Source organism: Caloenas nicobarica, chromosome 1, assembly GCF_036013445.1.
Source record: "Caloenas nicobarica isolate bCalNic1 chromosome 1, bCalNic1.hap1, whole genome shotgun sequence".
Taxonomy (NCBI): Eukaryota; Metazoa; Chordata; class Aves; order Columbiformes; family Columbidae; genus Caloenas; species Caloenas nicobarica.
The window spans coordinates 146729333-147296196 of NC_088245.1; the positions used below are offsets into that span (position 1 = coordinate 146729333).

At 41.4% G+C, this 566864-nt stretch overlaps 7 protein-coding genes across 10 annotated transcripts; 1 reads left to right on the plus strand and 6 right to left on the minus strand.

Annotated features, from left to right (window-relative positions):
• Nucleotides 1–1238: 1238 nt before the first annotated feature.
• Nucleotides 1239–6541, minus strand: LOC136002509 (lysozyme g-like). The gene is made up of 5 exons (XM_065657619.1): nt 6461–6541; nt 5698–5787; nt 4893–5089; nt 2945–3083; nt 1239–2153 (listed from the first exon to the last, which is right to left on the minus strand). The coding sequence occupies exons 1-5, from the start codon at nt 6465–6467 to the stop codon at nt 2020–2022; spliced, it is 567 nt and encodes a 188-aa protein (XP_065513691.1). The 5' UTR covers nt 6468–6541; the 3' UTR covers nt 1239–2019.
• A 6298-nt stretch (nt 6542–12839) lies between these two features.
• LOC136000274 (lysozyme g-like) lies at nt 12840–16343 on the minus strand. The gene is made up of 6 exons (XM_065654056.1): nt 16261–16343; nt 15698–15771; nt 15220–15321; nt 14763–14959; nt 14501–14639; nt 12840–13506 (listed from the first exon to the last, which is right to left on the minus strand). The coding sequence occupies exons 2-6, from the start codon at nt 15738–15740 to the stop codon at nt 13373–13375; spliced, it is 615 nt and encodes a 204-aa protein (XP_065510128.1). The 5' UTR covers nt 15741–15771; nt 16261–16343; the 3' UTR covers nt 12840–13372.
• Nucleotides 16344–25474: 9131 nt separating this feature from the next.
• Nucleotides 25475–29293, minus strand: LOC135984422 (lysozyme g-like). Its single transcript, XM_065626711.1, has 5 exons — nt 29215–29293; nt 28299–28388; nt 27065–27261; nt 26673–26811; nt 25475–25605 (listed from the first exon to the last, which is right to left on the minus strand). The coding sequence occupies exons 1-5, from the start codon at nt 29255–29257 to the stop codon at nt 25475–25477; spliced, it is 600 nt and encodes a 199-aa protein (XP_065482783.1). The 5' UTR covers nt 29258–29293.
• A 10035-nt stretch (nt 29294–39328) lies between these two features.
• On the minus strand, nt 39329–49497 carry TXNDC9 (thioredoxin domain containing 9). Of its 2 annotated transcripts, none has more exons than XM_065644753.1 (5): nt 49413–49497; nt 47497–47713; nt 45311–45429; nt 43191–43445; nt 39329–40836 (listed from the first exon to the last, which is right to left on the minus strand). In XM_065644753.1, exons 2-5 carry the CDS (start codon nt 47683–47685, stop codon nt 40719–40721), a joined length of 681 nt encoding a protein of 226 aa, XP_065500825.1. In that variant the 5' UTR covers nt 47686–47713; nt 49413–49497; the 3' UTR covers nt 39329–40718. The 2 variants fall into 2 exon arrangements, with proteins under 2 accessions (XP_065500825.1, XP_065500833.1); XM_065644761.1 differs by lacking the exon at nt 49413–49497 and adding an exon at nt 48743–48840.
• Nucleotides 49498–51661: 2164 nt separating this feature from the next.
• EIF5B (eukaryotic translation initiation factor 5B) lies at nt 51662–90095 on the plus strand. The gene is made up of 24 exons (XM_065651320.1): nt 51662–51782; nt 66415–66540; nt 66644–66728; nt 67126–67777; nt 68248–68474; nt 68661–68811; nt 70341–70436; nt 71631–71717; nt 73129–73218; nt 74982–75277; nt 75901–76008; nt 76152–76262; nt 77125–77192; nt 78491–78632; nt 80140–80271; nt 80937–81119; nt 81264–81425; nt 83845–83976; nt 84879–85010; nt 85119–85195; nt 85315–85479; nt 86458–86596; nt 87259–87420; nt 88284–90095. The coding sequence occupies exons 1-24, from the start codon at nt 51748–51750 to the stop codon at nt 88389–88391; spliced, it is 3666 nt and encodes a 1221-aa protein (XP_065507392.1). The 5' UTR covers nt 51662–51747; the 3' UTR covers nt 88392–90095.
• Nucleotides 90096–92091: 1996 nt separating this feature from the next.
• On the minus strand, nt 92092–153588 carry REV1 (REV1 DNA directed polymerase). Of its 3 annotated transcripts, none has more exons than XM_065651117.1 (23): nt 153510–153588; nt 139657–139723; nt 138708–138840; nt 136733–136901; nt 130360–130509; nt 127539–128251; nt 125704–125811; nt 124014–124130; nt 119215–119344; nt 118278–118406; nt 117447–117601; nt 115032–115151; nt 112319–112539; nt 111137–111309; nt 106149–106251; nt 104502–104658; nt 103936–104138; nt 101151–101384; nt 96427–96535; nt 95129–95340; nt 94802–94958; nt 93834–93936; nt 92092–92394 (listed from the first exon to the last, which is right to left on the minus strand). In XM_065651117.1, exons 2-23 carry the CDS (start codon nt 139711–139713, stop codon nt 92283–92285), a joined length of 3765 nt encoding a protein of 1254 aa, XP_065507189.1. In that variant the 5' UTR covers nt 139714–139723; nt 153510–153588; the 3' UTR covers nt 92092–92282. The 3 variants fall into 3 exon arrangements, with proteins under 3 accessions (XP_065507189.1, XP_065507098.1, XP_065507275.1); XM_065651026.1 differs by having other exon boundaries at nt 119215–119347; XM_065651203.1 differs by lacking the exons at nt 124014–124130; nt 125704–125811; nt 127539–128251; ... (3 more) ...; nt 139657–139723; nt 153510–153588 and adding an exon at nt 120830–121143.
• A 30898-nt stretch (nt 153589–184486) lies between these two features.
• Nucleotides 184487–466117, minus strand: AFF3 (ALF transcription elongation factor 3). Its single transcript, XM_065642739.1, has 21 exons — nt 466113–466117; nt 465297–465417; nt 459190–459996; nt 362574–362618; nt 323519–323605; nt 318089–318125; nt 312453–312504; nt 279261–279312; nt 264618–264658; nt 232603–232768; nt 223240–224289; nt 219999–220123; nt 216299–216500; nt 213677–213801; nt 199006–199069; nt 195740–195876; nt 193682–193753; nt 190865–190958; nt 186694–186743; nt 186347–186561; nt 184487–185044 (listed from the first exon to the last, which is right to left on the minus strand). Exons 1-21 carry the CDS (start codon nt 466115–466117, stop codon nt 184923–184925), a joined length of 3669 nt encoding a protein of 1222 aa, XP_065498811.1. The 3' UTR covers nt 184487–184922.
• Between the last annotated feature and the right edge of the window lie 100747 nt (nt 466118–566864).

Sequence of the window (566864 nt, forward strand, 5' to 3'; positions counted from 1 at the left end):
GTCTCTAGTCCAACCTCCTGCTCAATGCAGGGCCAGCGCTGAGGTCAGACCAGGTTGCTCAGGACTTTATCCAGCCAGGTCTTGAAAACCTCTGAGGACAGGGACAGCGGAGCCTTTCTGGGCAGCCTGCTCTGCTGCCTGGCTATCCTTATGGGGAAAAGGTTATATGCAGAGTACAGTCTTTTACCCAGTCTGAACCTCTCTTATTTCAGCTTATGCCCCTTTGTCACTTCTCTTCCCACCTTGCACTACCAGGAGGAGCTGGCCTGGCTCCATGTCCTCAATCATTCCTCACAGGTAGGCACTGTCGGGCTGCTCTGAGGTCCACCTGAAGCTCTCCCTTCCCACAGGGCGAGTGCTACGGCCTCAGCCACCTTGGTTTCCCTCCACTGAGTTTGCTTGACTTAATTTATCTTTCCTGTGTCAGAGTGCCCAAAACTGGACACTACTCTAGATGTGGTCTAACAAGTACTTACTAGAGGCATGTAATCCCTTCCATTGGTCAAGCTGTGCTTCTGAGCTCTGAGCAACCTGATCTAGTTGAAAATGTCCCTGCTCACTGCAGGGGGGTTGAACTAGATGACCTTTGAAGGTCCCTTTCCACCCAAGCTGTTCTATGATTCCGTGATTCTCTTCATGCAGCCTAGAGTGCCCTTAGCTGCCTGTGCTGCTTGGGCACACAGCTGCCTCATGCTGAGCTTGCTTCTTGGGTAGGAACCATTGGCTGCGTCTACCTACTGTAGCATTTAAACTATATTCAAACAAATTTTTGGTGCAATATACGGTAGCAGTGTGGAAATGTACTGTTTTAATAATAAATTTCTATTTCTGTGCTATTGCTCTGTTACAGGTTCACTTACTGTTTCAGATTTGGTAATTAATACTGTAGTGTGAGTAGATCAATACAATTCTAATAATAACACCAGGATAGTGTTAGTCACAGGTACAAAATATTATCTATAAAAGTGCACCATATTTAAAGCAAACAACTCCCTGCACTCTTTGTTATTTATCCTTTTGCCCCTAGTGTTATGCTTGAGGGTTCTTTTTAACCACTCTTAACTACTTTTCTCTGCTATGTCTTGAAATGGCTGAATGAATCCAACAGCTCTGAAGCTAAGGCTTCCAAAAGCTTTACTATGTGATTGATTGAAAGGATCTGTTTACTGTGCATGAACTTGCATCATATTTTATAAACTACACGCCACTAAAAACATGATGGAATGTGCATATTTTTACTGCAGACCCTGCACTGAACCTAATATATAGTATCAATAGAAGTATTCATTACAGTAGCTCGAGTTTTACAGGTTGTTTGCAACTGTAAAGGTTAAAGTGAAGCAGCATCAAGGGCAAAAGAATGCTAAGGATAGCTTAGCATTTTCCCTCCTGTCACAGGAAACAGCCACTTTGGGTCATATCACTGAAGTTAAGAGCAATTATTCTGAAAGGATATGATACGCTGTGATACACTCTTCTGGTAGATTAAACATATATGATATTTATTGCAAATATGCAATTCCAAAATTGCAAATTGTTAACAATCAGTGTTGTACTGCTGTTAGACACATGTATTTACAGATAAAATCTAAGGCAAATAAAATCTTGTTAAGCAGTGTATAACTTTCTTGCAGCATTAATATGCTGCTTGAGAAACTACAAGCACAGATGAAAACTCCGCCTGGATATTCTCATGAAGTGAGATAAAAAATAAATGGCAAAAGATAAGTTACAGTTTGGATTATTAGTAGTGTTATCTTTTAAAGTGGGGGTTTTGTGGGGTTTTTTGGTGTTGGTTGGTTGGTTGGTTGGTTGGTTGGTTTTTTGGTTTTTGTTGTTGTTGTTTGTTTGGGGGTTTTTAGCCTTAGCTGAAAAAATAAATCACTGAAAGCTTGCACTTTTTTCTGGCTTCATTGCCTGCTCCCATTCTAACTGTTTCTGGGAGAGAAATCCAGGGTTTTTAAAATTAGAAGCAAAGCATACAATCAGTGACTCAAATCTAATCATTACTCAGATCTCTCAGTATCCATTTCTCTTATAAAACTTGGCTCTTGCAACCACGTCATTGGCATAGTCATGGTGTGTTGTGCCAATATCCATCCTGTCGTAGCTCCGGACGTTGTTTGCTCCCGCGTTATAGGCTGAGATCCCACCTGAGATGAAAGTGAAAGCAACAAATAAACAGAGGTGAAACTTCATCAGTAAATAAGGAAACAAAAATCACAACTTAAATGCATTGCTTTAGTTTGTAGCTCTCTTTTCACCAGTGTTGTTGGCCAAAGAATTACTATTTCCAGCTCTTTTTTTCTCACTGAGGTGTTCCTTTTATGTTTTAACTTTGTGAAGAAATTATAATTTCCTCCTTTACATCCAGACTTGGTTATCATTGTCCCCTTGCTGTATTTTACTAATGTTAATGTCTTCAGTTGCGTGACTGTTTCCTTTTGTGCATATTTTTTCACGCCTACCTGCATTTATAACCTCGGATACCTTTGTATTGTAGTTCAAATAAAGGGACCCAACCATAACAACAGCTTCAGCTGTAATCAGCTCTCAAGAATATAACCATGTTTCCCCCAGAGAGGACCTTACATTTTCAGAATTATTGTGTTCCTTCTTCAGAGCTGCTGGAATAGCAGCTTTTTGTAGGTGGGTATAGGAACACAAAGCAAATGAAACAGAGGGGAGCAGAAAAACCCACCCTTACTCCTTGCAACTGAAAAATGTAATGATATTTGCCAAGTTTTCCAAAAGCCTGCTAGAAAGCTGACCAAATCTTATTCCTCTGTTTCTTTTAGTGAGTATTAAAGAATATTGTTCCACACCTCAATAAAATGAAGAGAGGGACAGGGATGCATTTACTTTTCTGATGTGCTTGGTTTTACAGCATTATCACTCTTGACTTTTATATGTGTGAAGTGTTTTAAAGCTGACAAAACTCTACCTTTGAGCTGCTGTTCCTTCGTCCAAGTCGGGAATTTCTTCTCAATTTCGTTTATCATCCCACATAAAATCTCTGTGCCTTGCGCTATGTGCTCTTTACTGTCCCATGACCCGACGATCTTATGGTACCGTTTGTCAACCTGAAAGCAAGACAGCAGTGCCAGCACACCAGAAACCCTGCTATTTATCCAGAGCTCTTCATTGCTTACAGGCTGCCTGTAGTCATTTTGATCTTTAAGCTCATCATTTACCTCTTTTGTAATTGCATAGAGGAAGCAAGCTCAGCTCAAGGCGCAGGGGAAGCCAGCAGATGCGTGACTAGCAGACTGTCAGAGCACTGAAGAGGAATGCCTGCCCCACCTCCTTGTCTGTCAGGGCCTTAAAAAATGTCACAGCTGCTGCTGTAAAGGTGACGGGGTGCAGAAAGCAGGGTTACTGCTTCTTAAGCTTTTCCAGCTGCAGGGGGATTGCTCCTTGCCTCCCCAGCTACATCAAGGGTGGGGAAATCCCTGCTTCACCTAGGGAACTCCCTTGCATCTCTGCCCCAGTCCTTCTCCCTCTTCACCTCATATCCATGGCGTACGAAAGCACAAGTCTGAGGAGGCTGGAGCTGTTACAAAAGCGGATCCCAATGCATACAGCGAATGTTTATGGACTGCATGGATAAGCATACAACTTGGCAAACCAGTGAGGTGTGAATGTAGGCATGAATAATGAAGCAAGATCTCCCACTAGCCAGGCCCCTGTGGTGCATGTAGGGTAATTAACCTGACTGTGTGTAGCTGCTTAGTTAAAATAAATGCTTTCTGAAACAAGACTTATTATCTAAAGTATGAAATAGGGACAATTAATCTCGGAATTCCCAAGACGTTGCTGGGAAGCAAGCAGTGTTTTCATGGTGTAAAAGCAGTCTGTTCATGCCCTGACACTCAAAAGAATCACAGAATCACAGAATGTTAGGGATTGGAAGGGACCTCGAAAGATCATCTAGTCCAATCCCCCCGCCAGAGCAGGAACACCTAGGTGAGGTTACACAGGAAGGCGTCCAGGTGGGTTTTGAATATCTCCAGAGAAGGAGACTCCACAACCTCCCTGGGCAGCCTGTTCCAGTGTTCCGTTACCCTCACTGAGAAGTTTCTTCTCCTACTGAAGTGGAACCTCCTGTGTTTCAGTTTGTACCCATTGCCCCTTGTCCTACCATTGGTTGTCACTGAGAAGAGCCTGGCTCCATCCTCCTGACACTCACCCTTTACATATTTATAAACATTAAAGAGGTCACCCCTCAGTCTCCTCTTCTCCAAGCTAAAGAGACCCAGCTCCCTCAGCCTTTCCTCATAAGGGAGATGCTCCACTCCCTTCATCATCTTTGTGGCCCTGCGCTGGACTCTCTCCAGCAGTTCCCTGTCCTTCTTGAACTGAGGGGCCCAGAACAGGACACAATATTCCAGATGAGGTCTCACCAGGGCAGAGCAGAGGGGAAGGAGAACCTCTCTCGACCTACTAACCACCCCCCTTCTAATACACCCCAGGATGCCATTGGCCTTCTTGGCCACAAGGGCACAGTGCTGGCTCATGGTCATCCTGCTGTCCACCAGGACCCCCAGGTCCCTTTCCCGTACACTGCTGTCTAATAGGTCATTCCCCAACCTGTACTGGAACCTGGGGTTGTTCCTGCCCAGATGCAAGACTGCACTTTCCCTTGTTATATTTCATTAAATTTTTCCCCGCCCAACTGTCCAGCCTGTCCAGGTCTCGCTGGACGGCAGCACTCACCAGGGTCCTTCCCCTGTGCCAGGAGCTATCAGCTGGGCGAGCACCAGCTTTATTCTGGCCAAAGAGTTGGCTGAAAAGGTTTAGGGTGTTGCCTTTCAACAGGGGCCCTGCTGCTCTTCTGACTTTCTGCTTCAAAAGAAGGATGAGGTTTGTGTTTTTAAGAAGGTTGAGCATACCTGCATTAAACCAAATCCGTTTCCGTGGTCACCCCAGCCGTCTTTCAGCACTGACCCAGCATGTGACTCTCGAGAGATAATACCAGCAACCACAGCTGGATCAACACACTTGCTGTTGCCAGCTTCTGTAATCTTGGCTTTGTATTTCTCCATATTCTTCAAATCTTTTTCTGCAATCTTCTCTGAGGCAAGAACTCCTACAACATAATGTGCATGACTTTTCCTTTCGTTTTTAAAATTGGAAACAAGCTGTTCTAACAGTCATTATGACCGAGCTGAATCCTTCTGAATCTATTTAGAGAGAAGGAAAGACAGAATTGACCCATTTTGCTGAAGGGTAAGTGCCCAAGAAATTAATGCACAGATGATATAAAAGATTTTTTTTTCAAATATAGAGGGCGGTTCTGTAGTGTGGAGACTAAAAGGCAGATCTTCTTGTTTTAAATCTAAGACTTTGGGTGGATTAGTCCCAGATTTAGTTCCTTTTAATTTAGGACTATAATGGGGAAATGTTCAGAAACTTAGGTCATGAGGGCAACACTCTTAAGGGAGAGGGAAGAGGAGGCTCGATGGCAGGGCTTGGATGCACCCAGCAGACCTTGCATTTTCCCTGTGATGGTTTTGAATATCGTCTCAAAGGCAATTCTATTTGCAACATAAACTTATGTGCCCGAGGAGGATCTTTATTGGTTATGGAAAAATCAGCTTTGCTTGGCAATGACTGACAGCCAGAGACCAGGATCCATAATAGGTGTGAACTTCTGCATGGATGTAAGGAGAGATGAACAGCTGAATCAGTGCCTACCTGAGTAGCTCAGACCTTCTGGTTTCGCGGTTGCCTCCGAAGCTCCAGTTGTGTCAACATTCAGTATATTCCCATAACGATCCGAACAGCCTAAAAGCAATATTTACAACCAGATGTCAAGCCAGCACAGTGTGTGATGCATGCCATTAAAATGTTTTCAGATCCATGACTGAAACCCGTGGCATCATTTCGATAGTAGTGCAGGATTTGTGCTGGCAGGTGCGGTCACGGTATGGTGTGCTCTGGAAAGGATTACCTCTTGGTTGTACTAGCATAAAGCCACAGTGTAGCTTGTGAGGTGAACTGGTGCTTTGTGCACAGTTCATCTCCCCTAATTTTAGCTTGCCTAAAACTTAGCTGTCTAGTCTAAGCTTGTGACTTGGGCTGCCTGCATAGCCAATGGAGGAAGGCACCTCCAAAAGGTGTTTTTTCTATTGATAAATAAATAAATAAATAATCTGTGAGAGTCAGAAGAAATCCTATAGTACTTACTGGCTCCAGCCTGCTTTTTCATAGCTACCATCAACAAGAAAAATCGAGGAGAAACATCCCTCGATCACATCCATTACAATTTATCTGACGTGTAGTTTGTTTGACTTGTGATTTATCTGCATTTATCCGTTGTCTAAACACGCGGTTGCAGAAGGGAAAACATGCAAACAGCAACTGAGAGGAACAATGCTAACCCGAGCCCAGCAGTTAATGGAACACATGCTTTGGTACAGTGAATTATTTACAAGAATATTAGACAAACATCACAGACCTGACATGTTTGCTGCAGGATGTCTCCCCACCTTCTCGCCGCACTTCCTAGAGACAAATGGGCTTTTTATCAGCGGTTGGTATTTTGGAGCAGCTGACTCAGTGCACTTCCCACACGCCGCTGTATTACGGGAAGCAGGAACGCCTGACAACTTCTTTTACGTCCACCCAAACACAGCAGGGTTTCTGCTCTACAGCACAAACACAATTACGTTTTTAAAAAATGAAATACCTTTTAATGTAATTTTAAACCCCGTTGCTAACAGTTTGGAAGTAGGAGGAGCCTTGTCTGAAAACAACTGTTCCCCTTCAGCTATTGGGAGCAATAACATGCTGACAGTGGGGAAACAGGAACCTGCGCTTTTGCGTGTAATGAAGTTCTTGCAGGCAAAGATCCTGCAACAATAAGATGACACAGAGCTGCAACTGCTGAGAATTCGGACATGCAGAGACTATGCCAAGTGCCTGTTGTTATCCCCTCTCGTGCAGCGACAGAACAAGCGAAGGCACAAACCCAAATGCGCAGGGAGCGTGGATCAAAGCTACTGTAGCTGCTCAGCTGTGAGGAAGAAAGCCGCTGGATGGCAGGCCTCCCCGTCACTGCTAATCCATCCTGACATGCTTCTCCCCCACGGTAAACTTTGTGAGGGTGAAATGCTGTTTTGCTCTTTCACGTTTTAGGCTGGGGAATTCATCCCGTGTCATTGCACTGAAAGATTCAGTTCTGTAAATTTTTCCTGTACTGTTGATACCTCCCATAGAGAACCAGCTTGAAAAAGTCACAGCAGCCCATGCATGGAGCTCTTCATGCTCATGATTACGAGTGAGTTTAAAGACGGTTGAAGAAGAGGGAAGTATGTCTGGTAGGAAGGAAAACAGATATGGCTCATACAGAAGCGACATTAAAAAAAATGAAAATTCAAAATACCACTGAAGATGGTTCACAAACCAATATCTCCAAATGGCCTGTGCTATCATTCGCTTATTGCTGGAGGACAATCGTAAAGGATGTACTAATTTGCTTCTGCTCCCTCACAGTAACTGAGGCAGGCAGGTAGATCTCTCATGTTTTCTGGAGCCCTATCCAGAAATTATTATTCAATGATATATGTATGCACAGTCTCACATGTCCTGGGAAGTATTTTCCTCAAAAAAATCTATATTCAGACTACTGGAGAAGAATGGTATGTCCGCACAGTGGTTCATAACAACAGCCCTGTCACCTCCGTGATGTCGAGCAGGCTGCAGCTTGCAGGCTCCAGCTGGGGAGCTGCCGCAGGCTCTGGGCTCCAGGGACAGAGAAATGGTTGTGGCTTTTGTCAACACTCTTTGCAGCATCTTGCACTTGTCCCATCGTCCGCTTGCCATGGAGGAGACAGTACGTAAGCCACACCGCACTGCCATCTCTCCTGCTGTGTCAGGAGTACAGCTGATGGCTTTGGGCAGCCTCAAAAGTGCCCCAAATCATGGTTTACATCCTGGATTCCCCCTGTACTCGCCGTGAGTTGAGGCATTCAGCAACCTCCAATTCAGATCCAGCTCATCCCCGTTTTTCTTCGTCTCTCAGAAATGCTACAAAAAGCCTGTCGGAGTGTGGATCTGCCACAAAAGTTGGTCTCGTGTGTTGACTTCACCACAGGGTGCCGTGAGCCAACCTCTTGTGCTGTGGGTCACCCCACGGCACTGCAGCACCAGTGCTTCTTCCCTCCCCAGAAACCGCTGCTGAATTCAGTCCGTTTTGTCTGTGCCACCACACTGAAGGCAGGGGCATAATCTGAAGGTAATGGGGATATACACACACATGACCGAAGGAATAATTTAACTCGTTGATTATCCGTCAGGAGGGAAAAAGCCTGAAAGAACAAGTCGGAAGAGGGGGAAGAAACCGCGTCAGTTAAATCTGGTTTCCACGCGTGAGAGATTTATCAAGACAGAAACTTTCTTATAAACTGAAAATGTTTGGTGTAAGAACAGAGATAATAGCTGTGGCGGCAGGCCCTGGCATTTTTCAGAAACAGGTTATGCATTAATTGAAAGAGATTCAGGGAGTCATTTCTCAGTATGGGAGTTGCGTGTTGGCTCATCTGCAAAAGCTTCATCTGAAGAAGCTTAACCCATGTTAAGCTCCCGAGAGGGCAGGCGAGATCACACAGCCTGGGACAGGGTGGCTTGGAAAAGTTTTCAGTGAAAGACACAGCGATGATTAACGTGCTTTTTTTTTTTTAACATTTTGCTGCAGAGATTAATGAAATTTAGTCTATTTTTAATTAGTGTTTATTTTATATTTAACTGCTTTTTAACTGTATTAAGATTTTTTTTAACTGTTGGAGCGTGACTTGACCTGTTTCTACTGGATTTACTTTTGCTCGTGTTATCCTTTGGTGTGTCCTGCCTGGCTTTGCAGGATTTTTGGTGGCCAGAGAAACAGTGACCTTTCCTGAGTCAGAAAGTGGAGGTTGGGTAACCCTGTTGGGAAATGTTTAAACAATGCATGAAGGCAGTTGTGATTTCTGTTTCTTTTATCTCTTGTTTATTTTCAGTAAGGAGAAGGAAGAACCTCTTCTCGTAAAACGAAACAAGTCTCTCTTTCGCTCTGGTCAGCCAATATTTGAGAGTTTTGGCACACATATAACAGAAGTTGTCTCTATAAAGGAGAGAGACCCAATGAGGTCAAACAGGACCTGTCTGACACAAAACAATCTTTAAGGCAGCACAAAGCAAATTAAGAACATGCTTTTAGGCCCTTCCTGCATTTCATAAAGAATCACACGAGCCCAATTGTAACAAAAATTTTGAGTGGATTATTCTTCATCTGTTTTACTGCTGTAGACTTGTTTTAGAAGCACCCGTGGCTTCTTAGTGTTGGATGTGTGATTAAATTTACTCAGACCAAGTAGCACTCCTTCCACTTCACCACTTGTGATTCTCAGCTATTGCTTTGGTGTTTTTTTTTTTCTTTTCTGTAATAACGGTTCGCATTTAGGAAATTAACTGAAGACACCAGTGTAGCAAAGCTCAGTTTTATAGTTTAACATTTAAGCAATCAAAAAGATGTTAAGCCTGACAGTGCAGATCCAACACAGAACTGAGAGAAGGCAAGCAGTGGCTGTGGCTGTTACAGGGAAAATGTTACACCATACATTTCAAAACCCTGCTGTTTTTATTTTTCTGGTTTGGTTTCAAAAGTCCTTAGTAGTTTTTGCAGAAGTTCTACTTGTCCCATCAGCAGATGTAAAGCCCCATGCTGGAGAGCACAAATAGGACTGAGACATGGAACTTACACAAATTGCACAAATTTTGGTGTCTTTTGTAATAAGTTCATTTTTGCAAGCCTTGGGTCTTGCAAAGGTGAGCTAAGACTTCATATAAATTCTAAAATATTTTGGAAGTCTTGTTCATGACCTCACCTAAGTACAGCAAAGGCCATTCTTGTTGTAAGATAAGTACTAAGAACAATACTTAAATGCTTTATATTCATTGCTGATTAAAAATGAAAGCCCCAAATGGGAAACTACATGTATTTTTGCATTTATGTATGTGTACCTGCTCTACTCTGTCCACACGGATGTGGCAAACCTGTTTACTTCTTCCATTTTCCTGGCTGTCTATCGCATAGTTTTAGACGCAAATACCTGTCCATAGCAGGTTTTTTCTTGTCTAAGCCATCCCAGTTCTGCAGGTGACAGAGACTAAATCCCCTCTGTAGCTGTGGCAGATAAATCCTGGTGTGTGGAGCACATCCCACCTCGGTGGCATGGATGGGGTGAAGATGCCACCTGTCCACATGGAGGGGTCTCTGCAGTGGACGTCTGCTGGGAGTTTGCAGCCGTCTCCATGTGTACGTAAGAAGGACTTTGTGAAGATACATTTTAAGTCAGTTATATCTTTGCTGAGGCAAATTACAAAGATTTGTAGGGTTTTTTTCTGAATCAGAAACAAAAAGGCAGGATGTTTTTGACACGTATTTATGATATGACTACTGGAAAACTCTGCTACATCAGCTGCCAGGAGGTAAAAAATACTGAGATGCTCATGTTTAACTGTGTTTAAGTGCACAGCAGCCCTCACCTGACCTGAGATTGGCCATATGGGCTCAATGTGAGTTAGTGTGGAGATTGGCAGTGCTAAGATCTTGCCTTCATATGTACTGCTGAGGAATTTGTTACAAGGCAAGACAAGAGACAGTAGCTTTAAAACAGGTATGTTGAACACAAGTAACTTCATAGCAGCTCTAGCTGAAGTGTCAGCAAGGTGCCTTCCAGCTAATGGAGCCCATGGGTCAGTGAGCTGTGGGACAGGGACATCCCCCTGTGCTGGTCCCAGGAACTAGTGGCATGAGGCATCTGCAGAAGTGCTTGATCAGTCAGTCTGCAGGGGTAGTGGGTCCATCTAAGAGTCGAACAGTGATCAGCATTTGTTATCTCTGAGTGATTTGTGCAGCTTGCATTAAAAAGAGCAAGCGAATCACCTAGGTTTCCAAGGGTGAGCTGTCATATAGCCACTTCTCCAGGGTGACAACAAGGCAGACACCTCCCAACCTACCTTTCCGTGCAAACTGCTCACAGCACCACACAGGCTGTGGTGATGACGGCAAGCAGGGTCTTTCTAAGTCGAGGTGACTGGCTGGGGCAAGTCCATAGTTACAAGACAGGTTCAAGAGCATGCTGAGAAGGAATGTCAGTGAGCTAAAATCAGGATCGGTAGGTTACAAAGCCAGGTGCGGGCTGACTTCCAGTGCAGCTCGGGTCAGGACTTAGGGCAAGGTTATGAGCTTAGATGCAGCTCCTGGGCCAACAGGCAGAAGGTGAATGGAAGGGGAGAACAGATAGGGCTCATCATAGTGTGATACCAGAGCTGCCCTTCCATGCACGCAGCCAGACCCCTGGGAGAGAGGATGAGGAGGTGGCAGAGCCCCTCAGTGCAGTCAGGGCCCAGATGGTATGGTCACCCCAAAGCTGACTCTTCTCCAGGCTGAGTGGACCCAAATCCTTCAGCTTCTTGTGTGTCCTGTGCTCCAGCCTATGACCAGCTTGGTGGCTTCTGCTGGAGTCACTCCAGTGTGTCAGTGTCCCTCTTGTACCAGGGAGCCCCAAACTGGATACACATGTGGTCTCACAAGCATCTAAGAGGGGGAAATGGCTAGACTTTTGCTAATGCAGCTCAGGGTGCTCTTAGTCTACATCTCCACAAGGGCCCATGTTGTTCACCAGGACCCCGAGGTTCCTTTTTGCACAGCTTATTTTCTAGCTGTCTGCCTCCCAGCCCATACTGGCCCGTGGGGATACTCTGTCCCAGGTGCAGGGCTTTGTCTTTGTCTTAATTGATCGTCATGGAGTTACCATCAGCCCATTTCTCCAGCCCCTCCAAGACCTGCCAGTTGGTATCACCTATGAGCTTGCTGGGAGCTCTCTCTGCCCCTAGTCTGAATTGCTGCTGAAGACGCAAAGCAGTGCTGGGCTGCAGGATCCGTCCCTGGGGGACGCAACCAGCCACCAGCTGGACCCTGTGACACTGACCATCACGCTTTGAGCCTGGTGACTTTCTAGCCAAATTTCTACTCACCTATCTAGTCTGTGTCTCACCAGTCTGTCTATAAGGATACTACCCCAGGCTGGGGCAAAGACCTTGACAGGTCAAGGTACAACGTATCTGCTCCTCTCCCCTTTTCTATAAGACGGGTCATCTCATTGCAAGAGGCAAACAGGTTGGCTGGACGCTATTTACCCTGTTAAAATCCATGCTGGATGTTTTCAGCATGGTCTCTAATTTCTCCTGGGAGGATGTGTGTCATAACTGTGCGCCGTTAATGGCTTTGGATTGCATTTTCCTATCTGTTTAAGATGATTGCAGCCAGTAGTTTTTCTAATTATTGTGACATACCATTGTTCCCAGTCCCCAAAGTTGTGCTTGTCATAGAAGGATAAAAGAAATTCCCTGAGCAAGCAAGTGGATGCTGGTGGGACAGGCAGGGCTTGCACTGCTTGCTGCCAGACCAGAACCAGCTCTTCCTTTGGCCCTGGGGAATGAGTGTCACTCAGTCCTGCAGGCATCTACTCCTCTCCTTTTGTTGCCTTTCTACCCTCCCACCCCCAAATTAGTTCAATTCCAGGTCTAGAAGGAATAGGGACACCAAAATATGCCAAACTTAGAGACTGATATTTTCCCAAGTGTCACTCTTCTTTCTACAAGCAGCAGAGAGGGAAAAGAATTTTATGAAGTGGAAACATGTATTTCGTTCTGTTCACTTCTCAGTTTCTCTATCTTTCTAAAATTAACATCGTACTTATCCAAACTTTGCTAACACACATGACAATATGAGTACACTGGAGTCCTGCTTCATTTGCTAGTAAGACTTTTATTCAATTTCTGTTTGCTTGTTTCTGTATGACTGAAAACATCCATCTCTAGCCCATGCATTTATATGAAAAATTAGCATTCAGAAAAAAAGACTGCTGTGCAGCATAATGTAAATATCAAGCAGCTTCGAAAAAATAAATCATGAAGCTAATACCCAAGGAAGTTTTTTTGCCTTTTGATTTCTTAAGAGAATGACAGATTTTGGCAGAAATGTATTTCAAGATCTGGAAGGCAGCAAATTATCAATAGCAAAACAAGATAGTCCTCGTAACTCAGAGAAATATGGAGACAGCAAAAAACAATTATTAAGATTTTGATAATATTCCCTTTGTAAAATCCAGACTATACTGTTTGTAAAGAAACTACATGACTGGTCTCTTACTGAATATTGTTTTAAAAATTCAGGACTTTAGTCTATGGATTCTTATTGATGTAAATCATTCCTGTACATTTGCAGCTGTATGGGTTTGCAGGGTACAGCTGCTCTTTTTCTTTGGTCCTTCAGGGGTGTCGTGCAGGTGATGGTAAGGAAGTTACTCAGTAGGGATTCCCGAGTCTAGTATCCGTGTTTCTTGTAATACTGGGCTCGCGCAACCACGTCGTTGGAGTAGTCATTGTGGGTGGTGCCGATGTCCATTCTGTCATAGGTTTGGACATTACGAGCACCAGCATTGTAGGCAGAAATCCCACCTGAAATGAAACACCAAAAGAAGTCATATAGACTTGAAAAAAAAAAAAAAGAAAGAACAAAGCCTAAAAAAAGGGAAAATTCCAGCCTGATGTGTTCTGCCTTTACTGATTTTGAAAGCCTTCACTTATTGGGATTTCAGAAGAGGAGCAGGCGGCATTATCAGAGCTTCTCTGACCTAAGTGGGTCTCTGCAGACAGCTTACAGTTATTCTCGAATCCGCCAAAACATAAGAAAAATACCTGAGGTTTTATGTTCACAAAAACTGGCAGCTTGATGAACTTGTACCATTTACCTGGCCCAGCATAAGTTCATTTACACTCGGCTTGTTTAGAATAGAATAGAATAATTAGTATATCATATCCAGCAGCCTTGTAAATTCTCACTCACCCTTGAAAAGTACTGCTCTTAAAAGAGGGTTAAAACACACTCATACATTGCATTTAGTTTGTCTTGCAGCTGTGTATCTGCTACTCCATATGCCATATTGAAAAGCAGAGGTGTCTGAGGTGGCTGTGAACAATCCCACCGTGGCACCCCAGCAGTCCAAAGGTCTGAAGGAGGCGGCTTTTCCACATTGTGCAGCGCAGTTTTGCAATTCCCTGAGAGCAAACACTTCATCTCCTTTGTCAAGAGACAAGGAGTGAACTGCCGGCTCCATTCAAGTAAATCACAGAGCTATTCGTTAACCTGAATGGCTTTAGGAGGCTCCTCATGGTCAGGTAAGGAAAGATCAGCTCTTATATAGACTAGATTTCAGGTGTATAAATATTTGCCATGTGGTAGTGGAAATTCAGCGAGTGCCATACTAAGGAAAGGAAAAATAACACAGAATTGAAAAAGCTTGTCTTTTGCTGGTGAAACAAAAGAGAGGTGAAAAGCTAAGCAACAGCCTGTTAGAAATGTGGTTACTGAGGAACATGGGAACTAATTCAGTATGTTCTTGTCCTAAAGTTTTTCTTCTCTCTCGGATAAAACCTGTGGCCTGTACCTTACCTTTCAGCTGTTGATCCTTTGTCCAGCGTGGGAACTTCCTCTGTATTGTCCTTATCATAGAGATAAGTATGTTTGTGCCCTGCATAAGATGGGTTTCGCTGTTCCATTGTCCCACAGGTCTATGTGAGTTTTTGTCAACCTAGAAACATCAAAACAACAAAAAGAAGTAATTTCCCTGCTGTAATGGATGATGTGTTCAGGAGGCTTACTTTTATTTATATGCTATTTGTCTATCAGGTTTTAGTGCAGTAACGGCAAATACCTGCATTAAACCAAAACCATTTCCACGGTCACCCCAGCCATTCTTCAGTATTTTGCCAGCATGAGATTCCCGGGAGATGATGCCAGCGATCACAGCCGGTTCAACGCACAGTTTTTCACCAACTCTCTTAATGAGTGTTTTATATCGATTCATAGCACCTAGGTCCCGTTCAGCAATCTTTTCTGAAGCCTTAACTCCTGTAAATAAAATCAAAAGTAAAGATATTTGCTTAGTAATTTAAAACTCAGAATTGTCTCTCACTTTTCTCCTTCTAATACAAACAGAATTGCATCAAAATTGTGTTTTCCTCACCTCTGGGAGGAGGTAAATCATTGCGTACAGGGATATTATGCAGGCTCAGCAAGCTAGTGTGTGTTCAGCACTTTGGAAATGTGAATGATTTGGGATTATTGTGCCATGGAGCAATGGAGTCATCTGGCAGAAGAGGGATACTCACCACAGTAGGATAAACCCTCTGGCCTTGCAGTTTGGCATGAAGCCCCAGGGGTTCTAATTCTGCTTACACTGCCATAGCAATCCGTGCGGCCCTGGGAGGCACCTGCAGAGGGGACACAGAAAGGCTCAAGCAGTGAAAACCTTTTGTGACTGCAAGTAAAACCCAAGGGGAGGCTGCACCCCAGAGAATATGGGCTGTGGGGCATGGGAGATGTGCGAGAGCTGCCTCTGTCACTCCTTGGGATGGAGAGGAGGCGAGGTCCTGCACTGCACCCTGCACCCAGCCGTCCCTCAGAGACCACCCCTCCTTCTGCAGGACTCACAAGGGGACCTGAGCACTCTCTCCTCCAATAGAGTCTAGCGGCAACTGAGATTTTGGGGAGCGGGACAAGAAGGTGCATCAATGTCTCCTGCTTCTCAGCCCCTGGAACTGTGTCCCCAGCTGCTTGGGGTGAGGCAGCGAGGGATGACAGACTTACCCAGGAGGGCAGCGAGGACAAGCAGCACGAGCATCGGGTACATGGGGTGGTTCTTCCTGAGCACGGAGAACAGCCTGCAAATCAGTCAGTCAGCATTGGCACACATGAATCAGAGAATCACAGAATAGTGTGGATTGGAAGGGACCTTCAAAGGCCATCTAGTCCAACCCCTCTGCCATGATCAGGGACATCTGCAACTAGATCAGGTTGCTCAGAGCCCCGTCCAGCCTGGCCTGGAATGTCTCCAGGGATGGGGCATCTACCATCTCTCTGGGCAACCTGGACCAGTGTTTCACCACCCTCAGTGAAAAATGAAGACATTAATATATCTCACTGCTTGTTGAATAAACACCAAAAAAACTCTTTGTGAGCTGATGGGGTGTTTCTCTTGGTCAGATCAGCTAAATTTAGCCGAGCTAAATCCAGAACTACAGTACAAGTCAAGGAATGCTTATTCAAGCAGAAATCTGATGTAGCAAAAAGCTGTAGCCTCTGGGCTACCAAGGAGATGGTATTGCTGAAGGGAATGAGAAGAGTTCCCACCCTGAGAGGTGGTATCTTACCTACTTGTCTGCAGCTCAGCTTCTGGCACAGGACTGAGGTTTGGGGAAGTTTAATTTATAGGGAACGCTACCTTCTGTTCTGTGGTAATCCAAGGCTGTGATGAAAGGTATTGGGCTGTGGCTTTGTGAGACTTAACAGCACTTTTTTTCTAATGTAAACAGAACCTCTTGCACCATAGACATTGGTGTCGTGGCAAGTATGTTCTCGGGAGTGGCATTTCTCAGATTTCCAAAGGGAAAAAAAACCCACCTTATTTTTCTCTGTGTGTCTCTCCACTTACAGCTTATATTGCACACCCTGTTCCTGGAGGGAACCATGGTGAGGGTCAAGCTAAAAACCCAATATTCAGCTGTTCTCCAGATGTTTTCCCCAGTTCCATCCCAGCATCCTGAGCTCTGTCCCTGCTTCTCAGGAAAAGAGGGCTGGGACTGACCTCCTACACGGCACGGATGGTCGTGCAGCCCTACCACCTGGGCCAGCACTCTCCTGAGAGACTGGCCATGCCCATGCTGGTGGCCCATCTCCTCCTACCTGGGGCAGGTGCTCCCATGACAGCATGCTCTGCTGACATCGCTTGTCAGCAGAAGAGAATAACGATGCCTTGCCATTTTAGCTTTTTTTTCCATAATATCTTTTAGCATTTCTGAAATTATTCAGCATTTTGCCTTTGCCTTTGCCTCAACATTTCTCTCTGCTTTGAAGGGCAGAGTTTTCTGGCATGTGACTGCTCGCGAGTAGAGGGACTGTAATGAGCCGGACATTTCCTATCACTGAAACTCTGCCACCTGGGGACAGACACCACTGCTAAGGATACTGGTGTCATGTTAGCTAGGGGTCATTCACCCACGGTTGCCCAAGTCAGAGGGTCTTAGAAACCCTTGCCTGTGTCCACCAAGCTCCTTGCTTGCCCTTGAGAGACTTCTCCCTCCTTCTGCTTCCCAGCCACATTTCTGCACACTCACACCACTTCCCCTGCCACCTCACGTGCCAAAAATACCACAGGGGGGAAAAGTATCACCCACTGTGGTTGGGGGAGTCTGGTTAGTGTCTTTCTAGGCTGCAGTCAGTCTCCAAAGGGTGCACGAGGGCAAAAAGTGAAGTGTGGGATGGCTTGTTGGGCACAGCTTTATTAGTGGTGGGACTGACTTGTTCTTCCGATGCCTTCGTTTGCAAACCCCACGTCCTTCGATGGTGTGGATGCACGGGGTCTCAGCCCACCTCCAACAGCATCTGCACAAGATGGAGCCGCTGCACAAGGCTGGCTGTGATGAAAGGAGTGGCACGCTGCTTCCCCAGGTTTACCTGGGCAGAGGAATATCTCATAGACCTGGCATATTTGCTTGAGGAGATTGGTATTTTAATATTACCTCTCAGAAATCTCGCAGAAGAGGAAGCTGACAATGAATAGTAGAGTGGGAATTTCCCCTCGCTTTTAGTTGGAGCAAGGCAAATAACACTGAGGTGGTTATGAACTGTTTGCTGTGGTCACTGGATTAGCTGAACCTCTCTGTCTGCTCCCTGTCTCTGTCTTCTCCGAGGACCCCTCAGGCCCCACGACTTCACCTTTCCTGCAGGGCCTGTGCTCCCGTGGTGGGACCACAGTGCCGGCTTTCCCAGCTGCTCTGCTCTTCTCTGCCGCCACAGTTTATTCTCCCGGGTGGTCTGCAGTCAGAGGAATGAGGTGACCCAAAACAACCTTCTTAAAATGTTGCTTCTTTACCTCTAAAACCAAGCTGAGCTTTGTGGGGAGAAGGGCTACAGATGCCAAAGTGCCACGTAATATGCTTGGGCGAGCTGTTTCAGTCCAGGCCCATTACACCTGGAGTGGTGGCATCACTGTTTTCCTGATTTTCCCCTGCCCAGCCCTTGAGTGACTGACACCGAAACCATGTTGGTGCTCCCAGAGTCAATGCAGGGAGCTCCTCTGTGTGGCAAGCTGTGCAACATCTGTGCAAGCAGCTCCTTTGTCATCTCTCACCATGGGTGCCGGGAAGGTTACACTTAAATTTTCCATCCTCCCCTCTAGCTGCATCTTCACAGAGCCACAAAAGCACGGAGTGACTGAGGTTGGAGAGGATCTCAGGAGGTCTCAAGTCCAACCCCTTGCAGTACTAACTTTGAAGTCAGATTCAGTTTCTCGGGGCCTTGCACTGTCAAGTTTTGAGCATGTCTGAGGATGGAGATTCCCCAGCCTCTCTGTGCAACCTGGTACAGTGCTTAAGTACCCACCTATATATATGTGGGGTTTGTTTTTTTTTTTTTTTGGTGAAAAACTCCTTTTCTTTTATCCAGTCCAAATTTGCCTCGTTGCAACATGTGAGTTGCATCTGACCCTCTTGCTGTGCACCTCTGAGAAAAGTATGACTCTATCTTCTCTATAAACTCCTTGGAGGTATCTGGAAATGTCTCCCAAAGCCTTGTCTTCTCCAGGCTGAGCAGACCTAGTTCCCTCAGCCTCTCCTTGTACAACTTGTGCTTCAGCTTGGTGGCATGTACTGCCCCACAGCACATCAGGGTCAATTTTATGCTAGGGAGCCTAAAACTCAGCACAAGTGCCAAGCAGATGGGAGGTAACACTTCCCTGGACCTGCTGGTGATGCTTTTCTTAATGCAGCCCAGAAGGCTGTTGCCCACCTTTGCTGCAAGGGTGCACCACCCACTCATGGACAACTTGTTCTCCACCAGGATCCCCAGGGCTTTGTCTGCAGAGCTGCTTTCCAGCTGGCCAGTCTCCAGCATGTATGGATGCCTGGGGCTTTTCCATCCCAGGTGTGGCAATTTCCAGCACCTGTAGTTGAATTTCGTGAGATTCCTGTCCAGCCTGTCCACATTCCTCTGAGTGGCAGTCCCGTCCCACCAAGCACCTGTGAACTTGCTGGGAGTGTTCTCTGTCCTGTGTTGGTACTGAGAACACCAAGCAGTACTAGCTGCAGGATCAGTCCTCAAGGTATGCCACTGGTAGCTGACCAGCAGCAAAACTTTCAATTGTTGGTCACCTGCCTTTGGCCACAACAGTCCAGCCAGCTCTTCAGACTCTCTATAGAGCAACCTGACAGTCCAGCTACTGAAATAGCTCGGGTATGTGGTAAGTACACAATAACTACCAATAGTACATATAGGCAGGGCCACAATGATCCAGTCACTAAATAGTATTCATGAGCTATCAGTACGCAGCTCTTCATCAGTCACAGCAGGCACGTGGGAGAGACAACTCTGGTTTACCCAGAAGCCAGGCTGCAGGGCACGAGATCACATCTGGCACCAGCCACTCTTTTCTCTCCTCTGTCTATCGGGAGAGAAAGATGTCCTCCAGCAACAAAATGCTGCAAGGCAGATATCTGTGCAATAACCTGATCCCCTATATAGCCCCTGTGGTTCAAGCATGCAGCCATGTCTTGTTAGAGATTGTCTTCATTTCTAAGGAAAAGGCACAGAAAATGCTGCCAGGATGTATATTATTATGACAGGAATCTATATTCCTGATTTCTGTAACTGTGCACATATCCAGCCCCTTCCTGAACTTTGCCAGTTCCTTGATCTGACTCAACTGAGATGTGGCTGAATAGGCAGGGTATTCATAAAATAAAACCTAATTTAAAAGACAGAAATGGGACCAATTTTCTCCTCGCCTTCCTCACAACAAGATACTTTCTGAGCCCTTGGAAATTAAGTGTTTCTGGAAGGCCAAGGGCTGTAGCAGGGCAGCTCGTGGGTGAAGACACAAGAGTCTTGGGTCAGCTGTGTCCACACTGTGTGAGTTTTTTCATGCTCTCGAGCACTTCTCTCTCTTGCTAATTGGCTTAATAAGGGCAGCGTAAGAAATGAGTGATCCTTATTATGCCTTCAGGGGAGAAATTAGGCTGATAAAAGCTTCCCAAAGCAATTAAACCCTTTTAAGCTATGGGAGGTTACCCAGCCTGTGACAGGGAGGTGGGATGCTCTGGGTGCAGGATGCTCTGGGTGCTGGGAGCTCCCACACTGGGGTAAGGTCCCTTGTCCCAAGGCTGCCTTGTCGGGAAGGGAAGGGGCTTGTAGATGGTTGAGGCACGTGAGGAACTGGTGGAACTTCGTGGATGAGAGGAGCAGCCTAGAAGGGGTGGGCTGCACCTGAGCTGCGATGCAGCCAGGCTGTGGCACTGGAAATTAAAGAGTTTGTAGGGGAGTGTTTCCACTAGAAGCAGAGGAAAGCTGACAGATGCAGAAGAGTACCCAATTTGGACTGACGTGATCTACAAAGTGGACATGGCTGACATTCAATTTATCTCTGAAAAAAGCCCAACCAAACAAACCGAAAACAGGAGGGAAATAAACAGCATGATCACAATAAATGGGGAAGACAAAATAGACAGAATACAGTGGCAAGGGTTTGTCATGTGGAATATTAAGCAATGAAAACTTAAAAGTACTTCTGCATGGTTGCTAGAGGGTTCAAAAACCAGCCAGGATAACCCAAAGGCCTGGTGCCAAATGACAACCCTGAGATAGTAGGCATCTCAGAGACTTGGAGGAGGCTAGAAAACCAGTGAGATACAACACTGCCAGAACGACAGGGTAGGAGGTAGAGGCGGAGGAGTGATGCCATGTGAGAAGGATAAAAATGTAACAGCATAAAAATATTACAGGAAAAGAGAAGCACTCTAAAAACCTGTGTGGAAATCCCAATCACTACTGATAAAAATGGCATAGTAGGACTGTACTACCTGTCCTTTATGAGGACAGTGAAAGTGGTCAGTGAGACCAGAGAAGCAGTAAATACAGGATGGAGGTACAAGTGGGAGCACGCATATAGGCCGATTCAATGCCTCATCAGATGTAGAAACAGAACTTTTGGTTGCAATAAAACCCTGCTTCCATGAAGAGCCGGTTTGGGAACTCGCAGAAAGAAACGCTAAAGAGTGGTACAAGGGCTTTTTTTGAGGAGTGCTAGTGGGAAACTGCTCTGAGGTTGCAATCCTGTTGTTCTGTAAAACACCCAGTGAATGTTGCATTGCTTCATTACCCTGTAAGTTTCTTGAAGTATCTGAAACAAACCTGCTGACAAACTCAGTGGTACTTGCCTTGCATTCAAGGGGAAGGGAAAGACGTGGGTCATTCCCCTCCATTTCTTCTGCATGTTAGAAAGTTGTAACTGTGTCCTCTTGTTTTGTTTTGTTTGTTTGTTTTTTTCTGGAAAACAAGAAAATCTAATTCTTTGTTTTCTATAGACTGTACCTTCCATTTGAGTTGCAGTTGTCTTGAGCATGTTTTTGTTGGTGCAAGAGGCACAAACACTGTAGCCAAGCCTCACTGATGCTGATAGCTGAACAGCTGAAAGAATTACCCCAAGTGCTTCATAGACACTGCTATGAAAAAAATAAATCCCCAAAATGGATTTTCCCTCTGGTTCTCACTGGAGCCCTGAGCCCTTTTCATGGGATGGTTGCCCGTGCTCTCTGCCCCTGCTTGAGCTCTTCGAGTGTTTTGCACCCATGTTTACTCTATTTCAGTACTTTGATTCCTGACTGCTTTTCATAGTTTTTAACCATTAGTGGAAGTGCTCATGTTCCCTCTCAGTGTAGCCTGTGGTTCGATAGCTCTTGTCCACTATTATTTTCTGACCACAAATTTGAAAGAAACTGGTGTAGGATAGACTTGTGCGTCTCCACTTGAAATTCTCACCAGTTTGACCACAAGCTGCTGATAACCAGTGTTTTTTGTACTTATCTTGAGGTCCTTCACGTATCAGGACACTTCAGATTGCTGCCAAAAGCCTTATTGAGCTCATTATATGGCACAACCACAACTTCTCTCTTGGGCACTTACTCAGTGAGATAAGGACTTTGATTGGTCTGAGGTGTTTTCTCCCTGCCAAGCCAGGCTGCCAGAATCCTCTTGACTGTTTCTGGCTGCTTCATCGTGCCCCAGGAACTCATGAAGCAATCATTCAATCCTTTACTCTAGCATCTTCCCCAGCATTGCAGCCAGGCGTCCTGGTCTGTGATTCCCCAGATCTTTCTTCCCCCTCTGATTCAGCTTTTCTCTTCCCTAATCTGTGCTTCTGCTTTCTTTTTTTTTTTTTTTTTTTTTTTTTTTTGACATGTTACTTGGTATTACACCATTTACTTTGCAAGCTGCTTGTTTTTAACAGGACACGAGTCAAAATGGTGATCAAGAGTGTGACCAAGAGCAGCCCTATGTACACCAGTCAGATGGGTAACTTCCAGTAACGTGGACACGGGTGACAAGAAAAAGATTGCAGAGGAAAAGCAATCCGAACTCAGTATTTATCAGGAAAGCTTTTGCTCAAATTTTAAGGCAGTGTGCCAGTGTTAAGCTCTTCTTAATTATTTACTCCTTCTTGCCCATTTACCAAGCAATCATATTTCAACTGATTTTCTGCAGAGGTTTTTCTTACTTGCTACAAAGTCCTGATATCCTAAAATAATATTTGCAACGAAATATGGAATTCCTGTAATCAGGACTCTTAAATAAACTTTAAAAAGCAATAATCCTTCGTGGCAATGCTGCACAAGCCAGTAGGCAGGTCTGCAGTCCCTTGGGTGTTGCTACCACAACATGACACAGCAGCTTCATAGAATCATAGAATTGTTTAGATTACAAAAGACCTGTAAGATCATCAAATCCAACCATTAACCTAGCGCTGCCAAATCCACCACTAAACCATGTCCGTGAGCACCACATCTACATGTCTTTTAAACACCTCCAGGGATGGTGACTCCACCACTTCCCTGGCCAGCCTGTTCCAATGCCTGACAACCCTTTCCAGGAAGAAATATTTCCTAATATCGAATCTGAACCTTCCCTGGTGCAACTTGAGGCCATTTCCTCTTGTCCTGTCACTTGTTACTTGGGAGAAGAGACCAACCCCCTCCATGCTACAACCTCCTTTCAGGTAGTTGCAGACAGCGATCAGGTCTCCCCTCAGCCTCCTTTTCTCCAGGCTCAACAGCCCCAGTTCCCTCAGCCGCTCTTCATCAGACTTGTGCTCCAGACCCCTCACCAGCTTTGTTGCCCTTCTCTGCTCTCTCTCCAGCACCTCAGTGTCTTTCTTGTAGTGAGGGGCCCAAAACTGAACACAGAATTTGAGGTGGGGCCTCACCAGTGCCAAGTACAGGGGGACAATCACTTCTTAGGTAATGCACGCAGAAATTGGACTCCTGAGAAGCTCACAGATCCACAGAGATGGCAACACCAAGTGCTGGTGACAGGGAGCTTGCTGACAGCAACTAAAGGTGACATGAAGGGAACCAAAGAAAGCTCTACTCTTATTCACCCTCCAAACTCAAAAACCAACTTTATACACATAGGCAGCAATGAGATTCCCTGCCCCATTTGAAGTTTATACTGATCTACTCAAAATGCGTTCATAGGTTTTACATAAGAGGTTGTATAGTATAGAGTTTTATGTAACATAATGCAGGAAATCCTTCAACCTACATAAGCTACATAAGCTATTTCAAGTAGAGGGGATTAAATCATGTGATATGTTTCACAAGTTTGTATTACAAAGTAATGATTTTACTAAAATTATCTTAATATAGTGCAGAATTCACTAAAGACTAAATAATATATAATTTAATACCCCCGGTAGCTCAACACTAAACTGTTTTCTGCAGCCTTAGAAAACACCCAAACCTGCCAGGAGCATTAGAGATGTCCTATAGCTCCCTCTGGTCTTGAGAGGTGATAAAATCAGTTTGCGGCGAATACTTTAATCATGCACGGTCCTTGCCGTGTCGGTAAGCAGATGAGTCACTGGCAAGACAAGGACCACAGCATTAAAACTGCCCCACATGCAAAAGCTGTCTCCAAACCAGCTCTCAAGCTGCCTGCGCTGACCCTGCCCGACAGCCCAGGGACTGCCAGGCACACCGCATCGGCAATGGTGACAGCGGGTAGAAAGGTGCCCTGACACCTCCCAGATGGTTGTTCAAAAGGCTAAACGTGAACGTACTTATTGCTCTGTTCACAGGTTTGGGGGCAGCAGCCGGGCTCGTATTACCTCATGCGCTGCCTCCCAGTCTGGTTCTTCTCACCCTGGTCTGCAGCACCCTTTTCCTCTCCCTGTTTTCTAACTGAGTTTTAGACCCATTCCAAGAGTACTGAATTGGTTTATTTACTGAAATTGCAGGTTGCTGCCCACCTGGCCCCAAGAAACTGGGGAAAAAAAAAAAAAAGATTGGGATTAACATTTATCTTTATTTTCTCTCTTATTCTCTGTAAACCTAAATTTGCACCCAGACCCATCCACATCAAAGAACACTTTAAAATAGAGCTTATAAACCCAGAGCTAATTCTCTCCTCATTCAAAGCTGGGATTCCTGGCAGAGGGACAGATGCTGAAATGCTTTCAAACTTGGGGGGAAACCCAGCACAGAGGTGCCAAAGCTAAAGCAGGAAGGATTGTGGAGGTTTTTTACCAATGCTGTTGTTGTGATATGGCTCTTGGGGAGGCTACATATGAGGCTGTCTCCTGCTCGGAGGGCTGCTCTCTAGTGGAGAGGTGTTTTGCATGCCCGCTATGGCACTTGTAGTACTTCCCATTTAAAGGCTTTCCCAATGCGTGAGGCTGCTTTTCACCTTGATTTGTTCTCCAGCTGAACCATGGCCATGGGCTCCATGGACTGGGAGACTAACAGAAGTATATTTAGCATTGTTCCCCACAAGGCTGGCCATGGGAATACACAGCTAGTGCAGAAACACGCAGAGACCAGAGGCTCATTGAGTCTCTTCGTTGCCCAGTATGTAGCACAATCGAGGGGAAGGAAGATTTCAGATCAGGGGTTTCTTCCCCTTATTTGCTACGGAGAGGGAAGGAGATGGATGGAGGAGATGGGAACAGCACAGCCAATGCTCAGAGACAGTTGCTTGCACGTCTTCACGTGGAGGATACATGAACAACCTCAGGCTCAGCTTCAAATGGGAAGAGGCACCTTCCTCATCCAACACTTAAATATTGCTGCTCTGTCCCCACCTGCCTTTCAAAGGCCCTGAGCTTGTGGTATCTCATGCCTGTGGGTCCCCTGGAATGCAGCACTGAGCTCGCCCCTTGGTCAGCAGGGAGCTGGAGTTTGCTGGAGTGAGTGGAGTGTTGGTGACAGTGCTGCCAGCATCGGTCCTGCCAGGAACCGCAAGGAACTGCTCTGGGTACTATGGTCACTACTGGGCTAGTCTATGTAGAGGCTTGGTTCGGTGGTGGGGTGGCTTTATGAGCTAGAACCCATGTCGCTTAAAGTACTGGGCTCGCCTAATCACACTGTTGGCGTAGTAGTTGTCTCTGTCACACGGGTCGTCCTCATAGACCTGGTAGTTGCCCATTTTTGCACGGTAGGTACAGATTCCCCCTGGAAAGAGTTAAGAAGGAGTTGTTATGGGCTTATAAGTAAGAAATGGAGATTTAAAAGTAAAAATTCCTCATCCAAAGTTCCATGCACCTCACCAAACCTACACAACTGCTTGGGAAATCACTACTTGTGCATTATTGTTGAAAAGTGATTGATTTTGCAAAAGCCTTATTTCTATAGTGAAGAACTCAAGACGCTCATGATGGGAATGGCACACTGGTCCCAGAAAAGGGTGTCATCTGAAAAGGCAGCATGAGAGCAAGGATGGGAGAGTATGAACAAACCAGCATGCAGATAATTCAGACTGCAAGCAAACCTGGATTCCAGGCTTCCTGGACACAACTGCCTGACGCAACAAGCCTGTTGTGTTGCCGTGCCTCAACTTCTGCCTTCTCCAGTGACTTTCAGTTGGTTGTTTTTCTACCTTGTTTATCTACCTGACAGCCGTTTCACTTGTGAAACCTGTTCCCATCCACCGAGCACAATGCCCTTTCCAGGGACTCTAAGGAGGTCCAGGGTCTGGCCATTCACTATTGGTGGCCCAGCCACTCCAAGTAGTGGCCCTCTGTGGGTGTTTGTCACTGAAATCAAGGGGTGACCTGCCAAGGCTGTGCCAAATCCCTTCGCCCAGTCCCACGTGGGGTGCATCCATGCTGCAGCAGCAGCTCCCAGGCTGGGTTGGTTTTCTGCTGCTTCCTACTCCAGCAAAGCTGCCAAGGAGCTTGATGTCCCACCACGGTCTCTCTTCTGCAGTCAGAAACTTAAGGGCCCTGTGGACAGCACTTTGAACTGGGAAACTGCATCTATATTCAGACCTCTTGCTGTTCTGCAGTTTTGGGTTGCCTCTTTCAAACTAGAAAACTCTGAGGTGGTTTTGTTTTTATTGTTTTTTTTTTTTTTCATTTGGTTGGTGGTTTTTTGTTTGTTTGTTTGGGGGGTTTTTTTGGTAAGAGATGCTGTAAAAGCTGCCAGAGTGATGCTCTATTTCCCTTAAAAGTGACACCAACAAATGCACAGCCCTTCCATCACTCAACATATCTGTTTCTAGTATATAGCCACTTGCGTACCTCTCAGCTGCTGGTCCCAGGTCCAGGTAGGATGTCTTGCCCGTACTTCATTAATTGCAAGAACCAGGATAGTTGAGCCCTGATTTATGTGTTCTTCACTATCCCACACTCCGAAAGGTTGCTGTTGCTGCCTTCCAAGCTAGAAAAGTCAAGAAAGATAATGAGTTTCCCTCTGAACACAACCACCACTGTATCTTCCCCCTCTTCTTTGTGATTCCAGGCTGTGACTCATTGAAGTGACCTTATTCGGGACAACACTTGAGCACAACCTTTGATGCAGAGGGAACACATTAAGTCCTGTCTTGAACACAGAACTGTCATCAGCTACGATAAGGCCCTGGGATATACACTACCTTACGGTTCTGTTATTCATACTTGTCATCCTGATGTACCTGCATCAAGCCATACTTGTGCCGTTCCTGGTCCCAGCCGTTGTCCAGGAGCAGACCAGCACGGCTCTCCTGCGAGATGATGGCAGCAATGAGCGCCGGGTCCAAGCACAGGTTTCTGGCTACTCTCTTAATTGGAATCTCATATTTCCTCAGGCGTACGATATCTGCCTCAGCAGTTCTCTGTATCATGGCAAGTCCTGCAGTGTAGGAAAGGGCAGAATTATATACCCTTGCATACAAAACCCTCGCTTTCCGCTTGAGCAGGTGTATCAAAGGAGTAATTCGAGTTTTGAAGAAAATGCAGCTATTGGCTATTGGCTCTGACTGTTGCCAGGGAGCTGCTGTGCCAGCATCCGAAGATGATGAAGGGAAGAGGGCAGCTTCTCAGGAGGTGGGACCATGCATTCATGGTCCTCCTTTGCTGCCATAGAAATGCGGCTCTGGAGTCGGAAAAGTGAAATTTCAAATTGCGTTTGAAAAAATCGAGAGGTGTGTTACTACTGATGGCCAAACAGCAGTTAACAGCTGCGTTGTTAGTCTGTGTATAGAAAAGTTTGGTTCTTGTTTGTTTGGTTTTAAGTAATTTTGAAACAGTTTGGAAACAAGTAAGTGGGTTCAGATCCATGCTTGGACACCCACAGACAGTTGTCTGCCCTGGAGATGCCTACATCCGAGGTACGGGGCAAAGTCCCTGTAGGCGTCAGCAGTACGAACCTGATGTAGTCGGCTGTGCAGTGACACAGGGCAACAGCACAAGGCAAGAAAGAGGGAAATGAGAAGGAGTTACCAAAAATAGGTCACCCAGAGGTACAATGGCTACACACCTGGGACCTTGGCCCTGCAAACTGTGTCTCTGGCAGGTCACCACTGCCCAGCTCAGCCAACATGACAGCACACAGGACCTGGCTCTGCTCATCTTTCCCTTTGAGCAGACAGGCCCCAGAGTTTTGCGAGGATGCTGATGCTAAAGTCCTGGCTGATGAAGAAGGGGTTGTGCCATTTCCCTTTGCTTAGAGGTCAAGAATCCTGACTGTGGGACCTGAGATTTGTCTTCCCACTTCCCACTAGGTCTGGAGGCTTCACAGTACCTGCCATTTTGGGGGAGGAAGTGTTACTTTCTTCCTTTTGGATAACTGAATAGCTGCACCACATTTAATTTGGCAACAATGGAAGACGAAGCATATCTCTATTGGGCACAAACAGGTTGCCAAATCAAGCAATGAATGATACCTACCACAGTCTGCGGCTCTCACGGCTGAACAGGAGGTCATGGGGGCTTGAAGAGTACTTACATCACCATAGCAACTGTAACTCATGGATGGAGCTGAAAAATTAAACGAAGGTATTTGAACACATAAGATTTCAGAGCAATTCTGTACAGCATGCTGCAAGTACAAGTGAAGCATGAGGGATTCATCCAGACCCGTAACCCATATCACCTTGTGTTGGCTGTGCTTGCGTCATTGCCACTCTCTCCATCAGTAACATTATCAAAGAAAGCCAGAGAACAGAAATTTGTTCTTTTCTAATTTGATTAGTTGAAGCAAGTGAAACTAATGACAATTTACATGAATAGACATCTGCCCTGTTAGGTCTAAAGGTTGGTCTGGGAGAGAGGAACCACAGCATCTGCATTTATCTGAGGGGGTTTTTCCCATTCAATGCCAGTTGATGTCTGTGACCCCTCAGCTAACAGCTGGTGATACCCAAGAACCCTGGCTGGGAATGTCTCCTGTATCCCTCCCTAACTTGGTGAGGAATTAATTCAGGGGAGTTCTTGCCTCAGCCTAGGCAAATCACCCTGCTTCCGCAATAACTGAGGAATGAGCAGCCTCCATCAAACAGCTTGCAACATTTGTGAGGCCATTTCTGAGTAGGCAGAGAGATCAAATACGATTGGCTGGGAAAATGAAGTTGAGGTATGTCTGTGCCTCCCTTTTGGTGTCAGTGCTGTGCCCCAGATGTGCTGGTTTAAGGGATGCAGGTGGGCAGCCTCATACGGCAGCCGAGGACCTTCGGCCACACAGGGTTTTACGGTGCTCCGCAGAAAAGGGACCTCAGGGCTGACCGTACCCCTGCTCTCCCCAGTCCCTCTGCAAACTGATCCTGGGGTGCTTTCGACAGCGAACCAAACCCAAACCCTGGCTCACCAACAAGGGCCATAATGCCCAGCAAGAGCAGCGTGGGGATCATGGCGATGGCTCTCCTCAGCTGCCCCAGGACACCTGGAAAGAGAGTGGTTTGCAAAATGAGAAGAAATCTGTGCTGATTTGCAACAGCCCCGTAGCAAAGTTTGTTGTGCCAGAAGCTGCCACTCTGAGGCACCAGACAGGGGTGGCATTGCTGATAACGGGTTGGGGAGCAGAGGCACCCTCTCTACAGCACGCTCTCCCCCTCGCCCCCAGCATGGGATGCAGCCACCAGCTTCAGAGAGTGGTAGTGGGAGGAGAAGCAAGTGATGGGAGCCCCATCTGCCCCTTATTTCCTCCTTGTTTGGGGGACACAGGCTTCCCCTGTGGCTGAATGTCTCTTCCATCTTGCGTGCCACTACACCATCACATCGAGAGGGAAGGACAGAGCCTGGGCAGCTGGGGAGCAGGGAGGTCCCCACTGGCAGCCTGGCACAGCAGGGATTTTTTAGCCTCTCTCACTTCGTATCACTTGCTCACATGGCCCCTCCATAACACTAGTAGCTCATCTTTACGGTGAGAAGGTACAATACCTTTGCTTTAATTATACAGGTGTTTGAAGTCTAATGCGCATGCATCCTTTGTCTCTCTGTTCAAAAGGCAATGGAATTTTTGTCTGGCTTTTGGAAAAATAAGCTATATGACCCTCTCTGCTAAGGGCATGCAAGGCAAAGATTCTGCTGGTGAAATAACACGTCTGCATTAATTCCTGTGTGTGATAGTGGCAGATAATCACTTTAGTAAGAAATGTGTCTATTGTGCTTATTAATAAAACCCCAAAATGTCATCAGATAGTAGCTATCGACTGGAAAAAACATTGAGTGTACTTGGCTTGCTGGTGAATGCATTTAAAGTGAGCATTTTTTTACAGCTTACAAATGTTTCTTTTCCCTCAGAGGGTTTCAAGCACAAAACACACCATGAGCTGCGTAGGCAATCATCACGCAAAGCTATTAACACTTGAAAATGCCTTATTGATTTTAATAATGTGTGACCTTTTAGCCAGTCTGTATTTCTACTTCAAACCAAACTGCGTGGATGCACAAACACAAATAGTCCACCGGTGTCATTGGAAAGACTCCCTTGTCCCTTATTCAGGCCAGCAAACACCCCTGGCTGGAGCCGGGTACATGCAGTAGCTCAGTTTGAGCTCTAAGAGTGTTTGCAAGCCTGGATCAATATAGCCTGACCCAATGTCTATTCATTCAATGGCAAATCCATACAAGGCCACATCAAAAGCTACAGGCTGTGACTGTTTCCATGTGCAGAAAATTCCCATACTATAAATTTTTAAGTTAACAGCCTTTTTTGTTTTTCTCTTCCATTACAAAAATCATTACAGGCCTTAAATAGAAAGAGTATAACAGTCACAATATTGTTAAAATGCGAAATCAAAGCAAAATAAAAGCTTCTGCCTCTAAATAGGTATTCTATGAGTGAATTCAGACTCACCTGTCTTCAATCAGCCTTCCTCTGAGGCAGATCACTTGATGACTTATATATATACATGTGTATGAAAAGGTACCCACCCTACAGGCTTTGGAATGTTAATTTCTACCTAGTGTGATGACATTTGTTTTAAAGTACAATAAGTAACATTTATTAAGAGCTTACGATTCCTTTCATCCAAAGATTTGCACAAGTAGTGGTTAGTAAGACTCAGGACAACTCTGTGAAAGGAAATGCACATTGATGCACAATAACTGACTGAAGAAAACATCACAGTGAATCAGTGGCAGAGGCCAGGCAAAAATCAGATCCCTGTCTAGTGCTCTCTTTGTATATGGGATCAGTCTGGATATATTTCTGGATGAATTTTTTGTCTTGTTTCTTCAACGATTTCATAGAATCATTTTAGTTGGAAACAACGTTGAAGATCATCAAGTCCAACCGTTAACCTAACACTGTCATTAAACCACGTCCCTAAGAACCTCAGTTTCAGATTGGCACGCTTTTAATTATCATACTTTCATATGAATTCCAAAAAGGAGAATTAAAGAAAAGCATTTCGCTGCTTCATTGCTTGCAGCAAACCAAATTCAGGAGGGTGACTTGAATCCATCAAGAGCAGAGGCAGGGTTTGACTTTCAAATTTGAGGAGGCAGGATGCTACAGCTGAAACGAGGACGAAGGGAACTGGTCTCTCAGCAGCTGAAGCCACTGGGGGCACACAGAAGGTCTTTGAGAGACTTCCGCCATATGGCTGAGACACTTTTCACGTACATAAAACACCTGAGTTGCTTGGAGATTGAAAGAAGGTCTGGGAGGCCGAAGCCCTTCAAGCCTGTCCCCTTCCCCACATTTTTCCCTTTCCCAGACTCTGCCCAGCATGTGCAGGGGCTAAGAAAGCAAGATTTTCTTCCAGTAGCCTTCTCTTCATTATTTGATGCATCACAAATCCATCTATTCCAATTGGTCTCTCTCGGGCTTGAGACATGGCAGGTAGAAAACACTGTTTTGGCCAGATACTAGATAGTGAGTTCAAAACCCAACAATGATTATCAGTCTGTAAAGCACAGGAGATGACCAAGTGTGCCTCATCACCTGAAAAATGAATAAACACAAATATAATGGACTTAGATCCTGAATTAGTATGGAGGGAAGCTTCACTGGAGAACTTAGCCCTGTTGTTACAGGAGGATTAGGATATGCGTTAAAGTGAATCTTAAGTATAAAACTCATTTATTTGAGTGAAACATGGCAATACTACACGTCTTACCAAATATTACAAGGCCAGGTGTTTATTCTTTCTATTCAAGCCTGGTATTTTATTGTGGTGTCTCTGACTAGACTATCACTTAGTAATTCTTTTACTAGGATTTAACATTTCAAATTTCTCCTATGAGGACAGGCTGAGAGAGTTGGGGTTGTTCAGCCTGGAGAAGAGAAGGCTCCAGGGAGACCTTATTGCAGCCTTCCAGTGCTTAAAAGGGGCGTGTAAGAAAGATGAGGTCAGACTTTTTAGCAGGGCCTGTTGTGATGGGACAAGGGGTGATGGTTTTAAACTAAAGGCTAGACATGAGGAAGAAATTTTTTACGCTGAGGGTGGTGAGACACTGGCCCAGGTTGACCAGAGCGGTGGTCGATGCCCCATCCCTGGAGACATTCCAGGCCAGGCTGGACGGGGCTCTGAGCAACCTGATCTAGTTGCAGATGTCCCTGATCATTGCAGGGGCTTGGACTAGATGACCTTTGAAGGTCCCTTCCAACCCAAACTATTCTATGATTCTATGAAAGAGTAAAAGGTAATGTTTGAAATAATATAAGTTAAGAATCTATGTGGTATCTTTGGAAAGAACAGGTAGAAAATAAAGACATCACGTGTTAAGTGTGGCTTTAATTCTTTCAAAAAGAAATAGAGACCAAAGAAATGCTGGAGGGGAGGAAAGCCAGAAGAAATGAGTTGGGAAAGGTCAGATTGCACAGCATGATGGCAACAAACCCAGTAGATACATTCATTTGCCTTCTATAGAATAAGAGAATCTCCATTAAAAAGACATGTGGTCTCTCAAATAGATGAAAAAAATTTAGTATTGACATCCAGTTACCTTTTATAAAATCAGTATCATGGTAGCTGTAATAAACTAGTGTTCCTCTGTCACTGAACCTGTGTTCATGCTAATGACTTGGGATCTTTCTTTACAAAGTAGCCTCTGACCTTAGGTAAGATTTCGTTCCTAATGTGTTGGTCACTTGCTGATGGTCCTTAACATAAAGTCTTGAATTTAAATACTGTTTGCCTTCGCTATGTATTTTTTCTCTCATTTGTTACCCACGTAATCACAGATTTTCTACATTTCACAATACTGTCACATGAATTCTTAATGCTTGCTCTGCATTGCATTGCTCCTTATTTACTCATTGAATGGTGGTTGATATATTTAGGTACAATTATTTTTTCTGCTGTATGCTCTTAGGTCCTTGAAGCAGATTCCCTGTTTTCATGTCTTTTCCAGTATAAGGCCAAAGAAGAGGGTATTTTTTTCAGCAGCATTATGAATGGGACTTTTTCTTGCTAAAAACCTCTTCATCCTCACAAAATTTGCCAACTGCCTTTTAGAGTGAATGCCAAAAGCAGGAAGCCTCTATGGAAGCAAGGTCATGCTCACATACATTGACTGGGGCAGGGCACTAAGCCAGAGAGCTTATCCAAGGCACCACCACCTAAAGGAACCTGCAGGACGTTAGAAAACATGATCTTCTGCTCAAAGATCTCTGAAGGCATGTAAACCCAGAGCCCCAAATTCAGGTGGACCACTTCACGAGAGTGGGCTGCGTCTGTCACTACTGCAGCACCATTTTTCATTTTTACACTAGATTTAATTTGGAAAACTATGCGAAGTGTCAGTTACTTCTGACAGCCCATGAGCTGACAGAGGGGATGTAAGCAGCTGTGGTATGGTGCTACTTTCGACAGGCTGAAGAGGGGATGAGTTAGAAGGCATCTTTGTGTATATGTCTAAAGCAGCTCTTTCTAAATGGCTGGACTTCATAAATATGAATAGATATCTAGGACTGTGCTAGACTGATGTCCCTGAAAAATGTTACCTTCTCTTGTAACACTGCTGCACCTCTTTTTATATATTTCTTTATTATTTTTGGTATTTTGTTTAGAAGCACAAGTTTTTGGGTTCATATGATATTGTGAGACTCTCATTGAGAAGGAAAGCAAGCTGCTAGCCCTCAAATATATGAAAGCCATGGAAATACGATGTATTAAATTAATATTAAATAAAAAGGACACATAATAATAATTTAAAAAGGAAACAAAACAAACACAAAAACAACTGTATAATTTTAAACCTATTTTGCTGTTGTGTAATTCTTAAACACAAAGGATGCCAGTACCTATTCACCTTCTTGGTCAGCACAGCATCTGATTGGGAGGGAGGGGATGGAAAGTCAAAGAAAGAGGAGAAGTTCACTCAGCAAATGGTATCTGCATCTTCTTAAGCTTAAGAAGCAGGAAAACATCCTGCTTTTCAGGGGGACATCCTGGCAATAAGCTCCAGCCAGTGACCACAGACATGGTCTCTTGCTGACACCATTAATTACACTGAGCTGAAGGGAGTACAGAGTGGACACAAATGCTACCCAACAGAAGAGCATTTTCCACCTGTTTTATATAAGCTAGAAAGGAGTACACCTGTGATCTAAAGCACACCAAGGTTCAATACCACCAGTTCTTTCCTACTCACAGATTTTAACGTTTCTTTTTTTTCCCCCACGCCTCATGCCAAGTGACCTACCAGGGTGATTTTTTTATCATCCCACTTAACAGAGATGTGATCAAAATGGAGCATCATTTTGAAAAGCATTATGTATTTGCACATGCCATTCTCCTTCAGGTCTAGGGTGATATCATCCCATGTTACTGGGTGGTGAGAATGCTATCTAAAATTACCTAGAACAATACCCGTACTAATTACTGTGTCTGTTGTGAGTCTCAGCTCTGGTTTCATAACATCGGCAGGCAGATGCATTTCTCAGGTTGTTCCTTTTGTCTGGGATGTAATTATAGGTAACGCCAGGTATTCATAGACTTTATAACTGCTTTATAGGGAAACAGCTGACACATGTTGGATGCCTACCACTAACTGGCCAGTTAAAGATGCATCTCTGTCATCATCTCAAACGCACCCTCTAGAGTTGTCTTTCCCAACTTTTAAAGAGATACAGCCAGTTTAGTAATTACATTCCCACGGACTGTCTTTTCTGCATCTAGTGTACCTGTAAGTAATGACAGCAAAGATCTTTAACTTGTAAGACGTGAGGCTCTCGGTTTGCACTATGTTCCAAAGTGAATGGATACTGAGGGCCCCAATCCCTTTCTCCTGCTTTTCTGAAGAATGCAGGTGGGTACTGAAATGATGTCCTGCTCTGTACGAAGCATCTCTTGAGCCATCACATAAAAACAACTAAGATCAGAAGTGTTTATGAGGGAGGAAGAAAAGTATTTTCCTTCTGTTCTCTAAAACAAGCCTGAATTTTACTGTAGGAAAGGTGTTCTAGCAAAAAGGTCACTGGACTGGATCTTACGAGACCTGAGTTCACATCCCAGCTTAAAAACAGATCTATCACCTAAAGTGAGTCATTTGACGTTCAAAGCAGGATACGGTCATAAACGAGGCTCCAAAGCTGAGACATAATTCCACTCCTCTTTGAGTCTGAAGTGGCCCAGTCAGAGGAGCTTGGTCCTTACGTCCTCAAGTCTGGTCACTGGACTCTGTGTCCCAGTGCCAAAATCTTTGTCAGTGGGAGTTTTCAGTGCACACTCAAGCATTTACTCACAAAAAGTGGCTGTGATGTCCACTTTGCTTAAACCAGCCATGGCAGAAGCAAGGCCAATCTTAGAAGATAACCTCAAGAAAGCAGAAACCTACACTAACCTCCCTTTTCTGTAAATCACGTCCCTCACCAAGACTGGATGCACGTCGGTTCATTCTCCAGCCTGTCAGAGTTGTGTTACTGCACAGCAGAGAACACTAGAGACAGAGAAGTCAGTGGGAAGACAAGAGAATGGCTCTAGAGCCCCTGTAGGTACACAGTTGCATGAGCTTCATGTTCCTGAGAAAGTTTCATATTGAACAGGGAGATGGGAAAAGAAAAATCAACAGAATACTTTGTAGTAAGTGTGGAAAATAAACAAAGCACTGGGAATGGGGAGGAGAACCCCATCTCCCCTCAAATCCATAAGCCACAAAGTCACATTTTCTCTTGCTCCCTCTTTCCAGTCCCACAAGCCTGACGCTGTGATGATAGAAGTGAGGGTGGAGAGGAACGCTGCACTTGGGTAAAACATTTTGTAGTTGCTCACTCTGGCAGCATTCATCAGCCTTCTGGATGCCCTGGATCCTGACCCGGAGCACTATCCGCTGGAGAGGAAACTGACATGCCCAATCGCAAAATCTGGATTCCAGGAAGAGACTGGAATTAGATATTGGAGCATCTAATCCTTGATGTTCCTGGATCCTTCAGTAGAGCTAGTTATGTCTTAGTTTCCCACATACAAAATGAGGATAGGACATTCATGACTCACAGGGATGTCAAACTAACACCATTAATAATTATTAACTTTACCCATTAATCATGATAACTATTAACAGCATTTCTGTGTGCCTGGAATTCATGATACAAAGCATTGAGCACTGTCAACATTTTAGAAACCAAACAGGAAACAGTTTCAGAATTTTTTGTAGGGCAGCACCCTAACAAAAGAAATAATTAGCAAGAAGGAGGAAGATCAGAAAAGGAATTGATGTGGTTTTGTGTATTACAACCACCTGATTTGCATACACCATCAACTTGGGAAAAACCAGTCATAAAATGAAGATTGCATGGTTTGTGAAACAGTTAAGTTAGTTTTCAAACCTTTAAGAGTCACATTGTGAAATCATACCACCAGGCAGATGATGCCTGAACAGGTTGTGTTCAAAAAGGCGAAGTATATTAGCACAGACTGAACGCCAAGCTGACACAGCTACATGGCTCCTGGATCAGCGGTGGTTTATTTTAGACAGGTCAAGCCATTGCTGTAATAGCCAATCCAAAAAAATGTAGCATTGGAATATGCACCTCATGGGATCGCTAAAAGGAAGTTTTCTTAACTACCCGCTTTCATCAACAAGCGGCAAACATCTCTCGGTGTACACACACATAAAATTAATCCACCAAATTTGAACAAGAGTTTTTTTGGTGATGCTCTGGTCTCTTATGTACTACATAGGCAGTTTGATGCACTAGCTTAAATTGATGAAAAAGGTATGGGCATATGTTCCCTTTGCAGTGTACGATATAGAATGGTGCTCTCCATGGGGACAGGTAACAAGGAACATCTGTGAGACTGGAATGTCTTGGATCACCACAATCACATTTGACAGCCTTAACCATTGAAGGCTCCAAAGTATGATCCACAAACAAAAGATCAGAGTAGACCTTCAGAGCAGTAATTTGCTCAAGTGTGGTGGAACCTATCTATCTATTCAGCCTCTAAAGGGGACTCAGGGGCAACATCCACCTCCTACAATATTCTACTGTAACACCAAGTACCCTTCAATTCTGATTCTTAGAGAGGCTTTCCTTAAACTCTGGAGTGTAACCCTCACTCTTAAACTGTTGTATACAGCTGTTCTAAAGAGACAGATCAACCCACTACTGACACAACTTCCCTTTAAAACAGTGGAATACACAGCTATTGAATATGCAATAAGTACAAAAGCCGTATTATTTCTCTGCATCAACTTGTGCTTGTTTGTGTGTGTGAGAAACAAAATGACAGCATCCCTCACGCTGGCTTGAGGACACTGGCTTTACTCTTACATGGAAGACTGTGCTGGTCAAAGCCCAAATTTTCTATAGAAGCTTCTGTAGGGAAGTATTTATTTTAGAATTTCTGGATGGGAAGTAGCACAACATGTATTACTTGGAACAGAGGACTGGAAAGCATCAATTCATCTTTTGACTCTGTCTCCCTCAATGACTTCCCAAATCTCAACTCTGCACTTCTAGGTAGATTTCTCGAGCAGACCATCACAAGCATAACACGAGATCAATCAGCGATAAAACAGTGTCCCGTCAAGTCCAAATAATCTACCATTAACAGCTGAGCAACCCAGATCTTGTTTCGTTGTTATTTTTATTTCTTTAATGATTACTACATGTCAGCATCAAGCACAGACTCAAGCACTAATCACTACTAAAGTTACACGCTGAGTTCACACAATAAGCCCCATAACTTCAAAAGCTATATGCGATCATTTCTCATCTCTTTATTGTATAACACCCTTTCATGGCTAACACGTGCCAGACCAGGTACCATTTTGTGATTAGTCTAGGCTTGGGAGCCTTATTTAGTCATGTCCTTACATATACAGTCTACCTGCTGTAAGCAATTTATCACATGCAACCTGTGTCCTTTCTAGATATTGCGTATCATCTTCTCATCTATCAGCCATATTGTCACTAGATTGCATTGACACAGTTAAGCTTTGTGCTTTTCAAGTCTGTACAGCTGACATTTATTTGAGTTAGTGTTCTCTGTATTGTTTACACTTCTAGCTTGCTGACCCAGGTCTTATTGTCATGGATACTTCATTATTTAATCCACACTGCAAAATTACTGAGCTCTACTGCAGAAGAATAATTTGTTTCTCACTACTCAAAAGATTTTTTCAGATCTTAAATACCTTTTGACTTTCAGTCAAAATAAAATTCTTGGATTTGGACTGTCCATCTTACAGTAATACGCAGATCAAGAACAGAGATCTTACCAAGGGGACTGTTCAAAGACAGTTTTAATCTTCATTCAAGACAGAAGATGCAGAAGGCAGACACTAAAGACTTGAAGCAGACAGATCCATGAGGCTGCTACTTCAAAATAAATGTAAACTTACTAGCACAGTCTCAACTTTACCCAAACCACACATTCCTTCTATCAGCACTGGACTGCAGGTGGCCATATTACAAACCAGAAGAAGGAAGAGATCCAGCTGAAGATTAACCTCAAAGAAAACCAGAAGTTTAAAGTGACATGAAACCAGACTCTGGTAAGGATTTGCATTGAGCTTGTAATGGGACTATTCGCACATGGAACTGAGTAACCTCTAACAACGCATCGTGCTGGAATCCTGACAAGCCCACCTGTGCTTCCACAACTACGTTAGACGTGATTTTGTCTAACATGGCCTATTCAACATAATTAAGACTCAGAGATGAGTCCTGCTCAGGCACTCTTAAAAATGCTGTACGAACATTGGTTTCCTAAATTAAATTTCATGCAACTGCATGAAAAAAGAAATAAAAAGAGCACTTTCTAGTGCATTCAGAGAGTTTGTGTATTAAAAAGGAGATCCACTCAAAGCAAGTCTACTTTGTGCTTCTAGGAGACTAACAGGCAGCTGTGTACATCTTAAGCCGATTGCCTTCCCAGAGTGATGCCTTAATGTTACACAGAAAGGTATGTAGTTTGCTAGAAATCTAGAAAGAGCACAGACAACTTTCCGATGGACCTTATTCAAAGAAAAAAATAACCCACAGCACCTAGACCATCTTATTTGAAAGGATGCAAAAGTCAACATTAGAATTAAAATAATTTTATTTCAGTATACACGAACAGAAATAAAATATAAATTTTTTAAACTTACAGAGATGTATTGCTGGGCTGGCCCAATCACAAGTGTTCTCCACTACAAGGCCACAAGACTGCCTAGACCCACTTCACTGCTTTTTGGGCCAATTGGATTCAAAGTACCACCTCAAAAGGGTCCTCTGACGCACAGCAATTTTTTTTTAAAACAAAACCTCACCAACTCTTCACCTAGCCAGAAATTTTACATTATGTTCCAAGGAACATCTCCCTTGAAAATTCTGTCCATTACTGAAGAACAGTACACAGTATGCGGCTCTATATCTAAATTTAACGGATCAAGGTTTCTCCCAAATACTTCTCTCTATTCTACTCTCTTGTACAAAGCATCTGCTATAAAATCCACACATTCAAAACCACATAATTATACAAACCTGCGAACAAGGCTGTTTTCCATATGCTTGTTCCTATGTGCTATTACCCACTGGATCAGCTTTAACATGCAGCGTACATAGATGGTAAAAGAGCATTTCTCTTGACCATCTATTTCATATTTCACAGAAGTTATGACTGTTTTTACAACTTATAGTGCAATGTAGTTAAGTTATTCAATGTCATGATATGGCACCATAAGATAAGCAATCATTTGTTAAAATGCGCAATTCCTTTACTAATAATTTTGTGGTGCTTTACTGATAATGTAAGTAATAACAAACTTTAAAAGACAACTGGCAGAGAAACTGATAAGCAAAAATATTTTTTAAGTGTCTGTCATCTCCTTTAATAATGAAAATTAGAAAAAACCTGCAACTATCACATTCAAGGAAAACAATTAGTAGTTCTTCACACAACACAGTTGAACTGTGGACTCGTGCCATATGATGTGGATGCTACGAGGATTTAAAGATATTTTTCTTCCATAATTTTAACCAGCGAATGCTCTCAGATACAGAGCTCCCCAAGCCACAGACTGCTTATTGTAGGGAAGCATTGCTATCTAATCACCCTGTTTTTACTCTTCCTTGTGCATCTGCTTTTGGCCACTGAGACTGGATGCTGGGCCAGAGGGACCTTTGGTCTGACTTGGTACAGTTTGTTCTAACAATTACTTCAAAACACTTCATAAACTTATACAAGACGAAGTTCATTATTTGCCACATTATTTTGTTAGGACTCAGATTTTTGAATTATAAATGGCTTCCAAAAGAGGAAAAAAAAATATTCGAGCCTTTTTTTTTTGCTATGACTCAGTTGTATAAAACTGTATAGAAAAATTAGCGTTATGTGCAGATGTAATGAAAAGCAGTAAGCTTCATAAAAAACATTCTTAGAAATGTACCAAGCGTAAACAAAAGATGATTTACAAATACATTTAGCTGTTCTAGTCATCATCAGAATCTGAATCATATTTCTTTCCTCTGATGGTCTTCTTATCCAACTTTGTAAAGGTTGTTCCAAATTTCTTTTGACTTTGAAAAGGTGGATCCATCAAGTTTCCACTAGAGGAAAAGAGAAAGACATGTTGATTAAAGCTGTATTCCCACAGACAGTAAGTAGCATCTCTAATTACCTGTTTCTCCAGAAAAACACTGTAAGAGAACAAAACCCCTACTCCCTAAAGCCATCCTAAGTAGCACTGTGGTGTTGCTAGCATAGCATGTCCTGGGCAAAATGACCTGGATAAGAGCAGAGTGTGAGCATAAACAGTACTTGTGAGTGGAGCTCTAAAGAAAAACTGTCTGAAAGGGCTTTGCTGCAAACTGATCATGCTAAAGACAACCATCTGTCAGATTAAACCAGGGAATTACAGAGAGATTTTTCAAAACAAGTACAGAGCCAGAAGTACAAAAGAAGCTAAAATTTCCAACAGGGACTTTGGAGTAGAAACAGATGAATCAAAATGGGGTTTTGTACTGCCAGAAGTCACCTTGTCCTATCTCTGCCTAGGCCAGACAGAGTAGCTTCCTCATCAGACAGTGTACTCCAGTTAAGGGAGTGTGGAGAGACTCGCACCTCAGCGTGTGTGTATGACCCTGTGGGGCCTTTCTCACCAGTGCAGGTGTTTGTGGGCTGTTGGGAACAGCAGGTGCTCACATAAAGCTGGAGCACCCATATGGAGCACCCACATCTCCTACAGTGGGGGTGCACATGGAGGTGAATCCCCTCTCCTTGCTCAGAAGAGGGTGTGCACGCTTCCACTCACATGACCTGCTAGGGGTTTGCATTTAAGTGTGAGTGAGCAAGCAATTAAAACCTTCTGGAATGAGCTATAGAAGGCTGTTTAGAAATTTGTAGGCATTAAGATTTTGTAAATACCATTTTTCTGATATTGATCCTAGATGAACAGTGCACAGACTGCTAGTTAATTACAGGTCAGTAATAACTCAAGACATCACTTAAATCCTGATTTTGGCCAAACGATGTGACCTGAACAGTTTTTTCCCTAAATACAGTATGTCCTTTCACCATCTGCTATCCCATAGGCTGAAGGAAAAGAACTGTTTCTAGGCTCTGAGTAGGACTATCTCCTTTTCAAGACCTTCACAGAGTGGGACATTACATTCAGAGCAGTGTAGAAGTGTAACGCTTGTACATAAATGGATGTCTCCTGGAATGGATCTCCCAGGCTGTGCAGATATTGTGGCTCAATTTGCAAAGCCAGGGTACCAAACTCAGGATCTGGCAAAAGGAACAAAGAACCAAAAAAATCCCTCACTCCACAAAGAGCTAAAAGCAGAACACACAGTACCAGCAAAGTCAAGTAGGATGTATAATAGTATTATGCTGTAAGCCAATGTACTAATATTAAGCAAATTCAGTGCAGCTTCGTACAACTCCACTGAAAGATTTCTCCCATAAAAGGCTCTTGCTGTCTAGAATATATAACCAAGCTGCCTTACACTCCTCTGCGTATTTGCTTGTTACTGAACTGGGAAGTGGGTATTACCACTTGTTTTGAATTATGTATTTCCATTTCAGTCATTTCATCTGAAGTTCAACAGCTACTAAGCTAAACTGAGCAGTAGTTTCTTTGCCTTTAAGATACACCATCACTTCTTGACAAAATTTGGAAAGTAGATATTAAATAAGTTCAGATAATAAGTTCAAAATAATATTATTAAAAAAAGCCAAACAAATTCAAAGCAAAATTAACTTCAAAAGATAATGGTTTAGCCACACTGGAAAGCAAAGCAGACAGTTCTGGTAAATAATTCTCTTGTAGTTAGGCTATTGTGGTGACAGTTATATTTTCTACTGCCTTCTACCCTGTAGTCTTACATGTGGGATTTATTATGATTATGTTGTACTGCTACACAATGAATTTATTTGCACTTCTGCAACTTATTTTCACTTTCTGTACTGTTCATTGGAAAAAAAAACCCAAACAAATAACAAATAAGCATATTCAGCTATGTAATATGGACTAAGATGCAGCTTAAGGACGAGTTGGTGAGTTTTCTCTGAAGTGAATTAAAAATGCTTCAACTTTACCACATTGCAACTGTGATATCTAAGCATCTATAGCTGATTCAAAAAGGATTACATTAGATGCATGACTGAGAGACTGTATCAAAGCAGTGTAGCTACTCGATACACCTCATGGCAAGAATTCTCTTTTGTACTGTACAAAAGGACAATGTAATGCTCATTATAATGTCTTGATACTTCACCAAAAAGATACTCTCTTCTCTCCCTTGCCAAAGCGCAGAGATTACATAATGGGATTAAACTCCCAGGTATTTTAAGCATACAACATACCAGACAAAGTTACAAACTTTTACAGATTCTGCTGTCTGCAAGTATGTTCTCCTTGCACTGTATTTGAAATAACAATCACAAAACAATTAATTACCTGTAATTAATTATGTCTGCACAGCCTAATCTCCATTCTAAGGTCTCTGTAGTGAAGTCGTCAGTGTTACCGAGATCAGTAAATCCCACAATATAGTCTTGTGTTTTTCCATCTTTTACTAGTGCTAGAGTGGGAAGTACTTTGATGCGCAGTCTCTCACACAAGAAAGGAGATTTTTCAGCATTCAGTTTCAAGAATTTTGTCTCAACATGCTTTTTTGCCAATACAGTCAAATGTTTGTCCATTATTTGGCACCTGTGGAAAAAAAAAATATAAAGTGTTAGAATCAAGAAGCTGAAGAATATGTATTTTAGAGAAAGTTTAAAAGGAACAATAAAGAGCTAGTTCTATCATGCTAATTGCTCAGACATGACATTGTAATTAAGAATTTAGTTTCAAGAGAAACTATGTTTCAAAGGTAGCTGGATTTAATGGCTAACAGAATAACAATCTGGAGCACCTTTATCGCACAATTACACCATCCGCTTCTCTTATTTCTTCCTAATTACTCCCACATACACCTGAAAGCCTCTCTCATTTCTTGAGGCCTGCGTTTATTGATGAAATTTCCCTCTGACTTCTATTCTTCCTGCTCTAGCTTCACTGCTTGTCAGCTGGAAAAATTTCTCTACAATGAGGATTTTTTTTTTTTTCAGTCACCATCTCCACAACTGAGATGCAGTAACTCACTGTACAGAGAAAAACAAGTGATTTGCACAGACTGCTTCAGCAGTGCTATAGGCAAGAATATTTCACTTTTCTGTTGCAATGGAATAGGGCTGAGCATACAATTATTGTTTCTCAGCTAAGAGACAGTAACATCAATGGCTCAAAATACTTGCCTGATGGCAGAGGTTCGTGGACTTGTCACCTGCAATCTCAACTTTCTGGACTGTCTTCTTTTTTGGCTTAGCTGTGCTAACTCCATGATGTGACTGTCCTTTAACTCAAGAGGAGAGCCAAGTAGACCAATAAGCAGGCATGGGCAAGGATGAAAGCAACTTGATATTGTGGTTGGTAAACCTGACACACTAGCTTCAAGCTGGTCATCAGCACAACACATTTTACAAAGAACTTTCTCTAAAGTTCCTTCTCCCGTCTGACTCTACAAACTCTGTTGGTTCAAGAAACAAGAACCAAACAACCCACACCTGTTCTAAGCTGCTTTATTTGTAGAGACAGTCTTTCAAGTTCTTCAAGTAAAAGCTAGTCAAATACAACTGCTTCGGATATTTCTGAAACCTAAACATTTACATTAGAAAAGATAGGATGAAGATACCTCACTGCATAACCCAGCTTTGACCTCTTTCAATTTCTTATATTGAGGCTGTTTTAGTCTATATTTTATAAACTAGAGAGAATATAACACCTTGCGGGGGGAGAGAAAACCAGCAAACCAAAACCAGGACAACTGGCTTCTCCTTCAACAAACTACTCTACTTTGCAAAAGCATTTTAACAGAAGATACTGAGACAGACTCAGTGAGGAACAGCCTACAGCCTAGAACTCCTGAAATTCTTCCACGGAAGTGGGAGATCTTATTTTAGGTTCCTATTCTGAGTCAGGACATATTCTCAGATCTAGGTCTCTCACATAATCACGAAGGCACAGGCACAAAGGGAAAGCAGCTGTAATTGGTATGCACAGATCCTTTCAAAGTAAAAGGTTAAATTCTGAAGATGTCTAGACAAGTTTTTGTTTATACTTTTATTTTCATTGCCAGAACTGTCCAGAATACCTCTGTTTGGAATAACCAAAATGAAACTTTTCAAATTCTGCTCCTGTATGGTCACTACATTTACAGAGCTGGCTCCCTCAAACTAAATCAATAATGAAACACAGTACTCTCTCAAATACTGTCAAAGATGTTATATGTTCATATTCTAACCAGCTATGTAACAGAGTATCAACGATTGTCAAACCATGTCCAGATTAATTGGAATGGAAAAAAATAAAATAATAAAATAAAATAAAATGTCGAAAGATTTGGAAAGCAAAGGAATTTAAATACTTCTAAAAATGCATATTCATTTGTGGGATTTGAAAGAACAAAAGAACATGTCTGGTTTTGTAGACATCTATAAATAAAAGGTTTATTGAGCATAGCTTATTTACTATACCTGAACGTTGTATCTCTATAGAAATGGCAAACCACGTTTTTACTTTCTTTGACTTCTTGGAAAAAGTCTCTCTCACTTGGAATTTCTCTGTATTCTCCATGTCCTTTTGAAAGCCACTCCTTTTGGAAAGCATAAAAGGAAATAATTAGTATGGAGGTCGTTAGTCCTGCACCTGTCATGCAAACTTTACAGATTTTAAGAAAAATAAAAGAGGGCCCCTGCAGTAGAAACCCATTTCATACAGTAATGAAAGATAAAAACTGTTAATCAACAGCTGGGCTACTGTCTCTAAAATGTTTTTGTACAAAGAACTCTTGTATAAAACTGATTCAAGTCATTACATGTATTAAAATGGATTTTGTCGAATTTTTCCCTCTATGAAAAATCAGGGAGAAAAAAAGCCTACTAACTCACCTGCAACAGATGATGATTATCTATCAAATATACATTGAAGGTACCTTAATATGAGGTGGGCTTCCAGAAAACACATACATACCATTAGTAATAAAATGTATGGAGAAACAGAATTTCACATGCTAAAATTTACAGGCAGCTTCAAAAGCCACCTGATTAAGTGTGCAAATACAGTTTAGGAAAAGCTGATCTAGATTTTCAACAAACAGATTTAAGAAAAATCCCAGGTTCTACACCACCGGAAGTTAGTACTTGTTTTAATACCTACAATTAAGCCAAATGATTAGAAGTTATGTGGTATGACAGAACTTGACAAAAAATTTCAGTTTCCAGTGGTGGGGGGGGGGCGGGCGGGGAAGAAAAATCACTGTTCTTGATCTTGCAGTTTTGACCTAGCTGAGTGAAGGGAAAAAAAAAAACCAAACAGGTTTCCAAGCAAGCCAAAAATACCCTGTATGCTAAATTAGGATAGAACAAAGAATTTCCTGAACATCATACACATTTAAAATGCATAGAAATATGAGCACATGAAGAAGTCATCATGATGCAAATCAAGAACTGACTTAACCTTCAACAGTGGGTATGCATTAATTCCCTTCCGCACAATCCTATTCTAGAATACTGCGGCAGCTTACTCCTTTTGCTGAGTAGTACCCTACTTCAAATTTGCATTTGAAAATGCATGAGAACAGTGACTTAAGATCAACTGACATGAACAAGTTTTCACATGTGAACTACCACATGTTCGCATCCAAGAACACATAAGTGTTCCGAGTTCGGATAAAGGGAAACACTAGAATCAAATATAAATTGAACTTGTGAAGACACGCAAATAGCATGCCACTTTCTCTTATTCTTTGTTTAGATAATCAAAGCTGCTTTCACTGCCTGTCCTCCAGCATCCCAACCATGCCATAACACTTTACTGCATTCCCGTTTCAAAGCAGGGCATTAACTTTTGTGGGTTCCACCACAGCCAGAGCACCTGCTTTTAACCCAGTCACCTACCTCAAACCCAGTCTATTTCTTTGTTTAGGTTTGCTTAGATGGAGTAAGCTAAGAAATCTATGGCTTCCCTACTCACAATTAAGGTCTCACACCATATGCTAACAAAATTTTGCTAAGAACTATATTCAAAGATACATTTTGGGGAACATAAAGACCACAACTACGCATGGGATATCAGAGACTAAAGCAGAATTTCTTTCCTGCAAGAAGAAATGAGCAGTCATACCATACAAAGACAACATTTCATTAGGTTAGAAGGAGTGGGACAAATCATTCCACCCCAGGAACAAGGAAAGACCCTATATCATTATTCTACAAAATACCTCAACAGAAGAGCATGCATCACTTACATTCCATAACTAACAATCTCCAGAATTCAGAAGCTTAAGGAGCCTAAAGACTTATGATTAGGTTGCCTACAAGGCTTATGCTTCCAGATAGCAATGTTCAATGAATATGGACACACTCAAATCTTTGTACGAGACTCTTTATCCTATCCTTATTGTAAAAAATCAGAGGTTCTTCTCTCCTGTCAAAAAACACAAAACATGCACACATGGACAGACACTTGCTTTCCTGCAAAATGTAAAGTTAGTAAGTACAGGGAGGTGTGGAAGAAGAAAAAAACCAAAACAAAACAACCGAAACAAAACCCAAACACACACAACCCCAAAAAACTTAGTGCACATATACAATTTCCCTGGGATTTCCAAAACGTCTGTTACACTCTACAAATCAAGAGTCTATATTACTACAGGAATTACTTGTTTCTGCTGCTGGGACTTTTTTAGTGCCTCAAGCCTCCTTTGTTTAAGGCATTCCAATTCATCTTCATCCATTTGGTCAAGCTTCTGCATTTCAGCATCCAGATGTTCCTCCACAACCTTGGCAGTCTGAAGTATTTCATTTTCCAGAACTTTTTGAAGTATTTCAACAGAGGTATCAGCAGCCATCTTTAACTAGAAAGTGATCTCTTCAGAGCTGTGGAAATAGATACATTGAATTAACATTTATACAAACACTTAAAGGCCTGACCTCTCTCACTTGCAGTTCACACTGTAGAGAAACAAAATGCCATGCTATTCGAACATAACAAGAGATAGTTACTTTTGCAATGAACACAGAGATGGCAACAAAGACACCACTAAATCCTGTTCTCTCAAGCCCAAAGCCAGCTGTTGAAAGTGCACAGGAACCTGAAATTACGTATCAATATAAAGAAGTAAAATTCAGCAGTTCCAAAGGAACACTCGTCTTGAGCCAGATCCACGTACCTTTAATAAATACTCTGAAATTAGAATATGCAACTGGAAAGCTCCAGGCTGCTGGGAGGAGGTGTAAGATAAGTCTAAGCAACAAGCAATATATAAGTTTCCAGCACTAGTTTAAATGCCTGCTGCATATTAACATATTTAAAACTGAATTAACACTCCTCTCTCCTCAGCTAAAAGAAAGACAAGGTGCTCAACATCAAACACATTAGGCCAATACACTGCTTCAATTAGCACAGGAAAAATACTACTGCAAACGCCACCCTATGGCAGCCAGTGAAAGTATTTAAAAACCCCCAACAACCAACTGCCTTATTGTTGTGTGAAGAAACACAGCTAAAATAATTTTCTGTAAAGTTCCCCCATCCAAACACTACAAAAGGCACAAAGTACTATGACTGGAGTGCATGAAGAGCTGGGGCAACATAATTGACTGTTCTCCCTAATAAAGTTACACTACAAAAACCTGTCACTGTAACAAACAATAGTTGAAAAACAGAGACAGTGCACAGTCACCCTAACCAGATTCTTAACCTGCAGGCCACAAATCTGATGTGCTGAGTTTGAGTTCCGGTGTACTCTTGGCTGTATTTCAAAATAGTCAAACTACCGGAGCCACTGTCTTTGTAAACACCTTACACATATAGAGGCAAGAAAGCATTTTAAGTAGCGATGGGCAAAGTACCAACACCACGGCAGCACTCCAAGTGCAATGTAACATCAGCAGTGCTATACTTACTGCAACAGTCACAGCTCCTCTGATCTGCAGTATCTTGAGTCACTCTCCCTGAAGCTGCTAACTATAAAGTCTCTCCATTAAAACTTTCTATTCCTCTTTCTTGTATTTCCAGAAGAAACAAGAGCCTTGCTAGTGCAGGCTGAAGAACACTAGGTCTTCGGGAGAGGGAGGAAGCCCTGCTGAGCTGGGGCTAAGGGAGACTTGTCCTCCAACCAAACACGAAGGAAAACCAACCCCAGCCAGTCTACACAACAGCCTGAGGTCCCCGGAGGGCCCTCGGCCCCCCAGGTTGTGGAAGCCTGGGTGCCAACAAGCGTTCCCTACGCAACAGTGGGCCCGCACCCGCGGCCGCTCCCGGAGGGCTCTCAGCACCGCTGGCTGGGCCGGAGCCCGCCCACCCTCCCAGGGAGGGGCGTCGGAGGTCTGGCCGACACCACCCGCCAGAGCCCGCCCGCAGAGGGCCCGAGGGGCGCCGCCGGCTGACGGGGCGAGGCGGGCCGGCCCCCGGCGGGACACCGCGCAGGCGCCACGCGCCTTCGCGCGGCCGTTACAGAACAACGGCCGCCTGCTCACCCACCCAGCTCCTGGCGAGCTCTCTAGAGAAAGCCCGACCCTCCCCCGGCCGCACCGCCGCAAGCGGCCGAAGCCCCGACACGCAGCCCCCACTCACCTCTCCGCCACGCCACGCCGGCCGCGCCGCTCCCCGCTGCCCCCGCTGGCCGCGCCCCGCCGGCGTCTCGCGAGAGCCGGGGCGGAGCCGGTATCGCGTGCACGCAGAGTCCCACGCCCCGCCCACGACGCGTTCATTGGCCGGCACGGCGGGCGCGTCCCCGAGAGGCGGTCGGGCCCCCGCGCGCACGCGCTGCGCCGGTGTCGTTGAACCCGCGGGTAGCGGCGAAGAGGGGGCGGGGGGGCTCAGTCAGGGCCGCGCCCCTTCCGCGCCGCAGCTCCGCCCCGCGGGAACTGCCGCTGCCGGGACGCGCTGCCCACCCACCTCCCGTCCGCCTTAGCAACCGCGCTCCTCCCGCTGTGCGCAGCGGCTCCCTCCACCTTTCCTTCCCCGGCCCCGCCGAACCGGCACGTCCGGGGTGCGGCAGCGGGGCCGCTCGAGGCTGCTGGCTTCCCGCCGCCGCGCCGCTGTGGGCGGGGCTTGGCCGCAAGGGGGCGTGTCCCGGCCCCTTCCCTCACCTCAGTGTGCGGTTGTGACGGCAGCCGGGGGGTCCGCGGCTGCCGCCGCTTTTCTGGGGAGCCCCTTCTCGGCTGAGGCCGAGCCCCCGGCAGGGAGTCGGGGCGCGGCGGGGGGCGTAGCGGCCGGGGGCCGCGGGGCTGGGCTGGGCCCCTCGAGCGATGCCGTGAGGTAAGGGCGGCCCGCGCCGTCTCGTTAAGAAGACGGATGCTCGGGGCTTGTCGTCTCTTTGCTCTTCTTGCAAGTGTCAGTAGAAGACCCACAGCTTTAAATAATGGGAGATTAAAGTGTGGGGTTTTTTTTTTAAGAAAAAAAACCCCAAAAGTTCTGCTTTCTTCTCGTTTCCTGGAAACCTGACTCCCCGGTACTGAAGTGTGCTGATGAGGAAGGTGGGGCGGGAAGATAAACTGTGGGACTTGCCTGCAGCCCCCTGGGAGCCTGGGCGGGAGCGGCTGATAAGGAGTTGCAGCTGTGTAAAGGCAGAGAGGAGTAGGAAGTGAGGGTTTTAGGGACCGAAGCGAGGTGGAGGTGATGACCCTGAAGCTGAAAGATGAAGAGATCAGTGCTTGTTCTGTCTGCGAAAGGAATTACTGTAACATGATGACAACAACAGAAAATGTGCAGCTCTCAAAGCATATTAAATACTGTGATGTCGGTGATCCCTGAGACCACTGTTTTTCCTGCTCCCTCTTGCTTTGCCCTTGAGAAACCTGTCTGGGAGGAGATGGGGTTGTAACTGAGAGACCCTCTGCTATAGCATATGCTGTGTTTGCTGTCTAACTTCTGTGCCGTATTTCTTGTGAACTTAGGCTGTGTTCTCCTGCCCCACAGCAGCAGTATCCAGGCTCTCCTGTGAGCGAGCACAGTACCATTTCAGCTCTCGTGCTGCAAGGCTTCCTGAAGGGGAAAGGAAAAGCTATGTATACTGAGAAACTCTGATGAGGAGGGATGGAAATACTGTCCTTTTAATGTTGCTGCCCGGCAACCAAACTCGACGCTGGGGAGCCTCGGTCCAAAGAGCTGAGTTTGATTTGCCCTGAGCTATAAGCCCGCCCTGCTGACTCTGACCCCCCCATTCTGGTGGGAGGCCAGTCACCACAGGGTCAGACAGTGGGGGATAAAGGACCTGCAGAACCCTGCAAAGGGTTGGGGGAGCACAGCTTGTGTGTGCAGAGGAAGAACGGTGAGGTGTACTGGGCAGCGCTTGCTGACATGCCTCGCACTCCAATTGCAACCTGTTCGCTGTGCTGCCACCATGCACCCTAAAAGCTTTCCCCTTAATTTCCCTGTCCCCCACTTTGACACAGCTGTGCCGTTGGCCTCCAGCTAAAAGCTTTTCCTTTGTTTTGGCCATTCGGCTGGTTCTCCTGGCCAAAGGGGCCATGGTTCTGCCAGGAGTTCCGGGCTTCTGTGCACCCCCCCACGAGGTTGGCAGGGGTGCTGGGGGGAAACTACAGATTTGAGGCATCACTTAGACATTTTCCAGGGCTGCCCGAGGACCAAACTGATGGGAACAAAGCCGCTTCCAATAAGCCGGTCGCTGGAACCCCCCGAGACCAGCCGTGCTCCCGGCGAGGGACCCTCCGCCGCTGGCCCGCCCCGCGCCGGGCAGCGCTGCCTGTTCCCCCTCCGGCCGCCGGGGGGAGCCAGCGTGCGGAAGGCGCCCGCCCGGCCGGCGCCGCGGCCGCCGGCTGGTCGCGGGGCAGGCCGGGACGGCGGGGGCGGGGCGGGCGGCGGGGGCGGCTTTACCATATGCACGGGGCCGCGCGCGGGCGGCCGGGCAGCGCTGAGGTGCGGGACGAGCGCCGGGGCCGCCGCCATGGGCAAGAAGCAGAAGAACAAGAGCGAGGACAGGTAGGGCGGCAGCAATCCCCGCCCCCTCTCCTTGCCCCTCTACCCGGGCTGCTGCTGGCGGCGGCGAGCGCCGGTGCCGCGGCGCTGAGTCAGGCCCTGCCCGGGACTCGCGGCCTCGTCGGAGGCGGCGGGCAGGCGGGGCTCGCCAGGCCCGGCCAGGTGGCCGTTGGCCGGGCGGCGTCGCGGCGGAAGGCCCGGCCGTGCCCGTCTCCCGGGGGAGCGGCACCGGCTGTGCGTGCAGGCCCGGTCGGCGCCGGAGGCCCGAGGAGACGGCGACCGTGGGTGTCCCGCGGGTGGCCGTGTGGGGAGGGAGGCCGGCGGCCGTGGGGGCTGGCGGCGGCAGGAGAAACTTGGTGCGGGAGCGGCTGCGTTGCTACCGCCGCCTTTGCGCTCGCTTTTAGGTGCTTCATGGAGCCTCTCCGGGGTTCTCTGGGGGTTTGTCCGGGAGCAGAGGGTGGCAGGCGACCGATGGTTGTGAGCGCAGGTCTCGATTGTCAGCCAGAAATAGCTACTTGGTTCAGTTGCAGTGCCCGAAGTGGGTTTTGGGTTGGGGTTTTTTTTTATTGTGTGTTTTTTGTTTTTTTTTTTAAAATTTTTTTTTAAATGTGTGACAGTGCTACAGATCATGCTATAACTTAGTCATTTGTGCATCCTTAGTAAATGCAGATGTTAGGTATTTTAGTGACTGGAGAATAAGAAGATCACTTCTACGGGTATGTGCATATCATCTTGGATACTGCCCCATCTGTGAACTTTTTTGTGTAAGAGGTATGTATAACAGCACTTATGTTAACCATGTGGAATACTGACTGAATAATGTTGGGTATGTATATGCTAGCAGGAGAGGCCCTATTGTTACTTGTCACTGTAAAATAATAAATACAAAGATACAGTCAATTTGGAGAGTGTTTTTTAGTAGTTAATACTGACAAGGAGTTAAATGAAAACTGACATCTTAAGATATGTACGAACTAGAAACTACAACGTTTTTCCTTACCTAGACTGCTCATTTTTTATATCCTTTTTGAGTCATTTTGTGTTTCTCTTATGAAAGCACTCCCTATGACAGCTACTTCACAGAATACTATTTTCTGTCTAAGTGTTTCTTACTGCCTATATGTGTATTGCATTAACATGTTGATGTTAGTGACTTAAGGTTCTTGCCCTTTACCAGGTTAGGGTGTAAACTGTTTTAGTTTCTCTGGTCTTTCTGGGTAATGAGTATTTTGCTCATCTGACTATTTTTCCTCACACCTATGACATATGCTGCTTTGTAGCACCTGTTGTTATCAGCTTGTTTCACAGGTATATCTTGGGAGCAGCTCTGGTGAGGCGATGAGTCAAGTGTGATTTGAGAAAGAAGAGGAAAGGGCTGGATCTTTGTACTCTAAAGGAAAGAAGGCCTCGTGTTTGTCTTTGTAGCTGGTGTGGTAGATGCCAGAATCGTGCAGAAGCCTTCAGGTACTGAAGCACTGCTGCTCACGGCCCTTTTAGTGACAGTGGCTGGTGTGCAGGGGATGCTTTGGGACTCTTGGTGCCTACTGGATACCTTGTTCTCTTTGTGTATCTCCACGTGAACTTCTGTGTGTTTATAAGTTACAGAACATGGGCCTCTCATGGGTGCTATGCGCAAAATCTCATTTATGTCTGAGAAATGGAAGCATGCCTTAAAAGAGAGGCCAAGAATTTATTGTTAGAATAATTGAAATCTTAAGAGCCTAGTGATTGTTAATTTGGATCTAATTGTTACAAAAAAAGAAGGAGCAATAATTCAGTTAAAGGAGTTATGCTTACCACCTCACTGCTTCTGAATCCTAAGGTCAGTGGTTTCATCCTGATGCTGGTGCGCTGTTAGCATCAAATGTCCTTCATGAGGAGCAATATGATCACTTGTGTTGATAATTTCATCTAGGATCCACTTGAGATCATTTTTATATGCTTGCTGAAGTGCTTATGTGCCTTTGCTCTTCATTGGTTTGCAGCTCTGTTACATCCAAATATGTAAAAGGCACTATATATTAGATACAATTTCTTTCTTGTTTGCTATCTGTAAAACCAGTTTTCTCCAGGCCTGCATTTCTCTTAGCCAACTGCTGGTGAGTTGTGGGGTGTCCAGTGCAGAATCCTGCACAAGCCATCTCTCTTTATCCTGTGCCTGTGCTCTTCTCCGCTGCATCCTGTTGTCTCTACTTCTCAAGGCCTCTGCTACCATACCAGGCCTGTATTTCTCTACAGTACATCCTTGTTGGAGAGTTGTGAATATCTTGTTCTATACAGAGTAACTGCTTGTTACTGCTGTCTATATGAAACTACAGTTGCAGCATACCCTGTTAAACAAAAGCAGAACCAATTAGTCATGGGCACCCGGTCAATTAGAGAAATTGCTGTCACAGCTAAATCAAGTAACAGTTGCAAGCAGGTCTAGAAAAGTTTGGCCAAAGTAGGCCTAACAGGCTTTAGTCCTAAGGCCTTGTAAATGCAGTACGGAGCTTATGGTTTGATACTAATATTGGCAGTACTGTGTTACAGGGCTGTGTGGTTGTATGGCAATAGGAGGGATGATGTGGAAGAAGAATTCAACAGATACGCGCTCGAAAAGGACAGGATAGTTAGACTGGGTGTGTTTTGTAGTGGGGAGTTTGAGGGGATGGGAGTGAGGATGGACCTGGAAGGCCAGTAACATTTCGGAATAGTCTCTGTCTGCAGAGCTACCCTCATAATCTGGTGGTGTTGGTTCTAGCTGACACCCATGTGAATGTCAGGTTCCCTCAAGGCAGAGGCTGCATCACGTATTTGCACCTGTAGCTTGAAGGTGGGATTCAACATCCCCCATCAGTCTCCCTTACATTCCCCATAGAGTGAGAGAGGAGTAGCACTGTGTAATCAAAGGCTTCCAGCTGGTTTTGCCTCCTGCACCTTCAGTTCTGTGCTATGCAGTGTTATTTGCTTCCTCCTCTTTTTCCTCTCTCCCTCCCCAACAATTATGTTACAGATACAATCCCTTACATCTCTTTTGGCTGCAGCTCCCAAAGCATGTGGCAGCTCATGGGCATAACTTGCAGTGTGGAGGAAGCATGTGGGAAGATGCAGGTGGTATGTCTGTGTTGTGAATAGTGGTTTGAGAATTGATGTGACAGGAAGGAGATTTTCTGCTTATCTTCCGACATACTGGGACAACTTACGGAAGGTACAAGTCATCTTTACTGTTTTCTCTCCTCACCCCCATAGCTTTGATTTCTGTTGTGTAGTCTTCTCCTCCTTTGTTTGTGCTACGTACGGCAGAGGTCACACTGATGAGCACTGATATATGTCTGGGAAGCATGCTGGTAAATGAGGGTGAGGATGAATCTCATCATGGGAACAGGGTATAAGTACATAGGGACAGGACCCTGAGTGACATGATAGCTGTGGTGAGCAGGGAAAGAATGGGAATGCAGAACTGTTGCCTGTTATGAATACAGATTGCTGCCTGAACAGATACACCTATAAGTCTGTTTCTACTATACCAGCACCCTTGAAACTCTGACTCCTGCTGCTTGATTGCTGTGTGTCTGTCAATGAAGAACGTGTTTATCTAGAATGGTCAGGATATGGTCACTGTGGGAAAAACACAGCATGCTGTGTTAGAGATGCTTTGTAAAGGTGGAGACTGTCTTGGGTCATATATGGCTCCTAAGTCATATGGAAGCTGCTTTAATGGTTTCCTTTTTGGAATTTTAATGGTTGTGTTGATCACTCATTTTCAGATGAAACTTCATAGCAAATCTTTCAATAAAAATATGAGGTATCTGAATTTTCAGACTTTCATAATGGAAGAGTAGGTGTTCAGATATGTAGACTAGCTCCTCTTGGGAGTGGTGTGTTGTGCTTTGGTTCTTGGATAGAACTGTAATGGCAGAAGGTATGTCAAGGTTCTACCCTGCTGTCTTTGTGAATTTAGTATGGGATTTTTTTTAAATGTGTGGGAAGAAAGGCTGTTGTAAACTACAGAACTGTGCTTTGAATTCAAGCCTCAAACTGCTGCTGTAGATTTGCAAGTAAGAGTGCTATATGCTGTATGTTACAAATTATTTCCTGTCTGGAATATGGATCTTTCCCCTAGATGGTGTTAGCTTTTCATGTGTTTCACCTCTTCTCCCAGCTTTAAGTCACCTTCCTCTTCTCTTAGTAGTTTCCCTTAGCTTCCAGTAGGTAGTCTTTAGGTGTGTTTATTCTTGTGCTCTTTAATATTGTGATCTATTGCCTACGCATACCACTCTGATCATTTGTGCATATTGCTTTAGAAGGTGCCAGCTGTGATTCCACAGCCAAGAGTGAACACTGCTGCTAAAATAAGACTTACAGTGCTGTTACTGATGCTATATATTGCTTTCTCTTCTGCAAATTAAATTGCTGGCATTGCCTACTAGTCATTCTATTTGGCTCTTTTTTTTATTAGTGTGTTAAGTAAAATCTTATTTATGTTGTGTAGGAAAATTTTGTGAAGGCTAGAAAGCCTACAAACACCTTTAGTTAAGAAACATTCTGTACACCAGAAAATTTAAAATAACTACTTCTATCTGCTTCTCAAAAATATTTCCACAAGCAAAGCTTTCTGCTGTTACGCCAAGGAGAACAGCTGATGATAAACCCTTGAAATCCCTGTTTTGGAAATCTTATCTGGAAGATGCCAGGATTTTGTACTGAAAAATTGAGTAAAATAATGCAAAATAATTTCTTCATTACAGAAATTTATTGGCTTGTTCTATGCAAATGTATATTTCTGTTCCCCACAAACCTACAGTTTTTAACACAGGCATTTCATATTTATAAGAAATCTGGTTTTATACGTTTGTTGTATTATTTTAAGCAAAACATCATTGTAAAAAGACTGTAAGGATCTTCATGTATTTGCAGTAATGGCAACATAAACCAAAAAGTACTGCAGTACTAAGTAGATTGTTAGAAGCAGCTTTTCTTGTAAAAAATCTTGATTCTCTTAATCTTTTACCTTCATGAGGGCTTCTAAACCTTATGTATAACTGTATTTTATGAAAGCTACGAAATAGTATATGGCAGGCCAGCAGGATTTGCAGAAACTGTTCTTTCAGTTCTCTGAAGATCACTGGAAAGCCTCTCTCAGAATGGTTTATGGTAAGTTTATGGTAAGTTAAACTTTGCTATTGTTGTCGACACTCATAATATCAAGCCAGATAAGCTGGCAGCTCTACATACCTTTGCTAGTTTTAATTACATTAGTACTGTCATGTTGTTCTGACTGAGCTCATGTGTATTGCTGTATGTTTTTTCTGTGCTGTTCATCACTTAAAAGCTGCCCAGGAGTGAAGGTTACAGTTCTGGGCAAATTCTCCAGTTTAGTAACTTTGCATGCTTGCATAATATTAGTTTTCCTCCTCCCTCTGGCTTCCTCCACAAAAATAGCCCTCTAGACTGGTAGAGGAAATAATTTCTCTGCACACAAATTGTGTGTGCAGATAATTAATTCAGTCATTAAGTTTGGCTTGCTAGAAAAGTACAATGCAGTCTGGTGGGTGTTCTGGTCTGAAACCAGTTGGTATCTTACACAAGATGTGTGTTTTGATAATCCTGGTGTTTGCAGCACTGATGACTTATTTCCATACGTGTTTTTTTTCTTTTACTGTAGTCTAGTGGAGATTTTAAACACGAATCTACTATTTTAACACTGAAATATATTTCTTTAGATGCATGCTGTAAGATGAAGTATTGTTTTTAATCATAGTTAATGTAGGTGGGCATCCTTTACTCTTCAAGATTATAGAGAATCTAAAGTGTATTTCATGCAGTGTTCTAAATGGTATTTTTGTGATGTATTTTGATTTTATACAATGAGAGATACATAGGATATGGAATTATAAGACACTGGACTTGGAGGTAATTTCTGTCATCTTCGTACTTTTTCTAAACAAACAATACCCAGAAGAACTAGTTCAGGGAAGACCAAATGCTAGTTCTTAGTGTTTCATATTCTATGCTTTTAGTCATCTTGTTCTCTTGGGACATAAACACTTAAAGTGAACCTTGAAGAACTGCTTTCTTCTAGAGCTCTGTGTTGCTAGCTACTAGCCACAACAGAAGCTTTTTATCTTGAAGCTTTGCTATATCTTTGTTTGCGTGGGAATTTTAGGTTGTGGTGAGGTTTTTGGTATGTGTGGTGGGGTGTGTTTTTGTGCATGTGTGTGTGTGGTTTGTTTTTGTTTTGGTGTGTGTGTTTGTGTGTGTATGTGTGGGGTTTTTTTAAACTGGGTTGTATAAAGGAGACTTTCTGTTTTTCTAGAATCTGTTGGGGTTAAAAGTTATGTTTTCTATGTCTTTTTCAGAAGGTTTTGCTTAGCTGATAGTTATTACATACTTCTTTTTCCCCAGCCAAAGTTGAAAGAGAAGGCTTGACTCTTTATTATTAAAAACAGAGTCATTGTCTTGAGAGCCCAAATAAAAAGCAATTACTGTGTTATTCAAATTGTACTTCCTTGTTGTCTCATGTAATTAGGTAGCTTCACCAGCTTCCTTCATCTTACTAAGGAAAAATAGTGAAGGTGTAGTTTCACATCACACTTAATTTGGTTGAGCTGTCAGATGTTTCAAACCGTATGATCTTACTCTTGCCGTCCCCATTTCCATGCTGTAACTGCTTCCATTGTGTTGGATTCAATACTTACGTGCTCACAGGACAACTCAGGTGTGCGACTTGATCTGCCAAAAAAGCATTTTCTTTAAGGACTTGGGGCTGCAGGACTGCCTGAGCTGATGAGAGGGAAAAGTGTGGCTGGGAATGGGGAAGGAACTTGCTTCTTCCCTCCCCTGCTCTATAGTTTGAAGAAAAGGCAAGGAAGGGGGTGGCCTTTTTTGGGGGGCTGTGATTATGTGTGTGTGTGTGGGGAGGTTTGTTTAGCACCATCAGCTGCAGTGGTGGGTTGTGTCATTGGTACTCGCATGGATGCTCCTTCACTTCTTGGGCTGAGGAAGGAGTGCCATTCATTCTTTCCTGAATTTCAAACTGTTTCAAGCATATGTGATTTAAACGTTTTCAGTAGGAAAAATAAGGTGGCTGCTTCTACTCTAAAAAGAGAAGTTTGTCGTGTTTGTATTCTTCAATAGGTAAGAATGAGAAAAAGGCCACAGCTTTGTTTTCATGTTTTGAATAGCCTTGCTGAGCCAGCAGATGCTTGCATGTTCCATTTCTTAACCCACTTAAAGAACAAGTTGGTGGTGTGTGGTTTGGAACAACTAAATAGTTACTTCAAAAATCACTTATGTTCTGTAGCATTTTAAACCAGTTGTTCTAAAAGAACTTTTTTTTGGAAGAGAGAATGCCAATTTATCTTAATACCTACGGGTAAAACCAACTACCACTATTTCATTCAGCATCGGTAATTTACTAATCTTGAATAAGCTTGTATTTAGAAAAGCATCCTTGTTACTGGGTTTATGACCCACATATACAGGCGATTGCTAAGGTACTCTACGGGAGTAATGGTAAAGACCTGTCTAAAAGTATTAGTTTTACTTGGTCTAAAACTATTGCAAAACCAAACACATGGAAACAGATGGTTCAGCTTCTTTTCAGTCTTTTTGAAGTTCAAGGGCTTTTTTTAAGTAAAAGAAAATGACTTAATGACAGTGATGTTCCTTTGAAGGTGGTTAGAAGAGTTGGTGTCATGTAAATGATGAAATATCTCCGAAGTTGCCTCAGCAAAAATGAGTCTTCTGATTATGCAGGAATGTGGGCAGTGAGTTCACAGGAGTGATGCAACTTTCCTGCTGTGTCCACTTAATGACTCTTCTGCCCCATGCACGTGAAAGGTTTTCTTTTTTAGTCTTTTTTAAAAATTTTACAGCATTTTATGACACTTGAACTTCATCTTTACAGAGACAGCTTAAAACCAATCCTAACTGTTTCCACTGTAATTTCATAGAATCATTTCAGTTGGAAGAGACCCTCAGGATCATAGAGTCCAACCATAACTTAACTCTAGCACTAAACCATGTCCCTAAGAACCTCGTCTAAAGACCTTTTAAACACTTTCAGGGATGGTGACTCCACCACTTCCCTGGGCAGCCTGTCCCAATGCCTGACAACCCTTTCTGGGAAGAAATTTTTCCTAATATCCAATCTGAACCTCCCCTGGTGCAATTTGAGGCCATTTACTCTTGTCCTATCACTTGCTACTTGGGAGAAGAGACCGACCCCCTCCATGCTACAACCTCCTTTCAGGTAGCTGCAGAGAGCAATAAAGTCTCCCCTCAGTCTCCTTTTGACTTAGCTTGTTATCTCAGTTACTGTAAGATGAAGGCAAGCTTTAGTAAGCATATTTGTGTCGATCAGTGCAGTGGATTGAAATGTACTTGTAATCATTGAGTCTGTGTGTGCCCTTTAGTGTTAGTTTCAGCAGGAGAGTGTTATCCTCTTGACTTTGTTTGCAAAGCTGGATTTCCAGTAGTTAAGGGCTTGTTGTAATTTTAAGATGAATTCTTCCATTTTATTTCTGCTGTTTCTTTAACTATTTTTAATAGAGTCAAATTGATATAAATAAGGACAACTGAGCTCTCTTGCATATTGCTAATTAATCCCATTGCTCCACTCTTTCAGTTCATGTATGGATGAATAGTTTTCTTTGCTCTTTATCTTACCTGCTGTCCGGTCAGGATGCCGTCTCTGTCACAGATAGATGCACAGTGTCTGTTCATAATGAAGTTTTGCCCTGTGTTTGAGGATGAGTATTGTAGGTACAATAATAAGTGTACTTAAAGTCATAATCGTATATGGTCTTAGGAAAGAGTGTGAGGAAAACATGCATGTTTGCTGGCGATCTTACTAATATAATATGCATGTCTGTTATCGGAGACCGTCTGTGAAATGCTGTTGGCGTCAGTTGGCTTGCAAGGCTGTCCTTCACTAGAACCTGCACGGAAAGCTGGAGGAGCTTGTTTGGCAAGGAAAGGCAGTTAGCATTTCAGCTGCAGAAGTTCACAGTGCAAGGAAAAATGCTAAAAATCTATTGACTCTTATTTCGATAGTTGTAGTACTGTCTTCTCTGCATTTGGCCTTGTTTTCCGGGGCAATGCCCAGGAAGTCTTTCCGGTTTCCATGCTTAGATTTATCTGTTACAGAGATTGTATTAAATGCACAATGGAAATCCCTAATGATTAATATATTAACTGTGCCATACTTGGATTAATTTTTTGAACCTTCCATGTAAGAGAGAAGCGATAGATAATGAAAAAATACTCTAACTGCTCTGAAATACTTGCTTAGGAAGCTCTGTTTTTTTATCTTATTTCAGAACTGTAAGTTTAAATCTTGATTTGGAGCATGACAGCTTCTGTTCTGGTGAGATGTGCACTAATTAACACCTGTAATATGCTAGACTACAGAAGAAAAGATAAAACTTCAGACTTCAAAAATACATCTCGCTAATCGTGCACAAGTGTTGGAGACTATGAAACTTTACAATTTAAGCTTTCGTAAGCAAAATGGCAAAGCACGCCTTTAAAAGACTAAAGGAAACTCTAGTATGTGGAAACTAGGATTAACCTAAGTTTGAACATGTGTAAGTCAAAGCGTGTGTTATAGTGAACTCTGGCCTCATGATGACTTCCACAGGGAATTTCTGGGTTCTGACTGTTGCAGGCCATTGCATCAGAAAAAGAACTCGCTCCAATACTGTATTTGTTTCTCACGTTTAAAGAACACTCCCCACCCTCTCCTGCCCCCCCCCCACCCCCAAAAGGGCAAAAAAGTCCAACACCCGAAAGTATGTTCTATTTTAGTGTTTTTTCCAACAGATGCTATGTAATAACAGAGTGTGGTTTTTTGGGGTTTGATTGTGTGGTGTTTTTTTTTTTTTTTTTTTTAAACTGCGGTTCTAGTCCTAAATATATTGTTTTCTTGCTGTACTAGCAAGAGAAACACTGCAGTGTTTTTTTCCACAGACCATGTGTCTATCAGTCACGAGGTTTTTCGACTTTTCTGACTCAATAGCTTGCAACTCTCTGGGGTCTTATAAGTAGGAGAGCTACTGGCCATCTTTTTACATCTGACTGAGCAGCGGTAGGTGACAGCTCTTCATGTATTTCCTAACTCTACCTTAATCTTCACACTGAAAACTTTTCATACTTTCTTTTATTTGTCACTAGGTTTGCTTAACATGTAACACCAGTAGGCTGTGTTTTGGAGTGCTGCTTTCTGTTATTGGCCTGATTTGATGCTTTTATTGCATGAGAGATGTTTTTGAATTTCCTTTGTTGCCCGTGCCTGTCTTAAAAATCTCAAAATGCTTACTTGGGATGATCTGAGTATATTTGATCCTGATTTGGTTCAGAATGGTGTGTTAGCACAGCATTTAACTAGTGACCCAGTGAATATTCAGGAATCTATTCATAAGTGGCTTTTCCTATGTAGTGCAGGTTTTCAGGGGACTATGTAGACAACTTGTACTGGAAACCTTTTTGGCAAGAGATGATTTCTTAATGTCATTTCTAGGACAGTAAGGTCAATGTTTTTCAGTATAAAGTATGTGGATGTTTCTATATGTGTCTTTCAAAGAGCTTTGGAATATTTTGAAGTCTTATGTTGCTGTAATCCTGTTTAAATGGCAAAAGGCAGTGAAATTGTGTAGGGGAAATGTGGAGCGCTTTTTTTTTTATCAGTGATGCAATTCTGAAGAAAAATAATTTTGCTTGATATCTGAAATGTGATCTCTGCATACTTGCGATTGATTACTGCCATCTCCTTTCATTAGCTTGACTGTTGTGTATTATCCTAGTGTACAGCTTTGCCCTGGATTAGGCACAGACCTCCATGGAGAAGTGTCTTCAGCCATTTAATGTTTTGAAAATTGCTTGTTTAGGTTTATGAGTGAAGTACACACACCTAACTCTTGCTGTAATTTACTGCATTAAAATGCTATTCTAGCAATATCAGAACTCTTTTCATATCTGGCAGCAAAAATAAGAAGCTGGATTTGAAAGTACATGAATAAGAAAGGTGGCTCAGGCTTTACTTCTGAAGCAGAGACAGAAGAAAAATCAGGGAAATGACCCCTTCTCAGCAGTGCAGCAGCACTTTGCTTTCAGTTTAACACTTCAGCCCTCCTTGTGCCTCTTGTGTTGGGGAAACACAGGGTTACCTCCGTGTGTGAAGCTGATCATCAGCAAGCCTCCTTTGAGTCCAAAGCACTGGGAGCTTGAATGGCCTCATGTAGTGAGGCCGTGAAGTCTATATATGGTAAAGTCTTCCTGTGAAAGCATTTTGAGGTCAGAACTGAAAACTGAGCATACTTGTCCTTTCAGGTTCCCGTATCAGGCACTCTTAGGTTTGGAGTTAGGACCCTTATAAAAGCTGGATGGAGGGGCAGATCTTTTGGAGGAGCTGGAGGAGTAGAAGGTTCATGCTAGAGTGTCCGGGTTTTGGAAACGTGTTTGGGGACTGCTTAAAAAAGTTGTACAGGAAAAGGTTCCTAGGTGTATCTTCCAATGCCAATAGGAAGGCAGCTCTTCTGTTATGTATCTAAGTGCAGTGAGTTCCTTATGATGTAAGATATCTCCCATGAAGAGAATGGAGGACACCTCAATCTTCTTTTCAACTTTCTTTTATTATGAAATCCTAGTAGAATATTATTAGAGTTTTAAAAGGTAAGGAAATTCAAGGTCAGTATGGAAATAAACTTAGCAATGGAAGCCAGTATTTGAATTCCCTGGCTTTCCAATGATATTATTGCTTTACAGTTGTTAAGAAGGATTATAACTCTATATTGCTGTATATACAAGTCCATGCCGTCTTAATTTTACTTTTTATTTCATCGAGGCTCAAATGTTTGAAGCCTGCTGTGCCACTTCTTAGTACATGGAAGTGTAGTGGAAAGTATAGATTTCTCTGAAACAATTGACATTGGCAGTTGAAACCAAGTTTCGAAAGGCTCTGATACTATATTTATGCCACTATTGTGACAGCTGAACAGTCTTCGTTATTATTCCTAAACTAATCTTGCTGGTAGGTGCTAAAGCTTAATGTCTGTGAATTATTTTTTTTTAGTGTTTGATTTGAGAGAGTTTTCCCTCCCCCCACGCCCCTGAAGTTTACATCTTCAAGGTTCAGTTGAAGTGAATTGTTTTAAAAACGAACCCCTACCACCTTAAAGCCTGTATCCTGGAAAACATAAGGTACCATAACCTTCCTCTTTTGCTAGTAGCATAAAAACATGTGTGTTATGTTTGGACATAACTTTCAGCAAAGCTGCAGTGTGAAAAGTCAGCCTTGAGAATGCCCATATAAAATACAAGCTGTTTAAAGGCTTGGCTCTTTAATATCTGTACAGCAGTCTTATTAAGATCCTGTAGTAGTGAGAGCAGTACAACCATGAAGAAGTAGCAGCAGAGCTTATATTTTGGTGTCTTCAAACTATTTCAAGCTTGGATTTGACTCAGTCTTCTCCATTAATTCCTAGAGTAGGAGGAAGTAAGCAAGTATGCTTAATAAAAACCGATATGCTACGCTTAATGCAAAAAGAAAGGTGAGGGCCTATGTGTGGGCCTAGATGTAATGTAGTCAGCCTGATGCTAGGGCTTTAACTCTAGGTGTAAAGATGATTGTTGACACTTCTATTGCAGCTGTCTATGCTACCCCCAGTGCACAGCCAGTTAAACTGCTTTATAAAACCAGCTCTTAAAATTGCTGAAACATCAAGTCAGCTGTTCTTAAGGCAGGAATGGCCAAAAAGTTTATTCTTTCCTCTTGTGGGAGGTGGAGATTGGTTTAGAAATCTTGCATTAACTATTTGAGAGTTACATTTCCTTGAGAAATGTGTTACTTAGGTCAGCACATAAGAAGTACTACTGGGTGTATTCAAGGTGTGTTTGTTTCTTGACTAAAAGTATCTATCTCTGGTAATAAAGATGCTATACAGTGAAGTGCTTCATTGTGCTGCTTTTTATTTGGTTTGTGCAGTCTATATAGAAGAAAATTTAAGATCCTAAAAATAGAGATAATCAGTCTTGGCTTTTAAAAAAACAAGGAGTGCTTTGTTGCTTGTGCTAGTGTCACATATAGACAGTGTTTGACTTGCTTATGCCAAATATTTTTGGATAAAATGGGTTTGTGAATGTCAGCATTCACTTGTAAAATGATTCTCTTGGCCCTCTCCTTTCGCAAAGAGAAATACAACTTAGGCTTACTGAATTTCGGAATCTTTAAGGGAATAATTATTTGATTTTCTTTATTAACATTCAACTTTTGAGTTTGTATATTGTCGAGGCTCTGGTAGTTTAGAATTGACTGATATCTTTGGAAGAAATTTACTTCCCTTATTTTCTGGATGTAGATTCAGGTAGTTGGTGGCTCAGCCTTTGGCTGATTGTCCTGTGTGGGTGGTAATAATTGAGACAGTGAGACTGTGAAACAAAGAACAGTTTTCTGCCCATGTATCTAAGAAGGATTTAGATGAGATGCTAATAGCATCTTGATTAATTGGGTTTTGAAACTGCAAGCTGTGATCAAAGTAGCATCCTAATATTTGCTACTTTAATAGACCAATTTTGGTCTGAGTACTGAATTTCTAAGTGCGAAGCAGGGAATAAGTAAGTCTCCTTTCTTAGAGCTGCATTGCGAGCACGATCAGGTGGAAAAACCTCTGGACACTAGACTTGGTCTTTGCTCAATTGTTGTGGTATGAGTCAAGAAAAATGTGCATCTGGATTACACCTTTTGATGAAGAACAGGAAAAAAGCCACTTGTGCTCAGTTGCAGATGAGAGGTTACTTGTAGCAAGAAAAGAAAATCCTTTTGTAAGACAGACTTGATATGAGATCTAATGAGGAAAGGTGCATATTTCAGGTGTCTAGTGAAACTTCTTTTGACTTTCTTTAGGCCTGGGAGAGGTAACACTAAGGCAAGTGGTGGAAATGATTGCTTGCCAACTGCACTGCTATTTTTTGTGATCTGCTCTAGGGTCTGGCCCTGGGATGAAGTGTGTTCCTCCATGGAACTTCTTGTCTTGAAAGATAACGGTCAAACTTTTCAGTCTGATGGCAAAGCATAGGCAATCATTGTCATAAGTTGGAAGCTGTGGAGAAATTCCACTTATTGGCTAAATAAAAATACAGTAGGTTTTTTTTGTTTGCTAAAGGGTGTTTAAAGGAAGTGCTTCTGACTAGAATTTCCTGGTTACTAAATTGCAAGATTTCTTCTATTTATGCTTCATTTTTACACTTTCATTGTGGAGGTTGCTTTCCATCAGTGGCACTTACTGTGATTTGAAGAGCTAAACACTTTATATTTCGGAGGAACAAAGTGAAACAGTCTCATTACATTCTTCCAAGAAGTTTTATCAAATCTAGCATGTAAACTTTTAAAGTCAGTGTTGCAAGAACTGAGCATGTTTTACTGTTGCACCTCCTTTCAAGCCAAGGTGGGAAGGTTTTTTCTTTTTCCTCCTACTGTGTGGAATAAGGTAATAGTGCTTAATGGTTTGTTAAATGTGTTTTTTGCCCCTGCATCACTTATGTTTTGTGATTGATTTTACATTTTGAGACTTTTGTTAGTTTTATGCAGATGGCTTCTACTTATGTAAACTCACCGTTGAACTCTTGATAACCCTGCTTTCCTTTTGCATTTTAGTGCAAAAGATGATATTGATATTGATGCCCTTGCTGCTGAAATAGAAGGTGCAGGAGCTGCAAAGGAGCAAGAGCCTCAGAAATCCAAAGGCAAAAAGAAAAAAGATAAGAAGAAACAGGATTTTGAGTAAGTTTGTGCAGTTGGTGGCTTTTTTTTCTTATTTGTCTTATTTTATTCCACTATACAAAACCTCAGTTACTTAAGTACCATAACTTCTTTCCTATTTTAGTGAAGATGATATCCTGAAGGAGCTGGAAGAACTCTCAATAGAGGCACAAGGAGGGAAAGTTGACAGGGAACCTTCTACAGGAAAGGTGAACACTGAGAGGGAGGTGGGCTATTTAATAGGAAATAGTTGAAATACGAGACATCTCTGTCCCAGAAAAGTTCCAGTGTTGCAGTGTAGTTGGAGATCCTGTGTGAAATGTGCAGTTAGCATTTATTTTTAATTGTACTCTATCGTATTTTCATAGTAAAGTCAATTGTGAAAGATTTTACCAGAAGCCATGTTATCATATTGATAATTATTCAAAGCCAATCAGAACAAGTTTAATTGTGGGATGAGGTATAGTACACTCAGCAGGAATAGTTATTGCTTTCAGACTTCATCTTCAATAAGATAAATTTTTCTTGACATATCTCAATGCTGCTACTTAGCTCACAATAGCAACTAATTTTTCATGGCTGATTATTGAATTGGTTACTTAACAGGTTGAAAATGACAATGAAGAAAGCTTATCAAAACAAGATAAAAAAAGAAAAGGAAAGAGTAAAAAAGCCAATCTCGAAAATGACTATGACAGTGAGGAAGTGGAAGATAAAGATAAAAAATCCAAAAAACCTCAGAAAGCAAAACAAGACATGCTTTCTGGCAGTGATGATGATGATCATGAGACACAGATTAAGAAAAGCAAAGGGAAAACTCAGAAGTCAAATAAAAAGCACGATCTATCAGAAGAAGATGAAACTAACATTAAGAAAAGCAAAGAGCGTGCAGGGGCAGTGTCTTCTGGTGAGAGTGGTGATGAATCAGATGAGGTCTCCCAGTCTAGAAAAGGACAAAAGAAAAACCAAAAACTGAAGGCCACTTCTGCTGCCGAAAGTGGGGATGATGAAGTAGAACCTTCATTCAAAGTAAAAACAGTGGCTCAGAAGAAGGCAGAAAAAAAGGAACGTGAAAGGAAAAAACGTGAGGAGGAAAAAGCCAAACTGAGGAAGCAGAAAGAGAAGGAAGAATTAGAAGGTGGTAAAGAACCAGCAAAACCGAAGGAAGCTCCAAAAAAAGCTGAAGAGAAGGCTTCTCCTGAAGTCGCAGGAACCCCTGGCCCTGGGGAAAAAGGAGAGACTCCTGCAGGAACAGAGGGTTTGTAACATGGTTTCTAAAACTGTAGTTTAAACACTGTAGTTTTTATAAAAAGGCCAAAGAGTTGGAAGGCAGTGAGGGTGATTTGCTGCTTTATTCTGAATCAAGAATACTAGACATTTGGTAGCCTTGTCTGCCTCTTTCTGCTGGCTCTTTTTTGGCCTGTAGTTTGTTCAGGTACATGGGAAAACAAAAGCCAGATGGTGAATTCTCATTACAGTATGTGCTTACAATTCTGTATTGCAAACATACTTTTTCACTTCCCAGTTACTCTGTTACTTTAAGACTTCAGGCCTTGACTATGTAACTTAAGAGACAGCTTTATTTTTTTTTCATTATGAAGTGCTTATGTAGTAAACAGTCAAAATGTTCCTTGTTTGGTATTATTTATCATATTTGAAACTTTAATTGTATTTAGACTATCTTTAAAACTTCTGGGATCTTTGAATGTATGCCTTTTCTTTCTATAGCTGATGACAATGAGGGGGACAAAAAGAAAAAAGACAAGAAAAAAAAGAAAGGTGAGAAAGAAGAAAAAGAGAAAGAAAAAGAGAAGAAAAAGGGTCCCAGTAAAGCCACGGTTAAAGCTATGCAAGAAGCCTTGGCTAAAATGAAAGAGGAGGAGGAAAGGGCAAGAAGAGAGGAGGAAGAACGCATAAGACGACTGGAGGAACTAGAAGCGAAGCGCAAAGAGGAGGTACCGTGTATTTTACTCTCTGATAGAATAAGGGAGAGGGTAATCTTTAACCTTTACCCTTGCTGGTGAAGTTGGTGGATTAGTCCTTAATGTTTCTCATCAATAGAATATACACTTGGCCAGATTTTGTGTAAAGCATGCTTTAAAATTTCTGCATTTTTTTAACCTTTTTTTTTTTTTTCCTAGGAACGATTAGAGCAAGAGAGGAAAGAAAGAAAGAAACAGAAGGAAAAAGAGAGGAAGGAGCGTTTGAAGAAGGAGGGAAAACTTTTAACAAAAGCTCAACGAGAAGCCCGAGCCAGAGCAGAGGCTACTCTTAAACTACTCCAAGCTCAGGGTAAGCAGTAAAGTTTAATATAAAAATAATAAAATTAATACTCCTTACTGCTCTGTGGTTTTTTTCTGTCTGAAGCTAGGAGGGCAAATAGTGAGTAATTCCATGTAAAGCTGGTATGTTGTTTAGGAAGGCAGTGTGTATGGCATCCCCAATTTAAGTAGTTTTAAATGTCTTTATATTTTAATGGTATGCTTTAAATATCCAACCTTTTCCACTTGCAGTTTAAAGATGTTAGTTATGGAACTTGTGAAAAATCAGTTTTTTCCATTGCTTAGTCCAAAGGCCAGGAAAAGCAGGTAGGCTGTGCTGCGAGTCTTGTAAGACCAGTGATCTGGATCCTCTTGGATTAATTACTGTGCTAGCTTAAGCAAGTGGATTGTTTTGTCTCAAGGTAGCTAGTGCACAGGAATAGTATATCCTCTTGCACTGGCTGCAGGAAAAGGGTATAGAGGGGCTTTCCTGCTTTTCCATCAAATATAATCTGTTTCCATTGCAGTGTATTGTAAGCCCGTGTCCAAATTTGTTCCTGGTAACTTGTTTGTAGCTAAGGAAAGAAATGAATTCCTGAATGCTGAGTATCCTTTTTGTATTTGTAGAGAATGCTATCTGACACTTTGCTAGGTAAGGGTAGGACTCTGTGTAGCTTGTGAAATGTTTGGACCTCTTAAACACATACAAAGGCCATTTCTCTTCAGTTGTTGCTGTAGTTATTAGAATTCTTCTATTTGTTTGCTGCCACAACCAGATTTTTGTCATATCTACACTGTTAATCACACAGTACCTGAAGGAATTTCGAGTGTTTCAGGTGTGTCAGTAATTAAATTGTCTTTGCACCAAACTTCTGCTTTTAATTGAATCCCATCCAACATTACAGTGCTATCTTTCTGATGAGTTGAAGGTGAAGCTGATGAAATGAACCTGGCATTATTTTAATATGTAAAAACATATATGTTGCTAAAAAAGCCAACAACGAACCAACCAAAAAAACCCCCAAACAAACAAACAAAACCCAAACAAATCCAAAACATGAAAACCCCAACACTGAGCAAAAGGGAAAACAACCTTAAGCTTTTAAGAAGAGCTGTGCCTCTTAACTGCTCTAGGTTGTCTGAAACTAGGATGACTGTCAGACTGGTTTTAAGTGAGTTTTAGCATAGCAGACTTTAAATTGATATACATTTGTTAAATCTGAGGTATGTTTGTTCATGAAATCCCACATAAGTATGTGATAGCTTCAAACCTGGAGTCTTAGAATCAGATTGTGGTGTTTATTTTTTCTTTTTTTTCCCCTTCCCTTTTATTAATAGTAATATAACTTCTTTTTGAGAGCGTTCAGAGTATCTGAAGAACTATACTTTGTTCAAATTTTGCAACTTTTGAAAATTAGACTTTCTAAAAAGATAAAATATGCATTGAACCTGTTTTCCACTCCCTCTACCTTGCAACTATGGAAAATGTGTTCTCATTTAAACCAAGGCTTATGTTTACTAATTATTCATCTGGCTTTTCTTTCTAACAATTCTTTGCAGGTGTTGAAGTGCCATCCAAAGACTCAGTGCCAAAGAAGAGGCCAATATATGAAGACAAAAAGAAAAAGAAGCAGCAGCAGATGGAAAATAAAGAAGGTGTGGTTTGCATATAGGGATACTTAATAGATTAGTCACATTTTCCGAAGTGTTTGTGGAATAAATCAGCTAATTCTAAACTAATTGCACTTCAGGATGCCTCTCAGGTTCTTTTGACACCCCTGCCCCCACACGCAAGTGCGGATGCATTAAGATCCTAAAGCTGTTTTGAAGGCTACGCAATCCTTCATTTTACAGTCTACTTGACTGTTACATTTTTTTCCTAACCTGGGTATTTTCTTTAGAATTTCTAAATGTTTGAGATGTACAGAATGGCTGCCTAGGAATGTGAGGCTGAATGCTTTGTCTGCATATGTAGGTTAAATATGATGTAGTGCAAGTAATAATGACTTGTAATTAAGTCTAAGTTGATGTCCCAGGATGAAAGGGGATTGATTCTAGTTTTAGTACGTTTAAGTTGGAGACAATTTTTTTTTTTTTCTTGTATCTAAAAAACAGGTTTCAGTTTCCCGGATGTGAATACTTCAGAGAGCTTGCATTTTTGTAAACCTAGAATATATTGCACTAATTAGACATAGAATGTGTCAGAATTCTTTACTTTCGTGCCTTGTGGCTTTCCTGTGGAAGGATTACTGTAGCTCTTCTCAAAACTATTTCTTAGTTTAAAAATGCCAAAACCTCCTTTCATTAGTTTTTTGTTATTTAGCTCTTTGGTGTTTTGTGTGAGTAGTTGTTGTTGTTGTTTTTGGCATATTTTTTGTTTGTTTGTTTATTTTTTACATTTGACATGAGTTAATTTGGCTACTTGCCACTTAAGGAATGTGTGTAAAGAACTGAGAATGGTGCTAATCTGAATTGTATCAGTGTGGGTTTTTTTAATATGAGGAACAGTAGAGCAAGAATGGGTAATTTATTAGTATTACTTAACTTTCTCTTGTCTTTTAAAGGAAGGGAGTTTTTTTTTAATGTTCAAAAGCAATGGTAATCCTCTTAGCCAATAACTGACCTATCACGTAAATCTATTTAACTGCTTAGAAAGCCAAATGTTTTTCAAATAAGCTACATACTCTTTGTTTTAGCTCAGTAAGTGGGAGTTCAGTTTGTTTGGTGTTACGTAAATTCAGATTTTGTTTACTTGTAACAGCCCAACTTAAAAATAGAACTTAAATGTGAAGGTGTCTGTCTAAGTTGGTTTGCACTTTGGAAGAACAATTTGCTTTCTTGCAATTTTAGAAAGTGTGGAGGTAACTTCCCCAGCCGAAGACACTGTGGAACTGGAAACACCAGTAAAAGAAGAGATTCCTCTTCCAGTAGAGCCTGGTTAGTAGTAATGCTAATAAACTTAAACCACATAAGACTGTGTGGCAGTACTGTGTGGTAAGTATCATACCTTGCTGGATGGGGGCTGAGTGGCCATCCTTTCTTGAGGTAGTTGTTGGGGTTTTTTTTCTTTTCCTAAGGGAGGAACTGATGAAATTTTATGGAGTAAAAAGACACGAAGCTTCAAAATGAGAATGTAAAGGTCCCTTATTCTGGGTGAACTCAATTGTCTTAGGTGGCTGTCTCAAGCACATTCAGTGGCTTATGATTAGCTCCCTTGACTTTTAATTTGCTTTCTAAAAGGCTTTTTGTCAGTGGTTAGGTGGGGGTAGGGAGGGAATATGCTGTTTCTAGTATTGATACTGCAGTATTCACAGTGATCGTGTTCTTGATTCCAAATGTTTTGCTTTCACAAGTGCGAAATGCAGTGGGTATGGGTTAGTTTGTGAAACTGCCTAGCAAGTGATTATTGCCCTCATTTTTGCCTACATGTAGTACTAGTTTTGGCAAAATCACATTGTACTGGACTTCTTCCTCAGCAAGGAGACTGTTTCAGTTTTGACCCTTATTCTTAAGGCAAACAAATACTGACAAAATTTCTAGCTTTTTGAAAATGAAACTGAATATGTAGTCTAATTCTAGCTGGACTTATCTCTTGAAGGAACAGTTCCATTGCCATGAAGAAGAAGGGCTCACTGGCAGAACGTTAGTTCCGAGTTAATGTTCTAGCAGTCTGGAACTTAGTCTTCATTTTAAAGAGCTGACATTTCACAGTACTCCATGTGTTGTAACATAGATATTGTTTACTGCCTGTTCCATTGGTCTGTTGTTAAGAGCTGCAGTCCCTTTGTATATCTGACTGAATTCCTGCTAGAATTAATATATTTAATGCTTCTGGAATCCATGGTGTAATTATGTGTGTCACCTGGAGTCTTAAAATGGCACTTCTAATAGACAATTTGTTATTTTCCTGCTGATTAAAATGAATACTGTAACCCAAGTTGTTTTCTTGTTTCTCTGTTACTTTGTTACACATGGCTAACTGTTAATTGGGCATCTCCTCTCATGGTTGTGGTAGAGGTTTGTGTGGCAGGCATTATGCAGGCACTTGCATGATATGCAGACAGGAACTAGATGTGTAGCTCAGCTATGTCTTCCAAAAGTATGTTTTGCTAGGCAAAGATGCTAGCACTAGAAGATTTTTTTTTTTTTTTTTTTTTTTGTGGAGAGAACTGAAGGTTATTTCTGAAGTATGCAGCGTTTTCTGTTTAGGGAGTGTGGAGATAATTTGGTAGAATTTTGGTAGCAGCAAACTTGTAGGTTGCAATTGTCAGTATGTCAAAGGCAGAGGTCTCTAAAAATGTTTGTTGCTGGGCTGTTTCTTTCTTTTCCTTTAATGTTGATTTCTTAGTTTCAGAAGAAAAGGAGGAAGAAGAAGAAACGGAAGATGCGGGTTTGGATGACTGGGAAGCTATGGTTAGTGATGAAGATGGAGAGAAAGGTGGGCATGTAAATACCAAACAGATGTTTTTTCTGATTAAGAGGTTTCTTTAGGCTGAGCTTTTTGTTTCATTCGAAAACAATATTGTATTTAGATTCTCCCCCTACCCCATTAGATAAATTGTGAGGAAAGTGTGATGATAAATAGATAGAAGATCCTCTTCTCAAAGGCAGAGCTTTCAGAAACTGTAAATACTGCTTAAGAAGACCCTATGGAAATACTCATGTGCAGTTATCACCTAAAATCAGTTGGAATTTGTTTGTTTTTGTGGAAGTAAAAATCCTCTCCACTTAATGGGTTTAAACCAACTCTGGGAATTTAGGGAAACTTTTTACCTGGCACTGTGTTTCTCTGGTAACCATTCCAAAACCATAAGTTTTACTACACAAATCTGGCGAGATCTAGGAGAGTACCTTTGAGACAAATTCCCAAAGAGGTTGGTGACTAAGATGGTGTGAAGGTTAGTGTGCATGTCGTACAGTAAGTTTTAGATACCTTCTCTCATCTGCTTCTTTGAGATGCAGGTGTAAAGAATTGCCAGAACATTCATATTCCTATGCGTATATGCCAAAGCCAATATTTTGTCTGCGGCCAGCAGCAACATTTATGGAGAAGTTAGAGCTGTACAAGAATGTAGGGATAACTGCTCAGGGTTTTTTTTTTTTCAGCGGTGGAGAAACTGTATTGCTGCAAGTCTTTGTTTCTTAAGATCAAAGACTATTCATCAAATATTGTTTGACTTGCTCAACCCTATACATCCAGCACCTGTGCTTTCAAGTGTAATACTTTTATATACATATATGTACAGCAGTATGGATTTTATTTCAGCATGAGTGTGTGTTCCTGTGGTGCTGGACTGTTCTACTTTGAGTACTGAGGGCAGCTCACTGTCTTGAAAGTCTGTTTTAGTCTGTCACCACTGTGCTGGGGAGACTGTCAGATCCCACTTGTTGCTGCTTGGATTTGAAGCATCTGCCAATGTGATCTGGAAAAAGAGCCTTCCTGGGAATTAGATTTTAGTATATTACTAAGCTGATGGACTTTCAGCATAGCAAGGAAACATAACTAATCTCTAAGGGCAGTGAGCCTCCTAGCAGCTTTGTAAGGAAGAGAATGCGTGGCTTCAGATTCTTCATTAGCTTGTCTCTTAGGATTTTGGAAGTATGATAAATAGGAAGCTTTCAAAGGAAGAAAATTACTTTTTTTGTAGTTCTTTCTGTTTGTTTACTGAAGAATTCCTCTGAAAAAATATTAATCTTCTCTGAACAGTTGAAGAAAACACTAAGATGAGATTTTTTCAAAGATGTACAAGAGACTATTTGTTCTGATTGTTGCTTCTACTTAGATGTGCATTTCTGATCAGTAACACACAGAATTCATATTGTGTTGAATTTAGAGTATTTTGGCTTTCTGCTTAAAGTCATTAGTGCATTCATTCCTATATGAAGTGCACACAGCTTTAAAGAATGTCATCTGAATATTGGTAAATGATCTCAAGCATAAGTGTGCTGATAATATTATTCCTCTCCCAAACCCAAACTCCCCCTGCTTGCACAGATTCTAAACACAAGTCAGCAGCTCTGAACACACTTTTTTATATTGAAAGCTAAAAGGTTATCTTGACTAGCACTTCTTGAATGGAACCTACTCTCAGTCCTCACCCTTCTATAGCAGTCTCTCTTTTTTTTTTTGTACTCTTCCCCACAAGTGTGAATTTAATAGAGAATTTTTACTTTTGATTTGGGTGGGGTTTTTTTTGACAGAGAGCAAACCGGTCCACATTGAAGTCAAAGAACAAAATGAAGTGGATGAGGAAGAGGAGGAGGAAGAAGATGAAGAGGAAGAGGAAGAAGAGAGTGAAGAATCTGAAGAGAGTGAAGGGAGTGAAGATGAGGATGAGAAGACTTCAGATGAGAGAGAGGCAGACTCCCAAGCTATTGGAAAACAATCTGTGGAAAAGAAGCCCAGCAAGGAAATTAGCTCTGATTCTGAGTATGACTCTGATGATGACCGCACTAAGGAGGAGCGAGCTTATGACAAAGCTAAACGGAGAATTGAGGTATTAAGACACAGCTTTATTTGAACAGCTGGACCCTTGTGTTGTATAAGAAACAACTTACTCTTCAGTTCATTGAAAAGCCTTTTAAACCGTATTTGTCAAAATGTCAGGTCCAGAAATTGGATTAATTAAGTGAAAATACCTGGTTTTGCCTGAAGATGAAGTATTTGGTTTTAGACAACTTGATTGCAAAGAATGTGCACTTCAGTGTTGTTCCCCTCCACCTCCCCACCTCCTGGAGGAAGAGGCCTTTATCCTTTACAGATAGATATTTTGGAGTTTTAGATGAATTTCTAACCTGTTCAGCATTTTTGTGACTGCTAACATGTTTGGTTTCCTTAGTCAAGATGCTTCTTTAGAATGCACCACCAACAAAGCTACATGTTAGCGGATATAACAACTTAGCCTACTACACTCTTAACTAAAACAAAAAAAACCCAACCAAACAAAAACTTAACTATTAGTTTTAAATTTTTGGTTTACCAAAAGAGGGGTAACAGACCCTGAATTGCATTGAAAATTTAAGTCCCACAGTTAACTCTGTTTTATGTATGTAATCAAGTCAAGAGGTGAGCCGTGGTTTTTGGTTTATACTTTCCAATTTTTCTGTGTCTTTTACATAGAAGCGACGAGCTGAAAACAGCAAAAATATGAACACCGAAAAGCTCAGAGCACCAGTTATCTGTGTCCTGGGGCATGTAGACACAGGCAAGACCAAAATTTTAGATAAGGTAAGATATGAGTGTGAAGGCAGTGCCTGTGCATCTTGTTTATGCATGTGGTTTTTTTGGTTGAAAACAGAATTCAAATGTACTCAATGAGGTTACTTTAGTCTCTTACATGTAAGTATTTCTGGTCTTTTTTTTGTCTTTAGCTCCGGCATACTCATGTACAGGACAGTGAAGCTGGTGGTATCACTCAGCAGATTGGTGCGACTAATGTTCCCCTTGAAGCTATTAATGAGCAAACTAAGATGGTGAAAAATGTAAGTTATAGCACTTCAAAGGCTTTTTTTTTTTTAGTATGAAATGTAAAATAATTAAGGCCTTGTGAGATTTCCTGACATGGGCAGATGTACTTTCCGCCTCCATCTCTAATATTGGGATTGATTGTTTTTTAATTCCTATCCTCCTCCCCCAAAGGGGAGGCTGTCTCGTTTTTCATTTTGATACATTTGGTTTTAGTTAATGCATTGCCAGTTCTTCAGAAAAAATACACAAATACTGCTTACTCTGTTCTGGATAGTACACATATGTACACAGGCTGCTTATTTGTCAAGATTTTGACTGGAAGTTGAGACTTCTGAAACTTGAGTGTATTTTCTGTTAAAAACTTACCTTGTTGCTGTATGTGCCAAAATTGGACCAGTCCCTGAGTGATGGATTTTATTGTGTTACAGAAATAGCAACTGTTCTGTATTGCCTGTTTTGGATACTATATGCTATTTTGCTTGCAGCAGCAGCTGGCTGAAAAACCTTAGAAGCGATAGCTTTTTCCAAGACTTTACTCGATTAATTAAAAATGTGAAGTTAGTAGAGAGGAGGAAATCTTCAAGACAAGGATAAATCTCACTCGTCTGAACCTTTTTTTCCTCTGAATTTTAGCTGAGCTTAAGGCCACTTAATACCTAGGGGAATGCGCTGCATTTTTTTTTTTTTTTTTTCTTTAATATTGAAATGAGCTTGACTGATTTGGTTTATGGAGGGTGCTGGCCTTTCTTAGAATATGTATCTGGATTTTCGAAGTGAAGCCTGTCAGTTATGCTGACAGCTCTTATGTGTGTTTTGTTTTTTTTTTTTTCCTTCTTGTGTGATCTTTACAAGATGGCTAATATTTTGAAATATTAGTTTGACAGAGAGAACATAAAAATTCCGGGCATGCTGATAATTGACACTCCTGGACATGAGTCTTTCAGGTAATGTTTTCTCACAATATAGTACTTCCCAGAATTGATGGCTAAAGTGTCTGGATATGTTTTTAACAGAGTGGTAGGTCTTTGCCTAATGCATTGTGTTTTCTTATTTAAAAAAACAAAACACCAACCCCCCCCCCCACCCCCCGCCAAAACAAACCAACCCAACCAACCAACCAAAAAACAACAACAAAAAACCAACACAAACCCAAAACCAACCAAACAGAAAAACCCCCACAAACAAAACCCAAACAAACAAAAAAAACCCCAAACAACCTAAAGTAGAGGAATAAGTGGATTTTCTTAGTTGGCAGGTGCTTTTTTTAATCTAGTTAATTGCTGGCCTTTTATGTCTGGTTAATTTTCTGTCTTCATGCCACTTGAGCTATGAATATCTAAAGAAGCATATAAATAACTTTTTTCTTAATAGTTAGTGTAAGAGGAAAGACATAAGCAGAGAGTTAGCTGGAGGAGGAAAAGTGAGGATTTCAGGTGACCCGAATACTCTGCTATGAAAAATTAAAACTTCTGTCCCAGCCTCCAGTTCATAGTGGCCCGGTTAAGGTAACAGAGTTTGTAAGACTGGAAGTTTGCAGTTGCACAAGTCAGCTGAGTCTTCCAGAGATCACATGCTGTCTAGGAACACCAGTGGCATGCAGGCAAGCCACTAAATCAACTTCTAAGTTTAAAACATCATGTGCACAACTGTGCACTCACTGAGGTAGAGCTCGGGTGAAAACTCCAAATGGAAGAATTAAGACTTCGTGACATTCTTAAACGTAAACCTCTGCGAGTGTTGAAATGCTGTGTTTTAGGGCACTTGGTAATGTTCTGATGAGTTCCCTGGCATCACCACTTAAAGCTCGTCATCTTCTAGCCAGGTTTTGTTTGGCACCAAAGATGTCTGATAATCTTAGTGTTTATGTAGGACTGTATAATAAACGGTCTTGTTCAGATTTTGCACTCCTATATTTCACTGTGACATCTCAATTCTCACTCAGGAAAAAAATCGGAAAGTATCTTAACTTGCAAAAATATATATAATAGGAAAACTCCTGGGAGAATAATAGTTTCTTATTTTCGCATACACGTACTCTAATATTCTGTTAAATGGAGTTTACACAGTGTAATTTGATTATTTTTTGATGTAGTTTACGTTTTTGAGGGAAAAACTACTTGATCAGTTTTAGCTTTTTATTGGTCAATGTAAGTTTGACATTGTTTGTATTTTTATTAAAGTTCTATTGCTACATACTGATTTTTTTTTTTTTTTTTTTTTTTTTTGCTTTCCAATGCCACAGCAATCTAAGAAATAGAGGAAGCTCACTTTGTGATATTGCTATACTTGTAGTTGACATCATGCATGGTTTGGAGCCACAGACAATTGAATCAATAAATCTGTTGAAATCGAAGAAATGCCCCTTTATAGTAGCTCTCAACAAGGTAAGAGGGCTTTTTACTCTAATGGTTTGTTTTTCTACTCTAATAGTGCATTTGGCATCTGAGAATTTTCTGTTTTCTTCCATGAACTTGAATTGTTTGTGTGAAGTCTGAAGCAGTGGTTTCTAGATCCTCTGCATTTTTCATGTCCTTGATGGCTTTACAGGAGCTTTGCAGAAATGTCTATTAGTTCTTCTCAGAGTCCTTGCTGATAAATTTCTTTACCATATATAACTTCTGTCAATTGTGGGCTGAGTTTTGTTGCGCTTATGTAGATTTGTGTGCATTTTTCTGATGAAAGAAAAGCTTTATGTTGGCAAGTCTTCATTTTAGCTACTGATACTTGCTAGTTTGACTGAACTACACGCTGGCTTTTAAGCTCGTGGAAAAGTGAAAAATAACCAGGATCACTGGTGGGGAGTTATTTCATGCTTTGCAATATTAGATGATAACAAGGCTGAAATAACTGGCTTTTTTAGAAATCCTCTCTGTGAGAAATTACACTGGCTATTTGTGATGACTTACGTGAATTATAATAAGGAAATTGCTTGTGCCCAGTGGCTTTGGATGCTACCTGACATGCTGACAGAACTTACAGAAGGGTATAAACATGCAGTGTAAAAACTGCAGTATACTTGAAAAAATGAAATGAGCATCAACAGTGAAGACTGTTGGAACTGAGGAAGCCATTATCTCATTGCTGAAAACAGCTGCTTTAAAAAACAAAACAAAACAACAAACAACCACACCCCCCCAAAACAAAAAAAACCACTGAACCACCACCAAAAAAACAAAATGCCAAAACCAAAACTATTGCGTGGAGAAATGCTAAGGCCTATAGTGAACCTGAGATTAAATAGCCGAAATTCTTGCATTTCAGGTTATAGTTCTATTACTTGACCAGGTTATAATCCATTTTCTAAAGATGTCTTTTCAATTTGTACAACAAATATAGGAGTTCTTGGACTAAATCTGTCCTGCTTTGAAAACTTACTTAGAGAAGCATATCTGAAGTACACAGTTGTGTCTTTTGAACAACCCCCCCGTGATCCCTTCTTTGTAGCAAAATAGCAAAGGGTCCAAATTCACCAGTAAGTTTTAAAAGTTCTTTGTAAAACTAGTACAGTTGATTTTCAGAAAAAAACCCTTCATGTTGTTTTTTGTGGATGTAAAGCTATATGTGGGTCTTTTTCTTCCGAATGTTTTACCTTAAACTTGATGTAATTAATGTATATAAACTTACCCTGTATGAATCTAGATTATTATAGCTTGATTTTTTAAAAAACCTGAAGTAGTATTGCTATCATGAAATACTGTCGAACATTGGGTAAATACAGAAACAAAGATAAATGTAGCAGCTAAAGCAAATAAAAGGATTTAATTTGAGTACTGGAGCAAATAGGTAGCTAGCTATGTTAGCTGGTAAAGTATTTCTCATGCACGATGTGGCATTAGCATAAAGATGCCCTGTAGTAAGCTGTGTAAGATGACATGTTACTGTATTTTCAAGATTGATAGGTTATATGACTGGAAAAAAAGTCCAGACACAGATGTAGCTGTCACCCTAAAGAAGCAGAAAAAGAATACGAAAGATGAATTTGAGGAACGCGCAAAAGCTATCATAGTGGAGTTTGCGAAACAGGTAGGCTGGAGTAGTCGAGGTTCTTTGGTTAACAAAAGTGGTTGTCAAGGTGGTGGGTGGGTTGCTTGTGTCTGTGTTTTTTGTTCTGGGTTTGTGGGTGGGTTTGTTTTGTGTTTTTGGTTTTTTTTTTTTCTTTCCACAAAACAACTCGCAATATCAAGAAAACTGTTGCATCTCTTCTGAGATGTTGGTGTTTACCTCTCATAAACCAAACTTTGTTGTTGTTAAATCCGTTTTAACTGCTCCATCCCTAAGAGTGGAGAAAAGTAGCAGCTAATTGCTGTGTGTGGTCAATGGAGTCATGTATAGCAGATTAAGTTTTCTGTCCCTGTTCTTTCTCGCTTTGGGAATCGCCTGAGAGAATCCCATCTGTCTCTTGTTCCCTTGGATGCTGGCAGGGCATGAATCACATAAATTCTGGGAACTTCTGTGGGTGACATACAATGCTGTCTAGAAGCTCGATGTGGTAATCAGCTTCGTAGAATTTTCCCATACTGCTTCCAAGTGTGGGCTGAGGCTTCATCAGCAATTATGTTGTGTTGTTTTGTTTTAAATTGGGATTTTAAAAATGCAATGGTAATAGACTGGGGTTGAATGTTACTGTTAATACTGATGTGTGTGTGTATATATGTTTTTCCCTATATAACTATTAATCCTGATTCCAGGGCTTGAATGCTGCCTTGTTCTATGAGAATAAGGATCCCCGCACTTTTGTTTCTCTTGTACCTACCTCTGCTCACACAGGGGATGGCATGGGAAGTCTGATAGCTCTTCTCGTTGAGCTAACGCAAACTATGCTGACCAAGAGACTGGCTGAGTGTCAGGAGCTGAGAGCTCAAGTCATGGAGGTAATTCAGCAGCTGTTCTTTGAAATTTATCCAGAAATTTCTCCCTTCCCTGCCCCCTTCTTCCTGGTTAAAAAAAAAAAAAAAGTATGTTTGAAGTGCTTGAAAAGGGAGTAACTTTTTTTTTTTTTTCCCCCTTTCATTCAGGTTAAAGCACTGCCAGGTATGGGCACTACCATAGATGTTATTTTGATTAACGGTCGCTTGAAAGAAGGAGACACCATTATTGTTCCTGGGGTAGAAGGTCCTATAGTAACTCAGATTAGAGGCCTCCTGCTGCCTCCTCCTATGAAGGAGCTACGAGTTAAGGTATGGAAACCAGTTAGTGTATTGACATTTAGAGAAAATATAGAACCAGGGAAAAATAAAAAAATCAAGCTTTATAAAAAATGAAAATGTGGGAGGGTGTAGTTATATGAGCAGTATCTTGGGATGACTTAAAGGGGAAGACAGTGCATGGCTGGTGTTTTTGTGAATGTGCTTGTATATACCTGTTGGTGTGTCTGTTATAACAATGGCAAAGGAGAGGATCGAGGAGTTGCCTTGCAATGAGGATTAAGATGTGTACGCTTTAATGAGGGATTCGAGCATGTGGCTACATGTGAGAGGGAGATACCCATCTTAAATGGAAACTGGAGTGTAATTAGTACAGTGACTTCTGAGCTAAGGTATGTATTATTAGTAAAAGTGGTTTTTTAATAACAAAAATCATATTCCCTTAGATTTGAGAAAAGTGAACACGTGAGTTTCTGCAGGATCTGCAGCCTTTTGTCATTTTCAAGAGTTGTTGGGGGTTTTGCTGCTCTGGTCTTAATAACCTGGGGAGAGACACTGAATTTGAGATCCTGCCTGTATTGTTTTCCATGAAAGGAAGAGAAGAGCCACAGAAATGAAAGGCTACAAATACATTAATGCATACATTAATGTATACAATTCAAAGATGATGAAAAGAGTTGCTTTGTGTGTTTGTGTGGTTTTTTTTTTTCCTCCTGCTTAAAAGGGAAGTAATAAGTGTCTGAACAGATTTTGCCTAAGGCACAGAAAACCATGCAGATAACCTAGGTGAATGTAATAGGACAGGCCTTAAAGGTTTGGTTTAGAGGTGGAAAAACTACTATCGGGGTCCTAATCTAAGGCTGTAACAATTGTGGTGTGCTTCATTTCATTGGAGAACTGAGTCCCTGCAGACCGCTGTAGTCCTTAGTGTTTAGTTGAGTTCTTTCCTGCAAACTTGGATACTCTCGTGAAGTCGTACTAATTATTGCTGCGGCCTGGGTTGAGGTTGGCATTCTCTTTCTGCTGTGGTCATCTTCTGTTGTGAGGACGTTGTGGCCTCAGAGGTGCTGAAAGAGGCAGTATTGATGTCAAGGTGGAATCTGAGCAAGAGTTTCTTGGCCTTCTTCAAACAGGAAGACAAGAGCCATGCTTGCTGCTTATGTGCGTGGGCCTCTAATGGAGCTGTGGGGTAGGACAGTGGCTTTGGAGAATCTAAGTCGCAGCTTTGCAGTAATAACTTGATAATGGCTGGAGAGAGCGAAAGAAAAATTGAGTTTATGCTTAGGTTATGTTCTCTGCTTTATTGGATGCTGTTGAGCGTATTATGGTACCACAAGAAATGAATCAAAAGCATTTCCATGTATTTGCTTCCCTTTATTTAAAGCAGAAGATAAACTGGTATGTGATACTCTTCTGAGACTGTGAAATTTTTTTGTGGGACTGAATAGCAATGTAACAGATCACAGGTTCCTGTCAACAAGATCTTCAGCTGAATTTCTGCACTTTGCTGGGAGATAGGATATAGGATGGCAGCACCAAGATGGAGGATGCTGGATTTGGGAACCTTGAGCTGGGGAAGTGGATCTAGAGGAGCTGGATGTTTTGGAGCAGACAGTGAGGATACGTTTCAGTTCGGCTGGTCCCTGGGGAATTGTCATCCTTGCAATAAGACCCAAGTTTTGAGATGGAGGCGCTAAAGAGTAGAGGCTTGCAGGAACAAAGCGCTTACTGAGGCAGGAAGCTGCCTTGCAGTTTCAAGAGAAGGATGAAACATCCCCTAAACAAAACAAATGAAGAAGCAAACCAGAAAAGTCCCTCTAACACTGATTTAAAGCTCTTCAGAAATAACTGCTTCTGTGATGCCTTAGAGCCATGCCTTGTGTGGGGAGAGGTCTTTGAGGTTCCCCTGGGTGGGGAGGAGGACTTGGGAAACGGAGCATGGAACTCCACATACATGAGGAGGCTGAACGGGAGGCGCCCCGCTCGGGGGATGAGACAGCTTTTCCTGCTTGGGGCCTTGGGCTGTGTCAGCTCAGCTTTAGTTGAGCTGTTGGCATCTTCTCCTACTTCCCTATGGGGCTGAATTTTTTTTTGTTTGTTTTATTTTTTTTTTCCCAATGAGCAGATGCCTATTGCTGCTTGCTCTTTTCTAGTATGTGTATTCCTTTTTGGCCGCCTCCTCTGTTTTTAGACGATTCTGCTTGCCCTGCCTGCCTCATCAGGTGGGGTAGGGAGCAGGTATCTGATGGGAGAGGACCTTGCAGACTGAAACATGCACACCAGGAATGCGAAGTGGAGAAAAATCACCAAAGAAAGACAGGAGCTGCTATATTTCACTGTCATGTTCTCTGCTGTGCTTGCGGGTGGCAGGTTCTTCAGGTGCCCCGCACTGCTGTGTGTTGCTGCGTAGCGTCTGCATGAACTCTTTGCTAGTGTGTATTTTCCCTTTCAGAACCAGTATGAAAAGCACAAAGAAGTTGTTGCTGCTCAAGGTGTGAAGATTCTTGGGAAAGACTTGGAAAAGACATTGGCTGGTTTGCCGTTGCTTGTAGCTTATAAAGAGGATGAAATCCCAGTCCTCAAGGTGAGATGGCTAATGCGGAAATGAGACACTTAAACTTGGAGTTAACTGAGCTCTCTGGTGATGAAGCTCATTCAAATTCAAATGTTGAGAGCTCAGTATGCAAGTAACTTGCTTGTTTTGGTTGCCTTTTAAAAACTGTTACAATAACATGCTGTAGCCTTGTGTCCATGTGAAGTGGAAGTGTTGTGATGTTTTCACTATCCTGACCCTTAGGTTTTTTCCCCGATATTTTGCTGGGGTGTCTCTGCTGCTAGAATAAGGTTTGAAAACAAGTATCATAGTGTAGTTTGACTATATGTTAATTACTGATTTGGTATTTGTGGTGATTCTTGCGTATATTTCAATTACATTATATTAGGCAAACATCTGCTAGTGGAGTTCTTCAAACTATCATAATTGCAAAGCTTCTCTGAAAGCAGCAAAATGGCCTTGCTGCTCCTGCATCCTCTGTTCTGTACCTGGGCACAAAGAGCGTTCAGAATCCTGGCCAGCTCAGGTTTTAGGAGTGTCAGCTTTTATTGCTGATCCTCAGGCAACCAAAGTTACTGCCACACGCTGGGGGGGGTGTGTTCACTCAGTCTCACCAGCAGAAACGTACAGTGCTGGGGAGAGCAATGTGTAATCTGCAGAGAAGTGCTGCTGACTCCCAAGGTGTTACATGATCACCTTCTTGCAAAATCCCCAAGTCTAGTTCAGTTGAGACTTTTCTAATGCCAGAAACAAGCAGCAGTGTGTCACAGGGCTGTGTGTGACCTGTACTGCAAGTCTGTGAGTCAGTACCTGTCAGTATGGCTGTCACATACTTCCAGCAGCTCATGAACAGAAAGGCTTTCTACCCTGAGGCATAAATGGAAATAGGACTAAAACTTGCTTTTTTTCCCTCTCCTTTTTGTTTCCTAAAGGATGAACTAATACATGAACTGAAGCAAACATTGAATGCAATCAAATTAGAAGAGAAAGGTGTTTATGTCCAGGCTTCTACTTTAGGCTCTTTAGAAGCATTACTTGAATTTCTTAAAACATCGGAAGTGCCAGTAAGTACTTCTGTGCTGTGTCTGAGGTTGTTTCTAAATTTTAGTTAGTAACTGTTTTGTTTTGACTCGGAAAGATTAGTGACTGATCTGTGTGGCTTTCTTCAACAGTATTCAGGAATTAATATAGGTCCTGTCCATAAAAAAGATGTTATGAAGGCATCAGTTATGTTGGAGCACGACCCACAGTAAGTCACTTCTTTGCTTTACCACGTCGATAAATGCACGGTGGTGTTTCAGCAAGGCTGCCTCCTCAGCTCTGGTTCAATGATCTGTCTAGTAAACTCTGACTTATTTTTACTTACAGATACGCAGTCATTCTAGCATTTGATGTGAGGATCGAACGTGATGCACAGGAAATGGCTGATAGTTTAGGAGTTCGAATTTTTAGTGCTGAAATAATTTATCATTTATTTGATGCCTTCACAAAATATAGACAAGACTACAAAAAACAGAAACAAGAGGAATTCAAGTAAGTAAGGACAATCCTATTCTGAATGCTTCCCAAATAAGTGTCTCAATTATTTTGTTATAATTGAAATGGCATTTAACTTCTTGTTTCTATATTATTATTGAGCATGTAGTTCTGGTGGGAAGGAAGGAGGAAGAGGACAGGACAATAAATCAATGGCTTTCAAGAATTCAGTGCTCCAGTCTAATTGTTTACTTCTGGGATTAGGCTTAGTAGGGTGAGAGCTGTGAAGCAGTTACAAGATGTAGCTAAAACTATCATGTAATATGGAGCGTTCTTCAGGTCTGCTTTGTGTACTTGGCTTCTGTTCCTAGTTTGTGATAGATGGGTTAGTCTTGCAGAGTTAAGAAAACAAAACTAAAGGGATTTGGATTCTATTGTTTCATTTTGTGCAGTTCCAGTGTACAGGGCTTAATTCCGACTGCAGTAACATGAATATGCAATCACTTAAGAATTTGTAGGGACCCAATATTAATTTTTGGAATCTGTGACATTGGGTGGGCTTCAGCAAAGTAAGCATGGTCTAAATGAAAATGTATTTAATTCCATATTGATCCTGATTTGAGTTTGTGTAGCTCAGCATTTAAACATATTTGTTCAGTTTACAAACAAAAATATTGAGTTCTTGGAGCCCCTGTGATAGGTTGAGGCATAATATCTCTCTTCTTACGCTCTTCTGAGATGATAATTACACTGTAAAATTACTGTTCGTTTGGTTTTGGTCTTAGTTGACTGCCCATGTCAGTCAAAATAAAATCCATGCCAGCCATGCTTGATTATTGTTCCCCATAGGTCTTGAAGATCAAATATTGACTAGAATTAGCAAGATTGGAAAAGAATTTTTCTCCTACTTGATTTCTCCCCAAGTGATGCTCCTAGAATAAAAGCCCAAGAAGTGTGGGAGAAGGCAGAACTGTTGATGTCATGTACACTGTTCCAGTATCTATTTCAAAATGCCTTTTCTTTGTCATCTTCCAGGCATATAGCAGTGTTTCCTTGCAAGATGAAAATACTCCCTCAGTTCATTTTCAACTCCCGTGACCCAATAGTGATGGGTGTAGTGGTGGAGGCCGGCCAGGTGAAGCAGGGGACGCCCATGTGTGTACCGAGCAAAAATGTAAGTAACCGCCTCTTCCAGTGGATGTTCGATCTGCCCGGTGGCTCCTGGGATGACACACCAGGAAACGCTGGTGTGCCTTTCCCCAGAGTACACAGTTCTGGCAGGAGATGAGATTCAGGCTTTCAGATCAAGTCTCTTTCCCAGTGATCTTGCTATTCTCTGCTGGAAGAGCTGGGTCCTGTAGAGGGGCACAGCCTCTGGGCTGCTGCACGGCCCTGCCAGGAAGCGTGGCTAGAGGGTGTTTGCCAGTCAACCTCCCTCCTCTCCCCTGCTGTGATTTCTGTATTACGATATAAAGTAATGAGCAAATTGTCATTACTGGTAGCTAATAAGGGGGGAAGTCAACTCCTAATATTTTAAAAGACCAAACTGATATCCCAGATGGAACTATAGGTGGTTTGATGTGGCTGCTCTTTTCAGTACATATTCAGTGTGTATGGCTTTGTCAGCTCTGAGGTGGCTGCTCTGGTAGCGTCGTACATCATATCACAGAATGGTTGGGGTTGGAAGGGACCTCTGGAGATCATCTAGTCCAACCCACCTGCTAAAGCAGGGTCACCAGGAGTATAAGGAAGTCTGTGTATATAAACAGGAATTTAGAGAAGAGCATGTGCAGAGGTTTTGTGGATGTGTCTTACAGCTTCTTCCTTGTATTGCAGTTTGTTGATATCGGAATAGTTACAAGTATTGAAATAAACCATAAACCGGTGGAGGTTGCAAAAAAAGGCCAAGAAGTATGTGTTAAAATAGAACCTATTCCTGGTGAATCACCTAAAATGTATGGACGACACTTTGAAGCAACAGATATCCTCGTCAGTAAGGTAAATGCAATCTGCATTTTTGGAGAGGGCTTATGACATGGTGGTAGCTTGCTTGAAGTGGACATGTTGCATGAAGCCTGTAAAACATACACTAGGAACCTTCTATCAGAGACGAACAGACACTTGAAATGGCTCATAGGTGGTGTCATTCAGCTGAGGTTTGCTGTAGCTGTGTTCTGAGGTTTGTTGTAGTGCCCCTTCAGAGGGCCAAGGGAATGATATGCTGCTGCAGCTACAACTACCTTGCAGGTTACTGTACCCGAGAGGGTAAAATGGTAAATGAGCTATTTGCATACTGGTGTATGTAGCTGGTGCTCAGAGCAGCACAGCAGCCCTGGCAGCATTACACCATGATTGTGTTTGCCTAGTTTCAAAATTGTGCAATAAATAGCAGTACTGTAGTTGCTCCAATTCTGGAACATTGGGCTTGGATGAGGAGATGATCCCTCGCTCAGTTTTTTGCTGTCAGAGGCAAAGCCACAGGTCTCCTACCTGCTTTAGTTCTCATCTTGGAAAACACCCCCTGCCACACACATGCTGTGGGCTTGTACCAACAGGGGCTGTGACAGGGACTGGGAGGTGGTGCTGGTGTGGTGGGCACTGGAAGGAGCGGGGGATCTTCCCAGTTGCAGGTTCTTGCCTTACTGCACAGGCTGTGAGACGGTCAGTGCTGTGGTGGTCTCTGAAGATCAGGTGAGGGATGTGAGAAGAAGGAAAATGAATGGGATGGGTCATGCAGCAGACTGGTAGCAAAACTGGGATTGGAAGGAGCCTTTTGTCAGCTGAATTGCTTCCAACACACTAAAAGCTGCCATTATTAACACACATTCATGTTTCTGACGGCTTTGTCTTGTGTGTTACAGATCAGCCGTCAGTCCATCGATGCTCTGAAGGACTGGTTCAGGGATGAAATGCAGAAGTCTGACTGGCAGCTTATAGTAGAGCTGAAGAAAGTGTTTGAAATCATCTAGATAAACTTTTTACAGCAATGGGGAGGCAGGAATGCACTATTCCTGTTCTAAAAGTTACCAACAAAGTCATATATTGAAGACAGTGTTGGATATGTGTTTGGGAGGAAAATATGTGGATAAAATGTTTTCCATGAGAAACCAAGAAATTTACACTGGTTTGACAGTGGTCAATTTACATGTTCCCATGGTTCCAATGTGCCTGTTCACCTCTCCTACTGCCCTTCCTAATACTGGCTGCTGTTTTAAAGTTTGCCCTTCCTTCTCTTACACCTTCCACCCTCTTTCCCTCCCTTTCTCCAAAATAAAATAAATTGAATTTTTATTACAGAACTAAAGCTCTTTCACTTTTATACTGATGAGATCAGTACTGCAGTATTTGATTAACCAAGCTTCTGCAGACTTTGTGATTCTTGGGACATTTTTGATGTAAGAAGTACTTCTTTATTTATGCATACCTCTTCCCTTGACTCTTTTCCAACATTCTCCTGCTTTGTGCCTATAGAAATTTTTTTAAATAGAAAATTAGGCAATTGGACATTTCTGTATTTGCTTTGTGTGAAACAATGATGTAAAGCATAGTTGGCCGCCTTTTACTGCTTGTACAGTTCATGAAAGTCCACCTGTAATCATTATAATGCAGAGCCGCAAATAAAGGAGATGGACATAGTAGCCCATTTGTTTTACAGTTTGCTTCAATAAATGTAATTTTCACTTTTTGGGCTGTGACAGACATGGAGATGCCAGGGGGAGCTTTGTCTCTCTCTGCCTGGCCGAGTACCAGCAATGGCCTTTCTTCCTCTGGCTTTGCGCTGCCAAGTGTGCGCTGCACATGGCAATGGTGATATTGGTGGTTCATGTCTCACCATGTTGCTGAAGCACTGGCGTTGCAGGACAGGGGTTTAGCAAATCACAATTCCCAGAGGGGCTCTGCTGAGAGGAGCTTAGACTTGGCATCTCTTCTCCAGTTGCTGCTCGGAGTCCTGGTAAGCACCTGCAAAACGGTTGTCTACAAGTAAGCAGTGACTTTGGAAGCTGCATCAGAGCTGCTGAGTCATCTGATGTGATGGGACTGAACCAGTTCAAGAGGTGTTGGTTTAATGGTGTTTGTGATGGCCAGAAGTTGGTCTGTAATCGCAGCATTTTCCTACCCTTCCTTCCCCTGTGGCTCCCTGCTTAGGGTGACAGCTTAACACCTCTCCCACCAGGTAGTCCCCCTGGTAACCTACAGCTCATAGTGAGAAGAGCTAAACAAACACTTGTCAAAAGCACAAGCTGAAACAAAATGGATAATGGTCTTTCACATAGCTGAGATTTTTAGCATTTAAAATATTTACAAGAATTTAACTTGCAATAAGGAGTTTTATCAGATTTGTCACCTAGATTTTTTTTTTTGGTTGGAAAAATCTAAATTTTATAATTGAGATTGTACAGATTCCATTACAATGGAACATTTAATAACTTACCCACTTTGGCAATGGAATTTAACTTACCAGATTTTCTTTTTTTGGTGTGCTAGACTTTAAACTTGCCGTCAAAAAGGACCTTTTCTGTATGGCTGGCATGTGGTGCAAATTCACAGCGCTGGGTGTGTTGGTGGTTTAGACTAGAATGATCACAGTGAAGAGACTGCATTTAATTGTTACAATTTTATTTTGCAAACTATGCAATCATGGAAAGTACACTAATAAAAGAAGTTCTTAAGAACACAGATGTCATTGTGGTCTTGATGTATTCTTGTTTTTGTTTTTTTTTTTTCTTCCTTGAAGTGTGGAAGGGTATACTTCCCACAGGCAAAAAAACCTCTGGGGTCACTGTTGTGGAACTTATGAAATACCTTCACTAAAAGGCTTTAAGGAAGCAGGTGACTGAATATGATACTGAAGGGCTCAAAGCAGGTATCACTAAGGGAAAATGAAAATATAATTACAAATCACTTCAGTCTTTTTTTTTTTTTTTTAAGGTGCTACTTTCAGGTAGCAACACTTGGAAAACCAGTGCTGTGTACCTGAGCCCTAACTGGTACAATACTTGCTTGAATTTCAGCAACTACATTCTTCTCTTTGAGCAGTTAGCATGCCAGTTGCTTAAATAGGGGAAAAAAAGAAAAAAGCAGCAACTCAAAGGGCTCTGAAAGCCCCAAACTAGAAACTAGTGGAAACCTGGACAACTTGAGTCAGACAAGCTTTCTCTTTCTATAGATACACATCTATGAGTGGATGCAGCTATACCAACCTGTAATCACTCTTGGTAAAAGCACTCTTGAGTGGCTGAGGCCAGAAGGGACCCTTTGCAGTTGTTAAGGTCATTAATGATGACATTGAACAGGACTGGATCTGTTACTGACTGTGGGGTTACACCACTTGGGACTGGCCTCTGACAGGAACTTTTCAAGCCACATCCCTGTCTCTAGCCCTTATATCATCAGCTTGTCTATGAGGATGTTACAGGAGGTATTACAAAAAGCCTTATTAAAGAGTCCATCTACTGCCCTCCTCTCATCCATCACCTTGTTGTAGAAGGCTGCCAAGTTGTAACAGACACTAGGAGAGATACCAAGAGAAGCCCAAAACTAGAAATAGCTGTGACTGCTGGGACCTGTGCTACAGAGCCATTCCTGCTCGAGCTATTCTGCTGCATCTAAGCTGAGATGCTTCTGGCTAAACCTGGCTAGCTCCAGCTTGTAGTCCAGCTTTCAATTCTACAGTCAGGTGGGTTCACACCCATCCAGGATTATGTGGGGTCCTTCTCATTTCCCTTCCCCCCCCGCCCAGTAATTTTTTGCAGCAAATGAAAAGATTTTTCTTATCACTTGGGTTTTCTACAAGTGATGTTCATTCTTCTGAGGCACCCGAACAGCCTTGCTTTGATGTATTGCATCAAATGTTATTATATAGGGCTAGTGTACATCTGGAAAAGTCAAACTTGCCCAGAACACAAACTGTAGAGCTGTGAGCATACCCCTCTCTACCACAACACAAACAGGGCTTTTTCTTTCAGGTATATACCCACATTTGACAGAATTCTGCTACTCACTAGAACCTGTTATCTTGCATAAAGGAAATGCACATCACAGGCTGGGGAGAACTACGGTATTTCGAGAGTGGAAAGTGGCTCTATCCTAAGTAGTAGCAATACAGAGGGCTGACACAGGCTTAAGCAGTGCTCCACGTTAGCTACTCCCTAGCTGCTCTACAGTGCTGCTTTTGGGTAGCTGTTTAAACCTCTACATTTGTTTTCCTCCACCAGCACGCATCTCCAGAGGTGACAGTCCAGAGATCTCAGAGAGCAACAACCCTTCAGCTAACACTGTGTGTGCTTTGGGAGTGGCTGGGCCTCACCTGTTGCTGTCTTCAAAGGATGAAACAGAAAACGAGCTAATAGTCATCCCTTGGCTTACAATCTGTAGTAAGTCAGTCGAGAGGAAACAAAAAGCAGCCAGGTGAGTGTACAGCAGTGTCCTATGCACGCTGAGGCAGTGTCACAGTGTAAAACTTTGTGAAATGAATCACAGCTGTGGCTGTAATAAACAGGGCTAGCTACATTGAAACTGAAGCATCACAAAATAGAATCAGTACAAAAATATACATACAGTTCTTTATTAAACAACTGTAAACACTTCACTGTAAAAATCCATAAAACTTTATAAACAAACATTTTGTAAATAGATTCTATACTACAATAAAAGAATTTTAACACAATTATTTACATGCAATACTGACAAATTTGGCACTTTCTGAAAAGAAATGTACAAAACACTTCGTTGTTTAAAAAGAAATTTGAAATTATAAAAACTCAGGGCATTACTATCATGCACTTTGCAAATACCTCACGAGCACTTATGGCACAGCTAGCAGAGAGCTCCAGGCTCTCATCAAGCTCTTTACTACAAGCTCAGATAACTTTTAATGTGCTTCCATAAGTTTGTTGTAAAACTACCTGAACATTGTCAAGAATGAAGTCAAATGCCATATTCCAGACTGATTCCACAGATGACTGCATTAACCTGAAGGGCAAAAAGGAAGAAGAGGAAGAAAATTACTGTTACAGAACCAGTTCTTTTTACAACAACTTTTGGTCTTTATACTGGAAAACAAGATCACAACAGTTCATGATGAATGGCATTTTGATTTTATCTTGGTTAAGCCCTCTCTCCTCAAATATACCAAATCTTATTAATGCCAGAGATTGCTCTGCCCTTCAGTGGTGAAGTTTCTGACATGAACAGTGTCACACCAATTTGTAAGCATCAGCATTTTGCAGTAGTGTGACCACTTCGGTGACCTTCTACCAACTCCATACTGAAGAATCAGAAATGGCCAACTTCTGGTTCCTGATATTTCCTTCCTCATCCCAAGACATGCCTGCTACTTTTTTCTTTCAACGAATGCCAAGGTGATTAAGACAATTAATTAAGAGGTTTTGGGGGTCCTATATTGTGTTTATTGCTAAAAATGGGACTAAATCATGGAGGCCCACAGAGAGGTATGAGCTACCTCTACCATTCAGCAGCTACCAGAAGCAAATTGAGGACATGCCCAAGGAAAACAAAGCAGCTCTGTACTTTCACAACCCCCTTCCAGATCACTACTAGAGGAGAGCAGAGGCTTCCTCCACCTACAGCTCTGGAAGACCTAACATCAGTGTCATATAGACAACTGCCTATCATCCAGCTCCTGATTCCTTGTTGCCAGGCTTTGGGGAGACATGCTGCCACCAGCGCAGATCTCACGTACAGGGACCAGGAATGGGACAGGATGCTGCTTTCTGAACAAGTTTTTAAAGAATTCACGGCATCCTCCAAAACAGTTCACTGCACTGCATGTTTTGCATTTTCTGAAGCCTGAAGATATCCCATAATACAAAAGCATAGCAAAGTTTTTGCATTGCCAGAGTCTTTTGGGTGTTGATTAATTCTGTGAAATAAATACTTTCCAGATCTAAGACACAGAAAGCTGAGCTCCATAGTTAATTATCAGTTAGTGGGCAATTTATAAATGGAACTTGGGCCTCCTGACTCCTGGGAAGAGTAAGAGCAGCACAATAACTAAGTAATAAAAATGGATTTAATTGGTTGGAGAGGTGAGACAGGGCCTGGATACAGCAGGAGAACTGAAATCAGATGAAACAAACGAAAGATCTAAGGCGACATGAAAAATTAATGAAAACAGGATGAAGAAAAGTAACAATGATGACAAAAACTATATCCTTTGTCTGGAAACAAAAGACTTCAAAGCAAATGCTATTAAATACTACTATTAATTTTTCACAAATTACCTATTTTATCTGCCCAACTTATTTTTTTTCACCCCAATTTTTTTTGAAAAAAATATCTATACTCATCAATGGAATGTCTAATAGGCTTGTGGCCTCACATTGAAGCGTTTAGTGCCTAAGTGCTAACAAAACCAGTCTAAATGTCACAAGTACAAGCAAATAAGCTACCTTTTCATGTACTTAACAACCAGATCTAACTTTTCCAAATCTTTTTCTTCTATTAGATCAGTACAATACTTCACAACCTGTAGAATGTCTTCTTCCATAGGATCTGTAATTAAAAAAAAAGAGAAGTTTTCTCTAAGTATACTTAGAATATAATCATAGAATAATTGGAATGTAATAGAAAGGAATTCTGCAGTGTTAGCACACCAGGGGCTGATCTGGCAATTGCTGTATTCCCATACCTCCCCTGCAATGTCAGAAGTCGTGTACATAAAAGGACTGCAAGGTCCCAAAATATCTGCCTCGTAGACCCCTTTTTTTCTTCAGTAAGAACGAATGACAGCCAAGCTAATACTAACCAAAGGGAAACGGAACCAAGATTTAGAATGGAATGGCTGTTTTGAAATTCTTAGGAGAACAGTAATGTCCAGGATACAAAGGATCTTGCAGGCCAGATTTCCCAAGATATTAAGGAGCTGATAATTGTTCGACATAAGGTTAAAATTCAAATCACAATTTGGCAAGGATGTTATACTTTTCCACTTAAATCTAGAATTGTTTCCAACAGTTATTTTGAAAAAACTGCATTCCTTCACCTCTAAAATGACATCTTCAAAAAAGCAGAATTCCCTTTTAAGAGCTTTCACTCTAGCGGTTGTAACATGTTGGACAAAATAAGGAAAACCTCCCACACAAGTAACATCAAGGCATAAGACAAGGGCCTGACAAATGGGTTGAAGACAGAACAAGAAGATTTTAATGACATTAAGCAAGAAATAGGAGCTAGCACAAATACAGAGTAACAACTGAGCAGGAAGAATCAAGTTACTCCAAGATTGCAAGGCAGGCAGACTTCAAGATTACTGTGAAAAATAACCCGTGAAAAGAAGGAATAAAGTACGAAAAGCCTACTAAAACAATCGTTTTCCTTGTGATGTATGCAAGATCGCCACGAGCATGACATCCCGTACCTGAAATAGTTGTAATCCATTCTTTCAACAAGGTCTTTACATCATTGAATTCGACGGCTCCAGCTAGGTTGGGTGCTTGTGGCCTAAATGAACCAGGCTGTTCCACCTGCAGAGCTGATGGGCCTGAAGAATCTGAAGTTGATGGAACTGCTTCTGGCTATTCCAAACATAAAAATTGATAATGCTCAGTCTGACAAACATGGTAACACCGCATATATACAAAGATAAGTGTCTAGTAAAGAATCCAGTAAAGAAAATAAGCTGCACATGGACCAAGTCTAAAGAAATGGACATAGCTTTACAGAAAGCTGTTAGTGTTAAAATTACCTGAGCAGCTGTTCCTTCTTGTTTCAAGAAACCATCCATGAGCTTCTGTGGGCTTCCAGATGTAGCTGGCATGTTTTTTGCAGGGCTGCCAACGAGTTTGTTTTTCAAAGGACTCTGAATCTTTTTTACAGGACTGACTGGATTTTTTTTCCTGATTTTTTTCTTATTTTTCACTGTTGCATGCTTCAGGTGTAGGAAAGGATTTTTTGACACTGAAAAACACAAGAATAGCCACTGGTTGATACATTTAAAATTCAATACTTTTCCATCGAAAGCGGGACTCTATCTTCCATAAAAATCTATGGATCAATTGGGAGAACACAACCTAGATCAAGCAACTTTAACACTCACATGCCATTTCAGATTTGGGCAATGTTTTAAGTATTTGAAAAGCACTGCTAGACATCAGCATACCCAGAGGATACTCAACTATTCATAAGCCTTTTCATATCAAGCATTTCAGTGCTTGAATGTGAGCAGCTGGTGAAATCTGAAGCTTACTGGACAAATTGCTTCACCTCAGACAGAGCACCGTCCCACCTAGACACCTGCTAGCTAAGACATCCCACCAGTGGTTATCAGCAAAACCAGCAGCAAAAAGCCCCCCAAACTGCTTTAATTATGGTTTACCACGGAAACGGTTCTAATTCCACCATACTAATGTATCTGCATTAGTCTACTGCCTATGAAATCAAGGTTTGATTATATCAATGCAGTGTTTAACTGGCAATGAACCCCATGAAATTTCCCACCTATTTTATGAGAAAGCACATTCACAGACAACTAATCTTACTACTTTCTACTGATTTTTATAAAAAGGAGACCTGGGTGACCAGCTCAGAGTAAAACCATCTGACTATCAGACATATGGTAAGCTATATTGTATCTCTAGTTGCCTGAAACCCATACCAGTGCTATGGGTTTCATCGAACCAGGAGAATGCTATCTGAACACAGTTTAACTAACTTAGGTATGAAGATGCGATACTTTAAATCACAAGACATATCAAGTTCAGATTCCACTCTGCAAACATATCGACTTGGGTAGGTTTTGTGCCCCAGTCCCAGTGAATTGAAATAATTACCCATTTAAGTAAAGCTAGGCAACTGTTTGCAAAACGAAGCTACAGCTGGTTGTAACTGACAGTCTGTGAAAAATAAATGCAAAAATTCTCTTCAACACTGGACCTCCATAGAAGCTTTAGTTATATTTTCCAGCTTGTTATTTAGGGTTGCATAAATCTCCTTAAATAGTCAACAACTTTCATACAAAACTATTGTACCACTATATATACTCACCAAAAGTGGTAGCAGGTTGCTGCTCTGAGTGCTTTTGCCTTTGATCATATGCATCTTTCAGCTCTGCTTGCAACTCAGCAGGTAGTGCAGCAAAAACCTCAGGGTCCACCTGAACGGTAACAAAAGATTCATTTGATTAGTTTACCAGTGAGCAACACTGCTTGCTCTCCTCTAGACCACTCACATGAGAAAGGTATTTACACTTTATGCCAAACAAAAATGACACATAACTGAAACACTGTAAAGTACATTGTATATAATCTTCATGTACTTTAGCTTGTAAAAACCATAAAAATTTGCTTTTAACATTACTCTACATTTATTATCTTATAAATAACTATTTATAGGCCTATAATACACTATATTTATTCACCACTATCCTTATTCACCTACTGATACACAGTACAGCTATATTAACAGCACAATTAAGACTAACTCAGAGAATACTCCCTTCAAATTTCCAAACTCAAACATTGTGACAATCACACTTTTGTTCCTCTTTTTCTTTTGATATTTCTATTTCCTGGAAGCTGCTACACTCCTCTAACAAAATATCCTTGGAAATAGTCTCGCTTCTTTAAGCACAGGAAACACAAATCCAGCTACCTCATATCTAGAACCTGCACAAAAGGGTTTAGTTTCTTTCTCCCACAGTTGTCCACCCCTTGTTCAACTGATACAAACAGTCCCTTCCACTGTCCTAGGGGCTTGAATTCTAGACAGGAAATAATTTGTTGCCAATTGCCATACACACTCATATGGACAAAATAAAATTTCATGTATTACTGGTTATCTTCCCTCACTGTGTGTCTGAAGCAGCAAATTAGTGACACTGTGTTCTGAGTTTCTCAATATTATTGGACAGTGTTTTCAACTCAATCTGAAAAATCTAATTTGAAAAAGCAAACTTATCATTTAGAGGATTAAATCTGCCTAGTGGGAGAGTGCCCTTCATTTCAGCAGTAAAATTCGGAGATGTGTGAATCAATAAAAAAATTACTTAAAACTACTTGTCCTGGCTTCAGCAGGGATAAGAGTTAATTTTCTCCTAGTAGCTGGTGTAGTGCCATGTTTTTGATTTAGAATAATGTTGATAATACAGAGATATTTTAGTTGTTGCTGAGCAGCCAAAGACTTTTCAGCTTTTCATACTGGTCTGCCAGCAAGGAGGCTGGGGATGCACAAGGAGCTGGGAGGGGACACAGCCAGGACAGCTGACTCCAACTGGCCAAAGGGATATTCCACACTGTATGACATCATGCTCAGTATATAAACTTGGAGGAAGCTGGCCCGGGGTGACTGTTGCTCAGGAATGGGCTGGGCATCAGTCAGCGGGGTGGTGGGCATTGCACATCGCTTGTTTTGTATATTATTCTCATTCTTCTCTCTTCCTTTGCTGTCCTATGAAACTGTCTTCATCTCAACCCACAGGTTTTTTTTATTCTTTCTCCTCTCCCACTGGGGTGAAAGGGGTGAGTGAGCGGCTGTGTGGTACTTGGTTGCCAGCTGCAGTTAAACCATCGCACTACTATTACTATTCTAAGGGCGCAATACAATTTCTACCAATATCTGAGATACTGTATTTAATATGTATGCATACTGACATATAATAAAAGTTACCGCTTGTTTTCAATAGAGATTATTTTTTTAAAACCAAAATATGTCTATCAGGAAGGTGGGCTGTGCCATTCACACACATGATGCCTAAATTATATAGGTAATAAACATGAATGTGTTCCCACAGGTAAAACTCATCAATTTAGCGGAACACTTTTTCCATTTTTAGAACTCCATGTGCCAACACAAATTTTTCACGACACAAAATATTCACTAATTAAAGGAGGAAATGGGAACAGCTCTGACCTCAATTATTGCATATGTTGCGCAGAACAAAGCATTGTAGTGGAATGCAGCCAATTAAGTCCAGAGACTTAAGTTATTTTTTAAATATAAATTTTATTTAATAAAATTATTTTAAAAAGGTCAGTGTTCTCTGGTTAAGTATTCAAGGGTCAGGAATTTGGGAGGCCCTGAATTTACGCTGCTTTTTGAGTACATCACTTAATAATTCATGCAGAAATAACGCACTATAGGGAACTGGACGTGTTTTTTTGTTATTCCCCCTATCACTGCCCTCTGAAAGAGTAACATGTAAAAATTCAGTTGGAAGAGCTATCAGTCAAGTTAATTTGAATTCTACACTAATTAATTGGAGTTTTGGGTAATTTACTGTACAGCCAGAGTGTCCTAAACATAGCTTTCACACAGCTGTATCACATTCGCATTATGAAGAACTTTGATTTCATAAATTTGTGTATTATCTCTGCATACAGCCATTAGTTATTTCTGATGTGCTGTATAGATTTCCTTAGAAAGAAATGTTTAGACAATGTAAGGACAAAGTGCACATTTGCCACCTGTAATTAAGTCCACTACTACAAATGTCATTAATTTCTAAACATCTGTAATCTTTACCTCTTGCATCCTATGCTTTTACAGGAATCAGCTGCTACAGAGATATACAGTTCTTCTAAATTTTAAGATTACTTCAGCAGCTGATGGAAATTAATGCAACCTATCTGGATTCTTTTTATGGGAGAACTTTTCCCTGCAAAGGATATTTTCCACATGTTTTCTAATGAATAAATCACTATCAGCCAATTAACTTAGTACCTAGTCATAAAAACACAGTTCAGACAAGAAGAATGAAGGGGTGAAAAACAAACCTAATTAAGCTATAAAAAGATGGCAGAGCATCATTTACATTTGCTGAGTTGATGTAGCTAAAGTACTCCACTTGGAGTGGCTTGCAATATTTCCATACCTGAAACCTATTACTACTTAGTTCACTGCATCATTTGAAAGAAAGTAATCTTAAGTGTTTCTGTGCACTCATACAATATACACTCCCACACAGACTTTGACAATAAAAAAAGGTGTCAAACTATATTTAGCAAAAGATGATATTTTTGAATGAAGTTCACGTTTGGTTTTAACACAGAAAAAAAATCTTCTTATATTAGTTAACCAGTTTTAGCATTTTTTTTTTTTCTCCAAGCCTGAGGAAGCTATTTCACAACCATATTATTCTAGGTATTAAACTTAGACCTAACTCAGAAAATGAAAGGTTTAAATCTTAGTTCTCTATTCACCTATAAAGAAAGCTGAATGGTTTTCAGGAGAAAATCCGGAGCACAAGCACACAGCATTCTAAGAGAGATAGTATGGATACCTCCAACAAAGAAATAGGAAGTAGCCAATTCTTCTTGAATTACATCTTCAAACAAAAAGGCTGCTCTACTAAGCTGATGTTTTTTGATCGAGTGAGAGAATCACAAAATGCATTAGGAAATAGAGACAGGCAAAACAGTGCATTTGAGAGCGTAAACTACATATTTCTAAGACAATTTCAAGAAGTAATGCTGTTAGACAAAAACAATAATCAATTCTCAGCTACCTAATTAATAGATAGGTAAAGCATAAACACAAACTAAATGTAATTTTTACAGAAAGTCACATGCAGTTAAGATTTACCCTGAAAAAGAGTACTGAGTGGTAAAACAAGAGTGGATCGGTGTACTTTAAAGCACAGCATAATTTAACCCACACATCCAAGATAAACTCTTGCCAATGAACGAATGTAACTACTTAATTTAAAACAGCTGGGGTATGGACAGTTCATATACTATTTGCACAGTATCTCCACAGGGAAAGCCCAACTTTGCAGTTCAGGAATAAAAACTGACAGGACTGTTTTTGAACCAATGAACTTGAATCAAAGTGAAGAAATTAACAGTAGTAGAATAGACTACACATCTTCTAAATAACAATTATGCATTAACTACTGTTTACTGAAAACAGGTCAGGAATTTCTATCTAATCTTCTCTGGATTTTGTCAGGTAGGCAGCATTATGCCTTAGAAACAGCAACAAACATCCCTCTCTAAATCCAATCAGGTGATATCACTGAGAATAGCAATGGAGTAATGGCACAGCAAACAGAAAAATAAAATTAGTGCTCTATTTTACATGATGCATGTGAAAAATATTATATCTCTGGGTAACGCAATCTTTAAATTTTTTTTTTATTTTTACCCTATATTTGTTCAGCACCATCTTGGGTTGAAGGGTGGAATATCATTAGAAGCATCATTACTGCTACCTGCTCCCCCTTCAGGCCCCTGTTTTAAGAAACAACGCTGCCCTTTCCTCATCTTGGACATGTTATATATGAGATAATTTAGAATCTTCAGCCACGCTTGCCTTTCTGCAAGGAATGTGATACGAACAGTCACACCTACAGAAGCTAGTAGTGGTTTGCTTTACACCATCAAAACATCCACTTAAACAGAGTGAGTCTCCTGTGACTAGCTAAGCAGATTTTAGGACTGCTTCAGACTTATGGTGCAGTATAACTCAGCTGCAATGCAGAAAAAAGGGCTATTTACACACTGGATTGCAAAGCAAAGTGTAAATGAGGAGGTTTTACGCTAAACAACAGCAAAAAAATAGGCATACTGGTTACTATAAATCTTTAATAAATACTATCATACTATGTTTGTGATAGATTAAGTTACATTTAGAAGCAGAGATTTTAAAGTTATTAAAGGACATAAATAATTTTCCTAAGTCACAGATTCTAGTAACGCTGTCTCAAGAAAAAGCTGTTAACTCTTCCTACAGGTGGCAAGTTGATGTTTATTGATACTCTGTAATCATCCTACCTGTGAGAAAGCTGGCAAGGCTATCACATTAATTCCTGTATTGGTATTTGGTTCTTGGAGCTCTGGTATTTGTAAAAGCACTGTTCCAACTGGTTGTGACAGAAGCGCAGTGTTACATCCATTTATTGGCTCTTTTTTGCTGTCTCCATAATTCTCTCCTTGCTGAATGGTGTATATTTGCTCTACTTGTTCTCGGAGATCAGGCGGCAGAGCTTCTAGCACAGACTTATCTAGCTACAAATATATAAAAAGTTTTACATTATTCTGAGGAATAGACAACAGAGTTAATTTTACTCAAAAATTAGTTTTACAGCCCTTGAATTTTAGAAAAAAACCTCAAACAACTGTGAATGCAAACATACTGAGGAACCTGACAAATACATTCTGCAGCAGTGAAATGTAAAAATATCATTTAAGACTAAGTAGTTCTGTAAATATGAATTCTCAGTTTTATCTTTTCATGACGTTCTGTACTCTCACAAATCATATATGAGATTTCCTCTACAACTACCTAGTGATAAGAAAACCCAAATTCTGAGTTGAAATTATATGGGCAACATGTTGATATTAATGCTAAATTGGTGTCTGGTAGAAAGCAGTAAGCAATTAATTTCTTTATATAGTTCTAGGATACATGTTACTAATTTACTTTAATAGTATTATGTATGTTTGCATACTGTCAGATTCTTGTCATAGATCTTCATAGTGAAATAAGATTTGGATTCAAATTTTTGCTTGCCATAAGTGGTACTTACCATCAATTATCAACTTGAAACAAATGAAATGACCCTTCAATACCCAGAAGCTGCAGCATACAATGACAGCTGCACAAGTGACAGAATGAATACAACTGACAAGCAGCTTTACAGCATCATTTTTCTCAGAAGTAAAACTGGAGTAAAACTATGTAGATAAATGCCAACGCTTGACTGTAAGTTCTGCTAAATGAGACTCCATTGCAGTGTTAGAAAACTTTATCTTTTACCTTTAAGAAGAAAATTTGGAGTTTATGACCAGATTCTGTATTTACAGAGAAAAACTACAAATGTCTATAAAAAGATACTTGGCTTATGGTAACTGAGAGGTTTGATGAAAGCTGTCTGTACTATTAATCTCTTCAGTTATTCATTGTACATTCTGTTTGTGTTCCCTCATACCAAGTTTGCTACATATATACGTCTATAAACATTTTCTGGAAATCCTGGGTGTAAAATATCTTGCTGTTGCTTTCCTAGCACACAGTACACAAACAGCAGCATGGGACTAACTCTCACCACTCCTCCTCTGTACCGAATTCCATATTATGTTCCATATTGTAATACGGTTATACAGCAGAAGGAAAGGTGAGTGCATTGTGCTATAAGACCACCAAAGCTTCAGGAACACTACTGCACAACTACGGCACTTTCTGTTTGTTCATACACGATTCTCCTATAGGAGAATCTGCGTATATGGAGCTTCACATTGTTCAGTCAAGTTGCTTTTGAGCTAGCTTGGGTGTTGCATTATGGAAAAAACAGTTTTCTGCTAAAAGCATAACTGGCTTTTAAAAATGTCTAAGTATTTGGAAAAGCAGTTAACATCGACAAATGGTTTTAAAGATTTAAAATACAGAAATTAAAAGTACACATTTCTACAGAAAAGTATGTAAATTTGCTTTTACCTAAGAAACCTACAGAATTCAGTTCAGCTTGTTCATAGCAGACCCCTATAACAGATGTCTGCTTGAATAACATGTGGAGTGGAAATAAGGAGGCTCTTGTTAAAACACACGAGAAGACCCCCAAAGCCCTGCAGAAATATTTTATTTAAATAAAGATTATCCTCCTCTCATCTAAAAGCTGATATCCGTTTAAATGTTAAGTGTGCATCTTAGCTTCAATTCTATTTGAAGAAAATTTGAAAAAACACAGGAAGATGAATAATTAAATCTAAATACAAGTTTGACATTCTTGTAGGCAGAAACTTAGACAATGGCCATTGTACAAGTATGTGAGGTAGTGTCAGACTAGTTGCTGTTCAGTTCCTTCTCACTGACTAAAGTTTGCAAACAGATTTAGAGTGTAATTTAAAGACTGATACAGAATACATGGCTTTAAGACATCATGTGGAGAAGACTACCTGATTATCATTTATCGGCATCTGTGGCAAACAATATTGCTGCCATAAAGAGGGATGAAAAACATTTAAAGGTTCTGCCTTCATGAAAATGACACAAAGTACTTGTCAAAATTCTTCCTGAGCCACTCAGTGATTAAGCTAATCAGAAATAATTTTTATGAGCTAACATAAGAAATTTATGAATCAGCACCATATCGTAATCAGATAAATATTGAACATTAACTATAGAATACATTTAATGTTTCTGATGGAAGTTTTCCTAAAGTATATTTCATGGTTTTTTATAATTAGGCTCTGGGCTTTGGTTGTGAAAGGTGGAAGGTAATGTTTTTTTAATATTGCATCCTTGGCATCTTTTCCATTCCTGTTCCATTCCAATCCTTTGGCAAGTGATACGAATGGAAACAGATACCAGAAAATTAAGTTGCTTTCCTTCGAATAAATAGAATATTTTTGAGTTAGTCTATAAACGACTGCTTTTAAAAAATCCTTTTATTAAGGCAAAATAGTTCTGCATCAACAAGAGTTTCTTACTGTGCACTGTACTCTAATAGAGTTCTTTTTATCTTAAAAAAGCGTAATGGAAATTTTTTTGCTCTATCCAAATAAGACAATCCCAAGTTTTTACAAGATATTGGAGACGTTTTATAGTCTCAGGTTTTACCTGGGAAGCAGATGGCACCTCAATACTCAAATTAAGCCTGGATTTTACGCTGATAGGAGAATGCACGCCATTCCATTTGACAGCAGCCTCAGTGTTGTTAACATTACAATTGAGACCAGATGTGAGATGGGCACCACGAGATGGAAGAAAAGTGCAAGTTCTTGAATCGGAAGATATTTCGAGGTCCATAGCAGCCACAAATACTATACATATGAAAACAAAATAAAGAATAATGATCTAATAGTTGAAAATACTCTGACATTTCAAAATACAGTGAAGCTAATTTCCAGTTTTCTTTGCCAAATAGTTTATACAACATACTGCATAATTATATCACTTTCTTTTTTAAAATATCCTTTGTTACTATTAACTTTTTTAAAAGATTGGAACAATCCTATACAAAGTTTCATTTGTAGCATTTTCCTTTGCAGGAGCAAACACGCTCTCAAAGAGTTTGTGTTAAATAATTTGTACTGAATTTTGAACAAGTATTCCAAAAGGTAATCTATGTTGCAGCACTTCAGAACTGACCCCCATCACACATGCCAAGTAAAAAGCTTACTGACCTTCCTTATGTTCTTCTTCTGAGCACTTTTTTGTTTTCTGAACATGAAAAAGATCAATAACTGAATGCGATCCACCAGGTAAGTGTCCAGATTGTACTGCTGAGTGAGCCGAAGTGGTTTTACTGATGGGAACTAACTGTTGTACCTGAATTCCAACCTAAATCAAAACATTAATACATTAGTTTGATGAAGTTTAAATTAATTTATTTTTTATTTTTTAAAAAATTGTTTTATTTTTTAAATCTCTTTCATAATAGCATTGCCTTTTCTGAAATTGGCTGCCTATTGTGAGTGGAGGAGAGAATGAATAAAAGTATGTTGAAATACACATAAATAGTCTATAAAAACATCCCAAGCAAATGCCAGGATTATCCACCACAATCCAACAACTAAGAAATTACAAAGATAATACCATCTTAACTTCTCTGATATAGAAAAACATTGTCAACAGGATCATGAAACAACATGTTTATTATGAAATTCCTTAGACACCAAAAAAATCTAAAAGTACTGACCAACAAGTGACTAGTACTAAATCTGGCTACCCATACAAGAAAGGAACATTCTTCCTGAGGACAATCTATACTAGATCCATCGCCTCAATCTACAAATGAGAAAAACAATACTGTTTCACTTCCAGACATGGTTCTCACAAAGTCTCAACAGATGGAAGTACTTCAGTGAAAGTAATCTTTATCAGATGAGGTGTTCCTCATTTTGAAAGACATCCTCACTTTTCATTTACTTTTAAATACCAATCAACAGGGGTTCAGAAGCTCTATCCAACTAAGAATGCACTGCTACATTGTGCAAGTTTACTGCTAATGCTACGTGATTATTAAGAAAAAAGACAGCAAAGGAGACAGACGGACAAGAAACCAGAAGAAGACAGGGAGAGGATGGTAAATATTTCCTCAACTCCAAGAAGAAACTCAAGCCATGGAGCGGACTTTTTGCAAGGCAACATTGTGAATCCCTACTTCTACATCTAGATGACCAATAAATGCAGGTTTGTTTTAGAAAGCCTCTGTGTAAAAAATGGCTGATGCCCAAATAGTCTTCTTGTAGGTTCACACTGCTATGACAAAACCACTGAGAAGAGTGTTCTAAAACAAACCATGATTCAAAAGAGCCAGCAATTCACCTTCAAACAAAGGCCAAACTGTGGGGTGGTAACTTTTCTGGCTCTCGGACTTGCAGTCTAGAGCAAAAACTCCTCTGATCTGTATCTTTGGTTGGCATCACAAGCTGTGTTTGTATTGGTTACTTAATTAATAACTGCAAAAGTTTAAAGAAAATTGTAAGACAAAATAAAATTTACACATGCTAATAGAACTGTAGAAGATACAGTCTAACTTTGTTACCTCAGGCTGTTTTAAGTTGTGGGTTAATCCATATCACAGTTTGTTTTTTGGTGTTTTTTTTTTTTTTTTTTTTTTTTTACATTTATAGCTTTGTAACCATGTTTTTCAAAGGCAGACATACAAAACATAACATAATTGCATAGCCTAATTTACATAAGCTTTGTATTATCTATACTTCTGCTTAAGTCTGGTTATTGTCTACTCTGGAGAACTGAAAATTTATGAAAAGCAACAAAGAAGGTTGATAAAGAGAAAAAAAAATTCAGTTTTCCTATTAACTTACCCCTCGCATGTCTGATATGTTCAGTTTCATTGTGTGAAACATGTTTAGAGTTTCTTTCCCAATTACTTTTGCACTGTCTGTTGCATGGTCTAGAGTTACAGTCCTAACAAAGAATAAAAAAGTATGGTTAAAAAGGAAGATGTTTCACAAATCCTAAAGATACCAACAATTTTCTGTATTTTTTTCAGAGAGAACCTCAAAGAAAGATAATAATTTCTTGACATACAGAAACAGAACACTGTTTTTTTGTTCTGTGGTTTCTTTTTAAAGGTAATTAGAAATAGGCATGTTCTACAGAAAAAAAAAATACCAACAGATTACTTACTAATGGAACATTCTCACTGTGCAGTACACACATTAATTTGTCAAACATAATATATATTTATACACATGCTATTTACTGAAGACAGACAAAAATGTTTCACTTTACACTACTCATAGAAATGCACTCATGCACTATCCTTCACTCAGGCTTGGTTCATAAAGAGTTTGCTCAGTATTATTTCATTTGTCAAATGTCCATAGCAAGAGTTTCAGAAAGAACTCTGAGGGAGAAGCAGATACAGGCATGTGCATATGGATTACAAATAACAAAGAAACTGGATTAATGGTAAGTAACTTTAAACAACATTCCAAAAACACATCTTACACCGTGGGCAATTTTCTGCAACAACTCTCACAACATTACCTGGTTGTGAGGTTTACAAATTGCCATCTGAGATCTTGGCAGGGCACTAGTAGTGCTTGGTGGTTCTGGATTCTCTAATGGCACATTTGAGACAGATAAGGACAGAATTCCAGGTGGCTAATCAAACATATGTGTGTGATGTAGTCTTTTCACTGAGGTAATCAGTACAGTTTTAACTCTGACGGAGTGGGCTATATGGACAAAAGGAAGTTTCACCTTGGTGTTTTGATGAGGTGCCATCCTGACAACTTAATAAACACTTTGATGATGTCTCCTTAAATTTTACTCTGCTTTTGAATCTGTCAGAAATCAACGTGAACAGCTAAGTGATCTCCAGAAGGGTCTGGTTCTGCCAATATTAAAAGGAAAAACCTTCCTGCTGTGAATGACATGAACATGTCGCTGAGCCTTACAGGTTAACATTTTTAAGAAAAAGGGGATCAATATCACCATTAAGATGCAACTATGCAGAACATGAGGGAGAAATGTAGGACAGCTCTAAAGGTACACACCATTTCAGAGGAATATTTTACAAAGGTCTCTGGTGTACTATCAGGACTTAATATGAATAATGCAGTAAAAATAACATTAACATCTCAGAAGTCCATTTGATTTTAAGTGCATTTGTGAGTCTGAATCCTTTGTAGGACTATGATTGTCTTTCTAGGGAATCTTGCTTGACCTCTAGGATGAGAAACCACAGCATCTCATTCACCTGCGAGGTGAGGGGACAAGAAATGGGTCATGAGCTATAGCTACAGAGAAAATTTTAAATCGAAGAGAGAAGCTGGTCATGTCTAGCTCCAGTAAAGAATCCCAAACTGTTGGAACTAGGCTATACACAGGGAAAGCACCCCTGAGGGAACACCAACCTGAGATTCTAATTCATTTGCAACTTCCAGAGCTTACCCTGCTGCTGCTAAAAAGCCTTTCACTGGACTGAAAAGAAATGCTCTAACAAAGACAGTAATCCAGCACCTATATCACCAAATAGCATAATTTTGATTGACTGGGCTTGCCAAGTTCATTAGTAAAGCCAGAGGCAGAAACAGAGACATTGCCAAATGAGATCCTGGCATCAGAACTGCTTCAGCTATGTGTGAACAATAGCATCCTTGGATGCCCCCTTATCTTACACTAATTAAGACTTTATGAACTGGGAAAATTTCATGGCACATGCACATTAGCATGCCTGACCAGAGAAATGAGGTCCAAAGCATTGACCTGTTCATGAGAAAGCGGTCTGGCATCAGTTGCCAATAAAGGAGGAATAAAGCTCTATCTAAACACACTCTCAATCCTAAAAATACGTTCTTAGGCTGTTAAGAGCTCAAAGACCCCAGGGTAGTCAGATGACAAAAGTACAGACTGATGGATTTTCTTCTTGACATATCAATCTCAAAAGGTGATAAGCTTCTGATACTGAAAGGTGAATTTTGTAGTTTCAGTTTCTATTACAACTGAATTGTCTGTCACAAACTCACAAATATGAGACAGGCCTTATGCATGCATGTCATACTGTTGAGCAATAATCCACTGAAAGAACATCCCCACCTCTTCAGTTATCAGCAACCCTGAGCAAATGATCCTTCAGTTCCGGAGGGATTCATCTGTTACAACAACCTGGGATGGAAGGAAAAGTAGGAAAGACCTATCTTCGAAGACGCCAAATGCACCCTCACACAAAAGCCCTTTACCTAAGGAACAATTGCTTTGATACGAGTGTCTGCCAGAAGAACAAACATGCATTTAGAAGGTTCTGAGATAACCTTGTATGAAACAGCATATAACTACATGATGTTCTATGCCTAGATTTCCTTATGTGTTTTCAGTATGCAAGCATATAAACAAATTTGAGATTAAAAAAATCTTTAGTCAACATCATCCAGTTGAATAGAAAACAAAGAAGAATCATAAATAAATAATGGGTTGAAGTAATTCAGGACTGCTTCTAAAAACTGAAGGTCCCACTCCTTTGACAATGACCTATCAAGTGACTACCCAGGCAGAGTAACTGGGTTATCCCATTTCAGCAGGGACTGGCAGCCACCACAGGTAGCAATCTCAGTAAGACCAACAGTGCTGCAGTGAGACCAAGTAGAAAGAGACTTTAATATGTTGTCAATGATCTACAAGAAAACAAAGGCACTTCTGATGAGAACTTACAACTATATGAAAAAATGTAACTGTGAAGGTCAAGAGACATGAACAAGTTGCCTTCTTGAACAGCTGAATTATGGGGCAGAGTTTCTGACTTTAAGATTCTGAGGTTCGACTTTCTTAGCTCTACTTGGCATCTTCATTGCCTTTTCTCTTCTACGACCAAAAATTTCTCTGCAGACTTACTGGTGAAACAACAGGAAAGACAGACTCGACACAAAGAAACTTGTCTGAACTAAGACAGACAACTGCAGTTCAAGGTGCCTGATGCCAGCCCCAATCTTCAGAATCCAAAGTGGCCTCTCAGTCTTCTGCAACAAGTAATTTTGCAACTACTGCCCTAGTCCCCATGTGCTCTATAGACTTGAAGGAGAACAGTAATGATCAGGCAGCTTTCTTGAGAAGTACAAAGGCAATTTTCTTTGAGAACTTACTCTAGCTGCCACAGTCAGCATGTGACCAACAACCTATCAAGGAAGAGCAGAAAGTCCCACAAGAAAAAAGTACACAGCACTACACAGCTCAGGGAGATTAAACAGCTGGCAGCAGCAGAACATTTCAACTCAGCTAGTCACTGAAAGAAAGAAAAAACGCTGCTGCATGTGTGTCATAGCTCAGGATGTAAATACATCTTCTACATGCACTGCAAAAGGAAAAACAGCTCCAATATTAAGCAAGCTGGATAAATGTACACCAACAATATATATCACAGAATCACAGAAAGTTAGGGATTGGAAGGGACCTCAAAAGATCATCTAGTCCAATCCCCCTGCCAGGGCAGGAACACCTAGGTGAGGTTACACAGGAAGGCGTCCAGGCGGGTTTTGAATGTCTCCAGAGAAGACGACTCCACAACCTCCCTGGGCAGCCTGTTCCAGCGTTCCGTCACCCTCACTGAGAAGTTTCTTCTCAAATTTAAGTGGAACCTCTTGTGTTCCAGCTTGAACCCATTACCCCTTGTCTTACTGTTGGTCATCACCGAGAACAGCCTGGCTCCATCGTCATGACACCCACCCTTTATATATTTATAAACATTAATGAGGTCACCCCTCAGTCTCCTCCAAGCTAAAGAGACCCAGCTCCCTCAGCCTTTCCTCATAAGGGAGATGCTCCACTCCCTTAATCATCTTTGTGGCCCTGCGCTGGACTCTCTCCAGCAGTTCCCTGTCCTTCTTGAACTGAGGGGCCCAGAACTGGACACAATATTCCAGATGAGGTCTCACCAGGGCAGAGCAGAGGGGAAGGAGAACCTCTCTTGACCTACTAACCACCCCGCTTCTAATACACCCCAGGATGCCATTGGCCTTCTTGGCCACAAGGGCACAGTGCTGGCTCATGGTCATCCTGCTGTCCACCAGGACCCCCAGGTCCCTTTCCCGTACACTGCTAATAGGCCATTATCATTTGAAGACCAACCCTTTAAAAGATCAAATGCCTTTATTAGCTAGTATTTCGTTAGACTATTACCAAAGTAAGGGCCACCTTAAACTACATATTATTAAAGTCAAAAAGGAAGAAGAGAAAAAAAAGTGTACAACCCTACCAAGGGTAGTGGATAAGTCACAATAATTCATTGAAAATATTTCACTAAATCATTTTAATTTTTAAGTAGCATCCACAGACGTGCAAGAGTACATTCTCTCAAGAAAGCAATTTCAAACCACAAAGAATGCACTTGTGGAGTCAGATTCCTTCTTTCCCATTCCTGCTTTCTCTGAAAACCACAAATTGTTTCTTCTATGCCCCAAAACTTTTCAACTTCTGATATATTTTCTTTTTCCCCATTTTTCTCTTTGAAGAAACCCAAAGGCAAAAGATGACTGCTAACATTGTTCTCTTTCTGATTTGGACACCTTTGTCTCTTCCTTCCTTCTCCTCCCAATATGCCATGCATGTTGTGTTTGGGGGGGGTTTACATTCCCTGTTGATGGCCAACAGACCACATATGTACATCCCAAACACAGAGGACTTCAGACAATAATATTCTACTTCTGATGTTGGTGCAGGTTTGGTATGTAGACAAAGTAGTACCAAGCACTTGAAAATTTCTGTCCTGTCTTCCTGTAAGTTTTGGTGCTCAACAACCTGCAGAAGTGTGCTCATGCCTACTAGTAACCATTCTTTTCCCCTGCATAGTTACCTGGCAATATTATCACAGATTCCATGACCTCCATATTTTGCAGGCTCCACTGGTGCCCCAGCCTTTCTGACCATAATTTTAAGGGTCAATCGTTTACCCTTCATACCAGCAGCTTCAAGTCTACGTTGGATTTCTTCTGAAAGGCTCAGAAGAAAAGCTTCTGCTTCCTTAGGCTGAAGGGGGAAAAATTCAATGTTTAGATAATTACTAGTTTTCAAATATTGAAGGTAAATCATTAAGGGTTAATGCAATCCAGATTTTGTAAACTGAAAAGAGCAAGCTGACTCACAGGCAATTGTCTTTTTTAACTTCAAGTGTTTTGTCTACATTGTAGGTGTCTGAAGTTAGGTGAGATGGTAGATTCCTATCCTAATGCTGAAATAAGTAGGAAATATTAAGTCCTTTTGGAAATAAATATTTCTAAAAATGTATTTAGAAACCCCAACACAGAACTGCAAGTCTAACTTTAAGCACACACTTAGAACATGAAGAGCGTAGGGCTTATTAGAAAAATCTTTGTCAGCGTGAGGAAAGTCAAGCAGTAGAACAGGTTGCTCAGAGAAGTTCTGCAGTCTTGATTCTTGGAAGTTTCTAACACCAGACTGGATAAAGTCCTGAGCAACTGGTCTGATCTCATAGCTTCCCCTGCTTTGAGCAAAAGGCTGGACTACACAACATCATGAGTCTCTCTCAATCCGATTTTTCTATAATTTCTGTAAATACTGAAGTTTTCAGAGAGCTGAGTTATTTTAAATACAATTTTGTCAACAACACTTCCCTCCACCCCCCCCCATATTTGTAAAAAATCTAATAAAAATATTGTACTGGGACAGCTGGTGATGGTTTCAGGCACTGGCATCTTTAAATAATCAGCATTTATACGAAAGAGAATGCTGGGTGCTGACAAACCTACTGCAGTTCTCTTTTTCTGTACCAGACTTGTATAACGAAGGCAGAATAGCCAGCTAATTTTGTGCAAGCTTCTTTTCAGTCCAATACTTTTGCAGTCTCTCCTCCCATTTTATCGTTTGGTCTCCTACTTCTTCATTTTCCTCATTTCTATTTGGTGGCTAAGATGGTGCTCTAACAGATCAAAGTGTAAGTGAAAATAATCAGAATATGAGAAGATTCTTCTACAGTTGAAAGAAGTCACTGCAGAAAAGAAAATAAGTTTGAATTTACCTGTGTAAACCTTATTCCATAGTTGATTTCTGCTGAAACAGATTTCCTTTCTTTTTCTGTACGAACAGGTCGATCGTCCAAACCACGGCAAAATCTGTAGAGCATTTGTCCTATTTTTGGACCAAATTCTTTTTGCAGTTTTGACATTGAAGCACATTGTAGATCTCCACAGGTTTTAATTCCCAAAGAAGCCAGCTTAGATTCCGTTGTCCTGCCAACTCCTAACAACAAAGCAATTAGTTCCATTAAATCTACACAATTCAGAGCCAGTCAGTTTTTGAACAAATAAAACTTCTTTTTAAACCTATAGTAGGGCATATCAAATTAATAGATAAATATACACCATAAAAAAGAAATTCCACTTGGTGAAACACATTTCAAACGTAAAGTTTTGATGTCTTCACCTGAATTTCTTTAATCTATATTATATATTTAATTTAAGATGTCATACTGCAGCGTGTTTCTTTATTTCTGTGCTTGCAAATCTTCTTGACAAGGTACTGTCTGTTACAGAGAATATAGCTCTGAACACCGGAACACTTAGTCCAAAAAGAGTGTACAACATGTAATATGTTTTACCATCACATACAAGCAATTTAATCTAAAAGAAAACCAACAAATATTTTCACTACTGTTCTACTGCTTCCTAGGTAGAAAAATAATATTTCAAACAGAAGTGACAGCATACCTGTACCACTTGTGCTTTGAATTATCAAGCACTGGCAATTGTAGGTATCCATGGCAACAGCACATATGTAAGCGTGATAAACTTAAGTATATTTCTGGGTTTTGGAAAGGTGGCCTGTTACTTCCGAAAAATATTAGTCCTATGAATTTGCACTGCCAAAGTCAGTGAAAGTTAGAAATCTCAGATAATCTTTCATAATCTGTTTCTTTGTCTAGGTGGTATTATTGACGCAAACACTAAAAAGTTTTTACTAAGAACATGCAAGTGAAATCTGAAAATTTTAATATACTCAAGTCAAAGCATAATACTATATGAATAATTTTCTGGAGGAAAAATGTCTCCCATAAGTTATGCCAAACAGAAATGGTGCTGTGCGGTAAGTGATGTTTGGTCATGGAACAGGATACATAAAGAGAATTTCTGGTAAACCTGCACCTCTCTATGTATGCTATTCCTACCACTTTCCCATTTCAGTGTCTATTGCTGTCTACTTTTTGTTCCGCCCCCCCCCCCCCTTTTTTTTTTTCTCTGAAACAGAGAAACATACTGTTTTGAACATTTGACACTAAATATAGGTGTACACATTGAGGCTGAGCTCAGCTGATCACTAACGTACAAAGCATAAATGAGTGCTTACCCAGCACTTTTTGCACCATGTCTGTGTCACATTATATGACTAACATATTGAATAACAATACAATACAGAGTTACACACCAGAAAATACTTTAGCTTACAACTCTTTAAAGTATTTTCCTGAAACAGTAAAAAAAATATAATAAAGCCTGTTTTCATACGAGTGTATTCCATATGTCCTTACTGTCCATCACAGTAACTCCCCTGTCATCCCTCTGAATTCTGCTCTGCCTTGAAGAATCACCCTAAAACCTGTGAGCCAGAAATGTTTCTTTCCTCCCCTGCAGCCTTTTCATGGGTCTTCTCTATGTCCACAGGCATTTCACTCATTTGATCGAGTTATTCCTTACTGAAATATCCTCCTTTCTCCTGTCTGACCAAGGAATGCAGGACAGAAAACAGGAACTCTGGCTGTACATATCACTGCAAACTATTGCCAAAATGTACAATAGTTGAATTTTGCCTGCTTGTCCATCAAAGGATGCATTCATTTGGATCACTCTCCTCTGTCTAGTTGTCATTTTTCACAGAACTTGTGGAAACATTATGTCATTACAACTTCTATCTCTCAGTAAGATTCGGCTGAAACTGCCAAATAGTTCATAAGTTATTAGTACTGTCATACTTGCAAATTATAAATCATAATCAATGTCACAATCACTTCCTCAGACAACTAGGCAAAAAACAGTTGGAATTTGACAAACCTGTTGTTCTTTAGGAATCAACGTATTCTGTCACAGTTTGCAGCTCATGTTGCAAGCAGAAACACTTTAGTTCAGTAACATTCTCCTCTGTGAAATTTTATTCCTTAGTTTTCCTTCTGTCCTTATTTTCTCCAAAACCTCTCAGAGTTTCTTAGATACAGAAGAGATTAAACAAACTCCTCTCTCCTTTCTCTCCCTTTTTCCTTTTCATATACTCTGTTTTATTATGGCATCTGTGCTATTTTTTCAACTCCTGACTTCATACACCTCTTCTTCGAAAAAATGCTCTCTTGGACTCAGTTCTAAGCAAACCCTGCCACAGTAATAAGTATCTGGTGTTACTCATTTTATTACACTCATTACGATACAGCAAGCTAGCACTCACTTGAAATGACTCATCTAACTAATTTTATTAAAGAATATAAGGTTGCATAACATACTAAACTCTGAGCTGTAGGTCATGCTGTGTGGATGTGTAAAATCTTTACTATAAAAAGATGCTGCTCAAAGATATGAAAAGGTCAGAGATTCTTTACAGAAATTTTGGAAATTTGCAGAAATCAGTACATCTTTTTTCAGATCATAACCATGGAATAGCATATAATCTGGCTTGATCCAGAACACAGATTTATAGCTGAAAGTGTTTTAATATCAGAAAGCAACATGTCCTGTAAAAGGAAGGAGTACCTGGAAGACTGGTAACAAGTTGCCCTCTGATAAAATCATCCACTTCTTCAGGTTTTAAGTGATACTGTCCATCTGGTTTTGCTTTACGAGTTGCCATTCTGGCCAGCAGAATATTGGAACCTGTAAAACAGTTTAAAGTATGTCTGTGGTAACTTTTTTCTTCTCAAGTAGAATGCTGCAGTTCCAACAGTCAAGGAAAAATGCAGAAAGCACAGTCAAATTCTTTATCTTTTTCAATTAATTTAATGAAATATATTAATATATACTTGCAGTATCTACTTCTAAATTAGCAAGTAGCAGTATTTGTGATTACAGCAGTGTAACTGTCATGGCAACTACAATTGCAAAGTTAAAACCAACCAACAAAAAACTACCAAAAAACCCAAAGTGCGGGACACTTAACTAAGAATGCTGTCTGGTTTTGTTCTACACATGTAGAGGTGCAGATAAACAGTTAAGCCCAAACGGCTAAAAAATTTAGAAGTGTAGGAGATTAACACCGCAGAACTTCAACAAATCCACTGTGGTCAATGTAAGTAATACTTAGGGTGACAATTCTATCAAGTGCATTATATATGAAATACTGGAATTAAGCTAATACTTGGGCCTGAGTATTCACTAAAAAAATCCAATTACTTTGTTAAGTTATTACATGCACTCATAAAGTGCGCGCTGGGAACAAGGCCTATTTCAGTATTTTTTCTTTCTTGTTTATAGGTTTATTCATGTCCATCCAGTAAGATCTCTGAAACGATACCCAAACAGATTCATTATTGTCACTCAAACACCTTGTTCTAAGACAAAGCAAACCAATAAAAGGTCAGGGGAATCCACAGCTCATAGCACTATGTGTTCTCCTCCCACCTCTGTTTACACACTTTTTGTCTATTCTAAAATTTTAACAATTAACGACAGATTCCTCATTCAATTTCTTATTTAAATTCAGGGATCCATGTTTTTGTCTATAGAGTACTGAAGAGTTTTGATCCTCTCATCTATCAAACATACCAACATAGCCCCTAATACCACGAAATCTCAGTGATTTACCTTCTGCAATATATTATTCCCATAACACTGAAGTAAAGTAGGAAAAAATAAATGCCTCACTTAACAAATGAGAAACCATAATACAGGATGTTTACAGATGGGTGTTTAATCTTTCACTAGCATTGTTTAAATCATTTTAGTTTAGCCACTAAAATCTCTAAGGTAAAAATTAAATTTGTTCAACTGGCATAAGCATGTCCCTATTTATCTCTAATCAGACAGCAGTGTTTAGAGGAGATCTCAATAGTTTTTACAGTATCTATTCAAGTTTACATTTTATTATTCATATATTAGTGCAACTTTCCCATTGGGTAACATATAAATCACACAAGATGTATGTTTCTGGCAGACCACATTTTTGAAATAAGGTCTCTACATTTATGTAATAGTACAAGTACAGTTGTTTCCTCTGATCTATTTACTTAACAATGAATTATGAGTGAAGAGACAAAGTCCCTGTCATGTACCTACAATATGAATTTCTAGAAAGGATGCCAAAATTATTTTCCAGTATCTCACATAAATTGATTATTAGGAAAAAAAATATGCTCACAGGTATTTGTCTCTTTCAATCAATAAGAGAACTATGATACCAGATTAGAAAATAATGCCTTAAAAACGAATTCCACTCTTTCTTTAGAAAAAACAAACACACTAAATAGGCATATAAAGAGATTACAAATGTGTTTTAAGTCAAAACAAGACAGAAACAGGAATCTAGGGAATTATTGGCTCTGTACTAAGACATCATAAAAAAATAAAGGAAGAATTCTGCCTAGAGTAATGAATTTCAGCTTATCTCACAAGTGGATTTCATACACACAAACTCAGCACATTTATTTACAGACACTTGACTCTAGTATTAATTAGGGACAAAAAAAGAAAGGAAGGGGCCAAGTGAAAATAAATCCAGTAAGTATTCTCAGATGTGTGATTTCATATACAATATCCACTGTAAATCACATAAATCTTTGGTTTCAATACCTTCTAATAATTACGCTGAATCATGCCACTCCGTAAACTCTTACAGCTATCTCTGATAAGGAACAGAATCTGTGCTCATTTTTCTATTTACTGGAAAAATACAGTAGCATTTAATAAAAATGAATGTAAGAATATCATACAGATGGAATTTTAGTATACTGTTCAGATAACAAAGGAGAAGTGATAGCAATTTTATTAATTTTTGCTTAAAACTTTCTACTGATGGAAGATTTTATTGCATTTTTATTTAAACTACTTTAATGTAAATTGCAATATATTCCATATGACAAAAACACTTAAGAGTTTTAGCAATCTTACCATAGCTTTGATAGACCTAACAATAGTGGGCACCGCTTGTAAACAGAAAGGAAATAAGGTACTTACCCATCCCAACAGAAGCAGTGCATTTAGTTTGGGCTTTGATTTCAGTGCGGATAGCATTTGCAAGTTCATCAGGAGTCAATCTGGTCTCTGTAAGGATTTCAGTGATATCTACTAGTGCTTCATCACAACTGACTGCTTCGATGTTATGAGTATAGCTATCAACACAAAGTAAAGGAGATGAAACACCAGCAACAGCTCACCATCTGTTAAAACAAATATGTAGCAAATAAAGTCTTCCTTTTGTGGTGGCATTTCCCCGCTTATTTTGTATCACACATCACTTACATATTAAAAATGCTAAAACAGCAAATTACAGTAACATTACTAATGTAGGACCAATTTCAACATGCATCATGATTTTAAATGAACAGCTGGAGGAGGAGTTGAATTTTTATTTTTCATTGACAATAACAAATTTCCAGGTTTGTTCATGTGCATTTTAAACCAGAAAGTAGTTTCCAATAGACGTTACTCCAACAATCCATTCTTAAGTTACTCAAAAAAACCTCTTGGAAGAATCTCACTATTAAGCAGGGATCTGCCTCTCATAGTGTAATCAGTAAAAAGTTTAACAATGACTCCTTTGGAAGTCAGATGCTGTTTACAGGATTTGGCTTCATGATAAAAGAAAGCTCAGTCTTCTGAGGACAGTGCTCAAAATAACAAAAATACTACAAAAGGAAGATCTCAAATAGGAATGGCTTTATTGAAGCTGAAGAGTAACAGAGACGAAAATACTAGATTAAATAATGGTACTCATCAGTGGCAAATAAAATATGCTTGATAACCTTACCTTACCATGAAAGATCAGGTAAGCAAACAGCACATTACCTTGCTAATATTTCATATACTGTCCGTGCAACTTCTTTGTACGCATCAAAATCATAAGAAACTGCTTGAAGATTTGGACACAACTTTTTTGCTTGGCCAAAAAACATTCCGTTTTTTATGCCGACTTGTCTAAAATTAAATAATAAAAAAATCCTAAATAAACACAGTACCAACTTTTTCACAAATAAAGTCTCCAGAAAGCACTACTTGCTATCTTCTGTTTCAAATTAAAACCATGCATATACTATATTGACTAAGGTAAGTGGATCTCATATTCCACTGTGCAAGCTTACAAAATTATGCTCCAGCAATAAGTAAACTCTAACTTTTTGAGATACAAATATAAGCCTGCCTACACTAGGACGCTAGAGAAAGGTTCCAATAAAGGAATAATTTCTGGAGTATTATTTCCATTAGGGAAGAAAATCATATTTCCAACACTATGCTTATATTTATAATAAGTTGTTTAATATTGTGAACATTTATAAGCTACGTTATTAGGGATATTCAAAATATTCCGTGCAAGAAATGCTTTTAAGTTTAGTAATCACACTTCCTGATTTTAAGTAAAACCTTCAGTAAAAAAGTGTTCTTAATTCCATAAAAGAATTCAATTTTGATCCAAAGAAGTGAAGATTACATTATGAAATCAACAATATCACAGTGAATTGTATAATGTTTTCCTTGACAGGCTTTGTTTCAAGTAACATGTAGGTTAGGTTGGGAGCTATAAAGCAGTGTTCAAAAAGCAACGGCATCCATAAGGAGGCCATTGTGTTAAATTCTAACAACCCATATAACTACAATTTCTGAAAACAAAACAAAAAATCCTCTCCAGATACATGTAAAGAAACTGCCGTAAAAACTGCTGTTTCTAGGCATTTTATACCTATCTGCATAAGATTTTCAAGCAACCTGATAGGTAACTTTTACCTACCTGGCTTCGTAACTACAAGAAGCTATTTCAGCCATGGACAGAACAGTGAGATTGAAGTCAGCTCCATTCGCATGAGTGGAATCAGGATGTTCCCATACTGATGAGTCAAGCTTATCAGGTACTCTACTTTCTGCTTGGAAAATAATATTTGTATTTGTTTTTATGTTATTCTTCTTAAGAGATCAAGAGAGTGAATGTGAATAAAGTTATGGATTTTATTTATACAATTTCTATAATGCTACCTCGTTGAAGAAGAAGTGCTTAAGCCTATATGGGTTCATACCGTGGTCCAGAAAAAACAAAAATACCACAAACCAGTACACCCTCACATATTAATCTCTCTCTGCAGATAGGTCTGTATATATTACTAAGAATATTAAGCTACAGAAAATTCTGTTTCTATTTCCCCGCAAATTACTACACAGCAACTTGTTGGTGACTACATACACCATGCTATAAAATAAGGCCGATCTCAGCCTCAATGACAATAAAAATGATTGAATACTTGACGCTAACTGCTACAGCCATATACTGTAAACGCATACAAGACACTCAAAATTTACCAACTGCTTGGCTGAACGAGAAGACATGTAGCTACATTCCTTTTTACAAAAGGCACAACCACCACCAGAACACAGAAATTAAATTCAGAAAACAAACCACTTTTTATCATACTTACAGCCTCTTTCTTAAAACTATTTTTCTAATAATCTAGATGCCACACAAAGTGATTTTTAAGAAGCGAAATAACCAGAATGCTAATTAGCTCGAATTAAAAAGCACTAGCTAGAAACTTGTATTTCCTTTAACACTCTTGTAGGGATATTAACTGACAAAACTTCTGTTGTTACTTCCTAATAATTCTCTCATTAGGATATGTCAACTTCTTTCAAATAACACCATAGATTTATGTTGATACAACTATAAATAGTGCAACCCCAGACTTAAAATGAGACAGACCTTGCTTAATTCCATAAAACTTTACTGTATCCTCTTAGATTAATTTTAAAGAGTCCTCCAGGCCTACTGCATTCTAGGTACTAGAACAGAATTCGATGACACTGAATAATGGAATCAAGTAAAGCATTTTCTGTTCCTTTCTATTTGGGTTTTCACAGTATGTAAACTTTGAAATACACATGCCTGTACTCTAAATATAGATCAGCCTGAAAAAATGGCCAGATGCAAAAACTACTATGCCCTCCGAAACTCCCTATCAGAATCAAACCAACAAGGTATCATAGACAAAAAGCTTCTATTTCCTGAACATGAAATCCAATACCTATGTTACAGTTCTTTTTCATTACTGTAGTCCATTTAATACCACACACCTTTGTAATATAATAAACAACAGTTTTCTTCAGAGTGCCACAATGCCTAATTATATTTCATGGTACTAACAACTTCTACACTGACAATTTGACTGAAAGGAAACATGGTGCTATGTGCACATACGAGTAGTTATAGACCAGAGAAAGTGTTGTAATGAGTGAATGGAGACAGCAGGGGTAGAGCCTAACTCACGTGAAAAACTGCTTTTATTCAGAATTTCTGCTAAATTTTTGCATCTTTTTATGTTTTAAATATTTTACGTATGATGAGCTCAGTATGTTACCTAACATGTCTGCAACTGAAAATCAGAGCAAAGTTATGCCCCAAATAAAGATAAGAATGACAGGAACAATTTCTTTAGTCCACGCCTTCCTGTGCCCTGGCCTGAGATGATGCTGTCATCTTGTCTATCTTCATTTGACTCGTCGACTTTTTCCACATCGCAGCAGAGCAGATCCCCCCATGAGCTGATGGAGTCACTTCATGTGAAATTCAGGGCAATGCAGAACACATTGTCCTCAATGGAAGGCAAGGTAGAGAAACTCTCATCAAAAGCTGGGAAACTAGACAGGCACATGGTGAATGTGGAGCAACGGATGGAGAAATCAGAGGCCAGGACCCAAGTCTGTGAAAAAGAAATCGCTGAGAATAAATCTGTGACTAATACGATGGTTAAAATCTGCTGCTCTTTAGAATGAAAAAAAAGGGAGATACTAGGGTTGAGGGAAAGGAAGCCTAGAAAACATTCACATCTTGGGCATCCTGGCCATGGAAAAGAGACCCCAAACTATGAATCCTGATTAACATATGTTAATCCTCTATCTTTAGAACATGAATGTTAAAGATGACACAAAAGTAGAGAAATAATTTCTACTACCCAGAAAGGCTATCTCCAATTTGGAGATTTAGGGTGAGAATGATAGCAAGTTTTTAATTTAAAAGTTAAACATGTTTGGATGAGTTCAAACAAGAAAAAGAAAGTATTTCATAAAAGATTCAAGATTCTATTGACAATAGATATTTGTCTAGCAATGCAGATCAAAAGCAGGAACTAGTATCACCAAAGAAGTAATTTGGGGGAAAAAAAAAAAAAAAAAAAAGTAGCTGAAGCAGCAGAATTCAGTATTTGGTCAGAAGTGATTCATAAGGGTTTGGGGTTTTTTGTCTGTTTTAATTTGGAACATTTTTTCTAATAAGCAAGACCTGGAAAAGGCAAAATCAGAGAACAGCCTGGAAAGCATGAAGCATCAAAAAATGAAGTGGGTTCCATGTTGAAGCATGGATGTAAAAATACGTTCCTGTTCAAAGTTGGCCACAACTACCTTTTAATTTCATTTATATAACATGTCCCCAAACAGAATTGTGTATGTTTAACAGCATAATTTAGCATTCTGTATACTTGATATTTTAGAAAAAGTACTTTTCCATGTGATATGTGTGCCTACTGAATCACATTTATCTTTGGCATGGCACAGTTAAACACATGCTGTGAAGTGTTTCACATACACTTTCTAAAATACTGCGATGTTAGAAAAGCCTAGCCTGCAATTCCATCTTTTCATCTAAGACCATAGCTAACTGTAATTCCTTTTCCTCAAAAGGAAGACAAGCCATGTACTTACGAGAATGCAAGCAGAAACAACAGGTTGTATTTTTTGTTGATAAAAACATTGTACATGGAGATAAAAATCAATAAAGAGACTAAAAAAATATTAAGAACTGCAGGTAATGAGATAGAGAGTGTAAAAAGAGTGTTAGGAAAAAATCCTTTCACCAAAACAACAGGTTGCACAATCAGACTAAGTATCAAGGAAGAAAGAGCTAGCTGCTGGCCTGTGTGCAAACCAGTGAGACTGGATGCTGAAGTTTTTTTACAGCAATGAATGTGTGTGTATCCAGAAAAAGCTGCTGCAGTAAGAAGTTTATTATACTATGAGGCTGAAATCTGCTGTACCCTTAAGCAATAAATATAGTAAAGAGACACTACTGAATCTGTGAGTCACAAAGAACATACTAGATCTCAGATAAACTTCTGTAATTTAACTGCCTCACTCTCCAAACATCACTTGATTGTATGAAGTCACACCCTTATCCAGTCTAAGGTCCTAACAGAAGTTACAAAGTCACTGTATAAAACTGAACTCCCAATAAATAGCTCATACACAAGCTATACTACAGAAAATCCAACTCCATGAAACCACAGCTATCTTTGTAAAGCACATATGTATGGCTTTGCAAACAACAAAGCAGAAGCTAAGTCTGGAGCATCCTGAAAAGTCCTTAAAAAGTTAAAGGCCAGTGGGTTCCACAAACATATATTCTACCTCAGTTTTGAAGTGCTCTTAAACTGCAGCAAAAAGACAAATAAAATGGCATAACTTCCTGTAATACCTTGTTTCCAAATATCTTTGAAAATTGGCAGATTTTTAAGTACTAACATTTCAGTAACAAGCATGGAAGAACAACCTGTCTTTTTCTACCTCATGTATCAACAAAATAACTCACTGATGTGCAAAATTTTAACAATAGTGCTGGCTACAACAAAGTTGGTAAAAAGTGCATATACAAGGGACAAAGGAGAAACTCAGCTTCCAAATCTAAACTGAAATTAAATAGCAGCTGCCCCTCGTATACACACTTTTTTACCAACCTTCTGGTAAAAACTAAGTTTCAAGCTGATTAGGCAGACTGTTGGAGAGAAAAAACCAAACAAATTAACCAATGTTCAGCAATATACCATCTCATACTAAATGCAGTCCAGGCAGTATAATAATAATGAAACTTGTCAATAAAAGTATGTTTTGTTTACATTAGTATACTACCACTTGAGGACACAGAAAGTAAAAAAGTTCTAAATTAGGCAGGCGAGTAAGGAATTCTCAAACTATGACAGAAGCCCTGTTTTTGAGGAAACAAAGTACTGGAGAGACAGAACACAGGAACTTGCACAGACTTTCTAGAAACCTAAAATCCTCTAATCCCCAAATTAACTCATCGTACACATGCAATTCAAAATCCAGCTTCAAACAATCAGTTTCTCATTGGCCATGTGCTGTCATTTCTACTTTTATACTAAAAAAATTTAGTAGCCTTTTAAAATTTATTTTTTACCTTCTTCTCTGCAATAGACTTACTCAGAATGAAGTGATCCTGGACAATCGGTATTTATTTCTTATTTTAAATAATTACATTATATCTTATATACAACCTCAATGAAGGTGAATAAAACCTAAAATTACTCTAAAATAATTAATCCATACTGAGCAAAGCTAACTAACAAGAGGTCACAGTGGCATGTTATTACTGAGGCCCATAGAGCACCACGTTGTCCAAAAATATTTCTTTTCTGAAATCCCACGCATGAAAAAAACCCCAAATTATCCACTGTGCACTTTATTAATAACTTTAAGGAAAAAGTCTTCAATAACGAAAGTTAAAAAGATACAGACAAACAGACTTATCTGTACCTGCTTTGCCATTCAGTAGCTTATTCTGGTAATATTGCTGTTCAAGCTGGGGGTTTGCACCAGGGCGCAGCAGTGCCTTTCCTGCACCTCTGTTACTAGTAACAGCTACTGGTTTTCCTGTGGAGAAGAAACGCATACATCAACATCTATAATAGCTTACATTTTAATAATAGCACAGCTAGGGCAAGATTATAAAGATGTCTGCTTTACTTTTTTATCATTTCTTTCAAGCTTGCATTCTTAGAGCATAAAGGAAAAAACAGCTATGAAAATGACTTTGCATTGTTACCATGAGTTTTCTGTCTTAATTGCAGTCACAAGTAAAGAAAAAAGCTCTTAAAGAGTGAAAATACAGCCATACCAGTTTGTCTTTAATAACAAGTATATTTAATAACAAGTATAAATGGAAGCTGTGAACCTTCACCAACGCCCTAATAATTCATTAGTTTAAGACACAGCAAACACTGTACTGATTTTAAATACTTTATCATGTTTAATGTCTTAAGCAAATTGGAAGAGTACACACATACCAACACACTCAGTTCCACTTGTTTAATTAACTGTACAAAATCAAATCTTTAGTAAACTTCTGACTTTTTAGTAATATCAACACCTCCATGATTTTTCTACAGGAAGCTAATTTATGCACTGAAAGTTCTGGCAGACTTCCACGGACAGAAAAAAATATTTGCAGAAAAATCCTAGGTTCTTTATATTCCACTAATGGCATTTGAAACTTGGAAGGAAAAAAAGTTTTAAAGACCCAAACATACTAGGAGTATCTTTAATACAGTTGGTTCTGCCTTTGGGTGAAAGGGAGCAAATGAACTGTATGCACACCTTATTCTTCTTTCCCAAGGCTAACGATAGATGTGTGTCAGATGGTCTACTCTGCACCAAGTCTTCAGACTTGTGCGTCACCAAACTTCAGTGTTTGCACAGAACCACCATTTCTGAATGGTACACTTGTAAAAAAACCCACCAAAACTTGCTAAGGAGCTCCACTAACTCTTCCTATGCCCTAAGGATGATCACAAAACTCAGACTTCTAAATGCCAAGTGAATCGTTCATCCTCCAGGTTTTATAATACTTCATGTGTAAGACCTTAGATAGAAAAGGGAAGGAGAAGCAAATTTCCCCTGAAAAAGATGAATCAGGCAAAGAGACAATTAATTCTCAGCCTTGACCTTTCCATTTTCCTAGCTAAACAAAGCTCCTTACATTACTCTATGAAAATTATTAGTATACTTGTATTTTTATATATATATATATATATACACACACACACACACACACACACTTGTATCTAAACTCATTTTTTTTCCTTAACAGAGAGTGACCAAACCCCACTTTTGGTACAACTAGAATTGGATCCCCCATTTCTAATAGGGTAGATTTAAGTTTCAATAAGATATGTGCAATGTTATAGAGAATGGTTACTTCAGATTTTACTTATTTCTTCTTACTTTAGATACTGAAAGGAGATAACAAGGAGAATTTCAGTTCTCTCTTCCACTTTCTTTTGGATTATGAGAAATCAAGCAGGAATATGAAAGTTGCATGGTCTGACTATCAAAGATGCCAGAAAATAAAATTAACATGCAAAGTTCATTTTGTAAGTGTGCAAGTTTGGTTTCGTTTTTAAAGGTTTAACCAAGTAAACTGTAACATGTAGAATTAAATACTGACCTTTGAGATCTGGTCTATTTCGGATAGCCACAGACACAAAGAAGCAATCCATATCCACGTGCATTATACAGCTCTGTGGCTTGGCTGAACTCACAACAGACACATTACCTAGTATGAAGACACACCAATAGAAAACTTGAACCCTAATTTATACACTTTGGTACTACTCACACTAGTCCATCAAGGACTATCATCAAGTTTTTACCATCTTAAACGATAAAGATTCTTGTTCCTGCTCACCAATAAGATATTTACATTTACAAAAGTATCAGAGAAATGTAAACACAAACAGTAGACATACAGCCAAAATAAAGCATCAACTTAAAGTTTCTATTTTATTTTCTCAAAATTAACACCTTCTACCTAACAAGCTTCCCCAATTCAAGAAGATTAATCTATGTTGTGGGAATTGGATCTTAATTTCACTATGTTAACACTGAATTTGGAACAGAGATCTTTACTGCTTTTTGTTCCTTCAGAAGCTTTTCCGAAAGAGAAAAAAAAAGTTTAGCTGCACTAAACTCATTGCTGTATCTAAATTCATGCAAACATTCAGCAAAGATGAACAATATCATTACGGACTGAAAAACTTACACTGCTAAAGCACTAGAAATACTTGTGTCAAGTATTCCAGAAGTTCAAGTTTGCATGTCTATGTTGCTGACCTACCAGAGGAGGCTATTATCTAACAAAAAACCCCTTATTTTGAACAATGCATAAAGTGTAACAGTGAAAAAATACTTCAATACATCAAATGAATTGTTCTGCTTAACATCTGAGCCAATTATTGCATAATCAGAACAATGTTTTCCTGTTTTTAATAATTTATCATTTGAACTCATTATTTGAAAAACGAGGTCTCATAAAGGACCTATTTACAAACCAAGTGATCAAGTTAATGCTTAAGAAGCTGCTACTTGTCAACTAATACAGAGTCATTAACTATCATCATACTCTAGGCCAAATCAAAGAGAAACTAAAAATATATTAGCTCATACCTTATTTTGATGGAAAAAACACATTAAGGTAGTTTGTAAGCTAACACATTTTATAACTCGTGTGTCCTAGCACAAACACAGAATCAGTTATTTTTTTAGGATGTGGTAATATATCATCAAGCATATTTTCATATGATTAGAAGTATTTTTACAGCACTCTTCAGTGGTACAGAGCTAGCCTTTTAATTGAATAAGACTGTTAATGAAAGATTCTGAAGATGCAAAATATCTATACTTGTAACACTTTGCTTCTCATGAATTACACATTTTTTCATTTTGGCCCTTGATATAAAACATTTCTCTTCTGTCACAGGCCAGGATCAGAAGTCTCATGCGACACTGTTACTCATTTAAACAGACTCAGAAGTATACAAAACTCCTACTATCAAAAAAAAAAAAAATTACTTCACTTCCAAATGTTACTAATCTTTTAAATTTTCACACTGAACTATAAGCAGCAAGTTTTTTTTTTTCTTGTGTTTGTTGCTTTTTTTTCCCTTTAGATTTTCACATGGCAACTACAAACTTGTGTATTTAGATCTATATAGTATTTTTTTCCCCTTGATCAATCCACATATCTTAGTAAAGTCGGGAATATTATTTCTACAAGGAGGAATTGAATATAGACCAGAGTATCACATTAAGTCACAATTTAAGTTTAAAAAAACCCAAACAAAATCAAAGGCAGTTGGATGCTTCAGTCTTCAGTGCAAAGTCACCAAGCTTTTCCAGACACCCTGACTGTAATGTGAATATTGAATACTAACTAACCTACTTAGTCTCAGCTACACATTTCATGTACAAAGATATGAGGCACCTTCTTAAACAAGTATCTACCTGTGTCAGTTTTAAGTGCAGACCTGCCTGCTTTCCATTTTTTTAATTTTTCCCTTCCTGGAAAGACACTGCTGCTTTTTCTCTGCAGGGTGTTGACAAACTCTGTCAATTCACACTTCCACGTTGATATATGATGCAGTCTTGAACGTGAATAGAAGTCTGAAATAAAACTACAATCTGAAGGTTTGGACACAGGTAAGGAAGTTGCCTTGCTAAGAGTAGGTAAAGAAGTGCTTTTTGTGCTTGAAGGCCCCTGAACAGTGGAGTGGTGAGCACCATTTATTTTAGCAGTACTGTGCAAAGACGAAGATGAGGAGGAATTACTCATAGTCCTATGTGGATTCCACAAAAAGTCTGTATTTTTGTTGCTTTGCTTCAACTGCTGTGTTGTGCAGTCTCTAAAGTCAACCATGCCTTTTTCAGTCTTCTCCTCCTCCTGCACAGGGCCTGGAGAGAACCTACTTGCAACACGGTTGCCGGAGGGCACCAAGCAATCCTGTGTCTTTAAGGCACTGGTAGAAGTATGTGTGTGTCCATTAAAAATGGCAGTGCTGTCTTTGTGAGACTGAATCCCATTTTGTTTCTGGCCAGGAAGGATCTGCTCCAGTTCTGTAAATCCAAAATCATCACTTTCTTCTTCCTCTTCTTCATTCCAGCTACTTATTCCATTGGGTGTGATCTCGTTTTCCATCTCAGACTTTTTAATATGATTTCTGAAACATATATGATTATTTAATACCGTATCTTTTCTAAAAGAAGGCACATTTACACATAATTTCAAGTGCTAAGTATTTATCTTCCTAACTGGTAACAGTATATACTTGAGTAGTTTTTACATTCTCAAGACAATTATCTCAAACTCTGAGCCATGTCCTCTCAAAGTCAGAAAATATTGTATCACTGTAAAAAACATTTCACAGATTTGGTGTATTATTAATGCAGCGCCACCAAGAGTTTACACGGGAGTGACCAAAATCCTGCTCACATTAGAAAAGCTATTTCTAAGGCCTTTAACTTGACCAGCAGTCTCCAACTGAATTACAATAAATTATTTATTTGTTAACACAAATGTACTACCATGGACAGCATGAATGGTGCAGGAATATGCAAACCATCAGGAGTTATCTTTGTATCAGGAGATGCAATTTTCCTTATCTAATTACAAAGAAAGGAGGAAAGGATACATAGAAATCTTCTATTATTTATAAAATTGTTTTATATTAATGTGTTAGATTTGTTTTATCTTCTCTCAAGGAAAAATCTGTTCAAGCTCTATAAATCAAACGTATTCTTAACTTTTGACAAAAACCCAAACAAACTACTCTTCATCTTTTAAGCATATAAAACAAAGTATTCTGCTAGAAGCGCACTGGCAATTTACATTTACTTTGACAGTGCAGAGGCAAAGCTTTCATTCTAAAAATTATCCCTGTAACAAACTCTAAGTGGAATTAAAACCAAAGCCTTCAAGAGTTGTGTATACTCTTGATCTGTTGAAAAACACCAACCAGCACTCCTAACTCCCAAAGCTAGCAATTTAAGTACACACAAAAAAGGTGGGAAATAATTACCTATCCAGTATACCAGTGAAAGCAGAAAGCCAATTAACTGTGACTACAATGTGGTTAAGGTTATCACAATCATAAATTAAACATCACATTTTTGAGGAGTTGCATGGTTGAAAGTGGTATATCCAAAGGTATAGATATAGCACCAGTGGACAGGGCAGACTTTTAAACTCACGCTTTTCAGATTAAATCAGTATTTTTGGAACTGTGAATACCCCTCTCATTCAAAAAACAATAACCATGCAATAATAAGTAGTGATGGTGATTGTATCACTCATTGTTTAAAATACCTGAGGTAAGATATACTGCCTAGGACATCCATTTTGTGGCACAGGTTTTATTTTTCCTAAACACAGACAAATCCCACTCATGTGGTAAAGTCTCCTCAGCATTATGCAGAACTGTATTTTAAATAAATCAGTGGACTGTGGAAGAACACAGATCACAATTATAAATCAGAAAGCATAGTATCTTGTACAATATCCTTGGCCCTGTTTGAGCAGTAGCATTGGACCAGATGACCTCCAGAGGTCTCTTCCAACCTCAACCATTCTATAATTTTGTGATTCTTGCCTCTAAACAATCAACATGTGCTACTGAAAAAGATGCAGGAACCCTCCTTAAAAAAAATCTACAGAACAGTCTGTTCAAGTGGAAGGTTTCTTTCCAAATTCCAATTCCTCTGCCAGTTAAGCTTCGCTGGTGCATTCTCTTCTATTCCCTTCTAAAGGTCTTTCAGGAGAGTCTTTTATATTGTAATTGGATTTTTAAGCCATTTTCTCAAGTGTGACTTAAACCTTGGTGTTATCATACATGAGCTGTGACTCTTTTTTTTTAAAGAGGCTAAAGAACAACTAGTACGCATATATATTTGTTTCTATGCAGCTTTAGCAACACCTTTATCAAAAGTAATTAAATCGTATCAGCTTTTTGTTTTTGAAATAAAGACCTACTTTTCAGTGCCACTAGTCAGAATCTTTCAATATATGCCTGTTGCCTCCATACAGATATGCTACATCCTAGGACTCCTAGGTCACATCATCAAGCGAAGTGTGGTCTGAAGACTGGAGTCAAGCTAACTGTAATTCTGTCCTCAACTATTTATACAGCTATACCTTATTTTTAAATTTCAGTTCCTCAGGGCTTCCCTTTTATAAAGCTGAAATGAATTTTTAAAATCATATATAGTTATAAATGCAAACCCATTATAGGTTAATAATTCGTATCTGTATTACAAGATCAGAAACACTTACACCCTGTTGAGATCTTTAGCTATATTGCTTGGACCTGGCATGGCATCTTCAGGTTTGCATATGCTATTAAAGTTGAGACCTTTTTGAACGCTTGACTGCTTGGTGTAAAGCTGATACGGAATGTGCGAGAGGAGGCGTCCAGCTTTAATGCTGAAACAAAAAAAAAAAAAAAAAAAAAAAGAGGAACAGGTTACTAGTTAAGACATTTAAAAAACCCCTCAACCTCTTATGCTAAAAAATGTGTCCTGTACAATAAACTATTACTTTGGACATTATCTTTTGCTGTTCTGCTATATGTACTTGCAGTCCCTTCCACAACCCCCTTCCCGCTACTAAGTGGACTGAACTGAAAAGCAATTTGTGATGTGGTGACTGGTAGTACTAAATATATTCACACAGTTGTGCTGGTCAGTTGTCTACATCCATTTCTCCAACTGATATACACAAACCTCACATATTTAATTTCAAAAATAAAATAAATAATGCCCCATTAAAAAATCTTGGTGAGTGGTCCAGGCTATTCTAACTAAGCAATACTGAATGAACTCTTTAACATGGAATAACAAAATACACATATTCCAAGCAAATTTGAGTAGAATTCAAAGGAGGTGAGCTAGGATGTGGCTTACTATTAGAGGAACTACTTTTTCAATTCCAAAAGGGTAATTACTCCTTCTTGTGAGGAAAATTCCCTATAGAAATCTAGACAGAAGAATAATTTCCAAACAGACCTTCCATAAATATCTGAAACTGCAATTATACTTCAATAACTGCTTTTGAAGTGGTATCCTCTCAAAAATACACCACAGCATTATTTCATCTTTCCACCCTGATGCCTGCTGCTGGCAGAGGACATAATAGCCTTTCCAGCCTGTATTTCACCTCTTCTTCATATACAACTCTTTATATTGAACACTGGGTCAGAGATGCTAAAACTACCTACAGCAGAGGAACTTCTCTCCTATCAAAGAAGTTTATATTAGCATTCAGTTTTGAAGATACAATTGGATTCAAATTTTTAAAGATAATTTAGCCTAGTGAGATGCTGCTTTTCTGTCCTCCAACACCTGAATGTTTTATTTTGGAGACGTGCTTTTTAACTAGCTCAAATCTGTACTACTGTCAAGGGAGCTGGACAGTGGAACAAAAGCCCTCAGGAGCTTTCTTGCTGCAATTAGAGAAGAATATAGTGGGAGATCACATTTCCCAATTAGATAAATTAAAACTAGTTAGGCATATACATAGAGACCTAGTAAAGTTTCTATGGCAATATGATAGTAAAAACAGCCCTAAAATTATATCAATTAAATATTGTTTGATACATGAATATATAGCAACATTTATATAGCAAAGGAACATAATTTACATTAAACACTGCTAAACAGAGTTAAAAATACACATGGTAGAGTTCCAAAGCTTTATTGTACAGAAAGCGGTGATGCAGCAACTAAGCTTTTACAATGCCTGGTTAGACTGTTTCTCCTATCATCACGTGAACCCGGGTGCATAACCACCCAGGTAATATTTCAAAATCATTATTGCAATTTCGAGGTGATTAAAACCCCACATTAATTTAAGAACTTGTTCATGCTACGATTTTAGCTACTGGAGTAGCTGTGTTACTAGATCAATACACAGCTGGCTTGGGTTTTTTTCAAAATGTTTAAAGATGCAGCAATAGGAATCCTATTTTAGATGCCTCATTCAACATCTTTCCCCATTCTACACTCCCCGGATCACAGAATTCATAATCACTAAAAAGAACAGGTTGGAAAGGACTTCCAGAGGTCTTTAGTAGAAACATTGCTCAAAGCAGGGTTATCTTTAAAGTTAGATCAGGTTGTCCATGGCTGAATTCACCTGAATTTTGAATATCTCCAAGGGCAAAGATTCCAAAACCTCTCTAGGCACGTGTTACACTGCTTACTGTAATCTTTTCCTTATACTCAGTCATTTTTTTTGCTGCAACTTGTGACTATCACCTAGTCCCCTTGCTGTGCATCTTGAAAAATCTGTCTCCATGCTCTCTGTAACTTCCATATATGTAACGAAAGACAGCAATTAGATCCTCTTCTAATCTTCTCTCCAAGTAGAACAAAACCAGCATCCTCAGCCTCTTGTCATATATCATATGTTCCAGGCCCCTATTCCTGGTGGTGGTTCTCCTCTGAACTCACTTCGTTTTGTCAGTATCTGTCTTGTACTGAGTAGACCAAAATCAGACACAGAACTCCAGATGTAGCTTCAGAAGTGCTGGACAGATTGGAAGAATCACTTCCCTTGACCTGCTGGCTATGGTCTGGCTAATGCAACGCAGTATGCTCCTAGCCTTTATCTCCATGAGGGCACAACTGCTGCTTCATGGTCCACCAGGACCCTCAAGTCCTTCCCTACAAGGCCATGTCCTAGCCAGCAAGTCCCTAGTGTCACTGGTTGCGTGGAATTAATTCTGTCCCATGTGCAGGACTCTGCATTTGACTTTGTTGAATTTCATGAAGTTTTTGTCATCCCATTCCTCCAGTTTGTTGAGGCTCTCCCAAGTGCAGCTCTGCTCTCCAGTAGATCAGCTGTTCCCTTCTATTTGCTGTCATCCACAAACTTGCTGAAGGTACTTTTCACTGCATCACTGATGTCCACATTTTTAACAAAGACATTAAACTGCATCTGCCCCAGTATCTACCCTTCAGAAATGCCACTTGTAACTATTTGCTAATTTGACTCTGAACTGTTGACTGCTACTGTCTGAGCCAGGCAGTTGATCCAGTTCTTCACCCAGCTTATCCAATCCATATCTCCCCAATCTGACTTCCTCAACTCCCCCAAGAATGCAATGGGGGATTGTGTCAAAAGCCTTACTGTAGTCAAAGCAAACCTTATCTACTGCTCTCCAGTTGTCCAGCCATCTCACCACAGAAGACAACCAGGCTGGTCAGGCATGATTTGCCACCCTGGATATTAACTTCCAGGAAGGTATCTTCTATAGTCTTCAGTGACTGAGGTGAAGCTCACCACAGTGCGGTTCCCTGGATTCTACTTCCTTCCCTTTCTGAAGGCAGGCACAACATTTGTCTTTTATGCAGTCTTCTGGAAAATCTCATCTGATTGCCACAAATTTTCAAAGATGACAGAGAGTGGTGTAGCACTGATATCAGCCAGCTTCTTCAGCTCCCTTGGATTCATTCTATCTGGTACTGTAGTTGTATATGTCATGTTTTGTTAAGTGAACCATAATTTATGTTTTCTATACCTTTGGTAGCAGTTCTTTTCTCCAGACTCTACAGTAGGCCTTCAAGGCATGAAAGTAACCTTGCCACTAAACACTGAAGAAAAGGCAGTATTGAGTACCCCAACTTTTTCCATATCCTTTGTCATGAAGTTGCACCACCACTCAACAGTAGGCCTGCTTCATTTGCTTCTGATATAGCTATAAAAGCAATCTCCTTCCCCTTCAATGCTTTGCTAGTTTCCAAAAATAGTTACTGTGTTAGGTTAACACGGCATCTCTTTTGAAAGCTGTAAATGTTTTAAGACTGGTAGCTTTCATTTATTCAAATATTTTGCATTCTGGATACTCGATCAGAAAAATAAAATGAAATGCGATGTACCAGACTATTTTTTTCCCCCGTGGAAATAATTTTAATCTATTTTTTTCACATTTGTGTTAGATTAACAGATCTTTAAGGAAAATCATTCACTCAATCTGAAAATAAAAATAAGGAATCCACAAATTCTACTGGTAGGTCCTTCTAGTGGTTAGTTACCCTCAATCTCTGAAAAGTGATTTTATTACAAATGTTGAAGAACGTTTGTTAAAAGAATATTCACATTTGAAAGTCAAGCTCTCAGATCAGGTTTTGTCAAAATTTAAACCACCTAAGTAACCTTCATTTGACTTCCACTAGAAATTGCACAACAGCCTTTTCAAGCTACATAATTGTGTCACGTATTTTTCAAATACAGGAAGAAAGATTTAGAAAGTAGGACTGCCTGGATGTCTCTTCCTGCATTTGTTGGAGAAATGGAGAGGTAGCAAAACCATGCGAGTAGGAGAATACAGAAAGAATTATTTCATTGCTAAAGCAACTACATATTACTCTGCAATACTGGATTTTGCAACTACTGTTACCACAGGATCTCTATGTGATGCTAATTAAACCAAAATTCTAGAGCTACTAGCATTTAACAACAGGTTTATGAGAATCTGACTTTAGACCATAGTTCAGAACGTTCATAGTTCAGATTATGCAAAGCTTTTAATGCAGCAAGAAACTTCAACATATGCCTTACCATCCTTGTATATAAGTAACTCTGAAAAATCTTATCTTACATAGTTCACACGGCATATTCCAAATTACTGACATTTTTGGTATTTTACCTTAATGTCTTTTTAGTTGCTCTCAAACAAAAAATGAAAATAATAGCCATTGTAGTAAGTGCTGTGGTAAGTTCATTTGGAAAGCAGACATGCTACAGTGATAAGCACCAAAAAAATACATGAATTCATTATTCATTCCATTATCAAAGAATTCAAGTCATATGCAGAAAAGTACAAGGTTACAGAGACAAGAAACAAAAACTAAGACACTGAATTATCAATTTGCAACCTGAATTCAGTCTTTCCTGTGAAGAGAATGTGGCAGGTACCATAGTGAAAAAAGATAGCATGTGATCCTGTAATTAAAGACTAGATCATAATGTGTACACACAAAAAAATAAATCAAAGCTCCACAGACAAACGACCTTTTCATTTTGCAACCTTGGATGACAAGACTGAAGATCTAATGACACTGCTTTACCAGCTATTTGTGACATTAACATTCTAGGGTTGACTCTTAACCAAACTAAAAACAAAAAAACCCAAACCAACACAACACAAAAAAACCTCAAGACCCCCCAAAAACCAGCATATTGCACTAACATGATGTGCACGTGAATATTTCAAAAAATTTGGAACCTTTACATCCACTGCACCAACTTTCACCAACTTATCTACTGAGGAGAACTTCAATATTCCATGTACAGAGACAGAGTATTTAACCAGTGAGTGTTCTTCAGTACTGTTTAGTGGAAGGGGAAAAATGAGGGGGGTTTGTGAAATTAGCTTTTATTACAGATTCTAACACAAATCTTGTTCTATAGAGACAGTGAGTTCCCTGTCTCCTTGTACCTAACCCCATATATCTGTCTGTACTCAGTTCTTCTGATTTATTCAGCAATACAACATTTCAGAACAAGGAGAAGCAGAACCTGAACACAAGATATTATAAGGAAACTTTTAAGAGATTTCATACATTAGGTTCTAGCAAGTCTCTACTGAATGTATACAAATGGATTTTTCCAACTTGGTTAAAATTATAACAAGCTTTAATGGCATCAGTGAAAACAGCTACATTTTTCAAACAAAACCACACCTACCACCAGTTTTCCAAGTCCTTAAACTCGTGGATGAGACCCTATATGTGTTTAAAAAATGTACCTAAAGTCTTTTTCAAAATGAGGAACCTATCATTTCTGATTAAAGACTAAAAAATTTACCTTAAAGATACATGACATAAAACAGTTGAATCCAAAGGACTGAAAAATCAGCAAACTGAAAATAGGAACTGCAAATAGGATTTTACAAGTATACATGCAGAACAGTTCCTTGTCTGTTTCTGCTGGTCATCTAGCAAAGAGGCTAGTTAAGAATAGCATGACAGTGGCAAAATGACTTCCAGAACATATTCATGCCTGTTCTATTTCCCATGGATTCCTCGGACGGCATGCAAGCCAGATTAACTGCTCTGAGCCTGGCTATCATCTTTTTCAAGGACCTGAGGACAACTTCAGTTGATTCTATACATTCCAGTGCATGGAGGAACCAAAGAACATAAAGTATTTGTAAATAAAACTTGTAAGTTTGTTTTATTTTTTTCCTACAAAGTCACAACATGATAAATGTTCAGATGGATGAATTTCAATTTTATGAAAATGCTTTTCAATTTACATGCTTTTTCATTTACAGATGACATGAAACTTAGGCAACGCACATGACAAGAGGTTAAGAAACAATCACCTGGTATCTATTTAAACATACTGAGATGAAGGCTGGTCAAGTGATTGGATATTGAAGAGAATCAACAGGATAATGTTCAGCTTCCTGATATGCCTGAAACTTTCTGGATATTCTTAGTGAAGTTTCTTAAGGAACAACCACTAAGAAGCGTATCTTCAATGTAATAGTGTTTTTTTAACTCAGCTGTTGCAAGGACAGATTTATTTTAAACTATACCTTAATCTCAAAATGCAATCTTCTACAATGCTGTTTTTCCAGACTTTTCTTCATTTTTTTTTCTAAAAAGAGAATCTCCAAAAGCAGTAGACCTAAACTTACCTTTCCATGATCCACTCTGGCCGAACTACTTTTTCTCCTTTTAATTCTTTTATTTTGGCATTTGGAAGATTCGTGGCAATGATATGAGTTGTTTTTGATCTGGAATAATACACATGGTATTGGCCTCCATGCAACATCATTAGCCGTCTTAATTCATCAGCTGAGGGATCTATAAAATTAAAACCAGAAATATTCCTGTTCTGTGTCAGCAAATACAGTAATAAAAATAACTTTAATTGAGAAATATGATGCCATGATCGAAAAGAGTGCAAACCACTGTTTTTTTCCTGAAAAACCTCACAAGTTCTTCAAAGAACAAATCAGAAAAGCATTTCTGAAGAAGTGTAGAAAACTGTCCCTGAAGAGACTGATTGAGAATGTAAACGTGCTACTTGTTATAGAGGATCTTTCCACAACGTGTGGTAGGGGGAGGAATACTCAAGTAGATTTAATACTAAAACTACATTAAAAACTACATCAGGATAACACAAAATCAAGTATTACATTAACTCACACTTATCTTTTCACCAGAGTTCAGGAGAGTAGTTTATACCCAAAAGTAACAGAAAAGAATTAATATCAAAAGGGTTTAGCAACAACACAGAACTCCTACTATACAATTTCTGATTTACTGAAGCAGTTAACTCACTCTTTCCTTACCAGGTTATTCTAGAACTGTTACAGGGAACAGAGAATACCTTAAAAACTAACGACTCTTCTTATCCCCTCAATCATGTTTAAAAGAGCACTTGTTTTGCAAACGGCAGGGGGGAGGAAGAAAAAAGTTTTAGCTTTTGAAAAACCTTTGCAGTGGTCTCACATTGGCACCAAAAAGTTTAGGTCAGCACAAATAGAATGTTTTAAATAGTAATTCTGGCACAAGATATGGGGGTGGGGAGGGGGGAAGAAAAAAAAAAAAAAAAAAAAGTTTATCAATACAGGAAGGAAGACACTGTTTTTTAAAGAATAGTTACAATTCCTTCCAGGGGCCTACTGTCAACTCTCAAAATATTTCTAACACTTGATCGTTCCTCTAACTTTTAACTAAAAATAACACACATTTTCTCCAGGTGTTATCTTTCCTACTCCAGCCTTTTGGACAACCACCTTGCAGAGCTCTATTTAGGAACTAGTACCTTGAAGAATATGCAAATGCTAGATTTTCACTAAAGAAACTGCCTGTATCAAAGAACTGATTCAGATGTATTAATAGTTTAAAATGTCCACCTTAACCTTCTTCAGCCTGTTTGGGCCCTGTGCTCAAACCAGCACTGCTCCATACCATAGAAGCTGTACTCATCGGTTATGTAATAGTCACAACATTCCTGGCATAGGTCCCTGAAAAAGGCTTCTGGGAAGTTTCAAAAAGGTTATTAAGCTGCTTTACAGAACCCAGGAGAAATATGAACATAAGTATGGTAGATTAAAAACCTTACTCCAGTTAACATGCACTATCAGTCCATCACAAACAATGCATATGTATGTCTTTTCTCTTGTGCTTCCTTCCACTATTAATGGGTTCACTGTCTCAAGCATTACACCACTCTGAGCAAGAAAACCCCAACATATCTACCCAAACATAAATTTAATGCATATGCTCCAAATCCAATGCAACCATCAACAGCTTGGAAAAATAAAGAATTAATATATGTAGGAGTATGGAGGAAGTTAAAAGGTTTCATTTCAAATAAGGTCACAGAAAGTTGGAAAAATTTACTGCTATTTCTATCAGTGATCATTCATGTAAATGATTTGGCAAAGTAATATTTATATTCGGAACCTAAATCTGATTTTATATTGAAAATCTTAACAATGAAATACAAAGTAATATAATATACAAAACATATACAGTAAATGTTATATATTTAACTTAGCTGCAAACTCAAGTGTTTTACAATCATTTACTCCACTTAGGATGGTAAACAGAAAGTAGAAAAAAAACCTGAACAGATCCTTAAAAAAATAGAAGCTTCACCTGTAAAGCCGTTGACATAGATGGCAACTCCACTAAAGATACTTGATGAACTTCCATCCCTCTGGTGCTGTATGGCTGAATCTGACCGGAACTGATCCTCCAACTTCTTAACCTTTGCCGACATATACCCGCCCTAGTTTTTAAGTTAAAACAAAACAAAACCAAACTGTTGATGGCAGTCTTATTTTCTAACATTTACAGGCAGAAACTCATCAATTATAAGACTGGAAAGGTAAGCAGCATTCCTTCAAATTGATTTTGGTTGACATACAAAACGCATATTCTTTTTCTAAATGAAAACCAGCAAATCCTCCACACTAAATTCTTATCTACAATATAACTGCATCTTTTTACCAACAGGGCGGATTTATTTCATCCTTCTTTAATCTTATCCCATAAGAAGAAGATTCTATCTATAAAAAAGATTCTATCTATATAAAAATTATTATACAATAAAAAGAAAGGAGAAAAAAGAAATAAGGGAATGATGCAAGTTAGGATGCTAAATCAGAGGGTCATTGCCTAAAGAAACAATGTAGAGGATATTCATTAAGATCCATGTATTTTCAGTTCTTAAATATACATGAGGCAGTAGTATAATAAACATTTATGTAAATTAGGCACCTCAGTTATTGTTTGTCCGATTATATAGGATAACCATAAATAATTTTAAAATTATTTAGTTTGGTTTTTAAACGGTGATTTAAAGCTATTCAAGGGTCTGCACTTATTAATAATGCAATTTAGTCAATAATTGTGAAGGAAGACTTCACAACCTGGTAATTTTAAAAATTTATTTTGAACTTAATTACATGTTTTCAAGTGAGGCAAAAAGGTTTAAGTTATAGCATACCTTTAGCATATGTAACATAATTGTAAACCCTTTTTAACCACAGTGCCACTTACTACTTACTCTTCTTCAAAAAGAGCCACTTGGTTTTGAACATACCCATATTCCCCAGCCATCGCCATCGGCAGCTCGTTTCCGCCATCCACCTCGCCTCATACTGAAGCTTCTGCGTAGGAAGAAAAATGCTCGATCAATTAGATGTTTAGAAATATCATCAGTGGCATTTCAATGATGCATTACAAGTCATCTACAGATTATCACAAAGATTACATTTTTCAGTGGGCTTCACTAAAGTATATGAGTTACACAGTTAACCTAGAAATTAAAAATTGCATAAAAACCTAGTTACTCAGTTTTGCAGTAATGCATAGTGTAGCAGCTATGTATCAAAAAACACACACACATTTTGTTCTATTCACCCAAGCCACAAAAAACTCATTACAATGTTGAGCTTCCATTATGATTTATTAAATTCTTCCTGCTCATCAAACATCTCCTATAATAAAAGGTTCTTAAATATAGTTGCTACTGTTCATGCAAAATATTGCCCAAGTCAGGAACAACCTTTTATTTCCTATTTGATACTATCTGCATGGTGGGATGCAGGCAAACACCTCCTGGTAACTAGATCCATTTCACCAGCGGATTTACAGCTAATCATAAAAGGTCCAAACACTTGTTGCTCCAATGCAATACATCACACAAAAGCGAAAGAAAAAAACAAAGGCTGTCTTATGGTCAATAAAAGCCAGTTGTTTACATGATCTAGCATGACCTATAGCAAGGTTTGTGATTTGTTCCTTCGGGTTTTTTGTTTGCTCGTGATGATAAATAAATAAATAAGTAAGTACACCCAACCAGACAATTTGCAGATTTTCTTTATGCAAAACACTTATCCTTGGACCATGATCTGTTGTACACAGCAGTGTCCCCAGATGAGCTATTAGTAGGCTAGAACAGAACTGGTGGAGGGAAAAAAAACCCCACATTTTGGACTGTGGCCAACTGTGCACTGCACCCAAGTGATTCACATTAACTATAGCTGTTGTAACACTGATTTTAAAATATTGATTAATGATGTAGTAAGATCACGAGGTCACTGCCTGCTATTAAATCTCTCACTTTCTACTCTAACCAGTTCCCTAAATAAAAACAGTTTTGTCTTTTACAGCTATCAGCTCTTGAGAGCGTGAGGACAGGACTCTGAAACTAAAAGGAAGAAGATTTAAGGCAGTCACCTTTATTTTATTAAATATTTCATTTCTATTCCTATATCCTCCATAAAAATGCACAAAACTACAGTTAATACACAGAAGGAAGTCAACCTTTTTTTTTTTTTTTAAATCCTTGTCTGCTTTTGAGAAGATACCTATTCTCTGGCCTATCCATATAGCATTCTCCAGTAATGGAGCACAGAAGCTTCACTCAGTCTCCAGCCTACCAGAAAGCACACATGGCTGCAGATGAAGATAACGCATTTTGGTAATTTTCCTGTCCAGGCATTCTACTGCACTGTTGTGGAGACTGCCTCATTTATCACATTAAAATTTTGTTTCCCCTGAACCTGGCTGAAAGTTGACTTCTAGCTTTTGTCTCTTAAATCCACTTTGTTCTAGAGCCACCAAGCAGGCATACTCTGAAATCCAGATAAACCACCCTGGATTGCAGGCAGGTTTGATTGCAGAACAAGACACAACTGCAGGAAAGTTTTCATAAATATGATCGTTTTCATGGAATACTGCAAATATGCCAAATTAGGCAACCACAGAGTTACAGTCAAAGCAGGTATAACTACCTTGAAAAGACAAGTTTCAGGACCTCTGCAAAAACAGGAACATCATGAGGCACCTGGTTCTATTATTCTTAGAGTTGCTGTAATTTGATATATAACCTACACACATGTATATAATTATGAAGATTAATCACACATCAGGGAGATGGGCTCTATACCAAAAACCAAAAGAAAGCAACCCCTACTCAGTATATTTTTTCTTTAGGTACCTGCATTTCTTACTCAGAGACCAACTTTTAAGATGCTGTGCTTCCTGAAATTAATTTTTAGTGGTTTGGATTACATCTAATAGATAACACAGAACTCTTAAGGAGCAGCGAGCAAAACGATGAGCTAGATGACCACATGAAATACAAAATCGACTTTTTTTTCCTGTAGAGTACATACTGGAAATGGCTACATGATTTATTTCATATGGAAAATTTGTATTTTTCCATCAGCTGAAGTCTATCACTTCTGGCTAAGAAGTTCTCGGAGAAAACGGAAAAGTTTAAGTTCAAGAAAAAAATCCACATTTATTAATGAAAATGTCATCTAGTGCTTTTAGATATCATAGGTATCAGTGTGAGCTCATAAGAGACACCAGAATCTTAACTATCTTAACTACTGATTACCCCATCTCCTTCTTAATAAAGGATGACAAAGTCTTAAATTAAAGAGTGAGTACTAAAAGGATGGAGGGTCTCTCTTCACAAGGAGCCACACGGAGAGAACAACTGGCAACAGATACAAGTTGCACCAGCAGAGGTTTCATCTTGATATAAGAAAGAAATTTTTTACAGTGAGAAAAATCAATTACTGGAACAACCTCCCCAGGGACATGGTAGAGTCCTCATCACTGGAGGTTTTCAAGCTGCAATTGGGCAGCGTGCTTGATAATCTCATCTAGGCTTCCCTGTCCATGTAAGGTTGGACTAGAAAGTCTTTGGAGGTCCCTTCCAATCTGGGCTGTTCTATGATTTTAAGTCTATGAAAAAAAAATCTCATATGAAAATAAACACTTTGGAAAAACAAAACCAAAACAATGGAAGAACCTTCAACCTTCAAAACCATATGAAATGCATACTATAAGCCATCATAACATCAGTCTAGCAAAAAGATGTCCTTTATTCCAATCACCAAGATCTTGAGAAGATAGGATTTGATAGGTAGTTCCTCTGACCCACATATAGACAACCTCTTGCTTAAACTAAAATACCTAATGTCTGATAAAGTGAAGAACTGCCTTCATGAGGGTAAGCTTTTTCTGAAGCCTTGAAACACATTTAATTTTTATTCAGGACACTCGAAGCTGAGGAAGAAAGATCTCTAGTCTAAAAGCCATTAGATCAGAACACTACAACCAGTAGGGCCAATCAAAATCAGAATTACACATACGTGCCTGGTTTGAGTAAAACTAGAAATCAGAAAACAAGACCATTTTAGGTTAGTGCGTTAAAAGCATGATTTATCAAGTGCACAAAAGCTGTCTTCCAAGAGCCTGCGAAACTAGAGAAGCTAGGCTGTAACGCCTGCTTACAACATCTGATAATGATTTATCATTTCCTTGGCAGATGTGATTTTTGACTCAGCCAGTCCACTTCAATTCTAAACACACAAGTTAGGAACATGGTATTTCAGTGACTACTAGATGCCTCTGGCTCATGTCTTGAGTTTGTGGATTATTATGCTGATATGAAAGCCTGGGAGACTAATTTCCCCCTTTGTAGTTCCAGGAACTGAATGATGAAACAAGGTTTCTGGACTAAGGAGAACCTCCACTACTGAAGACTTGTGCTTACAGTGCAAATTTTCCCTTGAGAATGAAGATAACCTCTACAGCTGCCTGGCTGAAACCTAAGGAGTAAATGAGCATGAGAGATACATTGCACAGGACATACTAAATCAAGAGGAAAAGTTAAGCAAGATTTGAAACATTCTCACTGGTTCATGAAGAAAGAACTATAAGAATGATGTGATGCTCCCTCCATAGGAATCATGATGAAGGGATGAATAACATACATACTTCCTAAAGAACCCTTGAAGTGGGGGCAGAAGGCAGGGGAGGAAAACAAAACAGGGGACTTAAACACCCACCGCAAGCAGGTCAATTTCATTCAAGAGTTCATCCTTCTTGTGATTGTAGTATCTAACTTGTTTCAGAACTATTTTTCTCTGTTTTCACAAGTGCACAGTGACTCAGTGAAAGTGAACCACCATAGTTACTATTTTTCACGGTATCTCTAGAGCCTGAAGGACAGGCTATAATATGACCCTTCGCCTAGAGAAAAGCTTTTTAAATAAAATTGAAGTGCTCATATTCTAGACCCGTGAACACAAATAAATCTTCAGCAATTAAAAAAAGAAACCCCAAACAACTCTGAAATTGCACAAAAGCCTGTAAACGTAGAAATAGCATTCCTAGGAATGGAATCCAATTTTTCAGTGCAAGAGAAACATTTCAAGAAAAAGAAAAAAAAAAAAAAAAAGAAGTTAAGAATGCCTGTGATCAAAATTAACATAATTGGCCCTGCATCTCTTTCTGGACCACATAAAAATGGTAAAATCTTACCATTCTACACAATAGGGTTCTTTAACTAAAATTCAAATGTCTACTGTGTGATCCTTTTCAAAACTGAAGCTAGAAGAGAAACTAAGGGTTTTGCTGCTTGTATATGACTGGCTCAGAAATACTCAATACAGCCCACTAGGAAAAGGTGTGTAACATCCTTTTGCACTCTGCTTCATAGGCTTAGCATTTTACTTCCCAACCCACAACCACTTAATCCTATTATTATAAAGACTGTTAATCAAAGCCTACAGATCAGGTAATGGAATGAAATGCTAAGTCTACATCTATAAATATGTCTGTGTATACAAAGGAGTTGCACAGCAACTGTAAGATTTCAGATTGCAAAACAAGGAATTTAGATGTGAATGTTGATATTAATACTTGGTTTAATCTCTCCTGTAGCACACACGGTCTGATGCAGGAAAGTTATTTCTTTAAAATACTTTAAATTCAGGATGGTATGGCTCTAAGACAAGTAAGTGGCTTTCCATTACCTCAGACAGTTGGGATAAAACAGATAACAAAGTAACCCAGACCAAAACCACAGGTATTATGGGGGAAAATGCTTGGGAGCACAGAATACAGATCTCAATGACTCTATAAGAAGTGAAGGTGGATCTTCATGAGCTTTTTAATTCCAGGTCAGTACCAGCCCTGTCCAAGCTGGAGCTGTCTCTGCCATACTCTTCAGCATTCCCTTTTCCATGTACATGGTGCAGAGATATTTCTGCTGCCTCTTCAAGGAGCCAACTTGCATCTGGGAGAACATACACTTTCTGGCTCTGCACTGCACGGAAGCAAACGAGCTATTTCCAAAACCAAAATGAGGCTACACCATGACTCAACAAATAACTCCACCAAACTTGTGTCTAAATACATGGCACAAGTAGCTTCTAATCCAGATAATCCAGTTTCAGGTAACTGAAAGATGAGTGAAAGTACAACACATTGAAACAGCTATTTTGCATTCCTGACCAGTGCGAACATCCTGTCAATATCCTCTAATGCAGAAGAACTTGATTTAATGACCATACTCAAACACCACAAGCCTTATTCTTGAAGGTGTAACTCTACTGCTAACGAAGTATGGATAACTCGTGCCACTGCTAATGAGTATCAGAATTTTTTGCTTGAACTGTAGATTGAATCCACCCCAGCTCAGCACGGCTTAGAAGTTGTTTCCAACAAGTGGGTATTTTGTGGCCTGTTTGAGTTTCATGCATCTACATTCCAGCTTCCACATCAAACTCACCACTCTACTTGGCACTAGTCTGCAAGCTCTTTGAGGAAAGAACTGTCTTACGTGTTTACGCATTTCTCAGCACACAAGAGTCCTATTCTTGGCTGAGTCTTCTGGAAAAGAGCTACTGCTACAGGGTCTAATACTATTTTCTACCACATATTGAAAAGTTCAGAATTCAGTCAAAGAATCTAAAAATAAAAAAGATAGTTCAAAATGTTTTCAGATACTGTATTAATCCCGTGATTTTAGACACTTCAGAGTATAGACCACTGTTCCATATTAAAATAAACTAATTAGTATGTTGCGAAGCAACTAATTTTATTCTAGGCAGGAAATAAACTCTCAGGGTGAAGGTTCATAAGATGGTCAAGCCAACTTGATGGCTAACTGCCACCAAAAGGGATGGTTCTGCTCCTCAACCTCTGCTGGCCTAATAGGCTCTATCTCTTCTTCCCAACCTCTCCACTACCTCTGGACTCACATGACCCCAATGTTCATACTGGTGCTATGTACAATTCAGTTCACTAAATCAATAGAAAATTTACATCATTTTATGGGCTAGTTTCCTGCTAGTTCAGCAAGCTGAACTGACTCTCAAAAGCATCAGACAAAGCCAAAGCAGACAGGCCAGAAACGAGGAATGGATGGGACATTTTTTATTGCCAGTGGGATCTTAATATTATCTTAGAGACCAACTTCTAGGGTCATGGCTATAACAGTCCAACTGTGGCATAAATGTGGATACAATGACCTAGCTACTCTTCACTAACTGCCCTGCTTATGTTTCCCCCCCCTTAATAAAGAGGGGTAGGCTACCTCACCTTTTCTACAGGGCAAAAGTTTTCAAAGCAAATTACAATCGAACAGCTCCCCATCATAAGCCACACGTGCCCCTATGATAATCACTTCTAATAACAAGCACCTGATGTTACAAAGTCAACCAGCAAGTTCTGGTTTGCAGTTCAATTTTTGATATTTTAAAGCAATAGAAATGAAATCAGCTGAAAGACACTTGAAAAATATCTGTCCCAAAACATAGTCAACACCACCCCCATCTCCTGTCAGTAAACCTAAGAGTATAAACTAAGAAAGGACAATCATTAAAATCTTGGACAAATTAAATATAAGACACAAAACTGTTAGTGAGCATGAGAAATTTAGAAGTAGTGTTTTTGTAAAATAGGAACATCCATGACATTTGCTAGAAAGGTGAAATACCATACAATCCACATAAAGCATAGAAAAATCAAGTCCTTCAGAATCAACTCCTTATGTGACTTATGATGACTATTCTAAAACTGTGTTCCGTGCATACTTTCATCCGAGCTTGACAGCAAAGAAATGATACTCTGACCTTCAGTTCAGTCACTCCCCCAGAAAGAGACAGAGGAACTCTGCTAAACTAATTCCATTTCCAAACTGACTATTTTTGCAACTCAGAACGATCTTTATTTCAGATCAGTTGACCTTAACATCAAGGACTCAATACTCAGTAACAACGAAGAAATATACATGTATTTTGACCTAAAGCAGTTGTACAACAGGTAACCATTTACACAACAGCCGCACAGGACAAAAGTGTTTAGACCTTTTCACAACTGACTTGGAGTCTGGGACAGATGACTCTGTTAATTGTAACAAATTAAGAAACTATGAGCACAAGGAACAGAAAACAGCCTCACTATATAGTCTGCAACAGCTTTGAGCAATCTTTTTTTTGAGAATATACTCTTTTTGCTTTTATACACGGCATTTGAGACAGTTAGTTCTTCGAAAAATAGCAAGCCAGATTCAATTTGAGACCAACTGTCAATGTTTCATTCTCCTCTATGAGTAACACTCAGGAGCACCTACAGTCCATTTAGAGCTTGTCACGAGTAGTGGTTCAACTTGGTTGAATTTTTCTTCTGCTCACAGAAGACTATGGCTTCAGTTTCTACATTTCTGCACTGTTCAGTAAAATTTCCCGCCCTCCTTCAGAATTCCTCAGTGATGAGTGGCTCTTCTTCATAAATTTTCATTGCTACATTTAACCATGTAGCTCAATACACTTTTTAGTTCAAATATCATCTCTTTAACACAATTCTTCTAATTGTCACAATACACTGGCAGCAGACTTCAGCAACTGGCTTAATTATTTCTCTTGTGCACTCACATTCTTTTGGAGCTTCAACCCAAAGAGGACTTAGCACACTCGCAACCTTTGTAACAGCTTCTAAATGCCTAGATTCCAGAATAAAATCCATTAAGTAAAATCACAATAAGAAGCATAACTTGTGGAATTAGGACTCTCAATAGCAACATAGTGAATGGATTGTAAATCACCAAAAGGAAATTCTCTTTCTCTCTTGGGCTTGAGTACCTGAAACAATAAGGAGGATGAGTATATGACTTGTGTATTCTTCCTTCAAGACCCTATGTTTAGCTGTCTATAGTATTTGAAAACAGAGAACAGTGTTACTCTTTTCTTTGAAAAGGAAGAGTGGAATGGTCATTTTTCTACCTAATATATCAATAGAACTTTTTTAGGAAGTTTTCAGTTTGTGCACTTCTCAGTCAGACAACAATCCAGTCCTACAACTCACATCTTACACAAGAAGCCTATGCTGAAGCATAGGTCAAGCAGCCGGTGCGTAGCATAAGTAAAACATGATCCCTTCTCCCAAATACGAGAACAGTTGCTGCTGCTGCATGATTTAGGGCTTCCTTAGAATTCCTCGGTGCAACTGAAGGAAGCATCCTTGTAAAGCTAAAAGAAAAACTTAACAAGGCAGGAAAAGTGGGTAAGTAAAGGTATTATGGTCCCAAATAAACAAGTGGAAAATTTTCACAAGGTGATCAAAAGAATCTGTGAATGCTCTGAATTTGTTAACACTGAATTAAGAGGAACTGCTCTGGCAAAAACCCCTGACATACATTATTTTCAGCTTCCCCGGATTCCCTAGACTTCAGACCAGCAGACTGGTGGAATCTTGTCAAAAGAGACTATATATTTTTGATTGATTTTATGTATTTGTTTGGTTATAGATGTGTGTATATAAATGTATGTGCGTGTGCGCATGTGTACACAACAAACTTATCTTTGTTGCTGACCGGTTTGATTCTTCACTGCCCAGACTAACCACTTTGGTAACGTAGAACACCATGGAAACAAATTTGCTCTCTAGGTGAATCCTCTAACTAATGTAATGAGAAGGCACCACTTCTTCTCTACAAGTTATTTTTTTTAGAAGTGTCATCTTTGCGAGTCTCATGTGGTAGTAGATGTCAGATAGTAAGGAGGACTGTCTCTCTACTCACTAAACGTGTACAGCAGCACAAATCTAAGAACTCAAGTAACTTTATTGGCAAAAGTATTGATAACTACAGATTCAGTATTTAAATAGGCAGATTTTCTGCTCATGGCAGCTTTTGAATCACATTACTTAATTCCAACTGACACTGCATATTCAAGTTACTAAATGTTTTTCTGGATTTGCGTTTGAAACTTCCAAAGCTGCAAAATCTTTTCTGAAATAAAATCTTCACAAGATATGGCTTCTGTTCTTAGCCTTGAAGTTCTAAGTTTCTACTCAAGTTTTTGACATCTTTTATTAGTCCATTATTTGTCATCAACTCAGACCAACAAGACTTAGAGGAATCAGATGAAATTACTAAGTGGAGAGATCAGAACAAATGGAAATAGTTTTTCACCTGTTGCCTGATTTATTTGCGGATTCTCTGACACAGGGCACCAAGGATGTTAAAAGTCCATATGGGTTGAAGAGATGAATGAAATAAAAAGCCATTAAATATTTTTTTAAAACGGTAACAAACTACAAGAAATCAGAATGTCAAGGCAAAGTATCCCTAATAGTTTCTTTACTACTATCTAGGCAAACTTTTGATCTGATACAATGTATTCTCAAATTTTCCCCTAGATTTTGAAGGAAAAGATAAAGCACAATGCCTCTATGTTCTCCTGGAAAAACACGGTTCTAAGTTCTTGTTCTTGGGACAAAACAAAAATGCTCTATTTCTTAGGCACCCCTAAATAAAACTCAAATCTGAGTTGCATTCTTGGCATGAAGTGGTTTTAAGTACATCTGACATCAAACAACAGTGTTACACTGCTACTTCCTCGAGACAGATCGATACAAAAAGACCACAGACAAAAAGCGGCCTACCCCAGGCAAACATGATGTTTGTAGAACTTAGGTTAAAAATCAATGCAGAAATTATAGGAATCATTATGGAGGGGCAACACTTAAAACTTCTAATTCCTGATCAGCTAGAAATCAAAGTGAAAAGTCATTACCCCTCTCTCTTTCCCTTGCATTGTTTCATAAGAATGTTCTTGGAACTGCTTACCAAATAATGCAATTTCAGCATGGAAGTCTAGGAAATAGTGACTGAAAAGCCACTCTTTCCAGTTTCCCAATTCTCTAATGTTTCCTGAAAACAAAAGGCAGATGCAGAAACCAGGAGCAGTATCCTTTCAATACAGAACATTATATTAGTTCTTTAGTTCAACTGGGAGTTGAATTCAAAAGCACAAAATGGCAAAATACATCTACTGTACTTGGTAACTGCACTCATCATTTACCTTACATGCCATGGTGTCATGGGTTTTCCTGTTTTTAGGAATTATCAGTGATTTCATGGTTTTCTTTAAACGGCAACAGCTCCTAGGTTTCCAAAATGATATAAGTGGAGTACAACCAAGATGCTGATTCATCGTGCCCTGAACAGCTGATCTGAGTCACCTCAAAAAGATGAAGTCATGAACATGGTGGACAAAACTTTATTTTACTTTGGATATTCACTGACAACTACAATCTCACAAAAAAAATTGGCAAGAGTCCTCAGGATCCTGCCAAAATACACCTCATATCTCACCCTGGCAGAATACTGCCGATCTTCAAGTCAACACTGAAAAACCTCAGAGCAGTTGTCAATCCTACTCTGCACAGCTTCAGCCCTGCTTTCACATTTTGGCATTCAAACCAACCCACCTGCCTTTGCAAAAATGACTCTGCAAGGTACCTGAGCAGTGTCTTACCCTAAGCAAAATTAGCTTTCTTTCAGGATTATTTACCTTCATAAATCAAGAAGCTGAAAAGGTCTGCACAAATTCAAGCAGACCAAATAAGGAGGTTACAGCAGATAATTTCCGTATGTTGGGAATTGGTTGAAGTTTTTACAGATAGCTGGGAACACAAAGCAAAACCAATGCAGAAGAGTTAATCACAATACAGCTAAGCTTTACTTATGCAAGCAACTAAATTTCAAATCACCAGCTTCAGCACTATGAAATAGGTAGAATACCAACTGGGAGACCCTGAAGCTTTGAGAGAGGAAATTATTTTTTTAAAAAAATCAATAAAATAAAAATTTAATAAAATAGTACTTTCCCAAAAAACTAACACTGAAATTCAGGGACTGTGGTCTGCTTTGGCATTTACAGCAAAGAATACAGAAGATACAACAATCCTTTCTATGGGTATACCAAAGTAGAAGTATCCTCTAGATGATTGCAATGCTCACAGATGCCTTAACTACAGGAGCAGCAGTCCTTATGTTAGTTTTGAAAATACAAGCCACAGTAATGGAAGTTATCATCACAGCCTAGAATTTAAAGCTGTTCTACACATTCACCTCTCTTCCACTGAAGAGCAAGAAAGAAAAACGGTTTCCTAATTCTGACTTCTATCTTATGAGCACCAGTTACTCCACGCAAAATACAGAAGTAGGGAAGACAGCAGACATGGGAGGCCCTCCTCCCTAAAAACATTTGTGTCTCCAATTAAAATGCTGTCTGGTATCCACAACAGAGCAGAAAGCTGCTCTCAGGGAGCAGCACTTCCACAAGTATACGATATTACTCAGGTTTCAGAATCCCTCACGCTCTTTTGCATCCACTTAGATTTGCTTTCTTACTTTCAACTTTCTTTATAACTCCATGGCCACTCTCATTTCTATTTGCTTCCAGGCTTCCTCATTTTGCTATGCTTTGCTAAACACATGGCACTATCACCAAACTAATCTACACTGTATTCTTCAGAGAAGGTTTCAACATTTGGATACTGAGCTCCCTTGTTGTATCTCAGGGAAACACACCGCTAAGAGCTGACAGAGATCTCAGTGATAATAACATACACCTTTAATTAAAAGAGAAAAAAGTTCAATATAAAAAAAATTCATTCTTCATGAAATAAACAATAGCTGACAAATTAAACTGGGAAAGCACAAGGCAGGGTCAAGAAAGTTATTATTTTCCTGCTTGGCCTGAACAACTGATATATTAAAAAAGGTCCCTGTAATCATACTTATTTCTTCTACCTACTCAAAACCTGGTTTTGTGTTTGAATCATTCTTACTTTTTAAAATCTCTCTAGTACCTGAAAGATTTGAAATTTCCCATGAAGTTTCTTTAAAAAAAGACATCTAGGTCAAGGGATCAGAAAATACTAACAAAAATCAGCACTCAGTTACAACACACTATCACTGCATCAGAACAGGCTGTGACTAAGTAGGAGTACGTACATACTATCCAGAAAGATGGACTGGTGCTATGTTTGAAAGACCAATTACCAAATAATGTACTGAAGACATGTAAACAGGAAAATGTACTATCAGTTCACTATCAAGGCTTGAGAAATGCTAATGTGGTTTTTTTCCTATCAGAGCTTTACTTTCAAAACAATCTATCTTCATGTAGCTAAACATCAGTGAGTCACAAGGCAGGTAGGCACTGTGCCTCTACTAATACTGTCCTACCAATGACCTCCAGTCTGACAGTTTGGGATTATTTACTAACAGGGATTTGGCACATTGTCCAGTGGGAGAAATGGACTGAAAGAAAGAACAATATGGTGGGAATGGGTAATAACTATATGCTTGCGACAAGATGGCAAAGAATTTGTCGAGATTTGCACTTCTCTGTTAAATATCATAAACCTTAGTAAACCAGAACTATTTCAGAAATAAATTTTATTAACTATAACTTCTTGCAATTAATCATAATTAGGCAACTGTTTAAAACAATTCCATCTGAGCAACATTAGCATCTAAATAAATCAAGAATTTGGATTGTAAAATTACAATCCCCTGGTTTTGCTTCTTTGGACTACAATACCAAATTTGAGATTGGATCTGGATTTCAAATCAAGATGTGGAAGACACACCAACTCATCTTTTAATTAAGAAAATCTCTCATTAATACAAGCAGAGTATTCACAGCCCTGTCATTTTGAAGACTTTGACATTAATTCTCAAGCATCAGAAATAACTGAATATCACAGCATACAACACAGGTTTTCCACTGGAAAAAATCATGTGCTTGTGGTATTATCTTTCTTTCCCTTCTTAAGGTTAACATGCCATTACTGCGCATCTCTCATCAGGGGCTTTTTGTTTAGTGTCACAGGTCAAATCAATGGTAACTCTATAGCAAAATGCACCAACATTAGATGGGGCAGGGGTGAAAAAGCATCAGTGAACACGTTTGTCCCTCGGTGTTTGGAAGCACAGGCTTACTCATCAAACACGGGTCTCTTCCCTTCAGCACACTGGTTATATCCAGCACTATTGCTCAGCAAATACAACTTGCAATGAACACGATGAAAAACCGCAGACAGACACATGCTGCTGCAGCTGAGTGCCACAGTGCGTGGTGTGTTCGAGACGGGCAAGGCTGCACCAGCGCTTGGGCTTTCCTTCTCCTCCAACCTATTTCCCTGCAATGACCCCTTAGCTGGCAAAACACTCGCAGCCTCACTCGGGCTCTGCCTTGGGGACCGTGTTGTGTCTGAAGCGCAGGCCTCATGTGACAGGCGCACACACACACACAGGTGCCGTGGCTGGCGGGGGAGGGGCAGGCGCCGGGCGGGGGTGGCTGACCCAGACATGCACACACCTGGCACACCCTCGGCAACTTGCAGCGGCGCGCCCGCGCGCGTGCCCAGGGGCCCGTTCCCCCCCCCGCCGCCTCCCTCCCCTCGCCCGCGCGCACACCCTCCCGCGCGCGGGCAAGCGGGGCTGAGCGAGGCTCCCGCGCCGGTTACATAACCCCGCGCGCCACCCTTCCCCCTCCCATCCCTACCCCCACCCCCCACGCCGAGCCCCGCGCTGGGGAAGAGCTGCGGTGGGGACAAGGGGGAGGAGGACCAGGCCGCGGGCCCAGGGAGGGGCTGAGGCAGGGCAGGGGCTGCGGGCCCCGCGGCTGCCTCAGGACCCCCCTTCCTTCCTTCCCGCCCCGACCCCGAGCCGCCTCCCGCACGCGCGCGCCGGGGCGCGCTCGCGAGAGCCGGGCGGCCATGGGAGCCAGGGCCGCCGCGCCGCCAGGGGGATGGCGCCCGCTCCGGCAGCCCCGCGCCGCCGCTCACCTTTCGCCGAGTCCCAGACGCACATTCCCGGCGCGCTGCCGCTGCCTGCCCTGCCGGGCCGTGTGGGAGCTTCACATCGCGGCTCCCCCCACCCCCCCCCCCCCGGCACGGACGCACGCAGTCACCGCCTCCCGCTCGCCTTCCTCCTCCTCTGCTCTGCGCTCCGGCCGCGCTCTCCCTCCTCTCTTCCTTCCTTCCTCTCTTCCCCCTCCTTCTCCTTCCCCCTCTCGGTGTCCCCAGCAGCAGCAGCCCCTCCTCCCCCCGCCCTTCCTGCGAGCGCGTCACGAGAGAGTCTCGCGCCACCAACCGCTGCTCGGTCAACAAGCCGGCGCGCGCCGGGCAGGCCAGCCGGCCGGCCCGCCCGTACCGCCCCCCCGCCCCCCGAGGGCGCCCCCTAGCGGCTCGCGCCCCGCGGAACGTCGCGTGCGGCGGCGCCGCCGCCGAGAGGGCTGGGGAGCTCTCACACCGGGCACGTGACGGCGGGGCGGGGCGGGGCGGGCGCGAGCAGCTCGCGCGCCCCTCCGGCTCGCCGCCCCCGCGCCTGGGTGGGCTGCGGAGGGCGCGGGGCGGCGGCGCCCCCTGGCGGCGCAACGGGCGCGCCGCAAAGCGCGGGGGCTGCTGCAGCGGCGGCGCGGGCAGAGGTGTCGCGGCGGGACGGGACGGGACGGGACGGGACGGGACGGGAGGGTAGCGGAGGGAAGGGCGCGGGTCATCGTGCCGAGAGTAGCTCGGCTCTCCCGCTCCCAGTGGTGGCCGGGAGCCAGTCGGCTGGCCGGCGGAGGCGAAGGGCGTGCGCTTCTGCCTGCAGTGTGGCCGCGTCCCCCCGTCAGCGCGGCGGGCAGGACCCGGTGCTGGCGGGCGGTCTGCAGGGAAGGGGCTGGCTGGTCTCCTGCCCCCGGCACACGCACGGCTCCCCTGCCTGGGGCCGGGCCGCGCCGCAGCCGAGCGGGGGGTCTGTACTCCACACCGCCCTTCACGGAAGAAGCGGGCGGGGAAGGCCCGGGTGGGGTTGTGGCGGCGGCACTTTTTGGGGGGAAGGTGAAGGGGCCCCCCTCTCCCCCCCGCCACGGAGCTTCGGCGGTGCCCGCCGGAGGGGCCTCCGCTACGCCGCCCCTGCAGCGTCCCTGCCGCGGCCCCTGGAGGGGTCGGCGGGTGGGGGACTCGGGCCCCGCGCTGTCCCTGCCGCGGGTGGGCCCGAGGGGCTGACGCCTCGCCAGCCTCACACTAGAAGGGATTTCTCCCCCGGGAATAGGGCATGCTTCTTGCCCTCACTTGCTGGGCACGGGAATAACACCCACTGGCTCCTCACATGTGATTCTGTATTTTTTTTTTTTTTTCATTAGCTAGGTTTCTAAAAAGTGGAACGGTGCTACCTGACCTTCCCTGGTAACTTTCAAATCCTGTGGCCTTTTCAGCCCAGTTTGATGAAGGGAAGTCAGCCTCGACAATACTAAGCATTACGAGTTTCGTTAGAAAGAGCAGCAGTGAGGCAGCATGAGAGCCCAAGGTATAATATAATAATATAATAATTTCCTTGCTGACCTTTCTAGCACCAGCCAGCACACTCCTGTGCCAAACCAGTCACAGCACGTCTGGGCCCTTCCATAGTTCCTCCCCAGTTACAGCTCATGGAACAGCACTGGGGAGACTGTGAAGTGTGCCTGTGGGGAGGCTGGAAAGAAGACCAGTCGTGGGAAAAGACAGGATATGTGGGGATCCTTGTATAGGAGAGTGGGTGTTATGGTGGTATGGGAATGTAGGGGAAACACGACACAAATCCTTAGGAAACCAGGCCTTATTATAATAGTTATGCTACTTACAGAAAACTTGTTTGTAACTGAGTTACCTGTTACAATTCTGTTATATGCGATTTGGTTTAGAGATAGAAAATAGACCCGGTCCTACAACTGCATCCACTGAGAGAGATTTGCCCGGAGTCCCCATTGATGCTGGGCAAAACTCCAGTTTGGCTGGAGGCACAGCAGTCTACCAACATGGGCTCGGTTTCAGGGATGAAGCTGTAGGTGTATTTCTCTGTAAGAAACGTGCTTATGTGGAACCTTCTTTACCTGCATTGCTAGAACAGAGGAACAGTTGTCCTGTTCTGTGAAAAATGTTACAATTTCAAGTATTTTTGTGTTCTGCACTGTGTGGAAAAAACCAAGACCTTTATGAATGTCCAGACTTTTCCCCATAGCTGGTTAGATACTGCTCAAAGTATCCAGGTAGCATAAGGAAAAGTCAAGTTCAGGTCTGCCTAGGTCAGTTGACCATCAGCTGTTTTAGCCACGATGTGTTTGCTTCATTTCACTTAGAAAAAATATGTATAGGAAACCCTCTAGCACCTTCATGAGAAAACCTCATATATTTGGCTTTCTCACAGTATTTTAACGAAACTCCTCTTCAAAATGTGGGTGTTCCCTGCCAGAGGGAAGCACTAACTAGAGTTTTGACCAGCTTTAACCTGTAAAATTTTAGAGACATTGTGACTGTCTGCTTTCTGTCTAGTTTTCATCTGCATTATATTACCTGGAAAAAAAAGTTCTGAAAAATACTTTGTTCAGAAAAGTTGCGTTATATAAAATACATCCATTTCACTGGGACAGCATTTTCCATTTGTACTGAGAAATGCATCTACCCATCTCAGTCCTTGCCAGTCTGGAGCAAACAAACCGTTAAAAGTACCGCGTGACTGGATGTGTGTATTATTTTTTTCCTTACAGAGCTATTTCTCTAGGGGGCAGTTGTGGAGCAGAAAGGCAGAAAGACAAGTGGAATAGGGATTAATTTAGTTTAGCAAGAACAGCTTTAAAATGGTTAGTCAATGATTATATTTTATTTTTAAATAGAAGCTGACACATAAGCAAATTGTAAGAGGAACCAACAATTATTTAGAGAGGCATGTGGGGACAAATATTTTGTTTTGTGAAGTAAAGCTGGGCTAAGAGTTAACATTAAAAAAGCCTGAAGTAGCCATACTACACTTTTAGCAAAGATTGCATACAATTAGTTAAAATAGGCCAATGTTACTTCAAGAAGAAACAGAAAGAGGAAAGGAATTAATGTTAAAAAGAGGATAAAACCAGAAAAGTTTGGGGAAAGGGCCAGCTATTAACAGGAGTAAACAACCTTCTTCTATGTCTTGCAAAATGCATCTGCACCAGCAGCCTCCCGAGCTGACAGAGAAACATCTCAGGTTATAGTAGCCAGATTGGGAACCGGGCCATGTGCTTATTCATTGGTAAATATTTACAGAGTGAAGCCTGGCTCAAACTGTGCTGACTTCAGTAAAAGCATTCTTGCTGTTTTCACCGAGTTTGGAATCAAATCTGGGGCTGGGGAGAGAGGCACTGTATGTACAGGCGGGGACAGTCTGGTGGGACTGTGGTCTTAGCTGGGGCATCTCAATGAGGTAAATGTTATTGTTGAGCAACCCGTACATATAAATCTTACTTTCTGAGTCAAAAATAAATTTTTTACAATGAGAGTGGTGAAGCACTGGCCCAGGCTGCCCAGAGAGGTGGGAGATGCCCCATCCCTGGAGACATTCCAGGCCAGGCTGGACGAGGCTCTGAGAAACCTGATCTAGTTGAAGATGTTTCTGCTGAGTGCAGGGAGTTGGACTAGATGACCTTTGAAGGTCCCTTCCAACCCAAATTATTATCTGATTCTAAATCTGCTCCGACTTAGAAAAAGTACATCTGATGTAATTCCAGTAACTTCAGCACAAAAGAATTTCCAGGTGAAATACAAGCAGCTCAGCATCATGCTACTTGCAGCCTAATACGGGAGACGTGACTGAGCAGTGATTGTGGCTGCTATGGCCTCTGAAGGCTGCTGTCATAAATATAGAACAACTTTGGGTCTCATGTTGTTATAAAAGGCATGTGAAGCCCCCGATGGGAGATCTCTCCCTGTGCTGATAGTTCTTTGTGTTCCTTCTAGTCTCACACATTTCCCAGGGCGATCTTGGGCTGTCACAGTATGTATGAACGCAAGAGCCAACAGAGTTGATAATTTGCTATACCACAGAGAAAGGACAAAAAAAAAATTAGCATGGGCTACTGCATTGCTTGCTATTTTGCTGGTCTGTAGGTTATTATGTTTAAAGGGAATAGCACTGCTTGACTCTACTGGAGCCAGTCTGATCATCTAGTAAAAGGTGGCTCACGACCCCCATACCATCTCCAAGCAGAGGCCAAATAATGTGACACTGACAACCAGTTGCTGCTCTCTGAACTTCCACAGCAGCCTCTGGCCTGCAGCTTCTGTAGCTCATGTTCTATGGCATTGGTCCCCCGACAGGCAAATAACCGAGAGTGGCTGCAACGTAAGAGCTGATGGACCTTTTTCTTGTCATATAGTAGGTATATCCTTACTTCTCAGTCTCTAGTTCTCTATGCTCAAGGAGCTCTTGGAAGACACAGCTGTGCTGAATTCATGGCAGGTGGGGGACTCCCCAACTTAAGTTCTGTTTTCAGTGATAAAATGCAGAGGTGCTTTTTATTCAGACAGCACAGAGATGAGATTAGGGGACACTGAATTCTCCTCAAAAGTGTCAGCAGGGCTCTCTGGACCCTTGAATGCCAACAGGTTCAGCCCTGTAATTCAGCAGTTCGATACAGCATATCCACCCTCGTCCCCCAGGTATTTTTCTGTGCACAAACCACGGAACGCTGTTTTGTACAGATGTGTATCCACATCTGTATCCCCAAACACACCCGATGCAACAACCTGCGAGTCGTTCAGGCTGCGGTTTTACACGCAACCACGTGTTTACACACACACACCCTTCCTGCAACAGCCAGCTGCCTGCAGCTGGAGGGATCGATCCGGGCAAGGCTGCGCCGGCCCTGCCCCCCAGCCGAACCCCGGCGTGGGGCACAGGGCGGGCTCTGCCCCAGGGCACCGCGGCACCGCACGGACGGGTCCTCCCGGCAGCAGCGCCCAAGGGGCAGGCGGCGGCTCTGCAGGGGAGCCCGGGCGGCGCAGCCGCTCCGCTCCGCCGGCCTCTCCCGGCGAGGCGGTGCTGCATTGCGGGCACAGCCCGCCCCTCCTCTTCCCGGGGCCGCCTTGCTGCCCCGACGCGGCGGCGACCCCCCGGCTCGTCCCCCTTCCTGCGCGGCGGGGCGGGCCCGCAGCCCGCGGGGAAGGTGGGTCTGAGCGGCCGCCGCCTCGGAGGGAAGAGCGGGGCCGGGGGGGCGGCTGCAGGGAGGCGGCTCCGGCCGGGGGCAAGGCGCTGCGGTTCTGCTGGCGTCTCGAAGCGGTGCTGCGGGGTTCAGGTTGAGCAGCCCCGGTGGAAACGTGAGTCGGGGGGAAAGGAGAGTACGTGCTCATCTGCGGCTTTGCACGTCTCTCGCAGGGTGGAGAGGTAGTTAGGAATGACAGAGAGACATTTCACAACTCCTGCAATGCCGTAGTAGCACAGCCGACTGTAGCGGTGCCCTAAATATTGACATGTAAAAGCTGCAGGATTATTGCGGTACTTTCCTGACCAAGCACTATTGTTTCACGGTAACCAGTCAAACTGCTATTGGAAAATCTCATCTGCAGCATTTGGTTCCAGCATTAGTATGTCACATAAGGCCTATCGCTACGTGCCCACGCTTTTAACCATGTTGCCAATTTTCATTAGCTCCAAAATGCAATGCAGTCAGATATTTTTAGGTGGAATATATGTTTTATTACAATCATAATTAATTAGTTCTGCTAAGCAGAGCTGCTCTTGCTCTTTCAATAGTGGAAGAAGCAAAGGAAGATTTCTAGCCAGGGACAGAAATCTCTTTCTCTCTTGCATGATTTTTAAACACCACAGGAAAAAAAAAAAAAGGCAAAAAAAGAAAAAGAAACCTCTGCAGGATAATCTACACTCGCAAACAGTCTTTTTTTTTTTCTTTTGTCTGAGAATGTTACTAAGAGCAGTTCAGAAAGGAGGATAAAATAACATACGATCAAAACTAGCAGAGAGCAGCAGTCTACCTGTGGGGTCTGGCATTAGGGGAAATGGCTCTGCACAGAATCATGGAATGATAGAATAGATTGGGTTGGAAGGGACCTCCAAAGGCCATCTAGTCCAACCCCCTGCAATGAGCAGAGACATCTGCAACTAGATCAGGTTGCTCAGAGCCCCGTCCAGCCTGGCCTGGAATGTCTCCAGGGATGGGGCATCTCCCACCTCTCTGGGCAACCTGGACCAGTGTTTCACCACCCTCAGTGTAAAAAGATTTCTTCCTCATATCTAGCCTGAATCTTCCCTCTTTTAGTTTAAAGCCATTACCCCTTGTCCTGTCATAACATGCCCTGCTAAAAAGTATGTGCCCAGGCACTCTCAAGACAAAACCAGAGATCTAGGCAAAAAATAGGAGGCAAAACAATTATGAAAAACAAACTTGGAAAGGCTATTGGAAAGTATCAGAGCCAAGAGTTGGCTCCTGGCATTTTGCTGATGGTGGTGCTCTATGGCTGTCATGTTACTGCTCTAAGTCCACCAGAGCAGTGGTTGAAGGGAAAGGTGTCACAAATGAATGCTTCTCCTGTGTCTTTAACCTGCCCAACTAAGAAGAGCAAAAATGCTGGCATGTGAGCCTGTTCTGATGGCTCTATTTTACCAACCTACTTTACTCTCCAGTAGTCATTTTCAAGTGGTGTAAAAGTGGCCAGAATAGACCAATGCATCAGGCCCGTTTTGCACAAAGTGTGGATCTGCAGATGAACGTAAGGATCCCTCAGTCCTCTCCCCTTGGTCATTAGCATTGATGGGTGCAACACTCTTAACTGGTGTAGATTCTGTGGTCGCAGCTGAATGGTGAAGAGTCCTCCCCAAGTCATACATCAGAGCTGCATCTGCCCTTGGAATTGGGAATACTACACAAAAATAAGTTTTATTTTGCCTAATTTTGTGCTGGAGCAGTCGAGAACACTGCAGTGGAATTTATTTTAGATGAAAATTGCACATCTGCAAAGATTTCTACATCATCCTGATAGTGCCCTGTCATCTCCATTTCAGCAGCTCCCTCAACGCAAAATTGTTCTTGTGAAGAGCGAATATACATGAGTGGCTTGCCACCTGCAGCCCCATTTTCAATGAATCTGAAACCATGACTCAATACTCAAAGATATTGTTAGGCAATAATATATTGTCTATACATAGATATAACATAATGGGTACCTTTATGTCATTGACCTTTAATTTTCATAGTTTTCCTAAGGCTAATATTCACTTATTGATTATAAGTTCTGTGTCTCCACTTCAAAGATAAGTTGAGATGGAGTCTTTGATTTTGATTGCTGTGTTTCTTATAATTTCTTCATCATTTCCAACTGAGCTTGGAGTGTTGTTGGACACAGACATTCTTATGGAGTTTTGCCAAAAGCAGGTGCTTGCTACAACACAGGGTGGTCTATCCAAAACAGCAAAGTCACTGTTTGACAACTGGAAAAAAAAAAGAAAACAACAAAAGCCTAGGTAGATGTATTGGATCGCAATAATACAAAGAAGCCTAAAACTGTCTGTCTTACCTAACTCCCCAGTTAATATTCAGAAATATGGATCTCTCTTCACGATGACTAAGATGACGGACTCCCTGCTGACTGCAGGACTTTGAAGGACCTTGTCGACCTGTTTGCAAGTTGCACAGGAGGAGAGAGAGAATCATAGAATGACAGGATGGTTTGGGCTGGAAGGGACCTTCAAATGTCATCTAGTCCAACCCCTTGCAATGAGCAGGGACATCTGCAACTAGATCAGGTTGCTCAGAGCCCCGTCCAGTCTGGCCTGGAACATCTCCAGGGATGGGGTATCTACCACCTCTCTGGGCAACCTGTTTCAGTATATGTTCTTACTCTCTGAAATATTAATTTTCTGCTGTAAACTCCAGGTAGTCTGTATTGGCGTTAAGGATGGGGAAGGATTTTTCTGTCGCAAGGTCAGTCGCCTCCAGTTATTTTTTTTCCCTTTTTCTACTTGGCGTCAATCTCCTCCTTATCTTCAGAATTGTCTGAGATCTCAGTTACATGGAAATCCATAAATTTTGCTTCCTCTTCATGCTGCCAAGGGTTGTTTTTTGTTTGTTTGCTTGCTTTTTGGTTTTTTGCATTTTGATCAGGTATTTAATGGATGCCATTGGCAGTATTCAAACAGGCTTACATATTCTCTTCTCACTGCACAGATAGCAAGGTGTTATTGCTGGGATTCTTTCTTTATAAAGCCACAGAAGCTTTATAAATAAAGCTTTTCAATGGTGGAAATTAGTCAATAAATTTGTTCTCTCAGAGTTTGAGGTACCTGAATAATGATGAGCTCCATATCTGGAAAAACAAGTTACAGAGATTCTATTGCAAGTTCCAGTTAACTGCCAGGAAGGATCCTTAGGTAATTTGGAAGACAGACCTGCACTCTGGCATATTTTTGCATGATATGTCTTGTGGTATCTCCAAGAATGTGAGTGTTGAAAAACGCCATTGACATCAGTGAAATGGATGCAGAGGATTTAGTGAATGCTGACACAGAAGATGCAATTTGAACCAGAAATGAAGGATTGAAATGATTTCTCCTAATTTAGATACCTGCAGATGAGCTAGACTTGAATGTACCTGGCTGAATTGACTATAAAGAGACCCTGTGGTGACTAGCTCATATGTAAAGTCTGTACTCTGGAATGTTTGATATTAACTAGGATGAGTCTTATAAAAGTCAGTCTCTTAGACTCATCTTACCTTTCTGCCATGGATCACAGTCTTCTTACATGAGGTCACTTTATGGGTTACAGGATCAGAACTTGTCTCTGTTTTATTTGCAGAAGATACAGGAAAATAAAGGGGCAGGGAGAAAAGAAACAATTGGATAAGACAAAACAAATGTATTTGCTACCAGTCCAAGTATCACATATAATGGCTACCTGGGAAATGTGCTGTGAGAGAAATTAATGAGTCTGAAATGAGAAAAACTTGGTAAGTAAGACAACGTCTTCAAACTCAACTCCAGACACTCCTGCGAATCCTGCAAGTCTCAGTGCATCAAAGATGCATTAAGGGCAATAGGGGCCACTTTACCCTTCGGCTGTTCTGGGCTCCTGGGAAACCCACTGGCAGCTCCTGAGAAAGCAGCCTCTTGAACTGGTCTGGCCTGCTCTGGCTCTCAGCCCAGCCTGGAGTCCCAGAGAGAGAATTGCCACAACACTTCAGGAAGGGACAAACAAGTAGAATGTGGATGGTAACACGTGGAAAAGAGGACAGCATGTCAGCAGGGTGAAATGGCTGAGCAGCTGAGCTAGTAGTAGAAAGCAGTAGAAGAGAAAAAAGCTTGCGATGAGGCTAGAGGTTGGAAAAGATGTGGAGGGCATTTGTGAGCCAGATGAAGAAACTGATGAATACAGGGTGGGTATTTTGTTGTCGTGTGGGGTTTTTTGTTTGGTTGGTTTTGGTTTTTTCTTGTTTTTGGTTTTGCATGTAGGCAGAGGCCTCTCCAATGCTCTTGGAGAAAATTTCAATTGCTTTGGATGATGAGATAGGGAAAATCATATTTACATTGAGGGAACATTGGAATCCTTCCCTTTTTGCAAGATTCCTGCCTTACTTTCACTGGATGTGAATTTGCCAGAAGGGAGAGCAAGACTGAGGTGCCAGGCTGTGTTTAAATGTTATGGTAGAGGAGATTTTAAAAAGTTGCAGTGAATCAAATAATATGACAGATGCACACTCAAATCACATGCTTCAATTCCAGGCAGTTCTATCAGGCTGTATGCTGCACAAATCATACTGCTGCGATATATGAAAACAGGTCTAAACCAGATTGTTAAAAAAGGCTGAATTTTGGCTGTCGCAGTTCTCCAGGAGTGCAAAGCCTTCAGGTATGAAACTAAGGGAAATTTGGCTTGGAGCTTCATTCTCAGAGACCTGAGACTAAGAGGAGGACTATGCAAAATCTTTCCACTTATACCTGTGTTGAATTCCTCTGACTTACATATTAATAAAGAGTAACAGAATGCTGCCATGAATTCACAAAACTCTTTTTTCCTACTACTCTGCCTTAGTAGAACAGAGGATATGAGTATGGTATGGAGGGAATGCTGATTTTTCCATGCTGAAATAGAGGTAAAAACTGTTTTTCAGAAATGCTGAGCACCTAGAACTCCAACTGATTTTAAGCATATGGAAAGTCTGGGATATAATGTAGTATCTCCAATCATAGTTATAGCCGAAGGCAAGTTAGTTAGGTTGGGCATACTGGTTTCCTGCTTGAAAGAAGCATAGGACAAGTTATTTCTTCTGACACTTGTAGCTTATTAAAGATTTATCCAAGTTTTGTGCTCCTAACTCAAATCACCATGTAAAAACACTGCAAATGGGAGCAGCAAATGTTGTTTGAAATCAGGTCCGGTCTATCTGAACTTGGCATTCAGAAAAGTCAATGCACTTCGAAGAAAAAATAACTCTTTTCACATGTGGATGATAAAACAGCTGCGAAATTATAACTTTCTGGACTGACCACTCTGTGGTAATTTTCCACATAAATAAATAATTAGAAAATTTGCAAGAAAATGCACAGGTTGTCTAGGTCATCTCCTACCTGAATGTATCTTGGATAGGAACTGACCCCAAGTGTGTGCAGTGCCTTCAAGGGGAGACCAGAAAAGATCATCCAAAAGCTTGCTCACTTTGGGTAATCTGAGACAATTTTTTCCTTAAATGACAAACAAAATAAGGTGAAGGCAATAGGCCAGCAAGTCAGGCTTGCTGTTGCTAAGGCAGAAAAGAGTTTCCAAGAGAATGCCATGTGGCACATGCATCAGCACAGCATAAAGCTTGCCCATAAACCCTGCTTTAAAAGCATTAGTGCTCAGCTCGCACTATTCTGCTGCTCAGAGCTGGGAAAAGAATGTGTGTCCTCAGCTGACCCCTGCTTCTTCAGCAAACATCTGGCCTTCCATGCATGGGACATTTCCTAAGAGGATTCAGAACAAGTTCTTTGTGCTGTATTTTCAGAAATTGCTCTGCTGGGCTGAGAGGAAATTTATATTTTTGCCTATGGAGCCATAGTGGTGCTGGTTTCTATATGGGCAAAGTCTTGTTTTGTTTCAATGTTGCTTTTTCCTTTTTCCCTTTCCCCATGTGCACACATGTGTAGACACATCCAGACACAAACAGGACGCGGTGCGAGGAGGAGATGTGACATGTACCTCTCCTTCCAGGACTAGTAGTGAGAGCTGTGAGGTGGGGAGTGGAGTAAGTGCTGGTGTGGACACACATGGTGGCATCTGTCACTGGTACTGATGTGACCCCGGTTATGTGTCGTTCTTGTGTCAGGTTGCCCTATGCAGTCTGAAGGAGCAGCGAGGGATTCTCCTAACGTTGCTGTGGCTTGTTCTGGTGCCTTTTATGGTTCGTGCTGACAGGTGGGTGCTGCTGCTGCTACACTGCCAGGACTCTTCTGTTTCCTTTCTAGTTGCACCTGTTTCATCCCAGATTTCTGAGGAACCTGATTTAGCTGAAGATGACCCTGCTCATTGCAGGGGGTAGGACTAAATGACTTTTTAAGGTCCCTTCCAACCCAAACTATTCTATGATTCTATGTTGTGCCAAGGAAGGTTCAGATTGGATATTAGGAAAAATTTCTTCACAGAAAGGGTTGTCAGGCATTGGAACGGGCTGCCCAGGGAAGTGGTGGAGTCACCATCCCTGGAGGTGTCTAGAAGACATATAGATGAGGTTCTTAGGGACACGGTTTAGTGCCAGAGTTAGGTTGGGTTATGGTTGAACTCGATGATCCTGAGGGTCTCTTCCAACCAAAATGATTCTGTGATTCTATGATCCTATGGATTCCCGGATCTCTGCTCCTGTGCCCCAGGTGAGCTCCCTGTGTGTGAAATTTCCGCTGGTTGGATAGTAAAACTGGAATCACAGAGAAGTGATAAGGAACAATGCAAGCGGATTCAAAAGGGATTTGGATCATTTAGTTGATGAGCCAGCAGATGGCAAATGCTGCTTGGTGTAGAAAATGAAAAGTAATTAGTCTGGGAACAAAGAGCAAATGTAGGGAATGGGTGTTACATCCAGCACGCTGATCAGAGAGAGAAAGGGGTTACTGTAGGAAAAAAAAATCATAGAAACCGTCACTTCAGTGCACAGCTGCAATAAAAAAGGCAAACAAGACACTAGACTGATGGAACAGTGAGCTATAATGCACCACGAAAGAGGCAATACAGTCCTCTGAAGATGGTTATTAGGCCCCTCCAGAATACTGCACAGAGCGTGGGTCACTGTCTCAGGAAGGTTATGTTTGGAGAAAGGTACATTATAAAGCAACTAAACTCTAATGGTTTCAATGATTTAAGTTCTGAGGCAAAGTTAAGAGGCTCATTCTGAGGGGTCAAAGAGACCTTAAAGAGATTTTAAAATTATAGTAATGATCAGTACAGTCACCAGACAACACTCATAATGCTATGAGATTATAAAAATTAAGGCAGTGGTACTGAGCAGAGAGCAGAAACTTCACAAACTGCTGCACACACAAAAAAAGACAGTTACCTTCTGACTTCATTGAGTTAGCTAAGGGTAAATACAGCTTCAGGAACACATAACTCAGTCAAGTGAGTGATGCACAAATTCAGGAACTGTCCTGTGGAACAAGCAGGAGGACAATAAAGGCTCAGATAAAAATAGCGACATGGTTTAGGGGAAGCATCCCTCCCCAGTGTTTCAGTGTTTCTTCTTATTTGAATTCAGTTTGTACAGGTTCCTAAACTGTATCTATCTGCTACCAGAAACATCAGCCTTTGCACCCCAAGCTGCATTAAAAGAGGAGAAAAGGGGAGAGGGAAGGTAGGTGTTGCCCTGCTCAGGATCATGCCATGTGAAAATGAGCTAGCTTTGGGTTTAGTTAAAGCAGAGAAAAGCTATTGGGCTGCTGCTTATGAGAAGATGGGAAGGCAACAGGCTGAATTTGAGGCCATCAAGTAGTTTACAAGGCTATGGAAAGAGAGGAAGCCTGGAAGCATGTGTACCTACAAAATGGGATGTAAGTGTTTAAATTGCAATTAAATGAGTTTCAGACACCTAAGCCTACCAGAACTATGTAGAAAGTCTGTGCTTCGTTGTGTAGGCATCAGGGAGGCGTGTGAATTAAGTTTACTGATGTGCTGTGGTGTAGATACAGAACTGCTGCCACTGCATCAGGGCTCAGCTGGATGGAGCCTCTACCTCCTGCTTAGCTCTGAGGTCCTGAAGCTGGTACATATGGTTTTGAGCATATGGATTAACTATATGGACCTTGACAGAAAGCCTGGGCTCCTTTCATTTAGTGCCATGGCCTGAGAGGCAGTATGCCACTTCTCTTGGAAAAGGTTAGTTCTTAGGGGTGTATAATCAGGAGAGAGGAGGTTTGTATGCACAGGTCTCCCAACAGAGAGCTGCTTGTTGTGGACTAAGTTTAGGATGTGACCAAGCTTTGCTCTTTCTATAAAAGGGAATGCAAGACAGTGAAAAGCGGCAGGCAGGACTGAGCTTGACTCTGGGGTGAGGTGAGGAAGGCAGCGAACTCTTGTCACTCCATGTCTATGTGGCTGCAGGTCCACAGTTGTAGCCACCCTATGCTAAAGAAAATGGTGCTGTGATAAAAATACCTTCTGCTGATTTACTACAGGCAGTGCCACAGCTGTATCACTAGTGGAAAAATGCAGGGTTGAATTTGCTGACATTCTTGCAGCTCGACAAAGCTTTTCAGTGCCTCTGAAGCTGATGTGGAAGTGGTAAAGCAGAAATTGTTTAGTTCATGCAGACTGATGATCCGGCCCTGAAGGGACCAGAATCAACTGCTTGCAGAGAAGATAGAAGGACATGAGAGAAAAATGTGGGACAATCTACCCCTGTAAAAACCTAATTTAATTCGGGTACTGGCTTAAACTCTGAAAGCCTGTCTTTTTTACTTCTTCCAAAGTTTAGCATAATAGTTCTGACTGGATATTCTTGTGATATAGCCATCCAATCCTTCTTTGAATCCTACACAGTTCTTGACCTGAGTGCTTCCTGTGGTGATATATTCCACTGTCCAATTACACATTATGTGAAAGAGAATTTCCTTTGATCAGCTTTGAATACATGAGCTCTTCATTTCATTGACTGTTCTTTTATTCTTGCGTTATGTAGCAAGGTAAAGAGAAGAGTCAGACACTTCTTCTCTAGAGTATGTGGTATTTTATCTTACTGTGACCCTTCTTGTCTGTCTTCTTTCTGAGATAAACAAATCTAATTCCTGTCAGTCTCTTCCTGTGATAGCCCCTGCTTCTGCCTGCACCCCCACTTGCTTATTCTCATTCTTACTCTCTGACCTCCAGTTGTTTCTGCAGCTTGGGGAGGGGCATGGACAGTATGGACAATTCAGCACTATTTGGTACAAAGAGATAATATTTTCTGCATTATTCACCATCTCATTCACTGAGTAGCCAAACATCTTGTTGGTTGGTTGGACTGCAGCTATACCCCGAGCAGATGTCTTCGTTGAGCTGTCTGTAATGTTTTTTAGGTGGTTGGTGCTGAGCTCATCACCTCAGACCTTAATAACTGTAACCAGCTCGTCTCTGGCATCTCTAACATTCCTGCTGTCTCACTTCATTTGACAGATATCTTGCTATCCAGGAAGTCTGTGTTATCCAGTAACCTGACCTTATCTCACCTTCCTAAATCCTTTTTTTCTACCACGTCAAGAAGAAAGGTCTTACCCTTATTTTAAAAAGGCCTTTCAAATGCTTCTTTTTTCTATCTGTCTGCTTTTATGCCATCCTCAAGCTATTCATGGCTTCCTTTTCATGTATTAGTAGTTTTAACATGCTTTGCCCACACTGCCCATGCGGTCTCCATGGTGAGAGCTTTTCTGTGCTGATCTACAAGATTTCTTATTATTACCACTTTGTAGTCATTCAGATCAGCCTTAAAGTCTACTTTTCTGGTAATATACATCCAAGACACAGTGAAGTGTGGTAATGCAGGGTCATATGGAGTTGCATGGTATGTCTATAAGATGTGCCTAGATGTGAAAGCATGTGCAGCACAATGAAGGTGGAGTTCCCCTTGATATTTAGCATGAGGTATATCCCTTCCAACCCACTCAGCCCAGGTTGATACAGGGAGTTGTAACACCAGCAAAGCCAATTTGTGCCTTCTGTGTCAAAAGAGCCACAGCTACGTCACTGCATATGTGTTTGCCTGTATGTACTCAATGGTCTGATGGTGAGACGCTCCATTTTCTGCTTAGGCTTCCTTGCTCTTACGGATTGCTCCTTGGAAAGTTGCAAATAATTCATGTAGGATCAGACAGCAAACTCCAGGGCTGTCAGAGGAGCCAGGCACTCAAATGCATCTCAGTTGCATAGATGATCCTACTCCCCCATCCCATTAGGACTCAGTGCAGAAGCTTTTCTTGGAGGTTTGGGGCTGAAGGTATCTCTCCCATGCAGCTCTTGTGGGCTGTGGTTTTTTTGTATAGGAGCCCTGTTTGCAAAGTCCTGTCTTCTAGAAATGAACCCCAAACATTCTTGAAGCAGAAAGAGGATTTGACTTTCAAGTTTTTCTTGCTTTTAGAGTCCACTTCATACTATAATGCTGTTATGCTGTGTTGGCTAGATAAACCAAGGTGTCTTTCATATAAATATGTAATACTGGAAATGAGTATATTCTCAGAGGTACCAAGTTGGGAGTGAATTGGAAGTTGACTGAGTGAAGTTCAGGGAGTATCTGAAGAATATTACCTGGGAAAGTCCCACTGAGGGCGTTTAGTGCTGAGGTCGTGGTACCTTGTGCTAAAATCCACAAAGCATTTGTTTCTGCACTCTTACCTGAAAAGCAGCAGTAGAGGTATTAGGACCTGTCCAGTTAATTTTAGAGAGGGTAACTAGGATAGTGAACAATTTGCAACACCACTTAAAATTAGGAATACACTGATTAGAGGAGTCTTCTTATTACTTTAATGAATGCAGTGTAATCTGAATGTCATCTCTTCTTTATGAGCCAGTTGTGCCTGGCACACATTTTAAATTGGCACTTGTAAGGCATGTGGAAAGGTGAATAGAATAGCTGAGCTGAAGAAGCAAACCCAGTTGGGTCACTTCTGTTTCTTTCGTGTAAAATTTTCAGAACACACACACAATAAAGGTATAATCAAAAGTGAATTTTGGATTGCTTTCAGGATTCCAACTGCCTTCCACCTTCTCAAAGTACCTATTCATGCTTTCACAGGAGCCTCATGAAAGCATGTGAAGTGGATATCAATTTACCCCTATCATCTTATGCTTGTAGACAGACAATATAGCTTTATGCGCTTCTTGTGGCTTTGTCTGGATGACAATGAGAAGTTTTGTGAGACTGACCTAAAGCAGCAAGACAAGACAAAATAAATTTTGTGTGTACGCCTCATTCACTGAGTTTAAGCTTAAGTCCTCCACTCTTGCAGTGTTTTAACTTGAACAACTTCATAGACAGCAGATGATACCTTATATTGTTTTGATTACAAACTATTAGCTCTAGGTAGATAACAGGGCCTAAGCCTAGATCCTTAAATCCCTCCCTAGTTAAAATTTATGTTCTGATGAAGCAAGAACAAATTACATCTGCTCCATCTAAATCTTTTTGAAGATTTTACTCCATGCAGCATCATGAAGAGCGCTATGAAAACAATCCACTGAGTCCGGATTGGCCAGGTAGCAGCCACTTGCCAAAACAGATGATGCCTTGCTTAATACTTTGTGTCCTTGAAGTTTAAAGAACTTTTATCACTCTTAACTTCCTCTCTTTTCAGTTTATCAGCGAGTTCAGGATGCCACTAAGAGCTACTGTATGGGTCACACCAAAGGACCATTTAGCCTAATGAATTTTTTTCTGGGTGCTGCCAGTGTGGGATGTGCAAGAACACACGTGCTGTGGCACTACATGTCCCAGGCCCTTGGCAGAGAGAGGGTGCCCCATGGCTGGGGCTGGGACTCTGGAGCCTCTCCTGGGAGCAGGACAGAAACCTGACTTTCCCTGGCTGTTAAGGCTCGAAGTCAAACTCGCACTGTTTTTCTCTCATTCTGGCCTTTTGAGTCTTGCTCAAGACTTGCTGAAGAAGGCCTGTAGAACATACTTTGCCTAGATCTGCCTGGTGGAAGGGCTTGTCTGTGGCCCATCAGATGCCGATGCTTTAGAAGGGACTGGAGTTTATTGCCCTGCTCAGGCACTGCTCCTTGCCTGGATCCAGGAGCTCTTCCCTCAAGTGAAGGTTTTTAATTGTTCATTAAAGTCATTCGGATCCCTCTACATAGTGCATAGAGCGGCATTGGGCCTGACACAGGATTTTGTTCTCTGTTTAAGGCCAGGCACCTAAAATGGTGTGTCTTGTTGCAATGACTAAACCCTTAACTAGCCATTGCTGCCAAAGCTTGTTTTTAGTACTTTTTGAGAAGCACGCTAGCAGTGAGGTATCTCTCATGGCAGTCTTTCAAAGATGGGTACCCTTTCCCCAGCTGCTTTTCAAAATGGATATACTCCTTGTGCTTGGTGTCCACTCTCTCTGCTTTACCTGGAGGGATTTGTAAATCATAAGCTGTCCATAGTACTGTGGGACTAAGAAATTCCTTTCTGGGAGGGAAAAAACCCCATATGTATCCATAGGATTGGGTTCTCCATTATTTTATACCACATGTAGGCATATATGCTATCAAGTCATAGTTCGTGACATATATAAACTTAACTTCTTATAGCTGATTGATAATACTGGTGTTTGAAAAATTGCTACAGAAAATCAAATCAGTAGAAGCTGACACTGTCAGGAGTTGCATAAATGGTCCTAGGAGATGCTATAATAGTACATCTCTACTGATTTGTAATTCCTTATATTACAGGAGATTTCAAACTAATAATCTCTATCCAGACAGTGGGGCAGCCTGGGTTTTATTTTAAGAAACAGCCACACATGCTGCTGGTTCCTAGTCTTAAATTAAAGAAAACATAAGAGTCATATTATTGTGAAGGCGAGCTTGATGCAAATGTGAAAGGACCACATCAGAGTCTACATTTCAGCAGGACTTGTTGCAGTGTTTCCTTTTGTGTTTTGTCTGTGGACTTGTGTGTCTAGTGAAGAAGATCACAGCCTATTCTATTTCAGAATAGCAAATACTACTGTCTGTATGTACTTTCCTCAAATTAAGAGCAGAGACTGACCTAAAATGCAAAGCTCCCCCATGATTTTTTTCTCTTTTCTTTCAGCACATATATTCCATCTTCAGGTTTTGAGTTGTTTTTTTTTTTTTTCTGTTTGGCTTTGCAGTTAGCTTTGATACCATTCAAAGCAAAGCCCTGGGGCAGAATTTTTAGGAAACAGCAGTCCAAGAGCTGTGCCAAATTCTTCATTGCTCTGTCTTTAAATCAAGATTGGGTGCCTTAATAAAAGATCAGGCTTCTCTTCATCAAGTTATTAGCCTTTGATAAAGGAATCCCTTGATGAAATGTTATGGCCTGTGTTTTCCTGGGAAGTAAGACTAGATCATCGTAATGGGCCCTCCAGGTCTTTAGCTCGGTGGTGCCTGATTTCTTTCCTGACCTTGAATTATGCTGAGAAGAGAAGGTTTTCGAGGAACAAGTGAGAAGATAAAAATCTGCACAAGTATTTTGCAGGATTACCAGCAAACCATTGAGGCGTTGGGGGAGAGAAGCGGTGCTGAAGCAAGCTGGTCCGACCTAGCAGAAGTTAATGGAGCTGTGTGGGGTGTGTAGAACCGAACTGGGACTGGTGCGGGAGATGGCAGAGGGCTCACTCTGAGCCTCGGTGGTCTTGGAAACACAGCTACACACAACTGTCCATCTAGTGCATGGTTCGTCAGCTCTTCAGCCACTGTAGGGAATGCCTGGGGGAGCTGTCTCCATCCTTTGATGACAGCAGTGCCTGGGGAGACCATTCATCGCCTGTTCTCCTGACCCAACAGGAGAGTCCTGGCAGTGACAGGCAGCAGCGGTGTCTTGTGTCAGCCCATCATGGCACAGCATAAACCAGAGCTTGTTCCTGACATACATTCCCTGCCCTCCGTAGCAAAAACTCTCTGTTTGTGTGCTTCAGTATGTGATGGTTACAGTGCATTAAAGGCATGCGTTTGTGTATGGTGGTGAGTCACAGAAGTGCGGAACATTTTTTAGAAAGCTCACTCCTTCTGGTCTGCCCCTGAGATGTTCAGCCGGTACCGGCCCTGGCTGTGAGATGCTGCTTGGGAAAACGTGATTTCCCCAGCAAGAGGTAGGAAAACATCCAACCGCCCACTCCCCACGTATCAGTCAAGCAGAAAAGAACCACAAGAAGCTACCACTTGCAAAGTTGTCATGTTCAAACAGCAGCATTTTGGATTTGGCCCCAAAAAGCTTGCTGGAATAAATACCTCTGAGAGATGTCAGTCCTACATGGGAAGAAGCTGTAGGAATTGGGAAATAATCAGTGAAGAAGATGTGTCTGTGGACAGGGGAAGGGAGGATGGAGAGTGACTTGTATTTCTTGTGGTTTTATCATAATACTGGCTTACAAATTGTGAAGTGCTGCTCTGCAACTGCTGAGGTTGTGGCTCTCTTGGCGCTACTTACAGATGTTAGTGTTCCTAAGGTATAGGGGCTTGTTTTCTAAAACTAAATAAAGAAAAGTTAGGATTGGTTATGTGCTCATCCTGTGCCTCACTAGAAAGCAGCAGTGACTCTGTTCTCCTTTGCCCAGAGAGCTGCTTCTTTTCACGTCTTTGATTCTGTCAGACGCCCCAGTTAAACCTGGTGCCTTGTTAATGAGATCTGCTTTGATGAACGAGCCTTTCTTCCTTCCTGATATGAAGGTTTCAAACAAGCTCACCCATGAATGAAGTGTGGAGAAGGGAAGGTGGCTGCGATGGGACCTGAAAGCCGTAACACAAAACCAGGCAATTTTTTCCCTCAGGAAAATGTTTAAGAAAGAGACAGATGAGGCATAATTGAGACAGAAGGATGTTGATTTCATGGTTTATTGTCACATTAAAAAAGTAATCTTACTGATGAATTACTATTTGCGTTTTAATATAAAAGTGCTTATTCTTACAAATCCTTAAGGCTCATTCTGTTACATTACAGTAGGATTTTTCACCATCCCAGAAACTGTGCTACATGAGTTTTGTATGAACTGTGGACATAGCAAAATCTCCAAACAGTAAAACAAGTCATTAATAATTCCTTTGCCTTTGTACGCATGAACCTGTTTAATTGTGTAACATATTTTAACATGAAAACAAACAAAAGCAAAATATTATTGTATTTTCTAGTTTGACTCAGAACTGATCTCCAAAAGTTTTCTATTTTGCTTGAGCACATGGAACAAATACAATTGTTTTTGAATCTCTAATTATTTTACTTGAACAGCAAGAAGGAAGGAGTGAGACAGAGGAGCATTACAGACGTAGCATTTACCCTATATTTCTTACTAAAGAGAAAAGGAATGACTACCAAGCACAAGTACTGTTCATACATGATATATTTATTTTTGTGATGTCCCTATATTGTACTTTTACTTAGGTAAAGCTCACACTAAAGCCAATGAGAGTTTTGCCTGAGGGAGGATTAAGACCAGGGCTCTCACAAGGAACACTTGAGATTAAAGAGTTGGTTATTTTTTTGTCTGGAAGAATGAAATAAGTGAAAGTTACTAAAGCTCTTGTTGTTTGTATTGATCACAAATGGAATATGATTTCTGGCATATACTATGATACACAGATAAGAGTATACCATATTTATTTTTAATAATAATCAGAGCAGCTATATTAGTTGGCTGGGCAGTGAATTTGCTATTTCTACTTAAATTTTAGATGTCTATTTACTGTAAAGACCTTTTTTTTTGGTCAATAATTGGGTCAAAATGCAGTAACTAAAAAAATACCTAATGCAAAAGATAAAAATAATTTAAAGTATTCTGGAGCAAGGGGGGAAATGCTAACCAATCTAATAAATAAGGCAGTTTAAAGCATTTGTGATTGCTACCGTGATGTATGTACATACTTTACAGCATAAATTACTGTACAGAATACTCGGTTTATTAACCTGTGTAAACAATATTGCCTGCTGTATGGGGACATATTGTGGGATTATGCTTATTGGGAAGATAAACTGCTATACCTTTAGCTGGGTGGGGGAGGCCTCGTGCAGCACACCCTCAGAGAGAAACATGAGCAATATTTTATGTGCTGCAAATAAAGCTGTCCTGACTTGGATAATTTTGCAAAGAATTCTGCTGACGTTTGTTGCTATAAACGAAGTATGGAAATGAATCTCTGCAGTTAGTTACACAAATAATTCTGGTCATAAGGTGATCTTTGCGTTACCTCATTTGCCCAGGGACCCTCGCTTAGGAGCTCGCTGCGCGAAGAGGGGAGGCGGGGAAGACTTGCCTGGCCCCCGTATCCCTCTGCGCACCATCTGCACTGCCAGCACACCCCTCGGGAGGGTGGCCCATGGCTGGAGCCCGCGCTGGGACCAGTGCCTTGCCTCTGTAGCCACTGGTGCTACTGGGGAGGAAGTCAGGACCACTGCGATTATTGCAACTGGCTGGAGAAGTCATGACAAATTTAAGCATCCGGTTATTTTGGTCGCCCTCTACTGTCTGATGAGGAGCGGCTGAGGGAGCTGGGCCTGTTGAGCCTGGAGAAGAGGAGGCTGAGGGGAGACCTGATCGTTCTCTGCAACCACCTGAAAGGAGGTTGTAGCATGGAGGGGGTTGGTCTCTTCTCCCAAGTAACAAGTGACAGGACAAGAGGAAATAGCCTCAAGTTGCACGAGGGGAGGTTCAGATTGGATATTAGGAAAAAATTTTCTACAGAAAGGGTTGTCGGACATTGGAACAGGCTGCCCAGGGAAGTAGTGGAGTCACCATCCCTGGAGGTGTTTAAAAGGCATTTAGACGAGGTTCTTAGGGACATGGTTTAGTGCTAGAGTTAGGTTATGGTTGGATTCGATGATCCTGAGGGTCTCTTCCAACTGAAGTGATACTATGATTCTGTGATTCTCCACCTGTTTGTTTCCCTCACCCATCTGCAGCACGGTTTGGTTTGGGCTTCTGCACAGTGGCAACTCCAGAGGAAAGAGCCTCTGCAGGATGCCTACCACAACATGGCCCTGATCAGTGGACAGCACCACAGACCAGGTTTCCATCAATAATATGGCCAGGAAGGCAGCGAGTTGCCATGAGCAATGTGTGTGTGTGTGTGTGCAGCCATAATTTGTTATACCAGTTATCTCCATCTGCCATGGTCAGCACAGAACAACGTCCCTGCATAAGAGGACCAGAAGTTGGCTTGGGAATGTCTGAGGAGCAGCTCTCACACCGCCTGGCTCCTCTGCCTCGGCTCCCACCCCTCCTGCTACTAGCTGCAGAAAGCAAGAGCCTGTGGATGGCACCACAAGCATATCTTGATCTGGCCGCCCTGAAGTTCTCAACACGACACCGCTCTTTTTGCCTCTGCTGACAGTGAGGGACGCGGCCTGGCCAGCACTCGGAGCTGCCATGGGACTGCTGGTCTAAAGGCAAGTCACCAGCTTTAGGTGGCCCTGGGCGGCCTTCAGGCTGTTCATCATGGATAAAACTGCCATTTTCATACCATGAATTGAAAAATGCTCTTGAACTTCCATAGAAAAAGAGTAATATTGGCCTCACGTGGGCTCACAGCCAATCTCATTTTCTCCATCCAACTGTTTCTTCTGTTTAAAGGAAGCCAGCTCTACTTCCAGGAACATGTGGGAAAAGTGCCTGCAAGTGTTTAGTAAACTGTAAAATGTATTTTCTTGACATTTCAGTAATCTCAACAGAAGAAAGGTGCACATTCAGTCCTTGAGGAACTACTTACTTCTTTGGATTTGGGCCCAGTGAATTAGAGAGTGGGCAAGAAATGGTCCAAGTCTAAAATGTATGCTTAAAACATCTCAGAAATAAATGTATTTACCACATACCTATTTTTCTGCATAACTACTCCCTCCCAACATGATCTGAGCCCCATCCTTCATCAGCACACGCTAAGATATTTACCAATTTAAGCAGGTACACTTGTTAGGTACGATTGTAAACCTGAAGTGGGATTTATAGCACCTCCACATGTGAGTTCATCATCTAAATTCCCTTTGTAGCCAGTGGAGAGAAGCAAGTACTTCCAGGGTGTGATTAATTGTGCTTAGTTTAGATCTTCATTACAAGATTAGGTGAATCCCAACTCCTGTGTTTAAATCAGGACCTCTTTTCTCTCCCATTCCACCTTCTCTTGCTATTTAATCCCAGTGAATTGTTACAAGGTTGATTGCATGTCCTCAATGGCCTAAAAAAGGTCCCTGCACAGGTGTGAGACCACCAGTTCCAGCTGGTTCTACTTCAGGGCCATAAAGTGGCAATGCTCATTGAAGCAGATCAGTAACAATGTCAGGCAATGGTGCTGGGCCAGGAGATGCTGCTGTAACCCTTCCAGCTACACCCCTGAGTCACCAGCACTAAGGGCTTTTGACCCCTGGACTACCGGTCTCTCCTGTTCGCCTGACAATGCAGAGAGGAAAAGCTGGTCGGAAATTTTGCATGGAGACATCAGCCCTCACTGTCTCTTCCTCAGGAGGGACTGAACTCTCTTGTCAGGAATAACAGGAGAGGGTAGGCGTCAGTCCCACGGGTGGGAGTGGGAACAAGAAGAAAGCAGAAGGGTCCTGAGCTGCTCGAAGCGGCTCTGTACTCCCCTCTGTCTTTTTCTCTGTGAGTAATTTCAGCCCTACCTTGTCCTGTATGTCACAAGCCCAGGCTGCGAGATGGTGTTGAGGAAGAAAACATCTAGAACTGTAGCAAGAGCTGACTGTGGGACCAGGAAGGCAAAATGAAAGGCTGAGAAGATAAAAAAATTAGTTACTGTATTGATCATAACTACTTAGCTATGTGTGATTTGCTGGAGAAAGCCAGAAGTCCCCATCTACCCATACAGCACCTTACTCAAATGGTAGATGGAGTTGTTTGTCATGGGTGAAGGCAGACCCCCAAAGAGACCTTGACATCCAGAGGGACCTTGGTAGACTTGAGAAGAGGGCCCACGTGAACTTCATGAGGTTCAACAAGGCCAAGTGCAAGGTCCTGCACCTGGCTTGGGCCAAGCCCCAATATCAGTAGTGACAGAGATGTGCTGATTGAGAGCAGCCCTGAAGACAAGGACTTGGAGGTACTGGTGGATGAAAAGCTGGACATGAGCCGGCAATGTGCACTTGGAGCCCAGAAAGCCATGTGCTGGACTACATGAAAAGAAGTGTGACCAGCAGGTTGAGGGAGGTGATTCTCCCCCTCTGCTCTGCTGAGACCCCACCTGGAGTCCTGTGTCCAGCTCTGGAGCCCTCAGTACAGGAAAGACATGGACCTGTTGGAGAGGGGCCAGAGGAGGCCACAAAAATGATCAGAGGGATGGGACAGCTCTGCTGTGAGGACAGGCTGAGAGAGTTGGGGTTGTTCAGCCTGGAGAAGAGAAGGGACCAGGGAGACCTTATTGCGGCCTTTCAGTGCTTAAAAGGGGCCTGTACAAAAGATGGGGACGGACTTTTTACCAACGCCTGCAGTCACAGGACAAGGGGCAACAGTTTCTAACTGAGAGTGGATTTAGATTGGACATAAGGAAGACATATTTTACAGTGAGGGTGGTGAAACACTGGAATAGGTTGCCCAAATGTGGATGTCCCATCCCTGGAAGTGTTTGAGGCCAGGGGATGGGACTGAACAATCAGGTCTAGTGAAAGATGTCCCTGCCCATGGTAGGGGGGTTGGACTAGATGATCTTTAAGGTCCTTTCCAACCCAAACCATTCTCTGATTCTCTGACAAATTTAAACTACAGATGAAAATAATATTTTTCGATGCAAATATTTTCCAAAAAGGAAGGGAGAAAAAGACTAAGAAGGGCCTGTCCTTTGGTAAACATTACCTATGTCTAGCTTACTTCTGCAGGAAATAATTCCTTTCATGTGTCTTGACAAGGTGAGAATTCCGTATCTAAGAATGCCAAGTGGAGGAGAAAAGGATAACTAGTGCTAAGGAAGGAAGGATTTGTTAGTATGGCCTGAATTACATGAACAGCAGTAGAAACATTTTGTTGATTTGACTGGTGTTCAATACTTGGTGAAGTGCTTTATTGATGACTTCTAGAGGTAATATGTCAGAACAGAGCTGGGAGTTTGACCTGGGGATGCTGGCTAATGATGGTGTGATTTGGGAAGGTAACTTTCTGACATTGTGCTCCCAACTTCCCAGCTCAGTTACAGGTGATGTGCATCACAAACAGACACCTATTTTGTTATGAGAGAGACAACTTTTTTAATGTTTCGTTAAGAAACTAATCCTCTCTGCAATGCACCATTCTAAAAGAAAATATCCATTGATTTGAAGTTATTTGAAGCTGGATTTGGAATAACAAATGATTTGAATACTTCTGAGGCCGTTATGAGAAACACACTTGGTACAACTGGGGAGGCAAATTTCTTTCACAGAAATACAAAGTGGCTCAAAGACATAAACAGATTTGAAATTCTGAGGATGGCGACACAGCACTCGGTTAACCTGTGCTGTTTGTCCTGTTATGTACTGTTATATTCTTGCTCTCTGTAGGGATCAATGTTATAGATACTCTGGGAATGGCAATTTCACCTAGACTGTGACTCCCCTCAGCGCTAAGCACAAGTTTTATATACTCGGGTGCTTACATTGAGAGCTTACATGGTATTTAAGGATTTCGAGGGTCTTGTAGCTCTGGACTCAGGGGTGAAATTCATCCAGTGTACTTAGCAGATTTTTCCATAGCTCTTCTACAGCACTTTCCTTCTGAGGATACAAAGTGATTTGCAAACATTAATTAATTCTCATAAAGCCCTATGAGGCAGATAAGTGTTAAGGATCCCTGTGTTAGCACATATGAGGAACATGAGACCTGAATGCCTTACGATCCATGCTGTTCTCTATATTCACTCCCAAAAAGGAATATGTGCCTTGGGACAGAGGAAATCCCCATTTTTTTGTCATTCTCTTGTGTTCCTCGGACCCTCTGGAGTTCTTCAAGAGTAGCAGGGATGAGGCTGAGATTCGAGCTACAGCGTGTGAGATTCAAGCTATGCAGAATGGAAAAGAGAAGAAGCCTTGCTGTATTTGCTGCTGGTTTCCTGGGGGAAAGCAAGGCCCTTTACACAATCTGTGAGTTACTTGCTCCATGCTCCAGCGCCCCATTTGAAAGGTAGCTCGGGCTGCCAAAGTAGAAAACACCCCTGAAAGCAGAGGCATACTTGTGGACTACCAAGAGCAATAGAACAAGGCAGCAAGCGGAGGCAGAGGAATTACTTGAAGAGCCCCAGCTGAATCCCAGCCCTCTCACTGAGGAAAACCAGAGTCTTTTGAAAGAAAGACGGAGCCTTGGGTGCTCCAAATCTGAGTGTTTTTCCTCCATGTAGCTTTAGTGATGTGAGGGCAGAGCCCAAAGTGACTTTCTCAGTTTGTTAATTAACCTTAAGAACAATTTACAGTATGGCAACCGGTAACGCTGGAAATTGAGTCTTGTCAAATGGCAGCTTTATGAGAGACCTTGAAGCAGCCAAATTTTCCTACTAATAATAATAGGTGAGAGACATTGTTCTCCAGTTTTTGAGGCAGACTAGACATAAGATCATCTAAATGCTTTTCTGAATCCATTCTGACAAATTTATCTACAGTTACATGCCTTCCCAGCTCTTGGTGCACAGCACATAAGCTAATGTAACAATTCTAATTATGATAGTGATCAGACCTACCAGGCCTTTTTAAGACACAAAAATCAGACTAATTCTCTAGTTTCCAACACAATGAGTTCAAATATGTGATGTAAATGCTAACAAAAAGATACCAAAATGAGAGGCATGTTAGGTCTGTGCCAGCCCAACTTCTATTGTTATCTTAACAAGTCCATATTCCTCAGGCATTGTTTGTATTTCTATTGTGCCAGGAGATTTTATTCTTTAGTTTGAGGATTCTCCCTGAATGAGGGAGGGAAACATTGCTGTCGCTGTGAAAGAAACATTTCTTTCTGACATAGTAGGCATTAAGAGGATTATGTAAAGGCAAGGCATATTGCAGAAGGAGATGTTCTTAATATAGCTTTGACCATGAACCCATGACCCTCCAGAAAATTTAGGAGAGTTAAAAAACCTATTGCTTTGACAATCTTTTCATTTAAAAAAAATCTTGTAAAAAGATCAAGGAATTCATCCACTGTTATTTACATAAAGTTCAACCTTTCCTGCTTAAAATCATGTATCATTTGATGTCACATCTGCGGGGTATCTGAAGCAGATGCCATTAATCCAAGTCATTTCGCAAATTCCAATTTCATCTGGATTAAAACCTACAACTAAGTCAGTGAATAGTATATACTGCACATGCGTTAAGGCTGGCGACTACTAAAGTCTCTTGGGTAGATAAACTAAGCACAGATTAGCCAGGTCTAAGTATATGTCCTCATCTAGGGAAAAAAAAAGATATTCTGACATTTCAGTGATGTAGATTTGAATCAGTAGCCATGAAAAATGATTGAACATTTGTATTACAAAAGAGATACTATGGCACAGTCCCAAAGGTGCATTTCTTATAAATTAATTAGCTGCACAAATTATTTTGATAACAGTTACTGCACTTCTGAGGTGATGTGGCTGCTCAGTGATGATTATTTAATGATCAGTGGTAGGCACTAGTAATATCCTTCATGCTGAGTGACTTTCATTACTATTTAGATTTACAGTATATACATATGTGTTTGTATCTACACTTCGGGCTTGATCTTCTAACCTCCTTTACCACAGGTCCTCTGTTCACTATAACATCTTCCTTTGGAGCCCTGTGATATTTGGATAAAAGAAACAGGCAAACAAGACATTGGGGTATCCTGCCATGCGACAGGGAGGACTATGCTTGGCTTTTGGCCACACTTGAACCTCTGCATATGCTTTGTTCTCACCTGTCCATGCCATCAGGGAATATTACAAAGGATTAAGGCCAAGGGCTCTGTATGATCTTCCTGTCTGTGAGGATCCTATGGTTCCTTTGAATGCATTCCCATTGCTTTACCAACCCTGACTGATTCAGAAGCCTCCTGTAAGCAAACCTCTCCCTCCAGGCATAATCTTTCTGGATTTGTACAGAATTATTTCTCACTTTCACAAAATGAACCTCAACATTGCTATAGTGTGAAGAAGCCTGCATATTTCTGGACTTTTACAAGAGCTTAAAACAAGTAAGTGTCTTTCATGGAACCCCAAAGAAGGACAGTCCCATCCAGAACAGGCAGAGCACCTTCAACTCGCGGTGAAGTGCCCGACACTATTCAGGGTCTTAACGTGGAGCATACCCTTAATTGGGACCAGACCTAAAAGCCACATGCACTTTTCCAGATAAGGGCCTAAAAAGATGAAGTGAAATATTTGTTGTCACCATGCCACATTCAGTCATCTAGGCAGCAGCAACCATATACAGCAAAGAGTCTGCACAGAAGAGTATTCTATTCTAAATAACCTCACCAAAATAGTAGAGCTGCAAAAAACCCCGTGCGGAGAAGGCCGAAACCTCTAATCCACTTATATGTCTAGTTGGTTTAAATGGCTGCTACTTCATCCTGTTACACCACCAGAAATTAAGGCTCAGTGTGCTCATCAGACAACACAGATGATGCCAGCACAAAAACCAAAAACGAGCATGTTTTTCCATGGAAGCAATGGGTATTTTAGCTGGAATAATTCAATATAAGAACAATGTACAAGAAAGGACAATCATCTACAGGAGATCCTTAGTATTTGGAAATGTTACAACAGGACAGCATTAATTCTTGCATTTCTTTGAAGTTTCTTGACGTATTACATCCATACAAAGAGTTCATTGTGATTAAGAAAAATATCCCGATCTTAGTAAAATAAACATACTTCAAAGTTCCATACTTGAAACTTAAATGCCACACAGGCAATAAAACTAAACTCCATTTAAGGCAAGTAATATATGTCGCTTCCAAAATTCCTCAACATTAAATAGTGGTAAGGGCTCCCAAACCCCCAAACTTATCTGAAGATAAACATCATAGGCACCATCAAAGAAAACAGAAGCTAATCTAAATGGAATTTCACTTTCCTGGTCTGAGGAGAAGTCTCATAGTACCTTCATATGGTATTGAAGCAGCTGACAGAATTGGTTGCTACTAGCCTGGTGAACCACGGCAAGCTTCCACAGCCAAAGATCAGGCAAGTGATAAACAGAAAGGCACCGATCAAGTTCTCCACAATACTTGTGACCGAACAAATTGTGTTCCTTCTGGGGCGGGCAACAGACAGATTAAAGAGTGACGGAAGGACTCGGAGGATGTGTATTTTGTCATTTAAAGGCAGGTTCACCCTTCAAGCCAACCACAACTGTAGCACTCGAGTCTGTGCTAAGAGGTGACCACGGCCTGAGCTCAGGACTTCTTTTGAGGGGGAAGTATCTGAGCGCCAATGGACACATAAATATTGGCCTAGGATGGCTTGGGGCTGAGCAGTCCCTTGGTAGCTGCTCCGCTGAGCTGCTTCAAAGAACGGGGTGAATGCTCTGAGTCTGAGCAATAGCTGGAGTCTTGGTAAGCAGCCTTGACAAAAAGAAATGAAAAAAAAAATTGGGCCTCAGTGTGCTCTCAAGCCCATTCTTTGTCACAGGGTATGTACAACCTGTGTTACCAAAGATATTCTACTGAGAAGACATGCTGTATTATTGGTTTTTGTTGTTTTTTTTTAATTTTGTTTGTTTGTTTGTTTTTCCCAAATGCAGCTCTTCAAAAATAGAGGATTTTCCTTCAGCAGCAAGGACCAGTCAATCAACCATCGATATCGGTGGCTACTTCTACTTGTGTATTCTATTGAAAGAGTCTTTTGTACTCACGTTTCCTTAATATGTAAGTAAATTAAATTAGAAAACAACAATCAAAGAGTCCAACCAGTGACTCGGACAAGAACAGTCCATTGAAAGTCACTGGAGCTGCTGACTTGAGTAAAGGCTGCAAATCTGATTGCAAAAAAATTATATATATTTTCAATACAGAAAAAGAAAACTAAGTCTGTGAAAACCACTGAAAATGAACAAAAATGCACTGAATGCAAGCACAGTTGATATGAACTGGCCTTGACCTCAGCTGACCCAAATGAAACTCCAATTATTGTGGGATTAATTCTTCTGGCATGAAAAACACAGCCTATCAACAGGACCTGAAAACATCCCAGAAATCAAGAAACGTTAAAGCCTAGTTGAGGATTATGCATGAAGAGTGAGAGGATTATGATAGGAAACAGTTCTTAGCCTGATGAGCAGCAAACTCAGCTTCCCAGATAAAGGAAATTGCATGTAATGCTCCCATACAGCCTAGAAGAAAATGCTGCAAGCTTCTGCTAGATGAAAAAGTTATGGAAGTCAAAATCTGTGGGATGAAGCTTTCCCATGCAAAGCCAACAACTGTTATAGATATCTCTCTGTCTCTCTGTGTGTATGCAGCTTTAATTAACACATTTTCTTACTAAGTGGATTGCAGTTTGCCATATTTTTTCATTTGCATATTTACCGTCAGTAACAGAATGCAATTTTCCACCATCTCTTTTAAGTTTTTGCTATCAGCATATCTGTTTTCAGGCTTTTTGCTTTGTACTGTAGGTTATACTGTTGGTGAGGAGCTGAACAAGAGGTAAAGTTATTTAAAAAGACAGGAGATAAAGAAAGGCATGCAATTTGTTGAAACTTATTGCACATGAAGAAATGCCATCTTTTTCCAACTTAATGTGGACTACACAACTCCTCTGTGTGCCCCAGCGGGGAAGTAACAGGGAGATGGCACATTGATATTGAAACTTCTGTGACGTGTCCATGCTCGCAGTACAAGTTCTCCATGACTATGATCTGCTCTCGTTCATTCCAGTTCAGGAAAGCCCTTGTGTACGTGCTCAAGCTCTGCTGAATTCAACAGGATTTCAGTACAAGCTTAACGTTAAGAATCTATTGAGAGCTTTCCTGAATAGGGATCTGTGCTTATTGCACTTGGTTCAATCAACCCATGACATTTTGGTTTCTGAGTTTTTCAGCACAGGAATAGAAAGGGTATGGTTTGTGCATTAGGATCAGTTCTTTCTAGTATTTCTAGTGTATGAAAATGTTTGGAGAGCGGTACAGAACAATTCATTCTGAAGAGACATCATTGCATATTGTACATATGCACATATACATGTCTACGGTCAGAAAAATTTTGCTCAATATTGAAGAAATATTCACCTTTGTTTGGATCAATGCTGTGGCTGACTATTTCTGTAGCACAGTGTCCAGAATAACTGAATTATCCATGAAAGGTATACTGTCCGTCTGAGTGGCACACAGTCATTATGACAAGTGAGCGCTACTCCGCACCCAGTGAAGTCCTTGTTGAGTATACTGGACTAAATGCTCCATACTGCTGTGCAAGGTGATAGGTCCCATCAATGCATCCAGGTCGTTAAAAAAATCTACAGGGAAAAAAATAGATTCAGCATCAGAACAGTGAAGCTGTATTTGCTACTTGTCACCCTTTAATAGATTTTATTCTCTTGCAAATTGAGTCAGGCTGAACATTTCATGGGAATGAAAGTTTAGTGCTGGTGAGATTAATTTTAAAGCCTTGTGGTTCATGATGTTACAGGCTGATGCACAACAATTTTCTTTTTAAAGAACAAAACAGTGAGTTCTTTGGCTTTGCTTTTCATTAATTTCCATTGAGTCTTCATAAAGCAAACACATGCTGGGCAAGATTTATTTTGAGATTAAGGACAACTAAATCAGAGTCTACACAAGTGTCTATCTATATATATATGCTAGATATTTAAGCTACCATGCCAGAGAAATATTGTCCTGTACAACATGGCCAAGACAGCCTGAAGAGTAATTTGGCTAACTAGCCACTACGGACTTAATTCTGTTGCCTACTTAGAGGCATATAGTGCCCATGGCAGTTGATACATATAGCCTGGCATGATGCGTGGCAGATCTAACACAGGATGTACAGGAGACTTCTGCAGTGGCAGCGTAGGTAAGGATACCTCAAATAGCATTTGGCAGCTATGGTTAGGCAACTGAATTGTACCCCTGTCTCCCCTTCAGGGTGAGTCAAACAGCTCTCTGAATGCTGCTGTTTGTATAGAACAAAGCTCCATCAACTGCAATTGGAGATTAGTCCCTCAACTCGTATATATACACACCTACACTTAGATACCCTTATTTTGATTTGAATCCTGCCCACGCCCCTGCCTTAAATACATAAATTAGCCTGAAAACCAAGGAACGCTTTATCATCAAGTCAGATGCTGCGGCACTTGCTCATGGAAACCATTTGAGCTGAAAGAAGTTTGCTCTCAACAGGGAGCGAGGCACCTCATTCCCATCTATGTCTGCTCGGATGCTGTTTGACGTGGTCTGGATACACATATCCCATCCAGCTCCATTACTTTGGTGGGCAGGAAGCTGCCTTGCCTCCCACAAACCTTTCTCTCCAGAATGACATAGATGGCAGTGAATGCTACTCACAGCTATGTCTGTGACCTGTCTGTCACCAGTCCTGACCAGCCAAATAAAGAAAAAATTTAGATACTTCTGAGCACAACAGCCATCAAAATTTCCTTTAAGGGCTGTTTTGGAACAGACTAGAAGCAGACTGAAGAAAAAACTACCTCTGCAGTACTGCTTTGCAGACAAGTTTCCTACCAAAATAGCTGTTTTCCTGATTGAAACCAGTGTCAGTCTTCTAGGACAGTCAACTGCCTCGGGTCACTCACCTCTGTTTTCCTTGGCCAGGTTGTCAGCCATCTCCCAGTAGTCATAGCTGTGCAGGATGCTGTTGGTGATGCTGACGTGGTTAGCAGCCATCTGATGAATGCGCTGCGGGATGCTGATGATAGGAGATGGAGAAGGGGCCCCTGTACTCCCTTGGGATCCTACAGAGCTAACGGGAGAAGGGCTAGGGGACATGGGTGATGGAGTTCCTGTGCTCCTGGAAACAGATGTTAATACAGTTACTTAAAAGGGTGTTGGGATTAAAAAACATGAGGATATCAGATCATACTTCAAGTAGGAAAACACAATTTCTGACTGCCAAGCTGATGTAAGTTTCTGCATGACTTACTTTCCACTGGCACCCCAAGGAGATGGGTTCTGAGCAGCTTTTGATGAATTCTGTAAAGAAAAAAATAATTCACAATGCATATAATTTATCTAAGACTACGAAAAGAAGAAATTTAAACAGTATAAAAGTAAAAAAAAAAGTAAAGAAAAAAGTTGTGCAGCTAGAAGTATTCCAAGTCTTATGATGCAATAAACCCACTCAGCCTAGCTTGGTGTTGTGATGAAGCAGTGCTGCAGCACAAAACCGAATCACAGTCTATTAAACACCCTAGGATGGGGGCTGGTTAGGAAAACATGTCAGCTGAAATGGAATCTTTTCACAGAAACCCTGGAAGTTCAGAAGAAAGTGCTGCCAAGACTCTTTTTGAGGTTTAACACGGAATTTCTTGTGATAGAGAGAAGACAAGTGTCATTGTCCCAGGACCTGCGAGACTGTGCAAATCTACTCAGCCTGGCTGACCACAGGGGTGTGAATCTGAGGCTCCCTCAGCTCAGGTGGGTGTTTTAGCCACCAGGCTCAAGAATCTCTCTCACGATTGCTCCTCTTGTGGCCCTTCCCCTTAGTCTGAATATGGCAGCATTCACGGGGCTGGAAAGGCTGCCCTTGTAGAGTGGTGGTTCTTCTTGCTGAAGGGTGACCCAGACCCCCCAGAAGGGGACATTAGATCATACAGCGTGATCTCTTGTACCTCTACAGTCATTAAGACTCTCACTGGTGTACTGTGCTTAGGCCAAATAACTTAATTGCTTGAAGAGAGGTACCTTGTACAAGTACTACGTTTACAAAGCAGGAGAAATTCAGGAATCCACAATAATGGGAACTGAATAGCTAAAATTATTCTAGTAGTTAATCTAGAAGAGCTGGTGGGAATTTACTGGCAGGTTCCTGCCCATTTAACCTGTGGAAAAACTCCTCCCCTCTCTCAAATGCTGTGACTGACTTAATCCTGGGCCCGTGAGAAAGAAGGATGTAACAAACGGACGTCTAAAAACCAAAACCTTTCCGGTCCATCCCATCTGCAGCCTCATGTTCAACAATGGCCAGTTTCTAATTTCTAATTTTTCAGAGGAGAGTGACCTTCTCGCACCCTCCCCTGGAACCGTATATCCAGATAATTGTGTGCTGGGGTACGACCCTCCCTTCTTGACAACCATGGGAGATCAAGAGAAGTCCTGCAGCTTAAGGTCTGTTTACAGATATTATTTAAATGGAAGGCTGCAGGTGTTGCAAGCTGCAGGAGTTACAAGCATTAACAGCAGTACAAAAATTCTTGATCTCTCATAGCTTGAGAAGGAAAAATGACCAACTAGGGGCTTCAGAGCTTCACAGATTTCAAGGCCAGAGGTAATCCGCCAGGACACTCAGTCTGCAATTTCTATTTTCCACCAATCATGGAACTTTTACCAGAAGCTAAATTACTTTTAAAATTTATTTTATTTGATTTTTTAAAAAGGGGAGCTAGTCACAGAGAAATCCTAAAATGCTATTTATCCTCCTTGTTGTCCTGCATCCCGTGTTAGGAAAATATTCTGTTTCAGGGTTTCAAGACTGAATTTTCTTAACTTCAGTGCTAGCTTGGAGGTTTTGTTGGTCCAGCTCCAGTGGTACTGCATGCCACGTAGTATTACCAGCTGTTTCCACATACATAATGCTCTTATTCTCTCTTAAACTGTTCTTAGTAAACTGGACACATCTCCTGTGCCTCTCTTCAAAAATTTTGTTTTCTCAGTTTTGCTATGTGCTCTGAACTGCTTCTTGTGTTCCCACATCTTTCACGTGCACACCAACACTAGCTGTATTTTAGCAGTGATCACATCAGTGCTGTGTGTGCCCTGTAATTCTTCCTGCATTGTGACACTGGGCCTTCTACATCCCAGGTAGGTGGTATGAAAAATAAGGTTTGGATGGGTGGTCTTCCTTCAATCAATGGTGTTGGTGGTATTGGTGTGGCTTTTTTTTGTGTGTGGTTGGTTTTGTTTTTGTTTGTTTGTTTTTCCCAAGAAAGGTTAAGGTGTGAAAGGAAAAAGAAGAAAGTTTCTCATTTACCATCCTAAATAGAACCAACCTGAGAATCCTTGTCATTTGCTCCTCTTACAGAATAATTGTTTTTTTTAAAAAAAAATATTTTCTGATCTGTCTCAGAACTACTGGCCTTCATCTTTCTAGTGTAATGGGAACTGAGTACATATTATTTACTTACAGAGCTGGAGGCAGGAAAATATGAAAATTGGAGTTAAGGATACTTGTGCTGTAAATTTAACTAGCCTCTGCCTTACTGTATAACTTCCTACACCTTTTTTCTCATGTTTTAGGTGTATTACTCCTTTCAGTTCTGCACCAGAAAGGTGAGGATAAGGATTCTAAAAAGATTGTAATGTTGTAAGGACCCAACTCTTATCCCACTTTGCTTACTGCTACCCATTCTCCTGGTTTCTTTATGCTCTCAAACGTGTCTGGCCCCTGAATATATGTGGCTTCTTTTTGCCTCTCTGCTGCATTCATTTTTTTTTAATATATAATAGAAATAAAATACTTAAAGGGAGATTTAAATAATATTTTTTACTTTCTAAAAGAAAAGTGTGTTTAATATTCCCTGCAAATGTGTGTGACAAGGTTTAAAAATCTTTCTTTGATTGATAATGTATGTGGAAGTTCTTAATGCAGTCAGCATTTCATGTCACTTGGTTTTGAAAGCTTTTAGATACCAAATATGAAATGAGTGGAGAATTGGCTTGTTTTCCACTGAAAATTATAGCAAATGGATTTTTTTTCCATTTTTACTCTCAAAGGTGAGAATACTTTCTAATGTGAAACTATACTATCATTATATCACCAGGAGCTCTGCAAAAAAACAAGCTCATCTTTGCAATAGCAGAATATAAGGCCATTTTATGTTTGCTGTGGAACAGTTTCTGTCTGCTAGTAGGACACATTTTACATGGTTGAGAGCCTGACCGTCCTGTTCTTAATGCAGGTATTCTCTGAACTGGTAAAGAAAAATAAAGTGCTGTAATAAGCACATATTTCTTTGCCCTCAAATCAGGTCATTGTTAAAGAAACATAATGTATTGAATTATATATTGCTAAATTTTTAGAAGCAATTACAGTGACTTCAATTTCAGTTTGACAATAATGGATCTGTCAATTTCCTTCACTGTCTTCGTGTGTTCAGAGTCTGGTCATGAGCAATCCTGCTTGTATTTGGATTTTTTTTATTAACAAAATGTCAAAGGATGGATGTTTTTCATTTCGAGATACCTCCTTCTGCAAAAAAACCCCAACAGATGAACCTTGTGTTCAGAGACAAATGGCTGTTCAGGTCCCCCAAAAGAGTTTGTCTTAAAGCTTGTACATATGTACCTGAATGTACATATTATTTTTTTTTAATTAGAAAGATAAAGGCTAGTTTCGTGTTTGGAGATGAAATGCTGGATAGACTGACTGCTAGGTGAGCTCCACCTGAAAGGTTTTGTTCCTGAGACACTTCCCATAGAAATGTTGCCAGTCAGATAAAATACATTAAAATACTTCTAATGACTTCCTGTCTTATTCAAAACAACCACGGTTTGAACCTGGCAGGCAGTGGAAAACGGAAGCAGTAGCAGGAAGGAGAAGCCAGCAATGCTGTGGCAAGTACATGGCAGGTGGTTTGGTTGCCCTCCGATGCTTTGGTACAACTCCCACTGAAGTCAACGTGGGCTGTTTGCCTGTTCCTTGGGTAAGAACACATCCCACTGCCCTGTCCTACCTACCGGTGCTGCTACGTGGAAGCCCTGCAGCTGAGGACTCATCTAGATCAAAGTCTTCAACTCACAGGTAGTCTAGTGGGAGGTGTAATCCTGGAGGGGATTCTTAGAACAAATCTGCAAAACCTATTCACAACAGAGCTGGATAGCACTAGAAAATTGACCAAGAATAAGCTGAAAATACTTATTTGTTAGTACAATAAATTTCTCATCCTTCATGAAGGGACATGGTGTGTATTTTGCAAAAAGGGCCCTTGTGAAGACAACAGAACTGACTAGACATCAAGTGTTGCTATGGGACTCTATGGTAAAACTCTACTGGCTTCACTGGGGAAGAACTAAGCCTAGCACAGCTACTGTTTTAGTAAGATGCTGTATTTCCTATAATGACATACTGATCTAAAAACATGTCATAAAGAATGCACCTTGAAATACTCAATAAGTGCTTTCGAATACTTGACCGCATGGTCTCTCTTGAGTCGGAACATCCTCCAGTAGAGAAGGGCCAGGCAGCGGTAACTAGAACAAAACGGAGAGCAGAAGGTAAAGCATGTCCCCTGAACAGAAATTCCAATTAATTATCTTAAAATTCTCAAACTAACACAGAGTGGAAGGCTGACAGCAACTTGCTTAGGGTTTTTATCACCATTTGTTTACAGTACTTCACACTTTGCCATGGATTCATGAGCAAGACCAGGTATGACAGCCAGGACAGGTCATACTGACAAATGCTACCAGTGAGGTACCAAACAAACCATACTCAGAAGGCTGTGCAGGGTTGGGTCCCCAGGTCTTCACTCTGACTTGAAGTCTGCAGATTTAGCCAAAGACCTCTCCCAAGAAAAGGTCATTACAGGCCTGGAACCCAACGTATGTATTTGTTCGTACTTCTTGTTGTAAATGCAAAGGCAAGCTTTTGGGATGTCTTATCCCGGGACTTTATTACAACAACCTGGAGCCTCTATAATGAACTAGAGATATAATGGGTGTATTTTGTGTACACCTGGTGGCCTCTTCCAGCAGCTGGAGATAGCTGGGAAACAGAGAAACCTTGGGCCTGCCCAGATTTCACTGGCCAAGCTCCTTTGTGGGAAGCCGGAGACTGTGTTGGAGCCTGGAGGTTATTCCTAGGCCACCTGCCTGATTTGTTCCCCAGAGGAAACCAGCAGTGGGCTGAAAACCTCGACATGCTGTACTGGAACTGTCTGCCCCCATGCTCCTCATTAGTCTGCAGAGTGCCATACACCTTTAATGCTATGTAATTAAATGAGAGTAATAGCCATTAACTATAATTATACATCACAATAACTGATAATCAGCATTCAGGACACACAAACTCTTTTATTTTCTGCTGGCTTTAGGTGTACTGGTCTATTTTGTCAATCAGGAATCACCATCACCTCTTCCCAGCAACATTTTTGATCAGCAAGTGTGGGACTGTCCCATGGTAATACAGCTTTAGAAGCAAAAAACTGGTGTTTTGATTGTCCTTTGGCAGCAGCAGCCTTATTTTTAAAAGCAGTCTTTAGTGTTGGAGCCAACTTGAAGCACTAGAAGGGACAGAAGCACAGAGTACTCCCCATCCCTTGGAAGGACAAAGGGTAATGGTTTTAAAATAAAGGAGGGGAGATTCAGGCCAGACATGAGGAAGAAATTTTTTACACTGAGGGTGGTAAAACACTGGTCCAGGTTGCCCAGAGAGGTGGGAGATGCCCCATCCCTGGAGACATTCCAGGCCAGGCTGGACGGGGCTCTGAGCAACCTGATCTAGTTGCAGATGTCCCTGATCATTGCAGGGGGCTTGGACTAGATGACCTTTGAGGGTCCCTTCCAACCCAAACTGTTCTATGATTCTGTGATCTCCCCGCTCCCAGGAGGTGCCCAAACCTCAGCAAACCCCCTCGGATAAACCAATTGCTCCTGAAAAAAAAATCCCAGGCAGGGTTTCTCAGCTGCTTTGCCTTCTGCCCTGAAAAGCAGAGGGTGAACTTCTTACTTTGGGCCGCAGGAGGGCAGTGTCTGCTCAGGAGAAGGAGAGGCGGGTGCTGCCTGGCAGCCGGCCCGGCGGGCGCTGGGAGCAGCCGGGGGACGCGGTGGCCTCGAAGCCACCGTAACTCTCCCTCTGTCACCTTCACAGGTACAGCGCATATGCAAATGGTGTCAGCGCATCTGCTGGCTGGCAGACGGTGAGTTAGGATCGCTGTTCATCGCCCAGAGAAGGCACCGGCTGCTTTCCCTCGCTCTGACCTTTCTGCTGAAACAGATGCAGCGGCTCCGTGAATTGGGATGCGGCTCCGCACACACCGAAGCGCTCCGGCAGTTCTAAGCAAGCCTTCGTGTAACATGGCTTTTTTTCTTTCTTCCTTTTTTTTTTTTTTTTTTCTCCTAACTGTTCTTCAGTCGTTTTCCCACCTAAGCATTTTTAAAGCAATTGCCACGGATGCATTCTGTGCTCCTCCTGATGGCACAGCAAACCGGTGACAAAGAAAGGGCATTTTAAAAATAAATCACATCTCTGAATATTTTGTTCTTTTTTTTTTTTTTTTTTTTTTTTTTAATACAAATGATTCCTTTGGACTCCTTGTTTGTGGAGGCTAAAGATGCATTTAATTTGGATTTTTAACAGATGGTTAATAGATGTTAAAAACACACTTGCTGATGGTAAATGTCCACTTACTGAGAATCAGTGACCATGTAATAGGTATTTTATGTATTAACTACATAGATATTAAATTAAAATCTGATTTTAATAACATTTTAGTATTTTACTTGCATCAGCAACCACCCTATAGAATCTAAGGTGCGTGCACATATATCTAGAAACCTCAATTTAGAAGGTAATCCAAGAGGCTTAATTATCGCCATCAGCGTATCTCCCTTCATATAATGTAAATATAATTTATGATTACTGAGCCTAAAATGTCAGCCACAAAAGAAATTACCAAGCTATCGGTACAAAAGTACATCACTCATAAAAACAACAAACCATCAGGCACTTAAAAATTAATTACGCTGACGTACCATAGCTGACCTGTCACAGTCAATAAGTATGAATTGCTTATTTACAGAGACAGAATGCAGACCCGGTACAGTGATACAAGGGCTGGACCTTCCTGGAGCAAAAAGTATTCTCCTAATTTCAGAAGACAACATAATCCTATCTGACTGCACCCAGCATCTGATTTCCAAGAACTGGCTCACTGCAGAAAAGAAGCCTTTTGAGGAAATCTTGATCTACTAACCATAATGCTGCCAGCTGTTTGTCTTCTGGCGTGGCGTTGGGGCCTGAGTGGGTTTTTAGTCTCACTGCGTACCTTCAGCAAAAGGAAAAAAGCCAATGTGAGTTACCTGAGACAGCTTTATATTACTGATCAGAGAGCTAAGCTAGCCGATGTAATTTGATCTGCCCCCTTATATATACTTGCTCAAGTCACCAGACATAGAAGTGCTTTTTGTGGTTGTGTTTTGGAGCTATTTTGCCATTAGCAGTGCCTCCCTGCACTCTTGAAACAGCAGTAACTCCCTTGTCAGTCCAGAGGGCAGCCTAGCTGGTGAGGTGATGCTGTCCTACCGAAATAACCTCTGCTGCTGCTGTGGAGACCCAGTTACATAGAGTTCATGCAGAAAGGTTTTCCCAGCGTTTGAAGGCAGACAGCCTGCCTCGAAGCTGGCGCTGCCCTCACTCTGCCAGTTTCTGAGCGTGTCTACCCAGATTTGCTCCTCCAAGCAGAGCACAGTGGAGGGGGAACGTGTGGCTCAGAGCTATTTTTGCTCATGTGACATTACGTTCAAATTCTATAAATATTAAACATCCACAGAGGTAGCACTGCTATTTCAAGAGTGTATGTGCTACACAATCACGAATTAGCTTCTGGAAATATCGGCTTCCAGCTTAATACCTGAACAATGGACAAGGTTAGGACAACACACAGCACTTCCGGGCTTGCTTCCAGAAAAAATACCTGTTCCCCATAATTAGCTTCTTCTGTTTTTTCCTTCTTTTTGCTTTCAAACTTTAATCCTGATACCTGGACAAAGATTCGGTATGAACATTTTGTTTCAACAGGCATACCTAGCAAAGCACTTATTTTTCTGAGCTGCAGCAAGTGAGATCAACAGCAATTCACACTACAACACAACCACAGCTACACACATTATTGAAAGCTATGGATCTGCAAGCAAAATTCATTTCCAGAGTTAGGACCACATATTTACTCTCATGAGAAAAGACAGAGCAGACAAAGAAAGAGCTTTCTGCCTTTTGAAAAAAAAAGAAAGGGAGAATTGCAGAGATGGGATGTACTATTTTCTTACTGAAAAAAATATTTGATTTTGTTTAATAACCTTCCAGTTAGAAAGCTGGCCTCAGTCCACTGAAATGCATGAGAAGACAGCCCTAAGTGGAATAAAATGCCAACGGAATTGTTAACATGCAAGAAAATCATTGCATCAACACGAAGTTCAAAAGAATGCAATTGTTTTAGAAGCTTCACTCCATTATGAATATGATTAAAGATTAAAATGTTTTATTTCCTACAAACTTAGTCCTGACAAGAGCTGCATGCCCTGAGGAACGATGCCATGGTCACTGACAGCGCAGCTTTCCCTGCTAGCGTGGCTCATCTCTCTCTCTTGCAAGGAGACTCACTCAGCTGCTGGGATAATTTGTACTTTTGTGTTCTCTGCCAACACTGTTGATAATGTTAACTATTGGTACCAACTATAAAGGAGCAAAGGACTTAAGAGAGAAACTTTCTTCATAGGGATCGAACTTTAGGTTATCCTGTTCAGAACGCCATGAAGGTGACTAAATGTGGGGGTCTGCTTCAGTGTGAGCTGGACTCCACTGGCTACAGCAGGAGCATGCACACCAAAGGGACCTTGAGTGTCCGTTTGCCTGTCACTGTTCACATCTTCTTTCAGGTAACCATTAAACTGTAGTCTTAAACATGTTGCAACATTTTGCAAACTACCACTCCATGAGAATGTTTTGGCATTATGTATTATTATTTTTCCCTTTTGAGTAGCACAGGACCTGTACCATGAAACTCTTGAAGTAACTTGCAACTTAAGTAATATGAAAAATATTACAAGCTTTTTTTTTTTTTCATTCTAGGTAGTTCCCAAATTTAATTTCCATAGAAATCACAGATAATACATACATATTACATATGACTGACCAGGCACTTGGAAGGACCTCACTTCTCCCCTTCTACTGTATCTAGGGAATTATGTGATAATGTAGATGAGCATGTTTGCATAAACAGAGTAACCCCTGAGGTCATCTCCTCCCTTCCTACCTGATGAGTTCAACTGTTTCTGAATACATTGTATAAGGGGATTTAGATTCCATTGGGCCTTGTTCCATTGCATTTCCACACTCAATAAACGATAGTGCTGCTTCTGCATAATTCAGTGCCTTTCCAAACTTTTCCACCTAGAGGGAAAAAATAAGGACAGAGAGAAATAGTGTAATCATCAAGATACGCTTACATTTTATGGGATTTTCTCAACATAAATTGTAAACTTGACACAAGTTGGTATATCTTCAGATTCACAAATTTTCCTAAGAGAAAGCTAAAACACATCAAACCCTGTGCCTCAGTGAAAATTTTAAGATACAGAATGTAGAGCTGAAAAAGGCTACAAAACATTATTTGGTCCACACTTGTATCCAAAGAAGAATCAACTCTGTCCATGACATTCCTGACAGATCTTTGTCAAAGCTTGTCCACATTGCTGGAAATGCCACAAACTCATCAGGCCTTTTGTTTCAGCTTTCATTAAAAAGGGTTTCACATGTATTTGCAAACATCACTCAGCAAAGAACGGCAATGATTATCGTGAACTAGGAGAATGAGAAATAATATTTTCCACTACTAACTTTCTTATTCAAAGGCTCATCTCTGTTCTCATGTCTTCTTTAGCCCTGTTATTTTCAGCCCTGCTTGACCATCCTCTCCTCTTGTCAGGAATTTGCTTTCTGTATGCTCTTCCTCTTTCAGACATTGCTCTGCTCCCTCATCCTTCTTCCTTGCCCCATTTCTTCTCCTGTTTCCGTACTTCTTTGACTCTGGGTGTATTCGTAAGCTTGGACAGACATACGTACATATATGTCCTCAACAACAGTGTATTTGCAAATGTGCACATAATTTTCATATGTGTACCCTTACATACCACTTATCTGCTCCCAGAATTTCATTTTTGAGTGGATGGAGGTGAATCATACTAACACCTCTGATTTCTCTTTCCTTCAGTCAGAACTCCTGCGGTACCTAAAGCCCATTAATGGACAAGATGCATTTGGTTGAAATCCGATGCACACAGTGAAAGGTTAATGGACCTTGTTCTTTTCCAAGGGATAAAGATTTTAAATAGTAACTTTGGAATGGCACACTGGCTTCAATCTATTTTAGGTTCTTATATGACTCCCATTGTGATCATACTGGAGAACTTCACAAACTTTTTACTATATTTCTCTCCCTGACGTTCTTGTGTGAGTGAAAGTGCTATTATCCCAATTTCACAGATGGGGGACTAAGGAGCAGAGAGACTTAGAGTAATTTTCAGGCTGCTCACTCGCTAAGTGCCTATGTTAGGTATTGCAGTGCCAAAGTAGCAGGTATCGAGCCCAGCAAGGTGATTCAAAGTGCATGGGGGCACTTTGGCAATATGGCAATTCCTCCAGGATCCCTACAGAGTCAATGAGGGAGAGGACGTACCTGCAAAGAGTGATTCACAAGGTGTAAGGTGCCAGTCCACTGTGTATGGAAGCTGAATGTGAAGGATATTTCAATCACATAACACTGATGAGAGGCTATTCAAACTCTGCCTAAGTGACTCTCATGTAGGAAACTTGTGGCAGAGCAGAGAATAATGCTTGCATCTCCTGTTTCTGGGAGTCTACCATAAAAACATTTCTCTTTGGGCTAAGAATTTCCTTTGCATATTAAGTGATTTTTCCACTCTGTTTAAAGCAACACACTAAAATGCACCATTTGTACTTCTCCACAATATTTTCTGATTTAAGACTCACTTTAGAGTAATATGGAACTGAATAAACCATGGAAATTTGTGCTAATAAACTCAGGTAGAGTGTAAAACTCGGTGTTAGTGTCCTAAATTAAGGGCCTGCTTCTGCTTCCTTGGCCTTTTTGCATTCTGTACAGCTGAGAAAAAGAGGTGAAGAAACAGAGGCTCTGCGCTACCTTTCTTCTTCCTGCTGGGGGAACAACAAAATGTCTGTGTGACAGAGCAAGGCAGGACCGCAGCTACTCGCACCTGCAAGACAGCCCTATTAATGCAGGGTCCCACCCCATACATTGCATCTGCCATTCCAGAAGCCCAATGTTTTCAAGGCTGTGCTAGCTTATTCATAGTGCTGGACAAACGCAGCCTTGGAGAAAGCTGGGAGATGGCTAAGTGGAGCTCTCTGGGAGCACTGTGTACTTCGTTGCACCCATTTAGCCCTCAGTACAGGAAAGACATGGACCTGTTGGAGAGGGGCCAGAGGAGGCCACAAAAATGATCAGAGGGCTGGAACAGCTCTGCTGTGAGGACAGGCTGAGAGAGCTGGGGTTGTTCAGCCTGGAGAAGAGAAGGCTCCAGAGAGACCTTATTGTGGCTTTTCAGTACTTAAAAGGAGCCTATAAGAAGATTGGAGCAGACTTTTTAGCAGGGCATGTTGTGACAGGACAAGGGGTAATGGCTGTAAACTAAAGGAGGGGAGATTCAGGCTAGATGTGAGGAAGAAACTTTTTACACTGAGGGTGGTGAAACACTGGTCCAGGTTGCCCAGAGAGGTGGTCGATGCCCCATCCCTGGAGACATTCCAGGCCAGGCTGGACGGGGCTCTGAGCAACCTGGTCTAGTTGCAGATGTCCCTGATCATGGCAGGGGTTGGACTAGGGGACCTTTGAAGGTCTCTTCCAACCTAAACTATTCTGTGATTCCATGATTCTATGAGCTGTTTGGAAAGACAAGCATCTCTTTAGTGCTCCATACAACTTCAGATTCCCTTTCCTTACTGGCTACATTTTTAGACAGGTCAATGCAAGGTCTATAATTTGTTGCAACAGTCTTTGTGTGTAAGGTGTTCCTCTAGCATTATGCAGATTCCTTGTGTGCTTCTGATGATGTTAGAAGAGGTCTGCCGTGAAACCGGAATTGTTTTGGCACTGAAGAGCCAAAGCTCTTTAAAAAAGTACAAATACCTCAGCCACTAGACCAAATTTGGGGATACAATTATAGGACCTAGCCAGCTAGTTAAACTGAGAAGATAGGTATGTTTATCCCTTACACAGCCTCCATTACTATAGTTACTAATTAAAGCAAAGGAATAAATGGAAATTTTTATTTATCAAGGCCTTTATCTCAGTAAGTCATTATTTGTTAAGTCATAGTTTATTGGGCTATGAACATTTGATTATATAAACATTTCTTAATTTAACAAGCCTAGCCATCCTTATAATAGATTTTATAATTACCCCAGCAATACTGCAGTGATGAAGAAACTGCATTACAAAAATAATTTGGAGCAACATAACTGGAAAGAAAATGTTCTCACCATTGCATCTGCTTTATGCTTCTTCCGTTTAGCTTCCTGCATAAAGTAATCTGCATTGCGTGGCCTACCAGGGGAAAATAAGAAGACATTTTATTATTTTCTGAGGTGCGGAATATTTTCAAGTTATTTTTCCCTTCTTTTAAACCTGATTTGCAAACATTTTTAATGAAGAAAACACACTTATCATGTAACCGTGCATCTTCTCTTTCCAAATTGCTGCCTGTGGAGACAATAGCATTTATGGCTGTTCTCATTCTTTAGAAGTCAGTGATTCAAAGCAGAAAAAAAATCTAATAAAATGTGTTTTTATGGATTATATAAACTGCTTCCCAAATTAGTGCAGTTTTGATCTGCAAATGGATGCATCTTCTCCTCTCCCTGGTGCTTGCTTACCTGTTTTTCTACTCCTCTCTGCACGTTGTTGTCATTTGGCTTCTCCCCCCTCTCAAAACAAGTGTGTGTTTAATCTCTCCACTTTGAAAACACACATTGAACTTGCTTGTCTCCACAACTACCATCTCACCCCCCTTCTCTCTCTTATCTGTAAGCATGCTGAGAGTGCTGTTTACTTTTGCTGCCTGGAGTTCATCTCTGACTCAGTGCTGGGACGCATGCTGCAATTCCGCTGGCGTTCCTCATGACAACTTCTCCATTGATTTCTCCTCAAACAGACCTCGGAGACTCCATCCCTTCCTTAACCTGTCTGACCTACTGACTGCAGGGCAGAAATTCAACTGCTGTCTCTGTGCTGTAATTCACAAGTCCATTTCTGATCCAGACAGCCACTTCCATTCCAACTGAAAACGCAAACTGATGTCTTCTTGGCAATGTCTGGTCATCTCAGTGAGCTCCTCATGGCTGAAGCAAATTTCTTCCTCTCTTCCCACAAGCTCTCCCTATTGCACCTTTTTCGGTCACTGTGAAGAATAGCCATTTGCCATGTCATTTCAGGCCATAACCTTGTATTTGCCATTGTTACCTCTCATAAAAGTCTTCACATTTCCTGACCCTGCAGATTCTTACAGTCTCATATATGTGGGAGATGGCTGCCATTTTTCTCCACTCAGCTAAAACATGTTTGTCCTTCTTCTTCTCAGCTCATACTGTGGTTACTGCCATGTCCTTGGATCTCTCAGAGAAGGAAGTTTTGACTTGCAAAATAATTTCCTAAGTATTGGCTGGAGTGTCATCCCTTTGCCCTTGTCGAACAAATATGAGATATTTCTGAGTAGTCGGTGTATGAATTCTTATGTTTTTACCATTCATGCTTTTAAATGCTTGGTTTGTAAATGACATGGTATTATTGCTACTTAGCAATCTGTCATAGGTTAACCCCTGTGGGCAGCTAAGCTAAGAGGGAGAGAACTGGAAGGATAAAAGTAAGAAAACTCGTGGCTTGAGATAAAAACACACTAATAGGTAAAGCAAAGCAAAATAAGGAAGCACTGCCTGCCACAGGCAGGCAGGTGATCAGCCATCTCCAGGAAAGCTGGGCCCCATCACACTTAAAAGTGACTTGAGAAGACAAATGCCATCACTCCAAATGCCTCCTCCTTTATCCTTCTTCCTCCAGGTTTAATTGCTGAGCATGATGTCATATGGTCTGGGACATCTTTCTGGTCAGTTGGAGTCCAGAGGGGTCAGCTGTCCCAGCTGTGTCCCCTCCCAGCTTCTTGTGCACCCTCAGTGTCCTCACTGGTGGGGTGGGGTGAGGAGCAGAAAAGGCCTTGATGCTGTGCAAGCCCTGCTCAGCAGTAGCTAAAACATCCCTGTGTTATCAACACTGGTTTTGGCACAAATCCAAATCGCAGCACTATACTAGCTACTATGAAGAAAATTAACTCTATCCCAGTCCAAACCAGTACACAATCCTAACTAGATTTTTGAAATTGGGATTTCTCAGCACACTTATGTAAAAAAAAAAACGTTTTACGTTAGTTAGAGAAGATGCAGGTCTAAAAACTGAAGTCAATGGGATGGATGAGTAAAACATTTTTGCTGAAAGCAGTAAGAACATGCTCAGATCCATAACTGAGATCAGTGGGAGTAAGAGGGAGCTTCTTGACAAAAGAGGACAACCATATAGACTCCCTTGAGATCATAAGGCTATTTGACAGTGCATTTACTTAGTCCGTTTCCTTCTACTTATGTGCACACAGATTCAAGGACATTTAGTTGCATCATGGAAGATTAGTGAAGGTAATTTTGAAGAAAAGTAAGGGTGAATATCACTAGATGGAGACAAAATTTGAAGTCTACATAATTTTGAATGACTTCTGCCCTAAAAAGATTGTTGATATGAAGAAAAACAGTTCCCTTGCTCCAACTTTCTTTAAAATACTCTCTCTGACAGTGGAATTTTCCCTAGCTTACTCTAGCCAGCAAGTCAGAACGGGGACTAAAGTCCAGTTTGTGTCCCTGTATCTCATAACCTACCACAAATACTTCCTATGACCAGCAAGATGCTAACATTATCTTAATAATACAAAGCATGTGGCTGTGGTCTTGGTCAACTATGAAATATTAGACATGGAAAGAGTGATAGCTTGATGAAGAAAAATAACTGTGTTTTCGGAATCATTGGAAGAATCCTTAAAAAAAAATTAAGTCAGTCTCTTGTGCAATGACCCAGGTAAGATGGTTTACCATGAAGTGCCAAAAAGCAAAGCAAAGCAGAGCAAATCAACAAAACAGTGGCCTCATCTCTCTGAAACAATCAAAGTGATGAACCTTTACATGAACCTTCCAAACTCAGGTCATTAAAATATGTCCTTTGCAACAGTTGCAAACACATATCACCCAGTACCATGTGTATAATTTGCTTCTTTGAAGCATGGTAAGAGGCTGTAAAAAAAAAGTGAGATAACACAATGTAATTATGGTCTGCTTATAAATAAGTTAATTGTAAAATGGTTTTCCACTTGTAGTAGGATTTATTCTCCCAAGTTATGATTAGCAATGAGGGTATTAGCAAGAGGCATGAACATTGCTGAACCAAGAAGCTTGGTTTGAGGGCCCTGCTGTGGGGCGGTTAACCACAATGCAATATATATAAAAAAAACCACTATTAAGAGACCATTTTAAAGCAAAGCATATATACTATCCTTGTGAATGTTTAGGCATTTCCATAGGAAAAAGACAAGGTTGATTTATAAATTAGGGGATACCAACAGAAATTAAAATTTATTGGGAAAAAATGGATAGGGTATGTTTTCTTCTAGTTTCTTAAACATAGCTTGTTCAACAGTGTTAATAAACATGCCAAGTCAAGTTCTGATCTCTTTATGCCATCTATGAAATACTACTTTTTAGTTTATCACTACACGTTAATAAACTTTCTGTTCAGATTACTAATGTGCATGTTGGGTGAAAATGGAAAGCCGAAATGTCCTATAGATTTAGTGTATGTTTATGTACATTGTATGCATTTCTTATATAATTCTAATAACAAAATAAGGATGTGCCTGCTTTTTTTTTTTCTTTTTTTCTCTAATGAGAAAGATGTCATATTCAGCTTTGTCTAGGTTCTCACTGCACATGAATGCCATTTGTCTTTTCAAATCCAGTATACTACTTTAAATTATTATGAAGTAAAAAACAAACAAACAAAGCCCCCCCCACCCCAACAGAAATAAAACCCTCTTCTATAGACTCCTTGAAGATAACAGGTCAACTCAGCTCACGGACATATGAAGACGCATGAGAAAGATGATGAATAAATTAACTACTCAGGATCGCTCTTTTGCATACTGCACATTTTGTACCTCTGAGGTTTACAAAAGATTGTTAATCATATTCTGATTTTACAGTGACTGAGAACCCTTATCTGTTACAATATCTAATACACTGCTCTAATGCATCTCGTATATCTGAAAGGCAAGAGAAAGACCGTAAAGCGCCAGTGCCAGCTAAGTCAGGCTGCTGGTGAATTCTCCCTGGGATCAAGTGTCATTATGTGAAACTGGCTGCTCTCGAGGAGAATTTACCCTGCTATGTCAATTGGGGAAAGCAATCAAGTACCGCTGGAACCAGTTCAACGCATTCTCAGTCAACACTAGCCAGTCACCTAGGCACTGCAACAGAATCCTGCCTTTGACAGAATAAACTCCCCATGGCTAGATCTGATAGTACAAACAAGGCCAGGCTTCCTTTTCAGCCGCGGCATTCAAACTGTTTATGACTTTGACAAGGGCAGCCTCAGTGGCACGGCTGTGGCCAAGTCCAGGAGAGAATCTATCAAACAATCCGCTACTGTCCAGGATTTCTCTCGCTAGCCCCGCCACTGCTTTCTCCGGGAGCTTGTCGAAAACCAGCAGGAAAGACGGCATTTCCATTGCTTGTCATGTTGGCGCGGGAGCACAGCGTGAGGTGAGATGGCTGCGGGCATGGTAATTACTCCCCTTCCCAAGCAGCCTTCAGAATTTCCAGGCTGTTGAGCTCCTAAGAGTGGTGTTACCATTACCCAGGTGAAATGCTTGTGTGTGTGTATATGTTTCTCACTCTCTCATCCTATTTAGCTCCACGCCATTACAAGCACATCTCTGCCACCTTTGTCTTTTGCTGCCTTCTCGGAATTTAATTTACTCCAGTTTAGCAGATAATTGCAAAAATGTAAACTCATGCCGTAAAAAAAGGGAAGAGAATCAAATGAAGTGAATCAATAAAAGCCTTACTTCACACAGTAATTTATCAGCATCTACTGCAACATAATCTCCTTGGAACTAAGCACAACCGCTGGTATTTACAGAGTACGGTGTAGCTTAGACTCCAATATACAATTTTAATTATAACTGCATTCAAAATCACATTTTTCATCTAATTTTTATATTTTATATGAACTAAATACTAAACTACAGCATTTTCTGCTTCATTTACATAATCTATCACTTGTACATTATTTCTTACTGTGGTATGGTGCTTTATGAGGATACATTAAAAAAACTAATAAAAGTTCAATTAAACATCATAAATGTAGCCAAGTGCATATTTTAATACCCTTTAGAGATAATTCTGCTGAAGTGTTATAAAAGAACAAACTAGTGCTTCCTTAGTGTACAACAACTGCGCATAATAAAAGCAGCTTCAATCGTAATTCTAAATATAGGACCAGTTTCACAACTTCAGTAATTTAGAACCTAAAAAAATGAGTGTGCTGGAAGGAAGAAGAACAGGGAAATAAGTGACTTTAAAATCAGATGTAGGGGAAAATCAGAACAAACCGGCGTAGTCACAGTTAGCCTATGTCCAGGTTCTAAAGCTGTACCAGTAGTCCCTTAACTTTCAGTCCAAAAAGAGAAGAAAATTCTGTAAGAGCAAGAAAACCTCATAAAGTGAAAGGCAGGTGTATACAGCTCTGCCTATTTGCTGTTTCATACTGGCACACATGTCAGGAGCACATCTGACATATTATAGATAAGAGTGGTCATCCTGGGGGCAAAGGACAGAGCTGAAGCTGGGGAGCAGGTATTATTATACAAAATAGTGTTCTCAGTATCATGGCCTCCTGTCCATTCCATAACTTAAAATAAATACCATTTTATGGGACGTGGCACTGCTGTGTCTGGGGCATGGCACACATGGTGGCATACAAGGTGGGCTAGAGTGCATGGTACTGTACAAGGTGGGCACCCAGTTTTGGGAGTCACGCTCGCTATGGCAGAGCCAGCAGGTCAGTAGAGTTCAGTAGAGGAGCATATAATACATGTGGAGAGGGCAGAAAGGGTATTTGTGACCAAAAGGTAATGCTACAGGCATTTCAGAAAGACAATGACAAAGGATCTGATTGAAGTCAGGCCAAGTGTAAGAAAAAATTACTCAATCACACAACAACTACTATCTTGTTGGGCTTAGTAAAGCAAAGTCAATAGCTTAGGTTAGATGAATAATACAGATACCTAGAGACAGAGCTACTGTCACAAAAACCAGAAGATCAAATTGAAGCATGACACCTAATTTACATTAAATGAAGAAAGATAAAATAAGTGGGGACTCCTATTTTGGCTAAATGCAAAATCCTCCAGACTAACCACGTCACAGAATCACAGAATGTTAGGGATTGGAAGGGACCTCGAAAGATCACCTACTGCAATCTCCCTGCCGAGCAGGAACACCTAGATGAGGCTACACAGGAAGGTGTCCAGGCGGGTTTTGAATGTCTCCAGAGAAGGAGACTCCACAACCTCCCTGGGCAGCCTGTTCCAGTGCTCTGGCACCCTCACTGTAAAGAAGTTTCTTCTCATATTTAAGTGGAACCTCCTGTGTTCCAGTTTGAATCCATCACCCCTTGTCTTATCATTGGTTGTCACCGAGAAGAGTCTGGCTCCATAATCCTGACACTAACCCTTTACATATTAATAAACATTAAAGAGGTCACCCCTCAGTCTCCTCTTCTCCAAGCTAAAGAGACCCAGCTCCCTCAGCCTTTCCTCATAAGGGAGATGCTCCACTCCCTTCATCATCTTTGTGGCCCTGTGCTGGACTCTCTCCACCAGTTCCCTGTCCTTCTTGAACTGAGGGGCCCAGAACGGGACACAATATTCCAGATGAGGTCTCACCAGGGCAGAGCAGAGGGGAAGGAGAACCTCTCTCGACCTGCTAACCACCCCCCTTCTAATACGCCCCAGGATGCCATTGGCCTTCCTGGCCACAAGGGCACAGTGCTGGCTCATGGTCATCCTGCTGTCCACCAGGACCCCCAGGTCCCTTTCCCCTACACTGCTCTCTAACAGGTCATTCTCCAACCTATACTGGAACCTGGGGTTGTTCCTGCCCAGATGCAAGACTCTACACTTGCCCTTGTTATATTTCATTAACTTTTTCCCCGCCCAACTCTCCAGCCTGTCCAGGTCTCTCTGGATGGCAGCACGGCCTTCTGGCGTGTCAGCCACCCCTCCCACCTTGGTGTCATCAGCAAACTTGCTGACAGTGCACTCTGTTCCTTCATCCAAGTCATTGATGAATATATATATATGATGAATACTGACCCTTGAGGCACTCCACTACATACAGGCCTCCAACCAGACTCCGCCCCATTGACCACAACTCTCTGGCTTCTTTCCTTCATCCAGTTCCCAGACCACCTCACTACCCGATCATCCAGACCACACTTCCTCAGTTTAGCTGTGAGGATGCTGTGGAGACTGTGTGTGTTGGCAGTTGCACTTTCGCCCCCACATGCCCTGAGAACTGGTGTGGCAGTTGCACATCCCCCTCTCAGAACTGGGGCCTTCAATGGGGCAGTTAACGGCTCGTTGTGGAGACCCAGAGTTGGTGGGCAGGGTCGTTAGCAGAGGAGGGGCCAAGAGCACCCACAGCCCAGAGAAGCCGAGAAGCTTCTTGAAGGCCCACACTTGAGGGGGCGGGGTGTAGACAAGCCGAGAAGCTTCTGGAATGCCCACAGCCAGATCTGATCAGACTATAAATGGGGTTCCCACCGGCAACTCCCTTTGTATGGTCTCCTCAGAGCTGTGGGTCTGCCATGCTGCTGGAGTCCCTCCCCTTAGATGGAGAAGCCATCTAAGGTAACCTCCCGGGATGGGGAGTGCCTCACCTCCACGTGTGGGTGAGTGATAAATTACTGGATATATGCTTTAATAAGTCCTTGCCTGGTAGGCAAGTGTAAATTCCTCATCTGGGGCAGACGAGTGTAAGTCCTGGCCGCAGTAGGCTACTGTTTATCTATTATGGGCAAAACGGGACAGAGAGGGCTCTGGTTTGTTTTCTTGTGAGTGTGTATATGCACGCTGTGGATTCTCATTCTTATTTCGCTGTACCCCAAATAATTTCCTAACCTAATATCCGAACCTTTATCTTATGTTATCGGAGTGCTAGTCTGCCTAAACTTATACTTGGGATGCCTCCATGACACTGTGTCAAATGCTTTACTGAAATCAAGACAGACCACATCCACTGCTTTGCCATCATCTATCCACCTGGTTATGTCCTCATAAAAGGCTATGAGGTTGGTCAAGCACGACTTCCCCTTGGTGAAGCCATGTTGACTGCCCCTAATGACCCTCTTATCCTTGATATGCCTTGAGATGGCACCAAGGATAAGTTGTTCCATCACCTTTCCAGGGATGGAGGAGAGGCTGACCAGTCTATAGCTACCCGGTCTTTAGTTACGTCAATGTAGTTAAATACATGAGATCAAGAGAAAGAGTCAAAATCCACTACAAATTCCTGGGCATGAACCAGACTCATGACTTCCATGGTATCCATGTGAAATCAATACCTAGAACAAAACATGCAAGGGCAAAGTGTACCTGTGAAGAGAGAGGAATGAAAGAATAATTAACAATAGACACTTCAGCTTCTGTGTTAAAAGCAGAAGGAGAAAAACATTATATCCTTGCAGATAAATTATGATTGTCTCTTCTCTTGTATGTTCAACAGATACCCTGCAATCAACTAATTTTTGTTGAGGGTGAGGTGAAAGCCTTTACAGTCAGAAGTAGAGAGAGAAGGCATGACCATAGCAGTCCAGATTTTTATTATTTTAAAATGCCACAGAATCACACCCTGAATTCCCAAGAGGTAGGTGAAAAACAAAGGCAGAAAGACCTTTCTGGGAGAGGGGCTACCTGGCAGCCAGCTCTGATGTTCCCAGCTGTGATGAGTGAGAAGCCAAGGTGTGGGTTAAAGTGTTGAGTGACAGCATATGTGAGACCTAAGTCAATGTGTGGGGAATCTACACTTAAAGGAGCAGGTGATCCTGAAACACTGTCCAGGGCTCTGTCCTGCAATGCCTTTCTAAGAAACTTCAGTAATCATAGGATTTGAAAGAAATCATAACGAAGCACTAGAAGACCAGGAAAGCATCTGATAAGGATTTTGAGAATTCATATTCCCCATGTGCATTAAGTCATCAGAGCCTCTCTCCAGCTCCATGACTCATTGTTGGTTGTCAAGATGAACAGGGTACTCCCAGACTAAATATGAGTTTGAACAGTCGACCTGTGATTCTTGAGGCTAAAGTAGTTATGATCATTTGTTAGTTATCACTGGAATATAAAAATATCCTTTATGTATTGAAAGCTCTGTTTCCTTGGGAAATCACAGCCTTTGTGCCCTAGAGCCATTACAGTGAGCCTTCTAGTCCAAAGAGAAACTTCTGGGTAATTATATGGTGGAAAATGGACTCGAAGCACATTTTTCAAATGTATGTAAAGATACTTTCCATTGCCACAGGGACAGCAAAGCTGACCTAGGAATTAAGCTGCAAATAGAGGCATTAGAATATCTTTTACACACAACACCTATGAATCCTGGCATTAAGGATGATGAAAACCCACACTGCTCTGTGATCCGGCACAAGACAAACTCTGAGTTACACTGGGATGGACATTTAGTTCTTTGAGGAGAAACCAATGTTTTCTACCTAAGGAAAACAAGCTCAGTCAAGAACCAGAGGTATGGGAGAATGATAAACACCGTGGGAGGTTAGCTGAGACTTCCTCATATTCAGTACGAGACCTAGATTAGCCAAAGAACTGCAGGGTTTGGAGGTTGCTCATCACCTGCTGTAGGCATCTGCTCATCGCTCACCAGTTAAAGAGGTGAGGAAAGACTGGGAGAGACTGGTGGGAGAGACTGTCCTCTCCTATCTGAAAGATCCAGCTCTGCTGCTGGGACCTGGAGGAGAGTTTGCTGAGTCTGATTAGAAGACTCTTGTCCTGCTCATTGTTACAATTCACTGTGGACTAAAGATATTTTCTAGTCAAGAAACAGAGTAAGAAAAGGCAAACCAAAATAAATTGATGCAAAGAAATCCTCTTTCCTGAGTGGCAAAATTATTAGAGGCTGTTTTGGATCTGAGTCTGTCAATAAAAACATTCCTTGGCTATGTCTGTGCAAGTGAAATAAGCAGGGCAGGGCAGGCTCTGTAGATCATCTGTGCTCTTTAATTGCTAATACTCTCCCTGGCATAGTTTTAAACTTGGTCCCAGACAGCTTGGGCACAGCTGGGGACAGTACAGGCTAGGGACTGCTCTCAGGAAGCGGTGAGTGTTCTTCGCTTTGGGGAGTGAAGACAGTTATAATTATTTAAATTATATAATTATATAAACATAAGTAGTGCTGGACCACTTGCCCATAGGAACAGAGGAGGGGCATGGATGTAGCCTGTAAGCTCAAATGCGGTCCACAGCTCTGGCTTTTATTTGATGACAGGGAATGGTGGCTATAAATTCTCTACCCCGTGAGAACCTCTTGCTAGAGCTGATTAAACATTTATTTCCCACCAGACCAAGCTCTCAGAAAGTGTCCCTAAAAAGAAAGGGGGTAGGAGGTCTTGCAGAGAACAGGTAGCTTAATTATCTAATCATGGAAGCAGTGTCTGCTGTCTAATAGTTTAATGTTATTTTCTCATGGGCAGTGTACACATGAGAAAATTCAGTGCCACAGGTAAGAAGGGAAGGAGAGGAAGAATGGGATGGTCAGATAAAGTCTTGACATCCCCAAAAAGCCAAGAAACTGGGAGCAGTCCAAAATAAGCACATGAATTTGTGAAGGACTTAGTGTAATAGATGTTGGTCTATCTGACCAGTGATTTTTTTAGATTGCTGATGAGAAGGAAGAGGAGCCAAGCTCTTTTCCTTAACTGTGCTCCTGAGGATGTGCTCAGCACTACAAAAGTATCTCTAAATACTCCAGAAGACAAGGAGTCCTTGAGGCATTTGGAGCAATGCAAAGTGAAATGACTTTATAGAATCATAGAATCATTCTGGTTGGAAAAGATTTTTAAGATCATGGAGTCCAATCATTAACCTAGGACTGTCAAGTCCACCTCTAATCCATGTCCCTAAGAACCTCATCTATGCTTCCAGATAGTTGTATGGGAGTCACAACCCAAGAGCACCATTTCCTTTCCACTCTGAGGTAGAAAAACAAAGATGAGGAGACTGAAAATGAGAGACTTGGGGTTCAAGCCAAAACAAAAGAGATGCACCAAGAAATTATCTTTAGAGCTCTTCGTGAGCTCTATCCATAACACCTTGATAGATTGAGTATTTTCTGGGTACATGGTTTACTGGCTGACAAAAAACCACAGGAATGCAATCTCAGAGCAGGATATGTCTGTCCTTAGGACAATGTAAAGCTGGTGGGTGTGTGTAGCACCTAAATTCATAAAGGCAGAAAGAAATATTCAACAAAGTATGAATTAAAAAAAAAGCTGAAGAAGATGTATTGTCTTGCTCCTATAAGGCCAGAAAAAAAAAGAAAAATAAATATAAGTGAAAATACCCACACCCCAAGTTTGAAAGGGTAACCCGCAACACAAGTGAGAAAATAATCCTGAGGAGCAAGTTCTGGTTTAGCCATAAAGAGAACTGAGAAGCTGGGTACACTATGCTCTTTTTATACCACACATGCAGGATTGTGAAAAGGGTATAGGACTGTGCCCTCAGGCACCCACAGCGTGTCTGTGCGACTCACTTCAAGGACAACAGACTTTGTTCCTAAATGCAGTTACTGGGAATTCTGTTTTCAGTGAAATTACAGCAGGACTGAATTTGGCTTGAAGCATTATTATGTAGCCTTGAAAATGTTCTCTTCATAGAGTCAGAAATGGCCAAAAATCCAGGGAATCTTGTTAAGAATTAATACTGGAAACAGCATTGATGTCACTTATACATGTGTCACACTGGGTACCTCGAAGCATATTTAGAGCAGTCAGTAAACAATGGCAAACCAGGGGAAGTAGGATTTTGCCTGCCTTTTGAAGACTATATTTACTTTTATATTGCCATGTATGTGTACACAACACTCTGCCAAGCAAGATATACTTTTTATTGACCTACTTGTGTTCCAATTTATTGCTAGTGACAGCTGTTGTCAATGATCTGGAGAGAATAAATTGAAAATAAAGCAATAACGCACTGATTGGTCAGAAAAATTAGTTGTTGTTTTAAATCAAATATAAGGGATTTAGTCTCTTAAAAACTATAGATTCTGATTAAAAAGAAGACTTTAAAGCCATGGCTGGATTACAGTAATTCAGAAATTCATGGATTATGAGATGAAATACTTCATGGGCATAATTTTAGACAAATGTGGCCATTAGGATTACTACATAATTTTTGACTGCTGTATTGCATTCTTTCAAATCCTCTGCTATGGTGCTATATGAATTTGAAAGACACTGGCTGTCATGTTTAATTTGATCCTTCTAACATGAGTCAAATTTGTTGACATTTAACATTTGCAGCCAGTCTAATCTGCTACATTTCAGTGACTTCTCTGCAAAGTAATTTCAGAATCAAGATCTAGTGTAGCTGGTATTCTTCTGGTGTTTCCTAGATACAGGTTGTGGACGACAGTTGTAGTACGTGAAAATCTCCCTCCTCTAGTTAGCACAACAGCCATTTAGCTGTTTCTAGTTTTTAAGGGCAAATTAAGACATATTTGATTCTGTGTTTTATCACATTTGGTTTCTTAGCTTGCCTTTTTTAATGGGCTACAGGTTGCTTGGGGACATTCCACATGGAAAGCACTAAACACAAGCAGTTTTATTGTATCTCCCTCCAAAAGGTGAAACAGTTTTATTGAAGATGTCTGCCACAGAAATCACATGTATCACTAATGGAGAAAGCAAGTGATAAAAGCCTCTTAGATTATAAAGACAGTGAAAAAAGCAGTTTTCCTATGACAGTATTCTAGGGCAAAACCAAAACAAACCAGTTTCTCTGGGTTTTTTTGTCAGCATCTTGAGGGAAAGATACAATAGTTCTGTTGTAGCAGTTTCTGACTGTGCTTTTTTCTAATCCAAACAGATGAGCATGTTCTACAATTTTGACTTCTACCAGGCACACTTATACCTTTCTGCCTCATATGTACATGTATAAACTGCAGAAAAAATGAACAACTGCAAGTAGATTATAGATGATATAGGATTCTAAGAGACACGAAGAGTTAGCTACTACTTCTAAACAGTTTCAAGTTTCCTCAGTGCAGACTGTTGAATAAAAGCACTGGAAGATTTAAAACATGACATGGAGGGAAGTGGAGAAAGAGGGAAAATAGGAATATATACACAGGGGGGAGTTTTCTCCAAAAGGGGCAGAAAAAATAGTTACATTTATTCATCTTACATCTCCTTATGACTGCTATGAATATACACAGACATTAATCTCACCAGTCTTTTCTTGACAAACTAAACAGTTATGTCCTTTTGAAGTCCATGGGAGTTATTTGTGCGTTATAGTAGGAAACCTGGATTCTCTGTATGACAGGCTGCCACCCCTCTAGTTGTCGTTCACACCAGGTGGGTGAATGAACATTAAGATTATTACAATTATTAAATTATTATTATTATTATTGAACCCCAGTTATAATAAAAAGCAGTTCCTAAGTAAACAGGGCTGTTTTCCCAGGGTTTCCCTTGGTATAAAAGAGTTAGTGATGTTGTAGGTGACAGTCTGGGAGCACGAAAGGCGCATCAAGGTCACACAGCTTACAGAGCTGTGTTTGCTCCAGGCAGTCAGAGGCATAGCTTCAACAGAACCTCTCCGACTCAAGAAAAATCAGTATTTTCAGGCCAGGAAATTGCAAGTAAAAAAGTCTGGATTTTCTAGATACAAGGATTTCAACCTTCTGTTTCATCTTTATACCTTATCTAAATAATACCACATCCTAAACGATCTCAGTAAACAACCTAGCAATTTTATTTTACCAAGGAGAAAAGCAAGACAATTACAAGCTGAAATTATTCTCATAGGAAGAGATCAGGGGCTGTTTGAAGGATGTAGTGGAGGTGGGGAGGGCCAGGTATCCCTCCAGGTACTCACGCCAACCACTGTTGCTTCCTACTCATCCTGCCTTTGTGATGGCTTTTTCTGAGCAGCAGTAGCAATGACAGTAGCAGCTGTCAAGGCTCAGGGATAAAAGGCTCCCTTGTGTCTACTCCCCATGCTCCAAAGGGTGCACAAGAAGGGTGCCTGTGTCAGCCTGCCTTGCTATGGGTCTGTATGTATTAATAGTCTGATGTGTGCATAATTAATTCCAGAGCCTCAAGTGTACTAATAAACCCTCATGTGGCCCCCCACCCATGCCCATGGGCTAAAGAAATCAGTTTAAACTCAGGTCTGGGCCTTTACTCCCAGTTCAACTTGTGAGTGTGCCAGTCTTCAGCCCTTTCACAGCCTTGCTTGTGCCTGGCCGTGGCCCTCATTGATCTGGACCCTGACCACCTGGGTCTTCCTGGCTGGACCTCAGACCTACCTCATCACTCTGCACACCTGTCAGTCACTGGGCTGTGTCTCTGACCCTCACTGGACCTGATCCTGGCCTGACTTCCTGGCCTGACATTGGACTTGCCTGAGGATTGAGACACTCGGTTGAACCTGACTCCAACCTTGGGCCTGCCCTGCTCACCTTGTTTGGGTGTTGTGGGACTGGAGCCCTGGCTGGCACAGCCCCTGCCCTGCCAGCCACCTTCTGCCCCTTGGCTCCTGGCTCCCCATCCTTTAGGGAACAGCCAGTCCTCACTGCTCCCTGATGATTAGAGGCTTAATTTATTATGAAAAATTAAAGACTCATTTATTTGTCAATTTACAGTACTCCTGCAATACTTCCAGCCATGTCTCAATTCTTGTTGCACAAATTGCATTTTCCTCTCTTTAAACAGAGAAAATGACATTGCTTTCTTTATGTTGAAGTCATCTGTACTTACATATCATCGAAGATAAGCTTTGTCCTTCTGCAGTCCCTGGGTGTGCTGGACAGAGGTGACCAAGGCTCTGTTTGGGACTGGGGCTTATTGCAAAGAACATTTTCTGAATCAATGTGAATTGCTTTCTAGACAACAAAGAACAGAGAAGACAGTGAGGAATTGGCTACTAACCTCAAAAAAGCAACTAATAAACCACAGAGCATCTTTGCACCGGGTTGTAAATTGGCAGTTAGTTTTCTTACTATTTCAGCAGGGACTATGTTTAACTGTCCTGTCACTGATAGCCACAAATTCACAGATATTGCTCAGAGCACTTTCTAAAGGGCTCGAGTTCCAGTGTGATATACCAAAGAAATGGAGCTGAACTATTAGTAACTATCAAAACACTCTGAAACACAGTAAGTGAAATCATTCAAGAATAGATCTGTTGTGGTCATTTAGAATATCAAGTTATATCTCTAGTCTTCAGCTTCCAAACTAGCATTGTACCTTGCCTCGGGGGGGCAAGGTTTGCTTGTTTGACTCGTTTCACGCTGCACTGCTGATGTACCCGTGCACTATGAATTTGTAGCCCAAGGTCCAGGTTTCTTTCTGCTCTGGGCCCCAGATCAGCTTGAAAGATCCCTGCTTTGTGCCACAGCAGAAGCACGTGTCTTTTGACAAGATCTCACTCATCCCCTCATTCCTCCCGCCAAGTGACCTGCTGTGTGGGCCACAGTACAGAGGGACTCAGGTTGGTTTTGGTTGATAGCCACCGCCAGAAAACACTGGTCTTTCTCTGTCAGGTGGCAGACAGAAATACAATAGGGAAATTGATAAAAAGCTCAAATGGATAAAAGCTACTCCATGTCTGCTGATCTCTGATAGAAATTCAAACTTCCACTTGGGCATGCCAGATAGGTGCCAGACAGGAAGCTGGGATAAAACAAAGCTAACTTTAACATTCAGAATTCATGAGCTCTCATCTGCTATATGGCACATCCAGATCAGTTCAGCAGGCTAAAGTTTTCAGATGAATAACCAGATACATATGAATTTTATTGCTAAGGTTGTTAAAATGTTGACCAAATGGTGCATTGCTAGGCTACGCAGAAAATCTCAGTGAAATGCATTTGCTAAGGGTGTGGATCATAAAGCAATCATCTTTTACTTTTGATTTCCAGCACATTTGCCTGTGAAGGAATTTAAATTGTTTTCAAGATATCCAGTGAAGATTCAAATAATTATAATTCTGTATGGGTTATAAACCTCTAAACTTCTATTTTGGAAGTTAAAATGTTTAAAAAGTTACATTTAATTCATGAAAATATAAATTAAGGACTATGATATGTTAAAATGCCTTTTTATTGGAATATTTTTATGTAATTAATTTTTTTTCAATTTACCATCTCTTGGAAATTCTTGAAACACACAATTTATGATAACTTGTTTTTCAAAAAGTGTCCAAAATTAAGTTTATAGTTATCACTTCTTCCTCCACCTTCAAAAAATAAATATATTTAGGTATATACATATGTACTCAATATATACTGTGAGGACAGTTATCCCCCCAGCAAAAGTGGATGGAAGAGACCACTGCTACAGTTCAGTTTGTTTTCCTGAAAGTTGCTTAGGCACTAATACTTACGTTTTTGAAGCCTCTTTTCTATCAAATAACAAATACAACAAATAGATAAAGGGTAAAATATATAAATGGCTTTTGTAGCAAGCAGAGGGGCATGGGCCTTTCTAGCAATGGAAGAGTGCTCTAACAGTTTCACTAGATGTTCCTGCAGTGGACATCAATATGATAGTACCTAAATTGCTTCTTTGAGGTGTTTCACACAAAACAGAACTGCTTCAAGGGGAGGATGTGACAATAATCTGCCCTTGATCTTCTACCTGGAGTGTCCTGTAGGCTGGAGGGTAGGGCATGATTTTGAGAAGTGAGAGAGAGAGATCTGAATTCCCTCAGCTAGAGCTAACGGGCTCTGTACTCCAGCATCCTAATCACAGAGCTCATGGAAGGCAATACCTACTCCTCTCTCTCCGTGCTCTTAGGGCAGTGGCTACCAGCCGGTGTAGAAATATGGCCTTATCTGGAAGGGTGCTCTGGACACGTTTTAGTGTGATTGAGACTCTCTGCTAGGTATCTGAATACCTGGGCTCTGATGGAGCTAAGTTAGCTGGTGCTAAGTTGTTCACATGTGTCAGGAGTAAATAGAGGTGTCTGAGAAAGTTGGTTGTAAGACACGTAGGAGAACTTGTCTCCAGGCACACTTGTGATCAGGCAGTGGCTGAGTAGAGGACTTATACGGCAGAGGTGTCATGCACCACACTCTTGGATGTAGGGGGCTTGCACTGTGCCCAAGCCATACTCTGGAGGCCTAAAGCCATTCGTTTTGGGCCATGAGCTTCTACCTTTTGCTTATGTAGCCTTTGGTGTTTTCTCATTTTACAGCCTGCTCTCTCTCCTTTCTTCTGTGCCTTGCTAAATTCCAAACCAGAAAAACCGAACTTACAATACAACATTCATTATTACAATTTTTTTGCATAATGTTCTGCAAACCTATCATGGATTCCAATACAAAGTAAAAAAATATACAGCTAGGCTTTATATTGTGAACAACAGCATAAACTTACATTGAAGTCTCCGGGATGTGGCTGCGACTGGATTTCACCCTTATGTTTTTTGCTGGAGGAGATGGAAGGTAATAGACTGCTGCCATTAGGTCTGCTGGAGGAAGTTAAATCATCGTTGGAGTATTTGTGTTTTGATGCATCAGAGAGAGGAGAGACGGGTGACCGAAGCATTTTCTCATTTTTATTTATTGGTATTGCCAAGCTGGAAATGGAAATTACAGTAATAGAGTGTCACAAAGCTGGCTTTGAGAAAGGTAAATGTTTTATATATTACCAAAACTTTGAATTTAAAACCTCCTGGCAGGATAAACTCTATTGGTATCTGGAAACAAGCTTACAGTATTGGGACCAAGAGTTCATTTACAAATTTGTATCATGTTTCTCCTCTTTCCCTTCAAGGCAAATTGTAATTCTGGAGTTAATACAGTCTGTATCAGAGCACTTGAAAAAAAATACAGAGATAAATGGCCACTTGCTCACCATTTCTTAAGGGATAGCTGGAGATGAAGATTAGGGTCTGCAGTGTAAGTTCAGGTTGTGGAGCCTTATTCCAGCATTGCAGGTGGCAATTTATAAGCCATGGCAATAAAACCATATGTAAACTAAACCAGGAAACGTGTTTAAAGATGACTGGCTTGTCTTTGTGCTCAATGCCCAGCCTTTGGTAGCACTGTTTATACTAATCTAATACAGATTTTGAAGACAAAGAAAGATAGGCTGGTATTGCAGACAGAAGGAAACATATGCAAACAGTAGACGCGGAGAAATGTGAGCGCTCTGTCTTGTAAAGAAGAAAGCTGTAACACAGGCAGTATTTTCAGCTTTCCTTTCTTTGGGAGAACTTTTGGATGAGAAGTCAGATGGACTGTAAAAATAGGCCCAGAAATAAACTTCAGATGCACTAATTCGAATAAAATATTTAGCTGAAAATCTTAAAGAAACACACACAAAATAGAAGTTTATTTTAAGGATACAGTTTGCATTAAGACTAAAACTGTGATTAAGGTCAGACAGACTATTTTAACACAATACCTTTCCTTGTCACATTTGCCTTTATTCAGCCTATTACTTTTTATGGACAATTCTCACTTCTTTATAGTTACTGTATCAGGCAGTATACACTTAATGAAATTGCAAAAAAAGAATATGATATAAACTATATTTTATTTCTGCACATCATTTCAGGGAACAGAGCTAAATTAAATGTGCTCTTATCATACATTTGTCCATTTATCTGGCAAGTCTTTAAAAACTAGGTGTGAAAGAAGCCACGAATCATAATTCAGAACCTTTCCTGCTTTCCACAGTGCAGCACCTTTAAAACACAGTGTTTTGCTTTAATGACCAATGCTGTATACAAAGGCAAGAATTGGGGTGTGTGAGATGGACACCTGTGCCCTTCTTCTCTCTGTAAGAAAAATAAGATCTTTGGCACTATTTTGAATGCGCAGGTCGATGCCAACATTTCTTTTCCTCTTTTTAAACATCAACCCATGCCTTGACTGGCCATGTTTATATATCATTGTCAAAGTGCAGGCCTATGGCATCCGAGAGGAGCCATAGCTCTTTGGAAATGTACTCAAGCCTCAAAAGCTTGGCCCAGAGCTCGCGAGGCATAGCTGCAATTGCTAGTTGTGCTGCAGACCTTCTTCACAGCCCTTGGCACATTGCGTAGGGCCCACCTAAGAGTATGGTGAGCAGTCAAACACCTTATCCTGAGAAGCTGTGATGAATAACCTGCAGTGAGCTCTGGTCTGCTGGGAGTGGGCAGACCATGGCACTCGATGTAGGTGCAAGATATTTGGGGTTTTGATGTTTTTTGATGCTGCAGCCTTTCTTGTCAAACAGGGCCTTGCTTAGTCTGCACCTCAAACTGTAATTCCGCAGTAGGAAATGCTCGTGTCTGAAGGTGGTTTTGCTCCTCTCTTTGCTACCAGCCCTCAGCTGTGCTGACCAAACCATCTGTGTGGCTTTGCTGTGAAATGAATAATAATAGCCTAGCCTAGCCAAAAAACCAAAAAACCAAAACCCTAAAAAACCAAAAAACAAACCAATCCAAAAACCCCCAACCAACTAAAAAACCAAAACAAGCAAAACCAACCAACCAAAACAAAACAAACAAACCCAACAAAACAAAAAAACAACAAATCAAAAAAGAAAGAGTTCTGGTTTCAGACAAGTTTCTTGAGTGAATTTACAGGAGAGCCTCACATGCAGCTGTGCTGGCATAACTGGAGGGGGGATGTGCCAGCATGAGCAGCCGTGGGTTACAAGAGGGCCAGGAGGTCCTGATGTGAGCACTCCTGGTTTAGTTACAGCCTCAGCAGCCCATCCTCAGCTACGGGAATATTAGCATTTGATATCATGTGCTACAGTAGCATAAACCACAGAAACATCCTGGAAGCAGGGCAAACCAGGGAAGAATTAGGAAGCAAAAATACACTTAAGACCTTCCTCTTTGTTTCTTTAACGTATAGTTGTTACCAGGACTACTGACTATAATGTCAAGCAAAACACAAATTATTGTCCTGCTTCCAGGAAGCACAGGATTAACCCTGGGACATACCAAACCATGACAGCCATGCTATTCTCTGAAAATGAATGCGACGTAAAACATATGACACTGTGGTAACAGGAATGGCATGCCTGCATGCAATCACCCACAATAAAACAAATTGTTCTGTGTATTGTTTTCACTTTATGAAACATATGTGATATGTCAGGACAAAGAAATTGAATGCATATTTTTGAATAAGCACTATATATATCAGTTTTCTCCATGATTTTTTCCAGTATTAATGACAAGAATTGCCCAAATTCACCAGTGATGTGTACAACAGAAATGCCTACTACAATAAATACAACTATTCTCTAATTTTAGCAGTTCCACCCCAAGAGATATCCTCATACTACCAGAAAATTATTATTATTTTTTTTAAATACTGATGACCAGCATGTACTAAGCAGTATGCAGCTGAACTCTGAAAAGATGTATGTCTAAGCTTGACTGCTGGAACCCTCCAGAGAAACTCAGTATGATTGACCTGACGTTGATAGGAGTCTGTATGCATAAACCATGCCAGTAAATGCTAAATATTCATAATTTGTTTCATGCCCTGCATCCTTTGAAAATCCCACTGTTTTTAAAGTTTGAGTTCCTTATCCTCAAATACCTACTAATTACATAGAAAAAATTGTTTGCAATCTCAAAAACATTTGATGTCAAATATATTCTGGAACTGAGTATTGCAGGCATTGTTATGAGTATGTTTCTCAATCTTTTCCATGGAGTTTATAGATTATTGTATTTATACAGTCAAACTTTAAGTTTGAAACTCCTAACACTGTAAGGAAAGAAAAGGCTATAAGATAGTTGCCTATGTGAATTGGTACCTACAACACAGTGTTTGGGAATATGTCTCAGGTGATCGCACTGCTCTAGCTATAATTACTCATTTCATGAGCCTCACACTTGAACTCACAACTTCTTTGTGCAATATGACAAAAATGCAACTACATAAATGTGTCAGGAGCTGCCAACTTCTTCATTAAACCAGGAGAAAGGAGAATGCAGTGGGTATTTTTTCAACATAAAATGTGATAATTAAAAAATAAATCCTATTAAAGCAAAAGATAACACAAGGCATGAAACTGCAACTAGTTGTATGACTCAGTGGTAAATAGGAAGGAAAATTCTTACCTATTTTCATCCATATTGCAGTGATTTGCTGTTGTGATGCTGTGGGCAGAGGCAGCTAATCGTGAAGAATTCTCTCTTTCTAAGTGAGTCTTCTTGATGTCTCTGCACTCTTCTTCATTCTCACACTGAAGGAAGAGAAAAACAATCTTGTAGGTTTTGGGTTTACTACTGATCCAAAAGTATTTCAACAAGTCAGGTGTTAGTATTTTCTGGAATTTTGGTATTAATGATGACACTTTCTTTGAGTGCATACCTAACACAGATCAGAGATGATTGGTCCATCTCTTAAAAAACTAAAATCTAAAGAGGCAGTGTGTAAACAAAGGAGTAGAATATAAAACTTGAATTGCTTCAACCACTTCCCCACTTGCACCTCGGGATATTTTTTTTCTTTATATTGCCCTCTTTGTCCATTTCATGTGTGCTTTTCTCTTGCCTAGTCCTCAACCTCATACCTCTTTAGTTTCTCTGTGCTGCTTTGGACAGGGATAGAGTGAATTTTCTTCATAGCAGCTTGTGTGGGGCTGTGTGTTGGATTTGTGCCAAAACCAGTGTTGATAACACAGGGATGCTTTAGCTACTGCTGAGCAGGGCTTGCACAGCATCAAGGCGTTTTCTGTTTCTCACACCACTCCACCAGCGAGGATGCTGGGGGTGCACAAGAAGTTGGGAGGGGACACAGCTGGGACAGCTGACCCCAACTGACCAAAGGGATATTCCACACCATAAGAAGTCATGCTAAGTATATAAAGCTGGAGGAACAAGAGTGGGATGTTTGAAGTGATGGCATTTGTCTTCCCAAGTAAACTGTTACACGTGACAGTGCCTGGCTTTCCTGGAGACGGCTGAACACCTGCCTGCCCATGGGAAGTGGTGAAAAAATTCCTTGTTTAGCTTTGCTTGTACGCATGGCTTTTGCTTTACTTATTAAACTGTCTTTATCTCAACCCACAAGTTTTTTCACTTTTACCCTTCCAATTTTCTCCTCCACCCCACCGTGGGGGGAGCGAATGAGCAGCTGCGTGGGGCTTAGTTGCCAGCTGGGGTTAAACCCTGATACTCTCCCTCTTTTTTCTTGGCATCAGTGACTATGCCTATTCTAGTAAATACAACAGATCAGCAACTGGTCCTGAGGCCAACTGGTATGGTGTAGCTCACACCCATGCACTCATCTTGCTCCTCCTTCAAACCAAGGCATGCCACATTCAGGTTTCCTTTTGGGAAGGGACCTCAGTCTGGTCCCAAGCAAGGACCAGACACTGACTGGAAGAACAGAAGTTGATCCAGTCCAAACCCATGTTAGCATGCATGTTAAGAGTTAAAAAAAGCAGGTAACTGTGTGCCACTGCTTGGGACTTCACCCTGGCCCTATCTGACCTACTGGTATAAACATAACCAGTGTTTCCTGCCACTATTTAATTTCACATTTTGCTCCTTAGGTTCTATCATTGGCTCTGCTTTCCCAAACTTCTGCGAAGTCCACATCCTTTTCCATTTTTAACACTTCTCCAATTTCCAGTGCTGGCTGAGTTTTACTTGTGATCTGTTGATTCTGCTGTATTTATTGTTTCGCTGCATGGCAACATTTTTCATGTTATCCACTGCCACTGTGGCTGCTGCTATGGGGTTAACACCGTAGCAGAAGTGAAGATCTCACACCTCAGTGCTTAACGGTCCTCCTCTGCCTCTACATTGTTCATCTTGAGATCATGACAGAGGTGGAAATAACAAGGAACTCTTTCTAATTTCGCAGTTATGCCTGATATCCCATTCTCTTAAAGTCTTTTGAGAAGGGGGATCACGTACTCTGAGTCTGCATGGCAACTGTCCTATTGAGGGTCTTATTCCAGGCTGAGGGTACTCCAGGAACGCCTTGCGTTTATTATATCACTAAAACCACCACCACCACCAAGGCTTTAAGAAAAAAAGAGTAAAAGATAATACATGCCAGAGAAAGTTGGATTGGGCATTTCTAGCATAACTGCATTTATTTTGCTCTACTATCATGTCTTCCTGTTTCCTCCGGTGTGTACAGCCTGGCACTATCACACTTGCATCTCCTATGACACAAAACATAAATCTTTTACTTCTGCCACTCTTTCTTGGCCTGTTTCCCATCATTTTGTATTGTGACATTACTTCCATGTCACTTCCTAAAGAAAATGCAGATGAATGCATCTCAGAGCTTATCAGGCCTCTCTCTTATGACTCCACCAGTGGCCCGAACAGGCTGGCACCTTTCAGATACTCAAAAAAGAATGACAAAATGAAAAAAAGGTAAAAAAAGGGAAAGACTGCTTTAGATAAATGGTGCCCCAAAATGTACAGCTCAATCTGCACACGTACGGTAGCTTAGAGGGTGACAGATGACTGCACAGTAAAACTGCCCAGAAATTGAGCAGATGGCGATTCCAGTTCAGAGTGACTTTTGGGGTCAGACTGATACAAATGGACCAGAAAGCCTCCTCACTGGACAGCTGTGGCCGTGAGGCAGAGAGGGCTTTTTCCTTGGCACCATCGGCGGCTCAGAGAGCGTGCAGGAGAGGCAGGGCGGAGGGGTGGATGTGACTAGAGGGCTGTGCCCACCTGGCTGCTGTGATGGTGCTGCTGGGGTCGGGATAGCTAATGGACTACACTCCTACTTCTTACACCTGAGTGAGAGCCCTGAGGTAAAAGGGGGCTGCAGCAGTGTGAAGGAGGCAGGCTGCAGAGCCAGACAAGTCTTGGGTGTCTGCAAGCGCATCCCCCATAAAGCTGGGGCTTCCCACCAAGACTGAAGGGCTTGCCTCTTGTTGGCAATATGAGGGAAAAAAAAGACACTGCCGCTCCTTTTTCCACACACACCCTAATATTGTGCAGACCGTGACAAGATAGCTGCTTATATTCCCTTTGTCGACCTAGGCATCACCTCCAAATGCTCAGGTTTTGAGGGAAGCCTCAAGAGAAAAAACTATCCTACTAAAAAGGCAGTGCCTTCGCTAAGGTGGGGAAAGCCATGTCCCAGTAGCAAATGCTGTCTCCAAGGGGCTGTGATCCCTTGTGGCCAGGAGTTTCATCACCTCCTGGGACGGTAACTCCCCTGGGGCTTGGCTGGTTCCTATGAGGTGAGCAGGGACAAATCCCAGGTCTGAAGTGCCGGCCCAGAGAAGACACGTCATTGAGCACTGGGCACAGCGCAAGCGATGCCTTCCACTTGCCGGAGGCCCCCCTACCCATCCCGACCTGTCCCCCAGAAACTCACCTTGCGTTTCCTTCTAGATTTCGGTAAACCCTTCTCTGCGGGGGGGTCAGCACTACTACCCTGCGGGAGGCTGGCCGCCTGGTTTGCTCCAGCGCTCATGGCCAGCGGCTCTTCAGGCAAACGCTCTGGAATCCTGGACAAAAGAGCCAAGTCAATGTTGACCCACAGCGACTTTACCTCATCACTGTCTTTCAGAGGAGACAGGAGCTCATTCCTACCGAAAGGAACCAGGGTGTAAAACTGTTCCTCCAGCTCCTTTGCTATCTCAGTACTAGTCCTGGCATTAATGGAGCCAAAGGCACTGCAGCCGCTGTGGGGTTTGCCGGCACTGCTGCTCCCCACGTCCTTGGTACGCGGCTCGGCCCCGGCCGCCGCCGGCGCCTTGGGCAGCGGCCGCTCCTCCTGCTCCGACTCGGAGCCTGAGTCGGAAGAGGACGACGAGGACGAAGACTCGGTCTCAATGAACTCCTTGGATTTGGGCGCCGTTTTGCTTGGCCCCCGGGCCCGGCGCTTCTCGCCAGCTGCGGCCGAGCGGGGCTCCCGGCGGTGCCCTGCTCTGCAGCCACCGCTGACACCGCTACTGCTGGGCCGGGCCCTTGGTGCCTCGCCGGCAGCGCTTTCCGGAAAGCTGTGGCTCCCGGGGGGTTCCTCTGTCCCGGAGCAAGGGGGGCCGTCCCCGGCAGAGGTCCTTTCGGCCCGCCGCAGTGCCTTCTTCCCTGCCGCCCGCCTCGGGGGCCCGCTGTCGGCGGCGGGGGGTGACTTTTGCCGGCCGCCTTTGCTGCCCGGCGCTTTGTTGGCAGTCCTGGGCCGCGGTCCGTCCCCGACGGTGGCAGTGGCGGCGGTGGTGGCACGGCCCTCCCCGCTGCGGTGCTCAACCGGGGTGGTGGTTGGGGTCTTCTCGCTTTCCTGCCGCTCCGCCTTCACGCGTCCGTAGTAGGGATGGGCCTCCAGCGCCGGGCCGTCATGGTGGGTCAGGATGGGTGCTTTGTGCGGGGTGACTTTATTCAGCCACTTGTCCAGCTGCCACTTGTTGGATGAGGGTGGCTCAGGCTGAAAGGGAAACAGATGGCAACGAGCTTAGTGCTGAGACCTCACTGCCCTCGCCCACCGTACCTTCAGGCTGGTACAGTACCTCCTGGTACTGCTGAGACTTACCTCTGGTCAAGGAGCCACCCCAAGCCATGGCAACCCCCTCTCTCTACCCCTATCCCTGTCCCTGTTCCTGTGCGGTGGGATGGGAGACGTGGGGCACACTGTGCAAGTGGGGATCTTGTTGGTTTCTGAATGAGGTTGGGAAGGAGGATGGCTTTTGTGATTCATCATTTCTAAGGATGATTCACGCAGCACCACCGGCATCAGCTTTCCTGGAAAACGCTCCCAAGTTTCCAAACAGAAGAAAACAAAAAGACGATAGGAAGGGAGGAAAACAAGGCAGGGGGACAGCTGAGGCTAAGGGAGAAGAGATCATAGGAAAGCTAGGGACATGCATTTTGTGTTCTGCGCCATCGCAATAAATACGAAAAGTATTTTAAAAGTACACAAAGAGGCATGTAGTGGGGAGTTGGAGGGTGAACCAGGCGGTTCATGTAATCTGTCTGGTATTGGTGTTATAATCCTGTGAGATCCCACAAACATATGTTGTGTGGTGGTATTGTCAAGTGCTCATTTTGTGAGTATTGTGTGCCTGTTAGTTTTTCTCTTCGTTCCTGCCAAAATATGATCAAATTATAAGAAAGTATCTAAAATATAATTGTGTTTGGACAGTGAAGAAGTGGGATAATTAGGATTTCAAATGTAACCACAGCTCAGACAATGTTATTTCAGAACAATGTGCAAGTGTTTTCTAGTGCTTCTTGCAATCAGTAATTTGAATGTAATAAAATGAAGAGGAAAGGCAAAAAAAAAAACCCCACAGAAATAAACGATGGAGTAGATGGCCACCCATAACCTACCTCCATGGAAGCCAGTGTGAAAAGTCTCCTAATTTCCTTAACTGGAACCAAAATGTGATCCACTAGGCTGTTGCAAATGAATAATCAAAAAGCGTTTCATGAGCCTAACATGAAAACCATCAAAAGCTCTGGAAGAAAGTTTGCTCAAGAGAGAATATCCACAGCCTTTAACTTAAAACAGTCTCTTACTTCTTATTTAAAAGAGGTGCCTAAGGGCAACACAGGTTTCCTGCATAGCCAAGGGCATCTCCAGAATCAACCACTAAGGGTTGTATTCACTCTACAGGGAGCAAAGGCTTCTAAAAGAAGCAAAAAAGTTAGACATTGGAATTCATATAATACAAATATTCCTTCTCTCAAGAGTGTCTAATTTACTCATTATGGAGTTACCCAATACCTATGGGAAATTTGCTGGATCGCCTTAAGTTTATTTTTTTCTTAAGCATACTCCCCAATATCTTACATGAGGAATTTCTTTCCTGAGCTGTAAATCTTGAAAATGGATGGGCAGCATTTCTGTTGGATGAAGATGTATTTTTAAAACTCTTAACCCTTTATGTAAAACAAACAGCGCTTTTTTTTGTGATTGGTGCTGAAAAGACAGATTTGTTTCATGTCATTTATTATGCACATACTGAATTTACAAGATAGATAATAAAAGGTTCACTATACATGGAAGTCTTTCCACTGTTCAGGTGTATTTAAGAAAAGGAGATACATCAGAAGCATGTGGGGGAAAATCTATCTCTGCCCATAAATACAGACCAGAGTGAGGGCAGCTTGAAAGTTCACAAAAAACTTCCAGCTTTTCTGTTACATCCCACTCTGTCTCTTTATGTATATTGTAATTCTTGAAAAAAGTGGTTCACAAAACAGGGATTTCAAGGGATCACAGTAGATCAGCAGAAAACAGTGATTAACTGCTACAGTGTCATAATTTGGCAACATGGTACTTACCTAAGGTGATATGTCTGCTATTTAGGCAAAATAACTACAGTTCCACCAACCTACAAGCCAACTATGAGGTCTAATAAAAAGACAATAAAAAAGACAATAAAAAACAATGTTGCTAGCATTACTAATTTTGCCAGGGGTTTCAGGACAGGCATTATTTTTTATTAAAGCCTCAGCACTCAGAATCATGGGCTTAGATGCACATCCACATTTTTTTTAAAAAAAAATTCAAATCCTTGTGGCTGCTGAAAAAAACCTTAAGATGTGTCTGCTAAAAAAACTTAAGACACATCTGCTAAAAGTAAAAAGCCTACAGACCATAAGGTAAATTAAAAGAATACAAATTTTTAAAATCAGTGTTTTAAAACTTTTCTCACTATTTTTGGGCCCTGATACAGTTTTGGATTATTTGAGATTGTCAGTGTACATGAGTGATGCCAATTCACTTTTGGAAGTAATTTATTCAATTGATTGCTCTAACTGAAAAGTACTGTATTTCGAAACCACTTAAAAAAACAAAGTGCCTTGTGTGAGAACAAAATCATGACAGCCAAGAATGAAGAGCAGGCCTGGTAAAAAAAGAGATTGGGAAAATTCACTTGAAAGTTTTTGCCAGTCCACTTTACCTGCCTAACTGCACTTACTTACAGGAGAAAAGGAATATCCCTAAATCTCCAGTCCACACCACCTCTCTGAGCACGTCACATACCATTCTATGGAAGCATGTAAGGATGGAAATACATATGAATATATATCCAGAGTGATCAGATAGCAGAATGGTCTCCGTCCCCTAGTTTTTGTGTCACGGAAATATGCTGCCCTCAAGGCCTTGTAGAGGACTGGGCAGTTTTTAATTTGGATAAAGCTGGTGGTGCCCAGACAGGCAGCAGTAATAGGAATAACAGTCTGTGGTGAAGCTGACTTGCAATGAAATATGGGTTTGGCATGAAAACCCAAACCAGGAAACTTTATGAGACAAAGATAGATTCAGGGACCAATGCACCACATACGTACACATGTGCCAGGCTTCATCGAGAAACAGAAGGATGTGATACACTTCCTTGAAAATTGTGGGTGGATTCATCTGTACAACATAGACACTTATATATGAGCTAGTCAACAAGTTCCTTCTACAGTTAGTGGACTACTCTTCTGGGGTGTGAAAATTTCCTCTTGAAATAGACATCTAAAATAGGCCAGATGAGCTGGGCCCTAAAAATGTCTGCACCAACTGTAAAGGGGAGGCTGAGGTGATGAGCAGATGTAGGTATCTACAGTACAAGTGCCGAAATTTAGGTGGGATGACTCCCACACAGCATGTCTATATATCTCAGATCTCTTCAAGGCTACAAGTGCAACCAGAGGCACGGGTGGCATGCATCCAAAGGAAACCTTCGTCAAAACATGATCCAGAAACTCTTTCTGGGGTACAGGACTGTTAAACAGTACATCAAGCACGGCATTGCCAGCCGGGCAGGGAGGGCATTGTCCCACTCTGCTCTGCACTGGTGCGGCCTCACCTGGAGCTCTGTGTGCAGTTCTGGGAGACACAGGATAAAAAGGATATAAAGCTACTGGAGAGTGTCCAGAGGAGGGCTATGAAGTTGGTGAAGGGTTTGGAGAGGAAGCCGTATGAGAAGCTGCTAAATTCACTGGGTTGTCCAGCCTGGAGAAGAGGAGACTGAGGGGAGACCTCATGGGGCTACAGCTGCCTCACAGGGGGAGGAGGAAGGGCAGGCGCTGAGCTCTTCTCTTTAGTGACCAATGACAGAACCTGAGGGAATGTCAGGAAGATGTGCCAGGGGAGGTTTAGGCTGGACATTAGGAAAAGGTTCTTCCCCCAGAGGGTGGTGGACACTGGAACCCAGGGAGGTGTCACGGCCCCAAGCCTGACAGTGTTCAAGAAGAGACTGGACAAGGCCCTCAGACACATGGTGTGAACTGTGGGGTTGTCCTGTGCAGGGACAGGAGTTGGACTCGATGATCCTTGTGGGTCCCTTCCAACTCAGGACGTTCTATGATTCTATGATTCTGTGAAACAATGTAAGGGTAATGGGGTCACTCTACGCTTGTTATTACAAAGAGGGACCTCAGGTGTGGCTAATACCATGGTAAACTTGAAGCATGACACCACCTTCCTTGAGAGATTAGATAGCCTATACTACGTGCATGTACTTAGCCTGCTGTGGGGTAGGACTGAGCTATCAGTCATCCCTGCAGTATACTCATCCTATTGTAGATCCACATACTAATCTACCCTTATGAAAACTTGCCTGTGCTGCCCTGCTATCAAAGATTTAATTCAGGGCAATCCCAATACAAATGTGGTGCCTTTTGATTGTATTTAAGGCACAGATAATGATGATGAAAAAGATTATTATTATTATTATTACTACTACTACTTTATTGCTACTATTAGCACTGCTGCTTGAGCTTTATGAAATTAGAACTGGGGGTTCCCATATATTAGGCATAGTGCACAATTCTGTAAGAGGTGGCTCCCGCCACAAAGAGTTTTCTGGAGCGAAGGGAGAGTTTGGTTTGTAGTCTTTGTCACACATAGTCCACAGGACAACTAAAGCCCATGAATCCTATTTGCAAAGGTAAAGATATTGTCTACAGTTGGTCTAGTGGTAAAATCTTCTTCTGAGTGCACCAGTCAGGAAATGAAATCATGGCTCTACTTAAGATAGGAAGCAAAAATGCTTTGGAAAACAAGACAGATACAGAAAACTTATGTCTCTGCCCCCAGCCCTAAGACTACAGCTCTTCTCCCCTTGTTTCCATAACGAAATCTATCTGTGAAGAAAGGTTGGTGAGGTGACAGAAGCATGCTCACCGATTAGCTAGCCAGTTAGATACACACATTCTTCCTATTTTCCAAGCTAAAGAGAAGAGAACCATTGCCACATAGCACCTGAGGGAACAGCAGGGATTCCTAGGCAGTGACCTTTCAGCTACTGGTGCTGATGTCCAGGCACTTGAAGGACTTGATGCATAGTGGTCAGGAGGTGGTCAGTCACAACACAGGGACTTGAGATGAAAGATTATATCCTGAGACGATGGAATAAGCATGGATAAAAAGTATACATGAATCCTTCAAAAAGCAGAAAGAACTTTAATGGTTGTGAACTAGTCACGACAGCAGAAGCTGTAAAGGAGATTGCATCTGATGCATGGGGCTGGCAAGGCCCAGGACAGAACATCTTTCTCTCCTGGCCTGGTTACTGTTGACTAGCCACTGATGCTTTGGCCCATGCAATGGCTTCTCTGCTTCCTTTGTGCCCATTTCGCCTTCTAGTCCTCTCTGCAAAGTGGTAATTCCCAGTTGTCTAAGCAGATTCAGCCTTATTAAAGGTCTGCAGTATAATGCAGTGGAACAAAGAACAAACAAATGAAATTCTTAGCTTTTGAAATGTAACTCTTTCTATGGACTTGACACCCAACTTTTTTTTTTTTCCTACCATCTGAAATAATTGCAAGGACAAGATCTCATTTTTTCCAGAGTCCTCATTTCTGACGTTAATTAAGGTCATGCAAAGAATTCATGACTTCAGCAAAGAAACAGGACATAGAAGCCTCCATCTCTTGTTCATAATTTTGTGTTTGGCAGCCCACAAAACTGCAACTACCCACATTAATGTGTGAGGCACTTTAATTTGTCCACATCACTGAAGCTAGTCTGAATGTTGTCTCCCATTCTACCTCAGCCATTATTCTTAGTTTACTGCAGACATAAAGTGTAGACAGCTGAGCTAGTCACTACAGGCTCTAAATAGTCAATGGAAAGAAACAGACACTTTTAGGGTGCAATTCATCTAATCTATTTTATATGTATGCTTTACAATGAGCTGCTTTTGCAGTCTAGGCAATTGCATTTAGACACCTGAGAACAACTCAAAGATCTCAAAATGAGATGAGGAAAAAAATGCAGAAGAAATGAAACAGCAATTGAATTTCTATATGACCTCAAATGCAGAAGACACACTGTCCTAGAAATGAAAATCTTTGAGTATATGTATATAATATTTCAGATTACGGAAAAAAAAAAGAATGAAGGCCTCATAATGATCTGCAGATTTCCAGATTAAGTTCCTCACAACCTAGAAATAAGGATTTTCTGCCCAGCGTTATGCTGCAGTACTCAAGTTCACTGTACCTGAATTTATCAGTTTATGCTAAAGCAAAAGCACAGGTGTATTTGCTTCTTCTGTCTTACCCAATAGATTAAATTAAGATGAGAATTGGAAGTGAGTCCACTACTTAAATTTAGGTGGACAGGGTCTACCTTTAAAGAGCTTCCAAGCAACTATCTCCCTTTACCAGGTAACAACATGGCATATACTTTAGAAAGGTAGCTTCACTGGGTGCATAAATGTAAGTTATGCCAAGCAGATGGGCTTTCCAGTCAGAGATATCAAATTAGCTTATTTTGAACTGGTGCCATCAGTCATATGATGGGCCTGGGAAAGCACTGGCCCTTGGGGAAAGCACAGGTGTCCTACCTCCCTGGGACACCCTGACCCTGTCCTCATGTGGCCTCTCCCATTCTCCATCAAGGCATCACCTATGAAAAGCACTGCAGCCATCACATTTTGAGTCATATACATTTTTGTATAAGCATGTTTCGTATGGCATGTCCTAGAAGGCAAGCCACACAAATCTAATGCAAAGAGACAAGCAATCTGTTGGAGCAGTGCAGCTGTTTCGTGACAACGATCACTGGTAACTCAGGGTCTGTACAAAAGTAGCTCCACAGATCTCAAGAGGATATGTATAAAACGTTGAAGAGGAGGCACTTCCTGCATGTTTCCATGACTCTCAGTCCCCTGCTTGACTTTATGAAACCCACGACCTGCCTCAGTTAATTAAGTTTGCACATTCCCTGAGGAATCGCTGCTCTCAGGTCCAAGCAACACGGGTATCTGCCTAGATAGTAAACACTCCTCCCTTCCTGAGTACTTCACTTCTCCTGCTTTAATCTCATATTTCCTTCCCCCACAATGGTTCCTTCTCTTTCTTTTCTTTGTCCCTTTTCTTCTACCTTCTGAGATCCCGCAGGAAGCAGAGAGACTGAGCGTGAGATCTCTGCACTAATTCCAGTGGGGAATTAGGCAGAGAGAGAACAAGGTCTTAACGGGTCAGATGAGAGAGCTCAGAATGGGAAATAATTCATGGGGTAGCACAGGGAGCGCAACAGGGAAGAGAGACTGGAAGGAAGAGAATAGAGACAAAATGAAAGAGAAGCAGAGAGAGATTTAGGAAAGGGACAAGGTGAGAGGAAAATTAACTGGAAATGGATCTGAAAGTACTGTGAAGGAAAGACAGAAAGGAAGATAAGTGTTAAATAAGGGAACAAAAGTGACAGAACCTGAGAAAAATATATTAAGGATGTTTCTGTGAGTGCTGCATTTTGCCTGATAGGAAACATGGCCCCAAATAACCAAGAAAAAGATGAAGAAAGGCTTGCTGGCTATTCAGTGTAATTTTTCAGGGTGGGAGAATAGGTGAGGCATAGTTTTGGGGAAGGGAGTCTGGTGATTTGATGCTTTATGTGGAATAGGAAGATACACTGACTGTATTTCATGTGTATTTACAATCTTGCCGCTAGATTTTTGAATATTTTTACATACATTAATGTGTGTGATGTGGCTGTGGAGTTCACAGTTTTATACTAAAGGTGTGTATTGACCAAAACCTGTAAAAATGTCAATCTTGGTAGAAAAGCAGAGCTGAGAAAACAGCCTTGTCATGTCTGGTGAGCACTCTGCAGAGGTGAAGGCAGAAGGCAGTACAGCACCGGCAGCTTAATTGTAATTTGGCAAGGGTTTGTCTACATGTGGAAATTTTCAGTACTGGCTTTGCAGATTACAAGTTTGGGCTTAATGTTTTGCACCATGAGTAATGCAGTTTAGTCCATTTTGGAGGTGGATTAAAATAAATCACACAAAGGCAGCAGTAGAAGAGAATAATTCACTTACAGAGTGAGGTGAGCTAAGTGCGTGAGTGAAAAACAACTGTTTTGCTTTAAAAATCCACCCTCAAACTGATTTTATAATAGCTTCCCTGTGTAGACAAGCCTTTGGTTCCCTTGTAGTGCTGGGAGCCCACCTCAGGACTTACGCACTGAGCAAGCCATTGCTATGGAGCTGGAGTTGCATAAAACTTCAAGCAAGCTGTGAGCCTTGAAAGGAGCTCCACATATCTCCAAGTTGAAGAAAATATCACAGGGTTATTTCTTTCTTTCTCCATTTTTATTTCAAATGCTTTAATCTGCCCAGGATCCCCAGCCACTTGCATTTCACAGCATGCCAGGAGGAGTATCCCCGGGGCCTTGCTCTTCCATATTTTTGTGCATCACCCCACCGCCTCCTTGTGTTGGCTTGGCTGGAAAAAAGGTCTGAGTGGGTGTAATAACAGATTGTCACCCTAAATCACAAAGAGCAGAAGCCCTTACCTCTGGGCTGGAGTAGTGCGAGGGCTTGCTGCCGTCACTCTCGCTGGAGCTGCTTTCGCTCTCGGAGTCAGACTCAGAGCTGGTCTCGGATTCACTGGAGCTGCTGCTGCTCGACCCCTTGCTGGAGAGTCCTGAAGCTCGGGTGTTGGATGGTGGCACCACCAGGCTGCCAGCCCCACACGCAGCCCACCAGGGAGGGGAGAGGGAACAGAAGGAAACAAGAACATAAAAAAACCCCATGTAAACACCGTGGTGTTTCAGGGAGCATACCTGTCTGAAGGCCTGTGAGCTTGTCTCTGCCGCTAACAAATGGCCTTTGCCATCTCTTTGTCATCTGAGAGAGGATCAGGTTTTTACTTCAGCTTGTCCCCTTTCTCATTCAACAGACATTTTGGGATATATTTAAAGTATCAAACATTAAAAAATAGAGTCCAGAAAGCAGTTTTACAGTGCCTAATGAACACTCTGCACAGAGGTGAAAGCAGGAGATAGAAAAAGTGAACAGTTAAGAAACTGAGCTGAACTCTGCAGTATCAGTCATTTATAAGTAGTAAGAGCAATAACGATAAAAATAAAAATAATAATACATCCTCACTGGAGCTTCCAACCCCCATCTTTTGTTCTGCACACTTTTTCACCTACCCATAAATGATGTGGTTACCTGTATATACCATCCTGATATCGACAACCGCAAGACTCTGATCCTGCAAAAACTTGAAGAGCTCAGGCTTGTGTTTTTGCATGTCAGCAGTGCCGTGCTGTCAGCGGAGCTACTTGCCATCTTAAAAGTTATGTTTGCATGCAAGTGTTTGTATTATCAGGCCTGACAGCAGAAGAAATGTATACTTTCCTGAAATAGTTGACCATGCATATTAAAAATATCACAGTCATAAAGACTTGAGTGCAAAATGTCCTGTTAAGTCATCCAGCTTATTCCCCAGGCAATGGAAGATTGTTCCCTATAGCAGGGTGCATTTTCTAGTGAGTTGTCCAATTTGATTTTAAATGACTTGAATGCAGCTTTTACTTTTACCCCTGGGAAACTTCTCTGCAAACTAACCCAAATTCCACTGTCGGAAATTTCTCCCTACATTCAACCTGAAGTTGCCCTTTTAAAATTTATTGTTGTTACTTATTATTTCATCCTATTACTAATAGTTACTATGATAAATTATCCTCCCTCCTTTTTGCTTTCACGTATTTGCAGACTGTTTTCCTGTCCTACTTCAGTCATCTTTCAGACAAGACCTTACACATTTACTTCTTCTGATCTTTCTTCATAAGTCATTATCTCCAGGGATATGGGATCATTTTTATGGCTCTTTTCTGAACTCATTCCAATTTGTCTATATCTCTCTGATAACAGAATGCCCAAAACAGAGTGCAGTATTATAGATGGGTTCTCACTAGAGCCCTACAATGAAGGGCTATTACGTTCCTGCTCCTCGATGCATTTCTTCTGTAAACATATACCCGAGCTGTGATGGAATATATAGTCCATTAACACTCCTACATCTCTTTCAACACTGCTTTCTCTGGAAACCCTCCACTGATAGCTACATTTTAGATTATTTTCTTCCAGAGAGATTAGCTTGCTTTTTTTTTTCTTCATACCAGATCTCATTTTCTTCTTTACCACACATGCTTCTAGCTCCTTTTGATTTATTTCTCTGCCCTCAGAGCTGTCTGCACCAACTTCTAATTTAGTATCAAATGCAAACTTAATTAAATGGTTATTCACTTCCTTTTCCAGATCATTAATGAGACTGTTAAATAAACCCCACACAAACCAGACCGGCACCCTAATAACTATCTCTTCCCAACTCCATTCACCAGTGTTTATCATTATCCTTGTTTATGCTCCATCAGTCCAATACTGTGGCTAATGCAACATGATCTCAGAGATGCATTTTGTGAGAAATAATATCTAATAATTAATTACAGTTCTGCTATGTTGCACCCAGTGAATTGTCTTTACCTGCTAATGGTGCATTTCATTTCTGAAAACTGGTACCTGACACCTGACAGAAGCCACATAGGACAGGCAATTTCTGGGGCTTTGAAAAGAGGCCAGGCCATCAGAGATGCAGTTTAAACTCCACGATTCCCCATGGCTGCTTCCCCTAACATATGCCAACCTTTCCCCACTGGACCACCTGTCTTGTACAAGCCAGTACTCCCACCACATTGCTTTTATTTATAGCATCCCCCTTGCCTTTTGCTAGGAAGCAGCACAGCTGCCCATGGCTTTCTTGCTCCAAAGAGCCTCTGGTTGCTTGAGGAACTGTGCCACTGTTGGAGAGCCTTCTGCACCTTGCAAGGCACAGCAGGGCCAGATGGTGCAGGAAACCTCACCTGTGATCTCACCTTACTAATTAAATAAAACAAACGGGAGAGGGAGGAGCTGACATCCATGTATATTTTCCTGTATTTCCATCCTTGTAACCATCAAGCAGCAGAGAGAGGCAACAGTAAAAGGTCATGCTATGTTACAATAGGACAAGGGGTAATGGTTTTAAACTAAAAGAGGGGAGATTCAGGCTAGACATGAGGAAGAAATTTTTTACAATGAGGGTGATGAAACACTGGCCCAGGTTGCCCAGAGAGGTGGTCGATGCCCCATCCCTGGAGACATTCCAGACCAGGCTGGACGGGGCTCTGAGCAACCTGATCTAGTTGCAGATGTCCCTGATCATTGCAGGGGGATTGGACTAGGTGACCTTTGAAGGTCCCTTCCAACCCAAACTGTTCTATGATTATATAATTCTATGCTCCAGCAGGACGGCTCAGTGCTACACGCGTGTTTGCAGAAGTGCCTGTCAGCTCCTGGGAGGCTTAGCGGTTTGTCATCACGCATGGGCATTAAATATACCAATTACAACTAGTGCTTTTAAAAAACCCACCCTCTGCTATTTTTGCTGTTATTCATGATGTCTCTTTGCCTGTTCAGGTAGGTGTGGTAAACACAAGATTCTCAGGCACTCACTCAACAGCATTAAAGCACAGAGGTGCCTGAAACAGAAACAGCTTGAAGTTTGTAAAAATTTCCCTTCCCAGAGAAGGAATATTCATGTTTTGTTAACTGCTTTGCGACAATACAGTTTTCCACTTATTGCCCAGTAAATTCTAGAAATAAGTTGCTCACTTATATTAATAGATTACAGTCAATCCCTTGCTAATAAAATAGTGAGAGCTATAGGAAGGCTATTGTCTGTAGGTTTTCTGGTTTTGATTTTTTTTCCTTCTTTTTTTTTTTCTTAAGGGAATATGAAAAAGTAACTGCCTTTTCTGAGAGTGTAGCTTAGGGAATGCTTTTGACAGTGTCCGACTCTGATGGATTTCCAATCCTCTCCACAACATCATCGTGACTGTTGCCTGAAAGGTTCTTCAACATCACAAAACATCTGCACATTTATGTCCTGCCCCTAGTGACTGTGGTCTTAATTTTTAAACCATCGTTTTTGTTTGGCATCGACTGAAGTATTCAGAATTGCTAAACAGGGGATGAGGGAGAAAAAAACCCCACAGTAATATTTCTTTCCTGTTGTGACATGAAATATTTTTCTAGGCTGCTGAATAGAAATTGTTACTATAGCTATAGATATAAAATACAACTGTTGGACTCTTCACAAACATCTGGAAATCTATGTTTGCTGCTCTAATGGTAGCGAATATACTACAAAAATTTAACAACATTACAATATTTTCCCATTTATGCTGATACTGTTGAAGTCTTGTGTGCCCCTTCTACTTTTTCCATTTTTAAATATAGCATATTCTTATAAGGATCCTCATGATATTATAGTGGCCAGAGTGAAAACAGCTACATGCTTCTTCATGCATTCTTATTAAAAAATGACCATTATTTTAAATTAGTGACTTCCATTTTGGACTGTTCTTTCTAAAGTATGTAAGCAAGACCATGCAGTCAAAATAAAAGACCGATTTACATTTTAATGACTGTGGCACATAACATTTGTGCATATTTTGCTACTGGCTTATGCCCTAGAATTAATTACTACATCACAGAAATGATATTTTTATTTTAAAGCAATTAAACAACAATTTGGGTAAGAACCACTTTTCTTTAAAACCCTTGATCAGAACATTCACCCTCTGACTTAAGAGAGAGTAAATGCCTTGTTAAGTTGCCAGAAGTTCAGTAATGAGATCACTTAATAACCAACACACCATCCAAAGTTTCTGATGAGATATCTTCCATCATCCTGGCTTCATGGGACTTGGGCACCTAAACACCATTCAAGTCTCCAACAGCCTATTTTCCTGCATGACTGCAGGAAACAACCTTGCAGCCTCAGTTTTTCTCAGATGTCCTGGTTCAGAAACACAGCGATATGGGGAGATGAATATTTCTTGTCTGCTCAAACTAAGTTGTGATGCAAGTTGAGAGGTGGAGTTATCTGACTCCCTGGAGGAGCCTGAGAGGTTAGTTGTGGTGGGACCGGTTATTAGCTCCATCAGACTGCATGGCCATGGCCAGCCTTTGAACAACACCAAGGTGGTTTAAACACTTGTGGGGCAAGGTGCAGACATTTGCTATTCAGTCAGTGGAGAGAGATTCCTAAATCAGATTGCCTCAGTGGCCCTCAGGAGACTTCTTGAGGTTAATCACACTGTATTTGGGTCCTACTCTATGCTTCATATTGAGCTGCTGCTTAGAGCTGCGCTACTTTCCATGATAATAAATCATGGTGCTCAGCACCAGCCACGAGAAGTTCCTGGGCAGGCAAGCATATGCTGCATTGCAGGAGTTCAGTCTCAGCGTTTCAAAGGCAGACAGCATGGATGCCTGATGAAGGTACAAGACAGATGCAGTTTGTTACCAAACTGCAAGTATTTGGTGACAATAATAAATGGATTCGAAAGAGAAAAAACCCTCCTATCCTGAAGAATTTGTGATCCCAATTCTTCAGTACGTTACAAGATGAAGGCACTTTATACCCACTTTACACAGGTAGGAACGATTACCAAGAATGCAAGGCAAGGGAGAATGAGGCCTTGAAGAAAAGGCTGTGCCAAGAAAACATATCAGAGTGAGCCTCTGAAATACTTTTCCAGTCACAACAAAGGCTACGCAAATGCTCATGCTTCATATTCTGGAGTCCAGTCAGTCAGTCTGTGTAATTTCACTTTGCAAGAATTGTATCCAGAGCCTTCTTATCAAAAGCTCAGTAACACTATCAGACACTATCTGCTGTATTTGTTTTTGTGTCTGAAGATGGGGCAGTATTTAGCCAGTGGCATGTTCATAGCTGTGATCATCTAAACTATTTTTCTTCTAAATCTCAGCCTACGGTACCATCTACCAAGCACTGTGTAACTACCAAGTGGTTCAGGCTCCCCATAGGAAAGAAGAATGCAACAATTAGTGCGAAGAGCTGACCTGAATAGACAAATGACACAATTAGGAATCACATTGTCAACACTGAGAGGTAAACATGGAGAAGGTGATCTGAATTTGTAAATGCCACAAATGTTGGAGAAAATCGTTGGAAAGGCTGTGTGAATGCTTGCAGTATTTGAAATACCCAGAAAATCTATCACTGTCTGGAAGATCAAGGCCAATTGTGGGAAAACAATACTCTGAAACGGACAACAGTCCCATGGCTGGTATAAACTGTCATAGCTCTACTGACTTCAATTAGGGTACACTGATTTAAATCCAACAGTAAATCTGACCAAGACTCTAAAATGACATTTCAAACTCAGCGATGAAAACATTCTATGCCTTAAAGGAGCTCTGTTGGCAGAGTCCATATTTTTCTTCCAGATTAAAGTATCTGAAACACCACTTCCTTCTTCCGTTGAAGCCAAGCTAAAACCCAGCAAAGGTCTTTTACGGAAAACTCTTTATCGTTTTGTTGTGAGAAGCAATTCCACACAGTGCTTCCTCAAAGCACAAACTGAGAACATCGTGCCAAGATCTGTATAATTATCTCTGCTACTTGGCACTGAAGATGTTGCACATCTCCCATGCACACAGTAGGGAATTCCTGTGTCGATAATTGTGAATGAATCACAGAAGCAACAGAAATGCCCACTTCTTGCTGCTGCCCCTGTGTATTTTTCAAATTCTGTTTCAGCAAAGACATCTGAAGCATGCTTACCACTGGGGTCTATCCTGGACTTGCAGATCAGGCTGTCCCAATGTTGTTTCAGAACATATGGGGATATTTTCTGAGGCAACTCTAGAATGCCAAGAAACAGCACCATAAGGATAGCCTACAGAATGAATGCGGATGCGGTCCATTTGTTTCAGGCCAAAATCATGCTGAGAAAAGGGAGATGATACCACAAACTCTAGAATATGCACCCATCCGAGGACAGCCAGATAACCTCCATGATTTAGAATACAAAGGCTGGTTCTGTACTTAACATACAAATATGAGTGTAAGGAGCCTTTGCTCTAGTCTCACCTCTGCCATGTCAAGTCCGAATCACCAGATCAGCCAGTCCTTCCAGAGCTCCAGTCACCGTCATACACGGGGATGACCGAACTTGCCTACCACCAGTGTGTTAGGAGATGTCCTCCATTGTTCTTTAAAAAGCACTTGGATACCCTTGTTCCAAACACAGGATGGAAGTGACACAAATTTATGTTTTTGTACCTTTGCTAACTGAGAGCATGAAACCAATTAACTGCCTGAGTTCTTTACAGTTACCCATTGTGAAAAACTATCGTTCACTAACAAAAAAAAGCAGCTAGCCCTGCCATGGTTGGCTCTTCGAGCTGGAATGCAAAAAAAATATGAGGCTGGGCACTTCCCTTTCTCCAGGTAAACGATTTCCCAGGAGCATATTAATATCTTTAGGAAACAGAGAAACGTTTTCATATCTATAATAGATGAGGTATGAAATATGAGTCATGATGAGTGAGAGTCCTGGAGGTTGTTTGGCTTGTCACAATATATAATGCTTCTGTGAAAGCACTGCATTACCTTAGCCGCACCACCTTTGCACAGCACAACTAATAAAGCACAGCTGCCAAGAAGAGAGTTCATAGACTCCACCTGTATTTTAACACTGTCCTTGGGAGTTGCTTAAGTAGTTTGTGCTGACAAGACTATGAGTATCATCTTATAATGCAAACCTAAGGTAAATCGGGTCCCTTCAGAGAGTCAGGTGTGCCCTGTGTGATTGCAGCTTAATTGCCGGAATAGTCACCAAAGAAAAGCAATTTGATAGGAAAGGCTGTTTAGAAAAACAAGCCATGAAGCTCAGGCACACGCGCATACAAAAAAACCCTCAAGAAAATTCAGGCTGACAACGGGGTATTTCTTAAGGACTGGTTGATACTGGAAGCAGCAGAATCACAGCTCCCACCTTGAAGGAATATGGTAGGAAAGGGAAAACCACTGAAAAAACCCCACTTGGCTGAAAAAACCCTCCCAAAATAAAATGCTACATAACAATTAATAGTGACATCTCTGTATAAATAGCTCTGTCAGAACGAGTGTGTACCGGAGTATCTGAGATGAAAGGGTCCAATAGACCTGGAGCAGCATCAGCGTGGGGATGAAGTGATCCATCAGTGGGCTGACAGCTGTGCGAGGAGCCTGGTGCCAGATCCCAGTGTATGCTTTCCACCACTGCCAAGTGTTTGCTTGTCGCTCCAGATAAATGGAGCATCAGCAGTGTTTTATTTGACCTGCTCGCAAGAAAAATAAAGCAACTCTGACTTCCTCGGTGTGTTTGTCGTTGACCTTGCATCAGCTGAATACGAGAAGAGAGACTCCCTGGTCCAGGAAAGTTAACCCTTCAGTAGAAGAGGAGTGATAGAGTCCTTTTACCTTGGTAGTATAATTAGTCTCTTAATGTCTCGAAGTACAGTGACTTAAAAAGGAAAAGTGACAGGCACAGCCTATGTGTCCTATACTGTCCTTGGAACATGCCCTTGGCCAGTGGCCTGGAGAATGATGAACAGCTTTGAGAATAGTCCGTGAACAGCCACACTCCTGTCTCCAGTGAGAAATCAGGAAATCATTTCTACAGAGACTTTTTGGAGGAAAGGGGAGGGCAGAAATGAATGCTAAATGGTTGAAGTTGTTGAGAAGATTCAGTCAGACAACATCACTTCTGATTTCCCCCTGAGACCAAAGGCAATGGCTTTTGTGTGTTTTCCTTCATATGTACCTCAGAAGTTTTATTTTTCTCTCTTTTCTTCATCAGTTTGGTCATGTTACGAACTTTCTATTTGAGATTCCCTCCGTTTTCTGGTCGAGACCAGCTTCTGCCTCTCGGTAGACAGTCTTTGAATTACATGTTTGAAAGTGAATGTAGAACACACGCTTTTTTTTGACCTTTAATGACCTTGATATGTGAAGCTTCTCCTTCATGGTGGCTAAAAGTGACAACTATACTCCAGAAGCAACATTACTCAAAGGACTCTCTTGGGAGGTATACCCTTTCCTCTTCTCCTCTAGGAATCTAGCCCTCACATCAGATCTTTTTTTCATTCCAAAAGGCCCAGGGAAGGGGTAAGAAACCTAGGCAGACTTTGCAAGAAGGAAAAAGGACTCCTTTGAGCACTTGTACACATATGGTACTAGTGGCTGAGACTGTGGTCAGGCATAGTTTTTCCATATCAAATAATACTGAAGCTTTGGATGTCTTTCTGGCACTCATTGATTCCTTGTAATAACCAAGTGTGTTCTTCTGGACACTGCTACTTTCCAATCTTTCCCCTTTTCTACCTGTCTCCCCTCCTCACTTTGAGGAAGTTCCTCTCCTGGCAGCATCAGGAGTTGCTGCATACAACTGTCAGTGGTCTCCAGAGAACATGAGTTAATTTGCCCAAGGGAGATCAGATTACTCAGCTTCACTGAAGAAGGTAAATATCACTAGAGATGAGCTCTGTTCCACTTCCCATTAAACGTGTTAAAAATATGCCTGCATTTTGTTGGATTGCCTGATAAGTCAGATATGGAACAGGAGCTCAGGGCTCGGCTGTCAGAAGGTCTCATTAGAGTGGGTTAATGTGAAAGTAAAGATGCCATGAAGCTCCAGACAAGTTCTTTTGGTCACAGGGAAGCACCCAAGATGCTGAATCCTACTATCTGAAGAATGACTTCTGGACCTTCAAGCGAGAGGAAGAGCTTCATAGAAGTCCCTTTTTCACAAAATCTTGATGTCACATATGACAGTAGGAGGAGAGATTCCTGTGCTTTGGCAAAATAAAAAATAGGAAGTTACACCTGAAATCAATGAAAATAGGAAGAAAGGCTCTAATTTAATGAGGGGTGAATGGAAATACAGAGTGTAAACAGTGACAAGGAGTAAGGACTTTTTAAAGGTCAGCTGGATGGTCACCTGAAGACTTCAATCAAGCCAGTTTTCTGACTTTGTGAACAAATAAGTTATGTGACTCAATAGTCAGGAGTTTAGGAGGGCTTAAAAAGACTAAAAAAGAATGCGGCTGAGTTAAATCATGGAGGAATTGGACCCTCTTGGGCAGATCTTGATATAGCTGGCCAGTGGGGTTGAGGATAGCAGGTTGGCAGGCACACAGTTTTTCTGTCCTTAATTTACAAGGGGGCCTAACTACTGCCTCACTTCAGCACTCAGAAATGCTGTCTGGAGATTCCTACCTCACTTGGGAATCTAGAATAGTAAGGATTGCTTAAACAGTATGCCTGGTATGCCCAACACTATATGCCTTGTAATCTGTACGGGAAGCATGGAAGGTTTAGTTCAGACTCTTCTTCATAATTTCCCTTTCAGAGTTCAGTCAACTCTCTCCACATGTCCTAAAGACTGGGGGTGGGATGCAATATGAAGATCTACATCCACTCCCAGCTCAGGACTCCACTGTTTCAATAGAGAACGACTAAAAGCTGATCGCCATCAGATTCAATGATAGCAGTACTACTTGTCTCAGGAATAGATCCTCCACTAACATTGTGAAGGTGATTCCAGTGGCTTGGTCTTTGGTGGGAGAGGTGACAACTCACTGGGAGAGATGTTATGAAGATAAAGGCAAAAAACAAAAAAGCACTGGAACAGATCATCCGTGATGATATGGAACATCAGTCATGTTAGTTTCAGAAACTAGGTTAGGCAAAGGAGCAATGCAAAGAGTTCTGTAGAGTGGCATTAATCCACCATCCTCAAAATGTCTCCTCAGGATAATTTGATACCACTTGTCTGGAAATTAGCCTGGGTGTTGCTTTTCTTCTCTCATGTCCTAAATCATGAAGTATAGATGTATTTCTACCCAAGAAAACGGCGATTTTGACTTGTGAGTGACAGCTTCATCAAGCTGCAGAAGACAACCGTTGCAATGCAGACTAAGAAAATCCTTGTCCGCACTGGCCTACCACCACCTTATTTCAGAGTTACTGTCAACATAACTCATGTTGTGGACAGCCTTTCATGATTTTCAGACAAGGCTGTACCTCGCTTCAGCCCAGCGGTCTTTTGCCTCTGTCAGCAGGGCCCTGGCTACGGTTCTGCCTTGCAAGACCTCTCGCTAAGCTCCCAGAGTCCAAATACAGATGAACTTGTGCAGATAAAATTGCTAACTACCGTAATGGCTGTCCAAATGGGTGCAATAAATTTCAGCGTGAGACAAACTCTCTCAGGTTTTACTGACTCTTAATGTTGCTGCTGCCAGCTTTAGTGTTACTCTTTGACTCAAGCCATATTCTGTTGTCTCCCAAAGGTCTTTTTGGCCCGTCAGCTCTAATCAATATGCTGCTTTGAGAAGGAGCTTGCTTTAAGTAGGTTGGCTCACCATAAAGAACCATATAAAGAAAATTTGACTTCTATTCCTTGTCAGCATATATCACTCCCTATCCAGAGCAGCATTTAGATGGTCTGTTAGTTGAATTCAAGTGCTCTCTTTTATATGTTTCAAGAAATGACAAATGCCTGGAAAAAACCACATAGTTGTTCTAGAGAAGACATTAGGCAGACTCAGGAATGGCAAGCAGAACAGATAATAAAGACCAGGATTGTAGCAGAGAGGATGTTAAAAGCTAATTAGTTTGAGATTATTTGAAGTCTTTTAAAAGGTTCTTCTATTCTCCACTCTGATGTAAGTGCAGCCTGTTTTCCAGCAACCTGCAAAACTATTTTAGTATGTTTTTAGCAAGAGTTGCCCAGGATATTCTGTTTACCTATTATTGACATACTAGCTCAAAATAAAGGATGTTTAAACCCAATCTTCAGTTGTCAAATATTTACTTGTGGTGCAGCCTTAGGTTTTCAGCGGTCTAAGCCACTGGGAAAAAAAACTTATCCCATTCTGACGAGGCTCAGATTCTTGACCCCTTGTTCTGGCTTAGTAGCATCACGTTTTACAGCTTGGATTGGAGTACCCAGAAGCGCTCATGAAGAGTAGGAATGGTTTGTCTAGTGAGGGTATCAGGATCTGACCCACTGTAACACAGCAACATGGTGTGCAGATACTTACGAAGCATTTTTAAATAAGAAAGTGGCCCCTACTAGCAACCTTTACTGTGCATTCCTCAGTTATAATGTATTAAGATGGCCTGTGGAAAGCAATGAATATATATGATAAGCACAAATATATAAATCTATGTTAAGATAGAATTACATAAATTGCACTTTACAATTCAAAGGAAAAAACAAATGTGAATTGAATCCTTTTGTTAGATGTCATCCATGGAAAGCAAACTTGAGTTTTGTTCATGCACACACAGATGATGAGAGGAGGCAGAAATAAATTACAAAGCAGATATAATTTTATTTGCTTTATTAATCTAGAATGCGGTACCAACATGTCTGGGCTGAGCGGCTCCCCAGCTGCAGCCTCCCGCAGGATGTTATCAATCCTGTATTTCTGTGAAATGTGCTACCAACTAGGAGGAAAAGCACTAGAATTGTATGAAATTTTAATAAAAAAAATTGGTCTTACACCATGCTGTGTCCTTATGTAGTTAAACTTATATCTTCCAATATACCTTTCAATCCATATCTCATATGTTTTGTTGTTCATTAACTGCCATGCGTCTTTTTAGGTTTCTTATGAGATTACAATATCACTAAGGCATGCCTAGATGCCTTCACGTATTCTTCAATGTATCTTTCGTCCTCCCTGCCTCTCCCAGGAAGGCAGAATGGAAATAGACACATGATAGTGGGGAGAGGGCACAGGAACAGGGGGAAATATTGCTCATCAGTGCTGCTTCTCCCTCTCAGTGCCACATGCTGTTGCTGCCTTCTTCTTTTCTCTGCCTCTAGGCTATTAATAACAGTGGCCTTCTGGCACTCTGGTCTTACTGCAGGATCTCAAACACCTCTCTGCCTGCCTGAGGTCCTGCACGGTCTAGGATGCCTGTGTGAAGTGGTGGGCCTCTCAGGAGCATGAACTTACATCTAGCACCACGGAGACTGTTAAAGGTGTAGGGGTCAACATGTGTTGCTGCTAGCAGCTCAGTGCCCAGCTGTGAGGATATATATTCAATATTTCTTTAAAAGTGTATCAGGTCATTTGCCTGCAGCTGGGAAACAGCTGGGGGGAAAGCGGAAGATTCTGCACAAGAGCTCTGTGGAGAAGATGGGATGGACAGACAGGTTTCCAGGAGAGTATGTTTTTCCATAGTTTGTGCAGCAAGAAAGTATCTCTTTGGGATTTTTTACTACCTTGACGTGACTTTAAACCCTGCTAGACAAGCCTCAGCTTGGGGAGAAAGATCAAGTGTTGGGCCTTTGCCATTAGCTTAGACACTGGGGGAAAGGGCTAGATGACCTTGTTGATAACTAGTTTGAAGACCCCAGCAGGTCTTCAGACAGTTTTATTAATCATAAAAGTCATTAAAAATAGCCAATTCCTCAGGGGCAAAGAAAAAATAAAAGCTCAGAAGAATGAATCAGGGCAGGCATCTCCCATTCCTAAGAGCACTCTGTTTGCATTCTGTGCACAGAACTGAAAAGGAATACTCAGGAGTGAAACTCCCAAGCAATATAACCAAATGCTTTCTCAGGGAAGGGGCAAGCCCTTTCTTATGGACTTAAGACTGCAATATAGAAAGATATTTATGAGCTTTGTGCACAGCTCAGAGGCACTGAACTTTAAGACAGTTGACTCTAAGGCTTGCATGTCACACCCAGAATCATCAAGAGAGTTTTCCCCTTTGCCTTTGTGCTTGGCCTTTCCCCTTTCGCTTTTGTGCTTTCCCCATGCCTTTCCATTTTCTCCTTATCTTTCCCTTTTCCCCTTGCACTACCTTTTTTTTCTTTTTTTCGTAAATGGGTAGAGATAACATTTAGTTGCCTCTATGCCACTGTCCAGTGGTTGTGCTCTATCACAGCAGTCTTTAGCTGCCTTTGCCATATGAATCTATCAGGCCCTTAAAGATGTCTTACATATCTTAGGGCTTCTCAAGTCACTTCAGATGTCCGTGCTAAGGTACCTGAATCCCATCTTAACTTTGTTGCTTCACAGTTGTGAAGAAATCCTTCCAAAGCAGCCCAAATGTAAAACAAAGCATAAAAGGTATAAACTTTCCCACCAAAATCAGCTTTATATGAATGTTAACTCCAAAACGCAATGGTAGTTTAGATGTAAGCATGCATTTCTATTATTTTAACTGGAAAGGTTTCAATGGTGAAAAAAATGTGGGTGAAGAATATAAGGCAGGCAAAAAAGAGGATGGAGAAGAATTGTAGGTGATAGGAAAGGGAAGAAGCTTGCAGAGCCAGTTTTTCTGTGGTCTGTGGGGCTGATGACGGAAATGTGTAAGGCAGGTGAATGATGCAGAACTTCTACCCAGCAAGGTGCCTCCCTGCAACACTAGACATCATTTTTTGACTTCCACGGCCCTGGCTTGGGAAGACGTGGGCGAGACTCCACGCACCAGTACAAGCAAAGAGCATCAATTGTCTGGAAAGCCACTTTGCGGACAGGGCCCTGAGGGTCCTGATGGACACCAAGTTTACCATCAGCTAGCAACATCCCCTCACAGCAAAGGCAGCCAACAGCATCCCAGGCTGCAGTAGGAAGAGTGTTGCCAGCAGGTGGAGGCAGATGATCCTTCCTCTCTGCTCAGTACTGGTGAGACACATCTGAAGTACTGGATCTAGGTCAGGGCACCCCAGTACAAGAGAGACACGAAGCGTCTCCAGCAAAGTGCCACGAAGATGATTTAGGGATTTGTGCATCTTTCACATGAGGAGAGGCTGAGACGACTGAGAGGGATAAATATCTGACAGGAGGGAGTAAAGAAGACAGAGCCAGGCTCTTCTGAGTGGTTCACAGAGACAGGACAAGATGCAAAGGGCACAAATTGATACACAGGAAGTTCCATTTGAATATAATAAAAAAGTTATTTTGCTGTGAGGGTGGTCAAACACTGGAACACGTTGCCCAGAGAGGCTGTGCAGTCTCCACCCTGGGAGATATTGACGACCCAACTGGACAGAGCCTGGAGCAACAGCTTTAGCTGGCCCTGCTCTGAGCAGGGGTTGGACTGGATGATCCCCAGAGGAGCCTCCCAGCCTTAGCCATCCTGTCACCTTGTGGGACTAGCTCAGATACCACAAACTATGGTGGTCTCTGGGAACACAAAGGTATGAATTCCAGACAAGAAACTGGATAACTAAATGGGCACTGAATTGTTCGTGAGCTCCATTTGGCCATGAGTGTCCCCCTACTGTGTGTTTAAAGCTCACTCAGATGGCTACATAAGTCATTGTCCCAACTTGACAGAAGTGTAGGCTTGGCCTTGACCACCAACGCTACTGCTGAAACCATGTGCCATCTGCACAAGACAGGCTGGCAGCTTTACCCACTGCTCCATCCTTTTGCAGGCTACTCCATGCTTGTCAGAGTAAAAAGGACTCCAGGGGTGTTATTAAGTTCATTTGCTGCATGCAGGCTGGAAAACTTCCTTCTCCTTCAGATATTCCTGGATCTGTTTCTGAATGTGGTCAGCAGCGTCTGAGGCAGCCCATCAGGTCATGCTTTATTTATTTAACTGTACTATACAGCACCTCCCTCCTTCTGTAAAACCTTGTTGTTAGGAGACTGCTTTACATTTTTTTGGAGTATCTCTCAAGTGCAGTTATCTAGCATCACTGCCCAGAGCAGCGGCTGATAATGCCAATGCACGGAGAGCCACAAAATCCTTCTTTTATGAAATCAAGAGTAGAAAAGATCATCATGAAATAATGGACTAATGTGGCCATTGTATCTATGCTGCTCATAAATTAGATTTTGAACCTGGCAATTGCAGGGTAATTAGGAGGAGAGTAGCTTTCCTGCAGGAACATATATTTCCTATTCTGCCTGCCTGACACACTCCAGTTCAATTTTTCCTTTGTTCACTCAGCTCAGAGAATGGCAATTACCAAAGGTGATGGCCTAGTGGCAATTTTCGAATCATGAAGAGCCTTAGCACAGAAATGAAAATAAAAAAGGAAAAGGACAGGTATCACTAGTAATTAAAATAATTTTGAATTAAAGGCACGATTTCAATAATTGCTTTTGTTCTATAATCGTCACCACATAACCTAACCTTATGAATTACTAACAAAGTCAAATAACACTACTGTGGAGAGTGAGCTTAAAAAGACGGCTTTCCTAAACACATAAACTCATCAGTGAGAGGTAAGTTACATTTGGGCAGATGTTTCAGAATGGTGGGTGATGCCATGGCTCTGATCACTAACAGCCATGCAATTTTTAAGCCCTCCTTCCCCCTTCAGCCTTGTCAGAGGCACAGGAAACAGAGCAGGAATTCCCATCTCGAGTGGCCAGAAGAAGGTTTCACATTGTTAAAATAGATGATTTCCTTCATCTAAGAGCCTCTGAGGAACATAAATTACAAACAACATCAAAGCAAGTGAAAAGTTTTAGAGCAGACTGTCAAAGAGACTGCTGGGGTTTCCTTGGTAGATTTCCATTTTTCAGGAGTCTCAGCAATTTACTTTCTTTCTCAAAACAATTCCATATGTCTGTGGATTATTTACGGTTGTTTTGATTTTTGTTGTCAAGGGTTTTAAAGAAACAATATCGCGATTATTTAACACGAGGAAATAAAGTTGGACAGACAGCGCCTGCAGTAACGAATTATTGGATGATCTCATAGGCTAAAACTTTGCAGACTTGCTTTGTGCTCTCCAGGGTTAGACAGCATGAGTCCGGATACAAAGAAAAGCAGTATAGCTAACTGGAAATAAGTATAGGTCCGATACACTACAGATACAGCAACTAATTATTCAGGTTGCCACAACTGATTTTACAGGACGAAACACCACAGCAAGCGTATGGCACAAGAGTAAGGGCTGTGAGATACATTGGCCCAGATTTGAGGTAGACCTGAGAAAATTTTCTTTAATGGTTATTGGAATTCATCTGATAAAAAGCGCAAAGGCTAGCTGTGGCCTCGGATTAAAAGTCATCAGGGCAAGCTGTGAATGGATTCACATTAGTTTCCTAACTTAGGGTAAAGATTGACTATTATTAGAAAAGGCATGGAGAGACTATGTGCTGATGAGGTTATTAGCTCGTCCCATGGAGGTGGTTCCAGCTGAGTGTGGGTTTTAAGTGTTTTCCCTGCAGGGGAAGGCTGCCATTAGTCACTGGGATATGGACCATGCAGGGGACTAGTGTGTCACACCTCAGCCTGTAGTTCCTGTCTGCAGGGCCATGGGTCTATTCAGCAGCCACCTACAAACTAGATACCAGGCTGTACTGACCACATCCAGGCAACCAGGCTCCATCTGCACAGTGAACTAAGCATGAAAACAGACGGGGCTGTGAGAAGCATTGCCACGTCTCTGGATCACCAAGCAGGAGATGCCAGTTTTAAGCTCTGTCACTACCCTGGCCTAAGCTTCTGCTGTGTTGTGCTGGTGGCCAGCAGCCATGTGAAATAAAGATCCTTAGGAGGAAAGCACAAGTCTGAACATTGTGTTTTCCTTTAAGGGAAGGATCCCTCATTATTTCACATGACACATAAGTGTTTGGCCAAAAAAAGAAAAAGGGAAAAGGGTCTAAATTAATTGTTTCCAAGCCTAGCAGCAAATGCCAGATTCTTATATCTGTCATTTACTGCTGGTGAATTATTCCAAAAGTTATTCATAGTTCTTACCTAGTAATTCTTCAAAAAGTATTTTCATAAATGTTGCATCAATAATTTAAAAGCTGCAACAGCATATGATTTTCAGAGTGCACTGTGATTTCAGTTTGATAGCCAGGAGAGGATAAGAGCAGAAGACTAAGCATACATGATTATCATGTGATGTGAGAAGGAAATGCTACACCATGCATCGCTAATGAGTTTGCTTTGATGGGTGCACTTCCACAGGCTGAACTGTAACAGCACCAGTCCTCCGTGCACCACTGGCAAGGAGTGAAGAATACGGCCTTTGCCTCACTCAGTGCCTTGTGTTGACCTGAATGTTTGTGAGGAGCTTGGTTGAAACATGAGCTGGCTTCTCTTCAGTTTTCCCTGATGCAAAACTAACTGGATGTGATTGCATCACGTCAGGCTTATAATTTAAAGCTGATTACCTTCTGCATTGAATGTGTGTTTGATAACTCATGGTTCTGATTCATTGGTTCAGATCTTGATTGTGACTTTGATTTGATGACTGTGTTGTCCATTGTTAACTAGCTTGTTGTAGTTCTGCTAATATGGTGATGTGTTTTACATTTGTTTGCTTATTTTTAGTATACAGGGTTGTCTTATTCAGTCCAATTGTAACATGAGTCACATCAACCGAAGATGCATATAACTCAAATAAGATACTTCCCAGCCATGTGGCCCTGCAACTGCATAAATAACTCTACCCCCTACAAGGTGGTATCAAGATTAAAACAGAGCTATCAAAATGCTGTTTTAGCTAGCAATTAAACTAAAAAACCCCCTCACGATTGCAATACTACCTTTAACAAGCTCTTTACCAGGTGCAAGACAAACCTGAGGCAATCACTTCCTAACTAAGCAAATCCTGTTTACACCTCAGCTTTAGAAACATATGTTGTTAATATTAGAATTGCAGTTGCTGTGTGAGCTGGGTGTCGCTTCTAAAAGAAAAGAAAAGGGTGACTTTGGGGGATAATTATTTTTTCAGCACAGGTGCAGAAAGTACATTTGAACACCTTACACATTCACACAAGCTAAGCTTTGACTCAATCAAACCACAGCCTTTCACAACCTAAAAACAGTATAATAAAATCTATTCTTTCAGGCATGGTATGGCCTTAATAAAAAGTAGCACAGAGCTTCTTAAGAGGCTCATCTTTTTTCCTTCCAGATTTTACCTTCCCTCCATGATCTTCCTTTTTGTATTGGCCAGACTAATGGAATGTTTCACCGTTTCTTCATCCTTGCAGCTCTTGGATTAACTGGAGAATTGACTGACGGGTCCATGCAGTTATGGAGTTTGCAGTTACCAGTCCTTTCAAGCCACCCTCCCAGTTAGCTGAACACTGGTGCATGACATCCCTGCGGAGCTCAACTCCAAAGCAGCCAAGGAGCGTGTTGTGATACAGAAGTATGTTTTCTCCATGTGAGGCAGTGGGAATTCATTTGCCATACGTTCCCTCATTTAACCAGAGACGGTATTCATAGCATTTTCTATAATGGATTTAAAAAGCTGATGTGGTAAATTACTGACATATGAACAATTCAAACCAGATCCCCAATTTACTGCTGCTGCACAGTGATACCAGACTTTTGGCCATAAAAACAATAATTTGAGTAAGGCAACTTTGCTGTAATTGCCTGGCCTAATCAACCTGGGAGACCTTACACAGGCAGAAGAGGACAGCAATGTGCAGTCGTCACTGATAGAAATTTCTCATGGCTCTTGTAATACTAATAAATGGTTAATGCTACATTTTGACCAAATGGAAACACAGAATCAAATATATTCCTTCGAAAATAATGTGGTGTTGGCTCAGATTAGCTAACTACATTGAATGCTAAGGCACTCATCTGCTTTAACACTGCCTTTTGTCTGCATGGATAAAGAATATGCATGAGAATAATGCAAGACTCCAGGAGGGGGCTAGACATCCTTGCAACACAAGGAAGAAATTTCTGGATAATCAGGTGTCAACCTGGTGCTTTTCACCAGCATTAAATCCCTTATAATTATTTAATAAAATATACACATTTTTACACAATACTCAGAAAATATCAGCAGTCTAAGATTAAAATTTGGTGGCAGCTGACAAGCAGATAACATGCTAATACAGAAAATGGTATAAAAAGAGAAGTTGAAGCAGAGGTCACAGTACACCTCTGTATCATTTAAGGAGTGATAATCTCAGAGGAGTGTTTAGGTTTTGCTGTCTTCTCAAACTGTTCTCTGGGTTTGCACAACAGACTTTGCAGTTGTTGCTTTCCTCTTCAGCTTTATCAGAGAGGTGCTCTGCTGTGAATCCCTCCAGCAGGAGGAGGAGGAGGAGGAGGAGGAGGAGGAAAGCTGAGGGTGATCCGACAGCTGGAGGAGCCCCAAATTAGGTTATTTTGAGAGCTTCACCTTTCAACATCCCCACTTCAAAAACGCAGGCTACAGCTTTCGTGTCGGAAGCCCAGCACTCTTCTGTACACTGCATCTCTTTCTGCAAATCCTGGGAGGTGTTTGCATGAGGGGGGTTTGCACCAAAAACTTTCAAACTGGAAAAATGAGTGTGCTTGTTATATGAGGTTCAGCAGACTGGGAAACTGCCAGGCTTTTACAAAACTGCTCATTTTCTGAGTCTTAGCTCTTTTAGCTATTTTCTTTTTTTATTGAGCGGAGGACAAGCTTTATCTTATTAAGTGAAAACAACAGAGTGAGAAGTTGGAAATTGCCAGGAAGCCTGGGAAAGACCGACACTCAACTGAGATTTCATTCCATGTTTTCCTGTTGACCTCACAGGCTCTTGACACAAGAACTCTGAGTACATTAAAGAAAGGCCGCAGTCTCATTTGGTCCTGTGAACATTGGCAATATGTTATGGGGACAATATACAAGCTTGAAAGGGAAAAACCACAGCAATGTCCCCATGCCCTGGAGGTTTTGTCTGGTGCGATGCTGTTTAACCAGAGCACTGTGAGGTTTTAAATGGCCATATGAGATTTATAGTAGGTCATGACCAGATCTCTTTTCAGGGCAAAGTTTGAAAAGTCCATTTGTCTCAAAATTTAAAAAAAGAGTCTGGTAATTCTCTAAGGTTTTTCCTCTTCCTTCAGGCAACTATTTTTGCCTGGCCAGAGTTCCTAAACCCTCCCCAAGAGCCCTTTTAATGTGGGAAATATTGTCCTAGTGTCTGCTATCAAAGGAGTAATACTGAAGATACAAATATTTACAAACCCACTCTAACTCCACATGGTCAGTATCAGGCTTATTAAGTTTTAGAAAAAGGGACATCATGACCTTAAAAGAAGTGGCTTCAGGAAATCAGTATTTGAGGGCATTATTAGCAGGGAAGAGTGATGGTTATTGTGGGGAGCTGAATGGAAAAGACTCAAGGTGCAGGCAGAAATCCCCTGTGTTCAGCTGATGGTGTGGTCACCCCACTCTGGGGGTGGTAGCCGGGGGGGCAACCTTGGCTGCGTGGGTGGCAGTGCTGGTCCCCCGCTGGTGCCTGGCTGGGCTATGTCCCACCACGTGCCAGCGAAACACGCTGGTGTCCGTGGGGCTGCAAAACGAGCTAATGGGCTGGCCCCACACCATAGCTGCTTCTCCTGAGGACCAGGAAGAGAGGTTGTCCCCTTCCAATGACGGGGGCCATGTCAATCTTTCAGCAGCGAGTGGTGCTTGAGTAGCCTCTGCCAGACTTCAGTTGTGACACTGTAAGCCGGTGGGGCTTTCCTCCTGCTGTGGATGGGGCCAGACTCTTTTCAGTGGTGCCCAACGATAGGATGAGGAGCAGCGGGCACAGACTGAAGGACAGGAGGTTCCATCTGAACATGAGGAGAAACTTCTTTACTTTGAGGTGACAGAGCCCTGGAACAGGCTGCCCAGAGAGGTTGTGGAGTCTCCTTCTCTGGAGACATTCAAGACCCGCCTGGACACATTCCTGTGCAATCTACTCTGGTGAACCTGCTTTACCAGGTGGGTTGAACTAGATGATCTCCAGAGGTCCCTTCCAACCCCAACCATTCTGTGATTCTGTGATTCTGCGTGGCCCTGAGACTGGGAGAGACGGGGGTCCCAGGGAGGGCTCCAGGCACCCTCGTGGGGTCAGAGTGGTTTTGAAGAACGGGGAAATGGCAGATTGGGCAAGCAAGACGTCAGGTGGTAACAGAGGCTCTGGAACAAGGTCCCTCTGGGAAACACAGAGAGCCAAAACTGTGGACATCTGGCATCAAGTAGGGGAAGATGCCTGTGATAGGGGCTCTGTGTTTGGTTTTCCTCTTTTCTCTCCAAAGGGGCTGTAGGAAGTAAGAAAAGGAAGATGGAGATGGCAAGGGAAGTCCCACTGTGCTGCTGGGAGCCAGGCACGAGCTGTCCCCTCACCAGCACCATCACTCTCAGCAGCCATCACCTGCCAGGGTATGAAACAACACAGACCTCCCTGGGTATACAATGCCAGGGCCAGTGCAGATCCTCACAAAAGCATATTAAAGTGTCTTAAAGGATCATTGCAAAGCAAGAAATTTACTTGGCAGGTCTCTTTGACTTTTCTGGGGTGATTTTTATCTGCTGTGTAAATCAGAATCATGGGATTCTTTAACCTTGCTCCTCTGTTTTTTTATTTGACAAACTGTTTGTTCATTTAGAGCAGTTATGCTTGATTGTTCCAGTAAATAATAAGTGAGAGCTATGTGTGAATTATTTGGCTCCTAGATTTCCACAGAGAAGGGTCTGTTCTCTTCTGTGTGAATGTGTGTGTGAGGGGCAGTCCCTCAGCATGAAGAAAAGTTATGCGCCTGAGTCAAGAATGTAAAAGACCTTTAAAATCTTTATAGCAATCTAATACAGAAGATACGCTGGTATGCAAAGTAAATTTCATTAGATATAAAATACCTACCTTTAAAATAAATAATTTTATTTTTTGCTAAAATGCCAGAAGATTGCAGACTACATAAAGATAGCATGTGTCTCATTTAAATCATACCGCATGGAAAAATACCTAATTTAATTTATTTCTATTTATTTCTGCCTTTCAAAATTGTATCATTTTCAGGTTATAAAAACGTAATGTCTGAACTTTCTTTACACCTAGTTTCAAGCCAGACCTAATTGTACATCTAAGTTAAAAACACATGAGAGCACACTGTCATAATATGATCTGGCCCCTCTCTGACTGCAAAAAGGGCAGCCTACTATATATAGAGTCCTTGAGAGAAGGAAGGTCCTCCATTTTGAGGGGAATTTTGAAATTTTATGCCATTCCAGTTTGGAACAAAGCTCTCAAATTCTGAATTGTCTCATGAAACAGAACCCCCAAAGAAAGCAATAATAATGAAAAATAAAGCAGAAAGTGTTTGTTCTGATCATTTGTAAAGAAAAACTCACCAGATAGACCTCCTGGAAATGCTGACTGTGCAAAAAACCCCTTCCAAATTTGGAAACTGAGCCATTTGAAATTTCGGGGTCTTGGTTTGCATCAACAAAGCTCCAATGGTTTGGGAGCCCAAATACCTTCCCTGCAGCCCTCCTCATCAGGTTGCCAGTGAGGGTGTCAGGGGAGCTGGTAGATAGTCAGGCTGAGCTGAAGTGGAACCGTAACCATATCCTGATGTCTGTACCACACTCCAGATGCATTCCTTGAAAATAATTCACTTGTGAGACATTTTGAAGCTCAAATAGGCAGTGCTGTGGTTTTGAAGAGCTGAAAATATTTCCAAAGTGCTAAGGTCAAATCCTTGGTGGGTGAAAACTGGGATAATGCTACTGAAATCAGTGAAGCTATTTAATTTTGTACTGGTGAAAATCTGGTCTGGTTTAAAATAGAGTTAAAAGTCTAGAGTGAGTGTAAAGTAGGAATCATTGCTGGTGTGCACTGATCAAAGCCATCGATGAACCACAAAGAGAGTTACTCTGGGACTCAAAATGTTAAAAACAATTATATGATTTAAGCTTTAATTTCATGCAGGAAATAAATCTCTCAATCAAACTAAACCAGAAACTTATCATTTTTTTTAATTTACTTTTCACATTTACCATGAAAAATGCTCCCTGCTGCCACAAACTACTTAGGTAAACCAAAAGGCTTGCATGCAAAGCCAGCTTGTCAGCATTGGCTGAAAAGTGTATAAACATCTCTCCTTCTGCTGATGTCTGCATGAAAGACTTTTCACATGCATGGAAAAATCATTCCTCTCTAACCAGCTCAAGCCCTACGGATAGGTATAACATGCCTTGCTCTCCAAAAACTCCCAACAGTTTTGATTTGCTTTCTGGGTATATCGGGTATGTGGGGTCAAGTCCCTAATTTGGAAGCTCTGCAGAGCACAGCACTTCTCCGAATGTGGCTTTGCTTCAGTACCTAGATTCCAATGCACTGCACAGAAGGAGTGGTGTTTGTTTGTTTGTTTTTTAGGAGGACGAAAATAAACAATTCCTTGGATGGGAAGACACTTTTGCAACCACTAGAATCTCCAGGATTCTGGGAGTAAGACTGATGGAGCTCTATAATGAGGTTGTGGAAGAGCATCCTCTTCACAGTCTTTTCAATAAGAGTTTGGTTACAAGTATGGATGGCGGTCCTTGGGAGACTTAGATGGCATTTTTTGGCCCAAAATCTTGGGTAGTCATGAGATGGCCTGCATATATCACCCAGCATGCACTGATTCTTTCTGATAAAGGAGGAAGATGAAAGCATTACCAAAGGAATACGAGCCTGTGAGGAAACAAAAACAGTTTTGTGAATCTGATCCTTTTCTCAGAAAGCCTGGATGTGAGTCTTTCCCAAGGCTTTCTTAGCCAATGACTTCTTCTTTGGAGGTACTACCAAACATGCCTGAAACCTTTCAGCTGTGGTATTTTTCAAGGCAAAGTATTTGTATGAGATTTTGTGGACTGCACTGAGCTGTAGGACCCTACTGAACTGCTGCTGTACCTTCACACCAGCACATGTGAAATAGCTAAGTGGGAAACTGCTCATCCATCCCAAGAGCCCTGCCAGATTTCAGAAACGTTCCAGTTTTTCTCTGGGAGGAAACCCAGGCTGTTCAAAGATCACACATTTTCTTCCACTGAAATGCAAGAAACCTAGAAGAGTGTGAACCCTTTCTCAATGGCAGAATAAGTCCAACTTTTCTCCAAGGCAAAGAAAGAGGAAAGGGTAAAAGTTTTCCTGCAACTTACATCAAATCTGAGGCAGTCATGGCAAAAAAGGAGGACACTGCATGGGAGACCAAAGTGATCTCCTCACAGGAACATCTCAGGCCTGATTCAGCCACACACCAATCCCCATGAGGAAATCGCAGGGTATCCATGGAGTTGCCACCATGCAGAAACCCAAACCATACCGTGCTGCAGGTGGGTAAGGGAAACAAACAGGCGGAGAGTCACAGAATCATAGAATCACTGCGGTGGGAAGAGACCCTCAGGATTATCAGGTCCAACCATAACCTAACTCTAGCACTAAACCATGTCCCTAAGAACCTCATCTATGTGTCTTTTAAATGCCTCTAGGGATGGTGACTCCACCACTTCTCTGGGCAGCCTGTTTCAATGCCTGACAACCCTTTCCATGACGAATTTTTTCCTAATACCCAGTTTGAACCTCCCCCAGTGCAACTTGAGGCCATTTCCTCTTGTCCTGTCACTTGCTACTTGGGCAAAGAGACCAACCCCCTCCATGCTACAACCTCCTGTCAGGTAGTTGTAGACAGTGATTTTCATCTTTTCTTAAAATAAGGTGGTAATGAACGTGTGGTGATTTGTGGGAACAGCATGGTCTCCTGTTTCCTGCTCTTGGTGCTGTGTAAACCTGAGCTCTCTTTCTTCAGACTGCCAGGAAATAGGTACAAATGTATTTATAAGATTTCGCTTTTGCAGCATAGCACTAAAAATAGTACAACAGATCATTCATTGTAGAGGTCTCTCTATTTTCTTATCCCACTGCTGAAGAAAGCAAGGCATAATGCTATCAACCAACTGGCCTCCTACCTCTTCCAATAAAGCAAGTTTCAGCTACCGGAGTTACTATCAAGGTTAAAATCCCCTTTTTTTCTTTACAATATGTTCATTGCCTGGGGCAACTGTCATTGCCCAACGGGAGCATAATGTTCAAGTCTGATTGAAATATCATAATATCAATAACAAGGAAAATACAGAATTCATTAACAAATTCACTGCCCATAGCTATGTACTCATGATATATGGGAGTGGTGCTCAGAGCACCATTTCAACAATACTTTCAGTCAGTGCTCCTTTGACCCACGGTAATGAAGATGGACAGGCAGGTTAGACAAGATTATACCTCCAAGGGTTATAAAAATGTAGAAGTTTCTGAACTGCAAACTGATTTTTCAAAGACAATTACCAGCACAATTTAAACGGACTGCCATTTATGCCTTCCAGGTTTTACATCGTTAATGTTTGTTTCCTCTTGGATTTTTGCTGGTTTTCCTACTCTCGCTCCTTTTTTTTTTTTTTCTCAGATACACACATTAAAAAAACACTCTCACACTTCTTGTCATACGTGATTTACTCCCAAGAAATTAAATTACATTTTTATAAGCTCGTGTTACCGCAAATGATAGCTGAAGATTTGCTGAAAAAATTAATTCCTGATCTGTTGCCGTGAAGCGTCCTCGCTAGCACTGTACTGACTCCGTCTTTCAAGACCAGATGGAAGCAGTCCAACGGTATGATTAACTTCTTAGTCCCCGCAATTTCCTATCGCTCTACTTGCCCTAGATTTCAGGATTGACCTCCTGCTTCACTGCAAAATGCACAGTTGCTCAGTTTGATAAATCACATGAATACTTTTTTTGATCACAGTTATCTACTATTTACTACATACCCAGTGAGGTTAATCATATGCTGAGGCACTTCATATGCTGCACACACATACACTCTTCTTCCCAATAGCACTTTGCATATTCTCCATGCTGCCAGCCAGCAATGGGACCTATTTTCTCTTTACTAATATATGAAAGGCCACAGACCTGCATCTTGTCTCTTTTCTCCTCCACTTTAATTCATTAATTATCTATACACTAATTCTTAAAAGACATAGCAAGCCAGAGAAAATACATGAGAAATTACTAGTCAGACCTTTCTTTTAGCAGGTAGATATCTTTCAAAATGCAAATATTTCTGGGAACTAGAACCGATCATCTCCCCTCAGGTATCTTCGGAGAGCCATTGAGAATGCATGGGGTTGCCCATAGGGAGGTGGGAAATGTTTGGCTGTCATGATAGCAAAACGCTACTACTTCCCTGAAGAAAAAATACATATTTTCTTTTTCTTTCTCTAAACATCAAAGTAATTTCACTATTTAGTATCGCTAGCTAGGGCTCAAAATTATTACAACTCCCTGGGACTGCTCTACTCCACCTTCTCACAGAGTGTTGCAATGCATCCAAATCATGTCTCCAGTGCTATGGTAGAACAATTCTAAACAAACACCAGCAGCAGTCAAGGTATGGGAAAACATCCAATAGTAAACAAATGAGTGCTTCAGATCTTCTTCACAAGCTAAATAAAGGGAAATGATGTTCCAGTTTTACAGAGACATCTATTCCTTTTCACTCCAATCCTTCCACACAGGCTCTTCTTTTAAAGACCCTTTTCTCTAATTCACAACAGTCTCCAATATTGGAAGTAGTGTCCTCTATACAATACATGTAATTACTCTTCCTCCTTCAAGTTCTCTAACTAGGAAGGCTGAGAAGAGTTTCTAGCAGTAGTCACACTTTGCTGCCCTGTACTGTGTGGGAGGACTGCAACTGTGGGACACCAGCATTTCCAAACAGCCAGGCTTTCGTGTAAGGCATAAATGATAAGTCATAGAATGTCCTGAGCTGGAAGGGACCCACAAGGTTCATCGAGTCCAACTCCTGTCCCTGCACAGGACAACCCCACAGGTCACACCATGTGTCTGAGGCCTTGTCCAGTCTCTGCTTGAACACTGTCAGGTTGGGGCCGTGACACCTCCCTGGGGAGCCTGTTCCAGTGTCCACCACCCTCTGGGGGAAGAACCTTTTCCTAACGTCCAACCTAAACCTCCCCTGGCACATCTTCCTGACATTCCCTTGGGTTCTGTCACTGGTCACCAGAGAGAAGAGCTCAGCGCCTGCCCCTCCTCCTCCCCTTGTGAGGCAGCTGCAGCCCCATGAGGTCTCCCCTCAGTCTCCTCTTCTCCAGGCTGAACAACCCAGTGACTTTAGCTGCTCCTCATACGGCTTCCTCTCTAAACCCTTGGGATAAATCCATATCGTCTGCCAGAGATGTTCTCGTTTTCCTCTCAAAGAGAACCCAGAAAGCTTAAGCAATGTGCTAATGCCGTAAGAACCATGTGTTTGTTTCTGTGGCAGTGAACACGGTGTGTCTACACTCTTGTGCCAGCCTTTGCATCCTGTGGAGCCCGTGATCTCAGTTCCATCATTCCCTGCTGGGACCCAGATCAGCTGTCCTGAGCCAAGGCTTCCCCTCGCCTGTCACTGGTTACACAGACCTGTCACATAAAGCCTTTCTGGTCAGCCAGCAAGCTCAGTCACTCCGCTGATAAGCTGATCATGTAACTTCTCACGTGGAGGGCTCTCACAGTGTGAAAGGCGATGTTATCAAAAAACTCAGTCCAATACAAACATAAGTATGTGAGTGACACAAAGCACATGAGTATTTTTGCTAGCTGCCACTGGACTATTTACTTACTTTAGGGTATCACAAGTTTAACTGCTTTGCTTAATCACAGCTCAAGCAGATACTTGAGAACAAGAAATCTTTGGCTTGGTTCACTGAAAGTTTTAAGGCTGCTTGGACAGCTGCCTTCCCTGCTTTATGCGATCTATTAAAAGTCTAACTGCCTCTTATTGTTGCCTTAATACTTTACAGGCAGTCCCTCCCCAGGCCTCCTAAACCAAATGGTGTATCTCAATGTGGCTTTCTCTGAAGGAGAAGAGCCATGCTACAGATCCCACTGGATTGATCCTCGATCCTGTGGCTGCTTACAGTATCAGGGGAAAGGACTGGATGGTCTCAGGTCATCCTTTTCCATCCCATTTTCCTTGCAGGTGAGTGCTAAATGGGTACATGCACCCGTGAGAGGTGGTGCAGCAACACCTCTGCGCACAGACATCTCTGTCCTCCCAGATTTGGGGCTCTGCTGCTTCTCTCAACCCTCTGCTCAGCTCCCTGAACTCTTCAACACTCCAGTGGACAACAGGGAGTATTTTTTTGCCCTTCAGAATCTTACGTGCAAATGGCCAGGTCCATTAGGGTAAACCAGCTCGTGCCTGGCACAGCCTGCATTTCAATGTCCTAACCGTGATCAAACACGGACAAGGCATGGTTACAGGGAAATGCAAAGTATGATCCCTTCTGCCCAACAGGAAGGCGGACCAAAGCTCGACAGTTTGTGTTACTCACCAACCATCATGAATGGGGCTTGTCTACACTGCCAAATGGATGTTAGTGTTGAGACGCCTTGTCTAGCAACAGCCCAAGGTGGTAAATCAAAAAGATTTATCATAGCCTGCATTTAGCGGTTCAGGTCTGGATGACATGTATATATTAATCAGGTGCTGAGTGTAAGCTGGTGAGCTGGGCTCTTTACAGGATTTACCAGCTGGGTTGGGCAGGGTTGCCAGAACGGCCACACGGCTGCTGGGCTGGGTGGGCTCAGCTCCCCCCCTGCCCCACACGCCTGCACCCAGGTTCATATGGGCTGAGCAGGCAGGGTCTGCCCGCATCCTCTGGCATAAGTACACAGAAAGGATAACAGACCCCAACAGTGAAACAAGCACGTCTCATAACTACCATCCAAGCACTGCGGTGAATGAGCTCTCCTTCCCCTGTTATGATGAGAGAGAAAATTCAGCAGTGGTACAAGGCTTTCCTCTAAGCGTCCAAAACTCTTCAGCAGACCCACTTGGCCTACACTACAGCACAGAGAAATAATAGCAGGTAGGGGAATAAAAGTGCCCTAGGACCACTGTAAATCTTTACATCATGCAAAAGCTTATCTTGCACATGAATATGAACTGCGAGTAAATTTAGTGTGTAGATTAAGTACTGTGCGGTCTCCCTCATGGTGGGCTTTTCAGCCTAAAAAGAACAAAAGAAAAATAATGAGTGTTGTGTTTGGGTATGATTACAAACAGCTGTAATTTACAGCTGGACATTCTTCCCTTGCAAATGTATCCAGCAAGCAAGTGCTTCTGGGTTAGTGGAACAGACTGCAAAAAATTAGCTTTTAACTTCAGCCTAAAGTTCAGAGTTCTGGGACCATGGGAGTCAATAATAAAATCTATTTAGCTCAGTGGGATTAAGCAGGTTTAAGACCTGGCTTAACCACACTGCTTACTGTTAAACAACAACAGAACACACTGCATATTTTAGTTACAGACATTTTTCTTCATTTGAAAGCTATTCCAGCAGTAGATATGAGAATCAGAGAATTGAAGATACACTAGCACTATACCATTAAGGTATATGACTTAAGTTCTTGCTCTCCCTGCCCCGGAAACTGAGCAATCTGTATAGCTTGACCACTTTACTGAAGAGCACAATAAAATTAAAACCAAGTTGTGCTGCATAGACACCGAGGGTTTTTCATGAGAGAACGAAAAGCTAATGGGGCCAGTGCATCTTTCCCGACAAAATAGTCGGTGCATGTGCAGAGCAACCTGTCTTCTGGAAGCAGAAAAGCTGTTTCAGTCAAGCTTCTGGGTCACTAATCTTTGTGTTTGCACATAAATCTGCTGGGGGTTACTGTGTCATTCTGAAAACAAGACTGAGTGCAATACGCTAAGGAAATCAATAGTTTTAAAACTCTCTTCCCCCCCCTCCCCCCCCCACCCCGCCCCTTTCAGTTTAGCTGTTACCTTTTTAACATAACCTGAAAGCAAAAACTTTGGTGAGAACTGCTGGAGAACATTTTTCAAAATAAGATAATGAGCAAAATTACTGAGAGCTTTATTTAAGCTGCCATCTCCCTTGGTGCTGGGAAGTGCTGATGTGTGACCTGGAGCTCTCAGTTGCTGCTGGGACACAAGTAATGAGCAGCAACATCACAGGCATCCTCGCTTTAGCCAAGACCAGACAGAAACTGCTGTCACAGTGTGGGTTTTTGGCCCCCTGCCCTCCTGTTTGCTCACTGCAGTGAGGTTACGGGTGTGGGGGTGGCACCTCGGCAGGGTGCACCCCTGGCCTTCCCAGCACCCCCGCCAGAGGGAGGGGAGGAGGGTACCCCGATGGCTGAATATTTGCCGAGCAGGTGGGAGACCTGCGGTCTCCGGGTATGTTTTTAGGGGCTGAGAGGGGAATATCTGGTCATAAATACTAAATTTGAGGTGTGAGGGACAACACTTCAGCCCTTTTGCCCTGAGGACGAGGGCAGCCTGCACCCAGCTCCCTCGCCACCTCTGATGAAGGAGGGACCGCCTATCCATCACTGCCACTTTTTTTCTAGGGGAGACAGAAAGCGCAATGTGGGGTTTGGGGCTTGTTAACTACCTCCAGGGGCACTTCTGCAGGAATGTTCCTCATTCAGCTCAGGGGAAGGATGCTGAGAAAAAATCTCCATGTTTCCTTTAGTCATGGTATTGTCCCCACCAAGTGCAAAAGCTGCTTTGCTTCGGGGGCGAGCTTGCACACCTCCAGGGAGAGGGGCATAACGCTGACTCTGACTCCTCTTTCTTTTTGCGTTCAGCCCAGTTACAGCAAATACTTGTGTGCCCTACAGCCGTGCCAGCGATTTCACCCGCATCCCACACATTTCACTCAGGATTTTTTTTTTCTTCATGGGGGGAAAAAAGATTCTAAACAAAACCGTGTTTGTAAACTTGGGGGGGGGAAGGTCGATAATTTTGGCGGTCTTAGCCTCCAAGCAGAGAGAAATGTTATTCATCCATGCACAACATATAATTCAGCCTAAGTGACAGGCTCTGCTCTGGAGAAATCCTGGCTTGAGCTGGCTTCCAGAGTCAATTACTGCTTATTCCCAGGGAGGCGGGGGGCGGGGGGCCAGACGGAGCAGAGGGGGCTGCCAACAAGGCATGGGGAAATTTACTCTGTGTCAGCCTGCATGACACAGTACCTCATTTGTGGATAAATGTAAATCTGCTAGTTCTTTTTCACAGGCACTAAAATGTACAGTCTCTCCTCCCCCTTCTCTCCCCGTTCCCAAAACTGGAAAAGAAATCAAGACTGTCTTAGAAAGCTACCTTATATTTCAATCAATCCTCTTTCATAAAAGTCATTTAAGGTAAATACCTGTGCAGACCCATGGCCCAACTATAACATTTACTATGGCCCAAATCCTGAATTCCTCACTTGGGCAAATCTCCCATTGAAGTTAATGGATTTTTGCTTGAAAAAGAGCCGAGTAAAACCTGAGCACTGTCTAAGGATTTGGTCCCCTGCTTATCTGCCTGGAGCACTGCTGCAGTTCCAGAAGAAGTGAAAAAATTAATTAAATTCCTCCAAAATACCAATCCCTCAAAACTTAAGGGGTAAAAAAGGGCATTGTTTTTGTGCATAAAAAATACAGAGAATCTCCTCAAAAGAAGAGTAATTCCCAGGGAAAGGATTTGGAAAAAAGTAAAAAGAGAACATCTTAGAATAAACGAAGTACTTATTGCTGAAAAATGAGCTCAGATATATCTCAGCAAACTCTAAAGCTCAGAATTTACTGCATCATTCATGCCTTCTCCAGTAAGTTTCTTATCTCTCGTTTGGTATCACAACAAGGGATTCTGCATACTCTGTATGAAATACAAGACGACTGTGATTTTTGCAGTAATAAACTCTACACATGCATGACAAATCCAAGCATGCAAAATGTTTAACATCCCAGTTCACAGATACTTTGGGGACAAAATCCGATTATGAGTTATATGTCACAATAAATAGGGCTCAACGTTTCATAAAGCAATTTATAGTTCATAAAAATGACAAAATGTACCTGTCAGATAGAACGCGGAGAGCAGATCTCTGTGCTGCCTGCTGGAAGAAAGGGCAGAGATGTTTATTTTATATTCTGACTTGAAAATTACGAGCACAATCAACACTTTAAAAAATGCGTTACACACATTTTTGTCACGTGTCCAAAACGTTAAAGTACGAGCACAGTAGCAGAGAGTCTATAGTCAAATGGACATTCCAGCCTAGCAAATGTAAGAACACTTTGTTAAGTACGCCATAAACCAGAAGACTGTCAAAGCACCGCACAGTATTTGAGGTCTGAACTACTCTGTTTAGACGATTTTTTCTGTGGATCCCTGAAAACTCGGCAAGGCTCTCGGTTCTCTGCCTTCCCCTCTCCCCGCTTCCGCACTCCCACTCCGTCTCCTTTACCATTAGTCTCCTCCCATTCTTCCACAGAAACAAACATCACATATTTGGTTCCTTTTGCGATGAAGCCCGAAGCTATAATTACACATTTTGCAAAGCGTGCCAGAGCTGCTGCAGACTTTTCACGAGCGCTGCCATGTTAATCTGCTGGCAACTTTTGACTACACAGTACAGGATTGACCTGTTGCTGGTTTGCTCCTCAGTTTTTGCCTAGTAGAACTCTTTGGATGGGGTGGGGAAGCATGGTGCTTGTTCTTGTGTTAACCAGCAGTTCTGGGAATAGAAATCGTAGCCTCTCAAGTTTAATAGAACGCCCAAGCCTATCCCTGAGCTAGTTTGCCACTTTATTATTATTATTCTTTCCCCTCCCTTCAATCACTTCAAGCGGTGTGATTCATGGCTTTGGCACAGTAACCAGCTGCTAGGCAAAGATTAAATCCATAATGTTTTGAAAATCTGCTCTAAAGCTCCCATTCTATCTGGAGCTGCCCAGAGCGTCCCCTTCCCAGCTGTACCTGTCCAGGCTGTGCCTCACCTGGCACAGAAGGGACACAAATCTAAGCACTACAGAGAGTCAAGGGGTAGGGAACTAAACATTGATTTTTTCTTTGCAGTTACCAGTAAATACATTTTAAAATTGTTCTCTCTGTCTTTTCAGGCAGCAGGTGGCTGCATCCTTATCCTTGAATATGCCTCACGGCTTGCAGGCGTCCTGCTCAGCACCCGAGAGCACGGAGGTAACCCTTCTGGCTAGTCGAAACGCTGCTGACAGCCTGCGAAGAAAAACTTGACAAAGCCTGACTTGCCCTTGCAGCTGTGGAGCATTTCACAGAAAGGTGTGAAAAGATCCCCTGAGTAGATCCCTGCAGATCCGACAGGAGTGCAGAAATGCTTCGGAAAAGGTTTTTACTTGATTTTGGAAGCAGCATTTCTGCTCAGAGAACTTTCTAGAATAACGTGGGCCTCCTGGTTTCCCTGGGAAGAAGTAGTTTGCTGTGTGTCATATAACAGATTGTCAGGAGAAGAGGGCTATGCCGCATCCCCTGTGGCTGGCATGGCTAGCAGGAGGGGTTTTTCCTGAACATTGACTTTCTGCAGTGGGACTGGGAGTGGGAATGTGCCCATAGCATGACCATGCTGGTTTTAGTGTTAGGAAAATAATATGGGGAGTCTGGTATTTCTCACTGTCTCCAGTAGGTCATCCTATTTGCACCCAGTTTGGACAACCCTGTCCACACCATCCCGGCTACGGGGTACAGGGAGCAGCCACTCTCCAGTTCAACCAGCTGGTGCCATTTTTACTCTTTCCTCTGCAAGGGACTTGTTATGACAACTTCATCCCACTCCTTGCACACAAATGCAGGAGAGTCTCAAAATGGAGGTCTTAAGGCTTAATCTATTCTTTAATGCCCTGGGCCAACACCAATTTGTCTCCAATTTCTAATCACTGTCATGAGCAGGAAGCTAAGTTCATTTTGAGTTTCAAGCTGCCCAGCTTCGATGCTGAGCCCTGCGCTGTGTTATGCCTTTGCCTGCAAAACTCATGACTTTCCTCTCACTGTAAGAGCCCTTTCCCAAGGCCAAGTTGTGTGGACACCATGCAGGTCACCTCTCCTTCTTCTCTCCCGCCAGCAGCCAGGGCTAGTCTTTCCCTCACAAGCAGCCACTACGTGGCAGTGCTGTTTAAGCCACTTTTAATGTTTCCTGCTCTTGGCTCAGGCCACCACAGGTGCTCATGTGGCTTGTGCAATGCAACAGGTTGGAAAACTGATCCAGCTGAAAAATAACCTTTCCCTCCTTTTTTTTTTTTTTTTTTTTTTTTTTGCTTTTCCTCCAGGTTTTTTGCAAACTGGATGACTAATCCGAGCTGCTTCCCCAAGGAGAGGGTGTCACGTCACAGGGTGCGGTGTGAGAATAGGAAAGGGACTGTGGGGGCAGTGGGCAGCAGAGACCCTCACTGCTGAGATAAGGGCATGTCTGCCAGGGAGGTTGTTTTCACCTGAGATGGCTCCACTCCCTTCTGAGGAGCTGCAGAGCACCCCTGAAGCAAGGTACACAGTGGCTGCAATAGACTGAGGGGATCGAAGAAGACAGGTTGCTTTGTAGCCACAGGCCTCATGGACCTTACAGAGAACTCAAGAAAGCGGACGCGGTTTTTGATGACACTAAAATAATCTAACATGGGGATGTGGGGTGTGTATCACTCTTGCATTTCCCTAAAATCTCTAATTTTGAGAGAGGTAGAACAGCTGGATACTTTCTCGTCCAGTCTTTCCAATGAAAGGTGCCCTTAGCAGGGAAGACGAGAGGACTCTTGTCTTGACCTGTCTGGTGTGCTAACCGGGCCAGGCCATGTGGTGTTGGACTGCAGCCTTAAGTGCCAATCTTCAGTTTCCATCTTGGTCCATCCAGTTGTTGACAGCTTTGACAAGGTGATCCCTTCTGGGCAAGAAAGTAAGTTCAGATGACAGGCAGGGCAGCAGACAGAAATGTACAAGTAGTTCTCAGTGAGATCATTCTACTTTTTCAATTAGGCTCTCATTTTAAGTCCTTTAATAAACATCCTTCTTCACCAGGATGCAAGGAAAATTACATGGGGAACCTCACTCTTTGCTTGGTGGTCGCACATTCTGTAAATGAGACTATTGATTTCTTTCTGTACACCATTTGATTGCATATTTGTGTGACCCCCTGAGCTGGTAATGGCCCCATTTCTAAGTGATGGCGGAATAAGATCCAGTCGTAAGTTTATTCTTCCTCCCTAGAGAAACAGATCTATTGCCTGCAATGAAAGGCAGTTAGCAACTATCCAGCAATTTTAATTCTAGCCTATATTGCTCCCCTCTCCTGGAGAAAGTGAGCTGTTGTAATTAAAGGTAGTTAGCAGTTCCCTAGCAAGTATAAATACTTGCAGCCACTAATTACAGTCTGCTCTCTTGTTCCTTTGCTAGAGGACTGGGCTGCTTAACTTAGGGAAGAGTATCTGCCCTTGCTAACAGTTTTTTTGTGACCCTGTTCAAACTCATTTATGAATCCTCATGGAGGGTCATGACCCATAGTTTGAGAAACTCCCAGACAGAGAAACAGCTTTCTGTGATTTATTATGTTTCTAATATGCTGGTATTATCTATGTAACAATGTAAGCAAAAGGGTGGTACTTAGTATCATATACTGCCTGCATGACTATTTTTTTAATAGCTCAATTTTGATTGTGCTATTTAATTTGCATTTTATTTTACATCGTTAACAACTTTACTGAGGCCAACTCATCATCCATCAAGAAAGATGAGAATATGTTCTACAGTCTTTATTATTCCTGGAAGTAAGTGGCTATGCTGGTTATAGAAATTAAGGCTAAGAAATAATTTTGAATTTTGATATTGCTGACAGAATTTAAAGGTCTCCAAGACTTACCACTAAGAAGTACTTTGTGGGAAGCTTAATATTCTCTCGATAAGTGACTGTGTTCACCGGTATTGAGCATAATCCTGAATTTTCACTTCTTGGAATCAGTAGGGTTACTGAAGGAGGAACGTTCTTCTCAACGTGAACATGGGTATTGGAGGCCAACCCGCCGCATAATAACTTTAATGCTGGGTAGAAAGCAGGGAAGGGGGCAAAAAATTGCTTAGATGACTCAGGTACTTGGGCTAGAGAAACCAGCCACAGTAAACGAGATTAATTACTCTGTTTCACTACATCAGGTGTTGTAAATTACAGGATACTGGCTGGTTAGACTTCTTTGACCCCCATCTGAGTTGGTTACAGATACATTTAGGGTAGAGTTTCATTGATCTGCCTTTCGTTCATTAATCATTCATGAAAGATTCTAGCTGTACCCCAAGACTACTGGGACAAAACAAGTTTTCAGCCAGCAGTAATCATGCTCAGGTTCTCAATCTCCAGAGATTGCATCTCCTTTCTCCATCCTTTATTGCAGTGAGCCAGAGCTTGGGAACATAATCAGCAGATATTCAGGTTTCAGTACGTGTTAAATGACCTACCAAAATTACTTGAAGTGTTACAAGTTGCAATTTGTTGTTGAAGGGAAATCAAAGAGGAAATTAAATACTTTCATTGTAATTGAGACTGAGCAGTGAGCAGAACGGGTTGAATACAACTACTGAGCTGGAGATGCAGGAGTATTAAGAGTGGTTCCCAGAAATCCCTCTTTTTTTCCTTTTTTTTTTTCTTTTCTTTTAAAAATCTGGTTGGAACAGAATTGCTTCATAAACTACTGGTCTTGCAGGTATTTTTGGATAAGAAGCAAATGAGACCTACTGCAGAATGTTCTACTGGGCTTGGAAGAGTGTCTTGGAGGCAGGCACTGCAGGTTGACTGTGAGTGTATTTTCCTACACCCCACCTGCGGCATGTTTTGGCAAATAAAAGCCAATACATTGACCATTGGCAGATTCAGACATTTTGCCTTCTGTTTTTCCTGTCCCGTGGATTAATCACTTGTTATCGCAAGAGAGCTCAGTTACAGCATTTGTGCGGAGTTACACCAGTTACACCAGAGACTCCACTGTGATGGCACGGGTATACACAAAGTGAGAATTCGAAACATTTCTTTGGTGACAGTGTAAGAATACGTACTACCTGTTCATGAGTAAATTTCACTGCATTTGTTTTGTCTTCCTTGAGTGGTAGGGGCTGCCCTGGAACTGTGCAGTGAACCATTTATGCTCCAAGTCAGCATCTCTCGTATCAGCAGCCACCCAGACTTCTGGACGTCATTCTGTATTGGACTGCAGTTAGTGAGCTGTAGGTGCACTTTTTCCAAGCCGGAGTTAAGGAAAGATGCCATTACTATACACTGCCATTTGGCAACCAGATCAGAACAAGTACTTTTATATCTGTCTTCTTTCACATTTCACTCTTCATATGTCTTTCATGTTGATTCTGTTTTAATTTCATAAAGCTTTGTTCATTTTTATCTTAAATGCACTTTATCCCTAAACTACAGAAATGAGGAAGAAGTTTTGTGAACGGCACAACCTAACTGCATGCCTTAACTTGGGTGACAGGATTCTCCAGAACTTTTTTCCCTGCTTCAGATCTGGGAGCTGTTGTGGACCTAGAGCAAAACTTTAGGATAACTCTTTTACAGTGAATCCACCTCCATCCAACCACACGCACAGGTTTTCACCTTCCGTGTTTATATGTGAGTTTAGTCCCACTCTGTTTATAGGCACCTTCTTGTGCTGGAAATTCGACCTTTGCCTGAGGGATGGAGCTGCCTTCCAGCCTCACAGCTCTGCTCCCTGCACGGGTGTTTATAGACTGAGATCAAACCAGCAGCCACCAGCCCTGCTTTAGACAAGCTCAGTTCATCACAGGGTTATCTTTCACTCCAAGGCACATTTTCTGAAGGTGGTAGGCATTCCCTCTGCAGTTTTCAGTGTTCTCCTTGAAGAGCGCTGAGCTGCACAGTGTTGCAATGATGCTCTCATAAGGGCTCAAGACAGAGGTAATGAAACCCTCTTGCACCTACAGGCTTGCCCTGTTTAAATGCCTGTCAGTGCCTTGTGGTCACAAGAGTTGTCCGAGGAGCTCAGGTCAGGCAATTCATCGTAAGTGATTCCTAACATGTCTTCTCTCACTGCATTATTCTGTACTCCTCACTGTTCCTAGGGGCTTTGTTTGAGGATTGCTTTCCAGTGTGGATTTCTGAGGGATTTAAAATCACTTGTAAACTACAGCTCAAGTGTTTCTCTGTAAATTTGCAATATAAATGTGTGAATATGTTTTTCACTGTCCAGTTGATATTTATTTAAGATTTAAAGGCTGTAAGACTTAAAAGGGTCTCCTTTCCTTTTCCTTTTGGAATTGGTTATCATCAGAGCCACATCTTTTAAGAAACTATAAAACTCTTTCTGGATTTCATGATTTTTCCAGGCCTTTCAACACCTTGGTATTCATATTTCACCCTGGAGTTTTATTATTACATTTCTGGCATACATTGTTCTTTCTCCTCTGCTTTGCCCATTAATCCTTATTAATCTTCAGGGGCAGCACAGTCTAGTGACTTGAACATGGCATCTGGGATTGAAAGACCCAAGTGCTAATCCTGGCTTTGCAGCTGACTTGCCATGTGGCTTCAAACAAGTCACATCTCAGTCTCAGTCTTGCTGTCAGTTCTACAGAGATAATAATTCTTGCTTAAATCTACCTAAATACCTCTCACGGGCATTGTATTAAGTCATTAATACTTGTTAAGTGATTTGTATCTCCAAATTACTGTATAATCAGCACGGGTATTAACCATACAGATAATTTTATATATCTGTAAATGTTGAGTCTTCTGTCCTGCATCTGTTAAGATTTCTCCTGCAGTCTGGCTCCAACAGCCACACAGCATTTCAATGCAGATTAGTTGACTTTAATCCCTGTCAGTGGAGACGAGCAGAAGGAAGACCTGGGTACTTTACATTAATAAAATGGCTAATTTTCAAATGACACTGGAGGAAGGTGCCAGTCATTGCAAGCAAAGCAGTGGTCACCTTGTGAAACCCTCTCTGTCTTCACAGAAGTGGCTTCTCATCCAGGAAAAGGTAACTAGGCTGAAGTGCTGCTTACACTTAGGATTCTGCAAGCAAAAAATGTCAGCGTTGTGCCACAGGCTTTGTAAGATTTACTAAAAAGCCTGAAAGCTCAGAAATTAAAGCAAAAATTTTCTAAAAGCCCACATATGTGAAAATAGGGGAAATTACCAGTCTGAATTCCCCAAATGGTGGTAACTCTGCCCAGTGAGTTGCTATGTCAATAGACTATGATGCATTTGCTACTACCCAAGTATCTGCTCAGATTGTGCTAGGAATTAAAAAAGAAGATGGGGGATAATATCCTAAGATGATTGAAATTAGTGGCTGAATTCCTGCTCACTTCAGAGAAGAGAGCTTTCATCCTAGGTGCAGAAGAAATTGCAGCAATGGTTCCTCAGTCCCTTTTTCTTAAATCCTAGTTTTGATCAATTGGCTGCTGGCTCTTTCTGCTTATTTCTCATCATGTTCTAATATAGCTGCTACTCTCTTTATAATGTCCTCTTTTTCCCCCAGTTTATTTTATTAATTCATTTCTTCTTTATTCACTTAATCCTTTTCCCTTTTCATGTTCCTTTTGTTTTCTGACATGCTCCCAGCTGCCTCCTTCTCCGTTTCTGCTGTGATCCATCTCTGTGCACCACATCTCCCTCACACAGCTCCTCGTGCTGACACCGCCCCAGCCCGAGCCGAAAGGCCAAGCGGAGCGAAGTGAGCTTGACCTTCTGCCTTGCCGAGAGCAGCGGTCCTCATTGCCTTCTGCTTCCCTTGCACAGGGAAGAACTGGGATGATACTAAAAACACACAAGTCAAGAGGGATAGACAAGTACAGCAACATAAAAATTACGGAGCAGGGTGAGCTAGCATGTGCCCTGCAGGCTCCTGAATGTGTCAGGGGTATGTTCTCCTCTTACAGCTTGTAAGAGCTGCAATATTACAAACGACACTAATTTGTGCTCTAAATTATTTGTGACCGCTGGTTATTTAACTGTTCGCTTACAGGCATGCCGGAATGAATTTGCCTGAAGGCAAACAGAAGCTTTCTGGCCACCACGCTTGAGCGGGGTGAAGGCTCAGGCGCGGTGGCTGGCTCCAGCGAGGGCTGACGGGCTCACGAGAGGCAGGGACACGGGAAAGCCAGCCTGGACATGGGGGACCTCATCCATCTTTACACCCCAAACCAGCTGGCACTGCTGAGTTGATTGCATTGGGATGTGTTCTTACGCCAGTCAAAACAGACGTTCATACAGTAACTCCAGTTCACAAGGCGGGGAAAAAAAACCAAACCAAACCAAAAAACCAAAACAACCGACCAAAGATTTCAAGAAGATGGGGTTGAGGAAGTTACAGAAGATACAGAGAGAAACTGTTAGATGTGGAAAAAGGTGATACCAGTGGAAAAGGGCACGCTTTGGAGATTTACTAGAGCTAAAACTTAGCTCAGTCATGGAACCCACATGAAGAAACAAGGAAGATGCCCTTGTATTTTGTTTTCCAGTTTATTTTTAGAGGTTTGCTACTGAGGAGCATGCAGGTCAGAGTGCTATATTTGAATTTCCCCAAATTTTATGCAGGACCAAGAGCCAAGCTGATCTCTAACCTTTTTCACTGTCATTCATGGTGGTGGCATTCAAATTTAGAGCTTGATCCTGCCTGCTGGTGTATGACAGACATTGAATCTGATTTTGTAAGATAGGTAGTGATATGAGCCAAGTTTGGCAGGACAAGACTGAGCTCTTATTTTTTTTCATCTGACAGTTTCAGTCAGGCAATCTTGGTCTTCTTGTTGTGCCTTGTGGAAGTGCAAATTTAGATGTTACAGAGATTTTGAAATCAGATCTGGCAAACCACAAAAAAGCTTGGTTCAGCTGGCTTCAATCTTTCTGTGGATTTTAGTTAGGCTGGATACCAAAAGGATTGCTTCTCTAATACACAGGAAATAATGGACTTACTTGAGTTAAGTAAGGCTTTTTCAGTGGCTATTCCTTCAGTCTGAAAATGCACTCATGTTATAGTGACAGAGGACTGAGCAAAGCATTTGGATTAAGTACAAAACCACCTGATGTTCCAGCCATTCCTTAACCCAAAACTTAATTTTTCCACTTTTGCTTATCTCTACTTTGTGCAGTTTTGGTTGCAGTCAGACTTGCATCTGGCCAGACTTCATTAAATAAGTTTCCTGTGCTCAGTGGAGTGAGGAACTTCTCATCAGAAAGATTTTTTTTTTTTCCCCCCCCCCCAAGTTTATCAGGGCACTTTTTGAGAGAGAAATTCATTCGTGGTGATGATGCAGGCTCTGTGCTTTTTTTTTTTTTTTCAGGGCTGAGTGTTCTCAAGTCCCTTTTCACTCATTTTCCCTTCTGATCAAGCATCAAGTATTGTAGCAATGAAGAGGTGAATAAAAGGGAGTGCAACACTAAAATGACTTAATGTGCTTAAAATATTCGGACGTGGCATACGTGAACGCAATTAGCAATGACTAAAAATAGTTCTAGTGATGAATAGGGCTGTGTAGTGGTGTGTTATAATTTGCCCAATATAACTCTTCTCCCTCGATGTACCTGACTCTGTGCTCAGCTTGGCTGATCTTTGACTTCAGAAAGCGCTGTCCTAACAGAGGAAGTCTTATGGAAAAAAGCTTGTAGCAATTTTGCCCCTGTCCCAGTTTGTTTCAAAATTCATTACAGAATGCTTCAAATTAGCTGGAATAATACATCTTGTAGGCAGAAGTAGTGCTTATATAGACTCTACAAAAATTTATTCCTTCTGAAAAAAGGTGTATACATGACCGTTCATTTCAGGATAATCTTTGTCTTTTTGTTGATTGTCAGTCCATATTCAGAACTGAGAAAAGCTCTGCACATTATTAGAAAGATTGTCTTTAAATACATTCTTTCTCTATTGTTTCTGGCTACCATTAAAGAAATGAAGCATGATTTTATGACTTAAAAACTCAAATAATTTCTGAATGCTATTTATGTAGCATTGCCATCGGCCACGTAGATGGACTTTTGTCATGTTGCAACGACAGGATGGATTTGGCTGGTCCTAAATTCCTGTGCTGCAGATAATCCTGCCAGAAAGATGCATTTCCAGTGCTGAGCCCTGGCGTCCCTCAGCATATACGTGATGAGGAGCAAACATAAGCACATATGCCCCCATTGGAGCTATGGGTGCAACTCAAATTAGCCTCAAGCTTTCTGGCTCAGCCATGGCCAGAGTGACACTGGAGCATGGACAGGTCCCCTGGGGCCACCAGCCCAGGCTGCTGTGAGTGGGGGGCAGCCCCAGGACCCCTGGCGGGGTGCCAGGCCGGGTGGGCTTGCATCAACCTGTGAGGCTTTGGGTGATGAGCCAGACCAGGCTGCTGAGATTTTTATTTTACTGTGCTGAAGTTGTTCCTGGTGTACTCTCTTGAGGCTGCTCTTCCACTGAGGTCTCCTGTGAAGGCATGAGGCTTTCTGTTTGCCTTGGCTTGTCTGCGGTGGGGCCAGTTTCACTCGGACTGCTCAGACCTCGCAGGGCCAGCCTGTCCCTGTCCACATCCCTTCTTAGGGAGGGCAGCTTGCAGGCAAATGCTGCCTTCCCTCTTCCTTTGGTGTAGGGTGCACAAGTAAAATTAATGAACCCAATAGGATTGTTCGCTGCCTCTCTGTACACTATGCGCAGAGAGTGTCTTCAACCCCTGCATTTACCTGCTGCTGCAGAGGCATAGTTATACGATCATAAAAAAAAAAAAAGAAAGTACTAAAGTTGCTTCTTTCCTTTCGAAACACAGCAGGGGCTGGAGTGTGGAGCCATGTCCCTGGGAGTGTGTTCCTATTGCTTCTTCAACTTCTGTTTATACAATTTTACAAAATTTTGGCAGGAATCAAGAGCACATACCAGGGTGTTGGCTTTTATGAATCCCATGGGATGTGAAAGTCAAGCTGACTGGATGAACTTTGGTTACATATTCCAGACAAGCACAATGACTCTATTTATTCAGACTTGGCAGCCAGAATGCAGATTGACTCCGTGGGTAATAAATTTTCACAGCCACAAAACTTCAGTGGCAACCAACCTGATCCTGCACAAAAAAAAATGCATACAAGGAAGGAGACTTGGGTTGCGAAAATATGTTAGATTATTATTCCATGTATGCAGACCAGTCAGTTAATTTATTTGGCTATTGATTGACACGAATTGCACAAATGATGCCAGTGATCTTTTTCCCCTTAAAAGAACTACTTTCTATTACAAAATTTTCATATTGTAAAAGGACAAGTAGGGGCAAAAAAAAGAGAATTGTTCATATTACAATTGACAATCTACTTTTAATATTTCACCCAAGACTGATTTAAGTTATCCAGTGACCTCTACAGAGAAGAGCAGGGTATTATAATGGGGACTGTTTCATGTGCTATGCCACACTTCAAGGAACCAAAAGGCAATAACCACGACAATTCAGTACTCTGAACAATCTTAAGTACAGTTTTGACATCTTCATGCTACAAAGCTTCAGATGCTTTCTGGGAGAGATGATGATGAAATTATTACTCCATGTGTTATAAATCAAAATGAATTGGCTCTTTAACTTGCAGATTTATGTTAACTACCTTGGTATCTGTTAATTGCATGCTCTTCAGATATTGATTGGGGATTAAAAAGTATATTTTCTTCAATCTGTGTGATGTAAAATATGCCAACAGGTAATTTTCCCTCTGCATATTAGATCCTGTGATCACTGCCTGTAAAATTGAAACGATCAGTTTAAATGGATAAACTATGCTCATTAAAGAGGAAAAATAAATTTAAGTAATTAAAATTAAGAGACTAATATGTGTGGATAATGTAATTACTGTGAGCACACACACACTCAGCTCAAGCCCAGCCTCTTTTGCTTCTCCTGGGTCTGTGAATCTCACTGCCTTAATTGCTGGCGCGGAGGGAAGGGTTGGGAAAGCCTTGCCCACTGTGGTCCCGAAGCTGTTAATCATGCCTCTGTCTTGCATTTGGCCTCCCTCATCCGTGGCTCACATTCCCCAGGTCAGTCACAGCCCTCCAAATGCCAGCCCTGGGAGCACAGAAGCACCTGTCACCCCTTGCATCGCTTCAGAAACTTGCCCTTCCCTGCTCGGTGGTTTTAGATGTAAATGCAAAATCTCCTTCAAAGTTTTCCAAGTCTTTCCCCTAAACTTCCCCGTTTAGAAAGTAGAAAAATGAAAAGCTTCCTGGTTCTCGTACAGCTTACCTTCAGCTCTTTTGAGAAATTGGACTACTTAAATGAGTCTGGTTGTTCAAAGGTTAATTAATTACTTAAAGAATATCTGGGAATCACTCATGTACTGCTCCTATCCCTTCATCTTTGATTTCTTTCTTTCCTGTTCCCGAGCTCAGGAGGAGATCTGAGATTAAAGAGGCTCAGAATTAGGAAGTAAAAGGAAATGGGTTCTCCCACTGACAATGAGACACAGATCCATGTTGTAATCTGCACATTCATTGGCATGGGGGGGTCTGTGTTATTCTTTTTTGGGCCTATTTCCTGCTAGGTAGATGGAAACATAGTGGTTGGGTGTTTGTTTTGGTGGGGTTTTGTTTGTTTTTTTTTTTTTTTAATCCAGCAGGTGTGTTTACTTAGGATTGTTCATTAAGCAAACCTGCAGGTCTCAGCTGAGGTTCTGCAGAGCATTTCATACAGCAGCAACCAGCCTGTGCCTCTGGAAGATTTTTATCTGTACAGTCAAGTTAGATAAAAATGTGACTAGGAAAGGTGACCAAGTCACAAAGTAATTGCCGAAGGTTGCTCATGCCAGGGCCTGTGACGACTAGAAGTGAGTAATGGGATCTCAGCTCTGCTCTTTGCCACATGGGTGGCAAACTCTGTCCTGGCTCCGCAGAGCTTGTTTGAGCACCAAGGTGAAAGACCCAGGCTATATCAGCTGTACCTTAAAGCTCTGGTTACTGAGCAAAGACCTTGCATAGCACACATAATACTGAGCAATCCGAGCGCATGAAAGATATTAATAGTTGTAAGCAGCAGTGCTAAACTGAAGGTACCATGTGTGCATGCCCGCGGAGCAGTACCTTCCCACTATCCCTTCTCTGCCTAAATCTACTAATGTTCTTTTATTACCTGTACAATATACACTTTCATGCATCTTTTTCTGCTTGTTAAGAAGCAAAATAGCATTTCAGTGCTTAGGCTTAAACCGCCTGCTCCACGCTGACACCCATTACGCAGGATCCCATCTCTCTTCCCACCTGAAGGACAAGCCACGTCTCCTGACTACCCCCTTCTCCTGCCACCCAGCCCTTCCCTGCAAGCACCCCAGCATCTGGGTGTGCTATTGTAATTTTTCAGACATCCTGTCTGTCCCTCCCTTTACTTTGCTCTATGGTGTCTACGGGCTGTATTTTAAACAATCTAGACAAGCAGGAAGAGTAATTAAATGTGAAGTGTTTCAGGACGAAATGCATTAAACAAAAAGAAATTGTACAAATATGTAAATAATTGAATCTATGGGCTGAATCTTCTTAACACCAAGCAGCTTTACTCAAAATAGATGACATAATGGTTTGGTATAAATATTAAAAGGTTTTGATTTACTTGTTGTTTGGAATATATTGTAAAATAAAGACTTCTAATAACAAGAGTTAAAAAAATCCCTGAAAGAGCTTCATGCTTACATGCCTCAAATTATTTGTCTAAGATTCTGAATTTCAGAAGTCTAGATAGCTCCAATTATCCTTGACTGAAATAATCACATTTTAAACCCATGTTATATCCAGGTCTGGATCCATCTGTGAGGTGCAACATGGGGCAGTACTGCCCTCATATGCTCCGGTGAAGGCAGGAGAAATGCATTTTAGTGCAAGAAGGAAGGGAAATGGCTCTTACCCTCTCATCCACAATCACATCACCCATGCCAGTACACTGAGGAGACAGCGTGGCACAGTGCCGCTTGGCAATGAGGCACTTGGCCAGCCATGGGAAAGGCAAGATCCAGCCTGGTTCTAGTTAGTACTTAATTATTTAGACAAAACACAGCAATGTTTTAAGGAAAAACTGGGAGGCACTTCCTCCCGCCACCAACAGCTCTCCTGACACACAAAAAACCTTGGCTGACTTATCTGCTCCCAGTCAGGTAGTTCGGGGTCATTGAAAGCCAGGCAAGTGCCCTAATTGCTGTGTTTATGGAGTGAACCAAATGCACAGCCAAGGCTTTCTCTCATTTGTCCTTGGCTTCCTTGGCACTCATGGGCCATGCCGAGACAGGACTGAAAATGCTCAGAGAGGCAAGGGCTGGGGGGATGCTGGTGAAGCTCTGGGCAGGTAAGAGATAAGCAGCCCAGCGGCTAATCCCTGGGGCCAGCTCATGCTTGCAAAGTTTGGCCTGAAACCTTAATCCAGAACTCCCATTTCTCCCTCCTCTTTGGCCGCTCTCTAAACCAAAACAAAACTCAAATCAGAAGGAGACTGATACAAAAACCTTCTGGGTCACATCAGGGTAATAAATCAAGAGCGCTGCAGACTGTTCCCCAGCAACACAGCAGTCAGCACACACGGGCTGGCTCCGAGCAGCAACATCTGTTACTCCAGTTACAGTACTGCCGTGTATTTTGATAACCTATATGTATGTTTTGAAAAAGCATTAGCAAAATATTTGCAGTAGCTCAGTCTCGACATGAAACACGCTACAAGTGACATGTTAGTCGTCTGGTTCTTACCTGGTCATTCTCCTCTTCGTCGCTGCTTAACTTGAGGTCATCTTCTAGCATTCTGGAAAGCAAGCAGTAGAATAAATTATAATTTGCCAAAATGCTTTAGATCTGATGTTTTCTCTGAGCTACTATAAACATTTAAAAATTTAAATAGAAAGAAAATATATTTTATCCCAGTAACTGTACACGTGACACTTTATAATTTTTTCTTATCCGGTTCCTATCAACTAACTTCTTAGTTTGTTTCCTACTATTACTGCCTAAGGGAAAATGTTTACTAGACTAATAATGGATTTCGCAAAGATTATTGTTATTAGAGTCACTGAAAAGCGATTTTTATATGCTAAAAATAATATTTTTGATGCTGACAGGTCAGTAGTCTCTCTGAAAGGAAAATTTTGCTCCATTTGGCTTTGAGCTTACAAAACAGAAGTAGATATTTACACTGGCAGTACTGCAGCACAAATAAGATTCAGTGATGTTTCCCAGAGGCCATTTTTACTTTATTGCTTGTTTGATGTAAAATTGACATTGACTGAAACAATTAAAACTAAAATATACCATCTCAGTGCACAGGAGTATCTACGAGGATTTCACTGTCATATAAACACAGAAAATAATGCAACTTTTCTAATGAGGATTTCGTCCTCCCTTCCCACATCCTTTCCTCAACTTGCTTAAACTGGCTCACAAAGAAGAGGAGTTTGTTTTTACCTCCTTGCATTTTTTTTTTACAAGCTAGGTTTAAGTACCCAGGAGTTAAAGGAGTTGAAGAGCTGCAAAGATTTCTCCCAGTGTCTGGAAGGTCTTCAAGAATGGGATATATTTTTAAAAAACACTTATGTAATAATAATAATGATAATGTCAGAAAGCTGCTAATTTTTCTTGTGTTGTGGGAAAAGAGAATCTGTAATTTTGCCTCAAAAGAAAGCTTGGTGAGCAATTCAAACACATCCTGTGACGTGGGTGGTCTCCGGAGTGTAAATATCTCAAGAAGACATATGTAGTAATTTCGAACCACCTCCTTGTACTTGTGCCTAGATCTTCCAAGAGCGTGCCTGAAAAGTGTGACTCCTACATGGTGTGCCGTGTCTTAAAAGAGCACTGAGCCCAACCACACTCTTCTCAGCTCCTCGCTATACGTACAGTCCCTGCCTGTTGCTGCTATCACAGCTGCTTCCCTATTTCCCTGTGGCACCTTTTGGGAGATGTAGGTGTATAAGAACAGGATTGGAGGTCAGAGCAAAAACTCCCACTGGTTCATCTCTTAAAGACTCTTGTCTTGCTTTTCCCCCACATTTCCTTCTGCTTGTGCTAAGATTTTTCCTCTGTAAAACCAACATATCAAATTCAGCAAAATCTCATTGCAATGCAGACACCTCAAATATAGGACACTCATTTAGAGGAACTTGATAATCTCACAGCAAGACTTGCATGTGTTTTATCCAGAAATATGTTCACAGGCAGGAAGAATCCTGCTTTGCCATCTCCTGAGTCAGCAAAAATTCTGGTGGCCATATCGATGAAGCCACTGGCCAACCTAACAAGCCCTTCTGAGAAGTGGGCAAATGGAGAGGTATGAATGACACTTGATATAGCTCCTAGGACCTAACATATGTCAGAGAGTCAAAGCTTCCTGTAAACACTGCAAGATCCACATTGGCTTTGGATCCCACCACTTACAGGGATCCAAATGATCTTAAAATTGGTCATTTTTTTTAGTTAGATCTACTTAGAGCACCCCTGAGAACACAGGGCTTGAAAATAGAAAGCTAAGATCTGGGATTGAGCACTAGGTAATTAAATATGATGAAATCTGCACCGATAGTGATTTAACCAGAGAGAGATGTTCTTACTGTGTGAAAAACAGAGCACCCAGAGTGTCACTGCCTGCTCTCCCTTGAATTTGAGTGTGTGAATTTCTGCTAGTGAGGTGGTAGTTAAGTACACTGTTTAAGATTTTAGCTCCTAAACGGAAGCTGCAAAATCAAAAGCATATACTGAAATGTTCTAGGTAGCTCTATGTATTTATTAGTGTCCTGGCTTTTTGTATCAATATAAAAAAATGTGTTTTGTAAGTCTGTGATCAGAAGCAACTCTGATGCTGTGGAGGTGCAAGTGGAGCTAAGGTGAGGCACCAGGAGTGCAAGCAGGAACCATCCACACAAAAGGAACATGAAACCACAACCCTGGCTCATCAGCCTCTCCTTGCTTCTATGTTTTAGCCCATCTTTATTTTCCCTGTCTGTTTCTCATTTCAGAAGTGCTGCTCTCCAAGAAAAGCACTGCCTGCCTGGGGCTCATGGCCCCTTTCGGAACTACCGTCAGCATACAAACAATCTCCTAATAATGGGAATAGGAAAAAACAGGGCATCATAAAATGCTTGCTTGCTTTTTTTCCCTAGAGTGGAACCTGGCCTGGCTAATCTATGTATTTGTCACAAGAATGCATCAGCTTAAGACAGCTTGACAATGTAGAGGTCTACCTTGTAAAGGCAGGAGCTGTGCGGGTATAACCTCCATGCCTGAAAGCTTTCACTCTTCACTGGTTCCCAGACTGCTTTCACTGTCAGATGAGGCCCACAGCCCTCATCTACAAAGCTACAGCCAGAGCAGGACACGCTGTCACCCGTGACTTTAGGGCCTCTTGTGATAGGATGAGGGGTAATAGTTTAAAATAAGGGAGGGGATATTCAGGCCAGACATGAGGAAGAAATTTTTTACAGTGAGGGTGGTGAAACTCTGGCCCTGGTTGCCCAGAGCGGTGGTCGATGCCCCATCCCTGGAGACATTCCAGGCCAGGCTGGACGGGGCTCTGAGCAACCTGATCTAGTTGCAGATGTCCCTGCTCATTGCAGGGGGTTGGACTAGATGGCCTTTGAAGGACCCTTCCAACCCAAACTATTCTAAGATTCTACGATTCTCGGATTCTATGACTTCAGCTTCACCCACCAGCAGTCCTGGAGAGGGAGGGTCCTTGGACACCAAACAGCTCTCACAACCCAGGCTGAGGCACACCCCAGGTGAGAAGGACATATTCGTGTTAGAGTGACTCCAGTTTGCAGTAAGCATCTTAAAGAAGCTTGATCAATTTTGACTCTGTATACTTTTGAGGAACGCTTCTCCTCAACAACTCATCTCCATCATGACAATGATGATGGTTGAAAGAAAGAGTCCATAACTGGACCAGCAGACCCCTCTTGAAGAAAGGGAGAGTAGAAGAGAAGAAAATTACTTTAAGCTCACAAGAAGCATCACATTAATTTGTAATTTATCTGAAAAGTGCTTTGGCACAGATTCAGCACAGAATGAGCTTTGGTACACCGTAAGGTAGCAGAGCACTTCATACTTAAATCAATCCCTGCTCAGGATGGAATTTCCTTATGTATTCTGGCAAATTAGTACAAAGATCCACAGACAAACACATACAAGCTCATGTGCAAACACAGCCTTTTCAACACAGCCTATCTATAGCTATTTTCTATAACACCTTTTTTAGAATACGCAAAATCCAGGCCAGTAAGTGACATCATCCGTGGGTTTTAAGATTTTTCAAAATGGACTAGGCTTTGGTGTGCTTGGGCACTGGTAAAAAGATACATAAATGTAAGTTTGTAAACAAAAGCTAGAGAAATGAAGCGGTACTCAAAGCAGCTCTGAAAACCACACATCACCACTTAGGGCTTCCGCACTTGAAAAGAGCGCATACGGTCAGGAAGTCAGTTTGCAGAACCTAATTACACATTTTTAGTGAAATCTCCATGAGGTCGCGGAGACAGCGAGGGCTGGGAGGCTCAGGCGGGAGCACTTTAATTAACGCATTTGTTCCTTTCTCTGCAAAGACCGTGACAGGTAGAGACATAACGAAAGGAAATGAGGATGAGTTTGGGATATTGAGAAATGCCTCAGCAAGCCAGCTGGTTTCTTTCTCCCCAATTAAGGGGTTGCAGCCTGGGGTGCTGGGCCACTTGGTTATGGTGGGGAAGGAGGGGGTGAGGGGCTACTTACATGCAATGGAAAATAGACTGAACATCTTGTAGAAGGCATTGATATCCAACATCTGCCAATTACAATGTGACTGCGTGTCCAAATCTCCTACATAGCTTGTCAGAAAACCTGACTTGTTTTATCTGGGGGCTGCTCACTGCATTGGTTCAGCAGGCTACCAGGGTGGGGTGACCATGTGGGGCACTGCAGAGGGACCCTGCGGGACTCCTGCTCATCCCAGCATGTCGAAGCGCCTGGAGATGCTCCTGATTAAAAGTACCTGAGGTTTTGGATGGGAGGCCATCGCAGGTCACCTGGGAATCACCCTGCTGAAAGGCAATGGTCAAGTCAAGACTTGCGGCTTCACTGTTTTGTCTGTCTCTCTCTTCTTTCCAGATTTGTTGTTGTTGGAAAAAGTCCTAAGCAAGGATTATCTTCAGTCCCAGACAGAGTCCAGGTGATAGCAGGAAGACACCTAGTCTTCCCTCCAGGAAATAACAACAAAGTCACATCAAGTTTCAAGTGTGAGGGCCCAGATCAAAGATTTTTGGGTTTGAAAGAGCTGGAGGAGGAGCTGATGGAGGAGAAGGTGTCGATGGTGCAGTGTCTGGGGGAGGTGGTCTTCAACTGCTGGTTGGGAATCAGTCGCAACTTTTAATGTCTGGAGCCAGTCTGAGATACTTCCAGCATAACCCTACTTAGAAGGATATCCATTTTCTTCCAGGGTGAAGACACGGCCCCACTCAGGTATTATCCTTCACATCTGCTGGTGTACACGGAAGAAGCAGCTGCCATCACATCTTGCATTTTATTTTAACCTCTCGATACATTTCACACTCCTTCGTCTAATGAATTCTTTCCTTCCCCCCTGCAAATTATTTATTGAGGCATAAAACTCAAGAAATGCCTCTGTGGTTTTGTTTTGTGATTAGAGAGATTCCCTTTTGGCACATAAATCAAAGGACAAGAGAAGAGGCCCTGAAGATTTTCAAGGTAGGTTAGGAAAATGCGAGGCAAACCTCTTCTTGTGTCCCTCTAAGCTACTATACCAGATATGGTCTTCATGATAATTTGATAATTAGAACCAAACAAAAATCAAGATCAGAGTGGAAAAATATTGACAGTAATTAAATAATTAACACTAATGGTTTAAGAGAGAACATGCCAATGGTTTGCAAGCCTGGGGTCCAAATATATGTATGTTGCAATTGTCATTTAAATAAATTCAGAAGTCACCATCTTTGCAATTTGTGAAAGATCTCATGAATGTGTTAATCTGATCAAGTATATTGTTCCATTTTAATGCTAGGCAGCATCTCAGTCAGAATACCGTGTTTATTACAGACTTCTGTGATTTCTGCTCATTATATACGAAAGGAACTTCAGTAGTGGAAAAATACTTTGATTTTAGCTGAAGAGGAACCCCACGAAGCAAAGAGTTGTGATGAAATATGAAAATCAGATAACTAAGTGCTCATTCCAGTTTATGCCACCACAATGTTTCATCTGAATGAGACTGGTTTTGGAAAATTATCTTATTTTTTAATGTACAATATTGACATTTTATTTTCTTTCCCATAAATGCATAGTGACCTTTCAAGAACTGGACATTAGTTTCAATATTAGCAGAAACCCAGAAACAAACCAGATATTATTCTAAGTAGCAGTATGCTAGAAGGCTCTCAGACTGGCTCCAGATGTTTAAAGTCACAACTAATGTGCTGGTATAGGAGAAGAAAAGTATTGCTTCACGTTGTAGAAAAACAAAACAAAACCTTCCTGGAGGCACAAAATTGTGCAAGACCTTTAACTCTTGTTCCCAGCAAAATGAGAGAGAACGCCAGGTGGGAATCTGCCATTCCTATCCAGACTGTGCCCTTATGTTACTGAGATGATTTCAGCCACGAGTGCTCACATACGTAATATGATTTAAGCTCCAAAAAGACAAATGTATGTTCAGTTTCTGGCTGTCTTTGGTTGCTTTCTAAAAGATAAATGCAAGGAAAAATATGCCTGGTAAGAAATACGCAGAATTCATAAGAAACAGATGAACATGCTTCCTTCCTTCAAAAAAAAAGAAAAGAAAAGAAAAAGGAAACTAATGTTGTTGCAATTACCTTGGTTACTTGCACATAACAGATGGCCAGTTACATTTGCTTCTTACCTACAGCCAAAAGAGGTATTTCAAATAGCTTTGTTTACTACTCCTAAATATAGGAGTAGCTGTTTTTATACAGTAGTAATTTTTAATTAATTAGATTCTGATTGCTGAAATTATTTTTCACTTTAGTGCTATAACTGATGCAAATGCTTCAGTTTAAAAAAGCTCATGCATTTATATGATCTGAAAAGTGTACTATTTATTCGTGTTTTACACAAAATAGTCAAAAGCTTATGGATTGAGATAAGCAACTAGATCGAGGGGATGTTTTATAAATGCTGCAATAGAGCTTTCAGCAGGCTTGTAATACCTCTGCAAGCACTGCTCACAGCATCTAAAATTCACTCTGGATATATGATGTTTAAGTTGTAAAAGCCCCTCAACAAACAGTTTGTGCAAGTTCCGCTATACAGAAACATGTAGGAAAACATGATTATATAGAATGCCGTCAAATCTAATTAAAAACAGAGGGAGAAGGCCAGTAAAATCAGGCTGGTGAAATATTAATGTACTTAATGCTGGAATGAAGCATATATATCAATGTAAGATTTAATTCCAGAGTGTAGAATTTAAATGCCTGAAAAACAGACTCAGTCTATAGAAATGGAATTAGCAATTCCAATAAAAAATAGATGCTCTGAAGGAAAAGTTTTCTGTCCTTGGCTTGAATCCATCTAGGCTGGTCTATACCGCTCTCTAAAACCATTTAAACTGGCTAAATGCTCTGCTAAATTCCCATTACATTGACAGCCTCATTAGAAATGCAAGGCAGTCCTCTCTGAGTGATACAGCCATCACTCTCTCCTAGGAGCAGAACTTGAAATAAGGTTTCCTCTACAGCAGCTTCCCGGGTGAGTAACTGTGTTTGTCCCGGTGATGTTTTCCCCCTTTAAAGAAAGAGAGAACAAATGCGATTGAATCATACCCAAATTTTTCTAACTCCTTGGCAGGGTGGCAAGAAAGCGCCCCACAGTCCGTAGCATTTCCTGAGGATGATGTTTAGGCAGAAGGACTCAGAGTCCCTCCTCAAAAATGGGAGAAAATATTCAGAAAATGGGGGAAATAAACCCCACGCGAGCCCCCTTCCTGAGCAAGGTAGCCACCTAAAAATGTGTGAACACTCAGAGAGAGGGTAGAGTGATGAGTGATGCACTGGCAGCTCACGCCTAAGCACATACGTAGTCCAATCACTCTGAGGACTTACCAAAGCTTCATGGCTAATCATGCTCTGTGTGACAGGAGGGAACACATTTGGGGAATAAAAGTTTTGAATGCGCCACTCGCAATTTTCCAATCCATTCCTTACCTCCCTGCCCCTGCTCCCCCAAGGCACTCTGGGTGTGATTAGCAGTTATTTACTAACTCTCTCCCTCTGATTTCCTAGCAATTGCTGATGCTGCCATCTACAAAATATTCATTTCAAATGTGAAATGAAATAAGAGTGCATGCACTGCACTACCACCTCGTGTGTCAGCTGTTGTGGCAGAAATCTTGGGGAATCTAATGTGTCTGAGACAGAACTGCCACTGCCAAGTCTCCTCGCTAAAGGTGCGCATCTGATTTTGTACTCGGTGATTATTCCCTTACAAATAGCCTCTTTCTACCTAATCTCCAGCATCACAAGCATCTGTTCTCTTGCTGGAGTCGTCATCCCACACATTTTTATTCTCGTGCTCCCTTGCAGGTGACTGCAGTCATCTGTCTAATGCTGACCATTTGTTTAGCAAGGTTCATACCTGGGGCTGCGATGGTGTTTGCCCCTATCTCGCTGTCTGGGTGAGGGAAATGAGATCATTTAGGCTAGAGGTTCTCAAACTTTGCTGTGCCAAAATGAGAAATGTCTTGTATGATCAAAGCGATGGGGAAAGCGGCAGCTCCATGTCCCTGTGGGATCCCTCGGGCCCTGCATGCCAGAGGCTGGTGCCATGTCCCTGTGCCAGGGCACCTCACTGGCGCTGGCTCCCAGCTCCTGCTCACCCCCTTCTCTCAAGTGTTTTCAGACTTGGAGCTTCTCAAAGTGGAGTCATCTTTCTTATGAGGAGAGACTAAGAGAGCTGGGTCTGTTCAGCCTGGAGAAGAGAAGGCTGAGAGGGGATCTGATCAATATTTATAAATATCTCAAGGGTGGGTGTCAAGAGGATGGGACCAGACTCCTTTCAGTGGTGCCCAACGGTAGGATGAGGGGCAACAGGCACAGACTGAAGGATAGGAAGTTCCACCTGAATATGAGGAAAAACTTCTTTACTTTGAGGGTGCCAGAGCACTGGAACAGGCTGCCCAGAGGGGTTGTGGAGTCTCCTTCTCTGGAGACATTCAAGACATACCTGGACACAGTCCTGTGTGATCTGCTCTGGTGAACCTGCTTTAGCAGGTCGGTTGGACTAGATGATCTCCAGAGGTCCCTTCCAACCACAACCATTCTGTGAGTCCCCACTTAAAAATGGAGTCAGGAAGGACATTCCTTGTTCTGGGATATACAACTCTGTGTTGGTTTCTTTCAAGCATTCCTTTGTTTAAGTGAGGCTGAATTAATAAATTATTCAGACTATTTGATAACCTGCTCCATTCTCACTGTTTCTTTCTCTGTCATCCTCCACGAAGTTTAAATATAGTTTCCTACCACATCCTATGTAGCAACACTGGGTCTCCTACTCATCCCTGTACAGCTGCTCACAAACATACCCCGTTGGCCTGGATCCTTCACTGGCATGGTCTTCAGAACTGGTTAAAGCTAAGATATTTTTAACCTGCACTTAACTGATATTGTACACAATACATTTTTAAAACCTTACAAAGGTCTATTACAGCTTCACTAGTAACTTTACCAACCAAAGCAGCCAGCTTCTCACAGAATGAAATCAGCTTTGGTTGATGAGAACTTAAATTTATTTCCTTGAAAGTAAAACACTGAACACCAATAATTATGGTCTTATCCTTCAGTTCCTTAGTGGTATTTAAGAAACCTTGTTTGGGGTCCCGCCAAACCTTGTGTGCAGCAGTAAGTGCCAGGCAATCTGTCCTTAAACTTTCTTCCTTGGCCTTTTGGCATATGGCACAGCATTAGCTGTCTCCTGGGCGTTACCCCTCATTTCAAGGTACATCATACATGATACTTAGATTTTGCCAGCCAGTGGCCTTCGGGCCTCTAAGGTAGCATGGAAGATCTGAGGCTTACAGATACCTGTGTCTAGGGTAACTGATTTTAAATAATTTATTTTCTCTAGACACTGTTCAGCTTCCTGCTTTTCCACATATAAAAATATTTTTGACTCTAGTATTGTTAACAGCTTTAATATTTCCAGCTAATAAGGGGCTATTACTAGATTTTTTTGTTGTCGTTGTTCTTTATATACTTTAAGAAAACTCTTATTCTCATTGTTCTTGAGCTTTCCTCTGGTATTCTCCAGTCCTTTTATCCATCTTCAGCATTTTATAATTTCTCTTTTAGACAGACTGTTATCTTTCCCTTTCATGCTACATGTATTTTATATTTCATCTCTATTGCACAGAGTGCTTTTTCATTTCTAATCACTACTTTTACTTCACCACTGAAGCTGAGCTAGCTTTCAGCAAAGTTGGGTTTTTCCTCGATTGTAGAAATGCAGACTTTTGCTAACCTAATCAAGCTTGGCTTAAAAAAATCCAGAGTTCCTTGTTTCTAGGTTTTTCTACCCCACCACCTTCTGGTCAACAATTTCTCCCACTTTGGGACATCAGCCTTTCCGTGTTGGGACTGTCCTTTATTTGTCCAGCCTGGATATATTAAAATCACAATCTAGTTCTCAGGCAACCATGTGCTTCCCATCCAATGACTGATCTATCTTTATTTAAAGCAGGGGTGAGTATGTCTGGTGAAATGTCCTCAGTGCTAGAGAAGTGCCACAAAAAACATCCACAACCTTCATTTTGATTTAATGGCCAGCCATGCTGGACCTCTGGTGATACCTTCAAAACTAAGACCTCTGGTATCCACCTGGTGAATCTGCCTTTGTTTTACAGTTCAGAGCTGACAGAGCAGCTCTGTCCCCTCCTGTCACTGGAGTTGATATTCAATGATATTCTGTCACTTGGATAAAAAAAAAGGTTATTCAATATCCACAGCTGGAGCTTTTCATGTGAAGAAAAGCTAGAGGAGGGAAGGAACATGCTAATTCAGTCCTTCTCAATGGCACATGGCTGATGGGCAGATACAGAGAAGCTGTTGCAGAATATATATATGGCACTCAGCAGCAGGACAGGAACATATGGGAACTATACCTCCTCCATAACCTCCTGAGCTCCAGGCAGTAGAAGTATGGCTGTGAAAGATACACCAGGACCCCCAAAGTTTTCAGCATTTCCTTTTAAATACTTTTTCTAGCCATTTCCTGGAAAGCCACTATATGTATTTTACTCAGTCCCGTCTGCAATACTTACAGCTTCATTTAGTTTTAATATAGTTATAAATGGGCTGTAGCAGCCTGCTTCTTTTAATAACTAAGTAAATGAAACCCTGTCTGTAATAATAAATGAACCATCCGTCTGGGAGGCCTCCAGTAAAAATTTCAACAGGTATTTATTGCTCCTTTATGTAAACAGTACTCTGGACAATACAAGTGATTATACTCTCTGTCAGCCCTGTCAGGAAGGAGACAGTATACTTTTGGACGTGGTTTCATAGTGTACACACTGAATTTACAGGTTTATTTGACTAGATGGGGACAAAATGATTAAAACAAGCAAATAAACAGACAAGAACCCAGTTGGCTACTGTGAAAGTCAGCATACGATTTCCTTTAAAGATATAGGCTGTGAGGATAAAATACAGAAAATTGACAGGTCCATGGTGCAACAGGCTCCTCTCAACTCCAGATGCTTCACAGACACCCCCCTAAACAAAACCAACCCCATCTCTGCAGAAGTGTAAAGCGTTTCACTGTAAAATCAACACTTTTACAGAGACTTTAAAATATATTGTGCCCTTGTAGGTTCTCACGGTATGGAAGAGCAAAGCCTCAGGAGAATCCCTGATTGCAGAGCATGGGGTGGCAAACCACCCTATCCATCCCTGGGAGTCATCACTTTCACCCATGGACACTGCTGCTCACACACTGTAATGGGCAATAGCATGACACTTTTGCCGTAATGAAGTTTTAATTAAAAAAAAATCTCATTGCCAAAATCATCTTCATACCACTATCATAGTCCGCTTCCTAATTATATACCATTACATTCTGCTATTGTTGAAATAATAAAATGTCAGAATCTATTGTCAAATTATTAATCCAGTGTGTGGCAAGAGAAAAAAAAAGAAACAAGGAGCAGGAAAACCTAAAAGCTCATGTATGGTCAGATTGATGTACCATCGCTTCATGCTAAGAAGTGGGCTGTGGAATTCTGTACATTAAATTTGTAGGGGCTGCTGTGATTTTTGTCAAGATTGCCAGGCCTCAAATTTCTGCAGGAATGGGCTTAAACCTCTCCCATGAGCAGGTTTCTCAGTGCCTTTCATTTGCAGCCAAGCTAGGCATAGGGAAAAACACATTTTTTTTTCCTTACAAGACAGAGTACAAAAGGAAACCAAAGCTCTCAGCCAAAACGCCAGGCAGTATTTTGCCCCATGGGGTGAATGAATTGCTGTTCATTATGGAGACCTGCACTCTGTGTGCTCGGCTCAGAGAAAGGGGCAGCGCTGCTCTCAAAGAGGCTGCCTCCATCGCCAGGGCACTTCCAACATTTTTACTAAGCTCGGCACACTAACAAACTTATTAGGAGATGCTGCATCAGTGGTAGTATTCTCTTTTCTCCTCTCTGCTTTTGTTCTGATCACAAGATGCTGAAAAGGGAGAAGATAATAAAATAAGAAGGTAATAAAACACTGGCCCAGGTTGCCCAGAGAGGTGGTCGATGCCCCATCCCTGGAGACATTCCAGGCCAGGCTGGACGGGGCTCTGAGCAACCTGATCTAGTTGCAGATGTCCCTGCTCATTGCAGGGGGTTGGACTAGATGGCCTTTGAAGGACCCTTCCAACCCAAACTGGTCTATGATTCTGTGATTCTAAGATAACCCCAAGAAGGAGAAAGTGGAGAAGATAATCTCAAGGGGGCAGACATCTCAGAACTGATGGCACTCTGAATTGATAGCACACCAAAGCATGAGAGGGGCTGCCTGTTCTTCCTGCAGATGGGCTGAGGGAGGGAAAAGGCTACTCAGGCAGCACCAGGGGCTGCAGGGACAGGGCAGCTGGAGGCAGGGGCTGGCACCTGGGGCCAGCATGTAGCCGTGGACTTCACTGCTAGAGGGAGAAAAACATGTGCAAAACGTGGCAGCCGTGGTCAGATAATTCCTTTGCATCACATGGAGCTGCACAGAAGGGATGGTTGCTTATGTGGGATCTCGTTTAATTCCAATTGTATTTTGCTGCTCCGGTCGAGCTGTGCACTCAGGTTGTCCAGACCCTCAGCTGCCCTGGGGTCTGATGGCACTGAGCATCTCTGGCTTGATTGTTTCACTTTGAGATAAACCTTTCTAGGAGCCAAAATGGGAAATTCCTCTTCCTTAGGAATAATCTCATTTGTAAGTTGCAACAGCAGAAACAATCAACCAAAGGCAGCTCCTTCAGAGAGGGGAAGGGCTTTACTCCCAGCATTCAGATCCTGCCTGTGCTGTGCAGGAATACACCACATGGACTGCAGTATATATATATTAAAACAAAACAAAACCAACCCCCCCAAACAAACAAAAAACTCCCAACAAAACAAACAAACCACAAACAAACAAAACAACAACAAAAAACCCCAAACCAAAACCAAAACAAAACCCCTCAAACATGTATTTTTTCTTTAGAAACACTTTTTGGACAAAATTCTGAAGTTAGCTCTCAAACAGTAAACCATGCTATATCTTCTTTCTAATGTCTCTTTTTAAATATACACCAGGGAATAACTCTCATAACTCACTCGACACACACTATCTTATGAGTTATAGGTCAGACTTCTATGCACAGAGTGTGTGTTGCACTTCCCCACATCATTATGAATTTTCCATCCCTCATCATTCATATCATGTCAGAATATCTATTACAAACCCCCATTTGCAAGAAGGGCTTCTATTTTCCTCTTTCATTTTATCACTGCTCTTAAATTTTCTTCTGGACACCAGCTTGGCATGCTCGCAGTACCATGCCAGTAGCTTCTGAGAAAAAGTCATATTCAAAAATCATGTCAGGGCCCTAATGTCACTTCCAAAGAAATACCCTTTGTAACTAGCAGGAATAGTGTACAAAAATGAATTAGACACAATTGTATTCTGATTGCCAAATTTTACCACCCAACTGCTAACTACCACAACCATCATGTAAAAAATAATAATCTGGAAATCTAAACGACGCCTGATAATGCTTTCTGCTGTCTTAAATCTTTGGAAGTGTTGAGTCATCTTGAGAAAAATGTTGACAATCATTTTTCACAAAGGCTCAAGAGTCGACAAGGCTCTAACTAGAGTCTAGTGTGAGGGACTTAGATCTGAAGGGAATTTTCTGACAAATAGTTCAGCCATCAAGAACAATGTGAGGACTGGCCAAAAGGCTTGGCAATTGCTAGAGTTGAGAAATGTTTTTCCCTAAATAACTAAAAAAGTTTAATTTCTATGTAAAATGATTAATTTCAATATTTCTGAAATGCTACGCTTTCCTTTTCTTCTTTCAAAAACATTATTTAAAAATATGCTTGTATCTAATACTGTACTAAGGCCACCCAAGTGCTTTCTGGAGTGAGGTAAGCTAAATGAAATGATTAGCCCTGAATGTATTTTTTTTCATTTTGCTGAATGACCTCAGCTTTTTTTTTTTTTTTAAGTTAACCCGTATGATTTTTTATTGCATCAAACAAAATATCAACTACCCATACTGATTAGTTAATTTAATTCAGTTTGCAAAGTACTGAAACTAGCCTTGGTTTGAGTTTCATCTGCATCCACAAAACGTACCAGCTTCTTTCATTTTTTCCCACTCATTGGCTGTTAACTGAAGCTTTCTGTGAAATATTTTTTTCTGTTATTAGCTGTCAGACTGCCATCCATAGGAGCAAACTTCTATACCATAGCAGTGTTGTAAGCGAGTGTTGGTATAAACCAACCATGCAGGAAAGGGATTCTCAGATCATTTCATGACTGAAATCCAATGATTTTTTTTTTTTTTTTTTGCAAAATCAGATTGGAATTAAGACCACTTGCTCAAACCTGTTCCATTATACAACTGGTTGGCTGGTGTGTATGTTTGAAAATTATGATTATTTGATACTTGGTTCCCCAGAAATCAATTCTACATAGTCTCCTACAGGATCCACCTATGGCCTCCACCTTTGAAAAAATGGCATTGAGTATGATTTAACTTGTTATTATTTGATGTCAGATCGATTCCAATCAAAACAATCATTATTCTTTCAGAAGTGCTGTTTAGTGTGGAAATAAAATATGCCAGGCTTAATATTGACAGAGCTGTGGGAAATTATCTGTTTGATATTTAAGTAAGAATAAACCCTACATATAGTAAGGTGTTAAGTTAGTACAACTGCAAATAATTTGTAAGCAAACATTTTCCCTATTATATGCAACACATATTTAAAAAGTCATATATACAAGGGATGACACAACTTCTAAAGAATTCAATCTAGTAGTGGCAATGTTAATGGTCAAAAGTGGATCTCCCAAACTAAATATATTGGGTTAGTTTCATCATCAGTGTCAGTCTACTAAAACCGGTTTCATCAGCAATTAATTTAGCCCACTATATTACCTTCAAGGTGAATTATTTTTTCCTGATAAAATACTTCAGATGTACATGGTTTATCAGGCACTTAAATATTTTCAGTGCACTGAAGATAGCAGAGATGGCTGATGAAAATACTGAATAAAATAGGCAAAATGTAGGAGACTGACAATAAAGACCTTTGAAATATGTAAATAACTTTCCAGAAGTTCTACAAACCTTTAAACCATCTCCGGCAGAGTCTTTATTAGTCTAAAAAAAAATCATTCTGTATTTTCCAGTGTACTACTATCTTCACACTAACAGCAGAACAATTTTTACCATTCCAAAGATGTAGCAAACAGCCCCTACTACATATTTTTTATAAATGTCTCACACTTGAAGTGTGTAGGCAATTTATAGCAGTGCCAGGGAAGAATAGGGAGTGAATGAAAGGTCCGTCAGAATTTTCTTATCAATACTTCCAACTTTTCCTTGTAGCTGAACACCAAAGCCCAAGGACTTAGTTTCCCTATTACCAGGAACATTAACAAGTATGAAATAGGACTGAACCTAACAAGACAGGTGCTGATTTATTAACAGGCTACATTCTACCACGCTATTTTCTGATGAGAGATCTCTGCATGGGTACATCTCCCAACACCCCGTGAGGTCAAAAGTAAACGAACCCTTGATTATTCTCATTCGATGATAAAGGAAAACTGAGGCAAAGAGATTTCATCGTTTTTTCCAAAACCCCACTGTCCAATCAGATCCAGAACTGGGGAAGGAAACTCCACATCCAAACTGGGAACCCATCGGCATTGCCTCAGATGTACCCACGACCCAACATCTGAGGCCGTCCAGTCTCTACTTCACCTTTGGAGCCTTTGCTAGGAGGAAATTTTAAGTGAAAGAAGGCCAAAGATAAGGCGGGAAGGTGAAGAGATGCTGAAACAGTATGTGCAACAATATCTCTTCTATCAGAGCACAGCAAAGCTACTGGAGCTGAATATGTCAACTTCTAAGAGTCTGTAATTCTCTTGCAAATACACATTCCTGCCTGAAATGGGGCAAGTAGGTTTTATGTAAAGAAGACATTTTTTCATCTGTAAAATGTTACAAATAAAAAATTAAATTGGACCGGACGATATGAATTTCTTCCAGAAGAAGCCGTAACATTTGACCTATTTTGGCATTTAAAATAAAAACTTGATTATTTTAAGCTACATGTGAGAGATCATTCATTCCTAACAAGGATTTGTTATATTGCTTGTTTAGAGTAGGATTAAATAAACTTTTGTCAAGCTGAGACTGTTAACTCTTGATGTTCTTTACTGCTACGCTCATGTAGTTATTAACTTCTAACACTCTTTGGTTTGGGCTGTAATTGCTCCTTCCATTTGTTCTTGTGAGGTCTGAAAATACACTCAGAAGTGCCCTCTAAATATGTGGGGTTTTTGTGAAGTTTTTCCCTCATCCTTTTAAATGTCATGACAATTTGCTGCTAATTACCATCAGGAAATATTAAAAAATACACATTTCAGCAGATGTATGAAGCAGCAGCAGGTAGAGATGCTTTCTGCACCCCTGCTTGGGACCACTGGGGCTGTGAGTGGGATGCCAGCCACATCTGGGGTGATGGTGCCCGATTGCCTGCCAGCCTCGGCAGGGGTACGGCTCTGTGACTGGGCAGGCAGGCAGGCAGGCACACCCAAAATCAGGCAAAGCCACGAGTCGTGCTAAGGGGCATCCTTCATCATACTGAGAAGGGGTGGTGGAAAATTGGCTTGCCTGTGCCCTCTGAATTGCTCCAGTGGTCTGGTGGTTTGGGGATGGGGGGGAGCGGTGCCCATGGCTTGCAGCAGCCGCCCTGCATGGGTCTTGGGGGTACTTTGGTTCCTGACGCAGCTGAAATACCAAGTACCGAGACTTTTCCCCACAGCCCCAGCTCTGAGGCTGATGAAGGGTTAAATGGGCATGAGTGGCAGGTGTCCTTCTCCAGCCACTTGTGGCTTGGGGTCCAACCCTGAGGAGTGCTGGGGGGGTTCTCTGGGCTTGGGCAAGGGGCACAGTCACACATGGCCCGAAAAGCAAGTGGCAACCACACAGGGAGCTTGGAAAGGTTGAAGACCTGGGTGAAAGCACACGGAAATGAGTGCCTGGCTATTTAACAACAAACATGGATATTTAGGACTGAAACTCAGGCCACAGCCCCATTTTGAGGATTCAAGCACAACACGCACCTCTTGGGAGTGAGTCTGTCCCGCAGCTTTGCTCTGACACCGCTCCTGAGGTGTGAACGCCCTCCAAAATGCAAGGGCAAGAAGAGGTAGGTGAGTGGGGGCTGGCGCACCCCGCAGGCTATCACCCCTGCAGGCTGGCAGGGTGACAGCAGCCACGCTGGCACCAGGCTGCTCTCTGTCCTCCCAGGACTGTGCCTCATCTGCTGTGCGAAGATCGAAACCCAGCAAAGAATAAGGAGGAAAGTACTAGGGAGAGTACACTTCGTGTTTTTAATTATTAGCATCTTCGGTGCTCTTCGAAGACAGTGATGCTGCCGTATCGCATTAGCTCCCTGTATAGGTAATGAATGGGAGCCACATACTGTGATCATTAGAGTGTCAACCTCAAAGAGATCTAGGAATTAAAAAAAAAGAATTATACGCATCGAAAAATAAATGTATGCAGCCTGGGACATTCAAATATGTGTCTTCTTCAGATTGCTGATTAATGTTGCATCAAATCACAGTAAAAATAGCCCCTAAGACTCATTTTCCTGTTTGTAAAAGGGTAATAATGATTAGTTTTACTAATGTTTGTAGCAGGCTTTAAGTGGGGCGGGGAGGGTGTTCAGAAGAAATACTAATGACCAGAGGAGGTCTTTAGTTTGGGGATATTCTGCTGGACTGGCATCAAATCTCCTGTGACACTTTCTGCCTAACAAATCATATGACAAAGAGTGGACTTTCATCTGCGTGAGCTTGAGGCATATTTGAAATTACTTAAATGAATGTAATTGCAAAGTAATTTTATTCCACTGTTTTATAGCAGTTTCCATGCTCTGCCAAAGGCAAGACCGGGGAGCCCTTGAAGGACAGGAGGCTGCTGAGAGGGTTGTGTTTTGTCAGTTATTCTCCACTTTTCTGCACCAGAGGACCTACATCACCTCAGCAAAGACCCCACCACATGGGACCACCACCATGAGCCCCACAACCATGCAGTGAACCCCTAATTTATACCACTGGCACTTGGTGTCAGCACCTGATGAGGTGCTAAGTATAGCAGGTCTGTGTAACATGGCTATAGTCCTAGAGGTAATTTCCTACATCTTATTACCACATAATAATGGCCCCTTAACAACCAGGCTAATCAAGAACTAATGAGGCACTAAAACATTTTAAGGAACAATGAAGGATTTAAAACTTTCTCTTATGTGTTTTATTTAAAAAGCAATTCATTTAACAGTTACTGCCCTTACTTTGGAGTCACGCAAAAAGTCTTGGTACTTCTCAAATGTATTAGCTGAAAGGTTTTATTCATTTATCAGTTATTTACTTTTGCATGGCTGCACATAACCACAGAATCAAAGGAAACCTAAACGGAGCAGAACCAGATTTGGGTCCCGTCTGCCTCCCTCATGTCCGTCCTTCTGTCTGCTCAGGCACTCTCCTGCTATCACAGGGAAGCCAGTTCATCTGACGGTGAAGTGCAACACCAAAAGTAGAAAAAAGTCAACCCAAATTAACAGGACTGCCATAAACAGATTTTGTGTTACCTCTGGAAAGGTAGGACTGCCTTTTCTTTTCCGGGAAGGGAGCACGCACTTTAATGGAGAGACATCCTTCTTGATGGAAGTGTTTGAGAAATTCAGAGAGAAATCCAGAGTGAAAAAAACCTAGGGATAACTTACGCTACTAAAGGATTTTGTATCGGTGACTCAACACTGAATTAAAGCCTGAAAATACGTGAAAAGGGTAATCAAAACAAAAACACATTCAAATTTGACTTTTTTTTTAAAGCTTCCTTGTCTGATTTACTGAGAAAATCCCCAAATAGATCATTCTGTGACAGATAACTGTTATGATTATTAATTCCACTGCTGACATTGAAATTAAACTGATTCCCAACATAATGGATGAGTAAATAGCACATCGGAAATTCTCAAATGCTTCCACATTTCCTATGCAATCAAAAAAAGAACTCCCTCATTAAATAATACACTGACAGAAAAGGCAATTTGATTAAATAAAGCTATCTGCCAATCATGCTGAAAGTTCTAAAAGGAAAGCATTTTGTAGCTAAGTAAAACTTTTCTCCATATTATCTCTCTCTCTCTTTTGTGATTCTTAAAAAGAGAAGTAATGGGAAACTATGTGCCCCAAAAGAAGATCGGGGCAATATGTGGACACCTGACAAAGGAGTTAAAAGTTACTCTTCATCCCAGTGATTTACCATGAAGCAAAGATGACGTGATGGAGGAATAAAGGGACAAAGGAAAAGCAGCAGGCAACGAGGCATACGCAGTAATCCAGGAACCCAAGCTGCTGTGGGTATATTCATGTATCCCTTGTTCCATGTATCTCTTCATATATTTTCTGTTTTTCAGGAGACATGTTTTGTGGGGTAAAAATGGAGAAGGGAAGGGCCAGCAGAGATGAAACACAAGGAGATGAAACACAAGGTGAAACACAAGGCTGCAGGTGATGAACCTGACAAAACCAGGGATGAGACGGTAGGAGAGCACTGGAAGGGCTGCAGCAAGAAAGAGAGAGAAAGAAAAGCAGAAGAGGTGGTGGACGGCATGGGCTGGAGAGCAAACGACAAGACAGGGAAACAGAAATCAGAAATCATCTTGTGCGTAGGGCTTGAGCTGCCCAAGGATCCCTGGAGAGCGGGCAGGGATGTAGGGCTGCAGATGTGTTCAGCAGGGTTTGTGCTACGGGGCTCCCTCCACCCCATCCACAGAGCCCCCACTACCAAAGCAGCAGACACATATTCTCCTGCAGCAGCAAATGAGGCCACGCATTACTCAGCAGCACTCCGACAACGGTGGAGTTAATTTTTTGTGCTATTTAATTTCACTGACTCTGTGGGCTGGGGAGAGGGCAAGAGTTGTGTAACACAGTGTGATTCCATCTCTGAACATCACCGTGTCTGGTGGCCAAAGATAGGAACGGGGCCTGGCAGCTCACTCTCCTTGGCTTTGGGAGGCAGCAGCTTCTCGGGACATCACATACTTAATTAACTGAGCTATGGAATTGTGGGATCAGATTCATGCAGTTGCTTCTCTGCTGGAAACCAAGAGTGTCAGCCTGGATCGCTCTGTTCTGGGTGAGTCTTTAAAGCTAATGCAACTCATACAGAAGATGTTCTTTGAAAAGAACCAAAGATTTATTTGGATAAAACTCTGAGTGGATGACAAGTGCATGCAAAAAAATGAGATTTTAATTTTTCTTAAGTAGAAAAACATAAGCGGCTTGAGCAAGAGGAATTTGCTTTCCAGCTAGGCACCAAGGCTTTTATGTTCTTCAGGTCGCAGAAAGTGAATTCATAGCTCTGCAACATCATTGAGCCAAATGGGATCGTGCTAAAGACGTACTTGGCCACTTCTGCTTGATAAAAATAAATCAAAACAATTTTAAAAGAAGGGCTGTTGCTATTTATGATCTTTCCATAATGCCTGGGGATGATGGTTAAGTTATCCACCTACTGTGGTCATAAGGAAATACAGGCAAGTTGGGAATAATATCAATATTTTAGGTCCCTCTACCAATCTAACTTTCACCACCCAGATTTGCACCCACCTCTTATTGTTTATGTACAATGCACGCCTTTGTATTTATTCTGTCTTCTGTTACTGTACCTCCAATCTTCCCCTTTCTCTCCTTATTCCACTGTCTTCCAGGCTTCAGAGCTGGAAGTTTGGTTCCTGACTCGCGGCTACCCAGCGTCAATCACACGAGGCTGCTGTGGGTGCTGCGGGGCTCCTCACGTTAGGATGCTTGCTGAGGAGCAGTATCAGCCAACCACTCTTAGACAGCAACGAAACCTATGGGAAGGGCTCAGGGAGAGGTTTCTTTCTCTCGAAAACGAAGCTTGAAAAATTTAAGCTCTTCAGAGAAGGAAAGGCATCCCCTCTTGAGTGACCATGTGTCTCCTGCCTTTGGTGTTGAACTGGTGGCTGACCGGAGCTGCGCTGGGATTACTGAGCTTTGGGATGTGATGTTCAACATGCCAGTGGCAGCTTGATGGACGGGGAGAAGAAACAGACCTCCGCCCTGACAAACTCGGGTTCCTCATTTCTTTTTCCCTTGGTCTCCATGTGCAGTCACTCTGCAGCAGGTCACTTTTTTGACATATATAACTCATCTTGCTTTACTGAGACTGCCCCCAGTAAAGCATGCAACTCATGGGGAAATGGTTTTTAACCAAACTGGAGATGGGCAGGACAGCATAAACATGAGTCCAGGTACCCAGAGGGATTTCTGGTCTTTCAAACAATAATGCTGAAAGAAGTCCTGCTGGAAAGCATCATGCTTGTCTATAATTATTTGCAAGATCAAAACCTTACTTTGCGACAGAGGAAAAGCCCAGGGTTTTTTAGAAGTTTGTGGCAAAAGGTTTCATCCTTTCTTCCACAGAAGTCTACAGAAACTGCTGTTGCTTACAGTGATTGCAAGTATTAAACAGTTTGTGTCTCATATTACATTTATTGTATTAGTTACGGTGGAAACGTGGATTTCACATGAGAAGCCACATGAATTTCGGTCCTAAGTCCAGCAGTTAAAAACTGTACAGACAAGAGTGATTAAAATTATTTCTGAGGCTGCATTCTGCAATGTTCTGGGGTTACCAATCAGACCTTCTTCTCACTCTTTGCTATACTGGGCCTCCTCCTGAACTAAGTCAAGGCAGGTGGCACGTTCGGGTTGTCTGTCTCATCTCTCTAGGGAACCTCGGGACAGAAAGTCCCCTACATCCCCCTCAAACTTCAGCCATTATAAATGGCACCAAAATTGATCATCAAACAAGTACAAAAGGGTAACTTGCAAATCCTTTGTCTGCATCATGCTATGAAATACTTTTAAGAGATTATTTGTGCTGATTTGTCTGCTTTGCTTTGTAGGAAAGCTGATGGTGAATGCATAGGATTTTCACCCACAATTGCACTAAATTATAATACAGTTAAATACATAGTAAGTCCTCATGCTTATCAGGAAACAGATCAGTTCTGTTTTAATTTAGTGTACCTGATCTATTGTACCTCCTGGAGTGTATCTCTGAAGAAATATGTCAAGACGTTCCTTCTCTGTACCTACAATTGCTTACAGTTTACACCATGAAAAGAGGCATCAGCACAAATGAATCCTCACAAAATATCTTACAAAACTAATAAAAATCAGCATGTAGAAATGCCAGCTGTAATTGGACTATTTTGTCATAAAAAGTCTGTGGACCAATCAAACCAGGTTGTTTTTTTCTTTTTTTTTTTTTCCTTGGAAAAACTTAGCTTTTATCTTTGTAAGTCAGTGGTACAGTTGCCTTGATTTTGGAATGATCTGTAAGTATAACCCTTTTGAATTTCAGGAACAATATACCTCATCCAAACCTTTGTCCTGATTCATCTCCAGCTTTGATAGCTTCAGTGTGTCACCCTGCTTGCTTGTCAAATCTATCATCAATTCTAAATTGCCAATAAATATATTCCGCATCTCCTTTGGGAGATGAAGCTTATCTGCATCCTAAAAGGAGAAGAGACTGCACAGAGCCGAGATAGATGCCGAGACATAATATTCTCACTCTTAAAATACCACAGGTGAAATGATAATGTGGAAATATTCTTACCCTGAGGAAGGCAGACTCCAGTTGTAGCTTAGCAAATCAAAGACTAGAAAACTTGCTTGCAATAACATCCTAGCAAATCCAAAGAGTTATTTTTTTCCTCCAGTTAAAAAATATCCACACTCTGACATTTAATCCAGATCCAGAGAATAAGGCAGAAGAACTTCAATAATCTGTTTAGTTAGATATGAAAAGCAATTTCTCATGAAACTGTCAGCTTGCTACTATAAAGGCTTAAAAAATCATAGCTATTCATGGCTGAACAGTAGGACTTTTCCACACCAGAAAATTTATCAATGTTTCAGCATCTTTCTGTATTTTGCATGGCAAATAAAAAGTTGTCCACCAAGCTTGAAAAGTATCTTTTTTTTGAGTTGGTCACTCTCTGGAAGAAAAAGGTATTTCTTTAGATTCCCTTAACTTGGTCTTCATAGTTGTAAAATAAGTTAAAAGCAAAATGAGGGAACTTCTTGTTCAAAATCTCACTTTCTTGTAATTAAAAAAATATAACTATGTACCAACAAAGTAGAAAACTAAGGAACTTCAAATTCCAAAATCTTTCCATTCCTGGATGAGCTTTAGTGTTCAAATGTTAATAGGATGCTTGCATTTAAAAAAAAAAAAAAATCCACATAAAAAAAAACTTGGCCCGTATTCAGGCTCAAGAGTCTGTGAAACAGACTTTTTCCATACTATGACCTCAGTCTTAGGATTTCTCTTTTGCAAAATGTTAGCTATTTTTCTTGGCAGGTGACCAGAACCCTGTATCTATCTTTCTCCACCTCTCACCCTCCTCCTCTCCTCAACCTCCAGGCACACACACATCTCTCGTCTTTCCATCACCCAGTGATTCAGCCCCAGGACGAGGTAACCTCCTTTGGCTGATGGGACATGGTGATGGTGTGGGAAAAAAAATCAGGTTATGAGAGCCTGGAAGTATCAAACACTCCTGATCACTTTTCTCTTCTTTTGGACCCATTTTATTTTGTTTCCCTGCCCGAAATCCCTCAGTGAAGCCAGCAGCCCCCTGCACTCAGCAGTGGTGGTGCCCCCACCGAGCATCAGCCCCGGCAGGTTTCAAGTTGCAGCAGCTTTTGCCCAGGGTAGAGGATTTCCAAAATGTGTTACCCTGGCAACCAGGAATTTTAGCCCAGCAAAAACACCACCGCGCGCACCGCGACTCCAACATGCGAGATGCTGAGCTTCCATTTATCATTTTCTTCAGAGAAAAAAATATGGAGCAGGGTTGATGGTGCCTGCCTTCCTGGTGGCATTTCCAATGAAATAGACTTCTTCCCAGGTATTTGCATCTTCTGATTTTCCTGGCAACTCCTCTTTAACCACTGTATTCAGAGCTAATATATAATACATTCAAAATTCCCAGTTAGTCCCTTACAAATGACAAAGTCCAAGGAAAACAGTGCCTAAGAGAAAAATAATATGCTTTTGGTGTAATACAGGAAAACATTTCCTCAAGTATGATAATATTTAAGCCGGTTAAATTGGTCAGCTTTATTCTAAGTGCTGTTAAATGTTACAGAAACATTTTTTACTTGTTATAAAATTAGAAATAATGTCCAGCACCATAGAAGTTTTCCAACAGGACAAAAGCTGCTGTTTCGAAGCAAGGGCACCTCTTGCATTAAACCACTTTCACCTTCAGCTTTGAGTCAAGGGTGGCATCAAAATGAGAGCAGCTTCCCATGGCTAATTATTTCTCTCTCCAGCCTACAGAGTACAGGTGGAGAGTAAAGGTGAAGGTGCTAAACAAGAGGGCCTGGATCAAGAGGACTTTATAAATGAAACTCTGAGCTGAGCCCTGCAGTGATAAGGGTGTTTATTTCAAGGTATTTGCTATACCTGGTAAAATAGAGGGCTAGCATTTAAAAATAGGACAGCGAAGGCCCCATCTTGCCCCATGTAAGTCAATCATAAAACTTCCCCAGCCGCCAGTGCTGCTTTTTTTTTAGCATTCATCTATCCCCATTCCTGTTAACATCTCAGATAAAGCTTTTTTTTTTTTTTGTCTGACTCAAACTCAACGGAAGCTAAATTTTGTCCCAGGAGAACCACCACTGCAATTAAGATCAGATTTGGCTTCCAGGTATTTTCTTTCTAAACCAAACGAATAAGCCCCATCTCATCTGCTTTTGTGGACATCATGTTTTTAAGATCTTTTTATATGACTTTGTATGTTATTTAAAATTCTTGATCTGTTTCATCTTCAACTGCTATACATCTATAATTTTTACATCGCAAAAAAAAAAATCACCAATAATACCAATCCATTCTTCCTCCTTAACTTTACTAAACGTCAAAGACACATTCAGTCAAGACCTGTGTGAGAAAATGGAAAATGTCTTCCAAGGAAATGTCTTTATAGCATTTGAAGAAAATAGATTTGTTGGTATCAACTTACAGTAGTTTGTTGTGAAGTATCAGCAGCATTGTACACTGCAAATCCAAAAAAATCTGTGCTCAGAAAAGGTTAGGAATTGGTAGGAAAAGTTCACAACAGCCTTGTGACAACACAGCAGTGGGTCTGACACATCCCACAGGTGAAATCAGTATGTTTCTTGGAGCGAGAAGTTAGAGTGGAATTGTATTTTTTTAATGGCCTATACATTTCATACACAGAGAAACACTCTGTACATGGACTGAGGGTAAATCTTCAGGGGAGAGGGCATAAAAAAGAACTTTTTCATGGGAATTTTAGAGCTGAGGAGTGTGTTTTTAGCTGTTCTTGCTGGACTGGCTGAGCAGAGTGACAGTCTGGCAGTGTTAGGGGATAGCGCTCTGAGCCGAGGCTCAAGTAAACAGGTGGAATAGTGCAATGAAGCCAGCCTTCTTCTTCTGCCAGCAACTTGGTTGATGGATAAACATTAGACTTTCACTTCTACAGTTTTCAAGACCTCCATCACTCCAAAAAACACTGCCTTCATTCATCATTTTTTCCTTCTTTTTTTTCTTCTTTTTTTAGCATGGTCTGCAAGACTTCTCTCAGAAACATCACAGACATATATTAAAAGCCATCGATGATACAATGCACTGATATTTTCAGAAACAGTACATATTAAAAATTAATGTAAAGGATATAATTTCATATTGTTTACCACCCCTTGGAAGTTGTATTTTTGGGCAGAGGAGGCCCATCTGTGGCTCACAAGCAAATTGAAATGCTTATGGTGGCCCTCAATAGAGCCCATGGAGTCACTAAACAAGGCATCACTAAATCACTGGCCAACATGTGTCTGCTGCAGGCTCCTTGCCCTCTAAAATGCCCCAAACTTGAGCTGTGGAAGACTGTTTGGGAAGTTGCCCTGGCATCTTAATCTGAAAGCTGGAAGTGGAATATACCCCAGAAAAATTTGGGCAACCCTATTCTTAGAACTGAATTCCACAGTTGCATGGATTTTACCCTTTCCATTGTCCTCCAGACTCATCTGTGAGCTATTTTCTAATTCAATTGACTTAAGCCATCACGATCCTTTTGACAAACAAACAGAACGATACCTAAGATGTACCACTGGAGGGACTTCTTTTTTTCCTCTGCAGCTTGCATGCTTTACCCCTTCCCTGTTTGCCATCCCTCCCTCCCATTTGGCGAGACAAAGCCAAATCCTTCTCATTGAAGTTGGGGGACTGCTGTCCCAAGAAGCTAAGACTGAAACTGTTGGGGGAGGGTGGGAGTGTGGTGATGGGGCAGGGGCTGCTCGTGCTTCACCAGGTCTGCGAGTGCCTGGGAGAGGCAGCAGCTCCTGCCCTCCCCTTGTCCCCACCCCTGCCACTCCTCAGGATATTTAACACTTGCTACCCAAGTCTGTCTTTAAACACTTAAACTACCACTCATTTCCTTTACTGTTCTGGGTGGGTAATCCTTAGCCATTTTTACAGAACATTACAATTTTCATCACTTCATACAAATATTAACGAGATGATGGTCTTCATGGCGGTCTAATTATTATTTTAGGTGGGGGAAAGCCAAGGCTAACTTCAACTTGCACCAGGCCTTTCACAGAATCACAGAATGTTAGGGACTGGAAGGGACCTCAAAAGATCATCTAGTCCAATCCCCCTGCCAGAGCAGGAACACCTAGGTGAGGTTACACAGGAAGGCGTCCAGGCGGGTTTTGAATGTCTCCAGAGAAGGAGAATCCACGACCTCCCTGGGCAGCCTGTTCCAGTGTTCCGTCACCCTCACTGTAAAGAAGTTTCTTCTCAAATTTCAGTGGAACCTCTTGTGTTCCAGCTTGAACCCATTACCCCTTGTCTTACTGCTGGTTGTCACCGAGAAGAGCCTGGCTCCATCCTCATGACACCCACCCTTTATATATTTATAAACATTGATGAGGTCACCCCTCAGTCTCCTCTTCTCCAAGCTAAAGAGACCCAGCTCCCTCAGCCTTTCCTCATAAGGGAGATGCTCCACTCCCTTAATCATCTTTGTGGCCCTGCGCTGGACTCTCTCCAGCAGTTCCCTGTCCTTCTTGAATTGAGGGGCCCAGAACTGGACACAATATTCCAGATGAGGTCTCACCAGGGCAGAGTAGAGGTGCAGGAGAACCTCTGTTGACCTACTAACCACCCCCCTTCTAATACACCCCAGGATGCCATTGGCCTTCTTGGCCACAAGGGCACAGTGCTGGCTCATGGTCATCCTGCTGTCCACCAGGACCCCCAGGTCCCTTTCCCCTACATTGCTCTGTAATAGGTCATTCCCCAACTTATACTGCAACCTGGGGTTGTTCCTGCCCAGATATAAGACTCTACATTTTCCCTTGTTATATTTCATGAAATTTTTCCCCACCCAACTCTCCAGGCTGTCCAGATCTCGCTGGATGGCAGCACAGCCTTCTGGCCTGTCAGCCACTCCTCCCAGCTTGGTGCCATCAGCAAACTTGCTGATAGTACACTCAATTCCCTCATCCAAGTCGTTGATGAATATATTGAATAGTACTGGCTCCAGTACTGACCCTTGAGGCACTCCACTAGATACAGGCCTCCCACCAGACTCCGCCCCATTGACCACGACTCTCTGGCTTCTTTCCTTCAGCCAGTTTGCAGTCCACCTCACTACCCGATCATCCAGACCACACTTCCTCAGTTTTACCGTGAGGATGCTGTGGGAGACGGTGTCAAATGCTTTACTGAAGTCAAGGTAGACCACATCCACCGCTCTGCCATCATCAATCCACCTTGTTACGTCTTCATAAAAGGCTATGAGGTTGGTCAAACACGACTTCCCCTTGGTGAAGCCATGTTGACTGCCCCTGATGACCCTCTTATCCTTTCGGTGAAGTGAGGTGGGATTAAGGCTCCTCTTCCAACTCCGGTGCTCAGTCAGGTTGCAGTTGTTGCCTGCGAGACTTAAGGTCCTGGTTCAAGACTACACGTGAGCCAGATGTGAGAAGCCGAGTTCTCCTGGGGCTAAGAGTGGGACAGCGCATTGGCAGCACTCACTCAAGCTGACCTCCTGCATCTGAAACTGGTTCTCTCTGTTCTCTGGAGGCACCTTGTAATCCCTCTGCCTAAGTCTTCCCATCTGTGGAAGGGGAAACCAGCAGCAGTTTTTGGCTGTTGAGTAACTATCATCTGTGAGTCACTCTGAAGATACAAGGGGCAAGACAGAAGAGAAGAAGAAAAAGCAAGAAACCAATAAGACATGCGCGTGCCAATGCAGACGCAGGTGGCACCAAGCAAGAACAACAGTCATGTTGCTCTGAGCACCCGCTTCCTATTTCCTTTCTCAAGGAGAATAAGGGTGATGAGACTGATTAGCAGCTGCTGGATGGCCAACAGACTCTAGCACTAATCTTTGCCAAATGGGCAGCTTGGAAGCTGCCGAATTTAGTCCTCTTAATGAAGATCTCCCTGAGAAAACTATTTTCCAAGTGATGCTGGGGACCAGTGCAGGGAGGGAACAAAGCCAACATCTATTTCTGCCTGGCAAAAGCAAAGAAGCAAACACACACCCTGAGATCGCTGAGATTCTCAGAGAGTATTAGCAAAGGACAAAACTTGCATAACTGCCATAAATTATAAAAGCCTCCCTCAATCTTGGTTAATTCTCTTGTAAAAAGGGAGGGAAAAATCTGGAGCAGCTCAGCAGGAAAACAGTTGTGGGAGGGATAATAAAGAGACAGCACTGAGGTATCTAGTTGCTGGCCCTGATATTATTAAGTAAATGCACTAGAAATGTCGAGGTAAATGCATAGCAGTGAATCACAGTCAGGCATGATTAACCTTGGGTAGTCTGAACTGGAAATCATTTACAAACACAAAGGTACTGAAGAACATCACAAAAGACAGTACATCGAAAGTCATTCCAAGAGCAGGAGCCTTGCCGAGTGCTTTGTGTATTTGTGCCACTTTTGAATTATTGTCATATTTTACATGCGAGAAGATGGAAGATCTCAGACCCGCGGGTCAGGGAGGAGTTTCTGTGGCATCACAAGGTCCTCCGAAACACATGCAACGGTTGGAATAACTTTTCCTTGCACAGAAGTTTTATAAAATTAAGTTTTAATTGCAACGTTCCAAGGTTTACTGAAAGGATTGAATTCTGCCAAGGAAAGACTAAAATCCTGTACCTGAAAATATTAAAGAACAAAAGAGCACTCATTTTTAATGCCTTCCCAGCTCCTTAACGCAGCCCTTCAGACTATGACTGGTAAAACCAAGGGGAGAAAGGATTTTAATAAAAATCAGGTGTGCTTAACAAAATGTGTGAAAGTTTTCTGACCATTGAAAATTGAACCTTTTATCACGAAACCAAAAGAACAAAACAATTCTGGATATTTCTGAACATTCCTAAAAGTTTATAAATGCTCAATGAAGCTGTAAGCAGATGACCCATAAAGAGCTGTATATATTAAGAGTACGACAACAACAAAACCCTTCAAATCCAGAATTCTCATGGCTTTAAAAGCATTCAGTTACAAGGAACATGAATCAACTGAGGAAGACTCCAGACAGTTTAACACCTTTGTATTGTTTGCACCTTTTATCGCAATTCTTCAGTGCCAGCTCAAGCAATTTTTATGTGGTATAGGCCATAGGAATATCATGCAAAAGGATACAGCTCTGCTCAGACTTCCTCTCTGCTTTTGCATCATTCTCCTACATCTGAGTTATCTCTAGCATTGTAATAACTGCCCTTATTTATCTGCCTCATTAGGATGTTGCATCAATTAATGCGTATCACCTAATGCATACCGGTTTCTTAATGTTTAATATTATTATCAGTGGAGAGCTATGTGATACCATGTCCATCTAGGAAGCTAATGCATACAGGAAAAAAACCCTATACATAATGCTATTCAGAATGATAGATTTACCGTACCCAAACCCTTCTGAACAGATGTCCATGAGTCCTGCGCTTTAAGTTTCTATACTCTTAGGGGTTACAGGTAGCACGTTCGGCCCTGGGGCTCCAGGTCACAGGGTTGTATCTGTTTTTTGAGGACCTGGAGCCCAGTGGACAAGGCAGGAGAAACGCCTTGAGGGGAGACTTCATGTAAATGCTCAGTTCACAAGCACCTCACTGCCTGATTCAGGAGGGTAATCAACCTGTCCTTTGAAGCTGCATAAATAATGTTTGGATGGAGGCAGTAAATCTGCACCAAGGATAAATTAACTGCCATTGAGTCATATAAGCTTGGCTTGAGTGTGTGGCTTGTAACATGCCTGAGGAAAATAAAAAAGACATTTGTGAGAAAGAAACATTAATTTGCTCCTCCCTGTCTTTTCTGTTATTTTTATCTAGGCCAACATGACTTGGTTTGTGGGATTTTTTTGTTGCTGTTTGTTCCTTTTTCACAAGCAAACACTGATTCACAGTGAAACGAATCCACAGTTCCTCCTGGTCAGGCACAAACGTGCCAGCTCTCCTAGATCAATGTCCCTCCTTTTTAGCACCCCTGCCAGGAGATGCCAACCGAACCCCTTCAGCTCTCTCGGGGGAATGACACCTCGCAAGAGGGTGCAGGCTTTTTTGCCCACAGGGATCCCTGGCAGCTTTCGTGCCCCCTCGCACACCTCTCCCCTTGCACTCCCCCACCATCTCCTGGCTGCAGGCCTGGGCGCTGCCAGGTCTCTCGGCCAGCTGCACAAGGACATGGTCTTCTCCATGTCCTCAGGGGAAGAGCACGTCCATTGCTGTAGACAGAACCCGGCACATGCGCTAACGCAACCGTGAGTACGTGTGCGCTGCAAGTCCTTCTGGTTGTGCACCTTGTGCGTGCACAAGCTGAACATCCCCAAAAGAACGGAGAAAGTCTGTACTCATGACTGCCTGAGAAGCAGGGATAAAAGTCTGTCCTAGAAGAAGGTGGAAAAGAGAAGGAACCCAGGGAAGGCCAACGCAAGTTAGTAGAAAGAGAACTGGGACATCAGTGTGCACCTACACATCAACATGAGTTAATTTACTTCACTGTAACACTCAGGTATCCAGCCCTCTATTCAGTAACACATACATTTTAGTTAACTAATAGCTGTTGCTTGTATTGCTCTCCCTTCTTTATCATTTCCACTGTTTGACATCTGTTTTTCTCTTCCACTGCTCTCAGTTTTGTATCTCTTTCTGAAAATTTGGTGGTTGTGGTTCATTTTCCTCCTTCTTAGCTGTATCCTTCTCATTTTCTTCCTCCTCTTTTGGCACAGCATTTGCTGGTTCACTTCCTCTCATCTTCTCCTGCCTCCTTTGCCACACAAACAATTTCTCTAACTAGAGGGGCCTCTGCTTCTTGAACGCAGTCATTCATCAGTGGTAACCAGTTGTTTCTACTAGAAATTGTTCTGGGAACCAATATCTGCTGTGGGGTAGCCTCAGCATATAGTAACAATTTAAAGATAAGCACTATAAATCTACTATATCTAGCAGACAGCATAGTTTCAGAGGGTTGCACTAAGATCTCTTATTAGGAAAGGAACTTTTCAAGCCTAACCAGATTCTAAAGTCTGCTGTATTTAATACAGCACACTATATAACACAGTATGGAGTCTCAAACCAAAACCATAAACATATTGGAGAGCATCTCTGAATCCATATTCTGGATTCAGAGACACCCCTATTGTGGGTTTAGAGACCTTACATGGTTTTAATCTCATGAAGGAGAAGAAAGGAAAGAACACTACTCATGAATAAAACACTGATTAACTAGAAAAAAGAAAACAAACACTTTGGAGGACAGCTTATGTTTTACATATTGCTAAATATCAGCAAAAATAAATGTGTTCATTTCTCCAAAATACCTCCAGATGGCATTAAAACTCTTCTTCTTTTGGTCGTTATTGTGATATTATTTTAAAAAACGATAATTATTGCAATCAGTCTATTAACCATTCCCCGTAATCATACTATCAGAAGGTATAAGACTGCTAATGCTTAATTAATTTAATAAGTTTGGCTAAATATGCTCGCATATTGTAATTACATTCCACAACACAATCTGCAGGACTAGTCATTTCTTACACCATGTCAAATCTTTTTCTATATTCATTTCCAGAGGATTTTTAATGCGTATTTGCAGCAGAAATCAAAACATCCCACAATAAATCACCATTATTGTACCTCCTTCTGTGACTACTTTTGGACATGTAACAAATGGTGACACCTCGTGAGATTTACATGATATAATGCTCTGAATTTAAATAACATGAAACAGAAAACATAAATTATGGGTAAGATGCACTCTAAAATTCACATGACTGACTGTTACAAGAACTTCCCTCCCTCAAATGAGATTAAAAAGGTGAACGGTTTTGCAGAAATTCATAACACTCCTGCCTGGTAGATATTAAAAGAATTCACTTATCTAGCTCAGTTTGGGAGACGGATGCTGTTTGTTTTTTTTTTTTTAACCTGCAGCCCATCTGTTTCATAGACTGGTTTATGTTGGCAAAACAATTCAGTCCTTTGTATACTAGAGTTAAAAATGGCAAAAGCTTCTATTGTTGCACTAGAGTGAAGGTGAACACTGATATATTACAAGTGCCTGTTCCTATCTATTTCTCAAATTCTTTTGTTAATTCAAAATCACCACCAAAATAGTGAGAGACCAGACATAGCTGTAATTGGATTTCAAGTAATTCAGAGGTGAAGCTGCAGACTGCGGTCTTTTAAAATTACATCAGTACATCAAAGGCATATGTGACATGATGTTTTTTAGCAAGTGTGACAAACTCTGGCAGCACTAAGGTAATGTTGAAGTCAAGTTGTAAAGGCCAGACTCGCACACCCACAAAAATCATATCTATTTAGCATGATATGGAGCCATTTCACTTGCAAGGATCTTCGATTTACTAGCATGCCAAAGTTCTAGGAATAATTAATGTTTAGTCATTATCTAAAAAGCCATTTCAAGAAAAGCATCAGTGAGAGAGCTTTATTTTAATGAAAATGAACAAAGTCTATTTTGTCCAACAAATCTGATAAAAACACAGCTGCCTTCTCCAACCTTAAACACAAAAGTGACTTACGATGTATGGGTTGCGCTTTTCTCTGGACTCTTTGGCTCTACATCGCTTTTCCCTTTAAAAGAGAAGAAGAAAATTACATCAGAAATGGGTCAATATGGAAACTGTTTAGATGCGACACGTCCAACCCTTCACTCATTGCTAACACTGACCGCTCTTGCCACACGTGCAGACTGCTGCCGAGGCAATCGCAGGGCTGCGGGAGCACTTGCAAGCAGGGGGACAGCCCTGACTTGACTTTTCTTGTCACTGTCACGCAGACTCTGGAAATGTCCACAAGAGAGGCTGCTTAGAGGACACAAGCTTTACCAGGGATAGCAGGCTTCAGGGCAATGGAAAGGATTTCTCCAGGCCTGTACAACTCTGCTATTGAGAGTGTACCCCATCCAACACGCACATGCTCCAAAACCTTGCTCCAGGAACAGTAATTATTTCATACACAGCAAAACAGCACCAGCAGAGCCAGTAAGGCAGTGATTAGGACAAAATTCTGCCAATGGATGTTTTGATCCACATTCGTTTTGACAGATTAAGGATCTGATCTTCAGCTCCTGTAAGTGGGGGCTGGGGAAGTCCTCTTCACTATGTTGTATATTTTGGCTTAGGCACTCAACCCTAGAAGCCAGGTACCCAAATGTTTGACAAGTATCAGAGGCCCAAGGGATGCCTCTTCACATTTCCTTACAACTCACGTGGGTCCTGGTACAGCATGTGAGCTTGTGATGATCCCATTCTTGGGTCCAAAATCATATGCCTGCCCAACACAACTTAGTTACATAGCACAGACACCAGGGCAGCAGGCTGCTAGCTGATGGGGTGGTACAGCTTCTTCTAAGTCAGGCCAAGTCCTTCTCCCTCCTTTCTTCCCTGCGCAGAAAAGCAAGGCTGATGTTTGCTGTAATTATTGTTCTCTGACTAACCTGAGAGAGCTGCACATTGGTGTAAGATTTTTGTTTAGCTCTATGATGGATATACAGGGTATCAGACTCCACCTGAATCACCTTGAACTTGAATTCTGGACCTAGCAACTGTGCAGCTGCTGCTCCTCTTGTGTGTCGCTGGATGCTAATAGCTGTCTACACAGGAGTTTATGTTGCCTAGCAGACAAGGAGGCACAGAGGTTGAGTGTGACTGGTTTACTGATGGATGTGTTTTTCTCCATTACCTTTTAATGAGCTTCGTTAAACCAAAACGCACCTGTGCCTTCTGAAAAAAAATGTGAGAAGCGCTTATTTTAGTCAGGCTGTTTGGGTGTTGTCTGATTTTCTGCCCAGTGGCTTGGGTTGAGTGGGTTTTGGACCAGGCCCCAACCTATTCCATGCACGTGAGCACTATGTATCACCCATTTGCTGCTGACCAAGTCCTCACTCTCTGTTTCCATACAGCACTGGGGTGTCAGCAACAGCTGTAAGAGGCACCTCTGGAAAACTTGCCTTCAGAAGAGGTAGGGTTTTGCTTTCAATGTCGTTCCACTGATGTACAGAAGCAAGCTGAAGGACTTACTCTAGACAGTGACCTTCTGGAAGCATGTGTCTTATAAAAGAGGTTCTGGCTATCACAGAATCACAAAATGTTAGGGATTGGAAGGGACTTCGAAAGATCATCTAGTCCAATCCCCCCGCCGGAGCAGGAACACCTAGATGAGGTTACACAGGAAGGTGTCCAGGCGGGTTTTGAATGTCTCCAGAGAAGGAGACTCCACAACCTCCCTGGGCAGCCTGTTCCAGTGTTCCGTCACCCTCACTGAGAAGAAGTTTCTTCTCAAATTTCAGTGGAACCTCTTGTGTTCCAGCTTGAACCCATTACCCCTTGTCTTACTGCTGGTTGTCACTGAGAAGAGCCTGGCTCCACCCTCCTGACACCCAAATAATTATTTAATTATTAATTATTAAATATTTATAAACATTAATGAGGTCACCCCTCAGTCTCCTCTTCTCCAAGCTAAAGAGACCCAGCAAACACTTTGCAGTTGTACTTTTAGATCTCGTCCTCCTCTCTAGAACAGTTTGTGTCTACCCAGTGTAGATGCCTACACTTTAGTGAGCAGGATGGGGGAAGCTCTGGATGACCTAATGACACCAATGCCTCTCTGTGGACCTTTAGGGAAGTTAAGCACTTACTCTGGGAGAACAGCTAAAAGCACCTAAAATTTAGGCAAGAGTGGGGCATCCACACAGGATGGAATACATCCACTCCATAATCTCTAGGTCACTTTTCACTTTTAGCACAGACCTCAGAAAGTATATCCAAATGATCAACTCACTTGGTTAGAAAGCTGTTGCCACAAGATATGTTTGTCAGCCCTAGGGTGCCTGGAGCCTTGGAGCTCATCTGCATTATGGTAATTTGGAACAAGAAACCAACAGTAACCGTTGGCATATATTCAAAGATTTTCTATTTGTAACTTAGACTTTTCATAAGTGATGAATTATTACCATGAACACTGGTTTGTTTGAGTGTGAGAGGGAATATGGATTCCTGAGTGCTTTGCCAGCAGAGTTCACATCAGTTCTACTTTCAGCAATGTATGTTAATGCAGCAACAAGGGAAACAGCGTAAGTACTGTGAGGAGAGAGAAAAGGGAATCTCTGTGATTTAGCCAAACTGGATGTTAATGAATTACCCTACAGTAAGCATTTGCAGCTGCTTTTATGCTAATCGTCACTGAACCTGCTTCTGTGCGGAGGGGGACGACGAAGCCTGTACAGATGGTAGAAACGCATCAGTCCGGCCTATCAGAGTAGAAAATCCGGCCATTAATGCTTTATCAGTTCTTACCAACTTTGTCCTCACTTGACTGAATCACAGAATTTTTAAAAATGTGTATAGACTAAGCATAGCACAAATATGGTACAGATAAGATTTTTGGATAAGCATATGTAAAAGGGAATTACCTCTCAGAAGAACTTGGTTGTTTCACAGTAACTCTTGGCCAGACTAAGATCTGTTTTCCATTTGCCATGTAACCTGCCAAATGCATGCAGGTACCATCATGGGAGGCTGGTATTTGCCATATTGCTAAATCCTCTCTAGCTCTGGCTTTTTCTTATGGGTAAATTTGTGTCATCCTTTGTTTTTCTCAGTCTTTTTGGAATTGACAACAAATATGCTACCCACTTTGCTATGGGACTGCTGTTGGCACACTTATTTCAGGTGCTAAGCACTGTGTATGTCTCCTGAAACAGGTATGGATGTGTGTGTCTGTGTGTTGGTATGTGTATGTATACACACGCCTCCAGAAACACACAGTGGAAACCACCATCGGTCCTTCCATCCTCAGCTACAGAGCTGGGAATTCTTTGCTAGCTTCTACCTCGCCTCATACAAGTCACTTCCTAACCTTTTTAGATACAATCAGAGGAGATGTGTCCAGATTTCTTCCATTTCAAAATAAATTTCAAATGAACTTTTGTACAATTTTGTCTTTGAATAGTGGGTGGGAAGGAAAGGATTTTTCTCCTCTGAGCTGGAATTTAGGTGAGTCACTCAACCTAACCAGGCCATGTTTCCCTTTCTGGGTAACAGGGATAAATAACATTAATTGTGACAGAGCAGTATAACTTCAGCCATTGTGGGTTTTTAAATGCTTTGATTTCCTTGAGAGGGAAAGATGAGAGAAATGCAAATGTTATCAATGAAAAAGACGTTTGCATCTGGAGTAAAACCACTGCAAATGACAGGCTCAAGAGTCATTCCAAAGAAGACATGGTGCAATGGGAAATAACAGCTAACTGGGACTCTGAAGATGTGCATTTGGATAACACAGTACATAGGCCATTAGGTTTCTTTCCCACATAGAGTCATCTGCTAGCATTTCCTCACATCCAATTCCTTTTTCTCCCAAGTTTCCTTTGACTTCGATGTAAAGAACTGGTAAGGTCTATGTCTCATTCTAACTGTGTCTTACTTAATGTCTTATTCCACCGCCTCAACAGAAATCCTCATGGATACAGGTTTCAGAGGTAGTAAAATTCCCTCTGCAACATCAGGAAAAGTGTCTGGGTGTCTGACAGCCACCCTAACTTTTTCCCCCAATGAAGAAAATGTTTCTGCATGTGTTCAGCTGTTCTTTGGCTTGGCTGCCTTCAGCCAGGCAGTACCAAGTGCAGCTACAGTCCAGCTGCAAATATATGCTGATTTTGCTGAGCAGGATGAATGAGGAGGTAGGAAGAAACTGGAGGTACTGTAGTGTGGGAGGGCAGATGGGGAAACTGGAAGTAAAGTGAGGTCAGAGACCACTGGAATAAGGAGCAGAGGAAAGTTGTGAGGAGGTAGGACTGATTTCCTAATCCACAGGAAAGCATGCATCATCGGATCTGCAGAACCAATCTATTTTATTCAAGTTTCGAATGAATGAAATACTCAAAATGAAACTATGACCAAAGCTGGCCAAACACTGTGGCCTCTGATGTCATCGCAAAGCCTTCAGCTCAGCTGGTGTGTTTGTCATGCTCATGACTCTGCGTGTGTTCGCAGAGCCCTCTCTATTATGGCCCTTTTGTGCTTCCTTCTCTCATTACTGTATTCATTATTTTCTGACAGAACCTCATCCCCTTTGCCTTTTATTATTTCCTTAGTGCTGGTACTCGCAGCAATATCAAACCGACGCCAGCAATTAAGTGACACCACTGCATGTTTCTTCACAACATTGTCTTCCACCTGCCGACCTTTCCCCAGCACAGAGCCACACCGTTTTAATAGCCTACATCTCCCAGCCTTGTCTCTCTGGATGTCTTCTCCCTCACGCAGTGGGTGACCAGCCACTTTCAAAGCCCTGCCTACCAGCTCGGGGCATTTTTCATCTTCAGTCACAGCCTCATAATTTACAAACAGGGCTCTGTGCTAGCTGACAGGTCAGGAAGCTAGCAAAATAGTTCTTTCGGTTGAGATGATTTTATGTTGAGAGCAGGATAGGAGCATGCATTTTTAATATGCAAGACAACATTAACAACAGTCAGAGGTGTCAGGGGAGAGGATTAATATTTTGTTTCACAGAACAATTCAATCTTTCCTTTCAATACAGCTGCAAAGTTTTTTACCATAACCAAATGTAATTAAAGTGCTGCTGATCCGCATCGTGAATTGTAAATTGGAGTCCACTGAAAAGCCTCAACCAGGAGCCACACAAGCACACATCACTTCCCTGCCCACACGGCTAGCCAAAAAGACCTAGGGCCATATGGTCTTTGAGACGTTTTCTGGTGTTAGTTTGGCAGGATTTGTGTAGCTTATTACTGTGCAATAGCCACAAAACACACCATTGCCTATGAAAGATAAATGATAACAAGCCTTCCTGCAGAATTTTCTGGCAGTCTGGATCTAGCTGCACAACTAGGTCAGCTCTTTTCTGGCTTTCTAAAAAAGCCACTCTTGTGCCCTTTCAGTCTTTCTCATCTACATAATGAAATGGCCATAACGAAATGAAACCTTTTTGTTCTTCCCAGTCCACCAAAAGAGTTGACATTTTGATGGTGACTCTTCAGTCCAGTTCTCCACATTTGGCCACAGCCAAGTGCTGCCTGCTGAGGCTCTGCGCCATCCCAGTCAGCTGCTGCTTCATTACTCTATCAGTCGCTTGTTTTCCATGGTCATTGTCATCCCCTCCACCCAATACAGCCAGAAAATGAGTTGGTACTTACTTGTATTGCTGTGTCCTGTAGATCCCTGTTGTGATTCCTACAGTAAAAATAAAAGAAAGGTATGGTGTGTTATTTTTACAGCAATTTTTAGCTGCATTATTTGCTTGAACATTACCTTAACAATACAAACAGCATTGTTAATTGTTCAATCAGTTTCAAAGCAATTTTCAATTACAATAATAAATTCAATATTTCTCTGAAAATCTATTAAGTCTAAGGCTTGTAAACTTTTTTCACAACAACCGTTTAATGGTGCAATTCCTTGTATAGCTATTACGACTCTCCTGCTCACTATTCATTTATTGATCAGCCAAAACTTGTCTATTATCTTCTACAAGTTTAGATGAGAAGACAGAGAGAAGACCAATATTGTTTCATGGACCATTGGATTCCTGAGGTAGTAGCACAGCTGCTCTTTCCTTTTCACAGGTTGATATTGACAGCATCAGAGAATGGAAATACAGACTTTAGCTCTGGGTCCCCGAGATTACAAGGTCAACCTTGTATCACAACTGCAATATCTATGAATATAGTGAAATAAATCAGACCATTTTTTCCTCACATGCAAATGTTCATATATTTTACTAATAGAATTTGTTTGCATTCATAAAAATATAAAAGAAGCTTACAAATAGAAGGGAAATACAAATATAAACTGTAACAAAAAGATACTTAAATCATTAATCATTTAAAATGATTAAATCATTTTCAGTGAGGAATTGGGTGCTCGACCAGATCCCTGGTCCACAGAAGCTGAGCAATGAGTCAAATGCATAACTCATCAAGAAAGGAACTGCAAGTCCCCAGAGAGCTCAAGGATGCTCTGACTTGGCTGAGCTGAGATGTTGCTCCTGAGTCACTCAGCAGCCTCAGGGGTTGGGGGCCCCAAGAGCTTCTTGGCATCTCTAAACAGGGCTTGGCTGGACTACAGGCACTGGGGTCCTGAGGGCTCAGTCAAATCCCCTCAATCTGCATCATTCGCGCAGGAGTCAAGGCTCTCCAGACTGCATGGCTTCAATCTGTAATTTTTATGCTATAATACACATTTGCAATTCACTGCCATCCTACACAACTGAAATGTGAGACATCAAACTCTTGGGCAGGCCCTAAGAGTTTCTACCTTCAGCTGCAGTATGAAAAGATCTGTACTGTGTTTCACACACCAACAATAATTTCTCAATAATTTGAAATTGTCTACTTCTGACAAATTACCTCAGCTTTTTGTGAATGCTTCTGATGAAGGCATATTAAAGCCTGGTTTTTTTTCTGGTGACTGAATATGATCTTAAGAAGTCAGGATTAGCTTGCAGTGGTGATGTAGTGACATGTACGCTTGAATTTAAATGCTATTCCAGTAGCCAACCAGGCTGTCCATAGAAGTAGACCATTAGAGCATGTTCAGTTTCCAGAATAGTGAATTTATATACCTAGAGAAGTTTGGGGAAATACAATAATTTTGAAATACCTTCAGGTTTGTACAAGTGTTTGAAACCACTAAACAAAGATCTCACTCACTCTTTACATTTTCATCAACCTCAGGAAAAAAGAACCCTCTGCGCTAATCTTACCTCTGCCATTGGCTCTGCATAGTCTCAAATTTGACATCAGCAAAACATATGAGCTATAGCATTTTCACTTTTCCTTTTGACTGGTTCTTTAAAATATGTGTCCTGATTATCAACTAATTATTCTTAGTAATAAAGGCTAATACAAAAATCTCATAGCAAAATAGACAATGCTCCCATTGAGGTAGGAAAAAAGTATGACTTTATATAACTTAAAAACCAAAGGTGAAGTCTTCATGTCTGGAGATTATTTTCAAGTGCATTTGCTCCAGCTTGTTAAAATCAAGAAGAAAGGAAAAACCAAATGAATTGAACACATGAAGAATAACATCACTGTGATAACTCAGCTTCTGCTGAGAATGATCACCCAATAGCTTTGTGACAAGACGCCAGTTCTCCTGGAGTGGATAAATTTATTCTCAAATAACAAAATGATGGCTGATCCCATAATATCATATACACATAACTAGAAATCAAACACCTGATCAAACTTTCAAGACATGAAATCACAGTAAAAATGAAGAGAGCAAAGCATGCAGCAGAATTAACAGCATTTTTTTCCCGCACAAGACTACAGAATTAATGCCTGAACATGAAAGCTCATTCACACAAACATCAAGTGAGCTCTTATTTACCGCATTTAATTATTCATTTAAAGTTTATTTATTAAGATGTTTTTAATAAAATTACAATCAAATAGTGCCTGATCATTTGTCTGTTATAAAGTGTGACAGAGATAGGAGAAAGGAAACACACACAGCCTGTCACATCACACAGATTCAATTATCCTTAAGCTTTGAAAAACAAGAAATAAAGAGACTGTCATTGCCCCTTCCTAGTAAATTCAAGAGTACAAATTAATTCCTCAGAGAAAGAAAATTCAAAGTTAAGGATGAAATGTAACTTTTTGCCCTCTATTACATGAAGGACAGTTCTCTAAATGTCCTCTCCCAGCAGTGCTGTGCTGGGAAGCCTACTGAGCACTGCCACATGTGTCAAACCTGACCTGGACTTTCATTCCATTCTTTTGCATCAATGCAGACCTCCCATGTTAATGAGGTCCGATTTCATATACAGGTACAGCATAGGCACATGCATCCCCACATTCCCAGAAGAGCACGTAATTATATAGATGGACAAATCCACATGCACAGTTTCAAATATGCAACTCTGTTATATTTGTGATATATAAACCTCAGTTATCTAGCTTTTATTACTAGACTGATTTCAAAACCAGTCTAGTCATAGTTGCTGTGGCCTTTGCAACTTGAATAGCCTAATTAATAAATTTAAAGTTTCAAGGTGTCAGATCACTAATTACTTGAGTTGCAGGTTAAAAGCAGTGTGGCATGTATGGGAACTAATGATGCTGAACTCAGTTTTTATAGACAGAAAAGTAGGGGTGATTTGCATGCTTGCAACAGGGCAGGAGTCCTACAAGCTTCTGTTTTTCTCATTCCCAAAATGATGAGTATCTTTACACTTGAGAACTGTCTTCTGTTAAAAAGAATTGCAGCCTACTTGCTTCTCTGGCTGGAAGACCCACTGCAAATGAACTGATCTCTCAACACTGCCATAAAGACTGAAAATGAATTAATGGCACCATGCATTGCTTGGAACTAAGAGAAAAAGCCGATGCCTTGAATTTAGCCTTTTAGCTTCTTTTCTGGCCTTGGCCACTACTTAACTGACAGGCCCATTTATCTGAATAATGTGCGATCTACAACAGTTTGGTGTAGTCTTTAGGTTTTAACGAGTTAGGACAGCTGTGTAGCTTAGCTGTGGAAAAGCTTCCTAAGAGTTTTGGAGACATCCTCTATGAGATCCAATAAAGATTTTACACACTTTGTGAAAAACAATAGCTAGTTTATGAATGGTTAAAAAATATGTTTGAAAAATGAAGAATCCATTCTTTGCATTTTGAAGCCTGACAAGCAGACTCCTCTAAAGTCTGTAACTGCACAGATTCAGAGTAATCCACAGAAGTAGCTTTTAATGATGTAAAAATATTTTAAAATAGAGGTGGTGTCTAAAATTAACGTGATCTATGGCCAGTAATGTAGGATTTTTCCAGGATTCTGGAGAGTTTTATTAGGTACTTCTTTCCCATCTCACTGTAAAAAAAAAAGCACTGTAATTTCTGACCATGCAGACCATCCAGGCCACAACGCAGTTGTGATGTTATTACATGTACAAAAGTGTGCTCATATATTATTAGATGAAATCTTGTCCATCCTAAGCTTAAATAAAATTGAAATTCTACTTTGGTAAGAGAAAAGGAAACCACCTAGAAAAGGCTCTTTAAAAATGTATGGTAGATCCCTGAAACAGCTCTGCAGTTCAAGCTATTAGAATATTTCCCAGAGAGATGGATGAACAGGCAGAGAGAAGATGAGAAAGTCAATAGAAACCATTATTCACATATCTTTGCCCTATGGTCTGTGGTTCTCCTATTCCTATATTTATCACAATACATTTAGTTGCGAGGAAGTGCATTCGTGACGGCCACACAGACACACTGGGAGGTGCACACCTTGCCCATGCACGTCTGCATGTGTGCCATGCAAGTAAATCATGCAGTGACCATTATGCAGAATTTCAGAGTTGCAAGCACCACTTTGTTTTTCTCATCCATATCTGGGCACTTCACCTGCTTGTAAGCTGCTGATCCATCTATCTTCTGCTGGACTTATTCTAACTTAACAAGCCTCTAGCACGCCTACCATCTCAATCAGCTGTCTGCCTTCAATGAGTAAATAGGGAGTGAGTTATTTCCTTCTTTTTCTTTCATAACATGCCGGAGATGTTTTGGTTTACACCCCTGATACTTCAAAATCATGACACTCTCATCCACGGAAAAGCTGTTTTACTGTAAGCAAATGTTGAAGGTTTCTTGTCTTTGCGGTTATAAATATTCCACACACTAAATTTTGCAGAATGGACTTTAAAGTTATCAAAGGAACTTGCTTTGACAGGAGAAAGGCTATAAACAGCATCGATACCATCTTTCAAGCTTGAAGACTTCATGAAATATGATTGTGGCATATAAGCAGTATATGGTGACACAATATGAAAATTTTATTTGGTCTTGCATAGGATAGCTGATTTCATTTCCTCCTGATTTACCAATGCGGTTTTCCCAAGCTCGTGCTGATGAGCTTTACCACACCGCCCTGCAGCCTCCCTGGGATACACAGGCAATAGCAGACCTGGTTTCAAAGGACCATCAGCAGGACCAGCGGCCTTAGTCCCTTGAGGGACCAAATACTTCCCTGGCAAATACTTCTGTGGCCCCTCTGGGCATCATGGCACTGGGCTGCCTGCCTCTCTAGCAAAGCTGCCCCTGAAGCTAGGTTGGTGGCTGGGGATATACCCTTACTCCTCAGCCCCTAACTGCAGAGGCCAATGTATTATAAAACCCACCTCAGACCTCAATGGTTTCAACAAAAATCTTGGCTAGCAAAGCCAAATGAAGCAGGAGCAACGGGTGTGAGCAGGAGCTTCTTGACTCACGGCAGCTGTTTGCGCCCTGAGGTGCCAGTCAGGGGCCTCAGCGGGTGCCCACAGAAGTCACCACATCTGGACACCCCACCAGGGACACTTGCTGTTTTGCCTTGCGGTTGTGGTGAGGAACCCATGACCCACACGCCAGCATCAGTGTTGCGGCCAGGAGGTAGGCAAGCAAGAGCCAGGTAGCCCTGCAGGGGCTGTAAGCAGGAAAAAGGGAGGGGATACTGGGGCACACATGGATAAGGTCATCAGCACAGCATCAGCCTCAGCCCAGAGAACTCACACACTTACGGCTCATGTAGGACATATTTTGAGGTGCAGGAGGCATGGTTATACATGGTGTTGTGTGTCTTACCTTGTTTGGGAAGGGAAACTTGCTTTGTTCTGCCTTTCCTGGTGTGTGAATAGCTGACAGTGGCGGAGGCCATGAATGGGTCATCTCCTGAAAAACAATATTGCACAGCAAACTGTGTTTAGAAAGTCAATGGAACAGGAGACAATGATAATATATCAGTAGCAAGAGTGCCTGGTTAGTGGAATATTTAAGTTACTGCAGTTTCTAGGAAATGCCAAGTTTACATATAATCTAGACATTGATTTTTATCACAGACTCTTGAGAGCAGTTCTTAAGCACCGTTTCATTTCCCTGAATAGTTAATGCATCTTAAGTGCGAGAGGTTTGATTTTTCTGACAATATGCAACCACGTTTTAATCATGCAGCGTATTCTGGCTGGTGAGGATAACAGGAGAACTTTTATTTTTGTAGTATGGGAAGAGAAATTTCAGTTCATGACCAAGTAACAGGGTACACACTACAGACTAATGATGAAATAGATTTCATAGACAAGGTCAGAATCATAAATGCTTAACACTTGCTCAACGGTTAATTCCAAAAACTGCCTTTATCGTTGTAAAGGAGTTGAATAAGCTCCTAACTGCAACGTGTTTGTGCCTTGCAGGACATGGAAATGTGGCAAGCCCTAAACAAGATGTGCTGTACTCCACATTTGTCTCCTCCGCGTGTTGTTTTGAAGGACAATTTTTAATAGTGAAGAGACACATGTAGCTTGACCTGACTTGTATGCTGTCATTCTTGACACAGCTTCAGGTAGAAAGCAGACACACACTAAATACTGTTATCATTCAAGCCTGAATCAAGTGGTCTCCAAAACTAGGCTGCTTTTGGGGAGGTGTAAATTAAACACTTCAGACAAGAAGTTTGTTAAGAGAGAGGATTCATATTCCTCTCTAGTGCAGGCGGTTAAAGGACGGATGTGTTTTTTGACATGTTCAGCACCAACAGCTATAATACTCGGTACACAGTAACTTAACAGAATTAATATGAAAAGTAGCGTGGAGCACGACAACCCTGAAGAGTCAGCCTGGAAGTTTCAAGAGCTGAAGAGCAAATAACATCCTGCCTAAGCAGGGAGCTTGTTGACACTATCAACTGTTTGCCCAGCAGATGCTTTGCTGGGTTTTGATACCATCAGTTGACTGTGGAATTGTTTCTCAGTGATATTCCAAGGACTCATGCTGAAATCCACAATCAGTCCCAGAATAATATTGGAGTTATATTTCCACAACTCATTCATTTTTAAAGAGAAAGGAAAATGTTCTTGTTTGAAAATAAGTGTGGGTGAGTCTCTTGCCCATCCTTCATTAGTGCTGATGGAAGTGCTTCCTGACCTGGCATGGACTGAGCTGGGGCATTTTTTACATAGAGGAAAGTCTCCAGCTGTTCTGCCAATAAAAGGATCATCCCTTTCAACATAGTTTATTAGTAATAAATGTCACCTTTAAAGCATTCTTGATAAACAGTTTATTTCCTAATAAAAACTGCATTCTTTTATTTTATTTGAGGCTAAAAAGTTACATGATTTATTGTACTTCTGTAATCTATGTGCGTGCCTGGTTTGCAGTTTCAGGATCAGAATTGCTTTGCTTTTCAGTTCTTTGAGGCAGATTGTTCATCTTATGACTTCCTTATCTGATAAGTGCCAGCAATAGCAGTACATCGTAATTTTTAATACACAGTAAGTTCTTTAAACTCAGGCAACAAAAAACACAGGCAAACAGATTGCTGTTTGCTACAAATACCTGGCACACGTGCTATTGTTTTCAAAAGATTAAGGAATTGCATATTGATAAATATTCCAACAGTAAAGTTTTATGACAATAAATTGATGAAAAGGAGATTTGCAATGTGGACATCTAATCTGAAGGCTGTGATCTAAAAAAGTATTGCTTTCTCACCTGCTTTTCTCTGCTTTTCCCTTACAGGACTATCTGTTTTCTTTCTAGAAAATGGGATGTTGTGCATATAGACTAAAGGTGTTTCCACTGGTAAAACCCCATTCCCAAACAGAAACAGTTGTTTTTCCCTACAAGTTGAGCTTCTGAGCCTACAAGTATGCACAGGAATGTCCCTTTCTCCTGAAGGTCAATGCTTTACGTTATCTCTGTCAATTGAAGAATCCAGGCAGGCCGACTGGGAACATCTGGTGGTTTTGACCTAAAGTCATCTTACTTGTGAAATATGCTACTCAGTACTTATGATTTCCATTTGCCCAAGAAGCAGTTCCTCCAGGTTATACCGTGGCTGACCCCCACTGTCACCTTCAGGGAAACATGTTCTGAGAAGTCTGCTGTATGCCATGCAGAAATCAATCTGTTACAGCAGCGGAGCTCTTCCCTCCCACCTTGCCTGCCCAAGTCTGACAATGATGCCTTCATCCAGGGAAAGGAGCAGAGGGCTGATTAAAAATAAGGGTGACCTTTTTTTTTGACATGTCAAAATCTTTCATTTTTTCTTTTCCCCAAGATTATTTCTCATCCACACGTCAATGAAAAATAGCCTTAATGTTCTTTTTTTTTTTTTTCATCTAGCTTCTCTTCTCCCTTTTTACTTTGAGATATGGTATATAATAAAGCTTTCTACATAATTTAAATTTGATGTAACCCTTTCTGACACAAAGATTTAGTAAGATCACTGATATTTGCCAGGGTTAATAATTGCCATTATCATGAATATCTGAATGAGAATCTACTAGAATAATATTTTGGGTTGTGATCTTATGGTGTATTTATCACTACCCTTTGGAATTCAGACAACTATGAAATGAAATCAAATTAGAAAAATAAAATCAGAAAGCTAACATGAAAAATACCCCAAACGGTAGGTTTTCACCACAGAGGACTGGTAAGATTTAAATGCAGTAAAATATTTTTTTGAAAAGAGAAACATGTGCATGGTCTCTTTCCAGCTGCCAAGAACAGAATCCCAAAAATCAGGAGAAAGGATTTAGGTGTCCAGCAAGTGTCAACACTTCACAAGGTCAAGCAGAAACGAATCCAGAGCACGTTCCTGTGCGCCAGATCTCGTGACTTTAGAGATTATTGAAGATATTTGAGACAGATTAAAAGCATTTTTGGTGACATATGATTATATCAGAACCATTTTTAGTACATGATATGAAATGTTTGAAAATGTAAACCAAAATGGCAACTATCTAACTAACTAAATTGAAAAGACTGAATTTTTATTGTTAAAATAAACTTTCATGCACAGCTTTTCTTTTCTGCTAAGCTGACTTGCTTGTCTCTGGAGTTTGGGATCAGCAGTGTTGGCATAAGGCACCCATTGGACTCAAAACGATGTTTCAAATGAACTGATGAAAAATTAAATGCACTTAAGATCCTTGGCACCTTCAAATTGGTGGCAGAACATTGACTGATACAAAAGATTTTTGAAGTTAGAGAGAGAAAAAAGCAGGGATTTTTTTTAGCATTAATCAAACAAAAAACAAGTCTGAAATGCCTGGCACCAGAAAATGTTCCAGCTACTACAAGATAATGGTCTAATTTAAAACTAATTTAGATCTTTCTCCAAAGTTGGTTAAGTTAACTTTAAAGTCCTGAAAAATGTTAATTAAAGGAAGCACCAAGGAGTCATTTGGGTTCCAGAAATGGGGAAAACAAAGATTTCTGGTTCAAAGAAGGAAGCCCTGACTAGACTGATTAAAAATGCAGATGGATGAGCACGTGTGCTCAACTGCAGGACAGCTTGCTTGACATTATGACTGCCCTCCTCTTCCTGTGGCCAGATGCACAAGACTGAGGGGCGGCTCCAAGACCCCTTATTTGTTTGTTTGTTTGTTTGTTTGTTTGTTTGTTTATTTTTAACACACATTTGTACTTGTGAGGGTTGCAGCGATGTTTCACGCTGACATCTTTGCAGTGGTGGTGATGGCACGTCTCATTCACACACACAGTTTAACTCTACAACTGTAATCGTCTCCACCTGCAGTAAATCAGTTTTCAGCAGTTATACATGAATGTCCAGTTTTACAAGCTATAAAGGTCCAAGCCTAGTTAATCTTAGTCAATGTGCCAACTTGGCTTTTCTTCTTACTGAAGAGAAAACCTTCAAATAAAAAAATCTATGGTATTGCATATCCTTGCTCCAAATTCAGTTTCCGCAGCAACAATTAACTAACAAGACATTTCTTGTGGATTAATGACTGCTTGGCAGTGTTTTGTCTGGGGCTTTTAACCCTAGCTTGTAGGTGATTTTTCAGGAAAAGTACCATGCAGAGGTAAATAATAGTATTCACTCTAGACTTAAGAAAATGCTATTTATCTAGTGCCATCAGTCTTGCTGTGTGGCACATGATACCACAAATGGCTGAACTGATTCAGAAAAATTGTAATTAATAAAAAGTAAGGGGACCAGTGTCTTCTAGATTTAAAGTCTAGCCACATGTATTATCTTGCTGTTCATCCACTGCCAAACCCAGAACTTATCATTGGGCTATTAAGAAAATTGACTGTTTAATCCTCCTCTTGGCTTGTGCTCACCTAGCCAATTTTTGATTCATAATATTTTGTCTCTCCACAGATGACAATTTAAGAAATGTTTGTAGCATCTCATAAAGGACCCTGTCAAACACCTTTTGAAAATTATTTTAGCTGGCTCAACTTCATCCACCGCTCTACTGTCATGTTGCAGGAATTATAGGAGATTGGTGAGACACAATTTTCCTCTGCAAATACTCTGCTGGTTAGCTCACAGGCACCACAGAGGCTCTGTCTTTGTAGTTACCTACACTAAAATGCAGATTTTAGGGAAGCATTAGATATATTTATTCAGCTGGAAGTCAAGGCAACACAAAGCTAATGCAGAGCTTTCCAAGACTCTTTAACAAGTGATCACAGGACACAGTTTGAGAACTTCTAATCCAGTTACTCTCCTGTCTTCATAAAATATATATATATATTTTTTTTTTAAACACAGGAGACTCTTTAACTGCTGTCAATTGGCAAAAATCCCTTTCAGTTCAGTGAAGCTACACTGCCACTAGCTGACAACATGGCAATTATTTTTGTGTCAAACATCCAAAGCAAAGAGTCTGACACTGAAACTTTTGGAGACTATGTTGAAGATGATAGGATTTCGCTACAATAAGGTTCCCATGATGTGAAAAGCAAATTTTTTTCTTTTTTTTAAAAAATTGATTCCTCTAGTATCTGTTATTGCTGCAACTTTTCCAACCCAAACCTCAAATATATACCTGTAAAATAGAAAGATAGAGCTGTTTCTTCTTGTTTCTTTGCGATGTCACTTATCCAAAATACATCTACTTAACTCTTTTTCCTTCTTCCTCATAAGCCCTGTAGTTTCCTTTGAGCACTTGATAATTTTACTCTTTTCATTTGAGCATCTTTTATTTTGTCATTATTCTTTTATTCAGAACCTCCACCACTCAATAAAGTATCTTGCCATTTTCCGTCTTCTATTGCAGAGGTGTCAAACTTGTTTTCACCAGGGGCCACATCAGTCTTGTGTTTGCCTTCAAAGGGCCGAATGTAATTTTAGGACAGTATAAATGCAACTACTCCTACATTTATACAGTCTTAAAATTATATTCGGCCCCATGAAGGCAACCACCGGGCTGAATTGGCCGCCGGTAAAAATGAGTTTGACACCCCTTTCTCTTGTTTCCTGTTTTACTTCCTTTCCGTCTATTGATACTTATTTGGGCAGGTTTTAATTTATAATTAATATTTACGTCACATATGATGCAAAATGCTTTCTAAACTTAAGGAAAGTGACAAATGTGGTTTCACCCACCCACTAACTGAAGGATGAAATATGGGAACTACTATGAGTTCCCTGTTGTGGGGCTGAAATAGCTGTTAGGACACCATTTATGCCAAGCTGGGTGACAGCTCAGCACTGAACCTCAGTCAGCAGCTCTTCTGTCTCCCCTACTCCTGCTAAAATGGTTTCAACAAGAAACTTTTTTTTCATAGCAATCTGCTGCAAAACACATTCTACCACATTTCCCCTTTGGCTCCAGCCCCAAGACCCTTCAAATGCCCTGTTGCTTTCCGTAATATGAATTCTTTTCAATATGCTTCATCGGTATAACACCCGAAGATAGGTCGCAATCCAGGGGAGAGTGATTGTCAAGGATTTTTTTTTGTTCTAAGTAAAGAAACAAAGGAAATTGTGTAGCTTGTGACTGTGTCATTTGTGCTGTGGTTGGTTCTTCAGACCTGCACTGATGGGCATCAGCTGAAACTGTTTGATAGGAATGGGATTCTGTGTGTGAGTGTGTGCCTGTGGGCTGGGGAGAAGGAAAGAAAAGAGAAATTAGGCCCTTGGAAAGGGACAAGGTCAGAGGTTTTTCAGGCTGCAGCATTAAAGAATGTGTTCAGCATTAAATCTCAGGATGTTTGGTATCTACAGAACTAAACCATTCCAAATCATGAACATTTGAAACGTGATCTGTGGATCAATTCACTCTAGAGAAAATCACAAATGCCAGTGCAATAAGGTTCTGTTTGGAATACATTATCTCTGCTTTAGTGGAACCATCCTGCAAATAACGTGCAACATTCAGGCAAGGTTCACCAATCTAGGACAGATAAATGCAAAAGAAGGCTACAGCTGCTTACATATCAAACTGACTTATTCAGGTCCTTTATTGTATGATTATAATTGTTTAACAAAGAGTCTTGCAAATTTTTATTCATTTTGGGGGGAGTAAATGAGTCTAAAAGTCCAGAAGAAGCTATGGATACCCAAGAGAAATGTGGTTTGATTCTAAGAGTAAGTGTTAATAAGGGTATAACCCATGCCATGCTCTCTCATATCAGAGTTAAAGACAAAAAGATTTATCTCTATCTATCAGGAAAGGAAGAATGTGTCCCTTTATAGGTAAATCATTGAACAGAATTTAGAGGGTTTCCTTAAAAACTTTTGAATATTCTTCAATGAAATGAAAAAAAAAAAGGACAAAATTTCTCACAATGATGAATATCGTTCTTAGCTAAGAAGCTATGTTTTTAGATGAATGCATTGGGCCATACGATATGACAAACCGTCTGAAAAGCAGCCTTGCCTGGGCAAGCTGAGATGATGTGGTTAATCAAGGTACAATCTTTATTAGGGCATTAACCTCCTGCACCCAAGGACTGTGGATTCTAATTCCTGAATTGCCATGCAAGACTGATGCAGCTAGTTTTCTAGTCTCAGTTGACAGCAAGCTAACAGAAGTGGCTAATGAAGATGAATAGCTGCCTCTTGGGAGCTGGGGGAGGAGAAAGAGGAAAGGAAAAGACCTAGGATACTTCAAGGTCCAGATCGCTGCATGATTTCAGATAATAATGAAAAAGTGCACATAGTCGACATTTTCAGGGATCGTAACAAGCATGTTAATTCTGCAGTCTGCTAACAAAGCAATGGTAGTGTCCTCAGGATTGCTCTGGAAACATTTCAAGAAGTTAAAACAAAGGTTATTGAAAATAAAGACCAGGACGCTGGTCAGGGTCTTGCCCTGTTTTTGAAGAATGATTGTATCAATATGGACAAAGGAGTAGACAAAAAAAGTTACCCATAGCTAAAAATCAGACGCATTTACTAAGGAAAACATCTGCAGTTTGGAGAAGACAAAAATACTGTCACAGTAAATATTTAGCAATACTGAAACATCTTTGCCACAAATGCATGTAATGGTCTACTATGAACACCTCTTTGTTCCAGGCTAAACTACACTGCTAAATGTAAGGAGGTCATTGAAGCAAGATTTGTGGGGGCAAAAAAACCCTATTTTTTTTGCAACTAGATAAATTTTTCAAGTTTCTTATTTTGTAGGAAGCTGGAAGCTTTCCGATCAGTACATCAGTGGTCCTGGTCCAGCCCCTGGACAGAAGGTAAAATAGCAAGTCATTGGTTTGGCCTAATTTGTCCTTAGTTCCAGTCTTTCATACTCCTGACACCAGTTTAAGAGGACTGGGGGTACCATAAAGACTTACTGGGTTCCTGGGCTTGTACGGGAACCTGAGGGCTTGTACGAAAAGCTCTTTTGTGCATCTACAGTGGAGATTCACCAGTGAGTATGAATTGATCATTTTAGCTCAGCTTGTTCATCCAACTGATTTAGTATTTCAAGCCTCACGAATTTACAGGTAACACAGTAGTGCCTGTGTGCTCTGTGCACGAGTTGCGGGCAGACATTACATGAAGCAAATACCTTGTGCTTTGGGTTAAGGTTCAAGGTGCTACCAGAGCGCCTTCTGGCTAACGTACCTGTGAAGGCTGCCAACCATAACAAGAAGAAAGTAAGCTTCTGTTCTGTCCTACTTCAACAAACTTCTTGGTCAGTGTGAAAAGATGATACAGAGGGTCGGAAAAGACCGTGGAAAGAAAAAAGTAAGAATTAAAGTATTAGAAATTAAATTGCTCTCAAATGTGGCTCTATAAAGCGTAGCTCCAAGAGGTTTTCACTTGTGGTTTCTTAGTGATACTAGATGAAATGTGCTCCATTTACAGGTGAAAATTATACCAGGCTGGGACCTCAGTCTGTGGAGCTGAGCATCAAGGCAGGGACCCTGCTTCCCTTTTCCCTACCATAGCACAGAGAGGTTCTGCAAGGCAAAGCAGACTGTAAATCCTTCCTGGACAACCTTGCATGGATGTGGCTGACTGCAATTAGCAAACAATTTTGTTTATGATGCTCTTACAACCTGGGGAATCTGTTCATATACAAGTCATTTATTCTGAATGAGATTAAGAAATCAGTGTAGCACTGCGCGCTTCAGTGTATGTGAATTCAGCCATCTGTTCTTAAGGTTGCATCGTGTGCCTCCTAGATCTGAATTGACAGAAAGGTGTTAAATCTTATGGTTCATATTCTAGAAGCAGCACAGTGGCACAATGTGATGGCTGAAGCCAACAGAGACCAGTTCAGCTAAGAGTACAGAAGTGTACAGAGTTGAACACAGACAAACTCGTGTCCACAAATGAAGAATACCATATATACCTGGCAGGCTGGGACACTGGGCCCAGAAAGGAGTTAGAGATCACCAGAGGACAAGCAAGTGAAAATAATCTCCCAACAACTGATGCTCTTTCCCAAATAGCTTCTTCCATCACTGGGCATTTGAAAATGGGGAAGTAAGGGGCATGGGGCACATCAGTGGACCTAAGACCTGGAGCATCCTCTGGAAGTGACTTTCGATACTGTCTAGAGATGGAATCCAGGTTGCTATACTCAGTCCTAAAGTGCCTCCAACAGCTGGTGGTGGGGGCATTGAGTCTGGCCGTGTGCCCCTTGGAGCAAAGCTTTATTTCTTACATGTTTGTATGGCACCTAGCACAGAGATTTTCATCAGTGCTGGGCCTCTCTAGTTGCTACGGTCACACATACAAGTTGAAGGAGAATTCCCAGATGACTTCTTGGCAGTGCTATTATTTCAGCTAGGCTGCCCTGATACTTTTTCTTAGACTATCTCTTAGGTTATGTCTCTGTCTCCAAATCTGAGAACACCAGCACATTTCTGTATCTTGGCCATCTGCATCTCAGGATGAGAGTCAAGCACTCACAAGACCCTCTTCCCTGCCCTCCCTGTTTCTTGGAAACGTACACTCCATGAGATGTTTTAATATAATACCTTCACGTTAAGAAGACATTGCTGATCCAAAGAAGTCATCTGAGATCATCTAAAATGTTTTCCTTCAATATATTGACAACCCAGTATCTGGTTTTCCAGTTTTAATGTGGGTAGTGAGAAGGTTAGCAGGCTGGTTATCATGATTTTCTTCTAAAAAGTTACATTTGGATTCTGTCTCAGCCTGGGAGAGCAGCTGGACGGCAGAGGAGAGTAGAGGTGCTCTCCATCAGGCACCCAGCCTCGATCCCCAGATTCGGGACCAGGGTGTGCACAACACTATTCCAGCAGGCTCATGTAGGCACAGCCACTACGCCAGGTTGCTCTTTGCCTCCTGTTGCCTTCAGTAACGTACATGCCCTCCTTCCCCTGGTAGGCATAGAAGAAAAAAATAGTAAAAAAATTCTTCCCCATGCCTACTTTGAAACGTTAGGTTTGCCAGCAGCACAGGAGCATCTGGGAGCCTGTGCGAGGGCATTATCTGCCTGGGCTGCCCCTGCTCACCATCACGTTCTCGGGAGCCAGTGCCAGAAGCATGAAACAGCACTTGCTGCTTCTCCCTGTTACACATGGGGGTGGCCTTCGAGAAGACGCTGGAGGCACGGCGAGCCCCTTTGTTTGCCCCAGTTGTCTCTAGGCAATCTGGCATTTCTTGTTAAAACTGATTTTAAATTGTGCTTCTCTCCAGCTGCGAATGTGCCTACGGAGCAGTGAGGGAGATCGTTCTTCACCTGTGCAATTAAGTGGGTTCTTCAAAGCTATCATTGTCTCAAGCTCTGTCTGCTTTAAGCCCTGAAACAACATTTGGCGCTTATTGTACACAGTGGCTTTCATTTGCAAGGTATTCTGCAAACCTGAATTAAGCATCCCAGTACCTTTGTAATCTCTGTAAGTACCGCACTATTATTACAAGGTAGAACACATAAAACTGGAATGAAAGTTGAAAGAATCTTGAGTCAGAAAATCTCTTAAGAAAATCCCTGTCCCAGCACAAACAATACCAAGTGTGACAATGCCATTCTGTGACTCCGCTTGGAAAAAAATAGTAAAAGGTATGAAAATATACACTGAAACCTTAACTCTGCTCCTAAAGCAGGTGATCTGGCTTCATCCATCATACTGGTTTTTTCACTAAGAAGCAGTGTAATGCAACTATCTTAGTCCCGCTCTGCTCTGCACTGGTGCGGCCTCACCTGGAGCTCTGTGTGCAGTTCTGGGCGCCACAGGATAAAAAGGATATAAAGCTACTGGAGAGTGTCCAGAGGAGGGCTACAAAGTTGGTGAAGGGTTTGGAGGGGAAGCCGTATGAGGAGCAGCTAAAGTCACTGGGTTGTCCAGCCTGGAGAAGAGGAGACTGAGGGGAGACCTCATGGGGCTACAGCTGCCTCACAAGGGGAGGAGGAGGGGCAGGCGCTGAGCTCTTCTCTTTAGTGACCAGTGACAGAACCCGAGGGAATGTCAGGAAGATGTGCCAGGGGAGGTTCAGGTTGGACATTAGGAAAACGTTCTTCCCCCAGAGGGTGGTGGACACTGGAACAGGCTCCCCAGGGAGGTGTCCCGGCCCCAAGCCTGACAGTGTTCAAGCAGAGACTGGACAAGGCCTCAGACACATGGTGTGACCTGTGGGGTTGTCCTGTGCAGGGACAGGAGTTGGACTCGATGATCCTTGTGGGTCCCTTCCAGCTCAGGACATTCTATGATTATTGTAGGCATTTTCTGCATAAGAAATGTGCATCTACTTAAACAAAGCAATGGTATTAAACCATTTTGACTAAACCTAAATACATTTAGATTTATCTAAATTGGTTAAAACCAAATTAAATGAATGGAAAGAAAAATAAAGTAGATCTTCAAAACAGTTAATAAGTAGACTGGCTATGGAATAAACCTGAACCGACGAAAAATCCATATGCACAGAAAACCTATGGGGACTAGCATATCACGCTGCCTCACCATTTCTAGGTATTCTCTGCTGATGTTGTACCAGACTTTCAGTACAAAGACAGCTTGGTTTTACAGCTAGAATGTTATAAAAAATGATGCTAACAAAAGTTTTTACAATTCTCTAAAACATTCCTCGAGATGCTTGCCAGCAAACAGTAGGTGATTATGAAATTATAGGCTGTACTGTGACAGAGGCACACAAGGAAGTAAGATGGTTTCAGATGCTTGTTTATTTTTGAGCTCTTAAGTACACGTGATTTACTTAGCCACTTACAGCAAAATTAACATTCTTTTGCTGTCATTTAAAAAAAAATGAGAATGTATATAATATACATATATTTTAACCTCAGAGAAATCATGTGAAAAATTAAAGTAATACATAAAGAAAAAGGAAACAGGACATACCATTACCACTTTTTATTTTATGTTACCTGGTTTTTAGAGAGCAGGGAATCAGGAACAGCTGCCTTAGCAGTGGAATTGGAAATTTAAAATATTAAAAGTCATAAAAGGTTGTTTTGTGGCAGGAAATGTTAATTTATTTTGATTTCTCTTCATAAGAACCATCAAACTGCAATTCACTGCATTAAGAAGGTCCACATAATATCTACATATCAATTAATTCCCACTTAAATCTTCAATGACTTTCCTACCCAGGGAAGGATTTCACCCCTGCTGATTAAAGGTAGTCCTTTAGGTTATTTCTTTTTTTACTTTGAAAAAGTTTCCTATTAAAACAAAGCAGTGGATATATCTTTCAAAGCTTTAGTATATGTAGAATCCCATCAGAAGATCACAACATTGAGCTTTTTTCTGCACCAGTAATAACTGCATAAGTAAGGAAAACCCTCAAAATGAAACAGTTGGAGATTACTACAGTGGTAAAAGAGTACTGTAATCATGAACATTTTCATGCTTTTTGTGTGGGAAAAATAGGATCCTGGAATGACGCCAGGTGGCTTAAACTAATCTGCATGGGCAAGGCAATTGCATCCAACTGGTGTATGTTGAGAGGAGAAACAATGATCTAGAGGTGACTCAACTGATGCAACTCTGTGTTCAGAATACAAGCCATAAAAAACCCCAGTGATATAAACCCAGTCCACCCCCAGTGCTGAGTTACGTCAACCAAAGGGAACTCCAGTTACAGCAAGGCAAAGCAGAGTGGCCTGATGGAGGTTTTGCCGACTGTTCAGCAAATAGAAACACTCATAACACCTGTGCGCAAGAGAGACTGAAGTTTTAATACAGAACATGTTATAAATTGAGATGAGAAAAGATAAAAACTGTACTTTCAAATTAATCCTTTAATGCCAACTGGCAGTAAAGCTTTTAGTAGGGTCTGCTTGGTTTTATTGATAGGTTCAATGTGTTGAATCCCTATCCATATTTTAGCCCCAGTGCCTGGATTCACATCGCCATTGGTTTCTGATGCTTAATCTCATTAGTACAGCTATTTGTACTGATATACCCAATAAGGTTGCTAACACTACCTTAGCTAAGTATTATTTATTGTATCTGTATATACAACAATATTAACACAGTCAAGCATCAGCATCGGCACTTGAGGGCACCATTAAATTCATCCAGTGTTCAGCAAGAGATTTAATGATGGATTTAATAGCATTAAGCAGGAAAAAATGCCCTTGGCCATTACATTCTCATTTAAAAACATATAAAAGAGTAGCAATTCAGGCAGTTATACTTCTTTCAAAGATTTTCCTTTAAATCACACTCAGCAGTACGAGATCAGCTGTACATTGGCTGTTATTGTATCTTGACCAAAGACAGCAGCCCCTGGCCTCTCAGAATTACCAACTGTTGGCAAATTCAGCTCAAGATCCTACATCAAATATGGGTGAGTTTACTGCTGAAACAATGAAGACAAAGATGGGCAGAAAATTAGCACAATGGTGTTGCCTGTGAGCAACACTACAGAGACTTCTGTTAGCAATAAACGTAAGCAGAGCCATGAAACAACTGGATGTTAGGGTTTTATACTGACTTTTTTTCATGGAATATATACATATAAATATTTGTGCGGTAGTGTGCCCGTTGTATTTTCCCATAGTTTTTAGCTGCATTTACCTTGCTTTCTTTCAGTCTCCAGATGTCTGTTAATGAATGGACGTACTGATGTTCTCTAGTCCATCAGTGAGATAATTTCACCCAATAAAAACTTTTTTACTGTCTCTGAAGGAATTGCGCCCTTTAGGTTGAAGGAACTAGGGTTCAGTCTGACATCAGAAACTTTCCTCACATGCTGCCCAGCTGAGTCTGTCCTTTTACACCCCGTGTGAAGCCCCCAAGTGGGTGGAAAAAAATGTTGGAAGACAAAGATGCTCTCCACATGACCTTTACTAGTGATTAGAGGATCATCTAAGCACCTGTGAATTCTTCTTAAGCTTGGAAAATGTGGGCCATATGTGCAGGCTCTCAGTGATTTCCATATGTAGAACTGAACTTATATCACCATGAACAAGCAACTGTTCAGTCAGAGGCTTTTTTTTACATATTTTCATTGTGTATCATGAAAAGATTATACAGACACTTATACTAGCAATATGAATACTGACAATTAAAAGATAACAGTAAAACCATCATATTTTAATTTGAAACCAAATTAAAAAAGTTTTTTTCAGTGATTTTGGCATTAAAGAGAATATGGATCAAATCAAAATTATACTTCCACACACATGGGTAATAACACTTAAAACTAGATCCTTAGCAGCAAAAAACCAACAAAAAAAGCCCAAGTGACTACTTATCAAGGAACATTCACATTTTCCTCTGAAATTTCTCTGCTTGTGAATAGTTCTACTGACACAGCTACTGGGGCATTTTGAACAAACTCGCTACATAACATCTCTTAAGATAATGCACCCAGTTTAAAGCATGAGTTATGCAACAGAGACAAAGGAAGGGACAGGCCATTCTCACGCATCCAGACACACTGGATTAATTATAGAGCTTTACATAAATATGGATGTGTTTGATTCCACAGTACTTTACAAAACAAGGGTAAAATATCGCTGATGTTCAGCTACATCACTGGTGTGAAAAAGCCATACAGGGTACACAGTTCACTGTATATCAGTAAGAGAATGGGGAGTAGGTTAAAGGAAATATTATCCAAGGATGAGAAGAAATCCCATTTCTTATCAGACAAGGCCCCGGGTCTCTGATGTCATTTCAGAACATGGGTCTTTGGTTCTGACAGGTGCAGCCAACATCCTCATATGACGAAACATACCTTCTCAATTTATCTATTTCAGAAAAATAAGCCAATGCAGAAAACTAGATTCCTGTTTGTGCCATTAGAGCTAGGAGTCCTGCATCCACCTCCACATTCTCATGATTTTGGTGCATAAAACCTTGGGTGGATCCACACCTAAGGCTTAGTTTATACATCTGTGTGGTGCATATGTGATATGAATATTTTGCACAGTTATTTTGGATAATGGGCAAGTTATTGTTAATTAACATATTTTTAAAAGAATCTTAAGTAGTAAGGATTGCTGAAAAAGTACCAGTACAGGTACCACAGAGCTGTCTTCTCTTGCAATCGACAATGAATTTTTTTTTTCCTCATGTCTAACAGCAGGCAATCCAGTATTAGGCATTCCTGAAATGGCTGTGTACCACTTTGCCATTTTTTGATGAGATACTCATGATGAGTCTTTCAGAGGCTCTAAGCTTTACTTCTGTCTATGGGTACTCAGAGACAGCTCCCGCTGAACTCAAGGGAAGCTGAATGCCCACAAAAAAGAGAAAAAAAAAGTAATTTTATTAGCGGCAGTAAGGATTTAAAAATGCTTGAGAAGGCAAAATCCCTTCCTCAAGCTGGCTGCTAAAGTGATATACTTTTAAGAGACTGAATAGGTTCATCTAGAATTTGCTCTGTTGGTTAAATAATACTTACACAGGTTTTTGCATGCCGATTATGTATCAATTATTGTATAATTGCACCATTACTTTAATTAGATTAAACTACGTAATTGGGTTGCCTAATTACAAAATGAGGTGGGGGGGAAAGGTAACTTACCCGACATTAACTGTGGTTCTTGAAGAGGGGCTGTCCACAGAGATTTTGCTGCAGGGGCAAATTTCTTACGCAGGAGACACTGCTTTCCTCTCCAGCGGCAACACCTGAGATGGCCTCAGGTGCACCAGCCCCATCCAGACCCTTTCAGGAGCACCAGAAGTAAGGTCATGGGGAGGTCATTTACCACTTGGTACCTCACCAGTGGGGTAAACCAGAGCACTGGGCTCCAAGTCGGCAGGGACACGAGGTGGATCGTGGCATCTGTGTGGGAAAACTCTTTGCAAAAAACCACAGAGACCCCATTCTTGGCAATGGACAAACAGCATTTTAAAATCAGATGTGGGAGGAGAAATCTTACCCAAAGAACAAGGAGGAACAACTTTATCAGCACCGGCATCTGGTTTACCAGCTGGAATTGAGGACTTGGAGAAGTAAATGTACTCAGAGCATTAGGAAGCATGTCCAAGTACCTCGGCAAACAGAGGAGAACAGGCTCTGTCTGGAGGATACTCTTTAGGAATACAGTACAAAATTTACCTGGGCAAGTCTACATAGGAATAAATTTGCCTCTAACAATTCAGACTGGACACCTGAGAAGTTTTGGAGGATCATCTGAATGTGCCAATCCTATACACATTAAATGACACTGTCTTTGTTGTGAGTGAATTCAGATTTTGGGGAAGAAAATAAGTAGAAGGCCAAACTAATGGAATTGGAGATTGATCTGAGATCTGCAGAAGTCTCTAAAACTATCTGCAGGTAGTGACATAATCTAAACACAACATTTCCAGTGTTGAACTTACAGTACGTCTGGTCTTTATTGAAAGCTCTCAGAAGAGTGAATGCTACGGGGTGCTGAATCCCCAGATATACAGGTCTATAAATACATATATCCCCAGATATACAGAAGATTCACTTCTGTACCTGCAGATGACATAGTAAAAGCCTGCAAGAAACTCCATCCTGAAGCTGGAATGGTCTAGTAAGGTGGGAGATTCCCGTGAGAGGAAATGCCTCATGAGGAGTGAAGCTACAGCTGTGTATTTCTGGCAAGGGGACCTAAGATCTGGAACCTCTCAGAATCTTTTGAACTTAGGAAACAATTTCAGATGAGGCTGAATTTGGTCCTTCAAAGGATAAGGCAGGGTGTGGGCAAGTCAACAGGTCCTAGATCACCATTCTCTAGGAAAGGCTCCTTTCAGGCTGTTGCAAGCCATGTTGACATGCCAAGATGAAGGGTCCCTCCCAGCGAGGAACACACCGTCTCTGCAAACAATCTCACTTTGGGGTGTGAAACTACATGATAATTGTGAATGGGAGGTGTAAATGACTAGTTATGGTCTAGACTCCTGATCTGGACCCACTCGGCAAAGTGTCGCATGCAGACACTGAAAGAGCAGTTCCTGCCCCAAAGTGGTAGCAGTCCAAGCATGAGAAGAAATTCAAGATAGATGTAGAGGAAGCAGTACAAGGAAACAATGACTTAATCTTGACAAGCAAAATAGTCAATCTCATTAAGAGTAATCTCACTAAGAGTATTTGGACAGCCTAGCTGCTACTAGGCATATTTGCTATTTTCATTTTTTTTTTCCTAGAAGTCTCACAGCACATTTAACAAGTGGGCTGATCAAAGGCATCATTCACCTCTGTATCCCAACCAAGAGAGATGATAAGGAAGTTGAGGGCAGGACCAGCAAGGGCCAAGAAATGCCATGTTTGACAAAATACAAAAACGGATGCCAGCAGAAGCGTCCCATGGTCGAAGCTGCAGACTGGCTTAGAGTTTCTTCTTCTTTTTTTTTTTTTTCTTTTCTTCCTCTGGCAACTTGGACTGACATGAAAGTGGTAAGACCAAAAACATTGTGACACGAGCTGGTGAGGACCTGCTGTTGGGCTCCAACAACAAAGCTGATACATGTAGTCTGACTGAGCTGATCAGAGAGCTGCTGGGAAGCAATCCAGTCCATACACCTCTTGCATTCAGCTTTGTAGAGGGTTCTGCACTTGGCGCTAAGATGTTTTGAAGAGTGCTGGCCAAAAAAACTCGGATTATCAGGTGTTGGCCAGCACCAGGTGTCAAATTTGGCTTTGGTTCTGGGAGACTAAGATTCACAGAAAGGCAACAGACAGGGCTGGCAGATTCATCACGTTGGAGAAACAAAATTATCCCGATCCTGCCTACTTGAGCTCTCTAAGAGTTATGGGCATTCAGAGAGTCAGTGGGGAAGCAGAGAATTTATTGGAGTAAAACATCCCTTTTTTTTTTTTTTTTTTTTAATGAAGTACATAGCAAATAGAAGTTGGTAACATGGCTCTTCCTGGTCATGGAGATTTTTTCATCCACAAATCCCTGTAGAGCCCTGGAAAGCTGAGTTGACAGGAGGGTAGGGCATTTTACAGACCATGCCAGTTGGTGGCAGCCAATATGAAAAAGAACATCTTGTTCCCCGGGAGCTACATGAAGTGTTTCATGGCTGTAACAGCACAGGGCTAAGGTTGCCTGTCAGCACCTGAACAGTCCTGGAGGGGACTGGGTGGTTTGCACCTTCATGCCTGTGGGTGACTTTCAGAAGGCGGCTGTCACTTCATCTCCTGAGCTGATGACCCGCAAATGTGCATTAGGAGAGAGACAGTGATAGCTGGGAGAAGAGACCGATGGGGAATCCTGCTGCACATCTGGCCTGCTAGCCAGCAAGGATAGCCATTCTGAACCAGTGAGAGCCAAGGGATCTATAGTCCATTTAGAAACCAGAGCTGAATTTTTAATAAAGCACTGAAATAATGCATATAGGTATAGGACATGATGTGCAATGTGAGTTGGAGGCTCATCCTCTGTTTTGTTCTGGGGTATCTTCTATTTTGTCTGGTGAGAAATAACAGCTTTCTTGGTGCTCCCAGGTGTGCTCTTGCTGTCCCATAGCACTGTCTTGGTTCATTCTTTAGTCTGAATGTGGAGTAAGAGAGAATTCTGTGTTTTACAGGGAGAAAAAATAGGTGATGAACTGAACCAACTCAGCTACCTACAGCAGAAATTTCCTATGAATGAAACAATCACCCAGTTAAGCTGATTCTGACTATCGGCTTATCTGATAACTGAGTTCTTGGCCATGAGAGGATGCAATCACCTTTGCAGGCGTTTCTATATAGACCATAGGAGCTAATGAGATCAACTGGCAAACCTGTTAAAACAAAATATGACCTCATGGATAAACAGATACTAAAAGAGAGACTGATTCCTCAAACACTCTTCCGGACACTAGCAACACTTCTTGGACTACAATGAGTTGCATCCAGTTTAACAGCGTCTCCTCAGACAGATCAGAGATGGGTTAGGGAAAGGAATTAGACCAAGCTGGTCAGGTTGGATATTCATCACTCACTATTACCAGGGTCAGCCAGAGATTCTCTTGAGCATCCTGAGGAAGAAAAAGATAGTTTCCAAAGGCAGCAATCAAAGGAAAAGGATTTAGAGACAGTCTGATCAGACTTCTCGGATGTACCAAAACTGTTTCCATGTCATAGCCCGGTGGTACAGAGCAGAGGAGCTGTTAGCAGGAAAACAACACTAATGTTTTCACTAACTATTGGCTCGCTAATGTTGGAGGAATAGAGCTAAAGCTGTTGCACAATCCAGGGGCCCAAATGTTAAAGGCAAATTGTTTGGCTAGAAGCAATGGAAGAGTAGTGGGAGGCCACCTTTCCATTGCAAGTTACAGGGAAGCAGGCAGGGTGCAACTGGAGTCACACGGTTGTTCAGGAACAGCCCAGTGTGTTCCAGGGGTGAAATCTGTATAGGCAGTTGTTCAACGGGGAATAGGTTACCATCAGTTTTTAAATGTTGTCAAAATTATTTGCAGACATTTTAAAGTAAAGTACATTGATTGATTGTGTAGTTAAATGTTTTGGCCTTCATAATTTCTTTTTCTTTCATTTACAACTTCATCTATTAAAATTTCACAGAACTAATTAGTCCCATTATAAATCAATTATTTGCACATTCCTTAAAAAATAGGCTTTAAAGCATAACAAAGTCCTGTATCTATTTTTAACTCTTCTACAGCTTAAAAAATAAGAAAATGAACTTCTTTCATGTTTCTTTCACTCCTCCACTCCTCTGGAGCACATGCCTTTAGAAATAACTGCCCTGACAGCACGTGCCAAATTACATCTTCCAAGGGGAAGGTTAGACAAAATCCCATTGATTTACCGGTTGTTGTTGTGTGGGTGTGTATCAAGGAACAGCATTTTTAAAGGCTTTTAGCATGCCAGCTTTTATCCAAAACAGCTTAATTAAAACCTGATATTATAATAGTACAATTTGCCCCAAAAATGAACAGTAGCTATACCGACCACCACTGCATTAAGTCTGGTTAATGAAAGTAATTAACGACGTGCTAGTAACAAAGGCATGAGGGATGAGGATAATAAAGAGCCATTTGCTGCACGCGGAGGTCTGTGGAAGCCCCTGGTTCCCCCCTCGCCTGGCGCTGGCAGCCCCTCCACGTGCCCTGGCTCCATGTGAGCCTGCAGAGGCATCTGGGGGGACACGTGCCAGAGCCACCCCGCCTCTGGAGAGCACATATGGCCCCGGCAGACAGCTCTCCAACTCAAGGAAGCTCGGGAAGAGTGGTAATGAAGGGAATAAATGCTGCACTCGAGGACAAAAAAAAAAAAAAGTTATTTTCTTGTGCGGAAGATGCTTGTGAGAGATGCTGCCTGTTATTACCAACTGCGTTTTTCTGAAATAGATTTGCCTTCTCCAGGCGAGAATGAAGTGAGGCAATGAAGTCAGCTTGGTCCCATAAAGACCCAAATCTTGCACAGCCTGACCCTAGCTGAGGCAAAACTGCTCCCAGATTTGGAAATACTAATATAGCAGGAGTTTGCAACAGAACTATGCTGAAGCAGGAACCGCAGGTTATTTTGAAGAGAGGAAGAAATGAGCTTTACAGGGAATTTTTAGATCTTTCCCAGAACACCCTAGGTAGTCCCTGCTTTTTGTTGTTGCTGGTTTTTTAAGCCCAGCTGTCATAGGCCATATCTTAAATACACCACCACTCAAATTACTTCTCTGATTTTGAATCCCAAGTGAATGGAAACGTACGGCTCCCTGCATGAAAACAAATTGTGATGAAGGGGAGAACTAAACATCCACAGTAATGCATATGCTTTAGGTTTCAACCCCAGATTCAGTTAACAAAAAACTGTTCTATTTCTCCAAAACCTAATGAATGAAGCCTCAATCAATAGATATTTGAGGAAGCAGGATAAGATCAATAACAGAGCTAATTTTGCAGAATTAAGGAGCAACATGAAGATTTTTAACGAGGAAGCAGACACCTTTGCAATAACTGCACTATGATATGTTGCCTAGCAACAAGATATAAAAATGATGTATAATGCCAGTAACTTCTTTCACATATGAAAACAGCACCCTACCAAGACAGTTTCATAATGTACTCTTACAAACTAAAAATCCATAGAGACCATTAAAGCCTCCATCTTCTGTAATATACTCTGTTAAACAATCATGTGTTTTTGTTAATGCAGTAAAACACTGAATTTATTTAATGATTACCCAATGATACATCATCAGCAGCAAGCAGGAATGTTTCTATTTTAAGCCTGCAGAATCCATCCCAAGATATTGCACTTTGACGGAGAACAAACGCAATGAGCCAGACCCGTGCAATGCCTGGGATGGCTAGAGAAGGAGATGCACTGCGGAAGCTTACGGGGGGCAAATTAAAATCACCCACTGTCTGATAAAAAATAGCATTATCAGAATGCATGGGAATGCATTTCCTGCCTTTTTTTTTAATGCTTATTTTCTGTCGTTTGTAGCTTAACAAAATACTGCTTGTGGAGCACCTCCTGCTGCCCAGCTCCCGAACAGGAAAGATGAGGGGGGTGGCAGCACGTGCCAAGGGGCGGGTTGTTCCTTAATAACATCTGCTAAAAGTAGTACTGTAGAGAGGGCTCAACAGGACAGGGAGAAGGAGAGGACCATTGGATGGTCGGGCCATATGCAGCCCAGGCAGCGGGGTGAGCAGCTGGCACCAGCAGCCCTGGCTCCGAGCGGGAGCAGAGGCAGCATTCGCCAGCCCAATTACGGAGGATGGTCCATAGCCAAAATGCAAGCCCTGCAGCCAAACGGCCGTGCCAAGACACCAGGTCCTTGTCTCTAGGAGAGCTTGCAGGGGCACAGAGCAAGTGGAGAAGAGTGGCCATCACCCTGGGAAGGCTCTTGCACTATCCCTCTGACGCATTGCACCCAGCAAAGCAGTGAGATGAATGGCCTCAGCAGAAGACCATGGCAAGTAAAATCAGGCCAGGATAACCCAAAGTTTAGGACTGGTTACAAGGCTCACTGGGAAGTCATCTCAGACACATCTGGAAGTAACCTGGGTCTGGCTTATGGGGCGGTTTTGCCCATGTCACCATTCCTTTGCTTATCTGCTGGGAGCGAGCACTTGGCTCAGGTTATCACCTTGCATTGTTCCTGAGTACTCACAGTGGCAGGTTAATGGTGAAACAGCCCGGCAAGCCAGTAGCAGCATGGCTCCTGTGAGAGAAGTCCTCCTCTGTCCTACTGGTCCACCCCTCCCCGAGGTCCCTGGAGGTCCCTTCCCTGTGTCTGGAGACTCTCCCTGCCTCTCCTTTTTGAGAGATTTGTGCTGAATATTTCCAAACTGTGATACTTGCAGATTACCTGAGGTACATGTTATACATGTCTGGAAATGAAGGAGATCAACCCGGCACTTAATCCTTCGATGATCTCATGCCTTGAATTTTAATCTTTGCTCTGCCACTGACTTGCTTTTTTACCTTGAGCAAACCACAACAGCTCTCTGTACCTCAGCCCACCCATCTGTTCAAGTGTATCTGGCAATGTGACCCTCTCTGCCTGACCCATATTCTGCAGGAAGGCTGAGAGTCTGCATTAACACAGCATCAGATACTAGGACACCTCCTGATGACAACAATAACCATGTTTTTGCACAAAATAAGCATAAAGCATTCTTGCACTGAACTGTTGAAAGTACTACATATATTTAAAGGATCACATATTCCACAAACAGGATGAAAATCCAGATCATTGGGATTTCAGTGCTGGGAGTGTGGTGAATTATGGGATCCCAGGTTTTGTTAGGAACAGACTACAGAGATGAAGCAGTTGAACCTGGGTCCTGGGTAAGCAGGGAGAGAGTAACATAGACAGAGGGGAGCAGAAATGAGCACAATCCCATCCAAGTGCCATGATAATTTTTGCTGCAAGCCTTTGAAGGTGAAGTGCTGAGAGAAATTAAAAAGTCCCATTCTTCATGTAGTACTGGGGACCTGCAAAAGTCCAATGTCAGGAGACAAATATGATCAAAGAGAAGCTTGTGCGGTTTTCTTTAATCTAAGTGAAGGCCAACTTCTGAACTCCAACAGAGAATTTCACTACTGTAAAAGGTATTATTCTAGGCATTTATGTGGATTAAAGGTAACTGGAAAGATGGAGGCATTGGCAAGATATGGAAAAATATATAAATATGTTAATGCATAAAGGGAAGTCAAGTGTGACTCCCTTTCCTAATTGCCTAACATGATTCCCACTAGATGCATAAATTACAGCTCCTATTAACAGAACTATGAATAATAATCAGTTTACTTTCTGGCTTGTATCTAAATATACTTTCTATATGATTTCATCTTTTATTCAGCTGTTTAAAAGCAGAACATCTAATTACAGTTCCTATTAGTCTACATTATTTTTTTTTTTTGCCACAGAGCATGTGTGATGACTGATTTTCTAAAAACAGACAGAATTTTTTAGCATATGGAAAAATCATGTTATTATTAATACATTCCCACATGACTCTACATTTCAATTCCCTTAATTATTTAGTCAATGCTGATTATGTCTTTTCACAATTCATTATCCCATTTCCTGCAATGTGGGCATTTTATTCATTAAGTGTCAAAATGAAGGGCCTGACCTCCAGGAAGATAATCAGGAAATAAGTGGCAGATATAAAAGGTCTGGGTTTCCCTTAAGTGCTCACTTATTTCAGTAGCTATGCCATGTTTTTAGCAAGCGGTGACAGAAACGAACTGTTGTGGGTAATTGCAGGAAGGCACGGGGCTGCCAGGCTGCAGGAGCTCTGTTTTTCCCAACGCGTGCCTCCTGCATCAGCTGATGGGTTCTGCTGCGTGGTGACAAGAACAGGACAGAGTGACGGCAAAGCGGCATTGCTTATTGTGTAACAGCACAGAGTAACACTGCCTTTCAAATATTTAGTGGCAGAGAGGCTGGTCGGCACTCCGCTGCTCGGGTCGACCTCATGAATGGGGATTTTGCAGACTCTTGTCAGGCTCGTGAGGCTCCTGCTCCCCAGGAGACCTTCAGACCATGCTAAATTTTGGGAGGGAGCACTGCCTGCTCCCTCCTGTTGAAGCTGGACCTCTGGCGAGGCCAAAAAGCCCAAGGCAGCAGCCAAAGAGGCATGATGAAGGGTCACGTTTCCAGCCTAAGGGCTAGACCGTGGGGCTGAAGAGGGGACAGCCCCTGGATTTCAGGCCAGGCGTTGTGCTTCAGGCTTTCCACCAGATTAAAAACGGGTCCATGCTGCACGCAGACACAGAAGCACTTGCCTCTAGACTGCTGCACAAGTCCAGCCTCAGCCACTGATGGGCACATCAATGTCTTAAAAACCAAATGTCAATGGAAAAGCACGTCCCTGTGTGAGCATCGCTCCCCGGCTTCCCACGGCTGCTGCTGAGCGCACCCGTTCCAAGCTGGAGAAGCTCAGCAGACAGGTGTGTCCCTTCTAGATTTTAAAAGCCAAGGAAGAGCAGGGATGTGACATCAGTGCACCTCTCTTCCTTCTGCCACAGATTTTTGTCAAATTCGGTCACAGCATGAATAGTATCATAACACAACCGAGTTAGGAATTATTCAGCACATACTCGCAACTGTAACACAATTGTAAGGCAATTGTTACGCAAAAGTAACAATTAAATTAAGAATGCAAAGATGATTTAATTAGCCTGAATAGCTTCTAATAATGCTTGGTAATTCTGCAAAGTTGTGACTAAATGTGTGCAGCTTTTATATAACACATATGCATGGATATCCCCATACGTGTGTGTGCCTATATATAAAATGCATATACTATGTTTTATTTATGGGGTTTCTATGAGCAAAAATTAATTTGAAAAGCTTTAATAGACATTACATTAATAGACAGCAGTTTCCTAAAGAGCCTCATAGCTAGACAAATACTTTGCCTAATGCCATTTCATTTTCTGCCAGCTGCATGTGATTTGCTTTTGATCTGGCACGCGCTTCGTTATACATTATTAAAGAGCCAATCAGCGTGCCCCTGGAGTTAGCATCCTGCCCCCTGCTTATTTTTTAACAAATTTCCTCTTTTCTTTTGTACCAGAGTGATTAATCATTTCAGCTAACGGTGGCACTGTTTATGATCTGAGTCAGTGACTTCAGACCATCTTAATCTCCTGTTAGGCAGGTTTTAATGTGCTGGGAATTTACTTACAAGCTTTTATTTATAGCACAGTATGCTCTCAATTTCATACAACAACAAAAACAAAACCTGCAAAGAGCACTTGATTTCTGACTATGATGTTTCTGATTAACTTTTACAGAAGAGAAAAGCCCAACCAAATTATGAATCAGAAACTAAAAAGGCAGCATGACAAATGCTTATTTTTCAATACTGTCTCAGTTTTTATCCAGTTGGTTAGAGAGAACCTGTTGCCTTCCAATGTCTCTCTGCAGTCAGATTGTTTCTGGTCTGGGTTATTTTGTACCCTCTGGTTGTCTGTAACAGTGCTTTTAGATGACTTGCTTATTAAAGCAGAGTCCTCTGGGGCTTCTAAAGTTCTTAACTTGCAGCATCCTTATTTGCAGCATGGTTGGCAGAGAAGCAGCTTTGACTCTTCTGTTAATATTACAAATATTTCCAGCTAACTTTAAGATCTGTGCTGAAATGGCTGACCTCTTTTCTATGTTATAATAACAGTTCAAAAGACTCTTTTATTAAGGCAAGTGCCTGACCGTTATTGTTTTTTATTGTGCTGTAGTTTTGTCTAATATTAAGGGAAATGATCTGAGGGAAGAGATAAAGCACCAAATGGATTTAGTTATCAAAAACTTTATGGTATCTTAGCTTGCTGCAGGAGTAGTCTGAATAGATTTTTTGGGAGGATTTTTAGTCTTTTCTAAGTAAACATTATATACCCATGACAATGCTGTCCATCCCATGGGCAGTGCCAAGGACTACGGGCTGGAGCTAAGTCTGCTTAAACAAATACTGAGCAAGGCAGAGACAAGGTGTCTATAGAACCCAGCCAGGATGACACAGAAATGAGGTTACAGAGTCAGCTTCTGCCATGCTATTTCCCCAGTGCATCCCCTTTAGGGCCACCCTATGGAATTCTGCATTTCTAACGCGTCCAGATTTTCTCTTTTGCTTCACTTTTGCATGATAATGAACCAAAATCCAGACTTTTCTACATGGAAGAAATATTAGGCAACATCTAAACTTTGGCATGGGGGAGGGCACAGCAGCAAAGGCCACACAGGCAGTTTAGGGGATTTGTGGTTAACGATAAAGGGAGACAACTCTGCACTGCTCTGGGGAGTGAGGAGACTGAGCTCCTTCTGGTCCTCTAGGATGCAGAAGAGATAGGTAGGAGCCAGGATACACATCTTTCCTCCCACTGGTCACTTCTCCAATATTGTGTTTGCTTTTGTCTTTCTTGCATGTATTTTAACCTCATAATTTTTCATCCTCACTCATCTCTGTCCATATTTGTTCCTTTTCCTAAAGCCACAATGAGGGTCCCATCATGGCTCCTGAGCTTGTCTATCTCATTGCTGCATCTTGGATTTCAATGGCTCACTTTGATAGACACTTTTTCACGCTCTTGAGCTGTTCCCAAAGGCAGATGACCAGTATGGACTCTGCTTGTGTTCTCCAACTCTCTTCTTCAAAGCGTTTCCAACCAAATGGCTGGTGAGCCAAGCATAACCTCACAGCACCATTAATTGCTTCTGGCTTTTTTCTTGTTGAAAAGTTTCCTATTTACCATTTCCCAACAACAATCTTTAATCCCTCTTAGCTTTAGACATACAAAAAATTCATTGTCCGTTTCAGCAAAGCAACTTGGATCCCTCTGTAGTCAGTGAGGAGAGAGGCATCTTCAGAGGACAATTTGTCCCATCTTCTCTCCCGTGACTACCCAGGGAGATTAAATTCATAACTTAGATTAGATACCTATCTTCAAATAACTGCAACATGGTGAGATAAATTCCATCTCAACTCATCACATAACACTCATGCAGGAGAAAACGTCTTATTTTAAATGCTCTCATTTACTTTAGACTTGGGTAAGCCTGTATAATTTAACATGTTATGCTTAAAACAAGGAACACATTACTGACTTCACTTTTACAAATTTAATGGAAAACTATCAACTTGTGTAGAACCAGTGACATGAGTAATAAATGTTACAAGAACAGCTTTAGGCATTGCATATTAATAGCTGTGGTAGGATTGACTTGCAGCGCCTTGGTTCTACGATCAGCAACAAGATAATTAGTAAAATTATCCTGCAAATTCATTATCTTGATTCCTTCCACTTGTGCATTTTATTCATTTCATATCAAAATGAGAAGCTTTGCCTCCAGACAGATAATCAGAACATAAGTGTCAGACACAAAAGGTCTGAACTTTCTTCAAATATGCTTTGGTAAATGTGACCTTAAATAGCCTCCATGATACCAGGGAATTTACAGTCATTATTCTAAAAAGAAGAAACTCTGTAATTTTGCAGATAAATGTAGTTGTGCATTTTATAGGCTTTCTCACACCTTAATTCTATTTTGAGATAAATGACTTAAACATTTGACAGTTCTGGAACACAACAATTTCTTTCTGGCTTAGTTTAAGTTCACCTGTAGTGCTGTGCATTGCTCTCCATGCTTCTTGTTCTCTCACTACCCAGATCCAAGAACCAGCTGAGCTATAAGGGGACACATGCATACAGGGGGTTTTGGGCTGAAACTAGGGAATAGGAAAGTTGCACGGACTGATCTATGCACGTCTGTTGCCCAGCTGTGCAATTAGGACACAGCCAGACACACGAGATCAGAAGCACCTCTTGGCAACCACCAGTTTAGATGGAGTCAGGCAGGCCAACAGCATTCTCTTAAACAAAGTATTTCATTTTGCAGATGCTTATAAAAGTTTCACATTTTTAGATCTGCCAGGATGTGCACGCATCCCTCCTGCTCGGAACTAATGCAAAGAGTTGAGCTGTCAATGCCGTGTCTGTTTTGCACGGGGTGCTCAAACTGGCTGCCTCCAACACTGACCTCGGAGCTCGGTGCCTGCTCCTTCTGGGCTCTCAGAGGTGGCAGCGAGTGAGGGCAGGAGGCAGCAAGAAGGTGATTCACAGCAGGAGCCTGACTTGTTGCACACCAGAAAAATAGTGCAGTGCTTGGCTGGGCTGACCCTGCAGCCATCTGGATTCAGAAACGGCAACAGAGCAGTGGAGAGACGAGCGGACGTGAGCTGGAGAGGAATGGCTAGGGAGGATGGGTGTATGATCAGCTACATTTTCCCTTTTACTTCTGCTGGCTTCAGCATTTCATTCCCCTTCATCCCATAGAACACTCCATTTTCGTATACTTTAACATACTTTAAGTTGCAGGATTCTTAAAAGTGCTTTTATTTTGGGATATGAGCTTCGTAAAAATGCATCTGCCAAGCCAACAATGCTTTAAAATCCTTGCTTTGTATTTTAAAGACACAAGAGCTTTTACAAGTAAGACTTGAATCTGCCATTGCTGCAGGAAAACTTGTGTGTAGGGTGAGGCATAGCCTCAAATATTTAGTAAGAGCAGTATCTTTTGTGGAAAAGTTGAGGACATGTGGCAATGGACCATATAATTATGATTCCACCATAATTAGGTACTTCTTGCTGGCCCCAAATCCTGCATAGTTCCTGGGACATACTCTGCAATGGTCACCAATCCAATGGCTCTGGGCCAAAACACAGGCACCTGAACAGACAAAACGAGATGCATCATGATCAGCCCATTTCTGCACATGTTGAGCTTGCTAGTACTCACATACACTATTTATCTGGCACGGCTTTTTCAGTGCCACATGAATTTTGAATTAGCTTCTGCTAAGTGAAGCATGTGAGAAGTGACATTCTCAAGCTGGATTTGCAGCCTTGCACATCTGCAAAGCTGCTGCAGCCAGAAATGCTGCCAGGGGCTAAAGGAGAGTACCCAAAACACAGGTGTTCCTGGGCAGGCTGGCTCCTTCCCTGGCATCAGAGGTTCAAGAGACGGGACAGCAAAACCAAAGACTCCAGGTCTGTGTCTGTCTCAGCTGAGAACTCCCTACACCTGTCTGTCCAGCCTCTGTGGTTTCTGCCGGCAAAGAGGGACAGAGAGAGGAGTGAAAATGCAGACTCCTATTGGTTTGTTTTAAACCAGAACTCACTGAAATTACAGGAAAAAAAAAAGAAAAAAAAAACACTCCATGAAAGCTTAGATGACAAGATATGGAAAGGTACATACACCATGGAAACGATAACTGATAGGGAACATCCTTTACAGAAGGGAATGTTTGATGATTTGGGGAATCTGCCTATGTATAATTTATGAATTCCTTATGGCTGTTTTTTACTATGTAATGCTTTATACTCTGTGTGCTAAGAAGACAAGGAAAAGAAGTTAATGTCTTTCCCCCAAAAGCTCGATAGCTAAAGATTATCAGCACCTGAATAGACCTTACCCAAGGAAAACAAAAGGTTAAGGGCCATTTTTTTTCCCCCTACCTCTCCACAGGGGTCTAGATTTGGATAGCGGAAAATTCCAGACAAGAGAAAAAAGATATCAGATACTAATCCTGGGTCTTAAAAAAAACCACAGAGCCTAAGTGACTCCTGTGAGACTCCAGGAGCCCAGAGACAAAGGCAGCTTGTTTAGGAGAAGTGAGCCTGGGGGCAGCTCTCTGAGCAGGGAGACACCAGGGAGGATGAAAGATGCTGCTGCCCGGGAGGGGAGGGAGTGGGAAAGCCAGGCTGAGCCTGGAAGACAGGGTGGAAATGTCATCTTCAGATGCAAGGCAGCTGAGGGGTGACAGCAAGAAACGATGGGGAAATTCAGACAAGGCAGAGCGTGCAGATCTTTTCTTGCTTTGTCTAGAGATATACGCTGCTTCTCCAGCTAATGGGGAAAAGCCCCAGTCATTTGTTTTTAGGTTTTGGGGTTCTTTTGGAACAACTGCAGAACTGCAGTGGTCACATAGCCTGGAAAATGTGATGCATATGGCAAATTTGGGTAGCCTGCTCAGGCTGAGGGGAAGCTTGCACACCCACAGGCCTGGAGGATGAAGACTGCCCATCTGCTTGGAAAAAGTCTGAAGGGCCTGGAAATGCAAAATCAAGCTCATACCCCTGTTCCCAGGAAAAAAATTTCTATAAGCATCGTCCTTCTTACACAGTGAGGCTGCTGCAGTTTCCAGCTTCCCCATCTGATGAACAAGAGAGGGAACCAGCTGCTGTGGCAGCAACTATATTTAGCGGTCTATTCTGCTATTGATGCATATATACCTGGTTCCTATTGACTATAATGAGAATTATTCTGACAAACCACAAGGAGAATAGGCCTTCTAGGATTCAGTTTGTACTAACGAAATGCCTAAGGAAAATTACCCTCTTTTCGTCCATGCTAAATTATTCCAGCTTTTCATTAATACTCATTAAGTTTCTAAGGGTTGGCATTTTTAGCAAAAAAAATAGTTTTCACTGACAGAAAAAAGCCACCCAGATAAATGAAGAAAATGTTTACTCAATTTAATAGGCATAATTTTCTCTTTTGGTGCTCAATTCAACATCAGGATCTTAAGTCAACAAAGGTTGGATCAGGGTCTACAATTTTTTTTAATTGGGCTCTTCTCATTTGCACTGGAATATGTTGAAAACTCAGGGCTATAATGAACCATTACATATGCATACATGCGATGCTAGGAAAATCAATAATGTCTTGAATTTGCTCGGTATTTATTCAGCATTCATGAGTAAATAACAAATAACTTGATAATACTAATGAAAAAAAGCCTGTGGAAAACCCACACAGCTGGAGAGAAACTTTTTTACTGCGTGAAGCCCACTTTCTCTCCCACCAAGCTATTGTCATTGCTCTGAATAACTTTTTTTCCCTCAGGGGTAAAGTGACAGGCTTGCAATTTCTATATAAAATTGCATGCTTTTTAACTGAAGTTTGTATGTAAGCCCTTTTATGTCTGGGTGACTTTAAGTGTAGTCAATATTATTGCAAAGAATATATATATTTTAATTAAGCTAGTTCTGTTGGAAAAAATGAAGTTTTCAGGAACTGTCAGAAATCTGACAGTTTATCACCATCTTCATTATAACCTGTACAGTGGTATTGTTTGGACCAACGAGTCAGAATCCCATCACCTAAGGTAACGTCAATAATTTGTACATGAAATAACTGGATCTTTTCCAAGCACCTCAGTTTTAAAGCCTATTTGATAGCAGTTTATTTCCTAAGCTACTAAATCCAAAATAGCTCTTAAGAATGACGCAATGCACCATACACAATAAATGGCATTTAGCTCCAATCATAAAGGACAGAAACTATGGCATTTTGGTTGGTGAAAACTTGATCAGTATTCAGTCAGTCTCTCTTAAAATATTGTATTAGCAGCACTTAGCATCCTGCAGACCAATGACTGTTTATGCTCTTGTCTTTCCTTCAAAAAGTTTTTACCTTTCACATTCTCAAAGAAAAAAACCCCAACCTCATATATCTCAAGGGCCATAAACTACAATGGCAAAAAAGATGCCAAAATATATAGAATTAAAAATGTTAGAGGTTTTCAATCACGATTTTTTGCAGTGTGGCCAGTACTGTGCATTTTTGCACAAGGCAGGAGGAAGCTCAGAAAGGTTAGACCGCAGCTCTCCGAACACACCGACACGACCACGTACCCGAGCGCTGGCCCACAACTGTGTGTATCATTAAATCACTGCCACCAGCATGGTTCTGACCCGGGCCAACTCTTGCAGAGAAAATCCCTGCATGGCCGGGGGCCTCTCCTAAGAGGCAGCGTGGGTGAAGCCACTCCGCTGCGTGGCTGTAAGAGAGTTTCGCTCTTTGGACACAAGCCATGCCACGCTGATTGGCCTCAGGGTGAGAGAACAGTTACTAGTCCGTTTTACTTATTAGTATAGACATTGCAATGGAATATTTTTGAAAGCGATTTAATTTCCTTTTAGCAGACTCCTTTTTTTCTCCTGCGATTTCCTTGAAGTCTTTCTGCCAAGTGAAGCTCACTGCTAACTCATGCGTTGCTCCTAAATATGATTAAATAAGATTAACAAAAGAATATTTGTCTCAGCTCCTAGATGAGGAAAGCTGCCTCTGTCAGACATAACCAGAGAGCTCACGCTTCTTGGGTCAGAACAAAAAGTGACAGTGGTGGGAGAGTTCCCGCTGATCATCTCCAGTTGTGGAAAATCAGGCACCACAGAGGAATCTCCCAGAAGTAAGAGCATGTCTGCTGAAAATATTAGTGTAGGAGACAGGAAAAGGTGCAGGGCCGAAGTATATGTGTAACATCAGCCACTGAAACCCACGACTCGATCTTATGCAGGTTTTCAGAGACGCATCTTAAGGCGGGAACGGCAGTATGTCTGTCACCCTGCGGGCTCACAAGGCAAACCAGGCCTGTGTCCCCAGGCACCAGGGCCCACGGAGCAATGGCGGCCCGGCTCTGCAGCCACAGCGCCAGTCTACGGCCCGCAACACATGCACGCTACGGGAAGGCCTCCGTCTCTCCCTCCCCTACTCTACAGCCACCCCTGGAAACACAGCGAAGAAAATGGGAATGTTAACCTGGGTGGAAAACAGACAATATAACAGCATTTAGTTGCATTGCTTTGATCGGGCTGCTTCCTTAATGCCCATTTAATCAAGGGAGAAACCAAACAGCAGCGACAGCAGCAAAAATCCAAGTATGACACTTTGGGGTGCTGTTGATGCACAACTAATTAATGGTTGGTTGACATTATCACTGTTAGTATAGTATTTTAGTGCCATTTTACATGGCGCTCTGTACCTCAGACTCTATATGTTAAGGGCCAGGGAAGCAATGTTTACATGTCTGGGTGTGAAGGTTTATTGACAGTTGAAAACCACGATGAGGGCAATAAAAGGATGTGCCATGTGTGGTGCTCAAACCAGGAGCAGTTTCTGTTCAGATGAGCTGACAACAAGTAACAGACCATCTGGAGAGGGACTGATGATCTGAGAAAGCCCAAAATGGGACAAAAGCTGTGAAAAGCAAGGAGTCTTCTCCCCAGCCTTTTGGACAGAGAAAGGGGTAATAAAGAGACCCTGGATCCAGTGGACACAAGGAGAAAGTCCAAGGCATCACATGTAGATGGTGTATCCTGGAAGGTGCCAAGGTGTGAGGAGTCGGGGGATGATGGTGTAACACAGGTATGCCTACTCTGTAGTCATTACGGCTTATGTGGACAACACCAAAATATCTTTAGCTAGCTCTGGTACTGCTGCTAATTTTGCTCCAGCAGCACAAGGTACCATATGAACTGCTAATTCTCACTGAGGAGCTAGAGAGGCTCCAGGCAGAGCTTGCTCAAGGTCCATGGTACTGTCACCCACACCGCTAGTAGTACCCGGGCTGGCTGGAGGTAAATCACTGCAGACCGTGACTGCTGTAGAAATGAGCTGGATGTCACGGTTTGGTAAGAAGGGCCATGTTAAGCAGTGAATATTGGAGGTTGGATTAGATGGCTTAAACTGTGGTTCAATATTTCTAGGTTTTAGTGCCTTGGGTGGAATGACACATTTTCCAAACCCTCTTGGGTATGCTTTTTCATTTATTTGAGTAAGAAAGACAAAAAGAATAATATTGAAGAAATGCAATGAACCGCATACGTCAGCCAAAACAATGCTTTAATTGCTCTGAAATTTGGGATACGGAAAACAAAACAGTGCTGTGGAAGTTCTTCTGAAAGGCTGCAATGAAAACAAATTATATTTTATGCCTCTGATACATTTTTAATACGATTCTGACACTTTGGAGTACTTCTGTGTTCAATGAGACTGAGCAAGAAAGGTAGCCATCAGCAAGCTGGGGCTGCTTCTAAGTCTCCATGCTTTCTCTCTCCCCCCCTCTTTTGCCTAAAGTTGCTGTGTTTCCCTTGAAACTTTCCCAGGGCTTTCCCACAGGGTTCAGTCAAAAACCAAATCTAATTTTCCCGCCGTGCTGAGGGCAGCCTTCTCACCCCCCTCCCAAAGTTGCCCAGCAATTTCTTTCCAGCAGCGAGGCTGCAATAAAATGCTCCACTAGTGCAGAGGTAGCTATTACATCGAAGTGGGTCTCATTCCACCTGTAGGCTTTTCCCTCTGCTTAGGAAAGCAAGAAGAGTGTTTAGAAATATACTGCTGATTACCATATTTGTGTTCTGTAATTCTTCACATGTCCGACTCCACCAGGAGCTTAACTGCAGCCAGTGGGATCTTACAGTCATTAACATTTACAAGGTAGCAGTTCACAGTTGTTGAACTAACAACCTACCTCTAAGAAACTGATTTTTCTACCCTCTAAGTATTGACACGTGCTCCACTGACTGTGATGCTTATTCACAGTGACAGTGTGTTTGGTAGGATTTCATGTTTTCACAGGATTTGTCTTGTGCAGACAGTTTCTAATTTACCTCTGCTCTTGTTTTAATTCAATCAGCTGATGGAGTGCAGCTGATCTCACAGCACATATGGCTGTTCAGGTTTGAAAAAAACCTGAATATTTGATGGGTTGATCCTTAATGCTTTCTGCTAAAGAATTAGCAAGCCTGCTAATGAGCCAGGGGATTCCAAGTAGGGAAGGGGAAAAATGCAGAATTAGATTCTGTTTTCATTCAGTTCCTTACGTTGCCCAAATAAGAAGTACTGTGCTTTGCATACTCTGATTAGTTTCACAGGGTAGAGAGAACCAAGTAAATTACTCATCAAAGCCATCACACTTAAAATGTCATGGTTTCCTAAGTGGATGTCCTGTGGCAATGGGAGGCCACAACCTATTTGCAAGGGCACCTGCAAACGCTCACCCCCAGGGTAGGAGGCTCGTGGCACCAAGCAGAGTTGTCCTTCACAGGGAGGGATGTTCACAGCTAGAGTCTCAGTCCTTTCACTACCTCCCCAACTGCTTCTTCTATCTTCCCTGAAGGATATTTATCTGTCCTCCACCTCACACCCCATCCTGCCTCCCCACTGCTCCACGCCATCCCAAAGGAGGTGGTTTCTTCCTGAAAGGAGGTTGTAGTGAGGTGGGTGTCTGTCTCTTCTCCCATATATTAATAGCAAGTGACAGGGTGAGAGCAAATGGCCTCAAGTTGTGCCAGGGGAGGTTCAGATTGGATATTAGGAGAAACTTCCCAGAAAGGGTTGCAAGGCATTGGAAAAGGCTGCCCAGGGAAGTGGTTGAGTCACCCTGGAGGTGTTTAAAAGACGTGTAGATCAGGTTCTTAGGGACATGGTTTAGAGGTAAACTTGACAGAGCTAGGTTAATGGTTGGACCTGATATCTTAAACGTCCTTTCCAACCAAAATGATTCTATGATTCTATGATTCTGTGTTAACTGGCTGTGCTTGGTTTCCCTCCAGCCCTTTTTCTGCATTCCTGTTGCTACATCAGCTTCCCGCTGCCTCTGCATCCTGCAGCCAAACGCTGTTTGCAGGCCAAACATTCCAACTATGTCCATCTCTCCCCAGTTCAATGAGACCTCTCATGTCAACACAAAACCCCCAGAGAATTCAAAAAGAACATTTTCAATTATTAAAAGCTCAGCTTGCCTGTGGGTTTCCTTTCAACAAAGCTATTGCAACTCTAGGAAATCACAGCTAAGACTGTAAGAGTACCCAGATCAAACTCCAACCACTTATCTTGCAAATCAAGAACTGCCTGCACTCAACACACTCCCTTTCTCCTTAAATCCATGGCAAATATACTCAGAGTGCATCTGATACTTGTTGCAACAGTTAACCTAGTGAAGAGGCAGGAGTCTTGCTGCTCCCATTTTTCACAGGTATTACAGCAAAATAAATGTTTACTCCAAACCCCACCACTCTTAACAAAATACACAGGTCCACACCCTAATGAAATCAAATAGAAATCAGCCAAAATTACTAATCTTGCTTAGCAAGCCTGTGTTTTAGCAAGGAAGTGACTATGTTGGCTTTGGCAGTGTCTCAGCAACTCAGGTAGGAACTGCTCTGGGCACACTGGAATAAAGGATATTTGTGTAGTCTTAACTTATTTTCCTCTTCAGAGTTTTCTACCATGTCCTCCACCAATAATGCAAAAGCTTACAAGGAATTGCCTTTTCCGGCTACCATCAAGTAATGAGGCTTTTCTCTCTTGATTTGACATTACATCTGTAACTTGTTCTTACTGGAGTTATTTCCATCGAAGGCTCTCTTAGAAGTTTCCCAAACCTCAATGTGCATGCCTGCAGCTGGACCGAGAAGTCACTACACTTTGAAGAAGTTGTATAATTTAGTGCATGGGGTTAGATGAGGTTCAGGATTCCTGCAGTGATTATAAACTCAGCAGGAGTCCTTACAACAGCTCGATCTCGACAGGGTTACTGTCTTCTTAATCAACCTCCTTCAGGACTGGAAGTGGTTCTGCGTCTCAGCTCTCGAGGGCTTTCTTTGGAAGCCGCAGTTTCATGCAGAATGATCTGTCAATTTATAAAGTCTATAGAGCTCTGATACATTTGGTAAAACAACATCAAAAAAGGCTAGACTTAAGCTGTGGCTCCCTGCATTGCACCAGACAGCACAAAGACTATAAATTCTTGTCACAGTTAGTGCAAAATAAGATTTGGTGATTTTAAAGCTATACCTAAATTGATTTTGCAGCCCAGGTCCAGATGTTATCTCTGGCCATGTCCTGAAATCAGAGGGTGACATGACCTGTGCACAAACCAGCACTTGCCTCCTCTCACCTGCTGGGAGAAGGAAACACAGGGAAGCAGATGGAGCAGCCTTGGGGCACACTTTCTACTGCCCTTGGTCTTGACGGGGGAAACACAGACATGCCGTGGAACTACCTATCCTTTGGAAAAGCCACAGCCTGACTTCTGCAGGGAACACACTACCTATAAAGAGAGAATGTTTTCTGCTTTGTGTTGTACAAGAGTCAGCTAAAATAGGGTGCGATGTTCCTTAAAAAGATAAATTTTAAGCATCTTCTTCCTTTTGCTGATGCTTCACACAGTAGAGTGGCCCTTCCTATAACAAATGCATTTCAGGGTACCAGCCATCTTTCCTGACGGGAACACAAGGACTGAAGCTCCTCACGCTTTTCATTGTCTGCCTTTGGGCACCCATATGGGAACTGCATATATTCTGTCTGAAAAGAAGCTAAACTTTGGCTTTCCTGTGCGAATAGCACCTCCAACAAAAACAGCAGCAATCATGGTGTGTAATGAGAATTTGGACCTGAGACTTACACCTTTGTGAATAAAGAACTTCAGCTAGAAATGAGTAAGTCTACAAGATGTAGTCTTACATCTTACAGATGTAGATGTAGTGTAGTCTTAGACATGGAGACACAAGTGAAGTTCAGAATAGAAAGTGATACCCAGGTTGCAGACCTGGAGAATGGGCAGATTGGAGGGGTTACCCATGATCACTGAGTATTCACGTGAAGACAAGACCTAGGGGATATGAAAACAGTATGCTCTCTATTTTAGCCATGCTAAGCTTCAGCAGACAGTGAGACATTGATGTGAAGCGTGGCTTTTGAGCTGTGGGTAGTTTTATTCAGTTTTGAAGCAAAGTGAAAGAATTTGTGAATAAATCCTCATGAACAAAAGGGTCCTATCCATCCAAGGATGTACTGAATGCTTCATCATGAATCTTTGCAAAAATATTTCTTGAGGAATGTTCCCAAGGGAAAAAAAAAAGAGAGAGGAGCAGCTGTGTTCACCGGTTTGGAGTTGCACCTTATCATCCCTAGTCATACATGGCATTTTTATTCTCAGCTGATGTCTCTTACGTATCCATGTTCCTCTGCATGGAAGGAACCATGTCTCTTCTACATTTTTTGCCTAATTGCACAAGCCAAATTGCACAGCCAAAGGAGGAAGACCAGCTTATTTGACTGTTCATTTAAAAAGTCTTGCATAAAAAAGGGGTGAATGAGCCTCACATCACATCGTATACTTAATACGTCATGAAGATTGTAAAAAGCTGTCATGAATTATACTATCTGCTATTAATTTGTAACGAAACAGCGGGGACTGAGGCTAAGGCTTGTTGAATATGTGGTTCAGTCCTACAAAAGCCTACCTGGTAAATGTTAGCTATGTAAAAGCTCTGTCAGTGAAGTCATATGCAATACATCATCATCACCCTTTGATAAACTCCTTGTCTAGGTTAAGAATTAAAAGCTGTATTTAACATATTCAGAGAGAATGGAGAAAAGTCTTCAGAAACAACAGGCTTAATGCACTACTAATCTCTAAACTAAATATTTATAGCCCTGTAGTATATAAACAATCTGATACATTTGGGCAGGGGATATCCAAGAGGTGGAAGCGCACACAGTAATAGGGAGGTTTTACCATTCTATCTACCTTATTTGGTGTTTCAATCACTATTATCAGATTTACAAGCACTGAGAAAATATTCCATTATCATTTTAGAAAAAGAACTGGAAAAAAACATGAGTTAAAATATATGGAAATGTTTCATGGTTTATAAATTTGTCTGCCTCAGAAAATAATCAATATCAAAGTTGATTCAAGCCAAGATCTGTCTGGATGTATATTAATTTGCTACATGAAAATAAACTAGAAATTACTAAGATAAAAGAAATAATAATGAAATAGCGAAATAACTACAGATTTTGCACATTGTCATTATATAATGGACATAATGGACATAATGACATTACATAATGGATTCTAATTAAATCCAGGTGGAAAATGACCTTCCTAGACCTCCCTTCAAAATTAAGATTTTTGACAGTCATGATTAATGGAAACATGCACTTTGCATGGTTTGTAAACCTGAAACATCATTGTACATTTCAGTTTATAATTTATCCCATTATCTGCTTCTGCATGCATGAAGGTCAGCTGTACTGGCACAAAGTAGCAGTGAAATCCAGAGGCTCTGGAAGGTTGTTTTCACAGATTTTTAAATTATTTTTCATGAAGAAATAACTTTGCCTACTTTTTCCTTAGAAAGATGACAATCTAAGAGACTAACACTTTTAACAGCACTAATTGCAATATTCTTGTTATTCTCTTGTCTTTTTAGAGTAAACAAAATGGCACTGGAAAAAAAGGTTTTTTAAAGGATTCCTACCCGCAATATTTCTTCAATGCAGCTGTTATCTCCTGTTCCACCATCCTGTAAACAAAAGGAGAAAATAGTTTGTTTGTGTTTTGAAAAGAAATAACAAATAGCACGTTTGAGGACATGGTTGTCACATGAAATATATTCCAACCTCTATTACAGTTTCAAAATGAAGCCAAGTCTTTCCAGCATCTGAAAAGTTGCACTGCTTAAAATTCTCAAATAATTCCCCATCAGCACCACAGGAAGATGTAATATTTGCATTATTACATCTGATTGCAATATATTTGTATAAATTCATCGGTTTTGTTTACACCACCTTTGGGTGCAGTTCCTGCTGCTTTGGGTATACTGCATGAGAGTAAGCATAAGCAAAACAGTTATTGCATGTACAGACATCACAGAATCATAGAATAATTTTTGTTGGAAGAGACCCGCAGGATCATTGAGTCCAACCACAACCTAACCTAACTCTAGCACTAAACCATGTCCCTAAGAACCTTGTCTAAATGCCTTTTAAACACCTCCAGGGACGGCCTGGGCAGCCTGTTCCAATGCTTTGCAACCCTTTCTGGAAATAAATTTTTCTTAATATTCAATCTGAACCTTCCCTGGCACAACTTGAGGCCATTTCATCTCATCCTGTCACTTGCTACTTGGGAGAAGAGACCAAGCCCCTCCAGGCTACCACCTCCTGTCAGGTGGTTGCAGACAGTGATCAGGTCTCCCCTCAGCCTCCTTTTCTCCAGGCTGAACAGCCCCAGTTCCCTCAGCCGCTCCTCATCAGACTTGTGCTCCAGACCCCTCACCAGCTTCATTGCCCTTCTCTGAACTCGCTCCAGCACCTCAATGTCTTTCTTGCAGTGAGGGGCCCAAAAGTGAACACAGGATTCAAGGTGGGGCCTCACCAGCTCCGAGATCACTCCCCTAGTCCTGCTGGCCACGCTATTCCTGATACAAGCCAGGATGCTGTTGGCCTTTTTGGCCACCTGGGCACACTGCTGGCTCATGTTCCGCCAGCTGTTAATCAACACTCCCAGATCCTTTTCCGCCAGGCAGCTTTCCAGCCACTCTTCCCCGAGCCTCCAATATGTGTATTTATTTATACTAAATAAATAACATCTTTTTGCATCCTTTGTGCAGGAAAGGCTCTGCAGTGGTATTGCCTGTGTGAAGCCTGGTGATGTATAGGGTAGAGGCACCTGTGATGCTGAGGAGAGAGCTGCAGGGACCACAATACAGGCGGCAACACCGAGCACAGGCAAGGCAGCACAGCAGCCCTGAGAAGGCTGCAGTTTCCTAAAATGCTGACTCTAAATCCACCTGTACATTGTGGGACTCAGGGCACAGAGGATTTGAGCTCTCTGGAATGGTATGGCTTCCTCCAGAGCCATTATGGACAGGGTAAATCAGAGATTTGGCAGAGCATCTATTCCCCTACAGGAACCATCCAGCTGATGCTTCACCTACATGCTCAGCTTGGCTGCTGTTTGGGACCCAAACTTCTGCCAGCAAAGACAAGGCAGCAGATGACACCAGTCTGCCACACTTATGCCTCCTCATTCCTGCCTGTCTCCTGCCCACAGTTGCCTTGTGCTGCGCAGCACAACTGGGAAGAGAGGCCACACCGTGGATGGAGATACTGATGCTGAGGGGGTGCCCATCTCCTGTAACTCTCCACAAGATACAGGTGGCTGCTGCATGAAGCAAGTTTTCTGGGGATTTACTTCACCACACTAAATTCCCTGACGATTCCCCCAAAGAAAGGTTTTCTTCCTTTTGCAGAAAGGAACTCAGGAAGGAGGAGAGCTTGAGGTCTTCTCATGTGGGAAGGGGGGATGGAAACAAAACCAATTAATTACTGTCTCCAAACAGCCAGCAGTGAGGTGAGCTTGGTCTTTGCCTCTTGTTTTCAAAAACTACTTGGAGGTTCTGAGTTTTCAGGTGTCTACCTGGAGAAATATCAAAGCAATTTGATTTTCCAAAGTGCTGACTTCTCGTCATCTGGAAATCAGACTTCTCTACCATATCTGCATCTGGGCATCCAAAAAATCATGAATCACTTTCAAAAATGGGTACCTCTGTGCCTACCAGACCCAAATAACACCACTAGCCAGCTCGTGCAAGTCCTGGACACTGTCACCACCGCTCCCCTGCCTGAGCTGAGTGGCTAAAGAGGTCTGGATCCACAGCTGCTTCTAGCCTAACAGCTGTAACCAAGGTCAGAAGTACATATGCATATACAAGGAAACAATTTATGTTTCATAGTTTTTTGTGGCTGTTATTTCGTGCTTATTCATAGAAAGTCGTAAGTGCTTTATTGTCAGCACTCCTGCTAAACCTTCGCTGAATGTGGCCTTTCATTGTTAAACAGACAAACTGCATTAACCCTTTTTGGAGCAGCACAGCCTGCCAGCTTTACTGTCACCAGGAGTTACGCCACTGATTTCAAAGGGAAAGTAACTAAGTGTGCTATAAATTCAGCTTTTGGAGATTTATTCATCTTTGATGTAGTGATGCTGAAGAGAAGCTGCAGCCCCGTGCAGATAGCCCTGTTCTGGTTCAGCCCTGTCCCCGAGGAGTCGCACAACACCGCATGTGACCTTTCGTGATGCTGGAGCAGGAGAGCAAGAGCAATAATTCATGTTGCCAATGAAGCTAACAAGATAGATAGAAACACCTGGATATTTAAGAATTTTAAAATTCGTACTAGCTAATTTTTATTTCTCCCTCTGAGTTTCCATCCATTTTTTTCCTTTTCCTTCCCCAAACCCTGGCCTGTGACTTGTTATGCCATTAACAACGGCAGTGTCTGTAAAGCCCTCATCATGAGTGCCTTGTGTACAGAACAATGAATTTACTGCCCGACCTCAAGTTCGCTGTTTTAGCCTATTGCCATCTTACAGAAGGAGGGATGAGATGACCTACCGTCTTATGCCATATACAATGCATCGATCATACAGTAAAATCACGCTATTTATTTTTGTATGAAGGCAAAACTACTGAAGGTAAAATCGGCAATAGGCTGTTTCAGAGCAGGTTTAGAAACAAGTTCCTGTTGCAAATTTAAGTATCCTTCCTAGAAGTGTCATGAAATAAGTCTGCAAATACTCATCAGCAAGAAATTATGCTTTCCATTACCATAGAACTAAAACTATAGCTATTGTCCCTAGCACATCATATGTGTGGGCAGAGAGTAAAAAACCTTCTCACATTCTCTCTCAATATCATCATACCACCTTTTAAAAGGAAAAAAAAAAAGCTGGAAACACAAAATCAGACAACTCACGCAAAACTGAAAACAATATTTGGTAAAGACCCCCTCCATTTCTATATTATCCTCTTTGTTCTTCATCTTCTGAATGCTAAGTATAAATTAATTTATTTTTGCTTTGAATATTTGTAAGAATCTTACATTACTGTTGATATCAAACTTTCTAGAACAAGGCTGGAGAATTTAAGAGACCATGTTCTGCACACAGCAAACAACCTCAGTTTCATACGGCCTGGGACATTATTATTTTTTTCTTCAAGATACCATACCACTGCAGAGAGTTATTGTGGGATCTAAGGTATGTCTGAAAGGTGTTTGTATACGTTAGTATGGAAAAGACTCCCCATTTTTACCTTGAAAGCTTCTCTGCTACATCTCTACTCACATCACAGAGGAACCATCACTGCCCAGGAATCTCGCAACCTGAATTTAACTTCATGGTCATATTTTAATTAAAAAAAAAAAAAAAGCTGGTAAATGTTTCTTGAAGTCTGAATAAAAAGACAAGATTGCATTTCCTGCAGGAAGCTAATAGCACGGAGCACTCCATGTGATATTTACATCAGTGGACTTGCCTGATCCAAACAATATTGTGTCAGTCCTGGCTGCGTGACGCAGCACCTGCATAAGGAGGATGTTGGACACGTGGCAATCTGCGCAAAGCAGTGTCTCCACCCTCTCCATAACCTGCATGCCACAGTACCTTGTGCAATAAATGTTTGAATTACTAACAAAAAAATTAAAAATAAATGAAATCAAATAAAGGTTTTGAGGCTGCTGTTCCCAACTAAGCTGAGGAGCTGCCACCCTGTATTTGTCCTGACATTGATGAACCCAGCTCATTTGCCTCCCTTTGCATTTTGCGATCTGTCATAACAAACTCGCCTCACTGAACCTCCAATGAACCATCAGTGAAATCCTGGCAAGGGGAGCTGTCGGGGGAAGTGGGCTCCAGCCTCTTTCCTCTCTGATGCTGTGCCCATTACCTTCATTCCTCAGTCAGGGCAGCCTGAAGAACGTCAAACATCTGCACACACGTGCGAGTCTGGCAGGAGGCTGCGAGGAGCTGCCGCTGAGGATAACGGCAGCGGCTGCTGAAGAAATAGCCGGGAGCATCGTGCCACTGATAACACGAGCAGCTAATTACCATGCAAAGCACAGAGAACTGTAAGAAACAAGGCTGTCTAAAGGCTACATCGAATTCTTGAGAAACGGGATGTCATTTCAAAAACAGCTACATCTGTACAAATTTTATTTCAGAGCATTACTTCATTTTTTCTTCCCTTACCAGGAGCTTTCACACAGAGATACATAAAGAAACATCTCTGAAAGGAACTGCCTATGTGTGATACTTTTCCCTCCTTTCAAATCTTTGTGTTAAAGAAAGAAAAATATTCTGCAAATATCTATTTCCATTTTAGCCTAAGAGATTTTTATGGTGCGAGCTTTTGGTTCTATTATTATTTGGACTGTGCTAAGTGTTTTTATAGTCTCCAGAAGTTATTGGATTTTTGTCTCTAGCATAAATTAGGCACAATTAAGGCCCCCAGAAGGCTGAGGGATGTACTCAACCTCTTGAATGCTGGTCATCTGTAACCAGTGGTGTGGCGGCAGCCACCACACGTCCACCCTTTGGGTGCCACCTCTGCCTCCTCTCAGCCCCGCACTGCACGGCACCTCTTCAAATGGGGCTGCGGGATTTCCCCTGGGGCCTAAAGTGAAGCTTCAGGCAGTAAAAGCTGGCAGACAATAACCTAAATCTATTATTAAAAAAAAATGGGAAAAAACTGAAAAAAGCCCACAGTGACGGACCTTGATCTGAAAGTGTATTAGAAATGCTTCTTTGCCAGGCAAGACCATGAAAGTATGGAGATACAAACATACATGCATACACGTATGTATCTCTATATATAACATTTTCTATATAATCTATTTGCTAGAAAGGAGCTTCCAGTATGAAGAAGATAAGTAAAGTCCTCAACTTTTTGCTTATTCATACATGCGGCCTCCGCCTGTTTGGTTGTGCAGAACCATTGCCCTCAACGAAGTTTCCCTCAATCATTTCTCTGAAGTGATCTTAACACCTTCTAGTCGTGGAATAAAACGTTGAAATTTAACCAGGAGACACACCTGAGACCAGAGAGCTGACTTCTGAGGTTTCTGTGGAAATAGAGCCAGGCTGTATAAAGGTATTTTTTGAAAGAGGTTGTTTGCAGATGCCCAGGAAGGGTTTTTAGACATTCAGGGCTTAACTTGCTGTTGATTTCCTTACATGTACTACATCGTCCAAAAGGCTCTTTATGGGATGTGGCTCTTTATGGGCTGTGCTGAACCCACACTGCTCTGGAGAGAAAAGGCAGGGCTTCGGACCTCAGGAAAGGTGGGCTGGTTAAAATACTAGACCTCAATCTGGTTAAAACCTCACTTTTTTGTCCCTTAGGAAATGCCTGCTTTTTGGAACATATTTTAATTCTGAATTGGGGGGAGTAGGAGGTGGCAGGCACCTACATGTAGATTTTATCCCATTAGCTATGCTTCCATTAAAAATGCAATTGTGTGACATCATTAACTTCAAAATGAAATTTTAATAAGTCTTCAGTTGAGAAATGAAAGTTTGATCAGATCAAAACACTTTAATGACAAATTTTGAGAAATATAAATAAAACTTGTGGTTGCAGAATGAGATATGGCCAAAATCAAGAAATCATTAAAACAAAATGCCAAAATGTTTCACTCTGAGTCCAAATCTGTTCTTTTTTTTCTTTAAGAAAATATTTTCTTCAAACAAGAATGAAAATAGTTTTAGTCAAAATCAAGATAAATGCAGACATTTTCAGTTCTGATAAAGTGGAACATCCCATAGGAAAAGGACTGAATAGGAAAAACCTCTGATCAGGACAGAACTAAAACCCGTTTTGTTTTTTGTTTTGTTTTTGGGGGTTTTGTTTTGTTTTTTTCTCTAACAAGAATGGCATTTCCATCTTGAAGGGTAATGCGAGACCTACCAGCAATGTTTCCATCTACTTTAACAGGGCTGGACTTGAGGGAGCCATGGCACACTGTAGTCCCCCTTGTTTCACTGATGGGTGTTGGTAATGCTGGGCACTTCACAGCCCTTAAACAGAGAAGCCTCCTCGTCTCTCTCTGAGGATGGAGGCAAGCAGGGTATGGTTACACCAAGGAACAAGAAATGAAGACACTACTGAGGAAGCTCAATTTCCTCTTGTTCCTGACACTTATGCTGTTTCTTACTACTAATTTGGAGTGCCAGCAGCCACAGTCTGTTGACACAGTAGTTTTCTCCTGCGCTCTGCACAGTTTCTCTTTTGCTATGAGGAACTGCTGCTCCTTCCTGAGACATGGAGACATACAGGAGGGAGATGGGGATGAACAGCTGAATTCTGCTCAAGCTCAGTGTCAGAAAGTGTTGCACTAATTAAAGACATTAAATTCATCTAAATTACAGTGACTGTTAATAAACTTCTTAATAAGTTCATTCTCATTTGAAATGGAGCCTTCATATTTATTATGGGGATTATTTTTCCCACCATGGGATCTTGCAACACTATTCTTGGTTCAAAAGGGAAGAGGAGAAAGGTTAACAAAGATTATATTTCAAGGAAAAAAAATGAATAAAGAACAAGTGATGAAAGTCATTTAGCTTTGCTTTAATGAAAGTATCTGCCTATGCTAATTGGGGGTCTCATTGCAACTGGAAAATCATGATGCCCCAGTCTTGTACCAGGAACAGGATGACATTCTGGCTAATCAAAGAAAATGAATCAAAAGTATCTGTAGACAGAGAGAAACACCAAACTATCTGATAGACTTGCCATGCACACTAGAAAGGAGATGCTAATGAGACAAGAGTACGTGTTGCTCTTGATGAGTGATGCTCGCCCAGAACACCCTGCTCAGCAGCTCGCCCACAGCTGAGCTAGGACAGCAGATTTTGGAGAGCTGAGTCTCCACGAAAAAAGACTGCAGAGGAGTTTATATCGAGTGCACCACCAGCCTTAGGCTGTGTTGGCCCTACACGCAGACCTGAGGGGCCAGAGTGCGAGAAAGGATCCTGCCTGCAAGGGTCAGGCTGATGTCTAGTTGAAGATGGATTTAGTCTGGTTGCATAGGTAAAGGCATTCACTGTATTGTATTATTAGGTTTCTTTGAATAGCAGGGAGATGGGGTTAGAGCACAAGTCCTCCAATGCATGCCCATGACTTGCCCCAGCGCTTGAAGCACCTCCTGGACATGTAGCACTTGACCTCAACTAGGTATGGAAAGCTCGGGTCAGAAAATGAGGTGATGCTGAAGGGCCACGGTCTGGACTGCTGATGGGAGTTTCACTATTGCTTAGCCCAGTTTGGAGGGGATTTAGAAGTACTGGGTCCAGCCACATGTTAAGAGGTCACCTTCAAACTGATAAGATGGCCTGAGTCAAAGTCTCAGTGTACATACTACAAAAAAATCAAGAGAATTAAAGGCCAAGAACCCTTCTGAAACCTCCCCACCCTCTCCCTCCCTAAGGGCCACCGAACAATCAATGACTGGAGCTGCACGGGTAACATTTCATCTAATAAAAGATGGTTGGAAGCCTCAAATGAAACCTTTTGATAGATTGGTGGAGCAATTGTACAGGCTTTTACATTACATTCATAAAAATAAAACTCCAAACACACCAGAATTACACTGTGACCCAGAACAATAAAAGGGAGCTGTAATAGAGGAGAACAGCATTGTTCTATTAATAAAATATAAAGGTTTTATTGTTATTGGGAAAGATTGATTGTATCAAATCAATACCATGTCATAGTATATTAATATTTTTCTTCACTAATGAAAGAATAGGGTCTGATGTGATTACTATCTCTCGCTACCCATTTGAAAAATATAATGGGATGGTAATAATGAAGATTGCAACTTGCAATTTTACTCCTTGCTACGTGCTTGATCCTGGGGAGTGCTAAGTAAGTGACCTCAGTTTTCAGTGAAGGCAACAGGAGATGAAGGTAACTAGGATTCACCAAAATGACGTCAGCAACCCCCTGAATGGACTCCATAGCCCCTCTTCCCACCCCAGAACTGGAAGAAGCCAGTGGGGACCTCTAGAAATGCCTTCAGCATACTATATGATTCTATGATTTTCCACAACACTGTATGCATACTCTGAATGTATTAAATGACTGCTTGCTTGACACAGTGGTCTGTTTGTTGGAAAGTTTCCACTATGGAAAGGCTTTTTTAGCAACAATCCCGGCTTCTCCCCTCGGCCCACGCAGTCCTTCCACGGCTGCCCCAAGGACCCTGCCCTGGGAACGACAGAGATCAGCTTTTCTCCCCGTTAGATGCCTGTCCTCCCTGCTACGCAGATGGCCAATTAGTGTCAACTGGAATGTGGTGTTTTTAGTGATGTGGGCACTTGTCTGCGAGGGCCTGGACTGAGAGCAATTGATTGCATTTAATATATTGTCTGTGTTTGGTTGGGGAGAATATATAACATCTGTAAGGCAGCAACAGTTGGAAAAACAAGTATTATGGAACAGTTAATCTTTTTGTGACATTTTAATATGAATATACCATCAGCTAGTATAATATTCAATAAATTAAATGGATTATTTTGCCAAGAGATCCTTTAAAAATGTTAATTAACAATAAATCAATAAAAACTATTCAACATGAAAATCAATTACATCCCTGTTTACATTATTTAACTCCAAACATTTCTGGTTTGTGTGCTTGTAATTAGCAAGCTATAAAAGATGCCATAAATAGGCGCATAATGAGAGGAACTGTTTATAAATGATAATTGGTATTCATTCCCACTGAGCTAAAGGTTATATGATTACCAACTATTGTGCAGAAAGAGTTAAACCTCTTTCAGATAGAAGGTTTTACAATACACAACTCCGCAGAAACCTCTCCCACAAAAGGCCCCTGATGGAAGAAAACCCCTGTACATGAGTGTTTGATGGAAAGAGTAACCTCTATCAGGCATTCCTCAAAGCCTATTTACATCCACTTAGAAATGGCTTATGGGGAAAAATCTACCCTTTGGGCAATGGTGGAAGGAATAAGAAATGGAGTCTGGCACAAGGAATTCAATATTGATAATATATCATCGTCTGAACAATATCTCTATACTAAGTCGAAAGTAAATATATTAGCATTGAAATGCTATTAAAATTCTGGGTGACCATCCTGTTAACAAAGCTGAGGACAGGACAAAGGAAACAAGGGTGGTTTCTGTCATGATGGGTAACAAAGATGTTGCTCTACTCAATACCTCACTCAGAGATCAGGGCCTAAGAAGGTCTGGCTTTCACAGAGGGCTAAAAGAGGATAGAAGATCTTCATGTGGCAACCAAGACCCCAAAACACTGAGCAGCAGCCTGTATCTCCAGAAGGTAACATCACACTATTTCTCATAATAGGCTGCTACACAGAGCTGAAAGAACAGTTTCCTAGAGAGAAACAACCTCTCATTAATCCCTATTGCTGAAAGCTGCCTTCTCAATTTCAGAGACTGAGACCTGATCTAGACTTAACGGGTAAAAAAAACCCCAAGATCTGGAGACCAAAGTAACATTTTGCTTTCTACTAAAGCCTTTTCCTAGTTCAAGGATGTCACCAACATCTGACGGTTTTGGCTTTGACAGTGTCTCCTCCCCAGAAAAATAAATCTCATCCTTTCACTGTAACTGTTTTCATGAGGGCAACAATCATCAAGAACCCTTGATGGAGCAGGTCTGAAGTATAAGCAGACCAGTGAGCACCTGGCAATAAAGCCAGCAGAGTTAAAAAACCTATTTGCAAATCGAGAGAGAAACCACTTTTCCTACCTTGTCTGGGCACAGCTGATGCATATTTTCTTTCTTTTCCGGATCGTGACTTAAAAGTGAATTAATTTTGGCCTGAGATACTTACATTGCACTGCTTTATTGATTTGCACAAAATGTAATTGTTTCACGGAAAATAGGGATCTCGATTGTGAGTTTTAAAAAAATGTCTATTACGTGTAAGGAACAGAGCATCATATGCATTGGTTTGAGAATGACTGCTCAGTCTCACTGCTAACACTACAAAAACATATTCTGGTCATGGCTATTACAACCTGGACACCTATTTGCCCAAGAGGGATATAATTTGCTCCCGGCTACCCAAAGCTTTATCAATGAAGATGAACAACGGTATGCATCTGCACCTTTAAATCAATCCCTTGATGCCTCTGGTCAGCTCAGGTGGATTCTCTTAAAATCCACATAGAAATTGATAAATAGCACAATTCTCCAAGCTGCCGTGAAACTCTTGGCAGAGCTTTATTGTGCTCTCAGCATTCCTTAAAGTCAAAAGAAAAATCCATCCATACTGTGGTCATTGACGGACTGATGGAAACACACTCACCGAAAAGCTACTCAAAATAGTACTCTCAAAAGGTATTGCAGAGTTAATACGACACATAAAATTTCAAATAAAATGTCAGTGCTGCAGTGTCTTAGGGCTCAGACATGTAAGTTCCTTCCAGTTAAGAATGTACATGATAGCATGTATATATGAAGGTATACACACATATAGATATGTATGTATACACCATACAAAATCTTCTACAAAAGTTTCCTGAAAAAGCCCAAACCAACCAAGTGTCAAACCATATCAACTACAGCCTTAATATGAAAATCAATACATTCAGCAAATCTATAAAGTTGCAGAGCAGACAAATACTTCCCTTATTTTTTCCTGTCCTCTCCCAAATCCCACGAAAAGATTTCTTTTCCCACCAATGCACCGCAGTTGAGTACGCAGTTGAGCCCATATAAGTACTCTTTGGTGGGGGACAGAAAGCCCTTTGGCCAGCTAGGCAGGAACCAGGCTCTGCTGTGCTGCCTGGCAACAGGACTCACCTCCAGAAGGCAGGATGGTACCTCCACATCTGTAAAACCATCTGGCCCAAGGAGTGGTAGCTGCCCAGCACTTGTCCTTGCTTTCCTGTGCTCTGTGCTAGAACCCACTGTTCGAGCAATCATAAGACCAGAAGGAGGAGAACAAATAATGTCCCGGGTTTGGGGAATGTTGTAGGTAGCTCCCAAGTAGTTGTACGCTACTAGTTGAACTTTTTTTTGGTGGAAGTCACACTAGTCCCTCAGGCTTGGAGGACAAAAGGTTAGCTTAAAATGATCTTAGTCCTTTCACTTTTGGCTTTCACTTTTCTCTTTTTTCCATGTATGCTCAGATTATCCCCTTTTGAAGGTGATATTGCATCTGAAAGTCACAATCCTTTCTGATTTTCTTTTTGCCCATTACTCTTACAAGTAACAGTGAAATACAGGGAGAAAGTAGAAAGAAAAATTGGCCTCAGCTTTTCCAGATTTTGTGTCTTTGAAGGAATTTGCTTGTCCTTCCAGCAGAGTAGACAGTTGCCAGTTCCCAGCTGTTTGCATTGAGCTCTTCCACAAAGCTAAAGGCTAATTGAGCACCACTTCTAGGACTCAGAAATACAAAACTGTACAGACGATGACTATTGGCCACGTTACTTGGGGTCACTAACCACTTTCTGCTGTCACATTAACAGTTTTATTTTTAATACAGAAAATGGGCAACAAGTCACTACTATAACAGTGCAGTACCACAGGGGCATGACTGGTGTAAGGACTGCAAAGCGCTGGTTGGCGGTGCCTACAGAGAACTGCTCTCCCAACAGCCTCACTGCCAAAAAAAAGAGATTTTAAATCCTGTATGCACCAAGCATTCATGCATATGCAACACATAATACAGTGGGGGGAAATAAAAGGAAGAAATGGACAGTGATAGTACAGTTTAATTTTTACAGGGTTGCAGACCAAAACCTGTACTACATTGCATGAAAGGGGGTTTCTGAATTTTCTCAGAAAGGTTAGGTTACCCTTAGGTTTGGTTTGGGTTTGATTTCCAAAACTTTCATTGGAAAGCTTCAAAAAGGTGAGCTGTCTCTTGGATTTCTATTTTATTTTTTTGAACAGATGAGGCAATCCTCCACTTAAAAACAGGTTATTTTGTCTCTAGAGGAAGAAATGTTCAATGTAGCCTTGTTTCATTTTAAATGGAAACTAAATGGAGAGAAAATCTTGAATACTGCTACAGCTCGCAGACAATTCCATCTAGGTCAAGTACAACAAATCTGCATTTCTTAAGTGGCAGAGCCAGGTCTCTGTCCCTGTAAAAACTGGAAGGTCTTGTGGCACCCCAAATTATAACAACATGTACAGAAAACAGGAGTACAGCTGGAAAGCCTCTGAGCTGAGACACCACATGCTTCCCTTTTTTTATGTGATCTTGATGAATTTATTTCTGTAGCTTTTATTCATGCTTCAGGACATTGAATCTTTTAAACTTGTTAGTATTTTCCTTTTTTATTGTTCTCTGCTGCCTTTCACTGTTTTATTTTATTCTTTTGTTCCCCAGGTAATGCAGTCCTGGGCCTATTACCCTCCATCTCTTTGATCTGGCAGTGGATATCAACAAAGAAGTTATTTGTTCTCAACACATTAAACCCATCTGTGTAGCTTTTTACAAATTCTGTAATGCAACTTTGATATGGCCTGGAACGAGTTGTCAGGTACCGAAAGGCAGGGGAGCACAAAGACCTCTCCAAAAGTCAAACTATGAATGGTGTCATCTTGCTGTTTCACTTTCAAAGGTGGCTCATACGGGTTTGCTGAATAGGAGTCGTTTGACAGCAGACATCTGAATTTGTATCGCAGACTCTAAGACACCTTTATAAGAACTTTGAATATCTTAGTTGAGTCCTGAGGATCAAAGCTGCCTATGTAATAAACCTATCACAGGTTACTCAGGGAGATTTTCAGCATCAGTAACAATGCCAGCTGATTTGCCTTGCATAACAAGCTACCAATAGAATATAAGGGTTGTGATCAATACTTTACCTTGCGGGATAAAAATCTATCTGAAACTTGGGAATTACATTAAGGTCTCATAATATACTTTATAAACTGAGTCCTATAATTTTAAGATGTGTGCTCCGAGCATTGCTAGAAATACATTAAATCTTGATTTTTTCAAATCAGAATACTAGAATAGTAAGTAGAATTGGCAGCATAAATGAATATAATGCATAAAACACAAAAGGTTTTTGGCTGGCTTTTGTATACAGCATTAGAAACAGAGAAACACACATTGTTTCATAGTGATCTGCATTAAATATATTTGTTATGGGTTTGAAATACTCTAAACTATTTGTTTTGGATGAGAGTATGCTCTGTATTTAGGATATATGATACCACATTGTCATCAATTGTCATGCTTTGTTTATAGGACTAAATAATTTGTAATCATCAGATTACTATGTTTAGTCTGCACTCTGGTTTTCAGAGAATGTATATTAAACACATCAAATCCTTGTATCTTTTATTTATTTGTTTGTTTATGAAAGGAATGATGAGTGCCTCATTCCCCTGAGAATTAACTATTCGGTGAAAGGTTTGGATTTTTGGGTGCTGGTTGTTCTTGGAGAGAAGGGCAAAGCTGCTCTGGGGTTCTGATTTTTAATTGTGTTCCCATATTGCCATGTAGGGACATCAGGTAATAACACCAGACAAAAACAAAGATGCAGAAGGCTATGCATATTCTAAGTGCTTTCTGGCTCCCTTTCCCCAGCCATACTTCCAGAAGTGTTTCCTCCATGTTTTATCTGCAGATGTTGCTCTACGTCACCTGCAGCCTAGCTAAATATTGGGGCAGGTAGAGGACAAGGAAGCCCCACCAAAACATGGATTCTCCTGTACCATTTGCAGCAACAGATACTTTCTGAGGAACAGAACAAAACGTTCTTGGCAAAACCTTCTCTTTTTCATGATCCTTTTTTTTTTTTTTCCTGCTGGAGAAATACAGCTATGAAATAAGATAGTCTAGCAAGGGTTGCAGGCAAAGACTTTTAACTGTTTCTGAGCAGGGGAAGGCACAGCCCTGGCAGTCAGGAACTGGCCCGTCGCTGTTGACTCTGCCATATGGCTAGTGGAAAAAAAATCACACTAAAGAGCAGTCGTCTCCTAATTTAAATTTTAAATACATTTATACTACAAACACAACAGAATTTTAAATACCTGCAGATGAGAAATCAGTCCACAGCTATGGGCTGAATGCCTGTAACACTTAATCCGTGGGGACTGTATAGGCACAGCATCTGCACAAGACACCAGCACAGGTCTCAGGCACACCAGAGGAACAGTTACCGCTCACTCACTGCCCAAGCTACCTTGTTGATGGCACTATATATAAACTGAAGATACAAGGAAACAATGGGATTACTCATTCCTAGGAAATAATTACAAAACTGAATCACTGCCTTTGCAAAAGGATGATATAGGTTCATTTGCTGCCTAGAATATCTGTACCTCTAAGCTAAAGAAGAAAAAAAAGCAAGAATGAGACAGAAGCCAAGCTTACATTTCCATCCTTATCTCTCTGTACCGATACTCTCTCGGAGGTCCCTGCTTGCGTTGCAGCTGCTGGATTGCTACAGTTTACAGTCTGGCATATTAAAATAAACTAGCACTGATTTTGGCAATTTGCAGTCGTGTAGTTGCTGCTGCTGCATAAACAATTGATGGATCCCTATGGCAGAGGCAGAAGGGCTTCATCTCTGCCCACTTGTGACCCAGACCTCTCAGTCTGTGCAAGCACCGACCACAGCAGAGATGGCAGCATGAACGTACCCCAAGTCACCCATTATTTGTGTCTCATTACAGTCCAGAGCTCGATCAACTCTACTAACACAAAATATGTGACTTCTGAAAGTGTCATATCCTGCCATTTGATCAGATGGAAAGGATTAAATGGAGAAGTCTTGACTGAAAACAGCCTGCAATAATCTGCATTTTGCACGCATCCACATTACCGTGAAGGCTTGTATAGCACTTTAAAAGCACACAATCAGGAACACATACATAAACAGATGCATATTTAATATAGCACATCTAGATATGTAGTGGCATTTATAACTTTAGATATGGAATATGGTTACAGTTTTATATGGGCAACACCATATATATTTTAGGAAAGATAACAGAGCGTATTTTGTAGTCTAAATGGCTGGAAGTTATTTTAGGTAGGCAGAATGTAATTCCCCTAGAAAATCGGGGTATCAACTGAAATTCAAAAGTCTTAACAAACACTAAAAAAACCCCTTAAAAACCTAAAACGGGTATTCGGAAAACAAACAGGCATGTCCACAAGACCCTTGCTTTTCCAAATCACACTTGTAGGTTTTAAGCTGACTTTTCAGGTTCAGTCCTTCAGAAGACGGGAGACAGGGCACAGTGTATGCTGGAGCTGTAAGCCCAGGGTTTTCACTCGGAGCAGCTGAGTCTGGCCACAAGATACCACCAAGAGGAGGTCTACAAGGACTCAACAGCAGCTCTCCGAACAGCAGTCTGTCATTGTTGCCCAGAAATGCCTCTAGCACACTTCAGGAGGAAAAATTGCCAGACATTTCTGTAAGCCCACTGATTACCTGGACAGAGTCAGGTCATACTGTTAAAAAATGTTCCCATAATTTGTTTGCCCACAAATTACGAAATGGCAAAACTCTACAGAATATATTGCTGGCTGACTAGCAATTTCTTCAGAAATCAAAAAGATAACTAAAATTGGGATCTCATGTTCCAGATGATCAGCACCACCTCGTGCATGGAAAAATCAATAAGAGAATCTGTAGAATTAGATGCAAATAAATAGTTTTTCCTGCACACTGCTACCTGCTTTACTGTCAGCTGGACTTCTTGCAAGGTGTGCAGGATGGCTTTGGAAAGGGGAAGGAAAACAAGATCAAACATATCACAATGAACAAAGCAAAGCTGTACATCACCTTGTTTTACATGCTCTAACTGAGCAACTGGTGTGCCCACCCAGCAAGGCAAATGAAACCTTTAAATTGTTTCATCCTTAAAGCTGGATGTCACAGCTGCTGAGCAGATCTACTGCAAGAAGAGTGGAAGTGGGAATGCACGTGAAATTACAGTTTGGGCTCAATAAGGGTCTAAACTCTAATGTTTGATACAAAAGCAATGTGTCTTCTTAGACGAACCATAAAAATACAATTATTGTAATAGTGTATAATTTATGAAAATATTTTGACATTTTTCCAGAGATAGTCTGTTTTCTGGTATTTGCATACCTTTGACTCTAGAGTATAGGCATGTATAAGCACTGAAGAAGGCAAGACAGCAAGTAATTATTTACTGATTAAGGAGTGGATGGGCTTGAAGTTTGAAACATTAGCATTCCTATTTCACCTTCGTGCTTCCAGAGGAGGAAACAGGAGACATGAAATAGAAAGTTTTCAACTCACAGAGATTCCTAATTCATGGCATTAATGACATAAATCCTTTCTCTTTGCTCTTTTGACTTACTGCTGTCTCCTGGTATGCCCACGTCAGACACGCTCAACTCACATATACTTTGCTGAGGTGGTAAAGGTTACACAACTCTTTTTTTTTTTTTTTTTTCATTTCTAAGAGAAGTGAATCCAAACTCAGCTAATTTGTATACAGCTGCAGGCAATATAAACATGGCTGGTTAGAATTCTTTATATAGTATAAGCCTTTGTACTCCATACTTCATGGAAGTTAATAAGTAGGTGTCAAACTCTGAATTAAAATTCCCAGAAGAGGACACAGCACAAAGGACAATAAAAATGATTTTTAAATAATCATAGGGATAAATAGCATCCACTTCTGACAAATGTAAGTGCTGGCATAAAATGTTATTAGGCTACAGAGATTTTCTTTTGTTCAGGAAGTATGTTTTATTCTCCAGCAGTGTCATTCATCATCCTAATGAGCCCTCAAAATGTAAATTAAATAGCAAAGACTGATTCATTCAAAAACATCTTTGTGCTGTGTGTTAAACCATTTTTCTACTTTTATCCTTATATATTGGTTCATTCTTTCATTGCAAAATAACCCCTCAGCCCTTGTATACTTTAATGGCCAAGTTCAAGCAAAGCATATTTTCAGTAAACACTGTTTATTCATTGGTGCTTTTGGTACAGTAATTTAAAAAAAAAAACCCTCATTTAAAAATGTTGTGCCCCTTAAATCATATTTGATCTGGAAAATCTCAGAAACCTGTGCATGCATGTGGTTTTTGTTTTATTCAGCGTCACTTAGTCCAGGGAAACCCTCAATGGAAAAGGATTAGTAGAAATTTCAAGCAGCTCTAATTTACTGAATTGAATACATTAACAACTAAGCAAACACCATATTTCAGTAATGGTAGTGGAAAAAAAAAAAGGAAGAAGAAAAAAAGAAGAACCCTGGGTTATGAGCTAAATTAGTTCAGATTTCTTGTTATCTGTTGATAAGGACATTACACATTCTTACCAGTAATGCAGAAAAGAGGTTTCATACTTGACCTGAATTTATGCATGAGCACACACACAACAACAAGAGCAACAAGGAACAGGGCTTCTCTGGAGCCAATCCAAACAAAAATATAACAGGAATGGAAAAATCTGTGAAAGCATGTCTGGTTAGTTTTCAGTTATCTTGTTCTCTGTCTCTTCCCTTCTCTTTCCCTTTCTCTAATGCTTCTGTAAATCATCTTCAGCTTATTTTGTGTGCATATTTGTGTGTGTGCAAAACGAAGATGAAAATATTAATAGAGAGAGCAAAGTTTGTTTGATGACAAGAACGCTGTTATTAAACTGCGTACGGAAGATTTAAAAGCCACAATCTTCAGAATAAATTACATAAAATCTCAGGATTCAGTGACATTATGCTTTTATGAGGTCAAAATGTTGGAGAGAGACACCAGGGGTTACAATGAAACCACCCAGCTGTGAAAGAGGTAAGTATGTGTATGGTGTCTTGCTGCCAGGGATCCAAAAAATGGCCCTAGATCAATACTTCTTTTATTGCAGACCCAGAGAGAGGTGAGTGATGCATTGGTGTAATTGAGTTAAGAGAACCTAAAGACAGGGTTAAGTGTTACAACTTTTAGCTAGAATATCTTTGATGACAGGTGACCTTTTGAAGGGTTCCTCCTAAAAAAGTTAAAACGGTGATTTATGGAAGTTCAGTGATGGCTCCACATTGCAACTGCTAAAAGAGACCATACATGTAATTAGGTTAAACTCCACTAAGCAGAACGAAGAAAAAAAAATTATCAGGATTATGGTATGAAATATTATCGCTTAAGAAAATTAAGCATCATGAACCCTAGCTGAGAGAACTTAATAAACCATCTATCATTCATCTTTGAGTGCTGATTCAGAAATCAGACCAGCATTCACTACTGCAGTGATTGATTAAAATAAATATATACAGTATAGTAATTTATAAATGAAGACAGTAATTTACAAATTAAGGACAGACTTCATGCCCGCAGAATAAGTTGCTGAAGACAAAAATATATTTGAAAAGACTTCAAATATACTCAACTTGTAGGAAAGTCACATGATGCAAAAGCTATCTGAGTTTATGCTTTCACAGAATCACAGAATGTTAGGGACTGGAAGGGACCTCAAAAGATCATCTAGTCCAATCCCCCTGCCAGAGCAGGAACACCTAGGTGAGGTTACACAGGAAGGTGTCCAGGCGGGTTTTGAATGTCTCCAGAGAAGGAGAATCCACAACCTCCCTGGGCAGCCTGTTCCAGTGTTCCGTCACCCTCACTGAGAAGTTGTTTCTTCTCAAATTTCAGTGGAACCTCTTGTGTTCCAGCTTGAACCCATTACCCCTTGTCTTACTGTTGGTTGTCACCGAGAAGAGCCTGGCTCCATCCTCATGACACCCATCTTTTATATATTTATAAACATTAATGAGGTCACCCCTCAGTCTCCTCTTCTCCAAGCTAATGAGACCCAGCTCCCTCAGCCTTTCCTCATAAGGGAGATGCCCCACTCCCTTCATCACCTTCGTTGCCCTGTGCTGGACTCTCTCCAGCAGTTCCCTGTCCTTCTTGAACTGAGGGGCCCAGAACTGGACACAATATTCCAGATGAGGTCTCACCAGGGCAGAGTAGAGGGGAAGGAGAACCTCTCTCGACCTGCTAACCAACCCCCTTCTAATACACCCCAGGATGCCATTGGCCTTCTTGGCCACAAGGGCACAGTGCTGGCTCATGGTCATCCTGCTGTCCACCAGGACCCCCAGGTCCCTTTCCCCTACACGGCTCTCTAATAGGTCATTCCCCAACCTATACTGGAACCTGGGGTTGTTCCTGCCCAGATGTAAGACTCTACATTTTCCCTTGTTATATTTCATGAAATTTTTCCCCACCCAACTCTCCAGGCTGTCCAGATCTCGCTGGATGGCAGCACAGCCTTCTGGCGTGTCAGCCACTCCTCCCAGCTTGGTGCCATCAGCAAACTTGCTGATAGTACACTCAATTCCCTCATCCAAGTCGTTGATTAATATATTGAATAGTATTGGTCCCAGAACTGACCCTTGAGGCACTCCACTAGATACAGGCCTCCAACCAGACTCCGCCCCATTGACCATGACTCTCTGGCTTCTTTCCTTCAGCCAGTTTGCAGTCCACCTCACTACCCGATCGTCCAGTCCACACTTCCTCAGTTTAGCCGTGAGGATGCTGTGGGAGACAGTGTCAAATGCTTTGCTGAAGTCAAGGTAGACCACATCCACTGCTCTGCCATCGTCAATCTACCTTGTTACGTCTTCATAAAAGGCTATGAGGTTGGTCAAACATGACTTCCCCTTGGTGAAGCCATGTTGACTGCCCCTAATGACCCTCTTATCCTTGATATGTCTTAAGATGGCACCAAGGATAAGGTGTTCCATCACTTTCCCAGGGATGGAGGTGAGGCTGACCGGTCTATAGTTGCCCGGGTCCTCCTTCTTGCCCTTTTTGAAGACCGGAGTGACATTTGCTTTCTTCCAGTCCTCAGGCACCTCTCTCATTTCCCAAGACTTGGCAAAGATGATGGAGAGTGGTCCAGCAATGACTTCAGCCAGCTCCCTCAGCACCTGCGAGTGCATCCCATCTGGACCCATGGATTTATGGATGTCCAGATTGCTTAACTGGTCCCTAACCCAGTCCTCATCAACTGAGGCAAACTCCTCCATTGTCCTGCCTTCCTCTGGGGCCTCAGGGGTACGGGGCTCCTCAGGACAGCCTCCGACAGAGTAGGCAGAGACAAAGAAGGCATTCAGTAGTTCTGCCTCCTCTGTATCTTCTGTCACCAGGGCACCCACCCCATTCATCAGTGGGCCTACATTGCCTCTGGTGTTAGTTTTATCTGCCATGTATTTGAAGAAGCTCTTTCTGTTGTCCTTGACCCCTCTTGCCAGGTTTAACTCTAAGGAGGCCTTAGGTTTCCTAGTTGCCTCCCTACATCCTTTAACGACAGCCTTATATTCTTCCCAAGTGGCCAGTCTTGCTTGACTAGTCTTCAAACACAGAGGAACTACTAGGCGAAAAGCCTGCCTTTCACGTGCTTGTGCATACACCACACACCTCGATACACTACCTGTGTTTTGTCTAACTGCCCTATTCATGAACACCAATGTATTTCTGTACCTATTATTACCTCATTTTTTTTACACTACCGTTGAAACACAGAACCATGGATCCTATATATTGCTGCAAGGGAGGGTTTCTCAAGTCAGTTGTCTGAAAACGAAGCACAAAGAAGGAACAGAGGCTCCAGAAAATCTTCATGTTAGACAGTAGGCCACTCGAGAAGTCACAGAATCACAGAATGGTTGGGGTTGGAAGGGACCTCTGGAGATCATCTAGTCCAACACACCTGCTAAAGCAGGTTCACCTGGAGCAGTTCACACAGGAATGTGTCCGGGCGGGTCTTGAATGTCTCCAGAGAAGGAGACGCTACAACCTCTCTGGACCTCCTGTTCCAGTGCCATTCAGCAAGACCTGGACAGGTTGGAGGACTAGGCAGAGAAGAACCTAATGAAGTTTAACAAGGGCAAGTGTAGGGTCCTGCACCTGGGGAGGAATAACCCCAGGCAGCAGTACAGGTTAGGGATGGACCTGCTGGAAAGCAGCACTGCAGAGAAGGACTTGGGAGTTCTGGTCGACAACAGGTTGACCATGAGTCAACAATGTGCCCTTGTAGCCAAGGCCAACGGTATCCTGGGGTGCATTAGGAAGAGTGTGACCAGCAGGTTGAGGGAGGTTCTCCTCCCTCTCCTAATCTGCCCTGGTGAGACCACATCTGGAGTACTGTGTCCAGTTCTGGGCTCCCCAGGTCAAGAAGGATAAGGCACTACTGGAAAGAGACCAGCAGCGGGCTACGAAGATGATCAGAAAAGAAAAAGTAAGCAATTGCAACTCTGTATTCTGATTCCCTTTTATCCTCTAACAACCAGAAAACAGCAAGATTATGCATCCCATCATGGTGTTAAAAGAATAGTATAAATTCACTACTCGAAAGCTCATCCACAATACCACAATTTTAATTGGATACTTAGAAATGAACAGGGCAAGGCTTTGCAGGTTTGTTTCTTTTTTGTTTGTTTTGGTTGGTTGGGGTTTTTTGGTTTTTGTTTGGGTTTTGTTTGCTTGTTTGTTTTATCCATTTGCATTTTATTTTAAAAATATAACAGAAATAGCAAGAGAGGAAAAGTTAATGGGACTGATCTGCCCTTGAGTCTTTCTGGCTTTTCTCAGCATCACTGAAGCCTCAATGCTTTCTGCAGCGGATGGAGAGGCTACCTGAAGGTTAGCCCTCAGTGCTGCACAGAATTTGCAACCTCTGCTCTTCCTTGGCACTTGCAGCCATTTAAAACATACTAAAAATAAATGCTGTCATCTGGGACCCAGGCATGGTCCTGACAAACAGTGGACTGTTTTGCTTCCTACCTTGCACTTCCAGAAATAAGGTACAATGCAAGAAGTCGGTCACTAAATCTGAAGTTATGTTTGTTGCTGCTAATTCAGGCACCGAGAAAATCACAGTCCACAGCTACGAAAGAGCCTCGAGCTCCTGGCCGCATGCCACATGTGTTAGCTACAATGAGGAGGGGCTGATGATGGCTTGGATTGCCCTTGGGTGGCACTTGCCACCACCATGTCTTGGACGGCTCAGTGGCAAGGTGAAACCTGGACGTGTCAAGTTTTCCGTGATAAGCCAGAGACCATGAGCAGCAATGAAGTGCCAGGGATGAGGAGCCGCTCTCTGGCCAGCTGGGGGATGGCGTGCTGCAGCTAGGTGCTTTCACCGATTGCTCCAAATTAAGGAGGAGGACACAATCAGGAATGATTTTTGTCAGATCAACCAATGTTTGCTAATGACCCCCTGCCAACCTCTGTCAACCCTGGTTCAGCTGCAGCTGCTTCCCTGGCTTTTGAGGGGCTGGACAACCAATGTGTAACAAGGGACTTCTCTACACAGGGACCCTGTGGAAGGGTTGGCAATCATCAAATCACTCCAGGCTTCAGCAGTGCTCCAAGATCAGCAATGACAGGCACTTACGGACCTTTTTAAAGAACAGACAGGACGGGAGGCTCATGGCATTGGGTTGGCAAGGGGGCCATATCCTTGCAGGATTCATCTCACTGACAATGATGACAAAGTTGACAATGATGATGGAAGTGAAAAAGATCAAAACATGAAGGAACTAGCAGAATTAAGCTCATCTGTGTAAAACGTTCTCACCTCCCCTGGGCACATGCATCCTGTTCCTTGGCTGGTTTCATCTGCTGCTGCTTGCTGCTTGGGAGCCATTTGTGAGTCTGACTCTGGCAGCATTAGCTGTGGATCCTCCATTCACTTGAGGGTTTTCTAGATTGTACAAGCTCAAAAAATGACTAGTACAGAAAGAACTGGGAAGAAAAGAGAGGGAGTAAGAAGAAAAAAATCTTTATATAGTGCAGCTTAGCAGTTTTTGCTATACTCGCATTTACAAACCAAATATCCTTGTAGAGCACAAAAGAGTTAGAAACAAAATCCAGCAAGAATGGGCAAAATGTGAATGCTGAAGAAGAAAAAGATGTTGAGAGTGCTGCAGGATTCAAATGGGCATTGGATGTATCAGACTCCTTTTTCCTCACTGCTTTTCATTCTATAATTAAATTTTAGAAACAAAATGAGCACTCACAGGATTAAAAACCAGAGGTTCTGCTTCAAATAGCATGCATTTAGTTAATTCAGTGATAAATGATGTCTGATACTATATTCCTTGAAATACTTTTAACATGTTTTCTGTCTCTACATGCCATTTTTACAGTATCTACTCTGTACCTATTGAAGATTTTTAGATAAGTCGGGTAATTGTATGATCACATATATGCATGGCCATTCTTGTAGAGATACGGTAAATATGTATCTAATGGTTCTTAGCTCAGCCAAAAATATATGCTGCATTATTTGAGAAATAGCTCATGACCATATAATGAAATATCAAATTACAATGCATAAATCTTATGAGAAACAAATTAAGATTGTTATTAAGATGGCCACCGCCAAAATTGAGCTAGTACTCCTAAGAGTTTCATTTTCAGCTAATTTTGTTCTAACTGGAGAAGTAAGCAGAAGGCAAGAAGCAGGTTCTGTCCCCAAACCACTTTGCCATTAAAAAAGACACTATGCATGGAGAGGAACAAAATGCACCAGAAAACTAAGTCGACTGATGACTGCCCCAGATTTGCCAGACTTTTTAGAGTTTAATTTTAATGAATAAACATCTCTGGTGGATGCTGTAGGCTAGATGAATTCCTTGGAGATCCTGAATAAGTAAAGAGGGGTGATCTTGTGGGTCATTTCAGCAAAGATGCCCCATTGTCCATAGTGGCAGGGAGAAGGGCAGGAGACATGGTGTCCCTGCTGGAGCAGGGCATTCAGCCCATCCAGACAAGGCTGGAGAAGAGTGTGGGAACGGACTTCTCTGTGGCTTTGAAGGGGAAAAGAAGAAAAGGAAATTTGACCTGGCAAACAACAAACAGGGTGATATAGCCAGATGGAAGGTGGTCTTTGACAGGGAAGTTTGTAAGAGCAGAATGAGAAGACCTTGTCATGAGTCTGGAGATGACACACACCAAGCCAAGAAAAAGGCAGGGTTAGATGTACTCTCTGAAGGCAGGACCACTATAAAGCACAGATGAAAGAGGAGCTCTCAGCTCTCAGCTGCACAGGATGAGAGAATGGGAAGAGTCAGGTTGGTGCTGCAATACCTCCAGCTGAAGCACACCAGAAACCTCAGTTTTTTTCCTGGCTGACTTCCACTTACTGCCTGACAGATTGCCCAGGGTTTTGCGAACTAGTTACAGGATTTAATAAAAAGCATAGCTTTGCCACAGAGTCATTAGCAGACCGAATCACTGATATCTCCACCTCTGTTGAGCTACAGGTCATCCATCGAGCAAGACATGACAGTGCATGTGGCAGAATCTGGCCCTTTTTAACATCACACTGACAAAAGCAGAGGCATTTCTGATGTTGGCTGTGACCCAGTCCTACAGTCATGCTCATATGTTCGTGCATTTCATTAAAGGTGATGCATGAAATCACTTAGTGTACTTGACTCCTTTAAATACCTTGACAGAGAGTTACGTAAATTACGGCTTCTTTTCTGTATAAGCAAGAGCCATAGGGTTATTTTAATATACACATTCAGGTGTATTAAATTCTTATGTATGCAATTAAAAATAATTGTTTTTACAAATTTAATTATATGACTCTCGTACGAAATATTTCACATGAAAAGCAGGGAAGAGAATAAACAAAATGGTATCAAATAGCCTACTGTCAGAAGACTGTGAAAAACCATCTGTACAGGGGCTTGTAAAAATACAGGCAGTATTTTTGATAAAATTATGTATTAGTTCAAGGGCCACTTTCTTCTTCAGCGCACACAGTCAAGTCTTCTGGAATTCATGACCACGCAAAGCCTTTAATCAAAGCTGAGCACATTAGTCAGAATAACCTAATCGCTCTGTCTTTGAAGACGAACTCAGATTTTTTTTGCTCATTTCCACATACACTGAAATGCAGAGACATTGGGAGTGTCATCATCATGTAAGACACTTGCTATTAAATGTATTCTCTATACAAGGCTGACCTGAGGTATGTTTCAGAAATCTTTCTCTTTGTCTGCTCTAATCCATCAGAATCCTTTCAGCTAAAACTACCACATTTATACATCAAAACTGTATTTTTTAAGTAAAGCTGTCACTTTTAAGGCATGCATCCTTTCAGGAAAATGTCAGGGATGTTATACTTGGGTGTCCTTCTGCCCAAGAGGCCAACAGAGCCTGAACAATGAAGCAAACAAGACAGCTAATCAATAGCAGTCACAGCACTATTTTTTATCCTCCAACATCTTCATTTTCAACTCGGTACACATCATTACAATAGGAAAACAGGACAGTCAATCTCCATTAGGTACAAGCGCTGCATGAAAGAATTAATTTGACTGCCATAAAAATGATGATACAACTGCATGACCTTAAACCTTGAAAATTTGTTCTAAATTTACAGAAAATATTTGGATAGGCAGATTGCCTAGATATGAAGGCAGGGGCATATTGACTTGTTTTTTTTTTTTTCCTGTTGGCACAATGTATTTCTTACTGTGATGATTTCTCTGAGCATTGGAACACATCCTGTAATTTTTTTAAGGCTTTGTATAAAGCAATTTCACAAGTACCTGTGTAACTAATCAGATTGAAGGTTCACGATGCCAGTTTCTCAGAAGTATGTCAGTGGCACTGAGTCTCATCGCTAGCTCTGAAAAATATCCTTTAAATTTGGGATTTTCAAAGAGGCCAAGGGATTTAGTTGTCCATAAGCCATTTGAAACGAGTGATGAGGACCAAACTCCCTTTGGCTATTTTGACAAATCCATTTCCAGTAACTACTCATTTTCACATTTAATTTGAGTTCAAAGGAGTCAAAGTTACGATTCTCCCCCTCCTCCACACTGACTGCTTTCAGCATCTGGCACGGAATGCTCACCTTATGTCACTTGCACGTGTATGCATATATGCATATGAATACACAAGCGAACACATACGGGCAAAATCACCGAAATGGGCCAGCATATGGCAAGAAGCCTTGCTGGCATTTCAGACACATGCACTGGCACTTGCCACAGAGGGAACAGAGTAGAAATGAAAAGCATGAAGAGACTTCCAGGTCTCCCTTCCTGTACGTCTGTTAACATCCTTATACTTCCTATATTTTTACTGGAGGATGCACATGCAACTTGGTCCAGTACAAGTTTTCAACACCTGACACGCTAAACTGCAGGGGGAACACTGTTCATGCAGTCAGCACCCAAATGATTTTGTTTCCAGGGCTATTTCAAAGTGGAGAAATCCGTTGATCTACAAATAGCCCCAGGTTTCAAAACCTCATCCAATTTTGAACCTATTGGTAAACAGATTTTTTTTGTCTTGAGGTAGCAAGCAATCAATACTCAGTCTACAGGCATGAACTCTGAGAAACATGACTTAAGTGAAAATGAGAGAAATATTCATGTCAGAACATTTATTCAGATCAGCAATGCATACTATAGTTTCCAGTGGTACTTTGTTTAAAAATTTCAAAACAGACTTGATTTTCAGCACATTTATATAAATGACTATAACATTAGACATATAGGACAGGCAAATAAGACCGAACATTTCTGTGCTTTGGAGAAGCAGCACATGAGGGAAAGTCTCTAGGAAAAAGAGTACTGTAACATTTGGAGAGTAAAGCCCCATCATCCAGCTGACATTCTGAATGTTTTTTAGACTATTTTCTCTCTTTTGTCCTCTGGCAAAATTTTTCTCAGGGTTAGATTCAGCATGAAAATACTTGTAGGTTAGCTTCATGTACACTGACCTGTTTGTAGGACCAGGACATTACACAGATGGTCCCAATGTTTTTGAAACTTCTGGAAAGTTACCTGTTCCCAGACCATCCCATTCTAAGACAGTTCTCTTCTAGATATCCAGCTTGAAATAGGTTTGTGGTTTTGTGTTGTTTGTGATATTATATATCCCTGATTATGCAAAGAAGTAAAGGTCATGATTAACCTGCGGTCTACATGAAGTTCATGCAATGACTAACTTTAAAACCATGAAGGCGTTTTAGTTTTCATCTGGATCAGAACTTTTACTTAAAACTTTCCAGTTTTTCATACAAATTCTGAAAACGTATTTTAATTATATTATCTTTTGAAGAAAAGTGATTTTCTGGTTTACATAGATGTAATGAAGCTATGGAATTCCTTTTCTCTGGAGAAAATCAGTCTTTTGGCAGGTCTTAAAAGGAGGAAATATACAGTGAGATAATTCTCTCTGGATGATTTAATGATTATCAAGGGATGCAGTGAGAAAAAACAGAGAAAATTCATTTTTTTACATTCGATGGGCTTGTTGAACAGTTCAGCACGAGGAAACAGGAAAGAGTGAAAAACCCTTGCACGGAACTTTACTCACAGAAGACCTATGCTTTACTAAAGACTCATTGCAGTACCTACTAGCTGATGGCTAGAGCTCGTGCTGCCTTTTCACACCTTTTGGTCTACATCCTAAATATGTACAGGCCCATGGAGCCTTTTTGGTTTTGCTCTTAATAGGAGTGTTGGAGAAATTACATTTGCATCAAGGAACCATAAACATATATTATTAGTTCTTGCTGATGGCAGATTGTGTTTCTCTATGAGCAATGCCAATGGCAGCCAGAACAAACCTGTTTGAGATAAGGGTTGAACAGCTGAAAGCATGACAACCAAGTCAGAGCATTCACTCGCTCTATTTTTTGGTGAAGTTTGGTGAAGAGTGTTAAAGATTTAAATTTAGTTATGGCTTGAATAACATTAAAAGTAGTTCAGACATGACCACATTTATCCTAGGTAGAAAAGGAACTGGGAGAAATAGTAACTTTTCAAACCTCAAACTACGGCTTGTTTTTCAACAGGTTTTTTTGTGTCTCAGTTGTTCTGCAACAAGCAAGGTCATTCTTCCCTAAACTTCCCTAAAGAGCTTCAATGTTTTATATAAATATGCAGAAGCAGGCAGCCTCTGTATATGCATTTAAAATTTACATTGTTTTTTAATGTACAGGTGAGTAGCAGGGGTGGTGTTCAGTAAGTGGCCAGGATACAAAACAGTAAGAAAACTGCTTTATACCTGGAGCTTTCCAGTTATGCCTTCCACTCCACCCATCCTCTTCATCCTTACCCATCTGCTCAGAGGGGACAGCAGAGTCACCTGAAACTTTCCAAACTATGTAGTGTCTGTTAGCCCATCTTTGCCAAATGCTGGGACAACAAACCTACAACTCAGAGCACATGAGCAGGGTATGGCCAGGCTGGAATAGACGCCCCCTCCTGTCGCCCCATCTCCACCTGGGGTGAACCCGTGCTTCTTGGTGCCTGTTGAACTTAGATCATATCTGTGCCAAACGCTAGACTGGTTTAGCACTACCTGTGTTCCAAATTTTGATACAGTAGGCTCCTGTCAGTTTAGCACAACTGAGAAAATAAGTTGTTCTTTGCTATAGTCTGTCCAAATGCTGTTCCGGTGAGATCCCCCATCTGGAAGCTCCACGTTACCCTCAGGAACTCCCTTGAATGTTGCCTATTTCATCCAGTTTTTATGTGTTCACAGCTTCCAGGGAGAGAGAAAGTTTTCTTCCATATGAGTACATAATTCCTGTTAATGCTTGCAGAAATTAAATCTGTTGAACCTGTTTATTGGATGATATATGTAACCTTTTGTGTACTTTTCCATTTTCTTGCAGGTCACTCATCTCTTCCATCCTTGTATGAAAATAATTGGTAGCAATACAAGACTCAGAAATATCTTAGCTGTCACACAAAGTGGATGTCAACAATATCAGTATATAAAAAATTACATGGTATGCTGTTTCGAGTGCAGAGATAGTATGAAAAAGAACACACAGCTGTGTGTTATGCATCATTTAAAACCAGACATAGTCTTCTGCCCAGATCCTTGTCACTGACAGTGTTAGATGTGTGTTTTTTCCCCTTTTACTTTTCATACGGCTTAAACTTAAGGCTTTTTGGTTCTGCTTTTGGGGTTGGGTTTTGGTTTTTTTTTGAAACAAAGGTCACTTACTTAGCTACACATAAATAAAAATTCAAGCATCCCCAGAAAAATCAATAAAGGCGCTAAAAATCTAAGTTGATAATAAATTTTTGTTCCCCCTTCACATAGCTCAGGAATGTCAGTATTTACTGGAACCACTGTAACACCAGATATTTCAGAAGAGTATTGATTTTGCCACTGAAGTGTGACTAAAGGGATAAATAAACTGCTCTTGGGGTCAATCGATCCATTTATCTTTGCTGTTATTTTATAAAAAGTCAAAGCAGCATAAACTTTGATAAATAAATGTTATCATGAAAGAAATACTATTGATATGAAGATTTTGAGAACAATGTGAACATATCTAGTCTGCCAGCACTGTGTAGCAAAATCAGGATTATATTTATGCTGCTTTGAGTACTAACAATGAGGATAAAATATGTCCTTTCACCAGTGATGCACAATCCAGAGTTTATAATTCTGAATGTGGCTCAGTGAATTAGGATGAGTGGTATTATATATAAAGTAGAATATTACACACAATAGGAAATACTCACATGATGGGAAAAGGCAGAAGAGCCTTTATTTTTGTATTTGCAATGAATCTGAATCACAGTTGTACTGATGCATTCTGCTATTTAAAAAATAAAAGATTTGGTAACAGCTGATGTATTCCAGTTGATGAGATAAGTAATGAGAATGCTCTGAAGTGACTTTATGTAGCTTTAATTGTGAGCAGGATAATAGCTACTTCAAGAAGTCACAATGATATTATAAAGATTACAGCGCATAAGTCATGCAGAGCCTGCCACAATGTGATTATGATGTGAATTTAAGGTGGTAAGAGAATATTAAGACAAATATGAGGTTTGTGTAAGACATGAGAAAGTACTGTCATTGTCAGAAACTATGAGTCTACTTTGTAAAGCTGTATATGTAAATCAACAGAAAAAAATGCAATGACATCAAGATAAAATGACAGATAAGGTGAATAACTTTTTTTTTTAATATGATATCTAGGTAATAGGTGTGTGTTATCCTTCTGAATTAAAGTATTTAGAAACTAGACAGCTCATGGCTAGTCACTCTGCTTCGCCCACAGTCAATGCAAAGAAACAGACTCTCTGTGAGAGCAGTTCTTCTTCCAAGGTCTGTGCCTAAGAATGACCAGATGAACCACCCTTTGGAGGTACGTGTTTTGGTCTTTTGACCATGAAAGTAATCTAGGCTAGACTTGGACATGCAAATTTTAAACACTACAAATAAAGGGAAATTAATCCCATGCAACATATTAGTGATAAGAAAAAGATCCTAATTCACCAAAGTGAGAGATGAGTAGGTAGTTGTTCAAAAAGCAAAGTTGCCTTTCCTGTAGACATCAAATTAAACCAAACCAAACCAAAACACAACACAAAACAACAACAGAACAACACAAAAGAAACAGGGACATACAGATGGTTTTAAACTTTAAGCAGTTTGAAATAGTTGCATGAGTTTGAATGAAGACATCATTGACAAGACTGGAACAAATCTCTTCTTTTTTCTTAAAATCTGGGTTAATGACTCCTCAGCAGGCTCCTGAGAAACCCAAGTGAGAGCTGCTGAAGAAGCTACCAGCCTTTCACCAGTGGAAAAGCACAGGCTTGCTCAGAACAATCAAGGTCTTGATTCCACCTCAGGCAGCATACTCAAACTTGCAAGGCAGTGCCCTGCTCTCCCTGAAGAGCCAGCATTCAGAGAAGAGCTACTTATCTAAGGTACTGCAGCTACAAGGGAGAGAGTGGGAGACAGAGGGAGGGAGAAATGAGAGGCAACTCCATGAAAATGTCACCACAAACAGCCACGAAAGTCTACAGTGAGAGGCAGAGGTGCTTTCCTACAAAAGAAAGAGGTGAGACGCAGAGGCTTTTGAGTGTCTGCAGGACTACAAAAGCACAGCTAGCTAAATAAAAGCTGCTGATGGGCAAAAAGGACTGTATTAGGTGGTTAATGGAAAGAAACTGAAGGGCATGAAGAAAAGGAGAGCTAACAAAAGCTGACAGAACTTAATAAACAAGCAGGTTTCCTTTTGGTTTAGCATGTAAACTTCTTCAATTGAAGGAAATGCATTGACGCAGTTCAGGACTGTGCTTTTTAATCTCCAGAAAACAAACTCTGATTAGACGTCTCATTTAATATTTGTGAAGTACCACTGTAACCTGCTCTTGGGAGATAACCCCTATGGCCTCCCTGGGTCCTTCAAGCCCTCCTGTCTAAGGTCAAAATAAGGTAGCCCTTATGTATCCTCCAGTCTTACATAGCCATGCCACCAACAGGTCAGGGCAATGCGAGCTGTCATCCAAGTTTCTTCTGATGACATTAGGGCTCCATGCACCCACCTAGCTCTTTAGATCACCATCCAGAGCCATGGGGCACATACCATTTGCTTCAGAGACCTAAAAGGAGATCTTGGAAGTGGTTCACAAAGGAACTTTGTATTTTACTTCTGGCTTTGAAAAGTGAGGCTAGAAACCATAACTTGCTGTGTAGGCTTTAATGAAAGCCAATTAAAGTAGCTACTGCTTTCTGCTACCGAGTGCCAAGCTTCACCTGAGTGCAGATGACTTCCCCTTGCAGAGGGGAGGTGGCCAGCAGATGACTGTCACGTGCAGTTCTCCTGCACTGACACAGCTACGGACCAGCTCCTGCACATGAACTCAGTTAGAAAGGAAGATGATACTCTGCTTTTCAATAACAAGTATCAGGCAACTTTAGGGTCTATCTCAGGCACTCATCGTGACCCTTCTTGGTGAAATATGCTTCACAAAAACTGCTCACGTGCTTGAATCAACCAGGGCTGCTGAAGAAAACCAACTATGGCCAATCCTTACACATTCATCTTGTTTAGACACTAACAAAGACCAACTTAACATTGGTTGGAAACACCTACTAGTACTTTATTTCATTTACAGTCAGAAGAAAGAAAAGGAAACAGAAATATTATGCAGAGCATATGTGTGTTTTACTGTCTGTCCTGCCAGTAACGGCTGCCAAGTGGTGATCTATTTGCTTCAGCAAACCATTAGTTTTCCAACAGTAACTGGAAACAAACAGTAGAGCTATAACATTTCCCACGTTCCAGCAACAATATTCATATATGATATACAAACATTTTTCAGGTATCAGGGTATATATTTAGTATAAATACATTTCTGGTATAAATTTATTTCTGTCCCCCAATTTTTTGTTGCCCACTGGTTCATATATGATGCAGTACATGCTTCCGATGGCCTGGGGTGCTGTTTTTCATGAGCTGGGAAACAATACAATTCTTCCCTTTCTGTAGTGTTGTTCTGTGAAGAACATACATATGTTTGGGAAAGACGGCAAATCAGCCACACCTCTGAAAGGAAAAATCAGTCCCACAGCCGCTATATGAGATAGGACTTCACTGCTGTGCTTTGATATAAACCTGGCTTAACACCAATAGATTGTCAAATGCTTGTCGTTGCAAAGCTTTGAAGGAGCAGCATGTTTCTGAGCAAAAAATCCATAAAGAACAGGGAAGGCAACTGACTCAAAAGAGGATAAAAATTCTGTTACTGGGGGAGAAAAGAGCCACCCCTGGGCAGAGCTCTGCAGATGTGCCCTGGGACGGTGGCAGAAGGATGGCGGGGTGGGCTGAGGGCACAGGCAGGCTCCCAGAGATTAGAGGTAAACCTCCCTCCCTGGCAAGGCAGATAGCACATCTCTGCTGTACTCCCACGGAAGAAGGAGCAGGGGCAGTGAAGCTGCCTCGTCTGGGTTGTTTTGTCATATGCTATACCCATCAGTTATTTTTAAATCATGTCGTTTGACAATTCCACTGAATTCATTCACAATTTCTGATCTGCAAGCTGAGTTTCTCTGTTACTTCTAGGAATCTATGCAAATGGTAACATGATGCTTTCTGGTTTGCTCTATATTTTAAAAACTCTGCAGGTAGTGACTCTTCTTATCTCTTGTATTTGCTGGCAACTCTGTTAAAGACTGCAATAAACAAACTAAATAATTAACTCATCCACTTTCTTGCACTTTAAGTGATATATTATTTAGAAGTCCAGGCATTAAAGTCTCAGTCCTGAAAACATGCCCTTGGGATCAGTTGCTTCGAAGTCATCTGCAAAATTAGGCAGGTGTACAAATGTTTGAAGGATCAGATCCTGAAAAAGGTTACCTTTATTGTAATGGCGAGCAATAATCATAATGAATCTGTTTGGTATTCTATCATACATTAAAATATAGCACCTATTCAACTGCCATCAGAAAAGTAATCGTATTTCAGTGTTTGTATTCTTTTCCGTTGACAAATGAGTTTGCTTTATACATTTGCTTTATGCAGTGAAAGAATATTAGAGCAAACCTGGTTAATATCATGTTTGGAAGCATAAGGGAATTGTTCTTTGGGAGGTTTCACTCCTGGCAGTGTTGAAGTATTACAAAAAGCAAAATGAACATACGGTTAAGCCAATTTAAATGTACTTTTAATGAACAAATTAGCCCACTTAACTGCATCAGTTAAAAACCAAGAATCCCCAGATCTTCCCTTTTAGCATTGTCTGGCTGTCTTACCATCATGAACACCATCTATGTTATCAGCTTGATTTCTTATATCCCAAATAATAGACAATCCATTAATTGGGAAGCCTGCTCAATAATACATATCGTGTGATTAAGTGATAAAAAGCAGGTCATCAAGGATCTGGCCCTGGTTACCGGCAGAACAGCACAAGGCAGATTTTTACTCTTGCACACATGGACCACAAAACCCATGGCAAATGTCCAAGCTATTTAGCAAGGATGAAATCTGTCCTTAGATCCACTCAACTGGCCACCCAGAGGTAGGGTTTATTTCGGCTCTTTTTTTCTTTGATATCGCTTGTTCTGCTTTGCTTTCAGCTAGTACCAATGTAAAGGCTGCTTAACTTCTTCAGAACACCTCCAGAAACTGAAGAGCTCTTCATTGCTCCTGGCCATTCAGATAAACTCTCCTCTTCCCCTCTACGGAATCACGATATCAGCACAAATTCCAGATAAAACTTAACTGTTACCGATTCAGTTTCCTGGGGAAAAAAAAACCCAGCACATTAAGGAAGCAGCAGATGTTACTCGCTGAATGACAACTAGTGTTAAAACGTGAATATTCAGAGCACTATTTCCTCTTGGTCTCCAGCTGATTCTAGGAATCTGCTAAAGGGTCTTCAATGAGTAATGAAATTCAACGCCATGACTTCAAGGATTACATGTACGTGAACATTTGGGCAACAGACGCACGACAAACTCTGGCTGACCAAATCACAGTTAAATATTTCAAGGGAAGAATAAGAAGAAAAGCAAAACAGCTCCGTCCTCAAAACTAAAAGAGTCCAACAGAAGCCCAGCATGTAAAAATGATTCTGAAACACATGCTTCTTCTGGAGTCAAAGAATATATAGCAAATACAGCAGGAAATTAATCATCAAAGGCTCATTTTGTGCAGTAAGGACTGCAGTATGTTATACCTACAATTCATCCCTCCCTCCTTGCTAAAGGGGAATTATCTTCCTCCTGCAGGATGTCACTCGCAGGTGGTGAAGGCTCACTTATGTTGAAGTATCCACACTCACATCACTTGATTCATGTGAGAGTCACCAGAGGGAAAAGTGCACTGAGAACGTGTCACTCACCTGGCCTGTTTTAGCTGTCTGCCTTAAGTGAACTGAGACCGACGACTCCCTGTTTCTCTCCTGTGACAGCGAGAGGAGTCTAGACAATTAGCTCAGATGTCAACATTGAAGATACACATCTGATCAGATGCATCCTATCTATATAGAGCACAGTGGAAAAGGGGGAATGACTTGGTTCTTCGTGAACAAAAAAAATGGGCAATAGCTTCAAAAAGTTAAGAAAATCACGCCCCAGCACCATGCAAAAAAAGCTGTTCTGGCCACTGCTATTCCAAAAGTGACCAAATCTGTATGACATTGCAAAGCACTCATGGATCAGATAAATGTTGTGAATATCTGTTGTTAAAAAAAAAAATTGCTGTAAGTACACAAAACAGTATTAAAACACTTGTTTTAAGTGTTTTTGTTAAGACTTTGATGGAAAAGGGAAGTTTACTGGAATCATTAATGACTTAGCTTTGCACACAGAGGGAAGAGTCTAGAGAAGCCTAAGCAGAAGTTTGCTTTGGCCAACAAATGAAAACCAACTCTATGAAAAACAAGTCCAAAAAGGTCTCTTGAGTATTACAGTCTATTTATCTGTCTTTTCTGGAGCATGTGTGCCAAAACTGTTTCCAAGCTGCCAGTTGTCCCCCTCGTCAGCAATGCAGGTTCCTGACCTGGCGCTGGGTCTTGTAAACCAGCAGCCTTCTAGCTGCATCAATGTGCAACCTAATAGCCCGTATTGCTGTGGACCTGAGAAACTCTGCCTTTCCTCTAGCTGAGGCTTCTCCCTGTGTTCTGGCCTGTTTCAAAGATGGGCACAGAAGACAGAAAATGAACTTTCCTGATGAACCAAAGGATCCCAAATCATTTACATCAGCCTAGCAGATGCCATTGCAATGATAGTATTTTGCTCAGGCATTTAAGTTGTTTGAAGCACACCCAGTTCTCCTCTCCACAAAGAGGAAGAGTGACAGTTCATGAACTACTCATTAACCGAGTCAGCTGAACACCCTTTCCAACTGTGTGCAAGTTAATTTGAGTTAACTGGATAATAATCATACCTTAACCATGTTTGCTGCCCTCAGATTTTACTCAGTCTGGTATTCACCTACACACAGCACAAATAACAAATGACAGAGGTTGGAAATACTGAGGTCTTAAGTAATACTTACTATCCTAACATAACACTGCAAGTCTGAAATGTTTTGGCTTAATGTGTTTTGAAAATAATATTTAGGAACTTTCAAAATGAATGACGACTGAGCAGCATGACTGAAATAGTGATCTTATTAGTAGAAGTCATACACAAAGACAGTGTATAAGAAGAGGCCAAATTATTTAACTCCACCATCTTAAATCTTTTTAACAATTTGGTAGATTGACCTAATTAACCTGGATTGATTTGTACATTTGAAAATCGGGTTTCCTTCTTACTCTGTCTGACATGTTCTTTCCCTTTCATCTCCCTAAGGTCTCTGGTCTCTTTCTCTGCCTCCTCCTCTTCTTTTCTCTTTCCTGCTCTCTCTTGGCTTTTTTACTTCATCTTTCAAATTCCCCTAAAACAGGCTTTCAGGTAGGTCTAACCTTCAGTTATTGTAAGAATTGCTGAATCAGAAGTTGTCAGGAATTTTTGATTTAGTTATTCGCATTCTATGGAACAAGCAGAACTACTTACTGACAATGCAGCTGAAATGCCAAAACGATGGTATTTATGCCTCTAGAAGCCATGATTCCATAATTCAGATAATATTATACTGTATTTTTACAATACAGTTTGTCTTTAGCATGACAGTTATACAGTTTTGAATAATAATAGATATTTTTTAAAGACTACGCTAATCTCTTCCCATTTGTTACTTCCTTGTCCTGCCTGTTACTATAATATAATAGGTATGCATTACGGACATAAAAGGCTCTATTCCATCATGAGATGAGCACTTCAGATAGATTGTCTCCATCAACTATTGTCAAACAAATTAAACAGCACAAACATGTCCACAGCCATAAATTTCCTATGCATCCCCTTCAAGTACTTCTAAAAATATGACTTTCCTTCTAAACCACAGGGGACCAGTGGGACCAGCTGGTATATTGCCCATTGGTGTTTGCAGAAGCAGACCCCACCCAGACCACGGAGGGCTGAGAGCCTGGGGACAATGCTCTAGGACTTCAATGTGGGCTAGATTTGATGCAGATGCCATTTGCCATCTTTCCTTTATATATCACCTATGCCTGAGAAAATATGGTTTGGCACCCTGAGGCACATTTTATTTCCAGGGGGCCTTGAATGGGACACTTGTACAGGGAACACTTGGGCTCAGACAGTCAGCAGTGATCCAGGCAAATGGGACAGATGTAGATTTTAATGGGATTTGTGATCTGGCAACTGGAATTCAGGGCCTTGGTGTAGGCCTCCTGTATCACAGGCATTTGGCCATTCCCTGTCAATGCAATTTTCAATTTGGACATGTGGGTCTTCGTGGAGTCCACCATATAATGTACAATGAGACTCAGAAATGAATCAGCAGCTGGTGAGAAAGATGGTGAGCTCTTCACTCAGAGGAGCAGGTCCTCACCTGCTGGCTGCATGGCCCATGCTGCCATCAGCCCCTGACAGGCCAGGACACCTCTGGTACAAGCATCTTCTCCCCTGCCTACATCTCCCTGAACATGTTCCTTCCTACCTGACTGAAATGCCTGAATAATTACATTGTGGGCTTCATGGCATAACCCTAACTCTTTGTAGCTGTTTCCAGTCCTTCTTGTTTCTCCCTCGTATCACAGCTAATTAATTTTATGTTACAAACCATCCACTTCCGAAAGATTGGCTGAGGTTCAGGTTAAATGTAAAATTTCAGCCTCCTTCAGGTGCCCTTGACAAGGATGATTTTATAGCCCTTATGTCAGATGTTTTGGGCACTAATTGTGCCTTTATTTTACTCAGGTAAATGAATTTGCAACAGTTTGGGTCGGGTTTTTTTTCCCTTGCAAAGTAACAAGTACCAAGCACCTGGATTTTATATTCTTTCTTACCTTTATTGCACTATATTAGATATAAACAGACTCATTACTGTGAAGTGCAGAAACCAGAAAAAAATATTTCTAACTTTAAATCCAATTATATGATGATTTTCTGAGCGTACCATTAAGCCTATCAGCAGTAGGAAAAAAAAACATATAAATTTTTAAGTTAACAAAGTGTAACAGACCAAAACAAAGTGCAGTAACTGGACAAATTAGAATATACAAATATAGCTGATAAAACTAAAGGATCCAAAAAGGGCCCATATTAAAAACAGAGAGAATCTAAACCATCAACAACCCACTAAGAGCAGTCTGTCACTTAGACCCAGTTCGTGCAGCCACAGACACCTCAATCTCTCCTCCACCTGAGAGCCTGGGGTCTTTAGAGGGATCTTTTTGTACCCTGAACCATCCAGCCCCTGCACACACTGCATCCTTTTTACCCCTGGATGCTCCAAGATGATCAAAATCATGCTGCTGTGCTCCCTGCTTCCTACCACCACTATCATAAGCATTTCCATGCCCCTTGCCTTGAGGAAAAGGCATGTCCCCCAGTTGGGAAAATGCTGGCTTGATCTATAGTGGGATTGTGGTCTACAGCTGCCTCACAAGGGGAGGTGCAGGGGCAGGCGCTGATCTCTTCTCTGTGGAGACCAGTGACAGAACCCGAGGGAATGGCAGGGAGATGTGCCAGGGGAGGTTTAGGCTGGACATGAGGAAAAGGTTTTTCACCCAGAGGGTGGTGGAGCACTGGAACTGGCCCAAAACCTGTCAATATTCAAGAAGAGACTGGACAACACCCTCAGACACATGGCGTGAACTTTGGAGTTGTCCTATGCAGGGACAGGAGTTGGACTCGATGATCCTTGTGGGTCCCTTCCAACTCAGGACATTCTATGATTCTAGGTTTCACCCAGTGTGGGCACCACAACTGCACTGAAGTAGCTCAGGAACTTTCCTATTCAGGCTCTGGAGACATGGCATACCCATAGCCTGAAGCAAAGCCCTGCCACAGGTCCCTGGCCTGTTAAGCCCCACCTGCTGCTCTCACCATGAGGAGCCCTCATGTAACAAACCTGCAGGGCTGGCACCAAAAAACACAGGACCTTCGGGAGCACAGGTGCTCCCTTTTAGGCAGTGCCTCCACTGCGAGGATGCTAAGTTAGGGAACATGGTGCCAGCAGGCTGAAGAGCCACTCTTAAAGAAAAAGAAACCCAGAGGGGAGTGATTCAGAGCCGTCTGCCCTCAGGGAAGGAGTGGTAGCTGGTAGACTCTAGCAGACAGATAAGGTGGACCTGAAAACCTGCCAGGACAAGGAGAGACTGGAAAATGGGCTTTCCCTTTTCCAGGTGAGTGCTCTCACCATCGAGCTGCTGCTGAAGAGGGAGTCAGTGAAGGGAAAAGATGGACGAGAGGAAATGGCTTCAAGTTGCGCCAGGAGAGGTTCAGATTGGATATTAGGAAACATTTCTTCCCAGAAAGGGTTGTCAGGCATTGGAACAGGCTGCCCAGGGAAGTGGTGGAGTCACCATCCCTGGAGGTGTTTAAAAGATAGATGAGGTTATTACGGACATGGTTTAGTGCTAGAGTTAGGTTATGGTTGGACTCTATCACCTTGAAGGTCTCTTGCAACCAAAATGATTCTATTATTCTATGGTAACAGGGAGCACCTCAGGCAGCTTTGCCTTGGAGAAGGAGCTTGCCAGAGTCTGTAGTGGCTCAAGCCAGTGAATTCTGAGTAGCCAAATGCATTTTGTTGCAGCCCAGATTGTGGTGCAAAAGCCCTGGGGAAGAATCCAAAAATATAGCCTTGTTTGTAGGATTTCCAGCTGCCTAGCTTTGCTAGGACTTTTGGACCCCTCTCCCAATCTCTTCAGGCATTGTGCTATCTAGATGTAATATATTGCTACTGACTTGAAAAGCCACACTATAAAGTAGCAGTTATTAGAAATGTAAAGCACAATGTATAAAAATTGCTGTGTTCTCCTTATTACAGAGGAGTAAACTTTGATTAGCGGAAGTGATTAATCTATAAAATTTAACTTGCCATTTATTAACTTAACGACCTAACAACCTGGTGTTATTAAACATTCAGAATGGGAACCACTGTGACCTGTGGAAAAGTATTTGCCTGTAAAAGTGCAGATCAATAGTTCTACATTTAGCTAAAGTTTTATGTATTATGCCAAACAGAGTTCATAAATGTCACTTCATAATTTGCATTAGTACAAATTATTAGCAAGGAGTCACACCCCTGGCTCGCCACACTAAAATACATTCTTAGTTGTTTCAGCAGGCCTTCTGATTTATAGTTACGCTTAATGATCCTGTTAAAAATACAGTAAATAACATTTTGGTCTAACAATTTAGAGTCTTTATTTTTTTCAAGCACCACCCAACAAGGCAGAAGTTTTAAACTCTTAGCAAGTCAGTTGAATATAGGCACACACAACAGTCAAAATCCATCAAGAAACCAACTTTCTAGATGTATACAATTGGAGAATGAATCTAAAAATGTGATAGACTGAAAACACATATTTGATTGATCTCTAAAAAAATGAAAGGTCATTTTCTACAAATGCTTTTTAAAAATTATTGCTTGAAACAGTACTTTCTGAAAAAATGCTCATAGTGATATTTTACTATGCATTCAAGTGTCCTAACTACTTTCCTTAATTATACTGAGATTACAGACATTTTCAGTCTCTTATCCATATATAGTGTTCAGGGCAGTAGCATTTGCAAGTTATATATTGGAGATAAATCTGAGCTTCAGACCCCACGTACCACAGTGAGCACACCTTAACAATTTTAATTGGCCACAATACCACCAAGAGGTCAGCAGTGAAATCCGTATCCCAAAGTTTATGGCTGTCGTTTTATAGATTTTGATTTAGGGTTAGCGCTCTCACATCGATTAATGATCAAACTGTGATATTTAAACTACTGCTCTCATATGCAAACACTCTTCCTGAGCAATCAGAGATCGTGACAAAACCATGGCGAAGGTCACAGCCTGTTCCTCCGTGCAGACATTGTCCTCTCCCTGTTGTCGGAGGCTGTAATCCTCCCAGTGTTTGCACTGGATGTGTGCAAACACAGATCTCTCCTGTCCTCCATCCGCCTGCCGTGGTAAGGACCAGATGCATCGTGGCCCAAGCCAGGTGTTAGAAAGGGGGAGAGAGAGGAGCTAACTAGGGAAACCTTAAAAAGGTTATGTTCATGATGACAAATGTTGTGCAAAGGGTCATAAATGCACTTTCACGGAAACTCGCAGACAGAAGGGACGTTAGCCAGAGCTTCTTGGGATGGCGCATTCCCCATCATTTAACACCTGTAATGGAACAGCGTCCTCATATTTCTCATGACACTGTTATTCTTCTTAATGGGGATTAACAGCCTTTTGTGTTATTTCCTGCCTAGATTTCTCATGAAGTAACATTCCCACATCAGATACTATATTAGCCAATAATAAGAATAAATGACAGACTGCATAGTTTCTTGCCTGACAAGGGTGCTGCATTATCCCACCACACAAAGAGTACAAAGAAATTTCTGTGTTTTATTTATTGTTTTGGCTATTACACAAAAATATTACAGAAATAAAAACTCTGAAGGACTAGTGTGGTATGGTGTTGCTAGTACACAATCAATTTTTATAAAAGCCTTTCTCTTTCAGAGTAGTTTAGTTGTCCAAAGGGAATAAATAATTTACTGCTTGTTCAATCCAGTACTTCTCTCCTATTATTTTTAAAAATTTATTCTACTTTGCATTTACCACAGAAAGTGTTCTTGGTTTACATTTTGACCATTTTAAATCTGTTTCCTCTTTAAGCACATAGAGGATACCCTTGATCAAGCGAGCTCACCAACATGATGCTAATGGCTTGAGAAGAGTTCAGGTATACATTTTGTTTTCCTTATTTTTGAAGCCAGTATGGGCTACCTGGATTTATTTCAATGTAAATTTTCACAATTTCCACATTTTCAAATTAAAAACTTACATAGCTTATAGACACAGATATGTATTCTTAATATTCCTAAATATGAATCGATGTCAAACTGGTTCAGAGCTGGCTTGAAACTACCCCACAGCTGACACGGTTGTGAAGGAACTCTGCAGAGAAAGGTTGGGGCACCTTGCTGACACTAGAGGTGACCATGTCTAAAAGAGGACCACACAGTACCAGCCGGCAGAGCCCCACGTGTGGTGCTGCACCCATGCTGCCCACGGTCCACCTGCTCGCAGATGCATGGAGAAGCTTCCCCAGCCCCTGGACAGAGCATCCCCAGCACTTCCCACAACCTAAGATTTCTTGTAAATACTCAAGTACCTCCATTTTTAAAGGACAAGATTATGCTCTAAGTGTTTTTACTTAATGCTTCCATCTAACAGATTTTTTTTCCACATTTTCACAAATAAAAGTACTCTCAGTAGTCTTCCTAAGAAAAAAAAAGGTGTTTCAGTGGGAGACAGGCCTTAGTTTATCATTAAGAGCAAAAAACCAAAAAACATTCTGTACATGCTTTCTACACTGTCTCCCGACTGTTTGCATCTTTAAAGTATTTGAGGAATAATCTTAAAAAGGTGAGAATGAAAATAAATGCATGAAATAACACAACACATGCCACCTAATTGATATATTCAACTGAGAAACCCAGAATTTAACTTTCACTTTTAAATTGTCTTTTTCAAACTGCTTTACTCGTAGGGAAGAAGTCAGTATTTACTAGAAAAATGAACAGTATTTAGAAGATCAGACCTGTAACAGTGAATCTAAGAACTCTTGAAAGGTGTTGCATGACCTGTATAGCCTTGCCCTAAAATATTTTCAATTACAATGTCAAAGTCACTCATTTACTGTCTTTGGTATCACAGAGAGATTCTGAACTGCATTCAAATCTCAGATGTCACAGTGTTTTAAAATAGCATGGTTACTCGATTATAAAAAGGATCTACACTAGTGCATCACTTTGAAACAGGCAAAAGACATTTCAAACTCTCTTCTAAATATGTTGGCCTTGCTGTTGGTGTGATTCCTTCCTAATTTCCAGTTCAGTGATCACTGGTGACTCCCACGGTCATGGTAAGTGGTCTCTAGGTACATCTGCAGTATTTTCACTGATGTATTTTTCAACTAAAAGTGTGATGAATACACAGTGACCTGTGAATGATTTTGAGGGCTGACGCTCAACTATTGACTCTTAAAATTTTGAAGTAACTACAGTGAAATGTTTAAAGACACGAATGAAAAATAATCTTTCTCTAAAATACAATTTAATGACTAACGGGTATTAAAAAGCAACGTGTGGCTACCCTAAAATACAGTATCATCGGGTCAACTCCTGATCTAATGTAGGAAAACCCTACTGCTAGCACTGGAATGAATACAATACGAGATTTAGTTCATGATTTCCCCATTACTCTGCAAAATCCTTGCATCACTGGCTGAAATTCCTGATCAGTTTTATGACCTGCCCATGAGACCACAGGTCAAGCCCACACTGCTGACTAAAGCTTTGAACTTTCTATTGCTTGGTTTGGATCTGGAGGCTAGTGAAGAGCAATAGAAATGGAGGTCTAATATCTTTCATTGCCTTAAGAAGCACACTTTTTCCTCTCTAGGAATAAACACCCAGGCTTGGCTTCTGCAGCTTATTGACAGGAACATCATGCGTGGATCATGCCGCACAAGGGCTTATGGCACTTCATGCTGCTTCTGCAAGGAAATTCAGCAATTGATCCGTGAAGTCCTAGGCAGTCTGTGCCACATTCTGGAGACAAAAGATTCAACATTTTAGGGTGGAAATATTTGACTGCACTGAAAAATTCAATGTTGATCTTCACAGAATTGTTTATGAAGTCACTAAATTGTTTGAGGTGAAACAAAAATCAGGTCTACATTTACGAGATCATTGAAAGCAATCTATTTACCATTAGCCCCACTTTTAGCACACAGTATGTGTGAGAATCATGTTCAAATCCACCCACTAACTTGATGGATTGCAAGCAGGGATTCAAGCCTGGGTCATCACCATTTTTCTTCCCGGTTCACTGCATGTTTAAGTAGGGTGCAAAAACTGAATATCTCCCGCAGAATGAACTGGGTGAGCCTGGACCCACTATGCATGTCACATGCTGAGTAGATGCTCATTGGGAAGGAAGGAGAGTTACATTTAGATCCATCCTGGTCCAAGTAACAGCAAGGCTGAACTCTCACTCAGCAACGTGGAGATGGGACACATGCAATTTCTCCTGTTAAAGCTGTTTCACTTTTTTCACTGAATATTTACACTCAGCAAGAGAGGGAGCAAGTAAATAACTCACTTGTTTGATGGGAAATTCATTCAGGACATGGGATGCCTGGGCTCTGTTCTCTGTGCCAGGAAGCAGTTTGCAGTTAGAAAGTAGAGCGGCATCAAAAGAAAGAGTGGAAGCCCCTTCTCTGTCCCCTCTGGAGTATCCCACAGGTTTGTAGCAGGACAGTCTTTCAAAGGCTTTGAGGTAAAAGTACCTGTGCCATCTCTTCCTTATCCTCCTTTATAAGTCTAATTTGACACTGCCTTTCCTTTCAGCACAAGCATGTTCTACAGTAGCATTTTACCTTTGGGTTGGAGCAGGATGCTTTGTTCCATTAGAATCAATTCCCTGCATTTTTCATTCTGATGAAAAAAAAACTTTTCAATTGCAGCTAATTCTTAAACAATTTTTAATATATTTTTATTGGGCTAAAGAACTAAAGCAAAGCACATACAACTTACTCAAAGCCCTGCTCTTTCTTGAAATTTTCCTACTGCTGCTGACTGTGATGATAGTTGAACTGAACCTTCTGAGTTTTTAGCAAAACAGATCAGTTAATGGTTATTTCCTGAATAGATTTCCTTTAGATCACTACAACAATTAGCTAAAAGTAGCCTGGGAGCATTACAACTTGTATAGAGGTGGGGAGAAGGAAGGGATTGAAACACTCCAGTAAGGTCTGCTCATCACCAGCAGAAGTTAACACTGGCTCCTCTGACAATCAAAAAATAATTTTAAGTTGTTATGCATATTCAAAAATGCCTGAGATCACGCTTGTAGGCACCCACATGCAGAGGATCCTCTTGTCTCCAGGAAAAGCATGCCTTCCTGGAGGTTGATATCATCCCACTATAAACCTCCCCAGATTTGATATTTATGTACCCACCTCTGAGTAGATCGCAACACTGTGAGTGATGCTCGACCTCCCCCAGAGAAAGTGACTGGCACTGAGGTACTTCCAATGCAGCTCTCTGGATGCTGGACTTGCATTGCTTCTGCTTTCTTTTTTTCTGTGTTTTAGGAACTTCATCTGCTCGACTCCTGTCAAGTCCCAAATAGCTCTGTGAATTGATGCTATGGGTATGGTAGAAGGAGGACATTTGTGTTTGGCACTGAACAGAGCTTAAAAAGATAGACTGAATAGTCTGACACAGAGATGCTAATATTAACTATATCCTCATAAATATTAAATGCCTTTTCTTGGGTGATGGAAATTTCTTGTTGTTATCACACAATGCCCAAGTGGTAGGTGCTTACTCAGCAAACTTCTTGTGACAAGACATCCAATAGCACAAATACAGTATTTAATGACAAGAAGATAATTGTGTGGCTTGGTAGTCATGGCATGCATCCAGGTGTGAAGACTTCTGAGGGGGTTTCTGATTCCCCCTCCAATGAACAGTTAATGAATGAAGCGTGGAAAAGGATCAAAAGAAGAGACTGCAATCCCTTTTCATGCTTTGCCCAAGGTATCCTATGTATATGGATACACAGACATATGGATTGAGAATGGACTGAGAGCAGCCCTGCAGAGAAGGACTTGGGGATACTGGTGGAGGAAAAATTGGACATGAGCCAGCCATGTGTGCTCACAGCCCAGAAAGACAATTGTACCTTGCGCTGCATCAAAAGGAGCGTGGCCAGCAGGTCAAGGGAGGTGATTCTGTCCTTTGCTCTGCTCTGCTGAGACCCCACCTGGAGTCCTGTGTCCAGCTCTGGAGCCTTCAGCACAGGAAAGACATGGAGCTGTTGAAGGGGGTCCAGAGGAGGCCACAAAATGATCAGAGGGCTGGAACAGCTTTGCTTTGAGGACAGGCTGAGAGAGTTGGGGTTGTTCAGCCTGGAGAAGAGAAGGCTCCAGAGAGACCTTGTTGCAACCTTCCAGTACCTAGATGGGTCTTGTAAAAAAGACGGAAAGAGATTTTTATCGGCACCTGTAGTGACAGGACAAGGGATATTGGGCTTTAAAATGAAAGCGGGTAGGTTTAGATTGGCTATAAGGAAGAAATTCTTTACTGTGAGGGTGGTGGGACTCTGGAACAGGCTGCCCAGAGAGGTCATGGATGCTCCATCCCTGGAGACACTCAAGGCCAGGTTGGACGGGGCTTTGACCAACCTAATCTGGTGAAAGATGTCCCTGCTCATGGCAGGGAGGTTGGATTAGATGACCTTCGAAGGTCCCTTTCAACCCAAACCATTCTGTAATTTTATATACCTATTTATACACATACATACACATATGCAGACATATATTTACATACATATCTATATACATATATTTATACACTCACATACATGATTCTTTGCAGTGACATACCAGGAATCTATTTTTAATTAGACCTGGACATAGAACCCTCTGACAACATTTGCTCCCTTGCAGTAGAAATCAAATAGCTTTAACCAACTCTGCTCTTTCTGAACCATTTAAGGAATATCCCAGCACTTCTCCCACAGATTTCTGTCCCACTCGTGGTCACTGATATAGTTACCAAGGATCACATATAGGCATGCTACATTTTCAAAGCCAGTGCCTGATTTCTTTTTAACAGTACCCCTATGGAAAGATTGACCTGGACCGTCCCAAGAGGCTGAAGGCTCACTAGGGCTTCTCACGTAACACTGCATGGATGCTACATCAGGACCCTAATGCTACATTCTTCAGAGAGGTTGTGGCCACCGTTTTTGTCATCAGACGCAGGATGTAGCCTTACTGGATGTCCTTTCTGGTACCCAATGAGCATTTCTGTGCTTCCACTACTGGCTTACTGTCACAGCTCTTTAATTCTTCCTGTCACTTTCTCCACTATTATGGCTTTGAGAGTTTATTTGCTGCAGGCAACAGAGAGCTTGCGCACCAGCATGACATGAAATGTAGTGCTAGGCTGCTAGTACCTACTATCGGTGCACTATCCCAGTCCAGCAACATGGTCTGTGTGTATTTATCTCTTCAGGTTGCCTTTTCAATATATTTTCTTGGCAATCTTGACAGCTGCTTCTGCTTCGTCATTAGAGGGGCTGATGCTGAGAAAGCACGATATGGTCAAAGCTTGCTGACGCTGTACACTTCTGACATGCAAACTAAGGTGCATTATCCATAATAACTATTTCTGTAGCTCTCTCCCAGGCAAACTCAGCCTTATGGCCATCAGTGATAGAAAGTGATGCTTTTTTTTATGTAAGTGATCCATTTCCTAGCCGTCAACAAAAGCACTCTACATTCATTAAGGCAGGAGGGGAAAAAATGAAGACGAAACGAGCTGTGGGGTTTTGTTTAACCTTGTTCCTCAGGGACACCAGCCTCCTTACAGCCGCCATCCAGTAGACCAAGCGCTAAGTAGCTCAAAGCAAGATGGCTCCCTTAGGGAGCTAATGGAGTATTTACACAATGAGGCTGCTGACAGCCTGTCTGTATTAATACTGGTTAAAACAAAACTCAAGACACTCATAGAGCACAGGTTGGTGATTTAGAGGAGTGAGCTGACAATATTGGAAAATAAACAGAAAAAAGACAAAAAGAAGAGATGCAGTCTCAACAACATTGCTTTTGCTGAAATGCTGCTAAATATCGATAGATTTCAAGGCCCACAACAGAGTGACTAAATGAACCTCTGAAAAATTGCACTTATTCAAAAACCAGCTCGGGACCATTTCTTGTGCAAGGAGACCTACGTTCCTAATGGAGACCTAACGATCCAGCCATCGCCACTGCCAAAGGAAGAGTCCTTTCTACCTATCAGCTGACATGAGCCATAACCCACATGAATATCTTCGCCAGAGATGGTTTTGCTGTGGGTGCAGGTGTACAGACCCTTCCCTCCTCTCCAGCCTGCTGGAGGCCGGGGAACTGCTGGGGAGGCTGTGGGGCACCTGCTCGCCCGTGCGCCTCCCTGGCCATGGGGCCTGTCCCTGACTCACCAAAGCCCTTCTGCAGCAGGGGAGGAAACCTCCTGCCCTCCCAGCCACAGGGTGAACTAAATTGAGGCACTCACCCCAACTGGCACTCAAGAATACTCTTCTTTTCGATACTGTGGTCAACGTTAGCTCCAGGGGAAGAGGGCTATGTTTTAGAGAGGGCGGGGGACGCTCTTAGACAATGTGCGTAAGCGAATAATAATTTTAAATAGCTCTTCTGGAAACACAGGAAAATCTCTGCTGTGCGACCGCTCTACCCTCTGCAAAAGAGGGAAGTTTTTTCCACCAAGACACATGAATAGATGCCATTAGTTTGAGCAAACAGATTTTCTCTGGGCTTCAGTTCAGTTACCAAGACTAGAAGAGGGATCAGCTTCAACTGGGTATTTTTATCTGTTAAGCTCCAAAAACGTTAAGCTTACATTGAATGTAGAAAAGACAGAGCTTTAAGAAGCTTTTGTTTCAAATAAATGAACAATGCTATCAGAAATATGAAGTATGGCATTCTGAAGTATGATATTGCATTTCTATTCCCCTGTCAGTTAGGGATACTTCATGATGAAAAGTTTTTTATAAATTTAAGGCAATAGTAAGACATTATTTTCCTTATTTATAAAAAGAAAGGAAATATTTACATTTATTCTCTTTCACATGTTTACAAGTAAAAACAATATACATAAACACCGTGCGGCCTAAAGGGCTATAATTCTGCCATGCACTTATCTTCTATTTTGCATGGTGATTTTGTTTGCCTTTTTTTTTTTTTTTCTCCCAACTGCTGCAAGTCCTTTTATGGATTTTATGTTTCCTAGGTAATCTTAAAGGTTTTAAACTTTCCATTTTCTGCTCTGCTTTAACACTGATCTCATTGTAATGGCAATTCTTTTTGTTTTACATCTGGGTCATGTGTCATGTGGAATGTGTCATATCATTAGCTTATTCACTCCAATCTTTGTACGCTTGCTAAACATACCTAAGAGAATGTCATCATGCTGTGAAGACGACAGGATGACAGCACAAATCTACATTCAGTTTTGCTCAGTTTCAGGTGCGAGGACACATCTCACAAGGTACAGCTAAAAGGTCACATCCAGTAACATTCTTCATCTCACATCTCTTCCATCCTCCCAACCAGAGGAGATCAGGCTCGTTCACTTGAAACTAATGACTCTGTGCTAGTCCTGCTCCTCTCCCTGACACATGCTCATACGAAGAATAAACCAACAACAATTTAGTTGAGATTCAAAGTGTGTTTCCTTACAGCCTTGCTCATTGCTACTTTAAAAAAAAAAAAAAAAAAAAGGTCCCTAAAAATCTCAATGTCAGTGTGTCTAGGAAAAGTATAATTAAGGACTTTGGCTTTGTAATGTCATACTGACAGGCAAGCAAATTGTGTCCTGTGAAGTGTCAGCAGAACTACTTTGACATATGTCAGTGACATGCCCTTCCTTGAAATACAGTGTTTAGTTCTTGCCATTTAACTCTGGGTTGTGTGAGAACTTGTCAGCTCTGAGGTCCCAAAGTTGCGTCTTGACTAGAGAAGACCTTTTAATGCCCAGTTGTGCAACATCCTTTAGTTAGATTTTTTAAGCACCATCCACTGCTTAGAGTTCTAGTGGAAAACTAGGTGTGTAGGCAGAAAGGAAGCCAAAATATTATCCAGAAATCCCTCTGATAACTGGGAGATCAGGACTGTGAAATGCCCTGAGGAACACAACTGCCCTACAGTTAGGACAGAGACCAAACGAGGGTACAGTGGAAATAGGAGTTGAAATAGCTGATACAAATGATAAGAGGCAAGGGTGAACTTCCAGATGAAGACAGATGGAAAAGATTTGAATGGCTTAGCTGAGGGAAGAATGGGTCACAGATTATTGCAGCAAAAGTCAATTGGATGCTGCCATTTGCCTTTTCTTGCAATACCAACATAAGGGAACAGTTGATGACACTGAAGACAGATTTAATTTTTTTTTTAGGTGAAACATAATTAAACTTTGGCATTCACCATCACAAAGTAATGAGAAAAGTCCAGAGCTTAGCAGGATTAAAGAAGGACCAGACCTTTATGCAGGTAACAAGAACGTGTTCTGTTACCTTAGTTGGCACACAGTTTTCTTAATGAGAAGTGTAAAGCCTCACATTTCAGCATATAAAGCAACTAGAAACTTTGAGACTGGAGAGGCACTGCTGCCCCCAGGCAGGTTATTTTGTAGCTCAGTGCCTTGCCTTGAGGCCAGAGGCAGGATGCTCGAGCAGACAGACAGCTGGTCTTGCTCAGAATGGTAATTCCTACATTTCAGTTTTTATATGTAAAAAGTAACAGCTCAGTTACAACCAAAACAAATTTGAGTAAGATCAGTTGATAAAGCAAATCCAATCATAAAGAAGAGAGAAAGTATTATGTATACGCAGTAAATTCTTGTGCGGAAACAAAATAAATAAAACCAGTTAAAGTAAATACAGCCCAGTAAAACTGAATAATGTCCAAAGTGCTCAGATATAATTCTCACAAATGAAGGTGTCTTTCTGTTCCGGCAGCCTGTGCTGAGGCACACAGAGTATAATATTTTCTCCGACAGTAACAAGCAATTGTCACAAGACCATGAGGCATTTTTCTGTTCTTCCTAAAATTCTTAAAGCAGCAGGTCCATACTGGGGAAAAACACTCTTAGCCACAAAAGACTGCTTCCCCAGCTGGTGCAGATTGCTGCAGAGCCTTTGACGTCACTGGAGCCATACCGATTTATACCAGCTGAGGTTATTTCTGTTCAATAAAAAACTTCAGTAAGATGGTGTGTCCCACCTCAGCTGATTTTACTAATTCTTATGATTATGTTTATTTTCAAGCCTGATCCTAGTGCTTCAATGTGAGAAGGAATCACTGAAATTTAATTGTACAGCTCTGAAAAACCATTTGTTCACATTCTCCGAGTTGTGAGATAGGATTTACTCTCTTCCCCCTTGAGTTCAAACAAACCTGGAAAAGGGCAGATCCATGTGTTGTTACATGCATTTGCTGGTTTACCTTGCTTATTCTTATTGTTTATAACTAAAAAAAAATGGCTGTATTCTCACCCTCACTTTAAAGGCAAATTTGCAAGTCACTCATATAGGATATAAGCTCAGTCCTTTGGGGATTCTACTTATTTTTTCCTTATCATTATGAATATTTATTATTTGCTCTTTTTTACTAATGAATAGATTTAAATTAACATAAATTGTGGCTCATTTTTACTGTTCAGTTTTTCATCTTGAGACTACAGAGGTCAAGGCCACAGGAATCTTCAACATAATGCTGTATAAAAAGATGTGTATGTCTGAATAAAATGACATAATCTAAACAATATATTGGAAACGAACCTGGAACAAGGTGGTGAAACGATGTAACCCTGCCTCGCCTTAATTAGCGAAAGGCAACTATTCCAAGTCGAATTTCCACCATATTCCCTCATAGTTCCATTCTGATCACTCATGTAGCACTGGATGAGCAAAGTAAAGTGGCTTTGTACGAAGAATATTGAAAATACTGGTCTGTGTCTTCTGACAGCTGTCTGTGTCTCCTGTTTCTCAGCTCTCACTTTGAATAAGTGTAGCCTTAGCGGTGAACAAATTACACTGAAGATTTGCAAATCCTGGGATAAATGGCTGTATACAGATGAAGGCGAGCAGCACCAAAATTAAAAAGAAATGCATTACAGTGGTTTGAATGCACAATGCAATGCTAGCAACAATTTAGTCCCATAAACCAGATTTAAGTAGAGCAATTGATGACAAAACCAAAACCAGGCAGCGAAAGACCCAAGCCAAGCGCAACAGCTCCCACACTCAGAAGTCTGGGATTTACAAGAAGCCGACCCCCACTATCTGCCCAAACAGATCAGGGTAGGGGAGCAACTTTTTAGCTGCTTGCTTGTCTTTCAAAACTGATAAAGGTCAAATTGACTGACATCCCTCCTGGAGCCTGAAAAGTGAACAGAATACATTTTTTTCTCCTTCCCCAAAGAAAAGATCGTGCAAAGCAAATGCTTGAGCAATTACTTTCCCAAAGAGTGTACTGTGGCTTTCAGTCAGCAGCCAGCCAGTCTGGGGTCTGTGACTTCATGTCACTAGAGCTATTTCTTTTCATAGTGATACAACTCAAGTTCTCTGCCTTACCATATTTTTAATGCACAAGAGCCTTGCAGCTGCTCATGACACACAAGGTGGCAAGTGTACTCCTGTGAAGAAGCTCTAGAAGTGAGGGATTGCCTCATCCCTAAATGTTCCTGCTAATTGTGATTGCAATGCAGTTATGTCATGCAAAAAAAAGCATAGAAATGTGGATAAAATGTGGGAAACTCCCCTATACCAGGCTCTGCGTGCTGGTCCTCTGAATGCTGCGTAATACATCTGGCAGCTGGTTGGAAGACCAAAACATTTGGCCCCTCAAGCCCAGATCTGAGTCCGAGCACTGATGGATGCTCTTGGCAAGAGGCAGTACGCTACCCGCTGGCACTGTGTACTTCATATGGACCATCAGGGGGGAAGGAAAAGCTTCTCCAGTGTCCCTGTATCCATTGGTCTTAGCAAAAAAGAGAGGTCAGGAGAGGATTTTGTCTGCTCTCCATGCCTGGGGCTGCTGGAGAGAGTCAATACCCTGGCAGAGCCCCTGGAGCCCTATGCTCCATTGTGAGGGGAGGAACAAGGAGGAGAAGGATATCCTTGTGCTCTTGGTCCTTCAACTACTCTTCTCTAGCCTCAGAGGTGTTCTCCCTGTCACAAGGAGCCTTCGTTGAAGACTGCATAGGAAGGGTGGGAGGAAGGCAAGAGGATGAGAGAAGGAAGAAAGTCTGAGGCTCTTTGCTTACTGCAAATACGGGGAAAGAGATGCCAAGAGCAGGAGAGGGAGAAGGCACTGCTGTGGGGCTTCCTGAAGTGACCTCAATGGAGCAGAGGAGCATGGACATCTGTGTTTGCAAAACCAGGGCCCCAATGTCCAGTACCTAAAACACTGCTGCTTGTCCTGTTGAGCATGTCTCTTTTATTTGGGTAGTTAAGCAGAGAATAAAGATGTTTTAGAAAAGATACCACACATTTTCAGGCAGGAGCAATTATCCAAACCATGTCAAAAGTTGGTCTAGACTCAGTTACAGACGATCAAGGACAATGTGCTACTTCACAAGTTCAAAAGCTTTAATATTTGCAGCTACTATTCAGCTACAATGCAATACAAGTCTAGCCTCAGGGCTTTTGTGTTTCTTTAAAGCATTAGCCATTAATAGGCTAAGTTTACCACTGGGATACAGAGCACTGGCCCAGCAATGCAGCTCGAATGTATTTATTTTCCAATCTATGGTTTTCAAGTACAGTGTATCATTTCTACAAGGTTTTAATGAGAGCCAAGAGGTGTACATTATAAGCAACAAATTTCTATTTCTAATAGAGCTTGGTTCAGATCAGAGAGTGATATATTAGCTTTCCTCAGCTTTTACTTGTATTTTGCTACAGAGATGAGAAATTTAGATTTAGATCTAAAACTCACAGGATAGCATCAAGAGTCTTGTTTTCAAAGTGAAGATTTTTTAAATATTAAATTTACGAATGTTCCATCCTGCTTAAGGTCAATCATTCTGAAGAACAGTGAGTATCTGCCAGCCATGCTGGACTGTCTCATTAAAATGCTTCTAAAAGAAAAGGGGAAAAAAAAAAAGAGGTATTTTTGAGAGCATACATATTTAGTGAAAAAACAAAAGGAAAGACATTTGTCTAAATAAGTAACTCTTGGCAAGATATTTATTACTATAGTTATTTCCAGTAATAACAGAAATAAGAAGAACAACACTATTTGTTGCTAGCCAGTGGAACAGAGACTGGACCACTCCAGCAGAAGACTGTGTCCACCTATCTGTAACCTGTAAGTTGGTCGTAAGGTATGACCCATTCTAAGAATCATGAAGCTTCACCATTAAGTCCCACATGCTGGGTCCCAACACAGTCAGCTGGCAAACTCCCACAAAAAGACGTCTATTAGGGTTATGTAAATGGCCTAAAATGATCACTGGATCATTAGCTCTTGTGCTGAATGGTACAGGACTGAAAGGCAGGAGGAAAATCAGAATAAAGATGACAGAACCTAGAAAGTACCGCTTTCTATTTGAACAATTTACAAAGCAGATGTTTCCTGGAGGTGGAATCGAAGAAAGCTTGCCACAGATAACAAAAACTGTTATTGCTGACATATTGAAGCACTATAAAAGACGTTCCCACTGGTATCAATTTACTAATAAAATACTTAGAATAACATCAAAATGTGAATATTAGAAATACAATGTTGCAATGTATTGCAAATATTAATTAAAGCTGTGTTAAAATCCCCACACAACCTCCTTTCTCACCATCTAACTGAACTGAGTAAGAAAGAAAATATTAAAACAAATAGAATACTAACAAATAGCATATGTTGGTTGTGACAGAAATATTAATGTGCTATTTATCAGTGTCATTTATTTTATCTTTGCCTAATCCATTTATTTGTAGTTGTTATGTTAGTACAGCTAGACTTTAATATGGAAAAAATAATTAACAAGAGGAGAGGGGCATTTTGAGCTTATGTCTCTTTTTACAATATCTCCTTGAGACAAGAATTCATTTCTGCTTATTCATGGCTCTCTTCTGTCATCTAGACCTGTTTGTTCTCACTGGAAAATCCGATGACAGTAAGAGCAGAGTGACTCAAGTTTACATGACCAGATGAATTTTTTCTACCTCTAATGGAAAAGACAGACATTAACTCATCCCTCTCTTTACATAGATTTATTATGTTCAATAATTGTCTGTTATTATTACTGTACATTGTAATCTATTCCTAATGAATCCCTCTTGGTTATGGTGAATCAAGTCTTGCATAATAAATTCTAATCTGTTAGTCATTATCTTTGTTAATATTTCACAGTCTACATTTATTACTAAGATTAAGAAATAGTTTGTACAGTGCTTGGTATTTTCACTACTTTTAAGTGCTATCTCTTCTAATTAGTGATCTCTTTGCATTTGCCTTTGCTTTCCTAGATTAGTACCAATCACACCAGAAACATCAATGTTTTCAGGGTTTTTTTAAAGTCTTCTGCTGGAAAACATGAGTTACAAAACTCTACAAAACACGTATTTTGTAGAATGGGTGTTTCTTCATGTGCCGTATCAGCCCGTCTGACTGATGCTGTTTGGGTTCAAGCGTGCAAGCAGATGCACGGGACTGGAGCTGACAAGAGCGAAAGTGGCTACACACAATCACATCTGGGCATTCTTCAGCGATTTCTCTTTCTCAGTTCTGGAAGACAGAGATTTCTTTGGGGGAAGTAGTAAATCTGCTCAAGCTGTAAAGCTGCTTCCCATCTACCAGTTAGAAGGTTTTGAAGTGCACTCTCCAGTCTCCTATTTGTAATACCTTTAACAGTTACAAATGTCTTGGCATAGAGATAGTAACTGGGGAGCTATTATCAGCTCTTGTAATCTCATTCCAAAACAGCCGTCGCTGGCTTGATGTCAGTTAGCCATGGAATAACCCACACTCTGCATTAAAACACTGAGGGATACAGTGCTCAGCGCCCACCTAATTAAATGCACGGTAAGAGTTTGTTTAATGTCACGGCCATGAGCATTATTGCAGTGAAGTGAGGGAAGGGGCCATTGCAGTCAGCTGAATAATTCCTGAATGATGTTATATGCCTGAAAAACCCCCTCGAGTACTTCCTTGCACATCCTCACGTGGTGGTGGTGAACATGTCTGAGCAGACTGCCATCAGGGTTGCTTTTGCTAGAAGGGACCAGCAGTGCCTTTGCCAAAGCTGTTTGTGCCTTCTGCAGTCCCTGTTAGGGCAAAGGGCTAAAGGTGGATAAGCGATGCTCGCTTTTAGTCCCCCTGCAAACATGCAGTGGCATTTGGCAATTAGATCTGGCAGTTAGAGCCGGTTGGTAAACTTTTGATGATAAGCAATGGAAAATGCTGATTTGTTCAAGCTTTTAATGGGAACAACTTGGGTTCAATTAAGTGGTTTTGGAAGGGTTCCTTAGGGCACAATGGACTTGTGGTAAAAAATTTTAAGTCTTTGCAATAGATGAATAATTATGGACTCAGCCAAGGCTCTACTCTGCTTTACTGAGGCAGAACCTGAACTTTTATGTATTGGGCAAATATCTAGTCTGATCTGATAATGTGTGCTAGCAAAAGCATTCTGCCTGGAGGGAGGCAAGGATCTCTCTATCGCAGAAATCTTCAAAAAGTCTCAAAGTGAACCTGTACCATTATCCTGCCACAGCATCTGTAGGACAGCAGAACCACTCTCTGTCCACCTCTAGGAGCACTTCAATGAGTCCTGTAGTCCAGCCATAATTTCTCCTGGATATCTTTCTGAAGATGGGATCTGTTTTACAGACCGCTACCTTTTTGTGGCATTTGTCAATGCTGGAAATAATTCTTGATTTATCTTTTCCTAATCTCTCAGAGGAGACCATTTTCTCCATCTAACACACTGCGTAGAGCAGCTTTCCTTTCAGCAGCTCTAAAGTGTTCTTTAATACGTGGTCGGTATATAACAATTTCTCTTTTTCCCAGTGTGTTCTTCATAACTGAAGCCCAACGAGCATTATTAAACCAGTGTGAGAAGGATTATACTGAATAGCTGACTCCTCAGCAGCATCTTCCCTGAGGGAGTGCGGAGTCTCTAAGTTTACACTCTGTGTTGCAAATGTTTGTAGTCAACTGGAAGAAGTAGGAACAGGCAGCAGGCAGAGACATCTAGGAAACACCAGCTGTCCTTCAACATGCAAAATATCCATCCCCCAAATCTGACATGTCAACACTGGTTTACCATGGTTACATCAATGAAGAGGAATTAATGAGTGAGACGACCCAGGCTCCTTCCCCCACTTCACTGGTGACTCCGATCCCTGATTCACGTGCAAAATTCACTGTGGTGAACCTAGTCATCACCAAAGGGAACAGAAAACACCCGGCAGTGGAATGACAGCCTCAAGAAATCGTGTGTGGCTGCTTTTTGCTGCACTGTGGTATGGGCAAGTATGCTAGAAAGGTTAATTTTGAAAGCAGTACACAGCAAAACTTGCTTTGCAGCCATTTAATCAGCAGTTTCTCCAGCTGAAAGAGTTTTCCTTTTCTATGAATGCACAATTCCCAGGTTATGAAGCCCCAACACTGGTGAAGGCCTTCGGATACTTCCATAACATAAATGTTTACTCTGAACAAAACTAGTCGCAGCTGCTGCACTGATGGAAAAAGATCAACCATAGAAACCAGCAAAAAAACAAACAAGAAAGAGAGCAGATAGTAATGCATACATAGCAAACAGATTTTCCATAACTGTGGAGCCTTCTCTGGGACTTGAGAATCATCCCTAAGTTCACAAGTCTCCTGAATTTGCTGGGAAATCATGCTTGGTCACCGTAATGCAAATGGTGGTATCTTCTTTTAAGAAAAAAAATTCCAATGAATGATTGCACAGTTATTATCAGTTCTGTGGTGCTATCCTCATTTCACAGGAAAATTGACAAACATATGAATAGCATGAAGATTCCATGAAAATTCAGAAATTAAAAAGTATGCATTTTTGAAAGAACTAATGAAACACAATTTTCATGTTCAGGAAGAAGCAGAGAGATGACGCAGTCACAAAACTCTACAGAGAAAGAGGAGGACAGAAGCACCAGCCCAGACAGGTAAAGTGAAACAAAATATAAAATGCTAGAACTGTACATCTTCGGAGACAGGGTTTACACCTCGTGGAGTGTGAGAGGTAGGAGAGAGACTTCAGAGGAAGCCAGAGGCTTCCTAGTCCCTTTGAAGATTAGAGAAAAATAAAAATGAAGGAAGAGGGATCAGAGATAAAGACTAGCAAAATTCATTCCCAGGGAAAAGAGAAATAAAAGGGGAAGGAGGCAGAAAGCCAACAAAGAGGAGAAAGTGAAAATAATGGAATAAGAGGGAAAAAGTCACTCATACCTACTGAAAGCCGTTGAAAATACAGTTCTGAAGTCATCAGGAACATCTACCGGGCAACATCAGAGATGTGTCTGTGTAGGAGAAAACTGGGAGATCTGCTTCCAGTTGTGAGATGAGCATGAGGGATATCATCGATAGCCATGGGAAAGAGGACAGCACATATGTTTCTGTAGTCTTCTGAGACGAGTCTCATATTTCCCGCTCTGTGAGAATAACGTACTCACTGGCCGCATATATGGACCCATGAAGAGCATGCAGATACGTGCACACATGCACACACAAAGTATAGCATTTAGAAATGCTTGGATTGGTTCCAAGGTAGTTGAACAAAATGAGGCTAATAAAATATAATTAAACATTAATTACTGTAACTATCAAAAATAATTGACTTGTACAAAGCACAGCACTCCTATTAAAAAGGGACCTAAGGGTAATAAAAAACATATACTATTCTGTAATGCAGACATAATAATTGCTATGAAGCAATTAAATTTATAGGCAACTGTTAAAATTCTTTTGTGACTATTTAGAAGTGTGAGCACTGGACAGATTTGGTCCAAAATTGTCTACTATAAGGCAGTCTTGGTATTAATAAGGAGTAAACATTACCATTTAAAAATCAAAGCAAAGGTGCACTGCTGCTCGAAGTAACTCTGAAGAAAAACCGTCTGGAGCTGTCATAAAAACGCTGCTGCATGTGTCCCAACAAGTCATCCTTCTTCCATCAGCTTTTTTTTCCCCTAAAAATCTTTTGAGCATGAGAGAGCCAGAGCTGGCAGATTGAAGCAAGAGAATTGAGATCTTCAGCTGGTGTGAAGCCTTACCAACTTCCTCATGCTTTCCTGATTTTTAACAGTGAAGGAAAGAACCTGCCTCTGTGCAGGCAGAACTGGGGGAGAGAGACACGGACTGGTTGAACTAAGGTCACAGTAAGTGAAAGACAGACCAAAAGCAGAAGAGTATTTCATCAGCAAGTGGGGCCAACGTGGAGCTGTAGACCAAAAAAGTTTGTGCCGAACAACCCCCTATCTGCATTTCAGGGTGTTTAACTTCAGACTAGTGCTCAGTCTGCTCCTTAGAGTGCCCATTACTGTCTGGAGTGCACTAAGTGTGTTTTTGGAAGGAATTTTTGGTTTACTTTCAACTGAAAGGAATCTAGTTTGCACATTCTAACACTGCTCTGTGAGATGAACCAAAGTCTGGTAAGTGGAAATGACCAAGAGATTGACCTCAGATGCAACTCCTGATCCAAAAGAGGGCACAAACATAGATGCATCTGAAAAACAGCTTTAGTCTTTTTTATTTTAACTCTTAAGGTGAAGGATAGGTATCTCATTCCCTTGGGAAGAGTTTATTCTCTTAACTTGCCTTCAAGAAAAATAAAAGTTCCACGTTTACATGGAACGCAGTCTTCCTGAGTTAGGGGCAGTGCTTATGGCAGGACACAATCAGAAGGGGCAGCCACAACGATGCACTTTGCATGAGTCCTTTTTGCAAAGACAAGTGACAACAGTACACTGCAGACAGCACTTCTGTGTGTTTTCACTCTGGGAGTCCTTATTCACTCCCTCTGCATCCTTCTTTGCTTTGGCTGCAGTCAACATTTACTAATTATTTGGCTGTTCATCATCTTTCTCATTTAACCTCATATGTTCTATTTACTTGGAAAAGTTTTTGTTCAAGTCCATGTAGAATAAAATGAGTTGGAACGGAAACTGACAAAATGCAGAGCACTAAAGTTCATTTTCTTGATCCTATCCTTAATCAAGGAAATGAGAAGCATTGAAAATTTTAGAAAGAGGAATATGTTTCACATATTTCTTAGGCTCTACTCCTCTACTGCTAATGTGTTGGCAACAGCTTGGTAAGCTAGTGACTTCACTCATTTTAAGAAAACTTTGGCATTTTTACACAAAACAACTACTAAAAATGAGTCAAATTTTAAAGGCAGGTGTAATATATCGTTGTGAGTTGGTGGAGATGCCATGACACGAAATGTATTTGGCATATGGCACTTTCACTTGTTCTGCAAGAAAAAGTATTAAAGGTAGCAAGTCAGTCGAAACGGTGAAGGAATGACACTGCCATCTGAGAAATTGTCATTACTATGAGACATTACCACTACTATCTTCAATTTACTACAACCCACAAATCAAACTTACATCTACCAACCAGGTCTGCTTTCAGGACATGCATTCATTCATTCATTCAAAGAAAAATGTGCCATCTCAAGAAAGAACTGAAAGGGCTAAAAGGACCCTGGTTTTGGTTGCGTTGCTTGGACTCAGTGCCAAATCATACCATACCATATCACATCATATCATATCAATCTTATCATATCATATCATATAATCATACCACATAGCATAGCATAGCGTAGCATAGCGTAGCGTAGCATTAGAATGACAAGAAAGTGAAGTCTTTTTTTTTTTTTCATTCATTCTCCCTCAATTTTCCATGTCATGCTATGCTCTCTGGGCATGCAGCAGGCTGAGCTGCTCCTAAGCTATAAATATTTCTCTTACATAACCAATTAATCAGCTAAAAAGACAAAGAAAGCAACTATTTTTAGTATAATATTGCTAGTCATGCTTCTAGAGTGTTATTTTTTTGCTTTTAAATAAAAGGACTTCTTCATTCTGCAGTTCTTTCCCATCAATGTATGAAACTCTGCCAAGTCAAGCAACATTTCTGTATAAAAAACCCTGATTAATGATCCAAAACTTGAGGCAAGCTTCATTGTCTCAGTGTAGCTACTTGAACTGCTTGCAAAGTTTCTGCAAAAAGATTTAGGTGATTGATATATAACACCCAAATTATTTTTCAGGTTTTGGGTCTTTCAGCCCAAAGTAAATGAACCAATCAATGAATTTTGAAGAAAAATTATATTGTTAAGCAAAAACTTGATTTTTCATTAAAAATTATTTCAATACAAATTTTTACTAGCTGTCATTCCTACTGGATATGGACTTGGCTCTTTAAATCATAGAATCATAGCATAGTTTGAGTTGGAAGGGACTTTCAAAGCTCATCCAGCCCAAGCCCCCTGCAATGGTCAGGGACATCAACAACCTAGATCAGGTTGCTCAGAGTCCCATCCAGCCCAGCCTGGAACGTCTCCAGGGATGGGGCATCTACCACCTCTCTGGGCAACCTGGGCCATTCTTTTACCACCCTCACTGTAAAAAAATTCTTCCTCATGTCTTGCCTGAATCTCCTCTCCTTTAGTTTAAAACTGAGTTTTAGTGTAGCTTAAAATTTAGTTTCAATGTCTTCTGCCAACTAACTAGAGACAAGAACAATTACAAACTGGCCTATGGAGCCAGTCCTCAAGTAATTCAACATGGAATGATACAGTTTTAATTCAAACTGAGGCCTTAATTCTTCATTTTTAAAATACGTTTAAACATTACAAATACAAACTGTATCCCGAAGTCCTGTATTAAAGCAAACCAAGGTGGTGAATTATGAACTCAAAAGCTGCAGGAATGCGACTTCTTTGTTGATGGAGGGGAGACAGAGTGGTAAAGCAAAAACCATCTAAATCTGAAACCCAGAATGAAAAATGTAATGTCAGATGGTTTGAGTTCATCTAGTTCACCTAACTTTGAAGCAGAACACTTCTCTTGAATGTATTACACTTCAACCTTAACAAAGATCTAGTGGCAGTTGCAGTTCCTGGTCCTGTTAATGCTGGCTCTTGTTGACCATCTCATGGGGTTTGGTGCCATCTGAGGACCTTGTGGTTCCTTCAGCTCCTGACTGCCATTCCAGATGATCCTTGGTATCACAGATCTTGTGCACATCTGCCCACCCCTTGAGGACACCTCGGTGACTTACATTTCAAATTACTTCAGGGATACCTACATGGGAGCACATTTCATCCTCACATGCTGTGAACTGGTGAATGTTCATAGCGTGGAGCCCTGCACAGAGAGAAGAGCTAAACTCTGGATAAAATGATAGGCCCACTCTGCTCCCCAGAGTATGGGGCTCTGACTCCAGGATCTTGTGGTTTCACATCAAAACTATAATGGTGTTTTGTGCCTCTAAGGAGTGGACATTAACAGGAGGGATGAAAGCACTCTTCTCTGCCCTACAAAGGTGTACCAGGCTTAGAGAACAGAATAGACAAAACCAGTCCTACCTATGGGCAACATCTCCTCATTAATAATATCCACATGTATTAAAACACAAAAAGAAGTGGGGTTTTTTTGCCTTTTTTTTTTCTAGATGTTTGGTTTCTCCTCTAAGATACGGATAATTTTTGAGCAAAGGTCTGTTTCTACAGAACATCATGGTCAGGAAGGCATTGCAGGCTTTCTTCATTCAATAAACAAGTCTCAGATTAAATGCACACCTGTATCATTCCCAAATGTTTATCCACCATGACTTTCTTTTTTTTTGTTAAACATTATCATACATAACCAAATGAAGATAATTTTCCTGGTTTTAGTTACATATAAGACTGGATTTAGATTTGGGAGATTAAGTACATTGGGAAAAAAGAACAGTGGATGACCATGGTGACAACAGAGAAAATAATTGTTTGCAGCCACAGTGCAGCACTTGAAAAGCAGGACCTCACCAAAGACAGCTTGCAGTTTTAAAAGGATCAAATGGCTCCTGTTAAGTTAAGGGTAACTTTCATACAAAGCAAGATGTGAGTGGCAACGGATTGTGCTGTCTGGCTGCCAAGTTTTATTGAAGATAAAGGCTTTAAGCTAAATCATTTTCAGGGGAAATCCATCTCAGGATCTGGGAAGTTCTTGCTGTGTCTGATGTGTTTTCTACATCAGAAGCACAAGAGATGAGCCAGTCTTTGAAGAAGAGAGCAGTCTGTACAATATTGAGGAAGGCATGCACTGGGACACTATGATAGCCTTGTCAAAACCAGAATTTTCCTGATAATACAAATCCCATCTGGCAGGCTGGGCATGTATGCCCTCTCATCCTGCCACAACCAACTGAGGCCACAGCTCAAAGACTATCATGCCAGGCAATACGCAATTTTGTAATTAGTTTTATGGAAACAAACAAACTAACTAAACCCCAAAAAACCAACAATCAGAAATTCTCTGTCTTCTCAGTAGTAGTTGTTATTCTTTTCCCAGAGAAACTGGAGACAAATATCACTTTCAGCTATGTTTAATTCTTAAAAGAAGAAGTAATGGAACTCCACAAAGTGCAATGAAAATGTTTTAAAAATGCAAATGAGGAATGACATACAACAGAGAAAAAGGAGAAAGCTTTTTCCTAGGGAATATCAATTCCATCATTGAATGTAATCCCAATACATTTATAATAAACCCATTTCTTCAAACAATTTCTCTTCTTTTTGAATGATCCTTTAAAATAGCTATAGATCACAGTAGTACTGTATTAACAGTTGACTTCTCTATGTAATTAACCTAATTGTATTATTGAAATAAGTTTAAAATGTATATACTTCCCACAAAACCAGGGCAATAATAAAAATCTGATAATGTGAGAAAAACCTTGCATATCTGTCTTAATCTCACTAAATTTAAACCTGCTGTACCCAAGTCTGTCTCTTCAAAACACACACTATGAACAAGGGGCTTTTTTAAATTCCATGATTAACAAGAAAATTATTTCTTCAAAGCTAGTTTACATGACTTTGCAGCTTCAGTAAAACTGAACTGAACCAAGATGGCTGCATGATAAATTTTGCTAGTGCGGTAAAAGTTATGTCAAGAAATAAGAAAAAATACCGTCGTCATGTTCATTTAATGGATAAAACATGAAGTGAGCAGCAGCGGAGATAAGCGCCCTGGAGGCTGTTTGGTTTGTCACAACGTGCACATGCAGTAATCCCTGACAGTCCTTCTTGGTAAAGAGGTTTGTTTTGTTTGTGGTGTGTTTTTTGGGGTTTTTTTCCCTTGCTTTTTGCTAATGCAGAGCAAAGCCGTGGCGATTGCTGCTCACTAATGCATTAGACTTTTAACAGTGTAAACATGAAGGCAGTAATTCAGAGAACACTAAACTTGAAAGACGTAGCAGACATGTAAAGTTAATTTAATTTACAGCACGATCAGGACCAGAGTTCTTTTGCTTTTCTTTCCAATCTAAATCTGAGCCCAGCAAAATCAAATTTATGCTGCCCCACAAATCCAAGCAGCTTCCACTCCCTTGACATGTGGATGCAAAAATCTGACCCAGACCTCAATGTTCTTCAGGGGAATCAGTAATGTTTCTTCCCAATTTGTCTACATTACACTGCCATTATCATTGTCTTCATTTGTTTACTTTAAGAGCATTTCCAATACACTAGGCCCTTCCCAAACAAAAAGCAGATGCTACCTGGATTTGAGACTCTTACAGACTGAAGGCACGAAGACAAATAAGAGGTGAGAAAGCAAGTAACACAATATAAGCCTGCACTGGAAAAAAAAAAATCACTCATGCTATGGCCACAATCAATCAGCTCCTTTCCTCACGCCAGATGATGCTGTTATAATAAACAGCTCTGACTCTGTTTCTCTTATGACTGTTGGCCAGTTTCAAGCTTGATAGCTCAGGTCTCCTTCTCCTTGGCTACAAGAGGCGGTGTACCTTCTCACACCACGCATTCCTCGGTGAGGTTGGGGGGCACAGTCACTACAGGTGAATTTTACACTTCAGAGGGTTGTGTTTGGCCTCCACAGAGGTGGAGGGCCTGATGGGGTGGGATGGCATGTGGAAGTTGATTAGAGAGACAAATGTTTGAGGTGGGCAATTGAGAAAACCTCTTGCAGCAATATTCAACCTGGATAGCTCAGGCTCCCTCCTCCAGGTTGAATCTAGCTGGTTGCCACGAGGCCCAGCACACCCAGAGCCACAAGCTGCGCCTGAGTCTGAAGCATTTCCAGGGAGAAATTTTCAAATTCACTCAGCCCTTTCCCAGGGGCCTAAACTCTTCCTGGTAGTCTGGAGGGCATCCACCATGTGGTACCTCAAGCCCACTGCCCAGGAGGGGCCTTGCTATGTTGGATACACAATCATCAAAAGAATCATAGAATAGTTTGGCTTGGAAGAGAGCTTCAAAGGTCATTTAGTCCAACTCCCCTGCAATGAGCAGGAACATCTTCAACTAGATCAGAGCTGGTGCCACTGATCTTGGACAACATGAAGGCAATGTGCAGGGACAACTGAAGCTCCTGAAACACAAAAATAATTGCCTTTCTGATCTTCTGTAGGGCATGTACTCTATAGAAATAAATTGTCTAGCATTTCTACTTTCCTCCTTTCCTTAATATGTCTTTGCCCCAAGTAGATAGTCTGCCTGCATGAATTTGAGATTCTATGAGGCAGATAGCACAGGCATACTGAGTATACTCAAATATGTCCTCTCAGATATTGCTGAGATGGTTTACAGGGTCAGCTCCCAAAACTTCTATAGGCAACACTTCATGATCATTCCCAAGACAAAAGCCCACCCACCTCCTACTGCACTCGATGCAAGACGTACACATAAATAGAAATAAAGAAAAATGCACATCTGCATGTGTGCCAGCTAATGATTAGACAGGTATCAAAACAAAACAGGGCTAAGCCTAGAGGATTTCACCATAGTCAGATGCATACAATACAGCGTAGATCTCTACAAGAGAAAAACACTAGACAGTGAAGGCACTAAAATAGAAGGCTGCAAAATGGAAAATGCAGATAGCTTTGTTTAATTCACAGACGTCATCATTGAGGACAATGACTGCTCCAAGGGGACTGTGAGGAAGACAGTGCAGGCACCAGCACCCCAGAGAAACACAAAGCCTACGTGGAGAGACAAGGGACTCTCCTGAGATGGAAAAAGGAAACTGTTCTGCGTGCACACTCTCCATTCTGCTTTATGCATCAGAGATGTGGACCTTGGAGAAAGCTGCCAGGCAAGGACTCCCAGACTCTGAAATGAAATGTTTATGGGCAGCCAAGGAGATGGCAGGAGAAATGAGATAATCACAGAGAGGATCTGTGTAAAGGAGAGTCCCTGCCATGTTAATCAGGAGGAGGTGTGAGCTGTTGGGTATGCTTGCCAGACGAAGGACAAGCACTTGCAAAGACAAAATCTTTTGGCCAGAAAGGTATTGGTCTGTGAAGCAGTAAGATGACATGGCAGAACACTTAGGCAGTGCTTTTAACATGCCATGTACCAAAGCAGGAGCCAGAGCCTTGCTAAATGAAATGCAAGAGCTCAGTGCAATGCTCATTAAGCTGTGATGGTGCCGTCAACCTCCCTGCCTCTCTGGGCCACCTACAAAACACATCTGTGACCCACCAGGCATGTACCACCAGGCATGTACTTCAGGAAAGATGGCCCACTGGCAGATAGGACTGATGCGACTGAGACTTCTGCCCTCTGCCTGGCTCTGATGGGGTAATTTCTTTCGGGTTACCCCACCACTCCCCTTGCCTGCACTGCCCTGGGGTGGCCACAGGACACACCCCAGCCTGAGAGTCACATGCAAACTGCTCTGGAGCTGATGCAGCTCAGGGGCCGCGATTAACCAACTGTGGGGTGACAGAAAGAAGGAACAGGAGTCCAAACCCCTAAAGCAGGTATATGCCTTCACCTACATCTAGTCAGCTACAGAGAAACTGTACATGGTGCCTTTAAACTGGTCAGCCCAGGGCTTGCTCTGGACAGCAATGGTGCCACTGGAGGTGGGCAGTGGTGAAGCAAGACCACCCCTCATTACATGATTTCAGCACAATAAGTGTTTTCCAGCCTGAAGAGAAATGAGATCTCGGGCACTGCCGTACATGTGGCATTTCATTCATCAGTTTTTCCAAACGGAAGACTTGTCATATAAACAAAATGAGTGTCTGTGTGTCGTTTTACTGCTTCTGGATGCCCTGCAAGAGAAACACAGCAGAATGTATGCTATTTATCAAAGTCCTGATGGGGAGGAAGGCATTTTTGTTGCATCCCCTAAATAACCTCCATTTCTGCTACTTTCTCTGCTCTTAGTGACAGCAAACATCGCTTGATAGAGACCAGAACATGCTCGCTGTTTTCCCACCTCCAATCTAGCCTTTTTCTAAAAAAAAAATATTCATGGGTGAGATTTTCAAGAGCACTCTTGTTGAATTCAACCTCCCTCCTCTCACATTTGAGTCAGTAGGAATTGAGGCCTGTACCAAACCTTTTAAAATTCTTATCGTGTATTTACATCATTCTTTTACAGGTTTACTTTAAATAATAACCATGTACAACATATGCCTGTATATATGCAAAGCACACTTTTGCCTTTCCTGGCAATGAACTTTACAGATAATGATCCTCCAAAACGCATGCCTTTGTAAGATGAGCAAAAGTCTGATATGTGGGGTTTATCTCCATTTCATGAAGAAAGGAAGTGAAGGAAAGGAACTGGACAGAAACCATACTGTACTGTGGAAAAGGTGATCAGGAAAGGAAACAGACCGGCTGAAGGGTATTGATGAATATTTGGCTCATCTAGAAAATGCAACCTTTTTGGAAAACACTACTCGAAATAATATGCATTAGCACTTTCAGTGAAATTACCTCTTTCGACCACAGGTATCTGACACAGACATAAGTATGTTTCGGATGACATTAGTTCACTTAAGAGGAAGCTGTTAGAAGTACATCCATATTTGATAATAACTATGGAGGCAGTTTTATAGAGAGCAGCTGGAACAAGGCAGCTTGAATTAATAATGTACATTTTGAGCTTCAGCTGCAGCTCAGGGGCTATCTGAAGAGGGACCAAGGTTTCAGAGTGCTGCACTCTGCCTCACAATAGTACATTACATTTGAAAAACACTGTGAACTTTAGACACACGCCTCCCAGGCAGTAGTCCTCAAGTTTGCTTGAAGCTGGACTGGTGTCTCTCTAGACTATGTGGTGCCCTGAAAGCTCAGTAGGACTGGAACGATGCTGCTGAGCAGATGAGCTGGGAGCAATTGCTACTGGGCCTTCAGATGAGCCAGGGACTTTGGGAGCTGCCCATTTCCTGGTCAGAGGAGCCAGGATATGGCAAGAGAATTTCTGTGTTAAGGGGTTTTAAAAACCCTGCTCTGAATAGGAGCACCAAAAATTTTTGAAACGTCAAAACTTACTGCAAACTGGAAACTCATGGTTCCACCTAGTTCTGTTTTCAACCAGGTACACAGAGTCTGACTTGAGAAAGGGATTTCTGTTGTGCTCTTGAGGAATGACTTCAGATTTCCAGACCTTATTCTACCAGTGGAGTTAAGATATCACTCCTTAAAAGGCCAAGCTAATCACGTCAACCTCAATGAATAGAACAAGTGCTGCCACATAAGAAGTCAATAAGCTACCTGCAATTGCTTTGTAGCAACATATCGGTACACTTGCACCATTATTCAGAAGTGTCATACCTGGCCTTAGTATCGTTACCAAAATACACTCTTGCGCACACTGTGAAAAAATCACATCAACTCTATGTCTGCCCAGAAAATGACCCAAAGAAAGATGTACCATTTGCAACCCCCTCAAGTTTCTTGACATACCTTATATATTTTTTTGAACACTTTGAAGTTCCTTTGACCTTCAGATGCCTTATATTGATTGCTCAGTGAAGTTAAACTTGCTCCTCTCAGCATCCTCCACCCGTGCTCATGCCTGGCAGAACTTCTATCATCTCTTGTCATCAGCTACACAAGCAACTCTTGAAAGTAAGCCCTCTTCTCTGTTTTGCAGCTTATCTCTACATTAGTATTAACTGAATGCAAACATAGATAAAGGAGGGATTTTTATAGTCGCCCTATTAACAGAAGCTACTTATTCACTGAGAGCAAGCTTTCTTAAAACAAGCTCTGAAAGGATCATTTCCCCCACCTCACTCTGCTGAAGTGCTGCTCATACTGCTAATTGAGACAAGATGATTTTACCCATGCTTAAATCCAGCATAAGTTTCATGTGCTTTTGCAGAGGGATTAAGCAGGTTTAAAATTATGTTTAAAAGGCCTTCTCACAACTCTGCTCAGGGAAGGGTGAATTTTATCCACCACTTTTTTTTTTTGGTCCTGGTTCATGTGTATATTCATGGGTTTGGAGCTTGTCAAGGTTGCTATTATAGATAACTTTTGCTAATTTTGTAGCATTCAACATTTTTCGAAAACATTAACTGAGGTAACATATATTGCAAAAACAGACACTCTCTCAATCTTTTTCTCCCTGTCTTAATTTAAATGCAGTTTTGATTGAAGCTGGTCTTATGTATTTTTAATTTAAAATAAACATTTTGTTCCCTCCTTTGTATTTTTTTCTGCTTTTCTTTGAAACTAGATGCTTCTTTTGTTTTTTATTTATGAAACCTTTTACAGAAAATGATTACTTCATGTATGGGTCTTCAGTGGCACATAGAGCTTCTGCAGATATTATTTTAATTAGGTTGCTTGGTTCCATTTCATTTTTAAATGGCTGTGGCAGGGACCTTGTGCTGTGATATGCTGAATGGGAGGGAATGTCTGCTGAGGATTCTTCCCTTCTAGAAGTAGAGTATTAATGAGACATTTTCTTAATAAGAGCCTTGCATCAAGTCCTATAATCAGAGCACAAGAGACCTCCAAACCAGCAGAAACATTCATTAATTCCAGAAGCCACCATTTCTGCATTGCATTTAAATATGATTCCAAAAGGGATTTAACCTTAGCAGTGATTTGGGGTGAAAGGATGTTTATGTATTACAGTGGGAGATACACTTAGTCAAATTTCTTGTGTCATATACCAATTGTGTTTCCTATCTATAAGGCTAGTCTTTCTTTAGAAACAAAACCTCAAAACCTGTTAGGTATAGGGGCTGCAGTGCCTTGGAGAAAAGAAGCAATTTAGTACAGGACTTTAAAATTGTTAGCTGATCATTCTTCAGTTTGCCCTAACCAACACTGAGAAATTAACTGGTGCCTGACTTTATACAGTAGATTGTATAATATTTTATAATAGATTCTAATTTAACACCTGTGAACTCATTATTAAGTCTTTCCAAGCAGAGAAATAAGTGTGTTCTCCAACACTTCTGACACAGGGATGCAATATGATCACACCATCTCCACCCAAGCTCTCTGGGACGAGAAGCCTAAAACATTAATTAAAACAAAACCCAGTCATATATCTCATCATGCTACTGTAGCTAGAAGATAAAATCCTCCAGGGAGATTGAGAGACTGATCTACACACTATTAACACAAGTTCTCCTTTGTATGTTCGCCAACCAATTGTATTAAAACCCCTTATGGAATCAAAAGCAAGCAAAAACCAGACAACTCAGAAAGGTATACCTGCTTTTTTGGATCTACATGCCATTATTTGCAGAGCAAGAAGAGCATGATAACAGAAATACATTATATTAGTGTTATAATCAGCACTGGATTAGGTTACTGTATGCAAATATTATATTTTTTAATAAGTGCTAGCATACATACAATAGGTAAAGTAAAAATTCCATTAATTTTCCCCAATGTGTCATGAATGGGAGAAGAAAATTAAACTTTTATCACCAGATTTCATAAGGGTCATCTACTTGCATCTAATCCAAAACAGTCACTATAATAACTTCTTGCTTTTGTGAGCTCACAGCTTTTCAAAACATTTACCATTTGGGCTAGTATGGTCCACATTTGGCCTTATCTGATAAGGTGCTTCAGTTAAATCCCTTAAGCCATTTTTAAGCCATGAACAAAAGTGAGGAAATATAGTTTACTACTGTCTTCTGAACGGGGAGAAAGCCCTTGAAACACTGGTAAACAAGGTGATCATTTTTATCGGTGACAGTAAGTGCTCCTGACTCGAGGAAACTACAGTCGAAGCAGTTTAGAAGAGCACACTGAGGTACAAAATACAGTATTTCCCAAAGTGTATGGATACCCACATGCCAACATTGTCTGTCAAATGCACCCAGTAAACAAAGCAGCTTACTGAAGTAGTGGGGTAGGTATGTGCAAACCTACTGGCAAAAGACATTTCTCAGATCTACAGGAGAGATGAGCAAGTCAATCAGCTGCAGAGCAAAGACTTATTTTCTACAAACCAAGTACTCCCTGTCTGTCTCTCTTACGCTTCTCTGCGGCCATCAAGGTTCATTTGAACAATCTGATTTGTGCATGAGGTATTATAGATCAAATTTGCCAGTGGTATGGTCTCCTTTATTTATTCTTTACAGAATAAAATAACTACTGAAATGACCTAGAAGTTCCCCTTCTCTCACTCAAACAAAATGAATTTCTTGGGAATAATGGGCCTGATTCTCATTATCATTAAACCATGCCTCTCCTCTTTCATCCTGACAGTGAATCTCTTTACAGTTAATGTAATGGAATTTAAATTGCAATTTCTACCCTAATTTTAGGGACTCTTTATAATGCCAAAGCAAGATAAAGGGGCCTTACCATAAATAAGAATAAGGCCATATATAGTTCATATTGATCCACCTACTTCCCACCTTTTGTTTTTTCAGGGCATCATGCTTAGGAAAATGATTTGATGGATTTTTTTTTTTTTTTTAAGTCTGAGCCAGGACTTTCAAAATTAGACTCTCAAAGTATGCAGGGTCTGGTGATTTTTTTGTTTATAGCTGTGCACCCATCAGCCCCCTGAGCTCCTCCCCACTCCAGCTGTGGCATTCCATGGGCCATGCTTCTTCAGCGCAGAAAAGAAAGTCTCAGGCTGTCTCAGAAACTGTCTCAGCTTACAAGTAACTAAAGCAGCAGCAAGAGCTTCCAAATTAACACAGTAAGCAGGAATCCCCCAAACACAAGCCCTCTCAGCACTTCCTGCTCTTTGCAAAAACCTTTGAAAGTTTCATTTCACATCCGCAGTGGTCAGTGGGATCGATGAGGAGCCGACAGAAGAACATAGGTCTGTGCCTGATGAGTATTTAGTTTCTCAGTTTCAGAAAAACTGAGCCTGGACTTCGAATGGGAAAATTGTGCAGCAGCAAGCGCTACCAGTATCACTGTTGGTCCACCACTCTGCACACACTTTCCTACAGCCTCATGGAAAACTAACTACAAACCCCATGAGCGAAGCCACCTTTCTCCAGCTTTTCCAGTGCTGCTACAAGACCTGATACTGAACCAGCACCAGGGCACCAACACGGTCAGTAACACTTTCCCTTTGTCTACGGCCCGACCACCAGTGAGGGTGGAAATAACCATCTGAGTGGGAATGTGGATGGTCAGCAATGTAGTAGTTGGCTTTTTTTTTTTTATTTTTTAGTTTCATTCGCCCCTGCTGCTTTGTCCTGTTTTCTTTCTTCCCTTCCATCATGCCCTTAACAATATATAAAGTGCACCGATGGGTGCAATTTGTGTAGCCAGAACGCTAGGACTTGATTTACTAACTTTATTACAGAGGACACTGCCAACTGAAATAGAGGTAGTTTTTTTAAAATGATGATTAAACATTGCTTTTTCCCCTAGAGCTTAACATAGGACTTAATGTGACCAAAGGCATACCTCTCTCATACAGCTTGCATCCCTCTTGACTTCAACAGCTATAGTTTTAGGTGTCCCCTGCCGGACGCAGTGTTTAGGACTACTGGTCCCAAGAAGAAACACTCCACCTTGGTAGGAGAAGGCAGCCACTCGAATTCAGATGGAGGACTCCAAACGTGACCACTTCTGCAGCCCTTATCTCCGTATTAAAGAAAACAGTAATTACTGTCCGCTCCATGGAATGTAAATACTGCCCTGATGCTCCTGGAGAGGTGCCAGTGGGTTCCCTCAAGGCAAAATTGGGGCCTTTTGTATTACCTAGTTGAGTATACAAAACAGCTATATTCTGGGTTTACTGCAATGCTTTCTCTGCAAATGCTCAAGAAATTAATCACTTTCCAGATTCTCTGTTAATTATTTATTTTCATTGTCACATTTTCTTTGGGAAAAAGTAGATTCATTAAAGAAGGGAATGTCTCATCAAATACACACAATGCAAAATTCAAACACAGAGACTTATGACTATGGGAGAACATAGATGTGAAATAGTCACGTAAGAGTAACAATGATACAGAGTTTAATTCTGCAAGATATCCTAGATTTCTGATGGGGATACTTCTCAAATGAAAAACACTTTTCAATTTAAATTAAATTAAATTTCCAATTAAGTCACAGAGAGCTGTACTCCAGCAGGAAAACCTACTAAAAATCACATATTTCTTGGCCATGAATTAAACATTTAGTATAGTTCAGTCTACAGTGACCCAAGATAAGAAGGACAAAAACTACCTTCCAGGTCTCCACCCTCTTCTATTTTAAACCCTATGTTTTATAATGAAATGTTTCTGACATCAGTTTAAGTAAGACTTTCTTCATTATACAGAGTTATATCTGTAAAGTTTACTTCAGAAAACAAATCTGATAGTCAAGCTGCTTGTGTCATAGAGTTTGATACGTTCATAAATATTTAAGATATTTTATGCAATATGCCCATCAAGTGACAGGCCAAAATAGCTCCTAAGACTTTACCATGAATTAAAAATGTGAAAATAATGGATTTTCTGAGTTGGTAGCTGAAGTGAAAATTGTAAAGAAAACTGTTCTCATTTGAGCTGAATATTTTTGGTTTGATATTTCTTCAAAAAGGAAAAAAGGAAAAGTAAATTAATTATACTACATCAATCAAAACTATTTGAAACCAAAAGTTCTGATTTTAGGTTAATTTTATCCCTTGAAAAGGTAAGAAATAAAGGAAAATTTTGAAATGAGGGAATTCTTTCACATTAAAAATTCGAAACATTAGACTTTTGAAATTTTGGAATTAACTATTTCAACACTTCTCTTTTTTTATTTTTTCCAGTTAAAACAGTTACTTCTGTTCATCTCTATGCTAACTGCTTTAAAGAATCTACTATTCACAAAAAGAAAATGAAGCTAGCTCTATCAAAAATAAGCCAAACTTTTTAAAAAACCCTTGAAGCACATGAGAAATTTACCTTTGCCTTCAATGGAGCCAGGACTTCTCTTTATCTACACAATAAAGATAATGTGCTTTTTCTAGAAATGACTGAGAGAAAACCTGGCATTCTGAATTTTTAAGATACATTTATATAGATCTTATGCATTATGCACTTTTCTATGATCTGTTATTTTTTGAAGTGTAGCTCCAGGACTCATGTAGTTGTGCAAATCATCTGGGAGGAAAAAAATCATGTTATTAAAGGAAAAAAAAATCCCTACAAACATTTTGCAGTGGCAGTGGAGCTTACAAGATAACCTGTGTTTTAAGAACAAGCACAGCCTGCATGGAGTAGGATGCTGGAGGTCAGTCCTGGTGTATTTCTGTGTGCATCTCCATCAGGGACACAGGAATGCCTCCTCTATCCTCAAATGTGTCATATTTGCAGGAACATGAGGCGGTGGGGTGGAGAATCAGGAGTGCAGCAAGTGTCCTATTTTTTCATCCCTAGCCCCAGGGCACTGTTTCCAAGCTGCTACTTGGATCAGCAGGGACTGGGCATGGTTTCCTCTCCAAATTCCTGACAGAACACGTTTTTTAACCATTCAGGGTTTGGGGTTTGAATGTAGGGCATCTTTTTCCCTTATCTTGGCCAGTAAGTTGCTGGACAGCAAGAGGTGACATCTGTAATACATCTTCAAATCTTTTCTCTGCCTAAATGGGAAGACCACATCTCCCCTATTTTCCCACCAAGTCATCTAGAGGGATCAAAGACTTCACTGCCTCAAGTGCTTTACAACCCCATGCTTTAATCCAAATGCAGTATCAGACCTTTGTTTTTATACGGAATATATGAAAGCATTTGCCAGCACAAAAGTAAATGCTTTTTTATGTAATAAGGAAAAGGCATAACAAGTTGGAAGGGACAGCATACCAGTGAAGATGCTTTTTAAGAAAATTTTGTCACTTTGAAGTGTGATTGCTTGAAGTATTACCTGAGTGTGATTTCACAGTGTAATTAGTATCACATGCACCTCTTCTATTAAAGTACCCTCTGTAACATATGCTGAAGTCATAAGTCATAATTCACTGTATCCCATTTTCAATTTACTGTGTCAGCAAATTTCAGTGACATAATGCTACGGAGAAACATTTCTCTGTATTTATTACTGTAATCACGATACTACAGTGTGAAGACACCTTGCTAAAACCTATAACCTCTTGTAAATGGTGCTTTTTTCAAGGAAAAAACCCTCCCACTAAGTCAATAATATGCAATTCACAGCTACAGGCTTAGTGACTACTGTTCAAACCTACAGTAATTATTTAGGTATGCAACATGCTTGGCACAGCACCAACAGAAAACAGACGCAGAAAGCAAGGGATTTATGTAGACACCTACATGTAAGCTAACTGCTCTAGGTTCCCTTGCTGGTCAATGGAGAGGGTTACATGCTTTTAAGGATTTATCTTATTCTAAACAGACAAATTAATTGCACCTAAAAATAACCTGTTTCTTTCAAGTGACTGCAATGAGAACTCTGAGTCACTAGATCACATGACCATGTCTGTATTAGAAACACCTAATGCTAGGTCCACCCAGAAGATGGGAGATGGTAAAAAGTGAGAGAAGACACATCTGAAATGTCACTTCAGTGGAAAATCCAGACCTTCCTCACTTCGCCAGTAACTTCACTATGACTGTTGCTGCCCTCCCAACTCTCCTTCTCAAAAAAACAAGCATGTGACATGGAAACAAGCATGTGGCATGGACACGAACTCCAAAAAGCAGCAGACAGGCAGTGGTACTCCAAAGTGAGCCCTGCCACACTACACTTGACCTATCACTGGATAAAGCACTGACTTCTTGCCTATCTACTGCATGTTTATACTATTCCAGTTCCTCAACAGAATTCATTGTGTGATACTCTTTCTTGTAAACAACTACTTGTGCACAGGATTTCCTGACAATTCCATCCTGCCTATGCCCATACATCAATTCCAAGTGTGCCCATCCCTATGATATTTAAGCATATTCTTCTACTGAGAAACAATCCATCAGTCAACTCATTCTGTATTTACAGATTTATGACTTCAGACAGCATAGCTTTGAGATAGCCTCTGTTTATAACTAAGGTAAAGTTTACCTGCACCCTCTCGTTTTCTCAGGATCTTGCGTTTCTTTTAGTTAAATGCAAAATTTAAGGACCAAAAGAGAAAAAGGAAAAGTTGAATTGCAGAAATAAAGGGAGAATCCTTCTCTTAAGCGAAGAGTTACACAATCCACTGAACATTTTCTGTTTGTGGAAGCAAAAGCAAATTGCTTCTCTCAATAAAGAATGCCAAATTTTGCATATTCTTTCAAAGCCTATACAAGCTTTCATTATATTCTGGGGCCAACTTTGCATTGGTTTCAGTGATACAGGATAAAGCACTAAAAAGTTAACTGAAAAAGGAGTGGGCTGAAATCTGTTTAAATTTAGTGTTGCCTAGATCAAAAAAAAACACGGCATAAAATATTGGTGTGGAAACAATCCAGTGTAAAACAGACTATTAGTCTGCGACTGTAGAGAGAACACAAATGTTTCATTCAGTAGGCTCTTAGCACAGAAGTTTTAGTATCAATAACTTATGTCTTCTTTTTATTCTGTTTTCATTTGCACTGCAATTTTTGGCCAATCTTTCATTATGCTATGAAGCGTTCTTGGTTGTTTTCTGTGTTGATTTGCAACAGCATTGCCTCATTAACAAATTACTGTAAGACATCATGTATTCAGAAAGGAGTTTTTTATCATTCTTTTATAATCTTCACATTCTTTCTCTTCCTGTTGTCAAAATATTGACGAAACAGAGTATTAAACACTCTGGCATTTACAAACTTCAATAATCTATTGGGCTCATATATGGAAACGAAATAACTGAGGAAGGAAAAATAAGCTTCCAAAGTGTTTATCAATACATTATATTAATGCCGTTTGTCCCACAGCTATGATGTCAGATGCTTTTTTCCCTCTTCATTAAGGCATAGTTCGTTTACGTGAACTGCTGCTTAAGATACTTGCTGGAACACTTAACAGCTCCCTCATTTGTTTGGTAGTTTTATAGGCCTCTTGTGCTGGAGCAGAGGTACAACAGCTTGCAATGCAGGAAAAGAAAAGATAAAACTACCCCGCTGTGCAGATTTAGTCAATTTTCACTGGCTCTCGCACAGAAAACAAATTGCAACCCCTCACAAAGAGTTCTCTCTCTGCACTGGCAGCCCTGACGAATGCAGACAAAAATGAGTAAATCAGGCAACTTCACATCAGGAGGAAAAAATGGCTACTGCTCCAACAGCTGCTATCATAATTAAGAACAGATTTCATCACTAAACTCTTGCTGGTTGTGTCTGCAGCAAAACAAATACACAGATGTGGCACATTTGCATACTGAAAAATGTGCGCCATGTAACTGAAACAAATTTGCATTTTCAGCTCTTAAATATTCACTTTTTAATATGAAACAATGAGGGTAGTTTGCATGTTAATCCTCTGGTTTTGCTCATCAAACTCATTCAGTCAGTATATGAAATATAATGCAACACAAATTACCTAATAAGTTCACATTTCAGTTATGCAATCCAATACCAAAATTTGTTAACATGCCCAATAAAATACAATTTTGAAGCACTTTCTGAACTACCCTCTAGCACCTCTATTTGTAAATTGCATGTTTAAAAAAGAAGATAAAAAAGGGGAAAATGTGAGAGCGGCTTCTTTCAGTCATGACATGCACTAAATTTATTGCTCCTTCATTTATGCACACATTTTAAAAGGTCACCTAGCATCATCTAGTAGAGAAGAAATGCAACCTTTTTAAAGTAAAAAGGGCACAGCATCACACCCCATGGAAGCAGGGTGGGATTACTAACACAACAGAGACTGAGCCCTCACAACCGCAACATGTCCAGCAGAAGTTGCACGTAATATCTTGAGAGCCTCTCTTATAACACAAAAAGACCCCCTAGCTTCTCTTCTCCTCAGTCCAAAGAGATATCTTTCTGAGCTATGGCTATTTCATAGCTAAATAACCTAGCTGGTTTTATGCAAACTCTCATAACAGTATCCTGGAATTGTTTCTTGTCTGTAAATCTGTGATAATTAAAGAAAGTGAATGTGACTATCAAGGCCCATAGACTTTTTAAAGAGCAAACCTGCAGATCTCTTGATAATTTGAAGAACAGTTTCACCTTAGATGTATTTTAAGCTGTTCAGTCATGCCACTATGCTTTCCCTAGTGAATACATTTGTTCAATTTAAATCCCTCTGCAGAATTAGTTTAAGTATTGTGAGGAACTAGATGATTAAGTTTGAACACAGTTATTTTTCAGACAGATGCATGTCTGATCAAAGAAGCCTGTAGGTACTCAAACCTCCATGTCCTCAGTCCTCCTCTTCTGGTACCCATGTCAGAAGCTGACACGCTGTGTTTTACAGATGGCAGGATTTAAAATCTGCATATTTCAGTGATATGCACCTTTACCTGGAGGGGTTGTGACTTGTCAGGTGTTCCTGTAGATATTTGTATGCACATCTTTGCATGCTTACAAAAGAAGGTTATTGTTTGAGAACCAGTTTCTACACAGTGGCCACCTTTATAAGGCAAAAAATTAATGCCACTGCATCATCAGTACTATTTCACAGAAGTATATCACTATCTGCAAATGGTAAATGTCAAGATTTTAATGGCAAACCAGTGTGCAAAGAATTCAAATGAAATCTCCATTAATAAGGAGGGGGCTACACAGCCAGGAAAGCAGAGGGTGCTGAAGGTATGTATGCTTTTTTTCCGTGTACCATTTGGTCACATTGTGCAGTAAAGGTCGCCAGGTAACACGAGGTACTGCCTTTAACCTTCTGGCTGCCTCTACCGCTCCCAACCAGTGTGGCAACACTGATGAGGTGATTTGTGCATCCCCAAGGATGGTGGCTGACCACTTTCTATTGGCATTCTCTGGAAATACGGAGAGCTGGCCATGCCCTTCCCAGGCAGTGAGACATACCGACCAAAAGGTAACAGTACCAGAAAAGGAGCCCAGGTCTCCTGAACCTAACCAGGGCTCCAACTCAGTGTCCCCTTGTGCTGGACTACACTGGTCCTGCACCAGCCAAGTCCTTTTCTTTCTTGTTTTACCTGTCTGTTCAGCAAGGGACATAAAAGATGCCACACAATCCAGGTAATGTTATGTTTGAAGACATTTGAAGATGGGGCTCTGAGCAACCTGATCTAGTTGAAGATGTCCCTGCCCATTGCAGGGGGTTGGACTAGATGGCCTTTGAAGGTCCCTTCCAACCCAAACTATTCTATGATTCTACGATTCTATGACACCAATCCTGGTGTTCAGGGTACTAGAATGTATGCACCGATAATCTGTCACTGAAATAAAGAGGCATCAGATGATGCACAGGTGCACAAGGAGGTGATTCTATATCTGTAACTCTGCGTGCATAGACAAAGGAGGCCAAATTAGGACTTCTGCATTCAAGGCTGAATCTGTTCCACAAGCAAAATCTTTTGGCATTTTATAATGAGTCCTTTGTTTGAACCATGAAACACCTTTGCAGTGAAACTTGTTGGTCTGATGTCTTGGAAAACACACTTTTCCTGATCTGCGCATAACTTGACTATTTGTTCTTTCATAACAATATTTTCATCGTGAAGAATTGCTCTTAAAAGCTGGTTCTTAAGAGGAAAGGAGTACAGAAAAATTTAGATAGGGTTAAGGGCCTTTCCCATCTTAATGGTAAATCAACATGTATAATAACAAAAAACAAGCAACTCCAGGATTTTGGGGAGTAAACAATATTGAAAGGACCTGCTATATGAATCAACTACGCTTTTGCATATTTTGTAGCTGTACATGTGCAGTGCAAGTGACATAGGATAAACAGCAAGAAGCCCATTTTTGTGCACATCTGGATCCTGTTTTGGTTATCAAGTCCTCATTCCTGTTTGTCTCACTGATGTTGTGTGTATATTTTTAAGATGAGTTTGCAGAGGTTTCCAAGGGAACTCAGGGTCATGGTTTCTTTTCTTTTTTTCACCTAGTCCGTGGTCCACTTTATCATAAAGGTAATATCAGTCAACTGTTCAAGCCTTTCGCAGTTGTTCCTTTTCTTTATTGTTTTCTTGTTTTAGGCAGTAAAAAAAGATAAACAAGTAGCAAACAATCAGAAAGTGTAGTAAAGGCTGTATAACCAGTGAATTTGCTTTCCTTTATGCATTTAAAATTATTAATTTGTTAGCAACCAGTAAAATAATCTCTGCAAAGGTATCTCCCCACAGCACTTAAGTACAGTGTTTTCTATTTTATTAGAGCAAACAGGACTCAAGAAAAATTGGTAGGTTGGTTTTAATATCAGAAATCAGTTAACTTAGCTCAGCTCCAGAACACTTGTATGAGTATTCCCTGGTGCATGCTGCATCAACAGCAGTCAGGGAATATTTTGCTTTTGAAGGACACAAGCTTTGGGAGTTGGGATATATACAGTCCAGAGATATCATTCCAATGCTGTTTGCACGAAAGTTAATGAAAGCTTAGTTCAAATGTAATTTTACTCAACTTACTTATAAACTAAAATCCTCGTGTTCTTAAAAATCTTAATATCTCTAAAGTGTTCATCAGTGCCAAGTTTGTTTTGTCTGTGTGCAAGGAATTAAAGACCGGGGTGGAGATATGGGCTAGTCAAATCTGGACATTTTTGTCAAGCCTCATAATTAATATGCATTTTGAAATCTGAAACAAATATTTGATTGCGAGTTATTGGGTCGGAGGTAGCCGTCAGTCACCAGGTATTGTTGTTATAATGGAAAAATGGTCGCATTAGTTTAATGTATTGTAATAGCACAGGGTAATGATCCTTAGCTCAGTAGCACTGAAACACCTTGACAACAGCAGTTGAAGTCAATGGGACCATTGCAAGTGCATATAAAAGTGCAGTCTGCAGACCATTAGGCATAATTTCATCAGATCTTTATTGGAATAAAAATTGTACTTAAGCTTCTGTTGTTGTGTTGGCAATTTAGAAACCCTGAATCTACGTACATGAATTTTAGAAAGACTCTCTGTTAAACCAGAGATGAAACTACTGTCAGGGTGCATGGACACTGGGGACTTACTTGCATGACTTCTTTGCATCTAAGAAGAGATGAGCAAGGAAAGAGGTAAATCTCCAGTGTTGGTGGCATGAGGCCAATTTATACCTATAGAGGCCTTGGTCCATGGTATGTACCAATGCAACACACATACATATTGTCTCGGAGGGCAGGCGGTGGCTGCCGACAGACTTCCCTGCTCAGCCTTCCCCACTGCAGAAACTGGTGTATGTGGTTGCATTGTAGCCCCTGCCCCAGCTCTTGGACTCCAAAACCAACATAAGCCCTGAGGCTTGTCATCCCTTTCCTAGTGTTTTATTGGAAATGCTTGTTTTACTGGAGATAAAACAAGTCAGAGAAAAAAACTATACATAATTTACCATTTTTCTGAAGCCTAGGGGGAAATAATGGCTGATAATTTACTAGCCAACTTCTGTGAGAGGCAGCAAAGAGAACACCGTCCTAAAAAGTCTGAACAAAAGAACACAGCTTCAAAGAAAAAATTCTCAACAAAATGCTTACATTACCAAAAGCCAAAAAGGCAAAGGAAATTCCTCTAGAAAATAGCCTCATGCCAATGTCAAAAGTCATGACAAGCCAAGAATAAAAGAAAATGAGGAGAAAGTAAAAGGAAAAGGCTTAGCTTTGTGTGGTCTCTGGAGGATGGAGAAGATAATTGTCAACATCTTTATCATCTGGACACAGCTATTTCAACTATGCAAAAAAGAGAGGGCCCAGTGACCCCAGACTGAAATTAGCACAAGGCCATTATGCATGTCCCCATTACTCAGTGGAACTGCTTTCCATTTTTGTCTTTCAGTGACACACTTGGGATTTTTAACACCTTGTGCCTTGAATCTCAGCCAGACGATGCTGGCAGCCGGGAGTCACAGCAGCCAGCGCGGCAATGGCACCTGTAGCACCGCGAGCCTCTGCTGACTCGCTGTAGGAAGCGAGCTGCCTTCAGTGAGAAATTATGATTTCCAAGCCTGACATTACCTCTGGAACAATTACATGCTTTGTGTAATGGGTAGATTTTATTTAGGGGAAAAAATGAAACAAAACACCCACACTGTGACTCTTCCCAGTTGATCTTGCCAAAGTCAAAATAAATCCACCTGGAAAGGATTGTCCAAACTCCTGAGCAGGCTGCAACATGCTACTGCAACTCTCTTGTCCCATATATGAGGAGAAAACCAACAAAACGCTATCAAAGAGCTGCCGGCTCCATGTCCAGAAAGTCAAAAGTAGGCTTGGTTACATAGGGAGGCATCGGTTTGTTCTCACATTCACAATACCAGTGGGGAAAAAATGGCAATTAGTGTGAGCTCCACATCATGCGGTTTAGTGCAGCTTACTTAACATAAACGTCTTCATTTATTTTCTCCCCCTGTAAGGCCTCTAGCTCATAGTGGTGGTTTACCTCCTGTCTTATTCTGCACAGCTGCTATATTTCTTTCCACTGATCTCACACATGCTCCTGAGCCATCCAGCCAGATTCCTTCAATGTCCTGACCTTCTCTGGGACAGAAGTGTCCTTTCAGCTCTAAAGACTGTCCTTCACGATCATTAAAGGAAATGCAGTGAATCCTATAGTTATCTTCTGCCCCTTTGGAGCACTTTTCTTGGTCTGCCTTCACCAGCAAGTGGAGGACCAGACGAATGTCTCCTGTACCAGTCAGGCTGCACTCTCAGCTTCGCCTTCTCCATCGTCTCCTCCTTTGTCTCACTCGTCCTCCCAAGTGTAGTCTTTGCTCACCCTACTAAGACTTCCTCCTACCAAACACCATTGATGTTTTTCCATTTGGGTACTTCTCTCAGCGTCGTCCCTATCTCCTTTCTCCAGGTGCGATAGGTTAATTTAGTTTCCAGGTTCCTGTTAACCTTTCCTGTGCCTTTTCAGGGCTGATGGGCTCTATCACAGGATACCTCTCGCTGTGTGCTTGCGTAATGAATCCTGACCTCAAGCTTTTCGAAAACTTTATCAGGAATTTAAGCTTCTTGTCAAACCCAACAGAAAACCATCCCGCTGTACGTTTGCTGAAGAATACGTGGGGAAGGAAGAATATGCAGAGCTGACCTGTCCTCATGGCTCTTGGCACCATCCTGCTGTTCCCCTCCACCCTGTGCATTTAACCCTCAGCTGCAGTCCTGTACCTCAAAAGCCTACCTGAATCAACACAGTCTGATTTTCAATCTGAGCATACCATGGTTTAACCAATAATTTTTTGTGTTTGCCTACTACTTGTTACTTAATCTGTGAAATACAGTTTGGGAGGGGGGGCGGAAATCCAACCCATAAAACCTGTTGGTGTAAAGATAAGCACTTTATTTAATATCCAATTAAATGTGGTCACCGGAGAAATCACAGCTTATGCAACTTTATCAGAAAAAAGATTAATCTATTTCAGGCTTAACCCAAAATGTCATAAAAGAACTCATGAATTTAGATAGGAATCCACTTATTATCCAAAGACATTTTCCTATTGAGTAAGAACAGCCTAAATTGCTGCCTATATTTATACTCGGTTCAATCAAATTTCTGTACTCAGTAGCTGTCATTGATTTTTAGGACAATTATCAAACAAAAATGATGAACAAACTGAAGGAACATTATAGAGCCTTTTTCGACTCCACAGTAATCATTAGAAAATGCACAGCCTGCTCATTGATAGTGGTTTAACAGCTCACAGGGTGACATCATCACATTTAAAAGATAGTCACACCCAGAAGGCAGATGATTTTTTTTAATAGCATTGCAATTTGCCATTTTAAAGTTAATTGTATTTTGCTTAGTGTTTCAAACCACACAGGCTGCACTGAAGTTACTTTGTGCATATTATGTGATCATGCCCAAAACCATGATTTTCAAATAAGGAAGCAAATAGTTGAACTTATTTATTTAAATTAAGCAGACTTTCTTGCCTGTCTAGAAATGGATACTTTTCAGTTCATTAGCTGAATTTCCCACAGGGCCTGCAAAGGTGCTTCTCATTTCTATACTGTTTGATTTGTCTAGCTGATTTATTATTTTTTTTAAAGTATTCTGTATTGAAATTACTGAATAATAACTATTTCGTTTCATCTTTCCACATTGATTATTACATTTAGTAGGATGCACATTTCACGGATAGTACAGAAAACTTTTTTTTTAAAAGAAAGGTGAATAGGCGTATCTGTAGAAGCAGAAGAGCAGTCTCTGGCTGCTGAGGCACAGAACTTTTGATTTCTGCCTGCTGGGTCAACCTAAGGCAGAGGGTTCAAGTGCAGTGGCTAAAAATCAATGTTAAGCAGTGATGTTCAATGGCCTACTTAGAATGAGTTCAGTAGTCCAGCCCCATTCCACTGACTGCAAAAGTACCTATCTATAGTCAGTGCATAAAAAGTACCATTTAAAAAAGCTACAAGAGTATAACTCACACCTGATTACAGAATGTTTGCTGAACTGTATTTCCCCCTCTATGCTGTAAATTACAGTGTGTTTCAAAAAGATGGACCCAATTTCTTGCTGAATTGCAATTCAAATTGGGTCCATCTTTTTGAAACACCCTGTATTTTGCAGTGCTCTACAAATATAGAGCTCATTTGCAAAGTTTGGGCTGGATGTCAATTTGGTACAAATTCTGAAAACAATTTGGAAGATCATTTATGTGGACAGCACCTTCCTGTCACTGAGTGAGAAACTTAAGCTTCAAGGAAGAGGTAGTGGACGTCTCTTAGCAGACCAGCCTATGCTCTGAATACCCAAAAAATGAGTCTAAGGAAAAGAGCAGCTTTACTTTGAGATCCAGCCTCATAGACAAGAAGATGGGAGCAGGAAATGCAATCCACTGAGTTCCAAGAGAAATAAATTAAGCCTGCGTTTGGGTCTATTTGAGGACAGACAAGAACCCAGCCTGGGCACCACACCCAGGCGGAGAAGAGCTGAGAAGGTGGGAATTGCCCCCGGGCTGGTCCACGGCTGACCCCGCTGTCCCCCAATGCCAGCAGCAGCTCTGGGAGGTGACAGACCCCTGTCCCAGCCCTGCCTGGTCTGCAGGGAGCTGCCAGCCCCCCAAAGGCTTTGCTCAGCCGAGCTCTGCTGTGAAGTGGCAGCAGCAGGATTTGCTCCTCCGTTGAACCTTCAAAGATTTGTGGCAGGTACTTTTTAGTTGAACTTCCTCTGTGTCAGCTCTTCATCCCGTGATCTTTATATAGCAGCAATTAGCATATCTGAGAAATCCCCGTTCGGTATGTTTTATGGTCTCTTCTCTGTGTATTGAGATAGTTCTGTAAGTTATGTGCAGGGATATGCCATAATTCCTAATGTACAACTGTCAGGAAATCGCTCACGTAGATTTATTCACTGAAGAGTTGGTGAGGAAACGGATTCTGAACAGGGAGCTAGAAACTTTAATTACAAGAGAGAAAAAATGACTCAGGCACCTCAGACTGGTCAAGAAGCTCCTTTGATGCTCTAAAGATGTGTCCTGAAGTTAATAGATTAATGCAGCATAGCATTTCTGAATTCAGATGCCACCTTCTGACACTGATCCTTATTCTGTATTGCTATTGCTGATTTTCTTCAAAGTAATAATGATGTCAAAAAACAACCACAAGTATTACATCTCTATTTCTGGAACAAAACAAAGAAAGATTGAAGAAAAAAGACAATCTTCCCTCAAGCAATATCTTCTTGACCAAAGGAAGTTCATACAATGTAGAAAAGAAATATTCTCCCTGTCAAACCCTGATGTTGCTACCACTGAATGCAATGGTAAAACTCTTATTAATTTTTAGTGGAGCATGTGCAGTGAATAACTCAGATGGAAGTGGTAAACCATAAGTGACATAATCACTCAGAAACTGTCTCTGCCTCAAGTGACCTAAATGATAGGAAGAAATACAGTGAGAAACTTCAATTCACAGTTGAGCAAGAAGCCTTTACTTACGCTTCTATGTTAACTTCCATTTCCAGGACAAAGTTATGGAAGAGTTTCATGAGCTGCTCTGCTACACGGCAAGCTGAAGCACAAACATCGGAACACAGAACTGGGGGTTCGGTCTCTTCAGTTTTTCTCTCTGCTTTGACACCGCCATCCTGTCCTCTATCCCAGCCTCCTGCATCATTTTGCAGCTGGTCCCTCAGCCCAGACCACCAGAAAACAAGTCCAAGGTGAGCACGCCTGGTCTGCAGTGTAGTTGCTGGTGGCACCATTGATAACTGTGTCCCCATCCACGTGCACCTCAGCTAACTCCTCTCTAACCAGATTTAATATATTCTTTTCAGAGCTGTCATTAATGCTTACAAAGAGCTTTGAAACTCCTGAGTAGAAGATATTACAGTAGTAAAAGACATCATGTTTTTCATTTATTGATGAGAATGCAACCAGGTATTATCAGAAGCTATAAACCCTCTGAGTCAGGGGAAAGAAACAAAAAAAAAAAAGAAGACCTGCTGTGTTTCAGAAGATGTCAGCTCTATGTAGAGGCTGTTCACAGACATTTGGCACACCCTATGTGAGCTTCCACAGAAGCTATGTCTACACCCGAGCCCAGCTTTGTGCATATTGCTGTGCTGCTTATGGGGAGAGATGTATAATGCATTTTCCTCCCAAGACAGCAATATCACATCTATGAAGAAGATGATGGCTGCTGTCTAAATTTTTGTCCTCATGGGAGAGGACAAGCTTCTTTAGAAATAACTGCAATTGTGCAGTTTGATTCCTTGCCAGGGGTGTCCTCTGGACATAGGTCCATTCCTATCTGGGAGCAGGAACTGCAGGGGAAGGAAGGTGCTCCCAAAGGCTTCCTCATGGCAACACACTACAGCAAAAAACCTAAAGTTTGAGTGCCTGCCCAGTCATCTGTAAGCTACTGAAATATCTTGCATGCAGACTTTATCATAAATTACGACTGCTGCTTATGGGATTTTTCAAAGTGTCCATCTCACGTTGCTCTTGGTTCTCCCATGAGGACAAAAATTTAGACCGTGACTAACCCCTCCTTTTCGGTGGGTTTCTCAAAGCATAATTTCAGTATTTTCTCTTTAGGCTCCCATGTAATTATTTTCTCATACTCCTCCACTCTTGTGGGGCCCAGCTCATTCCTATGTCCTCTCTATGTACGTATGTTTAACTGCATGCTAATCATTTATGATTTGGTGCAAGAAAGACATTTGTTATCTGCTTACGGTATTTTTCAAACTGCCCTTCTCACATTGCACTTCGTCCTCTATCCCATGCCTTTTTCTAGGCAACATCATTCCACTCTGGACTGCTACTTCCATGAAATCAGAAATTACCCAGCTAATATGTTTTCTTGTATCAGATGTCCCGGAGATTGTAATTAAAAATGGAGAAGGCCTCTAAGAAAATAATGCACAACTGCCAAATCATGGTCATTCCATATACTTTGTATTAATATTGGTTTTGACCACATATGCAATCAATAATCTCAAAGCTGTCTTCCCCTTTTCTGTTTCAAGTGTAGAAGTTGTAGCAGTCACATAAAGCCATACCTGCCTCTGCATCTGAATGCAGTTGTACAACTAGCTCTAAATAAATGCAAAATTTGATTAACAATATATTATGCTGCTGGTATTTGAATACTAATAATATCTTGCACGTGCAAAAAAAAAATAATCTTCAACATCTCATTTCAAAATAGTTACAAAGTAGAGAGAGAGTTTTAAATCCCATCTCTCCTTAAACATGTGTTAGTCATAAGAGTTAACAAGAAATACTCTTGGTTTTCCTCTCCTCCTAGCTACACAAGCTTCCCTTACAGCTATTTGCAGTAAATGCAGAGGAATATGAGTTGCAATTTTTGGTTCTGAGAGAAAATGTTGGATCTCAATATTCCTGACCCTGTGGCTCACTGGCCTGAATGCTTTTTGTGTATTTATCTTCTGAATAAAATGTGGTGTAAAGCCACCTCACACTGAGCCTCCAGCCCTGAGAGGATCGTGCTGGTGGGGAGGGAAGAGAGTGGGGCATCTCTGAGGGAATTTGGGAAAGGAAATGCTTATCCTACACCGTGCAAGAAGCAACCTCAGCCTTTCTGGCATGTGGGTATCAACTTGTGAAGTAAAAGTGTACCATATTTCACAACATGCCATTGTTATATATAAAATACAATTAAGAGATTTGGAACTACATGAATATGTAATGTACACATATCTTTACAGATGCATTTTTCTCCAGACAGGCCGGTGCCTGCTTTAATTTGGAAGCTATCCATTTTCATACAAAGTTAACCAAGAGTGACAGGAAATCAGACGCCTACGTTATTTATATTTTCTGAACTTAAAAAAAAAAAAAAAGCCTTCTGTTAATTACTTTTCTAGGAAGCTATTTTGTGATACCACAAGGATAGATCTTCCATATTCAGAAGTGCTACGGAAATGACAACTTTACGATGTGCAGGGTGAATAAAGCGTGTTATACGCAGATATTTAAGGGTATATTTGTCTTCATTTACTGTAAGTGAATATGTGACCAACAATAATGAATTTAACTGCTTCTGGCCTGGCTGGATGCATTTACAACAATTACTGGAGGTCTGACCTTTTTAACCTTACACATCAAGTGGCACATACGCATTATTTATTTAGCTGGAATTAACAGTGATCTGTGAAGCTCGCTGTATTTTCCTTTGGTTCTCTTGCTCATCAGTCATAACTGACCCCCGTGAGTATGTTCAGTGGTGACAGTTTCACGTCACTCTGATTTATGAAAGACTGGGGAAACTACAGAACAAAGCAGTAAAATATTTTTAATGGCCATTAAAAAAAAAAAAATCCAAAACCACCTTTACATCCCACGATCCCTTGCAGATTGCTGTGAAGACAAAGAGTAGACAGAAAAGCTCTACCCTGCCACGATTATTGGAAAGGAGAATGTGAGCTGGCATCAATAACTGTGCTGCAGGAGCAACGAGGGCTTGGACTCCACACCTGACCGCACACTGATACAGCGCTCCAGTGTTGTGCCACGTAAGGTCTGAGAAGCAGAGTGCATCTAAGCATTTCACTGGTAATCTGAAATCCACAGTGAGCCCACCCTGGCTCTGTCCGTCCCCTAACCCCTTCTAAGCACTCCTTTGTTTAAGGAGCCACGAAGCAGATGGGGAGGAGGTGCTCGGGACAGCTTCTTGTGCTTGCAGGAGATCTGTGCGGTGGCACAGGGCTCCTGCAGCCACATCCAGAAAAGAACCGCTTTCTCCTATTGCTGAATGCCCTTACAGGCCAGGGAGCAACCCACGTTAATGGGTCCGAAGGTGGAAAAGTGATTAGCAATGCCATGTATCTGCTGAGGCGCATTGCACAAAGGAGGTCTATTAGACTACTTTGTTTGTGGTAGGGAGGATTTTTATTACATCCAGTTATCATCATCATAAGCACTACAATGGATTCAAAATGATCAGACAAAATGTGCAATTAAAAACTGGTTTTTGTAGTTCTAGAAATCTTATTTCCTTCATCAATAATTTTAGTGCTTACCAAAAGGAACTAAAGAAGCAATTATACAGGGTTGTGGACATTTTTATGGATGCACTTTTGTTTCAACTCCAGAGCTGGTTCATAAACCAAACCATCCACTCCGAGGGAAAAAAAAAAAGGCAAGATGAATACATTTTTCTCACAATGAACCATATTCTTCTATTCATTGAGCTCTCCTTATCCCAAAAGTAGTTACTTTTCCGAGTTTAGGAAAGATGGAAAGACCTGTCTTATCAAAGGCAGGATCTGACTTACGAGCAGCCCCAATGAACTGCTCAAAATAATTTTTCAACAATTAGAAAAAAATAACCTCAGGGAAAATTTGCAGAAAGGCAGGTGCATACGATCATAAGTTTACAACCAGTTTCAAGAGATTTTTCTCTGATGATAGTCATCCTACCAGTGAAAAACAATGAGGAACAACAAGTGATTCACCATAGCAACAAACGCATAGCACATACCATATGGTGATCAGTCCATACAGAAAACTTTAGGCTCTATGCAAATAATTCGTTTTCAAAAACCTACAGGTAAGTTTAGCTAGTGCTTTCCCAGAAAAAGATTTTGGTATTTGAATCAAAAGGGAAAAGAAAGTTGCTTCACTGAGGGTAGAAACAGTAAAACTAGGAGCTCTAAAAGTCAAGTAAAGGTGTTTAAACAGTGTTTTCCTTCTACGAGAGCTGCTATGCAAGAATAAGCAGAGAGATTAGGCCCACTAAGTTCAATGAAACTGCCTGGACACACAGTGGCTGTGTGTTTCGGCCACTGCGGAAAGGCAGAGGCTCGTGTCACTGTTTGAAAACTATACTGAAAATCCATCTTTGCGCACTGTGGTCTCTGCTGTGCTTGTTAAGAGTGTTTCAAACACCACTCTGTCCAGTTAATACACTTTTTCTTGGCAGTCCTAGTCTGTCGAACCCTCCTACATAAAACCAGGCAGCTATGCACAGCCCTCCCACAGGCACACTTGAAGGTCCTGAATAACCTACGATTAGCAGGGATCTTTGCACCACGCTGCTCTTGTTGTCCAGTTCTTCCTGTTTAACGTGGGAAAACATGCTGTGTTTGTGGGGAAGGTCAGCAGTACCATTACAGGGATGAATTGAGCTGTGTCTTCTTGTAAATGCAGCTTGCTAACTCGTTCCCATGAACATCTGGGAAAGAAAACATCTACAACTGGTTCATACTTACAGTACTTACAGTACTCAAGTGCTGTGATTGCTAACTGGCTTTACAAGCACTGCAATTCTTCAATAAAGTTGATAAATGTTAAAGGAGTATCAACACACTTAATTCTGCACTTCTGTCTCCAGCCTCTTTGGGCACATCCTAGAACAATGCTGGAAGAAGTCTGGATCTTTCTGCTAATGCATTTCAGCCCCTCCCTCCCTTTTTATCTAAAAGCATCTTCAACTGCTCTTCTGTTTTCATTTCTGCCTTTCTGGGACAGAACTGAACACTCCGGGAAGCAGAGAAGAAAATCCTGGATTCAGCTCCTAGTCCTGCAGCAGTTCAGCAGGCTCCATCAGAACAAGGGGAAGGTGGCATTGTGCCTTTGGGGACAAGCACCTATTCAGATCCCCTCTAAAACCTCTTCCTTTCTCATGAGGCACAGTCTCCCCTCTGCTTTCCTGTAGATCCCGATATGTGGTGTTTCCAGCATGCACTGATCACGACAGTCTTCTCAATTTGGTCTACACTGGAGCTTTTGTTGTCGAATGAGATGTAGCTGCACTTATTCTTTCACATGTGAACTTCCACCTTCGGTTTTAAACTGGAATGGAACTACTTATTATATGTGCTATGCATCAAAGCTGTCCTTAAAGGAGTCTGGTTTTGAATAAATCACTGACATTGAGTACATATTTGGGAGGGTTTTTTCAGAGGAAGAGAAGAAGGGGAGGAAAGAGTTATGGTGGGTTTTTTTTTTCTTTCCATTAACGTATGTGGATAGAACTGATAGGACAGAAAAAGACTGCAGATTTAAAGAACACTTGCTAGCGCATGTGCCAGATGCTGATAGCTATATATAGCCACTCCAGCGAGGACGACTGCAGAGAGTATCTTAGACAGGCAAATAGGAATTTGCCCAAGTAAGGCCAGGGCAGGGAAAAAAAAAAAAAGATTCAACATTTAATCTATTGTGCATTACTTCCACTGAAGAAGAAGTTGTGTAAGTACTCCGTGAAGTGGAATAAGAACATGCCCTCATGATGACCTTATCCACATTTCCCATAAACATGTTCCCAAATTTAACAGAACCAAATCTATCCTTTTTACCATTAGACTGTTAGTCATTCTTGAATAGAACCTCGATTTCCGTGCTCCATAACCCTTAGAGAAGTAAGCAAAGGACAACAGATAAGGCTTCTTCAATGTAATAAAAAAGCAGCAAGCAGCCTATAAGATGAAATTAAAAACCAGAACTCAAATATAAAGAATATGATTTGCCAACTTAGGCTTTTCTTATTGTCTCACTCATAACAATATTTTACAAAAGAGAGGCACTTGATATTCCTGCCTCTTTTCCTCTATACCCTGGTATCACATTTCTCTTCCCTTCTATCCAGTACAGTAGGTTTTTACCTACAGCAATATAATTTCTAAGTAGTTCAAAATGTGAAATAGCAGTACTTGAGATGATGAGCTATCATTTCTACAGAGCAGTATGAGAACTTTGGAAAGACCAGGAGGTTGGGTATGAGTTCTAATTAACACTGATGAACTTGGCTTCTAAAGACTGAATTCCCAAAAGACTAACTGCTGCCTTTCTACACACAGGTCTATCCAAGTTATTCTCATTAAAACAATTTTTAAAAATTATAAGCTTCAGTCTGTGTCAAGATATTTAAGGCTTCCCAAATCTGATTAAAAATATTAAATGAGGTATTGAACTACATTAAAAATCAACCTTTTTCATGTATTGAAAAGTAATGGTCTATAATTTGTATTCAAGTGATTTTATTTCCAGTGAATAATAATTGTACTGCAGCCAACTTTGTGCCCTGTTTCTCTGAAAACCTCATGGGATGTACAGAAGAGGATTTTGTATCCTACTGAAGACACACACACTTTGCATGACATTGCTTCTTATTCTTCAGTTCTTACAGGGAGGCTTAACTTTGTTTTATCGTGTGCTTATTTTTCTAGTGATGGTTCCTTCAAACAGGTAAACACAAATGAAAGTGCGTAGGTATTAGATGTACTGATAGACTCTGGAAAGTACTATAAGCTAAATGTGAGTGCATGGAAGCAGAGGACTCAATTTGAATGAGTTAGAAAGTAGACTTGCAAATCAGGCCATTTATAATAATATTAATATATTATTATTTTCTGGTTTTCTCTGTGGAACTTGAAGCTGCCTATAGCCACATGATGTTTAAAATGAAACTGAAATGTCACACAGAAGTACTCATCACTTCATGTCCCCCTTAAAAGAAAACCTCTTCTGCAGGAGTTGGGGAAATGGTCATTTCTTACCATTCACTTCTCTACTTTGTCAGGCTGGGCAGCTTCTCCTCTTCTCCCTGTCCCAAATCTTTCCTCATTTGAGTCTGATCTTTTACCTCACATCTACACCCTGCACTCAGATCTTTCTTCTCTTACTTGTGTCTTTTTCCCTCACAGCCTCCTGCAGTTCAGTTTTAAGTTCAGTTAAGCAGCTGCAGAACTTGCCTAGGCCAAGCTGAAAAGCACAGATTTTGGACCACGGTATCACTATGAAGACACTTTAAGAACTGAAAGTTGAAAGAAAAAAGTGTCATTGCAAAATTAGGTCTGCAGACAGAAAGCAAAGGCTATAAAAGTAGTCCAGAGGGTGGCGATGAATGGCACAAGGTCCTGTTGGAGGCCAGTCACTAGTGGTGTAGTCCCACAGTTAATACTGGGACAAATACTGTTCAACATCTTCATTAATGACCTGGATGATGGGCCAGAGTGCACCCTCAGCAAGCTTGGAGATGAAACAAAACTGGGAGGAGGGGGTGACACACCAGAGGGTCGTGCTGCCATCCAGAGAGACCTCAACAGCCTGGAAAAATGAGCTGACAGGAATCTCAAGATGTTCAACAAAGGAAAATGTAAATTCCTGAATATGGGGAGGAATAATCCCAGCAGCAGCACAGGCTGGAGACTGACTGGCTGGAAATCAGCTCTGCAGAGAATGGCCTGAGGGTCCTGGTGGGCAACAAACTGACCATGAGCTTCACAATGTTGCCTGCATGAAGCCCACAGAGCACACTAACTGCCTTACCTAGCCCATCTCAGTCACACACCTTTTATTTTATCAGACATTCAAGCCTCATTCCACCACCTGCACTCCAGATACCCCACCCCAAGCTCTCTGTCCCTCTCCTGCTTCCCATATTTTCATGGCTGCTTTTAAGCAGTTTTCTGCCACTTTCATTTCCATATAACTTTCCAGACACTATTCTAGCCTACCTGCCAGCCTGCTTTCCCTCGTGATCATCCTACGTGGCATCTCTACTCTTATGGCCATCCCATGGTCAGTAGGGATACAAGATCTTTCCTGGCCATCACCTTTAGCCCCACTCTGGATGAGAGAGGCCTCACTTTGCCTGCAAAAGGACCATGACAGCTTTTGTGCTGAGAGCAACTTAAACTTCTTAATAGGGGACAGTGAACATTTGATGCAAAGGAGAACTTTTATGAGTTTGAAAGCAGAAACTTTAAAAATGCATGGAAATTCTTACAAAACTGTACTAGGAGATGTATGATACAAATAACAAGAATGGAAAAACATTTTGAAATAAAAAGAAGTATGATTGAAAATTAAAGGGAGGGTGGGTTGAGCAACACTGACTGAAAAAGCTTTCAGTCTTGGTCAATACTTTTTCATGTAGCAATACCAGTGGGTTACCAATTTAATCTTGTGTCACTTGGGACGAAAAATGTTAGAACAAAGGATAAAGGAAAAAAAAGCTCGGCACTCTTATCACCAGGACTCTCAGCCCTCCAATATGACATCTAAACACTGTCTTGCACTACCTTAAGTTTCAAACCCCAACAACACCTATAGTACCTACTATTTTATTCTTTATAATACGTCCGTCATACTTTATAATCACTTATCCTTTTTTTTTAGCCTACCAGGCAATGTTTTTTGTCCACCTCCTTCGACTTCAGCTGAATGTTTATATTATGCTATAAAATATTTTTTTCAAAAATACTGCCTCCCACAAAATCTGTGAGCCCACTGCAGCCCACTCTCTCCTACTGCCATCAGTATCTAAGCAAGTTAAAGAAGTCTCAAATATGTCTATATGTCTAGAGACTGCAGTATAAATTTACCCTTATGCATCAGCATGGATTACAGACAACAAATGAAAGTTTTCTTTCCAGAGGTTGGTGAATTTGGAATGCAAATGGTAAACCCTGAATTTCAGAGCAACAAATGATTGTCTATCACAACTCCTTTCCAAACGAGTCCTTAGAGTATTGAATACATGTAAAGGGGGAAATTTGAAAGATCCAGACAATTGCCACAGGCATCTTTAATTCTAACACCAGTTCCCACTCGCAGATAGAAGCATAAGTCTGAAAGAGGTAATAATAGCTAAATGGATATTAGTATCTGCCATTACCTGATCTATCTGCACAATTAAAGCAGTGTGTGAATGCTAAATTTGCTTATCAAATCTGGCTTAAGAGCCTAAAACAACTCGTTTTCAGGAACAACTTATCACCTCCATGTTGTTTGGAACTGATGGAACTTTAACTTAGAGAAAAAACACATGGGTATAATGCCTAAAGAGCTGAGAGAAGTAATTGCTTCCAGAGAGATTTCTTTCCCAAATGGAACCAAAGGGGGAATACAACAGTCGACTCCATTTCTGAAAAACAGGCATTAAGAGGCCAGAGAATTCCACCAAAAATTAGATATTTCCTCTCCTTTAACAATGCCAGAAACAAAAATGTTAAAACTAAAAGCATCTCAGGACACACCACAGCTGTCACATAAGAGTGACCAATCACTATCTCTGCTCTGAGAAAGACACAGTGATTCAGCCAAATAGAGTTGTTTCATCTTATAAATACTATAAATTGTTTAAGTCATGGGAACTCTACCAATTTGGACAAGAGGATGATGTGACCATCTTTGTATTGGCATATAGGCCCCCGAGTACACCCAAGAAAAAAAAAAATGACCCTTCATTCTGCCAAAACCAACAATTTGCTTCCCATCCAAAAAGCTCTAAAAGAAAATCATAGACTATGCAAGTGATAAAGCAAGGTGTCCTACTGGCATAAATGGAATGTGAAATTAGCATAAAATAAGTCCAAGCAGAAATATTTCATATCTACTGCTGATAACAGAAATGCCATCTAGAAGCTTTTTCAGATGTTCTCATACTTGTAGCATGGCTGATTTTCTACTCATGGTGATTCTTTAGAAAGGAAACCTCAATCTTAGAAATTGTTTTGAAATGGATACAGATACCATGAAGTAAAAGAAGAGTCTCATTGCTACATTCTTATCTATTCCACAGATCTCATATTGTTTAAGTAATTTATTTAGATTGTGAAACTACTTTGACATCATTGAGGATGGCAGAACTACTTCTGATCACAAGCACTTCATTTAATCATCATCAAAGAGAAACAAGTCAAAAATATAAAAAAATATTAAAAAATCCAGACATTACATGTGGACACTCAGTAAAAAAAGTCACTGCAATAATGTACACTACTAGATGTGCCATTGTAGGAAGTTATGATCCTGAAGACAGTGAGCATTTTACTGTTGAAATATCTTTGCATTACTCTGAGGCTTCTATTTGCAATATACTATGTCAATGTTAAAAAAAAATTGACATGCAAAATAGTATGTTAAAAATGTCTAAACAGACAGATGCAATTTGCAGGTCTAGAGCATCATACATCCAAGGGGGTATGTCATAAAAAGCATAAAACCACTTACCTCTTCTTGCTTAGGAATGCTGAACTTGGCTATCTTTGACTTGGTTCTGGCCGAATCAGGCTTGTTAGAAGGCACTCCTCTATACGACTTGGTCGTCTCTGCCGGTAACTTCAGCTTTGGAGACTCATCAGGAGCCTGGTCTTGACCGTCCATTGGCCTGACATAAGCTGTTGGTTTCTGCTGAACCAGACTGGGCTTCGAAGCAAGAGAGGGTGGGAAGTTTTGCACGCAGTGCCCACCACTGTGCTTTGCTGGCCTCTCTTGAGCTTGACCTCCTCCTTCCGAGCTACAATTGAGCTTTGCTGGCTGCTGCACTCTGTTGACGTTGTCTCCTAGCGCGTTCCTCAGTGAGCTTTGCTGGGCAGCGTTGGAGGAGGAAGAGGAGGTGGTGGGACTCGATGCATAGCGTTTTAATTTCTCCAGACTGGATTTTTGGTTCGCCAGCTTGAAGTCACCCTTGTGTGACTCCAGCAACCGGTGCCCGTGCTTGCTCGCTCTCTGCTGGCCATCTGAAGCAGCATTGTGCCCGGCCTTCTGCCAACCCATCGTGGTGCTTTTGCTCTGCTGGGCAGGTAGGGCTGCTGGTGTGGTAGAAGAAGTAGTGCTGGAAATGGGAGGAGGAGGTGGTGGTCTTGAGTCTGCAATATGATGTTCATCAGGCTTGGGGAGAGATGTCTGAGGAACCCCGGGTTTTGGAACCCCGACAAGGTGGCTCTGGTTTGATCGGTCAGTTAACAAGTCTTTCATTTCATCGTAGTTGCCCAGTGTATTCTGGATGCGATTCGAGAGTTCATCCCCCTTGTTAGTCTGCAAAACAAAAATCAAGTGTGCTGCAACAGGCAACATAAGAAAAACAAAATTCTCTGCATGCTTCTGCTGAAATCCTTGCTGAAGTAGCACTGCCTTATTCAGCAGCGGCGTTGAGGGATGAAATAGAAAATCCTTATTGTCTCTGAAGACACTTGTCAACATCTTAAATCTACCCTGTACTGGAAAAGCTATAAAGGGCCTTAGAGTATATAAAAAAGGAAATCTATCACTGGTATCATGCTGTAGTTAAAGTATATTACCTGGAAACTAGAAAATTTATTATTGCAACTACACAGAATGGTTTGGATTAAATCTGACCATGATAAAACTTTTCCTATAGCGCAGTGCAAGCTCTCCTTCAGCCAGGAATGAAAACACTGCATTCCCAATTTCCTTTGCTGCCTGCCTAAGTTTTCACATGGCATCTGGGAAGCTACACAACATTCAGTATAAGCACTGAATGAACTCACCAGTCTAGCTACCGAACGCTCTGAGGTGCCTTGAAAACAGCTTGTGGGACAATGGGAAAACTACAGATTATTATGTCCCTTCTTTGAAAATACTCTGACAGGATGCTCACTCCAGGGCACTCTCCTCTTCAAAAAAAAGAAAAAAAAGGTGAACAGAATTCTTCGCATTGCTCAGTGCTTGCTGTGTGCACCAAGAGGGAACACAGCCATCCTCCCTCCCTCCCCTTTAAGATTAATCATTGTCTTTAAAACCATCCATTTACTTCCTGACTGAAAAGGCAGAAGCTCCACAAAGAAATAAACCAAGCAAATAAAACATATTGGAAAACATTGAAAACTCTTGCTTTAAAAATCCACTGTAAGCAAAAGAGTGTATCATTAGCATTTACATAGCAGAGATTTTTTTGAACCCTGCCAAGATTCAGGCATCTGATGTTTTTTGCTTTACGTTTTCAGAGGAAGACAGTAATGAGCCAGTTGTGTTCTCCTTTCTCTCTTCCAGACACGGGGTCTGGATGGAAAAACTTCCATTGGCTTCAGAAGGCCAAGCTTTTATCTCAAGACTCTCTGATTTAATGAAAAACAGAAAGAAGGAGAAAGAAGGGAGTAAAGGGAATGGAGAAGACTTCCTTAAAGTTATATAAAAAATACAAACGATGTAGTAGCAACATCAGTTACTCTGGAAAACTGGGGGTATTCCTCTTTTTAAGCCTTTAAGTAAAATCCAGTCACTCAAACAAATATGTAAGGGAAACTGGGCCAGTTCAGAATTTTTTTTAAGGTTTCCTATTAAAAAAACTGAATCCAAGCAAAAATGCCTTGTAAATGAGTGCAGTGATTGCTACATGGTAACTTTCAGAGGACTACCCTGGAAGCATTCCTAAGTCAGAAAGTAGAGGCAGCCCTGTCCTGCTTGAAACTTCTCTCGAATTTCAAGAACACTACCTTGTAACTACGTAAAATACTTTACAGTTAGCTTTCTAAGAATGCATTGCTAACACAGTTTAATATATATCAATAATATATATTGAAGGGCACTGGGAAGGGAAAAACTCAGAAGTGTTCCATCTGAAGCATTCCTTTGCAAACTTGGAACAAGGTGGCTCAACCACTATAGCCTCATCTTCTCGCTGTGTTTGCAGCTGTTGTTGTCACAAGGACAGTAACCGCTATGAAAAGAAACATGAAGCATTAATTCACAGACAGCAAGTGGCTTAAAAAACGGTGTTCCTTCACTTCACAGGAATCACATTGATGTCCTAAAGAAGAAATTATTAACGAGGCTTCAAAAGTCAGACGCATCACATACATCTGAAAACAAAGAAGGCTATACTTAAGTGCCTCCTGGGATCAATGAAATGGCTCTACACTTGGGCATGTCCTTGACCAGCAGAATTACTTTCCAGAAGGCACAGAAAATTTTCCTTTTATCCAGTGGATCTTTTCTATGCTTCTGGTGGATCCTCTACCCTGTGTAGATACCTTGTAGAGAAATATTTTTGCAGCTTCCCTCTATGGAGGGAGACCTGCCCTTGGGCCTGCACCTAGCCTGATTCAGCCAGCGTGTGTATGAGGTCTCCTTCCCTGCCAGGAGCATGGCAACAAGGACCACCAAATGGAACAGGGTCCCTGACACCCACAAGTCTCCTACAGCACAGACAGCTTGTGGGGCAATTCTCCACGCAGCTGCCTCTAGGTCCATGAACGTAAGAGAATTTATGTCCAAGTTTTGCCTCTTAGAAAGTCCAACTTCCCTAACAGAAGGTCCATTCTTCCTGATGGCTGCTATTTGGATGAGGAAGAAATAAAAGCCTAATTGCAGATTACCTGTACAGTATCACTGGCCCAGAAAAGTCAGCACAATGTTTTCTATACGAATGTGATGTGAAGGTCACACAGGCACCTCATATTAAGAGACTCTAGAAAACCACAAGAATAATTGCAGCAAACCTATCTAATGGTGGTACCATGGTACATGCTGACAACTGTTTGGTGTTGTTTATTCCTCCTGGATACACGCTGGAGACAACCTGAGGTGAGACCATTTTGTGTTGAGTTGATCTCATCCAGAAGAGTTTACCTACATCCTCTTGGGAACAAGATGGGATCTGAGGTAACTTGTTATGAGCTTTAGATGGAACAGTTTTTCCTATTATTTGCTCTGAAATATTGCTGGCTTTATTTAATCATTCACATAGGGAAAACATGATCCCAAAATGAGTAAGTAGGAAAAGCACTCTGTGTGAACATTTCTAACCTACAGTGCTCTGATATTTATTCTTCTGCAATGCAAGATGAATCCATGCATTTGAAGACTGCAAGATCCAGCACTTCTAAAAATAAACCTGATTGTTGCATGGAAGGCCATCAGATTGTTTTCTTCATTAAAAATCCTGATATGGTTAATGAGGCAAAGTATTCTGTCCAAGAAATATCCAGAATGAATTTACTACTTTTTCACCCCCTGTAAAAAATATTTTAAGTAAAAGATACTAGATTCCCTGTAATCTTTCATGAAGGGTTGCTATGGATACTTCGAACAGGATAAGGGGCAACCCAAAGAGTCAGGATTTTTCAGAAAATCTGATGTTACAGGAGTAGTGATACATGTCAAGGTGAGAGAGGACACAAGATTTAAGAGATTTCCAGCCTGCCTTTGATTTTTAGATATGGCCTTCTGAATGGCAAATCCTTTGGCTTTAGCTCATGTTTCTCAAGCTGTGCAGAGGAATACTGAATTTAATCAGAGTTTGCAGTGAATGTCTGCTGTAACTTCATTTCCCTCTGGAAACACCTAAAACTTGAAAATTATCTTTAAAGACAGGAAGAGCGGGTTTCAGTTTTGCTTTCGCAGAAAGGTTTCCACTTTTGCAGTCAGCCTCTCTCTGTGATAAGATCAAAAAGCCCAAACCGCAGCACTGCACCCTCATGCTGAAGGCTCACAAATGCTCGGATGAGTTCAGACAATGCAATGGTCCATTGCCAGTGTAGACATGATATTCAGAGTATGCCACTGATAAAGTTTTGATGTCAAATATGGTCAGAATGACTGGTCATCCCAAGCAGCTGTCACGCCAACAGAGCTGTGAGTGAGCTACACTGCTGTCCTCGCTTTGCTTTTCTCCATGTTTCCTTGACAAAGCCAGCTTCTTTACATGCTTGTCCAAAATAGGGACGTGGTGTTTAAAGATAAGAAGCATGGATGGAGCCATTATTCTGATCTCCCAGAGGATAACTGCTCAGTATCCTCTCTGCTTCTGGAGACATCAATGATCTTTCATCCAGTCCTGTTAAAGCTGAGGGAATTATAATGTGTTTGCATAGAGATGCCTTCAGACATCAGAACTCAGGTACTACTGGTGGTACTACATGGTACATGAAGTCTGTGCCATGACAGTCAGTACATTGGCACACAGGTAATAATCGAAGTGCACAAAATATTACAATGATACCACTTTTGTAAGTGATTTGAGTTTCAGTATTACCAACTTCAGGTGCCACAGGGAAAATGGTACCAGGGACCCAGCAAAAGGACAGGTCCTTTTCGTGAGGGGTCTATTTGTTTTGACCTACCAAATGGAAAATTATTAAGTCTCCATTGCAGCAGAGTCATCACAAAATGCCAAGACACAGCTGACTGAAGCTTTTCAGGCTTTTTTTCCATGGATTAGCCTTTGATTGGTCTTACGGTAGACTTTTTCAGGTAGAGCCTTGAGGAGTTCAAGACATTTCGTACGGTTTCTAAATGCCTTTGTAATGAATCTGAAATTCGGGCAGCTGGAGGTCAGCCTCAAAGCAGGCAGAGCTGTCTTCTATCAAGGGACATGCTTTGAACGTGGTAGATCTTTCTTTTTTATTAGGGATGAAAAACAAACAACAATCTGGAAGAACAGAGAGCTAAAAGCTGACCCTGGAGCACAGGCAGAAACATGGAACCATGGAAGTCAGAAGCCAAGTGCCAGGTCCCAAATAGGGCTCCTTGAAAAGAGGCACTAAAGGACCCAAAGCATCAAAGACAAGTGATGCGGCATGGAGGGAAAGGATTCACAACGTGGTGCTTTTAACAGTAACTTGGGCATTACTGGAAGGGCACAGTAGATGATACATGATTATGCTTTGATGCAGGCAGGCAGTTACTGGGCTAGCTGGGGGAGAGGAGCAGACCCCCTGGGATACCGCTCTCTGGTCGTGTTCACAAGGTTTACAGGCTTCTGCAAAATGCAGAAGGTCCTGCTTGACCCTTCTAACAAGGAGTGGGGAGAGATGGTTGTGTATCATCACACTAGTGTTACTAGGGGGAATAAAACAGAGAGATGAGACTCATAAGTTGCTTCTATCTTTGGTGAGGGCAAAACATGTATAGCAGACAGATTTTGTTGGTAATGCTTACAGAAAAAAAAAAAAAAAACACCAACCCAAACACCAAGATATTTCATTGCATTAACCTTGGACAGAGCACAATGTTTACTGCATTGCTTGACCTTCACACACAATTCTAACACAATTGTTTTCTTCCATGTTGCAAAAACAGGGCACTGTCACCTTCACCTCCTAGTTTTAATTCCAACTCAAATATTGTTAGGATATTTCTAGTTTACTTCATTCTTGTGTGCTGCTGAACATTATAAGAAGTCTATATATATACACATATATACATATATATATATAAATCCAATTCTCAACTAACCGTAAATGTTCTTTGGGAATTTTGTGAGGCTAGCACTTGTGGGAGGGCGCTGAAACCCGGACAATGCCTTCTGCAGGCTGTGTTTTTGTACTGTGGAATAAATAAATAAATAAGGAGCCACCCAGCTGGGAAGCATCTACCTTGTACGGTTCACTGAAGAGGGAGTAACTCGTGTTAAATGCGCCATCCTCCTGCTGGGCCTCCTGATTTCTCCTTTCCCATTCTTTCCTTCGCAGCACGTTTCTATCCGGCTCATAGACACTGCAACAAGAAAGAGGAATAGCTTCTTAAGAGTTAAAAACTAGCGGGCAACATATAAACTAGAGCAAATTTAAAAGTGAAGAACTCTAGTTTGCAGACAGATGGCAAAAATAAGCAAGAACATGAATCAGATGAATGCCAGTCCAAGCAGGCTGGGGAGGCGCAGGTCTCTGGGAATGCTGGTGCTTTCTTCACACAGAGAATAGATAATTAAATTCTTACAGAAGAATAAAAAAGAAATCACAGGGCAGGATCTAGTCTGTGCAGAAGTTCTCTGCTTGAAATGTGACAAAGGAAATATCGAAGCAACTTTGACAAAGACTGAAAGTACTCTTAAGGCAGATGGTAATTACAGCTATGAGTAAATAGAAATTATGAACATATTTCCACTTATGACATATCCTCTGAGTGTTGTATGAGAATGCTCCTTTTTTCACATGGATGTGTTTCTGTAGCAATTCTTTCATTAACTAGCTCCCTAAAGAGCTGTTAAAACTACATGCTGTAGTGGTTTCCACAGTTAGGCTGCTTCTTCTGATCTCTGTTAATCAGCCAAGTCGTGAAACTACTACTGAAACAATTCCTCTTTCTGATGGATTTGACACTATCACAACTTCAGAGCATGAATAAATGAATACTGGCACGATAGTGTATGTATGGCTGGTAGAGTGCAGCTGGAGAGAGAATAAAATCACCACATTACACAACAGTACTAATTTTTAGAAATGAACTAGCCTGGCTCCAATATAGATATCCAGAATATATATATTTTTTTTCCAGAATTCTAGTTTCATGCATGACAACATAAACCAGAGAACCCTTTCCTCGAATTTCCCCGACAGCACCACAGGTTTGCACATTTCAGTCTGTTCTATTTTCTTCACAAAGGAAAACGATGTGTTTACGTGTTATTTCAGGACAATGTGACAAGGATGCTGATTGCCTATTTTGCTTAGCTCAGCTAATGCCTTTCTTCTGGCACTGTAAATCTGTAAAGTAGAAATATATATTAATGTCATGTAAGTGTACCATGTGTTAATAAGTAAAAGGTTGTCTTGCTAACCAGCTTCCCAGTTAGCAAAACATATGTTGCATCAGCTACCCACGTGACACTACCTAGTATGCCCCAGGCAAGGCAGTAAAAAGGCCAACAGCTATCTAATTCTAATTCAAGACTCGAGAGAGCTGAAAATACATAGGATACGTTAGATGGTATTAGTATTTAAAAAACAATGCCTCGGCAGTCACCAAACAGACACAAACTCTCATGTTTACTCGTTAAAGCTGCTGACTTGAGCTGGGCTGCAGAGCACCCTTCTGATGGGTCTGAGGGCAGATACCAAATGCTGAGCAGGGCGTTCAAACATGGGCATTTATTGTGAAACACAGGGTTTCAGTACAGCAGGTTAGAGACAGCTTCCAGCCACCAGTTTGTTTATTCCACTTACAGGTGGTTGAATTTTTTTGAGTTTTATCCCACATTTTTCATGAGCAGTGCATGTTACTCGCAGCAACACCCTCTCCTTGAAAAGCAGTGTCACGAGGAGGCAATCGTAGGGGTGGAGTTTTGGACATGGAAAATGCCTTCCTTTAGGAAAAAGGGGATAGCGGCCACCCCACATGGTCCCTGTGAGCAGAGATCATCTGCTGCACATGCTGCCGAGGCCGGAGGCAGAGAAGTTGTCATTTACTGCTACACGAGCCACGGTCCTCGGTTACTACATCACGCTATGTGAGCGTACCCCCATCAGTAACAACAGCCTCTGTGTCTGAAGTAGACTTTCTGCCACCTTGAATAATTGTCGTCAGGTTGAGTTTTCCTGCAGCTGCAGGGATCCGCAACTTCATCTTCGGCCACGTTTCCTCATTCAGAACCCCTTGACTCTTTGAGATACTTTGCATTTGGACTCTAGTCTGCGGTCAAATAGAGATGGGCAGCTCCTCTGAGATTAATACTGATCTCTACCTGATTTCTAGGAAGTAAACAAGTGCAACATTCTTCACTAGACCTTGTACAAATTTAAAATTGCATCAGTGTGATATTCCTAAAGAGGAGGGACTTTTTTATCCCTTTATTTAATGGAGGTATGTAAGTCTCTAATACCCCTTTTCTTGATGAAGTCATATTTGATGAAGACATACAGATCTCTGAACCCCCTTCCCAAAAGAGAAGTTCACTGTTGGCAATGCAACGCACAACCCACAATAATTCAGAATGATTATGCAAATGACAAAACCGTATGACAATGTCTATATGCCATCTATAAGCAGTAAGTTAGGAAGAGCTACAAGTTGAGAGTTGTATTCCTTTGGTAATACCAGATGGCAAAATCTTTAGCATTTGCGAGGCTGCTCCTTATTTGCATGAACATTGCAGCAATCACATTTCCTTGCATGTATGTCACCAAATGTATTTATTTATTTTGGTTCAATGATAATACTGCCAGCTGCTATAATTGTCTTTATTGCAAACACTTCAGTTAATGGAAAATTATTCTTTTTAATATTTTTCTTCCTTCTTTCTTTTTTTAAAATTTGTAATTTAAAACAATACCAAATGTATGTGTACCTTTTTAATAGTTTACAGTGTTTGTCTTTTCCATAGCTAAGCCATGAAAAACAAGGTCATGAAAATTTCAAGTTTTTTTCCTCATTGGGGCACATGTGTGTATGTGGCTGATGTATGTATATGTAAGTATATATGTTATATGCCAACTCACACATTAGTTTATTGATGAAGAGTTTTGCTAGTATGGGCCAAAATGTTGAAGCAGTTTTGCAAGACTTGGAAACCAAAGAATATGCAACTGTTCATCTCTCAAAAGTCAGTGTCATTTATATTTGTTTCATGCGGGTCAAACTCCAAAAGGAGGACTGTAAATAGTTTATAAGTGCTATATTATTATTTTTAAAATGCAGCATCTGTTTCGAATTCATGCTTTAAGGACATAAACTGAAACATGCGTAACAAGTCAAACAGTTACAAAATTTATAGACAAATAAATGTTGCATTATAAAAATTACACTATCTCAAATTTAGCCCACTGCTTTAAAACCACACTTTGATTTATCTCAGCCTGAAGATCTGCCAAGAGACATATTGGACATGCCAATTAATTATGTCTAAATATCAGTGTCTCAGGCTCAAAGCACCTTCCGCACACCATCACCACCACGCGGTCACAGCAGCTCTACCTTCTCTGCTTCTTCTAGGCTACTTTGAATAATTAACTCTCAGGTTATTTTACAGATCAGAACACCAGTGGATCACCCAACCTCTCACAGGAGGTATGTTTATTAAATTTTGATCTGTTGTGATGACTTTTGGATGAATACCATGACGGCTGCCCAGCCTTTGGCCGTGCGTGAGGTGGGCCCCCTGTGAGACCGGCCTGAGGCGCAGAGCCCAGGCCCAGGCGCGCTGGTGCCTCCTGGGAGGGCGGCTGCGGCACCAGCCTCCCCACAGCACTGACAGAAATGCTCGTAGCTTTTCTTCACGCTACTCTTGACATCAGAAGAACCATTTTCTTTAGTCCTTAATTAGAAATAGACAGAGACGGCTCAGGGGACAGCCTAGGAGCAGAGCAATAACCTTACCTGAAAAACTTGGGACTGGATTTAATCTCCCACAAAGTCCAAAGAGTTATGGAGTCTCAGGCTAGGCTGAAGGCAGTCATATAAAAAGCGTAAAGTTTTAAGTGCTGAAGAGTTTCCTTTTCTTTCTTTCCTTTTTTTTTTTTGGTCTGAATTTACATCCCTCAGACATCACTATTTGGAAGTACTCAAATAAAAAGGTCTAATCTCCATGATGAACTGGGTGGAGACAATTGTACCAACACGTTCTCCTGTCCTTCAGTTTTACGGAACACGCAATTTTGCATTCAGAGGAAGATGTCCTTTTCCACAAACTAAAGCACTGCACCTTCTCTGAGGAATTACACGCCTTTGCAGATGTATGGTGTGCATTAATGATGCTGCTTGACCTTTTCAGAAGCCACAAAATTGCCACATCACTAATGGGAGATTCAGTAAGGAGACTGTTATTTTGCTACAGGATCACCATCCTTGTAACAGCTGGCATCTTTGAGGCTGTAAAAGACATGGGTAGGTAAATTGAGGGCGATACCATGGGTGCTCCCCTTGCCTCACCTCAGTTTATTTTCTGGCAATGGAAGGGGGCAGTGACTCAGGCTGTCCTACCAGCACGACAGAGGAAAGTGTTACCACACATATATACACACACCTGGTGACAATTACTGAACTCGTTACCATTTGCAGTAACCTGCCATCTCGTCCTTGCCTTTCCAGACCTTCCAATATAATTTTCCAGTCCAAAGATTTAGTTCATTATTCTCTGCATTGTGAGGGCTTTGCAACACCCAACTCCCCCCCACACACACACCTTCCTTCTACCTCCCCACGCATATAAATATTGTGATATAGATTTAGAAGGAGTAGCTTGTTTATTTGCAGTTAATGTTTTTGACCCAGGAGGCTGATCTCCTTCACCCCAGCAGCTACGTGTGCACTTCACACAACATTTTCAGAAACTGAAGTCTAGACATATTAATAACAAAAGCAGAGCTGATGCTTCATGCTAACACACAACGATTTCTTAAACTGGCAAAAACCACAGTTCCCATGGGCTTCTGGTGGGCCTTTGGTAGGGACGACCTAGATCCCGTTAGCAAGGGCTGAGCTTCTTTGCCAGATTTTGTTGACTTCCCCATTTGTGCCCAAAATGACCCTTCTAAATCCACAATCAGATTAAGAGGCTCCATCCAAAGCACCGTCAGACCATGACACCCACTCCCAGCGTCATGGAAATGATGTCATCCCCAAGCTGCCAGGTGCAGTCCCTGAATATCCCCTGGGAGTGTTCAGAGCTGATCATGTGCCTAACAAACAAACAAATAAACCCACACCAAAAACACAACCCACACCATAAGCGACTAAAAGATATGTGTGTTTCAGGAATAAAACCGGACCCGTGAACAAGTTTTCTGTGAGGACACATATATCTTTGAAATTAAATTTTACCACACAGTCATTTCTGAATTATGAACAAAGTTGGAACTGCTTCAAAACCATGAAAAATGGGCAATATGTCAAGAAAATAAATTTTAAAGTGGTTTACTGATTATTCTCAACATTCCCCCACAAGTTGTGATCTGGCACACAAGTCAATATACTAAATTTCAGGCTGAAGTGAGGACAATTTCTTAAATATTTAATAGTCTAATTCTCCCCTGAATTACCACGTTTATGCCAAAGTAGCTAAAGAGACTAACTCCAGGGAAAAACTTATATAACACAATAAAAAACCAGTCCAATCCTGATGCAGGACAGCGATTATGGAACTGAATTTAGAATGGAAACTGGATTCTGAATTTAAACGTGCTGCCATTCCCATATCTCTGCAATATTTTAAATCACAAAAGGACTAACCAGCCTGAGACCTTGTGAAGGCAATAGCCCCAAACATTTTTAGAAAACAGTTTTAATTCTGACAATTTAATTACAACAATTCAAGTTATTTTGCTTGCTGAATTGCTGTGCTTAACATGGAAGTGCTATCATTTAATGCCTGTTTTCTATTTTACTGTTCATGTCCATGGTTTTCACTGGCCAATTTCTTGGTACCAGTTCCATTTTCAGCTAAGTATAAATGATGCCTATTTGGGAAATAATTGCTAATGGGTTATGGGGAGCTCTTAGAGATGGCAACCGTACATTTCTGAGCATTAAATATTTTCCCTAATGACATTTGAACTATTGATTCAATTATAACAACGGGGTTGCCTTTGATGAACAAGTGGCGTAATCAATAAAATACCTTCCTAGGTTGAAAACTACTTTTTTAGACTTTTTATCTAGCTTAAACAGCAGAAGTTAATTTGAGGATTTTTACAGTATTTTTTCCCATTTACAAACAGAAATGCCGTGGGGTAAAGCAATTACGCTGATTTACTGTTCTCACTTTGATTGAACATAAAGATGTAGCCGGGTCTCAAAAAAGCAGTAACTTAACAAACTGTGCTCCTATCCACAGACAGATAAAGTACCTACTTTGCTATTTCAAAGAGTTTACCTCCAGGCAGCAGCACAGAGCAAACATCAATCAATGACATGTGTCTAAGATGAGATTGATGTTTACTCTCACAGCTTTTCATCTTACATCCAATAAATTATTTTTCCTTCACCAAAATGCCTGGTTAAATTTCATTTTTCACTTTGCGGTATCAGTTTTAAAACTTTAGCTTCCAGCAATTTTAAAGCTAGGATTCATTGATGCTTCAGCTTTTACAGCCTGTTTATGATTTGTATTAACCATGAAACACTGCCGTCCAAACATGAATATGATCAGAGGGAGCCGAGCTGGGCTGGCCACTCGCGCGGTGGCAGGTGCGGGCTGGAAGGTGCGAGATTGCTTTAATTATCTGCCTAGAAATTCCAAGTCTGAAACGGGGAGCTATATTTTCAGGGGCAGATATATAGCATCTACCAAACGAATGCATATATACATATCATATCTGCAAAATCAGCATCTCAAGGCAGGTCTTCTGAGGGCTCATGCTGGGCAACTGGAAGGAACCAAGGAAAGACTAATTGTGGGTGCAGTTATTATCTTATAGGTGCTTCCATCTGACATTCACAAAATGTGAGTGGTTTGCATGCAACCTGACTGAATTTTAAATAGGTATTGAAATATTGAAAAAAACTAGAGTTTCAACTGGGATCTAGGCTGTGGAGTCAGAGCAGTAAACATCACAACAGAGGAACATTAAAAAAAAAATCCAATTTAGTTCAACATCTGCTTGTACAAGAGCACCTCTTCCAGCTCTGCTACAGACAAATCATGCACATTTTCTTCCCTCAGTGATGTTTTGCCCAATGAGAGAAACTGAGACATAATTCCTATATTTTTTTTTCAGTTTCAGGAAAAATAACTTAATCAGATTATAAAAATCTACCAGTTCATACCTACAGTATATATAGATATGCAAAATTCACCATTCAGTATTAATGGGCAATTCTATAGCCAATGCCTTACTATTTTCTTTTTGCTATTAAGTGCCGGTGCTCTCTTTTTAGAACCCTAAAACTGCTAGCAAAAGTAACGATGAAGATCTGATAACAATACTGAGCCAAGCTAGAAACAGAACATTACTATCACTTTTAATTTTGCACTGCTCTAACAATATATTGTTTGAAAGTAAATTCACAAGTTAAAAATTCACCACTATTAATAATATTACACCTGGAATGGGTAGGGTTCTTTCTCCACAATCCAAAATGATACTTAAAACCTCCAGAAATTATATGGAGATCTTAGCTGTCAAGAAAGAGATACTGTAGATCAGACAAGAAAAAGTATTCCTTTTGTATCCTCATCCATATTTTCCAGGTGGAGAGAAAAAAAAATGCCAAGACTGAAGAGCACAAACCAGACACAGCACAGCTAAGCCCTTTAATTTGATTTTGTTAATGTTACTTTTATGTTGTAGCTCAAAAATAACAGCTGAGGGGATCAATAAGGAATCTTTTTTTCTGCCTGACACTGCTGGATTCTCTGGGCTGCTACACAAGGCTTTACCTCACTTGGTGATGCCGATATCTGATCCAGTTTCTTCTTACATCGCTTCCCTGCCAGAGATGTCAGACACAACGCCCCGCTTGTCTGTTTTTCTCTACAATGATTTCTGCTCTCCATGGCATCCTTACGCATGGGAAACTGTTCCAGTTATCATCTGCCAAGCCTGTGTGTGTATTTTTTTTTCCTTGAATCTTCTTCTTTAGGCTCCTTACAGTCATAATTAGTCAAAAATGATAGCAGGGGTTTTTTTGTGAGCCATCCAGCTCATCTCTGTAGAGAATGTGCATGCATAGGCAAATTATTCATATAGTTTTGGTGCATATCCTGAAGAGTGCGCAGACTGAATGTTGCAATAAACTGAATTTATTTATATCATTTTGTGATTTCTGGGGATGTTCTGAACATTTTAAATGTAAAGAAAAAAAATCTGGCCTTTTAAAAATCTGTTTGACATTTGGCAGCAAGTGCTTAATACTTAATTCAAATTTTTTGTTGAGCTTCTTATTGATGTATTTGCTGAAAACTGGATTTCATTCAATAAAGATCTCAGTGCTAGTTTCAGTGTAAAAAAATCAAAATAAGTATCCTGAATATTGTGAAAAAGTATGTTTTGCCTCTATGATATTTTTCTTGAAAAAAAGGTCTTTTTCAGGTTAAAAAAAAATCTCCTTGCTCCCATTTTTCTCTAGCAATTTAAATGGCCTACTCTTTCCATGGGGCTCTGAACAGTGATCCATCTTCTCACAGCTAATTGCAGGATTGAGAAGTACACCTAGCACACAAAAATTGAAAACTCTGTAACTGGCAGAAAAATGTTATCACACCATTCACCCCAGTGCAATTTGACTTAGAGTAGCAAAAGCAAAGACTGTAATGAATCATTAAGGCCAGATGTAAGAGCACTTTGCCACTACAGAGATAACAGTGGTGTCTGTTAGAAAATATTCCTGGCACAGTAGCAAAAGGAGTAAAACTTTACAGCCTTCCATGGATGACAAAGGCCAGTAGTTTTAATTTAAGCTGTTAAATGCTTTTGGCACCACTAAGAACCTCTATTAAATGTGAGTGAAAGACACACAGAGATCCGGTACCTAAACTCCTGCCTATATTTATGTTCTGTGCACTTCATTTTAGATCAATTTTCGAAATGATCTGATGTCCAAAAGGCACCAAAATTCAGGACTGAAGAATGGGACACAGGATTGCAGCTTTATGTAGTATTGTACTTTCACGAAAGCCGAAGTACAGTATTTCATTATGAAGGTGTCATCTATTACTAACCATCAAATCTATGACTCATGAAAACGTCTATACATGTTTTATTAACAAAGCAACATTTCCAATTTACTCTTACTATAATGGATAATGACTGAAGGTTCATCAGGGTTAATCAAGAAAATGATGTAAATTTTATATTATATTATGTTTCACTTGGCTTAAAATGGATCTTAGACGACAATCGTTTTTATGTGTTTAATCGTGATTTACAGTATTATAGAAACCACACAACAGCCTCAGTGCGAAAAAAAAATATGAACAAGTCGATGCATAAGTCATCAGATTTTTATGTATTTGCAGAAAATCACTGCTTGGGATCTTAAGCAGACAGCCACTGAGTTTGGGTTCCACAGAAATAGAATCGATATGTTTTGAAATGCCTTGCTTTAATTTATCTTTCTTTCATCTTTTAGAGATAGATGGAGTCCTTATTTTATATATTTTATATATTACAGAGGAGCCATCACTACATACAGGTAAGGCTGAACTGAGTTTTAAACAGATCTATGTTAGCATGTCTACCTGATAAAAATAAATTTGACTATGTTAATAACTGCACATGTAGATAAAGCAACAACCAAAGTAGTTAAACCCTATGCCAGCTGTACAGATACAAAAAGAATCAGCCATGGTATATGTCCAAATAATAAATCCACTAAAACCTGTGCTTTTGCTTATAGGAATACCTGAAATGTAGCTCACAATACAAAGAAATTGTGATTGTTTTTAGCAATAGTTTGTATCAGAGCCTGTAAGCATAAAATCTCATTACAGGGAACTATGAGGTTCCATCTTCATTCTGCTCAACTGAGGTAGAACAACTAGAAAATGGAACAAGAGATATATATGCATATAGAAACCTAAACTTACATCACAATCTAATCTATCTATCTATCAAGTGCCTACATAGATGGCTTGCTTTCACAGAACAAAAAGGACCACTTTAAGAAGTCTGGGTTCAAGAACCTAAGAAAATTGTTCTTCGTCTGTAACTTGAAGCTACAAACAGTGAAAAAATACTTATATAGAGAAGATTTCACAAGAAGCTAGTACTAGCCAAACATATTGCACTACACCACACAGCTAGCTAGCTTCTCTAAAATATACTGTATAAACTCCAGCAAACTGCATTTTTTTCCCAGTTCTTTCTTCTGAAAATGGAGAATGTAAAGTGGACCTGACGTTTATGCTTGACCAAATAACAATATCACCACATATCCTTGGAACCTGCAGAAGAAAAGTGCACAGCACACAAACCATACGACTTTCAGTTTCTTAATCATTATATCCTGCTTGCCCTGTGCAGCTCTGTCATATTTTGACATGTTGCCTCAAGGGATACGCAAAATTAGGAAGATAAGTTATCCAAAACCAGCATACCCATGCATAAAACAATAATTTATGTTTGTACATGAATAAAAATTCATATATGTTAAAATTATCAAAAAGTTAAAACTTTTATGCCCTGTGACTGGTATAATTTAATTCATGTAAATGTCTTTACATCTGCCAGTCTCAATTCATTCTGCCTATGAAGACGGCTAGAACAAAACTCATGCTGCTCATCTTCAGAGCTGCACAGGGAGCACCCATGTGCTCCCTTCCTTAAGCACATGCAATGGGAAGTGAGGGATTTTCTCTCTCATTATAGAAAAAAAAAAATGAAACAAACATCTTTTTGTAGTTGTTTTGGGTTTGTGCCTCTCTTGGTACTCCACTTCTGCTTTAGAAGAGGGGTGGTGACATGGCCCTGTCACAAACCCAAAACAAAATGTAACATGTTTGGAATACAAAACTCCGAACATAATAAAGTGCAAAATAAGCTCCTGTATTTTAACTTGCAAAAACAGCATGACTGTTCAAGTGCCTCACTTTTAAGTAGGTTAATTTTTAAAAAATGTTTCTGAATCTGAACGTAATGTGATAAAAACGACAAAAGATTACCCAGAAGCTTTAATGGCGGCGATGGATGCAGAAGCCATTCCAGAGATGCCCGTGCGGAGATGGTGCCAGACAAGCAGATGCCGTCTGTTGGAGGGACCAGCCTGGTTCCACTCCAAAGCGGGGAAGCGAGTAAGCTGATGAAGTCAGATGCACTGTCCCCTCACTCTCTAACAGCTGCCTCGCCCTGACTGCTTTCTCTCAGTAAATTTTAGCTGCAGCAACAACAAAAGCTTACAAGAGAAAAATGTTTTATTTTTACTGTATACTTTATTTGAAGTCCAAGTTCACGAATGCATATTCATGTTACAGTAAATGATAAGGATATAATTTGCCTGTATGGTCTAAGGTGTAAAATTATTCAGTGATTCAGTTTGAAAGTGGTAAGAGGTATCTAAATTCTATATATTGTTGTAAAAGCATTTAGAATAATACATACAGCTGTATTATTCTAAAAGCACGGGTTGAGGAGATGTCTACAACATTTCTATTTGAATCTTCTGTAACAAAGCTCCTATTCTATTATGCTAGAAACTTAGAAATCTCTCGGTCATTTATTTCTGTAATTTTTAAAAAATTTTTCAAAACACTGGACTTCAGTTTGACCCTCTCTCACTCCAGTGTTCAAGAACATCCAATTTGTGTGCTCTCCCAGAAAGCGTATTGAAGCTGGTTTCACAGGAACAACTTAGGAGAACTAAAATCCTTCTCTAACAGGTTATGCATAAAAAAGCCAGAATTTCATTTTCTCGTGTTTCACTAGGGTAATAGAATAAAACCAAAAGGAGTTAAAACACATAGTTTTTCAAAAGAGGGGGGGAACAAGTCTAGAAGGCAATTCCCCTGATTTTCCAGTTCAGAAAAGCAAACAGACTGGTGATGCTTAAGATGCAAGATCTTCTGCAATGGAAAGAAAATAATAATAATAAATACAGGAGGAACCCATCCTGCATCTTTGTACTGGCAGATTATCAACCCTTGATCCTACAGTCCTCTGGGGATGGGACAGGATTGGAATGGACAGGATTTTGAAGACAAGGCAAACTCTGCCCTGGCCACTATCCATGAAGTTCACTGAAACTCATATTCACATTTCTAAAAATCCAGAACCTCTAAAAACGCTAATCGTGCAGTTTGGATTTAGCTGCTCAAACCCCCACAGTAGATACCCAAATTCTTGTTAAGAAGTATCATTTGAACCTCTTTGAAGGTGTTTAACATTTTAAAGACATAGAATGACACTGGCAGATCTAACAGCACGGGGTTTTTTTTTCCCACTGCAAGCCAGCACATCTCTGCATGTTGCAGAGGTGGTGTTCCTGGAGTGGGCTGTGACACAAGTCATCGGTGGCATCAGTCCATCAGTGTGACTTCTTGGCAGAAACCTGAAATAGCTCTGAACAGAAAAGCATAGGAGCTGTTTGCTGTCCCCTCCCAACCCTGTCGGATGGTCCCACTGTGGGGAAAAAATGACATGGATGAGGGTGGGAGAGAGCACGGAACTAGACCACTGTGGCTGAACTTGATTTTTATTTGAATCCAAACAAAGCACAGTATAATTCACACTTGGTAACTGTAATATCCCAGCGCAAAAAAGTAAACAGAAGCTGTTATTAACAAGAGAATATTTTGTTGCTAGCACACCATGTTAAGCAGAAAACTGCTACTACATTTAGCCTGCCTTAAAATCTTCCTAAGTAGCAACGCTGAAATAGCTTCTCAGTAACAGAGGAAACAGCAGAGAATTATTTCCTTGTAGGTAAAGAAAAGCAAAAGTCTTAGGTAAAGATATTCTATTTGGGTTCCTTACTACAAGTAAAAGAAATTAAGCTCAGTGACTTTGTTCAGTTTTAAATCTGGGGTTGTTTCTTGCGAAACTGTGAAATGATTGTAATACCCACGTTCAATTTTGCTGAGAACCAAAATAATATCTTAGTAACTCAATGACAAAGGGCAAAGATCTCTGAGTTTTTACAAAATCTGAAAGAACATTTTGCTGTTCCTGACATGGGAATACCTAGCGTACCTAATTTGATACTAATGACATAACATGAGAAAGAAAAAGAAAACTTTATTAGAATCTCAAGAAAGAAAACATGAAAATGATAATGCACTAAATTAAAAGGAATTGACCCGTTGGGTAGACATAAGTATCAAGCTGAAGATAATATTATTTAAACTTATTAATTTCAAATTAATCTGTCCTCTAACCATTTAAAAGCCTAGGTTTACCATCTTATGACATATCTCATTATAATACACAAAACAGAAAAACCATACTGCTCTGTGTATCTCCCCAGGGCCAAATGAAATGAAACAGATATCCCAGAACTTCACCTCCCTTAATGAAGCTACTTGCTTGAATGCTTGTGAAAATGTATAACTGTAAAATGTTAGCTGATTCTCTGAAACCAAAGAGAAAAGCACTTCATAGAGTTAGTAGTCTCCCACTTCCAAAGTGGGAACCATCGGATTGCGCAACCTATTTGATGTCCATTGTCAGGAAAGCTTGCAAGGAGGAGCAAATTCTCTGGTATGTGGCTTCAAAGCCACACAGAACTTCCAGCTAAAATACCACAGGCATGTAAAGCTACATCGGTCTTAGGGAGAAGATACAAGGCAGAAAGAAAAGAAAAGAAAAGAAAAGAAAAGAAAAGAAAAGAAAAGAAAAGGAAAGGAAAGGAAAGGAAAGGAAAGGAAAGGAAAGGAAAGAAAAGAAAAGAAAAGAAAAGAAAAGAAAAGAAAAGAAAAGAAAAGAAAAGAAAAGAAAAGAAAAGAAAAGAAAAGAAAAGAAAAGAAAAGAAAAGAAAAGAAAAGAAAAGAAAAGAAAAAAAAAGGTTTGTCTGGTTTAGAAAAGAGAAGACTGGGAGACACATGATAATGATCTTCCCACCTATAAAAACTTGTTGCAGAGCAGACAATGATGAATTGAGTTCTCTGTCTACTAGGTCACACAACTTAATTTGCAGCACAGGAGATTAAGATATGATTTTAGAAATGCTATCTAACTTTAAAAGGAAGGGCTGGAAGAGGCTGGCTGTCTACTCTACAGCCTCCTTCAAGGCTTCTTTATTTCAGAACAGGTTGGTCAGTCCTCATCTCAACCCTGTCACCACCAGCAGACAGTTATTAAGTTGTTCCTTCTCAGACAGGTTCAATATACAAAATAAACAAAAATAAGAAATCTTCCTGCATTGAACAACACAGCTCCCGCCTCCCGCTCCGTCCAGGCGAGCAACGCTGCCTTGCAGTATTGTATGGGACATCTTTCCTCCATAAGTACCTGCCTGTTAGCACTTACCCAAGTAAGGCTAGTTCTCCCCAACTATGAAGACACTTTTCTGTGAGGAACATGTACCAAACACAGATTATTTCTGGGCCGGGGACCTATGGAAGTCCCTATGCAGCTGCTCCACAATCTTGAGGGACTCAAATGAGCCGTAAAGGTTTGACTCTTATCTGTCAGGCTGGCCTAGGTGCGCTTGTCCCACCTTAGAGCCAATGGATGGAATAAGGATTCTATACAGCCCAGCTTTTGGAATAGTTTGTTGTTGTTGTTGGGTTTTTTTCTAATACATGGGCTAAAGGACAGAGAAATTTTCCTTTCTTCAGTCACTGAATTCAGAAACTGATCCGTAAGATGTGAGAGGAGGAATACGTTTTCCATCATCTCCAAAAGTACCATGTTTTGGTCCTACAGAGACATGCAGGGCATGCAAAGGGAGACATTAAAAAAAAAAAAAAAAAATTCTAAAATGTCTTGCATTGGTCATCAAGAACTCTAAGCAATCTTTGACACCAAAAATTCCAGAAGGGCTGCTATTCATGGCAGCTTATATTTGCTATCAGAAATTTACTTTTGATCCTTCAAACTCTGTGGTGCACAAAAGATTTGAACCCTCCTTCACAACAACAGAAAAGGCAAGGGGAGAGCAAGATGATTTTGTGATCAAACATCACAACTGCTCCCTCTGTCACCAAACTCAAATTCCTACCATCTTCAGGTGATGCAAATGGCATAACTCTCCTCATGTAAAGAGTGCTATTTATTCTGCGTAAGAATGGGAGATCTTAATCAAGCCCAACTGTGTGTATATATATATAAATATATATATATATAAAGCCAAACACTAAGGACCAGACACTCAGAACCAACTCAAGAAGATTCACATCAGCATGGACTTTGAGGACACCCAAGATATATGGTTGAAAACCATGACTGGCAAGAAGCTAACCACCTCAAAAGCTGAGTCCTGGAGCTTAAGATCACTGCACACTGTACGCTAAAAGGACTACTTTTTCACTTTCTCTCAGGATTTGCAACTACGAGGTGAATACAGTCTAACAAATTCACTTTCGGATTAGGAAGTCACGATATTTCAGTTCTCCTACCATGTGTCGCAATTTATGATACATCAGAAGACACTGCACAAAAAATTGAACGATACCAATTTCCTTTTGATAAGCAAGCTGAAAAAAATTTACAACTCCTCCTGCCCCTTGCCAGAAAATTATTTTTGCTTTTACAGGTTTAGAAAAAAATTAATAAAGTAAAATGAGTTGTCTGTATGGTGCGGATATACTATACTCCATTTTGGGATCTGATGAGACACTGTTTATAACATGAAAATTATGGCACCTTTTGTCACAAATTAAGGTAAAACTTTTTTTTTTTTGGTACTGGTTTCAGTATTTTGCTTACCTGTTCATGGCATCCTATTAGGTGCCATCATAAAACGAAAATACTGTTGGCAATATTTATTTGTAGAGACAAACATCAATGCTAAGCACTTAGCAGTACATTATGCTTTTTTGAGGATGCACTTGGGGGAATCAAAGTATTTTATTGCACAATAGATATTCTTCTGTTTGTACTTGCATTCCTCCAAACTTCAACCATCCACAATGTTTTATTTCTGAGCATACATAACCAAGAACACTGACTGGGGTGATATTGTTAAGTATTCAAACAATTCCTGCACATCACTTACAAAAAGAACGCCTTTGGGTAAATATCTTTGCTTTCTCTTTTTTGTTGCCTTTCCTTTGCTGGTGCCTTTATATGACATGTTCTTGGAAAAATGAACCACACTTGCTCCATTTACTGTTTAACAAAAATAAAACATGAAAAATGTTATAAGCTACAAATAAAATCATCTAGTATTTGTATTGCACTAATTTGTCAGGGGTTGAATAAATGTTAATTATACAGCTTTTTAAAAATCAGACTTGTTAATGTCATTTTTAATTTAGAATGTTACACTGTAAATGTTTTCCATTGTGTTAATTTACACCTGTTATTACAGCCTCCATTATTAGGTTTACACTGGAACAGCTACTTTGTGCCACTGAAATTTGCTTAAACCAGCAGAAACAATTACTAATTAGAAGGGCATGTTTACTTTAATTATATTTATTTCCTAGTCTAGTTTTATATGTAGCACACTATGAAAGTGTATGATTCAATTAGCCAAAGCCATTTATCTTAGGCAATTCCTCAAATGAGCATTGCTTACAAAGACAGCAAATTCTTTCAGCACTACTTTGCCTCATAAATTTCATAGGTGACACTAATAAATACATATGGTGACTGGGTATCACTTTCTATGTGACCTCACTGCTTTCTCCCATTTTTGCTAATGCTTATTCAGTAATTGCAAATTACCAGAATGGCATTTTATTTAAACAAGGAGCCCAACTGTTTTAATCAAAGATTTTAAACCAGTGACATGGAGAACTGTCTTTAGCTTTCATAAACTCAGAATCAATACAAGATAAGCATTCAGCTAATTCAGTTATCTGCACAATGCGAAACTACAGATACTCATCCACTGATAGCTAGAGCTGGTTTTATGTATTGCACAGTGCTTTGTAAATTTGCAAACCAAGTGCAATTTAAACTTCTTGGGAACAAAAAGTTAATGTCTTTATCCTTTACAAATATGACTCTTTGAGTAGCTTTTCCAATGAAAGTTGTATTATCTATCCATCCTCACAGATTAAAAAGAAGAGGGAGAGCCATAAAAAGTCTTTACAAATTACTTCCCTGAAGCTCATGCCTCGTATTATGTTTTAAACCTAAAATGAAGATTAAAAAAAATACAAAAAACCAAACAACACAAAAGAGTTGTGTTTCTAATTGATAGTTGCCGCTCCTAATCTATGTAAATGATATTGGCAGGTAACACTAATCTATGTAAATGATATTGGCAGGTAATAAGGCATACTGTTGCTTTCGAATAACATTATTTCAGGACTTATAACAAAATTCAGTACTCTGAAAAGTAAAACCGAAGATAAATTTGCACAAGCCAGGGGGGAACCTCAATGAGCTCTACATCAAAAGGCGCTCTGCCTCATTCAGCCATCGAGGTTCATGCATTTACACCATCTCACTGTCACTGCACAGGCTCAGCAGCTGCACGGCATTCAAAGAGTGAAGCTGATGCTGTCAGAGTGGCTACAACAGGGCTAAGGCTTCCCAAACACGGGCAACTGCTACCTGTGGAATGATGCACAACAACTCTGCTTATCAGTGGTGCTACATATAATGATGAAATACATTAACTTAGATCATCACACTTTGGACTGCCGGGGCCACGTTTCACACCTTCCACCAAGAAGGGAATTCATTCCAAGTTAAATTTCTGTTTAACATATAGAATGTAACAAGAATGATGAAAATCTAAACTTCTAAAAAGAACTAAGCCAGTATCTTGTGTGGCCAAAGATCACAGACGTACCTTCTTCCAATCCACTGCAAGGCAGAAAAGAAAACAGTGTACAAATAAAAAGCCTGATGTAATTCAGAAAAAGCTGCTATTAAAAAGTCAGCATTTTAAAAAAGCTAACAGAGACATATCTGAGCTGAGGCAATTATTTTGTAGGTTAAGAGGAGAGAAATACTGCTGCAATTGAAGATTTGTCTTCACAGAGGTTCTCAGGAAAATCAAGGCAAATCAACTGAGGGAATGAAGTCAGTTCCCAGTCCCAGAATATATATTATGGCAGCTTTTCCTTCCTTCAAGATGAAAAGGGATCAACTGCACTGATGTAAGATCACTTTGAGGATGGGCCAAGCACGTTCACGTAGGGGTTTAACACGCTTTAAGGTATGGAGACTGACTTCACGCATTTAGTGCCTCCCCTGGTGTTGCCTTTATTCACACCGTGTGGCCACTGATAACAAAGGATGACTTAATGGACACCATCTCTGACCTCTTACTAATAGCACCTTCTCTTTTATTTACATGTGGGGCGCAGGGAAAGAGAGGTTATACGAAGTGCACAGGCAATTTCTAATAGCTAACTATCTTTAATAATGAAGTGTAAGATAACAAATCAAGTCTGAGTCATAACTAATTAAAAGAAACGGGAATTGAAAATGAATATAATTAGTCAAAATTTCTGAACAGTGCCTTTATTATGAAGTCAATAATTAAAATGGAGAAATCAGTGTTTTGTAACACAATCAAGCCCATACACAAGCAACTTCTGGCCTTTCTTCAAGTGTCTTGGTTTTGAGTAACTTTGCTTTCAGAAAATTTGTATTACTGCAAATCCTGTTTGGTTTTTGGTTGGTTGGTTGGGTTTTTTTCCAAAGAAGAAATGGATGAGATGGACTTGGTTATCTTTGCTGGGACATTGTCAGGAAAAGTTGACCACAGTATGTTGTTACTGCCTCTGTAATTAGGTTACTCTCTTTGCAAAACAGCAGGGAACAGGCACCATCAATTAAAACCGAAATAATGCTGGTTGCATTACTTTGCCAAAGTCAGAACCACATGTATTTGTATGGTACATACAGTTATCAAGAATCTGAGTTCTTAAGTGCTAGGATACACAAATTCAAAGCAGGTACGTGCCTTTTAAAAAGAGGCCTCTAGGTGTTAAATTAAGCAGACTTCAGAAGAATCTTAGCTTATCAGAGAAATATATTGATTCAGTCTAATATTTTCCCTCTGACATAGACCTTCTTGTAACCATGGGCTGGCTCTTTCTAGGCTTGTTCAATATGGATCCCCCAAAAGGGGTTTTCTCACGTGCAACAATTGACTGAGACCAACGATCTTGCTTTTATAACCAAACATTCATGCTGTTCTAATTCCTTTTGCTCCACCACAACATATTTTGACAAACAGACACACACACACATACACAAAACAGAAAAGCCTGGTATTTTCAGAATTTCCTCAATGTTTGCAATGCTGGCCCAGATCAGAGCATTTTTATTACTTTTAGCCAACACCCGCCAGGTAATTTTACTCAGGCTCACTTAGTGGGAAGCAGCACATCAGCCCCAGCTCTGCCCAGCCAGCCACGCACTGTGCCTTGCTGGTACAGCTGGGAACCAGCTGGGTATGCAGCACTGCATTTACACTCTTCTCCTTCTCCTCCTGCCCCTAAAAAAATATTATTGAGATGTGACCACCTTTTCCAAAAGAAGAGGGGGATGATCCAAAGGTATTGCATCCAGTGCAAACCCACCACCACAAACAGCCAGATAATACATGACATCATCATATGTTCTTTATTACTCCTAGTAGACAGTAAATAAGATTTTAACCCAGACACAGAGCTCAAAGGGGAGACGCACTTATCCTCAATTCGGGGTTGATGGATAAGCGACGACTCCATCAAGCCATGCCTGTGATCTGACACTATCTGAAAGGCACGGCTGCTGCCCGGGGAGCCTGCCTGGTCTCCCTCCTGCTGCTGCTGTGCTAAAGGCTTCGATTAGCACCGACCTCAGCATGGGAATATTTCTCCCTGGGTGGGAAGGGAAATATCACAGACTTAAAGCCCATCTCTCTCCAAGACTGAGGTGAAACAGTGCGCTGCTGGATTCGCCTCCCACAGACCCGTTTTGGCAGAGGGTGCACATCAAGGAGCAGCACAGTAGCACAAACTGAAACAAAGACACTGATTTCTCAGATATTTGCAATGCATGAGGACTACAGCAACTTGATGCTCTGAGTAGCAGCCCACAATGCGTGTGTGTGTGCACAAACGTGCTCCCCTCTACGGGCTCGCGAGCTGCCTTGGGGCAACTTTGCTCCATACACACACACACAGATGGACATAAACTCACACATATGCAGCTGTGTGTTATGCACGACGGGGAAAAATGCAGAAAACTGGGAAGTACGCAGGGTCCACAAGGGTCCTGAAAGTCAAAAGAAATGGCAAAGAAAAAAAGGAGGGGGGAGATATCTGGTTGTACTCAAATATTCCCTACACAAATGACTTTTTTACTAAAACTATTACATTATCTTCCATAGAGAAAGTATTTCAAAAACACAGACACGAGTGTTACTGTAATGACAAAAAAGCTACTGAAACAAACCACTCAGACTACCGTAGTCCAGTGGAGTTAAGATTACCTTTACTCCTGATTCACTCAGGAAAAAAAAAAAAATACAGATTTCTTGCACACAGTTGGAGGCCACTTTAAAATAGATGTATTTGCCCATCTTAAAATTATTAACAAACCACTTTTTACCTTAGGATTCTGGCTAGCATGGAAACCTGGGCAAGCACCATAGATTCAAATGATTAATAACACATGAATTCCTCCAAATCAAAGGTAAAGCAAGCAAAAATGACAAGCAGAAGGAGAAAGCATCTTAAAAAAATTACCAAAGAGCTAGTTTTGGATCTAAAGGCAACACCAAGCCTGCCAACTTCTCAAAAAGGCTGCCAAGAAGCCAGATGCCATAACTGAAAGGAAATTATCCAGAGTTTTACATCTGAGTCTCATGAGTGCCTTTGAAAAAGGACAAAAAAATGGATGCTGGAAAGAGCTCAACTGTTTAATTTCTATCCCCACCCTAAATATTTATTTAAAAGTTAAATTGAAACCATTGCAAAAGTTAAAGACAGGATGTGTAAATACAATGTTAGGTATTTACAATGCCCCACAAGGGCAAGCTAGCCCTACCAAAGTACCAGAAATCCCTCCAGGAACATGAATTAAAGACCTGAGGTCATCCCAAACTCCCTGTTTGAGCCGGGCTTCAGAGAGCACACAGAGTCCCCAAGGAAGGACTTGTGATGACTGAGTTTACAGAAGCGGTGCCTGGCCCTGCAGCCAGGGTGGGCACAGGAGTACTCCACACAGCTCCTCTTCCACCAAGGACACCAAGCACATGGCCCATCCCCATCACACCATGGGTTCCACCTGTCACATCGTGGGCCCCACGTGTCCCCCAGGTGCAAGAAAGCTCAGCCCATGATAGGAGCTGGCACATGGCTGTCGCGCCAGAGTGATGCCTTTGTTTTGGCTGTGCTGGAGGCATGTTTGATCCTGTCAGGGAGGAGATGCTGAACACCCTTGAGACACAAGCCAGCTGTAGGCCATTGGAACAGTTTAGATAGTCTACAGCTTCCTCCATTCTCATACCTGAAGAAGTCAATGCAATGAGCTAGGTAAACAGCCTGCAAGTAGCAAGCTGCAAAAAACAAGGAGCTGAAAAGTCTCTAATCAGTGGACTACCTCCACTCTACAGCAATGTCCCGCAAAGCGTAAGGTAGCACTGACAAACTGGATCCAGCCCCTCTAATAAAAAAGTAAGTGACCATAATATTCGGATTTTTATGGTGAGTGAAAGAACATCTACAGAGGTCTCTACTGAACCTACAAGCCCAAACCCAGATTTTACTTCATAGCCCCCATTTCATGAACATGTAAGCACACATATTTAAAATACTTGAGTAATTCACTTTAAGTTACTGGGACTCCTCCTGTGCACCAAGTTTAACACTTGCACAGGGTCCTCTTAGGTCACAGTCTTGCACTGTTTATGCAGAAAAAAAATTTGTAACCAGATTGATTTGTATATCCTGCCATCGCTTGGCACTGAGCATTTGTATCCCTTGACATTAACTGGCATCTGTCAAGCACTCTCCTGTAAAAAAGTTATTCAGTTGCACATGTTTGTAATATGCAACTGCATATATTACTTGGGTAAAGGAAAGGCAGTTATTTTGATTTCTGCCATAAAATGCCGTATAAGTGTAAACTATGAACTGCAGAACACAAAAAAATGTAATTACTTTTTCAAATACTGGCCAAGTAAGCAGTATTTTACAAGACGAGAAACAAATGTTATGGTCAAAACTGCAAATGGAAGTGACCAAGCCTGCACTGGACTCGAAGGAACACAAGATCCAACCCCAAGACTGTGACAGGTTAACATCTCATCTTATTAAACACACCTGCTCTTTCTCTCCTTCTGGACTTCCTACAGACTCATTAGGATTTGTTAGGTCTTCGGGGGTTCATTTTTTAAGAAAACACCAGGTAGCATGCAAAAAAATAAATTAAATAGTGAATTAACCTAAATCCCCCTTTTTAGCTAGTTCAAGTCTTGTTTATAATGTGCATGCACCACTTTGCATTTACCATGAGGCTCCTCAATTAGTTCAGAGACAAGTTAACCTTCTATCTCCCAGCAATAATAACTCATCCTCATTTTATACAACACAGCATTCTGCTGGCTATTATCCATCATTTACAAGTGTTATTTGTCTATAAAAATGACACTAAAAAGTTGAAAAATGATTCTGCTCTGCCTGCTGCTGGATGTGTTTTAACAAATGGTACCAATGCAAAAGGCTCTAAGTCATGTAAGAAGCAATTAGTCAAAGAAGCCATAAATATTTTTTAAAAAGGATATAAATGATTGCTTGCCAGATAGTAAAAGCTCTAAAGGTTGCTACATAATAAAAGACTGAACCTACACATACATATCTGAGTAACTTTACCCCTGTGTGCAATCCCATTAGGATGAAGGTTATTCAAGCAAGTAACGTTAGCCAGGTGAGTAAGCGTTTGTCCTAAAATAGTTAAAATAGTATTCTTCATTATTTATCATTAATGAAGTTAATCAGATTCAGCGCTACTTACTCATGCATGCATTAAACAGAAACCTGAACATGACATGCATATTTATGGAACAGAGATTGAAAGATCATTATCTGTAGGGAAGAAAATCCAGCAAAGAAAAGGATGCGTTAAAATGTGTCTGTTATCTTATTAGAACATAAACTGCTTTGCTTAAAACATAAATATTTATTTTAATTAAATAACAACTTCCACACATAACAGCTATAGCTAATGTACGAATTTTGTGATTCCTGATGAAGATGCAGGCTGCAGCCACAGCTACCATCAACCAACTGGTCTGATTCCATTGAAGTCAATGGAGCTCTACCATTTTACACCAGTGTGTGTCTAGCCTGTGGCGCTCCACTGCTCCACTGCATGAGCTGAAATGTAATATACTGCACACCACCAGAAACCATAAAGAACACAAAATAAATTATTCTATTTACTTTTCAGCTAACGAATAAGGTAAGCATTCCCCAGTTTCATCTTAGAATTCTGAAACTGCATTTGTTTTTTTTTTATTATTTTTAAGTTTAGATACCCATATACAGGTTTAGAGGCCAGAGAGATGGGACCAGCAATCCCAGAAAAAAGGATGAAAAAACTTTAAAAGTGCAACTATTAAATATTCATGTCATTGGCATTCTGTACCTTCAGTGAAGTTCTTGCTCTATATATGGAATGAAACTTATAGTTAAGCACATGACTCCACTAGCTATCAGTTTTGAAAGAGTTCATTATAATATGAGGGGGAAAAGACTCTCTAGGTTGCTAAACATACAGTAAAATATATTGAGAAAATAGCGAAAGAAGACATATTTCTGTATGTTCCTTCACCTTTAAAAAATGACAGATCAATTTTGGTTTAAAAACAATCTTGTTGTTCAAACACCTGAAGAAAAAAACAGTGCATTACCTTCAATCATATTTTAAAGTTCTAACATCATTTTATTAACTCCTTTTTATTGCTCAGTTTAAATATTCTAATTGGCACATAGCACACTTGCACTCACTAGATATCCATTAGACTTTAATGGGTTTGAAATGGTCTACAGTATTATGGGGCTGGCAGGCCTACTGCAGTCCCATTTACAATGACGCAAGGTAAGTGGGGCATAAAAACACAATGGTTAATGCCACTGCAAGAATAATAAAAAAAAGCTGCCTCCAGTTCCTCCAGTGTGGTTCCTTATGGATGGTTTTGCACAGGCAAGGGCCAGTCACCACAAGCATGGATGACCTAAATCATAGAGCCACGAAGATGATTAAGGGAGTGAAGCATCTCCCTTACAAGGAAAGGCTGAGGGAGCTGGGTCTCTTTAGCTTGGAGAAGAGGAGACTGAGGAGTGACCTCATTAATGTTTATAAATAGGTAAAGGGTGAGTGTCACGAGGATGGAGCCAGGCTCTTCTCGGTGACAACCAATAATAGGACAAGGGGCAATGGGTACAAACTGGAACACAGGAGATTCCACTTAAATATGAGAAGAAACGTCTTCACAGCGAGGATGACAGAACTCTGGAACAGGCTGCCCAGGGAGGTTGTGGAGTTTCCTTCTCTGGAGACATTCAAAATCTGCCTGGACGCCTTCCTGTGTAACCTCATCTAGGTGTTCCTGCTCCAGCAGGGGGATTGGTCTAGACGATCTTTCGAGGTCCCTTCCAATACCTAACATTCTGTGATTCTGTGAATCATAGAGTAAGTTGGAAGGGACCTTCAAAGGACATCTAGTCCAACCCCCCTGCAATGAGCAGGGACATCTGCAACTAGACCAGGTTGCTCAGAGCCCCGTCCAGCCTGGCCTGGAATGTCTCCAGGGATGGGGCATCGACCACCTCTCTGGGCAACCGGGGCCAGTGTTTCACCACCTCCATTGTAAAAAGTGTCTTCCTCATGTCCAGCCTGAATCTCCCCTCTTTTAGTTTAAAACCATTACTCCTTGTCCTATCACAACAGGCCCTGCTAAAACATCTGTCCCCATCTTTCTTATAGGCCCCTTTTAAGCACTGAAAGGCCACAATAAGGTCTCCCCAGAGCCTCCTCTTGTCCAGGCTGAACAGCCCCAGCTCTCTCAGCCTGTCCTCACAGCAGAGCTGTTCCAGCCCTCTGATCATTTTGTGGCTTCCTCTGGCCCCTCTCCAACAGGTCCATGTCTTTCCTGCACTGAGGGCTCCAGAGCTGGACACAGGACTCCAGGTGGGGTCTCACCAGAGCAGAGCAGAGGGGCAGAATCACCACCCTCGACCTGCTGGCCACGCTCCTTTTGATGCAGCCCAAGATATGTTTGACCTTATGGGCTGCAAGTGCACATTGCGAGCTCACACCCAGTATTTCATCCTCCAATACCCCCAAGTCCTTTTCCACAGGGCTTCTCTCAATCCCTTCATCCCTCAGCCTGTGTGAGGTCTACAAATGAGGTCTACAAGCGTGTGTAGGGAGTGGGTAGAAAAGGAGGTCTGTAGAGCAACACAGCTGGTGCTGAGGCTCTCAGGAATACCCAGTGTGTGTGCTAGGGCTTGTTTCCACACCATCGCTGCTTCCTATCTGGAGAACCTACCCAACACACAGTGTAACTGTCCCCTCTGTGGTGAGCATGAGCCTTTGCACACACCCAGCACTGAGGTCACTTGATCTCTCTGTGTTCGGAGTCACGGCATGGCACGCCATGCAGGTAGAAAAAAAGCAACGCACTCTCCCCAAAAAAGGTTTGTCTCATCTCTCCACATTCCCCCAAAATCACAGATACAGAGCATGTATGTGTCTGCTACAAGAAACAATCATATATTTGTGCCAAATATGTTGCAAACCTTGTTCAGGAAGGTCGGGTTTTTTTCCATTAAAACTGTCCCTGTAATGCCACCAAGGCCAGATTCTCAGGGATCCAATTTCTGGCCATTTCAGGAGAACAAGAAGTTCATGAATGTGGGAATCAAGAAAGGAAGACCGAGATAGCCTGATGTACCTATTCCAGGAAAATGTGAGGGCTGGGCAGCCATGTTTCTGTGAATGAGAAAGCCCTTCCCACTGACACAGTAGAGCTGTGTAAATGCCAGCTTGAAAATAAAAAAAAAAAATACCCATCCGACTTCCACATGACAGTTTTTAATTTGATTCATTTCCATGCGAGAGGTTTAAAACATGCCATGTTTTATGATACTTGGGAAATATTAATAAAAGCCTAGAGAAATCTGAAGATCTTTCTGCTACTACATAAATAATTCCCCTGCCTCTACTCCCGGGGAAGCGCAAAGGCCACGTGAAGATTCATCCCCTCTTTCCCTCTCCACCTTCCCAGCTTTTCAGGGCACTTCAGAGAATTCAGTGTACAGGAATAATCATGTTCTTCAGCAGACTCCTTTAATGTGTCAAAATAACTGATTCCACACATTTCATCACAGAATCCTCCTTTTATCCTCTAATCATGAAGCAGTGCCCGATGAAATTAAAGCAGCGTGCTTGTAAATATTTTCAGGCACAAAGGAAGAAGCAAAGCCAGCTGAGCAATTTGGTTAGAAGGGAGGGAAAAGTATCCCAGACCTTCTGTATTCTTTAGTTACAAGTGATGAGACCGTTTTTATTTGGGTAGTTTTAGACAATAAATTTTAAAGAGTAGTTATTTAAGTACATCTAAAGGTTAAACCTTCAAGCAGCTAATCTGTATGTAAGAACAAGTAACTGTCAAATACTTAACCTTTTACAGATTAAAACTGTCTGCCTAACAGATGTGAAATCATCATTGTTGTAATTGTTATAAGTAGATATCTGAGCATTTTCTGGAGATAGATCTTTTTTTTTTGAGCAGTAATTTTATGCCCCAGGTCACTTGCGTGTTCATGGCTGTGATAAAACCACTGCCTTCCAAGAGAAGTTATATGCCAGGACTTTATAACTGCTACACTGGTTTCCAGCACCAAAGTTATTGGTTGTAACAGGCAGTTTTAAATTATTATAAAATGAACTTGTGTGGTGACTGGAAATGTTTTATTGTTCAGTTGCTGTAAGTGGTTGTATAAGTGAATTTTCAAAATAGTATGGCTGGGGTACAGGAGGAGAAAAGGTTCCAAAATCTGATTAGCTGTAAACATTAGTATAAAATACTGATTTTTTACAGCATTTGATAGACATATCCTAAGTTATTAGAATATGTCTAAAATGCCATTACCTTATGATCATCAGTTTTAAGTATTAAGGATATAAGAGAAAAATGTTTCTACTGTGGTAAGTGAGCATGGAAACAGCATTTTTTCCCATATGCTACTTACATATATCAGGGCAAAGTAGCTTGAAACCCTTCAGATGCCACTAAGCAGACACAGGTTCCTACATGGCTCTACATTTAGACCAGTGTCCTGCACCTAGACCAGGCATGTTCCTCTTCAGTCACAGTTAGATGTAATCATTAGACTATCCAGCAGCAAAGTCAGTTGATAAATCCAGTATGTAACATTCCGACATACGGGGTTTGCGGGTATAGATTTTGGCTTGACCCTTGTCATGCTGCTGTACATGCACTGGGAAAGCAAAGCTGTCTCGGACTGAGATGCAGGTTTCACCCTCCTCTCCCCTTCAACTTTTTGTGGTTTTATATCATTTCAGCTGTAAATGCCAGAGGTTAGGATTCTTCTGGCGTGAGATGCTGCAGCGGGTCCGGTGCAGACACAGCGACTGCCCTTCACAGGCTGCAGCTGCCTCCCCCACTGCCCTGCCTGAAAGATCTGATTTACTCCAGCAGGAAATTTCCTGCAAGTACGTACGTGTTTTGGGCTCCACAGCAGATACTCAACCTGCACTTTTTTTCCCATCTAACAAGCAAATATGGTTTTGAAACAAGAAATATTTCTTTTCTTTAATTTCTTTTTAGCCCAAGTCTGTTGCACAGTTTGATATGTCCTGCATGGTCAGCAGGGCTTCCTGAGGAAGCAAAGCATCAGACGGTGGTGTCTCCCCATCATCTGCTCCCTCTTCCCTGGCTGTTACTTTGAACCTGCTAATCGATTTCAACCAAATCTGACAGAGGTTTCAAAAAAAAGTCCTCCTGAAAATCAGCAGCTGTTTACACAGTGCTAATAACTTGGTCTTTTATCCGTGCCAGCCGATGGCAGCCAGCTGTCCATCAGCATGCAAGCATCCTTCAGTTCAGGCACAGCTCTGAAACCACCCCAGCTGCTGGTGTTTTGTCCCCAGGTCAAGGGAGCACAAGTGAGATGCAATCACTGGCAAAAACTTCATGCAGTGGGGCTGATGGGTTACAAGATACAAAACTATGGTCTAGTTCTGGTAATTCCACTGCTAAGGGAAGCTTTTTTCCCCTACCTAGATGAGTGATATTAAAATAATAATAATAATAATAATAATAATAATAAGAAGAAGAAGAAGAAGAAGAAGAAGAAGAAGAAGAAGAAGAAGAAGAAGAAGAAGAAGAAGAAGAAAAAGAAGAAGAAGAAGAAGAAAAAGAAGAAGAAGAAGAAGAAGAAGAAAAAGAAGAAGAAGAAGAAGAAGAAGTTGTTCTAACAATTGCCAGACCCTATAAGTATTCAAAGCCTATTCACTAAAGACGGATAAAATGAGGTTTTGAAGCACAACAAAAATGCCAACAAGAACACACTCTCTTGCAATGTACTCTGCAAATGACCCCTCGCACCTCTACTCGTCTGAAAGGGAGATGCAAAAGTTGGTGCATCACCACCATCCATACGAGAGGTCATTTCCAGGACACAATGAAGCAATATGAACTGACCTGCACTCTGCTTCACTGCAGTTTCCGTACAAGTTTATTTGTGAGCTGAACTTGAGCAGAGAATGCCAGCTGTGCCATATTGTAAAGTGGATTTGTCATGTGGATTTATCCATACTTTGTCCATTAAGTCACCCTTGGGAACAAGCACTAGTTAGAATTCTCTGATAGATGTGAAGGGTTTCTATACAGACGAGGGTGGGGGGGAAAGGAATGCAGTGATTCCAAGAGACTGGAGGGAAAAAAAGAGAGGTATTATTAGCACATGGAAAGGCATCTGAAATATAAATTATTTGAAAGCACATCACTTTATATATCCTGTTAATTACATGGTTAATATTATGGAATCTGACAACTCCCCATAGACACCAGGACTATTGATGAGTTCCATTTAATGTTAGAAATTTCTCTCTTCTTGTGCAGAATTACCTCTTTAACCTCTTTCAGTCCAATAAATTCACATTAAAATGTGACCAGGAGTGACAACCTTGGGAGAGGACTAACCTCTCCCTCTATCATGTCATTTTAGCCTCAGTCTCAAATTGGTACAGCACTCTCATAGCTATTAGCTCAGCTCTTCTCCTGCCTCCTGAGAAGATGAAGCAGTATGTCTAATTAATTTACAATCCTTAAGTACAAAGGTAGCTATCAGCAAAACTACATTAAAATCGAACTACCAATAAGGTAATTGTAAAATCATAATTTTCTGGGATGTTTTCACTAAATACCATCTTAGCTTTGTAGCTGAATGTTTTCCAAAGTCTAGCCTTACAGCTACGTGAAAGTCAAATATTTCATACATTACAGTATATGTCGCTCCACAGAAAAAGAATGACAGATACTCTTTAATACAATGAAATGCAATTTAAAGCCAAGTCAATAAGATACTAACCTCTTATCCTCAAATGAGGGCTACGTTATACATCATGGGTTAGAAGTTAAAAATGAAGAGAATGGTTCTTGCCACTCATAATTCAAAGACTGTCGTCAAAAGCTTTCTGTTCATAGAAATGCTATTGGTTTTATTCAGCTGGCAAAAACTGTGCAGTATTCTAAGCAGCTCAGACAGATAGCTTTTTAAGCTATACAGTCCAGAGCCAATTTTTCCTGAACAGCATAAGGACCCGATTTTGCTAACGCATACAAGTTGCACTGTACCCGGTTCCAGAGATAACCAGCATTCATGAATGCAGGCTGGGGTCTAGGGAGGATACATGCTAACAGCCAGATTCCCTATTTTGCTTTGTACTCGGAGACACTAGACACAACCAGCAAAAAAAGATTGCTGCACTGAGAAGCCCTCTGACAGCACAAAAGCTCTGCTGCTGCCCAGCTCACTACCTGCTTCTCACTGAGGAGAAAATACGGAGTATTGGGGGTGGGAGGCGAGGGGCGCACTGCAGCACAGCAGCAATGGGCGAGATTCTCCACTGGGCTCCAGTCACCCCCAAGAAACTCTCATTTTTGCCAGGGCCAAATAGCTGAGGGACATGAGGGGCAAGTAACCTGCAGGCAGCCATCCTCTCCTCCCCGTCTTGAGCCCGAGGAGAACAGAGATGAGGTGTTAAATCTGAAGCCCCTTCACTCTTCTGTTTTCTCTCTTTGTCAGACAAGTGGTGCTTCCCAGCCTCATGAAGGGTATGGGGAGCCTTTTTTTTTCTCCTTCCCCCGAATAAACCACTTTCTGTAACCATGCATAGTCAGGGCAGCAGGAGAGGAGCTGAGCTCATTTGCTCTGAGGAGCTGTCAGCATCTTCCTTAAAGAGCAGAGGCTGACAGCCTCTCTGAGGCAGTTACGTGGTGGCCTGGCCTTAAGTAACCCTCCTTCCTACATTCAGGCCAGATATGCGGAAGAAATTTTTTACAGTGAGAGTGGTGAAACACTGGCCCAGGTTGCCCAGAGAGGTGGTCGATGCCCCAGCCCTGGAGACATTCCAGGCCAGGCTGGACGGGGCTCTGAGCAACCTGATCTAGCTGAGGATGTCCCTGCTCCTTACAGGGGGTTGGACTACACGATCTTTGAAAGTCCCTTCCAACCCAAACTAGTTTATGATTCTACCGCATTCCTACTTTCCATCATACAAAAGAAATCCTGTACACTGCATCCTCCTTTTCCCCTGTGGCCACATTTGATAGCCACAACATAGCCCTAGACTTGGTTTAGCCCTTTGTGGTTGATGGAACTTATGTAGAAGACTGATAGAGGGAGCATAAAGCTGGACGAGCTAGAGACTTTGCTGTGACAGCCCAGAGGTGGTTGCAGAGGAACAGAGGAAGCCTTAGGTGTGAAATGTCATACTGTTTGCTCAGTGTTGTTCGGTGCGAGTGGCCCTGAAGAATGAGCAACTGCAGCAGGAACGGATAGAGATGTTCTAGCTGACAGGAATGGAACAGGATGCTTATTTGTCCCCATCTTCTTTCTGGAAGGAAATTATCTGCTACTACTAATGCTGAAATCTGTGCAGCATGCTCATGCCTGCACCAGGCTGTAGAGCATGACAGAAGTTGCCAATTACAGATAAAGGCTATCTTCAAAATTTGGATAGAAGCTGCTAATTTTGACTGCTCTACCATATAGTGGTACTTCTCATTCTTACAAAAAATGCCTAGAATTTGGTGCGGGCTTTACATTAGCTGTATTTTAAATCTGTACAAGCGAGTACAGTTAAATAACTGCACATATGTGTGTAATTTTCCACATACCAATGCCAGCACCCTGCAGACTGTACAGCAGGCTACTCATTTTACATCCTCATGTATTTTGCTCGCTCACATATAGGCAAGCCCATAGTTACTGATATTCTTTTAGAAATCTGACCTGCTCTCTACTGGGAATTATTATAGGTCTCGCCAGAAAATGCTGAATAGAGGATAGTTCTTTCATGAGAGCATGAGGACACGCATGCCTTTACCCTTATGCCCTGCACATGCCTTTTCCCCAGGCACATACCTGGCAGGTGCAATCCAGACCTTCATTTGTCACTCAGACACCAGTAATGGGCTCACCAGAAATAGTCTAAATAGATTAGATTAGATGAGAATTATCTTCTGTCTTTTTAGACCGCCTTGGCATTAACAACAAAACTGGGTATATTTTCCAGGCAAACATGCTTTCTCTGAAAAACTAAAAGGTAGGACAAATGTTCCTGTCTCCTCTGAAATAATGTTTACCGGTCCTCACTAGCGAGAAGCAGCTGGCTTCAGTTAATCTGGTGGGGTAACATTAAACTTAATAAATGTAATGACATTAAGATCTAGATCTCCTTCTTAAAGACCTGGGTACAGAGATGAGCTGCACAGCTGGGTGCAGAGTTAGGCACGCAGCTCCCAAAACAGATCAATCTTACAGCGCTGCGTTGTGTGCCAAAGCTCCCCTTACCGAGGATGGGGAGAAACCGACACCCAACAACCAGCTTCTCAACACTCAGAGGCTACGCTGGGAGCCAAACCCTGTGTCTGTCAAAGGAAAATGTCAAAGAGAACTTGTGGTTTTTGCTGTGATTAGACTCCACCATGAAATCAGCCTGAGTCCCACCCATGTGCCCTCTTGGGCATTCAAGTCAGACAGGAGGGGCACACCTTTGAAAAGAAAACCAAAGGACACAGCCATGCACACTTTTGTGAACACCCTCATGGTCAAAACACCAGCATAAAATGGGAAGCCCAGATCCAAGCCTCTCTCCAGCATGGGGTTCACATCCATAGATTCAGTCTCAAGGAACATGCCCTGTTTATCTGGCCAAAGGCTTTTCTGGGTGACAAGCCCTTCACCACCCTTCCTGGAGCTTGACCCCAGTAGGGATGTGGGAATGGAGGGACCATGGGACCAGGAAGAAACATGCAGTTGGGAAGGGGAAGACCTGACTTCCCTGGGTGCCATTGTCCCAAAGCTCTGTAATGTGTGGCATGCAAGCAGCACAGTGTTTGGCCACAGGGTTATCTTGGAATTCTCCAGGCCCTCATGTACGGGGCTAACAAGGCTGCTAGTCCTAACACAGTCTCTACGCGTGTGCACTAGCAAAGCTGGAGACATGTCTAAGTGTGTTTCTGCCAGGAAATGAGGGCATCTTGTGTGTCTAGTTGGGTTGTGTGGGGTTTCTGGGGTTTCTAATTTGCTAAATTAGTTCTGCCTAACCTGTGCACATAAACCACTATGTCACACCTTGCTTAGAGCTGTGAAGGCTCAACTAAGAATCTGCTTTTGTGGCACACAACCAGCTAAATTAATCTCCTGGCACAAACTTGCACCGTTTGGTTCAACATACGAAATCAAAATCCAGTCTCCAAATAACTCAGAGGAATTTCTGGCTGATATGGCAATCTTTAGGCATATTAAATGACAGACATAATGAAAGTGATTTTTGGTAGTTTAGATGAATAGGCAGCTAGTACGTTAGTACCGCATTCAGCTTGCAAACTATATATGTCTCTAGTTTGCTAAGAAGCATTCTTTGTGGATTACTTGCTGTACCTTAACCTTCCAGGGGTGCTTGCATTTTCTTTATACTGGAGACCTAAGATACTTCTGCTCCGTTAGTCTGTACTCCCCATAAGCAATAAAACTATGTCTCTTGCCTCAACTGACTGACTTTCTCAGTAATCACACATCTTAGATTACAGACTCCAGGTTTAGATACATCACTGTATGAAGTGCTGTACAATGAGCAATCCACTGACTTTCTGTTGTGCTTAGAAAATACAGTCTCACAGATAAGTCTGTTTCCACCCCTCTCTTTTTAAGCCTGTCAGGTGCCCGTGCCCACAAAAAAGGGTTCATCTGGCCCTCATCCTCTGGGAAGCTTCAGGCATGTGTACATCGCGCAGCAGGGCAGAGACCTCCAAGATAACAAAGACTGAAGCTGGGCTTCACGTATAGCACCATGCAGCCCTATAGGCTTTGGATGAGGAGAAGCACAGCTTTACTCACATGATGCTGAGCCCAGAATAGTTAGTCTTTCCTTCTGAAAAAAACACGGGGCAAAGCTGAGGAACACAGATGTTGTTGCCTATGAACACAGCTGAACTGCTTATAGACCTACTGATGCGGCATTCAGTGTGACTGGTGCCAAATATCACAGAGCATCACTTGAGGTAAATACAACCCCAGTGTTAATAATAATAATAATAATGTCATTTGATTTTATCATCACCCAATGTATTTTCGTAATGTCTTTCAATGCATCTGGCCCCTATCAACTGTATGGTAATTAAGTGTTGTCAGTAAAATTATGTAAAATTAATTTTGACACCCTTTCTCTGAAGTGTCTGTTCTGTTCTTCTGTGTCCTTGGAATGAAATGTTTTGATACCAGCAATTTTCTTCAGAGAAAATAGCTCCCCAAGCTCCTGTTCCTACCCCTCTAGCTGCAATACTGCTGAATGTGTCTTATCCAGGCTCTACCTCATCCTCTGATTTCTGCTTAACAAGTCCACAGTTATTTTCAAAGATCCTTTTCTGTGTGTTGCCATCATTAAGAGAAGGTCGGTTTCTGTTCACTTGAGTAAAAATAAGACCGATGTTAATTTTCTGGGGTTAAAACCATGTATCACACACTAAGAAAAGCATCAGGTGTACCCTTTACCTATCAGGAAAAAGACCAATATCGCAAGTGCTAAAGACTTGACGCAAACATGTCCCATATTTAGTTGCATTACTTTTGCTTGATTGCCGAGAGCTGAATCTTTGCAAGTAGATCATATTCATGAATGTGTCATGCCTCACTATGTCGTTGTACCAGAGACTCATTAAAGATCTACTCAAAGCTTCCTTCCTAATTTATATTACTTCTGTGAGTACTTTGATTTGAGAAATCTCTTTTGCAAAAGGAAAGCTGTCCATTGTTTGGACTCTAAAAGGAAATGTAGGTGTTTAATTGGTGGATGTGGTTTTCATTTTACTTTCCATCTCCGCTGCAAACGTTCTTCATGAATTGTGACAAGTCTGTTGGCAGCCGGCTGTATCAGACTGGAGGTAGCTGACTTGATAAGCATGTTGCCCACATGAAGAAAAACATGAATTCCCTCCAAGTTTTCTCAGAATTGCTAATTAGCTTAAAGGCAGCGTCCTGAATTGGCATAGAAAACCACTGTGAGAAAGTCCTAGGGAGATGCGGGACTATTTACTCGATAAGGTCTAGTAATACCTCAAACACTTTCTGTTTTATTGAAAACATGCTAGCATCTTTGCTCTGAATATACTACTTATTTAAACACAAGTGCAGCGAATTACAATCCAGTGAAGTCCCCAGCTACATTTCTATGCAGCCCATATCATGATGGTAAAGAAGGCTCATTTGGCAGCGAAAGTGAATGTTTTCATTTCTATAAAATCAGTCACCCAGTCTTACAGGGCTGAGGTACTTTCCCTCTCAAATGAATGCAGAGGTGGGGGTAAAGGAAGCGCTGATCTGGTCAGAGCTGTGATCCTCTTCTGCTGTTTCTCAATGGGCCTCGTTCCTGATCCCACTCAGACCAAAAAATTTCCAAACCTTTTTTCCTACACTTAGCATTTCCAATAGCCAAGTGGTGAGGAAGCATTTCCAATAGGCAACTTGCACGTGGAGACCGTGTTTTCCACCATATGGAAATACTTTGTGCCAAGCCAGTTGGCCTACAAGGCAGAGAGCAACCCTTGGCCCATTTTAGTATCTTCACCATGGCCTGAACTTCACCACTTTTGAACATCCTCAAAGGTGGGAGGAGAACACACAATCACAGCATGAGACTATCAGGATCCGATTTCCCCCTGCCTGAGGCACCCTGACCTCCATCACCCTCAGGAAGGTCCTCACACATTCATACCTCTTAAGCTAAAGCCCTCCTACAAAAATAAGTGTTTAGTGCAAACTTAGAGGGTACTCAGGATGCTGATGCCCTGAAGTGGTAACCAAGAGCATTCACTTGATACACACAAAACCTTCATGCAAAGAACCTGGAGAACAGATTTGAACTAGTAAGAATTTGAGGTGTAATTCACAAAAAATGCCTAAATTTACAGAAAGAGCACCTTTATGGGTACGGGGCTGTTTTCATTTTCAGGGTGATTTCGTGGCTTGAGTGAGCACAGGCACACTGAAAAATGATGCTCAACCATTTCCCATACATCCCACTCCCCCTAGACATGCCCTGGGAATGCTGACATGAAAACAGAAAGTCAGCAGTTTTTACCAGGACTCCCAGGCAAGTCAGTCACGGTGGAAGCCTGACATTCGGAAGACCTGGAAAATGGCCAGTATGCGCACAGCATGTCCATCCTGTATATGCTTGCATTCAGGTGCATCAGATTTATTATGCATGTGTAGATCATCTGATTTATTGCCGTGGTTTATTACCAGGTGCAGCAAGGCCAGCAGCACTTTCAGAATATGTTGGATTTACTGCACGTACATGGGACATCTGCAAGCACAAACAATCACCTTTCCTCCTGAGCCTTCCTAGGAGGAAATACAGGAACCATACTCAAACTTCTGGATTCACTTTGGTTCTGTACTTGTCTGCAGGCAGAGACACACTTCTGGGATAATGTAAATGCAACTACTTTAGCATACTTTTAGAGTGTATTGTGAGAAAACTCGTTTGTACTTTTTGCTTCTCAAGAGGGAACTGTGAGTGGATTAGGGTGAACTAACAGCATTTCAATAGAGCTAGCCTGTTTCTCTACCACAAAGCAGATACATTAGCACCTAATGAGTTATGATGACTTCAGCTTTAATAGATGAGTTTTCTTCCGCCAACCAAATTACAGTATAAGCACCACTGAAATTTTATTAGCTGGTTTTGCATGCGAATATGAGCTGAGGAAAGGAAAACTCTTGAATTACATGTTTGTTCAAAAAACCAGAATTCCATTTTCTTTAAGGCTTCCAATGTTTCCAAGTCATTTCTGAAAGTGGGAATTAAGGTATATTTGACTGGCATTCAGGTGTGGGTGCCAAGACTCGCTCTGATCTGAAGCAGCAGCACTGGAGTAGTACTCCATACTAGTACTCTTAGGTATATTTAATTAGTTCCCATTGGTGCCACACGTATTCTGATGAAGTGCTGGAGTGCCTTGAAGAATACCTGATATTTATCAGCATTTCAGTACGTGGAGCCCTGAGGAGTCTCTCTCCTCACTGATTGTGGAAGGGTTCCCAGGTAAGACAGAGGTTACCTACATCTCTGAGTATGGCCCCAGGGAGCTCTCTCACACCCCTGCAACTCTTCATCATGTACCATTCCTCCTGGTCCTATCCAGAGCAGGGGGCTTGCTTCATTCACCCAGCCCATGGCTTTCTGCCCCCAGAACAATGTCTTGTGCCTCCACCACACAAGTGCCTGGCTTCCCTGTTATTCTAGCAGCTGAGCATATTATCTTCAAACTGACTTTGCAGCAGCTGTATTGGAAATTCTGCAGGTTCTAGTGTCACGTGCGTGGAAGCGGCATTTATCTGTGTCAGTTCATAGAGATTGCTGAAGTGCACTCATTGTCTTTGATTTTGTATGACCTCAGGCTCCAACACTCCCACGAATAACTCCCTGGCACTGAGATACACCATCCCACATCAGGGAACCTGCAGAACTTTAACATGTTGAGATTTGGGTGGCTTTGAACTACGATGCATTACTGACAGAGACTTAGCTTACTCATCTACTGAGATCTTTGGGCAAGAGCATTTTTTCTGCTGCTACACGTACATCAGTTTGCACAACTGGACTTCATAGATGAGTGCCAGCTCCAGCTGGGATGCTGCAGCAAAGAGCATTTCCCAGGCAGGATGCGTTGACTATGAGCCCCTTTTCTTTACAGCTCTTCACTAGTTCCCACTTTCCTCACCATGATGTCCCTTTGGGGCCGGTCCCCATCATTATGAAAAGTCATTACCAAAAGCTATTAGAAAAAGGCTGACTCTAGTCTTCTTTTGGCCCATTAGAGCAATTCACTTTCCAAGTTCCCAACTAACACCTTCAGGGTATCCCTGTGCTGTCACTCATGTTTGGGAGGAGTCCTCATAAACATGCACGAAACTGCTCCATTGTTCTTGTTGAGGTTCTTGCAAAGAAAGTTCTGTTTTTTCCCCATCATGCTCACAATCAAACATCTGGCAGCACTGTCAGATCCCTGTTTATTTGGATGATTAAAATACTGTCTTTTCTTTCTGACCAGTTTTGCCTTTATCCATCATTTTCTTTTGTCTTTCAATTTGTCTGCAAAGTTTTTGGTCCTACGACTGTTTCTTTGTTCCATCTCTGAACAGCGCCTAGTGCAGCAAATCTGGGTCCCTATTTACCAATGGTAATGCACATGAATAACAACAGCAACTGGCAGAAGGGTAAAATATCATCGCTGCCACCGTCTCCAGGAGCCAGTGCAGAGCACTAGCCATTCCAGTCCATCAGTGAAATCTGGTTATGATGCGAACATGAGGATTTTCACTATTGTTTCTCTTGGGGTAAAGAGGTAAGTAGTTTCCTTTTCTGGGAAACCTTCACTGCAGTTTAATTTCATCCATGTTCCAGAACTAACTGCAACTTTCATTATTTGACTATTTTCCTTCCTCTTTTTAAGCCATATGATTTTTTTTTTAATTTTTTTTTTTAAATTTTTTTTTTAGCTATAGGTTACTTTGGTGTGTGCAAGTGTGTCACAGAAGTCATTTTTCTAGTTACTCTGACAAACCTGACATCTTGCAGCTGTTACACATCTTGCTTCAATTACCTCTCTAGATAAAAAGAATTCTTAAAGTCCAAAGGCTGCAGATGGCTTCCTGGTGAGGGGTTAACTCCAGCTTCATCTTAACACTTTTTTGGGGGTACCTTTTCTCAGGCTGCTCTCTTCGGTCTCCTTTGCTTATCCCCTTCTAATTTTGCTATATCTCCCTCACTCTAAGAACCATTCCTCTTTGGACATCGGCAGGAGAGGACCTACAGCACGACCATTCATCCCTGCCTCCTTCCCACTCAAAGGTGCCTGAGGGGAAATGAAGTATCTGTCTCTTGAACCTCATCTCCACATTTCATGCAGGCTGCTTACAGCAGGGCACAGCTGAATGAGCACAAATCAGTGGAGTGACAACTCAGACCACCACTAATCCCTAATAAATCCTGGCCTGTCCCATGGACTTGGGAAGCTCTTGATAACTGCTGACGCTCTCGACAACTGGTGATGCTCTCAGTATCTGGCGAACCACTTGTGTCTAATTGGGTACCCTGAGATATTTACACTGTGCTTAATGGTTACAGAAGAGATTGATCACCCCATTCTTGGTATCTATCCAAAAAGGGTATATAAAATCCTTTGATCTTGCTAAGGCAGCAAAACATGTCTAACCATCAGTTATGTAAAGGTGGTTGTTATTAATTTGAATACTGCACAGAGAGGAAAGAACAGAAGTACCATATAATGAGATATATTAAGACTACAAAAGAATTAAGTGAAGCCGTTATGTTATGAATCATGATTTTATTGTTCAGCAGTCAGCTCTTGATGTAATTCAGATAATAATGAATGGGCTAATTCCTTCCACCTTTATTCAGGCAAAACTTCCATTGACTTCAAAGAGAAAGTTGTCCAAGTCAAGACTAGAGACTGCTGCATCTATCCCATTATTTGCAAATGCTTTTCTGAATATAAAGTGTTCCTTTATAATGGGCTATCACCAATAACAATAACATTTACATAATATAGACTTCTTACACAAGTGTCTTTCATCTTCAAAAAAGACTTTTTATTCTTATTGCAAACTGCCACATTAAAAGTTCTTCCACAAACCCTAATATTTATTAAAGTATAGGGACATAGATACTTTCTCAGTGTACCATTTGGATCATCTTTCCTTCTGCTAAATATTTTTCATTTCATTTTACCATAATTTTTTTCTCAGGAGAATGTGTTACTTGTTGATTATTAGCAAAGAGATGATTTATCACTGCAAATATTTCTCTTTATCATACAAAACAGAGTGCCAGAAATGGGAAAATGTGCTAAGCCTTCTTACATTTTAACAGATGCCAGGAGTATTTGAGGAAGCAAATGAATAGATAGTCTTACATCACTGTTTCACTCTGTAGTTCTACCTATAAGGTAACACCCTATATAACATTTCAAATTGCTATTTTTAAGTAATTCTCATAAGTGATGGCTCAAAACTTGAAAAATGTGCCTAAGTGTAATACTATCTGTTTTGATCAGGGGAGGACTCTTCAGGTTTTTGACGAAAACACTTTTTTTTTCTCTGATTATAAAGTATGCACTTCCATCTGGAACTTATGTTGATATTGTGAATCTTAATGCCTCAGAAAAGCACACAGAACAATGGACAGGCACTACTTGATTGTTTTAAATTGAAATTAATTAATTATTAAACAGCTGCAATAGTCTAAATTACTTATTTCCCGTTTCAGTGAAAATGAATTTACAGGCATTTGCAAAGCATACAAAAATAGAGACGAGAAAGTCTGTAAGAAGGGAAGTCATGTAGAATTGTCTATGATCTGTATTTCAAGAAAGTAAATAATTAATAGCTCCAAGGAAGCATATTAGAGATTCCTCTTTCCATTATACAGTCACATTGAGCAGTGAAATAATGCCTTAAATCTCAACAACAAATACAGTACAGAACTCTGTAGAGTTTACCTTTTCAGATAATCATTTTTTCAGCTGAAAACAGTGATTTTTTCACATTACAACCAGACTGTGACATGAAAGAAGCTTCTCAGTCATTTAGTCAAGACAGATGAGCAATGAGTGCTAGAAAAGCTACCAAGGCATCAAAAGATCTACAGTCAAGGCCATTAAAGAATAGCTAATCTGCTCTAGTTCTAATTCTCTGCTAATGGGTTTCCTTAAATGTGCTTTACATCAGCTGTAATTAGTTCAAGATATTGCTACTTATATACTTCTAAGAACAACAACAAAAAAGGTTGCATTTCTACCACATCGTATGTAATCATGTTCACGTAGCCATGCATGTATGCTAGTAAGTTCTTGTGCAGTGTGAAGCCTTGAAGAGTGTTGTAAAGACATACTTTGCTTGGATCTACAAAAGCCAGCACGAGTCCAGTGGCAACAGCATTTATCTATACTTTCCTTTGTTGTGGTTATTTCAACGCCATTTCACCTCAGATGTTGCAGAATCAACTGTACTGAATGTCCAGGGATACATGAAGCTGCGTGTATTGGAAATACGCACATTTTTGCTACCAATTCTTGGGTTTGGAACAGATTTTCATAGCCGGTGGCAATGACAAAAAAGAACCCAAACCCAAAACCCTTGTCACTTTTATGATAGAGCATGGCTGGACTTTGAAGGGATTCACTCCTTGGAAAAAGGTTCTTTTATCAAGGAGTGCAGACAAATGACTTAGGAGAAACCTATGAACCTGTGGCCCTTTTGGACCCACCTACCCAGTGAAAGGAGTTGACTGCAAGCACGCTGGGGTACCCAAACACACAAGGTAACGTGGTGATACTCATTCAGATTGGTTGGGACCATGGTGGTTTCCTTGCAGGGAGCCTGAGTAAATGATGAGCACACCATCACCCTTTGTAGCAAGAAATTCCATAGAGTCTTCAGGCCTCACCACAAAAAAAAACACCTTGTAACACTAATTTACTCTTTAAACTGGTGGCATTTAGTTAACAAGGTCATAGTCCTGCAGAAAATGTTACACTCTCCTTGCCAAACACAAATGAAGAAATGTACGCTTAGCTTTTATTGTTACTTTGTCCTTTACAAACAGCCAATGACATGACAGGTTACCTCCCTGACTATTTCAGAAACAAAAAAGAATGTTAAAAAGTGTCTTCTACTGGATGCATATCAATATAATTATCTTCTCCAGAGTATTTCTGTCAAGAAACTGTTTGTTTTTTCTGGACTGAGGTTCAACCATCTACCGCACTTGCTATTCTATGACCAAGAAGAACAAAAACATTAAAATCACATCATTCCCTCCCAAAATTGACAGACCTGAGCGATGAGCCCTCCTAGTCAATCAGAAGCAGTCAATTAACAGAAAGAATCAACTTTCTCTTGGTGCATCACTAGGAGGTAGACACCACTTACCAACATCAGAACAAAAGCTAAACCCCCACAGAGGAGGTTTAGGATATCTGCCAACATCTGTCCATCAGAGCAGGCTCCCCAAAACCTTCAGAGTGACCAAAGCAAAGGTGGCAAGCACAGAAACGAGGACATGAATGGTAGGAGAAACCACTGCTGGAGTGGCTTCTGAACCTGAACCCTACAATTGTATACTTCACCAATGCTTTTTCCTCCTGACTGTCCTATTTGCATTTTTCATACCACCGTAGGTCATTGTAATACCCTGGCACCGAGACTGCACCATCATGGAAATGCATGCACTAGGAAGGCCACCAGTTTTTCCCTAATGGATTTCAAAAGTGATACATGCAATAAGAAGTGATCACAGCTCAAAGCAATCAAAACATACTCAGTGTAAGAAGACACCACCTTCATCTTCTATTTGTCCATTCCTGCCATTCAGTCAAATGAGGCTGAGCCACAAAGGACTCTTTCTTTGGTCCAAAACATGTGAAAACAACCACACGGAAAGACTGGGTTACATTAAGAAGTTGTGCAGCTTTGTCAGATAAAACCCTCTTGTTTTTAGTTTTAAGCACTTACAGTTGTGGATCATCTTTATTGAGAAACACAACACAGCAGCAAAAAGCTTCTTAGCAAAGATTTCTGGTCCCTTCTGCATAATTTTAAGTGTTTCCTGACTGCTGAGACCACCACTGCTGCATTGGAACTAATTTATTTTTTTAAAAACACATAAAGGATCTCTGAGGATAAGTTTAAATTGCATTCCTATTGTCATATTTCCCAAGATACATCGTAGCCAGGTCCTTGGTACACGTATGCAGGTTAAAATCTTCCTAAGAGGATAAAATGCAGTCAGTTTAAGTCACTAACACTACTTTTTGTTTCCTTAAAGTATTAGGAAAGCTGAGATACCAGGAAGAGAGTAACACAAGAGGAACCAGTAAGAGAGGAACACAAGTTATGCATTTATACCTTTGAAAAGCCATAGAAAATGTTTAGCACAGAATATTAATAATTGCCATCATGCTCATTTAACTGTCGCTAAAGTTCATTCACTCTTTCTCCTAAATATAAATTTGTACTTGCCCATAAATTATTCAGAAATTATATAGATTATTACCTGAGTATTAAACTACAAGTGTCCATTTTTGCTCTCCTGGGGCCTTAGGCTGCACCAGCAAGCACAACCGGTGCTTTAGCATTGATTTTAAGAGACAGAAGGCCAGTGAGTAGCCCCACTGGTAATGATGCGAACACGGTGGGTTTGGCTGGAGCGGGGACCGGGCAGCTCCCCCAGCAGCAAATCCAGCCCCCGACAGTGGCACCAAAATGGTAACTCCATTCCCCAGGAGCACAAGGCTTACGAAGAAGTAGTCTTATTCAAAACCAAGAAAGCTTGGTTACAGCCTTCCCTTTTCCTCCTTTCAGTTGTTCATAAATAACTCGTGGTTCTCCACTGGAATTAGCCTTACAGCTAACCAGCCCATAGACAAGGGAACTTCACACAGGTTTCCTAGAAAAGACCATCTTTGTGAAATCTCATTTTGTGAGGATGTCACTTCAAAGCTATAACTTGATCAATTTGTTAGATGAGACACCATCTCACACAGAATTTAACCTCCCCGTTTCCTAGCTGTATGTAATATCAGTTTTTCTTCATTTCTATTTATTTATTACTCTTATTGTTAATAAAGTTATAACCAGACTGTAAGGTATTTCTGAACATACACTGCAAATAATTGCTGGAATGCATTTTATCAATGCTTTGTTGTTTCCAAGTCATGAATATGATGCAAATGGATTAATTTGTTATATGAGGTTAAAAATCTTGCAATTAAACAGTTGTTTTCTCTAATGAGAGAGTTGTGGAGTTCAGCACGATGTTATTGCTAATACATGGATGACAAGATGTTCGCACAGCCAGTATTTTTTCTGTCTCTTTTTTTTTTTTTTCTTAATGGCCCATATTTCTCTTCCACTAGTTTTAAGAAACCTGGTGTTTTCCTCAAAATACTCACATAGAATGGGAAATACTAAATGCACCTCATGTCCTCTTCTGAATCCTTCTCCAGTAACTTAGTAAGGTTTCTGCCTCAACTTCTGATGGCAAACATCCCCAGAGGAGCACAAATCTGCAAGTCTGAGTGTTAGGAGGAAAGCCCAGAGGGCTGTTCTTCTCCTGCATCACACCATTGGGCATGGGTGCTCAAACAGTCCTCAGGGAAGAGATGAAAGCACATTCACTGTCCTACTGGTATATCAAAATTTCATTTATCAGGCAAAAACAAAGCAGAAGTTTAAAAAAATAATTGTTCTTAAAAAAGGGGACTGTGTACTGCAAATCAGAGGTGATGGTCCAGATCCTCATCTGGTATAAACTGGCAAAGCCTCTGGACTCGGTGGAGACTTAAACCAAATGAGGAGGATGTGGTACATTACACCCAGCAAATGAGCACTCACATAGCACAACAGATGTATTTTTGAAATATTATTATTAAGCTGATGTTTATAAAGTGTTACAATCATGAAAAGCTCGATTTTCTTATTACTTATAATGTTTAGTACACACAATTTGTTCAGCACTGTAAGAAAAAAAACCTCAAACAATAAAAGTAATTCCTGACCCAAAGGGCTTCCAGACTAAAAAACAGGCATCAGGAAGAGAGAACACGCTGTGAAAGCAAGAGAAGGGAACAGTCTATAGTTATTACTCATGTTATTGTTTGCTCACAACTTATAATCATCACAGAAAGAGCACATTTTTAGATGGGATCTCAAAGAGGGGAAGGTGGTAACTGTGAGTTGACACTGGGAGGAAGGCAGTGTGGGAAACACCACAAGGGAAGAAATGAGAAGGAGACCAATAGGATTTCAAGCATCACTGGTAGAAAGAGGCCAAGAGCTGAAACGAAAGGAGTAAGGGACAAAATCCAAGACACGGGATGGAGCACAGTTGTAAAAGAAATAGGAGATAAAAGAAGACACTAACTTAATTTTTTGTGAGAAGGAGGTATTTTTGCTGTGTATTGTCTTAAAAGGGGTAAGTTGGTCCAGTCTCTAACCCTACTGAGAGAATGGTTTGAGTGACACCTCTCCTCTGAGAATAACTGCTTACTGTTATCTGAAAATAAACATCTTGATTTTCTGCTTTGCCTGAAGAGGCATTTGTAGAATTAGCTTTCTGAAACTGTCTCCAGTAAACCCTGTGCAACATGAGAAAAAAATCTTGACTTACACAAATAAAAAATGTAGTGACTAAAAGCTAGACAACCTGGGATCAAGAAGTTACAAAAGGTTCATTTATAAGACTGCTGGATGTCTGGCCACTTTTTGTTAATAGCAACTTCCAAACAAAACTCTCATTGACTTCAAATGGAGCAGGAACAGACCCAAAGATAGCAAATGAACTAGTAATTCAATACATGGTCTGTAAAACACACGGGGCCACCTTACACTGTGGCATTTGATATTGATCTCAACTTGGAAGCTATACAGCTATACATTTTTTACATGACTATCCAACCCCTACAAAACTGACACTAACTCGAAATATCCAGAAGTATCAGATAAGTACCAAATAAACCTATTGGATACTTGGCTTCTTCTACCTAAACAAACACTATTTTGTTTGTGGCTAACAAACATACTACACTCAAAATTATTTTCTTGTTTGGAACAACACAGTAAGTGCTTTAATAAATCTGCTAATGGTTTTTAAGGAATGGGAAACAAACTCAGCCTATGCATGTTTCTTACAAAAGCATATGAGGAGAGCCTTTCCTAAGTGGTCTTCACCAGAGCTATCACTGTGTCTAAACCCAAGCACAGCGTTAAGGACCTGGCTGAATTTTGATCTAGATTTATTAAATAAGACGAACGACAACACAAATGCCTGTAATGCATAACTAGTCCTGGAACTCCAATTACATCCTTTGGTCTGATCATTTGCTGCTTTCCATCATGTGTAGCATGTTTCCTGCTGTACAAGAGGCATGTAAACTGCTTCTGAGATATTCCATCTCTTTTTGTCTGGTGTAAACAAAGACAAAGCTATAAGGCACTGGAGAATCCACGTCCTTGAGTTTGGACAAGTAAAACTACACATACAGCATACAAATAAATGCTTGGAGAAAGAAAAACAGGAGATGGGGCTGTGGTTCCAAGACATCAGTGCCGTGTCTTCAGGGTAACTGTCTTAGTGGTAACAACACAAGTTAAGCTGATCATCCCAGATGTTCCAAAAAAAGCTTACTAAATAGGCATGAGTTTTGTTTATGCCACAGATTGGTATGTTTTCTCAAATTTTCTGTTTGAGTTTGTACTCAGCTTTCACTATTTGAATTATAGTAGTTTTCTGGGAAGCAGAAGTGTTATTGGCATCAATACAACCTGGAAAAACTGCTGTTTAGTAGAAAACAGCTCAAAATACTCTCCCATTGCAGTTTACTAATTAAATACTATCTTATAGCCATGACACAATATATTATTACATTTTCTATGCTACAGCACAGTAAAAGACATAGCATGTATTGGAGAACAAATTCATTAATAGTATAAAAGTAACAATCAATGAGAATTGATTAGAATGCTGCTGTTCATCTGGAAATCTCTCTTCATATCCTTCTGATTTTCCAAGAACATACTAAATAAAAATGGCACTTTAGAACAGCACATTAATATTTAATTACTGCACTTTTAAGCAAAACATTCACCAAATACTGCAAAAAGTGGGTTTTCAGTCATAAATTAAGCGCACAAATTGCCATTATGACTACATTCAAAAGAATAAAGGACAACATTCATTCTCACTGCAGAGAAAATTGAGTTGCTTTAAGTGTTGCTCTTTGCCATAAAGTACTTCCTATCTACATGGTCTATTTTATATCCCTTTTTGGCAACAACTGCACTAATTTGAAGGCATGCTGACAAGCCTTTGGAGCTTAAAATCAACACACCAGCTTTGTTTCAGTCAGGTTAGCACAGTATCCAGCTCAGGTTTCTCGAGAATGTGCATAACCTACCCATCATCATCACCCTTCCTGCAATGGGACCAACTCAGGGCCCTTTGCCACAGCCGCTGCAGCACCAAGGTACCGCTGGCCTTCGCGTCGGATTTTAGGAGCTTTCACGAAGCAAAAGTAAGTTTTTATTTAATACTGCTCATACGACTTCTCAAAATGACTATTCCAAACCATTTGCCAAAACAGCTGCTTCATTATAAACTTCCAGCTCGAGATCTCAGATACTCCAAGCAGAACCTAGTGCCCCAAAAGGGCACAAACACACAAGAGAAGACACCTGCAAACCCCCTGCTGCCCCAGTGAGCTCCGCTGACAGCAGGTGTGATTCCCTCGCTAGGCACTGCTCTGGACATTTGGGGGTGCAACCCCTACAGAGGGGTGAGAGTTTAGCAATGAATGCAGGCCTGCCGCTGCAGAACGGCTTTTAATGTGCTATTTGAAGCCTCTCTGTTGAACCTACCTTCTAAACTGCAACAACTACAGAGGAAAACAAACAACAAGTTCTGTGAAAACAGAAGATCACTTGTAACACAAATACAGACATTTTTAAGCAAGTAATTTGGCTGGAAAATGGTTGATGTCTTTTTGGACCCGTACAGGAGCTTTATGGCAACCACGGTCATTAAAAGTGGCTCCACAATATTCGAAAAGCATGCTAAAAAGGTTACAAAATGGGGCAATTGCCAGACAGCCTAAAGCCCTAGCTTTCCAGAGTTACATTGTTAGGTTTTCAAACTCAGTATTAACTCCAATAGCCAGCTTGCAGAACAGGCTAATGAACAGCACGCTTTTGTTGGGAAAAGAAAATTCCTTGAAGTTTGTCTTCATTCAAGGAGAAAGAGAAAAGTATTTGAATGTGCGAAAGTATTATTTCTCTCATGCTTGCTTAATAGAAAAAACCCCACCAAACAAACAAACAAAAAAAACCCCAACGTGTAATTTAATTGTAAAATTGCACTTATGGACTGAAAACTTAAAATCAGGCCAGAGATAAATGTTATGGTTTGGACATAAACTGAATATTGGTATTTATAATTGAAACGAGGACATAACCTTAACTTGTGTCACAGGCAAAAACACTGTAATTAAAAACTTTTATGGGGTAATAACTAATTTTGTATTATATGCGCTCTTTAAAGTTCCCATCGCAATATAAAAGTTTTATTAGGCTGGATGTTATCAATGTATGCATTTCTAAGCACCCGCATTATGCAGTGCAAGCTGTTCTCATCATCCTGAGGTCTTTTGTAAGAAGAGGTTCAACTAATGAGACTCGCTGGTCCAGCTTATTTTGTTACACCTGCCACCAAAGAGATAAGCCGGCACTGTCGAACGTGCACCCTACTGACAGAAGATATAGATGATCTGACATGTTAAAAAAAAAAAAAATGCACACCGTTAACTAATGTCAGACAAAAGTAATCTCAGCTCTCCAAACTACTGATCTAGCCGCCGGGACGCAAACTGTCACCGCTGTCCCGGCTGCCCGCAGGCCCGCACCACGGCTGAGCGCACCCAGCCCGACGGGGGAAGGCACACACCGACCGCCTGCCCACGGGTGGGGGCGGCGAGGCCCCGCGGCATCCCGCCCGCGTCCCACCGTGAGGGTGTCCGCCGGGATCGCGTCCCACCGCGGGCTCTCACCGCGGCGTCGCCCCGGGGGTCCCGGAGCTGCCCGGGGGCACCTCCCCGCACACCGGGTGGCCCGGCGGTGACCGCCACGGAGCGCGTCCCCACCGCTGACCCCAGCCGGCCCCGCCGGGGCCAAGCCGTGCCGGGCGGGCGGCGGGGAGCGGCGGCCGCCCGGGGGCAGCGTGACTCCCGCAGCAAACTCCGGGACTTGGCAGAGGCAGCGGCTTGGGGAGGGTGGTGCGGAGCGGGGGAGGGAGGGCAGCGCTTCCCACCTCCAGCCGCTAATGACATTTCTAGAAATTGTTTCCCCTCCTCCCTGGCAGCTCCGCACCCGCTGCCGGAGAGGGCATGGACGGGGGGGCGCCGGGGAGGTCAAGGGCATGCAATGGGGGGAGGAGGGGAGAAGGGGCAGAAGAGTGCAGCGGAGAGGGGCGTCAGGGGTGGGGGGGGCAATAAAGGCGGCCGGGAGGGAGTTGCGGGGCAATGGGGGTTGTGCGAATGGGGCGTGCAGGAGGGATGGGGGATGAGCTCCGGGAGCGCAGCCCGGGGTGTCAGTGGCGGGTAAACACGGGGGATTACTGGGGGGGGGGGGGATAGTGCAAGAGACCCCCTCAGCCAAATACTACATTCGCCTCCCGGACCCACTCTGGCACCCAGGGGAGGGGGGCACCCTTCCCTCTGCCCCTCCCGGGCCAGCAATGCTGGGAGAGCAAGTGGCAGGGAAGACACCTCCCGGGGTACTGCACCCTCTCTCGCTAATGCACCCGCCGCCCCACTTATTGCACCCCCGAGCCACTGCACCCCTCTTCTTGCACACACAATATTGTTACACCTCAAATTTATTGCACCCCTCCAGGTAAGTGCACACCCAACCCGAATTATTGCACACCCCTAATCATTGCACATCCCCCAGTTATTGCACCTCCTTCACTTATTGCACACTCCCCGTTATAGCACCCCCGGCAGGTTCTGCCCCTCCGCCTCCCGGCTGCTGCCCCCTGCGCCCAGGGGGAGGCAGAGGCACCACTCACCACAGAGAGTCCAGGTCCCACTCCTGAAGGAGAGCGAAGTCGAAGCTGTCCATGGTGAGCTATGTCAGCGCCGCCGCGCTGCAACCACACAGCGTCCGGGGCGCATCTTAACTGCACCGCGGGCAGGGCGAGGGCGCGGAGCACCCCCGGCGCCGCCGCCGGCCCCTCTCCGCACACGCGCGGGCGGGGACGGACCCTCCACCACCACCTTCCCGCCCTAAAAAAAAAAAAAAAGCAACCCCTCAAAAAAAAACCCACCCGTGCCACCGCTCGTTTGCAAGCGGCTCGGCTGGGCTCGGCTCGGCCGCCGCCGCCGCGTCCGCTCCCGCCCCGCTCCCCCGCGCCTCCTCCCTCCCCCCTGCGCGCCGGGAGCGCGGTCGAGGCGGCGCCCGCCCCGCGCACGCTGCGCCCGCGCCCGCGCAGCGCCCGCGCAGCGCCCGCCCGGCGCGGAGGGGGCGGGCCCAGCCCGCCGCACGGGGGGAGTTGGTGGGAACTTGCACCCTGAGAGGTTTGCCCGGCCGAAGTTGGGTTTGGGATTTTTTTTTTTTTTTTCCCCTCTTCTTCTTCCTCCTCCTCCTCCTCCTCGCCCCTCGGCCCCCTGGGGTGCAGACCGGCCGGGTGCCCTCGGGTGGGCCTCGACGCATCGGCCGGGCAGCACCTCACGTGTCGTGCACACCAGGATGCTCGACTGAGAAACAGTGGGGAGAAACTGGGACGGGTTTATCGTGGGACAGGCCGTGGCCCCAGCCCCACAGCGCTGGAAGCCAGCAGCCCCGGGGGGGCACCACGGGCACCCTCTGCCCGCGGGGCCCACAGCCTTTCGGCAGTTCAGGATCTGAGCTTGAGTCAATGCGGTTTTGCACCGATTTCTCCTTAGATGTGTAGTAAGCTGCACCTGGGCAAATCACAGCTCTCACAGGCTCCATCTACATATATGTCTACCTAGATCTGCACGGTAGATTGAAGATCCCTGGTACACATGAAGCCTTTCAAAATGAGTGATCTCTGTTTAAAAATACAAGTGCTAACTGTCAGTGCTTGCAACCCAAAGACAGTAAGACCCCCTCGCACTGTCCAGCCTGAGTGAAGCACTGGCTGTGATATCCGGCTGGCCAGGGGAGGCAGGCTCTCGTGATTTGTAGTTACTGAATCACACTAGGAAAGGTTAACACACGTTAAATACTTGCCAGAATATTGGGCTTTTCAGCTAAACAGTGAGTAGCTGCCAGAGAAGTGCCATGTCATGGCAGACAGGGAGAAGAAATGTGCAAAATCCATGATGAAAAGAGGGGGCTATTCGTGTGACAGTGTCAATGTGCATATCCACAGAACAATCCCACACTGGGAGATCCCTGCCCTTGGAGACCAACCCAACTCAGCTTGCAGCTCACTAGTGGCACCCTGACATGCGTGTAGCCCTGGCATCCCAGAGCAGTGCACAGGCTCAAGTATTTATACAGGATTCTGGGCTGGTTTTGTGATGGTATGTTATTTGTTCCTGAGATAGCTTGATTTAATTTAGGGTTGGTAACCCTGCACAAGCTGCAGCCACACCTTTGGCTGCAGCAGAGACATGCTCCAAGGGAAAGGTTTGAAAACGCATACGTTTGTGCGCAGCTTTCAGCAAGCCATCTGAAAATCCCGAGCCACTCTAGAGCTGCTTCTGTTCCCTCACACAGCCAAGGTGGTGCTGCCTCCTACTGCCAGAAGTCCCCTGACCCTGCAAATTGTGGAGCATCTTCAGCCCGGAGGGACCCAGGGGAGCAGGGCTCCTGCCAGGTTTGTCTCCTCACCTTCCCCAGCAGGATGGAGAAGGACATGTCCCAGGTCAGGAAGGCACGCAGCACCCCTTGTCTTACCACAGCAAATGAAGATGAAAATTAAAAAAAATCAGATCATTTCAGATGCCAGGCTTGGTCCAGTATTAATGAACACACAAAACCACATGAAAACAGCCTTTTCTGTTCAGCGTGGCTGAACATTGAGCCTGGAAAGCAGGTAACATTCTCAACAAATGTTTTACTTATGTGCGAAGGAGTGAAGGGCAGCATATTTACACTGACCTTTTTAAGGCACGGCCTGTGCTGCCTCGCTCTTCTTATTTTAAGGGAGATTTTGCAACCCACGTTGCAGTATGGCCCTGATTCTTTCCCTGAGTCTCAGCTTACACAGTGATTCACAGAAGTGCTTAAATCACCCTCAAAATGGTATGTGCAGTAGAGGAGGCTTCAGCTGTTGTTACGGACTAAATCACTAGAGGTAGGACCCCTTTACATCAGTGCTAGAGCTGACCATAGGTCATTCTGTAAAGCATGAGGTGGACTGCGATCCTCACAAGTGACAGTTCACAAACGCGTGGAAACCTCAAAGTGAAATTCTGTGGGCTAAATTCATCATCCAAACTGAGATCAATAGAAAAAGTAAAAAAACACCACAAGCAGCACTGAGTGAATTAAATTTCAAATGGTAATACATAATGATAGTAACATAGGCAGTGTGTTTTATGTTTGTAATATGTTTTAACATACAAGATTTTTTTTTTTACATTTCTTGCATATATATTATTATTGTGGTGTTCCTTTCTTTCCCATCATGACCATGATTCTCTTCTCATGCGGAGCAGAGAACATCAAGACTAATTGCATTGAAATTAATATCAGTTGAAAATTTCAACTGCTTTGGTTAGCTGCCAAGTGCTGGAAGTTTCCCCTTTTTTTTCTCTGGCCTTGATGGCATTTTTGAAACTCCTTGTATGTGAGACCTCACCTACAGGTTAACCTTCCTCGTCTGATTTTGTTTGCTCTGTGATGTGCCCAGCCGGGCAGGCTTGTGGCTTTGCTGTGCTCCTCTGCCAGCTCCTCAGCATAACACTGTGGTGGGAGCATCCTCTGTGCTCCGCAGTCTCACTCAAATCCTTCCCATTTGCCATCCCTCAAAAAGTAACCTCACCTACCGCCTTCTTACTTAAAAATGCCCAATCTATCACCAAGCGTGGTATGATTGCAACCATAACGTACAGTAAATTAGAGCAGATTGTTTAAAAGGAATTCAGGCCTGTGCCTGAAGGAACTCCTTCCATGCTGCCTGTTGCAACCCACGGCTTCCCCGCAGCCACCGGTTCCCCCCTGTCATCCCTTGCTGTGTGATTTGTCAACATATTTTCAGCTCCTGTAGGGAGTGAAGCCTGCCTCTTTAGGAAAGCATGGCATTATATAAATAAAAATATGCTGTGTGCTATCTAATCCTGCTCATTGTACATATATTTTTAATGATTCATGTAGACATTACTTGCCCCCTCATTCTGCTCTTTCCTCTGTTAACAACTCTTCATTAAGAATAAGCAAGCAACTGTGCCCAGTCAAGCAGACTTTTTAAGAAGAGCTAAAGGCCTAGGAACAATATGTAATTCAAATGCATTACATAAAGAATGCATGTAACAAGAAAGCTGAACATCATCTTGAAAGTTGACATTTCCCACTTCTCAGACTCTCTGTATTGAGTGTGGCATAGCAACTGCCTGAGGAAAAGATAATTTTAATGCAACATAAAATAAGGGGGAGGTGAGAAATACTACATTCTTAGTCAACATCCTCTATGCAAAATATCACCATAGTATCTCTTTGGTATAACCTTCCTTTAAAACATGTGCCAGTGAGAAAGGAATTCCCAGCAAACTTGTAAGACCTTAGCTGAATGCTTTCAAAGAACAGGAGAGGAGTTCTGGGGGTGACCAGTGTAGGAAATTCCTTAGCATCAGTACAGTGTGTCTGGTGTGTCTCAAGAATGTGATTTTCTATGTCTTACCCCACTTTTGACACACCAATGCAGATGGTCAGACCCTGGTTTTTTGCCTGTGGATTTCAGTAGTTGCTGGGGGCAACCGTGCAGCCGAAGATACGCAGAGCAGTCCAAGATTACACTGTGTGTGTTGGACCTTGCAGTTTTGGGGACAAAACCGAGGCTGTCACACCTTACCATTTTTCTCTAGCAAATCCACACCCGCAATAACCGAACAACCTAATCCATCAGCAATTCCTTTGGAGAGCAGATTGCTAGATCGCTCAACGGGAGGGCTACCAAGCACAGTCACATGTTTTGGGGTCTGTGATGCACTTCTAGCACTTCTTGCACGGCAGTGTCCTCCCAGGGCAGCTCCACCAGCTGCTCTGAGCTCTTGTATAGGCTGAGACAGGACATATATGGTTCCTCAGTAGGTGTTTACATAAAGCCCAGACACAAATCTCTTCCAAAGGATGAAAAAGCCAAGAAGCATTATTTAGTCTTGCTTCAGCAATTCATCACCATACAGAGTAGTACCTACTCCAGCTGGGCACTGGGTCCACAGGGGCAAGGGATCCTAAATTAGAGTTGCTGTTGCAGAATTAGTCCCTCGGTGCTTTAGGATGTGTTTTGTTTGTCCAGGAGTCTCTCAAGTAGTCTATTGAATATACTTTATAATAGGTTTGCTATTTAAATTTAACTACAGTGTTGCACTATAGTTAGATACTTACAGGCTTAAGTGTGAAGAGTTTTAAATGTAGGGTTTTTTCATAACCTCATAGTTTACAGCAAGGCAAACCCACTGGATTATCTAGTCTAGCCACCTGTATACCACTGTCTATCCAGTTTCTCTGTTTTTCCCATATTGAGCTCAGTTACTTGCAGTTTGAGCTGTTGCACAGCCCATAGTTTAGTACTCTTAACATAATAAAATGTACATTTGTAAATAATTTTACTCTCTAAGTAGCTTTGCTTTCCCCCTCTATGTCTTTAACCTGATAATGTTTCATTAAGTCAGTGCTAAGTTCCAGCACAATGGTCAGTGTTGCTTCAACAGGGAGTGAAATGAGCCCTGAATTGGGTTTCCTTATTAATTTAAACTTTCAATCTGCTTTGAAATTCCATAAGATGGAAGTTCTGTTTTTGTCTGATCACTAACCTGAGCTCTTACCCAGCATGTGTAAGTGCTCCTTGATTCTGTGCTCTTATATACCCCTTTATTGCATTATTATATGCTATATTTGTTGGGTGGTTCTTCTCTAGTCACTACAGAAGATGCCAAAAATATTGTGAATGCTATCTCTCCTGCAAATATCATCACAGTCTATTTATACACTGTAGCTTCTGAGATTTGATAAGACCAGAGCGTAATATGGCATGGATACAGATGCTGTCAAAGTTAAGTTAACACAACATATTTCATCGCCCTCCCACTTAACATGCATAATACACAAATGGTTGCAAACTATCACTCTTTTAAAGAAGCAAAATATATGGATTTAATTTTTAGTGATTTAACTTGGTAATTAATCCAAATTATTAGTTAACGATAGCTAAAACAGAGAACTATAATGGATTCTCTGGATAATGAAAATATTTATTATTTTAATAAGTTGCATGGCTGGAAGTCTAAGTCAAGTCTTAGTCTACTGGCCACATATTGCTCTTGATTCACTCATAGGACCGCCACGGAAGCAGGTGGATGGCTGTGTCCCTGAACGAAGAAATATAAATCGCTGCTTCCGAGTATTGACGACAACATCTATCATGTCAGCTGCAGAATTGATCCATCTTAAATTATGAGCCAGGGCTGAAGGAATTATGCCAATTAGACAGACGAAGATTTTTTTTCTCTTGTTTTTTTTCTTTCATATAATTTTTTTCCCTGCACAAAAAGCTTCGAGACCTATTTATATTATGAAAGCCCTTTTGTTGCCTAAGACCCAAAGAAAGATTTAAAAAGAAAATGCAATTGCTGAACAGAAGTGCTACAAGGGCCATTTCGGGCTCAGGGGAGGGGAAGGTCAAGTTTTTAACCTGGAAACAAAAGGACTGAGCCCAACTCCATGAGTGGGCTTTCCCTGGGGTCTGGATCAAACAAAGCCCTTTTGCTGGACCGTGGCTTTCTCAGTGATGGGGAGGGCACGACCCGCTGGTGATGAGTGCAGCAGGTACACGCCATTCTCCAAAGCACAGCCCAGTGAGGGGTCTGCAGGTTGGGGTCAGGCATGGGGGGCATGGAGGAGCAGCAAAGAGGGTGTCCCCAGTGAGAGGTCCCTGTTGCCCATACTTGCCAGTCATTGCCGAACAGATGTCAGGGGCCATCTCACAAAGTGGCCAAGGGAGCAGCAGACGGAGACCCGAGCTGGCCACCACTGCCAGCGGCACATAATGTCCCTTGAATCCGAAAGAGAAAGGTTTGTAACCTCTCCTTCATTTTTCCTCCAAAGATTTCTGGATTTGTGAGCAGTGTCAGATTCGGTTAAGCCATTACTACACATTCGCTTTTATCTTATGTTCCTGCCTTGTTAAATGGCTTTAATAAATGCCGTAATTATAATTCTCAGTGACTGCGCCGGTTTTAAGGTTGCATCCTTTCGGAGCATCTCTTGGAGCAGTGGTTCCCTGAAGAAAACCTCTGTGTGACCGAGGTTGCTGCCTCGCTGCCTTCCCCGAGCAGGCAGAGGCAAAACGGAGACAAAGGCAGCAACGCACAGTGCAAGCAGCAACACACAGCGCAACCCCTGCCTGCCTGCACAGCACACCGAAGGTACAGGCAGGGGTTGTGCTGTACATGTTCCCCATCTCGAGCCACTGCCTGCACCACACAGGCAAGCCCTGAGCAAAGCCAGTGCCAAGGCATCTGGCAAAGATTACCTTTTTATATCTATCTGTATATATATACAGGCTGCCCAGGGAAGTGGTGGAGTCACCTTCCCTGGAGGTGTTTAAAAGGCATTTAAATGAGGTTCTTAGGGACATGGTTTAGTGCTGGAGTTAGCTTAGGTTATGGGTGGACTTGATGATCCTGAGGGTCTCTTCCAACTGAAATGATTCTATGATTCTATGATTATATATATGTTTGGGGATAATTACATTTCCAAATCAAAACAAGGAGGAGAGGCAGGCAGTCCTTGCTGAAGAACCACGGGGGCTTGTGGCTGCTTTCCAGGAGTCTCCAATGCTGCTGTGAGCTGGGTACCAGCAACCAGGATCTGTTGTTGGGCACAGAGTGGATGGTCAATGTCGTATTTCTGTGCCAGCCTGTTGTCGCCTGTTGTGGTCCCCAGGTCATCTCCTTTGGCTTCTGAAACAGGCTGGCCCCTGCTTGCTCTCCCAGGGAGGTCACCCAAACTAGGCGTGGAGGTTGCAACCATCATCTGGCTTGAATACAAGTCCCCAGCAGCTACTTTTCTCCAAACCCGGGAAAAGGTTCAGAAGCATCATTTGGTAGGAAAGTGGGTGTGGATCTAGACTTCCCAGGAGATTTACTCCTAGAAAGGGGAATCTAATGGCAAGGAAGAAGAAATGATGGTGGTAATGATCTACCTGGGTGACAAGTTGACTTTTCAGAAATAACAGGAACTTAAAAGCAAAACAAAACAAAACAACAAAAATATCAACAAAACAAATAAACAAAACCACGAAAACAAACAACAGTTTAGAGTGGGATCCTTTCATCAACTGGTAATGTCCCAGGAGATGACAAAGGACTTGCCATGTCAAAATGTTTCCTCCGACTTCCTCTAGTAACCGCGGGTCCTGGCTGGTCCATGGGCTTGTGTCAATGCTGTTTCAGTCCAGAGCAGCCCATCCAATCTTCCCTTGTTGTTTTGATACTCAATGAGCTCAGCAAAGCCCCAGTAAGCATCTCTCAGCCGAAGCCCTCTTTTCTGGGCTAGCAGGAGTGCAATCCAGGGGAACGTTTTGTTTCAGGAGGGAAAAAGAGGGTCTTTTGAAAGGCAGTAAGGTGTTTAAAGCAATATTTCTGGATGTATTAGTGGGTTTTTTATGTATAAAACATAGTATATCCAACTTAAAGGGCACAGACCTTAGAGAAATTCAAAGAATCTTTTCAAAAGAGGTTAAATATATTTAAAATTTATGAGTGTGCACCCATGCAAATTGCAAAAAGAAAATAAACTATATCTGCAGAAAAGGAAAAATAAATCTGCTTACATATGATGTAATTTAGAAAGTCAACTGCACCTTTGAATGATGTCTGGACGAAAGGATAAGGTAATGCTAAGGAAGGCTTAATATCTGGGCTTTAAAGCCACATGGGACCATGGTGAAAAAGGGTTTGCAATATACTTGTATACTCATTTTGAAGAGTTTCCAGTAGAATGAAAACTATATCTAGCTGGCTTTCGGCTAAGAGAAAAAGATACACAGAGAGAGCAAGTACCGTTTTTTCACCCGCATTGGTGTTTTCTGTACCACTAGATCCATGCTCCACATAACTAATTTGAAAACCAACACACCAATGTTTTTTTCTAAGTCTGGTTAGTCTTTGTGGATCTCTGTTTCCTCTGCTATGCAAAATAAACTTCTAGTCAAAATAACCGGGCTGAGAACAAGGGGAAAAATGATGGGAGAGAGATGTAAAGCAGAAGGAAACCAATCATGTGGGTATTTCAGGGAGATGTAAAGCACCAGCCAACTTAAAGAAAGAAACAAGAGCAATTCAAAATATTTTCCTTTAAACTAAAGGTGGAAGTTGTTGGTGTTTCAAGCCGTGTGTGGCACAAAGTGTTACAATCCGCATGCCCCGTTAAAAAAGCCAGTGATCTCAGCTCAGTTCCTCGTGAGGAGGCACTTGCCAAGCAGCGCCGAACAATTGGGTCCCTGGGTAATAATTTTATTGGAGAGGCCAAGAAGGGAACAGCCGTGGAATTAATATTGCTGTGCTGTGCTGTTCTGATTCTGAGGGCGAGAGAGGACTTTGCTTTATAATGCTGACACCACAAATCCCTTAATGAGCACTAAATTCACTTAACAAAATTCTAACTCCCTCAGATTTCTGATGTAGCTTAGTGTGTCAGCTTTACCTTAGAGTTTTCAGTGTTTTGCTGGTCTATACCATCAACCTGAGCACCCATAAAGCCAGTATTCTTTTTTATTCACTCTACCTGTTTATTCCTTAGAATATTTACCCTTTTGTTAAGAGCTTCCACTTGGCTAAGACTTGTTCAAGTATAAGCTCAACAGGAAGCATTTTCCTTTATACTATAATAACTCTATATTGTTGCCTAGAGGGTGACAGAAAGTAACGTAAGATTCATAAAAATATAACTGTCTGAGCCAAGTAGATAGAATTATGGTAAGCATTAACCAAAGCGTATTTCTCTGTCCTATAGGGTGAAATCAGAACATCTTAATGTTTTCTTTCTTGGGTCACATCATTCTGCAAAAGAACACCAAGAGAAATGCCAGACTGCTTCTGCTTGATTGTTACGTTCTGTACCAGCCTTTCAAACAGGTTTGCAAATAAAATTACTTTATTTCATTATGTGTCATTTTACATTTTGCCCATGCATCACCCCACTGAGACGATTTGTTTTAAGACACTTTTTTTAAGCTATGAGCAACTGGAATTTTAAACTCATTTAAACTGTAATTTGTGAGGCTTCTAGTAGTCTCTTTTAAAGTTTAACCATTAAATGATTACATCCTGAGAAAAAAGAAAAATGTGTGTCTTATCCTCATTCATTTTTTATTCAAGTAACATTAAAAAAACCCCCAAACCTCCAAAAGGCGTACTGCTGGGGAAATTTTAACCCTATTGGAACTGGCATGGTCATTTCTGAATACAACTTTTTAATGTATGTTTTCTTTAAGTTGGATGAGGGAAGTGTAGACTTGCTAACTTTCCTTTCTGAGCCAAGGTGGGGTGAAACAGTCTGTATATCTCTTGCTCTCCTATAGTAAGGGGGTGGCTGAGTTCTGTCCTCCAGAACAACGCACTCCTTGCTCCCAAAAGAGAGGGTCAGCCTTTTGGATCCGAAATCCCATGAAGCCAGGTGTTCTGTGTCAGCAGCTAGACCAGCGCCATTAGCATTAGCAACAACTTTTCAATAATGTCCTGCCATGCTGCAGAATAGCTACCTGTGTACAGCAGCTGTCTCCAGCAAAGAGGAAGCAAAATCATAGTAGCAGCAGGATAAATGCCACAGGCAAAGTCGTGAAGGTGGTATTTGTTAGCAGTTGTGGGTCGAGAAAGAAACCTCGCACTTGAGAGACTGGAAGAATAAAGGATGAGATGGTCTATTATAGTATTTTCATTATTTCATTTCAATATTTAGTTAAATCAGTAGGCCTTAAATAACATGGAACTAGCTATAGTTGTGTTGAGTAGATAGGATGGATTTGAAAATTCTAGGCTATTTTTCACAGCTCTAGACTTCAAGATTCTGATGGTTTTTTTGCTCTGGTTGCCTGGTAATAATTTAATATTTTTATTTCTATATTTACTTTAATTCTTAAAAAGCCAAGAGGTGGAAATATGTTGACAGACTAGAAAAGGAAGCTATTATTAATTAAAATTATTTTAAGTCTAAGATTAAAATAGTGCTCCTGCATATAAATTTGCTTCAATGAGCTGGACCTGCTGTAATGTTAAATCACTGCATAAATTAGGAAAAGTAGCAGACATACTGGCTGCGGACTAGGTGGAGCCATCATTTTAGATGGTGCAGATTCTGTTTTTCCTATATCCTTCCTATGTGCACACACAGCTTAGATGCCACTAGGTAATTGTCCATCTCTGGTATACATTAAATTTTTTTGCTTAAAAGACACTGGTCCAAAGTCCATGAAAATCAGTGGAAATTTCCCAACCAGCTTGCGTGCAAGTTGGACCAGGCCCAGAAAGAAACAGAGTGTGGAAATCTGGGAGGCAGCAGTTTGTCTGTTGTTTGCTGGTAGAGCTGGAAGGGAAATCTTGCAAAATACTGCGCAGCCTGCTGTTCATTGTGTCTAACTAATACATGCATTCAACACCAGTGAGCCTATGAGCAAATCTAGCTTCACGTGAAAAGTCAAGCAAGGAAGGGAAAAAAAAACCTGCTCTGTAAGACAGCAAGACATTCCTGAAGTTTAGGTGTTTTGATGCCACTTCTCTGTAATCACAGTAAATGGTGGCAATCTCGTATTCCTAATCGTTCAAATTAAATGGTAATACTGACCACTGCCAATCTGTCATATTAAAACCCACATGCTTTTATCTGCTTAGTGACCTGGAGCAGGGAGGACCATGGCAATCTTTTTAACCACAAGCAGAGCCCCTGCGTGCGGTACAACAGACAAGAAGGGAGGTTTCCATTGGGTTTTTTTTCATGTCCCACTGTAGCAGCAGCCCTAAACACATGTTCCCCTCCAGAGCCGAAGTGGAGGGATACACTAGGCCTATGCTGTGCTGAGATGGGCATCAGCAGAGGGACCATTATGGCTAATCCTGGGGCCAGGATGTGCTGATTTACAGCAAAGTTTACCATGACTTAGAGCAGCTGCACATGATCCCCAGGAGACCACCCAGCACTTCAGAAGTAGTGGTCTAGAACTTCTCCATCCTGTCCTTTTCTTGTCTATAATAAAACAGTGTGCGCCAAGATGAGGTGGCTGTTCCTCTACTCTCTCCACTCTAAATGAACATCGCACTCTGATGCTGAGCTTGTCTGTGAGAGGGGAAATTGGGGGCAAGAGACAATGTAAGGAGTAGCTCCTGTATCCTGGATCTTAGTCCTGCACACTCAGGCATTCAGACAGAAATCCAGAGGCAATGTGCAGTCTGCCAGACCTGCAGAGTGAGGCTGCAGAGACCTGAGGCTCCCAGGGCTACTGCACTGTCAGCTTCTTACAGAGCAAACAGAGAAGAGAAACCTATCCTTGTTCCTGGTGTGACATCCCCTCTGACTAACTTCAGAAGAAGAAGTGTTCTGCATTCCCACATGGTCTGCAAGGGAACCTATAAAATAAGCTGGGAAAAAAAATCCTAACAAGAAGGCAGAGCAGCAGAAAGCACTGATAAATGTATTGTAGCGGAGCAGTCGGCAAGGGCTCTGCCTGATGTTGAAGGATTGCCTTTTTCTCCAGCACCACATGTAGATGTCGAGGCAAGATTAAAATAAACAGGCAAAACCACTACATTCTGTCAATGCTAATGCATGAAGGAGCTTATCGAGTAGTGCTAGGACTGACTCTGACTTCATAAAGGAGCACGCGTGAAATAGTTCGACTGAGTTCAGTTGAGTTACACCGGAATATTCCTGCACAGACAAGAGATGATCAAGACCTCACAGAAATGCATATAGACACCACAAATGCACAGATATAGTTTTATACTTAACCATTATATTAATTTCCTGACTGGAGGGGCAGCTTGTTCTTCCCTGGGTCTTTCCATCCCAGCCACCCGTAGAGCAAACACAGCGTGCCAGCCCATGACAGACAGGTGTAAGGTGACAGTACAATTCCTCACATTCCTGATCACGAAGTCGTGATGCGGATTGGGCACCAAAGTCTCCTTCCTTTCTGTGGAGGAGAGCTGGTGCAAGGGACTTGATGGGATCTCTAACAGCCTCTCTGGGACTGGCTATCATGTTGTAAGCAGGGTCGTATATCCCCCAAACTGTTTATTTGCATGACTGCAGAGGAAGAAGAGGATTTGCCCCAAATGCCTTCTTATTTATGTTCCCTCCTAACTGTTTTATTATGCCTAATTTGTCATCCTTAGAGGATGCCTCTTATCATGTGCAAATTCTTTTTAAATTATTATACTGACACAGAAATAATAGATGCCTGGTTTACATTGTAATCTTCAGTAAGAGGGATATTGGTGTTTTTGAAAGTGTTATGATTTTAGTTGCTTCTCAGTGGGGTGTTTTTTTGGCTTATGATGTTGTATTGCAATGTACAGAAAGGAAGGGGAGTTCAAACATTCATTAGAGACACCTCACGATGAGATCCCAAATCCTAGTCCCTCCCTGGGACACCGCAGTCATCAATACAGACAGCAAAACATTAAAAAGCTCTTAAGTAAATAATGACTGCGGTGATGATATAGTGGGGAAAGGAGTAAATTTTCAATTCACTAGGGTTAATAGTGCTAGGCTCTATTTTCTAAACAAAGATTGCTATCCATTCTCTGGAGCACACATACACTTAATACACAACCGCAGCATTAAAGCTGAGATAAGGAGAGAGATAAAACTCCCAGCAGGAAGCTCCATACAATGCAGCATCTACAGACGAGCTCCCGCCGTACCGTTCAAACCACGCTATGCTTTGGCATCACCACCTTGAAACTGAGGAGGTGAATCAGCCCAACTCCACCGCCTGAGCCCACCTCAGCCCACTTCACACCACAGAGCTCCAGCTCTGAGGAAGTTCTCACTTCTCCTGGAACAAATCCAGCTAATGGCTGCTCAGAAAAGCCTTTTTTTTTTTTTCTTTTTAGCTCTCATAGTCCTTGACGTACAGCAGTTTTTATCTCATGGCAGCATTTAAAATGTGTCTTTTTCGGGTGAGGTTGCCTGTGTGAATTTGGAAAGGAAGGCATCATGCCTTGCCCCATGCTGTGTGCTGCTGAGGTTAGTATTTAGAGTGAGGACCCATATTTGTCTTTGTGATGTTCAGTGCCACTCTCTGCACTGGCCCCTTCTGTCACTTTAGTGAGGAAAAAAATGACTTGGGGAGTGAAACTCATTTAGAAACACCCTCTTTCTTCCAGGGATCAACTCTTTTGCCTAGCAGTAAATATGCCCTCTCTCTACAAATTAAACAATAATACTGAAGACCAAGGGCCAAAATTGAGCCAAAGAGTAAATTAAGATCAAATGAAAGGGCAAATTATTAAATTTCATTGTCTTCTCACTTGCCACTGACCCTGCTGTGCCGCTACTCCTGCATGTGAGAACAGTACAGGAAACCAAGGACAGGAATCCCATTTCTATTTCTCCAACAGGAGATGCATTAAATGCAAAACTGGCAGCAGTTTCATTTTCACTACAAAACAAACTCTTCTTTTTATCTTTCGTATAGTTATTTAATGTCCTTCCTTTATTGGCCAATCTTCAGAATCACAGCACAAATGATCTTACTGGCTATCTGACTGTCACTCTCTTTAACACAGTCTGTGGTTTGCTAGTTGATGATAGCTTAAGCGGAATTTAATTGGTAACATATTGTCAGTTGAATTAGAGGCCATATGATACAGATTTAAACCTTGGTAATTTTTGCGTAAAGAACAATCTGTCAACAAATCACAGCAAGAAAAACAGCCATAAATCAGTTTGTCAGGTTTATTAGTAATTGCTGAAGTTTTGTTGTGTTGTTTGACTAGAACTTCTCTTTCCCAGGTGCCAGAAAATGTTTCTCTAGATGCAGGTCACTTTGTAGGTGTGCAGATTTTATGCTTCCTATGTATAAGGATGTACATAGACATATACAGGGACGTATGCAATTGCACAGCACTGGAGATAATGACCTAGACAGCTTATCCAGCCTTGTCTTCCTAAATAGATCAAACCGCAGCACCACATGTAGATGCTCTATTGAGTCACATCTGTTATACATACGTTTAACCATATAAGCAGAGGAGGACGTTACCTATATATTTCTCTATGCTTCTGTGTTTCTGCTGGCTGATTTTCATCATTATGCTCCTCCTGATAGATTCACTTTTTTTTTTTCTCCAAAGGTTCATAATAAAGCTTTCCTGGCTCAAAGATGGGACATTGACACAGTCCTTGTCTATTTTTTTTTTCCTGAAATCGTGCACTTCTGAAGCCATTTTTCCAACTCTGACAGTATTCATCTCTGTAGAGTGTTCCCCTAGCATGGATAGTATCACAAGTGATTGAGCTGGTTTCATGACACAAAGCAGAGTTAGCTTTGTCTTGCGAGCTGGATGAAACACACAGAAGGATGGGTTCTCCCATAGGACTCTCTCTACCATCCTGGTGGCTGCAGAAACATGGTGAAGGGCCACATCTCCTGGGAAACCCTTCTCAGGGGTGTCAGAAAAGGGGCCCTGTAAATCACATTGCAGAGTCCCCTTATATAGACACCCACTGTTGAGTATACATATACACCTTGTTCCTCTCCCCCACTACACTCCCTCTGGCACTAGCCTATGTCTACTAAGCAGAAGCTGTGCTCTGCCTTACAGGTGCACGGTGGTCTCCCCTTCGGTTTGTGTTTAACAGGATTAATTTTTCTTAATGGTCAAGAATATGCAAAGTAAGGGAAGGTAAAGTGCCGACTGAACAGATATCCGGTGAGCATCATTATGAAAAAGATGGGAAACCACAAAAAAAAGTGCCCCATGAATATTTTATTTAAAAGAACGCCTTATGTATTGCAATTACCCTTGGATGACAGTGACTGACAGAGCATGTCTATCACTCACGATAGAAATTGCAGGATGATCTGCACCACTGTTCATAAGCATGATATAAGGTACAGTAGTTGTTACAGCAACATAATGTTCCTATGCAGTAACAAATATACTACACAGAGACATGCACATAATTAAAACGACACTCGCTGGCTTGCTAGCACCGTTTGCCAAAGAATAAGTTGCGTGCAAGTGGATTTGCATACAAATGAGATACTGTCAGAACAATAATGGGACTTCGATAAGACCACATACACATGTCATTAAGTCACTTCAGTAGCTAAGGAATATTTAGTTAGAATTAAATGAGGATAAAAGTTGATCATTTCCCCTTCCTCTCAAATTAAAACAAAAGCCAACAAGGTACATCCAGTTAAAAATACTAGGACATTTTGAAATGAAAAGATACCACTGTTAATGCCATCTTTTAAAAGTTTTATGATGTACTGTGGAATTAAAACCGTACTTTTTAACACAGAAACAAAACCTACTTATTGTTAAGACCTATTGTCACTGACACTCCACGTCACCTGCCTGCTTGGTAAGTGCAGCCATAATATGATGTGTGATTTTTAAAAAATAAATTGAACTTTTAAATGAAGACATTTAAATTCATTCAGGTTTATGCTTAGGTGTAATGAAATCAGCGTAGATTAAATACCTACTGAAATCTTCTAGTGAATTGAGAGTCTTCAAATCCTCCCGGGTTTTTTTGCTGTACTTAGAGACCTCTTGGAAATATCTGAACTTTGGACTTTCTCCAGCCATGCTGAAATCAATGGAAATTTTTCCATTGACTTCAGTGAAAACAGGTCCTTTGGGAACACTCTGAACTGAGATGTATTGGTCTACTTAGCTGGTAAAAAAACCCAAAAAACCAAAAAAACAACCAAAAAACCCCCAAACCAACCAGCAACCAAAAAACCAAAGCCAAAACCAAACACCCCCACCCCCCCGCCAAAAAACCAACTAACCAACCACAACAAACACCGCCAGCCCTCCCCTCCCCCCCCGCAACAAAACAAAGCAAAAGCCTTTTGGAAGACCATCTTATGGCGATCTCAATGTCTGTATATCCTGTATGTTTTAGAAGTAAACAGGCTTACAGTACTTTTGGTGGTTTTGCCTGTAAATAATCAGAGGAAAAGTTAAACACTGAAGTAAAGAGCTTTCAAAGGAAAAGTCAAGCCTTAAGAGTCTTTTGCTGGTGGTGGGAGACCTGCTAACCCTGTGTGGCAGGAAGTGGTCTTGCAGATTTGTTAGCTTCTAATTTGAAAAATGGTGCAGGAGTCACTCGGAGGAGGGTAAAAATTAATATTAATGATTTCATTTTGACAGGAATGAACTCATTACCATGCACATTTCCAACGTTTTTCAACAGTTAATTTTAGCTGCTGAAAAAGACCTCTCTTGCTAACTGAAAATATGGTAATTTCACGTTAAAAACTGTGTATTAAGAAGTCTTTCTTTGCCAAAGTTACAAGCTCTTGACAGGGTTTTATAAACCACACTGAACACCTCACAAACTTTCAATCACACATTATGAGAGGACTAAAAAATCCAAATTTAAAATCAGTTGCCTGATTCAGTTTTTGTAATGTGTAATTTTTTTTAGTTACTGCTATTATGACAAACCAACTAAGACATATGGATGAAACACCTTGGCCCATAAGACTCATCTAGATTTTTTTTTTTTTTTGAGAAAGAAAATACAACATTATGTTATAATAACTGCCGCTTCCAGTGATAGGTGATATACTGTTTTATTTATTGAGAGAAGAATTAGCAATTATAAAAAATAAAGAGTAGCTGATGTAAGAAGAATTCACATTAAGATGAGAGTGTTCATTTAATCTCTGGCCCGTTGAGTCCTGGCCACTACTCCTATGGTTTGCCAGCAAAACCTGTATTTGGGTGCTGGTGGGCTCAAGGGGTCCTGAGAAGCAACAGGTGGTGTATGAGATGCAGTTCTCCCCTTTTTGTTCAAGATAGACAAACTCACCTGACGATTTTGAAGGATTTGAAACAGTGCCGCTAACAAATTGGCTATTTTAATCTGAAAAATCTTCCAAAGGAGTCTTCAATGCTTTTGAAAGACACAGCATGAAACCCTCCCCAGTTCGCTCTGCTTTTGCCAGGGCAGTTGGAAGGGATGGAGCAACACACCAAATGGTGAGATTGGCTCCTCCATCGCTGTTCGCTCCCCATTCCCAGCCACGCTGCCTTCCCAGAAACTGTGCTGGGTAAGTATCCACTTGCAGAGCCTGGGAAAAATGGTGCAGGAGCCCTCTCGGTGCCGTGTGTGTGTTCTGTGATGATAAAACATGGCAAATAACTCCCTCCAAATGCTGTCAAACCCACAAAATACAGAGCCCGCAAAACAAAGGAGATTGCCTGTATTTCCTTTCCATTCTAATCATCTTCAGGGCTATTTGTAACAATAGTAGGCATAACACTGCCAGGCACAAATGTGATTTCCAAGTTGGAGTTCCTTTCAGAAAATGGATTAGTTCAATTTTCCAGATGTCAGACAGGTGTGCAGTTAAGTATACACTGGAATTCAGTTTTGGTGATTAACACTCATAACGACTATTTGGCTATGACAATCAGATCCTTATTTTCAAAACCTACCATTTATTTTTCTAGTACATTTACTTCACTTATAGCCACCAGCCAAATCCAAGATCAGCTAGAAGGAAATTAAGAACCGATTTATTATACTTGCGCTGTTTGTACGACATTCATCATCACTAGAAAAAAGTGACGGCAAAAAGGAAGGGTAAAGAGGTTTTATGCCAATATAGAAAGAAATGAAGATGTGTCATTCAATTCAATGTGGTGATGCAGAGAAAATGATGAAAGAATATGCATGTGAAATTTCTCTGTATCACCTGCATCCCTTGGCCCTTTGCTCTGCAGAAGTCATTCACTTCCAGAACAATCTTACCCCCAACTTCAAAAAAATTCCCCATGCCCCCAAGAAAACATTATCTGAAAGTGGCTTGGACTTGGATTTATACAGGTCAGTATCTCTGAAAGTTTGCTCTTGCAAGAAAAAGTAAAAATTGGAAAAAATGTTTCTGTATCAGCTTCTCTGACAGGGCAACGCTTGCTCATGCTGGCTTCTCACATTGCATTTTCAATGGGCTGAAACTAGGCAGAGGAATTACAGGTCAGGGTAAATAATTTGGAAAAACAGTTCTGTGTGGCCTTGATGTAGCAACGGATTTGGTTTCAAGGAAGCTGCTGGCGTGCTTGAAGTCATGTTAATGTTCTGTCACATGTGGGGGAGTCTAGTGCTGTGGCTTGTCTGTTGTATTGCTGGTATTGATCCTGAAAGTATTGTTCACTGATTGCTGGTTAATTAGGTGCTGTTAATAAATCAATACACTGCTTTGAGCCTGAGTTGTGTTCTCCTGCAGCAGACATAATCTATCTTTAGCCATTGTGGACAGGCAACAAGGTTGTGACCACTCTGTGCAGCCAGGGAACAGAAGTGTGCTCTGTTCACCAATGAGAATTTTCACTATAAAAAAGCGTGTCTCCATCCTAACAGTGAAGTGAGGCTGTAAAGCTTAGATCTTATAAGTGGACACAAGAAGGAACCAGGAGATAACAGAGGTCAATTTGGCTTGATAAGCATAGCAAGTATTTTTCCAGGCTTATTAAGACTTCTGAGATCCTGCAGAGTCTGTCAGCTCCACACAGTTTTAAACCTACTTCCAGTTCCAGGCGAGCGAGACTTCCTTGGGCATTTTCTTGCATGCTTCTCCCTTTCACAAACACACCCACACAACATCTTGCTGGTTGTCAAGCTTCAACAGCCTTTTCTGAGCTTTCATAGCACTGCTCTGTTTCATGGATGCCAAAATACTTTAGCTTGACCCAATCCCTTGGGAGGTTCTTTTAAAATTTCCTTACTGACATTTTAACAAGGACCTTTGCATAAAGACCAAGTAAAGACTGCTGGATGTGTTTGTTCCACTTTGCAATTTTTGTGCCCAGATATTACAGTATTATACTTTTTTTCAGTGAACAGAATCAAGACACATACCTGGCAAAATACCAGACGGAGCTAAAAAAAAAAAAACAAAAAAGAAAAAGTGAAATTTCCTTTCCCAGTTGAAGGTAGACATTAGAAAATAACCTCTTCAGCTATTTTTCACTCATTTTTATTAATTTTGAGGATAGTGTCAGATGAAACATGGACTAGTTCTTTTCTGGGTCAGGCTCTGTGACAGTGAATTAGTGTAGGTGGAACCAATAATAACTCCAAGGAACACTGTGAAAGCAACATCATATAAAGGTCTCTCAGCATCCTTTGAAGATCTGTTATGGGTCAGACCTCCTTCATTACTGTTGCTTTTTTGAGCAATACGAGCAGCGCTGGACCTAGAGAGGCCTCTCCCGTCACAGCACAGGCCCATCTTAACCTCAGCTCAAAGTGTTGCCTTGCCACACCAGCACACTGCTTGAGATCTCAGTGGCTGGCCCAAACGGGCAGAATTGACTCAGAGGTACCAGAAAATAGGCAAACCTAACAACACAGGGCTCGCAGGGAAATGGGATTCCTTCTATTGGACATCAGCTATCACTGGAAAAAGTGGGCAAAGGTCTCAGGAATTTAAGAGAGCCTGAAAACTTGCCCGCTCTTCCCAGCCACGTTGAGTGGTGCAGTAGAAGGTGGCAGCTCTCCCTAAGACCTTTCCTTGCACGGTACCCCATGAGCACCACACCTACAGCACCACCGGTAAGATTACCCTACAAATTCAGCTGTTTTCCAAACAAAATGCTTTACTGGATTGAGCTTGCTTCCCAGTAAAGCAGAGGAAGACCTAGTATGGGCCAGGGGAAGGAGAAGTAGTTGAGCAGGAAAGACAGAAAGGGAAAGAAAAGTTATGAAATCAATTTGCTTAGCATTTAAATATCACAGTGATGAGTATCACCTGGGTGGGAGAAGCCCATGGGGCTTTTCACACATTTTAAGGTGTGAACCCACTTAAATGATTCACTGGAACGTGTCCCCAAAATTTACTTATCTCTTTAGCGAAGAAAAATTATGCTAAATACTGAGGTTTTAATGAAGTCAAACAATTAAGAGAAGAGTATATTCTTAAACTCACTGTGCAAGTCAAGCCAGTTATAACCCTAAAGCAGAACGGTGAAGTCAGTGTTAATTAGCCAGAGAAGAGGGTCATCAGGTCAAATTTACATCTCAAAGAGTTACAGTAGAATATCATGAACAAAAAAGAAAAACAATGTACTAAGTTTTGCTAAGTTCTGAAATAATCAGGATTTGACAGTTGGTGGTTTTTTTTAAAGATAAACATTGGGCTAACTTTCTCCCATTTAAATCAACTTTTTCACTGACTTTCGTGGAAATTTAATCTTGGCAGTTATAAATTCTTATGAAAGCAAAGTGTTGGCAAATAATTATTCTATGGGGTGGCAGTACATGGAGAAAGACTATGAAAACATAGCTGTTCTGTGCTATACTTTCCTACTCTTTGGTAAATAACATCCAAAGCTTTGGGAAATGTTTTAGAGTTTCTGACTGAAAAGTCAAAAACTAAGCCATTAACTGAGGAAGTAAATACATGTTTTTATTTAAAGCTGGTGCATATATATATACACAAGTATGTTAAATATGTATTACCATATATAAAAATACGTATGGTATTGAACAGACTGAAAGATACATATACATATGATTCCCCTTCTAAAGTAAGTAAACAATAGCATGATTCTGTTTTGTAGACTGATAATTTGAAATCAGCCACTTTCGTTTCCCCAGTGCTACCTATGATTTGGAATAGTCTTCTTTAGGTACAAATCTGATTTTTAAAAAAATTATTTATACTCTTTTCCATCAATTATTTTTAAAAAATGGTAGAAATCATTGAACTATGATCAAATGAATGTGCCAATATTGGTGTTGTCATTCCAAGTTGTTTTGCATTAGAAAGTGCAACAGCTTTTCCCCCCATTTTTCCATCAGGGAAGCTGTTTTTATGAGATCACACATTTATTCAAAAACATCGTTCAGACACACTGGCTGGCTGACCCAACAGCCTATTCGCTTTTAAAAAAAGTGTTTTCATGTTTGCTTCTGTAGCTTGGATCTAGGTCTTTATCACTTTGCTCCCTTCATCTTAGTGGTTTATTCAACCTGACAAAGCTTCAGGGTTTGTTGTTTGTTTGTTGGGTTTTTTTTCTTTTATTCAGTGCAACTGAGAAAACCCTCTTACAATGTGTCAATTTTAATATTTGCTTACTCTACCAATGCACAAATGAGTATATCAAGGTCTGCCCTTTGGGGAAGCGGTAAGTGCAGTTGTTGATGCTGTACCACACAGGGCTTGTAACAGCGTCTGGGTAGCTGGATTTGGGGCTGATAAACCTCCCTGCTCCCTCAGAATACTTGTTTCTCTCTCTCCTTCACCCTCCTCATAGTCGTCATCTTTCTGGCAAGACTTGATGCTACTGCTTCAGAGCTGGGACTCATTCTGGTCTCATAGGAAGCTTTACGGACCAGTAAATGTTTGCAATATTTGGGACACTTTCTGAAATCTTTTTCCACCAGTGTCCAAAATGAATGAAGATTGTACTGGAAAGCAAGCCTCAAAAAATAATTTTAAAAAAAATTAAGAAATAATTTAAAAAATAGGTTCAGTGTATTGGTTTTCACTGCTTGTTTCTACTAATTTGGCTAGAGTTGAAACTGGCCTTAATTTTCTCTCAGTTCATGAAGACTGATTTTTAGAAGTGCTGAACATGCCATTTCCCATGTGTGGAATGGGGAGTGTCTCAGGACATTCGCACCTCAGAACATGCAAGCTAGTCCAGCTTAAGCCAGTTTCCCAAAAACCAAAGGAGTTTAAACCTTCCAATGAGCCCTGAAAAATTTCCTCAACCATAGACAGGGACAACAAGACTGAGCACCCAAGGGGAAGAAACATTAAGCAGTGCTTTTTATTTGTTTCCCTTGAAATTGTGATGTGAAAAGCAAGTGCTACTGTCACAGCTGTTCTCAGAGCCAGTGGGGTCACCTGCCCTTTTTCTTTGAGGCAAAATACATACCTATGATTTTTTTTTTCTCTGTGGCTCCTACGAAGACTGTTGTCATATCTTATTTAATACACAGAGCAGACATGAAGATTTTATTCTTCAAAATTGTCTTTATGTATTGACCATGCAAGCAGATGACAATTTAGTACCTAGTCATAACTTTACCTGGTCCATATTACTGATTATTGCCATAAAGATGAATATTAAGGAGATTACTAAAGGTTTTATTTTTAAGGAATATTTTTGATATTCCACTCATGACTTTTCCACCCTATTAATAGGTGAGCTTTCATCAGTCACTTGAGTTATCTGGTAGTTTGTGTAATACTTCTGAAATTGTTTCTGTAATAGAAAATTACACGAGCTATAGTTTTACAAGATTCTTTAATGGAGAGATTGAGAGTGGGGTTTTTTTTTTACTATTTTATTGTTTGCCCCTTTATCTTATTATATCAGAAATATAAATTTGACCAGAATTGCCTTGGAGGACATAATCAGATGATTTTTAAGAGATTTTTAGTAAAAACTGCTTCTGTTATATCAACCAAAATATTTACAAAAATAAAGGCACATACAAGCCAAGTATGAGCTCTTGCAAGCAACTACTAACTAGTGTAATGCTATCACCATCTGCAGAGAGACTCACAGTTCTCAGAAAACATTTGAACTGACATTGTGGGGCAAATGGGTTACAGGGGACACTGCAGTCAATGGGAAAGCAACCACGCACACACATGTAGTTTCGTGTTGTATGTGTGCATCTATATACACTTATGTACTTAGTGGATATGGGAATAAATTTATGTAAATACTTGTATATTATCCTTGCTTGTAAGTCTGTCTTGTTTTAAGAATTCAGTGTGAAACTATCATAAGATGAAGGTTTCATTTTGTCATCAGAAATTCTACGATGTGCGCAAAATTAGCATTTACAAGATTTTAGGTTGGTTGTAAAATTTTCTGTTGTCGAAACCTGGCTTATGTAAAAGTAAATAATTTTGCTCAACCGGATTTTATAAAAATGCTTTTTTTGATTGCTACAGTATGAGACATTTGATGTAATTTAACTCTGGATTTCTGAGGGTGGGTTTACTGTCTGAGAGTTGCCTATTCTTGAGCAAGCAAACTATATTACAACTTTATATTTTGTGCTACTCTGTAATGAAATGCTATAATTGATGTGGGTCTTTACCACACTGACTACCATACAGTACAATGTAAAATAAATTACCAGAAAAGAACAGCATTTTTCTAATCCTATATGCTTATATAAAGCATTTTGGATTGTTGCATTTTAGGGAAGTGACAATTATTCTCTCCATATTCACTTGATTCGTGAATGGTGCAATTTTCAAGCATTTGTATTTGGTTAACGGTGCTCAGAGAAAAAGCCTCATAACAAACAGTCAAGTGACTATAAACCAGATCCTTCCATGCTGACAGACTAATTAATCTGATCAGTCTTGAACACCAGGGTTTGTCAAGTGAGCAATCAGCATTCAGCTGCAGCCAGCTACAGCGGTCACCTAGAAATGCTCCCCATTTGCCTTAGGGCTGTTCTCATCAAAGCCAAAGGCAAAATCTTCACTGATCCCTTTCAGAAAATCAAGTAACGTTGGCTCCGTAGCCGCTACTTTCACACACACAAAAAGCTGGAAATTTGCTCCTCAAAAGCTGAATCGCCAAGTTCCTAAGAACGACTGGATGTGATTTTGCCTGGCAGGAACCTGCCCACCCAAGAGTGGTTCAGGAGCTGGAGGAGGAATCTGACCTCCTCTGATTTCCTTGGCACGCACAAAATGAGCTGTACAGGGCCTGGCAGCCTCCTGTGGCCATACCCAGCTCTGTGACGAGTGCAAATATGTAGCTGCAAACCAGATTATTATGTGAATAGATGTTAAGTGATTGCAATTAAACGGTCATGCTGTAATGTGTTAACAGCTCAGGTTTTTAAGAAAATCTATAAGAAAAGCACATTCAAACAAATAAATGAAAAACAAACAAACAAACAACAACAACAAAAACCCTACAGCCCAAAATGCTGCTCACAAAACAACAAATACTATAAATACAGATGAACTGGGATTTTAAAATTATTTTTAAATTTGTCCAATTCATAAGAAATCTTTCTCAAAACTCATGCCGCATGTCACAGCAGTAGGCTGGTAATTTTTTGCCATTTGAACAAATCATCGTGTACTAAGGCAAAGGAAGCTTGTATTAAATTTCTATCATTCTGAGAACACAGGAAATTTCTAGCAATATGCTACCAGGAATAACATGAAAAACATAAAATCAATCTATAATTTTTGCATTTATTTATTTATTTTTACAAAATTCTCATTAAATTTCATATCACATTATGAATAGCAATTGCTGCTATAGAAAGGCAACAACCTAGAGCATCAGATATTCTCTGGTGGATCTTTCAGACCCAAACCTGCTTAGCTTTTAAGATTAGACAAGATCAAGCCTACTTAGGCAAGGAAGGCCATCTGTTTTCAAGGATCCAGCTGCTATCCCTTCAAACACAACTCACTGTGGAGTCCTGTAATTTATTAATCCCAGGATAAACGTGTAAGTCTGCAATATCGTTATTTGACTTCTTTATACCATTAGTCTGAACATTTTATCAACCACTGTGCAGGTAAGAGTCAAAAAGCTAAGGAGATTTGTCAACCCTCATAATTAATATCTCCTTTTAAGTTATCAAGAGTCCAGTTTAGCACAGACTCAAATACTTTCTGTGTGTGGGCAGTTCAGGGGAGAATATTAAAGACTGGCAATTGTTTATAATCCTTTCAACACCTGGGACCCGTGTTCAAGATGCTGCCTGTGCAAATTTGTTTTTGAACTTGGTCCATACACACACACACAGAGATGTATGAGCATGGACACACAAGATGCTGGTTTTTTATTTCTAAATATGTCATTTCTTCTTCAGGAAGGTTAAAGCTGAAAACTCACTCAACCCAGGTGAAACTGGTACTTTTTTTTTTCTTAATCTTTTTTTTTTTAATTTTTTTTTTTTTTTAAACCAAACAACTCTGGAGTTATCTCAGCCCCCAGAATTTATGTGTTGGATTTAAAAGTGAAAGTGGCTTTTTCTCAGTCAGACAACTCCAAATTGGCTAAGTGACTGGATGGATGTTAATAAAACTTCCCTTTCGTCTGCAAAATGATCATGTCTGGTCCCAGGTGGAGCATGATAAATCAATGCAAAAGCTTCTTTTCTCAGAAAGTTATGTGACTGAAAATAAGGGCTTAGAACATAAGTGCCATGTTAGTTGTGGTTTCACAGCATTACTAGCATGATGGTGTAATTCATCTGCTAAAAGCATATTTAACAAGACAAAATAAACACAGCTTTTTATATATGCATGAGTATATAGTTGGCAAATCTGGAACTCTGAAGTCCTTACATCCTGGGAAGCTCTGAAGGAGTCTCTCATTCAGGTTTCTCACATAATTATGTGTCCCCTAAGACCACCACAAAGAAGATGCACAGTTATCAAACCTTCTTGCCTGAGCAGAGCCAGCGGTCGTGCTCTACCATGCCCTCTGCCAAGAAAACAGCAGGAGCAAAGAGTTGGCCAGGGGTTTCCCTTTTCAATTTCCAGTTTGTCTCGGGTGTCTTTTTGAAGAAATGGAGAGTGAGCATTCAATAGTGCTTTGTCTTAGATAACTTCTGTCTACTTCCTGCAGCCTCCCTGGCCTGTATGTAGGTGAAGCACTCAATCTCATGTAGCTGCTCTTGGCTGTCCCCTCTCTGCTCATCCATCCTCCTCTCCCACCCTGTTTTAATGTGGTCAGGATCTCATGGCATAATGAGCATAATCAAGCCAGGGCACACTTTGTGTCCAGTGATGTCTTTAATTTGCAATTGGAGACAGGTACACCTTTGCAGGGGCTGAACAAAGTGCTTTTAAAACATCTACCTTTTGCCAGCATGTGCTCAGTTCTCTGGAGTAATGCTGTGTCATGCAGCATTGCAAACTGTAAGGGTTAAAGATCTTATATTCTTATTAGAATCCATTAAGAGCTCTATGTACTTGTTTGGGAACTTTTAAAAACTATATATTCAACTTATCCCTGAAGCAGTAAGTGCTAGAATCCTCTCTCCCTTTATCTCTCCCATCCTTTCTCTCTCTCTCTCTCTCTCTTTCTTTGACTGGGATTTTTGCAAGAGTACATGATTCTGGGAGCTAATGTTTTGGATGAACTGAAAATACTGAAGAACTGACTGTAAAAAAAAAAAAAAAGTGAAAATCATATTGAAGGTTAAGAATCCATCCCAGCCAATATCAAAATAATCTGATTTATGGTTAGGTCACAACGCTTGATATCCTGTGCAATACTAATATTAATTGCCATTAGTGATGTTGTAAATCCCTGTTAGCAGCAAGGAAGCAGCCTCCATACTGTCACACATCATTTCCTGACATTTAATGTTATTTTTTCACACAAACCCAGTGAGGCTCAATAGATGTACTTGTGTTGTGAAAGAGCAGATTACAAACCATACTTGTGGATGCTTACATTTGTCTCTTTAGCTGGTTATAAAAATGTAGCAAAAAAGAAACCAAACCCCAAAGACATTTAAACTAAAACCTGATTCACTTTGACACTAAAGATCAATTTTACAGGCTCCAGAAACTGGCCATGATCAAAGTGACATGATCACTGCTATTGCCAAAGTGCCTGGACATGTGGGAATGCCTGACCTGGAGATGTCTGATGTCTGAAATGTCTGGAGATGTTTGAACCACCCTTGAACACTAACTAGATAGTCATATACGACTGGCCGTGGATGTAGCCATGTGAGAGTGTGGGCAAACACAGACACAGAGCACCTATCGGTAGGCTGCCAGGTCTTGGGAGGGTTTGGTAATACTCAGGACTGAAGAATGTGTCCAACGTAGAGAGAAAATGGCTGTGGTGGAAGGACACCTGAAGAATATGACTGCACCACTATAAGCTGACTGGGTGGATCGAACATGCTGCTTGATGATGATGGTGCAGTAAGGCCATAACATACACCAGGAGGAGCACCAACAACGGCCATGCCTTTCATTTGGGCGATCAGAATGAAATCTTGTGTCCAGCTGGCAGCTCCGTGTGGAGAGCAGAGATTCTGCGAGCTCTATCTTGTTTCAGCAGTGCTGTCCTGAACAGAGTGCAGATAGATGTGGTTCAGGATTTTCCTGCAGCACTGGGACTGAAGTCCAGCAGGAGGTATCACCTTCACGTGTCTCCTTCTAAGCTATCTCTCTGACCTTCCCTTGCAGTTAATGGAATAAAAAAAATAGACCCAAAGAAGGTCAGTGATTCCTCTCATCCAACACAGGCATTTAAGCCAGGGGAATTTGGCCTCTTCTTCACCAGCTCTTTCTCCCCACAGTGAAGGGAGCCTGGGACAGACCCCAAAGAACCATTTTTGGTCAAGAAGGCCTCAGACTGCTCACCCTGTAGACAGCCGGTGTCACACACTGGGGTGACATCACAATAATGCGATATCTCATACCATGTACGTTGCCTCTGACTCTTTTAACACAAAACCCATATCTTGAAAAATAAGTAATAAAGCCACAAATTTTAATAGAGTAGGTCAGGGTTTCAATGCCTTGCTCACAGGCCATGAGAAGTTACTCCCATGGTTCCTGGCGGTTACTCAGTGACTGCTCACATAACCCCAGCGCCAACATGTCCTGGCTTTGCACTACTTGATTTCACCACCATTTAGTACCACAACTTGCCTTTAAAACCGTCTGAAAAGGAAAATATGCCAGAGCAGGGAGGGAAGCTGGTGTCTACAAGAGACGTCTTATAGAGATGATCCACATTCTCAGCACACAGGATAAGTTTTGAGGGTTACAAGAGAGCCTTGTGGCTGTGTGGGGACTAACAACACTTTTTCAGGTCTTTTTCCAAAAACTGCTGGATGATGCCACTATGAGAAGACAGATTGCAATTTATCAATAACTGCAGCTAAACTTTCTCTCCAAAATGGTTCCAATGGATGCAATCTTATAGAGGTGATCTCCAAATGGGTGCAAATGCAAAAATTTTTCCAGTGCCCAGGGCACCTTAATAGTACTGTTATACTTGCTAATCTAGTGTCCTGTATATATGGCTTAGAAGGTGTAGGTCAATGTAGCTCCACTTGTCAAAGCAGTGTTGATTTACTCCAAATAAGCATCTGACTGAAAGAGCAGATGTAAAAATCAAGCAATCATGTTCCCAGGTAGGTGATTTCTGCTGCCACTTAATAAAAGTGCTAAAAAAGCACTAGGAAAGCTTATTTGTTTTATCTTTCAGTGATTGTTTTGCCTGGTAATTGCAAACATCTTGTGTTAAGTCTAACAAGAATTAACTTATGCTTTGGCAAATACTGGTGCTTTCCTTCATGTTCCCCCCTGACAAAGGTAGTCTGACTTTGATGTTGCTTAAACCAGTCATAGTCTTTGTTCTTCAGAAATGATAAAGTATTTCTAATTCTGAGTTTTATAATACTACAATATGGAGAGACAGATTTTATCTTAATAACATCTATATTATGATAAAGAACCAGCTACATGACAGGAAAGCGAACATTTCAGTTCATCTACAATTCTCCATCACATCAAAAGACACTACACGTGAGAATGATATGCTAAAACTTCCCATTATGCAGTTTGGAAACACATATATTTATTCCAAAGGAATTGGTATTGTTAAGAGTAACCTCAATGGCTGATCTAGATAACGTTTCACAGCCCAAACTGATACTTTAATTATAGTGTAATAAGATACTGATCTTATTTCTGTACATCTTCAAAGATATTTCTGTGAGCAAGATGCTGAATGTAAAGAGCTGTTTCTGATAGAATAATTGCAAATAATAACACAAATGCTATCCCTCCCAGCTATGTTGTGACACCTAAACTGTTGTTAGTATTTGATGCAACCAGCGATGAAATAGGATAAACTCAACAAGAATTCTATTTCCAGGAAAAGGTAATAATTCCTCTGAAGGAAGAGAGACTTGGGATGAACCATTCCTCATCCCAAAGAGAGAATTAGTCATTCATTCTGCATAGAACAACGTAGTAACCAAAGTCATCCACACCTTCCAGCAATAGAAGATATGAAAATACACAGAACATGCATGTGGGGTTTCACTTAATATGCACATTGGTAATTACATACTCATATTTTTAAAAGTCCTCTCTCTCACATGCTCACTTTCATTCATATAGATGAAATATATACCCAGACGTATTTATGATGGGCCCGATTCTGCCTACCTTGCTTGTACTAGGAGGCATCTTACCCTGCGGTAGTCCCACTGAAATCAAGCAGAGATAATGCTCTTCAATACGAGTATGGGTGGCAGATTCCACCTATATATAGCACGTCTATATTTATCTCCATTTTAAGTGGTTAATTTAGCTCTGTATCACTGAATTAAATATAAATTATCTGCTAGCACAAAAGCAGCTTGGGAGCAATTACCATCCCCTATCTCCCCCCACCCCAAATACTCTAAATATCAATATGTAATATGCAAATCCTAGGGGTTTTTTACACTAACCAAGTCGAATTCTTAATACTAGACAAGAAGAAAATCATAGCTTAACATACACCAGTAGATGTAATAAATAATGAACAGCACTAACAGCTTAACATCATAAGGAAACAGATGGAAAACTTCCCTCCAGAGATCATTGCATCTAGTATTAGAGAATGAGTTTCTGGACGTGCACAGGGTGAACAGTTCAAGTCTGAATTACAATGAGGTTGGTAACACTTTTTTATTATAAATGTAAGAATTTCCTGTCTTCCTTTTAGAAAGTACTGCTATTATAGCATTCATCTGTTTCACTGAAGACATGAAAAGCAAAAGGCAAAATCTTAAGCTGCTAAAGCGTGCATAGCACAATCAAATCAAGATCTCGCTCTGGGAGTACCTTGGCTGGGTGTGCAGAATACAGCAGGGCTACAATGCCATCATCTGTCCAGGAAACAGAACAGAACCCGCAGTGGAAGCCAACTCTTGACTAGGAGTGTTTATCTACATGACTGGAAAACACTAGTAAGGCAATGGCTATTGTATTTGTAGGTCAATGACTATTATATGTTTGGAGAATTATAATGAAGCAATGTCCAACCTGTTTCTCTGATAACATTTCGTTTTCCACATCAAGTGGCCAGGCTGTATATTCAAAGTGCCTTGCAAACTGCAAATACTAGAAACCGACATTTATCTGGAGAGTGAAGCACATCCGTTTAGTTTAAATTAAACAAGCTGGAAAAGTGAATCAATTATTGCACTTTGCACACATTTGTTTGCATTGTTTTTTTCATATGTGGTGTCCGAATAACATCTATATACTACATCGTTGGAAAAATAAAGCAAGATGTCATGCTTGAATCCTTCAGTTATGCTCCCCTTGATGGGCATTTGAGCTCATGACATGGCTTCTCCGGCTTTCTAATGAGAATTTGTGCACGTGTCTGTACTGACTGAACTACAACAGATCCTGCCTCTCTCATCTGTCACCAGGAAGGTCACAAAATGTGGTGCAAAACTCTCCCTTCAGAGAGATGCTCTTTCAAGTGTCTATCATAGCAGCATCTATTTGCCATGTATGCAACTGTGCTTCCTATAGAGCTCTGTGCAAATAATAATAAACGAAGCTTCTCAAGATGAAGGAATTTTTCTCCCTGTTTCCTTCCTCCTCCATCCTCTTCACACCCACCTCGCTCATTTTGTGGACCACAAAAGGATCACACAAACTAAATGCCCTCTTCAGGGTCTCAAAATCCATTGCAGCAGAGGATGCCCAAGCCAGCTGAGCTCCTGTCTGCTCTGTCAGCTGTTAGGTAACATTGCCTCCAACATCAGATGGATGCAGAGTACACTGCTTTCTATTACGGCTGAAGGTATATAAACATAACTTAAACTTGTATTGATTTTGAAGCCAAAACTTCTACATGACTAAAACTCTGGGGCAACCACAGGGTCAGCCAGAACACCTTTAGTAATAGGGTGAGGAGCGGAAGCTGATATTTTCCTGGCAAACCCGCTAAGCTTATAAATGTCTAGCATTCATTACATTATACACAATGCTGGCCAATAATTTCAGGTTTCTGTTCCAAGACACAAATTACTTCCAAATGCAGAACTATAAAGAAATAAATGGAAGAGATCCAACATCAGAATGTAAGAGACACCAAAGAGTTATTTCAATAATAAGACTACTCAATAATTTTATATTGCACAGTTTGAAACTGAATCAAATAACTCTACAGCACCTTAATGTAAAGGCACACAGTTAAAATCCATTACGAATCGAGAGCTAGTGATGCACTCACAGAGACTGACTATAAAAAAAAAAAAAAGTGAAATAATAAGTGGAACGACAACTTTCTGAAAGAAAAAAAAAGGAAAAACAAAACTAAACATTTTGGGGGGATGCTGAGGCAGCTAAAAATCTCTCCCCTGCACACACACCTGGAGAGCATCTGGAGAGATGCAAGGTTGCAGGGCTCTGGGAGAAGTAAGCCACTTGCAGACAGCGTTCAGCATTCGCCTCCTGCCCCATTCTGGGAGGCAGTGCTGGCAGCAATGAGCTGCAGGCAGGGGCACAGGGCAGGAGGTGGCAAGGACAGCAAACCTGCTGCCACCCCCCACAGCCCACCACCTCTCCTGCTCTGAGCACTGGAGAAGTGGACACGTTGTGGCTAGGAGGGAGAAAGGGCTAAAACTGGAATTTTGCAACCAGAGTTGCTAACAGGTGCCCACAAAAGAAGTTGCCAAATTTCTCCATCTCCTCTCACTGTCAAAAGCGGGACTAGCGAGCCCTCCTCATTCAGGTTTTCATCCTCATCATCTGTCTTGCGTTCCCCCATCTCTTCCTGCTAAAGGAGTGGCCTGGCCAAGTGTAGCTCCACCAGCACTCAGACGATCTCACTGACTGAGAAGCCTGGAACCACATCTGCTGTTTGTCTCTGAGGGAATGAGAGGTTTATACCATGACTTTCACCTAAAACTAAATGGAGTCGGTGACCTTTGTATTAAACCCTGGCGTGAACTTCAAGGCCAGGTTCAAGATCTTGCATAATGAGGTCATTGATCAGGATCTTCTTAAAGTCCTGTCTTGCCTTTGACCTTCACCAGGTTAAACTAGCAGCTTTCTGTGCTCATCACCTAAGGTCCTAGTATGAGTCCAGGCCACCATCTTCACAGCAGGCCCGGGTTTCTGGTGCATCAGCTAACTTGGATTGCATGAAACTTCTTTCCAGTTTTCCCTAGTATAACCAGCTTTGTCGGCCAAGCAAATCCCATGTGGCATTGCTGCTGACAACTAGGATGATAACCAAATGAGCTAACACGAGGAAAAAAATTGTGGAATATGGTGAGAAGTAGCATGTCGGTTTGATGCTGGAAGCACATATTCCCTTCTTCCTCACTCTTCTCCTGCATTTGCCTCCATTTGGCACTCTCTCTGTCCCTTCTCATTGCTTTTATGCAGCACTTCCTCACACCCTTTGTAGCTTTGAATAAGAGTAAAAAAAAGAGAGACATTTTCTCAGAGGCTTTTTCTTTCCCCTTTTCCTTATAGTTACTTTACTTTTGTTTCTCCTGTGAAACTGGAGTCCAGTTAAATTTTTTAAGTGCAGATCTGGGGACTTTGCAAGAGATCCAAAAGAAAGTGATGCTCAGGAACTTGTCCAAGAAACCTTGCTTGGCATATGAAGAAAAATTTCTCCTGGAGCAGTTGAGGTTTTTCAAGGAAACCACATATTTTGCATGTGAGGTTTGCTCATGACCTTTCTCTTTTCCTTAGGCTATGACACATTGACTGACAGTGGCTGGATTTATCATTTATTAACTTAAAACCCTTTAAAAGTGAGGTAATTTCTATACAACTTCGGAAAACCCTGAAGGAACAGGAATGACCAGAGAGAATGTTAGGGAAAGCTTTGAAGGCTGAGACAAAAAATTGCATCCGTTAGGGGAGGAATCTTGATCCGAAGCAGAGCCTTGTATCACCTGACCTCCTAAGAAAGTGAGGTTTAAAACACTAACCAGGTGGATTTACACCCTCCGGTATACATTACCGCAGTCAAACACGTGCATGCTGTTAGGTTGTGGCTACAGGGACTGAGAAACTAGAGTGAGGGCAGATGTCAGAGGCTGAGCTCATGTGAGCAGTTTCTCTGTGCGCAAGCACCGGGACTCCTTCCCCCATTATTTTGCAAACAAATGCTAAGAAATGTGAAAGGGTGAAAAAAAGCAAAAGAGAAGCCAGCAGCAGTAACACACATTTTTCTTTAAACAAGACAATATTCAAAGAAATTAAGTGATACACTAAGCTGCTGGACTTTAGTGATAAGGAAGGCAGTGGAAGAGTTGAGGTTGTGCATCATCACCAACCCATTGCTCTTTCAGAGACAGTTTTGGGCATAGCTGGCTATCTGCAGGAGTTTTATGTTAGCAGAAGTAACTCTCATCCTTCCTGCCTTTTCCCATTGAAATTAATAAGGCTGTGTTCCCTTTGCCTTTTGTACTTCATGTATTTAAATACTGACAAATGAAACACGGCTGAAAACAGTTTTGCACTACTTCAGATTCAAGACACAGGTAGTGCTTGGACAAGGGTGACCTGCTTCATTCGAAGCGAGGGGTGTTCATTCAGGAGCAGGATTCTGACCCGCTTTCCTGCTGGAGCAACACAGGCAAAATTTCTTTTGTATGTGCTCACGTTGGCTTTGTAGATTCAAATGGATTGAAAGTATTTAGCAACCATTAAGTCACAAATATTCCGCACTCCTATTAATAAAAATAACTGCCTACAGGGTTCTCCATTTTCAAAGCTATTTACTATTATTATCGTTATTATTAAATATTTATATTACCATACAGCCCAGAGGAAGTAGTCAGGATTAACTCCCTATAGCGCTAGGCTCTGCACAAGTGCACAAGATGTAAATATTAGTTCATATACACATTTACCAGTCACATCACTTCCCAGTTCGCCTTCCCAACCACCCTTCCTCCTACTGCCCAGCTCATGAACACTGTAAGAAATGCACAACCATAGAGGGTTAAGCGCTGCAGCCCTCGAGCCGTGCCATTGGCCACTGTCGTGTCACCTATCTCCTCTCCTTCTCCTCAGCACCCCCTCGGCGGCACCCCGAATGTCACGGCTTTCCAGTCACGCCTCTGCCATTACCGTCTGCCGCTCTCCTGCAACACCCCACCCTCCGCGTCTTGCTGGAGGCTCTGCAACCATATGCCACGATTGATTTACTAGTCCAAATTTCTCAAGGGAGCACGGCGTACCCATCTGATGCCCCTGCATTTGAGCCTCTGAGTCACAGGTAGTAGAGCAACGTGTGAAAAAAAGAAAAAAAAAAGAAAATCATCACGTATTCTGTTGGCAAAGCGCTTCCCGTGGTGCATGCAGTGCAAGTTGCTCGTGTGCACCACTTATTCCACTAAATCTATAGAATAAATTACGCTTCAGAAATTTGCTGTCAATGGGCTCTTTCAGATAGTAGCGATGAGTGAGATAAAACCTGCCACTTTATGTCAAGTCACACTCGTCGAGTACAGATTTAGTAATAGTCATACTTAACTTTTATGTAGCACTTTACATTTTCCAGTTGCTGCACAGAGATTAATTAATCAGTTAGATGTATATAAGCCAGGCCCGAAGCACATATTGGAGGACTGACAGATGTCTGCGCTGCTGCAAAAGCACAAAGGTGCCTGCCTGACCCTCACAGGGGCAGATGTTCTTGGCCGGAGTGAGACACCAGCATGAGCCCTGCGATCTGCTTGGACTTAAGCAGGACCATGGGGGCTCTGAGGCTTTGCTCATCTCTCCACCCACTGGAAAAAATAAATGTAAGCAAATACCCACCATTCTGCCACACATCTTGCAAACCCTCCCTTCAATTAGAGCAGTTGCTGTTCCCAAGGCTGGGAAACGTGAAACAAAAACGGATGGGTTTGCATCCTGTTTTTCATTAGTGCTTGCTGCCTATGGCACCCCGTTGAAAGCTCCCTTTTCCAGGGCTTAAGTGTCCTCCCGCCTGTGCCCTCACAACCCTTGCTGGGCCTGTTCGAAATCTCTGCCTGTGGTGGAGAGGAAGGTGATGTTTCTGACGGCAATGTGGGAGAAGGCTCCAGCCGCACAGCTGGGCTATTGACTGACAGTGCTCATCCAGCCCGGCTGCCCGGCTGCCGTTACTGCTGCTGCTGGACTGCTTCAGACATCCTTTCTGAATTAAGCCAAGCCTGGATAATTGGGAGTTGGAACCAACTCAAACATGAGCCAGCAGACGAGGGATCACGTTATTTGCTGGATTGCTGGTTGACAGTGAAGAAAAGCGTTTGCGGAGGAGGGCTGCTGCCCTCCAGGCAGGAGCATTGGCCAACAGAGCAGCTCGCGGTTTCGTGAGAGCAGTAATTTTCGTCTCAAAGTGTTTTTGTGCAGCTCTTCATGCTCCAGACCGTGCCCAAGGTGGTGCAAAGGCAGCCTGGTGACTTGCACTGAGGACATGCTCAGCGCTACATCTTACCTTGTCATAAACCAGAAAAAAAAAAAAGCCCAAACAACCAACCCATACAAGAAAATGCTGACATTTTTATACTGACTTTCTTTTTTGTCATCCACCTTCCTGATATCTGCAGAAAATGTAGGAAGGCATTAATATGCACATGCAGGATTACTCCTACTCTTACGCCTGTCACATACTTGCTAGGTGAAGAAAAATCTTACACTGAGCATGGTGTAAGGTGCTTAGATGTGCCGAAACTGAGCCATTCATGAAATTACAACACAGGCCTTGAGAGCGTCAGTTGAATTAAGAGTCAACAGAGTTTTAAAATTAAGAAATGCAGAGCTCCTTTCATTTGTCTTTTAGTTTCTTAGTCCTTAAGTCATAATTTCAGGATATTTATACTCAGCCAAAAGGACTAGTTGTTCAACTGTTATTTGAAGTGGAAGATTAGATTCTCTCATAATCAAAAGACTCCAGAAACTGAGATTCGTTTTAAAGTCTCAATTAGCCAACGATTCCTAAGCAGAGCTGGCAACACTGCTATGAGATATTGAATTTTCAATGTTTTGACACTGTGCATGTTTAATTTTGTAATCATGTAAACTTTCTTCCATGTAATTACAGAGACTCTTCTGTCATCCACAGGTGCTTTCCTGTCTTCCATTTACTCTGCTGAAAGTGACAGAGGCTATGAAGCTTTCCCAGGTTTTTAGTGGTGTCCAGTAATACTGCTTGTGGAAATCGATGATTTTGCACTGAAACTGACGTTTAGGCACTTTAAACTGTGCTGTAAGGAGAATTTCTGGTGCTCCGGGTGCCTTGGGGTGCCTTCTCATCTCCACCTCCTTGGGCTGCCACTGCAGAGACGTATCATCTCCTCTTTGCTGGGGCTCAGATAAACCTGCTGTGCAAGTCAGAGATCTGAGTCATGGAGCTGGCAAATGGCTTTTTGTAGAATCATAGAATAATTTGGGTTGGAAAGGACCTTCAAAGGTCATCTAGTCCAACCCTCCTGCAATGATCAGGGACATCTGCAACTAGGTCAGGTTGCTCAGAGCCCCGTCCAGCCTGGCCTGGAATGTCTGCAGGGATGGGGCATCGACCACCTCTCTGGGCAACCTGTTCGAGTGGTGCTTCTGAATTCTTCCTTATCTTTGGAACATGCTGCTACGACATTAAAAATAAAAAGTTAAGTGCCCAAAAACCTCCAAAAGAAAAATGCTGTCTTGTAAACATAATGACTTGCTGTGTCTTGGGTCTCCCCTTGTGTTTGCTCAACCCTTTCGAGGTGCGATTCAACGCTGAGACACGGTGCCTGTGTGTGACCTGACCCGTGAGCAGCTGCCGACACTTTCAGGGGAGAGAAACGCCTTGGACCATGTCCCACTCAGCCCCTGCGGTTCTCAGGAGGGCACCTGCGGTGTTGCTTTGCTCCGTGAAAGTGAGCAGCTCTTGAAGCCCCAGGAATTAATGCACCAGTGCAAGTCCCCAGTGCTCAACCTGCGTACGCTGGCTGGTGCTTAGCTCCTGATGTCTTGGCAGAGGCACAAAGGGCTGGATCTAGGACATGCTGCATTCGTAGGAGCTGACCTATACTGTTGTCAAAACTATCAGATAGACAGTTTCAGTTTTTCACCATGTAAGTGATTCCTTGTTGTATCTGGGCATTCAGAGGAAAAGCCATCTTTTTTCTGAGCTTGCTTTAATCACAACTATTGTTGTGGATGGAGGATTAAAACCTGCATGCGGGCCTGAGACGTGACATTTTTCTGGAGTCAGAGCTCCGAATCAAAATCCCTGATGTCATAATCAGAAAGGACTGTTTACGGATTCTTGTTTCACATACCAAAAAAACCCCCATACAAAACACCAGTGGGTCACTTCTAAAAATATCACCATGTTTCAATTATCTCTAGCAGAAACAAATGTTTCTTCCCTCTTTTTCCCCCTTGACGAATGCCCACCCCCAAGACTGCCAGTTAGATTTTGTAAAGTCCTTATTATCACACTTCACTACATATCAGGATGAATGAAGAGAGCTGTGCAAACACTGCAGATATCTTTTCTTTATTACAGCTGCAGCCACTCCCCAGAGACATTATTAATGTCCATGGCTCTCGTGGAGAGGCGGTGTACACTGGCATCTGATTGCTATTCAGATCAGCAGCCTCCCTCCGTCTGTCTGTGAACCAACATATTAGTAGGTACATAAGGGGCTCTCGCTGTGGGCTGAACAAGTTCCTGGGGCCCCCATCATGAAAAGATAATGGCAGAGTGATTGCCAAAATTTTGTGGAAATTGTGCTAAGCCAAATCAAAACAAAACCCAAGGTAGGGGATGCATTTTTCCTGGGCAATTTATTATTTATCACTGCTCAGCAAACCCCTTTGTTCTTGCATATGGCAGTTACTCTCCATTTATAGCTCACTTGGGTGTGTAATTCAAAAAGAAGATATATGATGTTTTTTAAGAATGTAGGGGTAAGTCTCATTCTCTGGACCAGGCCCAGGTTTGACAAGGGGTAGCTACATGAGAAATGAAAGTTAAAGAAAAAAACCCCAAAAAACTCAAAAAACCCACAAAGTCTATGGCCACTGCTGTCTTGGGGTTTCTGCAGGGAGAATCCTGATGCGTGCAGTCAGCAACCAGAAGTATTTAATGGATCAGAGAAGGCTCCTGTCCTGCCAAAAGCGGGGCTTCCCACCGGCAGTTTTGAATTACACATTGGATTGTGGCAGGAGCAATCAAGCAGCCACTAAAGGCAGCATCCCGTGAACAGGACCTGGGTGAGAGCTGTGGACCTGCCTTGCCCGCAGCCAAGAGCCCTGTGCACTGGAGGACGAGAACCTGCCACTCCAGCCTCATGCCATCTGCTTGAATCCATAATAAATGAACCTGTGATAAATCAGACCCCATAATACCCTACTCCCAAGCCTACACTTGTTCACTGTGAAGCAAGCAGCATGCCCATTAAGTGTCCATTCAGCCTGGAAAACTAGTAAATACCTATCCTCTTATGATACAGGTGTATCCTTGGCACAGATACATATAAAAGAAGAAAGAAAAAAAAAAAAAACATTTAGCAATGAAGACCTGAGCAAGATTTGATTGAGGCAGGAAAACCAGTGTTCACACAAGAGGATCAGGAAAAGACAACTGCCTGAGGAAACACAAGAAGAATGTAAATGCCCTGCTCTCTGTTCCCAACCACATCACAGGTAGCCACGGGTCCCTCACAAGAGCAAACCTCCAAAATAAGCTGCTTCATGTAAATGTTGCAAGACAAAAGCGGTGCGTGGCTATGTACATACAACCCATGGGCACTCAGAAGGTGCTCTTGGAAACACGAGAGGTGACCAATATCGTCAGCTAGTGACAGAGCCCACAGGGAGCAACCCAGAAAACCAGTGTCACAGGGAAATCTGTGGTACATGTGAGTGTGCAACTGTGGTCCTCACAGGATGCAGGAGGAGTCCATATCCATACATCTGCAAGAATGCATTTCAAAATTGAACCAAGCACTGAAACTGAAGCAGACAGGAGGAAACATTCCATCTTCTCTATTGACTGATGCCATGCATTAATTGTTGAATATTTCCTTTAACCGGCTCTCAGTCTGTACATAGATCAAGAACAGTAAAAAATGAAATATCTTATTTTTCCCAGAGCCCCTGTGATAAGTAAAAACCATGAATCCCATCCTGGATCTCTTTTGTCTCATTAACGTACACAGGAGGAAGGCAATCTCTGGAATTTGTTGACACAACAATATCTTCGCCTGGCTTTGCGCATCCTAAGACCGGTGCTTTGTGTAGCATAAAACCCCCGTAGCATAACACAAGCAGTGCCTTTCCCCTCACTGCATACTTCCACATCCCAGTAAACACTGCCAGCTGCAGTGCTGATGGAGGTTACCTGATTACCTGTCAAGGCACCTGCTTTATGAACCTGCCACTGCCTGGGGCTGCCATCTCTTGCCTGTGGCCTCTCAGCCCCACGCAGCCCTGGGCTTTCCTCCTAGAGGAGGATGGGGAGGCACACTGCTGCACAGATTTCCTTCCAGACATTCTAGACATTACACAGCAAGAAACACCATTTGCTCCCATTAAAATGAAGCTGAAGGTCGCAATGAGCAGTGGCAATGACCTGGTTCTCTGTCTTGTTGTGGGCTGTCAGTACAGAGATGTAGACAGCAGCTGCTTCAGAGGAGGGACTCTGGGCTGACATAGAAGATCCAAGTTAGATATCCGCTTTTCACCGAAGGCAGATTTTTTTCCATTAATCAAAGTTCTGCCCTGTTCTGCACCAGTATTAAACTGTCTCTTCTCCCCCTCAGTGTATGGAAATACACTCCCCATGGGAATCCTAGCAAGACTTTCAGGAAACCTGAAAAACCTGTTTTGTCTGCCTCGTGACAAAGATACACTACCTCCGGACACTACCAAAAAGTGGCTAGAAGTATTGGACAGAGAATATTTTCATCTGCAGATCCACATCATGAAATCACATTACATTTGCTTTTAAAGATCTTGTGAATCTTCCTTCCTCCTGGCAAGAAGCACAGATGTACAAAAGTGACCTCATACCTGAGGATGGCAGGTTTTGACAGAATTCCTCTTGTTGTAAGTACCCACATTTCCAAACAGCAATAAGCAACGCACAAATTGAGGTGTTATTTTTTCATCATATAAACTGCAAAAAATTGCTGATCCCTCTTGGAAAATGATTTTGCTCAGAGAACGATGTATTTTCATGGAAAACGTGTATTTGTTAGGCACTTTGGTACAATTACTTGACCATGTACAGTGTGGCTGAGTTGCACTGAAAATTGATACTTTCCATAATGGTGTCTCATTACTGGTGATTCATTGGAGAGGTGCTGCTGTGATAATTAGTGTTTTATGGGCAAATGGGCCACACATTCTGTAAGTAGTCCACTTCCCTAACAATGATTTATTTAAGTGGTTGGTTTCTGATAGTCATGTAAATAAATACATGCTAATGGAACATAGCAACAGTGCTTCTGTTGACAGGTTTCTGTGTCTTACCATAAAGCAGCTGAAGAGCTAAATATGCATATACAAATTCATAATGGTTAGGGGCTTTTATGTGTTTTTGCAGGAGCAGTTTTGACTGAATGCACAAAAAGATGCAAATTTATCATCTCCTTCAATTTTTACCTCCCAGGCTGGCTTCAAAGCTTACTTTTTAACTTAGATATTTGAGGAGGCTGATGTTGGATGAATGAGCACTATGATGCATCTGTTGACAGCCTACTGCTGTTTTGGAGGCTGGCTTCCCCCTCCCACTCTATTAACACACTTTGTCTGCAAAGTGTGCTAGACGCTTTGAGCAATGCCCTACCAAAACAATTCTGCGTGGTCAATAAAAGCATGAATTTTGCTACTGGCTGTAGTGGGTTATGGGGCAAAGGATGGGACACATCTGCTGCTTCTGGTCCAGTGGCTAAGGTCACCAGTCCCAAGTACTTGTCATGTCTGCTTTGCTAGAATTTACTGGCCCCTTGAATTTACCAGCTTAGCTACTCATGTGAAAATGAGACAGAAATGGTAGGTCTCTGCTAAGGCAGTTTTTGATTCCTGACAGGGTTAGGGAGCACACACAGGAGCAGAGAGCTGGCAGGTTCAAGGGGGTCAGAAGCTGTGCATCTTCTTCAGACAGAACTGCTGCAGGCAGTGAAAGAAAATAAAAGAAAAAAAAAATATCAGCAGAACCAGCAGCTTGGCAGATTTTACTCCCCAGCCCTGGGAGCCCTCCCTTGGATGCATCCAAGCCCTGCCTGAGGGCTCGTGGGACAGGGTGCTGTGAGTGATGCTGGCACAGCCCTTCCACTCTGTCATCCTCTGATCACGGTGAGACAGCCAAAATAAGGGCTCGCAAGCAGTCCTCATTCAATCAGCTCCAGAAAAAATGCAAATAAGCTCAACAAGAACAAAAACCCCGGAATTTTTCTAGTGCAATTATGGTGCCATATAAACACAACTTCAGCTTCGGTCTCACAGTTTATATTGCTTCTGGAAACTCCCGAGACACACATAATCTTATTGAGCAAAATCCTAGCCACACTTAAGTAATTAGCAAAACTCTTACCCATTTCTATGCACAGAATTTTGCGTACCGTGAGCAGTTTTTGTTTAAATCCAGAATTCAAGCTTGAATACATAAAATTAAGATAGATTATTATAGCTGTAATAAAAATATATGCAAGTACATTCACATACTTAGAAAAAGGAAATAAAGGAAGGATATTTGCTAATAGGATACATAACAGTTTACATCTGCTAGTATAGTTGCAGGGAATTAGACCAGATGTTAAAAGTCTGTCATCTTTTATTTTGAAAGATATTCTTTAAGTGTCTATAATCTGGTGTGCCAATTAAAATATGTTCAAGAGTGAATGTCTTCCTCAGCATTATAAACGTACTGTGACAGGGTGGCTGAGTCATGCTTGTCTGAATCGCTTCAGATTTTCTACGTTCCTTCAGCCAGACTTAATTCCCTGCAGACATGAAGAGGATCAGTTCCTCAGTCGTGCCAGCCGGGAGGGCACGATACGGCTTTCAAAAGCTGGCAGGCAGAGGGGGATGTCCTTCCCCTTAGTTTGTCGCAAACCTGTGTTCTCCCCAGAGACACAAAGCTATTTCTTCTCAAGGTGAGGACAGTAGCAGGCTCTTTTCACTGCTGTCTTCAAAAGTCTAAGATGTCTTGTGAATGTGTCCTCTGACTACATAAAGCAACAGGGGGCAAGGCAAGAGACTGCCTATTTTAAGACGGGTTAGGTGTTAAGGCCTCATACCTCAGCTCACTGCAAGATACCTACATATCTTTGAGGGTTTCAAACTGCAGGACTCCACACTGCCCATGACTCATTGGCTTCTCCCTCCCAGAGTGAATTCTTTGAACGCTCAGTACTTTAACTGGCTCTTTCTTGTAAAAAACCCACTTTGTTGTAGTTGTGATGTTTGAGTAACAGACTGATAAGCCATGTAGGAATTTGGAGAGAAGTACTGACATAAATACAGATTGTTGTTGCACAGATCTCGAGATAGAAGCGTTCATGGTAGACACGCATGCAAGGCAAGCAGCACAGCAAAGTCTCTATTTGCAGCCAGTCCCTTGGCCCAGCCGCCTCCCAGGTGTACATAAAGTACAACTTTATGTCTTTCAGTAGAGTTTTCCATTATTTTTCTCATGACTTAATAGGGGGGAGCAAGCTGTGTGTAAGAGCTCGGACTGAAAGACGGGTGCCTGCCTTGACCACCAGTTTCAGCAAAACCGTGGATGTCACTCCAGCAGAGCTGGCTGCCCTCCTTGCAAGGGCACCTACCACCTCCCTGACCTGCTTTAGGGTCTGCTTCATCCAGGCTGCTCCTCAGAGATGCCTATCTCAGCCCTTCTTCAGCCACTGGTGGCAAGGCCTGACAACCTCTCCCAACAGCCCCTGCCATAGCAAGGGAGGGCTTCTGTTGTGTCTAATCTACACCATCTTTGCTGGAACAATGGTCCAGTCCTAGCTGTCTCCTTCACAAGAGGCATGAAGGGCAGACTAGCTGTCTCTCCTAAGGCTAAACTGCACTCAGTTCTTTCAGACTTGGCTATTGGGTCATGTTTTCTTGGCTCTGGCTTTTCCAGTGGTCTCTTCTCAGTTGTCTCCAGCTGGATCTCACCTTTTTTAGAATGCAGTACCCCAAACCTGACACAGCCTTCCAGCTGAGACCATGCCAGTGTTGAATAGAGGTAAAACGTTACTTTACATGTTCTCATGTACATGTAGGAATATGAGCGTTAACTTTTTCACTACAGCATGACATAGTAGACTCCCATTCAGTCTCTGATCCAGTACAGTTTCTAGATTTTTTTATTTACAGATTTCTTTATTTGCAGAGCTGGTCCCTCTCTGGCATTTGTCATTTGTACTTTGGACATTTCCCTGTATAATGGCATATTTTTTCTTTGTCTTTGTTTGCGGAGCCATATCTCAAATACATCAAGCCACCTGAAGCCTGCCCCCAGCACCACAGAGGGTGGCCGCCCCTTGCTGCTGTCTGTAAATGTGACAGGCTCATTCTCAAGTCCATCATCGGCACTATTGCCTTTGCTGCCAAAGACACTGAGCAATCACAGGGCCACAGCAGCCTCCCGCCGAGCCCTTCTTGATCAAAACTTCCATTTTGACAATGAGATAATCTGCGTTACTCACCGAGTAATGTTTTCCAGCCTGTTTTGTGATCCCCACGCAGGAGATCTGTCTAGACCACACACTTGCTGTGCTTGCCTGTGAGCGCTCTGCGGGAGATGCCGTGACCAGACATGCATTTGCTTCTGTCAGCGAGATCTGTCACCCTGTCACATAAGGAAATAAGACCAGTTTGACAAATCCGTGTTGGCAGCTACTCCTTCCCTGCTCCCTTCCAGGTGTCTGATTTTCGCTTCAGTATTTTTGCAGGAATTGGTGTTGCACTGGTGGGCCTACACTTCCCCAGAGGCTCCTGCCCCCTGCCCTCAGTGACGGGCCCCCTATCTCTCCTTTTCCAGTCCTTCACAAGATATGACAAGAGTTCAGCATTTGTGAATTCTTACAGAAAATCCTCAATGGCTCTGAAATTTCAGCCTCCCCTCCGATTTCTTTCAGCATCTGAAGATTTAGATCAGGAGGTCTAGACAAATTTGAAAGGACTGTATTTATTTAGAAAGTATGTGTTAACCTGGTGCTTTGAACTTGGTTGGAGGGCTTGTTTGTTTTCAGTGTTATATTAGTTACATAAATCTCTTTTTTATGTTCTTCCATGAAAACTTCACTGTCGACTAAAACTGTATACAAAGACTGAGTCACTTCCTTTGAGACACACTATGTTAAAACATGGGATGAGTGTCTGAGATCTCCATTTTGTTGTGAAGAGCTAAAATAAAGAAATCTTCCAAGAGCAGCTGGCAGAAAATATTTGTAATGGGAGCTGCCAACTACTAGAGGAAAGTGGCTTATTTATACAGGGGCACCACTGAGACAGACTGAAGAGACAGACTGCATTGGCTTTAGAAAATGAAAATCACCCGAGTGGACAAGGCTGTAAAAACTATATCGTATGAAAAATGGATCTTGTAACCCAGCAGCATCTGCATCTGGCAATCTCATTCAGGCCTTCTGCAGGAGATAAACCTTCTTGCTCTATCAAATAAACCCCATAATTACATTGCTTAAGTAGGATATTAAGTGGCATCATATTAAGCCATTACATGACCCATGTCATGAGCAGCCCTGCCAGGCAGTGAGGAGAGCTGTTGCTCCCTGCTGATTTCTCTGGCTATCTATTTAAATGTACTGCGGTAATTAGAAACATCTAAATAAAGCCCTGCCCAGGATTACAAGAGCTGAACAGAAGAAACCTTTCTTTCTGGTGAGTACAATACCCTTACCTGCTGTTGTTGTGTGCACACACACATTCTCATCAATGCCCCTCATTTTACATGATCCGAAGCCCTATGGGATAAGAAAGCAAAGGAGTTCAAAGGTATCATCCTTTTCCTCCTCTGACTGATAAAGCCTCTGCCACTGGTGAAGAGGATCTTTCCACAGGGTTTAAAAGACAAATCTGCTATTTCCCCCTGCTTTACTCCTTTATGCCTTTCTCTGAAGGGAAACCTGCAAGTTTCAGATGCCAGCTTCATTCTAGGTGTCCTTCCTAATTACTTGAACCACCATCATTAACTGCAGCACATATATTGATCACTATCATGAATGTTGCCTTTCTAATGTTCAGTGACTGTGAATCAAACTGTGTCACAGATGTGGATTTCAATGACAAGGTATGTCTGCGTGCACCCCACAGATTTCCCTTCCTTATAGTTGAATCCAAAAAAAAAAAAAATCAGTCAGTTTCTGTCCTTTAGCTCAGTCTAAGGTTGCATGATTAGCTCAGCAGCACTACTGGGCACCTAGTCCTGGGAAAGATTTCAGCTTCAGGTGGGAGAAACCCCTTGCTGACCATGAAAGGTGTTTGGGAACGCACTTCCAGACTGGATTGCCTCCCAGATTTAGGAAACAGATGGCCTAGAAAGGTTTATGTTCATTTTTCAAAGCACCAGTTTTAGCATTTGCCTTTAACTTAGTTGTGTTTCAACAGAATATGTTTTCACTTTCCAGAGGAAAACCACCACAAAAATGGTTTCCCCCTTTGTGCTGTGCTGACATCCCTGCTCCTCTCTCACTTGCAATATTTACCCCTGTGATGCCTGGGCTCAGATGCTGCTGTACTTTCCAGTGACTGTAAAAATTATTCGCAAACAAGCTCACAAACAAGCAGTACTTCATGTCACTCTCAGGTAACTATAGTGGTGGATACAGTTTGTAATAACATCTTTTTTCACAGGAAAAAGTCACAGGTATCAAGGATCTTTGTCAAAAGGGAGGTTTCAAGATTTTAAGATACACAAGGCAAAATATAAATTGTCCACTTCAATAACAAAAGCAGCCTTATATTTTATAGACAAGAGCCAAAGCACTATGGTTTGAGACATGCCAGTAATACAAATGATTTTGCCTGAACTATTTGATACAATCATGTGAACGGGTCTCGTCTGAGAGATATTTGGTATTAATGTATTGCCTGTTAACAGCCTATTCCCTTGTTCCCCTCCTTCATGACTGGGTTGTGTTGGGGGGACTCAGTTCTACCCATGAGGTGGTCCAGGCTACATATGAGGCACTACAAAATTTGGCCAATATTTTATCCTGGATACAGAGCACACCTTTTACTAGCAAGAAGAATCACACGCATAACCACTAAAACTTCTCAGTGCCTGGCAAGGTCATTTATCCACATAATTGCGTAAGTAGGTGCACAATTGCACATGCCCAACCAGCCTGAGGGGGGATGTGAATGTTAGGTTAACTGGTAATACTCTGGTCTTTTTAGATCAGAATAGCTATTCCATAACAAACATGCTCCAATAGCTGCCCTGGAATAACTCACCAGGTGGCTTTTCTTTCCTGAAAAAGATTATTTCTCCTGAATTATCATGGCCCTCTGGAAATATGATGGCTTTATTTCAAATAGTGTGCCCTAGCAGGAACTACTCCCAAGCAGCTGTTGGGAGCTGATGTATTCTGCAGCAGTTATTATAGCAAATTTGCTCAAGTAGAGAAGGTCAGTAGAGGTGTTGACTAGAAATACTCCTGGACCAACTTACCTGGAGGTTAAGGAGCAATTTTCTTCGGTATGGAGTGGTAGATTTTACATAAGCACTTTCATACACACACAATTGATGCTGGGGGAAAAAAAAAAAAAAAAAAAAGACAAAAGTCTATTTTTGTCTCTTGTCATCTGTGCCTCAATCATGGTATAGAATTACTCTGGCCCAGCAATTGCCTGCCCAGAGAAGGGCCCATATTCATTCCACCTCCAGGGTTTCCATTAACACAGCAGTTACACTGTCATTTGGGCAGAAAGCCCGAGTCAAAGCACTGCTTCATTTGATCTGCATCTGTCCTAAAGTAATATCCCTCTGCTCTCTCCATCCCGTTTCCATCTGAGGAAGCAGACTGCTGTTTTTGTGAGGAATGACTGCCTTCGTTTGACAGCAGAATACTTTGAAGCCATTGCGCTAAGCAGGCAGCACCGCTGCTACAAATTACCATCTACAGCACATTATGGGCACCTATCTACCTTCCATTTCCATTTCATACGAGGACCTAGAAAAGAAAGGCACCTTCGTGCGCATGGTAGTCATTCAAATATGCTGCTTCTCAGAGATCCTTTCAAGGTAACAGAAAGCAATTTTGCTGAAAGAAGAAAATGCTCAAATAACACGGATCCCACTCTCCCATTATGTTTGCCATGATGGAATTTACAGTCAATCCCTGTATTTCTGGGTGATTGAAAATTTGGCATTCCCGAGGTCTCAGTTCAAAACCAGCCCTTTTTTACCACCAGATTTTACTGTCAGGATATCAGGTTACTATTTCATATCACCTCTACCTAAGGGAATTTATGGATCTGATATTCTAATGGATACTTTTACTTCTAGTATAAATTTCACACATTTTCCCCAGTCCATGTGTCTTTTTAATTAAGAAAAGGCCCCAGCTAGGACAAGGAACCTGTAACACAGTGAGGTTTCCATCCTCTGCCAGCCTAAGAAAGACAGAATTTCTATGCTTATTTATTTATATTTTTTGCTATAGTACCCTGAGAAACCATGAACAGAACTGTGAGCACGTCCTTGTAAATCCTTCTTGTTAAAATGTCTTGATTTGTGAAGGTCATTCTTTGACAAAGAAAATGCAGGATAGTCTCAGTGTCTTTAAAATCTAGGATCCCTATGAAAAAATAGGAACGAAAAAAGTATTATCTCACTGGATTTATTTTGTAAGACAGATGATGGAGATATTATGTGGGGAATATTTATTCTGAATGACCTTAAGTTTTCTCTGAGGGAGAAATGATACCCGTCTCGCAAGTCTTAAAATGAGGTCTATCTATTTATTGCTAATGATAACAGTGACCTCTTGTGGAAATATCTAAAATCTTTTCTAACACAAGTTATTTTAACCTGGTTGTAGTTTTGGATCTGCTTTTGGCATTTCTAATACATTTGCTACTGTTCACAAAAGAATAACCAGTTTAAGGTAGTTCCTTCTCCCTTGGCCATGTTTATTACTAGACCCCTAATTTCAGTGTACCAGATCTTTTGTTTTAAAAAATAAATGGATGGGCATTAGGTTTACTAATTAAGCATCCTACTGTATCCAGAAGTCACAAACAGATTTTGGTATTTCCAGTTAAAGCCATTACATCTGTTTGATCCAAAGCAGCTTGTTTGTGCTTCCTTAATTAAAAATGCCACTAACCAAGAAGCTCATCTCTAATGACCCAGTAATAACCACACCTGGGCTAACAAATTTGACTTCAAAGCCTTTTCAGACCAGTCATTACTTCGGATACAAAAGGTCTCTTCGGACCAGCGTCACGAGATGTTTTGTACCATACCTTTCATTTTGGTTTCCAGTTGGACGTCACTCCATTTTAGACTTGGGTTTAGCCCTCATGCAATGACTTCTCAAAGCCACAGACAGACATCTGGTCTGAAGTTAGCTAAGAGCCTGAGGTTTGTGCCAGAGCAGCTGAGTCTCATCTACACTTTGCTACAGGAGCTGGTAGCTTTAGCAGAAAGACAGGATGAATAAACACAGGGCACCAACATCTAATTGCCACTGGTGGATTTGCCAGACATCTGTTCTCAAAACCTATGTACCTTGCAAAAGGTATGCCAACAGCTAGGAGAGGATTTTTTTAACCTCATATATAAAATTAATAAAAGAAAAAAGGAACCAGGGGCTATGGGTGGTGGAGAGAGTGTCTAGGTAAGGTCATAATTTTCAATAAGGACATTGATGTTCACCGGAGGTTAAATGTGATATGGATAAGGAGACTTAAAACACTGAAAAAAAAGGTCAGGGATCTTTATTCACTTACCTGGAGAGATATCGAATTACCTTACTCCTGAAGGGGTGAATGCACACGATTTTTTTTATGGTGAATGGGTTTTTTTAATGTATCTATCCAGTTAGGAATGTTACCTTCTGAAAACATTGTAACATCAATATTTAAGAAGAGAGAGAACAATTTAGGTACCTACAAGCCTATTGAGCTGACCTTAACAGCATGTAAGACTCTAGAGAAGTCCTGAAACAAAGGGATAAATAAAGACCTGGAGTCAAATAAAAAATAGGATAAAATCAACAGAGGCTAACCAGACTGCTGCATCTCCTTGGTCTAAGAAATTAATTAGTCTCATTCGGTTTTGACACAGTTCAACACAGGATCCTAGTAATAAAGCTCAAGGAGATGGTGATGAATGGACAAATCATAAGACTTATAGGATGCACAAATGGCAAGTTGAAAAGGAATTATGTGGCTGGAGAAGGAAAAAAATACCTGGTGTTTTTTCTCAAGGATCAGTCTTGGGAGAAGTGGTTCCCCTTTAATAACTCCTGAGGTTTACATAAGCGTGGGAGTGTTCTACAAAGCTGAAAGGCATTGGCATGGAGGAGGACAAGGATATTGTACCTGAAGACCCACAGGACTGAACTGAATGGAAACTCAGTCATGCAAAATATATTTGGGAACTAGCAATGAAAGTTTATCTGGAAGGTAGGAACTGAAACCTGGAAATGATGGAAGGAGAGAAAGGACGAGTGAGCTTATCATGACAATGGCATTGGGATCCATTAAGGGGAAGATTCAGTCTTGAGGGAAACACATTCCATATGGGTGGAGAAATACTGGAATATAATACAGTGTGCATTTCTAAGCACATGTATTAATGACACAGGAACTCAAAAGCAGATCTGGCCTACTTTGACCGTCAGGGAAGAGGAAGAAGCTGTCCTGCTCCTGCCAGCAAAAGGAGGACTGAAGAAGGTTATGGTTACTCTACAAAATTACAGTTGGACTGGAGGACACGGAAGGGAAAATCTGCAAAGCATACACCGACCACTGTGCCTAGAGGCTTTTTGCAGTTTTTGCTTTGACCAGCCAGTGTCTGCAGGAGATGAAGGGTCAAAACCCATCATAATGTGAGTAGCCTGAAGGGGCTGCAAACAGAATGCCATGAAGTAAAAGAAAGAATGAATACCTCTTCCATATACATCATGGGATAGACATAAGCAACAATTTACATTTATGTAAAAAAGCAATCTGCTTCATGAACAGCAAATAAAAAGGAGCACATGCTTGGCTGAAATGCACAGTCATTTGAAATGTGAACCAGTGTTTGTTAATGAAGTTTTGGCACATGCCGTAATATTTCAGTTATTAGCACTGGCTGAATGATGCCAATGCTATACAATAATCCCATAATTGGAGCACTTATAGCAGAGGATAGGAGACACAGCAAGCTTTGCGAAGTTATACTGTAGTTCCTTCTTTATGCAGGGGCTACTTATTAACACAAATAACATCGCCTCGCCCTCTCTCTCTCAAAAAAAAAGAAAAAGTGATCCTTTATAAAGAAGAGGGGGGAAAAAACCAATGTTTTAGCTTTCTGATGCTGACTGTCCTCTGTAGATTTTTTCAGAACTCTGTGAAATTTAATTGACTGGTAATGGATTTTTCCTTTCCTTTGTTTACACAGTTATTTCATAGCGAATATAGCACACATATAAAAACACATATTCGGTAAAGCAGATAGCTGATAAACAACCTAACCACAACACACTCATATTTGGTTTTGTACACATTGTACTGAGCATTGTGAAACTGGGACACACAGTACTTAAAACATTATACTACATCAGGAGACCATAATCCATTACCACCTCACATGAGGGAGTAAGGGAAAAAACCTCTGCTCATTTTGCTTGTTTTTCTTTTTCTGTAATTACTTCTTAACATTCATCACTTAATATAATTTCAAAATTTCCCCAGGACTTAAAACCTCTTTCTCAAGTTTCAGAAACAGCAGCGTGACAGCCGCACAGCCAGGGGATCAGCATTTCACCTTGGCAGTGTCACTGTCCCCACAGCCCTCTTGTCATTAATCCAAGTCTCTGGCCTTCAGATGTTTAATTACCTTTCTTTTATAGTGATGCACGGTTGTTTAAAGTAATATAATTGTCCTTCTGGACAATGCTTGAGATATGAAGTTCTCCTTGAGAAAAGACGCTGAGACACAGCATCGCCATGATTCCTGGGCTAAATCACTCCACCAGCGTGTGGCCAGCACCAGGGTGCTGCACCCCCTGGTGACACTCATTTGTCAGAGTGGCATCGCCGTGTCCCACTGCTTGCCAAAAAGGTAAAGGAAAAACTGTCATAGCCTGGGCGAGGAGGCAGGAGGGATGCAATGGCAGGATCGCCAGGTTCCTGCCTGCCTGGGAGCTGATGAAAATAGAGGCCATGCTGAGTCACCCACAAGTCCAGAGACCAAATCCTGCTCTGGTCATACTGACACGCTCCTTCCCCAAAGACAATGTGTTTGCTGAGAGAGAAAAGCAGTGCAATGTGTCACTGATGCTCTCATATCTGAAAGCCTGCTGGTGCTCACAGAGTCAGTCCAGGCTTATAAGAGGTTGCTGTGGGAGCAAAGAAGAAAAGAAGGGAAAGGGAAAGGGAAAGGGAAAGGGAAAGGGAAAGGGAAAAGGAAAGGGAAAGGGAAAGGGATGGGAAGGGAAGGGAAGGGAAGGGAAGGGAAGGGAAGGGAAGGGAAGGAAAGGAAAGGAAAGGAAAGGAAAGGAAAGGAAAGGAAAGGAAAGGAAAGGAAAGGAAAGGAAAGGAAAGGAAAGGAAAGGAAAGGAAAGGAAAGGAAAGGAAAGGAAAGGAAAGGAAAGGAAAGGAAAGGAAAGGAAAGGAAAAGGAAAAGGAAAAGGAAAACAGAGAAGGAGAGGAGAGAGGAGAGAGGAGAGGAGAGGAGAGGAGAGGAGAGGAGAGGAGAGGAGAGGAGAAGAAGAGAAG

What these genes read in the sequence shown, in the direction of transcription:
- LOC136002509 (XM_065657619.1), bottom strand. An exon ending in ACGGATTTGGTTTAATGCAG is followed by an intron (nt 3,084 to 4,892) that starts GTATGCTCAACC and finishes TCTTGCTTTCAG; the next exon opens with GTTGACAAACGGTACCATAA. An exon ending in GAAGGAACAGCAGCTCAAAG is followed by an intron (nt 2,154 to 2,944) that starts GTAGAGTTTTGT and finishes CTTTCATCTCAG; the next exon opens with GTGGGATCTCAGCCTATAAC.
- LOC136000274 (XM_065654056.1), bottom strand. Translation starts at nt 15,740, where the DNA reads ATGTACCCGATGCTCGTGCTGCTTGTCCTCGCTGCCCTCCTGG. An exon ending in TGTCCTCGCTGCCCTCCTGG is followed by an intron (nt 15,322 to 15,697) that starts GTAAGTCTGTCA and finishes TCCCCTCTGCAG; the next exon opens with GTGCCTCCCAGGGCCGCACG. An exon ending in AGAGGGTTTATCCTACTGTG is followed by an intron (nt 14,960 to 15,219) that starts GTGAGTATCCCT and finishes TTTTATTTACAG; the next exon opens with GAGTTAAGGCTTCAGAAAAG.
- LOC135984422 (XM_065626711.1), bottom strand. Translation starts at nt 29,257, where the DNA reads ATGATCCCCACGCTGCTCTTGCTGGGCATTATGGCCCTTGTTG. An exon ending in CGTGAGAGCCGCAGACTGTG is followed by an intron (nt 27,262 to 28,298) that starts GTAGGTATCATT and finishes CCTACACTGCAG; the next exon opens with GACTTGCCATGATACAGAGA. An exon ending in ACAAGTATGGCTTGATGCAG is followed by an intron (nt 26,812 to 27,064) that starts GTACATCAGGAT and finishes TGACTTTTCTAG; the next exon opens with CTTGGAAGGCAGCAACAGCA.
- TXNDC9 (XM_065644753.1), bottom strand. Translation starts at nt 47,685, where the DNA reads ATGGCTGCTGATACCTCTGTTGAAATACTTCAAAAAGTTCTGGAAAAT. An exon ending in AGTCCCAGCAGCAGAAACAA is followed by an intron (nt 45,430 to 47,496) that starts GTAATTCCTGTA and finishes GCTTTCCAAAAG; the next exon opens with GAGTGGCTTTCAAAAGGACA. An exon ending in TATAGAGATACAACGTTCAG is followed by an intron (nt 43,446 to 45,310) that starts GTATAGTAAATA and finishes TTTTTTCCACAG; the next exon opens with GTGCCAAATAATGGACAAAC.
- EIF5B (XM_065651320.1), top strand. Translation starts at nt 51,748, where the DNA reads ATGGGCAAGAAGCAGAAGAACAAGAGCGAGGACAG. An exon ending in CCTGGACATGAGTCTTTCAG is followed by an intron (nt 77,193 to 78,490) that starts GTAATGTTTTCT and finishes CCAATGCCACAG; the next exon opens with CAATCTAAGAAATAGAGGAA. An exon ending in TTAAAACATCGGAAGTGCCA is followed by an intron (nt 85,011 to 85,118) that starts GTAAGTACTTCT and finishes TTTCTTCAACAG; the next exon opens with TATTCAGGAATTAATATAGG.
- REV1 (XM_065651026.1), bottom strand. Translation starts at nt 139,713, where the DNA reads ATGAGGCGAGGTGGATGGCGGAAACGAGCTGCCGATGGCGATGGCTGG. An exon ending in AAGAAGGAACAGCTGCTCAG is followed by an intron (nt 94,959 to 95,128) that starts GTAATTTTAACA and finishes TGTTTGGAATAG; the next exon opens with CCAGAAGCAGTTCCATCAAC. An exon ending in GTTGTTAAGTACATGAAAAG is followed by an intron (nt 92,395 to 93,833) that starts GTAGCTTATTTG and finishes TTTGCCCTTCAG; the next exon opens with GTTAATGCAGTCATCTGTGG.
- AFF3 (XM_065642739.1), bottom strand. An exon ending in CACATCCCGGAGACTTCAAT is followed by an intron (nt 213,802 to 216,298) that starts GTAAGTTTATGC and finishes TTTGTTGTCTAG; the next exon opens with AAAGCAATTCACATTGATTC. An exon ending in AAGCTTATCTTCGATGATAT is followed by an intron (nt 199,070 to 213,676) that starts GTAAGTACAGAT and finishes TTCCCCTGGTAG; the next exon opens with GCCACGCAATGCAGATTACT.